General features: G+C 38.5%; 6 protein-coding genes, 3 long non-coding RNA genes and 1 pseudogene across 21 annotated transcripts in view; 5 read left to right on the forward strand and 5 right to left on the reverse strand.

Moving 5' to 3' along the window:
- The first annotated feature begins 16,170 nt into the window (after nt 1-16,170).
- LOC135329016 (uncharacterized) lies at nt 16,171-47,761 on the forward strand. Its single transcript, XR_010390143.1, has 3 exons — nt 16,171-16,240; nt 47,190-47,282; nt 47,496-47,761. It is a non-coding gene; the product is annotated as an uncharacterized LOC135329016 (long non-coding RNA).
- Nucleotides 47,762-65,411: 17,650 nt separating this feature from the next.
- LOC112987228 (beta-1,3-galactosyltransferase 2-like) lies at nt 65,412-67,057 on the forward strand (annotated as a pseudogene).
- Nucleotides 67,058-75,839: 8,782 nt separating this feature from the next.
- LOC135329015 (uncharacterized) lies at nt 75,840-230,381 on the forward strand. 2 transcript variants are annotated; one of them, XR_010390141.1, is made up of 5 exons: nt 75,840-76,269; nt 106,020-106,161; nt 203,453-203,627; nt 229,996-230,190; nt 230,290-230,381. It is a non-coding gene; the product is annotated as an uncharacterized LOC135329015 (long non-coding RNA). The 2 variants fall into 2 exon arrangements; XR_010390140.1 differs by having other exon boundaries at nt 229,996-230,381.
- Nucleotides 80,542-254,340, reverse strand: KCNT2 (potassium sodium-activated channel subfamily T member 2). Of its 4 annotated transcripts, XM_064515755.1 has the most exons (31): nt 253,832-254,340; nt 213,381-213,460; nt 206,855-206,954; nt 201,288-201,344; nt 200,734-200,782; nt 199,057-199,116; nt 193,933-194,007; nt 193,358-193,441; nt 192,680-192,774; nt 164,759-164,939; nt 162,341-162,505; nt 160,610-160,746; nt 155,943-156,006; nt 147,824-147,932; nt 140,014-140,122; nt 136,443-136,499; nt 135,168-135,317; nt 133,805-134,034; nt 133,270-133,486; nt 131,651-131,756; nt 131,202-131,374; nt 127,743-127,814; nt 124,670-124,804; nt 116,522-116,633; nt 109,264-109,365; nt 106,018-106,101; nt 104,476-104,604; nt 98,817-98,837; nt 96,673-96,964; nt 90,534-90,618; nt 80,542-85,443 (listed from the first exon to the last, which is right to left on the reverse strand). In XM_064515755.1, exons 1-31 carry the CDS (start codon nt 253,924-253,926, stop codon nt 85,332-85,334), a joined length of 3,537 nt encoding a protein of 1,178 aa, XP_064371825.1. In that variant the 5' UTR covers nt 253,927-254,340; the 3' UTR covers nt 80,542-85,331. The 4 variants fall into 4 exon arrangements, with proteins under 4 accessions (XP_064371825.1, XP_064371827.1, XP_064371826.1 ...); XM_064515757.1 differs by lacking the exon at nt 127,743-127,814 and having other exon boundaries at nt 253,832-254,338; XM_064515756.1 differs by lacking the exon at nt 98,817-98,837 and having other exon boundaries at nt 253,832-254,338.
- A 1,304-nt stretch (nt 254,341-255,644) lies between these two features.
- On the forward strand, nt 255,645-309,623 carry LOC112987231 (complement factor H). Of its 4 annotated transcripts, none has more exons than XM_064515759.1 (24): nt 255,645-255,807; nt 273,393-273,578; nt 275,938-276,043; nt 277,409-277,485; nt 279,357-279,551; nt 281,776-281,946; nt 285,150-285,329; nt 286,899-287,099; nt 289,436-289,615; nt 291,233-291,409; nt 292,545-292,724; nt 292,883-293,056; nt 294,472-294,654; nt 295,628-295,810; nt 297,036-297,218; nt 298,362-298,538; nt 300,071-300,277; nt 300,938-301,114; nt 301,747-301,923; nt 303,810-303,986; nt 306,220-306,402; nt 307,117-307,317; nt 308,147-308,341; nt 309,329-309,623. In XM_064515759.1, the coding sequence occupies exons 1-24, from the start codon at nt 255,660-255,662 to the stop codon at nt 309,340-309,342; spliced, it is 4,032 nt and encodes a 1,343-aa protein (XP_064371829.1). In that variant the 5' UTR covers nt 255,645-255,659; the 3' UTR covers nt 309,343-309,623. The 4 variants fall into 4 exon arrangements, with proteins under 4 accessions (XP_064371829.1, XP_064371832.1, XP_064371831.1 ...); XM_064515760.1 differs by lacking the exon at nt 255,645-255,807 and adding an exon at nt 267,747-267,985; XM_064515762.1 differs by lacking the exon at nt 308,147-308,341.
- A 12,811-nt stretch (nt 309,624-322,434) lies between these two features.
- Nucleotides 322,435-390,203, reverse strand: F13B (coagulation factor XIII B chain). Its single transcript, XM_064516407.1, has 44 exons — nt 390,022-390,203; nt 388,267-388,467; nt 387,474-387,659; nt 386,861-387,037; nt 386,534-386,710; nt 384,374-384,553; nt 383,938-384,030; nt 383,077-383,259; nt 381,485-381,688; nt 380,834-381,016; nt 380,262-380,471; nt 373,063-373,251; nt 372,273-372,461; nt 368,840-369,016; nt 366,437-366,619; nt 365,519-365,719; nt 364,056-364,241; nt 359,975-360,711; nt 358,301-358,450; nt 357,879-357,989; nt 356,122-356,331; nt 352,521-352,697; nt 351,407-351,579; nt 349,742-349,842; nt 347,990-348,190; nt 347,193-347,378; nt 346,580-346,756; nt 346,253-346,429; nt 344,089-344,268; nt 343,653-343,745; nt 342,792-342,974; nt 341,201-341,404; nt 340,603-340,785; nt 340,031-340,240; nt 330,870-331,058; nt 330,080-330,268; nt 328,588-328,764; nt 326,628-326,804; nt 325,819-325,995; nt 324,636-324,818; nt 323,718-323,918; nt 323,178-323,297; nt 322,966-323,042; nt 322,435-322,761 (listed from the first exon to the last, which is right to left on the reverse strand). The coding sequence occupies exons 1-43, from the start codon at nt 390,101-390,103 to the stop codon at nt 323,023-323,025; spliced, it is 7,887 nt and encodes a 2,628-aa protein (XP_064372477.1). The 5' UTR covers nt 390,104-390,203; the 3' UTR covers nt 322,435-322,761; nt 322,966-323,022.
- A 1,067-nt stretch (nt 390,204-391,270) lies between these two features.
- Nucleotides 391,271-422,197, reverse strand: ASPM (assembly factor for spindle microtubules). Of its 3 annotated transcripts, none has more exons than XM_026118547.2 (29): nt 421,733-422,197; nt 419,445-419,588; nt 417,194-418,559; nt 414,317-414,418; nt 413,421-413,567; nt 412,359-412,604; nt 412,155-412,222; nt 411,420-411,561; nt 411,203-411,333; nt 410,369-410,544; nt 410,101-410,246; nt 409,937-410,022; nt 408,655-408,873; nt 407,504-407,726; nt 407,271-407,416; nt 407,061-407,189; nt 405,567-405,761; nt 400,255-404,880; nt 398,581-398,730; nt 398,103-398,269; nt 397,162-397,321; nt 396,402-396,611; nt 395,737-395,886; nt 394,607-394,798; nt 393,978-394,170; nt 393,297-393,451; nt 392,801-392,977; nt 391,687-391,859; nt 391,271-391,607 (listed from the first exon to the last, which is right to left on the reverse strand). In XM_026118547.2, exons 1-29 carry the CDS (start codon nt 422,027-422,029, stop codon nt 391,502-391,504), a joined length of 10,422 nt encoding a protein of 3,473 aa, XP_025974332.2. In that variant the 5' UTR covers nt 422,030-422,197; the 3' UTR covers nt 391,271-391,501. The 3 variants fall into 3 exon arrangements, with proteins under 3 accessions (XP_025974332.2, XP_025974346.2, XP_025974339.2); XM_026118561.2 differs by lacking the exon at nt 421,733-422,197 and adding an exon at nt 420,060-420,156; XM_026118554.2 differs by lacking the exon at nt 396,402-396,611.
- Nucleotides 422,198-422,504: 307 nt separating this feature from the next.
- On the reverse strand, nt 422,505-442,179 carry ZBTB41 (zinc finger and BTB domain containing 41). Of its 2 annotated transcripts, none has more exons than XM_026118899.2 (11): nt 442,048-442,179; nt 440,139-441,377; nt 437,686-437,893; nt 436,764-436,833; nt 435,081-435,228; nt 434,276-434,405; nt 432,038-432,133; nt 431,349-431,455; nt 429,752-429,857; nt 428,656-428,744; nt 422,505-427,884 (listed from the first exon to the last, which is right to left on the reverse strand). In XM_026118899.2, exons 2-11 carry the CDS (start codon nt 441,259-441,261, stop codon nt 427,241-427,243), a joined length of 2,721 nt encoding a protein of 906 aa, XP_025974684.1. In that variant the 5' UTR covers nt 441,262-441,377; nt 442,048-442,179; the 3' UTR covers nt 422,505-427,240. The 2 variants fall into 2 exon arrangements, with proteins under 2 accessions (XP_025974684.1, XP_025974693.1); XM_026118908.2 differs by lacking the exon at nt 442,048-442,179 and adding an exon at nt 441,474-441,706.
- A 59-nt stretch (nt 442,180-442,238) lies between these two features.
- CRB1 (crumbs cell polarity complex component 1) overlaps nt 442,239-576,716 on the forward strand; it is a 136,569-nt gene continuing 2,091 nt past the window's right edge. Inside the window, exons 1-15 of one of the 3 annotated variants that reach the window (XM_026119099.2) lie at nt 442,239-442,389; nt 442,534-442,692; nt 444,124-444,182; nt 453,409-453,465; nt 460,609-460,766; nt 499,655-500,239; nt 507,706-507,901; nt 510,649-510,788; nt 512,069-512,251; nt 537,690-538,643; nt 542,155-542,696; nt 543,068-543,233; nt 546,879-547,785; nt 550,687-550,815; nt 553,243-553,369. In XM_026119099.2, coding sequence (XP_025974884.2) covers nt 460,691-460,766; nt 499,655-500,239; nt 507,706-507,901; nt 510,649-510,788; nt 512,069-512,251; nt 537,690-538,643; nt 542,155-542,696; nt 543,068-543,233; nt 546,879-547,785; nt 550,687-550,815; nt 553,243-553,369 — 4,005 coding nt within the window. In that variant the 5' untranslated portion in view covers nt 442,239-442,389; nt 442,534-442,692; nt 444,124-444,182; nt 453,409-453,465; nt 460,609-460,690. Of the gene's footprint in view, nt 442,693-443,401; nt 444,183-453,408; nt 453,466-460,608; nt 460,767-499,654; nt 500,240-507,705; nt 507,902-510,648; nt 510,789-512,068; nt 512,252-537,689; nt 538,644-542,154; nt 542,697-543,067; nt 543,234-546,878; nt 547,786-550,686; nt 550,816-553,242; nt 553,370-576,716 lie in introns of those variants that run through there. The other 2 variants (XM_026119108.2, XM_064515763.1) reach the window with 2 other exon arrangements.
- On the reverse strand, nt 444,785-449,674 carry LOC112994630 (uncharacterized). Its single transcript, XR_003261981.2, has 3 exons — nt 449,182-449,674; nt 448,181-448,257; nt 444,785-446,304 (listed from the first exon to the last, which is right to left on the reverse strand). It is a non-coding gene; the product is annotated as an uncharacterized LOC112994630 (long non-coding RNA).

Below are 576,716 nucleotides of genomic sequence, written 5' to 3' on the forward strand. Positions count from 1 at the left end.
ACCAGTCACATATCGTACAACCTTTTAACTTTATTTTCCACAAAGTGGGGAGAAAAGGTGGGGAAAGGCGAAGGGGAGGACAGAGAGAAAAAGAGAGAGAGAGAGAGAAAGAGATATCACCACCCGTGGATCCAGCGGCGTCCTGTTGGTCCTCTTCACCCTGGGTGTAAATTTTAGTGAAGCGCGTGCAGTAATTACAACTCGAGCAGGGTCCGACCCTAGGTTCCCGCTGAAAAGTTCGGAGCCAAATCAAGGCAAATTAAATAAATAAATTGTAATGACACGCGTGCAGTAGTTACAGCTCGAGTTGGGTGCCTCCGAAGAGGGACCCCGAACAAAGAAATCCCTGGGCAATTATACTTTCCAATCTTAAGCTCTCCACCCTTCACGCAGTAGTTTGGACCAATAGTAATATTGAGGTCTGGGGTCTCCTGCTCCTTATTGGGTCCCTAGGTAGGTTGTTTACTGTTGTGGTTTCTGCTGACAGATGCGTTTTCATTCTTCGGGTCTTGCCCTTATCTCTCAAAGCCCTGACAATTTATTACTTCCCCAGCAGTGACGGTAGGTGTTATTTCCCAAGGTCCAGACAAAGGGAATATGATCTGGACCCCAAGATAGCCCAGACCCCCCAATCAGCATTGTTTCCGCAGCAAGAGGAGGCCCTGCTCCCCAGGGTCCCGGTGCCCAAGCAGGCCTCACTTCAAAGCCTTGACATCCTTCCTCACGGAGCGTGAAGCATGGAAATGCAAACTGCTGGTAACCCCCTTGTCTTTCCTGCCTGCACCAGCTCTGGGGCCCTTTCTCACTGAACTAGGGAGTGAGGCCTAAGGCTTCAGCAAATTTACCTACTCATGCTAAGCAAGTTTTATAGAAGTTGTGCTAAGCAGCAGTAATTTACAGTCCAGGTCCCAAAGTCTCTGCCCGATCGTGGTCTGGTTCAGCGCAGGCTCGGTGTGTCCTGAATGGTCGCAGGGAGACCATCTCGGGGGTCGCAGCAGCTTAGTCCAGTTTCCGCCAGGGACAGATGGCTTGTTCGGGGTTATGGTTTGCTTGCACCTTATGTACCAAGAAATGTTTAAGGTAAAAGTTCACTCATCTGTCCGCCACATGGATCACTGTTTCTAGGGCACACTATGTATAGGCTGACTGGGACTCTGGGACCCTCTTACATAGAGAAGGGAAGGTCAGGAAGGATGGAAGATTTGGGCTAAGAATGTGGCTCTCATGTCTGGATTATTCATTTATATTTGTAATTAATTAGTTCTTTGTTTATATTCTTTCAAATTGAACCTAACCATATTTTTGCTTTCTCATAGATCCCTTGTTAATTTTTCCCTGATCTCTTTGGCCCTCCTTTTAGGATTTAACTAACTTGCACAAATGTAGCATTCTTCTTCCCTAGAGCAGATTTTGGATTAAAACCCTGCTAAAAGCGTATTAGCAACTCACATCATTATGCTGAATCTTTCTGGCTGATCTATAAACCATGTAGTCCAGGCAGCAGAGTCAACAATCAAGACAACACAAATCACCTTTTTACAGTGTACCTGGCTGGGATGGTTTCAAGGTGTTTCCTAACTTACTTATGCATGCTTCGCTCTTTAGGCATGTATCCCAACCCACTAATTTTGTGAATTGTTCTGATATTTTATTAGATTATAATGACAGCCATTCATGGTTTGTTACCCTCTGCTCTGCCAGTTCTCAATCTTCAGTTATAAAATTAATGGAATCACTGACATTTAAATGCCTCTTCATCCATACCCCAGGTAATTACCTATATATTCTTTAATGATTTCCTGATAAGCTTTGTGTGATTAAAGACATAAGCAGTGCCTTTTGTATAATACCTTTTGAGGAAGCATGCATCTTAGTGATATTTGTGTCAAAAGGTTGTTTTGTTTGCATTATTGTCCTCTATAATTCGAATTAATAATTCGAATAGCACAGAAAATTTCCTAATCTCATATCTTCAGAATATCTGAGACTAATTTAGCTATTTCAAAGAATAAATTGCTTAAATGTTCATAAACCTTTGTTCAGTGATTTTCATTGAAACTGCTTATCTGTATCAACATAGTGGCATTTCTGTTTAGGCCTCGAAGCAAAATTTTAGATACCTGTTGAGATAAAGTAACTTAATGGAATTTAAGATACCCCCATCATCTGGACTCTAGTATTAAGCATAAGCTGAGCAGGTATTTTGAGGACTGAAACTTTGGACATGAGTAACTTTGTTCTGCCAAAAAGTAAATATTTTTGTGTCTGGCTCTAAGAGCCTTGACTGATATATGACACTGTTATCTTTTTATTGTTTTTCTCCATCACCTATCATTGCATTTTTTTCATTACATAGTTTATCTTATTCCTTTCTGTCTCAATTGTTATTTGCGCATATCTTTTGGCTTGGATGTGTGACCATGCTGCAAAATCTTTTGGTGTAGACAACCACATAGACAAAATGTGCACAAAATTACGATGTAATTTAACTCACTTTTGCATTGTTTGGTTTTGGTACCTTTTTATTTCCCTTAGAGGAATGATAGATATACTATGTATAAGCTATTGGAGATTGACTGGAAAGGAATGATCTTAAAGCTACAACAGGTGCTATTATCAACCTTAAGCTGTAGAAACAGTGTTCCTGTAATGGAAGCAAAAGAGCCTGACCTACTTGCCTTCCTGCCTAGTCACACAGGCACCCTTAGAGTAGAAATACTATGAAATAAATAAATGTTGTGCATTAAGTGTTGTTCTGCCACTGCAAATAAAAGCTATGGTTTCTTATTTTATAATTTCTATTACACTTAGTTTCAAATGATATAAATCAAAATATTGGATATGCTTGTTTGTTTTAGCCTTAATGTCAAGTTAAAAGCACATTAAACCAGTGTCAATTTTATTAACATTGACAACAGGAGTAATGGTAACCGGGCTGTGATATGTAGCAGTCAGAGTTGCCTGTTTTCCATCATAGACTGATTGCCAACACCCATTCATTTCATATGGTTCATCAAAGAGCCACTGAATGATTGTAATATTTCTCCCTATGAATTTTAAGCAGTTAGCTAAAGGCTAAAAATTCAATATATCATTGCCGGTCTCTTGAGCCATTAAATCTCCTTATACAAAATAAATTTTAGTGTCATCATATATCTTGTTACCAGTTTTTGATACCTGTAATGAGACCAGTCTTCTTTACGTTGTTAACTGGCAAGCTTCAAAAGCTGAACATTCTTCTTTGATCCTTCCCATGCAGACAGGAGATGTTGAAGGGACTTACTCAGCTATTGGCACGTAATCAGAGCAGAAGCTTGCGTTTGTTGTAATTCACACTCACATTCAGCTCGTGTAATGGATTATGCTAACGTTTGTAAAGTACTTTGAAGTTCTAAAGTGTTCTACAAGCGTGTTCAAACAGGTGTCATGCAGTAACCATTTTATACTGAGGGGCCGTTTCATATCTTGTTATGCTGAAGATTAAGTTTTAGTGTTTTTAGATCTCTTTGAAAATTTTGATTTTCATTTTGCAGTTTTCTCAGCTTCATCTGTGCCCAAAGGGCATGAGTTTGGGGGCTCTGAATTTTCAGCAAAATATACAGGGTGGTTTTGAGTTTCATGAAAATGGGAAAAATAGTAATTTTTACACTGTCATGTCTTAGATTTGTGGTTGAAATCTGTGGTTTTGCAGGAAAATTGGTTCTACTAGTTCATGAGTTCAAAGCTATCTAAAATTTTTCTACAAGAGATGCAGTCCTTCCCACTATGCAGACCTGTCTGTTAGCGTAGTGTTTCCTTGTTGCCATGGTCATTTGTTGGGTTTAATAGTTACTCCTTTTTGAAAATGAGACTGAGTCCTTCCTTTGAGTAAGTATAACACTATAGCCACTAACATGGCTGTCGCATGTTGAAGAGGAAGAGTGTACGTTGCAGGACTGCCCATACAAAATCTTTCAGTTCATTAGTGAAAGCTCTAGGAGAGAGATTTGGGAATAAGCAGACCCATATAATGCCTCACAGCTGGAGCTATAGCATTTCCTATCCTAAAGATGTAATTAAGCATTAGCATACTACACTGTCTGGATTTTTTCTTTATACCGTATAAGGAGAAAATGGAGATGAAAAAGCACGGAGATGAAGTACAAATGCTTCCCCATTCCTTAGCTGTTGAAAATACAAAGGCTCATGATTGAAAGCTAAACTGCAGCACTGAGTCCTGGAAAAGAAAGGCTCTTTTCTTTCTTCTGTCCTAGGAAAGCATTAGGAAAGCAGTGTGGCACCGTCCCTAGCAAGAAGTGCTTGAATAGAATGCGGTTAAGAAAAAGACAGATTTTTTGGGGGGGTGTTGTTGCATAATGTTTCATCTTCGAAAGTTTATGTATCTCTTTGGATGTGGAAGGGTTTCTGAGCCCTTGTTTTTCTTGAATAAGTTATTGATTGTATTCATTATCCTTGATACATTATCTTGTTTCTCTTTCTAAAGCTGTGATGTGCCATGGTTGGAATTGGATTGCAAACAGGATTGGGTTTTTTTGGGTTCATGAGAAATTCAGAAAAGCTGAGACGGAGTTTTAGTCTGTTTGAACTACCACCTCTTTCTGTTTTGAGCATTTCTAATGTTTGCATAAAAAATAAATACAAAACTTCAAACTAAAGGGCTACACAATTCATTTTGAGGTTTTTAGAAATTATCAAAACTATTGATTTGTTTAAATTGGCCAAAATTCATGAAAACATCTTGTATCGTGAGATTTCCTTTCTTTTAAGTAAACAATTTCATGCAAAAAGTCGTGGTGAGCCTGGAGACCGGACCATGGCAGAATCAGCCACCAGTTCCAGACACCAGTCACAGAATTAGGGTCCAGTGCCTTGCACAAGTGCTCCGTCTCCTGTGGAGCGTTTCTTGTCTGGGTAAATCCAAAACTGCCATGGAAGAAGCTCTGAGAGGCGGCTAAGTCTGTGCTGACCCTTCCCGCCCCCCCCCCCCCCGCCCCTGCAAGTATTCCTACTGATACATAGTTTAAAAGCACATATTTAACATTAAAAGTTGACATAAATGTGTTTGAACTAGAATTATAATGAAGGTGAACACTCTCACTGTTGCACAGGGTTAGGATGTCATGTGTTCACGCAGTAGCTCAGTGTCCTGAGGACACCGCCTGTGTCACTAGTGTAATTTAATAAAGAATTTTCTTAATCAGCAGCATACACTCCTCTTGGCAGAGCACATGATTTTTACTTCATTATCTTGTACTATTTTTCTAACTATTGTAAAAATTGTTCAGTTTTACTTATTATGACTGCGATTTCTGTGTTACAGAAAGGAAAATCTGAAAAGGTTATTTTTTTCCTTGCTTTAATTTAATATCATGTATGGTAGCCACAAACAGCATTAAGAATAATACTTGTTTTGTGGAAAAACACTTTTATTCCGATGGGAAAGAAATCTATGGGGAAGATGCGCAGTTGTGTGAATTACTAATTGCTGGATCCTGCAGAGTGACTTTATTCTTTTCCTTGGCATTCCTCTGTGAAACCTTGTGATATAGATCATGTAATTTTCAAAGTCATGACAGAAAATATTGGACCGTAATTATGAAAGGTGGTGGCAGCTGTTCATTATGGAAACAAAGACCTTAGCAGAAATCTGTGGTGATGTATGTTCTGCGCAGTGTTATTGATGTCACTGGGGTTGTGTGGGCTGTAATGTAGTGGTGAATTTAGTCTAGTAAGAGCTTCACTAACTCTTGCTTGTACATCACACTGCTTGCTTACAAACTTGTCCTTGTGTATGTTTCTTCTCCTTCTGTTGTTGAAACGTGTACGTGACTATTAAAGCTCAGAGAGCCATGCCATGAGTATTTTAATGTAAACATAATGGATTTTTTATTAACATTAAATCTTCATTGATTTTAAAAGCAAATTTCCTAAATGTTTATATAATAAGGGTCATTTTTGAATTTCAGTCTAAATCTTTAAACAGAGAGTTACTTCATATTATCCTGCAAGTTTTAGAAATGCTTGTTATCTTTAAATGAGCTCTTTGTGTCACGAATTTTGCACAGACATTTAGCACGCAGCATGCTTTTTGTTCTGTAAAAACTAGTCGTAAATTAGGTATGACCAGGAGACTGTGTCAAAATCCAAAGGTAAAAATCCTCACTTTTCCAGAAGAACTCAAATTGGAATTTTAGGCTTTGTTCTGATTCTGTTCTTAACATTGTTGTTTTTGGAGACTCCATGACAAAATAATTTCAGCATCTGTTTGCAAAACATCTGCTGCTTTATTGAGACTTCTAAATATTTGTGTTTATGCTTATATTGCTGACTTGTTGTATATGGCCCTGACCTGTGCTTTATGTATTTCATGTAGATTAGGATTTCTGAAACAACTTATAACAAGAAACTACCCTTGCAGGTCGAGGATACTTGCATGGGACTGGAATTTTTGAAAGGTCTCCTTGTCCCGGGAAACTTATCGTAGTTACACTGACAGGAATATGCCATGTACTCAACATGACAGATCACATGCAAAATGGTGATACTTACTTATTGCCACCTAAGGCTACAAAATAAATATTACCATTGCTATCTCCTGAGAACAGAAGATCAGATTTACCTCTGTGGAAGCTCTCCCTTTTAAACTGTAACAACCTGTAAAGCAAAGAAGAGAGAGCAGCCATCCCGAACTGTGGTCAGTTCTGAGAGGCTTGAAGATAAATGTCAAAACCTTCATGAATGAAGGCAGTTTTGAGGTAAGGCTTGGATGCTGTGCCACGGAATTATATTAGGGAAAAGTTAATCTTTTAAGAAGTATTGTTATTCTGGTGGTTTTATATGCTGGCATGGCATAGAAGGTAAAGGATGCCATAGTTTGCAGGAGATAGCACCATTTCAGAGTTGTTTTGGAAGGAAGAAGCTCAATATTTCATAATGAAAATATCACAGCAAATGTAAGAAGAGCTATTCTAGATCACCTAGCTGAGCCTTGGCTACTGCTTATCAGAGGTTCTGACAGCCGCAGTGCGTAAGTCTGTAAGTGTAAGTGAGCAAGTCTTTTTGTCAGTCCATGGTTGCAATCAGAAGCAAAGAGCTTTAATGCTTTATTTCAGGTTATCACACTTCCCGATTTTGTTTCTGAAAACTCCTGCAGCCATTAAGACTTTAGGCATGTCTGCTTTCCCATACATCTCCCCATCAATGATCAGAAATAGCTTTATGCTTTAGCATCTCGTTCTGTGACAAGCATAAGGATTTTTTTTGCTATGCATCTCAGCCTAATCCATCACCTTTGGTCTGTTAACAAAATCCAAGATTGTTGCAAAGGAAGCTAAAATATGCCTGGGATGACATCTGAAAGAGGTGTAGTTAGCTCAATCTTGCTTATCCTAGAAGAACAATGTATGGATTTGCACAGTAATTCCTTTCTCCTTTTAATATTTAGTTCTCAGAATTACTTGCAGTGTTGGTTTGAGTTATAAGATATCTCATTCAGGAAACAGTTGGGTGAGATGAGCTCGGGTGAAGCCTGCCACATAGATCCTAAAATCTTCAACTGATTTAAGAAGTACGGAGGTTTGTGGGATCAAGCCTTTAGTGTATGTAGAAGCACATAAGATTCTACAGGAAAATATTTAAAGGCTCCTATTAGTTCTTACAAAAACTAATGAATTCTAAATGAATTCTTCATATGGTTCACTGTTACTGGTATATGTCCTCTATTTCTACCCTAACTGCTTTAAAGGACTCCACATGTCTGTATATAAGCAGCAACATGATTTTTTTTAAAACATAGCTCTAGTCAGAAGTTTTATTTCATGAATGGAAGACAACATCCTTCCTAACCTGTAAGGCCGTGCAAGTGAGCTCCTTACCCAGAAAAAGGCAAGCTACAAGCTCATACATGGGAAGAGGGGGAAGTTTCATTGCTGGGTTAAATAAATGTGCATAACCATGTGAATACAGTTATTGCTGGCTGTGTATTAAGGCACTTACAATTAATGCAAACACCACCACCATCCTGCCTGTGTGAATGCATATAACCCAACTGAATGCATGATTTCCAATGTTACAAATGTTATTTTTTCTAAGGACTCTTTATTTTAAAATACTTCGTATAAACCTGATCCCTTCCACTTTTAAAAAAGATAATTGGGAAGATTTTCCAGCAGTTTGATTTTAAAATTGGAGGAGAAGGGGAATTAGATAGACAACAGTAGAAAATCAACAGCTGTCTGGATTTGCTCAATGCATAATAAGGTAAAGCAACACATTTGTTGTATTAGAAAACACAGTAAGACGATGCTTCAACTCATCTGTACACATAGCAGCCTTGCTATAACAAGGGGGTGAAGCTTTTATTGGTGAAGTAGTTTAGTTCTAGGGATGCATTTGAGTTCGCGTTTCATAGATAGCAGGATTTAATAATCAATGTATCTCTCAATAGCTAATTGAACATAATTCTGTCATTTTATCAACAGGAGTGCAATGTTTTCATGTTGTAATTCCAAGAAAAATAACACTGACTATTATTACCAATGGTCTACATCAAGTTAATTAGACCTAATAGCTGTGTTAAGTGATGTGCGCTGCCATTAGTATTTACAGCATCATGCACTCAGACTCTAAATCTTCGAGCTATTAATTTGCCTGTGAACACCTTATTCAGGGTACTCTGTTTTTCTCTCTTCTACTGCTAAGAGGTGGATCCTGGTTTTCTCAGGCTACAATGAGCTTAGTCAGTTTTAAGAAAGCCTGTTGTCGTCTCCGACGTGACCTAGTTTGCGTAAAGAGGCTGTAAAATAGCAGCATTTGCCGCTTTGGAGCTTTCCAATGTCTCTCTCTGCCATAGCTCCCTCTTCTAGTAAACTGTTATTCCATGACTTTCCAAGGGATCCTGTGAGGCCCTCCCATACAGATGTCCTCAACAGTACAACAACAAAGGAAATTCCCCTGTAGGAAATCAGGCATTGTTTCTGCTCTTTTAGCTCTGCGTAGTGAAAAGGGACTAGAACTAGAGTGGTGATTTGTCCTTTAGTGTTTATCACCTCAGCTGACTTCAGCTAACTATGTGGTTGCACACCATTTTGATAAATTGTCCTCAGAAGCCAGACAAGTGCCATGAGCTAACATATGAAGCTTACTGTGTTCAGAAGAAATGGACTGAGAAAATGCAGAGGCTGACGAGGTCTTGCATCTCCTGTTCTCACCAGCTACAAGAAATTATAAAAGTGCAGCATCTTACAGAAGAGTATTCTTACCTTCTAATTCTCCTCTTTCGTTCTTCTCTCCTGACTGACCTTTTAATGTAGGACCAAAAAATAAAGCAATGACTTTCTGTAGATTGCATTCTAAAAATTCTAAAAAGCCACCATTTTTAGCAGTAAGTCTATAAATATGTAAATGGATTGCCACTGTGTCAGATAAAAGCTTTCATTTATTTTATTTGTGCCATTAAAAGGATTTTGCATTACTTATTATGCTTGAAATATGATCAAAATCGATACTTGGCAAAACATATATATATATATAATCTTTAAGTAGCCATCTTTAAGTAGCCTCATTCTATATGCTTAGAAATATAACTAAGACACTCTTCCTGGGAGTGCTTCTAAAGAGATTCATTCTATTGATAAAATACGTGTTTCTAACAGAAAAAAATAACAATAAGTGTAGCAAAGTAAGGTGGTTTTTAGAAAGCTACACTTTCAAACATAGTTCTGTTACCTCCTTTTTCTACTTTTCCTGTGTTAGATAAGTGATGACAGAAAGACCCCGGTACAGCTGTATGAATGCCTAATCAAAGTAAAGTTGAATTTCTGTATTAAAAAGGAAAGATGCAAAATGTTTTTAATATCATCTTTTACCCTTCTTTTCTTTGAATTCTTATTCTATCAGACTTTTTTTGGCTAGTTGGACCTAATCTTTAAAACTTTCAGTGTAGGACTACATTTTTGAGGAGAAGGATTCCATAACCATGGCATATATAGGATGTTTTCCCATATACTCAAAATAGACTCTGATCTGCTGAACCCAGCTAGGCCTGGCTCGGCATGTGCAATTCCAGGGATGTTAATGGAACTGCTCAAGTGAAGACTGCTCATGGCGCACCGGGGAACACTAGTCTGTATTTTGTGGGGAGATTAAAAACATCACTTTGTCGGTATTGCTTAATATGTGAAACATGTTTTGCAAAACCCAGTGCTCAAGGGAAGAGCATGCATTTTGCTTTTATATTCCCTTTATGCCAGGAGCTTTGCCAACTCATAAGCAAAAATACTCTCTTCTATGTTCTTTGAATATAAAACAGGCAGTAGACTTTGGAAAAAAAAATCTCTTTGAGTTCTGTGAGTTATTGGTTTGAGTGTTTAATCTGTGAGAGGATTCCTGAAAGGTGGAAAATCCTCTGTCCCTGTTAAAATACTTGGGATTTTCATCAGACCCTAGTATGTCCAGGAGACTTTTGCATTCTGAAATGGTGGTACACTTAGTTCTCCCTACCCACTTCAGAGAGAGACTTCTGAGACAGTATTCAGAGATAAAGTTTCATTAGAAAAGTAAGATGCTATTTTCAAATTTGGAAATAGGTCACTGTGAATTGATTAATGAGATGGAGAGGAAAAATTGGAAAAACATCTAGAAATAAAAATTTCCAACTCTTTCATCCTTTGAATATGTAAAAATACAGATAAAAAAGATATATTAATATAGATGTAGAGAGAAGATTAACATCAAGAAATCTACTCAAGCAAAATCTAGAGCCTGTTGAAATAAATGAAAACCTTTTTTCAACCACCTATGGATCAATCTCAGGGAAATTATTATTCTGCATCCAGATCTATGAACTCTGGCTTTTGTATCATCATCATCGCTTTAAAATATTCTGTATTTGAGGAACTGCAGATAAATATATGCAAGTCAGGGTTCTCGGTCTCTAGTCTGAATAAGTTTCTTTTTATGTGGACCTCATTTTCTTTCAACCCTAAAATTCCTGGCGCAACATAAAGCATCCTCTGTAGATTACAGGAGGTCCAGGGAGACTGCTTTGGATTTGTTTCAATTCAGGTTTTCCTAATGCTATGCAAACCCACTGCTGGCCAGCTCTGTGACTGTGAGAACAGGACCCCACCGCTCTGTGGCATTTGGTCTAAAATCTGTTTACTAACCAGGATGGATAGAGCAGGTGAATAGTAATTTCACACACTACATGCTTACAGCAGTCGAGGTCCTGGGTCCTCTAGTCCAGGTTAGCCCGGCACCAGGGACCCCAGGGAACGAGGCACTCGTGCTGACTTGTCCATGGGTCAGGTTTTGGCTCAGGGCCTGGCCCCCACATGAAGTGGCTGCTCCTCAGGTTTAGCCTTCTATGTGGTGTCTGACACCCATGTATGCATTTCCCCCACTCCTGAGGGGATAATGTCTAAATTATTTATTTCTTTCTATATTAGATGGTCAGCGTAAGCCACCATTGGCCTTGCCAGCCACATAGCCCCAGGCCAATCTCTTTGACTTTCTCTATCTGTAAGACTGTTAGTAATGTGCAAGGCCTTCATGGAAATGTAGTTAGTGATTGTCACTGGGGTTTCTACCATCCTCTGGTCTTCTGCCACCAAATGTGTTTCAAGGGTGTGAAGCTGGCAGCAGTTACATAACAAAGTCTGTCTATTGTTTCTTTGTTTCCCAGCTCATATCAAATTAATGTAGTCAGAGCTGGACAGACGTAATCAAGATCTTACTTGTTCGGGTAGACATTCAGGTAGGCTTCACTGCATCATGGACACACGATGTAGACGTTTTAACAAATGAAAGGACAGAGAGAGATACAAATCCTAAGCTCACAAACCCCACAAATACAGTCTAACAAAAAAAAATAGATGCTTCACCTGTGAAACTACAAAAAGGAAGACATTTGAAATTTGTCTTCACTTAGGAAAAAAACTGTAACTTTAAGAACAATATAAATAAATACTTGGAAGAAATAGCTTGCTAAAGGAGCTGAGAAAATACATATTTAGTCAACTGTGAATACTTAAATCATGGTGTTTTTATATCTTTTTTTCAGCTCAACTGTAGTTTTAAATTGTGTAGCACAAAAAGAATGTCAGAAATAGGTGTCTTTATTTGAGAAGGGGAATTCAACTGATTGCTCTCTTGTCAGACATAGTTCTGGCTACTGTTTGAAATAAGACTACCAGTACTACAAAGCCTGCCATTTCCACCCTGGCACCCTTGCCATAAACAGACTTTGTTGTCAGCCGTAAGTAAAGCAGGTAAGTAAGATATATTTATAAATGTTTTTGAAAGTTTTTAACTAATACGTTAAGTTCAACATTTCCTACCTAGCAATCACACGTTTGTTGTCTTAGCTCTCCAGAGAAATAGTGTACAGAGTTGAGTGTTTGTGCAGTTACTCTTCAGAAATACTATATCATTAAAACCAGTTTGTGTTATAACTTACATGCCCCCCATTGCTTTACAATTCTACAGAAATACTATGGAATAAAATGAGGAAGGAAAGGAATTAGGTAATATAATGGAAATTGAAATTACATGGATACAGCAGGAGAGGACAAACAAGTCCTGTGTGGTAATGATTAAGTGAAACAGAATGTTACATACGGGAGAGTGTATATGCTGGGAGTCACAAGAAAGGGAGTAATTTTTTTATTTCAAATATTTTTTTTTGACTTGTATTGCCTAAAAGTTGTAATTAAAAGGCCCCCAGCCTGGTTTAGCAATCTGCTTCTTTATTAAGCAAAGCTCCAAATGGAGTTAAGGAAAGAAGAAAGAATGAAACGTTAAAACTAGTCTTTAATTTTCAATTAATTGCCTTTAAAAGGTTGAATAAATAGTATTCAGTCCAAAGTTAATGTATTTTGTGGGGGGAGGAAGTGCTCTCTGGTGAACAGAACATGGGAATGGCAGTCAGACTCAAAGTACAGTTTGGGGGGTTTTTTCGCATTGATTTCTGAGGCAAGTCACTGCCACCATTCTCCTTCCCTTTGCTCTGTCACCACTAAATATCTGTTTAAACCATATTCTTTTTCAGACAGTCCCTGTTTGTCAACTGAACATCTGTGCTAAGCGGAGTCCTAGTCTCAGGTGATAAACCTCAGTGCTCCTACAATACAAAAATTATTAAATTCAGAGCTAGTTGAGCCCTTAAAGCTAAAAACCTGAGTGAGGGAAAGCTGAAGTTCCTTACATAGCTTATGTAAAAGTTATAAGAGTAGACAGTAAAGAAAAGAATAACAAAATATTATAGTTGGTATCTTTGTAATTTAAGGAAAAATATATATATTTGCATTCTCACTAAGTTAAAATACAAAAGAAGATCTTAAGCTCTTAAGCAGCAAAGTGGGCAAAATTAATGAAGATGCAGTTAGCTCTTTCTGTCGGAGCAGGAATCTTAATTTGCAGGTCCCAAGCTGCTGTGGAGCACATGTTAACTTTCATGGAATTTTTAATATTACAATCAAAATCATCTTCTGTTTCTTCCTATCTGACTACAGTTTCTTTTCTTTCCTTTCTTTTCAGACCTGGCATTAAAAAAAGTAAAAATAGAAACAAATCCAAAGAAGTGCTTCTTGTTGTCTTCTCATTGTTTCATGTCAGGAATGTTGGATGTGCTGTTTAACCAGCATTTGAATACTGAGAGATAATCCAGTCTGTTCTTGTCTTGTATAAAATGCAGGTGTTAGGAAATCGTCACCACCATATTTGATGTTAAGCTGATTAAATGTGATAATTTGAAAGCACTTAGTGTTGATCTTAAGGCAGAAAGTGATTGTCAATGTTAGGGCTGGCACATAACTAAAACAGAATAGTTTGAGGGAGCAACACTTAAAATCGTGTTTGTTTTCCACTTCGTAAATTCCTTGCCACGCTTGCTTGGTCTTGTTTAGGTAATAGTGAAGGTTAAGGAAGATACAACACTATGTAGAGAGCCCGTTAGCTATTACTATAAAACTTTCAACAGTAATAGTCATATTCAAAAAACTGGATCTGATAGTTCCTTATATAGTCAAAGATTTGGGGGATAGACAGAAATGCAATCAGATCCCTCGAGTCTTCCCCATTGTTTATCCTAATGACAACAAATAACCATTCAGAACATGAGTAGGTTATTTGCTTTTGATTGAGGTGCAGTATGCATGCATACAAACAAATATACATACGCGCGCACACACACACACGCACAAACCCAAGTGCCTTCCATCTGTCATGGAATGACACCTCTTGCTGAGGAAGCCAAAGCCCTCCTGTCAGCACCACGCGTGCAGCTTTATATAGTAGTTTTCCTTCTCTTCATCCTCCAAAAGTAATTAATTGTATATGTGCTATGGATACTTTCAGCTTTGCTTCCAGTCAGGTGTTGACTAACATTTCAGGCATATTAGTGCTGTTAACATATTCTTTTTGCATATAAAACTACCTGCATTCGTATTGCTTGGAGGTAGTTTTATGTATTAAACTATCCATTATAGTTAAGTTTTTATAAGTAAGGCAAGAAAACAGGGCATAAATGACAGTCATTTAAGTATTCAAGCATAGATAGTCTTAGAGAAATCTCCCAAGCTTAGTCAAGTACTTGTTACTTTTTATCATTCCATATGGGAAAAGAACTTAGACTTTTTTTTTAATTGATTGATTTCTGGACTTAAGGCAGCACTCTGAGATAGTAGTGATGAGCGTGATGTAGAAATTCAGGTGGATATGTGGAGAAAGAGCGTGAGTGAGGGAAAGTTTTAATTTGTACATGTAGTGGTAGGAACAAAGAATGAAGTGGAACTGAGATCTATTTTTCAAGCCCAATTATGGTTTCTGAAGTCCTCAAAAAGGAAAACATCTGTTGTAGCCATGAATAGTTGCTTGCTGGCTGAGAGCAGCAGGAGGCCTTGCAGTTAATCATCTGTACTTCTGTCAGCAATCACTTCAGACAATGTGAGCCACGGAAGCACTTCTCAGTTGTGGGTTGTACTGTATGTCTGTCCATAAAGCAGGGGAAACCTGCTCAATGGTAAATATAAAGTCTAAAGTCTAAAAACAAAAAGATGGGCATCTCACCAGGAGGTGAAAAGTGTTTTCACAACTCACAGAGGAAGCCTTTCACAGGTTCCCATCCATTTGGATGAGACGAAAGTCTAGCGAGCAGGCAGATGTCGGAATAAAATAATCACATTGGTGAATTATAGTTAAACTGTTACTCGGAAGACAATGAATGGTACAACAGTTGCTAGATATTCATTTAAAGGGATTTCCAAATCATGCCGCAAGCACAAATCAGACACAGCTTTCATGTTTGCAAGGATGTTTATGAATCCTTTCCCTTTCTAAAATAATCCTTTTCAGAAGCAAAAAGCTGTCACTCCTTGCCCTATGTTGGCTGTCATTTCTTGTAAATGTGCTATGTCTTATGAAAATAACCAACGTCACAATCAGTGGCAGGAAGTTAAAGCGATGTGGAATGCCACCATTCCCTCGTACAAAACAGAAACTGCTGCCTGTGCTGGACCTTGGTCAGAGGCAAGGGCAGTTGTTGCATGGTGAGGCAAGATATGATCAGATGCTGTTTGCTGCAAAATTGCAAATTGCAGCAACATTTGCCAGTGGCTTCCAGCTCCAGCCAAGTTTCCACAAGCTGTTGACTAGCAAGGGGAAATTAGCTGGTAATCATCCATCTGGTAATAAAAGTAGGGACCTGGTTAAAGGTCTGCTTTATGTTTTTTTTGATGTTTGGTGCCACATTTTGCAAGTTGAATTAAGTGTAGTAAAGTAAATTTGTTAGCTGGAATGAATTTTTATGAGGCTGATTATGCTGTCATTCATTTTGCCTGAAATGCTAGCTCCAAAGACAACATGCTCAGGCATTTCCACCACTATCTATATGACTTACATATTATAAAAAGGCATACATGCTCATTTTTAAATTATATATTAATTATAAATCTATTAAAAGCATAAATGAAACCACCAATGGAAGTGAGGTTTAGGCTAAAATATTTGAAAAGACATGATGTAACGCATATTAGGCATGATATCAATGTCAATATATGTCTAACGTGAGGAGAGGGCTAGAATTCTGCCATTCATTTCCCATGATTTTTCTTTTGCTAATACCCGGGTTTCCAAACCGTTTCCCTCCATATCAGCAATCTCTGTAGAAGCCTCAGGAAGGACGTTTGGAGTCAGGAGTCTACAGGAGTCTGTTGAAAAGGAATCTGTTGGAACTCAAATGCAGGTAGTTTTCTTGCTGCAAATTTTCCCCCATATGTATTCTTAGAACAGATGTAGGCACTTAACAAAAGAAAAGTTTATTGCATAAGAAGAGTGAAGTTTAGAAGAAAATCTTGTCATCAGGTGATTTAAAGATGCTAATAATGTATGAAAGGTCAAAAGCTATATAGCAGACATCTGGAATATGATAGACCAAAGCAGTTATGGAATTTAGTGATTCAGCACATTTATAGACTTCTACACAAGCAGAGTATGCAAATTTAGCTGTGCGAGAGGTCGTTGGTTTTTGAATGTCAGAAGGGGGCATGAAGTCGGAAAGCTTGGTATTTGTGGATACTAGAGGATCCTCTTGCCTAAAGGTTATTTTGAAGTTTTTAGACATGTGGACTCTACTTGGAACTGAGTTTGGGACTCTTGGCTATGTTATTATGAGCATTCCTTTTCCAGATGATTAAGGATCTTGCGCTGTATGCAGCAATGCAGCGTTTTTCACTATAGAGTATAATGGTACCAGGATCAGATTATAAACAAAAAGCCTGTACTAAAGAATGTCAGTTTTAGTATCTCGTATTTTCATATCCCACTGATTTATTTCCATTGCAAAAAAATGTTTCTTTCACATGATCAGCTAGAGATGGCTTTCTACAATAACTTGCTAGATGTGTTTTTGTCACTTAGGATCTTTGGAATGTTCTGCCTTCAAATTGTTGCAGATTGCAAAGATAAAATCTAAATCGTCAGATCCCACAGATGTACACCTTCCAGGCCAAATTTGTCTGCATCCTTATATGGAAATAATTTGTAGCTTGAAATTACTCTCTTTTCTAAATTCTCTAAATTCAGTGCTATTCAAGCCTAACGATGTTAAAACATTCAAGATATAAACAAACTACATTTTCAACCGAAAACACTACGTCTCATCAATACAAATCTGTCAATTTCTGAAAACATTTATTAATGATTTTCACTTTTTTTATTTTTGATATATTGCTTTAAAAAAAGCACCCTTTTCTACATCTGATATTGTAATTAAGTTTCTCAACACACAAAAGTACTTGTCTCATTATTGCCTTTGAAAGATATCTGCCGTCCACATTTTTCATGTTGAGATAAAACTAGAAAAATAGCCTGTAGCATTCTTTGCTGCAAATGTTTGTGATTATACAAAATTATATTTCCAAAAATAAAGTGTCATTATGCCGTAAGTCTTGTTTCTGCCTTGCATTACAAGTAGCTATATCAAACTAATGCTGTGTTTCCACTGAGATCAACGGTGGAAAAACATGTTCAGCTTATTCCAGGTTTCCCCCTTCCATCCGAATCTGCTTGGGAAACAAAAATTGTTTCTCTTTCCCGAGCTATGTAGCACCAGTTACGCAGAAGCAGAGACAGTATTTATGTGCTGGGGAATTTCTAACTTTGTGGAGGAGGCTGGGACCTGACCTGGCAAGTTGCAGCTGTGGCAGGATCTTAAGGACTTGCTTCTCTCTGCAAGAAGAGGAGGCTGGAAAGGAGCGGGTAGTAAAAAGCTGTGTTTTTCATGAGCTGGTATGTTAGGCATTGATATGAGATTATCAAAGCTTTACTGAATACAGAGTCTGGAGAAGTGAAGACGGGGGAAAGGGGGTTGGAATAAATTGAGAGGCGTGATCCACCTCATAGTCTTGTTTTGTGTGATACATTTAAACACATAACAACCCTTGCAAACAGTTCTACAAAAAGCAATAATGAAATAGAACTATGTTATGGTAATTCAGAGTAGTTGCCCCTGTGCACAGGCGTCCAACAAGAATGACATATTCTATAAAAATGAGCTCCCTTTTCCTATAAATAGCACATTTGTTTTGAGAAGGGGAAACCAGTGATTTACTGCACCCCAAAAGTAATATTCTTGGTAATCCAGATAGTCAGCAGCACACTGTTATAAAATTCACCTCAAGTGAGCAATCTTGCCAGGCCTGTTTTTCATATGGTAGGCACTGTCTATGGCAGATTAGTTGTCTGTGTCGTCTTCTTTGTTGTTAATCCTGATACTAATTCCCTGATGTTACCTGCAGTTAAAGTAATTTCATTCTGAATGTAACTGTGGGGTCTTGAAAGCTCAGTAAATAGCTGGATATTGCATCACCTAAACATCCTAAATTTGGTTCACTAACAAATATAGTCCTAATACGCTCTTGTTAAAGTCAATCTTTTCAATCGTGGAAGGTACGCTTGAATTAAGACTTTGATCTGTTTCTTATAGCTATATTTTCCAGGGAAGTGCATTTGCAATTTGCATTTGCGTTACGAGGGAAGATTATTGTTGTCATTTTGGGATTTCTTTTTCTAAATGTTTAAAGCACCATTGTAACGGTTATTGTGTCCTGAAAATTCAGGGGTAATTTCCATTAATATTTAGGCTGGTTAATTTCCTGCCTTAACAGAGTTCTCTTAACTGCTTTAACAGTGTGACTGAAGCAAAACCATTTCAATACATAGAATATATTTGAAATGCATTCTGCCAATGTCCTATTTGTTTCTTTAGCTGCAGCCAGAGGTGGCATTACTGGGCTGTCGTATCTCTGCCATCACTGTGCTCGCAGATGTGTATCTGAAAGTAGGAGCAGTATGTGAGTGATCCTGCAAGTCGCAGCACATTTTGTTTTGCTAAAATCAGGATTGCTGGGTGAATTTACGGGTTTGCCCACAAGCTAGAGAACAAACTGCACAGTCTAAGCACCTGACCGTGTGATTTTAGAAGTGAATATGACTGCTTTATTACCAAAATGTTATATTCATATGTATGAGGGAAAAGGGGTGATAAAATGTGGGCTTTTCAACAGAGTTATGTGGTTGTTATTACATTTAAATTTATGACATGTTGACTGACCTCTATAAGAGAACATCAGAGCCAAAGCTGAGTAATTAAGGGATCCCATCTGTTGGTCTGAGTTTCTGAGTGAGTAAATGAGTTGTTCCTACTATAGAGGTTTGTCACACGTAGTATTATCTCAAGGATGTCCTGGTTTTCCTTCAGGAAGTTTTAATTTCAGAAGTTAACAACAGCTCTGGAGAAAAGCAGTTCATGCTAGTAATCCTTCACTGAGTTTATGTTTCCAGTTATACTTGCATCAACTGGTTTTAACTGATCTTGTATTTGGGCTGACAGTTGTCCATTCCAGTGCCTGACAAACCCAGGATTGCATTTCTTCACTCACTAATGTCACCTTATGTCTTCGCATGTGTCATGATCCGGTGCCACAAGTGCCATAATGTTCTAATTGTAAATTTTAACTAAAAAATAAAAGCAATTTTCTGCAAATTTATACACAAGAAAAAGGATTTGAACTTAGCCTAGTGATTCTTAAAAACAATTTTTAAAAAATGGTACTCTTTGTTTTCCAGCTTGAGCTAGCTTTAATCAGTTCACTGATCTAACTTTTTGTATTTGTTTTCTGCCCTCCAGAATTGTGATCCTTCTTGGCACTCTCACTCGCTCGAGAAAGTATTCATGCTAGGGACGGTGCTGAAGCCCTCCGCGGCCTTCAGCAGCGGTCCTGGCTTGGAGCAGGAGGGACTGCTCTTCTGCAGCTTTGCTAGTTAAGTTAGGAGAGAAGATGTTTATTATGAGAAACAGTACTGCCTGGTAAAACAGATCTTACTGAGTAAAAGAAGGTGGCGGTCTCCACCGGGGTGTGTCGATGGCATGCTGCATGACCCTTACCGCCCTGGGTTTCAAGCTTATCTCGTCATTTTATCTCGTCTGGAGTTCGTAAGCTTTTTATGACAGTGGCTAACCCTGTGCAAGCCAGCAGGCCCGAGGATTCTGCACAGCACTGAAAGCGGGACTATTTTGTACACAGTACTATTTGCCGTGCGAAAAATAGAAAAAAGGTATTCTTCATGCTCTAGACTGCACTCAGGTCATGAACTGTTAGCAGTGGACTTCTTTTATTCTACTACAGGTCTGTGTACATTATATTTGATAATAGCATATTTATTCATTGATAATGTGGTTTCTGGTGCTTCTGGTAGTGAAAGATGCTACATGGCAACTCATTCATCCTCAGTTTTTAGGAATAAAGGACTTCGCAGCTTGGCTACTACTATGTACTGAGTTGGCTTAAGTAATTGGCTTAAGTAATAAATTCTTCATATTCACATCAGCTATCCCTAATCTGCTAGTGAATGCTTCTCCTCTGAATTATACACTTTGATGTTCATCTTGACAAACTATCATTGTTCTAAATTACAAAAGCATTCCAGTATCTCTTTTTTACTTCTTGCTATTTGAACTGGATGCTTTGGGTGATGGGTTGGAAAGCCTTCTCCCACCTTAGATGCTGAAGTCTTATGTCTTTGCCTTGCAAAGCACTTACAGCACTTTACTAGGAAGTTGTTACATTATGGTGATTTTTTTCTTGTCCACTTCTAATTCCCATGTATGGCACGTCTGCCCTTTTCAGACTACCAGTTTCGTTCCACCATCTTTTAAAATAAAATGAATAGTTAAGTTGTGAGGGCTTCCAGTCCACCACATGAGACAAAGTGGCGTAACACAGTGGCATATTTTCCCTCTGCTATCTGATGTGGGTTTGTAATTCTGCGTTACACAATATGGTAAATTATAGAAGCTGTAACTACATATTGCATGATCCTATGAAAAAATAGTTTCCTCATAGATTGTAGTGCTTCCCAGGAATGGATACTCAAACATTATTTGCATTTCAGAAGATTTAAGCAGGATCTGAGGGCAGAAGTAACCTACCTCAGATATTTATTTGCCAGGAAAAATAATACTGTTTCACTTCTATGGTTTGTAATTATACATGATATCTGAATTAATTATATTGAAATAACTAACGATGTGGCATTATTTTACAGATTTTACATTAACTAAAATCAATATGCCCTAGATAAAAATTGCAAAAACTGTTTTTACTGAACACAGATTATATCTCCTTAGTTACTGTGAATTTTCCATGGAAGTGATGAGCTAGAAAGTGTACAGCAAAATCATAGGCACTGCCACAAACCATTAACACTGTGTATATATGTGCCTTCATGAACTGCTAAATATATGACAAAGCTTTTAGCTGTTGACCTTTTTATGTAAAATAATTGGGTTTGCCAGAAAGTTGTTTTTCAAATGGAAAAAAAAAGAAGAGTTCACACAAAAACCCTGATTTTAAAGTGCTGCTTTTGAAACTACCAGGTGTAATAGCAAATAAGGGAGATTTATTTCATTTTTAATGATCTGGGAAGTTAGGCATTGGTTTGTATTTTAAAAGTATTTCTAATCTGAAAAGTGCCTACTGCAATGCTTGCCTTCGGACCCAGGGCTCCATTTTGCAAGCCTACTCATTTTCATTTCCTTCTGTGATAATGAAAATGAAGAACTGGTTCTTTGCTTTGTCAGTGCAGCAAAGCTAGAGCAGCTGGAAGAAAAGTGAATTGGAGTCTCCTTTGGCCTGTGCTCGAAGGCTTTTCGGTAGAAGATCAAGGTCTGAAGGGAGCCTTTGTCTTCAGTGTTTTGGTTCTTCCTTGATATTCTTCAATTTTGTGGGGAACTGTAATAAACAGACGTGATTACAGTGATGACTCATGAGCACAACCCGCTTGAGACCGCGTCAAGTTGTCGGGCACAGATAAGGTCTGTCTTTGTTAAATGAAAAGTACTGCAAATAGAAGGAGGAACTTCAGTTCCAGCTTTGAATTTAAAACTTGCAAGAATGCGTTCTTTATGATGACAGGTATTTCTAGTCAAGTTTTTAGAATGTTGTCAGAAACTGGATAAAGTCCCACAACTCCTCAGCAAAGTGGCAGTGTGTGTAGTTTTTCTGTATAACTAAGCATGTGTTGGAGACGAGCACTGGAAATGACAAAAGAAGTGTCATTCTGATGGAATTTACCTCTAATTGTCAGCAACTGAAAATGCTGTATCATTCAGACCTAACCTTTCCACATCCTATCTGGGCATGCTGTCTAATCTTAAACCAAGTTAGTCATTATATGTAGCAGGTGAGAGGATAACGTTAAACTCTAGATCAGGTTATTCTCTCCTCTTTCTAAACCTTTAATGCCTTCTTTCAGACAGAAATGCATTTACTAAAATGATTTTGTCAGCTGTTTGGAATTGGAATCTGCAGCAGTGGGATGGAAAGTTTCTTTCTGCATATTTTATAGTCAAATTCATAAAAGAAGAACCAGCTGTAACCATTACTTTTCTAATCCAAATGGATTGTACCCTGGGAGGAAGTGGAAGAGGTGTGTTGTGACCTCACTAAACCCACTTACTATTGCTGCCGTCAGTTGCACATTTCTTAGCACCAGCTTCTTAATGACAATATTTCATTAGCAACTTTCGTCTGTGGATCTTGAAGTGCTTTAGTTATTTAGTAATAGCGTTACATTAAATTAATGAGTTAAGCCTTATTGTATACCTTTGTGAAAGACCCAAAACATTTTTAATCTTAGATGGGGAGAAAAAGAATCACAGAGACTTTAAGACTTGTCTTGTAAAGTGTGTGTGATAAACTCAAGTATGGGGGCTTCAGATGAGTGACCTGATTTTCATGAATGTTGAATATGTGAAATCTAAATTGACCGTCTGATACAACAAATGTTAGAGAAGGTTGTGCTTTAATGGCAGACCATGCTTCACTATCATGTGAAAAAGGTCTTTCATTACCATTAAGACTTTTCTGCCACCTGATACATGATACCACCAAAAAATTCAATAGAAATATATATTTATAGAAGGCGATCTAGCAGTGTTTGGGTGGAAAATCCAGTCTACCATGGTTCACATGAAATTGAATAGAGATAGGGAATAAATATTTTAAAAGTTAAAAAGGAGAAAGTACAGCTTTGCAACACTGGAAAAGACATTGCTGGAAAAGGATGGACAAGATTGCTGGAATACTGCTGGAAAATAATGGAGTTCTGTGGTTCATCAAAGCTAAAATAGAAAAACTAAGAGGAGGCAGACATTGGCAGTGGTCTGTTGGAGTGATTTACTGCCGATCTGTCTCAGTTAAAATATAGGTGAATTTAGCTGAGGCTGTTCGACTAACATCTGCTTTAGAATAAAATCACTCCTACCAGAGCTAATGAAAAAAACTCTCTGAAGTCGATGTGCTGTCTGTTTTATCTATGTTTTTTGCACAGGGTAAAGAGAAGGTTATGAAAATAAAGAAAAACAGAATGACAGTCATCAAGAGGTCATTTAATGCCAATCAGAGAGGAAAACTGAGAGCCTGTAATGGTAGTAAGTGCAGGCAAATGCTCTTTCAGTTGTTTGGTATATTTTCACTTGTTGGACTCCAAAGTTCTGCGAGTAGATGGAGTAACTTAAAAATAGGAGTCATGTCTTTTACAATTAGCCTTGGATTCCTGAAGAGATTTGCAGCTGGGCTATTTCAAGGAAGAAAGATCTTTAAGGATACCTAAAACCATTTTTTTTTCCTTCTTTTGTAAAAGAAAGGGACTATAAATGCTTTATTCCCGTAAGGTTGTGAAAATATAGTAGATGACAGAGAATTATGGTCAGTAGCGACCCTAGCTTTTTGCACTTTTTTTTTTTTTAACAAAATTTCATTTGCTTGTTCTTTTTTTTCTTTTTTTAAAAGTGTACTCCATACTCAGGGCACCTTTAATAAGTTACTTATTTTGCCTGGCTTACTGGAGAAACTCACTTATTGCATCTTGTGAGAGACTTTTCAATAATACATAATGAATTAGATAGAAGAAGGTTAACAAAACAGTATGTATCAGCACAGAAACCTTTTCCATTAAACACTAACTGCATGAATTACCCACCTGGCTTTTCTGTTATAGATAAGAATAGATTCATTAAAGTAATTCTAAATATTTTATCACCTTTAATGTACTTGAATAGACAAGACTTTGCAATACAGCCTCAGATATAACTCCTAAATGAGTTCTTTCCTTCATAAAATCACTCATTAATCTGTCTAGAAAAAGATACATGACTGTCTGCTCAATATAAGCATTGTCAAACCTGTGATGTGTTGTTTTATGTGTAATAAAACAAAGTAGCCTAAACTACATAGACATAAACATTAATGACACAAAATTATAATTCCTGAAACTAACTGAGCATCTATTTTGTTCCATATGGAAAACTAGGAGTCTCGTTTTCCAAGGTGGTGAATATCTCTCAGCATTAAAATGAGTGTCAATTGCGTGTGCTCATCGCCCTTCTAAAATGATTGAAAAAAATAGAGGGCAATTCTCCTCCCATGTAGTGTTTTGCCCAAACTCATCAAAGCCGTTCTGAATTTACTCTTAACTTCAAGGATATAATCGATTAGCTGTTCTCTGTGGAGTGACTAAAAGGGTATATAGATCATGGGTGCTACCTTGATAACTGAGAATTTTCTTCTTTCCCATAGGCTTTGTCACAGTGTGGCACCTTATGGGACAAATCACTCTTAACCTGCAGAAAAAGGGCGTTGTAATTCTGTTTTCTAATGGAACTTGAGACTGAGGTGGCCAGAAGGGGTAAACATCTTCATAAATGTCACTTACTTCAGCTAGGAAGACTAGCAGTGGAGATTGCCTCACATTAGTAGCACTTTACACTTCCTCTTTAACAGTCAAATGTCCTTGGGGATTCATGAGATATGAATCTCAGTTGGCTCTGAATGTTATGAATCCATTTTTTCAGGATTACTTTGGGTTTAATATGGGGGCCAAGAATTTATCTCATCTGTTGAAAGTATGACATTGATGAAAATGGGAGAGTTGGTCTGCTAAGGTATATGTATGATCCTGCATCTTCATGATATCTGAATATTTCCAGTAGAAATTTGGAACTCTCCGCTGTGATGTGGATAAATACTAGCATTCCCCTTCCTTTATAGAAAGTGGCCAGTGGCAGGGGCAGTATAGGTGACTCAGAGCAGCAAACCGAACGAAGCCCTGAATTTTAGTCTTTTCCGTTTGATTTCTCTTATTTACACCTGACTGCAATCTCATTTGGAAAGTCTTTTGGGTCTCGGTGGGGTTTGGTTAAGGCTTTCAAACGTTTCTCGTCTACAAGATAACAAACCAAGTCATTTTAAAAATTAATTTTGGGAGAAGATGGCTCTCCCTTGGTTTCATACACTTCTGAGTATAAATCTCTTCATCTTGAAGGAATAATCTAGTCAGGGGAGAATGCAGTCAAAGTGGTTAGGTCTAAATGTCAGAACACTACAAATACCCAGTTTGTTTTGAAGGGCAGATAAATTAAGTTCCACTTTTCTTCATTTTCTATTCCTCCTCAATAAGCAGGACTGCTTTTTCTCGGTCAGTATACCCATCCATCTTCTGTTCTGCCTGCTTATGTTCACCTGATACCCAATTAACAAGATGCTCATTTTTCACACCTACAATACCTTTAACCTTAGGGCAATGCAATGTACATGTTAATCTGGTGCTTCCCCTAGGCAAAGCTGCCAGGTCAGTAAGAATCTAATAAATAACTGGCTGAGGTCACAGATTGACTTGTTTGTCCACTGTGAAACCGGACAAAGGAAAGTAATGGACATTAAGAGCAAGGAAAACACCATTTTTATTATACAACTGGACAATTAAGTATTCCTTTGCATGGAGTATACAAACCAGCTTCACTGTGACACCAAGGTAGCTGAAATGGAGATGCAGCCCCAGCTTTTCTGTCATTTTCCACCATCTTCCTTACCACAAAGGGCTTGAATTTAGTTCAGCGCTTGGCTGTGCTAAGTCATAAACTTGATAATTGCACCATCTAATGGCCCTCTGGTACTTACTGGACATTAGAATGTAAGAATATTACGTCTTAATTTGAACCATGTTCTTTTTAGGCTGTCAACTAAAAATATAACCAAGGTCAGCTGCTGCCAAGAAGCTGTAGGAACTATGTGTTAGTAGTAAAGAACAGAGCAATCTCCATTTGAGCCACTGCTTTTGAAAGCAAATGGGGTCACATCTGTCTCATGTGTTTGTGTGGTCTTTCAGTCAGCTCCACTAATCAGCTGGTCATACCTTCTACCCAGCAAATGGTGGCTGATTTCCAACAGAACATGGGAATGCCATAGGGAGAGAAATTTTGGAAGCCCTCTTTCAAAAGGCCAGTAGGAAGCCATCTTTTTTGGTAATATGATTCCAAGTCTATGGTGTACATGGTATAACAGAGAACTTTGCGAAGATCGAAGGTAGCCCAGGCATAATGGAAGTATGCAAGACAGCAGCCAATTGAAAAAGCATCTGCCATTTCTGGAGAAGTGCTAGGCAGGCATATGAAGAAAGTCAGATGGACAGATGGAGTGTGCTAGGGAGAAATAGCAATTTCCATGAGAAAAAATATTTCACATCACCTTGGAAGAGCAGCTGAAAGTACAGAGTGCTACCCTATGAGTAGAGGTTGAGCTATCTGTAGGCTACTTGTACAAGTAAAGAATGGACATTTTGCCTTCAGTTTCACGTATTTGCATCTCCTTCATATGAAGCAACCTCTGTCTCTAGGCTGTTGTGGATAAAGAGGTAAACCTTAAAGTGCTACTGCAGAGAGCTTCCCCTTTATAGGCACTCTGTTCAGGATGTCTTTAGTGACACCTTATAGATCACTACTTGATATGAAGGGTAGTGAAGGAAAGAAAAGTTTTCTTGTTTTATAGCAAAACATTTCCAAGTATTTAATGTTTCAGTGATGGGTCTTGGCCTTGGTATGAGGATTTTGCTCTGAGAGGTAGCACAGCTGGTACTAACTCTCCTGAGAAAGCTAAATAATTAAGCTAGGTTACATGTCGGTAATCCATGCATGACCAAGAGAGCAGTAAAACTAGAAGTAGATCTGAAAGAAGACTTGGATAGCTGCCCGCTGATCTTACAAGGGTATGACTTGGTGGGTGGCATTCAGAGGATGGTGATCTGTGGAATATTCATATAAGCAGGTTGCAGAGAATTAGTGAACAATTGCTGGAAGAGGAAGGATACTTAATCTTCATTTGGAAAAGGTTCTGTTGTTGTTTTACTCCAAGTTCATAACTTTCCATTTCTCTTTTTTGTATATAATTCTAGAGAAAGTGGATGTATCTGTTAATTCACATTGCATCTGTTTAGTTTTCCTATGTTGTTCAATAAGGGCTTGGGCTGGTATATTTATTTGTCTGTAGAGAAACACTGTGTTGAAAACAGTCCTTTATGCTGGAATTAATGACTTTACAGAAGGCTTACAAGTAAATTAAAAGATTGTGGTATACTTAAATGCAATGGTAATGGAACACATTAAATACAACGTTGTATGTTTCATCACTACCTGATGCTCCCATAATAATGGCCAAAGGATCCAATATTTGTGTTTTGAAGGGGTAAAAATAGATATTCTTATAATAACTACTTTATAGACAGACACAGCTAAGTTCCACAAAAAATGCTTTCACACTCACATCATGTTCATCTATTCGTATCTTTGTGGTAATAATACTTTTGTATTAAGTCAAAGTGGGAATGCGATAAAGGGGAAAAAACTTGATGTCACTCAGAAGAGTATGTAGCTGTGGTGTTTTAAGCATGAATGAGTTAGAATAATTTCAAAAGGATAGGAAGCTGGGAAAAATGAATGTAAAAATAGGATTGCAGGGTGTGGAATAGAAGAATGTTTTACTTGCAGCACTTTGGCTACTTTAGAGTTTTCACAATGATATTAGAGAAATATTTAAGAATACTGTGAGAGAAGTAACACTTACTCCATTTGTATTACACCTACTAGGCTGGTCCTAGAGTTTGTCTGGAGTGAAAGCTGCCCAGAGAGCCTGTGATTTCTTGCAAGGTCTCTGAATTCAGTCTGAGTTTAGCCAAGAGATCTAACTCCTAGCAGGTTTGGTCAGGGTAGACTCAGATTTCCTGTAGGAACACTAGAAACATCATCCTAATCTGGCAAGCAGCATAAATGCACAGCTACTGTGGCCACACCTGTACACAACAACCAAGATTAGCTTATTCTTTCTCTTGTATTAAAAAAACATGAGTAGGGATTCTAGTTGAGGTGATGAGAAAAAAATAATGCAGCTAATTCTGTGAGAATGTACTGCTCAAATTATATCAAAATCATTGATAAAACCAGGGGTTTTATCCTTAGAACTTTGTTTCAGAAGAAAACCAGGAAAAACTTGTGGCAATTTCAGGATATTCCATTTTAAAACTTTTGATGGTTTCAGTATGTCTTTTTTAGAACTATTTTTCATTTTCTTTTTTTTTAAGTTTTGTGTTACAATGCCAAGGAAAAAGAAAGTTTAAAAATGAAATATTTTTGGCAAAATCTTTTGTCTCCAGATAAATATTTTTCATTTATGTAGAATTTTGTCATCTTTTGATTTAGAATCAAAACAAACTCCTATTCTGAAATCACAGAATCTTGGTGAAGTGGAATTCTTTTTCTCCACAGAACTCTACATTTTAAAATTAAGCCTGACAAAAATCCTGGAAATAAGTAATATGAACAGCATTTAGGATACATCTCAATGTGAGTATGAGAAAAAGAGGGATACTTCTCTGAAGAAAGACTGGAAAGTTGTCTGCTGTCAGCAGTTGAAACCTCCTCTTAACTAAAACTATGGGTTTGTTTTTGTTTTGTTTTATCTTTATATTCATTTGGGACTCTTACCTTTTCTGGTTTATATATAAATAAATAAATTGTTATTATTTGCACATGTGCAAATAATTGTTGCTCATGCATTTGACAGAAATGGCTGTTCCAGTGGCGTGTTTAAGACTGTGAGTAGTCTTACTGTCTCAAATGAAACTGCATGTGCTGAAATTTAAGCATCGCTGTAGTGGGTTGTTGCATTTGTGCAGCAGTGAGAAGATTCTTTTTCTCACAGACGCTAAGTAAGGGGAGCATGAACTCCTGCACCAGGAGCATCTGTGTTCCCCAAATCCCCTTTTTCCATAGCCTTGTGTTGAGAAGTCTGTGGAAATGAACTTACAAGTAATTTTGTGCTGGTTGAAATAAAATGGGAAGAAATGTGGTTTTTTCCACATCTTTCATTTTTTATTCAGACTTTTAATATTAGACAAAAGAAGCCTCCAGAGTTCATTATAGTATCTTTGTAAAGGAGGAGGTGGCTTGAAGGGGACAGGTGAACTGTGTCTGACACAGCGATTGTATTCGCTGCTGTGGGAATATTTTGCTTCTGAATTGAACATGTGCTTGAATAAATTCAAGTAAGAGGGATCCATGGAGATCCTCGAAGTTGTAGTCTGGGTGTTTTCAGGAAAATACAACAATTGTTTACTCCTTCATCTCCCCTTGCTCAGCTGACTGTTGTGATAAAACATCTGTAATATCTCAATATCTTGTTCTCTTAAAGACTTGCGTGCTGTAGTTGTTGTGTGAAGTACAATATTGTGCTCTGTCTTTCTTGTCTACCACCCCAGTTGCCAAAAGAAGACAAAACAAATCTGCTCTTCAGACAGATTTGGTCAGATACTGACCTCAATGATGTTTTCAGCCCGGTTACCTTAGACTATAAATATATTATCAAAAATCACTCCTGGTGTTTAATTGTTCAAAAAGACCTTTGCAGTTATAGATATGTTCATATATCTGAATTGCTGGAAAGCAGGGGATACGTGTGGTGTAAATGTAGAGTAACTCTTTGCCTGAAGTGTGTGTTGACTAAATGTAAAGTAAGTGGGGTATTATTGCCCCCCTGGGTTTTCAGGACTTTTCTTTTATTTTGATATCAGAAAAAGGATTTAATTGGTTTAATTCTTATTTCTTGTTGTTTTCTTTTTCTTTTCCAGAAACCTTAGATTAATTTAACTTAGGGAAAAAAGAAAAAAAAAAAGCTTTGACAAATACATAATAGGGATTAAAACATGCTTCTGTCTTTTGTGTCTAGGTGAAAGATTTAGTTGCTTATGTACCATTCAGTCAATCATTTTGCTTGGTGAGTCACTTTTCAAGCTTCAGATCTTAAAATATTTTTTAAAAAATTAAACATATGGTTGTGCAGGTAATTTTGATTGGGTTTTTTAGGTTTCTTTCAATTTTACATCTGAAGTGAAAACTTATCAAATGGGAGCATTTTTGAATTGCTTTGATCTATTTTTTTTTTTTTTTTTTTTACTATAATGAAAGTAGAAAATAAAAATCATCCAACTAAAAACATTCCCTTGCACCCGTAACTAGGGCAGGATAGCAGCACAAGTTTCTCTTCTTAGGACTACACTCTCTTTCTAAATATTTACATAGTTTGTGCAGGAATTAGTAGCTCCCAAGAAGAGTAACTTAACTTCTCATACCCCATAATGTAACAGTTAAAAGACCTGCCTGAGAGGTGAAAGAGCTGATCTAAATCAGTCATTTGGTCCAAGGAGATGGCAGAGTAGGAGGTGATGGCAACAGTCAGTATCAGCCTCAAGGTGGCATTAATGCAGGAGCCTCTGGAGCAGCAGCTGTCAAGCACTTGGTGCAGTTTATGTAGTGGTCACTCTTCCACAGACTCAATAAATGTGAACAAGGCACTTACCAAGTGATGTATATCAGTAAAGTAGATCGAAGTGTATTTTATAGTCTGTAGCAAGCCATAGAAGACATTCCAGTTTTAAAGGACTGCTGGAGGAAAGAGTCCAAACTGCACCCTTTTTTCCTTGACTGTGTTTCTTACAGTCACAACGAGAAGTTATTACTGAAGAAGATACAGCTAGAAGTTATTACTGCCAGAAGTACTACTGAAATTACTTCTAGGGAATATTCCTGCCGTTGTTTCCCATAGCAGCTGGCTTCTGCCTTGTTTGCAATAAAAAGCAGCTCTAATGCGCTGGGGAGACAAAGCCATTAACTGTTATGAACAGCAGCAACTTGCCTCACAGTTTATTACGAGAATTAGCTCAAATGTTTATCTGCAAAATTAACAAAAGCAAATGCAAAATTATTCCAAAATTAGAACTTTTCGTGGCTAATTAACACGTTGATTCATTATTTACTGCAAAGGTTAGGCATATAATAGCTAGTCTAGAGCATATATGCTAGATGTTCACGCTGTTTACTCTTAGGATATGTAGTTTATTACATGGGTCAGATGTCATTGTTTTCATTTTCTGATTGGAGTATTGTTAATATATAGAATGTGTTTTTACTCAGTTAAAAATGTAAGATTTAAATATTAATTTATGCTCAAAAGTGCCAAAGTATAAGGGACTTAAAATTTACACGAACATTCAGTGGATTTCTGAGTGTGGAGGAGTCTGTGCAGCCTTTGCTTGACACTTGAAGTCTGCTAGAGACAAACATGTGAACTTCAGCTTTAGGTTGACAGACACAGAAAGAAAATTAACCATTGAGCTATGAAGCAGTTGAGATAAAAAAGGGAACATGAATGTTGACTTTTAAGGTGACTAGTCTAAACCAGCAAGCACAATCTGCTGGAGACTAATGATGATTGCATAAAATTAGGCCAGACAAGTGAGGATATATCTGAGTGGGCAATCAGTTAGACACGGAGCCCAGAGATCACCAATATAAGCACAAGTTGGAGCAGGTCAAGTTTGGAGAAGCTCCCTCAGCAGCTCCAAAGGAGACCGATCAGTGGACTGCCCACTGATGAGAGTGAGGACAACCCTACTTTTGTGGGTCCTCTACCTCCACGACATGCCCAAGGCTGCTAAACTGCATATGTGGTCCCTGGTCTGGGTCAGGAGGAGGTCCCCCCGGGTCAGGGACAGTTTCTACCACCCTCAGCATGCCAGGTGGTGCAAGGGAGCATGATGTCCTGGGTGCTGCCACACTGAGCTGATGGCAGCTGGAAAGGTCCTGTAGTAATGCAGTCGGTCAGCGTGTGGATGAGCTAATGTGGTTTGTGTGTGCTGTCTTTGTAAGTGTTAGGTTAGATTATTTTTTGTATAAGTGATTCATAAATAATGGGATTAACAATAATAGCTGGAATATTATAGGATGAAGGATAGTGTAACTCAGTATTCCTTTTGTCTCTCTCAGCAAATTGATCTTTTAAGTTCCAGAGCTTAGTTGCCCTGTGATGCTGAGTGTGCAGATAAAGAATATTATGATTGTATTTGTTATGAAAAGCATCAGAGTCAGTATTTGTATTTGCAAAATAATTTTCATATTAGCTCAGCCTGCTTTATTCATTCTAAAGAAATTTTTACAAATAATTTTGTCTGTATAACAGCAAAAGCAAGGATTGATGTGTCTGAAGATTCAAAGCATAATTTACAAGGAAATCTTTGGATGATATTTTAAGAGGCAAATTAAGAGTTAATTAAAAAGCTGCCTATAAAGCAATAATCTGTTTCTGCAAAAAAAGAGTTGGGGTTTCAATATTTAGTGAAAAGTCTTGGAATGAAAATGAGAGAGACTGTATCTAATGAATTGCCAAATAATTAGGACCCTCACTGGGTGCCTGGGGAACTTAGTTCAAAGTTTTTGCTCTGATTGAGAAGAGGGACTTAACCATCTGTCTCCATGGCTTCCTTAAATCTCTGGCCAAAGACTAGGTCTGGGGAGATCTTCCTCCTTCTCTTCCCCCAAGTTCATTCTTGAAAACTTCTTTGACAGAGCTTGATCAAAACTGATGAATGTTACAATGAGGTTTTATTTCAACAAATTGGCATTTATAGGATAAAAAAGAGAAAGAAAAAGTTTCAGACCTCATCAGGTCTGGTCAGATGCCAGCTCTTGGGTGGTTAAAACCCAAGAAACCTCTCACTCCTCCACTCACAAACCTCACTGATCCCACTTCAGAGGGATTGTTTTGATGCTGCTGCAAAACTTTGCAAGCAAGCTTTCCTCAGGAATGAGAACAAGATGGTTTCTTTTTTCCTCATTCTTAATGAAGCAGTGATGAAATGCTGTGAGCTGTTTCTCTTACTAGTGAATCTTGAAAAGAGTTTTGTATTCCCAATCCCAGCATCTTACAGTGCAAATTACATTTAAAGATTAATGATTCTGTAAAGAGATGCATCATTTTCTGTCTTGAGAAAAAAAAATCCCCACAGAGAAAGTTAATCTCTATGGATTTTTCAAGAACAAGATTTTTCTTTAACCTTCTGCTACACAGTCTAAGTGATCAACTGGTAGCAGGATTTCAAACGTTTTGCATGACTCATAATGATTGCTTAATGATGGAAGAGGGAAGGGGAGAGATGTTCATATTCTTTCCATTTTCTCTTTGAAATAGTTTCACTTGACCTTTCCTAAAGGACCCTCATATTAGGTTCCTAATAACCTCTAATTAGTATTTTTTGCGTGATGCTCTACGTATGAAATTTGATGGCTTAATTCTAATACCCAGCAATTATCATATCGCATTACAGCTGGTTTATGAACTTAACCTCAGCACAGCGAGGTCTTCTAAATTTACTTTTGCAGAAGATGCCATATATGTGCAAAATACTATTGTGGAAAAAATGAAGATGTAAATTGATGTTAAGTTTACAAAGTGTATTACAAATGCTCTTTGCTATGACAGTAAGATTAATTTTTAACAGGTTTTTGGTTAAAGAGTATTAAAGATTATTATGAATGAGTCACTGCAAAATCTTTAGGGACTTTGTGATAAATCTCAAATGCTCATCATCAGTGAATGTTAAGTCTAACAAAATGCACATTTATATTGGCAAACTGTTTATAACTTTGGGTGGATTTGACATCAGAAAGTAGGCAATTCTGTAATAGTAAATTTCTTTTTCAAGATTTCCGGAAGAGACAAAGTTATATCTGGTTACAAAATAGGCACTTTTCTTGCAAATTAAAGAGCAAAAGATATACCTGGTAGTGTCTACTGTCTAACTACATTTTGGGAATGGCTGAATGGCTCATTAAATGGAAACATACACCTGTTGTGAGTATCTGCCAGAAATACTGTCATAGAAATGTATCTACAAAATCTAATTTCTAAGCGGTAACATTAATATTGGGGATTCCTTTAGGTTTGATGAGACTGGTCACTGTAAACAAATTCAGTTCCAAATAATAATAAAATATCCAAGTTTTCAATTTAGGCTGTTTACACCATGTAGCTAAGCAGGTCATTTGCAAAATCAAATCACAAGCAAGAGGTAAAAGAAGTGTTGCTTGCTCCGGCTTACAGACAAGATTGCTGGTAAATCTGTGACCTTTGAAGTCCTCAATTACTTACTAGAACCTGAATTTTCACTCCTGAATTTCTTTACTGAGCTTACTTAAGAACTTATATCAATCCCTCAGCTAAAGGTCACAGAGTTGTGCCATGTTATCTGGGTTTTTATTATTTCCTCATAAACGATGACATTTATAAAATGTCAGCATCTAAGGAAATCAGCCCTAGATGGACATGGAAGGAGAATAAAAACCGTTTCCTTTGGTAATTTCAGGGGTGGGTGATTCAGAGGAATAAAGGTAATCACAATGAATAATACAATGTTATATATTGTTTACATTGGTATTAGTAATTGTTCTGGATTGGCATGCATGTTAGTATGCTTAAGAATAAAAATTAAGACATATCACTTTGTTTAGAATAACCATGCCATATTCAGGGACCACAGAAAGGCCTTTCATGTCAGAACTAACAATAAATCTGGTTCTTCAGTTTTCCTCTTCCTAATCCTAACCTGGGCTGATCCATGGTCAAGTAACTCATTTTGTCACCAGAGCTCAGAGAAAAACAAATCTGCCACTGCTAGCTCTTAACCCAGACTTTGGCAGCAAGTGAAGCTCTGCACCTCTCCTTTTTCCAAGCTCTAACCTTAATTTTCATCAATTTTTACTCTTTTCTGAAAACAGGGGTAAGTTTACTAAGGGTTACCAAGACCCTGCCAGCATTAGTCTTCCTCATTTCTCAGCAGTCCTTATTGTACCCAGAATTATGGAAGCTCTTCACCCTCCCCTCCTTTTCTCTTCCTGAGCTCCTATTCCTTGATTTGGCTTTAATCATAGGTAAGTGACACACAACAGGACCAAAAGCGAACATACAAATAGGCCTGTGTTAACATCAGCTCTTGTACTAGTGGATTTGACCACAGTTATCTAACTCATCCTTTCGGAAAGGATAACATGAATACCAAGAATGGAATCACTTATTATATTTGGATGATGCACCTGTAAGAAAACTAACTATTATTCATTGGCTTTGCCTTCTGCCCTCGGGACAGCAGTGCTGGATTCCTAGGATCTAGCAGTTAACAGGAGCCTCTTAACTATTCTTTTCCTGAAGCTTAACCGGAAAGTAAACATAAGTTCTTTAGCCAGTTTTCACCCTAACTCTGTTAGCAATGTGGAATCCAGATGTAAATTTGTTTTTTCATCGTTTTTTCCCCCCTGAATTCTAACTCTATCCCCAGTCTTAACTGTATTTGCAAGGAACACAAACATTGACCCTTGGCAACTCTAGCCTTCTTCAAACACGGCGAGTCATGAAAAATTATGGTTTTCAAACCTTCCTTCCCCCAAAGTGCAAGCAAAACAGAAACATTAAGACTAACCTTTCCTATACTCAGATGACCCACAGATTATTTTGGAGGGGGAAAAAGAAGGATGGTTGTGATGGCAGAGAGATAGCAGAAAGTAGTAGGCGTGTTAGATAACACAGAATAGGTAGCAGAGGAGCTGGAGGAAGCAACATCAGTGGCCCAGGCAAGCTCCTTCCTCTTGCTACTGCCTCTCCCTGCTGCCCTTTCAGGCTTGATTACCCATTGACCTGCTGCCTGAAATAGCCTTTTACATCTTTGTGATGTGAAAGAAAATGCGAGTGTTTTCTAATCTGTATGCACAGGCATTAAGTGACAACACTGTGCAACCAAAGAGGCACTGGGTGCTTAAGACCACACCTTGTGCCTGCATATAGCAGTGAAAGTTTGCTATCTTCAGTTTTCTTTTTTGGTTGATTTATAGCAAGTTTGGGATCTGAGAAAGTAAACATTAGCTTTTCCTAACTGCTTTTCTAGCTTTGGTTCAGTTAACTTAAACATGATCCCAAGTCGTTTAATCCCTGATAAATACCTACTGAAATCAGAGTACAGCAGAGACAAAAAAAAATCTTTTTTTTTCCCTTTAATTTTTGAAATCAGCTTTTAGGCACTGCAGCGAGTCCTTTGGGGAAAGAACAGCTGTTGTTGTAGCTAGACTCCACTGAGTGCGTTCCTGGGGCAGGGAGCTGCAGTGCCTGCACCCCTTTTACACTAGGTGAGGAGTGAGGCAGAGCCCTTGGCTCAGCTAAGGGGCAACTCTTGATGGGAAGGATTTATGTCTCCCTCAAACCTTTTGTTTTCATTTTTTTCTGTGGGAGTTAGCAGTCAAACTCAGCAGCCCCACCATGAGTGCAGATATTCTTTCAGGTGTTTTTCCTGTCAGGCAGAAGGAGAGACAAGTTATTGGACATCTGATTGAAATTTTAGAGAAGAGTTTCAAAATCTGAGTAAGAATGAAAAAGTTTCTAGTGGCATTTAACAGAGAGAGAAGCAGGTTAGAAATTAGGTGGTGGAGTGAAAAAAGAGGAGAGGAAAAAAAGGTGATGGAAGGGATGAAGTGAAGTGAAAATAGGAGATTACAGCTATCTTGCAGGGCATGTGTGACAGCTGTCTCAGAAGGATTCAAGCAGCAGAGGTAATACTTAAAAAGAGCAGGATAAGGCTTGAGAGGCCATCTGGAGTCCAGTCAGCATGGGGGCTTCTGATGAAACGGGAGATAGATCTGCACTGTGAAAGTTGTTGCTGCGTTCCAGTTCTCACAGAATGATTTTAATGAAGGGAATAATGTCATAGGTTAGAAAAAAGCTTGGGAATTGCAATATGCTTTCAAACAAGAGTTCCGTTTAATCTACACTATCCTTTTTGTCATAATGATTCAGCTAGAGTCATAACTAGAAATAACTCTGATGATAGGCCTCTCCTCCTGCCAGGGTTCGATGCCTGGTTTGTGACCCAAACAACAAAAAATTTTTATGATAACGTAAGTTCCATATTGTAATTAATGTATATGTAAAAGGGAAAAGCCCCTACGTTCCTGGCACTGGGTATAGTTTTCTGGCAAAAAACAAAATCAAAAAACCCCAAGTCACAGTTCATCCATTCTGAGCTCACATTAAATCAGTGCTGTGTATACAGCAGTTTGAGCAATGCTTTAGTTGTATTAGTTCAAATTAACATCTCTGGAAATGTTCTTGTCTGTTTAGGTCTGACTATTTCCATGTTATATGTAATTAAACAAGTTTTATTTGTCATTAAATAAAAGATGAAAAATATATGATATACAACCTAGGGGTTTAGAGTACTTCCTTCCTAACTGCTGATCTGTTAAGACTTTCTGTTAAAGTACAAATATAAGCATAACTAATAAACGTTAGTTATGTGATCATAATGTAAAGGAATGCTAAGTATAATGACAGAAAGAAAGGAGAATGAGTAAGTAATCAGTGAAGACAGGGCTGGAAGGGGGTGGGATCTGGCTCAAAAAATGTTAGAAATACGAGACATATTTGCCTATGTTTGGACATGTTCTCTAGACTCCCTTTATTGTCAGTGGGGAGAAATAGGGATAGAGATTCATCTTTTTTTCTAAAATTGGTATCTGAACTAGGTTGGGTGATCTTTTTCAAAGTTGTTCCTAGTTGTGCCTTTTTCTATTAACTAGTTCTAACTTTGATACTTAAACAGATAAAGCAGATTCAGTTGTGTAGTTAATACACACATAGACACATGAAATAGAGTAAAGGAGATTCAGCACTGGTTGCCAGTGAAAGCAGCTGAATATTCTCCAAGAAGCATAAGCTTCATCCTTCTTCACACCTTGCTAATTTGATGGATTTGTGGTTGTAATTTGATGCCACTTGAATGTCATGTTACAGCTTTAGTCACTTTGGATTATTATTCTAGGAAGCGGGATCCTGATCTCATTGCCATCACTATAAAACCCATTGCAGTTAATGAGTTGCACTAGTAAGGAAATAGTATATGAGCAGTCAGTATTGGCCATTAAGAATTGGTCTGAATACCCCGTTACAGTGTCACTATAATGAGATCTTAAAAAAAGAAAAGAATCACCCCAATCCGTATACTAGAATATTTATTGTTGCTGAAATGTCACTGCTGCTAGGCTGATGTAGGGAGTGTATGTACGCACAACAGGAATGTGAAAATTATCGTAGTTAACTCTCACAAAGTGTGTGGTTTTGTAGTTGATATATGCTGAGACAACAGCCGTATTATACTTGCCACATTGCAGAATTGCACAGCAAGCAGCATATGTACGCTAAAATGAAATGTTATCCTCAGAGAAACGAATCTACTTCATCCTTCACTAGTTCCTCTGGCTTCTATTTCGTATGTCCTTCTCGTTCACCTTATTCTTCTGTTGCACTGCACAATCTCATTAAATATTTTAAGTTTCTTTTGCTCTCTCTCTTCCAACACATAAGACTGACAGGTCTTGTTTTCTTCTTGACGCTGTAAATTTGATTCCACACCTTTCCCTAAATATGAATTTTTTGTTTAAAAGTGGTGGGCATATAGATATGTCTTAATAGTTTTCCATGGTGCCACTAAATGCACTAGTTCTTCTAATTACTACAGCATTACTACGCTGTATCCATTAAGTGATTAGGCAATTTCATGCTCAGAGGAAGCAGGTCCTGTAAAAAGTTGCTTTATTTTTGAACAGAGCATTGATTTGTGGCTATTTGCTTACATGCAGAGGTGTATATGGGAAAGGAAATAACTCATTGTTTTCCATACAATAACAGGGATTAGAAAAATTTTCCTTAGTACAACTAGTGATCTTTAGAGATGGTGAAAATACTTCAATATCACCAGCATCTATGATCGTTTCAAGCCTTTTGTGGTTAATAACCAGGTCAGATTGTTCTTGAACTTCCTGTTCACAGATCCTTTTTACATATGTAGGTTATATGCGACATTTGGACACTATAGGGTAAAATGTTGACTTTGTGTTCTGTAATTGATCACATAAATCATACAGTGCTGTTTCTGCTCTCTGCTTCAGAACTTTTAAAACCGGAAAATAACATAATATTCAGCAAGTCCCCAGTATGATAGCCTGAAAAAAATGAAAGATATGCTTAAAGTTCTGGAAATGTCAGGAATCTGAACATTTTTCTGAATACAAAGGTATCATTTATATCACCAGGTTTAAAGATTTCTGATTTGATTCTAAGAATTGCAATAAAAAGATTGACTTACTGGGTCAGCCCTGGCCCAATGTCCTTTGAAACAGTTCTGCTGATTTCTTTGTGAAAGTGGTATCTGCATGGGTTTTACACAACCCACTGAAAATCAAAGAAGGTCTCCTTAGAAAGGCAGGTGCTTGTGTTTCCACAGGGATCTGTGTTCTCCCTAGGCTATGGGATATCTCGCTCAGGTTTGCAATTATGTGGAAAGGTAAGTCCTACAGTTTCATATTCTTCCTTCTTCCTGAAGCATCATATCCCTCCTCCTGCCACAGCTCATCCATACTACACTTCCTACAGGTGCACAGTGCCTCAGGTGCCTTAGCCTTTGCTATTTGCTGGGTAACTGGCAGCTCTGTAGCCCATCTCTGACTTGCAGCTCTGTAACCTCTCAGCTGAGCTGCTGTGGCAAGGTTCTGCCAGAGCCTCTGTGGCAATATCCTTTCCTTGAAAGGGAAAACGATATAATTCCTACTGTAAAAGTAGTATGGGGGGACCAACTGCTTCCCTGGAGAGGATACCCAAAGAGGATGCTCCCCCAGGGACCTCAACACTTCTCCTCCTGGCTGACCACTGGGAAGAGTTTTCCCTTTCTCTTTTCTCTTTCTCTCTCTCATTACTGTTGCTTTTATTTTTCTCCAAAAGTAACTTTCACCATTAGAGTTGATGTATGCCGTCAGCTGCAGACCCCCACTAATAAATCTCTGTGCATGCAAGCCTGTTTCAACATCCTTCGTGCAGCCCTAAGTTAGTATTCATCCTGACTGCAACCTCCAAATTCCTACTTCTCATGAGGACCCAGGGGAATGCATCAGAATCAAATCATGCCTCAGACTCTTCTCTCAGTACCATTTGTAAACAGAGCTAAGCATGAAGAAAGGAGTCCTGCAGTGGGAATGGTTAACTTCTGTAATGCAGGAGAATTTGAGATCCCCCAACTATTCCCACGTGAGCTTGGAAACTGCAGTGTCGGGCCAGGCAAAATCACCAAATGGGATCCAAACAGCAGTAAAGGGGTGACCTCTGTCACTGTTCCCTAACAATTAATGTTGTCTCTTAGTACAGATATCTAGCTCAGGCCAGTGCCTTGCTGACAGAGCTGCGCTGCTCGTTTCTGAAGCTGCCTCAGTCAGCTCCAGCTGGGGCATCTCTTTGCGCTGCTCAGGACAGACTTCACCGCAGCCCTCTCCCCCCTTCAGTTTGACTCACCAAGTTTGGGCTTTGGTGGGTGTTCTCCTGTTTGAACTGGGCATGGAGGAAGGTCATGTACCCACAGAACTGTCTTTAACTCTTTGGTATATTGGTGTTCCAAGCCTTGATACTAAGTGGGTAAGAGACATGGAAAGAGGGAAGGGTGAGTAGTTTGTGAGAGGATGCAGTACCATTACCGCAGAAGAGGAACGAAGGTAGAAGTGGGCAGAACAGAATCACTAGAGAGGTGGTGCACATCCCCCGGGTCCCCTCCAAACTACTAACTGTCCTCAGAGGGGAACTCTCGACAGGCAGTGTAGGAGACCGGCCTCCCGGGGATCTCGGAGACTGGCGTCCCAGGGATCTCCACTTGTGTGTAGCTGAGCTACGGCGAGGGAGTTATTCCAGCAGGCACTCAGAAAGTTCTGTAACAAAAACATGGCAGAATTTCATGTTCCCTGTGTGGGATATTTCTACTGACAAGATGAAGCAGGTCGCTATGGGCTTGATCCACCACCTTAGAAATTAATAGAAACATTTCAATTGCTCTCCAAACTGTCGGGTGCCTAGCAAAGCATTGCAAAGGGTACTGACATAGAAGCATTTCTCTTCTCATATTGCTGCATGTTTTTACATATTACTCCTGCTTCTTACAACTTTTCTACCTACTGTTTCTTTTTCCTCTGTTTACACATTAGTTTTTTAAAACATTGAAATATTAATGAGTAAATATGCATAGTAAAAGTAATATATATATTATTTCCACATAAATATTCATATACTTATATAGATTTTAAACATAAAATACTTATAAAATTTATATACTTATTTATCTACTTATATCTATATGTTTTGAATTATTTTTCTAAATTCTTCCAAATTCAGTTATGTCCCTAATCTGACCATCAACCAATATTTTCTTCTCTAGTTTTCCCAGTTTTCAGATATAATGGTTAAAATTTTCATTGCTTTCTAATGTTAGTCAGTTAAATGTATCTTAACAGATTTGCAAAGTGGAAGGTATGAAGCTTTTTGAGTTAACGCCTGCATAGGTGTCAAACTTCATGCAACTATAGTTTGAAAATTATAGCTTATAACTTTAATAATCAATGGTAGGAGTGCTAAAGTTACCTGAATTATATATTGGTTTGACCACCAACAGAGAGAAAAACTGCAGGTATTACTTGCAAAACAATGCCAGCAAAACCTTGTGAATATTCTTCCAAATAGGTTAAATAAATTGACTTTGTCTGTACGTTTCTTTGTATGCTTTCTCCATTAATATCACAGCAGTGAATTTATATAAGTAATGCAGCATATTGACAGAAAGCACACTTTTAGCTGAATATCATAACATTTACTTCAGAAACCTGACTCTAAGTGAAACACAACCCCATAAAGAATGGATGAGAGACCTGGGCGAAGTGAATGTTGACTGCATCAGTTTGAGTAGTTGCAAGAACTCTGCAGACAGGAATTGTTCATTCAAAATATTTGATAAATATTTTCACCAAACAATACTGCTCAGAGAAGTTTGTGTACAACCTGTGAACAAAAAGAAGGAAAATACCTTATTCTCTACAACCTGTTGCTAGCATTTCCCAAAAGAAGGACAGTACACTGTCAGAGAATATTGGGCTCTTTAGCTAAAGCTTCTCAGAATTGCTGTTTTTATATAAGCACTTGCAAATGTTGAGCCAGAATTTGAAGGTGTAATTAAATAGTCAAGATGTCCTTGACCTGCTTTTCATACAAACATATTTGTTAGCATGGGGTGTATGTGATTAAATTTTATAGCATGCAGCTGGCAATGCTCTTTTTACCTTTAATAATCCAGGTTGCTACTTAAATAAATTGCATGTCATTATGAAGTCTACCAGAAATAAAGGGTTACAACAATAAAACCTTCATGGCCTCACTAAGTGAGGAAAGAATTAATATTGGTTCTGCTCCTCCAGCTGCACAACCCCCTTCGTTATGTGGGAGAGAAGTTGGCATAGCTGCCATCTGTTAGTGCTTTTTCATCTGGGTCCCATTCTTGCTTATGTTACTTCACCTGCGAGCTCAATACTCATAAACACAGTCCTCTGCATGACAGGATTATATCCTGCTGCTATAGCAGGAGCTTTTTGAAATTCATTTGTCCAGCTTCTTAAACAGGCAACTGATTTTTAGCAGCTCCCACAGTTTGCCAGGTCTCTCCGAAATATTCTGTTCCTCCTTTGACTTAGTTTGAAGTTGCTGCAGTGTAATAAAATACAAAAAATATCCCAGATAAACACAACACCATAAAAGGACCTGAAAATTACAACAAAATTAGATTGAAGTAGTAAGAACAAACTGTTCTGGTGTGTAAGCTATTTCATGGGCAGAACCATTATCTGAAGACAAGGAACATGACCTGTAAAGTAGGAAGAGAGGAAGCAAGTCAGTACAAATAAAAAAGAAGGCTTAATACAGATTCTTTTGTGTGGCTTAGATAAATTATTAATATAATATGAACCATTCAGCAAATCATGTACCTGTGTAGAGATCTCAGAAATTAGTGGGAGCTTGGAATCTTTTCACTGAAGAGAATAAATGAACCCAAGGAAAAAAAATATTCTTTTTTTCTTAAAAAAAAGAAAAAAAAAGATGCTTTGTGTACTCGTGATAAGCTTTTTGTTTGTTTTAAGAGATTCTAAAGAAACTAACTTTTTGTAAATGGGCATATTCTAGGATCATGGGGAAATGGCATGGGAAGAGATCATCAGGTGTGTTCCCCTGCTCTGAAGCAGGTTATCATTCCTGACAGAAGTTTGTCTAATTTGTTCCTAAAGCTCTTCGGTGATAGAGACTCCTGTGCAATCCAGTGTAATGCTTCATGCCTTGGCTGGTAGAAAGTTTTCATCAAGTCTACCCTTAATCTCAATGCGTATTTAGAATTTATTTATGAATAAAATATTCTTGTCATCTTTGTAGCCACCTTTTGCACATATGAATCTCAGCCAGTTTACCTTAATATGCCAGGCAGGAAATTGTAATAGTGCTGGAGCTGATTCCTGAGCAGATGGGACTGAGAAGGATTAGATGGTAACGGCTTCAGCTATGCAATGGTGAGCAGCCATCCACCGTCATGTGCCAGCCGGAGCCCTCAGTCTGGCAACTACAGCACGGAGGAGAAATGAAAAGTAAGCAGATGATGATAAAACAAGATGGTGAAAGAGAGAGAGAGGAAGGAGGGAAGGGAAGAAAAGCAAGGCAGAAGGGAACTTCCTTGTCACAGACATATCACAAAGGAGTGCGTTAGTAGCAAGTGCCTGGCTACCAGGCAGTGGCTTCTGCCTCTGTTAGCCAGGAGCTCTGGAGGAGAGCAGAGTACCTGCTGTCGCGGGGAAAGCTGGGGAAGATCATCAGAGCAGTTGCAACCAGGCACTCTCACATGCGTCACGTCTGCACGAGCAGTGAATTCTGCAGTGGACTGAAGAGCTATTTGGTAGAGCAGGGACTGGTGCAGCAGGTAGACTAAATAAAAGAAAATCTATTAAAACATGCTGGGATCGATGCTAAGCCATGGCTTTTACTTGACCAGCTTAGCACATATTAAAAGCATCATGATTTATTTCCTTCAAAAGGTATTTGCTATCTTCATATTCAATCTGAGGGAAGGTCTATGTATATAAAGGGAGTTCAGTCCCAATGCAAAACACCCAGTACTGATCAGCTGTAATGAAGCATAGACAGAATATGAAACAAAGAATCTGAAATTTTTAAAGTATGAACCCTTTCATCTCAGGCTTTCTAAACCATCTCTGTATTTTTATTCAGTTTTTATTATTCTGTATATTTATTTAAGCTGGAATGTGGAAATAAATTTAATTTCTATGTATTACTGGAGGATGATATGCAAATCCAATCACATCTGATGTGGGCTTCCCCTGGATGGGAGTCAGATGACATGAGTTAATATTAGAGTTTCCTTTGGCATATTCCAGAATTACTGCTGTTTGTGAGGAGGTAAAAGGTATCAGTCAGCACTGGCACGCTAAAGGCTTTGGAAACAGGTCCTTTCCTGGGAATGGAAACTGAACATCTCCACCTCTGAGCAACCTTCAGTTCATAAGGTGGAGATGGATCTTTCCCCCAGAAGGGTCTCAGATGGGGAAAAGTAGCTTCTTACCTCTCTAGGCACTGCATTTTGTCAGTCTTTTACTTATATAGCCTGTGGAGACAAGATGACCCCTTGTAGCAACGTATGGGCTTGCCTTTATCTGTGATTTAAATATTTTAGTATTCTGATGAATCACTGAATTAGAAAATCACTACATCCAGTGATACCTACTTCATGGAAAGGTAGTCGTACTAGTTAAGCAAAGTGAGATGAGAGAAAAGACACAATAGTAATTATGAATAACTGGTATCTCTTGGTATTTTTCTGCTTTTTCAGTGTGAGATTTTGGGTTATTAATAGAGAAATATGTAGTTTTGCAACCTTTTTGCTGTCTCATTCAAACACAAAAGCTATAGGCTTTTGTCATGAGGAAAGTATTTTCTAACCCTATCATGGTTGGTAGGGAATTGAACCCATCAGACTTTGAAAGGAGAAACCTGAAATATCATAAAAACTCTTTTATGTAAATATTTGAGATGGCTGTATAACATGCACTTTGGGATTGTTCCTTGAGGAATACAATAACAAAGATACTACAATAGCAAAATCAGCGTGAATTTGTTTTCTCAACTACAAGGGAAAAAATTTGATTAGCAATACTAGTGCAGTGACTGTTCTGTTGTGTTTTGGCTTTTCATAAGCATTTTTCCAAGGCAGCAACAAAGCTACGGGTTTGGTAGAAACTCTGCATTTTAGGTAGAAAATGAATGAATTTGAGAATGCATAAATGGAGGGTTTGAAGCTTATTTGGTTATGCTCTTCTGAGTTTGGCTTTCTTTTCTTTCCCATTCCCCTTACTTTTTAATAGCTAGGTTGAATGTAAGGATTATAATGTGAAGTTTCCTCATGCCTAAAAAGAAGCATTTAGTTTTCCAAAGGGAAATTTTACAGCCTACACTATTTTTATGCAGTCTTTTCACAGATAAAAGCCTTATTCTGTCCAGCTGCATTTTGGAGAGAATCTATTGATCTATTGGGGTGGTAATTCAGGCAGCAGGAAGAAGAGTTTGCCATTTAGTTCTCCTCTGTACTTTCAGGCAAAAAAGGGAAAAGAAAAATGAGTGAAGTCCAAACCCCAAAAAAGAAAAAATAAATCTTTAATTTTAAGTAATTTCAGGACTGCATACCTGGTAAGGAGTATGCTTAGAAACTTTAATAGAGGCACTTTACACAGAAAACAGAAAGAAGATGCTTTAAAACACTTGAAAATATGGAAAGAACCTTCTCTAAAGCTACATTAGTGAATTTTGATTAAAAATAAAGGATGGAAAAGAAAAAAAATGCAATGTTCACTTCACCCTTTTATTTTATTGTACGTTCTTATAGAAATAGATGAGAAAAACCTGTGGAGAGTGGGGCATCTTGTTCTTGTGGTTTTGGGGGTTTTATTAGTTTATTAGTTTTCTGTTCCCCATAGCCCTTGTTAAATGCCCACTAGTTTATTCCTGAGTGAGATTTCAAACGTGTGTGTATGGTTTACAGATTCTCATGGCATCAGCTAAACAGATTGCATTCTCTCTTTCTCCCTCTCACCCAGCACAACTGATTTTGCAAAAGCTTGACATCTGAAATAATACTGGTAGTTAGTAAATCTTTGGAGACAGAACCTTTTGCTATTCAGGACTATCCCGCTGTAAATTAATAGCCATAGAGGCAAGCTGCTTCTTACTGACGGCAAATGGCAATTTCAGAATAATCTCTTTTGATTAATAGGGGTTTTTTGCTGGCTTTGATTTTCATGAATGATTGATGCTGGATGTTCCTGTAATACTTCCTGAGCATGGAGAGCCAAACTGACAAATTCTGTTTTTTAAGGGTAAAAGCAAAACCAACAAAGAAATCCTAGGTAGTAGGAATGGGGAGCATAAGCTATGATTGTGATAACCTAGCTGAGAAAAATCAGACACTGACTGACTGAAACCAAAAGAGGATAAAACTAAGAAGATGAAATATAAGATTGGTATAAGTTAATTTCCATATGGTTAAAAGGTTTATCTAAGATACAGCTTTATAATGAAAATGGGACTTCAGAAAAGGAATTGGCAGCCACCCGAACTCTTTCAGTCATACTCACTTTATCCCGTAAGATCATAAGCATGATATGATTTAAGAAACCAAAGACTGAGGTTTGTTTTTGCACTTTGTGCAAAAAGAGAAAGTGTACAAAATGTTATGTTTTTTGAACTGATTCTCACTATTCTGTTCTGAACTGAACCTTTTACACAGTCTTGGACTTCTTTTTTTCTGTGCAAAAGTACATTAGGAATATTTTGTAGTTGACAAAAACATTTGCCATGGTTATTGATCAGCACAGCAAGGACACAGTCATTCATACACACTTAATCCATATCTGTATTGGATTTTATTCAGAATTTTTCTAGAGTATGGGTCAGGAACACCCAATGTTTATCCATGACTTAGTTCTCCATCCTGAATTTACATTGACTCTTGTTTTCCAGGACGGGACTTGAATCATCATATCTGCCTTACGTCTATCAAATAGTGTTACCACAAGCTCAGAAGAGGTGTGGAGGCAGCGAGTCCAGCTCAAGGTATTCATGGGCTTGAATTCTCTTTGTTTCCCCTTCTGCCTCATCATTCTTTGCAGCTTACCCCAAATCAGTGCTTCGGTTCTTAGGGTATAGCCTCAGTGACCTCAGTCTTTGATTTATAACACTATTCCTAGCCTCTTTCTTGCCTGTTTATCACAATGTTTTATGAATGATTCTAGAAATGCCTGACCCCATCTCCTTTTCTTTCCCCAGCTCCTCGGACAGGGGCAACTAGAGTACGTGGTTGGGGCACTGAAATCTCTCTTGATACCGTTTTTTAACTGTAACCCCATTCTGGCTCTGATACCTATAAAGTCTGCTGTATCCTGCTGCACACTTAAATCTATGAAGAAAAGATAATGGCATAACACTGTCCACTGTCTCCACAGCAAAGGAAAAGTAAACAGCTGGGACAAAACTTCAAAACAATGGACGTGAGTTCTGTTGAAATTGTTTTAGAGCTTGTGATCCTTCTGTCCTTAGATGTTCAGAGAGGGATGCCTTTGATATATAGCACTGATAAGAGGCTTATTCCATTAAGCTGCAGTGATTCTAACTTTCATGCATCATTTGACAGAGAAAATGAGAATTTGTAGAAGTAATAGCTAATGTAAAGTATATTACCTGCAATGCAGTTAGACAGGTAGGAAATAAAGTTTATGTATGATGTTAAAGGGGCATGCAGATGTTGTTATATGTGCACAGAAGAGCTCTTTTTCGTTTGTTGTTTACATATTAAATTTAAAAAATGCCAGGACCACTATTTCTGGAGCAGGCTGTATCCTCTGTATTTCTTAACAGATGTTAGGATTTCAGTTTCAAATAAATATTCTTACACAAGTCATAAAGGTTAATTTGAAATTGTAAGAAGAAAAGCAAAGTGATAAGCTGAAGCAAGAGGAAAAAAATGGCAGTTGACTCAAATAATGATTTTACTAGTTTCATATCCTACATAATACCTTCATACATACAATCACAGGCACAGCCTTAATGCTTGGAAAATGTTTGTGTGAAATTTGTTTCTGGGCTATTTCATGAGCTTATCCAAGTACTTCTCTCCCTGCTTCCTGAAATTTGCCCTCAGGAGGGATTCCTTCATTCTCCACTTCTGTTTATGAGGAGATGGGTGGAACATATTGCAAATACCAAGAAAGCGCATGCAATTGAAACTTCACTAATGTCTTTGATACCTGAGAAAAGATTGGTAATAGTTAAATAATTTGCTGCACCGCAAATTGTGAAAGTAACTTACAGTGACAAAATATATTACAGTCTATTAAAATACCTAAGCTTTTTGGACACATCACGAGCAGTGAGGTGATAGATATTTCATTCCTGCTGCACTTTAATGCATCTATAACTTGATGGCACTCGTAAGTAATAATTTGAATTGCCTATCAGAAGAACCATTTACTATTATTTACAAAAAAAGGAAATAAATAACTTAGGATGTCACCATCTCTGTAAGGAATTAAAGTGACTATGGCAACTTCTATAATGAAGGAAAGTATTACGGTACTTGAAATGGTGCTCTTCTCGGAGCTGTGCATAAGTTGGCTTTCACATAGTAATTTGTTCAGAAACATAGTCTGAAGAAATAGAGGGCCTCAACATGCATTCCTTCATGCCATACCTTTAGAGGAAACTTGACTTAACAGGATTTTATGAATAGACCTCAATTATTTTTATTGGTGCTGACGGTTTCTTGGAAACCTTACCCACTTTCAAAAAGTATTTCCAACTGCAGTGATACATGACCAAAGCCTTTTAAAGTTCTAAAATGATCTTTTCCCCCTCTGTAGACTCAAAATAGAAATCTGAAAATGTCTCTTTGCTTTCAAAGTAAAGAAGAAATTCACAATTACTCACAAAATTCTAGTGTTGGAGCATTTTGTGTGTGCTTCCCTTTTGAGATGACTTGATCACTTAAGGCTAGCAGATTGGTGTAAAAAGAGTAAAAAAGCTCTTGAAGATTTTTAATCATGAGGGAAATATACAACAAAGTACTAGTCTGAGTATTCTGGTAAAGTCTATATGCAGTATTAATGAATTTTGCTTTCCACTGCTTTTGCTGCTGAATGTAGCATCTTGTTATTAGCACATACATGCTACTTCTATCTTTATGGAAGAATAACTATGACAGTTCACTTCTATGGTTTATTTATATGTGATTGATTTACTTGCAGTAATATTCTGAAGTGCAAAACTGAATTCTAGATCCAATAAAAATGCTATGAGATCTCTATGTGTAGTAGCAGTTCGAAGAACATGAGAACTCAGTGAAAAATTTTGTGCATGCCTAAATGCTTCTTTCTACACCTTCCTTGAAGAGGTGATTCCCATTAAATATTTCAATTACAGTTTTTTCAACTGCTTCACAGTTGAAACTGCTTCACAGCTGTTACAACAAAAATCAGTAAGAGGAACAAGGAAAGTGTAATTGTAAAAGAATGCAAATAGTTGAAAATATAATAGGTTATCACCCATTTGATTTACTAATTTTAGATCATGAAGATGTTATTGCCTCACTAGTTCTGCTACGCATGAATAGGAACTGGTGAAGAATGTGATAGTGAGCAACAGCTTTCTTTGCAGTAACCACGAGAGAGTTCAGGATTCTGATGGAATTGGGGAAATGTAATTAGCGGAAGTCCTGAACATCCCTGAAGATTTTAAAAATTGGCCTGATCAAGTCCCTGAGGGGCCCGATCCAATTTTGAAGCTTGTGCTGCTTTGATTAGATGACCTCCAGAGGACCCTTCAAACTGAAATTTTAAGTGAGGACTTACTCCTGCGTCACCAAATTTAATACAGCAGGATTTTATTCCAGTTGTACCATAGGTTTCAGTTCAGCCTTTTATGACCTTAAGGCATTACCCTAACATTAAAAAATATATATATTTAGCTGTTATCAAGCAATTTTCATCTAACAGTCCCAAAGTACCTTTGAAAAGAAGCCAATAATAAAAAGAGTAAGTTGTATCAGAATCTATTATGCTGCATAGGAGTTTCCCATGGGTTCTAGTAAAGTCTGCAGAGCATTTTGTGTTGTGAATTTTGGGTGTCATTTTGAGCAGAAGGCTAATAATTTTGAATATAAGGAAGAAATCATCCTGAACATATCTGCGAAGATTTTAGATACGTAGTGAACAGTGATTTTAAAATTCAAAAGCTCTACTAAATGTTTCAGTTTGTATCTTTGCTCTAGTATTAGTGGCATTTATATCTACATGCAAACATCTATGCGTACTCACAAACGGAAGAAACTTTAAAATGGATCACGATCTGCCCTAGTTCATAGCCAAATGATTCAGCTCCTTGCTAGCAAGGAAAAAATCTTTCTAAACAGTGTAGTTTTCTTACCAGGGGGGCAAGGAAGAGGGTTCATATTCATCTCTTCTCATGTATTACTTCCTTTAGATGTTTTTTATTTACCACCATCCAGCAATGAAGAGCTGACAATTAGTTCAACTGAAATTCCCTTGCCCAGCCTTTGTGATAAGCAAATGAGGCGTTGTGAAGTTTGGTGCAGCATTCTGCCTCAGCTATGTGCATGCCCAAAAGTGAAATTCCACCAAAAGATGTTCAGACTTGCGGTCTGTCTCAGAAACAAGGAGACAGAAAGTCTGTGTGCACAGACAGCACACACAGAATCTCTCCGAGTGTAACTTAACAGCATGGCTGAGGCTAGGTTAGTTTATTTTGTTTCTTGGGCCACACAGTCTTATTCAGCAGGAAGAAGGTAAGGAAAGTATGAGACTATAGAACTGGGTTATACAAAGGTACCCAGACAATAAGACTAATATGTGTTTGTTTTCTAAATCAAAATAAAGTGTTTAAAAATATACATTATTTTTATGTTTAGTATAGCTACCCTCACTAAAGAATTTGTTCAAATTAGTCCTAGATTGATTTGGGTGCTTGCAATGTTAAATCAGGCATTCTTTCCTAATATTATAAAGAGTACAGAATGACTACTTTTGAAGTAATGGCATTTCGGTGAAAGTACAGCAGTGTAACTAGAGGTTACACAGGACCATGGACAAATTTGCAAATGTCCAAGAAAATTGTTGTTTCTTTTTTTAAAAAAGTAGTTTAACTCATTCTAGATGAATATATACAAAATGTTCATTTACACTAGCATTACACTTGCTAATACATAATGCTGCAGAGTTGGAATGAGGGATTCAAAGAGTATTTTTCCCTGCAGAAAGCTTATCCAGTCAGCTGAAGATACCATCAGAAAATGAGTTCTAGTATGGCTCTATCAGAGAAAAATAAAAATGATCTAAAAATCTTCTCCTAGATGTAACATGGCAAAAGAATGATCCAACACACATCTGAATATATGAAAGAACATGACATAATTTAGACCTTCAAACTGAAACTATACATCTGCAGTGAAGTTTTACTTCATGTACTAAAGCACAGTTTCTTTTCTGTTCATGTAAATGTAGTATGTTGATATGTCCATGAAAACTGAACATCATATGTATAAATCCTCTCAGAATTCATTTTTCCACAAGCCTTTTTTTTTAAGATTACCATTTTAAAGTTTGCTAACATAAATACGATGTTTGATGTCGGCGCCAGACTAAAATGACAATTTTAATTTTGTTTTCCAAAGAAATATTGTAGAAAATTTCTTTTTATTACAGCAGAGTTTCTTAACCATGGTCTGTGCTAGGGAAATGTAATTTGGCTGTCAGGGCCAGTAAGAATGCAAGTTGGGATGGTGGAACCAGAAAGTTTTCCAACAAAATCTGAACTGGGACTACCAGTCAGTTTTATGGAGAATGATAATGCATGGATTTTATGGCTGTTTATTAATATAAGGTGAATATTGCCCAGTGGTACAAGAGAAAGTGCTCATACCCCATTGCAACTCCTTCTGGTTATTGTTGATGGTATTACACTACCATCTAGAGGCCCAGCTAAGACTAAAGTACTACAAATGAATACCTGTTAGACCTACAGAAATGTTAATTCCCCTTTGAACTACAGTCACATACACGCCCCAATACTTCTAGAGCATTTCAGTGAAGCTCTTCCGCATGAATGAAAAAGGTCTGCTGTTCTGTGCAACCGGCATATCGGTACAGGGGCCGGAGTGTGGTTCCTGCTTACACTTGGCAGTTACATATACCATCCAAATCATTATGAGCACCTCTGGGTCTGCGAGCCCCTACTGATCCCTTGGGTGTCAGCCTGTCGGTAGGCTTTCATAGGTTTTAGCCTAATAGAGAATTTAAGACATCTTAATGCAAAATCATGTTTCCCCTTGAATTATAAAATTAAAATAAAAAATAGAAAATCTTCCTTCCTGACGTTTCTTAAACAAATTAAGTCAGAGGGTGCTTTATTTTTAAGATTCATTGCAAGAGGTTGCTGTTTTTAAGTACCTTTTACATACCCAAATTTTGTCCTTTTAGGCCCAGATTTGCTGAAAGTTGTAAAGGCCATAGTGTACTCAACTGCTTGAGTACACTATGACAACTTGCTGAAAATATTAGGAATTATTCTTGACTGTCAGAGTTGAAAGTAAATCTCTGGAGTCTGGCAAAAAGCTGAAAGGGTAGACAGAAAAAGCATAAGATATTCTTACTCAGGAAAGTAAAATAGGTTTGGGGTTTTTTTAATTGAACCCTGCATTTCAATATTTTCATCTTTTTGCATCTTCTCTTTATTTTACAACTGAAGTGTGATGTAGTGGTTTTGAAACAATTATGCCATGGGGCAGAACCCCTAGTATCTTGTTTTGCAGATGTCATTGGCTGAGTTAGATGACGAACAGTAAATAGATCGCTGTGCTGGTGTTTCCTTGGAACTGCCTAAAAATGAGGCTTTCATCTGAGTGGAATACATGGCATAATTTCCTAGGCAGGATATAATTCTTTAGACAGTCTTATTTTAAAAAACAAAACTAAATGAAGGTGATTTTTCTCCAGTTTTTAGGAGATTTATCTGTAAAGGCTTAGAACAGAAACACAAAGCTGCAAATCTATGTTGTAAAACTTGTGCTTGGATCATGTAGTTTCTGCTCAGCAATCCTTGGAGCCCCAGTGCTCCAGTGATAACATCATCATTGTCTATATGAAATGCCATGTGGTTTTATATGGTGAAAGTATTTTACCAAACACAACAGGACATGGACAGCCTGATGTGAAATTAAGGTAAAATTCAGGCAAAAATATTGAAAAGGGCAAATCTCAACTAAATTTCAGTCTGAAGAGCTCTGCACAGTGCCTCTGGACATGCCTCTGGACTCTGGACATGGTCACTGTCTGGGAAAGGCTCAGAGCTCCCATCCATTTTGCCTCTAAGCTCAGCTTGGGGTCATACTAATCAAATGAGATAATGCTCCTTGTTTTTTCCCTCTGAAGATAAAACTCCTTACTTCTGAGGAGATGAAGGTAGCACTATATGCAGGATAGGAGAGCCTTGATTCAGTGCCTTTCTCAGCTGAAAGGGGTTCCAGATTTCCTCTCCTGTGACTTTGCTTGCTTTGCTGGACCTGTGCAGTGAAGAGCCCAGGTGCTCAGAGTGCATTTGGGAAGAGGTGTTCCCTGCTGCCAGCAGGCCTTTGGCAAGAGAGCCAGTGACTGCTGACCAGAAACACACCCAGCTTCCCATACGTATGTTCCCTTGTGGCTATGGCCCTAGGAGCTCATGTTCTAGCAAATAACGAAGCTTTATAAATGTCGTTTTTAGCTGAGTTAAATGATACAAGTTCAAGATTAACAAAAAGGAGAGGGAAGAAAGACTGAATACTGTGCAGATTTTACAGGAATCTGCATAATAAGGCATTGGGAGAGACTAATTCTGAATACTGGTTGTTTATGAACTACCTACACACAAAACCCCATAATTAAACTTATGTCAGTTTTCGCTGCACTTAATCTGAATAACTCATTATTGTGAGGACTTTCAATTATAGAATATAAATTAACCAAGATGTCTCTAATATAAATTACTGCTCTACTCTTAATAGCCACATACTCGGTTTTTATTCAAGATTATCAGTTAGATGGAAAAGAAAAAATCACTCCCATTTTCCTTCCTTCCTCCCCTTTTTTTTGAATAGTAGTCCAAATGAAGTTGCTTGCAAAATAGAAAATGGTCTTTTCATTGTACATATTTTGAAATATTTAACTCAAAAAAAGTATAGGGAATTATGGTTAGAAAATGAAGCTTTATAAGTACCTTGAATCTTATTCAGATTTTCTGTTTCTTTTTTAGCTGTGTTTCAGCAGTTAATAAAGAAAATTAATGAAGATTTGGGTACCACCATGTACCTGTGGTAAATGTAGCTCAGGAATCCAGTCACACTAGTGAAGAACTTGCACACATGAGAATGAAGTTTTAGCCTGATGTGCTGTTCCTGGCTTGTGTCTAAGGCTTGCATTTGGCAAATTGTCCTGATGTGTTTAAGAAAATGCTTTGTGTATGTATGTGAGTATTTATAGTATAAAATATCTGTCTAATACATAATGAGGTCACCTCTGGGTGGAAGATGAGTGGAGCAAAGATGTTCTGCAAATGGCTCCCATTAGGCTGCTGTTAGTATCAACTGTTTAAAAATTCGGTCTTTCTCTGCTGCTTCCTAATTTCTGATTGAATTCCTCATGCTCCCCTTCCCCTATCTTCCTGTCTTCTTGTTATATACACCAGTACATTCAGACATGGAGGTGCTTGTGAGGAGTGAAGTGCTATCCTTGCTGAGGCCCTATTTCCCTAGTGTTAAGATGATTTCTTTAAATTCATAATGAAAACTGGATAAAAACTCTTTATAAGGTGTTGTTTTTAAAGGAAATTCTGGTTTACAAAAAATTGAGCACTTTAAGAAGTGTGCCAGTTCCACATACAAAAATATGTTTTTCTTGAACTTGGAAACCGTAGGGCGCTGTGTCTGACGTGGTCAGTTCAGAGTATCCGTTGAAGTCCCAGCCACCTTACAGAAACCTCACCATGGGGAAGCAGTTTTAGATCAAGCAAAGAAATGGGCTGAAAACTAGTACCACTCGCCGTTAGTTCAATCCTAGCATTGTCTGTTCAGTAGCTGCCTGAGCCTAAAAACATATGGAAAAAATGAAGTATTTCTGTATTTAGAGACAGTGTTATTTTCAATATGATCACGAGATGGCATCATTGCAAAACCCTTCCTGTCAAGTAAATAGGAAAAACAATTCCATATGTAGAATTTTTTTGTGTGTTTTGCCGTTGTTCAGACATGTAGGTCTCTATAGGTTTAATATAAGAAGGTCTGCTTTATTTTGAGTTATTACATGAAATGATGTATTTATATGCACCTTTACAGTGTCAAATACCTGCTGTGACATATTTCTCAGTGTAAAAATGAGAAATAAACATTTTGGCCTAAAAGAGTGGGTTGCTGCTCTGTCTATAGTTGCAGTGACTGGCACAGTGATTGCACAGGCTTCTTCAGCCAAACTCAGGGAAGGGCCTAATTGACCATCATGGAAACTAGAACACTTTTGTGATCTGTGTAAAAGCATTGCAAGCTTACTGAAGATATTTGTTGCTTTGTCAGAAACAAGGAGCAACTATGTTGGTGTGCCATTTTTGAATAAATAGCCAAAGATCTAATTACAGGATGTTTGCCATATAAATAGGGTTGGTGAGTGGGACAGAACCAGTGAATTAGGAGCTGTGGTGCAGGTGAAACTACCAGGAGGTGATTGTAAAACCGCTTAGAAAGCCAGCCTCAGAGACTGCCTTACAGTGATTGCTTATGAAAATGGAATTATACACTGACCAGTGCTTGGAATAATGTACTAAAATAATGAGATTGTGGTTTAATATAGTAAAGTGGAAGTTGTCTGCGATAATGAGAACTAAAGGTAGCGTACGGGCTAGCTGACCAGCCACGCGGAAGAAGGCCACAGCATGGAGCAGGTCACAAGCTATACCCGTTCTTGCAATAGCAGAGGATGTGCATGACCAGTGTAATAGTTACAAAAAACGACAAGCATTTTGCTGCAGTATATGAACAGGGAGGAGGCCTGCGGGATACCTGAAGTAATCCTTCTGCTCTACTGCCCCGTGCTAGACTAGGCTTTAGTCACTGAAGTATTGAGTCAGATTTGTCCTTTCAGGGAGGTGTTAGCCTGCTGGAGAGACTGTGGAAAGGAGGAATGAGAATGGGCAGAAGTCCAGAAAACCTGACAGAATATAAGTGAAGTCAGAGAAGGCACATGGTAAAAGCTATCAAATGTTCTTCAAAGAGAAAAAGAATATTTTGTCAATGTTTCAAGAAGTAATAAGTAATAATTAAAGTATAGCAGGGGAATATCAGTTGGGATTAGTGAAATGGGCAGAGTAATGAGGCATTAAATAGATGCTTTGGGAGGCTGTGGAGTCTAAATTATTGGAGTTTTTTAAGTACAGGTTAGATGGGTACAGACAGACATTTGTTAGCAATGACTTGCTTAAAGTAGATCCTGTGGTGGGGCCACTGGTGGGCTAGAAGTCCTCCTAAGGTCTTTCACTGCCCAGTTTTCTGTGGCTATCTCTGCACAAACAGTTCAACTTGCTCTCAGATTACAAATGGGCCATAAAATGGGATGTGAAAAAGATCTATAAAACCTTGAGTTTCAGACCTAGCACTTTGGCTTTCTAAAATAGTGGAGCAAGCCTGTATGGTTATGTTGTGGTGTGAGGTGGTAAAACACATCCTTGAATTGTGGAGGGGATGGCTCGAGCACGCCATGTCCCCGTGACAGTTTGTCACAGAGCCTACGTGAACAGCCTGTTCCGTTAAACACCCTCCTTGCCTATCCTCGTAATTACGCAAGTTAAAAAAATATTGCTGGATGTGACATAGGGAGGAAACAAAGTCAAACGGCTGTGGAAAGTTTTGTTTTTATTCACAGAGGGTTTGTTGTTGATTGGCTTGGCCTTCGATTATATTGCTCTTTACCTTTCCTCTTCCCCTTTGCAATAATTCTTTGGTAGTAGGGCACACCGCTTGTTTGCTGGACTTATTTTACACCTTCATCTACTTCTTACCTTTTCACATAGGCAGTTCTTTCTGGAAGGGACTTTTAAAAATCAGGCACTGGTTTTTTTTATTTATCTGTTTGCTTTTTTAAACAAGGCACTGTTTTATTTTGGGGACTGATGCAGTATCAAAACAAAAATATTTTAAATGTTGTAGAGCAATCTTGTTTTTCCTATTCTCAGAATCAGGGAAGCAGCTAAGTAAATAGCTTATCATTTAATTAGCATGGTGCTGATGTACCTACTTATGCTAATATCCCTCTGAAGGAAGAAAAACAAGTACAATAAAACATACTTTATGGGGCTGCATTTTAGTCTTACATCACTTTAGTATAAACAGTACTATTTTAGAAAGGCCCAATTAAATTAACCCTTAAAAATATGCATTACATCTCACAGCACACAATGTAGTTGAGGTAGCTTTGACTTACCTGTCCATCAGGGATTTGGGGGATTTTTGCTCTTCTCATGCATATTCCAGTTTTATCTGAGAGCAAAAATGTCTATCCTTGGGTTAGCACTGCTTAGCTATATACCAAGAAGACCTCTTTGATTTTCCAGTGAATGAAAGCATCTTGGTAAAGCATTTTACCAGATTGCTGGAGAAATAATATTTTAAGATAGAGCTGAATAGAAATATGGAAATTTATTGATGTTTGCTTATGTTTGTAGGTCAGAATTTCAGAGTTCATGCTAATCTTAGTACCTTCACATGAAATAATGCTGGTCACCACTTCTAAATCAATGGCATACTTGCTATCTTCATTTTTTAACCACTTACATCACAGTGCTGGTGAATTTTACTGGCATGAACCAGAGCAGGCCAGATAGCAGAACTGCTGCAGCGTTACCAAGTTCTTTCTTCACACTGTGCTCCCAAGCACACCCCTGCAAGAATTACAGGTAAAGGGAAAATGTGTGCTGTTCCCTTCTTCAGGTCGAATGCGCAGCCCTGCAGCCTACTGAAAAAAGGTGTTGCTAGCACTAGTAACCGGCCACAAGCTTTCTGTGAGCTCTGCATGCCTCAGGACAGCAACTTGTCCAATTTACTTAATGTGGCCCTGTCTGCCTGGAGCTTTTTTCTAGCTTTTCTTAGCTGTAACAGCAAATTGTGTAGTAACTTGGCAACTTTTAGTTAATTTTAGCTTTAGTTTCTCTTTCTGCAATATGTGATGTAATACCTATTGTTATAATCATTTTCCTATATTTCTGAAGTGAATAGCTATTCTATGTTGAGTATCTGTTTATGGCCCTAAAATAAAAATGTAATATAGAGGAGTGGAGGTGTGGGGTGATATCAGAAGAAAAGTGCCATAAAAAATGACCAATAGTTAATTCGTTATTACTATAATAATACACTCTTGGGAGTTGGATAAAACTGTTTTAGCTGTGACACAGGGAACAAAGAGCAAGTATCCAACATATGCTAAGCAACATATGTTTTATGTATAATAAAATCAGCTATTCCATCAAATTGCAAAGATTGTGAAGAAAGAGAAAAATGTGTGTTAGAAACCTGTGTGTTAGAAAACATGGCGATAAGCCCAAGCAGATCTTAGCATGAGAAAGAAACTCCCCATCGTCAACATCGAGATCCTCCTCCCGGTAGAGAAGCTGGGACATGGCCGGTTTGCCGTAAATGCCTCTGCTCCCCCAGCTGCTGCTTAAGGAAGGCTGGCACCGTTGAGCTTAGGACTCCCAAGAGTGGCAGTGAAAAGGTGAGAATAACGTCAGAGAAGAGGGGCATATGCAAGGGGCTAGGTGTGTAACAAATCTAACTGTATTATTATTGAGACTTTCTTTGTAGAACAATTCCTTTCTTTTTTCCTTTTTTTTGTCATAGATTATACTAATAATCATTCCTTGATTGGACAATTAAGATTTGTTAGACTGACAGAAAAATTCTTGGCTCCAAGTATGAAGTGGGTTTCCTTTTTGCCCATGACAAGCTTTTGCATGCGATAGTTGAACTTCACTTGAATAAAAGCAGTGATCTGCTCTGATTATATATGATTACATATTAAGCACCCACATTTCCTTGAGAATGTTAAGAGAAATTAAGATAACAGTAACTAGAGACAATCAAACCTTGGGATAGCTATTGCTGTTAAATTCTCTTTTAATTTTAAAATTCATAGTGTACTATGAATAACGTATAATTTTCTATAGTCTTTCACACATTCCTGACTTAAAAAGTTTCGCAAATGTCCCAGTATAAAATAAGAAAGTGTTGTTGCTATGCAGAAGGAATATTTCAGGGAGATTAACTGAATCTAGCCATAATTTACATGAGAAAAGTACAAATATCAAGATTTTCATTAATAAAATTTTACAGAACTTTAGAAATACTTTATATGGCTGTTAAATCCACTCTGTATTTTCCCTAACTACTATTAAGTGTTATTAACATAGTTTTTCAGTGTTTTATTTAAAGTATATATTTCCCTTTATAGAACCATTTGTTACTGAAATTGTTTTAATTACTATAAGAGAAAGTGATTTTAAAGAGACTACCACGACATTAATGCAAATTAAAACTCCTTCCGTGTTTTGAAATAATTAAATGCAGGTCTTTCCAACAATATATACCAAGAAATGAAAAATATTTGGTATTTCTCAAGTGCTTTTTCCTCCCTGCTTCCTTCTTCCCACTGAAAAATATCAAAGAATTGATAGAATATCAGGATTTTGGGGTTTTTTTTTAAAACAAATGATAACATAAACATAATAGGCAACAAAAAGTACCATACTCATTTTTTTCTATTTCTGTTATTCCTTTTCTATTCTTCTCTGTTCCTTTTTATTCCTCTTATTCCTTTTTTATTGCTTTAATAAGACCTAATTCTGGCTTCTTTCAGCATATTGACAAAAGGTTAAACTCTCAACGGAGTTAAAGGTATGTGTATGTGAAAACATCCAGTGAACAGCTCTGGTGGTATGAGCAGAAAGTGTCAGAGAAATCTAAACGCTTCAAAGACTTGATATAATGCAGAGGAATTTATTGCTCCAGAAAGCTTGAATATTATATTTTGAAATTTTAACAATTCAAAACTTATGAAATAACTAATCTTAGGTAAGACCATGAGCCTTTCAGAGTCAGCTGTGGGTTAACTAAGTTAATAATGAAAGTACCCTTGAGTGAAACGAGCAAATCAAACGACTTCACTTTTGTTGTCTGTAATTGTACCAATCTCCTGAACTTCTGGTTCAGTATACTAGGTGAACTTATTTTTGATTTTATTAGGCAATATCTCTCCTAGCAAAGACTCCAGCCCAATAGGGGTGAATTTGTGGAGAGAAACAGTTGATGCTACTGGCCTCACATCCATGTTACAGGCATTTTAGGAGTCTTGTTTAAAACTAGCCGCAGTCAGGGCCTGATGACTAAGTGCTTATAAGTAACTGGAGTGCATTCAGGGTGCTCCTGCAGCACATCTTCCAGTTTAGTTTCAGCTGAAAAGAGCCCAGTTTATTTGCTCAGAGATAACCAGTTAGATAAGCTGGTCTTCAAAAGGGCACTCCTGATCTGGACTAAAACACTGAAGTATATCATCTTCAAAGTCACCTTGTTGGAAATTGTATATTTATTAATTGTGAATCCACTACCCAAGTAAACTCATGAAAGATGAAGGGTGTTAAATCCCCTGTTTTTCATTTTTCTAACTGATCATAAGATGATTTGCACAACAGATTGATTCACTTTTCTGTGTTTCATTGTTCCTAAATATTCAAGAATTAGGCTTTATTTTTTCAAAACTATTTTACTCCACGTGTTTTGCATAGTCAGTTCAGAAGTAATTAGATATCTTGTATGTTATTTTATAACATGAGTAAATAAGCATAAGGATCTATACTAATAATTTAGAGATCTGCTTTTGCTTTTTAAAAATCCTTTATAAAGTAATTACTGGACAAATTTCTCTGTCCTCTGTAGTTATTGGATTCTGTGTTTCTACGCTAATGTTAGCAGGATGAATATACTGGCATTTCTGCTCTTCTCCTGCTGTATCCATTCTTCTTTCCTATCTCTTATGGCTAAAAAGTGTGCAAATATATATGATGCCCTGAATACTCAGTACTGTCTTCTCCTTTAGCTTTGCAGGGTTTTTGGAGTGATGATACACATCCACCCTCACTCATAGAACATGTGACAAAGGCTGGTCAAGCCTCAGCCTTATTTTTTGCCTACTTAAGTTTTGTGACGTGTGTAATGCAGTGATGCTGCTCAGGCTCTAGGACTCGTTATGCCAGGGCATGTCTGTCCAGCATATTACACAGCCATGCCTAGTAAGGTACACCTGCAGAATAGCTTTTCTCGCCTGTCTTCATGAATTTGTATTTCTCTAGGAAACAATTTTGTCTTTGTTTCTTGTTGCCTTAAGATTCAAATTCATTGTGTTCATTTGTTTTGTTTTGTTTTAAGAGCACAGCATATTTGCCTTTGAAAATTACGCATTGCTCAGAACCTAAAATTGAGAGTCAGGCGTTGCAGGTTTTATTCTCAGATTTTGTAGATACTGTTAGTCAAATGTAGTTTCTCCTTTTCTGCTACTGATTTGCAAAATGAAGTTCAAGTAATAACTATGTGCTTTGTAGATTAAACAGAGTTTGTAATTTAAAGTTAACCAACCAGTGCTCCAAAGAGTTTGGGGTCTCAGAACGTTAAACAAATGGAAGCAGATGGAGTAGTTCGTGTGCCACTGAGGCAACTTGATCTACATGGTGCTGTTCGTCCAGTTTTGCTGCATGCCCTCTTTCAGAAAGATAACCTCTGTGGATGCTAATCGTTTTGATTAATAGTCTGGGTAATCATTGTGGGTAGCAGGTTTTCTGTCTTCAAAATATGTTTTGTTTCTTTCCTTTTCTTGGGAGGGAAGAATTGTAATAGAAAAGGAGGAGTGTATTTTGAGAGCTTCTGAGCATTTTAGAAGTCACAAGTAAAATAAATTACATTTTTTTTAATATAGGTACTACTTTCTGTTCTGCAATATGAATTCTCTGCTTATCTTTTAATAACTTCTTAGAAATTCCCGTTCTTTCTGCAGTGGAACCAGGATTTTATTTAATAGAATTGTCTCAAATCAAGAGAGACTTTGACAAAGCATTTCTGGCTTAATCAAGAAAATCGCCATGCTAAAATACATAAATGATGCTGAATATTGCTTTTTCCTCTCAGGAAATGTATAGACACACTAAAATATTGCTAAATGTTTGCAATAAAATTAATTTTGTTTTGTAAAAAATGCAAATACAGTCATAAGTTGCACAGTACTAATAAGTAGTAGCCAACAATATTAAAACAAATTTAAGACAAAATGATAGGCTTTCATACTTGATGTTAATGGCAAAATAATAGTATTACTAGTCCACAGTTTGTTCCCTGTGTCGATACAAAATATTGAAGAACCTGTCTCTCCAATTTGAATTTTCTGCAATCAGAAATATGTTCTTTCTTACATTACTTTGTGCTTATTTGGGGTTTTGCATCTTGGGTATTTAAAATGCTAACATGTATGAACTAAAACAGGAACTAAGGAACTACAGAAAAAAGCATCAAAAGGAAGATTGTACTGCTAAGCCCTTTCTCACTGTGCTGTTAATATTTTATTGAGTGAATGATATTTCTGAGCTGTGTTAGTTAGATTACAGATCAGTTTGTAGTAGAGTGTGTTTATGCCCCTTTTCTCTCAAAGTTTGTTTTATTGCATTATTTATACCATTTTACAGATATGAAACAGTTTTGTTAAAAAGAATGTCCTGTCCGAACTGTAGGTTGTTGACCAGAGAAGGGATTGCAATGCTCATTATAGAACTGATAATATGAGAACCTTATAAAATTTAAAATTAAAAAAAATTAGATTATATACTGAAGCGTGTAATAAAGATTTACTCTAGTTTCTAATACTGAAAGAATACTGGTAGAGAGAGAACCTTAGCTGTTGAACATAATATAACACATGATTGTTCTTTATTATTCTAAAGGTAAAAAATCAAGCTTCTTTGACATGACATTCATTTTTGCCTGACTTAAGCAGGGAAATATATATGCCACAAAACAGCTTCAAGGATTGTGGAAAGCAGAAATGCAAGTATCTTTTTGGAAAGTAATGATCTCAAAGTTATAAAATTTCCATTTTGAATCTGTATATATACTTACTGCATCATAAGTAGTTCTTCCTTTAAAGCATCAAGTGATATTTTAAAAAGAATGTAATTCATGTAATGCATGTTTATAAACATGGAGTTAGAAGGAAATCCTCACAAGGTGCAAATGATAAAAAGATGTCTAAATGTTCTTTTGCACACACTTTCCTATCTGCACTATTTTCTAAGATCATTTGTTTCTCAAAGAAGGCAGGTAGCCTGTTATCTACTTTCTGACTGTACTTACATTCACTTTCAGATTAATCAACATATGTTTTATCCAAATTAAATAATATCTGACCATAAGGGCATTTTGGGGATTACATTTCTAGTACACATTCTAAAATGGCTAAATCCAATTTCATTCTTTAGAATGTCATTTCATTGCTACAAGTGACAGAAAGTAATTTTTCCCTTTCAAATACAGCCACGATGAATGGCCTGGTGCATTTTCATTTGTATTAATTCGTATCTCCTCTGTAAAAAAAACCTCAAGGACCACCTCGTCCTCAGGTTCTCTGTGGGAAGAGTGGTCACATCCCTGACTCTTTCAATCTATCTAAAGCTGTCATTTCTTTGCAGAGCATCATGAAACTACTGAAGAATCTGTTCCAAAAATACCACAGTTGTGAGACTGGGATGAATCTCCCCTTTCAAACACAACGGTAAGAAGGCCCTTCAACCCCGTAGTTGATGAATTTTGCTAACATTCTTTTAAGGAAGAACAGGATCTTCCCATGTGATGTAAGCAAAAAAAGTGTGCGTATTGAGAGCCTCTAGCAGGACTATTAGAACTTTTTTGGTCTAGAATATGCACAAGTATGTGTCCCATAATTCATCCTAAATGTGATCCAAGCTTCCCTCTAGTAGAGCAAAGTCCATACATTAGTCAAGAATGGTCCTGTTCTTTCTTGCATCTGCTGTGGAAGAGAATCTGTCCTTGTCACTGATCTTTGGCTGGCCCCAGTGGGTGACGGCTACATGCAATTCCAGCCTGTGTGGGAAGAGAACACACCAGTAGACCTTCTGCTCAGCGCTAATGTATTTCATCTAAATTATATTTCTGCGGCTCACTTTGGAGTATATTTAGAGATATCTTCAGAGCCTTGTTTGTAAAAAGCAGTTCAATACAGGTAATGTGATCTTTTTAAAGAATACATTCTTCCCCGTTACCAGTTTGTGGAGTGCTGAAAAGTGATAGGCCTGATTATCTCCCCTGTCCCTGCAAACTCTGGTGCATCTCCAAGACTTAGATAAATTTCTGTATCATTTAGTTGCGGGAAGCCATAATTTGAAGCTGGCTATTGGGTAAATAACAGAGAATTACCAAAGAATTATATAAAAATAGCTACAGTGTTTTCATTGTACCACTACCTTTTACCTGACCTTGCAGTCTGTAAGGATGGGATTCAACTCATTCAATTGCAGCTATTCAATATATGTGGATCTAGCTAGTTGTCTTAAATACTCTGTACACTCAGTGAAAAGAGGTAGGCACTGCCAGAGGGTGCTTCATCTCACGTAAGGCACCTATCTTTGGATGTCTGAGCTACCCTCTGGAAATGTTCTCTCTCTCTGCATTAACGTTTGATGTAACCTAGACAGCCTCTCACAACTGTGTATCTAACTTTTTAAACTGCTAAAGATACTTGCTGTGTAATTCATCACAGTAGTCCCCAAGGCTGTGAATCTATAATCAGTCGTAATGTTTCATTAACTTTGAATTCATTCAGTTATATAATAATATTTTGAAAAACTTGCGTGAAGTTAAGCCATTTGCCTCCTTCCCCCCTTTTTTTAGCCTAGGAGTGATGTAGCAATTGGAGTAGCAATTACTTTACTGTAGCTGTACATCTTTTTAGCATGTTTTAATAAATGTATACATTTGAAATAAAATATATAATCTACAATATGTGATATCACTTGTATCTTCAGCATCCTTCCATTAGTATTAAAGACAACCATATGGAAAGATCAACAGGTATTTTGTATATATATATATAAAATATTAAAAGCCTGATTGTAATATTGGATTAAGTTCACATCTATATTTTTATTTTTAATATGTGTGTTCCAATATTTACATATGTATCTAAATAATATGTTCTATCTGACAAGTATTATTCATAATACTGTATTTTTTATTTTATTTCTATCTGTATTCATTATACTGTATTTCTCTTACTTGGGAAGAAAAGCTTGAAAATGAAAGAATGCAAGTAGCAATGAATTTTTAAAAGAATTTTTTTGCTTGTAAAAATATTTTAGAGTTTATTCTAAGGTGAAATTTTGGGACACTTTTAATTAAAAAAGGAATCCTGAAGAATTAGAAGCCTGCTGGTTGCTTCTATCTTCCTAACTGTGTCACTGAGGAAAACAGTTACAATCTAATAGTTCTTCTGATGCAGTATCTGTCCAATTTAAATAATAGCTTGTTGTGCATTCTCTCAAAGCTGCCAGTATGACCTACGACAGAAGATGCTTTTTCTCTTCTTGGTATTGCATCAAGAGAAATGTTTTCCTGATCGTCTCCATATCTTCTTTAATAATTTATTTATTTTTCTATGCTTTGAATTTTGATTAACTTGCTACTTTAACTAAAATCAAAGATTAAAAAAAATGATGATATGCACTTAGAAGAAAAATACATACCTTTTACCAAAAAATATGATAAACTTCAGAGGGAAAGTGAAAATATTTTCAGTAAAAATACTAATTCAAATTTCAAACAACTCTTAAGGAAATAAGATGGAGAACTACCAGAAAATGAGAGATTTGGGAATGAAGAGAGACCCATTTATACACAATCATTTAAATTTGTTATTAATGAAAGAGAGAAATGCAAAGATAAAACACCTTTCTTGATATTACTAATACCAGCTACAACTGGTGCACTTAAGTGGACAAGGTCCATCAGACAAAGTTGGGGAAATGAATGTGTGATTCCAGGAGTCAAGGTTGTTCGGCTGTTTATGCTGGGAGTTAATACTAAGGTCCAAATGAGGCCGTCCTGAGAGCAAGCGAGCAGTATCATATTATTCAACAGGACTTCCTGGACACTTACAATAACTTAACACTTAAAACCTTGATGGGCATGAAGTGGGTTGCCTCATATTGCAGTGATGCAAGCTTTGTCATGAAGACATTCAGTGATGTTTTTGTTAATACAATATATTATATTAGCAAAGCTCCTCAGGCCTGTTTTACCTCCTCCACAAAATTATTTCACAGGCTCTTTTATGAATGAATATAAGCCTATTTGGAATAGCAGAGGTAAATGGGACATATCAGAGGAAGAATACCCAGGTGATAAGTACCCTCCTTTTTGTTCTGGAACTGGCTATGTCTTTTCTGGAGACCTGGCTTCAGAAATTGTCAATGCCCCTGAAAGGATAAAGTATATCCATTTGGAAGATGTTTATGTAGGGCTCTGTCTCAAAGCAAAGAGGATACATACAGTACCTCCACCTAGTAACTCATTGTTTAATGTATACAAAGTCCCATTTTCTCCTTGTCAGTACAGTAATACAATTACATCTCATTACATGCAGACAATTGAGCAGATAATAATATATTGGGAAGCACTGCAAGAAGAAAAACATATCTGCTAGATAAACCAGAAAGACCAATAGTGGGCAGTTCTTAGCATCCAGTCCATTAGACAATGGATAAAATAACAGATATTTAGCTAAGAACAGCGTATGTTTGTAGTGATAATTTTCAAGGACACTGAGGTTCAGGAGCATCCTGAATCAGGGGTATAGTTTTTGTGTTAAGTAGCACTCAAAAGATTTTTCTTCCATGAATTTGTCCAGTTGATCTTTGAACCCATGAAAACTCTTTAACATCCACATCATTCTATGGTTGGGAGTTTCAGAGTTTAATTAAAGGTTGTAGGAAGAATTACTTTCTTTTGATCTCTATCTTGTATTAAAGCCTTACAGCTTCTGAATGTGCAAAATAAACCCTGTAGAAAGCAAAACATGAACTTTATGCACGATTGGCGTGGTGGATGAGCGGAGAGCAATGGGTGTTTATCCTGACCTTAATAAGGTTTTCATCACTGTCTCCCATAAGATCTTCATAGACAAACTGATGAATTGCAGGCTAGATGAATGGACAGGAAGGTGGATAGGAGACTGAACTGCTGAGCTTAAAGAGTTGTGGTCAGTCGTATGAAGTCCAGCTGGAGGCCAGTGACTAGTGGTGTACCACAATGGTCCATACTTGGTCCAATACTGTTTAATATCTTCATTAACGGACTGGAGAATGGGGCAGAGTGCACCCTCAGCAAGTTTGCTGATGATGCAAAACTAGGAGGGGTGGTGAATACACCAGATGGTTGAGCTGCCATTCAGGAGGACCTCAATAGGCTGGAAAAATGGGCAAACAGGAATCTTAGGAAATTCATTCAACATCATGAATGTAAAGGGAAATGCAAAGTCCTGCACCTGGGGAGAAATAACCCCATGTAGCTTTGCAGAAGAAGACCTGGCGGGCCTGGTGGACAAATTGAACACAAGCCAGAATCTCTGCAGTACTCCTGCAGCAAAAGCAGCATTGCGGGGAACCACTGAGCAGAGCGTTGCCAGCAGGTCAAGGGACGTGATCCTTCTGCTGAGGCCACATCTGGAGTGCTGTGTCCAGCACTGGCCTACCCGGTACAGGAGAGACATGGGCATAGTGGAGTGACACCAGCCAAAGGTCACAAAGATGATTAAGGGACTGGAGCATCTCCCATGCAAGGAGAGGCTGGGAGAGCTGGAAATGCTCAGCCTGGAGAAGAGAAGGCTCGGGGGGGGGGATCTTATCAATGTGTATAAATACATGATGAGGGGGAGTAAAGAAGACAGAACCAGACTCCATTCTCCAGTGGCACCCAGTGACAGGATGAGAGGCAAAGGGCACAAATTGGAATACAAGAAATTCCATTTAAGCCTAAGAATTTTTTACTGTGAGGGTGGCCAAACACTGGAACTGGTCACCCAAAGAGGTTGTGGAGTCTCCAACTTGGAGATGCTCAAAACCTGACAGGATGTAGTCCTGAGCAACCTGCTGTGGGTGACCCTGCTTTGAACAGAACGGTTGGACTATGGAGGAGGTGTCTTCCAACCTCCTCCATTTTGTGATTCTGTTAAATATTTCATTAGTTCAAGTTACATGCATTTCTGTATTGAATGAAATGTTCTAACTGCCCAGCTGAAGGTCAGTGTGATATCATACTACTGAATTCTTTTTTTAAGTTGCTTTCGTAAGATTTGCATAATTATCTACAAGCACAAAAGTGTGTTAAAAGAGTCAATCACTAAAAAAAACAACTCCCAAATTACTACAGACAGTTCAACCTCATGCTCTGCATGATAGTAGTCTTTAATAAAACAGTCACTTACAATTTTCCCACTAGGTATCTGCCTTGCTCAATATGGAATCCAGTTTGGTCACGTGTTGCACACATCCCATGAATGGAAACATCTGATCACACACTCAGGCTTCAGCACAACAGAAGGACGGGGACAGAAAGAGTATTTTTCCATCTCTTATTTTAAAACTGTTGCTCCTTTTGAGTATTTGTTGCACTTCACCCTGTAGGTGGTTTTTCTGAAATTTCAGTTTGAAATGGTGGTAGAATCAGGAGAATTCCTTATCAAACCCTGTAACGCTGGCCAGGCTGGAACCACTCAATGCTTTCTGGTGAATTCAGTAGAGGAACTCTTAGGATCATACTGTCAGGCAATGAAAGGGTGGGAGTAAAGTGTAGTCATATACTCTTCAAGAGCAACTGTTCTTAAAATATAACTGAGAATTATTTAGACTATGGTGTTTGACATATCAAACATGGTCATTTAAAAACATGATTGAAGCTGTACATCTAATGTATATTATTAATATGCACATTTTACTCTGGCATACAGCTAGCATAGCAGCTTCTAACATTGTCATCTTTCAGGGTACTAATTGTGCAATATTTTTTGACATAGGTACTGGTTCAACTTGTTCATTTATATATGATGATGAACTCAGGTATTTCTAATTTTAGCTGAACTCATTTTCTTCTCATTTTGTCTCCTCTCCTACTCTTTTCTGTCTTGCTCACAGTCTTCAAGACTGTGACTCAAGGCTAATCCTGTCTATAAAGTCTGTTCAAGCTTTGCTCATTCCTTAATACCACATTTTATAATATAAAAGTGCCCTGTTTGATAAATACCCAAATCTTTAAGTCTAAAGTAATAATAATAATAATGGTGAAAATATTGAAATTGTGTGGCAGATTTTAAGACCCTGAAAATGGAAATTTAAAGTATCTTTTAATGGCAGTGTTAGTATTTAAATAATACATATTATTATTTCAATGTCTCAATAAAACTCAGTAGATTTATGAGCTGATGATATTTATATGGAGGAGCCAGTTTAGCCATGACACAATACAGTCAGCTGTATGAAAATTAAGGGGGTAAGGTAGAACTTGGAATAATATTAGTTACAAAGCACTCAGATTTATGAACTAAACAAGTTGAACAAGCTAGTACATCACAGTCTTATAATTAGGAATAATTTTTAATTTTCTTTGGTAATGTGTAAGTACACAGTGCTTAAGTGTCTTCAGCTGTGTATAGTTACTCTTGTCTATGCAGTGTAAATGCAAAGTATTTTACATACCCCCTGCAAAGGTGCTAATGGCTAGACAGGGTGTGAGACAAGGAACATGCAAATATTCAATATGGCTTTCTGCAAATTAGGTTCCAGTTTCCTTGTATCACATTTCTTGTCACTAACCAACCTTAAAAATAGATGAAGAGGACGAAGGAAGAAAAAAATATAACAAGTTACATCTATATACTATACAACTGTGTGATAGCCATAACTATGCAATTCCATAATAGGCAGCATTCAGAGAGTGTATCTATCTGTTTTGGCTAGTAGCAGTTCTTAGAGATCTGTCTGTAAGCAGGGGGTTGCATCTACCACAGGGTGGTTTGCTCAGTAAGTGTAATTCTGACATTAATGTTTAATCTCCCATTGTCTTGTAGAGAATACTGGATTAGTAATTTATGGGAGATGTTTCTTTTAAAATACGTTATATAGTTTGGGAAAATATTGCTCATTTCCTCATTACTTACATACCGCATGGTGGAAATCAATATCTGAGTATTTAAGAAGCACTCAAAAATGCCCATTGTTAGAGCACATTTTTGCCTCAGTCTCTCGGCATGACTTTTTCTCCCTCTCAGCTTGAATCTGACTTAAATATCACTCTTTCTTTTTTTTTTTTTTTTTTTTTTTTTAGACTTAAGCACCTCATAATGGTTAATAGCACTATCTTCAATCTCTGCTTTTTATGGAAGAGGGCCAAAATATTGTAAAGCAGCAGTAGAAGTCTAATATCTAGCTAGAATATGATTCTTTTAGTGTATATCATATAGAAGTTAACAGTAAGGCTGTTGTGAAGGCGGAGTGGTACAACAGTGGGGAGCCTGCTGTTTGTTGCAATGAAAAGATTCCAGCACTGTCACATGGCTTAGAGATTTCTGTAATTCAGATAGGTCTTCAGGACTGTCTAAGTAAAACCAAGGCTGCTTCAGTTCCCAAAACAGCCCAGGATCAGGGAAAAAAACACAGCTGTGTTACCAGTTTCCCTACCTTCATCCTCAGTCTGCAAGCTTTCTGAGGTACGTTTGAGAACTACAGCCTAGAATTCCACTGACAAGAAATGCTACAGCTTGGATGCTTTCCTGGTGACTCTCTTAATTCCTTTGAGTTAAAGGAGTTCCTATGAAACCTGAAAGGTCCCTATGAAACTTCAGTTTTCATAAGCTGATTCTTGGCATAATGTTCTGCACTAGAGATTTTTGCCCATGACCCTATATCCCGAACTACTCCAGGGCTGTGGGTCACTCACACTGACCATCCAATATCAGAACCTTATTTCCAGAATATAATTTGCAGTGTGTGTGTGATCCTTAATGGATGATTTAGGCTGCTTGTTAAAGAAGACAGTTAATAAATTTTTTATAAAGGAATACCAAATATCTTTCTTATGACTTACTTCAACAATTTTAATTTTAGGGACTGAAAGATGAGCCTTTGTATGTGTGTGTGTGCGTGCATACGTGTGTAAGTGTGTGTGTATAAGAATGAGGTGAAAGTAGGAACCTGAACTGCAGCTAATTTTCAGCTTTCTAGGCCAGCCCTGGGATTGTTCTAAATTCAGCCTGGTTTTATATGTAGCAATAAAGAATTCATATGCCCATTATTTAGACTTCATTTTTGGAAGAACAAACTTTTATTATTTCCGTATTGCTGCTATTTCATTCTTTGTAGCAGTCTACATAACTATGTAAATTATTTGTGATTAGTGAATAGTGTGTCAGTTTTTATTCATTTTTGAAATACGAACAGTGAAGCAGACTTTCTGTGTCAAGACAGGACAATACTGCCTGGTTGCTTCACATGTTTTTATATCTTGTACTGTTTTAAATTATAAAAAGAGATCATATCATCTAGTTACACTGAAGAAAAGGCAGTAAAGGTGTGATGAAACTTAATTTTTCATTAACAGAGAATAATAATTTAATGTATCAGTCTAAGTATTATTACATTTATTCACATGGCATTTCAATGTGATTGAAGAATAAAGCATATGAGGTATCCTGTGAGTACCAGTAGTGATACAAACAGGCATGGAAAATGCTTCTTTTTCAGAAAATCTAATATCATCTGGTTTTGGTAAATGTCTGTTAGTGCATGCAAATGACACTACTCTATGAAGAACACTTCACACACAGGGTGCCCACCCAGTTTTTATTATGGAGATATAATAAACAAGAGGAAAATTAAAATGTTGATAGAATATTTTGACAAGAAGGTATTGTATTCCATTAAGTGGAATTTAGTAATGTACAAAATTTCCTCATAGATAAGTAAAAAATAAGATGACACTTAATAACCTTGCAAGGTTAAAAAAAAAAAAAAAAAGTAAAAATGTCTATGTAAGTAAGTTACTTTCCAAATTTCTATCCAACCAAAAAAATAAACTATCTGCTAGTGCCACTAAGAATTAAGAGACCTTCAGAATAATTATTGGGCAGACCAACTAGCTAGGTTAATTGAATAACTAGAAGAAATACCTGTAACTTTGCAGGAAGCTTATCAGTGCATGTGGCAGTCAAAATGTCAATCACATAAATATCAAATACTTCAGTTGGAGCTGAAGTGAGAAAGTGAGAATGCAAGATAGGAATGCCCACTGTCATTCTGATGTTTGGTAGACACCTAAATGAATTATCTGTCTTCCTGTGGAAAACTAACTCTTTTCTGCCATTACTCAGAAGAAAGAAAAATGTACTTTCTTTAGGAAATCCACCTCTAGAAATCAAGGTTATGGATTGAGTTTCCTTTCATAGAATTATTCTCGTGGTAAGCAGTTTTGTTATTTTGATGCTTTCACTGAATCCAAGGATTTGAACTGTGTAGAGAGAGTCCAAAGGAGAAAAACATGAATTACCACAAGGCTTGATCAGTAATGAAAAGCCTGAAGAAACAAGAGCTCTTTTCTCTATACCATCTTACAATTTAGGATTAGGTTGCACTAATATGTCAGCAATAGCTTAGGTGATCTGGCCTGGGATGGGGGTAAGGATTAGATTGGACTTTCCATCCCTACTTTTTATGACTCTGTGACTACTAATCTTTATCCAGACAAATAATTTATTGTCATCATGGAGAAACATCAAATACCTCAGTGAGATCATTTTCGGAAAAGTAGACAAAGTTGAATATACAAAGAGAGAGATGAGAATCGTCTGTATGAAACGCAGGCGTTACATTTTGTCAAGTGTTTGTTTTTCCTTGTTTTGTTGAGTGGGAAGGAGTTATTCAGACATAATAGAACACGAACTCAGAGGAAGCCAATGTTTCTATCTGTAACAGAGAGTTTTAAATTACTGCATTAAGGCTTTTCAGGTTGTGTCTTTGCTAACTGCTATTGCTTGTTTTTTATTGAGTTGTAAAGAAAAATTGCATGTTAGGGAACATTGTCATTGATTTCAGCAGAAAATCTGACACAGTCATGAAAAACTGCTGCTAAAAACTATTATTACAAAATTGGACAGGTCTAGTCATCATATTTCTAGTAATACATGTTCAGTGAGGAAACATTATACAAACTTGGTGGAAGCCTCCCTTGGATGAAGAATTTTCACTCTTTATACCCAGTTTTTAACACCTAGTTATTTACTACACATTTTCACACTTACAGTTTACTAAGAAGAAAAAATATAGTTGGAAGGGAAAAAAGATTTATGTTTCATGACAGGGAAATAAATGAAACCCATTTATTGATAGATTTTTAGTACAAGGCAAAAAATATGTTGCTAGAATACCCAGCAAAATATATCACACAGACTTACAGAAAAGTAAAAAATAATGGGCTCCTCAAAGTCTCTCATGAAAAGCTAAATCTTTGTACAATTTTATTCACATCAGCACATATGTTAGGAAAAGCCTTCTCCACTGTACATGTTCTGTAATACCAGTTCCTGTGCTATTGACCATGAAGGGACCTATTGAATTTTCTCCTCTCTAAAAAATGATTTTAAACTTTCTATGATCCATAAATAAATCCTGTATAATATGAATTTAAAATGGAGGACCTTTGTATTATATAGTACGCTCTCAAGTTAATACAGCCCAAGATGCTGTTGGCCTTTTTTGCTGCCAGGGCGCATTACTGACTCATGCTCAGCTTGCTGTCTGCCAGGACCCCCAGATCTTTTTCTGCAGAGCTTTCCCCAGCCAGTCAGTCCCCAGGTTATATTGAAGCACAGGGTTATTCCTGCTCAGACTTTACATTTTTCTGTTGAATTTCATGAGGTTTCTTTTGGCCCATTCCTCCAGCCAGTCTACGTCCTTCTGAATGGCTGTCCTGCCCTCAAGCATATCAACTGTTCCCTTCAATTTGGTGTAGTTTACAAACCTGTTGAGTTCTATTGTAGGTAGAGTACAAGCCATTAACCACCGCCCCCACCCAATCAATTTTTACCCATCTAGTTGTCCACCTAATCTAGACTGTAATAGTCTAGCTTGAATATCAGAACTGTGGGAACAGTGTTGAAAATCTTGTTAAAGTTGAGGTAAATGACTGTCTACTATCCTCCCCTTATCTACAAATCCTGTCATTTTATCACAGCAGGCAATCAGGTTGGTCAGGCATGATTTACCCTTGGCAAATCCATGCTGACTGCGGACGTCACTACCTTCTCCTTCATGTCCTCAGAAGTGTGTTCCCAGGCACTCCATGACTTTCCCGGGGACTCAAATGAGGCTGACCAACCTGTATTTCCTAGACTGCCCTTTTTTCAAGGATGCAACATCTACCTCTCTCCATTCGTCAGAGACCTCCCTTGATCAAAGGAAATAGATCAAGAAGACAGACCCAGATTCTTCCCAGTGCCGCATGGTGGGCAGACAAGACTCGAAGGGCAGGGACTGAAAGAAGAGAGGCTCAGACTGGACATACAGAACAATTTTTTCCCCATGCAGACAGTCAGGCAGTGGAGCAGGTTGCCCAGGGAGGTTGTGCCATCTCCATCCTTGGAGGTTTCCAAGACCAGACTGGATAAAGCCCTGAGCAACCTGCTCTGAGTTCACAGCTGATCCTGCTTTGAGCAGGAGCTTGGGCTAGAGGCTTCCTCATCTTCCTTCCAAGCTGAATTATCCTGTGACCCTCTGAGTCTGTGACGTGACGTGAGGATAAGAACTCACCTAAAGCATGCTGAGATTCTGGTTGATTGTAGTGGCATTTGGACCAGATGCAAGATACACTCGAGTAATAATTCTTTTTACTGAAAAAGGACTTGATTCAGGATGCTGTGCTAGCACTGGCAACACTTGCTGATGCAAATTTTCCAATTAAGTCAAAAAAGAGTGCTTCTTTGGAGAAGCTTAATGAGTGTGTCAGATTGAGACTCATATTATGGCTACACATTTAGAATATTGTGGGCTGTGTATCTGGCAGTAGAAACAGAGAATAAGGCATTAAATACTGCTTTGTTTCTATAACTTCTTTTTCCTAAGGCATTTCAAAACATTTTTGTCTGACTCTGAAACAATAAAGACTCCTTAGAAAAGTGAGTGAGATTTGATGTGACATTAGTCATGGTACAAAAGCACTTGAAATTCATGTTTATGTTGTTGTGCCTGTGGAAAATCTGTAAATTTTACTTTGCAAATGCAATTGCTGGGCCCTGCGTAAGGGACGGTGCTGGCTCTTTAAGGCTGGCTGCAGACACAGGTGACACTCCTGATCAGAGTGGTTTGGGGGGCGGGGGGGGAAGCAAGGGGTTGTGGGGAGGTTTTAAGTGTTACAGGGGAGATGGAGGGTTTCCTGGAAATGAGTAATGTTACAGTAACAGTAGAAGGACAGTGATAATTTGAGCGCCTATGGTAGGCGATCTGAAAGGGCTAGGGCTGCGTGGTAGAAGTTTCTAGGTGTGAGCTGGGGCTCTTTCAAAATGCTAATGGAAAGATTTATGAAGAAGTTTCCTGAGAAAGAGTTTTGTGGTTAGGGTGAGATGGAGTTCAGTCTCCTGCCTCCTTCACAGCCTGGGCAGGAGATGGGGAGCCCCCCTTTGCCTGTAAAAGTTGCTTCAGGTGCAGGAGGCTGGGCTCCCTGCCGCAGAGGCAAGAGCCGTGCAGCCCTTGCGCCTCCGGAAGCGTCTCTGTACAAGAAAGTCGTAATTATGTCTGAAGCTCTCTTATGGCTCTGGTCAGAAGAATACTGGAAAAGTAACTTGTCGGCACCCAGGAAGTAGGGTCTTGCACTCAGGTAAGGCTAACTTCAGGAAATACAAAACCAAGATTATCTACTTTTACTTCTGATGTTGGCTGGTAAAAACGTAATGCATTATGTGTTTTGCTTCTAAAAATAACTAAGAACCAAACTGATCCAAAAAAGCTAATCAACAAATAGAGTTTATGATTGCTCTTACGGTTGTTGACAGGTTGTTTACTACTCTGCTTGTTACTACACAGGTCTATAAAAAGTTGTTTGTTAGACTTTGCTCCCTTGATCTTTATCTTAGGGCCATCTGTACCCTAGAAGCTGTTGGAGAAGGCTATAAAAGTTCAGATCAAATTTCATTTGATTTAGAGCGACCACTTGTGTAGTTTAGTGTATAGGAATATTCCCTTCCCCATTGCCTATTCAGTGCGGTTATTTTTCTTACGGATCTGTTCATCCAAAGTATAGAAAAAATGACTAGTGCAATCCAATTAAAAAAGTAATCTCTGCCTCAGATGTTATATCGATTTGCACTCATAATCAGGATTGCTTTCTAAGTATTTGCATACCATCTTAAGGTGCCTAGAGAGAGCTCATGATCTTAGCTGTTTTTATGCTGCAGTGTATTCTTTCTCCTTTTAGACATATCAATAAATTATTTGAAGAGGTCAGCCTTAAAACTGAAATTGCTTGATATAGAATAGTATTTTATATGCTACAAACATTGCAAGGGCATAGCAAAAGTGAAGTAAGCGTCAAGTATGCTTAACAACTCAAAAGCCTGTGGAGTGTTCTAATTCTTGGGTCACTGATTCCATTTAATTAAAGAGTTTACAGTTAGCTTATCATAGGTGAGTGATCTTAAGCTGTATTGAACTCTTTATGTTTCATGTTATACAAATTCACAAATTTCTTAAATACTTCTGAGAAATGTTTATTGCTCCTATCATAATGTGATGGAGGCTTGGCTGTCTGTAGCTCTTTGGATGGCAGTAATGAAAAGATATGCTAGGGGTGCAAGTAAGTGGATTGCCTATAGTTCTCAAGCACAGCTGTGGGATTGCTGCTGACAAAGCTTTTAGAAGTGCTAAATCTGTAACAGGAGGAAAGGTAGAGAAAGTGTCTGTCTATGTGTGTAGCTGTTATTTGTACTTGGATTTAGTGGTGGGGGGTGTGTGCTTTTGTTGGTGGGGGGAAATGGGGTCGCTTTTCTTCAGGCCCGTAAGGAGGAAGTTGCATACGGCAGCCTCTGGGCTCCCCTGCAGAAAGAATCCCTGTGGCGGTCAGTTACAGCAGCATCAGACTGAGTAATACAAAAAGAAACAAACAAAATCTTACAGAAGATCGCACCTATCTTATTTTCTGGTTTTTGTCTGCTGGGGTGGGTGTGAAACTTCTCCCCACGCGATTCAGCTGGGCTGGACTGGCCAGATGATAGTCCAGAAAGGATTTCATTAGCCTGTTAGAGGGAACGCTTAGCACCTGAGATGAATTGAAGGGACAGATAAAAATCTATCTGCATAGCTTGATAGAGGGCTACTTCAGAAGCAGTTGAAAATGCTGAGCATTTTTATGTCTTTTGACTTCTGTTAGAATAGTGTGTCTTTCCTTGGGGGAGGATTGGGAGTGGGGCAAGGCCAAAGTAATTGGGCAGCATTGTGCAAGTTGCTTCTGTACCAATCCGCTTGGCTTAGAAGTGGCTCCTTGCACACGGATACAGCATTTACTTCTAAAGGACTAATGATCTGGAACAGGTCCCCAGGTGAGCTGCCACCTGGCATGCACAAGTCTCCTCTGGTGACATCAAGTTCCTGAGGTTTCAAACCATCCTCCTGTTGAAAAGCTCCTGCACTTTGTCCCATCTGCCTTCTTTGTTCTCTGTTTTGTTACTCTGCTGTAGCTGTCTAGAGCTAGCTCATCTGCAACTTGTATAAGTTAAATATTTACTTTTTGAACTTTTTAACAGACATCTGTAGCTTACTAAAAAGCTATTGATGCCTTATTCATTATTTTCTAGACCCTTCACAATCACAGACTGCACCTCACTGCCCAGACTAGTTTGAGTACAGCGTTGCAGTTGCTTCTAGTACTGCAGTGTGATCATGTGTGAAATATTCCCCTTTGCCCCCATTGTGTGTGAAATGCCAGTGTATTGAATGAGACTGGCAATCCTCTCCTCTGATATTCTAATGGTGGGAATTTCCCTACTTGGTAGAGGACGTTTCTCAGGAGCTGGCCTCAGCTGGATCCAATGACAAAGATGATTCTACAGCTGACTAATACATGTCTGAAGTCTGATCTTCCCTAACAGAGATATGCTGAATACACCCTGACTCTACATGCTTTTTCTTTGCGGGACAAGTTAAGAAAACAAGCACATGACTTATGCTAGGCATCCTACTCCATGCTTGAGGATGTTTTCCTGCTGTGAGTCTCCCCTTCACACCTTCTGTTCAGCCTGGTCTAGATACATTTTGAGAGATCTTATTTTTGCTCCAGGTTCTCACCAGCCATAAGGTTCAGATGTCAATTAGGAAGTAGAAACGCTTTCAAATCTGTACACTCACTCATCTAGAATAATGCCTGAAATTCAACTATTTTGCATCTTAGGAGAGCAGCAAGATCTACCTCCTGAGCATTGTCTCTAGCTGGCAGCTGAGGTATCTTGTATGAACGGTTGGCTCAGGGTGGATTTAGTCTTCTGCCTCTTTTCCATCCAAGGTTTTTGGATGCCTAACTGGAGTGTATTAGTCCTGGTTGCAAGTAATAAAAAGACTGCTTGTATGAGGCCTCATCCTGCATGTGTGGTTGGAGAACAAGCCTTAAGGTAACCAGTGGGGAAGGGGTTGGGGGGTAAACACCTGACATGAGACCCACATTTGAACTCTGGTGGAATCTAGGTTTCAAGAAGCTTTGCGTTATCAAAATTGCAGTGATTGTGCATGCACCCACTGTAGGAAAACTTCAAAGTCCTTAGTGCTGTTTTGGGCTCTGCTTAACTGACTTAATTTTATTTACATTAGAAGAATTGTATTTAGCAAGTTTGGTTTTGCTGAAATGGAATTTATTTTTTTTAGCTGTAGTTGGTTCTGTTGTGAGTTTAGATATAGGTACCTTGTTAAATTTCTGGCTAAAATAATGGAATAGGGATATATTCTAAAAAATAAGCTATTTGCTAAGGTTTATTATTGCATCCTGTCTCTGTCATTGGTCTAACTGTAGGGAGTGTCTATGAATAATTTATTTCTATATGGGTGCCTCAGATAACAGACTAGTATAAATCCTGAAGCATAAGCAGTATGTGTTCTTGATTAAAGCATCTATCTAGAGACCAACAATGTGCCCAGTAACTCAGCAGTTGAAACTGGTATTGGGAAAAATTGTTGCAGTAGACCATTTTACAAATCAATTATGTTTGAGGAAAAAGTCCTTCCATTGGCACTGAATTTTTCCATCTTCTAATTGGCAAAAAATGAAGTACCAAAGACATGTTCCCTGTCCCTTTTCTGTCCCCAGACAGGACACTGAACTTGTAATTGTGCCCATTGACATAGAAGGTAGTAACTACAGTACCAAGAGTTATCAGATCAGCTTAATCACTGATTTCTGCAATTGTAGAATACTCTCATAGGTGAGAACAAACAAAAACATTGACTTAAACACCTTTTCAGATCTACTGATTTGTCTGAGTGAACTGTATCTGCCTGTAGATCCTCATACTAGATGTGTATAGAAATTATGACTGTGGTTTTCTGAGTAAGTTTCAGTACTGGAATAACTAGAATGACCAAAATCAGTTGCATATGATGCCTCATCCTTTCCTCCACGGAGTCTCTTGCTTTGGAATTAACTTCTACTTTCTGTAATATTTATATGAGAACCTCTAAAAGTAAAGATATCTCTTTGCAGTTCAACCATTGTTCTGGTTTATGATGGGGTTTGGTTCTTAGAGAGCCAGACCCCTATCAGAGTTTTCGTGGGACTGGCCCACCTACACATGCATTCCACTCTGATAGCGGAGAGTTTTGCTGCAACTTCCATTCCTTGTTTATCATTAGTTGATGTTCCAAATACTCTGAGTTCAAGTCACTGAGTATTCCACAGATAAGAATTAAAACCTGAAGCTCAAAGAAGCTGATACAGATATCATAGACTTGGCATATATCTTAGATACTGTTACAGAGAAAATGCATTGACCTATGTCATGCCTTGAGACAAATGGCTTTCCTGTGGCAAAAACAGTCTAGGGCTGTGCTGCTTTGCATTGTTGAGTTCATCCAACCAATGATAAAAGCTCCCAATAGGCAAGAATTTTCTGAATGCACTTTATTCCTTTCAACATATTTTCTTTATTTGTGTTACATGGGGAAGAGCTGCTCAGGAGAAAAACAGGTCTTTTTGACAAATACAAAGAGAATGACAACTTTCAAGTTTTCATTGTTGAAAATGTAAAACAACTGTTGAATGAGCTTATGGAAAGAAAGGAGTGAGAATAAATATGTTGGCCCTTTACTTCTTGTCCAAGGAGACATAAATCCAAAGAAACTCATTTATCCTATTTTACAGTGCTAAAAAAGTATATAGTCTAGCATTTATAGAACAAATAGAAAATTTTGTAGAAACCTCTAATGCTTGTTTTTTCCTTATGAAGCAGAAATATTCTTATTTTTAAGCTTTTAAGCTTCTTTAGAGGTTGTGGGAGCTTTTACTTGTGATGGATTACTGTTACTGGCAATGTTCTTATGTTAGATGTTTAGGCAATAATGAAATCTGTAACAAAATCACCATTAATATTTTCAGTTAACTTCACAAGGTGCCCATCAGTGAGGTCTTGGTTATCCTTCATAACGTAATATGAATTCATAACACTTTTCCTGTCACCCTGCAACCTATCTTCTGCATCAAGCAAATGGAACAGTGGATGAAAACTTGAAGTGCAGCCTTTAGACATAAATTCAATACAGGTCTCTTCCAAAGTGGAGTGGGCTGTTCCCAATTTATAAAATCCACTGTATGCAATGATATTTTATGCACATATGACTTTATTTTATAATTCTGCAATCATATCACTGTCTTGAAAAGGAATTTTTCTATAACCTTGTATGTTTGATGACGCTACATAGTGTTGCTTGTAGGTTTTCATTAATTCATTTCGGGATTGTAGTGACTGAATTCCTTCTGATAGCAAGTGAAAATTGAATGAAGCAAAACCTCATGCATCAGTGCTCCAAAATTACAAAATGGTTGTAGTCAGTGTTAGTAGCCTACAAACTACAGAATTGTTTGTTACTGCTGGCACTTCGTATCATTTCAGTTTTCCTCCACTGCTGAAACCTTCTGTCCATTTGTTCTTTAATGTTTTATTGGTGTAATGGTAAACAAAGACTTATTTGAGTTAATGTTTGTTCTGGAGTTGGAGTGAAATAGTTAAGAAAACATGCTGCATTCAACTGCAAAATTTCCTCTTGTGTGTTTTTTTTTCCTTTAATTGCGGACCAAATAAGACATTTTCATGGGTAAATCTCATGAGAGAATTTTCATGTTTGATACTCACTTAGAAGGAAGTATTTATCATCTGCTATCATTCTTCACTGATACTGTGTCTCCCAGGAGCAAATTACTTGGCATGTGTTACAGAAACAGGGTGTTGTCAATTTATAGGTAGAAGTGGGTTAGGAGGAAAAAATATATACAGTTAAATACAGATTTAATCAGCCATTTTTTTGATGGAAAGAGATAAATATAGGTTATCTGGCCATCTGATTCTTGACAAATAGTTTAGGATTAAATCTTTTGCTTATTTCGGTGATCGTAACTCTTAGTTTCTGTATCCACTGAGTGAACTATCGCCAGACAAAACTCTTCTGTTCAATTGTTGTTTGAGTGCACTGACTCCAGAACTTCAGCACGCTCTCTCCAACACAGAGCCTGGAAAGGACTGTTCTTCAATCTGATATCCAAGCCAGCTAGCCACGTATCATGTGTCTGATGATCATGATCAGAAGAAAGCATGTGAACATAAGAGTACCTGTGGTGTGACCTTCAAGGAACCTCCTTCCTGGCCACCAAAAAGGAATGTCTCACTCAGTGTGAATGTAGGTGCTCAGGATGGTTCTTGAAGGTCTGAAGTCCTGCTAGTTTGGAGTCTGTCTGTGAAGATACGCCAGTGGAAACAGCTGTTCTACTCCCAACATCAAAGACAATGTATTTTGAACTGCACTTATTCATGGGTTATTAGAACTGCTGCTTAAGACCTGTTTTTAGTTTTATTGCCTTGCTTCCAGCAGATTTTGAAGAGAACTGAATGTTGTGTTTTGTTCAGAAAGATTGCCTTATGTTAATTTTAGAGAAGACTGCAGTCTGTCTCAGTTGTCTTCCTGTTTGCTTGAGCAAATCTTCTGGGGCTAATGTGCAATTTACAATTCACTAAGCATGGGGAAGTATCAGGTGACATTAGATACTACTGTTCACTGTAGCTGAGCAATTCTGTTGAGCTGGGTGGAAAGAGGGGTTCATCTGACTGCTTGTTTCTATTGGTTTGTAGGCTGTTAAATGCCAGGCATTGAATTCTAGCTATAGATCTTATAGCAGAGTCCTTAAATCTGTGGTAGGTACCTTACCCAGTTTACAAGGACCACCGGATGCCTGTAGACAAGGTGTGTGGATCCCACTGAAAGCAGTCAGTCTGGCTTGCCAGCTCTATCTTGCCAGCTGAAGGGTAGACATACTTCTGAAATTCTGTCTGCCTACTTCTAACTCTGTCAGAACAAGCCATCAGTACGAAACAAAGGATTCTTCTAATACTTTGGAGAGAACGTTTTTTTGAGAACTCCACTGAAGTTACTTATTTATCTAGAGAATTCAACTGGAATAGAATTTAATCACTGAAGGCATTAAAAATAGGTACTTTTTTTTACATTAAACAGTCTCTTCTGAGATAGTTGCTCTGCCAGGTCTTGCACACAATTCTGTTCCATATACTGATATTTTTTTCTCAACTTTTTTCATATACTGATATTTTTTTCCAACTGTAGGCTGGAGTCCAAGCAACTGTGTGAATTGTTATTTTTTTCATGGTGCCCTAGGGGACATGGTATTTGAAATATTTCATCTTCAGCTGTGAATAACTTGACTAAATGACTACTGTGTGCAAAAAAACCCACTGAATAATGAGCTCTAAGCAGAACCATTGAAACCATTCTGAAGCATAGTACTGCTTTAATATATTGATACAAAAAGCTGCTGAGAAACAATGCTTTCCAGCTACCCCTTTTTTTTCTCAGAACTTCAGCTCTTACCCTTCTGATGGTCATACTGTGATGACTTCAGTCCACTCTGAGAATGCTGTGGGATTTGGGTTTTTTTTTTGTTTGGTTTGTTTTTTTTTAATAATTAATATGAAACAAAAAGTAGTTAAGTTTTAAAAGAATTGGGAAGACAGGAGAGAATAATAGCAGACTTGCTGTCCTTCCTAATGTGAATGTGACTTAGTTTCAGCATCCTTATAATGTTGATAAGCATAGTCACATTCATGAGTTGTGCATTGGGCAATTTGGCATTTTATATTTTGGAATAAAAACAGCCATGTAGTTGCTTTTCCAAATAAAACAGAATAGAATGATTTTTAGATTCAAATTCTGCACATATAGGAGGACATCAAGGGAGTTCAAAGAAATCAACTTTGCCACTGCAGACTGCCTGCCAAACTTCTTGGAACAGGTGTTTATATAGATCGTTGTAACAGTGGAGTCTTTTACCTTGTTAAGTGTGCTCTTTCCCCTTTTGCTAACAAATGGCAAAGGAAGAATGTAATTTTGGAAGACCACATACAGGCATGCTTATTCTGTAGAAAGTCTGACCAAAACTTGTGGCATTCTGGTATCTGTAGGCTGGAGATTTTGTAGCAGCTTCAGATGTTTGAAATACTAGTAGATGCTTTCTTGTGTGCTAAGTGCAAAAGCTGAGCAATTGAATCTGCTGTGCCTAATCATGCAACTTAATATTCTATTCATTTTATGGAATGCGCAATAGATTTTTTTAAATTTTCAACATGATGCATAACTTCATGTGAAAACGTATCAAGTTTGTGGTAATCTGAATGACTGGGCATGTACGTGCTTTGTTGGACAGTAGCAGTTCTGGCATCTTGAGGGAGATGGGAAGGATGTGTGGTATGAAATGTTTTCTACAGGGATGCTCTCACTTCTGTTTCATAATCTATACAGGCTTCTCACTGGCAAATCACTCAGATTAAAAGGGTTATATTCTGCCTGAGCTACCATTGCTTGTAGCTTTGTGTAGATGGTAGTTTGTTTCTACATATGTAGAAGGGCTGCCTTTTATATAATTCCTGTACCCCTACGAAAGGAAGTCCTGCTTCTGTTGCTCTGCAAACTACTATCATTTGAAATGCCTGTGTGAGATGATAAGAAATTTCCTGCAGACGGGCTTCTCTGAGTTACATTTTCAGTGGATGTGCCTCAGCTTAGAAACTTTTCAGTATGACTAGGCTGTGTTGTGCAGCCTGATCTGTGTCCACAAAACTAACGCCCCAGTCCCAGAAGCTATAATGGGACTGCTAGTAGATTGTTCTAATATAGTTTTCAAGCTTAGCTTGTCATCCATCTATCTGAAAGGCTGGATTCTTGACACACACAGCCTCATTGGCACGTATTGGTATTAACATATTTCCTACTACACATTGTGCATGGTCTTTCTACAGGCATCAGGTGGCTTCAGGATGTAGGTCAGGAGCTTAGTCACTGATACGTTGTCACTTTGATAAATATACTTATCTTCTAAGTGAAACTTATGATGGAATCTGTCACTTCTGAAATCATTTGTTCATATTGGTTAAACAGCAATAGTTTTCATGATTCTGTTAAGGTAACAAAGTTTGTTTACTGTATTGAGCAGGCTACAAGTCTGACAGTTCCTAAAATCAGAGTTCCTAGAGACCATGTTTCTAAAGTTGGTCACTTACCACTGTCAAATTCTCTGGTTCCCAAATCTGAATGAAATGTACCATTCAAAATAGTTTTCAAAATGGTTACTGAAAACAAGATAGGCATATAAAACTGTCTCTTAATTTTGTGAGGAGTTACATATCAAAGTTGTGTTTCTTCCCTGGTGTCTTGTCCCACTGTATTGCAGAAGCTGTCTTTTCGGCTGGGTGCGGTATTTGGAACGTAAGCCAATGGATCAGGCCGGATCAAGTATCTGGTTTTAAAAAACAAAACAAAACAAAAACTCTTTAGAGAACTTGGCATGAGCAAGGACAAAATAATTTTCTACTACTGTACTGTTGTTGAAAAGATTTGAGGAAGAGATTGAGCCTTATTTTGAAGGCGCTCAGTCTAGTTCCTATTGGGTAACTTGTGTACTTGGTATATAAAACTCACATCGGATAATAAAACTGTTTGTTTTATCCACCTAAATATCATCTGCACATACTAGCCACATCTAAACCTTAACTTCTGACTCCTGGTACTATTCCTATCTGACTGAGAGCTTCTTTGATTTTTTTAGATATGTCAGCTCCATTCCTGGGCATCCACTGCAGTCCTTGAATACACAAGTTTGCCAGGAACTCTGTATTCCCTTATATATCCCCTTTATTCATTATGCATTATAAAAGGGACAAGTGCTCCACAGACTTATTTCTAGAAGGATTTTGTAAGGAAACCAGGGATACTTCTTGACACAATGCTCAATAAATAAAAACCACAATTTTGGTAAGCTTAGTGTGGGCTGACTGTCTGGAGATGGACGCTTAGTTTGAGAAAGAACTTCCAGTAGATCTGAATCCTTAAGGAAAATGCCTCATGAGTTTAAATTTAAGTTCATGAGGTAATGCTTCAGGGCAGTTTCCTTAGGATAAGGATGGAAGAGCTTCCCATTAATTTGTAAGTGTAAATTCTGTACTGTCTTGTCAGCTGTCTCCACTGACAAACTATATAAACTGAGACAGCTTTTGGCACTGACTTGGTAGCTGTTTTGTGCTACTGTAGACATATATTTCAGTCTTCTAGACTCAGCCAGTGCTTTCCAAAGCTGCTGTCTTCATAAAAAGAAAAGTGACTAGATTCAATCTCAGTATTTTGAATTTGTCCAAAGATGTGCAGTAGCACTGAAGGCAGTGAAAATTTTATTTTCAAATGCTGGTTTTGATCAGTGTTTGCAAAGAAATAAAAAGAAATGTGAAATGTGAAAGAATCTTCTCTCTCTCTCATCCTGGAAAATGTTGGTGCCATGTATGTCTTTGTCCTCCTCAGCCAAATGAAACTCCTAGTGTTGATAATGCACATGCAGTGTGTAATGTGCACACTTTCTGGTTCTACAGTGAAGGAGAATTTTTTTTGATTATTTGTAGGCTATGATAGAGAAACTAGAAGTCCATGCTTGCAAAGTTTTGCAGTATTTTTCAGTAGCTGTGAAGGAACAGCCCCTAAAAAAAGACTATGAACATCTACCATTTGGTATCAAAAGAGCATTGTTTGCCTCAGATTGCTAATCAGAACATCCAGAAAAATCCTCCAAAAAAAAAAAGTGAATTGGAAAATGCTGATTAACTGAAACTAACATGTTCTAAAAGCATGTGAGCAACCGTTGCCATATTTCCCACAGAACTGCCATATTTTACCAGCTTGCTGGTAAACAGTGCAACAGTCTGTTCGTGGCTCTTCAAAGCATGGGCCTCCAAGTCTGTGGGTGTTGGCTTTATGGGGAGTAGCCCAGAAAATCGATTCTCATCTCCATGATTTGGAAAGACCACCTGCCTCTATTACTTTGATATTGTTTCTGCTTTTCTTCCTGGCTAAAACCAAATAACACTGATTTCTCTCTATAGAGCTTGTTGCTACAATCAAATAGCCTAACCTTTTTGTATAAACAACAACAAAGGCGTTTGACTCAAAGACCCACTCATGCCACTCCAATCTAAATCATGTTCTCATGCTATCTATTTGCTTAATGACAAAGATTTATTACTCTTGCTTTATAACCATTAACATCTAAGTTTATTCCAGATTTTCCTAGCACTACTTAAATGAAACTGGTAAACTTGTTTGTTTTGCTGGCAGGAGCAATGAAACTGAGGAGTCATGGAAGAGTCTGCTCTATTCTGGAACAATACCGTCATCAAATCCAAATGAAGAATATTCTAAACACATGGAAAAAAAAATCTTATTTTCTTCCATGATTAATATTATACTTTCTGGTGTAGATAGGCAGGATAGTGAAATTGCTTGCTGTTATTGCTGCGTAAGGTGGGAAGTACCAGTGCAATGGCTTGATGTATGTGAATATAAGAACGGGTGATTCAAATATGGACTGTCATCTCTGGTTCCCAATTATTGCTCATGTAATATTCAGTTAGATTCAGGCATAGCTACAGTGAGCTGTTATGCAGTCCACCTGTATCTTTACTCACTTAAGACAATGGAGCAAGCTTAAGGAAAAAAAAAAAAAAGAAGAAATTTGAAGGGCCTGGGAAACTAAATTTCAATTTTTTTTTTTTTTTGAGAAATAGTTTTTCTTAGACTCTGGGCAAAAATTCAGATTTTCTTGTATTTCTTATTTTAGACTAAACTAAAACAAAGATTTGTACCTGAAATAAGTAATTTGGACTCTGAATCACAAATAACTGTAATAAGTAATCCATAAAGTAAAAGTGCACAATATTACTTTAGTCGTAAGCCTTAATAAAACTGTAAGAAGCCTGTCTACTTTGGTCAACAGCTGCTAGACCCCTGAGGGTTTATAACTGGACTTCTTACAGCTGCCAAATCCTAGTGATTATCTTCGTGCCCTAGGCATGGCTGGGACAGTATTGGCTGAGCCACTGCTGTGTGATGTGTTGGGTGTTCCTGTGGACTGCTGAAACCTGGAACCCTCAATTGCAACTCTTGGAACTGAGACTACAACTCTCAATTTGATGCTGTTTTTCTAGGGCATCAGCAACACCAAGCACAGTACAAACAAAGGACAGTATTGATCCCCAGGAGAAAAGCATGACAAATGTGCCAACAGTAAGAGGAGCAAGCAGCCAGTAGTGTCTCTTTTTGTTTGTTTTTACTAATGAGAGGGCTAGTGCTAGCAGTAGATTATACTGGACTAATTCTGGAATTGAAGAAAACAAGGAATGTTACTGCCAAATCCACTCGCAGTTATTAAACTGATATTCACAGTAGAGAAAGAATATCATGCTCTGCTGAGAGGCAAAACATCAAATGTTTTGGTGCAAAAATTTCATGGCAGTAGAAAGAAAATGTTGCTATGCAGTACCAACTTAAGAAATATAGGCTAGACAAAATATACAGTTATTAAGGCAAAATCTGCACATATTACTTAAAATGTAATTTTTTAAAATTGTGTGATAAAAGTAGTGAGATCATTGTTCTTTAGTATCTTGAAGTGATGATGTTTAAACACTAGCTTCTAAAAAGACTAACAAGAAAGCTTTCTGAAAAAGGTGGGATTGCTGCTTCATGTGCAGCCTAGCTCTAAATGCTGAGAAAGGACTGAAAATTTCACTCCCTGTCATTAACTATGGCACTTCCTGATATCATGCTAGTTCAAATCTGTATGTTATTTAATATAACCACAATAAACTACAAGTGTAGTATGATCATACTGAATGCTAAGGACTTGTAGAAAGGTATGTAGGTTTGAGAAATCAGAGAATGAAAGTTGCATTTATAGCACTTGAAATACATGCTTATGTTTTTATCAATACGCACAGGAATGCGATTCAGATGGGGTTAAGGCATGGTGACTTAAAAATGCAGTCTTCTAACAAGTTAGATGAATGATAGAGTGACTGGAAGAAATCTGGAAAATGTACTGTGAGGTGGGGGGAGGCATAGGAAGACCAGCCTGGCAAATGTGCCAGCTCCTCAGCAGGAAGGATAAAAAGAAAAAGCCTTTTACCTGCTCTGGGTTTTTGTGACTAAGGGAAAATCTCTGTAGAAAGCGAACAATCTTTTCTTCTTTGCCTCTCCACTAATAATCCTCCATTGCATGAGGGTGAACTGGCTGCCTAGTTGAGAGAACTATGATCAAGCAGAGTAATGATCTGGATAATTGAAGTATTAACTATTATCCAGATACCAATACCACATTTTTGTGCTAGTTTAAAAAAATAAAGACTATAGAAATCTCAGCTTAAACACACCAGCTGTGAAGTCCCGTCTCATTAAGCATTAAGGAATGAATACACATCAAGCTCAGGTAACAGTATGTGCATTTACAGGTTATGTCTTAGTACATGATACTGGGGAGTTCCATAGCAGTGAAAATATTATTTCAAGGCATTTCAACATGCTTTACGATAACTTCCTTAACTGTTCGATACAGTCATTATTAGGCTACGCTTTTCAAATACTGCAGTACTACAAAGTACTGTGTGGGTTTTTTTTAATCACTATTATACTACTTGGGTCAAACAGTTTTCCCCCTTGTGAATAGAAAGCCTGATGGGTCAGCACTAGTGTGGAGGTACAGCCCCTTGTACAAGTGGGCTGTGTGGTTTCCTTCCTCTGGAGCAGGTGGGATATACTAATATAGCGAGACAGAGGTGGTATTTAAAGTCTGTTTGACCCTATATCATGAGGGTCAAGCTGTCAGGGCCTGAACATAGCAGTCACATCAGACTTCAGTATGTGAGAATGCCTGATAATCATCTGAAAGTCTTGACTAGTTCAGACTTTGTGTTCACCTGTTTTTTCATGTACTCTGCAAAATTCCTAGTAAGCAAGTGAAAAGTTAAGTCTTCTGTGTTAAGGTCCTGCTGCTTCTGTTTGAATTATCTTAGGCTATTAACTGCATGATATTCATGGGAAGACTGCTGTTTTCTTTAATGGTCTTTGAATCCATAAAGGGCTATCTTATTTAAAAACACTAATTTGAAAGGTTGATCTTTCTCTTAAGACTGGCTAGCTAAATTAAAAGCAAGAATCTAAAGAGAATATTAATTCTGTGAAGCTATCCGGAAGACTTGTTTATACTTGAATTTTTTTTAATACACAAAGTAAGAGAAGGAAGCACCAGAGAATATGGAGGAGAAAGGATTGCTAGAAAAAAAAATTATGTATATATTTATAGTGTGTGTGTGTGTGTGTATATATATATATATATATATATAAAAGAAAAACAATGTATAAAATCTAATGTATGTTTAAATAGTCTCCATGTTAATTTTCATTGTATTGCAGTGCAGTTTTCTTCTAGCAGGAAGGTATTAAAATAATAAAATGCAGGCAGAAGTGCAGACAAGAAACTTTGCAGGTCTTTTTTATGCTTTAACTTACACTACGTCATTCAGTTCTAATCTCGTATCTGGAGAAGGATTGATCAGGATGTAAGAGAGGGTGTTCTGATGATCATTCATTTCATCTAAAGGACAAAAAAAATAGATACCAGATTAATTATAGTATTTAAAAAGAAATTGTCGAGAGTATTACTTCTGGCAAAATAATTTGATAAAAGATCGTCTTTGGTTCATAGGGCTGTCAAAAACAAAGTGTCAGATGTCAGTCAAACTGATCTGATAAGTTTTATGATTTTTCTTTCAACTGTACTTGCATTGGAAGAATCTAACATAGCATCTCTTGAGTTAGCAACAGCTCCTAAAATATCAAATAGGATTATCAGAACTAAACTTAGAATTGTCTTGCTTTATCATAGGCAGTGGTCCTACATTTACCTCAAAAATGCTTTCACTTTATTATTTAGTAATCAACATTAAAATAGCTAAAGGAAAGGTTTATATCTGAAATATGTTTCCGTTGCCACTCTTTAGGTGCATCTTTGACCCCCCAAAGCTGTACTTCTAGATTTATGTAGTAGCCATTGTAAATTACATGCATATGATACCATTCAGTGATAGCATCCTCTGGAACGGTTAATGTGTTACCAGGGAAAAGTGATGTTGGCACTAATGCTTATGTTTTAAAACAGTACTGTTAGCTTCGTAGAGTCTCTACAGAGGACTGAGGTTAAAGCGTACAGCCAAAAGATGCTCATAAAATATACTATGTGGTGGTGTTGGGGAAGCACAAAGATAGCTAGGATTTGAGCATGTGATTCTAAGTAATAGCTGGTGTGCAAAATTATTAAGATGTCCCAAAAGCCCTTTAGTAGTCACATTGTTTGTTTCATCAACCACTCTAGTAAAGTTAATCCCAGATACTAAGCCACAGGGGATGCCTATGTTGAAAAGCCTAAGAGAATCCGAAGCTTTGATTGATACCAGCATGATAAAATATTTTGAATTGACATGTTAAAATGTTTTTAATAAACTATATTCTTGTATGAATGCTTATGGTGAAATAGAGCAAGTAAATATGTGGGACAGTGAACGGATTCAGTATTCCTTAGCTGTACAAGGCAGGCTTAAACTTAAGAGTTGTGATGGCATGTATTGAAAGCAGTCCTTCAGTGCATGTCCACTGGTAGTAAGAAATGCAGTCTCAGTGCCACGTTCAAAGCCGTACTAAGTTTATACTGATATGCTATAGCACATGCTGGAAGTATTGCCTTTCAGCTCCTCGTGGTAAGAAAACTGTGCTTTTGCAAAATGAGTAGACACTCTGATCAGCTTTGTTGCTGTGATCGAGCAAGTTGAACGAACTGTCGTCACTGTGGAAGAAATACATGTTGTCAGCAACCAGGAACAGTTCCACTGAATCAGGAGGCAGAGACAGTTCTTTGGGAATCCTGTTTTTAAGTCATTGAGCGCCAGTAAAGTTTCTAGAATGTCTGAGACCAGTGGAAAGCACTTTGAAGGTAGTCACAATATGAGAATTTGACAACTATATAGACGCTGCTCAGGAATAACACAGTAGTCCCTTAGGCTGTGCAGCAGATTTCCGTCTGCAAAAGCAGCACAGAGCAGACTGTGCTGGATTCAGGAACCCAATCACAGTCCTTATGTTAGTCCAAGTTAGAGCAAAAAAAAAAAAAGGATAATGACCTAGGATTATAGGATTGATTTGGACTGGAAGGAACCTCGGGGAGAGTCATGTTGTCAACCTCCTGCTTGAAGCAGGGTCATGTGTCTTTGCTTTCTAAAACCTCTGTATGGGTTTCTGTTGCTTCATGTTGCTCTTCGTGCCAGTATCAGTGGAGGCGGATAAGTTCTATGGATCAAATACTCTTGCAGGTGAAGAACGTTATCCTCATTTCACAGCAATTTATCTGTGTAATCAGTATAAATGTGTTCTTCAACTTGACACGTACACTTTTTCATTTCTTTTATAAGAGGGTGCCTGGCTTCAGCAGACATTCCTGTGGGTCTGAAGGAACAGGGAGGCTAAAGTTTCTACCCCACCTTTATTGTGCAGCAGAATTTGTAAGGAGACATTAATTCTGAAGGTGAGTTAGAGAGAAGGATGCTGCTGGTGACAGAGAGAGAAGGAGCCACGACTGGGAATGTGACAGCCCAAGTTTGAAGCTGGGTGTGTAGAACTGTGATGTTTTGGGGATGTTTCTGGCATGTGCCAGAGCTTCAATTTTTCATTTATGGTTTTCCTGCCTTATCTTAATAATTTTGCACACCAGCTGTTACTTAGAATCACATGCTCAAATCCTAGCTATCTTTGTGCTTCCCCAACACCACCACATAGTATATTTTATGAGCATCTTTTGGCTGTACGCTTTAACCTCAATATAAGAATAATGAAATGAGAAATTAACTTAGTAAGGTATAATAGTTCATGAGATGTATTTTTCTTTCTGAATGTTCTAGAAATGTTCTTTTGCAATTTTTACACTTGTAGCAATTCTTAATGCAACACAATTTCAGTTTAATTAAAGTGTCTGTCATGTAGCTTATGTTGGTAAGTAGGGATTTTCATCCCCACCTGGAAATGAGTCCAAGTGATAGCCAACACTAAATGCAGTTGTATGGCATTCCCATCCGCTTTCACAAATTGGTCAATATACATTTTTTTCCACTTTTCATATGTATCAAGTAAGTGATGTTACTTTTTTCCTTTTATCACCCGTGCCAATGGGTTGAAAGGCGAAAACTGTATAACCAGAAATTGTTATTTCTTATTTCTTTTTTTAACCATTCTTCTAATGATATATTGCAAATGATGTAGATGTTGTCATTGGTGTGTTGGAGGGGTTAAGGTTTTGTCTAATAGTGTCTTACTATGCTGTTGTAGCATTTCAGTATATTTGTTTAGCTTTTTTTCTTGGTGTGTTTTCTAGAGTGTTGCAATGAGACTAATCTTAATTTGGTTGGCCTTTAAAAAAGGGGGGGGAGGAGGGAGCATTTTTTGCTAATCTTTGCTAATCTCTCTTCAGCATCTTGGGGAAATCATTTGAAACAAAACAGTCCTATTCTAATTTAAATTCAATTCCTAATTTTTTTGCGATTGAAGCATTCTTGATATTCTGTCTGTAGGCTGAGAGTTACTATATCGAGTGTTTTCTAGTATGTGCATTTTTAATGCATGCTTGTATCACACATTTTTGCATGACCATAAGTACATCTACCTAGAAAACAATCAGGAAAACTCATACAGACTCTTAGTATGGATGCAATTATACAGCTGAAGTGGTGTTTTACACTACAGCTCACTGCTCTAAGGTTAACCTGATGCAAAGTAGTGTAACAAGTTACAAGGACATGTACCACTACACTGGCATAATTATGCCTCTACTAGAGGTTTGTACTGCCAACAACATACTGTGTCTGGGTTGAATTAAATGAATTTGGCGTTAATTGAATTTAAAATTGGAGATCTTGGGGGTTATTAGGCTCAGTGTAAAGAACATTGAAGACAAGGAGATTGGCTTTAGAGATCATGCCAGTATGTGCAGATACATAAGGGGATGTGATTCTTTCCCTATTTGTTTTTCATCACCCCTGGCACTTGCTAAGAGAGAATACTAAGGAGTGTGTGCTGCTTCTGCAGGGAACTGGTGTGATACCTGCCAGTTTGAAAGAACAGGGAGACTGAAAAGTTTCTAATATGTGCTTAAAATGTAGTGGAATGAGTGGGGAGCGAGCTAGCTCTAAAGGTGGGTGAAAAGCTAATGTAATTTCTTACTGAATGGGATGGGGGGGCAGAAGGATGGCTGTGGGAACATGATGGCACAGGCCTGCAGCTGACTGAATCCGTGCACACACTGTGGGTGTTGCTGCAGTGGTCAAAGTAGAAGCTTTCTCTACAATGAGACATATCTGTAAGAAAATAGGGAAGTGATGATGAAAATTTCTAAATGAGAAACATTGCAGATAAATGTCATTAGGTGAAGCAAGCATTTACCTATCAAGATTTTGCTGTTCTGCAGGTGGTGTAGAAGTGAATTGAATTTGAATAACATGAAAATTCACTGTTGGCTTTGAACTAGGATTTTAAGAGAAAAGTAGGGATCAACTGAAGTTTTCTTGTGACTCATATGAATCAAGTTTACTACACCTTCCTGTGGCTGATCAAATGTTATTGGGATCTGTAACGCTTCTGGAAAATATTTAGCCCTGATTCTTCCTACAGAGAGCCATACAGTGGGAATAGTAAGTGGGAATAGTAATTATCCAGTTAGGATGCAGGGAAAAGATTGTTATGTAAGGCAGATCTACTCTTAAAACAGGTTACATGTCTGTCTATTCCTTCTCATATTTACATTCTCTTATTCAGTAGAGTTGTCCCTGGTTATTTCACTGAGCCCTGTGGAGGCTAATGAACCTAGAGTGAAAATTAGCTGGAAATGTGTTCTGGCATGCACAGCCAGTGACAATAACTTTAATTGCACTTTGATTTGAATAAGCTAGACAGAACTTGGATAACTCCCAGGCCATACACCAACATATAAGGGCTTGTTTTATTTATAGTTGAATATGCTATTGGATAATGGAAAATGGTGGCTCCTTGAGGGTTTTTATAGTAACTTTCCAGATCAGAATAACACTTTGGATAATCTCGTTGTTTCCCACTTTAGGCTTCAATTGTATCTTTTAAAATACAAGTGCAAATAATAAAACTATGGAATGAACCTCCACAGCTATCATAGATCTTGCATCTTTGTCTCTCCCTTTTCCTGCATAAGGGCATTTCAGCGCTATACACCCATCAAATAGATATAAATAAAAATAAAAATTTATAGTTTATTTATTAAAATAAACCACGTTTCTTTTTCTGAAAGGTGAGAGAGGAGAAAACAACATGGAGTAGTGTTTATGAAAGTTTTTGCATGCTGCTGTAAGGATGGTGTAGCAACCCAAGAAATACATAAATATGAATTCAAGTAACTTAAGATGGAAGTTTTCCATATGAAATGTTACCCAAATGTAAACCATCTCTTAGCTTACAGAGGTCTGTGTTATTTGTAAAAATCTTGTATTAGTAAATTGGGGTTGTCTAATAGTAAGTTACTTTCAATTTTGTATTTGACTTCTTCAATAAATGAGTATTGGGAGACTGTCCTTCTCTTAAGAATCCAAAATGTAATGAATCAGGTTCCATTCAGCTGGTGCTCTTCAAGTCTAGCCGAGCAGGATTTTTTTTTAAATTTCTCTAGGAGTAACTAAGCCTGGTGCAAACTTTGCAGCTATGCTGTTAAGAAAGTCCAAATGACAGGTAAAATATAAACTCCTTTTGGAAAAAGGAGGCAAAACTTCAAACTTGTGGCAAAACTTGTGGGTTTTTTCCCATTCCTTTATTCATTAATCAAATAATTTCAGAGAAATAACTATGTTCTCTAAAACTTCTCATTAAGGATGGCTAAGAAAAGATAGATATTATCACCAGTTTTCTGCAAGTATGACTTATGACTAAGATAATAGACATGATGTATGTTGACTCATGGCTTTTTGTGCCTTCTAGGCTTATAACTCTTTTGATCCAATTGCCAGGCAGCTATGTTTGCATATATTAAAAAAGATGTCACAGAACTCCATCAATAGCTTTAGAAAGAGTTGGCTTTGTTGGAAAAGGGGTTATTGGACACAAACAGCACCTATAGACCTAGTGAAACACACTTAAAAATTACTTTAATGTGACACTTTTTCACTTCATTAAAAAAAAAAAAAAGAGGGGAAAAAAAGTAATATCCTTCACATATAACCAGCTCCCATCTCAACATACGCGTGACCTTCACAACAGTTTGGTCTTCATTTATGTTTCAGTGTGTGTGGGAATATGGCACAGTTGTTCATTGACAGGGGAATGTTTATATATTCAGCTCATACATATCACATATGCAAAATACAAATATGACTGACGTGCAGTCTTCTGAGTTTTTCATCTGAAAATAGGCATGGACCACAATAGAATGGGTTAAAAAAAAAATCCATCAGGTTTTCCTCAGTAAAAAAACAAAAACATTACCATAAACTTAGAGTTCACATTTATGGCAGCCTCAGTCTGTAGGAGATTAAGTATGTCTGCAATAATACTAGTGTTTTATTAATTTAAAGTATTATAGTAATCATACCATATCCTGCTGGAGAAAGGCCCAGATGCTTCATTCTGTTTTTCACAAGTTCAGCAAGTTCCTGTCTTTCTGACCTCCTGTAAAGGTTCATTCGCTGCTGGCTTATCTTCTCTGCTGTTTTACCAGAGTGTCTTGGGACTTTTCTGCTCAGCCGTCGGGCCCACTGCATGCTTTTCCGTCGTAACAAGGGATGATCTGACTGATCGCTGGATGTTGAGTTACGATGATTACTACGATAATTAATTTGTTCTTTGGTGTCTTCCCATTCTTCAACACTGATAGAGATTTGAGACTTGAAAGGAAAATGACAGGAGGGATCAAGGCTTTAAAAAATGGAAACAGGAAAAGATATTCTCTCCTCTTTTCAATAAGGCAGCTCAACATGTGTTTTGGTTGCAGGGTTGCTGAGGGGATTCAGCTGTTGATGCTTAGCAAGCATTGCTGAATTGGGCATCCTGTATTAGAGACTTTGACTGGTTGTGTAAAACACTCATTTATAATGTAAATACATTTCTCAATTGCAAAATCAGTTACACGTTATTTGGCACTTGATTACATTTTGATTCTGAAAATGAGGATTCTAGCTGCCTTGTACTGCATTTGCTAAATCTAGGGATCTGTTCTGGATCAATTGTCTGTATTCTTCCTAGTCTTTGCATATCTTGAGAAATTCAAATTATATAACTTTGCTTTTTAGAAATATATTGCAGATTCATTAAGTAACAGTTCAACTTTGCAAGATTTTGAGTGCCCTGTTTAAGACCACAGGTGAAACGTGACTGTTGCCTGCTTCTCAAATTCACAAGTATTTTTGGCTTCCCAATGCTTGATTTATGGAATGCCTGTGTGTCTGATGATAGGGATATATGCCGTAGCTTTCAGCATGACCTGGGACACCCCTTGCAAAGGAGGTAATCTGTAGTTCCTACGTGCAAGTAAAGTTATGTTGCTTTTTCACCATTGTAGCAACAACAACAAAAAGACTTAGAAGAGGCAATATCTGGCCCTCTATTGCTGTAGTTTCCTCATGCTACCCAGTGCCCAAGTATGACTAATAGCATACTTTGTACAAACACATACAGAGGTACTGAAATAAGTCAAGAGGCTACATACACAGTTGTAACATATACAGAAAGAACATAGGGAATGTAACAGAAAACATTTCAAGAGACAACTTTAAAACTGTTTTAATTTCACTGTCAGATTTAATTAATATCTTTCAGCTTTTTTTTCCAAAACTACTCTATAATGCTGAAATATCATTGTGATCATTGGAAAGCAAGTCTTTTACTGATACTGAAATAATAAAAAATAGTGGAGTCCTCACTGGTATCAGTGCAGTCATATTAGCAAGTTACTGATTAGTGGTTTCAGAAGGTTGAGTGTGTGTGTATGGGGAAACAAGCCTGATAAAAATTGTATAAAGCAAAGCTTATTTAAGTGAAAAGTGAAGCCAGCTCAGTTAATATGAATCCAAAGAACAGAAAGAGCTTACAATATGCTGGAAGTTATTTGTGAACAAAACAATTTTATCTGAAGAGCTACTGATTTCTTGATCTCTGAGGTTTTAAGTGCCTTTCTCCATTCAAAAAACAAACTTCTGAAGGGAAGGTTCTGTTGTCCTCATCAGTGTTGGATATAACCTTTAAGAGGTCCATTTCTTCCTCCTGTTCCCCCTCATCTGTAGAGTTCCTGGAGTCCATAATTTACAGTTTAACATGAGCAAGTCTGATAGTGTGAGGAAGACATTATTTTTTTTTCCCCTTTGCATTGACTAGCTCTTATTCACAGCAGACTAAAGACAATCTGTTACCTTTAGAATTCCCTAGGGACACGTCACCTAACTCCATAGAGCCTCTCTGAAAGTCCCAGTCTGTCAGCTTTCAGATACTTAAGATGTTTGTGTAAAGAACAGTGATGCTTTAAGCTTTATTTAATCAAAGATGATCCATTGCATAGTTCCATTTCCTGCAAGTGCTATTGAAAGATAAGCACATTGCTATGCACGTAACAACAGCTGGATGCTAATCAAATATGCTGTCACAAAATGCCCATATTAATCCAATTGTTTTTTTTAAAAACTAGTAAAGATTTTACTCCCTGGGTTTAACTTGGAAACAGGCAGATGGTAAACAAATACTCACTTGTGAAGCCATTTCTCGTGACTGACAAAGGAAGGGGAAAAAGAAAACAAAAGACAATTTAAACAGAAGTGAATCTAAAGGAGCAAATGTGGATGGTTTAACAGCAAGCACAGAAAATAAGTTATACAAGTAATAAGGGAGATTTCTTATGAAATGGAAATAGTTTGAATCATATAACCATGTCATTGAGTCATTTTAGATGTGCTTGATCTTTAGCAACTAGACCTCTGGAAACTTCCTTTATTTTTAAAGGAATAATAACTGTCCTTTTATCAGTGATGAGGGCTTCTGATTTGATTAATACAAAAAAAGTTTCAAAGGAGAACTTGTACGTAAATCAATATTAATATTTGCATATTTTGTTCTTCTTACTTGAGTTAACCATTAACAGACAGCTTCCAGGAACCTCTAGTTGTCCAGTGCAAACAGTTTGGTATGTCGGTTTCAACTCAAACTGAAATACGCTTTGGAGGTTCACTGAGTTAGAAACCTTCCAACTATAGTTAAAAGTGAATAATTCATGAGAAAAAATGGCAACTCATTTCTCTAACTCTCCACTCCCATCCTACAATACTTTAAAGTTTTGGGTTTTTTTCTGGCTTATTGTATCGAAAAGATAAAATGACAGCTCATGCTAACATTGTTTTACTAGTTAAACTAGTTGGAAATTCCTCTATCATTGGAAGAATTACTCTGCAGAAAGATTACAGCTTTCAGCATTTGTAGGTATCTGCCCATAAAGATAGCAGAAGCAGAGGTAGGTGTGATAGTTTTAACTATTTTGGGAAAGAACTAGGTTAGGCAATATTCCTGCCCTGCTGGGAGCAGGGAGGGTTTCACAAGTGCCCACCCCCTGACAGCAAGAAGCTGCTGAAACATCTAGGTAGGAAAATACCACGTTCACAACCTTGAGGCCACCCCTTCCCCCTGCCCCCCCCCCCCCAGAAAGTTGCCAAGTGATTTGACTTCAGTTAATAAACAAAGACAGTGCCACTCTTCCCCCTTTAATCCAATACCTGATGATTTGAAAATCTAACTAGGATATTTTTTACTCCAGTTCTTCCTCTGATTTAATACTCTACTCTTCAAATTACCTGTGAAACCTGGTAATAAGTAACAGTAGGATTCCTTATCTATTGTGTTCCAGGCTGGTTTCACTGTCTACTTGAATGTTTTAAGAAATTGCTTCTTTGTAAAAGATAATTGTTGGTTATCTTGAAATAAATCTGGGCCTAGTCTGATCAGGTATTTACACACTTGAGCAGCTACACAACTATGGGCTCCAGAGGCTCCTAGTGTTATGGTAAAATTGTGAATTTACAGTTAAGCGCCATTTAACTTGTACGGGTGCCTGGTGGTCCCAGAATTTGTTGTCAGAAAGGCAGCTGAAAGGTGTTTAGTTTACCATTTTTTAATTGAAAAATAAGAAGCTTGCTTCGGAGAACTATCTGAGTGTGTGTTTACATCAAAAAAAAAAAAAAAAAGCTGAAAAGTGAGTGCTAATCTCACAGCTACCCCTCTCTTGCGTAGATGCTGTTTGCCAGTTAGCTAGTAGAAATTTCCTATATATGTTTGAAAGCAGGAGAAAATACAGAGGGGAAAAAACGCCACCAAATGCGTTCTCTGCAATAAGTTGTAAGCTTTTTTCAACTGTTTCTCTGACTTTTAGGAGCTGCAGTTAAATAGCCAGCTGTCAATGCCAGGACAAAGCATTAATATCACTTCTTATTTTACTCATCCACACTTAATGAATTCTTAATCTGGCTTGTTCTTTGCTTCGTTGAAAGCTATAAAGCTATGCTGGTTTTTGTCCCCCCCCCCCCCCCGCCCCATTAGCAGTGATGCTGCCTATATTCTTCTCCAAGGGATGATTTTGATGGATTATGCTAATACTGCTATGTTGAAAAGTATCAGCTGCCACTGCTGTAATGGCACAGACAACTGGCTGAGCTGTACAAGCCACCTGGAGAGCTACAGGTGCTCCACAAAGAAAGACTATAGGGAACTTACATGGAGTCTTACATGGGCTTTTGTAATCCTTATTTTTAAATAAACCTTAAGTGAATGTTTGCACTTGCTTCAAGATGAACTTACAGTTAGTGGCTTAATGTTTTATAAAATTTTTCTGAAATACAGAAGAGAAAAATAGTCTGTATTTGAAATCAGATAAACTATGTTCGATACTTCAGATGCAGAGAGAAAGGTTTTCTTCTCCTGTGTTGTAATTTACAGTTGCATTTGAACCATGGCTTAAGGAACCTGGCTATGAGGCAGCAATATTAATGCTCATGTAATCAAATGGCTTGTAGATGAGGGGGGAAAAAAAGCCACACAAATCAAACATGAAAATCAGTAATGTAACACAAAAAACCCCATAATTATATATTTGCATTGTGAAAAAACTCTGGTCTCCCAACAGGTATAATGAGAGAGGCAGTCCCTCCCCCTCCCATCTCGATGGGTGAAGAATTTAAGACCAAAGAAATATTTTCAGATGCATAGTTATTTAAACAAAACAAGAAAAAAGCAGAGAGAAGTTGAGCTAGCCCCTATTATGTAAGTAATAGTTATTTCATAGCTAAAAGTGCACTGTTTCACTCACTAACATTTCTAATACAGCTGAAATATTTCTTATCTGTACTTTAAGAACAAAATTCAATAGAAAGGTAAGGGTGCTCTGCATTTCTAGGTTTAGGTATGCTATGAAAATGAACAATCTTGTTTTCATGTTCTTAAAATTCTTCTGGATACAAAAGGCTTGTGCTTTTTTAATATGACATATTCGAATAGTTAAATTCCTTGTTTTACTATAATTTCACTGCTTACTTGGAATCCCAGGTCTAAAATACACACTGGGACCTGGATTCATAACCATTGCTGATCTGCACAGCATCGTTTGGGCAAGTCAATTGTCAGGATTATTATATAATTCAGCGCAGACATTTCATCTGCAGTCATTTCAGCACCAATGTATAGAAGCTATATGTGCTGTTGTTTTAGCAAAATGGTTAAATTTACATCCTCAAAGTTCTGTGTCTCATTTTGGAGCATAAATAATTGGGAGCACAGTCAATGGCAGCAACCATTGTGTAGCAGATAGCAGTAGTACCTCTTATATCACTACATGAAAACATTTTAGAAAGGTGGTCATTTTAACAAAGCCTACTTGTAGTGAGAAAATCATATGGAACCTGAAGAATGATCTCTCGGGTAGAACATCTGGAAGGATATGGCATTACTGCAAATGAATAAATAGTGAAATAAATTTAAAATCAATCCCAAATTCTTGAATTTCCATTAGCCTAGAGTATGACTGAGCTGAAAAATGGAAATGTACTTTCATGGGCAGTATCACTGAGCTGAAAAATGGAAATGTACTTTCATGGGCAGTTTTCTTTCCAGAGTATGACTGGGTTGGAAAATGGAAATAAAACTGCCCATGAAAGTACATTTCCATTTTTCAGCTCAGTCATACTCTGGAAAGATACTTTCATGAGAGGTTTTGTTTCCAGCTTTTGTCACAAATGTTGATTCACCTTTATTATAAACTTAAGACATATAACAAGAATCTGTCAAGTTTGGGAATTACTGATAATGGGATAGCACCTTTCTAAACCAGTGTGATATATGCGTGCAAAAATCTGTTCTAAGTAGCATAAACATTGAAATAGTCATGTTACAATATTCTGTTATCCTAAATGATGGTAAGGGGTTAATTTGCATCACCTTTTAAGTTTGAATGTAACCGAGTCTATCACTGCTAGTTACAAGAAAGCAGCTGAATGGAAGGTATTTAGTCAGTAACTGAGTAGCAGTCACTCCTGAAAACTTTGAATGGCTTAGCACTTTGAAGAAGCCAACTTCCAATGTTTATAAAAGAACTGAAACTTCTTCTGCAGAGTCTGGTAAATGTCACACACCTTATCTTTAACTACAGTCAGAATCACCAAAACAGAACATTCTCAACTAGCAGCTACGCTAAGACTCAAAATATTTTCATGAGTTTGGATTTACTTTAGTGTTGTTTTGCTACAGTTGTTCGGTTCTACATCTGTGTAAAATTGGGCTTTTAAAGCCTATCAGTAAGTAAAGCAATTGTAATTGGGGAAATGCATACATGATATTTTACCTATAAAGATAAAGGAAACTCAGTGTGTATGTTATTGTTAAAATAGAACTATATACAGAAGTATTCAATTTGTAAAATGAATGTATGGGATAATTAAATTCATGCATCTATATAAAGAAATGACCTAATTTTTCAGAAGTGCTCAGGGCAATTTTCATTAACGTCCAACTTGGGACCATTAGAAATCACTCCACTCGTTTTAGGAGCTCTGTTTTTATTTGTTTTCAATATATTAGGCTCTTACATATTTTTTTTAAACAATTCAGAATTAGGTAGTGCTATGACTTCTTTATATTAATTATGACTTCCTAAGACATGATTACTGAATTAATGACTTCAAAATAAACAATGGCCATTGTATTTGAGCTGTTTTAGCCTAAATCTTTGCACTTAGGTTTGAAAATGATAAAGCTTCTGCAGAAGCCTTCCAAAAGGAAAAAAATCACAGATCTATAAAGGAGTAAGTATGAAAAAATCAGCGGAAAAAATTGGAAGTGGGTATGTACTACTTTTGAGCCAATGTCTGAGTGGCAGCAGTAGGTTTTGAAAGCATTTACAGAATCTCAGAGAATGGGGGTTGGATATGTTTGAAGTGTTTAGTTTTGTTGAAAATAGTTACCAAGTACGGTTGAGAAGGGAATGTGAGAAAGATTAGAAACTCAGGGTAAAAAGCAAAACTTCCGATGATAAAAGAATAAAGAATAATTGAAGAAAAATGTGACAGTTCAGAATGAACATTAAACCATTATAAGCAATTTGGGGTTTGAGATTTTGAAGTTAAAAATCTCTTTATTCTGTCAGACAAAATTAAGTGTAAGCTACATTTGTAATATCTTAGCGTGTGGATTCTGGCAAAAGTTACCATCACCAGCGTGTAGGTTAAATAGTCAAGAAACACAGTAGTTTTGTCATTCTCCTATATATGTATTGGGAGAGACATACATATGTATGGGAGACATATACATACATATATACAAAAATTACCACTGTTTGGCAGCTAAACTCAGAGAGATCCCATAATCTTTTTAGTAACACTAATTTATTCTCCAGTTGCTGATTTCTAGTTAGAAGTTCACATAAATACTGAAATGCCACCTCTTGGGGTATAACATAACCTTCCTGTGACGTATCTGCTACAGGGACCTGGTCATATAGGTTGTTAGATACTGCCATTAGTCAGTATATACAAATTCAGACTAGAGCTAACTATTAATTGTCTTACCTGTGCCTAAGCTGTCCTCCCTGATCAGTCAGTTCCCTATACACAAGCACCAGAGTAAAAGTCAGTATGTAGACCGGGTCTGGGTATTCATGAAGTGTGAACTTGAATGTGAGCCCTGAGTATATGTGACTATGTACATGTAGCCAGAGGGATCACAGGGAGACCTTCAGTGGGTTATTGGAATTTTGTGCATTTGTAGACATTGCATTCCCAATATTCTTTTACTTAGTTGTTCAGATTCTTATGAGGACCAAAGAATGTTGTATCTGTAATCAAATCCAAAGAAAAAGTATAATAAACTGACATACCTCAGATGTTGTAAGTTTTTGGGATTCTGTCCTGTAGACTCCAATTGGAATGTCTCCAGTAGAAGAACAAAGTTTCTGATACAGTCTGGCGTATGTCCTAATCCATAGATCCTCTTCTGTTATTTTCATCTGAACAAATAATAATAGGAAGGAAGTCTTTAATTTCATGAGAGCTTGTCACTTGTTCACTATGCTACCATCGAAAAATTTTGACAATTAAACATCAGCTGTAGTTACCATACTGTAGTATTGCAACTTTAATCCACAAAAAAATCTGAAATTTCTATTAAATTTGTAGACACTGTCCCTTTTCTTTGTTCTCTCCCTTTTAGGGAGATATTGCAGTGCAAATGGCTGAGTTTTATGAAATGACTTCTGTCCTTTTTTATAGTTTTAAAATTATGTGAAAACTTATATGGCATCTCTCATCCAGTGTTCATATCTGAGTAAACTGTAAAATGAGCTAGGCACTGGCAGTAGTAAGAAACTGGTAATGGACAGACCGAAGGTCACAGCATTCAAAATAATCCTGTGTTCTATCTGTTCTTTAGACCAGAAGTTGAGTGTTTGCAGAGAGAAAAGGGGGAAAGTAACTTGAGAGTTGTTGCCTGTATCCTGTATGCGTAGTGGTGTTAATCTCACATGCTCCATGGCTATCACACTAACTTTATGGCAAGACATTTGTGAGCCTGCAGTGTGGGCCCCTTACCTGAGATTCAACTCTCTTGTGTTTCACTGCAACAACAGTTTAATGACTGACCAACAAATACTTAAGTGTTGGGTATTTTTAAACACTTCTTAAACTAGCACTGATCAGAGCAGGAATAACTTCATTTTTGAGAGCAACATCTTGTAACTCTTTATACTTTGCCTGAAGGCACCTGGTAAATAACTTCAATTCATCTGTTTGCCACCTGAGGTGATGGGTATGGGAGAAAAGGAAAGGCGGGTGGATTAACTTAAAAATATATTTGTCACTGCATTGGGGAATACTGACATACATAACAAGGTCTCTTTGAAACTTTGACTCCTAAATTAAATTAATCTAGCATATGCACCTTTATATAATATCTATTCCTGTCTTTTATTACCTCTGGTGAAAACTAGTGCAGTGGAATAGCATAAGTAGTAAGTGCTAGCTGGCTTTATAATTTAGCTAATACTTCCTGCTTTCTAATACTTAAAAATTTTTAAATTTCGTTGCCAAACTGCCATTGTTATTCCATATAAAATAATTTGCTCTTTTCCTATTTTTCCTCTGTCTTTGCTATTTTCCTTTGTGCCTTAAAGAATGTATTGGATTTTCTTCTTGGGGTGGGGATGGGGATTGGTTTTTGCTTTGGAAGTAATTAAACTGGGCAAGTTTTCTACCTAATTTTTGTGATTTCTTCTCTGATGAAAAAGGAAACAGATGGCCTTTCTTGGACTTTCATAAGAGAAACCACTGTACAAAGAAAGTAGCGGCATTTTGCAGACAGTACAGAATCTTCTCTGGTACCTTCTAATAATCTGATTTTATTTATTTATTTTTTTTAAACTTACAGAACAAAGAAACCCAGATCCTGGTGTGGTATCAAGTCCCAGCAGAAGTCGTGTGATAGAGATCATATAATCTTTCACAAATGACTGCAAGATTTTCAAGAAGAGAGAGAAGAAAGAAAAAAGCTTTAATGAGCAGACAAGCAGGTAACCATGAGCCCTGTGTGAATCTGAAAGAAACTGTACATATAGATATGTGTACATATATATATATACACACACACAATCGCTATATTTTAAGTATGTTAATAGCATTGTAGAAGTAGCTGTTTCTTGAGTGTTGAATCTACTGACAGAGAATAAGTTTTCTTATTTGGTTCTGTGTGCGCATGCAATGCTCATACAGGACTTAGAGAGACTAAGGCATAATCAGGATTTTAATAGCAGCATGAAAACTATAAAAGATGAATCAATCAAAGTAAGGTGTTAGTTAATTATTACAATTTCACACTTAGCAAGCCTATCTTCTGTGCAAAAGAAGTGCTGTCTTACAGTTATATGGAGCTGCAGTACTGAGCAATGGATCATAGTAAGGGGAGACTGCTATTATTTTAACCCAAACTGGAGTAGTTTGCCTTAGCTAATCCACCTGTTTTTTAGGGTAGATCTGCCTTATCTCAGGTCAGGCTTGATCTGCTGACATAGGGGTTTTGCTGACGGGTTTAAAGGTAGAAATTAGAGATGACTAACCAAATCAAATGTAAGAGAACAGCCTAACGCCAGAGATAAACATCAAATAAACATGCCAAAGTTATGGATGTTCATCCCTATCAGCCAGGCTGCTGGAATCAGAGGGCCATATGTGTGCCCTGCTAACTGTGGGATGGCTGTTCATTGCCACCATTGTAGTGGGGCAGCATCTAAGGCAGGTTATCGATCGTCTCTGGACTACAACTTGACTTGCAACTAGTGGCTTTGGCTCAATGCAAATATGGAGCTAGCAAATACCATTCAATAAAGGAATATAACACCTTATGAAGGTGTTACATAAATCCTTTCTAAAGAGTTATAATATCTGAATTTGTTTAAACTCAGAAGTTGGACAGATTTAATTTGATACATAGTGTTTCAACTATTTTAATTAAAACTAATGCAAAAAGCAGTATTCTTTCAGTTTAAACTTTGCTTAGTCTGACAATATGATCCAGAAAAGAGTAAGTTCAGTGGTAGTAACTAATTAAAAAGCTCCTAACCTTCACCAGTTGCTAAGTAAAATGCATTAGTATAACCCCCCATCCCTTGAAGACTTCACTCACAAGTTACTGCCTATCATTTTTTATGGGTTAAGCACATGCACATCAACTTCTACAGCTCAGCTGGGCAGAACTGCAGGAAGTCATGCTTTTCTGAACCTTATATTAAAGTAATAAATGTGTACTGCCTGCATTTGTGCTGTATTTCAGCCAACTAATTAGGGACAAACATGTCTCCAGAGCTGGACGTATAAAGCATTTAATTTTCCAGGACTGCATGGAAAGAGGACAGTTGTCATGTTCTTCATTATTTGTTATCTTGGCTGCATCAATTATGCTACAGAATTATCATTACGATGCCAAGTATATTCTAAGGGATTTGCATGTCCAACTTTTCATTTTTTTTTATTTGCTGTCCTAAAGATATCTTAAAGGCTTTTCTTTTGGCTTAAAATAGGAGACATCAGATGGGAACCTCACTGGTTCCCATGATGTCTACTTTGTTCCTTCTATGCAGAAGAAAAAGGTGTCATTTAGAAAAGTATGAGACCAAGAAGAAAGCCAATGAGAACTTGCTGTCATAGTATTTGTGACTTGGAATATCAAAGATAATTCTAGAAAAATGACTCCTGAGTAGTAGGAGTTCAAAGAAAGAAAGGGTCGAATATAAGGGACAATGAGAGGTTTGTTTTTTGTTTTAAACAAAACTTTTTTTTTTAAAACACTTCCTGGTAAATGGTTTCATTCTGTCAAGTCATAGCATGACTGATCATGGCTAATGATATACTGATAACAAATATAATATACTGAAGTTATTTATGTGCTGGAAGGAGTTGATGATGACAAACTGCTTCTATAGAAGTATCCTGATTTATTTACTGTTTTTAAATAGTGCCACATTTGGTGTTGATATTTCGCATTAAAAAATGTTTAATGAGTATTTATTTCTAAAATATCTAGAATTTGGTAAAGGGATTTGCATCTGTTGACTAATCTTCATTTTCTGGTAGTCATTTGCGTACATGCCTATTCTACATATTAATGAATTTGTGAGAAAAGTTTAGCTCCAGGAATTTTGACATTTCCTTCAGGGAATTAATTTTTAAGTAGAATTGAACACTTTTAAAGCACCAAACTTCCAAGTAAATGAGTTTCCCTGAAAGGGTATTTGGCATCTGACTACAAATGCATCCACAGGCTACGTCTAGGCATAGGCAGAGCAGGAAACTGGTTAGGTGAGCAGACTACGGGGGCCCTGGTATGGCTGCTTGCTTTGCATATCCAGAGCCTTGAAGGTGAGCAGTGGGGGCTGCTGCTTGGGCATCTGGATGTGTTGGGGTGTGTAGAAAGGTGGCAAGTGCTGGGCGAGAGAGGTATTTCTCTTCTTACCACCCCAAAACCAGCAACTGTTACCTTCATTTCTCCCAACCCCCTCTATTGTTAGATCAGTTGTTTCCCCAGCTGTCTGGGGCTGCTGCCCTTCCCTTATCCCCACTGACTTGCCATCACTTCTTTTTGCATGAGCAGCTCAGTCTTGGATTCTTGAGGCAGCAACGTTCAATGCTGCCTTTCTTCACAGTCGCCTTTGTAACCACTGTATATATTGCTTGTTAGGACCAGAATGGGGTTACTTTAATTCTGGTGATCTGGAGGTCTAGTCAACATGAGCAAGAGGATATGGTGCAATGAAATAATGAAGTCCTGTATCAGCAAATGCAGGTGGTTGATGAATTACTCATGCAGACAGTTCTGTTGATTTATCCAGTCTGTATCAGAAGTATCCCTCTTACCGGACTATGGAGAGCTTCACAAACAGTAGTTTTTAAACAGTACTGTTAGTTACAGGAGAGGGTTATTTTGGGTTGACGATTGACCTAGCACTGTCACGCAGAGTATGCGCTATGATATTTTGCCCTTGTTTCTGGCACAGGCATGCACATTAATGCCTTACATATAGGAGAACTGACAGGGTCATCTAACAACTAAGTGCAAATAGGAAATAGGTGGTGACAATGCATGTCTGTGTTAAGACGAGGCACATTGTTATTCACAGTACCTGATAAAGCAGCGTGTCCAACATACTGATGCTGAAAACCCTGCCAGCAGCAAAGGGCAGTCGAAACATAAATGCCAGATTAGACCCCTTTTCTCGTTCTTTCTGTTCAGGAATTAAAAAATAAGAAGTAATTTTAGTACTGTTTTTGAAAGGATTATAGTAATAACATCAAACTGATATTACCTTAAAACAGATCACAGGTATAAAATCCCTTTTCTCTGAATATAGTTTCTTTGCACAAATATGTAGCATCTGTGTTCAGTACTTCATTTTTCAGATTGAAAGATTTCGATTAATGCATGTTATTGGTTGAATCACCACATCTCTGGAATTGTATGGGTGTATTCTACCAAATCATTTTAAACAATGATTGAGGGATTTCAACTGTGCTTAGGAAGAGCAAAGCTCGTGTTATTCCTGATCCAAATTTCTTAGTGTTGACAGTGGACTCTCATTCAGGCCCAGAGTGTCTACTAGGAATATCTGAAACCTGAACAGAGTCTAATGTAAAAAGGAAGAAATGGCATTTCAGTGAATAAGTGGTGATGTGAGAGAAGATGAGACACGGATTGGGGTAGAAACTCCTTGCTCTGATGCTGCTGAGGAAGAGAAGCAGAAGAACGTAACTATAGTTAGACCTCTTTCTTCTTACCACATCTCACTTGCATAGAAATGACACCACAATGTGCTTCCATTAATTACTGGAGAGTAAATCTATAGGTTGGAAGTGATTTTTGCTATTTCAAGAAGAGAGGAAATATCAAACTTTCAGTTCAGAAATGTCATGAAGAATAAGAGGTCTTCATGAAGTACAGAAATGTTACATGTCTTGAAATTAGAGACATTTATATGCAAATGAGCAGTCTGCTCCAACTAGTGCATCATCCAAATGTGTTTTTGTTGAATTGCAGCACTCTGTAACCCCTGGTTGTCATGGTTGGATAGACTGGTTGTACATGTTGAGTTCTGTGGCTTTAGATGAGCAGAGTTGAAAAGGATGTCACAAAAAAAAAGAATTTCCTCTCCAGATAAAAATACACAATAAAATAGCCCTTAAAAATGTGACATTAATGCATCCTTTATAAAATGCCACCTTTGCCAATCTCTTCAGACTAAATGCAGTTCAAAATATTACAGAAATAAAATCTAATTACTTCCATATTTAATTACAAACATTCTCAATATTGTGACCAAATACTATTAGCTTGTATTAGATTTTCCACTATTTCTTTTACTCTATACTGACCAATGATCTACATTAAATTATAGTATTACGAGTATGTTGTTTTATGGCAAAAATGGTCTGGAACAAGCATTTCTAAATTTAAAGGCATGCTTAGACAATGGATTTACTGTAGACAGCAACATATCCTGTTCTTCCTCAGCTACACCTGGTACTCATCTGACAGCATGATAAACCAATGCAACACATTAACCCAGCATATAATTGTCCACTTTTTCTCCCTGGCCCCGTCGGTTTTCTGTCAGTTCGGTAAATTGAATCAGCTTGCCAAGTGTTCAGGTAAGTGCCAGAATTGTGCGTGAAGGAAGGGGCAGGAACGTTTGGTCAGGAGCAAGGGGGGGAGGAAGACTTTCTTCTGGCAGCTCTGCGTGGCTGTCTGACACGAGTTGCAGTCTGTGTGCACAGGAAAGGTATTTGGCTGTCTGACTCCCTGTTGCGTAGTACTTGGAGCATACTGCAACTATAACCCGATTTTGGAACCCCTGCACAAGAGATTATTAAGGTCACTTCTAAAAACAGCAAACACTTTATTATGCTTAAATAGACTGAATGTGTTTAGACTGAAGGACTTTAAATCTGGCCTTTGCGATTCAGCTTCACTGCTAACATTTATGCTGCTTCTGTGGAATATTAGACTAAATATAAATATGAATCTGAAATCACAACATAGGCAAGGGAAAGAAGAGAAGTAGAATCTTGCACGCACAAAAATATTTTTGGTCAAGGTTGATTTTCTTTTTCCTAGTTTATTTTTTGTTTGTGTGGTTGGAGCGATACTATATTTCTTATTCTCTTTTTCTGTGACTTTTTTTGAACCTTTGATCTCCCCGAGAAATACATACATACTTATACCCACATACACGTGCTCCAATGGTTTTGGCCATAATAACAGCAAAGGGGTGTTTTTAGCTAGTACTACTTATGTACTTCTAACAACAAAATAGGGAGTAATCTTACAAGGAAAATTGAAAAAGAAAGCAGTCCAACTGTACAAAGAGCACTCTTACTTAGAAAAGCATATCATTGTGCTTATTAGTGTAAGCCACAGAAACAAGAACTTACGTATTTCTTTTGTAGCTCTTCAGTGCTTTTCTTTTTAGCGTGGTTGGACAAAGTTGGAGATATTTTTCTTCAACCGCTATTGTGAGTTAAAATTCGAGTGTGCATAATGGCAAATGTTGTAAGATTTGTTTTACATCAAATACTTTGAAATTAAAATTACATGCATATTTACCATGCCTTCCATTAAACTAAATCCTTTTAAATTCCCGCTGTAGAATATTTTATAGGGAACTGGCTGTGAAGTGACTGTTTTCACATCAAGTGACTAAAGGTATTACGTTTATCCTTCCATCTGTTTAGAATAATTTGCAGCAGATTCTGGTATTGTGCCAAGAAAGGTGGGGGTAAGGCAAGCAGTATTTTGAGACTAATTTGGTTCATATCCAAAATTGCGAAGATGGAGAGAAGGACATTCCTATTTGGTTTATTTCAGAATGGAAGCTTGCAGGCTTATTTTTTTCCTCTTTATATTAAACTTATATTGTTTCCCCTCTGTCTTTTATTATAGGCTCGCTTTTTCTTCACTCTTGCTTAAGAGTTTAGTGAGAAATACAATTTTTACTAAGGCATGCTGCATTGAATTTCTGCTTTATTACCTGCAGTCTCACTGGCTTTCCAGAGAATACAGCAGCCATAGAAGCCAGAAATGTGTCAGAATGGCCCTAGCAGTTTTATTTCATAAATAAAACTGTGATGCCTAACAGCTCTTTCCCTGACACTTTTTGGAATTCAGTCATCAGGAAGGGTATATAACTAGTTAGAGAAACAGCATAGATCATCTCCAGAAACATGAATGAAGAGTATGGCATGAGTGTGTCCTGCAGAACTGCAAATATATAAATTGCATTTTAAGATAAAGCCATTAATAGATGGAGATGTTTGTCATCCTCAGTTGTCTCCCTATGGTTGTGGCTTTGCTCAAAGTTATGAAATTCAGAATTTTTATTGGTTTCTTTTCAAATAGTAACAACTGGACACTTGTGATCTTGAAGTTCGTAGCACGTACCACACCTCCTACATATACTGTTTAATTTCAAATTAATTACTTTTTTCTCCTGGGTTTACATGTTGTAAAAGAGAATACTAGAGAATTTCTGTCCAGAAGATCAAGTTCATAAGCTTTTCAGTTTATTTCCCTCTTTTCTAGCTCCTCTTTATATTTGTATCAAATCCTTTTTAGGGTTCTTTATTTATCATGATTTTACCTTTTTATTATTTCTTAAATAAATAAATACATATTCCTTTAAAACAATTAAGACCCATGACAAAAAAACAACCCCAGATTAACTAAAAAGCCTGTTTTGGCCAGTCCATCAGTGGTTTAAAGATCTCTAGGGTCCATCTTGATTTAATATATTCTTCTCAAGTTAGACAGTAACACGGGAACTGCCATGTAGGCTCTAACTGTTATGAACTGACAATGCAAAAATTGCCACAAGGAAGACACAAGGATATGGAGTGAGGCATAGTTTGGGAGTTGTGCTAGTGTATGTAGAGGTGACAGAGCCGGTGGTGTATTAGGGGAGAAGTAAATTGTGTTGTTAGCTTTGGTAAACCTAGGATGTTGCCCATGTCAGATTTAAAATTGATGAAAGCCTCTTGCACAATTCCCTTCTTTACATACAGGATTTTGGATTGATATAATTTCTTTTCCAAAATAGTTTATGATATTTTGGGCTGTTTGTTCTTAATCTGTTCTGTTCTACCTTTTTTTGGCAAGGACAGATTCATTTTCTGTTACTGATCTGGAAGAGCTTTCTAATGATCTGTCAGTTCAGCAGCCAAATGAGTGGGCTAATTGTTTATACAGTTTTGTCAGAACTGTAGCGGATCTAAATCAACAGAGATCCATTTAAAGTTATACCAATCAACAGGTACTGGTCTAACTGTTTAAAAAAAAACGCATGTCATTACTGCATGCTAACTGTTTGATGCTACTTCAGATCTGTTTACAACCTGAACAATAGTAAATACTAATGGAGACAACATGCACTATTCTTAATTGACGCTAAAAAGATCAGCCTGCCTTTCTGTGTATCACAGCAAATATACTTGTCTCTCTGAGATCGATTTCAGCTCACCTAACACATATGTGTTTCATGTGGAGGATACAAAATCAGAGTATTGCTTTGATTAAAAGATACATGTTTGCACATATTTTAAAATGACAATTCAAAGGCATAGAGTTTTCATCTTTCAATGGATACACAGAATATTTACATACAAAATAATCAAAGATCAAAGAAAACTAGTATGAATCTCATCCAGGACACTATAAATCTTTTCTTTCAAGAAAGGTGGTGTGGTCACTTCTTCTTCTTTTTTTTTTTTTTAATCTCAGGTAAATGGAGAAAATAAGTTTGAAGTTCAGGCTATGGGTTTTTTCCCCTTTCTCCACTATGTAGAAGGGTTATTGCTTTCTCTTATGTCAGTGCCGAGTGTTGTTCAGCTTTATTTATTTTTAAAATAAGGAAACTTGCAGCTGTAACAGCAGATGGACTTCTCTGATTCACATATCTTTATTCTGCAGCCCATTAGGTTACAAAGTCAATTCTGCATGTGTGTTTGACTGCCAGCTGAAGGCAACTTCCCTGGCTTTTGCAGTCTTTCTGAAAAAGGGTGCTTAATGCAGAAATAACAATCAACTGTACATTTGACTGCATTAGATAATTTTCACTCAAGTTTTTAATTGCCTTTCATTTTGCATGAGGGAGTTCTGAAAAGTCTAATGACCTACAGCACCACCTGTGAAGTGCTCCCTGCAAATGTTAAGATGAAATGAATGGGAAATATCAACAGCAGGCAACTTGAACTGCAATGAACAAAATGTTCTTCCTTTAAGATAATTTATCTACCTCTATTTCACCATGGCATAATTTAGATAGGAAGGTAATTAACTGTTCAGCTTCCAACATATATTCACAACTTTGCATTTGTACAATAAATAAATGAAGATGTAGAAGAAGTTACGATCTTTATAATGCTATTCAGTGCCTCTGCTATGAAAAGCAGGTGAGGAACCTGTGTAAGGCAAAAAAGATGATCGAGATTAAAAATCCCAGTTTCACGGCTTTGAAGTAGATAGGTTTCAACCCGTGAGGTATTCCAGGAGCAACTGCAGACACCACATACTGGGAAAGCTATTACTATCCTTACCTCCCCTTATAATAGTTAAACTGTATGGATTAAGAGAGTATGCCAAAAATATTTTGTTGGAGGTGTAGTACACCAAGGAACAAAGCTAGGTTGGAACATAGTCTTGAAGGCCTTCCAGCTGTTGGCACTTGATGCCCTAAATAAATTGGTGATGTATGATTCCAGCCAGTTCCAGCTTATTTTTTCTGCAGTGAACATTGAGAGTGCTAAAATGCAAGAACCGCAGGTGCAAACCTTTATGGGTAGTGGGTGTGGTATAATCCAAATGAAGATGTGCCTCCCACTACAAACTGTTTCTCTCATTGTATAACAATTTTTTTCTTACTTGCTTACAGTTATTTTCTATGTGCTCATGTGAATGATACCTGAGTAAGATTAAGCCTTCATTCTGTTTCAAAGGCCAACAAATCACAAAATATCACCCAGGTGATTATATAATCTTGTGGCTGAATGTAAACATGAACAACTGAGTAAAAGACTGATTCTTCTAATATATAACCTATCTCATCAATCAGGCTGAGTTTTTGCAGAATTCCATTCTTATGTAAGAAACTTGGAGTAGGCCTGTGGGGATAAGTTTTTATGACAAGTTTGTTTTCCACTAAATCTATATTAAAATTGGCTAGATCAACATTATATGAATAATGAAAGTATTTGAAATCTCAAATTTATCCCCAAATCTATGAAATACTGTATAATTTATTGTACAGCTAGGAAATGGAAAGTATATGCCAAATCTGCCTAATGAAAATGATTTCAGCATGAATTCAAATTTGCTAATATACATAAGATATATGAGGCAAAGAGATTGGGGGGGCTACATGAGAGAACCTAGCAATAATATCTAGTTTGATAGCGGGGAATAAAAATGAGTGGAGTGAAAGATCTCTGTCCTTGAAGACTGGCTTCATGATAACATCTGTCTTTCTCTAATAAAGTAACTCAGAAAAAGGCTTGAAAGATCCTGGTGGAGATGCTGCAAGTTTTGTGGAGTTCAGAGGTATATAGGTCAGATGATCTGTGAGAAAAGGATTGCCTTGGAATTTACCAAGTTAAATAGGTGCCCCAAATCACTTCCTATGTTCTATCTATTGTTTTAGCAATAGCATTTTGAACAGGCCTGGGATCACACATTGATCTGGCTATTGAGCTGCACAGTCCTAAACAAATTAAGCTTACGTCCATAGAGCCTCCCTGTTCCCCAGCCTGAAAAAAACAACACATGCACTAAAATGTATAGAATATGAAGAGTTTATCTATCATTTTAGTAGTACTACTCTCCTTATCCTTGGTAGGACAGTCCTGCAAAAGAGGACAACTGATGTTCTCAAACTGTCATGATAAAGCAAATACCAGATAGAGATATTTGGAAATGTTAACATAATACATAATTATAGTGCCTTTAAATTGGATTGGAATACAAAATGCAGTATGTTAAAATATATGTAATTTAAGTGTTTAGTCAGTTAAATATTTTCCACATTAATAGTCTGACAGCTTCTTCGAAAATCATATCAGGTCTAAATATTCAGCTATCCAAAAATATTCAATTTTCCTTAAGTGTGTCCACCTATACTGTCAAAATGGTTGGTAGATTAATTTTATCTTGTAAAGTGACAGAACTACAGAAATCAAATTTCATTCTTAAATGAGGGCAGAATTCAGGAAAAAAAAGTGTATTACATTAGCCCTATAACCAGAAAGTGATTTCACTGCTTCCACTTGTTTTGAGAGAGTTTTTACAAAATCAGGAAGAGAGTAAAATGATTACATTTATAAAACAGTGGGTTTTCTTACCTTTTCCAGTTTAGATAGAGCAAGAGAGTAGCAGTCTTTGGCTCTGAACTGCATGAATCTCATATTGGCTGGGTGAGTTAGTTCTGTGATAATGCTTAGGCTTGAGAATAACCTGTATTTTAAAAGAATGCTACAGTTATAGCTCTAATTATAACAATTCGCAATTGTAAGGCTCTAAAATAATGCTACGTTTTGTGTTCATGTCTATGTTTTTAATTAAGTGCCTGAGAACTGTGGTGTTTGACAAAACGAAATGCTCGTATAATAGCAGAGAAAATTGTACAAAACAGCAGCAAACGTATATTCAAAGGTTGAGTTTATAAAATATTTTAATGCTGGAAGGAACTGTGTATTTTAATTACCATAGATTTTATTTGATAATTTCTAATATGACACATCTGTAGAAAACAACAACAAAAAAACCCCAAACTACAGAGCCTTCACTAAATATTTGGTTGCATGTAAACTAGCATTATACTAGAATTGGCTATTGGCTGTTGACTATTTACATTATTATTTTTTTTCACTTCTGTTTATATGCTCTGTGTCCACAGACTGAGAAACCTAGACTGAAACTAACGCTTCTTGGGAGATCAAGAATTTAAATTGCTGAGCAAATCAGATACATACTTGCAATCTTGCTTTGCAATATTTGCATATATAAAATGTTTGTAAGTTTAAAAAGATACATTACTTAACAGTAATTCAGACTTTCAGCAACAACAAAAAAAAGCAGTGAAAAATGTTTAATTCTGATCTGGCTGCATTACTGAGATGTTCATGAAGCAGATTAAAGAACCTGTCCACCAACACACAGCCCTCGGGGCTCTGAGAAGTAGAAAGATTTCTAATTTAGGCTACGCAAATACTAAATAATTTGGAATAGAACTCAGATTATTATTCGAGTATTCCCTTTTTGGATTAGTGATGTCCTAAGAAAATGAGGCATGTACGTTTGCATGCTGTTCCACTGATTCTGAAAGTACATATTTACATGTGGTAATAGATTATTATGCCATTAATGATTAAAGCATCCTGGCCTGTGGTTCATTCAGATAAAGTAAATAAAAATTCCAGATTTAATATGTATAGCACTTGTATGGGAAAGCTAGCACTTTCTGAGAGGTTTATGGCTTCGGAGTATTTTTGCATCACGGAACATTATCTCAGCTCCCTCCAAAATTAGGTTGTTTGGCCACTTTGAATAGACAGATAGCAACTAGTTTTTAGTAACTGTCTGGTTTCATGACATAAAACAAGAACACTGCTTGAACAGTCTGCTTGTGATGTTGCTCCTAATTCCACTATTCAGAAGCTATAAAGCAATATCTTGTATTTTACTGGGCATCATAGTGTACTTTTGGGGGCAGAAAGGCAAGCAGACATACTGTCTGAATTGTCATATGTAAGGGAAAATCAACATCCCAATAAGCATGAGAATGAGCATCTCCAATTGACAAGTGCTCCACTGCACTCTAGCTGTAGCAGCAACATAAAAATAAGTGCCAGGTGTGACATTTTATTTGCCTGAAAATATAGAGAGATTTTTGACACAGAATGTATATATAGAAGTAGAAAACAACAAGTATATAGATGTGAAACCGGACATTCCATATAATGGCTTCTCTATTTTTAAAGAGAAGAACTGAAATAGAGGGAATGGCACAAAGTGTGGAGTGATGATTATAACTATCCCGAATAATCTGTAATTATTTATAGATTGCCTAAACCCGTAGGCCAGATGTTTTGGCTTTTTAGCATTGAAAATTCATCTTAGAATCTAGATGTTCCTTTCTTTGAAGCTTTTTTAGCTTCCATAGCTGTTTCACTGGAAGAAATCCTTCTTTATCGGTTCTGAAATGTTCTGTTTTTGTGGAACAGTCAGCAAGTTGCATTGATACAGAAGACCTTTGTAGACGTAATGAATACGTTATAAAAACAGACTTAGAAAATAAGCATCAGTATATACATTATCAGTTGAGATACGTGGAAATGTCTTAAAAATCTGAAATAGCTTTTGGTAATTTCTTTTTTCTAAAACTAGATAAAAAGAGAGGTTCCAAACCTTGGGTAGAATACTGGGTTTTATATAAAACCATAGGGTCAGGGTATTCAATTTAAAGGAATACTTGCCAAGAAATACGCAACACTTAACTGCTAAGGCCAAGTCTCTGTTCACTTACTTTGAAAAATGATGCTGGGAGACAGAATCAAGACCTGGTAATGCTTTACAGCTGATGGAGATATGAATTGCTGTACACGTATGTTGAAGATGATTACTAATCTTCAGTTCTAACATTTCTGGTTACCCCAGGTGAGCCTCTTTTAAGCAGCCTATTTTGATTTGGGAATGAATGTTGAGCATTTCTGATGCTCTAGTGTCTCCACTGAGTATCTGGATTAATCAGTTGCTTTTTGAAAAACTTTGCTTTAACTCTCACATTGGCCAGTCTTCACCATCAATATCATCTGTCATTTTTCATTAATAAGACTTAAAGGGAGCAGAAAAACAGACTGATTCCTTCAATTATTGGAACCATTAACTCTTTTGATAAGATTTGGTGCATTTTCTTGCTGTTCAAGGAATGCGGTGGCATTTTTTGCAATCATATAAGCCCCTTATTTTCTTATTGGATCTTTCCAGAATGACTGGCATGTCTTTTTTTCCTCTTCATTACACAAACAAACCTAGGAAATATTGTTTACATCAGGATAAAATGACTAGAGGACACTAATGAAGAGATTCTCATTAGGTGCTATCATGAGGAAAAAAGCCAATATGTTGTGCTACTGATTACAGCTTGGAGAATTGTGCGTGCCTTGAAATTACCTTCAGAATCAGCAAGTTCTAAATGGCAACCGCTGCCTGACTTTCCCTAGTCCTCAGTGCCAGCAATTCACTATTATAAAGCATTTTCTCCCAAATGATTCAGTCGTGAAGGGAAGTTCTTGGTTAAAACCAAAACAAATGAATGTCACTGATGGGTGAATATGAACAGCTGGTCTAATTAGCCAAGATTTGCAAACATGATTGAGATTACTATAGAAACTAATGAATTCAATGCTGATGCTGTTTGCAGAAAAAGTATGGGATAAATCAGGTTGGAAGGAAGCTAGGAGGTCTCTAGTCCAGCCCCCTTCTCAAAGCAGGGTCAACTGTGAGCTCAGACCAAGTTGCTCAAGGCTTTATTCCATTGGGCCTTGAAACTCTCCAAGGATGGAGGCTGCACAGCCTCCCCAGGCAACCTGCTCCACTGCTCGTTCGTCCTTAAGGATGGAAGTTTTTTCTGTATATCCAGTCTGAGCTTCTCTTCTTCCAACGTTCTTACACCCACCAGCTCGCTCACGCAGCACTGTGAGGAGCCTGGCTCCGTCTTCTTCATAACCTCCCTGCAGGTACTGGGGGGCTGCTGTTAGGTCCCCATGAAGTCATCTCTTCCCTCCAGGCTGAGCAAGCTTCATTCCCTCAGCCTCCCCTCACAGGACAAGTGCTCCAGCCCCCTGACCATCTAGGTGGCCCTCTGCTGAACTCACTCCAGATCATCCATGTCTTCCCTGTACTGAGGGGCTGAAAACTGCATGCAGTATCTAAACGCAGTCTAACTTGTGTGGAGTGGAGGAGGATAATCACTTCCCTCCATCTACTGGCTGTGCTCCTGTTAATACAGCCCACGATGCTGTTGGCTGCCCTTGCTGCCAGGGCACATGGCTGGCCCATTCTGTGCTTGCCGTCTGCCAAGACCCCCAGGTCCTTCCCAGCAGAGCTGCTCCCCAACCAGTCAGTCCCCAGCCTGTATCGTTGCATGGGTTTATTCTTTCCCATGTTCAGGATTTGTCCTTGCTGAATTTCCCCTGTACCGATGTGACCTCGATGTGGTATGACTTTTTTGCACAGTAGACCTTGAAACAAAGCTCCAGCAGCTTTGTCATATTGTAACAATGATAAATGCCACTCATCAACCATTTCAATGTGATTTTCTTAAAAACTGCACTTAGTAAGTTAGTGTCAAATGAAATCCATGGTGCATTTTGTCAAGTCTTTAGTCTTTTCCCTTAGTTTTGTAGAGAGGAACTTCACTGAAATGGCAATGCAAGCAGAGCCTAGGTGTGGGGAGATGAGTGCCAAAGCTATCTACCAGTATATATGTTAGTGTCTCCTTATTGCAATAGTTTTGTAGGTCTGCTGATACCAAAATACTATAGATCTAACAAATTATTTGTAGGCTTGTAATGATAACTTGATCTCAAACATGTTCTGAACAGGGTATGAAAATATGATGGTAAAAATGCTAGCAGTTGTTATGTTAGCAGTTATTATGTCTCTCTGAATAACCAAATATTAAATGTGATCATATAAGGAAAAATGGAGTTGACAAACTTGGTAAGAATCTGAATCATTTAATGATGACCATTTGTGTGCACTGTAGTTTAAAAAGCATTGTGCATATGCTCAGGATTTTCTGTAGCTTTCTAGCTCTTTTAATCAGACTTTGATACAAACTCCGAGAGATGCAGTGTTGTTGTACAAGATTTGCTTATGGCCTACTACAGATTATGCACCTAGGGGACAGATTCTATATGCATAGATTAAATACATGATAACCATAGCTGTGAGATGCAACTGTGGTACCTCTTCACTTGTATGCCAAGTGTTATACAAAAATCTGTAAAGTGCTGATGATAATATACATTGTAGATATGAACTCGTACCCAATAGGTAGCTCAAGAAACTTGTTAAAGTTCTGAGGAAGAGGAAGGAATTTTCTCTTGAAATCCTGGGGGGCTTTTTGCCTTAATTCTGTATCTCGCAGTGTATAATTACTTAAACTTTTGCTGGTTGGAAATTTTCTTGTATTACTGTACTAAGGGACAGGCATTTAGATTTGAATATTAACAATATAATGCTCAGAACAGTGACAGGAGATTCTAGTCAATCTAGTGATAAAACATACATAACTTGCAGAGAAATTCCAAGTTATTAGGTTTCTCTTAAAGCTGGGTTTGGTCTATCACTAAGATATGAAAAACATTTTCTATTAGGAAATCAGTTGCAAAACTGGCATCTGTAAAATTCATGGTTTACTTAAGAGTGCATTCTAGCAGAATTACGGGGGAAGTGACTGTCCAGGTACATAAGGCTAGATGGCCCCTTGCATTGGGTGTAAGGTACACTGCCTGCAGGCTTTTGGCACCGGGGCAGGTCACTTCCGTGCTAAGGTCCCTCTTTTCTATCCTGTTCTGGTAAATAAGGACTGGATGGAGAGGAGAAAGCCCTAATCGGATGGAAGACATGAGTTGCTGCTGAACTGGTATTTGGCATGAGGCAAGTGAGAGACGCACTACATTTTCCTGAAACAGGAAGATCAACCTAGAAAGCAATGACATAGCATCTTAGTGCCCTATTTGGTTTGTCTGCAAGTTGGAGCTGACTCAAACTATTAAGTTTTAGGTCTACTGGTATTAACAGATTTCTTAAGGTACTTCATACATAGCAATCACAATGTTAGCTACTAAAACCTTAACTGCCAAACACCAACAGGTTACAACCATTAATAGAAAGCAAGAGGAAATAGAAAATGCTCTTTTTAGTACTGTCTGCCTGAGGAAACCCACTGTTTCTCTGAGGTGGATTCATGGGGGACTCAGTGGTTACCTTTTATATCAGAAAGTGAAAACAATCTGTAGGACAAAACTAATAAATCTTTCTTGTACTTTTAAGCCATGCTAACTTGTTCTTTCCCATCCAAAGGATTAAAGATGTCATTTTATATTCAGTGCGACTATTTGAGTCACACTTCTCTACCCCTTTTTACTCTAATTAAGTCAGATAAGATAGTGTTGTGCCACAGTTTTAAGTGGTATGGAACAATTTCTAGACTTAAAGGTACTAATAACCAGTCATGTTTTAAACAATGCATCCATCTTCTAAGTAGAGTTGGGGGGAACAACTCTTTCAGCAAAGTGAGATTATTAATTTACGTAAATCAGGGAATAATGTCAGAAAATGTTTATTAGAATTGGCAACCTATGCCAATTAGTATTGCAGCACACTTGCTTTATCTTTTCAGACATAACTGCAGCCTTATTGAGGCCAATTGATCTGAGTCAATCAAATCAATAAGGCTTAGATTAGCTTCTATCTTCTAAATCATTTCACTTAGTGTGACTTTCGTGTCATTTTTTCAGTAATGTTATATGGGAATAGCCTATCTTAGCAAAATTTCAGTGGTTTAAAATCTTTCTTTAACATGACAGTTTGTGTACAGCTTCTTGTTTATTAGTTTCTTATATTATTAACTATTGTTAAATAATGAAAAACCTTTAAATGTATTCTTAAAGTTTATTTACCAAACTATTTAGCTTGGTGCAATGAATGCAGTTTGTTCTGTAGAACAGGTAAATATCATTACCTCATACCTCTCCCCAAAGTTTAGTTATTTCTGCAACTTTGATATTATATAAAAATGCAGTGAACGTATGGTATGTGTTCTAGTAAAGTAGTAAAATTAAAAAAGAATTTATAAAATACAGTACTTGTGAAAGTTTACAAAGTTTTCTGAAAAGACAGTGTTAAGTCATAAAGCAAGATATGTATTTTCTTTGATATTTGTAAAAAGAATCATGCAATCTTAAAATTATCCTGAACCAGATATATGCTTTATATATGAGTTAAAGCTGCCATCTAGTGTAAGCATTGTGCAAGACAACTGAATGGTTAGATAGCAGTCCTTGTTGTATACCTATGGTATGTATTGTAGCACTGGTGATTATTTTTTGCCCCCCCCCCCTTTTTTTCTTTTTTTTGCATTTTACCAGGTAGAACACAACTGGTACTTTGTAATTTTTATTTATTATTTACCCAATTGTTCCATTTTATACTTGAGGAAAACCTTTTTCTGGAAAATTTAGCGATCTATGCAAAAGCCACAGTGAGACAATCTAGTGCAATATGGTTAAGAGTACACTGTAATGACACATAGATTAAGTTAAATGATAGTTAATAAATTTAATATAGATGTGATTATGAAAAAAACCCACACACTTGTGCTAATATAAGGTGCATATTCAAAACTCAAAGTTTTTTTTAAGAAGGACAGAATTTTATGGACAGTTTCTTATGTAACATTGATTTTACTTCTTTTCAGCACATGCAGTAAAGCAAACTGCGTTTAACTACATTGTCACACACAGTTGAATTAAAAAAAAAACCTCTAATGAAATACTTCTGTCTCCATGAGCTTGTTTTTTATAAAAACTGACAGATTTGAAAGATTTACTATGCATCTCTATTTAAAGCTAGAAGCTTTGACACAGAAAAGGGCAGCAATACTGAATGATATTGAACTCTAGCAAAGCACTAATCCTTGAGCCATCCTCGTCTTGAGCCATCCTCGTCCAAGCACGATTAGAATGAACCACAGTAAGTGCAAGACTTAGGCCCCAAATCAGGGAGGCATTTCATACCTAACTGGTAGTGCATTTTGTGTGTGTGTGTTTGGTGGGGTTTTTTTGTTTTTGTTTTTTAAGTAACTAAGAACTTTTTCAGAGTTTATAGTAGCATATATCATTCAGTACTTGTTCAATCAAGACATTTAACACTTGGTGAGGCTTTAATGAGGAGAGATTAAATCAGGAAATCTCAGTTTGTTTAACCTAAAAACCTAATTTTTGTTCAAAATTAAAAATTCAAAATGTGAACACTTACTACTAACTTCGTAGTATGCCTTGCTAAAATGCTAGTTTTAACTTTGGAAGGATCTGCTTTTCATACATGGTTTAGTATTACTGTGAAACACCACTGCACGGAGGTAAAATTTCTTCCTCATTTATCTTTGGTGCTAGGTCTTCAAGAGTAGCTGTTTTCCCCTTCCTGCAAACCTGACAGATGACTTTTAAAATTATCATTCAGTTTTTGGGATGTGCAGAACTTCAACTGAGATTTCAGGCGAATATGTCAGTATGCCAAGAAGCTGAGTGCATCACTAAGCGGAGGACAGAGAGAGGAGGTCACCTATGTAAGACTTAAGTTCATGTAAAGGGAAATTTAAGTTGAAGAAAGGAAAAGAATCATTTCTCGAATAAGTACAAAGGCATTATTAAATATTTCATGGTTAACAAGGTGTGTGATAGATTGCAAAAATCTCTTACCTGAAGAGTGTTTGAACATTTACAATAGTCTTAGCATCTGCCATGTAGTCTTCCTCAGCACTCATTGTACTTTCTTTGTCCACCACCACCATATTAGCTGCAAAGGTGACCCCACATCTTAATAAGTCATCTAGGCTTTTGTAAAGAGAAAGAGGGAGAAAGACACAAACAAGCAACTTAAATATGGAACACTCAAACATTATGGATGGCTGGAATTGGTAAATTGTATGTTGAATTGTTGGTTCCCTTCATTTTGTTATCTCCATGTACATACTACAACATAATCTATATCAAGTATATTGTTTCAATTAACTTATATAATATTAAAAATTAGTTTTCTTGATGTCACACAGAATGCATTTCAGTGGGTTGCCATGGTCCCTCTCTTTTCATGAAAAAGATAAATTTATTTCAACTTTTTAATAAGCCTTTAACAATTATGTGGGAATACTGTATGCCCTTGTGCTACAACAGCTTATTTATCTCATCGCAGGTACTATTTCTGCAATAAGTAAGTTGAAAATGATTTGAGTTGTTTTTTCTCCACATATCAATTATATTTCAGTTTCAAAATGTTAGTAAGTTGCTACCATGGAAAATAACATCAGATAACTGAGTTACACTTCCCATTATGCCTTACAGCAGTAGTTCCAAACTGAAGCATTTTTCAGTTGTTTTGGGGGTTTTAACAATAGTATTTTGCAAAGAAACCAAGCACTTTTCATAAAGCTTAGAAAGGTGGGGGGGTTTGTGGGTTTTTTTGGTTTTTTTTTTTTTTTTTTTTTTGTAATGATAAACGCTGCAAGGGTGGAGAGGGGACCTAGGTATCTAGCAACTTTTTAGTAAGTGGTAATAATAATAATAATAAAGAAATGTGGTGTTTCCATGTCATCTTATAATTTTTCTATCGTATGATAATGCAGCTGATTTTTCATAACTATTAACTAAATCTTCTAGAAATTTTCTGAATGAAGTAGCCCCAAAATTTAAAAAATATAATTTGTTAACTTTGAGGTAACTACTTTACAGTTATCCTGGAGGAAATTTACAAATCATAAAAATGTATTCTTTTTTGCCTTTAATGGCAATATTGTCAAGATTTCTAAGGATTAATTCCTAGAGATGATTCATATTTTTTTAATTTTATAATTTTAATTAAGCCTTACTTTTCCTGATTAAATTTGCCTTTTCTACAATGATGTTTTCAGGTTCCTGAGTTTGCATATGTGTTTTTTTATATATATATATATATATATTTTTATATATATATATATACACACATACACACACACATATATATATACACACAAAAAATTCTAATTTATATATTTTATTCTACAAATTCCTGGTATCTATTTTACATTTCATACATATTTTAACAAAAAGGAGTGGTAGATATGAAATTGAAGTTAATAATGAAATTGCCTGGTGGTTTTATCTTTCAGAATATGACATTTCATAAAAGGTGACCAAACCACAAAGATATTAGATACTTAAAAGGTAGCAGGTGGCACCTTTGAATACTTTGCGAATTTATTTCACAGCTATTGAATGAGAAATGAACTTTGCAAATTTTACATTGTATTTATCAGCTAAAGATAACAAATGATAAACATCAACTTCTACTGATTCTGCATAATTGCAGATATTTAGAAACATAGGAAATAAGTGTGAACTGCATTTTTAAAGGTCTTGTTATTTATACAAACAGATGCTGAAAAACGAAGTACAGAATATGACTATCAGTTCTACTTTATGTTGTTGCACCTCAAGTTAAAGTGATTGTATTGTCAGAAATGATCCACACGTTTATGCTAGTATAACTGTAAACTGCAGAATTCTGTATTAGCACTTGTTTCAAAGCACTTCATTTTTATGCATTCAGTTTTAAAATTGGTGTGAAAAATCAGCAGGGAAATTGAAAAGAAATCACTATAGGAAGGACTTGGCATTTTCCTTTTTGAAAAAACTCAGTAAATTTTAGTAAAACTTGACCTGTTTTTATTAGCATGGAAAATTAACTACTTTAGATTATTAATTATTTGGGATACTTCAAGCCAATTCAATTATTCTGCCACTATAAATTCTTTTTATAATTGTTGTGGAATTAAGAAAGAGAGAAATATCAATAAATATTCACTACTGAAGACAGCTTTTTGAGTGAGAAGGAGGCAGTCTAGAAAGTGAAAAATATTTCTATAGAATCATTGCAAATCTCACAATGTCTGTGACATTGCCAAGGTAAATGAGTGTTTTTAAAGCCCATGTTATAACAAATCAAGAATGAAATGTGTTCAATATCCAGAATTTCCACTGAAAAACTGGATTCCAGTAACTCAGAGAAGGGCAAAAAATTACTTGATTTCCATCATGGAACCCCAACACAGTATGAGCTATGTGGTAAAGCAAACCATTTTCTTGTTTAAATTGACACTCTAGACATAGGAACTTACTAAAAAGCTAATGAGCCCATGTTCTTCTCTTGTTTCTGCCTGATTTTTACATTAAAGCTATGCTGCTAAACCTATATTTGAAAACATGTTTTAGAAGAGGTTAAGACAGAAGTGTAAGAGTAGGTGACATTTTAAGTAGTGGAAAGCAAAGACTTTTAGACACATTTTAAACTACCATTATTAGTACTGTCTACATCCTGTAGGTATCTTTACAAAAACCTTAGTCAGTAAATCCAAGTCAACAAAAAAGTATAGGATGACACTAGAATCAGGGCTATAATCTGGCAATTTCTAGAAACATATTAATGCACCTAAATAAGTGTTATTTTAATCTTCTGTTTTGAAGATACTAACCTGCATTCACTGTCATGTAGAGACATAATGTCAAGTAAAGCTTTTGATAGTATTACCTGTAGCTGTGTAAACTACAAATGAGATTTTTCACTAATGATATCCTTTAGTAGTCAGAAATTTGAAATCCCAAATTATAGCACACTGACACAAACCATGCATGCAAAAAGATAATCTTCAAATATGACACCAAACTTAAGCATGCAATCACGATACAACAAACCACTGAGCACTACAATATTAAGTTTTCTAATGGTTATTTCACCTACTTGTCGATAGAGCCCACCATGTAGTAAACCATTGGAAACCAACAGATTGCATCCAGAAAATGCATATCTGGCCTAAGCAGCAGATGGGATTACAAAATGAAACACAACATCACAAAAGCAGCATCTCTTCTCAGGTATATCAATACACTGGTAGCTTGTTTAAAAAAAATCTTTTTAAAATGTTGACAGTATAATTTAATATTGTAAACAGGAAATAGGTTTGCAGAAAGCTGTGAATCAAGAGTATGTTTTGATCACTATGATCAGAATTAATATTTATTTAAAAAATGCACTTCTTAAATCAGAAATTTTATGACACTGTTCAATTCCAAATATCTTATAAGAATGAATGACTGATGACAAAGACACTCTACAAGCATGATTCCAATGTATGACATAAGAATAATTAAAAGAAGCAGTGAAAATTTTTAATAAAAATGTGAAGTGGAACCCAATCAGTATTTGGTTTTAGAGACATTAGCTTCATTCAAGTCAATGGTACAATAACCTTAGATGAAACCTTATTTTAAAAAAGGAATGTGGAAAGCAAGATACTGTATTTTATTGTATTGTTTTTTCAATCATAAATTTTACTAGGTCTTTTCCCACATACTGAAAAATAACTGAAATCTTAAAACCCATGAAATGTATAGATATCAGAATAAGCATGCCATAATAGATTGCCTAGATAACCAGAGAAAATAGGTATATAACAGCAAAGAGGAGATATTTTTTAATTGAAAGTGGTTGAAGTCCTAAGTCCAGTGAAATGAACTGCAACATTCCAATTGACTTGAATGGCAGCCTGGATTCCACCTCAGGCAGGTATGAAAAGCACCACCGTGCCTTTCAGCTACATTCCTGTAGCCCCATAGATGCTGGCCTTTCAGAGGATTCACTGCAAATGCTGTGTAGAGAGAAACAATACTAAGAGTGTTAGTTTATTTAACAGCCATGGTTTTTACTTTATGCTAAGACAAAGCATTTTTAGGCTTAAAATGTGGCAACAGCATAAAAATATATATCAATATGCAAAGTCAGGCACTACCCTGAAAAAGAGAATAAGCACTAGAGGGCACTGTATACTTGCATGTCCAATCTTAAATACTTTCTAATATGAAATTTGCAAACCAGAAGTATTTAAAATAATAATTTAAACCTTTACCAATTTGTGTAATTCATTTTATGCCATATTATAAATTATAATTAAACCCCTTTCTATTTTGTAAACACAGGTATATACTGCTTCACTAAAGATCTAGATTTTTGTATAATAAATCACTTAAAATAAACCAGAATATATACATACAAAGGAAAAGCATCAGCCTGGACTCAGAGCTAACATGCCACTTTTGCTGTTGTCTTTTCTTCTCATCATAGTTTGATTTAATGTTCTATACCTGCCTAACCTTCATTTTTGTATCTTCCAAATTGAGATTGTAAGTACTTGAGCACCACCAAAGTGTCTGAAGAGTCTTATTCCGTGTCTTTTTATAAATGATCAGTCTTACCATACAAGAATTTGTCTGAAGTTTTAAATAGCTAATGCAAGGAAGTTTAAGAATTCAACAGATATCAAAGTAATGGTTTTTACTGTTATTAATCAGGAAGGTTCAGATACTCTCTGAAGCTTCCTGCACTCTCTGAGACCTATGGGCTCACCAAGACAAGGGAGACATCAGTCTCCCTGCTTTTGGGCATTACCTCTCTCTGTTTTGATACTGTCTGTGGAAATATATGTTCACACTTCCTGATTTCTGTACCTCTGGTAGATTGGTAGATAGCTTTCTAACCCCAGTTTTGAGAAATGGAAAAAAGATGCAGTTGAGAAATTGTGCCTTAAGATTGCTTTTTGTGGACGCATGGATGTATGTGAAACTATATATCCCCTATATTAGTTTTCTCAAGACTTTTTTTTCCCCCCCTCAAATACCATAGGGGAGAGAGCGAATTCTAGTACCCTGGTAGGCTGTAGTACTAGATGGTGCCTGTGTCAGGGGATCTGCTGCCATTCTTCCTCCTCCCTCTCCCCCCCATGTAAATCCACTGTGGAGAGCTTCCTAAGCTGGTACTCCAGACAGGCTTCCTGCTTCCTTTGTGCTCCTTGCACATGCCCTTCCAGGTGTAAAACACCTCTGATTCAAACATGACCCGATGGCAGACTGAAGAAAAGCATTTCCCAAAGAGGTTTTTGCCTGTTAGCTGTTCTATGCAGACTGACAGATAGATGTACCTACCTATCATGTTATAAGTAAATTTTAAGGTTTTATGGCAGTGTTTTTGTCTTATGTCAAGCACACTGACATGTGGTCCATTCTATGAATTCTGGGTCCCATTAAAAAAAAATACAGGGAACAGAGCTAAAACCCAGTGTGAGCTATGTCCATTGCATTTCCAATACTACAAAAATCTGGGGCAAAGATAAAGAAATGTTTCCTAACATGTCTTTGGGGTTGTGAGGAGGAGGTTTGATAAGGGTTTTTCTGGAGTTTTCAGGAGGACTTGTTCTTACCAGGTGGGATTTGGGGTAGAAGTGGAGGAGAGAAGGTTCCTGGAGTAATTTTTAATAAAGATTTGTTTTAGTGGGAGACTACTGTAATGTAGTGGTTAGCCCATTTTAAGTTTTGCCACTGGTAATCTGTAACATTTTACATATCATTCACTTTAGAACAGCCTTTTCTGACAGTAAACCATAGAAAAGAAACTTTGGCTTTAGTAAGGCACAGGGGAAGGAATGCAACCTGTTTTACTATCTTTTCCATTTTTCAGAAATCTAAGTACATCCTGTTTACCCATCTTCTCATACCACATTGTATGGCTGTGCTTTATGCAACGCTATCACATAACTCTCAGATTATGGAGGAGAGAAGGTTATGGCTATGATACAGCTGCTAAGGCATGGGTTTTTTTTGGAGCTGCACAGCTGGAAAGTACAGGTTTAATATTCTTTCATAATTTTATATAATTGTAGACAAAGGAGTTTTCCTACTTGTTTACAGAATTGCTTGTCTTAGAGTAATAAAAATACGCTTAACTGGTCCAGGCCACTTAGTGCCTTCTGTAAAGTAGGTTTGTGTTGTCTGAACTACTGTTACATAGTTTGATTTTTTTTTTTACAGTGTTTATAAAATTATTTAGTTTTACCATGATCCAATAATATTAATGTAATTTGGGGTATTTATTATAAGGAATATTTAGCTTTAATATTTATTTCCTATGAAAAACAAGGACATTTAAATTCAAAATGACCATTTGTAATCAGCAACAGGTCATTTTAGTACATGACAGTTAACACATGGTATTATTTTTGTCACCAACCTTTCTCAAAGATACACGTGCCATAATGTTTTTGATCTTAAGCTGGCCATGTGAAGAGTAACCATCTATCAAAATAATGGTACATTTGAAAATGTATCACAAAAAAAGAAATACAAATAAGTAAATTTAAAATCTACGTACGGGTTATCCAGGAGTAATACAATGGGATTTAGTTCTTTCTTTGGTCGGTAATAAGCTCTGAGTGGAACAATAAAATTATATAAACCATTTCCAGCAGTTTCCGCTGCAACTATAATCAATTTATTTTTGAATCCATAGGCTTTGGCATCTTCATAGTAATTATGCTGGCACCCCTAAAATCAGAATAGGGAACAAGATCAGTGGATTACAGATAAGGAGATGTAGCTGTGCCATTAGAGAGTTTTACAATTAAAAATAGAAAATTATACCAGCTGAGATGATCTTAGATTTATACAGATGTTTTTTGGTGATGAAAAGGGTGAGAAAACAGGTAGCTTAACAGTTGCGAAGAAAAATCTTATCTCTAAGTAGAAACCAGAATCTAACTCTGCTGAATGTAAGAGACAAATGTGAATGTGGTTTTATGCTGTAACCAAAATTCCCTTTACCTTATCTAGTCTTAGACAACAGAAGGGCACTTTTTCATGCAGAAGATGGCAAAATGTGGGAGAACTTCCAATATAAGGAGAGTAAGGAGGATATCCTTTGGCATACCTAGGAGAATAGAACAAAAGTTTTCCAGTATAGTCAATTACCAAAACACAACTGGCTAATCAAATATTTTACGGGGTATTTATACTTATGCCTAAGTCTGGTAGTTATTTGTAGACTAACAGAATCAAGTACATGAAACAAATTATATCCTTAATAAGGATCAAAGGAATATATATTTTGTAGCTTAGGGCAATTCTATAAAATTTAATGAAAGCTATCATGTTTTTGGATACCAAAGGAACAAAGGAATTTTGATTTTTTCTTTTTTCTTTTTCTTTTTTGTATACAGGCATCTTTGGAAATGGCCTGATATAAAGTGCTTTCCTAGTTTTTTGAACATGTATACTGGAACTTTCTAAAAAAAGGAAAAGAAGAAAGAAAAATAGTGGGCCTTATACTTTTCCTCCTCTGTTTTCCTTTCAAAAACTCATGAAGAGTAAGTGAGGTCATAAGCAAATGTTAACTTCAATTAATTTGTTTGCTTTCTTGCTCTAATAATAGATTTTCAATGTGGTTAGAATATGTTTTAAATATCTCTGGCTCTACTATATTATCTGAAAATGGCAAATCCTCTTGCTGGTGAGATGATGATGATAGGAGTTAGAAAGGTTTTCAGGTGCACATGCATGATCAGAATATCCACAGCTATTGGGGGGAGACAGGGAAAATAGCAGACCTTATAAATTCTGATGTTTCAATTTGAAGATTGAAGATAATTAATTCTATTACTTTTCTTATTGGAGTTTTATGATCTTCCCTGAAGCTTCTCATATTTGCCACCGTTGGAAATGGAAAACCGTGCTAGGTGAGCCACGGGCTTTGTCGTGCATCTCAGTTTTAATATCCCTATCAGTAATCCCAATAAACATAATTACTCATGTGTATGAGTGTTATAGGATTGAATCTTCTGTTTTTGTCTGAGTAATGTATCATTACTTTCAGTAACACACTAACAAACATTGTAAATTAGAAATAATAATTTCGTGTCATACTGTTTTTGTTGTTGTTGTTGTTCCAACATTTGGAACTCAGACATCTGCCCCTGAGTGTTCAATGAGCCTGTTAATGGGTAATCTGATTATCATTGCAGTCTCAGGACAGAGGTATTTTATCTGTTTTCAGGTTAGCTGAGTCTTATCCTTACAACTATCAAACATAACAATGGTCATGCATCTATGCTATAAAATAAATTGCAATATACAATTAGGTCCTTATTACTAAGTGTAGAAAATCTCCAGTAAATGGAAAAGTTAATTTGTTTTTCTCATTTCAAAACAGTCATAACAGCACTCTGCTAACAGATAATAGCATTTCTTGAACAGAAATAATTCTGAAACTGACCTTTACATGTCCTGCTTGCTACAACTGCTCAGATCAAGCTGCACATCCAAAAGTTAAAGTGAAAGCTGCTAATCAAGTAGTGTTTTATTTTCATTCCTATTGAAATCAGTGCCGTTTTGCATAATATTAGCTTTTCAGATAATGTTGCTTGGTTCATGTTAAGTATACATACTCTAAGCCTGCAGAGACTTCATCGTCTGATGGGGTAGTTTCATCTTCTGACTGGTCACTTAGCAGGTCACATGTCTGAAGTGAGGATGAGTCTGCAACCTCCAAAACAGGTGCTATGCTGGACCGTCTGCCCTCTTTACCTCCCTCAGAAGGAAGAGCTAGTGTAGGTCCGCTGGAAGTTCGACATCCTGTATCTTGTAAATCGATAGCCACTGTCCCTGAAGTAATGTTGAGAGTATTTTCTCAGTGTGGTTGTCAAAACATGTGAATGAGATTCCTATATTTAGTGAGGATTGTCTGCATTTGCAGCCAAAGATTGAAAGGAAAGCTATGTAGGTTATTTGTGATTACTATGTTAAAATATAACAGATAATCAAACTACACCTAAGGAAGAGTTTTCCCACAATCAAAGTTGCATTTTTTTATGTTAGGTTTCTGACTGCTAATGTATTTTCTTGTTAATGTTAACTACATTTTTAAACCATACCTCTTACAATTAATCAACGTTAATATGTATCGACATTTTTTTTACTTACCCATGCTAGCTATTATGCTGTGTACTGGCAACCTAGAAGTTCCATGATAAGATAATTTTGATTCATGTTTTTTTCTGTGCTTTTCTTGCTTCTTAAAAGCAGAATTCTCTTCTTTAGTGATATTTATGTAAAAGCATATATCTGTAGAACTCATGATGTATCGAGGACCTGGATTCAGCAAAATGTTTTTGTTATCTTCCTTTCTAACACCAATCAGACAGACTCCAAACCTTAATTAAAAAAGGAAAGGTATAGTTCATTAAGCATAGTTCCATATATACCTGAATTTCCAGGGTCAAAAGTAAACCTCCATTTATTTTGCAGATTATGAATATTTTCAGAGTTTTGGATGATAAATATGTTTAAAAAATGTTATCTCCTAAATAGGCCACTTCTGATCAAAGACTGTTTTTAGAGTGATGAATCCCTAGGCATTTCTGTCTAATATTTCTCTTAATCCTCATAATATTCTTCTACTGCTGTTCCAGTTAATTTCTTATATCAGTTGAATATTCCCTTCTGAGAATATGTTAATAGAAGAATTGATATATGATATGAGAAAGTATTCATCATGTTAGTGTTCCATTATTCATATGTAATGGAAACCATTTTCAGAATTCATTTTTGCTATTCACTCTTTTTTTCTTGATCAGTGATAGAAAATAGGGAATTAAAGCAGTAAAATCTTCTCACTTATCAAATATGAGAAAAAACTCAGTGTTCAGGGTTTGATATAAGTTCATTTTGTTAAATATATATGAATATACAAGATTTATGTTTAGCTTGTATGTTCACCTCACAGCAACAATGAATAAGATCTGCATGATCAGAACCTGAAGAAAGAAGATATGTTAACATTCTTAAGGTTCACTCTAACAGAAAGTGTTTATATTTTGGACAATCATCAGGATATAGCATGTACCACATTACAATTGAACATTTTGCATGAAATGAGCATGCAATGGAGCACCCATGGAGGAAGCCAGTTTCCCAGCTGACTCGTAAATAAAAAAAAAAAAAAAAAAAAAAAAGAACTTCTACAGATTGTTTTGGACAGTGAAAGGGTCTGGTGTTTTAATATACTGTCTCTAAGGTATGGGTCTTTCTTGTTGTCTGATTTATCCTGTGTATCCTTTATATTCTATTCTCTCAGATTGTTGGGTTATACGGAATCAGCATGAGCTTTTACCTGACCAGATGTAACTTACAGAACAATATCCATGAAATATATCAGTGGCCAGATATTTAAACCCAGTAACAGAGTATTGTGTAATACTGCAATTTCAAATAGAGGGCTACATTGTGGGCAAAACAAATAATTATTTGTCTGATCTTTTAATCCTTGAAAAGAAAATAAACATACTTTTTATGTGCATGGAAAGACGCGTATGTGAAACTTTTCCCCTCGTACTCAGCAAAAAATGTACTTTCTTCCAGGTTAATATGATACACTTCATTACCAGAGCATCTGCCGTACATTTTCTGCCATTGTTCTGCTGATTGCTGACCCTCCCTGAAACATGTACAGATAAAGAGAATAATTTAAAATTTAATGTAAAATTCTCATTAATCAGAGCAGTATCTCATGGCAATAGAAACTACAGATGCCTAGTAGAAAAGTCCACAATGCTGAAAGAAGTATTTGAGATCAAAGCTTAGTAATACTGAAGTGCGGAGATTAATTTAGTTTAATGCATTAAAGATCATTTTCTGCTAAGTAATAGTATTTTAAGATTATGTACTTTAATATCAAGAGAAATATGGCTGGATTAGTTAAAAATCACATGATAATAAGTAGGTTCACTGCAATTTCAAGATGAGACAACAGCGTTTGCTTTCTATTCATAAAGGTACTCTCTCCAGATGCTCCATGACAGCTTGTTTGGTTCTTGTTATAAGTAGAGAGAGTCATTCAAAATAATTTATGTAAAAAAGACCTATTTGGCTTAGGTTACATTATTGCTAAGAAAGACTTTTCCACATTTGCTTGCCAGTTTCCTATCGTCAGTATTTACCCTAATCCTAAAGGATGTTTTTAGTTACAGTAGCTTGTACACTATTACAATTAATTCCTCTCTTTCCTTTAGTGTAAGAAAAGAAATTATTACTTTAATCATATTAATACTATCCTGATCTGTTACTGTATGCAGCTAATGTTCTTTATCTACATGGAGTGTCAGTGAAAATGTTTCAAACCTTTAGTAACATCAAAACTTGCAGACTTGGGCCTTTGTGAACCTCTACCTTTACTAACTTTCATGGGGAAATAGTGTTCTGTTTGCAAGAGCTTTATGGGATATAAGTAGATAGATATCAGATAGGACATAAAGCTGACAAATGCATTCTGTGTTTTGCCTGCTGGAGCTAACATTTCTATTAATGTTGGCACTTGCTCCTTTGTATTCTTTTATACATTTTCAGTTTCTTTAAACAAGTTTTGCTTTTCTTTGGTTTACCATTTTTCTCCACTCTTAGCATAGAAATATTCTGTTTCAAGATTAATGGAAATAAGTTAACCATTTTTATTGCAACAGTATTAACAGACAGTGCATTAGGTATAGAATAACAGTACCAGAAACGTAACTATAAAAGAAAATTGTTGCATATTTCACTTTTCCCTCTAAAATAAAATGTTCACCTGTTTAAAGTCTGCTTGGTTCCAGTTAGTTGTCTAAAAGCTTCCCATGGTGCTGTTCTGTAAAGATCACATGAAATTCATCAAGTCAGAAATGTTATTTTCTTCTAATATTTTGTATCATAACACAAACCCCAACAGAATTCTGTTTCTAGATTAAAAGTGTTTAATGATAAGTATGAAGATTAGTAATTAAGATGAATAATAAAATTATTATTAAAGGTAAAATTTTGCTATCTTACAAACCAAGTTCCTGGATTCTGTAAACAACTGAGAAGACAATGAGATTATTTATATATAATCTGTTTAATCTGAAAACTAGTATGAAGGACCACATAAACAGCAGAAAAGCTCCCCTTAATAATGATTGGATCTGGGCAAAGCTGTTTAGAAAATGAGCATTTTCCTAGTCTCCTCACATATTAATTCCAGAAGATAAGATGTTTTTAATTTAGACATATGTGTTTCTTTTTGTTTACTGTTTACTGAATTATCCTTTTAATTAGGATAGTACAGAATAATTATTCTGTTCTGGTGCTATTTATTGTCTTCAATTTCTAACAATTTCCCAGTGTACTTATCTTCATGATGATCAGAAATGAATTTATATTTATTAACTATTTGTTAATAAAAACATGACATAGAATCCCTGTCCATATCTGTAGGTATAATAGCTGGCACTTCATTTTTAAGAGTTTGGAACAATTTTTTAATCTATGAATTGTCACTGAACTACTCTTTGTTTCCATTAAAATATAAATAAGCCACTTTAGGTTAAGATCATACCAAATTAACAAATGAAATGAAGCTGGAATTTTAAAGTGGCCATATTCTGCCTTAATGAATGACTTCTCCCTAGATAAATGCCAAATAGCAAGAAATGTTCTGGTCAGTGCCTTGATAATCTACTTTACTTGCATGCATCTAAAATATTATAGAAACAGAAGAGCCATTTCCTTGCAGAGAGAGAGATTTAGGAAAGGGAAGGGGATAAAGCTTACTCTCCATGAGATTTCATTAAAAGTGTGAACAACTAATCACTTATTTGGATTGTAAGTAGCAATTTTTTATTTCACGCTTCTACCTTATCAATTCAACTACCTACTTAATAAAGTCTTATCTGTGATATTGACTTGACCAAACATTCACAGTCACTAAACTAAAGTTAGTAAACTTGCAGTTCACCAGATATGGGGCTTCAGTGAATGGAAACCTGAACTAATTATTAAGAAAATCCTATTGACTTTGAATAGACTTTAAAAGGATTACCCAAGGTTGGAAGCAGTTGGTACATTGCAGTCTGCCCATGATCTAAGTATCTGTCTTTTTTATATAAGGAAGTCAATACTTCCTTATATAAAATGTTCAAGAATGAAAAGCTTCCAGATTAAAGATGGTCTGCATAACATTGTTATGAGCAACATGTGTGCTCAAGCACAAAATGGCTTAATGTTTTCACAGCACACTATTTTTTTCATAGGATCAGAGCAGTCTAGCAAAAAGATAGTTTTGTCCTCATTTCCTAATTCTGAATGCTTGATTTGGTGACTTTGTAATACATTGAACAGTTTTGTGCATGTGTACAATACTTAATGAACAAATAAATCATAGTTATATTAGAACATCAGACTTTCAAGAATATATTTCATCATGTCCAAGGAATTTTGGAAATTTGTAAGGCATAAAAAGGGGACACCTCTCCCCCCGCCACACCCTTTGGGGAACTACTGTGCTTTGTAGCAAAAATGGGAATGAAAGGAAGTAGCAAAAATACTAAACTTGAAAGTTTAAAAAGTGAGATGTTTGGAGGGAGATGTTTGATCTTTTTAACTGTTTTATTTCTAGCCCTGTGAAGTCATGACTACTCAAATTTGAAATATGTATTAAGTTCTTTTCCTTCTCTTGAATATCTGTATTTTAAACTTCCACAAGTATAGGGTGGTTTTAAAGAATACTCATATCTATTCAAGCAATTGATCTAGCACTATATGCATGCTCTAAGATATCTGATGTTTGCCATTTTTCCAGGAAACAATATTCTGGAACCTATCTGATATTAAATACTCTGAGTGCAGAAAAAAATAGAAGAAAGGCAATGAAGCATTTTCACTTTTCAAGTCTTTCTGAATTCTTGTATAGCAAGTTTGTATGTATCTGTAGGTAGGATTCAAAGTATACTGTTGACTATTTGTATGAAAAATATTTTTCTTGCTCCTAGTATACAATAACCAATTATGAAAGCGTAGATCCAGACTAGAAATCAGTTACATTAGCAACTCTGATTACATGAATTAATTCTGATTACAAAAGAAATAGAAAGTGCTTTTGAATCCTACTAAAGCTACTTTGTATCATAGTTGGGAATCTGTGTAAGTATGTCCAAGTTAGAAGTGAAATGCTGAAGTCCTCAGTACAGCAGGAAACAATCCCTCTCAATGTCATTTGCTGATGGAAGACTCTCTGCCATCTGTTAAGAATACTACTCTTCTTTCACATACTTATATGGAATATAAGTTCACGTTCTTATAATATGGAATAATCAAAAAGGACTTGAAATTATGTATATGCCATGTAATGAAAAGTAAGTATACGAAGAATGTATTTCTTGATGATTCTCAGGAGGCATGGAAATTTTTTTTGTTGTCACCTTATTAACAGATTCTAGTACAGAAAGTGCCATTAAAATCTTGACATTTGCTGTTCTCAGTAGTAAAAGTTGTAGCAATAATTTTGGTGTTCCCTGTCCTGGGCACAGGGGAATACTGCAAATGCCACATAAAAGGTTAAATAACTCTGTAAATGTCAATATATTCCAGGGCCCATGGTTACTACAATAAAACATATGTATTTTTACTAGACTTTCAAATGTACTGTCTCTATGCATGTACTCCGTGTCTACACCTACATTTACTCTTTAACACCTCTCTCTGTCAGTGCTACTTTATTAAGAATACCTTATTATTCGAAGAATGTAGTAGAACAGAGATTGCACTAGATATGGTATACCTGTCTTAGTAAATATAGAGAGGTCCTACCATGTAGTCTGTAGAGACACTGTAATCTTGTACCATTTCCAACAGCATGGTTACTGTGTTAAACTCTCTCTTCACATTTATGTTTGCTTGCTTCTTAACATATATGCAGTGAATAGAAAATTCTATATCTTATCAGAAAAAAAATCTCTTAATCTCAGTCAACAGGATTTTGATGTATGTGTACAAAAGATTTTCAAAATAATATATTAAAATAGGGTTTTTTTCAGGTTTTGGGTGTTCTTAAGTAGAACTGTGTGAAATATCCACAATTCAATCTACTGAATTGGAAACACAGATTTTTCACATTTTCTATTGTGCAATTGGCACAACAGTGTGAAGTAAGTAAGTTGTTAAATATTTGGGAGGGTTCTCCTTGAAATTATAGTTTCTTAAGTAAAACATCTTGACACTTCTATTCTTCAGAAAATTCAAATTTCTTTTTAGAAATTGTAGTGGTTGTCTGGGAGTTCAGGATAAGATATTTTCCAAAGAATCTCAGCTATAACTTTTGCAAGGGTTTTATATTAGTATACACTTACTGTCCCCTCGATGTGTGAACCAGCAGTGTGATTAATGTAGAAGTAGCTGGACATATACAGTTTAGAGCTAGCATAGCATATTTGAACTCCTCTTCACACACAACATGATCTGTAAAAAAGAAGATACATATTTTCTTACGAAAATACTTTCCATTGAACAAAATTGTCACTTCCTCTCCATAAACTGTCACTTCCTCTCCTCTTCACCATAAAATGGTGAAGAAAGATACAATGAGAATTTGCCTCTGAATCTCCCTCTTCCACTTGGACCTGGATTGTAGCTGGTTATGATTTGCCGCATCTATGCTACCTACCAGATTTCAGGACTAGAGTTAATTTTCCATCCAGTGCCTACTTTCTGTCTTGCAGCTACACATGGAGAGAATGCAGTGACTCTATGAATCCTGCATCCACTGTTTTGCTACACACCAGTGTAGAATAGCCTGTGTAATACAATCTAGCTTATATCTCTTGCACCTTCTGCAGCTTTGCATGAACCGGTACAGAGACATGAAGCATTGTACAGAGATACAGTTTTGTTTCCAGGAAGTAGCATACCAAGGATACTGCAGTGGGGGAGTGCCTGAGCTAACTAGGTGGGCTGTGCTGGCTTGCAGATTGGTTATTTGGCAGTAGCTCCAGGATGTTTGCACTGCACTTTGTGTGATGTAGATTTGAATATCCCCTCCAGAAACTGCTGCCTCCTTCTCATCTAGGCAAGTGGTTTTTGGTTTTTACTTTTCCAGTTTTGTACAGCTTCGTGTTCTTTTTATCCCAGTCCTTGTCTGGCTTTCATATACAACAAACTTGCAGTTTGTTTCTGAGAGTCCTTGCAAGACAGTAAGTATGTCTGCAGAATAGTACTTTCTGTGATGGAATAGTACTACAGACATACCTATTTTTTCTGGGCTTTAATGGTACTTAGTGGGAGGGAAGTGAGAAGAGAAAGCAACAGAATCATTAGATTTAGTCCCCTGTATTGGCTTATACTTCAAAATGCAAAGTCTTCTGCACATGCTTACAGTACTGGATGATGTACTATTCAGCTTGGATGACTTATGCTTAAAATTCAGATTATGGTGCTGGTGATAGCATGAAAAGGACAATAAAGTTACTCTTTAATGTCATTAAAGTATACCTGGCAATATTAAAGCAAGTATAAGAAAGGGTAAGTGCAAACATAATTTAATTAATTTCCTGTCAAGGTAGAAACTCAAAGTCATAAAGAAGGTTTTCAAACATTGTAAAGGTATTTACTGCATGCTAAGTAAAATTATTTTTTTCTGGATTTAGGGTTTTATTCAGTTTACATTATTTTCAGCAGGAGCAGAATTGTGTTCCTGAAGAAAAGGAAGAATAAAACTAATAAAGTTGACAATCAATATGTAAACCATACCAAAAGTGACTGGTAAAACTAGGCAAATATTAGGCAAAGATTATTTAATCTCCCCTCCTGGATCTAATCTGTCTATATACCTCTACTTTTAATGTATCATTAAAATGATACACATGCACAAATGTATCGTTAAAGTACTCAGAACTACCTTATCTCTGTAACTAGGTCACTCAAGCCAGAGTTTATAGTATAGGTATTAGCATGCCTCCTCCTGAACACAAAAGTGAGTGCATACTTTGTATGCTTTTTCCCTATTCTTTTTTTGAAATTTCTAGAGGCGTTTCAACAACAGAATTATTGGCCACTGAAAGGTGAAATTCATTCTTCCATTTTCTGAATGAATTTAGTTATATGAAGACACTGTCAAATGTAGAACAACCTTAGATTTTTCTTCCTCTTAATATATTTCAGTTAGAACAATTAACTATCAGCTGCAGAAAAGATTTCAGACAGAAATATGTTCTTTTAGTTGACCATGTGCCATCAATAAATCTGAAAAGGCACTATTATTTGAATTCAAAACAAGAGATTTTGACAGGATAAGGCATACTCTGCTGCGTGGATGGAGTATCTGTATTCCGTGACCATTAGTCAGATGGCAGAGGTTTATGAAAATGAATACTGACTTCCTGAAATTGAATGAATAAGAAATCTTTATATTTTTGAATTTTTATGGGATTTTGCCAAATACCTTCCTCTTATTCTGTTTTTAATGTTGTTGTATTATATGTAATACTTAAAAAAAAAAAAAAAAAAAAAAAGAAAAAATATAGAGAGAAATTATTTAATCATATGTTGTTTCAGATCTTGTACTTGAACCAAAAGGTACATGCTGACCTAAATATATATAAATGAAACTGAATAAATCAGAGTTGGCACAATGCAAATGAAAAGTATATCTCAGAGTTAAATCTGACATAAATTCTATACCATCTAATATATATCTGGTTTTATTTTGAATGAGTTTTTGAATGGGTATGTAAAATATATTTTTATTGTATTAGCAGAGAATATAGCACCAAGCAAAGAAGTTGCTGTGCCACGCTAGTCATCTTAATCTCATGTGTTTGGGGCATTCAGGAGAGATCGTGTTGTCAGGTATTTAAATCAGGAGCCACGAAGCTGGGAATCCTAAGATTTATTTCCACCTCTTCTGTAGTCTTTCACCTTGTGTGAGCCATTTATGCCCTCTGTGACTCTTTATGCATCTGTAAAATGGGGATGGTAATAATATCCTACTTCCTTCAGGAGTGTTTTGAAGCTTATGAAATTCTCAGTGGTAGTTTGAGAACATCAGGTTCCTAAGTGCCCTAATTTTCATCACTAGGTATATTGTTCTAATTCATTAGTAAAAACTAGAGTTTTCAGATTATATAATAGAACAGCTCTGTTTGTTTGATTCCTGTTCAGGAATTTAAAAAAAGGGAAATCAAATGCTATGTAAAATACTAATTTGTAAACAGTAGCATCAACTTTCAGGCTCAGTAAGTTCCAAATCAGGATTCAGATTTACTTCCGAATTTTATTTCTAAACTTCATCTGCCGTTTCATCAGAACCTATGTCAAGGCCAGTCTCGCAAACATGCTTGGAAACCCAGGTTTTAAGAAATCTAATCCTACAAATTTCTATGGATCCAAAATGATAAGGACTCAACAGTATTATGGAATAGAATTGGATGTTAACTCTATATATTAGGGACATGTTTTGTTCTTGGTTGGACCAATATAATCTTAAATAATTGGAACTAATTTTGATTTATTCCAGAAATATGCATATCTTTATTGTTAGAATGTGTCTGATTTTATGGGATGCTTATTCCATTTTCATTCCATTTCCGGAAATGAATTCATTGAACAAAGAGTTTTATGCTAAATTATTCATTTATCTGTTGCGGGTAAATATTGGTATTGATCCAGAAGATACAAACACATTTTAAAAGTTTGCTGACTCCTGATAAGGCTGCTTCTCTCTGTCCAGCTCTTGTTTTGTGCTCCGTTTTCCCTTGTTAATGAGCTAGATGCTTGATTGCACTAATTGTTTGGCTTTCTCATAAATTGCCTTTTTATGTTATTAAAATGAATGTTCTTGTGTTAGATAAGCCCTTCTTTTTCTTTCTTTTCTGTAGCCATTTGAAACAATAGGAGAGGTACTATGGGTTTCTCCCCCTTATCTGGAGTTAAGTTGTTCTTGTATTACACACAGATCAGGTCAAAGATAACCTGCTAGTCTCTGCAATTATTTGACAGATTATAGCTTGCTTATAATGTCACTGTGCTTTATATTTATGTTTGGGACTCTTATTGTGGAGCTGTGGTGAGGGTTATATAGAACTATATCTGATGCTTTCTCTTCAAAAGTGGGTAGGAAGAAAGCTGGGTGACAGTTCTCCCAATCCTCAGGTCCTGTGACATCAGGTACTAGTATCACCAAATTACCCGTTCAGTGTGGCAGTGAACCAACAGAGGAAAATGCATTTTGTCTTGAACTGACTCTTAAAGATGTCAAGTCATTTTACCACACAGAAGTATTTCTATTGCATTCATACTAAAGAGATGCACAATTTAGGATTTTCTGAAAGTATATTTTCTATCTAAAATAAATTTTGAGAGAAAATTTGTTGCTAACTCTGTCACAAATAGATGTAGTAACGCAGTGTCATGAGTTATGACTTCTGTAATGTTCCTAAAAATCAAACATTCTCAAAGTACTGATTTGTGCCTGCAGCATCAGTCCTGTGGTAAGAACATCCTATAACTGACAAAATTATTCTGAGAAACCTTACTTTCATCAATTTGTAAGTTAACATGATCAGTACCAGACCAGACAAAGAAAACTGCCCATCCATTAGCCTATTTTTATCTGCAATTGGATAAATTAATCATCACATGCATTCAATATCCATTTCAGTGAATCTGGACTATGTTCCTTTCTAATAAACTACTATAGCTTTAATGACAGATTTCACCAATCTGAGATAATTCACTGGTGTATTTTGAATAAACAGACAAAGACAAATTATGTTCCCAGTTCCTGGAATTGTGTGTGTATGTAATTTCTAAATATTCAAGGTAAAAGTGATTAATATATTTGCTAGAAAATGTATAGAAGTTATAAATAAAACTCAGAAAGTATTTAATTTTCTCCTGTATCTGTACTGCATAAACAGATACTGCTAAGGTGTGGATAATTTTCACTTTTTATGTTTGTCCTTAAATGCAGAGCCAGTTGGATGTATTAAGGATACAGGGTCTTTTGTAGCCCTGTGTGTTTGAAAGAAAAGTAGAAAGAATAAGAAAACCAAATGCAACTGCCAGTGAAGGAAAATGCAGTATTACTGGAAGAAAAGCCAGGCATGTCAGGGCATTTGTATGTTGGAAATTACTAAGGAGTAATCATAGTATTTCAGCTCAAGAGACAAGACTGTTAACAATGGTAATACAGTGTTTCCTTACACATCTGATAGCTGTAATGTTAGTGACTGTATATTTACAATGTTGCAAAAGAATTTGCTGTGGCAAACCCTTATGACATGCTTTTCAGATTCCACTGAAGTGTCATATCCAAGCACAAAGAACTATTTCCACTGTATTAATGTAAGTTATTGTTTTAAACAAAAGCAATTAGATTTTAATGTAAAAAAATAACAGATGCAAAGAGAAAACAGGATTCAAGGGTGTGTCTTTGGCTTCAGGTGACAAGACAGAAAACATGCGTTTCTGACAGGCTGTATTACCCAATGCAAAAATTATACCTGGGGTCCCTGTCTCCATTCTCTTGTTGTGACGAGAGTAGGTTCTAGTACTCTCACTGAAGAGAGGAAGAAAGGCAAAATCCTGTATGCTGGTTTGAAATAAATTATAACAAGTACTTGTCCTATATACTGTTTCTAAAGTCTAAAACTGAATAGCAGCCTGGAGATATTCCTTGGGAGGCTGCAGTCAGGGTCTACATTTCAGGACTGTCTCATGCAACCTAGGGCAACTGGTCAATCTGTTATAATAATATTGTAATATAATCTGCTGAGAAATTGGATTTATAGTGTTAGAGATTTTCCATGTAGTTAAACTTGTGTTATGAAAACTTTCTCAAATTCTTTTTTTTTCCCTAAATTCAGAAACTTTATTTTTGGCAGTTATGGTATTGAAACCTACGTGTAAAAAAAAAATGAAGAAATTGTACTACTGAGTATTTCAGGTTCATAAAAATGCACAAAATTTATCCAGTAAACCTTCAGAAGAAAAGAGTCATTTTTTTTAAAGGAAAATCAAATTTAAAAGAAGGCTTTTGCATTAAGGCAGTAGTAAAGTAGTGCTGAATCATAATAAAAAAAAAGCACTTAGAAAAACATTGTATATGTTTATGACAGATTTTCTTGGTAAGGACTCTGAGCAGGGCTATAGTCTGCAGCCCCCACTGGGTACATATCTCAGAATGAAGCAGAGTTGGACTAGGTTAGTAACCAAAATAGAGCTCTCTTAGGAAAAGGTATGTGAACAAATGTTGTTTTGATGATTCAGACTACTGGTGGCCTGACTATTTGCAGTAGGTAAGCATCCAGTGATGCTGTTTATCTAGTGTTGGTAACCAGGTCAATTTTAAAATTTCATTTAAAATTTCCAGGGTTGTGTATCACTAAGACTAAATTAATCATGTGTAAAAGCTTGTAATTCTCTGGTCTTAACTGTTGTGCAGTGAAACTATATTAAAGGAAACGCTACTGTTTCACACAAGAGAGAGCATGTGGAAATGGATGCTGTGATCTCTCTGATCAGCTCAAAAATTCTTTTGGGATGTAAGGTGATATACAAATATTTAACCCTACAATACTGTACTTCCATAATTAATATTAGAAGGGGCTAAAGAGGCTCAGAATCTATAATATATCCTCAATCCCTTCAGGAACTACAGAACATAAATGAAGACAGTGAGATACCAGATTGGCTAAGTTCAATGGAAGGAAATATTACAAGAAGAGTTTGGTTTGTTTTGTTTTACTGTGTGGTCCAAATTCTCAGTTTGAGACTTAGAACAGATATGAACAAAATACCTCTATTTTGCAAGTCTAGTTAAGTATGAGCTCCTACACAGACAAGGCATTAAGAATAATGGAATTCTATTAATAATACAATTAGGAATGACAATTTACCACAGTTACGGAAAAAGAAATGTGGCCATAGCTAAGGAGAAGAGATTATGTTGCTGCTTTTTGTTTTAAAGGGGGAGAGGGGAAAAAAACCTATAATTCTTGTCACAGCAGGAGTCTTATTCCCTGCTCTTCCATATCACAGTTTAAGATTACTTTTATGACTTTGGGACTGGTATTGATGCTTTTTGCCTTCTTTCCAATCTAGTGGTAAATCCAGTAGCTTTTAAAATTACAGCTTTAACTATTGCTCTGGAATTGCTCTGCAGTGGAATTTGCTTTTTCATCACATTCTGGCATGATGAAGGAGACTAATATTTCTCCATAGAGTTTTCTGAATTTTGCATGAATCGGCAATCTTCTCATGCTCAAAATATACTTCAAGAAAGCTGATTTTTCACATTACAATTGAAATGGAAAGCTTTGCTTCTAATTATAGAGGTATTTTTGCAAAGATAGATAAAATGAGTTGTCATTAGGAAAGTATTTGCATGTTTTCGCACATGAGCGTATATGTGTGTGTGTGCATATATGGGTGTGTTTGTGTGTATATAGATACATACATATACATATATATATATATGAAGAGAGAAGGTGAGACCCACCTACATACTGCAAAAAAACGGTTTGCCAAATTAGAGCTAGTAACTTATTCTCATGAGAGAGGATTTTATTTGGGTTTCTTAACATCATATTGCTTTTTATTCATAGTTTCTAAGATATTAATTCTACTAGCTCTAGAACTAGCTCTTGAACAAAATATTTGAAAATAAATAAAATCATGTTTTTTATACCACTTGGGAAAAAATCCAGTGGAAGGACAGTATTTTTTCAATTATTTGTGTGGATGAAATTTGGCTTTTTCTCACCTGTTCTCTTCATATGGCCCTTGCTAATAGTATGGTTTAAATGGCATAAATGGTTTAAAGACATGGATACAGCAAGCTAATCTTGATACAGCAACCTGGATCTCTAATTATAGAGTAACAATGTGTTATATATGAAATAATTCTACATTATACATTATGTAACACAACACATTACTGTAGTAATCCTTCAAATGCTTATGAATAAGACTTTAATACAAAACATGACATTTTACTATTGATGAGACACATACAGTGCATGGTCTTTTACAATATTTTGCTCTTACTTTTTTAAATCTAAGTGGTAAATATCTCTAGGGAATCTGACTTTGCTTACGTGTTTGTAAAACAAATTGCCAAAGAATATTAACAGGCAGTTTAAATGGCTGAAATCTCACACTTACCTGCAAATTTGATGTGGAATTTATTCTCAGGTTTCAATATTTGGACATACAAAGGACAATTTGGAGCAAAGTCTTTAACTGCCCATGCTCTTAAAATGGTTTGATGATCCTAAAATGAAACAGAGTATGAGGTGATGACAATGAAATACAAATAATCATCATGTTACATTAGAAAAAGAAAGAGCTTCCTCTAAAAAGTCTGATGACTTTGCAAATGCTGACTGCGTTAGTGAGATAACTCACTACAGAGATAACTCACTTTAATACCATACAAAAGCCACTGGTGTGTGTGTTTACGTATGCATCCATATATGTATTTATACACAGAGACAAATCTGTAACTCTGCAGGCACAGAAAAGGACAAGGTACTCAATGCCTTCCTTGTCTCAGTATTCACCGGCAAGGTCTCCCAGAACTCTGTGCTTCAGGGGTGGGTTTCAAGGAGGAGGAGAATGACCAGCAGCGGATGATGTCAGTCAGGGATTACTGGGGAGAACTTGACTGTTACAAGCAAACAGGATCAGACTGGTGCAGAGAGAGCTGTCCAGTGTCCTTGCAAGGATGCTGCCTATCATCTCTGGAAGATGGGAAAACTGGGGGAGGTCCCCAACAACTGCAGACAAATAAGTTGTTGCACCTATCTTCAAACAAGGCCAAAAGGATGATCTGGGGGAATATATTTCTGGGAACATGAATATTGTGTCTCCCAGAATATCCATTTGGATGTTTTCATATCCAAGTTATCATACGGCCATCTGGATGGGTGGAAAACTATATGGGTATAAGCTGATTGGATGATCTGGCTCAGAGGGCAGTGGTTGTACTCTACCTGGAGACCTAGGACAAACAGGGTGTCACAGGGGTCTGTACCTGGGATCTGTTCTGCTGAATGTCTTTGTTTGTTACCTGGAGGAGACGAAGGACTGCACACTCAGCAGATTTGCAGATGACACCAAACTGGAGGGAACAGTCAATAAGCTTGAGGCAGGGCTGTCTTTTGGAGGATCTAGATAGGATGGAGGAATGGGCCAACAGGAACCTCAAGAAATTCAGCAAGGACACACAGAAAGTCCTGTCCCTGGGATAGAGTAACCCCTTGCATTGGCACAGGCAGGACACTAACTGGGGAGCAGCTCTGCTGGGAAGGACCTGGGGGTCTTGGCAGACGGCAAGCACAGAATGGGCCAGCCATGTGCCCTGGCAGCAAGGGCAGCCAACAGCATCGTGGGCTGTATTAACAGGAGCACAGCCAGTAGATGGAGGGAAGTGATTATCCTCCTCCACTCCACACAAGTTAGACTGCGTTTAGATACTGCATGCAGTTTTCAGCCCCTCAGTACAGGGAAGACATGGATGATCTGGAGTGAGTTCAGCAGAGGGCCACCTAGATGGTCAGGGGGCTGGAGCACTTGTCCTGTGAGGGGAGGCTGAGGGAATGAAGCTTGCTCAGCCTGGAGGGAAGAGATGACTTCATGGGGACCTAACAGCAGCCCCCCTGTACCTGCAGGGAGGTTATGAAGAAGACGGAGCCAGGCTCCTCACAGTGCTGTGTTGTTGGAGGACAAGAGAAAAGGGAAGCAAGTTGAAATGAGGTTGAGACTGGATATAAGGAGAAACTTTTTCCCTATTAGGACAGTCAAGTAATGGAGCAAGGCTGCCCAGGGAGGCTGTGCAGCAGGTTTCCAAGACCTGACTGGGTAAAGCCCCAAGAAACCTGATTGAGCATACAGCTGACCCTGCTTTGAGAAGGGCTGTTGGACTAGAGACCTCCTGAGCTTCCTTCCTACCTGTAGTATACTATGATCCTATTATTATCTCCTATTTTATTTGTTGGAATGAGGAAGAGAGGGTTCTTTTCCAGAAATCTTCTCCCAGTGAGGTATTTTCTCTCTCTCTTATCCTTCTGTGAGTATCAGCAATGGCATAATTTGAAAGAGATGACATTTGGATGTGGAAGAATTGTGTGAAAACTCTTAGATGGTAGTGATGAGCCATGCGTAATTAATCCAGAAGGATGTATTAGAGAATGTACTTCAAAAAAGACTCCACATCTGAGTAGTACAGAATGAAAACATCAGGATTTAAGATGTTACATTAGTGATAAGTCTCACAGATTATCAGCTCAACACCAAGAATCAAAATAGATCTGTATTTTTGTGCAGCTAACACATATGCATAACTGATAGCAGTATTTAGCCATGTACTGACCACAGGGTTCCAACAGAGTCACAGACTTGGCTTTTGTGCTTGTTACTGGATGTCAAGTGAGAGTTAAATATAGGAAGAACTCTGCTATCCCATAGAAGTATTTGCTAATATATTCATATATTGAATTCCATGAAATGTGGTTAATTTCAACATATTAACCATCAGTTTTTATTTATTTCAGAAATAAAAAGGAATAATTGAGAGCTCCACATAGGAAACAATATTTGGCTTGAAATGCCTTGCCTAGTCATGAAATTGGTGCTATTAAAAGACAGAATATAAAGAATGATTCATTATGTTTGCAGCATCAGCAATAAGGAAAGCTTTCAAACTCATGAACACAAGGGAAAATCTCTGCCTGGAACAGCGTATAATTGACATTTTCAAAACCATAATATTTTAATGTCAATTGAGATGGTACCAAGTAGCTTTTCCGCTAGAAATACTGGAATGAAGTCATAAGAGGAAGACCTTTTGAGGATGGTAAAATAGATTACTTTATATTTTATCTTATTAACACTTTCATAAAAGATTATATGTAGGATTGCTGTGCCCATCCAGAAGATTTCAGAACTTGCTATAAGCTTTCCTCTTTTGCAGCCACTTTTTCAACCCTTTTTCTTCCACCTATGACTTCTCATGACCCTGTTTTAATTTTTTTTACATTTGGGCTTCTTGCTCTTTTGTCTCAAGGGAATGAAATGCAACATGCCTTAAAAGTAGCAAATGGCTGGGTAATGGGATAGATGGAGGTGATACAGCACTACAGTATGAGCAAGAAGTCTGGAGGCAGATTTGGGACAGATGTGAAAAACCTGTGTCCTTGCAGATATGTTAGCTACTCTTTTTATGCAAAGGGTATCAAGGAAACGTAATCTTTAGAGTCATTTGCAGTGATGATGTGACTTCATTGCATAGAGTTTGACGTAACTAGTTTCCTCCCTGTCCTTTCCACAGCAGCCATGCACAGACCTCATTGACTTATAAAAGAGGTAAGAAAGGACTGTTTCCCGAATACTACTTCATTGATACATAGCTGAGGCTTAATAAAATCTAGGAGAATTATATTTTTCATTCCTGAATGTTACATACATGAGCTAAGATTAAATTTGCTGTGATAAAACCAAAACTGTACCAACAAATATCATTTTGATTGTACATCTCAATCCTTTTACTTTTCTTCTTTTTCTCCCAATGTTACTCCATTAATTTTTAGAAATTATTTTCTCTTGAAAGTATAACTGTTTTTGTCAGAAGATGAAAGTATTTTTAAAAATAAGAATAAAGAATGCTTAATAAAATACATCCTCCATATGTGAAACAGATGTCTGTCCTGCTTACGGTAGCAGATGAGCAGCTTAGATGTCAAAATGACATTTGATAAAATAAAATTTGGCAGAGCTTTGTCTTGCCAGAGAAGAGAAAATGTCTGGTTAGGAGACTGTGAAAAGCTGGCAGATTCTTGGTCTGACTGTTGAAGTTCCTACTTATCCAAGGGAGCAAAGGAAGCAACTGACAATTTTTATGAAGTAACTGCATGTCATCTGGTATTGTACTTTCCTTCTGAGCTATAGTTGAGATTCGTGGATGAGAAGCAACAAACTCCAGTGCTAAAATTTATTAACAAAAAAGCAGCAAACAATGAACAGCCAGTGGCAGCCATGGCAAATGAGGAGATCCGGAGATCCTCTGCTGAGGACTGTAGCTGGGGAGAGAAAAATCTTCATGGACTTTGATAAATCCCGTGAGTAACAACAGCTGTTCTGGACAGGGATCTCCTAAATTTATCTTTTAACTTTTATTTTGACAGCTGTCAGATGTAGGAGAGGATCCAAGGTACTCCTAACACTTTGTCAGTTTCTCAGGCAAAGTAGGGTAAAAATACCAGTTTTAGTTATATTGACAGATACCGGGATGGACTTAAAATTGAACTTCCTTTAGCTCAGTGACAAACCTTAACTTATATTAATATATTCCTTAGTAGTGACTAGAGGAAGTTATTTCTATTTCATTTCAAAGCTCTAGAGGGCAGTAAGATAAAACAAAAAACAGACAGAAAGCTGTCCTATTTTCTACTTAAGAGTATAAATTATTGCATTCCCTGTGAAAAGGATATCTGAACAACAACAAAAACTGAGAGGAGGCGGTGACTTCTTGTTTAAAAACTTCAAACCATATTGACCCTCAGAGCCCAATTTCACTGTTCCAATTCAGATTCCAGATTTATGCCATTTGCTATGGAGCCACAGAATAAATGACATCTCTGAATCTTAAATATTCTAGGAGTGCCAAGCTCCCAGGCCTGCAACAGACTTGATAGTTGAGACGTGAGTAGAGCTAGCAGGATGCGGCATAGATGGCTGGGTCCGGAAACACTGGGTTTCCCAGCCCTGGGGAGCCCTAATGGCAGGCTTTTTGAAGGAACTTTTTAAGCATTCTCTGCAATCTGAAATCCCAAGGCAAGCTGGCCTTCTGTAGACATTTTGAAATTGATAGACTTTCTGGACACATTCCAGTTCTTACTAGCTGATATTTCCCAGCAAACGTTTCTTGTTTGGAAAATTCCTAACTCATTCAAATAGTGACATTTACTGAAGATAGCAGATACTTGACTTTGATAAATGTGTAACATGAGCCTAGGATAATATCCTTCTTTAGAACTATAAGCACCATTTGGAGAGCTTATCCTCAGCTGTCATACTCCTGCTCTCTTATGTTCTCTTATCATTTCTTTTTGCCATTTCTCTGAGAAATACTGTTTTTTGCCAGAGCGAGAAAGAAGTTGACAGACGGCACTTAGTGTGTAAAGTATGGAATAAGGGACAGAGAGTTTGGACATGCATAATCAATTCCTGTTTGCACTTGGCAAAGTGAACATCTGAACTAAGAGGTCAAAATAGTCACGCTTTGCTTTACACAGATAGCTACAGAAGATGAAGAATCACCATTTTTTTCATTAAGTACAAGCCTGGATAAGAAAATTTTCTGAAAGGTAAAGAGAATGAAGGCACAGCTCCTTATAAAGAGTGATTGTTGATTTCAATGGCAGAAATTGATTGCTGGAACACAGCAGGCCATGAGAAGAAGAATATTTGTTTTATAGGAGATTGTTGAGATCTGTACTGCAAAAGGGGGAAGGGTTGGTGTATGCAGTGCTGCCAAGACAAGGGCCTTCCCCATAACCACTGATTACAGGGGAGGAAAGTCCTTAAAATGTACAAAATTCAAATAAAAAGGAAAAAAAAAGCTTGATTCATGTTATTTACTCTGTCTGGGAAACAATCTGCTATCTGCTGCCACATTATGACTAGCCACCCAGTCACCCAAAAGGGCATTCTGTCCCAGCAGAAGATAGCAGGATTGTCTCTTCAGTAAGATTTGCCTTTTTGGATGCTCCAGATAGAGTGATAACTGAAAGCTGATAATGATCTGAATTGGAAGAGACATGCCGAAATGTGCCAGGTCCCATTTTGCTACTGCCTGGGGCACGCTGGCCATGAAGGCAGAAAGCCCACATGCAGAGCGTTGTAGCTGGCTGTAACTCTGAAACCAAAAATGAACAGCATTGGCCAGAGTGGACAGAAGATATTTGGAGTCCACAGGCTGCCCTATGGGAAAGCTTGGCAGAGCTGAATATTGCCCTTTCTTGGTATAAACTTCGGAGGGTTTATGAGCAGAGTGGAAATGCACAGCTTACATCTAAGTGAACCCTGTATCAGTGCAGATGTCCTTACAGCTGTGGAAAGGTACAAAGTACAAGAATGGCCATGAATCACATCCTCTGATTGTATGGGATTTCTCATTTCTGAACTGTTTTATAACTGTCCAGTATATTCTGTGAAACAAGATGTTGTACCTGAATCAGAATCAGCTGATTCTGAGCTTCATGGCTAATTTAAGCAAGGCAATTTAGTGTTTTTCTTCAGTGTCACAGAAGTAACCGGTATTTTCACAGGTGTTTACAGGAACTACCATCTATTCTTATACTTAAATACCCTAGTACCTCTGTCACTTCCAAATAGTACATTCTGAGTACTTGCCTTACTTGACATTTTCTCTAGGAAATTCTCCTCAAGCCATTCAGTGGCTTTCACTACTGTGTTTTCAAGAGTCTATTGCTGATTAATCGAATTCAATGCCATTAGTTCAGGAAAAGTCTGAATATCGTAGCAGGAGCACAGATTCATACCTGGAAGAGTTCAGTGACTTTATGCAAGTGAAGAGTTTAGGTGAGGGTCTTTAGCTTTGAAATAAAATACTTTTTACAGCATTGTGATATTCTACAAAAAATTAATAGTTGCTTTTAATAAAATTTGCTTCTAGGGGCTCATTTTCCTACAGAGGATATAATCCTTTCTTCTTGCTAACTACAGCTTTTGTTCCTTCTTTTGTCATTCCTTCTCTAATACGCTGTATGTGTAGGTATGGTAGTAAGCAGGTTTTGAGGGCAGAGGAAGTAATTGTGACAAGTTATAAGCAATATATTAAAAAACCCTACGTATCTGATGCAAAGTCTTTGTTTCCTGTGTTCTCCTGTTCCTAATTTTAACATTTAGAAAACTAATTGCTATTTCTTATAATCTTGCAGTAGAACAGTAGGCTGAGGCAGATAATATTAATAGGTACAAATCAAACTAGAATTCTTTATATAAGCACATTGCTTTGTTTCCACATATTATTATCTTAACTTTTTTTTAATTGAGATAACCTGAAACTTAAAATTACTGAATTGAAAACACAAGTTTGATCTTGTCAAGCAATTTACAACCATCCTAATTTAACTCTGTGCATACTTAAACCTATTTTGATCATTCTCCTTTGTAGTTCAGGATTGAACTGAATGAAGACAGCTAAATGTGCAATAATTTAGCTTGTGGAACATGGTGAAAAAGGTGAAGTTGTGTTCATAAATGCTTCTTTCTCAGTGACTTTTTTCCTGATTATTTGCAATCAATAGGTAATTTCAATAGTTTAATGAGTTCTAGCTGGCACTAAAATACTTTTATTCTTTTAGCACAGATATGCTGAGCAGTTGCATCAACAGTCTTCCTTTGTGGACAGCAACATTTTTCACATGGATAATTGGCAAATAAGAAAAATGGTCAGATATTCTTAGAGGTACTGGTTATTTGATATTAGTCACGAATTAATTTATAAAGTTGAATTTAGTTCTTTGTTCATAATAAGCATTTGATACTTTAAAGCTTCTGAATGGAAATACCAGCCAGCTGGTATATTTCTTTTCTGCTTTAATAAACATAACTGTCTGAATTAGACATTGAGAGCAAACAGTGCTATTAGTCCAGATAACTTGAATAAAACTTTTGGTTTTGACTGAGTGCCACTCTTTGGAGTGATGAATGACCAAGTGTCAACAAATCTGTAAGGTACCAGGATTTTGCTTATATATATAAATATAATATGCAGAAATGATACCTAAATGTTAAAATGATACTTTGCCATTCTTCCATGAAAAAAAGAGAATGCAAGAAAATGTATTATTCAGCATGTAAAATAAGTTTTTAAGAGTACTGTATTAGAAAATGTGTACGTATAAATTTTAGGCCTTTTTAAATCTTTTCTCAGTATAACTAACATACACTGTAAAATCCATACTTCATTGGTAGAGTTCATATAACGTAGTTTCTAAGAAAGCAGTAGTAGATACGTTATGTGAAATGAGACATTAAATCTAATTTCCTGAATTTGTGAAATCCTGGCTTTAGCAAATCCAATAGAAACCTTTCCATTAACTTAATTGAGATCAGAAGTTCATCCCACTCATGCAAATTCTCTGTGTAAATCAGCTAATTTTAATCTTACATACACAGAAGAAGTCTCAGGCTATGGGAGGGAATATGGGTGGTAACAGTGTGAACAGCATGCACACTCATTTTCTTCAAAACTTACAGCTGCTGTCCTGTCCACCTCACAGCGGCTACTCAGAATGAAACAAGCTTCAGCATCATCCATTCTAGAAGAAGGGGGGAGAAAAACCTGTTATATGCCAACAAAATACTTCTGTGGACTTGTGTTTCACAGTTCATAGCCTTATATACACTTAGAAGTAGAATACAGTTAAAGTTTAGTCTGTCTGTTTTCATTCATTATCTGAATGTCAGCAGCAGTTGTCTTGTGCACAAAGACACAGCTTATCAGTACTTCTTGACAAGCTTCTAGCAAGCTAATTTCTCCTGATGCCAGTGGAAGCTGTGCCAAAATAAGAACATCAGTGTGGCCTCAAACACACTTACTCTGCAAAATATTTATCTGCCATGAGTTTATAAGATGGATAAGTAGCACCAGTCTGTTTACTGTGTAAAGGTACAGTATTTAGGAGTTATTATCAATAACAATGAATATGAGAGGGCAGGTAATAGCTGTAATATAGAATTGTCTTGTCTGGTGCTACTGGAATGATGGGTAGATGTAGTGGAATAATGTGTTAGGGATAAATAACAAACAACTTTGTATGCATGTATTGAATGAATTAACTGTTTTCAGTCTGTGGTCTCTTTGAGAACTTCTAATGCGTAATTATTCTACAGTGGGTGCAATTGGTCATGTAATAAAAAGAGCTGAGGTGGAAGCAGAGGTGAAAAACTGCCTGACTGAAGGTCTCATGAAAGCCTGCTGTTGCACTCTTGCCTCAGTTCTTAGTATCCTCCTCCAGTGAATCCTACTTCAATTTCTGGTGTAGGCAAGTAGAGAAACAGGGACTTGGTCAGCCTGCTTGGGAAAACAGGACTTTCTGGGCAAAGAGAAACAGAAGGATCAGAATGGATTTCCTGGAAAGGGGAACAAAGAGACAGAACCTTGGGGAAAATGAGCAGATAATTCACTGCCCATTAGAGCAACTCCATTCTGGAGTCTGAAAAGGGACCTGAATTTCCCATATCTTTTGTCTCTAAGCTGCAAGAAAATGGAAGCGATGGTTGCTAATAATAGTCTTGCACACTGGGACCCTAGGCTTAGACTGAGACCTGTTCTTTTGTTTACTCCACAAACACAGAACAAAAACAGTCTTGGTAAGCTCTTAAGTGATGTGGCAAGGGATAGCAAAAGTGTACACAAAAATGGGAAAGGTAAGGAAAGAGTGTGAGAGTACCACAAAACTTAGCATGAAAGAAGGTGGTCTCATTAAACATTAGGGCAGAGAACAGGCTGAAGAGAGGTTGTTATGGAAAACTGGGGTTACATTACAGTTGTTTCTGAGAAATTCCTCCTAGATTGAAGGGGGAGTGAAATCACAATGAGACTTGTCTGCTACTCTATTCTGTGTGAAAGAGTAGTATTGTGTGCTGATAAGAAGGTTACCTCTCCGTAAGGACTGAGAGTTGCCGGACATAAGTGCCTTGATGAAAAAAGAAAGGTAAGCCAGAGAAGGACTGCAGTGAGAGGCAAAGTGATGTACTATGAAAATAATATTTCCAGAGCATTCTGAAACAAGGTTTGAGGGACGTGAGACAATGTATGTGAAGAACACAGGAGTAGTTTTAAGTGAGGCAAAAACGAGAGTTTGCATGAGAAAACACTTGCACTATGCAGGCGTAGTCTACATGGGATGCTCTGCAAGATGGTTCCAAGCTTAGGATCCACAGTAGGATACTCGTTTTAGTTTGGTAGCAAAAATTAAGATCTGTTTACAATTATCTTCAACTAAACTAAGTTGATTAATAAATATCCACAAAGAGATGGTTGAGAGAGTGGCCAACATTTTAGTTTATCACAATAGAAACAGTGATTAAATGTGTGTGTTTTGTGTGAGATCATTCTGAGAAAGCATAGAGAAAAGGGTAAGGACAGATCATTATAGATTTCCCATAGGCAGCTAGCAGCTGGAAGACAGGGGGAGCCTCAAAAGACTGGAGTACTTGAAAGGGAAAAATTGTAACAAAAGCAAATCAATATATCTGGAATAGTAATGCCAAATGCAGCTGACATGGAAGAGAGATGAGGATGGAAAGCTAGTTCTGAGTTTTGATTAGGAAGAAATCATGGGAGGCTGTATGAGTAGTTTCAGCCAAGCACAGGAGCAGAAGTGGGAAGGTAAGGTCTTTAATAAAATCGCAAGGAAGAAAATTCAGTGACATTAGTGAGGGAACAGATTTTGATGAGAGCTGATGAGGTAACTGGGATCAACAGTATATTTGGATGGTTTCATAAGGAAATGAGGCTTGTGGGATCACAATCACTCTTTTTCTTTTTTCTGCAATGTTTTTTTAAACTTCTTGAATCATTTCAGCCACAGATGACAAGGATAACAGCCTGAGATTAACTTTCTATAAATGCCATGAATGCTGACAACAGAAACGCTAATAGCATCTCTGCTGAACACATTTATTAGAACCCAGAGTATCTCATAGAGTATCTCTATGAGAGAACAGTGTTATTAATGTCCTAACAATTGGAAAAGATTTTTTGGCAATTACACTATTTTTATATGCCAGAAAATCTGAATCTGAGACAAAAACCAATAGTTCCATTGCTAGAGGATGCCAGAAATTAAAGGGACTTTGTATATTGAGGAGAAAATGTGGGAGGATAAAGTATAAAGAAAGAGACTGGATGCTAAGAGTATTAAGATTTGTGACAGGATTACTAAAAGAAAGTGGAAGAGTACAAGGAGAGAGAAAAAAATATTTGAGTTCATGACAGAACATGGGAGAAAGCTGAAGGGGAAAGAAATCAAGCATGGTAGTGTTACTCACTTTCTAGTGCTAGTCTGAATGGAGATTCAGAGCCATTTTATTCAGTTACTGTCTTATTTCAAATGCTTAAGTAGAAACAAAGGTTCCAGTCTTCCTGATGAACAATGTGAGCATCAGTGTGGTATCACAAGACAGATTATTTACAATTTATTCTGTTTATTAAACCTGGGCACACAGATACTGTTCAGAGAACACCAAAAGATCACAAAGTGAGGCTCTCAAAAGGTAGGAAACCAGAATGAGTATAATATTTGTAAAGTCAAATTGTGTTCTAGGGCATATAAAGCAAAATACAATTTTTAATTTTCTGATCACTTACTAACAATGCAGTCAGCCCAGTTTTGGTATTCCTTTACTTTTTCAGTGTAACCTTTCTCATGTTATTTTGACATTGCATTTCATGGGTAATACATGTATAAATGTTGATAATGAGGCACTTCTTGATTTTTTTGTTGGTAATCATTACTTTATTTATTAGAAGAGTTTACTGTGTGCCTTGTTATCTTCTCAGTACATTATGTTCTCATTAAAAAGAAAAATAGCAAACACCTTAGGTACTGGGTTATATTTCATATTAAATATTCTATTAAATTCCCACTATGCTTCTTCCCTCAGGAGAGGTTAAAAATTATCCTATGACAGGTACATTCAATTACATGTTCTGCAGGAAAAACCACAGTTCCACAGTTGACTACCTCCAAGTTATTATAAGTGAAATTCATGATTATCTTTAGGGAACAGCATAATTTTTCTTCTCCTAGTGGGTAGAACAAATGCCAACTAAATCTCACCATCAAATCCTTCTTAAAATCAGCAGGAAAGCAAAAATGGAAACCCTCTTACAACTTTCTTTTTTAAAAAAATCTTAATCCTGAACAAAGCTTTACTGAATTTTCAAATTTGAAACAGATACAGAAGTAGCTGTATTTTCAGTGGCAGAAATTTGAAAAAAACCTGCTCATTAGACTGCTCAGATTGATTTGATTCCTAGAAACAATTCTGCTGGAAAGGCTGATTGTCGCAAATTCTCAGGCAGGTATCGCCTTCATTTTAGGTATCTGTATTAATTGCTTAATTTAAGTGAAGGCAGAGAAGTTCTTATAAAGAGCAGTACAGATTACCTAAATCAGTTATTTGCTAAAGATCACCTTTCTCTCTCTGGAGAGTCTGAAGAGATGATCCTCCTACATGAATTCCACTGTGAATTGCTTCCCACCTTCAAGCAATTGAGCAATGGTGGTGTTTTTTTGGTTTTTGTTTTTTGAGGAAATATGCTTGACTGATGTGTTTTGATTAATGTTATTGGATATCAACTGACAGAGAAGATTTTCTAGAAGTGGAAGTGTGTGGTAAGAGGAAGGTCCTGAAGGAGGAGAATATGGTGGCACAGTGGAGTAGTTGCTTGTTATGTCAGTCTGGACTGGGTAAGGAAATGACTGTGGGATGGGTTCAAAGGGTAATCATTACTTTGTTTACTTTTTTTCCCTTCAGTTGGTCAGGAGAACTACCATTGACCTTTACCATGTTTGCTCATGGAACAGAAACAATTTCAGCATTGCTGGCAGTTTTGTAATTTTCTGTACTGTTTTTTGGAAGAAATTATTTGCTTTTATGCACTCTGTTTTAACACCTTTAAAAACTGAGACAGAAAAGACAGTGAAGAAAAACTTGGTCAGATGAAGTAGCTTACAAATATTTATCTCTTGAAATTTTTCAGATATTAGGAAAAACAGATTATATAAGAGATCTCTGCTTTCTAAATACATGTGCTTTCCTTCTAACAAAGCTTGTGTTGTCTGTCAAACTTACTAAACGGTATGATGTGAAACAGAAGTAAAAAATAAGTATTAGTCAATATTTGCCTACTTTGCTCTCAACAGGTCCTGATCTTTTAGTGCTGAGCCTTGAAGATAGATAACTCTTTGGGACCACATTGGGATTTGTAACACCCTTCGGACCTGAGCATCCATCTCAGTAGGACACAAAATAACGACATAATAGTCCTGTCAAAAACATAAGGGGGAATAGGCATTATTTGATGTTACCGTCTGTTGTTGCGAGAGGATAAGTCAACAGAGGCTGAGAATGTCAAAAGCATCTGTGATAATTCTCAAATTTCACTGACAAAAGCTATTTGAATACAGGCGTTTAAAATGCTGAATTCTTCTTTAATAAAAATGGCTGAAGAGCTGTCCACTGCTTACAAAAAACTTCAAGGTGGCCACTAACGTACAGATAGAAATATATTTTTTGGACAATTCTGATGTCTCCATATGAACATAATTTTTTAAAACACAATTCACATTTCTGTCATTCTAGCTGGAAAGTGTAAGAAGTTTTCCACAATTCAAACAAAATTATCATTCCCACCCTTTTCATACCCACCTAATTTCTTCCTCTACATTAACAGGCAAATCCAAACCCTATTTCCTGTCCTACAGTCTCTGTGCAGAAAAAGTAATGTTGTTCTGAGGTATATGTGTGTGTGTATGTATGGAAAAGAGATAAATGGGAAGTGTAGGGAAGAGAAGGACTGAGAGCTTAGGAAAGGCTCAATACAGAAGCCTTCCTTACTATACGCAGACATTTTCAGAAAACAGTGCACTGGATCCAGTGCATCATCTGTACCCTCCGGCTTCCCACTCTGACTGTAAAGGGAATATATATAAAGCTCCTTTAGGCTACATTAGTAGTATTAGGACCCTTTTTCTTTATCTCCAGTGTATCATAGAGGCTGACTCATTATTTGCGCTAATTACTAAATGTTGGACTTCAGTTTCTGTATACATCTATAAAAAAATTGGATTTCTTTGTACATTTGCTTATGCCTCTTACTAGCTAATTAATTTGGGGAATATTTGGGGTTTGTCAAACTGCTGCTTAGCCACTTGAAGATTTTGTTTTGTGATTTTTTGCACTACTTAATGAAGTAAGGTACCATGGGTAACTTAGTAAAAGATATGGAAATAGAAGATGTAGTAAAAGAAATGGTCTATAGCAAAGCTAATGATATTGAATGCAAATCACTAATTAATATAAATAGGTTTCATACGATCAGATCCAAATATGGACCCACTCATATGACATCTTTTTGCATTAAGAGAGTTAGGGAATACGTACAATGGGAAAATCTCCTCTTTTATGTAATCTATCTAGATCTTTGTCATTTAATGTTTATCTATTTCTTAACTGCAGCGGATCTAATCTTCACAACATTGGTGAAAAACGAAACAAAATGCCCAAACCAAAAGACTCATTGACTTGTGAGGAGTTCTGGATGCAGTCCCAAAACAACAGGAAAAATAATTTGAACAGTTTTCATTTATTTTCTATTTTGAGATAGAATAAAAGGAAGCTACATGGAAATACTTGTTTCTGAAAGTACTAGTATAATTCAACAAGACAGTAATTCTGTCTGTTTAATCCATTTATCACAATTTAAAATGAATGTATCCATACTGTATCTCTGGTTCTTATCCCAATCCAGTCAGCTATTCCCAAATGCAGTTTTACAAATTAAAAGCCATTTCAGAAGGCTGTCTGCAAAGTACCAGTGTTTAACTGAGCTTTTTTTTCTTTTTTTCATTGTAAAAATACCTGCAATCTGGGGTGAGCATAGAATTCATTTAAGAAATCCATAAGTAAGTCAATCTTCAGAGAGCTGACACACAGCACGACATGTTTTTCCGTCTGAGCTCTGTGTCGACTGTAATTACCACCAGACTTTTGCCTCTCCATCCACAAATATGCCAGCTGTTCAAACTGCAATAGATGCCAAACATCAGTGAAATATAGACAACCAGATGTGCAGTAAACTGGATCATGACTTAACAATGTCGCATTGTTCAGCTCATGTCTGTATTTAGCTCCTGAATGTCTTATCAGGAGCACTTTCCTCCTGACGTCTTTTTTTCTTTGTAAAAAATTTGCTAGTAAGTGGGTGAGATGAATGATAGGAAGGTTGACAAACTTAGCACTCTGGCCAGTCTGTAGTCCTCAGAAATAGTGTGTGGGGGACATTAAAATATGAGATGACATTAAATTTCAAGACTTTAGAAACAGAATAAAGGCTGTACCTTATTTACTTTCTGTATTTCACATTTCTGAGCTCTTTTTCCAGTGCCATGGGGCCTAAACGCTGTCATATACTCAGGTCACTGTAAGCACAGATGATCTGATAAAGGCACCGTTTTATTTAAGGTCTGGGCAATGACTTTCTTCACAGATTTTATAATATTCTGAAGGTGACAGTATCTGTATATTACTATCAAATCTGTATACGCTCTATTACCTGTTTTACAAACATAGATACCACTTAAATACATGGCAGCTCTTAATAGAGCTATTTTATCTTTGCCAGCTGAACAACATATGCAGGCTAACAGTGAAATCTGTTTTGTGCTTTTACGAACAGGAAATCTAGGGTGCAATATGTTGGGAAATATGAATCAGAATTGTTAAGTATGTAAGAGCATTGCTTTAGCAGACCGAATTCTTCAGGCAAAAGAGAATATTTAAACAATCTGTACTATTAATAAAACATATAATACCATTTCAAACCTTCTTGGAAGTTATATACAGTTAATATTGAGCTCAACTTAACTATATGCCTGTGTGATAGCTGTTTTTTCTCATCCCCATTCAAATGATGGAGAGACTGAATCATGACTAATAATTGGTTTCATATCATAGCAGGACAAAAGCGCAGGAGAGAATGCCTCCCACATTCTATGTGGAACACTGTATGAAGCCCCTTTATCACTACAAGACTATAAAATAAAATAGCTAATCATAGTAAATTGGTGTAAAAAGGCAGTAAATTCCAGGTCATTAACTGGTAATGCAGAGATGTTATGTTTTACCATCCTGGTATCAGGTGCCTGAAGTGTATATTAGAATTACTTGAAAGTTGAAATTTCTGTTTCTCGGGAAGTTTAAGAAATTTTCAAATTTCTTAAAACATATTTTATTTTTCAACAGAATATATATTTTACTATATTTCCATTCCACTGAGTGGGAATATAATTGTGTTAGTGCATATGTTTGTGTATGCAGACATTAAATATTTAGATATAGTTAAAATGTTCAAATAATTTCAAGGGTTTCTGTGCTGTGCTCACAGTGAGCTTTAGTTCACTGTCAAAGAGGCAGAGTTTGGAAACCACAGCCATGTGAGAAACACTGGAGCTTTTTGGTAGGTGTGCACAATGTCTTCCCGCATCCCTCTTTTTTTGGCCATCTGGGTCATCTGTGATCACCAAGTATGGGACAGTCAGCATCTTGGCAGGGCTGCCCTGGAAGCCCCAGGGTTTCTGTCAGCCAACAATCAGACAGATGTTTGGTGCAAGTTTAATGAAACTGATGATGATTCCATGAAATGGTTGGATTTTGACAAATCAGCCTTTTCCCCTTGAAACTGTTAGAAGTTCTAAACTATGTAGGAATTACAAGTTCCCATGTTGTTGGCTTTGTGTGTGTGTGTGTGTGTGTGTGTGTGCGTGTGTGCGCGCGCACCTACGCACACAGCTGTGAAGACAATTTGCTTGAGTTGCAAATTTAATAAGATTTTTCAAGTTAACATTGGGCTGTAAGAATAAGAGAGGAAGTGGAGAGAACCAAGATTGGAAACAGGGACAGCCTGGAGAGGAAATGCTACAGTGATACAGAAAGTGCTGGCTACTGTTTGTTTTGAAATTGCTCCATTAATAACAAAACTAAATCTTAGGATGAAGAGAAGGGCTCTGCAGTACATGACAGGAACCAGAAACTTTCACCAGCACTTGAAAACCATTGTTTGTGCTCCTTTTTCTTAGTATAATTCTAAACTATAAGAGGACAGACAGAGGGAAAAGGAGGGAAAAAGAAGAAAATTTCAGTTTTGTGTGCACAGAATAAGAGGTATAAAGATGTTATCCCTTCCAACATTTTATATGCCATAATAACAATAACAGTAAATTAGTTCAATTATTATTTCATTTTAAAAAAATTCTAAAATAAAAAAAAATCCACATTTACCTGTATGGGCAACACCACAAGAGCAACACAGATCATAATGACAACAAGCAGCTTTGATGGCCATATCTTGGGTGTAACATCCCCAAAGCCCACAGTGGAAAATGTCACTATGCAGAAATAAAGGGAGTCAAAGAGAGTCAACTTGTTTCCTGCTCGTTCCAGATGCTGAATTCCACAAATACTATGTAGAAAAGAATGAATAAAGACATGAAGAATAAAAACTGTACTTAGGATCAATTCAAGTTTGATGATTATGTTACGTGTGCAGAGAATTATTTATTTTAGAATGCATACATCAGTTAGCATTTCTTTCAAAGACGAGAAAGAATCAGTATTAAACCACAAGTGTTATTAGTATAATTTTCACATGTCATTTATGGTAAGAAAATACTCATTTTTTCATTATTTCAATATGACAGTCACAACTATGTTGCTAGGTTTTGCTTAGTGGTTGTTGTGAGTAAGAAGTGATATGTAGAACACCATGGATTGATGCAATTTCTTTCTAAACCAGAACAAAACAGATGGTGTATAGCTGCCACCATTCAGAAATTTTTTAAAAACATCTTTTAAAATTTTCAGGGAGGGTTTACTGGTATGACCAAGAAACTGTATATAATATTTTCCTTAAATCTGCCAGTCTTTATCCCTTTGTGTAGCAAGAGCTACTAGCATGAACTAGGTACGATACTAAGTGCTGCATACTAGAAGCATAATGTTCCAACCAGTGGGTACTGACTGTTCAGAGTAAACTGAATGTGAGAATTGCAGGGTATCCAACTGCCAGAGAAATAAGTGCCCAGGACCAGCCTTCAGGTAGAGGGGAGAAGAAACCAGTGGTATAAAGATGCTGCTTGCTAAATTTACAGAATAGAAATATAAGGCATGGTTGTCTCTAACAGCAGAAGAAGGAATGACACAAGAAGCCCTGCCAGTCATACATTCCTGTGAACAAGTAAATGGGAGCACGTCCTTTTTCATTTGTGCAGCTGAATAGACAGAAATTCTATAGTTTGATTCTAAAGTGATTTTCACTAAACAATCCTCTACTCGGTAATTACTGCCCTTGAAATCAGCATGATTCACGTAACTTAATGCCCTTTTGGTTCTGAGAAGCAGTTGCAGAATTTGTCCACAGGTCTTACCACTTTTATTTTTTTGTTTCTATTTTAATTAAGTATTTTACTTTGAAAAAATATACCATGATAAGTGTTTCCCAAATTTAAAATATGATCTTCTCTAAGATAGTAGAATCACTTCCAATCAGTTGAGCTTTTAAACTGTATTCAGCTATATGAAGAAAATCTCTCAATGCGTGAACCACCCTGAATAGTGGTTCTGTTTTCCTTGGAGTTAGGCAAATGATTCCTCCTCAGACAATCAGAGAGGTAATTGATAAACAATGCTATATTTCTTAGTAGGTATTCTAGAACATACCAAAGAAAGATGGTTTCTTCAGGTATGTGTCCAGATGGTAATAGTCATTAATATCTACCATGGTAAGATTTTTGCATCGCCAGGGAGACCCTGTGTTTATAACAGCTTTAGCAGTTGTTCTGCTGTTCTCTATTCTGTTCTCCAAAAATAATTTAGCAGTGGGCAGTGGCATTTCCATAACATATGTATCAAATTCCCAGTTTCCTTTTCACAGTTCTAGCATTTGTAGTTTTCACACATCTCAAAATGTTCTAAAAAGGTTTTTTTGCTGTTGTTTGCATAAGTTTCAGCCTTCAGTCAGAACTGGTATTTCTATATTCCTACCCAATTTGTCCCACATTTTTTCACTGGAGTTGTAATTTAGATCTTCTATAATGTCACTGTGTTCCCAGTTTTTCATTTAACTTTTTTTTTGTAAGGATAATTATATTTTTGGCTTTGAAAATATTAACAGAGGGACTATTTGGAAATATGTCAATGAAGAACATTTTCTTTTAGTATCAGCCATGGATGCTTTTCAGCTAGCTCCTTTTCCAATGTTAATTTGAAAGAGTGGAGCATATCGCAGAGGCATCCAAGTTTACCTATTTTAATATTATTCCCATAATTTATATGTAATCTTAAAAAACAAATTGTGATGGATTTTAATTTCTTGGTTGTTATTATTCCTCGTCACCCTGGTGCATTTTCTTGTCTTTAGTTGTCTTATGCAGGTACATCTATAAAACATGTAACCTTGACTTCAGGAATTGAAGTCATGGGCCAGCAAAGTAGTAATTATACAGAGACAGTGATATGGCTATCCCATGTAACAGCTAGGACTTTTACACCACTCCACTAGTTGTATTAAATGTCTGTAGATGGATTTGTGTTGAAGCATAATGGATGATCCCGTCAGTGGTAGAAATGTATTTTTCTGATGCTGGTGCCTGTGAAATTGCTTGGTGTTTGTGTAAGCAAAAGGGTCAGTTTTACCGTTTGTACTTCCACCACCTGACATGATGATTAAAATGTAAGAATTCTGCTGCAGAATTTTTGACATTTTCAAGGAATGAGAGAGGCATTTTTTCACTTTGTTCTATTGCTGTAAAATCTTTAAAAAATTCTTTAAAAACTTACTGGTAGGAAAACTCAAATCTTGGTGAGAGAGAGATTTTCTTTATTAAGATTATTCTTTATGAGTTTTCCCTAGCCAGCCTACCCAGTCATACTTTAGCATAACTGAAAATAACAAGTTCTGGATATATCATGAATCCTTCCAGTCTTTTCTAAGTTAACAGCAAAATTCCCATTGAATTTAATGAGAGTATTTAGAAAGATTTCATCTTATCAGGTGTACTCCTGTATAATGCTGTATATTCCTATTCCTTGAAGCCATAAAAATCATGTTGTACCTGATAAATGTTGTGGATTCAAGCTGTCTTTCACTGAACTCAGTAGGTATGAGCCAGAGCTTCTCACATTTAGTTACTACTATTAAAGGCAAAGGTACATGGGGGCTATTTCTTCTTCATTGAAGAAGTCCATCTCTTCTCAGAACTTCCTGAAAAATTAACCTGTTTTCTCATACTTACACCTCATCTGCAGTTCTACAAAATTTTACATCAAGCCCTAACCCTGAAAACAAAGGAATGATAAACCCAAAATTAGGTGACCAACTCTTAATTTTACTGGGTGTTTTGCTGCTCTGCTTTTTATTTTCACTAGAACCAGAGATTATAAAATTGCAGAAAAAATAACTTTCAAGAGACAGCTTAGTGGGAATTTAATTGCCAAATGAAATATTACCTCATTAACTTCTCTCCCATGAGTATTACACTTTAATCTCACTTCTAGTACACTTGAAGAAAGGTTAGTCAACATCTATACTATGTTTCTGTCTATCTGGGCTGCCTGACTGCATTCCTTAGTGTGCTAAGGAAAGTTACTCATTGGCCATGAAGCCAAGTCCACATGGCTTAGTTACTCCATTCCCCACGACTTATTGACATCTTTTGCTACAACCTGATTCTGTATATAAATAATTGTTTCAGCTTTTTATTTTCCTCGTAAGTTGCTAAATGTTAAGCATTATTTTTAAAAGATGTATAAATAGTGCACGTAGCAACACAGCCAGCGTATGTTCTTGTTCTGCTTTCTCCTATTTCCTGACATAATTAAATATGCCATAACACACACTTCATCTTTTGGCTGTTTTGCTATTTTATGTTGGTATTTGGAGCTACTTGTTCTCTTTTATTTCCTCCTCCCCTTTCATCCCATGAAGAAAAAATAATATATTTGGTTATCCGTGAACAAGCATAATGATTTCAATCAGCAAAGAAATACTCAGATGCTCACACCACCTTGCATTCGTGGAGAAAATAAACCACTGTAGTAATAAAAACTCAGACAAGATCTAATTAAAACATAGGGCCCAGTTCAGCACCTTTCTATATCAATTTTAGTTTTCTGTAATCTCAACAGGGATGTTATTTCATACTGGATTTAAGTGAGTAGTGGCAACAAAACTGGTTTAATGGAGAAGAGATTCGGTATTACTTAAAAAAAAAAAAAAAAGGAGTCTGCTAAAGAAAATGCAGATCTCAGCAAATTTATTACAAATGTATGGAAAACAGAAGTGTGATTTTAAACACTCTACTACAAATGCAACTGAAAATAAAAAGTAAATAATATAATCTCTGAAGATTAGCCATGTTTAGTTAGGTATCATTTGAACTTTTGAGAGTTCAATCTTTGTTTACTGGAAGTTTTTTGCTAATTCCAGGAATCTTTGTTTGCTTAAATATTGCATGTGCCAAAACCACCTACTATTTTGTAAATAACCTATCTCCGAATGCAGTACAAAAACCGACCCCAAAAAATTAAGAGAATTACTTCCTAAGACATAAAAGAATTTAATACACAAAAAGATTGATTGCAATATGTTTACCAGACTACTACAGGAACTCACTGTTTCCCCCCACTCACTTAATTGAATTTTCAGCTATCTTGAAAAAGTAAGCAGTTAAGACTGAAATAATAATACTCTGTTCAGACACATCTATCCAGCTTTCCAGCTGCTTTCTGCTGGGAAGATAGCCCTTCTATATGGAACCTCAGAGTTCTGAATGGTCAGATCAGACTGGATGATGCTGTACATCATTATGGCATTAGGCAAAGCCAAGGAACTAGACAAATATTTTGCAACCTGAACTGTTACCATATGGATCCAGTTTATAAACAATGGCATATTCCAATAACTCTGTATTACTGTCCCCTGCATCGCAGAAGAAAATATCCTATAGTTGTTTTCTTGAAATAGTAGGTGACAATTATCCAAATATTTTATATATACAAAAATTAAAACTGGAATGTTCCTACAGAGTTGTTAAGTAAGTCACCTAGGCAGTTTAAAATTCAGAGGAATAATGGAAATCAGTAATTAGGTATTTTTATTTTATTTTAAACCCAGTTTTCTCTTATTTCTGAGCATCCTACTATTATAAATCAACAAATACTGTGGAGTAAAGTAATCAGGAAGATTAAATCAGATTTTTATCATGCTGCTGTAGCATGGAATAGAACTGACATAAAAATAAAAACAATTTGAATAGGAATTTGGAAATATTGTATATTAACTATCCTTATTTAAAATCAATTTTATATTAATTTGTATTTTCATTTGTCATTGGTGCCAAATATGCCTGATTTTTACTTCTTTATTTTTACTTTTAAAGAAGATTATTATTTAGAGATACGACTTCTTGAGGTCTAAAATAATGCATCAGAGGCTGTACAAAATGCTATGCAAAATGTGGAAAGAGATATACTAGGAATAGGATTGTAACAGTATTTAAATAATTAAAGAAAAACTTTTGTGTGTGGTTTATTCAGCAAAAATACTAACATTTATCAAATAAGATTCACCAGAAGTAATCTGAGCAAATCAATATACAACAGCAAGAAAACATTATATGCATTATTTTCTTGTAGAGAAGGCAGCAGTATCAGTTGCAGAACTGTGTAATAATACATAGTGGTGTATGTGTCCTAAACTCTCCCCATCACCCTGTCTCTATGTTGGACAGACACTAACACTTCAAGTTAATACCTATCTTTGCTACAGTCCCATTTAAAAAGTCTCTGTATCTACCATGTACTATGGACAATTCATTGGCCTAGAAATGCTTGTAAAGTTAAGTACAACAAACAAAATAGCAAAAAAAGTAGTTATATGTTAAAGGAACTTGTTTACTTAAAATTACCTAAAGCAGACAATAATGATTCAATAGATTCAATAATGAAAAATGCAACAGGCAAACTAAAAAGTTAAAAAATATACCTTGTTAGACATCTAAAAATCTCTTAAAAGAATGCCTCTGGAGATTCCTGAGATCTAAGTGAGGTACTTTTGGTCCTAAATAATGATTTTAGGAGAGCTAATTAAACTTTTAAATAGCATTCTGAATGGGAGACCCATACCTGTAAATGCTGGACAGCCAACAGGAAATGCTAAACTTGGAAAGCCCTCCTCTATCTGAAATCCTTCCTCTATCTGAAAACTAGGCACGCTCTCTTGAGGCTGCAGAGGTACACATACTTGGGAAATAGTCCAAAATCCTCTCCTGAGGATAAGTGCCTAGAATTACAGAGGAAGACAGAAGTGAGGAGGAGGAGGAAGATAGTCCAGAATACTTCTGCTATGTTGAGTATCATTGCCACTACACAACAGTGATGCTTTCTCTCTGACTTGGTGCATTTTGAGTTCTTTAGAGTGGCATAGCTTTAGCAGGAGAGCTGGAGAGTCGCCTTGCCCTAACTAATCAGTCCACAGTCTGCTGGTTAAAGTGTTCACTTAAGAGAGAGAAAAACAGATCTCTATTCAGTCAAAAGCTAGATATGTGTAGGTGCCTTCAGCATTAGGTAACAACTCAACAGCATTGTTTTCTTTGGATTTTAACTTAAAGCTTCAACTGGTATAATTACTTCTATAGTGTTCTAAGCAGCTAGTTACTAGGACTAGCCAATGCGTATTTTGAAATCAAGAGGGAAGAATTTTATCAGCTTCAGTGAGATTCTGTGGTACAGGCTCAATTGATTAGATACTACAGAAGTTGCATTTGGAATGCACTCATCTGAAACTCAGAAATATAGCCATTCTGCAGCCCATATTGAGTAAATTTTCCCATTTAAACCACTAATTTCTTGCATCTTAAAGTCTTGGAAGTCTTCATAAATTTGAGTGTAGAATGCTACTGTTAGACCAAATTAATAATTTCATTGAGCTGCACTGCCAATTAGTATTTGTGTTATTTTACAATTATCTGATGGTTGTGTCATAGACAGGATAGATTTTTCTTGACGAGAAAAACTGGAATCAACCCTCAGCAGCAAAACTGCTGATAGACCAGCAACTCTAGTAGATGTCTATGGGTAGAGTTCAGAGTGTAGTACTAAAATAAAAGAGCAGGTTAACTTTCTAGGAAATATATGGGCCAGCACTTGAGACATACATTGTCACTATGGTGGCTGTAACAATCTGCTTAAGGACATGAAGATTTAAACATCTAGGATGTTTAAAGAAAACTTCCTGAATCTTTATAGCAAAATAAAATGTGGCTATAGAACAGCTCCTACTTCAGTGTCACTCCAGAAGGCATCGAATATTTCTTAGAACCCTGAAAAATGCATGTAGGGGTTTTGCCTGAAATTGGCAAAAGGTGTTTGCTGCTTGCCTAGGATGTTAATGTTAACCATAATACTCATGTTAATGGTGCCAGCCGTAAGTCCCTGAAGTGAATGCAACATTAGGAGTAATGCTAGATCTGGAGAATGCCCTGCTCTGTACAGAGGCAAGTAGCTTTTCATACTGGAAGTAGTTTCTGTGGGATGCTCAGTCTTCTCTGCATCACTGTTGTAGAGCCAGATGCAATTTTTGCCCTGTATTTTAAAATTAGACATTTGGGGAAAAGCAATTCTCGATGTTTGTAGAATCAGTATACAGAGAACCATTAAATGCTCAATTTATACTTTCTAAGATCTGTGTTGAATGCTGATGTAATTGGAGTGATATTAAAGTGACATTTTTTTCATTTGCTGTATCAGGTACATATAGAAATACTGTATGTTGGCTTCTGAATGATTATACATATCCTCTGAACTTTAATTAGCATTTTCCTATGAGATGTTACTGAGCTTTGTAGTCTGGTCCTACAAATAGAAAAAGGGAAGGTGTTGCTAACCAGCTTACCCATGACCTAATAACCTAATGCTTTCTTAGCACCTCTAATTTTTGTGTAAATAATGAAGGTGGTAAACAAAAGAAAAAGGGAAAGAATCTACAAGAAATAAATGAATAAAGGTGAGAAACCATCAGAAAATATTCTGCTAACAAAGTGTATATCCTATTTAGCACCCTGAAAGCTGAAGTTTTAAGCTGCTGAAAACCAAATGCTTGCATTTTTTCCAAGCTTTGTGATGTTTTCACATCTTTTACAAAAACTGTTTTTTCTAAATACTCATTTTCTGAAAAGCTATTTTCCATAAACATTAAAATAGAAAAAAAAATCAATTAGGTTAAGAAGATGTGCAATTTCTGAAATGTTAGAATGACAGAATATGGTACAATATATCATGTATAACATAACAATTTTAAGAAATAGAATGAAAAGTCTCATTCTGGACTGTCATTCCATATAGGTAGGTTTTAAAGCTGTAGGAATAACTGAATTACAGGACCTAGAAATGATTAATTATATACAAGACACTGAAAGGACTGAGAGAGACATGCTGACTGGAAAGAAGATGAAGCTTATTATACTGTGTTTGAAGTAAGTCAGTAGGGAAGTATACTTGCTATTCTTAATTGGTAACAAATGATCCTATGAGTGCAGCAGAACATGCTGAAATACAGAGTAAGGACTGATTGGACAAAAAAAGATACTGCTGGACGCTGTGGCTTCCTAATTTTCAAGGAGAAAATCAGTGATTTGAGAAGTATGTCAGATTTTTTTGCAGTTCTCTAATGCCACTACATCAGACAGCCAAATGCAAATCTTTAGATTTTTCCAGAATATTTCCTTTTCAGAGATAGGCAGATATTTTCATACACTGTAATGGGCAGAAAGGCTCAGGTTAGTTGAACAGGCTTTGAATCAAGCCCTCAGCTGAGATAAGGATACAGAACTCTTTGTAGCAATCCCACCATGCCAGAAACTAATTCTCAATTTCTCTTCAGCTCAGAGTCACCTTTTTCTGTTTCAATTCTATCTTCATCAAACATGATCATTTCTGATGATATCATTATTGCCTATCCATGATCTCTAACACAATCATTTTCCTTCTCCAAGGACCAGTGAATTATATGCAGCTAATGGTTACAAAAGTTGAACTTATAAAAATAAACTTCTACTAGCAAGCCATGTGACTTCCAGCAGCTGCAGAACAGCTTGTTAAGCAGAATAGGATATTATGAAATGACTAACTCTATATAAATATTTGCTGAAGCTGACTGAGAACCTTTCTACTCCTGCTGCTACATTTTGAGAAATGAGAAGTGGAGCTGCAATGAAACAGCTCTGGTAATTGGGATGGCATAAGTATAGGCTCACTATGGGCAGCATTCAGCCCAGTGTATTTCCATAAAAAGATCTGTGCACTTTTTTCAGTAAGTCCAAAGAACTATCTGTATTTTGGTATGCTTTCAGTCTGCCCCAGGGTTTTGATGGTAAACAAAGTAGAGTTTAGTATTCCAAATGCAGTGTGTCAATAATGCTTAATCTAAGAGCCTGCTGGAGCCTGAGGTCTGTCTGCTCACACAAGGAATCAGTAGCTATTCAGGAAATAGAAACATGCAAGCAGTACTGCAGCCACCAGACACTCTTCACCTGCAGGGAGTTACACAATTAGGTAATATTGCATATGTATACTTTCTCAGGAAGAATAAATAGGTAATCTATTTATGATACACAGAAACTATATGTGTCCTGCTTGAAAATTCAAAGACAAACTTTAATTTAATAAGTGGTATACACTAGATTTACCAATCTTTAGAAAATCATGCTTAATGTTTCTGGCAATAGAGTTTTGAAACACTCTCAAAGTTGTAATAGCTGTTAGGCAAACCACCCACATTCCCTCTTCAGCAGCATGGTTAAATTGAATTAACAGGTGAATGATTCATATCCAAATATTTGTTACGTAATGTAAGAAGAAACTATGCATGTAAGAAGAAACTAACCCAGCGTGTAGATTCAGGATAGGAACTGGAGACAAAGATACTGATTAGAACCAAGTACTCATATATTTAACTTTCTAGTGATAGAGCACTCAGAATGGAGTCCACACTTGTCCTCTTAGCATAAACTGTAGCTGAAAGGAATAAAAATCCTAGTTTTTATAGATATGGAAAAAAAAACTAAAAGAAGAAGTGCAAACTACCTCTGTGACTGTGACTGAGTATCTGTCTAAACCTGAGTCTGTTTTTCGATAACTCATTAAAAATTATTTGCCATTTCCAAAGCTTTTTGGTATTGTTCCACTACCACTACAGAAGTTATTTAATTATGTCATTGACAGATTTTAAACATGTTAAACTTGGATTTTAATTATCAGATTAGTTTAAAAAAATCTTAATTCATGAAAGCTTGACTTGGAGAAGCCAATAGTAACAGAAAAATTGAAACTCATTCTTTTAAAACCCTTGAGATCAAGAATACCTGATTAGGTTACATCCACCAATAACCTGATTAGGTTATATCCACTATGGAAGCACCACTTTTTATTATTTTTATTATTTGCTTCTTTTTGAAGGAACTACTAAATATTGGTCAGATCACCACCTGAGATACAGAAGATTCAACTTCACGTTCATCCTCTATGACTGTGAATTCAAACTCACATCCCCCACTTCTCAGGAAAGTGTAAATAGGTTATAAAATAATCTAGGGACTCTCAGACTTTTCTACTGAAGCCTTTTCTCTTGACATCGAATCATTAAAATGCACTGTTTCAGAGCAGTGGGGGGTTAATAAAGGTGACGAGAGGACTGTCCAGCCTAGTTGGAAGACTGTGACCTGTGAATATTCGATGCCCTTCTCCAATATTTGATCTTTTGTTACATGAAAAAAATCACAGCATAAAGTATCTTTTTTGAACGTTTTTTTCTGGCTTTTGCACAGTAGTTAGGGTTATGTTTATGAAAAGTTTGTCACCTTAGTATTTCCCTCTCTATGGAAGTAGATTTAATCCAAATAAATTCTATCATCTTCCCTTTTAGGAGAAGGTAGGCTAGACTCACACACCTGTAAGTGAGGGAAAGCTAAATATTTCAAAAGAAATTGAGACAGCTGTATTTTCCAGAATCCAACAATCACCTCCTTCATCCCTGCTTCCATATTTCTAACTGTCTCTGCTGGGCCACATGAATCAGAGGACATAATAAAGCTCCAAATGTTGAATTCCATTAATGCTTGGAAAGTCTTTAAATATCATATATTTGGGTTCATACCTTTGTCAGGTGTAGCTGTTAATCTGTGGCAAATGTCTGCTTGAGCTATTCAGGAGCCATGGAGACCAAGCAGGTCAGCAAATAACACTTCTCACTCTTTGAAACATACATCCAGTATTATTTTAAATAGTTTTCCCACATATAGTTTCAGAGAATCAAGATTTTTGTGGGACACCTACTGTTTTTCAGACATCCCCAGATGAAAAGGTGCCAGTGATCTGCATCTATAATTTACATTGATGGCCTCTCTTCACTATTTTTTTTTCAAGTTTCATTGATTTTTGAATACCCTTAGCGCTAAGCCACAATTCCAAGTGAAAATATGTGTAATATAAACTGTATAAACTCTGTAAAAATTCTGCCTCAACCTTGGGGAGGGAAACGCTCCTACTTGCACCATGTAGATCTGCTCACTGTGCTCTGACTCTTTCTTCTTCAAATGTTCTGGTCATGTATATGTCTGCTTCCCAGACTTCTATAGTTGTGTCCCCTGCAGCTTTGAGAAACTTAGTATCTTCTGCAGAAGTTCCATAAAACTGTCTTTCAGTCATATTAGGAATCAATTCACTGACGCTTTCTGATCAAAGCCAGAGCTGTAGCCAAGTATCTTCCATGGCTGGCAGGCCCTTGGTTTGATGAAGTCTCACAGTTTTTTGTGATCTTTCAAAACAGTAAAAAGCTCCTCAAACCTCCATGAACTGCACGTTGCTATCCTGCAACCAATTGCTGGAATTTATTATGCTAAAATAATTCTACACAGTGGTAGTGATTCGAAGACCTGCAGAGTTGACCATGCTCCAAAACCTCTTGCGTTAGGTGTCAAAACTGTCTGCAACCCTATCTTTTGCTAGAGTCAAAAATGCTTCTTCCTTCTTTATCGTGTTGTGGGGGAGTGGTGGTGAGAAGTGGGGAAAAAGATGCAGTGTCCTGTTTCTAGTGACAGGAGTAGCAGGTGTTTAACAAAAGAATAAGTAACAGTATAGAATGATCCTCCCCTGAGGATCATCCTCTCTGCCTGCATTAAAGAGCTTGTAATAATAATTCAGCATACATACCTTAGTTATAGCTCAGTTGTTGTGCTCCAAGAGTAGACCTTCTCGGACGGAGGGTGAATCAGCACTGTTTCCATGCTAGCCTAGGTACTTCAGTCTCATCACAAACATTGATTTGTTCTAAACAAGCTTGCAGCTCCTGTCCTTGAAATATCCTCTCTAACGTTTACATGTGTTCTGCACCAAATCTGCCTGTGGTAAGTGCGGTTCCAGACCTGCCAAACTGGGACCGATCATAAATACAGGCTAGAGTGGTCTAAAATCTGCAGTTGATTCAGAGCAGATACCACTTGTTGTATCCACCCTAACAACAGGCATAAGGAGTGCAGCCCATTCAGAAAACATACAGGTAAAGCTTTGCTTTCCAGCTTAAATTTCCATAAAATATACACTCTGTTGTAGAGTTATACCTAAGCTCTGTCAGAGGAAGTAAATTTTAATTTCTGGATGTGGAAGAAACTGATTCCTGTTTGCCTTACTTATAAACTCTCTCACAATCTTCTCACAATCTGGCTGCTATTGCAGCCAATCCTCACTGTCTGCATTAAGCTCATCTGTTTGCCAGAAATTTTCATTCTCATTTGCTTTCATCACCAGCTAGTAAAAGGACTGCTCAATATAATAATGATACCCTTCTAAGCTGACTTTCCATAAGCCAATAAGCAGGCCCTCTGAGGCCCTCTCGAAGCAGCTGGCCTTCCAAATTCTACCCTCCTCATTCTGGGTCCTGCTTGTCTAAGGACAAATCTAGCTTGTAGAGAGATTATTCCATACAGCAATATTTCTGTTATTGCTTGCACAGATAAAAAATTTGAAATTTGTGGTTCTTGGTTTCCTTTCCCATGTGATTTATAACTGAACCAAGAAAAACTACTGATGGGGTATCATTTACTAGAAACAGCTTTTCATGTGTTTCTGGGTTTATGAAATCTTTCATTGGGCACCCAAAAGGCAGAAAAGCACTTCTCAAGAAAAGCAATAGGATATGCATTTGGAAGACTAAAGGGTGAATAAATGAAGCACAGAAACTGATGAGAAGTATCTGTTTCTCGTGACAGCTGCTTGCTGTGCTTTATATAATCTTTCTGGGAACAAAGGAGAGAGGTTTGCAGATGGATAGGAAGAGGCGATAGATGGAAGAGGACAGACTTTTATGAACATTTTTAGAACAGAATGAAGGGCACTTTGAAATGCTGCAATTATGTGGGAACATAGAGATATAGATGTATTGTGCTCCTTCTATTACACAATGTTTATGCTCACACCTAGGAGTTCATTCTACATATGACTTAATATGTATAGATCAGTGAACGCAAAAACTTTATACCTTATATGAGGATGTAATGTGTGCTCAGTTTCGAATTTAGTTATTGCACTATTATTTACTTTTGCAGTAGATGTGCACAGCTACTACTATTTTTAAGCACATCCCCTAGTATTTTTAATGAATGATAATTGAAAACATCACTGAAAATAACAGCATTGCAAATTATTTAATTCATAAAGTGGTGCTGTTTGCAAACCCAGTAAATTCCTTAAGTTTATAAATGTAGCAAGCAGACAACTTTGTTTACAAGTCAGAAGTCAGATGGGTATGTCCGTTTTCTGCATCTCTGGATGCTGGACAAACACACTTTTATGGGTGAGGAGTTCAGGTAATGGGAAACTCCCTTTTGTTGTTTTCCCTTCTGGAAAACTTAGGCTTAGAAAGAGTGTTTAAGGCAAATGGCTGTAGTCCGATCACATCAGGACAATGGTGTACATTTCTTGCATTCCAAGTTGTGCTGTGAAATCACTGACTCATCGACGGTCTTTCCTCTTTCATCATTATGCTTCATGAGCCTTTCCTTTCAATATTTTTGTTGCTGTTATCTGCACAAATATGGCATCATTTAAACTTCTTTCATATGCATAGGTGTTGTCAGCGTTGTTACCTCTGCCAGTGAGGTCAACTGCTGTAGAGAAAAGAATAAAGGCCACTAGTTACTGTCAAAGCTGTAGCCTCCTTGCCAACATCAATAACAGTATTGCTTTATTTCTCTGGCTCCTTTCAGCTCCTATCAGCTCATTCCAGTCTCGGGTTATCGTCATCATCTTCCTTATTTTTATGGAGAACTCTTGAGATTGTGAAGGGTAGTGGTGAGGAATAGAGTGATTAATAAATGCGAGGGTGACTGCTATCTAAAGAACAGAGAAGAATCTAACCAATAATGTGCAGACATCTCTGAAGATTGCCACTGGGGTTTGCTGGATCTCGGCAGCAGAATCAAATCCTGTGCACGTGCATTTCTATAAGTTTGTTCTCAGTTTGGCTGTTACATTCAGTGACATCTTTAAAAGACAGAGAAAGATTGTTTAAATAGGCAGTGAGCAAAATGGAAGCATACACTGTGCTGCTGCGTTACACGGAGAGTGTTCCCCAACGTGGTTAAATGGGTGTCTGTAGAGGCAGTATCGGGACAATTGCACTGCAGTGTAACTTAAAATATACTTCTTTTTCCTAAAAAATGGTATGGTACACTTAGACCTATTTATTTCTTAATAACTTATATTATCAGGAACCAGAAACCAAGAGCATAAGTGAAAATGTGTGCTAGATAAATTATTCTTCCTGTTTGTGTTCATATTAGAAAGATACATCTACTTCAAAGTTGTCTCCTTACTCATCTACAGTCTTAGCTAGAGAGAAATTGTTTGGGCAACAATCAAGGGTATAGCTGGCTGTGAATAAGAGATAATTAAGCACCAGGCACAGAGGTATATATGAGGTGAAGGACAACAAGCTGAACTAATGCTTAGGTTGCAGAAATACCAAAAAGGGGGCAAACATTAAATACATGTTGTCAGTGGAGCTAAAATTATAGGAGATAATTACTAATAATTTCTTAGGGCACTTTGAAGTAAACTCTTCTAACCCTTCTCTCTCTGGAATTATGCTAGCAATGTATTATATCATACGTTAGAGAAGTAGGCTCCCTTATGGTTTGAGTTTCTGCTTGGAATCCTAGCAGTTCTAGCTATGAGTCAGAGGACTGTCTGCTTCTTGTTTCGTTTTTGATCAGTGAGCTCCATGATTTCATCATCATTCTTCTCCTGCTCCTCACCTTTGTGTACACTGGCGGAGTCTTGATGGTGTTTTCAATGAAATGTTGTATCGGTTGAGTAACAGAGCCCGGACTTTACAATAGTCAGAGATTCCTGAAAGGTCCTAAGAGTTTTTATTAAGTCCAACTGAGTTTCCTTCTGTGGGACACCTGTTTTGATCTTGTTTTTGCTTGGAGAACAACTTTCAAGTCTGGTAATTTCAGTGGCTAGAATTCAAATGGATCTATGCATATAAGTCTTCCTAAAGGTCAGTGAAATCCAAGATCTCACAGGACTGTCCTGAAGCATGAGGTGCGAGTGTTTAATAATCACAAGTACGTTTATGACAGGTATATGAATTCCCCACAAACTATAGTCTCAAAATACAGTACTTGATTGTACTCATCATTTAAATGAGGAGCATAGGTCCTACCAGGATCATGAAAAACAGAAGACACGAATGAAGAGAGGAGCTGATTCAAGTAGCCAGCAAAGCAAGATGGGATTAACAATGATAATACCTGGTAGATGAAGTCAGGGGAGGAAGAAAATAAAAGATCATTGTAGCTACCAGGAGTACATTGGGGTAGCCTCTGCTATGTTTTGCCTGGTATAGTTTGCCCTTAATTGCTTAGCTCATGGTGAATATTCAGTAAAATTTTATTCTTACTGCATACGTGCTGCAGCCCTTAGATTCCTACTCTGAATATTCAAGATGAAGTTTTTCACATTTGCCTTTAAAGTTGGCAGAATTTTTGCTACTTTTTTTTCTTTTTTATTAGCATATTAGGATATTAGCAGGATTAGGATTAGCAGGATTAGGATATTTATTAGGATATTAGCAGAGTGAACAAAAAAGAGATGTGAAGGAATACAGCTGAAACATCATCCACAGTCTTTTTTTTGCAGTATTTATCCACTTCTAGTAAATGTACATACACCCACATGCATCTGTGCCCTCTCATCAAAGGGCAAAAAACAATTTTATTTTGAGCTTCCTTATAAATTATTCCCATTCACTTTGTTTTCACTGCTCATCACTAATGGTAACAAACGCAAAATATAGGGCTGTGTTTAATTTGTTGATATCAACACACTGTAAACTGAAAAGCAAATTAATTACAAGTGCTCACTCCTTTTCTTTATTTTCTCTCCAAATAAACAACAGTTGACTAAGGTTTATCTTAAATGTAAACCAATAATGATAGATGTCTCAAAAATATGAAAAGGTAACTGAACCAAAAGTTGACTGGAATGTCATGAAGAGTTTTGTTCTTGCACTCTAGAGTGAAGCAAAGCAGTAGAATATATGCCAATACAGGATACCATCCTGCAATAGATACTTTAAATAGCTTCATCCCCTATATGATCTCCTAATCCTTTTGTAATTTAGTAAACATACTGTTTTGCTGTGGAATGCAATTAGGTATGGTACTGTGCCCAGAGGAACTGACAATTTGATTTCATGCCTGTTGTTGAGTATTCAGTCTACCAAGTCAACTCACGATTTGTACTTAAGTGTTTACTAAATGAATGGCAATTATTTTTTCTTCCTTATTGCTGTGACTCAGGTACTTCCACTATAATATACAGAATATATGTAATTTTCATACATATTGCAGAAATATAAAACTACCACAAACATAAAAGTAGAGCCATGTTTTTGCAAATAAAGGGAGCATATATCCAACTGCAAGTTTACATTCGAGTTCCTTTATAAGTATGTACTTAAATACTTTACCAAGGTTGAGTATTAGATAGACATCGTAAGAGGTAATGAAACCAATATCATTATTGCTATTTTGAACTTTTCTTAGGAGAAGGATTTAATTGCCAAAGGATGCACAGAACTCTTTACTAAGAGTGCTGTTAGCCAACAGTGGTCATTATATATGCATTTTATGTATCACTTTGCCATTTATTTGTATTTGGGGGTTGGGGAGAAAGGAGAGTGATATCTGTTAACAGTGCTAGAAATTCAAATTCATTGGAGCTGAGATACCATTCAGAGATTTATCTTTAGCACTTTTTGACATCAAGTTGGCATTTGATTGTCATAATTAGGTCAAGTGGTTGACAGATCTGTATGTGTTAAAGATTTTTGTTGAAGACTACAAACAGATATCAAAGATTAAGATCACATGTAACAGTATCATAATGAATCATAGTTTTAATTCTTTACTTGCCTTATTTAAGTTTAGTAAGTGATTTTGTCATGTGACAGCTCTGGCATGGGAGATGGGGTCCCTATGGCTAATGGGAAGAATATCACACAGAGGTATGTTACAGGAACCCATATGCCTCCACCATTATCAGTTTTAAAAAATAATAATCTAACAGAATGAATGCAAAATGCTGATGGATGGCAAAGTAATCTTGGGTTTGTCATGACATTACTCCTCTTCAGAGACTCCAAGAGCAATGGACATATAATTTTGCATCTATTTTTGTATCACCCAAATGTGATACTGTGTTTGGAAGAATGCTTACCCATCTAGTTTTCCCATTTGAAAATATTTGTCTAAACATTATAGCAATTTCTAATGGAATACCAAATATGCAGAAAAGAAAGATGAGAATTCTTTCTTTCAAAATTCACTGTTCTAAATGCACTAAAATTCATCTTCTTTTTAGATCATCTCGTATCACATCTCTAGGTGTGCCAAAGCCTCTGACACATCCTTTCATCATTTAATAAAATTATTCCTTGTACAAGTACGAGAGCAAACAATTCCTGGTGGCTAATGCCAGCTTCTGTCGGTACACTTCCTTTCCGTATTTTAGAAATGTGAATTTTGCTAAATTCCACACTCTGAAAATGTACTTGGAATATGAAATAGACAATAAAAGTGATCAAATCACTATGCATAAAGTGTTATTGCTCATCAGAGAACCAAAATAACTGATGGCATCTAATAATAAAGTTAAATGTGTTAGCATAAACCACCACAAACACCAAATCCTAGTAATGTAAAATAAATAATTTGTCAGCCTAATGAATCAGTCAATGAAAGATATATATTTTTTTCAAAGTCTGCATGCTAATGACAACTTCATCTTTGAGCCAGGAATAGTGAGTGATGATGGTTTGATGCCAGGCATTGAATTTTAAATGGTGAAGCAGCATCTTCAACACAACTAGTCATCCGCTGTTACACATGGCACTCTATTTGCTAATGTCTAAAGTGATGCAAGATTCTCAAAGAGAGCATCTGGATATCAGCTTTTTCTTTTTACTGCAAAGATAAAATGCAGCATGTGAAATGTAATGCCTTCATGAAATGAAAGAGATCAAAAACAGTGGTTTTTAACACTTACGTTATATTGCTCCTTTAAGGGGATCTTTACTTGCTTTTGTTCAAGCCCCCCAAAATCAAAGCAAAATCTAAGATTCGTTTACCAGTATGATGATACACTATTTCACAATCTGCAGACTCTGGTTGTATTCCAGATCTGTTTTTCCTCCTGAATCTTATTTTCCCAGCTATTCTTGTCACTCCTGTCCTGAAGGTAACACACGTATTTTCAAATGTAACACTTCCATTTTCACACACATTTTCACACTTGTGTGTGCATGTGAGTGTAAACCAATGGAAAGCTTGCTAAAGAACCCTTTACCCAATAATTTTCATGTCTGTGCAAGTCTGCTGAGTTTACCTTCTTGGCTGCCTATGTCTGATTCCCCAAAGCCTGCCTTCTGACTCTGCATGTTTTCTGAGTATTGTTTTCAAGTACTAACACTTTTGAAGTGTTAGTGTTAGCTACCTAAAATGCATGAAATTGTACACATTAAAATATGGTAATTGATTTTGATAATTGAATATGCATTCTATTTCTCTTTGATATTTCTTATTTGTCCTTGCTCTTCAGACCAGCAATTCTGCATTTTCACCAAATCTCCCTTTATTACTTCAGAGGGTTCATCTGACAGTTACGGAATTACATGTTGTGGCTCTGATTCTGTTCTTATGTGCACCAGTGTGACACACAGAGTTACTCCACAAGAAAATTAAAGTAGGTTTTACTAATTTAATTTTTAATTAAATTAAGGCTTGGCATATGCCTTACAGTCATTCTATCTTGTGCTGTGTTCCTACAAAAGGACAAGACTGGATTTAAATTCATTTTGAGGAATTTTTTGTGTCCATCCCACATAGGATATGGGGATGGACATGCCATTATTTTACTTTTACCTTTATGTTTTGGGATGAGTCCTTCAGCATATCCTTTCAATTGTGACTGGAAGATATGATCCAGTGCTCACTCAGATTTTCTGAGAAGAAATGTCTCAAGAATGCTTTCTCTACTGAAATGCAATGAGTTTTTAAGCCATCTGTGGATAGGATCACACCTTCTATTTCTAAAACAGAATTCTCCATGAATTTCAGCAGGGAGTTTCTTTATTAGGTATTGCTCTACATTAAAAAAAATAGGATTTGCTTATAAATGATCTGTTGTTGACTTTCCATTTCACAGAGATACTGTAAAATGCAGCTTTCTGAGATACTATTTTATCTTTCTGGGTTTTTTTTATTTTAGGAGAAACAAAGATGACTACAAATGTCTCTCTCACACAAGAAAATAACTTAGATTGAATTTGCTAAATAATCTTTATTACTTTGTTTCATAGACCATAGAAAATAGGTTATTATTATTATTATTATTATTATTATTATTATTGATTTGACAGGTCTCTGCATATAGCTTTAAATGTTCCATTACATCTGTTGCACAAAAAATTCCCTGCATGTAGAATGAGAAAGATGTTGACCTAATTGTTTTAGAAATAACTATGTAGAAACATCTAAAAGCATTAACAAAGGAAATATTATGTCACTACCAAATTAATAACAAAAATAGCATGAAAATCACTTTATAATTATCTAGGTTTCCATAGAAACCATGTTTGATGGTAGCCAATAAGACTGGGCTTCCATAAGCCATTAGGATTGGGCTTCCATACTTCTGCCTTTAATAAGCACTATTTCTATTCTGCCTTTTATAAACAACTTCACAGTTTTTCAGGAATGTAAGTCTTGACCCTATATTCTTAAATGACAGCACTAATCACCTATACGCTTTTTAAAGAGCTGAACTCTTGAACTTAAACATGTAAAAATATTTAAACAAATTAATTATGAAAAATACCACATTATCAAAGGAAAAAAAACAGAGTAGATTTATATATGAGAATATTTATGTATTGTCAAAATACAACAGTTGTATGAAAACAGACAAGGGTATTAATCCATAACACAATCTGATCTCTTTATTACATTTTCTCATTGTAATTTCTCACTACCTTTTCTCATCAAGCCTTCTCAAAGCCTTTGGCCCTTGAGTACTGGTAGTACTCATGTAAGCAAATGATCACCAGTGCTAACAAAGGTGAGAATGGTATGGCCCATCAAGGAAGTCCCTATTTATTTAAAAACAATATGAATTTTATCTCTGTTTCATTTAAATAAGCTAGATTGTCAACTGCTTGTGGTAACATTTGGTTTTCACACATCTTTTTGCAGTTTTTAACAAAGCCACCTTAAAGATTTCTGTACCTTACATGAGAAAGATGCTAGAAGTATCTCTGGCAACAGCCTAGTTTCCAGTTGGCAAAACCAGGCAATTTACCTATTGATCTCTATATATTGATTTATAACAGCTACAGCTATTCAGCTATTGACAAAATCTTAGCATCAAAAATATCTTTAAATAACATGCTTTATATGCAGTAGTGTAAATTAGCACTCGATTAGAAGTCACCATTTTCAGTGGAATTCAAACCCAATAAAATAATTATAGACAACATGTTTGAAATGTCACACACATCATAGTAAACTAGTTACCAGTTACTTTCAAAATCTACTAAGAAATTATCAATATTAGACTATTTTGTCCATTTTGTTTTCTCTCCAGGATGCAAAAATACCAAATAATATTTTCTGCAGTAAAATCGTGACTAGAAATACTACTTCTGGCTAAAGAGCTGGTCAGTGCTTATATCTGTCACAAGGAAGATAAGTGCTGGTCCTGCTAAAAGTTCAAAGTTAACTTGCATGTAAAAATGCGTTGGTTCATGTTCAACTGCCCTCAGCTATCTGTGCCATTTTTTGGCCACAGATTGATTGACAGGAGAAGGAGCTGAAGAAAAATGTGTATCTGTTGGTTGACTATGTTAATATGATAGGATGTGAAGCATGGTAGTTCAGTAGCATCAGCAGATGTCCCTGCCATATACCTAACAACTTCTATCTAAGAGGTAGAGCAGTAACTTTGTAAGTTGTTCGAAGAACGCAGTCTGTAGTTTGCTTTGCTACTTAAATGACTGTTTAATAGTGTGAATCTTAAAATACTTATTGATGGGTTATTTTTTAATGACAGAATTTACAGTTCAGGTGTGTTCAGGGTTTTCTTTCCATTTTTCAAATGACAAATACATTACCATCAAATAAAAAATACTGTTACAGCTTTAATGATATCCAGACAGATGTAATTTTAGTAACACCTGAGCAGGTGGTGACCACGGAAAAACAGAAATGTGGCATAGCCACAATGAAATCAATGAGGCTTTCACTGCTATTTTGATGCCAGAAATTGAGCCCAGCTCTGAAGTCCTCCAGAGACAAACTTCTACTAAAACATAATTAACAATATATAGGTAAATAGATTTCTCTCCTACTGAAGTTGATGAAAATTTTGTCCTTGTGTTCATGTACACAGTTTTTCCCAGAAAATAATAGTTCAGATAAGCTTTAATTGCATTTATAGAGTAAATCTGCAAATAACAAATAGATATTCTAAAAAATGTTGTTATTGACCTTTCAGAGGCTACAGAACCTTCTTACCATTCCATGTTTTAAGGTAGTGTTAGGGTAGTGACTGAAATAGACATCGATCCTACTTGTTTATACTCACAGGAAAACTCCCCCCGCCCTGATTTCAGCAATAGAAAGCAGGACAAGGGCTTGTGAAGTTGATGTAATGGATTTGGGAGGCACTTGTCACTCCTGACAGCCTAAAGTAGCTGGAGGAGTTCACAGTGTGCTACCTGGTTTACTCATAAGACCTATTTGTTTGCTTTATGTTTGGAAAGCAGTGCATGGATATATTTTAAAATAGAAAATAGAGATCCTTTCTTTGAAGAAAGCAAGTCCTCAACAGATCTCCTTCATTTCAGAGAAAAAAAACACAACTTGCATATCCAATACATTATGGGATTCTTGTGATAGTTGAATCATTGATTTTATATTATTTACAGTTACTTACAAAGTTTGATTTATGTTCTAAAATGTTTTGGCATTTAAATTCTGCAACCCCTGTATAGTCCTTCGTGGGCTTTACCAACTGAGAATCACTAGATTTGATCAAGTGTTTATTTCTAACTGACAGAATTACAGTTTAATTTTGTACTATTTTTGAATGCAAGAAATTCTCTCTAAATCATTAACTGAGCACCTGAGCACTGAGTGCTGTGTAAAGAAAGGTAACAGCATGGAAAGAACTGTAGACCCAAAAGCCCCATCTCATTCTACGTTACCTAATCCATCAGTGCTGGGAGAGTTCATCCTTCTTAATGTTAGGCATCTTCACTGCGATAATCAACAGAGAAGGGCAGAGAAGCACAGACCTCCCTGTGGTGATTTAGTTCACTTCAAATCTGTATCCTCCACCTTCTGAGGTGTCTGTCCCTGCTTATTTATAATAAAGGAAACTTGAAGACTGAGGTTCCTAATTTCTCTAAAACTGGAAGGGATTTGGATTAATCCTTTTTTTTGGGTTTGTCATGTTTGGAGTAGACCATTGTCTGGATTTGCTTTCATCTTTATAAGCAGCTTATTCATCCTGTTTCCTCCAGTTGAGAATTTTGACTGTTTAATTGACATTGAGGCTACCATATTGGTGTACTGTAAATATATGTCAGTGTGTGGAAGCATCCTAATTTTCTGAAGTTGAAAACATTGAAGGATAAGGAATGTTATTAATGACCTCTGTGAGCTTTCAGTGAAGACATGAGCATAGTTTGTACAAGCTTCTTAAAGTCTTAAGTATGAAAATAATAAATGTACATCTCAGTCTGTAGCCACCTTATTACAAACTAATCATTCTACACTGGCGATATATGACTAACGCTGATTTAAAAAACCAAAACAAGTCTTAATGATGATTCAGTGTGTCATAGAAAAATGCCTGAAATAGTCATTCACTGTTGTATGTCTTGCAGAGTTTACAAAATAATTAAGTGGTTAGTATTTCATTTGACAAACAAGTGCAAACATTCATTGGCTAGATGACACAAATTCTTTGACTAGCTCTGTAACTTTCACTAAAACACTATCAATTGTAACTGTTGAACAGTCTGTCAGATAAAAGGACACTTCTTGTAGTAAATATATAATAGGAGGTGGTTAGGAGGCCACTGAGGTATTTTAAAGAAGAGAAATTATTGGGTAGCCTAGTCTATCTTTGAAATCAGGAGAAAAAATTATCATGTGTAAACTGTAAAACTACAAATATGTGGAGTTGGATTTATGCATTTGTTGGTCTGCAAATCAATTCTACCTCCAGATTTATAAGTAATTCTCATCAAAAATAAAAGGGTAGCAAGAGCATAACAAATTTTGTTATGTGATTACTTTTTGTTTTGTAATAATGCAGAGAACTGTTAGCTGTTTATAAGAATACAGAAGGATCCTCTTCCTGCTAAAATCAGAGTGCAAAGGACAGCTCGAATAATGGTTTTCTAAATATGGTGAGATTAGTCAATTAGCTGTAAACATTAATTTTTTAAATCTTTTATCTGCAAGCTTGCACTTAAGTTGTAAGACTTAAACTGGAATCTGTCTACAGGTTATCACCACATAACGTTCTAGAGTGGAGATGTAACTGATGGTTTTCCTGATGGTGCATGAGGCAGAATTTAATTTATTTTCTGTGGGTTTTCTGCTAGCTATGGCAGAACTGCAGTTGTTTTGAAAGATGGAACGTATTATATGCAGACATTAGCAAGGTTAAAAAGGAAGTGCTTTTTTATGCATTTATACATTTTATAGTATTCTATAAATACTGCTGTTTTCTTGTAGCTAGCACATATAAAATACAGACCCTTTAAGCTAGTCTTTGAGGTGAATTTCTGCTCAGAAAGATGACCAATCAAATGATAACAAATTCAATGTTATACTTTTCCACATATTAGAATGAACTAAAACACAGTTTTTTGTTGCACTTAACCTTCTCCCCTGTTGTAAACCACTGGGAGGCTGGGAAGTCCAGCCAGCTTCTTCCCCAGCATCCTTGGTGTGCTGAGGCACTTCTAAGAGCCTGGGGACTGAACGGTTCCTACACATTTCAGAAAGCATAGTTTCAATTCTTCCTAGACAGATACGTGACAGAGAGGCACCTTACTGCTCACGCAGCTTGCACACATGCAAAAGAACAGATGGAAGTATCTTCTGACATAAATATCCTCCTACTCTGTAAACACACAATAGGCTTAAGCAGGGCTCCTTTTTTCTCTCAGGAAAGAGCCTATAATACACTTTCTGCAGCAAAATTGTATCCTCAGAATTATCAGTGGAGACAAATGGACCCCAATAGGCTTGTACTGATCCAGCTATTTTGTACTCAGTACAGAACTACAGAGTTTTGCTGTTGCAAAGCGAAGAAAAAGCATCTCTTTCCCACCTTGGGCACCCAGCAAAAGCCTACTTTTAAATATATTAAAATATATACACAACTATGAAAAATGTATTAAGGAGCATACCTGTTAGATATGAACTAATCTTTGGAAAATAGTTGTTTCAGCATTAATTTGTTTTAAACTTTCTCATAAAAAGGACTAACATAAGACTTATAAAAGCTTTCAGGTCTCACTTGAAGCTGTAAGTGAGCACTTTTGCTGCACTTCCTCAGTGCACTAGTCTAACTGAGCAGGTACAAAAATGGAAGTAACAAAGGGAACATTTTCAGGCCCTCATTCTGTCTTGGACTTCTTATAAAATGGCATAACCCTCATAAGAAGCTATGTGCCTGCTAAAGAAGCGTGATTTTGAACAGAACTCTGTGTTGTAAAGTTATACACACTTTCAGAAGTGCTGAGAAGCCAGTCTTCCTATAGAGGCAGATGGTAACTGCAAGCCTGTCAGCCAGCAACAAAGAAGGGCTGCAGTGCTACAGTGTAATCCAGACTGTCCCTGAAAGTCACTACCTCATTGACTATTAAGGGTGGGAAGGGAGAGGCAATGGCAGGGGCAGTTATCTGTGCCACCAAAATGACACCATGAGTATGACACTGAAGGTCTGTAAGGGGAAAGTGCCCAACTGCTGAGTGAAGTTACTCTGGGACTATAAGCACTGTATTCAAGCTACTAAGGTAGGCTTATTACCTTTGCATTATTGCAGCTATGCTTGTTTCTTGGACAAAGGTAGTATCTCTAAATGTTGCTGAACTATAGCTATGAAAACAGACTGGTGGTAGCTCAAGGAGTTCTTTCCATTGTATTCTGTTACACAGTATAGATAACTCCAGTGCTGGCTCCCATACATGTTTGGGGAGTGATAGCCACTCTTCTGTTATTGCTGCTGCAGAAAGTATGAAAGAACAGCCTGATGAAAGCCATTCTCAAGTGGACAGATTACAGAAATGGACTATGCTCACCCTTCAGCATAAACATTTCTTACTCATGTCAACTCTAAATAATGTCTCCTAAAATGAAGCACTGTCTCAAATTCACCAAGGATGTAACATAATTGAAGATATTGAACGAAGTGATTTTCGGCTGTCTGTTAATAGAATATTTTTATGGTATTTTTAAAATATACTCTATAATGTAAAATTACACAAAGATGAGTGAAAAAGTGTAAAAATCCCACTATAGCTGTTCAAGTAAACAATAGTAACAATTGCCTGAACAGAACTCCAGTATTAGGCAAACTGCAGATGCTTCAACAACTATTCTTAGTCATTCAAAAAGTGCTTCATTTCCTTAGTTACTGCGTTACTGGGTGTTTTCAACATATTTAGCTTATTTTGCAGTCTAGCAGGGTCAATACTAGGTCAGTATATAATGATCTATAATGGGCTGGTATCTGCAGCTGTTGGGACCAGACATTATTACTGGAGGTCTGCTTGCCATTTTCTACATGTTTTACTGTCAGTTATCAAAATGCGTGGTAGTGAACATGATGTTTCATTCTAGCTGCAGCTTCTATACCTTATCAATCAGGGATGTTCATAGTGAGTTCTTAGGAAACATTCTCGTTTCTAGCTTGCTTCACTGAGAGCTGGATACATATTTTGTTCAGGAGTTAAGCAGAATACTAAACTAGGCCAATAACAAAGATGAAAGTATATTTTACTCAAGAGCGCTTTGTATTGTAAAAATTAAAAAAAAAAAAAATTAGAGCCAATTCAAAATGTCCAAGTGATAGCATTTTATGCAGCCTAGGTCAAGTATTGTAGTCTTTATTTATATAAAATTTCCTCTTAAAGAGCCACTATATTCAATAGAAAATTTAATCTCACAAAGAAGTGTGTTTCTTTATAACTGTGTTTCTTTATTTATATATGGTTATGCAATTGTGTGGCCCTAAGACAAAGGGTAAAATTGGACCATTATTTTAGCCACTGGATAGAACAGACTCTTCTTCTTGAATAAAGATGGACAGAACTTAAGAGCCATGTGCTATTTCACACTGTTATTACCAAAAATGGTTAGCCGCACGTAACAGTGGGTATCAAAAGAATAAGCTAGAGAAATAAAGTAGGAGAAAATCAAATCACTGTCTCTAAATTGACAGACCAAACTTTATCAGTGCACTGACCAACAGGCACGCAGTCTGGCAAAATAAATAAAGACTATTTAGCCTTTCCACACAGAATCATCATCTCTGTACACTGCCCCCTTGCACACCATCATGTAACATGCACATTCTTCCTACCATTATTTTTTTCTACATGTGTCACTCATTTATTTCTCAGGCACTACTGCTGTCAGAAAAATTCCATATGTTAAGTAAGCTACCAGGCTGCATTACCACCCCTACACTTTTAGAAGAATACAAGAACGACCATTGGGTGAGACCAAAGGCCCATCTAGTGCAGTTTATCTTTCTCCAGCCCTGTTCTACAGCAGATACCTTGGCAAAAATATAATAATGGGGCAAGCAAGCGATATTTCCTGTGAATGTTTTCCCAGCCTCCAATAATCTGCAGCTCATGAATTTCACGAACCAAAGGTATTATTTTTATATTTAATAACATCAAGAGATTTTTCTCCACGCTTCTTGAACTCCTGTAAACTTAAAAGATTTCAACATCTTTCAGCAAAATGTTCCTCAGATGAACACATTTTGGGTGTTTGAATCTACTGTCTACTACTTTCTGGAATCTAGATTATTACCAACTATTGCTTTCTATAAACTATACTATCATCAGCCACCCCCTGTATTTCTTATGGGGGCAGGACTGTGTGATCAGAGTGATAAGGCTGGGATCTTGTGGATTTTTTTCTGTCCTTCCCACCAGTCAGATGAAGATTAGGAGAGTCTAGGTACTTCTGTTGAGACTCTACATACTTGAGTGCCCTCTTGGTGTGTGTGTAAACCACCACTCTGTGTTTTTGAATAGTCTGTATTTCCTTCCTTAGAGTGAGAATGATTCCCTCTCTCATGCATGCACATACTGTTTCCAGCCCCAAGGTATCAGGACTCCAGTAGTACCAGTTGCTAATTAACACTTTCATTGCAAATATATTACTCTTTTTTATTTAACACATGATTTCTACCAAACCTCTTTTATCACCATGTAGTAAAGTGAGAAAAGGCAATATATATAATGAAAACAAAGGGGTTTTGGTCACTTACCAAGTGAAGATAAGACATAATAAGGTGGATATTAAAATGAGGACTTGGTTAAACATTGCAGACTGTGTACGTTGGATGGCTCTGTGAAGATCATTCTATATTAATGGAAAATAGGTGTTATTTTTGGCTTTGAATTAATAAAGCATGAGCTAATTCTATAGAGGAATTATATAGTGCCCTCATAAAATGCAGTCATTCAAATGCACTGAGAATTTGCTCATCACGTAGAAGGCACAAAGGAGGCAGCTGTGATTCAGTGATTATTTAACAGGTTCTTTGTTCATCCTGCCATAATTTTGATAACGCTGCAAGCTGCCTTAAGGTTTGTCCGCTGATGTCTAGCTTAGAAATTATGTGGGCTGCAAGGACCAATTAGGGCATGGCAATTCAGTTCCCTCTAACTGTGTATGAATGGAGGAGCAGCAAAAAAATCAGCCATCCTGACCTGTTGGTAAAGTAACAATTTATGCTAATTCATTTCAGCTGATGTCTTAATTTTTTTTAATTTTGATGCAGAAAGCAGTTTTAGCAATGCTTGACCATTTCTATAACCTAACTACAGATCTGATTAGTTTCCTAACGAAGCTGGACAGTGGACTACACTTCCAAGATCCCACTAATAACAATATGCTAAAAAACAGAAACTCTAAAATACTCATTATTTTTTCTCATACTTACAATCATGTTCTCCAAAGCATGCTTTGCCAGCCAGCAATTTAAAAATACAGGAATAAACAGGTTTCTTAGAACAGGCCAGAAAATCTGAAGGAAAAATCAACACATACATATTAAAAGCTCTTTTTATTCAAGAAACTAGCAACAGTGAAGCACTCAGGAAAAATACATATTATTAATGTGTTTCTAGTGTCAGATGTGGCTTTAAATTAAATTTTTTATTCCTATGTGATGAACTGTATACAAGATAATATGATAAAATAAGGACAGTCAGTTTACAGTGCAGACACCAGAGATTCCTAAATTTGTACATCTAGCCAGTTTGTTTTATTTATTATGCTGCAACTTGAGTCAGGGGGTTTTATTTGTCCCCTTTTTGCAAGGAAAGGGAAAGAGATATATATTAACACTTTATTCAAGTAGCAAACTACTTTCTTGTTGCTGGTTAATTCTGTTCTCACAGGCACAAATCCAGCATCCACACAAGACTCCCATTTACTTCAATAAAAATTAGAGTATTAATTTGTGCAGCTATGGAAGTGAAGTGTACACGAGTGTATTAATTCAAATATGTTTACCGTGATGATGAAAGGGACAGCATTAATTATTTCCAGGAGGAAGGGTATTCTCAGAATTTGTTCCCAGATATTTCCCTTCAAAGAAAAGGAGAAAAAGAAAATCACAGTAGGCTTAAGTCATAATGAGAAATATACATAATATTCCAAAGCCACATGTGAAGTCTCTCCCAGTATCTGAATTTCAGGAGGATGATTTGTCACTGATTTAAACACATATGTCAGTGAGTGAGCAGATAGGCCACTCCAGACTAACTATGTTTTCTATTTCTCATAATGTACCTCATAGGTAAAAATATATATTTTTAAATCTATATTTCTACTACAGCAGTTCTCTGTTTCCATTTTACCCTAGATTTCCTTGCTATGACCTATTTAGCAAGACAGCTCAAATGAAGATTTCTAATTGCATTGGCTAGTCAGCTCATTCTCTCAGCTAATGAAAAACATTAAATTAATTTTTCAAATTTTTCAAAAGAATAATATATTCCTTTTTCCTCCTATTGCATTTTTAGGCATCTTGAAATCATATACAGCCATCTTCTTGCTTTGCTTTTTCATTCTTCCAAGGTTAGTTGACTTCTGTTTTTAAACACTCTCTTGCAGATAGATAAGGAGATGAAGTTCCTGTCTTCAGGAATTTATTTTCTTAGCAATACTAGTTTTTCAGTGATTCTTCATACAAGAAATGGGCTAACTTGATGGCAAATTCTTCTATCTGCGACTCTTTCTAGTGCCTTTTTCTTAGAAGCCTTTAAATCTCTAAAATCTTGCAATTGTGATAATGCTCTAGCTTTTGATGGTGCCAAAGTTTTTCTTACCTTAATGCTTATTACCTAAGATTGTCTAGGAATTACAGACAAAGCCTCACTACGGTGTAAGAGTTGCACAGACATATCACCAAAGGACATGCCCTGCTTAGAAGACTTTACCACCTAGATCAGCTATTTTGATTATCCTTGTGCACGGGTGACTGCCACATAGTCCACACTAACAGTTCCCAAGAATGAGCCACTCTCTGTACAGCCTTCTGATAGATTGGACTTCACGGCAAAATATAAAGCCAAGAGGAACGTAGATATGTTTTGTTCTCCAAGGTAAAGATGCCAGCTTATTTTCTCTTGATCTTGTTTCATTAGCCTGTGCATGTTACTCAGTTTCAGAGGTTTAGGTGTTACTCTGTATTAATTTTCATATAAATGTTAAGAAATTAACTAATTAAGAAGTTAGTATTAAAAAGAGGAGCGAAGTTAAGTTAGGGAAAGATAGCAGCACTCTATGGAGAGTCTTTCCTTCCTTTCAAGTGTATTTATCTTCTTTTATCTTTAATCCTCTACCTCACAACTGGTTCGAGAGAAAAGGAAGGAAGACAGTCTAGTGTTTAGTATTTGAACTAGGACTAAAAGATCAAAGTTTAATTGTGCCACAGACACTTCAGTATGTGCTCTTTGGAGCTTTATCTTGAAATGAAGGGTCTTCCAACATATGTCAATGAAAGCGGGAGGGTTCTCTTGATCTGCTTACCACTCATTACAGAATGGAGATAATACTGCTCTTCTTCCATGGCTAAGTTGTGACTGTGAATGGTTAGATGTTAGGATGAAAATCCATTCATTAAAAAAAAAGTATTTAAAATTCAGTAACTTCTAGCTTTACAAATTCTGTATATCATGAATCCGTCATAGGTAATGCAATAACAATGCAGCATATACTATGATAATGCAAAAATTTGCAGTACAGCACCATAATTTCTGTTTCAATGATAAATTAATCCTTCTTGTTAAAATAACCATCTGATATAGCCCCTGAAATTAAACTGAAGCGACACTGTATATAAAATCCTTCTATTTTTTCCTTTTCACATTTGAAAGCCATTGTAGCTATTGGGCAGGAGTTAATGTCTCCAATGTAACTGTAGTTGGTACAAGTTAGACATACTTCTATAATCTTAAATATTTTGTATGTTAGCAGCCCTGTAAATAGAAATGAAATTATGAGATTACAGACTGAGGTTTTATTAGTAGGAATAATAAAATCAAAAGAAAAATTGACTTCTAGATTTTTAATTTACTAACAACTGACCCATTCCATGTTTTCACTAATTTCCTATTTTTAATGTATGAGCCTTCTTTTCTGAGTTCTAGAAAAGAATGATCTTTGTTTCATGTTTCATTGTATTTATAGTTTTTCTCCCTAAAGAGAAAACAGAGCCAGGATTAAGGAATATAAATCAATTCTTTTGCCATGGCCTACACTATAAAATTTACTGCTAGGCTTGCCTTTTGATGCTGCAGGTTTGTGTATGTTCACATACAAATTCAACTTCAGTTGGCAAAATCCAGTCTTTCTGTTAGTAGAATAAAAGCATCTCCCTGAATGGAAAAAGCCCCAGTAATTTATCTGTGCAGGCAAAATGCATGTGTTGATGTGCTTCAGTGACCTAGTGATGCTTGCAGCTGTAACATTCTGGCTCCCAAACACAAGTACATCATGTCTTCTGCAAAACTGTCTCTTGCAGTGAGAACACATGGTATTGATTAAAGTAGATAAGAGTGCCTGTGCAGCGGTGACACAGTAGGATTGCCAAATATCCGTGACAAGAGTTTTGGCAATGAAAAGTTCTGATGTAGAACATAGTCTTTTTCAGGATTTTAGCCATTTGCAAACCCTCATGTCATGTGTTATGCTGTGGAAACACAGCTTGTAAAACTTTTATGGATCCAAGTGATGAAGCTGTGTAATATAGTGCTATGTTCTTTGCATCCCTCACCATATAAAAGCAATAAAACATGCAAATTCATTTAAGTGTATCCTAATACCATGAGGCACTATTATCTCCTCATTGTTCTGCATGTCAGATCATTTCTTATATCTCATCAGCCAAGTATCATAAAGGCAAATTCCTTGGAGTATTCTCTCAGATGACTATTTTATTTTCCCCTGAGGTTATCTGTAAAATCCTGGTAATGCTTGTGATAAACACAATCATCTTTTTCTTCTTGTTTTCTTCCTGCTTGTCCTCTCACCTGTGTCGAAATTGTAAAAGCTCTGGAAGTGTTGGCATGAAATAAGCAATCTGTCTCAGATTTATATCAAGACTCCTTCGGTCACCCTGGCTGTGCAAAAAGACCTTACAGGGGGTGAAATAACTAGTCCTTTTGGCTTCCCAGCACAGGTGTAAAACTGGGGTAATGGCTCTATCATGATATTGTTTCCAGACTCTAAGTATGGGGCCAGGACCAGAGGGAGAGATGTGTTTGCATCAGGTGGATTGCCAAAGTGCATTTCAATACCATTATTCTTCCTTATATTATTCTTATTCCCTTGAGAAGAGTAGAAATTACAGCCATCCTAAAATTGCTTCAACAGCTTGGCTTCTGCTTTGATCTTGAATTTGTAAGATGCAAAGGTAGTGTAGAGGCAGTTTTTTTTCTCAGATGTTAAGAAAGCTGATAATTATATCATTTGTATTACTTGTATGAAAATTAACTTCAGCCAGTCATGTAAGAATATTGTCTTATATGCAAAAATAACTGCAAAGAGTGTTCAACTTTTGATTACATGTTATGGAACTTCCTCGACTCACAGCATCTGTAGTCATTTTCTTCTGTGAAAAGTGTATGCAGCAAATCAGGATAGGAGGGTTTTGCACCCATTGTACACTAAAAGATAACTAATTGAGGGAGCTTACTTGTTGATATTTCTTTCATCTTGTGTACTCACTGAAATTTGTGCAAGGTGCAAGCACACTGGATAGGCATAAAATGCTGCTCGATAAATTCAGGGACAGTATAAATTATGATTGTTTTTTACAAGGTTTTGACACTAGATGTGTTAATTTTATTTGCATTATTTCTGCCTATAAGTGATTTGCACATGTAAACCACAACACCTAAATAGTAAATGCTATTTACAAGAATTAAGAAGAATAATTTTTAGCCAGTGGATAGTTTTAAGCCTCTTAGAATTATTGAACGCTAAGGAAAACATTCATGCCATAATCACTTGATAAACACAGTAAAGTACAATTCTGTAATTTTAATGGTGGCTCTCATAACTATTGAATGTCAGTAATTCTGAATTTTTTTAAAAAACAGTTTATGGTCTGAGATATATTCAGCTTTGGAAACCAACTCTTTTCATATTTACTTGGATAAATGAGGTTACTTTTTTTTCTGAAGATACTCAGAATGCAGGCTGCCTAAAATGCGCTAAGCTTAACAAAATGAATGTATTATCTGAAGAAAATCCATATAAAAATATTACAAAAATACAACTTTTTAAGGAAAAAGCAGATACAAAAATGTATTGTATTCACATACTTTTATCAGAGGATTTAAAGGCATTTTGCAAAGATTACCAGTACCATCCGAGATGGATTTGGGTAGGTACCCATAAATAGAAAAAAAGGCTGTTTTGGCCTGTTTTTTTGGTGTCCAGTTTTGGAGGCCTGAAATTTGAGTTACAGATCCTGAGTAACCATACCTTTGCCACCAATGACAATTGTGTGTCCACGACATAATAACTCCATAGACATATAAAACTGTGCACTTGAAAAATCAGTATCCAAAACCAAAGGTCAGTTTTGAGGGTATGTTTTCAAATGACAGTGTGCCAGTAAACAAAGGAAAAATGGAAACTGCATTTCTGACTTCCACTCTCTAGATATTTATTTACCATTTGCTCATAAATTTGGGGAACAAGAACAGGGCTGCCTGTGACAATATGCCATCCTCTGTATATGTGTTTTTCTCAACTTTCTGCTAGTATATCAGTGTGGACACAGATGTAGGCATCTGAATTTTCAGGCACCGAAACATTTATCTCAATTACTTTTTACGGTAAATTATGCCTTATTTTTGGTGTTTTATTTTATATGAATTTCATTGGAAGTGTTCCATTTTTGCTAGAGTTCTCTGTGGTCTACTCTTAGAATGTGTATTCATATTATTAGGAGTATTTCAGAAAACTGACACTTTGTCTCTGTTAGGTGCTGCCTCTGAGAAGATGCATGTTGGGGGAATTGTACTAATTTGAACACAGGAACAGCAGTCCAAAGAAGACTTGAGTTCACCTTATAGCTTTAGATACAGTGGAGATGCAAGTCAGGCAATTACAAGTGCTTACCTTGTAGCTTAGATAACTCAGCAGCATTGTTTCAAACAGACTTATTAAAGCCACTGAAACCTTAAGTGAAGAGATATAATATGTATGTTAATACTGGCTTCTAAAGAATATATGACATAAAAAATTACATTGAAAAGTTAAAGATAATAAAAAACAGCTTTTCCATGCATCTTCTGAAACCATCTCAGCCAACAACATTTAGCTCCAAGCTTAAAAACTCTCATTTGTCTGAATAAAGCATAGGCTTTAATATAAGACTGTAACCATAAACTATTAAGTCTCTCAGTATTTTAGAAATAAATTGGATACAATAATCTGGATGTCTAGGTCAAACTTTATTTATTCAAACTGCATATTTTATCCAAGGATTTGAAAGGTATTTTCATCCAGGGAGTCTTTCATTAGTAAAACTGTATATTTCATAGAAGTAAAAATCATCACAATGGCATTGCATTAAGCACAGTGCAAGAACATAATGGTATAATTATTCTAGAAGCTTAAGGAATTCTTAATAGAAAAATACAGGGAGAATTCCTGGGAGAATTCCCACAAATGGTTTTGAAGTATTGGAGAAATTGAGAACTTTATGTAAAACAGTATTTTATATATACTGTAAATCATGTAATTTTAATAACTGTTAGGTCACTTTTAAGAGACATTAAGCACTTTAAAGTCCTATTATTTTCAGTTAGCTGGTTAACTGGATTTCCAAAAGCAGCAACAAGGTAGTTCTGCCTGGTTTTTAAAGTAAAACAAAACAACAAAAAAACAATATTCCAGGAAATAAAATTGCTAAAATATAATAATACATCTTAGGTATGCAAATCTCCTTCTCTTTACACTACATCCTTTGGGAAGGTTTTTTTTTTTTTTTTTTTTTTTTTTGAAGCCCATTAAAAACATGAATCTTGAAACATTCCTTTGAGATTAACAAATGTAGACTACTACGGACCAGGCTATGGAGCGGTTATGAAACCAATCTCCCCCTCCCTCAGTTCCCAACACAATAATCCCAAGAGTAATCTTTCATCCCTTAGTGAAAGAAAGGACCATTATGAATGAATTTCTGCACTGAATGATAACACCACTTGACTGCAGCACAGTCCATGGGTAAAAAAGAGGGTCTCTTAGATGAGCAAGCTCCAGGACACTGAAAACTGAACCACATACTTCAAAAGCACTCAGAGACCCATAAAGCATTTTATGTAATGCATCTACTGTAATATACTTCACTAAACATGCAGGCTATATTATGAAGTAACTTTAGTTTGCTAGTGGGTTTAATATGAAAGCCCAGAAAACACATTACAAAAGCTAATCTTAGGCAATTACGAAATTTAAACTAACCATTATAGGAAATACTGACTACTAAACCCAACAGAGCTTGATAATTGTAAAAGAAAATGCTACCCTAATTCTACAATATTTTATTATAATGTTCAATACTTTATGAATATATTTGTAACGCATTTAGCCTCATATAAATTGAAATCAATCAGCTCACATCGTTGTATCTTGTTTAGTTTATGCTTTCTTTGTACTCAGTCATCAAGTAGATTTCTTCATTAATATTCTCTATCTTTTCCATTTATTCTTTTACATCTCTAAAATGCTATAAATCAATATTGCCTAGGGTTATTAAATGGAAATAGTTAAAATTGCCCATTCATACGTTACCTGTAATCCCCATAAAGGCAAACTTCGATTCACCCAAATAATAGGAGACCTGTTCATTATAATGAGAAAATAAATATGACATTAATCAAAATTTGGTTAATGTCCTGACCAAAGTCAAGGGAAGAACTTTTGTACACGTCAATGGAATTTAAAGCAGGCTTATTTTTTTAAATGGTTCTCAGTAATAAAATTTTTAAATCAGCAGTTATCTACTTAGTATTGACATTCTGTTTGTCTTTCTAATCCAGAGCCAATCACTAAATTTCCTTGGGAGTAATCTAATGCCCAGTGATGCCAAAGTCTTTTATTGGCTTCAGGGGCTGCTAGTTCATCTCCCATGATTCTAGAAAGAAAGCAAAAACCCTTAATTTGAGGTTTTGATTCTAGAGTTGCAGAGGAATAATTATTTGTGGTAGAACTTGCAAGTAGTTGCTTGACAGCTAAGGAGTCTTAAAATGTCACATTCCTGTTGGAATAGGAACTGTCTTCCAGTTTCCCTCCCTTCCCACCAGTAAGTGGACTTTTGGTTTGTCTTTTTTGAATTAGGAACTCACCAATCAATCATTCCAGGTGTGTAGTTTTGACCGGAACAACCCCAGTTCACTTCCTTACTGATGGTTGCCAATATAGCCATGCAAAGTCCATTTCCGTTAGCAAATATGGGAACACCATCATAGAAGAATATGGAGGAGGAAGGGACATTAATTGGATTATTAAAACTGTTCTACAAAATATGTTATAGAGTCAATATTTTGAAATACTAGTCAATGCATATAGACATTCAAAAAAATAATTTTAAGAAACGAGTTCAGTATGTTTTAGATAAAGGCATTTTACAAGGCATTTCATAGGTTGTTTTTAAAAGATTTATTTACAAACAAGATCCAATTTAAAAACAAAATAACTTAAAATATATTTTCAAGCTTAACCAAGTACACAATAAATAGTGAAGATCCAGAGATACTAGAAATCCTATCACACAGACAGGTTGGGATAGAAAGAGCACATATACCTATAACTGTTACACTTTGAACAGGAAAGCTTGCGCCAAACTACAGTTTATATCCTCACATGAGGTGGTCTGGGGATTCATGCAGCCTTAGTAATTCCAGTGAGAAACTGTTGACATCCATGCAAAAAAATAGCTGCTATGTACATACAACATGATCTTGCCTTGAACTGCTGGTACAAATCTTCCATTTAAATGGTCATGTAAGAAGATGGGAATATGTTTGTGTAAATGATGTAAAATAACCTTGCTTGTCCCTGGCAAGTAAGATCAGGAGAATGGGATTTGTGGACCACAGATTAGTAACAGATGTATTTTTACCAACTACAAGAGTGGGACAGGCCCAAATGGTATCCATTGATAAGGATGCTTTATGTCTTAAACTCTCACCTATACTCCTGCTGCTGTGCCTGAAGGAGCAAATGAAAGATATCAACTTGCACAGCATTTCTGAAAGACAGGCAATAAATCCATGGGGGCGAGTCTGTGATGAAAAATGCTCCTCCCAGAATTGTCACTTTACAAAACAACCAGGTGATGATGTTTTCTGTGGCTACTCTATCAGCACACTGAATAGTTTCTTTTATTAGGCTGTGACAAAGTGTGCAGAGAGGATCTTCTTGTAACACAGCATTCATAAGAATGCGTTACAGAAGTAGCTTAGTTCTCAAGCCCTCAGGATCTGTATGGACAAAGCCACTGATATTAATGGGGTACCATCTGGGCATGAGGTTTGTTTCTCTGGCACAGCTGTTAAAACTGCAGTTTTTGGGAACGTGCAGACGTGACTTATTTGAAATTTCTCAGGCAGACAAATGTTATACAGAGATGGAACAAACTAACTAGTCTGTTAAATGTACTAAAACACAATATAATAGAATAAAACATAGAGAAAAGATAACTACACTCTGTGGCTGGTTAATTACTAAAAATTTGGTAAGCAGGAAAGGCCTGGAGAATTAAACACTCTGCAAGATGTAGAAAAATCTTTACATGTGAATACAAAAGTATCAAAGTACACCTGCCAGCAATAGAAGTGCTGACATCATTTATGCTTCTGACTTTTTAATATGCTCTATCTATCCAGACCTAAGTTTGCCTTATAATATGCTCATTTAGGCTAACTTCTTTATTAAGAGTTCTCATAACAAAATAATACTGGCAGCTTCTTCATGCCAGAAACCATCATTAGCTGTAAAAACATCTGAACTATATGTTTCTTTTACACTAGAAAATTGCATTACTTTAAATTAGGTCCATGAAGTCCAATTTTACTTTCTGCTATGCAATTGTGCTGGAAGCTTTGACACCAAAGGGATCATTTATTCAAAAACAGAATAACAAGATCATTGTTTCGATTTTTACAAAATCCCTTGGTGATGTTTTATTAGCCACATATTTTTTTTTAAATATATATCCTTTTCAGTTTTTGGATTTGAGGGGGTTTTTTGAAAGAGTTCTATTTGTAATAAACTGTATATGAATTAATACAGCTGTTTTGTACTGTTACATGATATTACAAAGTATTGCTCCCTATGCACACTTCTCAATGTCTTAATATAAACATCTCCCTGGTTTCACATTACACATCTTTTCCAATCCTGAATTTGTATGCTCCTCACTGAGGAATGGCAAGTAATGTCAGGTTTAAAACCCTGCATTGTAATTTTGTTTTATGAAATTTTTTTCTGCTTTATTTTCTTTTCCTAGTCAAAGTATTAAAAGTAGCAGCTTGAAGAATCTTGTGGGAATTGTTCCTGAAGGTCAAAATCAACTTCTATCAGTCACTACAACCTATGTACAACATCCCACTGACAGCATATATTCTGAAATAACACAGAGAGAGGATGATTGACTACATTGCTCAATAGTGGACATACTAATGGTAAGAACAATCAGCAGGATCTGAGCAGGACTGCACGGATCTGTTGAGACTCTGTATCCACGCCCCATGATGTCACTGTGATCTTTGCAATTCTTCACTAACAAAGGGCCCCTTTCAATTGCTGTATTCTATTTAAAACATATTAAAACTAGGTTTTGGCAAATATGCATAACACTTGCACTGAACTGTAATGGAAGATACAGGTAAGCTAGAGCACTTGGGAAGTCTAGAAGAGGAAATACTGAAGTGTGGTTGTTTTTTATTTGCAACTATTATCTAGTGACACCAATTTGAGAACAGAGCAGTTAAAAAGCAAAAAATCTGCAAGAGGGTAAAACTAACAGTTAATTATTGGCATGACAATAGCTAAAAAGGATGGCAGTTAGAGATAGTGTTTTCTCTATGTTAGGGATTCCAAGAGCACTTGTAATGAAATGAGCGTAACAATTTATGAGAGTAAGTCTACAACATTCGTGTGATACTCACACAGAATTACACACAAGAGTCCATGCAGAATGGACTTGCAGTACATTTTGAGGCATACAATTTTTGCAGTTTTCTTAGTCTTTGCAAAAGCCGTAAGTGAAACAAGTAACTAGGAATTGCTGCCTTTCCATCAATATTGTGTTGACTCCACATAGAACCCATTGCTATCACACCAAATGCATCCTGTTAGACCAAGCCATTTTAGGTACAAACTGCAGCTGACTTCTCTCTAAATTATTATCTTCTACTTTTCTTCTTTTTTTATAAAGAAGACAGTAAATCTTCATGTAAAAATTCATACTCTATCCAGTAGCACCCAGTCACATTGCCAATAAAAGTAACTTTGTAAAAAGTAAAATTCAGATTATCAGTAAAAGGAACTTTGCTGACAATAACAGGGAGATGCTGTTCACCCCATCTATTTGGCATTTATTTGGTGACAGAGAAAGTGGTTAGATTGAACTGAAAAATATTTTGGGATCTGTAAAATATGAGTAATTCTAGGAGTCATTGTTTAGAGTATGAGTGCTTCCTACTTCTCAGATTGATAGAGGAATCAATGATTAGTTTAAAATGCCTCCTTCCTTTTCCCAGTTCATTATAAAAGGCTTGCAGAAGTTGGTGCAAAAGTACTGGTATTTGTTTGGATGGAATATTGAGTTTCAGCAAAATTAATATTTTTTGCAGTAACTTTCTTCTTAATAAGATAAAAGAAGTAAAAGGTTGCTCACTTTTATGGCTTTATTTTTTCAATAAGATCATAATTTGAAGGGAATCTAATCTCTAAGCTAGAGGTGAAGAAGACAGCAAGGTGTCTTGGAAGCTTAAGAAAGCTGTGCATTAGGAAAATCTAAAGTCCCTGACTCACTGCGTATAAATTTCCAAAGAGAGAGTTCCTCTTCTCCATCATTATTAAAGGTTTTGTGGCATCTTTATTCTTTGTTTCTTCCCTATAGAATTCCTCTTCTCAAAGAGTCATTCTGAGATATGTGGAAGGGGGGCGAGGGGGGGGGTCTCAAAAAGTACAGTTTCTTGCAGTTCTTGCTCTTCCAGGAAGCTTTTTCTGGCCCTTTTTAAGATGTTCTGTTTTCTTACAATAAGTTGACATAAGGCTTCCCAAATGTATCTTCTGTACTTCCCATTCACACACACTCCCATTTCTTTAACTCACTTCACTTTTGTAGTTGATTCTTGAAAACATGATATATCTACTATGCAGTAACTTTTCTACAGTATTCCCCTTATTAGACTTAACTGATTTTCAAATATTAGATGTCATACTTTATGTCCTTTGCCTAACAGTGTATTAAGAGTTCTAGTTCTGTCACCCCAAGCTTAGTATTTTCATCCATGATTTGTTTCTTTCAATATTTAAGGCTGCCAGAAGCAAATCATGTGAAAACAAGTAAGTTAATAAAAAGTGGTGCTTATTAGCATGTAAAAGAATTGAGAAGATTTAATATAGGACATTTTAGGCTAGACAGAAAATCAATTTAAAATTCTGAATATATTAATCTAGTTTAAACTAGGAAATAGAAAATACAACTGAAGTGCAGCGTTGAATAAATTATTATCATTTTATCTACAACTGTTAGATGACAATTGTTTATTTTCTGGGTTTATGTAGTTGGTTGTAAAACACAAGAAAAAAAAACCGGAGTATCCAGTGATTCACATAGAATACCTTTACTGTCAGTTGTGGGTATGCAAAAGTCATGCATTAGGACCACAGAAAATCATGGGTATAGAATGTATTTTGGTCTCCCTCTCTTCTAATTGTTTAGGGAAAGCAGGATGGCTAGAAGATTTTCATCCCTGTCATCTGCAGGAAATCTCAGTTTCATGTATTCATCTGCTTATCTCCAGGATCTGGCGTTTTAAGTAAAACTGGAAAAGTTCTAATATTTGTGGCACTGATAATTCAGAACCATATATGATACAGTATCTTCCTAATGCACTTCCAAATTACATTGCAAGGGTCATGTATTTAGGCATCTGAAAAAATTGCTGAGCAGCATACACAACCTTTGGCAGGATGCTTGATAGACTACTAAGTGGAAGACTCAGCAGATAAATTATTTAGAGGCGGCAGAAGGAAGTTGCCATCTAGGGCTATTTCATGCCCAAGAGGAAGATAAACGCTCCTTAATAGCTTTGAGGCAGTACAGCTAATGTGGACACTAACTATGCATACCTCCTGTTGATCACTTTACAGTCACAAAACTTAGAATAGCAGTGTGGTAGACCTATTCTCTGGGAAACCATTCACTATTACTTCCAAAACACAACTTATCCATCCATTTTTCCAGGGCTCAGTTCTCCCTGCTTTTCACCTACCAGTCACTGCTCTGTTCAGCTCCTAAAACTATTGCTGCACAAACTGGCAACCAGATGTTTATAATTTTATTTTTATAAATGTAAACATAAATATGACACAGAAATGTTCTGTAGTAATACAACCAAAAGATACACGTGTTTTTGCACAGCTGTATCAGATGCACAGTATCGGAACAAATAGCTAAGATGATTTTAACAGTGAAGTAAAAAGAAATTGTTACTTTTTCATTGCACAACTTTGTGATTCCCATTCAAAATATAAGACTAGCTTTGTAATTCATTCAGAACATCTGTAAGACATAAAACTAAATCCCCGTTGGTGGAATATCAAAATTTATTTATACAGTTCATATATTTCAAGTTAAACAATGTTTTGAGAGGACAAATAACAAATAAAACATTACCATGCATGTCCTTGTGTAGGATCATCCAGGAGCACACGAATTATGTATAAGAAACAGCTTAGTAGCTTGAGAGAAAAATTGAATAATCGTATTCTTAGACCTATTTAAAAGAAAATACAAGAAGAAATTCACATTCTTTGTAGTTTCACCCATGGTTAATGTAATATTATTTAAAAGGAACTAGAACAGCCATGCTGCATCACACAAAAGATCTGTCTAGCCCAGTAATCTGTCTCCAATATTGGCCATTGGCATATCACAGGAAAGAACACAAGAACAAGCCTGTCAGCTAGACATATAATACACCTTCCCAGGTTCCAGAAATCTTAAAGAGTCTGTCTGTGTTTTAACGTGAAGATCTACTCAGTCACTTGCTTGAAGGCCATTTTATGCCATTCATCTTTGCTGATGCCATTATTTGGACCTTCTGTAGTTTTATAAGTTCTTTTTGAAAGGGGAACAAAACTACATATGGTTATTTGAGATGGAAGATACAATGACATGAAGAAGACATACTTTCAATCATAGGCAGAGCATATACAATGGCAAGTATTCAGATATCAGTATCTGGAAGTCTTCATGCAGCTTTTCATATGGAATATATTAATACTATTCCAATTTATAAAATATTAAACTGTAATTATTTAATGTTGAAGTTGTATAATTAAGTGTCCAAGAATCGGGACATCTGAAAATCACGTGGCATATACTATTTGAACACTGAATGAACAATTTGTCCTATGGACCATGGGAACATTGAAATATTCCAGTTGACAGACCTCAAATACTATCCCAAATTATAGGAGTTCTTACAAATATAGGTCTAAATCCTAAAAGTCTGCACAAAGACAGGATTCCTTCAAATGGATCCACATGGACACTTGGTTCTAAAACAGGCAATTTAATTCAGTGCTAATTGGAGTTAATGAAGCCATTGTCTACAGCAATGCAACTTAACTGTACTTTAATCAGGTTTTGGAGTCATTACAGGATTAGTTTAAATCCTCAGTCTTGTTATTAAATACAGTAGTCTTAAAGTTTCACCTGTGAAAATATCTGTATCTAACTCCAGGCTTTAAAAGCTTTCATTCAAGGTTTAAGTTCAGACTGTTGACTAAGATCAACCGGTGGAAGGCAACTTCATTTTCAAGCATTATTATTCTTCAGACTTCTGAACCAAGAGTGCAGTTTTGTGCAGCTGAACCCTTGTACCTAAAGCAGAGTACCACTGACTGAGCCTCGCACAGATGTGATTTCATTTGCACTAGCCACAGGTAGATAGTATTTTTTATTAGTGTCGCAAGTATACTAGTAGGCCCATTGAACTCAATATAATTAGTTCTGTGGTTTGAGGAACTAGAGCCTCATTATGCTTACCCAAAGCTCTGTGAATACATTCGCTTTTAAGGAAATAATCATAATTATCTTAAGGCATTACATACTTCTTCACCCTACCCAGTCCTAAGCTTAAAATAATGCAACATAGATAAAGCTGAAGAATCACCCTTTATATCACCTAGCTCCCATCCCATTAAAATGCAACCTACAGCAATCACAGAAAAATATAGAACAGATCCTTAAACATTCTAACATGCAATCAATGAACAAAAAGTTAAGCTTTATTATATAACATTGTTTACTACTACTGTGAAGTCGCAGTTATATAAGAACTGGAGGGACCTTTATAGCATCTTGTCACCTGTACATTAGGGGTTAAATCCTGTGGTTAGGTTCCAATTATGAGAAGTCCCACAGCTGTTAAAGGCAATTAGGTTTGTGAACATTAACCTAGAGATTCCTGCTGCCTTATCAAGCCTAATTAGCCACAGAGTATTTATTCCCCAGAGCAGAGTGGAGGGGTTGAAATAGTGGGTGTATCTAGAGACTGTGGAGGGTAGGTAAGTGTGTTGCAATACTATCATCTCACTAGGAAGAGTCCCACTACTTTTCTTGGGCTCTGCTATAATCTTTCTTGCTGCATTTTTTTTGAACTGTTGCTGAAGAAAGTATGAATTGCTTATCTGTACTAGCCCTTTTGTAGAAGCTTCCTGAAGTATGAATGGTTGCCATACCAACTAAGCTATTATAATGAGAGGAACAGGTGACTGGAGGAGGAGAAAAACCAGGACTTCTTTTCCCCACCAATTTCATCTTGTCTAACTGTTAAGCAAGTACAGAAATCTATCATCTGTAATTTCTCCTGGTTCACATCTCTAAGTGTCAATCTTGATCTGAAACACTTGTATATTGATAACAGGCCAACTTCTAATCATCTCTTGAAATTATATGTTGGCTAAATGCCACTAGGAAATGGTGCCTTTCTGACAAAGCTAAATCAATACAGGGAAGCAATATTGCTGGCTCTTGTATTAAGCTCTTAAGTCTGAAGTCCCAGTCCTGAAAAATCTAGAGCTACTGGAGCATTCAATACAGTTCCCCAAATCTACTTCTGGCTATGTCTAGAAGTGCTTCAGGGCCTGAATATCTGAATAGGATTAGCTATGTACCACAGAAGTCCAAGCAGGGTTTTCACAGAGATGTTTCCTCATCTAGAGAATCTACTTAGCAGGCAGCTATATTGTATGTATTGTGGATGGGGTTATATGTATCAAAGTAATAAATAGACCTTTGACAACATGTGATTGTGTCAGGAGTTATGATATTCATGTGGGAGAATGGAAGTTCATCACCTGCTTCAGAAGATGACATCTCCTACCTCTGTGTGTCTCAGCCATTAGAAACAAGATGTGCTGTCACAGGGAGTATATTCAGTCACCCCTGCTAAGGCTGGAATAATTAACACAGGATTGCTAAATAAGTATTCTTGCTGGTCAAAATATTCTGTAGCCTCATAGTTAGGGGTGTCATCTGTGAGTTGGAAGAACTGTTTCTTTCACCACTATGGAATAGGAGGATTTCAAATTGGGGAAGGAGAGAACATAGACACCAGAGAATGCTGGAATTCAAAGTAGTTCTTCATTTTTCTTTTTCTTACAAACCAAGTAGTTCATGTTTCTGTTTGTTAGTTGACTATTTTTGTCCTCTATTTTACATGCTGTCAGTGTATCAACATGGTCTGCTTGACTTGATTTCTTTTTTTCCCCATACATAGGCAGATTGTTTAAGTAGCACGGGCATTTGCACAGAATGTCTCTATCTATATTTTGACCTTGGTGCCTGAAACTTCTATTCAGTTACATCAATCATATACTGTTATCCAGTTAAACACTGTTTAATGAGATTATAATTTCACTGTGCCCCTGTAACCATGGTATTATATGTTTTTTCTTGTTTAAAAGAAATCGATATAAATGGTTCAAAATCTATATTTATTTCACGAAATGAATAACTACATCAAATGTTAATGTTTCCTTATCAGGTTTGAACAAGTGCCTGCTATTTCTTTTCCAGGCAATTTTATGTATAAAGTGATACATCAAACTTCAGCACTGCTTGTGACTTCACCTGCATTACAAATTCTTGCTGACTCCTTTACAAGCATTTTAGAGATTAATCCTCCAATTTGGAGAGGTGATCTGATTCAAAGTGAGAGTGATAGGGACAGCAGATAAACTTTACTATCACCTTCTGTTATTCCTTTCAGTTGTATCTCTCTCAGCTGTGCTCTTCCCTCTTCCCTTTCAACTCTATTTCAGGTAACTATGGTAGTTTTAATAGAACCAATAAAAAGTTTCCAATAAGTCTTTAACATGTTTTGTCTTCTAGCAAAATCATCTCAGTAGCAGCTGGCTTTAGAAGTTGGATCAAAACGTATGGTTATTTCATTTATTCCTTCTCCACTGAATTGGAACTTATTTTTCCATGTGAGACTTATTTTTAAGCTGTGATAATGCAGTGTGTCAGCTTGGCAAGTACAAGCAAGTCGTACTAATGTCAACATTTCTCTGTAGCTGGCTGACACCTTTGCGAAAAATTTTTGATGCATTGTAAGCTGTCTTGAATATACATTTGCTTTGTAAAAGACTGACTGAAAGCTAGGTTGACATTGGATCTAAATGAAGGCTTATTTTCTCTATTTAATGAACTACTTCAAAACTAGAATAATGACTGAAATGGTTGATATTTCATGCTACAAGTCTGTATGTAATTTGGACTAGAATAACTTAGTATTCTGTAGAAAATCTCTGAATGTTAGAGTTGGCTGTTCTGGTTGACAAGATGATAGTATCACTTCTAAGCCTTTGAATGGCCTACCTATGGCATATGCTACTATAAGTATAGTAATTGCCCCCATTCTCAAGTTTAATTTCCATGAACTAGCTACTAATTCAACAGTAGGAAAAACATGCCTCATCTCTTGGAGGTTTTTTCTTTCCTGTGGATCTCTTGGGAAGAGAAGGTACTCGTAATGAAAGTATCTCTACTAACTAGCTACAGGAAGAGCTTGCTATTGGGTGTTTGTTTTAATTACTAACACAGTACACTTCTACAAAGCTTACCTCATTTCTATATGATATCACTACATAGGAGGGCTCATCAGAATTTGGATTTCTCCAGCAATCATCAAGCATGCTGAGCAGGAAAACTCTGATGTATTATTTCTTGTTTATAGTATTAACTCCTCTCTGGTAGGATGAATTAACAGTTGCTTCCCACTCTTGCCTACTTCAAATAAGCTTCCAAATAATTCCTGTCCCTTGGACCAATACATCACACCTACCCAATCATAACCTAATAGAGATGTCCCACAGTATAGTAACTTACGATTCTCTTAATGTGCTTAGCCAGAAGGCTAAGCACTTCACACAGGAATGGCCATGAATTCATGCTAATTAACTAGCTTATGCTTTAATTTTTATGCTAATAAACAGAAATGTATCTATTTCTAGATGTATGGAGTCTTCAGGTCTGCCACCAAACTGCATGTGTAGCATTATATGTGCATATAGGGAGAGATGTATTCCCCACACACTTGCATCTTAACTAAAGAAGAGAAAGTAAGTTCTTGCATTTATCTCAAGCAATTAAGTAGGTACTGTTCAGAACCTATCTTATCTATGAAAAGAGATTTACAGTGAGTTGGATCATAACTTTGTTCTTAATGAACAAGAGTGCATAAAACTGCTGTTTTGTGGAACAGTGCAGGAACAAATGGAAGGCTATTTACTGCTTTAAAACTAATGTCTAAGACTGCCTTTCTAGCTAGGCATAATACTCCTTTTCTAGTTCAGGACCATGCTTTTCTTGTTTTGTCTCTTGCTCCATTATGTGATATCAACTACCTCAGAGGCTGAAGATTATAAAGGTGTGAAGTACTTTAAGAGAAGCACCAGGTCATATGGAAAAAAGTAGAGGAGAACCAAAACTATCTGAAAAGTCATACTGCATTAACAGTGACACTTCAAATGCAAACCTAGTTAAACTTGCTCATCTCTATCACATTTGGAAAGTTTAAAAATAGCTCAACTAATAAAAAAAAAGATCTTGTCCTGTGATGTAACAAAAAATTTCTGTAATATTAGCTATTAAAGACAGAAGATCATGTGGTCTGTCTTATTTCTAAAAACTCTATCTACTTTCCACATTTCGTGGATTGGGACTTATGTTCACAGTGTACACTAAGAAAGTAATTTTTTCTTCCTTAGCCCTTTTTGTCTTTTCCCAGACACAGAACCATGGACCCATCTTAACTGTATTACAAAGGCCAAAATGCATACTTTCGTTTAGAAAAGCTTCATGTATAAAACCATTGTCATTTCCCTTTACAGGTGCAGGGAGAACGGACGTAAAATCAATCCTGTTACATACAGGGAAAATTCAGTTCAGTTCTCAGCTCTCAACTTGTCTAATCAAGATTTTATGACACGCAGACAATTAATGTTTTCATCCCCTTTCATCCTCTTGTACCAGTTACATAGATATAATGGAGAGATTTTTTTAACCTTTTTATATAAAATGAATGCTTTAGTTCCTCCATGTTATCTTCTATGATGGCCTATGAATTTAAGTGTGTATGTCACTGTAGCTGCATTAAATTGGACTAAAAGGCAAGGCATGCATTTCTAACTGAGATAACACATTTGGGAAGACTGAGAAGTAGGTATGCCTTCCCCATGAGTTTCCTCTCCAAATTTTTGTTTGTTTTTTGCAGTACAGATACAGATTTGAAATGTAATTAAGAATACTTCTTAAAAGTGAACACTTCAAAAAAAAAAAAACTATATACTTCTATATACTTTTTCTTCAGCCTGTTAGAGGAGCTTTGCTTTCTTAGACAAAGTCATGACTTGCTAATGAACATGATAATGTCAGATCCATGTAAGTAAGTCAACTTGATCACAATACAAAAGTAAAATTGCATCACTATAAATACTTGCTTATCCAAAAGAAATATTTTAAGCTTAAATAATACAGAATTTCCATAACATTTAAAAAGTAAAACTGACTCCTACTGGGTGAAATCTTAGTTCAGCAGAAAACTAGCGAGAACTCTGCAATTGTCTTCAATGGAACTGGATTCTACCCACAGTATCAAAATTATGCTTAACAGAAATTAACTGCTTACTTGATCTTTGGTTTTTGATGAAGAAGAGCTTCAGTCTCTCTTTAAATGTATTTTCGTTCATATAGAATTCAACTTGCACCCTGAAATATAGAAGGAAGTATTAGAATTGAGCATGAAAGATAGTAAGTGCTAACTTTTCAAAATGAATTTTCCTTAATTTGTTTTTTCTACATAACTACAGGGGCATATAAAGTGTTCAGCCGAAAGCTCACTCAGATTTGAATGACTAATGGTAAAAAGTTAAACAAAAGCCAACTTATCTAGTTCATCGCCTTTCTTGGACACTGTGTATTCTAAAGTCAGAAGCATCTATATTTTTGATATTTTCACTGGAAGATTATTCTAGTATCTGTGTATTTGTCAAGAAGAATTCCTTGATGTTTAGGTTAACCTTCCTTCTCATTTTAACTCCCATTCTGTTAAATTGCCATTTTAATGATTCTTCTTCCTCCTGCCTTGTTTATGTCTCTGTTAAGTATTTGCTTGTTGAGTTCACTTCTAATTCAATAGCCATAACTAAACAAACATCATCCTCTCTAGAATTCACTGTTTTTGTCACAAAGAAATACAGAGACCTGAAGGCAAAATTATAGTGCTATGTTGTACAGAAAAGAACTACTCTTCCTGATTATACTAAAGCAACAGTAATGACTCCCTCTCCCCTTTTCCCCCCAACTTCCCAGGATGCATTCCATGTCTCTGTCCCTCCGTTCAGTCTGAGTGTAACTTACGCAGTCCTTCTCAAACTGGAAGGGAGAGAACTGTTGCAGGGACTGCAGGTGGGTGTTAATTATACAGAATAAACCTGGCTCATTCCAGAGATGTGAGGCTGCACTGCTTGCCCTAAGATCCGAGTGCAACACCAGCATCATTTTTACTGAACTCCCTGCCACATACAAATGACTGGATCTGCCTGACTAGTCCCAATTCTCCTCCAGCAATGAACCACCTTTCATTTCACCCAGCACACTTTCTGTACCCTCTTGAGAGTTCAGTTCCCAGCTTGAGAACTGCTATACTTTGCTAAAGAATATAGTGACATCATTGTAAAACTGAATTCCTTCCTTAGCTCTCACTTTCTTTACATACCATAAATCTTGCAAACTTGCATATATTTTTCTGTCCTTAAGTATATTTGACCTTTGAGAACTTCCTCTCAGTTGTCTTTTCTCTTTCACTGACTGCTTGTACTTCAATTATTTGCTCTTAGATATATTGTTGTATATTTTTTCAGTATGATCCTTCTTTTAGTTGTTCCCCTCTTACATGTGAAGCCATTGTTGAAATAACTCTCATATAATTTAGTATTAACCATACTCTCTTACCTGAAGTAGCTGTCTAATACTATGTATTTCTGTACCTCTGTGTAATTGGATGATAAATCCATTCTGGGTTCAGAAAGGATGACATCTCAGAAAATACATGGCTTTTTCATGCTTGCTTATTTCTTACTTTAAGTTTAGATATTATCACACTAGGGACCAGGGTCAGTAGTTCATAAAAGAAGACCTCTATGACTCACTCACTGGGATCAGTTAATTTTAATTAGTCAGTTTTGGTGTGGTTTGTTGTAGTGTTCCTTGTAGAAAGGGAATTACATTGCTTCCTAATCAAACGAAGCAAAAACATAACCTTATTTCTATGCATTTATATTTATTAGAGCCAAGTTCTGTAACTTACAGAAACTTGAATGTATTACACATGCAATGGCATGTGTTCAACAGAAAGAGTTAAGAGTAAATCCTACTGGGGACTAGCTTGAAACTTGCCTGCCCTACCTAGTTCTACCTCTTCTTAGGTAAGATCTTTTAAGTGGTTGGAATTAGGAAAGAGGAGAAATCTATCTGCTTTTCCCCTTTATTTTAGAAGTTGCAACTGCATAATTTGGGCAGCTTGAGCCATAGGAATGTCCTAGAAACTCCCCACAGACTGGAAAAAATGCCCACTGGAGGAAGAACAGCCTGTTTCTGGGCTTTTATTAAGGTTAAAGTGTAGTGCTGTTCAAAACTGCTGGAGTCATTGGCACTAACAGAAGTACAGTTGTAGATAGTTGGGAACTTTAAGTCATGTAAAGGAAGGATGTCCAGGGGCTAATTACCAGGTGAGTAGGTTTGGGATGTGATAGCCTGAGTTCTGCTTTGCTTCTTCTCTGCACATTTCCCAAGATACTTATTGTCATAAACTCCATGACAGTTCTAGTGGGAAACACTTCTCATGACTTGGCAGCTGTTGCATGCTAAGTGTATATACTTAATCTTCAAGGACACATTCTGGTAGGTAAACAAAGTGGCACAAGCTATTGAAGTGAGGGATGTTATTTAAACACAGTACCTGCGGCTTTTACTATTTTTATGCATTTTAAACTAGTGTCTCAGATTTTAGGTAAGAAAATTACAGTAGTCACTTACCATAAAAGAACAACATGTTAACAGTAAGCCATGATTTAATGATAATGGGGGAAGAGGATGTGGGAGCTAATCACCCTCCTATCACTACCATTATGAATTGCTCTGATAGCCTTCTAACAGCTGTCTACTTCTACTTCCCTTTCCTTAGCAACCAGTGCTCCCAAGCAGACTGGGATTCCACAGTGCAGCAGTTTCCATGGCGAAATGGATTATGAATGCTAACACCACTTCTATGTTCAATTCCTCCTTCTCCTTCCCCTCACTTTTTTTTAACTTAAGTGAAAACTGTATTGGCCTTCTGTATTTGCAGGAAATGTTTTATCATGCACATATAATCAATGTACACTTTCACTGTACTCTACCAGACAGAATATTTCACTGAGTGCATACTAACTAGGTGAATGTAGCTAGGTGAACTAGTAGGTGAATATTAACCTTTAAAATATATGAATAAATGGCTTAAGGAGCCATTGGCAACAATCAGGACAGAGGCCTCTGGATACTGTTTCTTTGCCAGTACTGTGCTTTTTAATTCTAGAGAGAATGTTCACTCTAAGTGACTACTAAAAAACTCTTTGTAGTTTCTTAAAGATCAAAATTTTACCTCAAGTATTTGCTCTTTATCTCTTTTTCTCTATAAAGTGTCACCTAGAAAATGAGTGTTTTAGGAAAGGGGCTTGAGTAAATTCTGCCCCTCACTTGCAATGTTAAAAAAAAAAAAATGCTTAATATTGTTAGAGGGGCTCAAATAAGCATTTTCTACCCGCCCCCCCCAATACACCCTGACTTGCCTGGATTTTTCTCTTGCCTTCCTTGCATCTCTTACTCTAATTAGCATAGTTTATAGTATAATGAATACTTGCTGCAAGACAGACATTACTTTAGGGACAACACATCAGAAAGCGCCATGACCCATGTGGTCTGCATTGGAGGGTTTTTTTTAGCGTAGTCTCAAAAGGAAGAAAATCATCTGCTGAATCACTAAAAATTTCATATTTCTTGTTTCTCCCTAGAAATCTTCTATATACTGGGCTAAAATTGTTTTAGGAGAGAAGTCCTATGACGATAGCCCTAAGGTGGCAGGACTGTAAATACTGTGGCTGCTTACAATTGTTGGATGATGTTTAGAACATTTTGTTTATTATACTGTCTAATGGTGTTGTAGATATTAACACGCTCATTAAGCACTACTTAGTAAAATGTTTCAAATGAGTGAGTGAACACAGTATTTCTGCTGCAATAGAACAGTTGTTTGAAATTTGGTTCCAAGCAAATGTAAATGTTTTGGTTTTGATGAAATGGCATACATGCAGAGCAGTGAGATCAGTGTATGCAAATCTGGAGTATGGAATAGGATTTTTTGTTAAATTCTATTTATTTAGTGTAAGTAATTGAAACATAGCTTTTGTGCTTCATGTTTTTCTTAGTTAAAAAAAGTTCAGTCCTCCCTAATCAGAAAAGAAATCAAGCTGATGACTTAAAATGCTACTCCTTGAGGACGGATACCAGGACAGAAACACTTAAATCTTCCCCCCCAAAGAAAACCAGTACAGGAATGTGGTCAGTTAATCTGTGTGGGTGTTTTTTTTCTTCCTCTATGCAGTAGGTACTGAGCACTCCATGAAAAGCTGCTTTTGGAAGTTAAAGAAAGGTCTTGTGCTTTATTGGTTCTTTCTTAGCTGGAAAATGCACAAATATGTGGTTGATACACCTCTGACAAAAACAACTGTAGTCATCTGATTCTCTTTAAAAAGAAAGTGTTTGTTCTTTTTTAAAGCTTCTTTTTAAAATTTACTACCATTTATAGAGGCCTTCCTCTTTAAAACCTGACAGAACAATGATGTCAGTGGAATCTTTCAAAGTGTAAGAAGTGTCTTAAAGTAACCAAAATACATCTTGACTCAGTTAGTAGTGTAATGTATACTTGTAATTGGAGTAGTACATTCGAATGTAATGCAAAAATAAGTATGGCAGGGAAAAAAACTAATTCATGCCAAGGACACTAATGCGAAGTGTTTCTTCTCGTGACTGTAAACAACTGGGGCCAATCTGTCTGCAGTAAAAACTCCAGTTGCTTAACTAATTCTGCCTCTGCTTTTCTATTGCTATTTATAATGTCATTCTAACTCCAAAGTCACATTTTACTACAGAAGAAATTTTACCTTGCATCCTCAAATCTACAAATTGCCTTTCTTTTGTAAGAAAGCAGCAGATTTGGTAGAAATAATCTCTTCACAAACAAAATATAAGTAGGATTCTTCACTATGTGCATGCTGAGAGCTGTTAAATTGTCTATGCTCTATTTCATGACATTGGAATCAAAAGGTGTTAGCTATCCAAATGGAGCCAACCTGAAGATAATTGTAACAATTTATTTAAATATATTCAATCTTTGTGGGAAGGGGCATTCCATGCTCTTTTTCCTAGAAAAAGAGCCTTGTAATATAGACACAGTAGTCTCTTTTTGCTTTTTTAATTGGGATTTGCTGATCTAATATGTGAAATCTTGCTACATTTCAAACCCAAAAAGACAAAGTTTCTTTACCTAGGGTGTAGATAAGTGTTTAAAAACGAAGTGTCTTGTCTGAGCCTATCTTACAGTAAAAAAAGGAAATGGGCATTTTTTTCTTATAGCTCTAATAAAATTAATGTATTTTAATGATGATTGTTTTAGGTAGAAGCTCTCTTCTTTTCAAAAAACTCAGAATCAAAACTCTGATTTGTTTAGAGCTTCACGCAGGAACAGTCATGCTAACATTTGACTTTCCAAGCCTATTTGCTCCATCAAAATCAATATGACAGAGCAAGACTGCTTGTCAAATGATGCTTCTTCATCTTGTGCTGAAGGAAATGGCAGTAAGTGCCAGCACTGGCACTTAACTTGAGGAGGTCTTCTATTTGCTTCTGGTAGGAAATCAGTCTCTGGCTGCATAGGTCATGATGAACATCGAGCAAACAAAGCCCTGAGGTTTTTCATTTCCCCTCCATACTCAATGACAGTAGCCTAAAAGAAATGGTAGTAATTTTTATCTGAGCCATGTTTGCTCCCACTCATTGGAAAGACAGATCCTATTCCTCTTGCAGCTGGCAGCCTCCTAATTTAGTATTCCATCCTTGCAGTGTGAGCATGACATAGTGGAGTTCTGGAGATCAAGACCGTAATGCTTTTACGAATACCTTAGGACATAGCTTCAGTAAAGACTAACTATTTGCCATGTGCTATGCTGATGCAGTCTAACACACTTGCAGTATGGCCATGCATTCTCTTAAAGATTATTTCTAATAAGTGGAGAATAATTAAAAACTAATAGGTTTAAGGTTGTCTTCTTTATTGGTTTGCTCATAATAAAGAGATATCCTTTTATGAGAAGTGTAAATATTTTCAAGAGCTCTGCAGAACTATGTCCATATAATGTCCATGTCTTGCTTGATATTGCCCATATCTATTCATTTCACTGCCAAGAACTGCAGAATATTGAGTTCCAAGATGATGTGAAACACTTCAATTGGGGGTTTTACCTTCCACCATGTCACTGGGCTCCTTACAGCCCACACTGCTTACTGTGCCACCATCAACCTCACATAGCTGGAACAGCTAGTATGTCACAGGCACGTTATCCCCTATGGCTCTTGTTAAGTATGCTAAATAAAAATACAGTGTACTAAAATGACATGATTGCAAACTGCACAGGTTTTAAATTAAGATCTAATAGCTACATTTGCTTTATTATCCTTAATTCCTCCTCTCATTATAAAAGGAAACATTTTCTTGCAATGGTGAATCAAGTCATTTTTCCTTTTATGTTTGTAGGACACAAGGAAGATATTACCCAGGTGTTCCTGTTTGACTTAACTATTCCAGATTTACTAGTTTTAGAACTGTAATTGCCCTCTGTTTCAAAGTTTTATTTATTACCCAAGCTGTGACTAGTCTGAATTGCTTTTTATCAAGTTTAAATGATCTCCAAACAAGATTCTAAAACATGATCTGCAAGATTAATTTTTTGATCTGTATTTTGTTCCTTATTCTTGTCACCTAAAGATTAAAAAAACTGCTGCTAACCATTGTCCTACTAATTACATTATTCAATTTTCTATTATTATTTACCCAAATACAGAATGATTATAACTGTAAAACTAGAATGATATTATGCAATATCAATTAATTGTATCAAGGCTACATCTGATTATGCCTCAAAGTGGACTCAAGCTCCACATGCTCTCTGATCTTCATTCTGTATGTCCGCAAAACTACAAGATAACGTTTGCTTCCTAGTGAAGCAGTATGTCAGGGTTGTCAAGGAAGCCCCCACTGAGGCTGCCAGTACTTTCCATCTCTCCCTTAAGCTTGTGATGTTGCTGGCCCACTAAGGACCCTATGAGTGATTTGCTCAACACTGATGCGACAGCGCAAGATGCTAGGTTTGGCTGACGCACTCCATTGCCATGTTCTGAAGTACTGCAAAGGCTGATGCTTTCTCCACCACTGTTCTGAAACCCTAAATTCCATGACTAAGTCACAGTTTGAAAACTTGAAATGAAATGTAGATGCTCTATAATATTTAACATTGAATGTATATCTGATAATACAGGTTCCATGCCTTCTATTAATTGCTTTATAGTAAGCAGTATTACCTATTATTTCTTATTTTCCCAAACTAATTCTTTCTGTACTACAGAACAACTTACGTGGTCTAATGGTCCAGTTCAAATTTAAACCATCTTGCAACAAAAACATATTTGATCATTTTAATATTTAAAGACTGTTATCTATATCTGCACTTGAGAATCTTTTCTTTGTACAGGAAGGTTGATTTAAAAATTAGCTTCTAAATCAGCAATTCTGACTTAATCTATCCAGTGAAGCTTTTCTGGACATACCTACACTTGATTCTGTAGCTCGAAAATGTTATCCATAATTCATGTATTTATAGAGAGATCAAGTGTCACCAGTGTCATCATAAGAATTCTGCCTGAATCAGTATTAATGGAGATAGAAATAGCATGCATTGAGTTCAGCTTAACCACAAGCTATAGAATAAAGGATCGACTATGCATGAAAAACACAGTGCTTTAGGAACAATGTGTGCTCAAACACATTTTATTTTATTTTTCCAATGAGCAGTGTTTGTTCCAATTGAAACAAATGCAGGATAGCACAGGAATCTTTCAGGCTGCACAAAGTAAAATTTTGAACCTACTACCACAAGAAAGTATTTCTTATATAAAAGCAAACTTTCTTGTGTAATTGTTCAACAGCTAAAATGCTAAAAAAATGTTACCCATTATCTGTTAAAATGCTTGATTTTTCATCCTTACAATATATAAAAATGTGTATATAATACACATAAATATATACACATATTTAAAAAGAGAGCTGATTATTAGCTAGCTTCATGCACCTTTTTAGTCATTTGACCTCAGTTATATATAACTATCTTCATGAGACCTACACAGGTATATGGCAGCAATAGAATACTACAAAAGTAGAGATATGAAATGAGTAACTATTTTTCAAATTTCGCTGTGCAAAATATCATTGTACATTTTCCCATTTATAAGCTGAAATAAATTTTCTGTAAGACTAATAACAAGTGACTGAGACTTAGTGTTGGGTAGCAAGCATGCTTTTCAATGAAATAAAAATACTTTTCTTTTTAAATTCTCCATTATCCACTCTTGCAATGGTTGCAGTCGTCTTGCAAATTTGAAAAGGAAATTATCCTCTCCATCCTGCACATATGAAAACCAGTAACAAAAAATCACCATTGTTGTGATGGTGCAGTAGCAATCACGGAATTTGCAAGTTGTATTCCCTGTCTTTAAAAATTTCAAAAATTTTTTTTTACAGAAAGTAAGTTACTATGGAGAAAAGATATCTCCAAGGAATTTCTCCAGTTTAGTGGCCCTACAAATAACATACATTTGACTTTCTATTGCAAATACACTTTCTGTTGCAAATCTATTGCCTAAGGTGGAAAGTTAATCCATCAAATCAAATATGTATGATGCATTAAGGAATAGTGTATTGGTAAGCCAAATGTTGCAAGGAAATTATACATGAAAAATATTTGACAAGTCTTACCCAACTATTGGTGGGGGGGTTTAAAAGTGCAAGTGCACACATGCTCGCTTTTTAAAGTGAATTTGTTGCACATGAAAATCACTTTTTATTAATGTCAGCAAAAATGTTCCACCTGTAGGATATATACAGCATAAAGCTGTTGCAATATAAATCCTTTATGTGAGGCTTTTTAACTGTAAGTCTGAATGCCATGGAACTCTCTGAATAATGAGCTATGCTTCATGTGTTTAATTCAGATTCTATTCAGTTGTGTGTAATTTTGTCAATTAAATGTATGTCCAAAACATGGAAGGGGGGGGGGGGTTGTTCTTTGGGGTTTGTGGTGCTTTTTGGTTGCTTTTGGCTTGTGTTCTGTTTTTAGGTTTTTTGCTTCTGGAGGGGCTGGGGGCTTGTGTGTGTTTTTAATAATGCTAGTAACCGCTTGTTAAAAAGACACTTGAAAAAAACCACTTGCATATCAGACATACTGACCACAGTCAACCTGGATTAACTCTATATTGGAGGAGTGAAAAATCTCAGTAGCTCATCACAGACTACCATATCTTTTTATATTTTGTTTCTCCTCAAAATGCATTTTCTGTTCATCAGGGTAATTTCTCTCATTTTACTGAGATTATTTTTCTGTACCAATTTTCCTCTTTACCATTCAACAAACATTTAATTTTTGTTTCAAGGGAAAGGTTGCCTTACTATGATAGGCAACAGGACAGCTGGCGATTCATGAGTAATGAACTGCCTTATGAGGAGGAGGATTCATGTGTCTAACATGCTCTATTCCTCTGTATCACAACTACATGTCTTATCACCTGTTGATGCTCTAAAGCAAGAGTGAGATGGCAGATCACTCTCATACAATAACACTGTTCCTGCTTGTTGACCCTATCATCTTTGAGATGGGTAGGCATACATAGTATGATATAGCTTGCCTTGGTACCCCGCACACATAGTATGAAGAAATTATAAAGACTTGTTTTTAGACTATAAACATAGATTAAGTTGTTAACTTAAAATTTCACATTAACAGAATTTTCTACTGTAATACTCTACTGCAAACACTCAGTTTGTAGTTAAAGCATTAATGCCAACCTAACTTACCAGTTGTAACAATCCCACTGAAATGTTATGCTGGTAAGACACACAATGTATCCTCTGCCCCTCTCAAGAAAATCCTAGTAAGCTTCCCCAAGCAGACTGGTGTATGTATATTGGCTCTACACTGAAGACCACCCCTGACCCTGAAGCCTGCGTTAGGAATTGCTTGCAGTCCTCTGTCTCTTCATGTTCTTGCCCCTACCTCTTCCTTCGGCCCTCTGAGAACTCTCTTCTCCTGCTCTATTCTCAACTCACAATTTACTCACCACTGTCCTCTTGTTCCAACTGTGTTCTTATTCCTCCACCCCAATTTTAAGAATATCTCCAAACCCTCCTTCCAAAGTTCCTTTTCTCCAGTCCCTTGCAGTGTTTACCCTGTCCCATCTTCCTCTGTCTACTGCAGAATTTCACTTTTTGTTTGAAAACATCGAGGAAATGGCACACTGACTCCTGTGGTTTCTTTTCTTCATTCTCATTCCCTTTGCTTTCAACTCTCCTTTCTTTACACTTTCACCATCTGGAATTGTAACTCAGCACTCTATTTTCCTTTTTCTTGGTAGCTAGTCTTTCTCTGTTCTCCTTTGGAACCTTCTTTGCCTTTGGTCAAAGTCTTTCTTTCATTTTGCCTCCCCCTTCTTTTTTGCAGGAAGGACTCATTCTCTCCCATAACACCAGCAATTAAATATCTTCATTGACAACTCCAAAATCTATTTCTTCAGTTTTGATCTTTCCTGAAACAGCAACCCAGCCCCTTCACTTGTCTCTACATTTTTCCTGATGTATTGCCACCACCTCTAGTCAAAACTATCCATATTTTCCTGTTACTTTACCTTTTAGCTTAACAGTAACACTGAAAGTTATTCCTTTCCTTCTGAATTCCTAGTGTTCAAAATCTTGGCCTGTGCCATGGTTATCTATTGACTTTACTACTGCTAAACCATCATTTTGTGATCTTGAAAGATCTTAGCATTTGAGATGCCTAGCTTCCCTCTCTTCTTGAGCTATTTCATTAATTTTCTGTCTACTTCCAGTATTATACATTAGGATAGCCCACAATTATCAAGGCTTCGATGAACTCTGCAGCTTTGCATAAATGTCATATGGGTGTTTTGGTGCTACACTGCTGGTGCTCTATGGCCCTTTAAAGAGATCTCTTCCAGCAGTCAGAAACTTAATAGTGACAGTGTATTATAATATCCACTGTATGGGCTACAAAATAGATGGATGACAATTAGAGTTATATCACTGCTACTCCAATATTTCACATATGTTATTTCACACTAGATCTTATTTTGGTGAGTTCTGTTTCAGTTTGCATGCTCCCAATTTATTTTTTTTTCCATTCTCTTACAGAGCTAGCAGTTAAACACTTTGAAGGATATTGTCATGGAGATTATCCAGACAAAGATAGGAACAGGTGTTCACAGAAATGATTAGGAAGACTTGTTTAAGACAAAATTATGAATGGTTTGAATATAAATGAGTGGTTAAGTTGAAGAAACAAATTTTTTTAAAAAAAAAAAGCTTTAAGTGATTTTATATATGATAGTCTTTCACCACAATTATCAAATTCATTTAAGCTGTGCTGATCATTAGTTATTGCATATCTCTGTACTTGATTACAGAACACTTCAGAAAGGGAGTATCACTTGCTAATATTCAGCATACAAAAACGTCATTAATAGACTGTACTTAGCTTCTGTTTGCTTCTAATACAGTCTTTTTGTTGGCCCATAACTGATGATTTGGGAAATAGAAATCTCTTAGCACCACTCACTTTCATTAACGGGAATTATTCCCTTGACTAGTGACATCAGTAGGTTTGTTAGAACCCACTGGCAGTGCCTGCAGCACTGTCTAAAGACTTCATGAGAAAGAAAAGAAAACAATGTGTGAAATAGATAATTGCTTCATTCAGTTGCAGAGAAAGCCTGACCTAGTACAACTACAAAAATGTATTTCATGATGGATTAAATTACAAAAGCATAATGTATAATGTCTTAGAAATATTTGTGAAGTTTGTATTATAGCATCATGTTTTGTAAACAAGAGGAAAATAACATATAACTTAGAGTGGGGTTTTACTAAGCAAAATACAGCACTTGCAAACATTAAAAAAGCTTTTTGCTATAAAGTCACATAGCAGAGCGTTATTAGTAGCTATTGGCATTATGCTTAATAACAAGGCTACACTTTTCAGTACAATTGTGAGTCTGGTACCTGTATTTCAGAGAAGGTTACTTGCAAGTATCTAATTTTCTCTGTTTTCTTTGAAAATCAAAAGGAACACAGTTAAAGAACAGCTAATGCTATAGAGTGGCTAGTTTTATCTTCAGCATCATTAAATGTTCAGACATCACTTAGTATCACTGTTTAGTTAAAAACAAAACAAAAACACTGCCAGTCCTAAATTGACTAAGTTATCTTCCTCCCCTCAATTACAGAATAAATACCTATCAATCTGCGATTAAGAACAAACATGCATCTGTTTTAGTCACACCCAGTTTCAAGGGGGGGGGGGGGGAATCCATCGGAACAACTGCCTATCACTTACAAACTACTGTTACCATTTGCCTCTTTCTTGGATCATATACTGAAGATTCAAGTTCTGGAAAGGGTACAAATGTGGATCCTCAAGGTAGTGGTTCTGGAGACATACTAGTTGTCTTCTCAGTGTTCTGCTGAAGTGATTTCAGTTTGTTCCTTCAGTCCAAACACACGTACAAAATGTGACTACAACAGTTTTGTTCACATCTTTACTATGCATACTGTTTGGAGGATGCTACTTTGAGTTTACTTCATCTGCAGCCAGCACCTTTGAGTCAAGGCTACTTGACACTTAGGAAAATGTTGATGAGGTGGGAAGACCAGTGTTCCGGTTAACATGTTAACAGCACACTGCCCGATCACTACCAAATAACTTGTCACAACATCTTTCTCTTCCTATTTTTCTTTCACCTCTCACCTTTGGTTAAAGTGTTTATGAACTGAGTTTTTTACCTTGCCTTTTCTCTGTATTTTAAGTGTTTCCTATTCCTGTAGCTTTTCGATATCATATATTGGTTGTAATGAATCACACAGTTGTTGACAGATTGTTACAACCAAAATACATGCCAAATATTGTTTACAGTTGTGATTCATTAGGAGAGTTGGAGCTATGGAGTATAGTGTTTGGTTTCTGGTTAATTTCTAACTTTTGGAGTAAAAGTGAATTGTCATAATTGATCATCCTGTACTATAAAACAGCTTTTTAAAGTTGCTGAGTGCTTTTCATTCCCAGAATGAAACTGTTTGGAGTGATCAGACAGCAGTGTGGTCTGGTGATCTTAATTTACCTCTTAATCAGTCAGAAGCTTCAGTGCTTCCCCAGGTGGTCTCTGTCAAGTTACTGACTCATTTTACTTCAGTTTCACCAGCTGTAACATTGAGGTAGCACTCACCTATCTCATAAGGCTACTGTGTGGAATGAATAGATAATCCTCATAAAGGAGGGATGTTAACAGGAGCATGGCAGGTTGACTCGTATACTAAACACTCATTTTTTTCTACCAAATTAATTCTTCCATTATTAAGCCACTAAGTTGTCTTGTGAGATAAATTTAACTAGACCTCTACAAAATATCCCCACTTTACAGATGGAAAAAATGAATATACAAGATTGAACTTTTCCCAAAACATACAGTGAGTCCACAACAGAATTAGAAATGGAACCTCAGAATTTGCACCTTCCTGCACAAAAACTCTACCCACTATCACTTCTTAGAAAAAGCATACTTCTGTAGACTACATATCTGGTGTAGTGTACTCTCTACACTCTGGTATACACTGTACATGTGATCCCTGATTAAATACAAGGTTCAGGTCACTAAAAAATGCTGGCATGTCTCCTGATGAACTGCTTACCTTTTGCTTCAATAAAGAATTAGAGATTTTAACAATGAGGAGAAAATTAGCAGGATGACAATGCTGTCTTTTTTTTTTTTTTTTTTTTAACAACTCTGGAAGAATTCAAGATTTTACTAGGCAAGGCATGAAAAGAAAGTTCATATTTTTAGACAAATGTACATAGATGGAAAAGACAGAAAAGTTCTCAGACACAGACTTTGAGGAAGGCACGAATACCAAGAGCTTGTCTGTGTTTGTTTTGCTTTTTTTTCCCCTCCCCACCTAGATCAGTTAATTAAAAATTACCCCTTCTTACAAACCTTATCTCATTAAATGTGTAGAGCTTCATGGCTGTCATACCATATAAGAAGTAGGATTCATGGGAAACTGAATGTCTAGCCCATCAGAAGCAGAAAATTAATGATAGCTAACCTGAACTCCAGTACCAAAGCTTTTTTCTAAATTATGCAATGGTGCTGATATCCTTGGGATAGTGCTAGTCAAACTCTAGAAACAGAACTACTGCAACTGTCAAGACAAATTAGCCCTATACAAAAATTTTTGTTTGGAAATAAAAATTTCTAATAGAAAGGTATCTACTGATACCTTTAGCTCACATACAAAAAGAAAAATAAATATAAGCCTTAAATTCTCCGGGTAGATTTTGTCATCTCTAGAATATTAAAGAAATAAAAATCTTAGACTTATTGCTTATTTTAGATATGGCTGTTTATGGGCATGGCCACCTTTCTTATATATTAGAAAACAAGTATGTGTGGATGAAACAGTCCACTGAAGCATGGCAGCTATTTATTTATTTATTTGGTAGTGATCCAGACTGAACCTTTTCAAAAACAGCAAGAAGTAGGACAAAGCTGACAGTCGTTAGTTTATAGTATTCTCGCAGATTAGATTGCTTATCTGATTTTTATTTTTACTCAAAATATAAGGAATTAAGATTTTTTTTTTTTAATGGAGCAGTGAAGAGAAGAAAAAAGAACAAATGCATTAAAAAGAAATGCAGAACCAGAACCTAAAACCTTGTGGATGAATCCCAATCAGGTATCACCTGACCACGTGTACAAGATAATTCTGTGTCCTTAATGTTACCTTAAACACAGAGCCAGCTTCCTGTTAAGTCTGATAGAAAGGTAAAATGAATACATAGTAAGAATATTTATACTAGAACATGTCCTCATTGCTTCAAATATTTCATTACTATTTTTCAACAGAAATAAGAGATTTTCTATCTATTTCAGTTCCACAGTGTATTTTACACAAAACTGGCAGATCAGTGTGAGATTCAGAAGATACACTGATTGTTCTCTAATATAGTTCCATAGCTTTTTACTATCTTATTTTATTATTACTTCTGTTTGCTGGCTCCTCTGCTTTTGGTTTTCTACTATGTTAGTGATGTTTGGTATTCTTCCATTATAACCAACACTTTATTGACTATTTCTTACAAAAATGCATGGCATAATTATGTCAAGTCAGAATTCAATTTCTGGAGTTTTGTCTCAAAATGAAATTTTTGGGCTTAGTAAGTCAACCTATATTTTGACCTAACCCATAGTAAATTATAGGGAAATGGAAAATGAAATGTAAATTTATGAAAAAATGTCTTATACTACAGCATCCAGTGTAAACAGATTTTACATTACATTTGTATGGACAATTAACATTTCATAAGCAGAGAAGTTTCAGAAACAAAGTATTCTGAGTTTTAAGGTAGAAATGTGAACATGTTATGTCAAAATGACAAAGTCCTGTTTTCCCTTTGAAAACTTTTTGTTAAAGAAGGTAATTATACTTTGCATTTCCTTCACTGTTAAGTTGAAAATCTACTGAAATTGGCAAAGAAAATGCTTTCATCATACCAAAAAAATGGTTTGATTTTTGGATTGCTTGGGCTTTCTGATGCAATTATAATAGGACTTTTTAAACTTCTTAAGTCTTTGTAGTCTTAAAATTACTTCCTGCACAACTACAGCTACTATGAAAGACATTATGCTGCCCTTTGTATCACGCTGACTTAGTGGGATGCAATCTATATTCTGTCCTTCTTTTGGGAACTGTATTCTTCTTCCCATACTTCTCTGCCCTAAATTAATGGTCTTGATTGCTTTCTAAATAACTACATGGCAATGATGATAAGATTCTTGGCAGTTTAACAGCTTCCCACAGAGTTCAGCAGTAAAAATGGTAAAAATAAGGTCATCTTCACTGAAAATACTGAGAAAAGTTATAAGAAGTATCAAATGAATTAGTCAGCAGTTTCAGAAAACAACACTGTATTTGTCCTTCAAATGTTGAAGACTTTCTTTCCAAGTGTAAAACTAAAAATCAGTACACTTTACATTTAAAATCATACTTTTTTTTTTTTTTTTTTTAATACACACCCAAATAGATGTGTCTAAGCAATCTGACTTCCCTGGTGCCATTCAGGCTGATCTGATTTTTCCATTTTTCTGCTTCCTAAAGCTGTTTTCTTCAAGACAAAATCTAAGCAAAACTTGACTTGTTTTGCACAAAATGTCTATATTACTGGTATTTGCAGGAGACGTGAAGCCTGAAACTTAGCCTATTGCTCTAAAACGATTATAAACCTGATGTGCAGATAATTATCCCATCTGTCTAGAAGTAATAACCTTGAGAAAGTAACATCTGAACATACTGCAGTTGCAAATAATCTAAAAATCCAACTTCAAAGTGAACCCAGGGAAATTTCTTCCGAATTTCCTATGATGCATTACTAATATGATGCCTCTGAGCTTTAGTCACACAATTCCCTCAAAACAAATTTTGTTTGCTGTGGAAAAACTCTTGCAGGTAAAATTTGTCACCAGTCGATGAAAAATTTGGCACTCACTTAACAACGGTTTGATTTGTGCTTATTCTGCAAAGGCAATCCAGGCATGATCTACATTTCCAGAAACTTGTATCAGTGGTACCTACTGCCAACTCCTGTGAAGCTGAACAGTGGAATTTCGATACACTATAACCTCAAATATTTAGACCTTTACTTTGCCAAAATAAAGTTGGTGTTAATTTTAGTCTCCAGTCAGACTACCTGCAGTCTGTATGTACATGCCTAGACATCTCCAATTCCTTGTTTATTTGACCCCTTGTGTGTTTTCTTCAGCAAAAACTGTAGAAGATGGAGTTTCCTAAGTTTGGGAACAGGAAGGGAGAAGGATGCTCAATTTTACTTTCTGCTACCACCATTACCACCTATTCCCTTCTTTGCATCCCTAATCCTCACAACTTCCTCCTGCTTCCTACAGCTGCCACCACAGTTTGCTTTGTCACCTCCCAATTTCCTCCAGAGAAGACTATGGTGAGTGTGGACTAAGTGATGTTAATGTAAAAGATTTGGTAGGACTAGTGAGCGAAGGTATTATTTGTTCAGAGAAATGACTTGATCTTTATTTGGCAGGTGCAATACAGTTGAAGTGTGACAGTTCAAATCACTACTGCAATGGTAATTCACAAAGCCAAATGATGAAGCTGATTACTTCTCTAGGTATAATTGAGGAAAAAGGGGGCGGGGGGGAGGGCACAAGAAACAATTGTTGTAAAGTATGCCGGTTCTGAGACTGCAACTACTGCAATGAAGCTTAAGGGAGAGTTGGAGAAAGCTGTAGAAGGTGACAAGTGAAAAGTGGCTTATAACGTGGCAAATAAAAGCAGCTGCCCAGAAGTATAATCCACAGTCAGTGGCTACTTTAACACAATGTCACTCCTTATGGCTCTTGACTTTTCCAACCTGCAATGCAGGGAACAGCAGCTCTGAAAGAGGCCCGAGGCTTGTGTTTTGGTGTGAGCTTTCTAATTAATACTCAGTCTACAGAGAAAGGGCTGTTCCCAGAGGCCTGGCAGCATAAAGGTGTCTAGGACATGAGGCTGTGCCTGGGCTGCACTTCCAGGTCTACCAGTTTTAATTTGGGCTAACTAAACTCTTTAAGGTTGTGGTATATAAGTGATAAACATGCAGCTAGATGAATACATAATATAGAAAATACATAGTTCTGTGTCGTTCAGCAGAAAGTCTTCTACTGGTGTAGATTTAGGATCTCTCTCTACAGAAGCAGCAAAATCATGAAAGAATATTTAGATGCATGTCCTCAGTGAATCATCTATTTGATATTTATCAGCTACTTCAGGTTCTCAGGAAAGTCATACAGGCAGTTTTTAGTTTAAAAATGCAGCATCTGTTTGAGTCATGTTTGGAAAGTGGTCGGTCTCTACTACTCTCAACAATGCAATTTCATGCTAGCTGTGATTAAATCTATCACTACTCATCAGTCAACACTGGCTTTGCATATTACCAGGTAAAACAGTGGTACAGATTTGCATATGAATTAGATGTGAACACAAAATCATGTTTCTGTCAACCATGTAAGATGGACTTGTGCTGACTGTTGACAGACAGTAGTGATACATTGTAAAGTTAGTATGTGATTTTATGACCAGTGTAAGCCAGGTGAAGACCGTGGGATCTCCACAAGGGAGACACCCTCATGTCACCCTTTACAAAGGGGTGATTTCTAGATAAGTTAGATCTGCTCTGATTAAATATATATGTATATATTTTTTCGTTTGGAGAGTGAGTTTTCAATTGGATCAGCCTGTCAATCAGATTCACCTTCATTTTTGTGATTATCATAACTAATGCAAAGAAACAGCAGGTGCTCCTGAATGGTGGAAAAGACAGCACCTCAGTGGAACTGCAGTGTTAGAGTGGCTTGCGGTGATTTAGACCATCCTTTTGTAGGGGTGCAGAAGACTTACTTTAGCATAAATTTGCTGTCACAAAGTTTATGGATCAATTCCTTCTGTTAAGTGGCCATGGCTCAGTATCACAGATGAAAATCATGGAGGGAAAAGGGTGCGTGGGGAAATGACAACCAAAAACACTGTCTGGAAACTGCACAGTGTGATGCTTATGGTGATGCATCCATAAATATGATTGCGTAGGTTGTTTATGGTGTCATCTAATATTTATTTCACAATTGGTGTTATCTGTAATTATGCTTAAAATTAAAGCTTGATTTAGTGTAATAAATTGTTGTACACATTACTACTGAGACTTTTTCTGGTTATATAAATTGCCATTATTGATCCTTTAGTTAGTGTGTCTTCTAGGAAAGGCATTCCATTGATTCTGTAAAGTATGTATGCTATCCATAATGCATTGTTCTCTTATATATCCATTCAGAATTTTTGCAATTGGCAGACATATATTTATAAATTCATCATTTCAAAACTAATTTATTTGGTTCTTTTTTGTCTCCTTCAAAATTTATTATCATGTGTTCATAATTAATTATATAAAAATAAGTGATACTTTTATAGGCTTAATTCCTAAACACTGATCTGTAAGGTGCTAAAATATTTGCCAGTGAATTATGAAAAAAACATGTATCAGTCACTATTCTTCTGCTAGAGCTCCTGCAGGAGTAGTTTAAGCAGAAAGTATTACTTGCTTACTTGATTGTGCTGCTAATCATTCAATCAAAGTCCATTTCAGAAACAAAAGTTACTCCAGTCTAAAATAGTTCAGCTCTTCTTCTGCTGCCTTCCTTTAATCACACTGCTTCTGTTAGGCTGTCTGATAGTAAGATTTTGTAACAACTGACTTATGTAAAAGTCCTAGAGCACATTTCAGCACTTCAGAACACTGCATCAGGAACACTTTGGTATCACTAAAAAAAACTTGCTGGTTTGTTTCAGTAATAACTGTATTGATGGTAAGGATAAAATGAGGAGGAGAATATGGGAATGGGAGGAGTACTGAGAGAGGAGAGAGATGGGAAAGAAAGCATACCAGAGCGAGGCTATATCAAGATCAGTATTAGTTCTGCTCCTATGTACATCCCCTCATCATTCACTGCGGTCTGCTAAACTGACTAAAGAGACCAATTTAGTCTGCTAAATAATGGACTAAACACTCTCATTGTGGCCACACTTCTGTTTTAAAAGAAACCTGTATGAGCAAAGCCAAATGCGACTGGCAAAAGATTAATACAATAGGAGCTTTCACCCTTATTATGGGAGTTAGAAAGCTTACAATCTTAATTTTCACCTGCGTAAATTTACAGTCAACTGAAACAGTGCTCTGCCCTGCTGGCTTATTAAGATGAAGCATAATACAGCTCCGCATTTCCATTTGAGTTCATAAAATAAAAATTAATGCTTTTTACAGGCATAGAATTGTGTTTGAGAAATCTACAAATAAGAAGATGTATAACCACAGTATTCCCAAGAGGAGAATTTATAGGTTATCTATTGCTTTTCTTGTGCTAAAGTGATTCTGAAGAAGCAACAGTTACCCCCAGCCAAGAGCTGAATCCCCATTCTACTCTATCCACACAAATAGAAACCTACACGTGAGGATTATCAACCCACTGTTCTGTCTGGAGGAAGGCAGTTCTCATTGTAACCTTGTCTATTTTTCTCTCAGCCATTCTTGCGTCTTCAACTTTGCTGCCTTCAAATGTTTTTCTCTCTAAAAGTGTCTGTCCAGTATCAGTCTCTTGCCTGCTCTCAGGATTGGGGTAGTTTAGTACCATGAATTCCTCACTGTTTGATTTATATTTGATCTATATTTTCTGGTCCTGTGTTCCACCTACTTACTGTACATTGCTTGACTTCTGTTCCATTCTTTCTGAAATGGGAATGATATGTTTCTATGTTTCCCTGCAGTGCTCAGACCTTGATCAAGGTCTCTGGATTGTATCCAAACATAATTAAAAATAAATATACAAGGTAGATGTATATGAGGTTCAAAAGCAGATTTTTACATATCCCAGTGCCTTCCTGCCAGTGCTCTTTTGTTCCTGTATTTTTGTCTCTTTATGTACTCCTAAGAATGCTTTGTATCAAAAAATTCAAATATAGTAGTCTCAGGGATCCAATTCTGTTGCCACTTAAATTGGAGAGAACCTTAATACTTTAAACCGTCAGGAGATAGCCCTTAGTAAAGAATGCTCTCCGTTTTTGTGGAGTTGTATAAGCTACATTCTTAGCACAAATATGTTCTTGTGTTTCCTAACTGGATGTGAACAACATGCATGGGAATAGTAGTCTCAGATGTACAGCTGATGTTCTTTAATGAGGATCATAATTCTGCTTAGTTTTATACATTCCAGTTGTCATACTTATAATATTGCTAAAAAGTTTCCAGGCACAGACACTAGGTTACAATGCTGGACATCAAATTTATGTGTTTTGTAACCACAATTTTAGAGATAAAAGTAAAGATTTAAAAATGGTGGATAAATAGCATCATGGTAAATGGCTAACTAAAACTATTCTCCCTGTGTACATTAAAATTCGTAAGATAAATACTGGTTAGAATGTCAACAAGGGATGAAAAAGAATACATGGCACCCATGCCAAGACCTACAAGTTGGATTTAGCCTGGGAATAAACTAGAAATGAAGCAAATGACAGATATAAATAGAGTATGAGCTGTAGCACTCTGCTCCATTATGAGATAATTGGAAAAGATAGATAAGGGGGAACTCTGAACTGAACATCATGTACTTAAATTTTTATAAGGCATTTCAAAAGGTTCTCTGGAGATTGATACTGAAGGTACAAAATCAAATACTTATAACAAGGAAAAGAAGTAAACAACCCAAAAAGTAAATAAACAGGGTAGATATAATACAGAGCAGTGACACTTGCAAAATTCACTTTCTTCAGGAAAGAATGTACAGTAACAATGCCATTATGACTATAGAAAACATACCATCTTTTTTTTTTAAACATATTCAATATAATAAAAGTAAATTAGCTTGAAAGTCAAAGAGAAAAAAAATCTACTGAATAGGAAGATGATATAACTTCAAGAAAAAATAAAATAGTATAAACGCCTTTTTTATAAAGGAATATAAAATGTTCCTGTAGCCAGAACAGAGAGAATCCTAATTGAATAAGCCAGATAATCTCTTATAGATGTAGCAAAGCAGAGGCTTGTTGCACTCATAAAAGGGAAGCAGACTAATCAAGATAAAATTAGTATTTGTTTGCCTTGAGCCCAGACATAAACACACTAAAATAACAACAATAACCAGCAACAATGAATAGGCATTTTGCAACCTATATATGTATATTCTGTTGCAACATAAGGAACTAAAAAAAATCCAGATATTTCAACTCTTTTTCTACTGCGTGAATATACTGAACATATAGGTAAAAATGTGGTCATCGGCATTCATTAACCAGACTGTGTGACTGCTGTACATCTGGTCACAGAAGGGAGACAAATACTTTGTGGTCAAATGGGATAGACATACTTCAGGTAGAGGATAGGCTACTTTGGCACTGGTGAATGGGAGAAGTGGGAAAAGACTGGCAGAACTTCGCATATTCCTGGGTATGTATATTAGGTGTTCAGATAATGTAGCTGCACAATAAAATTGCTAGTGATTACCTTTTTTTTAATTATCTGTTACCTTGCTAAACACAGAGCTGGTGTGCAGGTGATAATATAAATACATTTACGTCTGCTCTGTGAATTATATTTTATATCAGTAATGTGTAGGAGAAGCAAAGTATTTGGTAGGCGCATAGGTGGAGGTAAGAGCAATCAACAGATTGCTGCATAAATACTGTGGTTAGTCAGACAAAAAAAAAAGGCTAACCATCCATTGTTCAGTTCATCTGAATAAGGATTTCTTAAGGCCCTGATTCTGGAAATACTTCTCAACTGGCTTTATTATCATTTATTTTACCAGAACATTACGAATTCCAGTAGATGAGGACATCACTTTGCACTGAGAAACACAAAACAAAAGAATAGTCTTTGCTATTAAAAATTTATGACTAAATATATAACAGAAGAATTTCATAATATTAGTTGTTGTGATAAACAGTGGTCTTAGCATAGTAAGTATTAAGAAAGGTAGGATTAAGAATGAAAAAGTAAATACTCAATTATTATAACTTTTAAAAAGATTATTTTCCCCCATATACTAACATGTAAAGTGAAATCTTGCTCCATTAAATGAGACCTTTGCCATTTATCTCAATAGGGGCTAAGATTTCATCCTCATAAGGCACAGAGTAGTTCCTAGAACCCTGCTATGTGTTCACTTTTCCACTCTCATGCCTTTATTACAAGAGAATTAGTCTATTTTGGTAACTTCTCAATGTCAGTTTTTCTCATATTCCCACTGCATTCCCTCTTCTCTAGATGTATTTTTTTTTTTTTTGCCATGAAATCAGAGGTTATATACGTATCTCTTTTTAGTAAGGAGAAGGAAAAGGAATAGGAAGTTTCCAAGTTTGTATGATTCAAAAATCCAAAGATTTCTGAGGCCTGCCCCCCGCCCATAGCCCAGACAAACTGCGTGTACGTATCATGCCCTTATGGTACTTCTGTGATTGATCTGAAAGGCCTGAAATTGCATTGTTACAGCTGAAAGATCGAGAAACTATCTGAATGACAATGGAAAGCTTAGGACTTGTAATTCATCACCTGCACTGGAAGAGCAGAGAGACCATCAGTATCCCTCTTCCTACGTTTTAAGGATGCTATCGTCTGCTGTAATGATGGCTAGGTAAGAGAAAATATAGCCTTCTATTGCATATCTTTGAGATCCTGGTTCAAATCCTTTCTCAGCCTGGACTTCATGTATTGTCTTGGGTCATTTGCTTATTTCGGCACTCCAACTCTAAAATGTCACCACAAAAAAACAAGTAAAAGTTACAAAATAAAATTATGCTTTCACACCTCACAGTGCTGTGAAATAATTATATTGGCTAATGTGAAGGAGATTCTCTCAGTGTGACTTAGAATGATTGACTGTAAAATCTCTTCTCTCCCAAATGGTCCATTAGTGAAGCTGTGAAATAAGACTGGTTTGGGGAAATTTGTTGAGAAAGCAATTGTTTGAATGTGGTCTAGACTCAGAGATTAAAGAAATAGGTCTAGCTGGAGTTTTTTGGGTTTGTTTTTCTCAGAATCACTTTTTTCAGCCAATCTGCACAGTTGAAAAGAAAATTATTTATCAACAGAGTAACTTTATTCCAGTTTACTGGTGAACAACCTATCCACTGGAAATGGGAGTGAGACTGTAATCACATCACAAATGCAAGTAGGATTTCACTTTACATGTCTGTATGTAGGGGAAAATAATCTTTTTGAAAGTAATAATTGAATATTTACTTTTTCAAATCAAAATGGTTTCGTGTTCCTAAACCATTTATAGAGTTTATTTATGCCAGTATTTCAGCAGTTATCTAACAATCCTACTCATGTATACTCTGGGTGAGATGATCAAATACCAAGAGAAAATTTTCTATGCTGCTTTGGCTTGATCTCTTTCATGACTTTGAAAATCACCAAACTATCAACGAGTTTTCATTGAAGTAATTTTAAAACACGTTTCACTATGATATTTTTGTTTATTCTGAGAATCAACTTGACACTGTAATTTTACTTCTTTTATACTTATCCTGGTGATTTTTAATCAAAATCTCATTTCAACTTCAGAGTAAGCTTTACTGTATTTGGGATATGGCTAGAGGATGATGTAGCAATTTGTTTAAGGATCTTTCCTTGTAGTATTACGAGCAGAGAGAAAATCTTTCTCTTAGACACCTAAACACCATCTCCTTCAAATGCTAGCTAACCTCTGATGCCAGATATTTACATTCTGATATAAAGCTTTTCCCAAATATCTTCATTAGAAATTTCAATTTATTATTTGACATGGTGATCTTCAGCCTGGGGTACTTTCCAAGTCCAAATTTATGATCAAGGGAAAACATAGGAATGCCTTACTTCGTTACATATCTGGATTTCACAGACTCCTGCTGCTCTGTATTAGCCAGTTTTCATTCTTCTAGTTAAGAGGCAACAGTGCTTGGAGTGGGAACAGGTGCCTAAGGTTTACAAGTAATCCAAGTGTTACAGTGTCTAGCTGCTGTTTTGGTATCTGCCTGTTGTTTATCATTGTATGTGTAGAATAATAATATTTCAAAAGTGCCCAAAACATCTCCATACTGAATAACAACAAATTAATACAATATTTTAAACATTTTCACAGATACACATGACTTTTCTTATGTCATTGCTTGTGAACTTCTCAATCTTCTAAATTATTTCTAGATTTCATAAAATGACTGCTGGTTTCACAAACTCCGGCTGCTAAGACGTCACTCGAAATATTCCATTTAGAACCTTATAGTATGTACTGGTAGAACTGCCATTTTAAATATACTACTTAAATGTAAAAGAGAGGAGTTCTCATGCTCCATGAACCTCAATTCAGAGTAGCATGGCATGAGGCCAGTAACTATTAGTTGTACAAACCTCCCAGCTTTGTATGGGGTGCAAATGTACACGCACCTGTACTATTTATCACTTTTAACGCACAGTAAACTATTACTTCACATTTGATAACAGAAAAAAAATCAGTGTGTGAATTCACAGGGCATTCCTTCAGATTGGTTGGTTTTTTTCTTTTTTAATCTATTGTGCCTATATTTAATATAGTGACAAGGGAAATGAAGCTAACTGATTTTTCCATATGTGTATGTGCAGTTATAGTAAATATGGAACAAGTTGCTTCATAAAGCTTTATACTGTAGTCCCTGGTATACCTTCTGTAGAACAGAAAATAATCCCTTCTACTCATACCAAGTAGCATACTGACCTATAATTATTCCCACTGAAATAAACAGGACCAATTGTAGTAGAAGGTGATTTTTTACTGTAAAAAGATGAAAACCTCTCTGCAGTTTACTAAAAAAAAAAAAAAAAGTGATTTTTTCCCCCTCAATTTCTCATGTGCATCAGAACACTTTTAGTGGCTAACGTTCTTCATGTGGATTCAGTACTTTTGCTGTATTTTGATGAATGCTAAATGACACACACGGAATGAAACTCTGGCCAAGACAGTGGTGTTCTAGAATACTAATGTACTATTCTACAGCCTTGCTGCACAAATCACAATTCCTCATGAATCCATGTAAGGTATGGAAATCTAACAGATAAAACATTGGTATTTCAGTTCCACAAGCTATAGGCTCAACTCTAAATCTGTCAGAGGTGAAGGGGTGACTGTGGGAAGAAGGCATAGAAGGAATGAAGTGGGTGTTTTGAGGTACTTCCAGCTGTGCATAGGTTTTACAGGTCATTTATGTTAGTTTTCATAACAGGGAATGCTGAAATGTCTTTTCTGCACTATGACCTAATGCAAAAGTTGATATAAATCTTTTTTTGCAGTTAATCTTTACTTGACCAGAGAAATAAGAATGTACTTGCAAAAGATTTTTAACTTGGAAGAAATTAGTCTTCCAATTAAAATCAACCCTCATGCCAGTTCTCATCAAACCGCTATTTAGTATAACAATAATTTAGCTTTTTTTTAAGTTTCGTTTGATGGAAAGATTAAAATAGTCTCTTCACAGTTACTGAAAGTCAATATGGAAATTTACTGACCAAGTTGTGTGGTAAAATGTACACAGTCCTTTTCCCGTAAAATAAATTCCCAGCTAATTCTTATTATTCTTCACCTTCATGTGAACTCCATTTAGGAGGAAAACAATCCAACGCACAACAAAGTCTGCTTTTTATAGCTCTTTCTTGACGCTAGTCATAGCTGGCAGTATTCATAAAGGAGAAATGCTACTAATTTATAATAGTATTCTTAAAGCTACTTATACTAGATTTACTATTTTTTGAAATTTTAGAAACTAAAAATATTTTATGCCATTATCTTTTGGACTGTATTCCAAAAATTTGTACTGATCGCTGTCACAAAACAGACTGAAGCACAGAAACAACATTTACATTAGACTATTTAAACTACAATTTTCTTCTGCAAACATTTCTTCTGCAAACTGCATTTTTTCTATTAATAAGAGCAACATATTAGGTTAGGATGTGAAAATATGACATCTAAAGCAGTATGATAAAAGTACTTTACATGTTTCATTTTTTTCTGTACTCTGCTCAATCTCTCATTTGCTTAGTGCTTTACTTATATTAGCAATATTTGTTTATTTCAGACTAAAAATTATTACTGTAGGACCTGTGTCTGATTTGCAGGGGGAAAAATAGTATTCAAACTAAACATATCTGGAACTTCCCACAGATACTTTAGCAGGCCTAGAAAGAAGTTATCTGAGATTCCACATATAGCCAAAGTGTAAAAAAGTGAAAAAGAAAAAAAAAAAGTGATGTTGCTCATGCTTTTTACACATCGCCATGACCGGTGTAGCCCTATAAAAAGGTGTGTCATTCCTCAAGTTACAAAGCCAAACAGTCAAGCCCTGCAATCTGTAAACACTTATACAGTACACCAAAAGTTGCCATTAGCATGCCAGCAACTCTAAGAAGTAGTGACTGAGCTAAATATGAGATTATCACAATTCCCCTGAAATTCTGGGAGGCATGTATTCTTTCTGTCTCCCACAATCACACTCCTAACACTTATACAAAGCACAAAGATGATGATTTAACAGATACGTACAAAAAAGAAGAATATTTAGACAAAATTTCAGAATAAGGCCGAGAACAAAAGCCCAAAATGATGCACGTCTTGCCTGAAGTTTGCCACAGAGAAAAGTTTATCAGAGACTCCATTTGTTCTATCAAATCAACAGAGAAGAGTATGTTTAACACATGCTGATGCCAAGTCCTAAAAAAAAATGTGCATTAATACATATCTGTCTTTATTCTCTAGTATTTAAAGGTCCTTTGACTTCAATATTACCATCCAAATGGAGGATAAAATACATAGGATGGCTAATCTAATACTTGCAGCTTAACATAGGCATATGACTGGAATATATCTAACTGCAGTGTGAAACTGCTTTCTACCTTTCAAACACAGCTTTCTGCACCATACAAGCATTGCATATGATTATTGTTTAACATTTTTTAATAAAAATGTTACATGTCTCATTAAGGAGTTGCAATGATTCAGAAATTTTGAACACATAATAGAACAAGTATTTTAAAAGTTGTTCTAATCTCTAAAATGCCACCTCTGTGTTCTTTATGGCTAACAAAGTACATACATATAATCATGAATTTCATATACATCTCCGTCTTGTTAATCAGTCACCTATTACACTTCCTGATTAATCTATCCTTCAGAAGACATGGCTTTAATTGTCTTTGCATTAGATTAAGAAAAAGTTAAATTATGTATTTTAACAAAATTTTAAAAGTCCAAAGCTGTCATCATTTTTTATGTTAAGTAGCACCTTACATCACAGAGTACTGAGATGTTAAAGTGCTACTCATCAGCAGTATGGGTGGCAGAATTGTGTGCCTGGTATTAATTTTTCAAAATAACAATGGAAAGCTCCCATAATGTGCCTTGTATATTTTTTAAAAAATGATTTAGCAGATGCCTTCACAAAATTAGCTTGTTCAGTGCAAAAACTAATTTTTCCTTAAATGTAACTTCCCAAAGGAACACAAAGTTTGGAGTTTGCTGGCTTTGATGAGAGTCAAACTGTTTTTAGCTAACAGTGTGTTGGTGAGGGGGGCTAGGAGACATATTGTTCCATTACCTTGTTTTTTGAAGCCTTCTATATATATTTTAGGCTGATCAGTCTTAGGTGGAACATGAATACAATGAGGAGAGATCTGTGTTATGAATAGGATTGGACTGGCTGTATTGATATTAGGAATTCTGATAACCAATTGTTTTGTCTAGGGCAACACAAGGCACAGTAGTACTTCCAGCTCTCTCTTCTCACTATAGGACCTTTTCTGTCACTGTAAAGTGGCACCGCCATCTTAGAAAGGAAGAGAATTTCTAAATCCTCAGTTCACCTTAGCATGAAGTCAAATGTCAGCAGGTTCCTAGCTAACCCTACATCGCCAGTTATCTCTGCCTTAGAGGAAGGGGTTCACCTCATAATTTTGATAATGGCAACCATACAACAGAGCATTTCCATCTGGAATTGTTAATAGCAAAATTTAAGGCCTGTCACAAAAGTCTCTGATTAGCCTCTGCTGCATGTCGGAAGGCTGCCTATTACAGGCACACCCAAGTTCCCCCCCTCCTGACCCCTCGGAAATATTCCCTCTGTACTCTGAAACAGTCCTAGTAGCCAATCCTGTTCTCCCCACCACGTGCAATACTCTGCCAAGGTCATGGTACAATCCCATTGCTAAGAACAACACTGAAGGACAAATTCAGCTGGTCACATGCAAATCACATCACTTGAGTTTTTGTAACCAGTAACTGCCACAATTCATTGTATTTCATGAGTTTATAATGTCAGCACAGATTTAATTTACTTTGTTATTTTTTCCTGGGCTCTGGACTTTGATCTATAAACTGCCAAATAAGAGGAAAAATGGGAAGCAGAAACTAATCAAATCTCTAAATTAATTCAATGCATTTTGAATGTGGTTTGTATCATTTAAACTTTTTTTTTTTTTTTTTAGCTAAACTGTAACTTTCATGCAATCTACTGTCAATCTTGGTACAAAAATAAATGATCATTTGGGTCACTATCTGAATTCAATTTGTAAAATTTGGATTCCTCAATGGCAATAAGATACTGGATATCTGGCACTGCTCTTGGGAGATTAGCATCCTTCTTATGGTACTCTTAGATGAGTGAAAAAGCTACTTACAGAGCTTGATAGTCTTTATAAAAAATAGTTAATTAATCAAGATCTGCACATTACAGAGTATTTTGTTCCACTCTGTTGTGTTTGTGTTGTCTCTTTTGAATGACTACCAAGAGAACAAAAATGGTCACTAAAAACTGGACATCTACAGAAATGCCTTTTCAGAAGTTGTTTGTTTGACTGATTAAACCATTTGGAAAAGGTAATCAAATGCTACATTGTTGTATGATGTAGTGAAAACATAGCTTGCTTACTTTTCATAAGGGTACATTCAGCTAAATACAGAGTTTAGCGTTTAGTCCATCTCTGTTTTAACTGTGTGTGCTTGATAGTGAGACTTACCAGGGAACAGTGAAAACTGACCTGTGCCCTTAGCGTCTTTTGAATTTGGTGCAAAGATGGGAAACTAAATCTTCCCTTGCAGTGTCAGGGAATATTACGGAGTATTAACAGGGGCTGTCGAATAAGGAACAAATATAACCACAGTTTTCCATTTGCAGCTCTGCTTGTTTTTCCCATTTCTATTTGTTTGGGATTTGGTAACGCTGTGTTTTTATTCTGTGCTGCTGTTTTCTTTAGTCACGGGGGGAAAGAAAATAAAGTGAGAAAACATACAACCCCCTAGAACATTTTAGGCTGCTGCAAATGATAAAGGAGTGAGGCGTTTTTATAGTGTTTACTCCTTATTAAATATTTTAACAATGGCTACACTTTAAAGAAGCTCTGTAACTTAAAACTACTTGAAGGAAGTCAACTGCTATTAATTTTAACTTCATATATAGCTAACAGGCAAAATCTTTTCTTTGCAGAACATTGAAGTGGCTTGACTCAGAGTACAGTATCTAGGAGAAGAGGTAGGACTTGCCTGGCAGAGCTAACCCATAGCTAGGACTGTTACTCAGATCTTGTAATTGCCTCTGCCAGGAACATGATCCTCGTGCTAGCTGTTAGATATGCACAATTACTAACATCTAGAGCTAGCATGAAACTTGTACAGGCCCAGGCAGAGGTGTAGGCAAAGTTTTCTTCTTTTTGCCAACTCCGTGGATAACTTGCCCCTGCGCTGGTTTTAGGCTAACGCCTTCCTCCCCCATCTACCATGGATTGCCACTTAAGTCAAGCACAGTGATGTCAGATTTAGCAATCTGCTTTCTACCACAAAACTACAGCAGTTCCTGACAGACATCTCTATAAGGGGAGGCAGGATTTGTCCTTCAAGAGATACTTCTGGGTAAATAATAATATCACTGTTTTTATCTCCGTGAGTATAAATGCTGTTTTTGTCTCTTAATGAGTGTTTCTGTTTTACTGCTACTTCCCACCAGGAAGTTGTCTGCAAACATAATTAGCAGATGATTGCACGGGGGAGGCTGAAATCTTTAACAACTGTTTTAAGGCATTCTGTACCAAATCTTCTGTGCTGCAGGAACATGTACAGTAGTTGAACGGCATTCTCTCCAACAACATTGAGTTTGTGGGACCGCGGTGCATAGGCTTCTAGGAAGGGCTTGGTTCCTCATTTACTTGAAAAAAAACCATGAAGAATTCACCTTTGAAACATTTAGTGGATCAGTACAAGTTCTTGAGTGTACTGTACTTATCATGTAATTCAGTAAAAAAATATCACCTTTACCGGTGAATAAAGTTTAGAATCCAAATGTGTAGCACTGAAATGGTTCATAAAAGTATTATATAATAGAAGTATTTTGAAGCCTCAGACATTTCTGATGCTCCATGTGATAGTATATCTATTTCCTTGTTACAGGATAAAAGGGAGACAATATGAATCAATGTTACCATATAGAAGAGTCATTCTGAGAATAATGCACAGTTTAACACAGAAATAAGTTTACTGTTATTAAAAAAAATCATAATCATTGGCTGTGATATAATAGTAATCATAAAATTAAGAGAGAAACCATTTGGGACAGAATTGCTTCAGTTCCCCATGGAGTATTATAGTGTCTGCCAGATGTAAAGTAGTATGTATCAGGTTCTAGATGGAAAAGTAAGAGCTCCATAGTAGTAAGTGCATAATTAAATAAAGATTGAAGTACCAAATATGTTTAAAAACCATGCAACACGCTGTCCCAGAGGAAGACTACTTGAGCTGTAAGGAGTTTTGAAACTTTAGTCATTTTAAACCTTTTCTGCACTAAAAAACTTTTGCTGGAGTATACTGTCAAAGTCTTCCTAAAATACAGATAAAACAGCACTGAAGTGTTCCTCTTCTGTTTTCATGCCCTTCCCCCAGTTCAAGTGTTTACTATCTTAAGTGCAATATAGATACAATTTATTTTTGCTTCCATTGCTTTTGTGAGAATGATGCTAAAACAAAAATTAGTATGAGGCTGACAGAGGGGCCTACTACAAGGCATTACTTCCCTTCCTCCCTTCCACACAAGTAAATGGATTCTCCCTCTTTTATTTATAATAGGGACCCAATCCTAAAACAAACTTAGGAGGAAGATGAGTTCTGGGATATATTAACAGTTTACTTGCATGGAACTGTGCTTCTCGGCCTTCCACAAAAGTCTAAACTCTGACCACTTTCTGTGGCTAATGCAGTGGTTTCACAAAAAAATATTTTTCTTTAATCCTTTTTTAAATTTAGGTGCCTTTATACAGTAAGGGAGGGCTTGGGCCTGTACATCCAGCAGCTTTTTCAGGTTTAAGGGCAATTCAAACTTTCCAGCTATTTATTGCACAGAGCCTTCACTGCAGATGACATGCAAATACTTACTAAGTATCCTAGTGAATTAGGCTATTTTGATCTTGAGCGATTTCAATCAAAATCAAGCTTTGAAAATAGAATTTAGGCTTCTAAAACACTTTATTAATATTGAATATTTACTTACAAGGACAAATCAAGATAAATTTGACAGTATTTGCTTAAGTCTTTTTATTTTGTAGTCTCTGTTAAATGGAAGAACTCATAAAAGTTAACATATTTTCTAAAATGAGGAGGCCAAATTGACTGAAGTATTTCTCCAAGGAAAGAGGAGGACTATTTCGAGGAAACCATAACAGAATTTTCTTTTGAGGAAACTGTAATACAATTTTTGTGCAAGTTGAATCTAGACTCAGATATTTTAAATCACTTGATTCAGAAATGTGTGGGCTTTTCATCCCCTTTTAGTTTAACAATCACAGGTGATTTCCAATTGGAAAGGCAAAGGGAGGGCTTTGCTCAGTAATTCACACTGTGACAAATGACTGTTAAAGTGCCTTCTGAGATTTACAACAGAGAGTTGCTCATTGAAAGCCACCAGTCAACATGACAGCCAGCAGTATAATTGTCCAAGTGATGTGCGGAGGTGTTCCATATTATCTGAATCTCCTTCCTTTCCAAATAGGTGGTAACGTTCATTTAAGTAGTAAGCACATCAGAAAGGAAACCTAATTTTAATTTAATCCTTTAAGTAGCCAATGTAAGTACAGTTCTCACACAAAGGTAATATTTAGCTCTACAGTTTCATCATGAAAGTATGTACTGCAGCAAAATGACTCAAATCTTTCATCTCAATACAGGAACAATATTTGAAATGTATTCCCAGCACTAGCTAATATATCTTGCTTCATATGTACAAAAAAGTAGAGAACTGGGAAATGTAAATTTTTGTTTCATGATTGTAAACAATTATTGGAACAGCAAACGGAAAAGCTATGAAATCTGAGGTTTTGATTCATCTGAGATTTTGAAAAATATTGGGTTTTTGTGTTCACTTTTTGTTACTTTCACTCCATTTTTTTATTATGATTTTGAAGCAGCACAGTAATAATGATTTTTCTAGAACATATTAGGTCTGTATACAACCTAATGCTAAAATTTAACAGGCAATAGAATGAAATAGTAGTACAAAATACATATGAATGATTGTACAATGACTTGTTCATATGACAGGCAATGTATTGTTTCATCAATTTGACGCAATAAGGTGTACTTCATGGTCTCTTAATTTTGTTAGAAATATCCACTGCAGATAAAATTTTCCCTGGTGTGCAAGGTCCAAAGAAAGCCATAACCTACCGCTTAATCTTACGTAAACCCAAAGGAACTTAAAGTGTAAAAGGTATACAGTGTTTTTACAAGGTCATAATGTTACAAGACAATCCTGAGAAGCTCAGAAAGAATGTTTGAAGTAGGTAGATTTGGATAACTTCTATCTTAGATAGAATTTGCTTAGCATGAGTAGCCGCACACTTGCTTAGCATAAGTAGCTAAATTTGCTGAAGCCTTAGGCCGCGCTCCTAGTTGGTTAAGAAAAGGCCTCAGAGCTGGTGCAGGCTGGAAAGATAAGGGAATTACAAGCAGTCTGCATTCCTGTGCCCCACTCTCCAGAAGGGAGGATGCCAAGGCTGAGAAATAAGGCCTGTTTGGGCGCCAAGACCTTGGGAAGTAAAAAGCTTCCTCTCACTGTTAAAACAGTGATGATTAAGGGGTCTGGATTATGTCTTCTCCCTCAGGGCCTTGGAAGATAACACCTACTGACCCAGCTGGGGCAGTGTTAATTAATTGATCAGGACCTTGAGAAGCAGGGGTGGGACCCAGGGAAATGTGAAGAAATCATTAACCAATCAGTGTAAAAGAGGAAGGAAGTCACAAATATGGCAATAAGAGGAAGGAAGTCACAAATATGGCAAATTTGATTGTATAAATGCTACCTGAAAAGTTGGGGGGGGTGTGCTCGATTTGTGGAAAACCACCGAGCACCCAGGCTTGCGCAACTCTGAAATAAATAAACAAATGTCTCTCCTGAGTGTGTAATTATTGGCTCATTGCACACCGGGCAACGAATCCGCTTTTCGGACAACAGTAAGAGCGAATCTCATTTTGCAAGTTTTAAAAAACATCCATATATTTCTTTCTCTTTCTCTAAAATGTTGTGGGAAAAGAATTATTCCAATAAATTAAAGCTCTTTAACAGCAGCCCCCCCCCCCCCTTTTCCATCCTTTTAAGGGCTCAAAGATGAAAAACGCTTATTGCCTATGTTTAAGGGCTACATTGTATATTTGAGGAAGACATCAAGCATAAGGAAGTCTGTGCTTTATACATGGATCTCCCTGGAATACAGTCCACCATATATGCATAATCTGAATGCTGACTGTGAAGTAAATATGGGAGACTAGGAGAGGAACTAGCAGTATTGATGGGAAAATGATCAGCACAATGTTAAAGAGTAGAGGTTATTTCTGTAATAAATAGACTTTGACCCACTCTGGCTACATCTGTACCAGTAAGTTGAATGTGCCTAGGCACTGATATTAAGTGGCACAAAAAAGCCTACATATATACCAGTAAACTGTCTCTGCCTCTCAAACAGGGTGGCTATCTGCAACCTGCCTGTGGGGAGTGTTTCCCGGGTCGCTCAAACTGCCCAGTCATCCTTGGGAGCTGTTCAAGAGAGTTTTGGCTAGCTGAAGCTGGCCAAAGTATACCAAGGAAAATTTGACAAGCTTACTAGTATAAGCAGCCACGTTTCAATGGTGGGAAACATTCCTGGCTCACTTGGTTTTACCGCTAAAACAGATGCAGCCTCTGTATCTTTATAAGCTTCTGAAGAATAGACTTGGAGCTAAATGTGTGCATAAAGGGTTTAAGAAATATAAATTCAGTATCTTGCAGAGCAGAACTTGTATGACTGACCTTGCCAAAAAAAGCACTGATATCCGTAGCCTATAAATGTTTTTTTATTTTTAACTTAGAATTCTTTCTTTACACCTCTAGCATCCTCTGGCCTGGCTTTTTTAAAGTATAGGGTGACAAAAGAAAACACTTATTGTGCATAACTTCTTCATTGTATCTATCCAAAGCTTACATGAGAATTTAAAATAAATATGCTCTTTTCCTCCTTCCTCTGAAGCTTTTAAACATGTCATGTTTTTTAAACATGTCATGTTTTTCAAACATGTCTTGACTTAGTAGGACATTTTTTGTGTTGCTCTTCAACATAGCTAATAAGATTAAGAATTGATGATTAGTAGGCTTACAAAACCTGAAATGTTTTATTACATAATTTACTGTTATGATCATGCTTGAATAAAACCTCACTGAATTAACAGGTGTTTGTTGCATGGGGTGGGGGGGGGGCCCTGAGTTCTCTCTTTCTGCCCCCTCCCCTGGTAGACAAACTGAAAAACAAATTCCATCATGATGGTAAAGAACAAGTATTTAAGAATTTTCAGCAAATCAAAACAGTTTGTTTCAGTTACTTTATTTCAGATACTTTCAATAATGAAAGTAAAATGTGAGATTCACAAAGGGATTTTGGTGAGTTATAAAATTGGTGAAAAAGTCAGAGCTTTGCTCTTCTCTTTCCGTCTAGCCCAGTGCTTGGAATATTCACGTGGCCACAAAAAACCTGGTACTCTCCCCTTCCTGCTGCAGAAATCACCCATATGACACAAATGCTCTAGCTACTGGGTTGATCTTTCTCATGCTCCCCTGTTGCTTTCCCTATGAATCAGGGCAATATTTAAATATTTTACATAGTGACAGGAACACAGTTGTCTCACCTTACAAAAGGAAGAGCTACCCACAAGGATCTCTCTGAGTAAATATTTAATTATTCCATATAAAATGTGAATAACCTAATGATAAGTTTATGTGAAAAGATTGCCTCAGAATAGCCCAGAAATCTAACTTTATCAAGTTAACCTTATCTAACTTTACAAAGTTAGAGGGAGTTCTCTTGCAAATTTCAGCTATAAATCAGAAAAAGTAAATTTGGTATTCCTAAGTGCTATAAGCATGAAGCTTCATCTCCACAATTTTCAAAGGAGACCATGTCCTTTGAAAATCTATCCTTCAAAAAGCCAAAACTAGTTTTAATATTTGATTTTCTTCAGGAAAAACAAGTCAGCAAATTCAAGAATGTCAATGAATTATGTGAAATAATTTACTTATTGGAAAAAAATTGTTTGCCAAAGATTCACCATGTTCTTGTGCATTCAGCAACTTCCTTTATTAAAAATAATATACAATCCAATTTGCTAGTTTGCAGAATATGACAACCAGCCCAGAACCCATCTGTTACTGAGGCTAACTACAAGCTTGGTTAGGAAACTAGCCTATGTAAGTTGAGTTATTTTACTGAGAAAGAAATGCAAAACCAGTGAAATCGATGTTACTTTAATGAAGCAGCAACGGTAAGAAACAGACCAAGAACCAGGCACTGAAAAAAGTAAAGAAGCCTGAGTGAAGCTCCACTGTTAAGAAAAGTCTTTGTGAGAAAATGAAGATCAGTGATCTGCCTGCGAACAGGTATGGATCTAGGAACAAAGTTTGCTGAATCAGAATTCTACTGTATTCAGGTAAGCAGAACTCCGCATGTGCATTTTATAAATGAAAAGGATTATTTAAAAGAAATAGTCGATCAAATTCTCCTCCTAAAGAACATAACTGGTAAGATCTCAAAATTGAAGACAACTATGTCAGAATTATATCTTTACTATAAGCAAAAAAGAGGAGGTAGAGGTCTATATAGTTTCAATCATATTTATTATAAAGTACTACCATAAGACTTTCTGGCAAACTACGCCATTGAAACTGAGATTTGGTGGCATAGGATCTTGGATGGTATGTGGGTGATCACAGGAATGATCACATCTCTTCTCCACCTTGAAGATTCAACAGGCACCTAAAAGAATAGAGAGAGGGTACATATACCTCACTTTGATACAGTTTATATAGAGTCAGTCTTGGGAGACTTTACTCCAAGAGGAACTGCACAGATTTACAGAAAGAGTTGTGTTACGTAGGCTTTTGCAAATACTGATATCCTCTCTGTAATGTGAAAGAAGATGAAACAGTGTTTTAGTTCAGAGATTTCAAATTATGCAGCACTTTGCCAACATGTCAATATCTGGTCAGTTCCTAGTTCTAGGTTTACAACCCTTGGTTTGGAATCACTCAGATTTTTTGGTAACTTCCAACTTTGCAGTGAAGTTTCCCATTATGGTGGGACAACAGAATGACTTTTCCATCAGAGCATTTTTTTTAAATAGCAAATTGATAGTCAGAAAGAGCCAGGAGGGTTATTCATGGGAGAAGGTTTTTCAAGAGCTGGTTATGTGAGGTACATTAAGTAACTTAAAAATATATCTAACTTAGGGTGCCTGTGTTCTTAAATGTAGAAAGATTTGTCAGTTTTCCTGAACGCACAAGAATCAGGAGCCAAATATCTTGATACAGTTGATTTGGGCCCTCCTGTCCAATGATGTGCATGGTCCACCCTCGCTGATAAGCCCTGTGAAAACCCTTCTGCTCTTTAGCAGGAAAGCTTCTTCCAGACCCAGCTATTTTGGTTTAAGTAGGCAGGCTTTCTAAGTAAGTTTTGCACTGCAGCAGCTCCTGTGCACTGCTCTGCATATGGTACTGAGAGAAAAGGGAGAGAGGTTTTATATACTCCTCAGCTGCTTGTGTTTTCAGCCAGCAAGGAGCCAACATCTTGCCAGAAAGAGCAGAGTGGAGGGAGAAAAGAGCTGTATCAGTCACGAAACAGAAACCTCAAGGATGAACAGACGAGGAAGATCAAAAAGAGAATGAGGACGAAGAGTTCAGGTGGTAACAGACCTGAAGCTCACAGACCATAAACATTTCCATTTATACCCTTGGTATAAATTGGACTGCAGGGAATTGAAAGCAACTTGAAGTTTCAGTGAACTTTAAATATGCACAAAATTAGTTTCAGCATCTAAGTCAAGGGCCAGTAACCCCTCAAATGCATTATCCTAATCACCTGCCACTGTGTGACCACACTATAAGGCTACTTCAACTGTGTTTCAGTGCTCAGGCATTTCATTCATTGTTAATGTCCATTCACTTGAATGAGGTACAAGCAATACTTTTGGCAGTATTTGTATTGCACACTAATTAGGACACAAGAAATATGCTTCATCAAAAACAAACTCATACTGCTTATGTAAGGTTGCAAAAAAGAAAAAAATATATTAAAAATACCATATACTTGTATAATATCACTCCTGTGACTAATCAGCACTACTAATAAGCAGTTCATCTTTGAGTGCCCACAGGCCTGTAGTCTTTCTCATTAAATATTTCCTAAAATGATGTCTAATATTTCTAAATATTGCCTTTGACAATATTTCTATGCAGAATGTATATGCTTTTGACATAACGGATAATAGGAAGATACCAGGGATGTAGGACTGGATTAATGTTTTGGTGTTCAAAGTGGTACCTTCCAATACAAAAAAACAAGAATCCCGGCAAGATTCCATTGTAAGGTGGGCAAACAAAAAGCAATACCCATTTTTTTTTTTTAAGAATGGACTTTGTTCAGTTAATGGAAAGCTAGTAACAAAAGAGACTGCTATGGCAACTTGCAGAGCTGGAGAAGAGTGCTGTTATCACAGCCTCATGCAGAGCACAGCCCTGATTATGTCGTAGGGAAAAAAACTGCACGGCACTCCCAGCCACACTGCAGCTGTGACCAGCACCAGAAGAGGACAATACCCGAAGATCTGAAAAGTCATTTCTGCCAGCCATTTCCAGTCCTGAGTTCATATCTTATATATCAGTTGAAATAATTTAGTGGCCAGAGGTCAGTCTTGTAATATTTGCATGCTTTAATTCAATATTAATGAAATAATGAAAAGTTTATTCATTTTTCACTGGTCCTTAGCTATAATTTTCCAATAATAATCATGCCCTGTAATATCGTTATGCTATAATTCTGCTGTCAATATTTTCCAATAATTGTTTACACATATTTTATTAGGTGCACAGGGTCTTGAAATAGACATTTCTATAGCTGAACTGATGCTATGGTTTGCACAAGTTCTTACACAGTATTTCCTATTTGAGACCATAGAAGCTGATTTTATGTTTAAGAAAGTCAAAGAACTCAAATCAGGGAAGTGCTTGACAGAAGTTTGAACTACAGTTGGCAAAAGTGCCAAGACACACAGCAGTCCAAAGAGCTGTACAAAGAAATTTTTGTTTATTTTAGTTAGGGTTTTTATGGCTAGCAGTTGATAAAACAAGAAAGCTTGGGGTTTTTTTCCTATTCCAGTAAAAAATAAAACATAGGTGTAAAATGCTAGGATCAACTCATTCTAAAATCACAAAGAATACTCTGACCAGAAATTAGGAATACAGAAAATACTTCTTATGGTTTCAAAATATTTTTAAATATAAAAACCATGCTTTGACAAACATATTCTTTAATTCTCCACTATGTTTAACTAATACGACTTGCTTATAATGCTGTAATTTCTAACCAACAGCATTTATTTTTTGTTATTTGAAGATGTCAGAATAAACAATTTGCTTCAATGCATGTCATATTCTCTTACACTAAAGTAATAATTAGTTGCATATCTGTATGATCTTGTGATTACCAATGAGACTCTTTCTTTAGCAATGTAGCTAAAAATCTATAAAATGTAGACCAGCATTAAAATCAAAGTTTCTGCTTACCAAGTTAAAACATGATTAATTCTGACAATATAAATTGAATTAAAATCAATCCAACAATGCTACTATGTATCAGCAGACAATTTTATTTTTCTCTGTCATTTAACCAAAATGAGCTGTTACTAAAAAGTGGATCTCGCACATACTTTCGCAAGATGGGATCATGCAATAGCTTATTCGTACAGCAGGTTGCATGGCCAAATCGAGCAGCATGATGCTACTGGTGTTCTTGAGTACTGCCCGTTTAGCATTTTTAAATTAAGCACACATGCCTGCGACTTAAATTTTAAGTATTTTTTTCTTCTTTTAAAGGCACTGTTTGACTCGTTTGGGACAAACTTAAATCCCCCTTTTTTGAAAGAAATCGTTTCGGAATTAAAGGTGCTGGCAATCCTTTAAATAACGTATAAAGGACTACTGAACGGTAGTTATATCCTAGCACGAGAAGAAAGTGCACATAAAGAAGCACGCATTGTGGACAATAAAAACGCACACGACCGCGGCAGCTAGCCTTCCTACGAGCACCCGAGCCGTATTTTGGCCGGGGCTTCCCCTGCCCCAGTTCAAGTTACCACCTGGAAACGGCTCTGCACTTCCGACCTTCCTCCCACCGCAGGGAAGAGGGAGGTCCTGCCCTTCCCGCCCGGTCCGGGCGGGGGCCGCGGCCCCCGCTTCCCCGGAAAAGTTTTCGGCGGGGCTGCTCCCCCCCCCCCCCCCCCGGGGCGGCGCGTGCCTCCACACCGCGCTCATCCGCCACACCGGGGCCGCGGGGCGCCCCCCGCCGCCGCCGCCGCCGCCGGGCCCCGCCGCCGGGCCCCGCCGCGCCGCCCCCTCAGGCGGGCGCAGGGCGGGCGGCGCCGCCCGCCGCGGCCCCCGCTGCCTTTGGGGCGCCGCTGCGCGCCCGCGGCCCCCGCGCTCACCTGTCGTCGCTCTGCCAGCCCTGCTCGCCCAGCAGCAGGTCCCGAAACCGGTACCGCGGAGGCAGCGGGGGCACCTCGCTGTCCAGGTCCACCATCCTGCCCGCCGCCGCTCCCCTGTGGGAGGGCAGCGACGCCCCCCGCCAGAAGAAAGGGGGAAAAACAATACAATAAAACGAATTTTAAGAAGCCCAGGCACGCCGGGGGGGAAGAGAGGCTCGGAACAGGTCGCCCCCCGGCGAGTGTGGGGGTCGCGCGCACACAAAGGCGGCGGGAGGGCGGTCCCCGGCGGCTGAGAGGAGGGACGGGACCCCCGCCCCTCCCCCAGGCTCCGGGGTGCCAACGGCGATTAACGGACCGCGGCTTGAAAGTTCCGCCGCGCGCCGCGGCAGCTCCGCGCCGCCCGCCCTCAGGGGCGGCAGGTGCAGGCGGGCGGCGGCGGCGCGCGCCCACCCACCCCGCCGCGAGCGCGCGCGCGCACCGCCCGCCGCCTGCCGCGGCTGACAACAAAGAGCCGTCCACCGCCATGCAAATGTTGTGCGGAGCCGCCGCTGGCGGGGCAGCCAATGGGGGGAGCCGCCCGTTAGCATGCTCCAGTGACGACGCGGGAACCTCTGCCCGCCGGCCAATGGGAGCGCCGGCATTAGCGTGGACGGCGGGGGGCTTCTCCGCTCCAGCGGGCCGGTGCCGGGCCCTGGGGGAGCGCTGCCTGGCGCGCGGGCAGCCTGGGCCGGGCAGCCGCCGCCGCGGGGAGAGCCCGGCTTCTGCCGCGACCTGCCCGCCGCGGGGAGAGCCCGGCTTCTGCCGCGATGCGCCCGCCGCGGCGCCGCGTTGCCCGGGGCGGTGGGGTGTCAGGGGGCGGCTCAGCCAGGCTGCTGCGCCGGGCGGGGGGGCCCGGTAGAGGCCGCAGAAACGGCCGTTGGGGCGAAGAGCGGCCTCGCGCCCCGCCCTGCCCGCAGGTGGGGCTCGGCCGCGGGCCTCCCCCCGCAGGGGGTAGCTCCGTCTTGTGCCACCTGTGGCTTTCTTGAAAAATACCTTTCCGTAGGCCCCGAAATTTGAACAATGCTGTATTGCCTCTTCTCCTGGCGTGTTGCAGTTTGAATTTTCTTTTTTTTTTTTTTTTTTTTTAACTTTTTTCCCCTCTTTAAAAAGACTTTTTTAAGCAGAGGCTGCTGTATCTTTGGTAGCCTCTGCATAGGTGCTGATTACCGCTGGTGGATCATCTGGGCTTATCGGGCATTTCCGAACTTTGTCTCCTGTTCATCTCGATCAGGCTTGCCCGTTTTTGGAGAGGCGGTGTCTGATACTGTGGTGCCAGCCTCTGTGAAACTGCAGGTGCATACGTGCTAAGCCAGTGGTCAGTCTACACAATTTCTAGGGTCTTTAGTTTTACATTATCAGGTGTAGTGGTGCAGGCCCTGTTCAAAAAAAAAAAAGGAATTGTTTTGATAGGTGGTTTGTGGTGCTAACATTACTGTCTGCCAGCAGAGGAGGTTCACCCCCACCCCAAAGTCTGAACCTCTACCAAAAGAAGAGCAAGAGAGACCTCTGAATCTGGAAAAACTACTTTAACACTTCCAGCGTAGTCCTGCAAGGGGATGTTAATTAGCTACTGTGCTATGGGAAAAGCTGAGGTTCTTGAGTAGTGCTGGATGCACTTCAAAGCACTTTAAAATGGTTTCCTTTTATTTATTTGTTTGTTTATTTATTTATTTATTTTACTTAGACTGTAGTTTAATAAGCCTTGTGAGCTGGCCTTGTTTAACACGGGTCATTGCACCCTTCCCCCCCCCCCCCAAACCTGGCTACTTACTCCCACCCTCCAGAGCTCATGAAGCTGAAAAATAACCATTTTCATTTTTTCTGGGTTCGTTTTCATTTCTGTCAGTTTTCTGAACTCAGGCTCAGGGTATGTGCTGGCAAAAGAGTTGATGCAGCCACAGCTGAGCAGCATGGAGGCAGTAATGAGCAGTCAAAAGGTAGGAAAAACCTACTTCTTTCAACAGCAGTAATTACTTACGCAACATTAAAGTGTTCATTAAACTACAGCTTTAGTTTGCTGCATAAACAAATGTCAGCAAAGTGCTTCTTATTGTTATGTACCAGTGTTCTCTTATGCTTTGCTTTGCAGTTGTTTACTGCCTTTTTTTTTTTTTTAGCATAATCTTCCATTTATACTTTTACGATAGGGCTATGTGTTGTACATATGAAATCTTATACTGATATCAAGAATTACTTCAGAAAATGTAAAATTTACTTGTAAAAAAAATTGTATATTTTTATCTTGTATATCTATGTATATGAACAAAGTTGTATTTCAGGTATTTTGAGTTAAATGCAGATCTGACCATCAACTGAGAGCATGAAACTAGATGTTGCAATGCTTTTCCTTTTGCATGAAAGCTAATAACTCGCTTTGTATTTGAACTGGTCTAAGCCTGAAAAGATTTCTAGCCCATAGCTCCTCTCTGATTTGCCAATCTCACCTTTAACTATTCCTTTTTTTAGTTCAGACCTGTAATTTTTAGCTGCAGTTTGATCAGAGACTAAAAATACAAGTCATGTTCTAATTACAGTTCTTCCAAACAAAACATTTGTCTCCTGTAGTAACATCTCTGAGAAAGATCAGACTGTAAGGTGCTAAATGTGAACAAATAGTCTGTGGATGATCACAGTTTCCAAGTAATAAAAGTAGCCTTACATCATATTGTACCCCTTTATAGCCTCTGAATTGCACAGTGAAAACCAAAGCTAAAAGATTAAATTTGTCGACAATGATTGAAAATGGGGTAACGCTATAGGAACGGTGCCTTTTTGGTTTTTTTCCCTGTCATTGATCAAGTACCTACTACCAATGTGATAAATGATTTCGTTGAATACACTGTCATGAAATTACAATGCTGAGGAACTCCTTAGATGTGCTCTTAAAGATTCTTTATAATCTAGACTGTCATATGTATTATAGTTATACTTAGGATCTAAAGCCCTGGTTTTGGTAAACATAAATACTGCTACATTCTTCCCAGCTTGTCATGACTTGCCCTCCCATATTAGATCTCTTAAGCTCTTCAGTCATAGTATTTCATTACTAGAATGACATTGATGCGCAATATAATTACACCGGTGTGGTTTTTAAGTGTGGATGAGGTTTCTTATTCTTTGCTGGATCAGGAGCTAAGTGATAAATGAGAAGTTATTTCTTAAGTGTGGTTTAAATGCCACATACTTCATTAGGTGCGTACATACATACACTGTATGGGAGAGTGGGCCTTCTATTTTCCATTCAATTGGGTCTCTGAGTAGGAGCTAAGGTAGTTTAAAAACTGGTTTGGCACAAATCAGCTTAACTTATGGCAGCCTGGGGCGTACCGCATAAGAACATACCCTGCTGAAAACCCACCTCTGAGCCTCGTCCTGCTGTGGGAAGGTTTTTACAGGTAACCAAGCTGGCTAATTCAGGACTTGGGTTGCTGCTACTCTGCATTACATCTGTACTGTTGTTACAGATAGTGCATCCTCCCTTGCTTCCTTAGTACAGAGTTCTTGAGCATAGCTTCTCTGTTTGCTGAGAATGGGATCTTTTATCCCAGGTCCTGTAAGTTACTGGTATCACTGATGAATGATGCTTACCCTTTTTCAGAACTTGTTGCATTCTGAGTTTATAGTCTGCTTTTGAGAAAGGCTTATTAGATGAAGCAAAACAGATGTGCATATGTAGCAAGAGTTCAAAGGTCAGTCACTCTTTGCTTTGGCTGATAGGAGAAATAAATAAAATAATGAATTTCCCTGCTATCAGGTCTTTGCCAGTTTTATTATGCTGTGCTCAGAGGTCAAAGTTCTCTATATTTCTAATCTTAAAAAAAAAAAAAAAAAAAAAAAAAAAGCAGCCCAGGATCTTTCTTCTTTAGCATATTATGTGCAAACAATTTTTTTCTTCCTCAGCTGCCTCTCTAGTTAAACAGGCTGTCTCTTCTGTAAAAACATTGTTTCCTCCCTCTGCCCTGGTGTCTTTTATCTTGCCCAAATGTCCTTGGTCTCTCTGCTTATCCCTTCATTTGGGGGGAGGAGGGGGTAAGCCTGTATGTTATAATGATTTGTTATAAAAGTTAAATAGAGGGTAGACTAAGTGTCATCCTGTTCTGAAGTCTATGAATCATAGGTTGGATGAGAAATTAGTGCTCTATGTACTGTATCTTATAGCAGCCTCATTAATTTTTCCATCTTAATTGATCATTTTAACATTTATTTTTAAACTGGAGGAGACATAGCTGTAGAAGGCTTTTGGATTTTTTTCCACAGAGATGCATTTCAAAATGACATTAGCTAACTGGTAAACTGGCAACCTGGTAAACAATTGAGCAAAGCAAACTCATAACTGAGACCATAGTGATGCATTTTATACAGAAACTTAATTTTATTCTCTTAAATGATATAAATTCTTTGCATTTATAAAATTAACTGTGTTTTTGCATGTCTGACAGTATGAGGCATGGCCACTCTAAAAAGCTTTAAGTATATAAAATTGAACAGAGCTGGGATTTTAGGTAGCTAAATTCAATATTGTGATTAGAGATTCTCAAGACACATGGGAAATGTAGCTTTGAATGTCTTCAAGCGGTGGAGACACTGAATCATCCATTTGGAGACAAATGCTATTATGTATGAGCTATTATACATGGTCATTCTGTTCAAGCTGGGCATTCCTTCTACCATGCCTGTGTGTTAAAGAAAAGCTGTGAGCCCTGCTCAGTTAGAACAAGTGTAGATACTCTCAGGAGGCAATTCTGACTCTGGAGGCAGAGCAGGCAGAAACATCTGCAGCCCTGACATGGAGGCCAAAAATACACTTCAATGAATATCATGTTTTCCTGGCTAGTTCAAGGTGGGTGACTTTTTTTTTCCAAGTATTACATGGAAGTTAGCTCTGCTTCTGACATTCACCATTACAGCGGGGGAGATGGAGCAGTGATTAAGAACTGCATTATCTAGTTTATTGCTGGTGATTTTATATGAATCTTGGATCATATTGATGTGCAGAAAGAAGAAAAAAGTATTTAGATTTTGAGTTTATCTTACTCAATTTTGGTGAAATACAGGTAAAACATAGGTTGGCACAATGCTAATGACTTCTGGATTTTTTGGACAGTTGCAGTCTATGTAGGATAAGTTAATATTACAGTTCTCGATTTAAGCTGTTCTGCCCCTTTTTCTAAATCTGAATTATATACCCTGATGCGTTAAAACAAATCAGATTATCTACCTAGTTTTCAGTTTTATCCTCTTTATCAGAAAAGATTGTAGGGACATTTAATATTATTCTGCTTAATTACTGAAACTTCCTGGGACATTAGTTATCAATGCCAACAGAAAAGAAAGTTATTCATGGATATTAAAACCAACCTGGACTGCAAAGAGTTAAAGAAGAATCTCGCCCTCAATCAGCTGGTGACTTTCAACATCTAGAATCATTGCTTATCCTCTCTGTTGTGGTGCTGACTACGAGACACATTTTTTACTTGTGTTCCTTCCACGGTTTTTTTAATTGGATACCATGACTCAGGGACAGTAAGAGGTGTCTTCCCCAACTGATAAGCTTATCATCCTAATCCTAGTTTTTATTCTTTTAAATAACAGTATTAGGTTGTGGTTGTGGCAAGAAAGAATGCTGGGAAAGATAATCTTTTAAAACAAAAGGTAAAGAAGAGGAATTTATAAGCAAACACATATTAAGTCCTTGCAAACAGTTCTATAATTTGAGTAACGTGTACTTACTGTCCTTGCAAGGAAGTTTAACTTTGTCTGAATGGGATTCTGTTCACTTGTGAAGTGGGCATGCATGAGACAGCTACTTACCATAAGGAGTAGTCTAGGCTGTGGTGAAAAAAAGCAGCTAGCACAGGTGTTTTTGCAAATTTTACATACTTTCTGCTATTTGCTTGTGCTGGCATAAGGTTAAACAGGCTGGGAAATTTATTTCTGACTAAAAAGTTAATGACTAAAATTCAAGCTTATTTGGGGTGTTTTTTTCAGGTACTCGGGTTTGTTTGTTTGTTTGTTTGTTTTTTTAATTATCCAAGATTAAGGAATATCTGGATGTTTATATAGCTGATGAAAACTTTTGGGACCCTGCTTTCACATTTCAGCAAGGTGATCAAGTCTCACTTGAGTATGTACGTGTAGTTTTTGGATTAAGACTAGAAATGGGGGCTAGAGTCCTGATAATATCCTGAAAGCATACATGAGGCAGTCTTACAGCTTTGCCAGCTGAATGTAATGTTTAGAGGACTTTGAGTATTCACGGTTCACAAGGTAGTTTGGGGTTTAGAGTAGTAAACTGTATTTAAATAGTATTTTGTTAACTCTTATCTGCAATTTCACTTCCAAAATAGTTTGCAAAGGTGTAGTCTTCTGTAGAAAAAATGCATAATGATATTATATATTAAATATGCCTAGCTATAATTTGAAGTGAAATGTTTTTTTCTGATAAATTCTGTGTCTCAGAAAATAGCTTCTGCTTTGAAAAAGATATATTCTTCAGTAAGGAAATAGTATTTTTAAGAAATCTGTTAGGGGTTTTTTTTTTTTTTTGAAGCAGGAAAATAATAGGTGAAAAATTCAGGGGAGTAGAGGACTATGGCTGTTAATTTCTCATATTCTGTACTTTGTCATTACTTTCTATGATTTTTGGTGTTTTATCGTCTGCTTAAAGGTGAAGATTATGAGGATTTTTTTGAATATTTGTTTCTTAGAAGACTCAAACACCCCAACCCTGATGAGGTACTATTGTGCATATGTCTATATAATCACACTGGAAATCCTGTTTCCCTACTTGTTTTATGGTAATTATTATTGGCTAAAAAGACAAACAGATTAAAAAGAGAGAGAGTACTATTCTTGTTGAACTCATCTGGAACCGATACAAAGAGATGAAATCTCAGGCTCCCAAGGGAACTTGAAGGTGTTATTTTACCTGGCTTTCAGCCCATCAACTCACAAAAGCAGAGTTTCAAATCAGAAATGACATACAAATTCCTTATATGAGGAATTGTATTGTTGTTGAGAGTCCCAGTATCCAGCAGGCTGAGTGGAGCTGAGAGGCTAAATGAGCCAACAGCAAAAAATAGAGAAGTGTTTGAGGATCCTACCACTTCATCTAACTATGATGAACTTGCAGCCCTGCTGTAGGAAGCTGTGTAAACTAGGATCTCCAGCTCAAAATCTGCTAAAGTTTAGACGTTTTACCCCTTTTCGAGGAAGGATCTATATTTTGAGTGGGAAGATGCATTAAGCTTTGGCTTCTCATCTCTGACAGAAGTAGCTCTGCCATGATACCAAACTGTTATTTAGTAATGTGAGGTATGTGACTAAAAATTACATCAGTGTGAAATCATTATCTAGGGGATGCCCTCTTATATTTAAGTTCCCTGACTGAACTTTTTACCTTATGAAATATATGTCTTAAAATATATATGTACATATATATATTTGATCACCATTGTATACTAATAATGCTAGTAACAGACAATGATCGGGCCAGGATGCCTGCTCACTGAGGATCTAAGTGTTGCTCATTGAGTGGCAAGAGGGCAAAACGACCTTTAAGTGTAGGTTATAGCCTTCTGTTTTACTTTTGCCCAATAGCTGTGCTTCTTGAGGTTGATGGGAAGCAAAGGACACATTGCCCACTTCATATCATTTAGGGGGCTGGCAATACTTTGAGATCATTATTTTAGAGCCTCACATTTACAGTATCTAGTTCTTGCACATTTATTTCATGTAATCTAACATACAGTCCTCCTTAGGTTCATAATTTTGTCTTAGTTACTAGCTGAGTAAGAACAGCGTTGTTTACCTTCCCTGTTGTTGTGACCGTAACATTTTATTACCTACATGTCTACTACTTATTTCCATTTTCCTTCCAAGGACTGCCCTGACTTTTCCATACTTACTGTGTCATTTTCTAGGCAGATGTTTACTTCCATCTTGCATCTTTCTCTAACAATAGTCTCTGTGCCCACATATTATAATTTGGAAGCACCATCGTTTTCTTAGATTTCTTCCTTGCTGCAAAAGAACTTCTGCTGCACTGCCAGTCTGTACATCTCTTTCATATCCTTCTCTCAAAAAGAACTTGAAAATGGGTTAGGTTGATGTGAGCATATCATTTCTTTATTTATTTATTTTTAAATGTACATTTGTTATGGCTTATTAGATTGTTAGCTTTTGGGGATAAGGTCCATTTTTTGTTGATTTGTTCTGAATTTTACAGCACAGCATGTAGGGGGGGAAGTGTCTGTGTGCTACCATAACGTAAATAATAACTATATTGTCAGCTAAGTTTCCACATTACATTTCTACAGAAGGAAATGCTTATGACACGTCTTTGCTGTGTTGTGTGCTGGACTAACAGGAAAAGCTGCTAGTAGTTTTCATTGCCCTTCAAGAATACACAGCCATTGAGGAATACGACTAATACATAATGAAACTTTTGAAAAACCACTCTAAGTGCTTGTTCCAAAAGAAGTACATGTTTTCAAACAAATCTTTTTTATATATCTCAGTTTATAAAAATTGAAAGCCTTAATGATCCTATTTACTTTTTATTGTATATTTTACCTGCTGATTTTTGCCTGCCTCTTAATTTTACTGTCTGATACACCTTCCAGAGTACAATGATGCAATGTTTGGGTTACAAACACTGCAGGCAAAATGTTTGTTTAAACTTCAAAGAAAAAAACATTCTTGGGAGTCCTCCTATCTTTCCACTCGATGCTTTTTTTAACTGGCCATGCAGTAGGCAGACTGTTCTGCTGGAGTGGAAGGTTTGATAGTGATTCAGGAACAGTGGTAGACTGAGATATCCCAAAGTGAGAACAGAGTTTTAATGACACTGAAAACTACGAAGCTAGGGCTGAAAGAGAAATATGAGGAATTTTCTGATTTGATAATTCTTTTAAAAGAATCAAGAAGAGTAGGAAAAGTGTTTTTAATCAGAAACACAAAAAACTGACATCCTGGCAAAGGAACGAGAGTAGAAGCAGTTGTAGGAATTGTTGCTATTTGCATTTTGCTTGTTAGCAAGAATGTAGAAAGTCCTGAAGGGATGGGAAGTTGGGCCTGCCGCAGTGTAGAGGGCATGCTTACCATAGTCCTGTGAGCAATACTCTGCACATCAGGCGTGATCCCTTTAAGGCTATTGTAGGAATTGGGCACACATTCTGACCTGATCTGTCTATTCTTACATACTGAACCATCACAGCGTAGATCCAAAAGCATCCACAACTGTGCTTTTCCTGGCCTTGGCACAGTGATCTAACATCTGTGGCGACCTGAAAAAAAAGCTGTAAAGCTGTACTGTGAACAGGAGGGATGAGAGCACTGCAGCAGGGGAGAGGGAGCTGATGAGAAATAGTGATAACCTCTGCCAGCTATCAGTGCCTTCCAGTGGCTTGACTGCAAGTTGGAGGGCTTCATTTGAACTAGAGATACTGACAGCTGCTTTTATACAGGAGAGCATCTTTATGTGAAGAACACTCAGGTAGTTTTTTCTTTGCTTTTGACTACAGAACACCAAGGTAGGAGAATGAGCTGGTACTTAAACAGCACTTTTGTACCAAGGAGATGATCAAAAGGAAAAGCCTTGCAGTCCTATTTTTTCCTCAGTACATTGTATACTAAGTATGATCTTATAGTAGCATCTATGTAGTCTGGTGGTGTGGTACAAAATACTTTTAGAATTGGACACATCTACCATCATTTCTGCAAAGCCCTGTCTGAACACATGCTGTTAGGTGATTTGCATTAAAATAAGCTAAAGGAATATGCAGAGAATTCCCCATATTGCTTTTCCATGTGCAGGGATACTCACATGGCCCACCCTTGGTGCAATGGCCCGGATAACAACAGTTGTTGAGATAGGAATGTGCGTACAAACACCCAAAACAGTCGCATACCCTGGAGAGTCCATAACTCAGCTGATGACCTTAGAGGGGTTGACAGCCATCAGCCTGATGAAACAGTAACCCAGGAGTTACAGGGAGACTTTTCAAACAAATGAGGTCTCAGTTTGGAAGGAAGTGTAAAAGGAGTATGAAAACTTGTAACAGGAGGAAGAGACTTCAGAGTGCAAGTAGAGCAGCAGTCAAAACCAGAGCAGTGTGCTTTGATGCTGTTGGGAGTCGCCCCACTGGGATAATGCCTCTGCCAGGCAGAGCATCCACCCTGGAGAACGCTGCAAGCAACCTGCATGCAGCAAGGGGAGTGCCAGTGTGGGGTGCAGCAGTAGTGACCTACACCTGGGGTGCACGTATGTGACCTTGTGTGGTGCTTTCTTCCCAGCATGTGCATTAGCAGATTGTAAGGAGCAGCACAGGTACACGTTAAGCACCTACATCTTCAACAAGAGGTGTAAGTATGGGAACTTGCAACCCCAGAAGGGGTTGGGGGGAGATGCCTGTAACCTGCGTGGCCTGTGAGAGAGGGAGTGTATACTATAACTATGGGTGGGTGCCCAGAAGTTTGGGTGAGTAGAACTTTGTAGAGGGGTGCTTAGAAATTTGAAGTTTTTTCTTAACATTTTGTGTCTAATTGTGACTTATCTGTTGTATTGCTGATCCTGATCCTGAATCACTGATCCTGATCCTGTTCACTGATTGCCGGTTTATTGTGTGTCGTTAATAAATCAGTAAAGCAGTTTGATCGTGATTTGGTTAAACCTATGGGAACTGAGCATTTTTTTCCCTGTGACACCTTTAGGTTGTATTTGTAGATATTGTATGATGTGTAATTTCATTATGAATTGCAGAAGTGGTCTGCCAGTGGGAGGAAAGACAACTATTGACAATGGAAAGATAATCTTACCAGTAGGATAGTGGGATAGGGCCCTTTTGTGAAGATTTTTTGAGCCCCTCAGTGGCAGATTCTAGAATTCTGTGGACCCTAATGATACCATTTGAAGTGTGACAGCAAGCATGTTGTCGCGTGCACATGAAATTACACTGTGGTCAGAGATGTTGTTCCAGCAGTGACTAAGCTCCCCTCATTAGTTCTCACTAGTTTTCTGTTGGAAGACACGGACTTCCTCAGGTCTGCCTTCATATCAGCAAAAGGCTTCCTAACAAATCATTCAGGTCTGAGCAAACACTTTGAGTATTAGTTTTAGCCCCCCAAATTGTGCGGGGAATGACTAAGGCCCTGACTAATGTGGTCTGACTGCATAGCTGACTCCTCTTTGTGCAGGAGGCTGGACAAGATGACCTCCTGACATCCCTTTCTATATGAATTTTCCTGTGCTAGGAAATACGCTTTTCCATGCTGCCTAGACATGCAGTTTCTCTACTAGAGGAAATATCTGGTAGTATCTTGACTGTCTGGTTGTGTCCACAACAATGTTTGAGTGCAGTCACACCAATTCTCCAAGCAAGGAGATGGGTAAAATCTTTCTCCTTTGATAGGTAAAATCCAGCTGTTTTTAATTGCATGCCTACTTAGGTGTTTCTGCCTCTTTTTATTGATAGGAGGTAAGAGTACTCTAGAGATGATTTTACCTCTGTCTGCCGTAGATGTCTTGAGGCTCAGCTTTCTTCACTAACACCTCTTGGATAGTCTGTTTTCTTATACATTCCATTTCCTTAGAGGCTGGAGATGACCCTATCATCCAGATATGTTTAAAAGAAAATCAGTTTTGAATCAATTTACAGCCTGTGGAGGACGTGAGTAGGCGAAGAAAGATTAACTTCCTGATTTTATTTCCATTTGGTTAGTGTAAGTTTTGTCACTGACTTAAGATCAAGAACACAGGACTGGAAAAGACTGAATCTGGTCCCTGTTCTGCAACTGAAGATGTTTTTTGTCAACACTATGCCCATAAAAAGATGACTTCTCAGGTGCCTCACTTCTCAGGTGATTCTTCTAATTTCCGACTTAAATTTATTCATAGGACATTTATAACTATCTGCCCTTGTGTGGTGGTATCTTTTAGCTTAAATAGTTCTAACATATTATTTTACAGTTTAAATAGTTTTAACAGTCATTGTGTTCATAAAAAGCAATTAAGAAATTCTTGGTGAATATTCACTTCAATTCCAGTTTGGGTTCAGCTATAGCTAGAACTACCTTTCTTTGGTGGTAGTTCAAGCCAGTAATGTTTTGACAAGCGGTTTAGTAACCCAAAAATAGTTCAAGCCAGAACTGGCTTAAGTCTCATGACGTCAGAAAATACAACACCTAAAAATTGGAGAAATGATAGAATGAGGGCGTGCTTGCAGCATGGATTTATCCTGCTAATTGGTTCGAGCCACCTTCTTTTGGTTGGCACCCGAGTGCCTACCAGCACTGTGCCTCAGCATTTCTCCAGCTCCTGGAGCTTGGCACAGCAGTCGAGGAATTGGAAAGCAGTAGTGTCACTGCTGCCTTTGAAAAGCAGTTAGTACTTACGTTGTGACAGGAAAGGCTAAACCATCCTCAGTCCCTCCCCACTACAAGGAAATATGCTTTTGCACCTAGCAGCCCACTGGCCCAGAAGCATGTGCATGCACATACATGCATGAGGTTGCTTCAGAGAAGGACAAACAAGCAAGACTGTCCTGGTGCACTTACAGCACCACTGTCTATACCAGCACATGCTTCTCTACCACAGCACAAAAGGGATCACAGACTTCGTCAGTTCTCTGCCATGAGCAATTTTCCAAGAATTTAACTTGGGCAAGTGCAAAAAGATCTCTTTTTTGCTTAGATACTCTTTACTGCCAGGAACCTCAAAACTGGTGCAGACCAATCATCACAGGGTCATGGAGCAAGGCAGGAGTTCAGTCTGCACGTACGAGTCACCTGGCAAGAGAAAAGTGAGGGCAAAAAAGAGAGATGTGATGCTGTCTGGCAGATTTCTCACAGGTGTAAAAGCTGAATGCCAGTTTTCACTAAGACCTGAATTACTCTGAACTAGTAATTGACAACATAGCCCAGGTACAAAAAAAGACATTCAAGAAATAATTTAACTTCAGCTCCATTTTGAGAAGAAAAAAGTTAACTGCTTTGGTATCGGGATTTGATTTGGGATCTGTTCTCTAAACAAACTCTATTTTATTTCAGTAGGCTAAGCCAGTGGTTTTAAGGATATGTTTATGTAGTCTTTTGGGAGTGTACACGAGATTGATCTGTGCATGCTCCATGTCAAAGTGCCATCATAGCTATGGGGTGTACAGCCTGCAGCTGTTTTGTGTCCGTCTCCTGAGAGCACTTTGCACTCCTGTGTTTCTCCCTAGGTCTCAGTATCAGACCATTCTCTTTGTGTAATGCACGCTTCCAGTGTGACTCACTTCTACGAAAGCCAAGACCTTTAATGAAAATATTGCTGCTAACATCAAGCCATGGGGAGATTCACTGCTACCCCCCATCTTGCCGTATAGTTCCTCTTTTAGTGCAATCTTTATTTTTTTAAGACAGTTCATTATCCGTATTACAATTACATTCATTCCCATCTTCTCCATCCTATGGTTTCTAATGTGAAACGAAAACAAATGGTTCAGCATAGCCTAGGTTTATTTGATTTTGTACATTTCCTTTGTTTTGGGTAATTGAATATCTTACACAAAAACCTATAGGTTAGTAAATCACTTTGTATTTTTCATCATATATCTTGAATGATATTCCTGTAGCAGAGAAGTTCATTTTTATACACACATAATTTTAATTCTGTTTTTTTTTTTTTAACTGAGCATATAAAACACAGGGAATCACAAAGTAATTCATTTGAGCAACTTCTTTTGGATAGGAAAAGGAATAAGCTTATCTGAGCATGGAAGGGATTACTATGTAAAAACTAGCTGAACACAGGAAGGGGTGGTGTCAGCTGAAATCACCAGGCATTTATTTATTTATTCATTTAGCAAAGTTTGCATAATGTGTCGATGCAAAAAGAAACAGTTGTGTGTTGCAAGAGGATTAGAGGAAGTGACTGCTGAAATCAAAGTATAAATGCTTTGCAAGGTCAGTCCCAGGAGCAGTTACTGAGGAAAACAGGAGGGCATATAATTCAAATTAATCAAAAAAATTAGCTGCTTTTATAAATGTGTTTGCTGTGTTCCTGAGTCACTAGAATGTCACTCCTGGGTTATACGGTTCTGCTGTTATTTTGGATCTATTGTGCTGCAGAAAGAGGTAAGTTTTTAATGTGAAAAAATCCACTTTCTTATACTGAGAAAATGTTATTAAAATTTTTTAAATGAAATGTTCAGATTGTAGTTTATTTTAGTGAAGCTCTGTCAACAGTAATTGAGATTTCCCGTGGCACTATGTAGAACCTTTTGTACTTAGTATGCTGCCATAGGTATTATTTAACCTGTTTATTTGGATAAAGACTGTTGCACAACTTTTTAGTGATTACTATCCCTATAAACTAGAGCCAGATAACTTATTTGTTATTATGTTTGTTTGTTAATTATTTTAACATCTAACACCCATAAATATCTATAAATAGTTGGTAGACTAAAATTACAAGTACCCAATAAACTTGTATTTCTTGTATCTGGAGTAATCTATGAGATGATCTGAGAAAGAGAAATGATTACTAGATTGACTGAGTAAGTGTTTACAAAGTATCTGTCGAATGATATCTTTGTTTTGTTCTGTCTTAATCCATTAAATGAGATAAGCGTATACAGACACAATTTTGTCCATGGTTAAAGAGGTATCAAGTGTTCTGGCTGCTGTTGATGTTTTCTGCTTCAGTGTTTAAGTTCTTTTCCTTAACACAGAGTTTATTTTTATAATACTGTCTTTATATTGTTTAACCTATATGTTCAGTAATTCAGTTGCTTTGCTTTTTGTCAGGGATTTATACATAGACTGTTGGAGAAGGGGTGTTGTGTGTCTTTGAGCTAGAGTGTCTTCACTCAGTTCAGGTTGTTTTTAATTTTATGCAAAGATTAAGAAGACCTTATTAATAATTTAAAAAATCTGTTAGATTTTACTTCAGAATCCTGTAGAATTAGGCCCTTTTTAAAAGATAATTAGTCTTTTAAAATTAGCTGTTAGGAAAGAACTTTATTTGAAAAATCAGGAGGTTAATGTCCCGATCCAATATCGGGAGGGTTTCGTTACGATCCCAAGGACGAGATTAAGACACTAAAACCAGTCAAATATCGTACAACCTTTTAACTTTATTTTCCATGAAGTGGAGAGAAAAGGTGGGGGGGAGGCGAAGGGAAGAGGGGAACAGAACAAGGGTAAGGGGAAAAGATAGAGAAAGTTGGAAAAGGAGAAAAGCTAGCTACCACCACTCCGAGGCCGATGATGTTCCGCTGACTCCGCTCGAATCACAGCTCAAGCTGGGGGGCCTCCGACGAGGGACAGAGAGGGGGCCGAGAGAGAGAGATGAGGACGAGGGGCGAGGGCCGAGAGAGAGAGAACAAAGAAATCCCTCGGCAATTATAGCTTTTTCAAATTAAGTTTTCCACCCCTCACGTGGTAGTTCAGACCAATAGTAATATTTGGGTCTGGGGTCTCCTGCTCCTTATTGGGTCTCCTCACTGTCCCTAGGTAGGCCGTTTACTGTTGCTGTTTCTGCTGACAGGTGTGTCTCCATTCTTGGGTCCAGCCATTAGCTCTCAAGGTCCTGACAAAGAGGTGGTAACTCCAGCAATTAGCACTGTTTCAGCAGTGCACAGGAATGCAAATTGCTGGTAACTCCCTTGTCTTTCCCGCCTGCACCAGCTCTGGGGCCCTTTCTCACTGTACTAGGGAGTGCGGCCTAAGGCTTCAGCAAATTTAGCCACTCATGCCAAGCAGGTTTTATAGAAGTTGTGCTAAAAACGGACAATAATTTACAGTCCAGGTCCCAAAGTCTCTGCCCGATTGTGGTCTGGTTCAGCGCAGGCTCGGTGTGTCCTGGGTGGTCGCAGGGAGACCATCTCGGGGGTCGCAGCAGCTTAGTCCAGTTTCCGCCAGGGACAGATGGCTTGTTCGGGGTTGTGGCCTGCCTGCACCCCATGCACCAAGAAATGTTTAAAGCAAAAAATTCATTCATCTGTCTGCCACACCTAATGAAATATATTACATTTTTTTCTATATACTTATAATACATATTGTTTCAAAACGCCATTACTAAAGTCTAATTTTTTTGCAAAGTCTAGAAAAATTCTAGAATGTGAAAGTTTTCCTAAATTTGCCCTCTCTTTTCACAATACTTTATTTAGATCAGAGAGATTGCAAAGGAATGTGAATGTAGTATAGTGATACTGAGAAAGCAGCTTGAGCTATTTCTAACTGAGGTCAAATCACATATGAAGTACTAACTGATTAATTCCAACTATTCTGGTTTTCCGCTAAGGAATTTGAAGGTATGCATTTAGACAATGCTTTCTAATATAAAAATATCAAACTCCAAATTTTGGTGACTGTGGAGATCATACATGATGTAATGAAGCTTTGAAGTCCACCCTGTCAGAAGATTTGTTTCTCACACTGCTGAGAAACTGCATAAAAATGGGAGCAATTAGCTGTAGTCAGAAATATGCATATACATGCTGTGACACTTGACAGTAGTGCTTGCTATAGAGGCCTCACATAGTCTGACACCGGCTCAGCAGTGGTGAAGAACAAACACAAAGTTGAAACAAAACCCAGAAGAAAATATGTCTTAGTAATGGTGAAGAGACTATTAGGAGATCATCTTTTTCTTTTCCTTTTTCTTTCTTCTTTATGTAAACGAGGAGGAGATATGAGGCCCCGTTCTACGTTACAGACAAGAAAAACAATACAGCTCAGAAGTAAGGGAGGAGTTGAACAGAGAAACTCTCACTCTTTTCAGTGGCCTGTGTTCAGCTTTCCAGCTGTGACCCAAAATGTGTACTGTCGCAGATTTGCATCATTGCAGAAGATAGGACCCAGAGCGTATAAAACAGAACGCAACATAAAGCAGAGAGCTCAGTCTTAGCAAAGCATTTTCTGTCACTAGATTTGCTGGTGTTTGGTATTTTAAATATTAGATAATTCAACCTGAACATCCAACATTACCCTGTGTTATCCTCAATTTAGGCTTGATTGGGTTGCTGTCATATGAAGTCTCTTTAACAGTTTAAAGAAATCACAGAATCTTCAAATTCAATGTCACTAAAGACTGAGAAATTAAAGTTTCATGGACCATGGCACATGGTGTCGCAGTAAACTCTCCACAAATGATTTATTTAATTGCGTGAATTTTTTTTAAGCAATGTATTACTATGTGCAGAGTATTACTCTGTGCTACGGAGATCAATTCATAGACAAAATTCTTACATACCATTTATTGTAGAGAGGAAATGAAATACAGGTTAAAAAGATAAAATTATGAGTTATGAAGCAGAAAAAATGTTATCTTGTAACAAATGCAGTTGAAAGCAATAATAGTTCAAATTTTTGAATCGCAGACATCTAAAGCGTAATATGTAGTTTCTCTATGAACTTTCTACAAATGGGATCTGAACATGGTAAGTTGTTGCAATTCCATTTTTAACACGTTTGCAAGACAGAACCAGCTAGAGAAGTATTCTACATTTTGCTCATTCCTGCATTTTGCCAAAAAAAAGTATTAAGATGTGAATGTGTTTTAATGAATCTTGCTAATAAAAGCAGAAGTCACTGCTATCTTTTTTGCTAGTATGGTAGTACCCTCTAGTGGGGAGAGAACAATAATTTTTACTCAAATCTAATCATTAGTAGGAGAAATGTAATACCTCTTTTTAGAATAGTTGAAGTAGTCAGGAAAAAGATGAACGTATGGGCATACCCTTCCTTTATCAGCTCAGCAGTGTCCTCAAAAGCTTGCCTGCTTTTTCTGAATATTGAAGCCAGCCTGAAGAAGGATATTAGATCTCCCTAGAAACCTTTCTTCCTTATATTTTCAAAATGCCATAGCCACAGAACACTTAGAATTAAACATTTTTGGGGCAGTAATAAACATTTCTCCCAATTTTTTAAACAAATTTTCTAAAATTATGCCTCTGATTTGGTAGGCATTCCATTGAGTGAAATAAAAATAGTGAGTGTTCAGGAGTATGTCTTTGTACAACTAAACTAAAATTCACTTTCCACATTTTGATATGGAAGGATTGAGCTTTATTCAGAAAATTCATCTTCTTACTCACTGGTTGTGGGCTCCTCATTTAAGTTCAGCAAGCTGTAACTCCACATTCCTCACATGAGGAAAGATCCTAAATACTTTTCCTGTAGTCGCATCTTCAGGCAGCACCTGGACGGTCTTTAGGAAAGCACCAGTGAGAATACTGCTGCTTTTTCAAATGTTAGTGGCCTTACATTAACTGGCGAGAGGATTTTTGTGCAGGCTCTCTACAGAGTAATGTATCTCACTCACCAAGAAATTACCCTCCCTGGTGGATATTTTTCCTCCCATATCTTTTCTATGCAGAAGTTTCATTTCTTTTCCAGGGCTTAATTTCTCACAGGCTGCACAGGTATCACAGGTCCTCAGGTATCACAGGTTATTTATTCTTGATGAATTCTCACCTTTGATGTTCAGATGTAAAATAGGCTAAATAGGTAGAATGCCTGGAGTCTGTTATTGTAGGTAAATCTTTGACCTTTAAAATAAATAAATTTCAGTCACAGATGCACAGAGAATTAGTCACGGAAATTGGGTCAAAGTTTATAAACAACAACAAAAAATTCGTATGAAAGGTCATTTAGTCTTTCATTAACAGCTTCCTGACTCTTGTTTCTTTTCCTGTTAGTCTGGCTTTTCCCATTCTCAGGCTGTTCAGGAACTTCTTAATGAAATGAATTCAGGTTCATTCTGTATAAATCGTATGTCCCTAGCTATGCATTTAGTGGACACTGAAGAAGGCCCAATAAAGAGCTTTTGGAGAAGGACTGTAACATTGATCTAAAGAGTAGTATCAGACAATCACTCTGCCATATTGAGGCAACACACTTTGAAGGTAGCAAAGATCCATGTGAACACCAGGAGTTAATTGTAGCTTGTCCCATGGACAGGAGGAAATAAGAAGTTTTGGAAAATCAGGTAACCTCGGCCTGGAGAGAAAGTTTAGGGGATGTAAAGGCTAAGGGAGATTTGACAGAACTTGACTAAGTGCAGCATGAACTCAGTATCATTCAGAGACTGTTGTGGCTGCAAAAGAAGATAATTTGAAAGGAACTCTGGAGTGCATAGAGTTCTCCTCTGTGGTGATGGATGGACTGAAATAGAGGAGCTTCTGCAGATGTAAGGGTAAGAGATGTCTGGGGTTAGAACTGGACACTAATCTCTGATGCTATTTTCTATTTCATGGATGATGTCTCTGCCCAGTGTGGGTTTCTTTTTTCTTTTCTTTTTTTTTTTTTTTTTTTTGCATGTGTACGACCATTCCTATGGCATACTAAGTGTCTATTTCTGTTGCTACAAAAGGTGCAAACTTAGAAGTTTCCTTTTTTTTATGATTAAGTAGAAAAGATAGACTCGTTTGATCACAACAAGAAATCCTGAGGACAGTTACTTTTTCTATTGCTAAAAGTATTTTGGAGTATGTAGCATGTGCTTCAGTCACCAGCATTTTACTTATTTAATTTTTAGCCTGTGAAGAACCTCCTCCTAGGAGAGTTAAAGAAGTGCCTACTGAAACATGGGACAAACCTCCCTATCCACATGGTACTCAAGCAACATACAGGTGTCGACCTGGATATATAAAACTTGGACGTATTGTGTTTCAGTGTGTTGATGGAGTGTGGGAACAATCCTTCCCATGGACAGAATGCAGAAGTAAGTATTTGTGCAAAATACATGCAAACATTTGACCTGGCATATGGCATGCCTTGCCAGTGATGTCAATGTGAAATTACAGTTGTATCTTTACCTGTAAATTATTTATTTCAGTATCCTTTAAAATATCATCGTAAAAGGCATGTATGCATAAGGAAACATTTCTAGAAGTTCCTTTTCTCCAGACTAAAGACTTATTTTTCCCCTTTACGTGGGAAAGTCATACACTAGGCCAGCTTTATTAACCTAATTTGTATATTTGCTCTGAGAATAGAAATCCCCTTTTAAGGATACCCAAGATGGCACCATTGTATCTATGCCTGTGCAGTTGTATTTCTGGATTAGATTAGCTGATACAACTGTACTATATTTAGGACACAAATTAACTCCCAATAAGTTAAGGTACCACTACATAGAAGTCTATTAAACAGATGATAGAGACTCTTTTGCTTTTAAATTAAATAAAAATTAATAAGTAGTCACTGTTTATCTCCTACAAATTGCAGGTTCAAAAAAGCATTCTTTTTTGGCATATCAAAAAGTAGTTCTGTTATTTCCTGGCCATTTACAGTCAGAATTTTTTAAATTATTTTTCTTATTATTGCCAATTATGTCAATGCCTATGTAAATACTTTGAACTATTAAGTGATTAGAGGCTTGCTTCTGAGACTTTTTTTAAAAAAAGACTGCTGCATGGATGAAATTCACAGTCTAAGCGGAATAAAGCACTATCTCAGCTTTTGAATGGAAGCCAAGAGACAATGTTGTCTTTTCTGTAGTTAGTAAAACTAGTTCAGTGCAAGATCTAGTTTCTTGGAAGTTGAAAAATTCGTTGGAGTTAAAAAGAAGTAGGACAGCATTTTTCCCTTCCTTGTTTTATAATCTATGAAGGAAAATTCATGATAAGGAGGAGAGCTGCTGTTATTATTTCTAGTATACCATGTTAACAGTTTAGAAGCATTTCTCACGCTCATACAGAATTCCCTAGTGAAGAAACTGAACTTTATTACTGTTAGTCAACAGATACCTCCTTTCTGTAATAAATCAATTTTAAACAGAAAGCAACTTTAGATACACTAGCTTTTATTTTTCTTATGTATCCAACATACAAAATTTTTACTAATAATATACAAATGTTTGGTTTAGTAATATCAAATAAGTTCCATGTTTCATTCAAACAGAGATTAAAATCATGAGCAAAAATCAATTAATAAAGTTGTTACCATTTTCTACATAATCCTCTTTAACATAAACAATATATATTAACTTATTTAACATATTCATATTATTTAACCTACAATAACTTATTTTAACTTATTAACTTATTTAACTTTTTTATTTAACTTAAAAAAAATTTGTTTTTACATGTATTTATATAACTAATCAGTGCAACAGATCCTTCTAATTATACAAAATTTGGTGTTGCATTCTAGTAATAAATTTCAGTAAATATTGCCATGCAGCAAGCAGCTACTGACACTGGCAAGACTCAGTTGGAAAGAGAAAGGAAATGGTCTGCCACAGGTTAAGTGGCTTCATCCCCTTTTCAGGATAGGCCACACTAGACAGCATAATTGATTAGCCCTCAGGGGATTGTCTGTTTTCTCTGAGTCATACTGAAGCATGTTTAGAGCCTCACTCATCTCTTCCTTAAAAAAAAAACTATGAATACTGGCATCCTCCAGGATATACAAATGTTTGGTCTGGCTGGGTCCAGGAGGGATTTATTCTGAGGAGATCTAATAGTTATTTTTTACATTTTTTACATTAGTTTATCTTATAGTCCTTATAAAAACATCAGAAGTGGGTGAATCAGAGAGCTGATGTGTTGATCTGTGCAATTCATTTGGAGATTCAGTGCAAATACTTAGGGCCAGCTAACAAAAGCAGTCACATGGGGAACTTTGAGCAAAAAGGACTGAGGAACACAGGACTCCTGCAGCCTTTGATCTTCCTTCTTTACTCAGCACAGTCCCCATCAGACTATGGGTATTTCATTTCCAGTCATGGGTGACTTCTGGAGTGGAAGCCCTTGTACCTAGTTTATGTTGAAAGTTACATGAAAAGCTGAAGTTACATCCTGCCACTAAATTTGTCATAAAACTTAAAATGAGATCAGTTTTTTTAAAGGCATAAAAGCTCCTAATTTATTATTTAAATTAAAAAGAAAAAAAAATCCTTGATCCAAGTATAGTCATATTGAAGACAGTGATTTTTTTTAAAAAAAGGAGTTAATCAAGCTAATGCTGAGAGTACTTTCAAAAGTACTGTCTCCAAATTACTAGAAAAGTGCTACCTTTCACATCGTTATATATGCAGTAAGCAATATTGTTTTCTTTTTTTTTTTTTTTTTTGACAGATAAGCCCTGTGGACATCCTGGAGATATTCAGTTTGGTTCATTTGAACTTACCAGTGGAAAGGAGTTTGTATTTGGTGCCCGAGTTGAGTACAGATGTGATGTTGGGTAATATTTATTTAAATATTCAGTATGTGGGTATTAACATGAGGTGTTAAGAGAAGTGTCAGTAATAGATTTGTTGTTTTTAAAACAGCTACACGTAACTAATATTTTAACAATATTTGGTTATTGTTTAATTTTAAGTGTTGCAGTTACAGGAAGAATACTAAACAGAGCTCTTTCTCATGTCTGGTGCTATTGGAGTAACTGAACTTGGTGCATGTGATACTCTCCTCCAGAGTGCCTAAATGGATCAGGCTGTGGCTGACTTGAAATCATGTCTGTCTGAGTAGAGTACAAAACCAGTGATCTGTCTGTAAAGCTGCCTCATGACTTGGCCAGCCCACTAGTTCATATAAAAATGCAGCTTTGCATGCTGGAATCAATGCTCCTAATAGGCTGTCATGGTGCAGTTATGTTGGAGGACTCATTAGGCCATACTAGAGAGGCACCTATTCAGAACACAATGCATTAAGACCTACTTAAATCATTTGTGTGAGTTTTCATATTTTTTGGTAAAAATATTCGAAGGAAGAAAATTCTGGTAGATTCAATAACAACTCTTCACTAACTGCTTAGAAGAAATTCCCTCTGCCTCTTCTGTGCATCCTGTCCAATAAAATCTGCAGCAAGTCAAATATGTAGTATTGCGCTTAGGTAAGTAAGCCTATGACTGGTTTCTTTCCTCTTGAAATGCAAATCAGCCATAAGCATGATATTGTGGTCTAGCTATATTTTTGCAGCCTGTGTATTAATGAATCTAGTCTAGTATGAATTCAAGTTCCAAAATCAATATTCTCCCTAATCCTATAGATGCAGTCAGTTTAAATATTTCTTCACTATCATTTCAGACTAGCTGTACTTACTCTGACTACATTCCAGGCTAACCTGAAGCCATGTCAGTGTTGCTGTAATGCCCTCAAACCTAACATGATACTAACTCATCAAACCATGAGAGACATATGTCTTGGATTAAGTTATATTTCAATGCTGTCCCATAGCTTTCAGTCATACTGCATACTGCAGCACAAAGCAACATGAGTTTTACTCCACTTGCCAACAATTGTGTAAATCATCCTTAGGTTATTTGTTATGTGGACTGAGGAAACAAAGCTTGGTACCGCTATAAAAAAGAAGGCTTTTTTTTTGGGGGGGGGGGGGAGGGCTGCCCTATTTTTGCCATATGCAAGTACAAAAAAAACGAAATGGGGTAGACACAGGTGGAAAAAGTGGGGTTTTTTTGTCATGTTTTGGGTTAGCCAATGCTAGAACATATGAAGCCTACTTCCTTTGCTTCAATAACAGCAGCACTGCTATTTCTATCACATAATGAGCCTGTATTTTAGAACTGTTCACTTCTTATTTGGTAAGATACCAGATGCTCAGCCTAAGAAATTACCGTGAGTGTCAGGCAGATGGATGGAGCAATGACGTCCCTCACTGTGAAGGTAAATGGAGTTTGACGTTTAATTCTTTATCAAAATGACTTTTTATCTGTCTAATACTGTCTAGAACCAGTCTGTGATCTCACTGCTGACTATGGGTAACACTGCAAGCCACCATGACTGCTTGTGATGTAAATAACCACTCAGTTTAAGGAGTATTAATTCACGTAGACATACAGCTATCTAAATCCAAGTTATGCAGCAGTAAAGCTCTTAAAATGCCTGTTCAGTTGCCACTTTAATCAAGTAGGCACTCGAGATTTTGTCAAAAAGCATTTACAAAACTGAGTCTTGTCACCCCCTATACTGCTTTACAGTTCTGCTTCACCCGAAGGGCCTGATAGAGTAGATGTTAAACAAAGCAAAACATGGTTACAAAAGACATCCGGGATGAGATGTTGAATATGCATATGAATGTACGTATGTTTATAGCACACATTTCCCCTTCACTGTTTTGAATATTCTAGGCATTAAGATATCATTAAAGGTTCTTCCCTCTATTACCATACAGTGGAAGAACTTCAGTAAGAAAGAATGAGACTGAAAGAGATGCAGTCCCCAGAACCTAAGTCCCCAGGCTGGGTGGCTGGGATACTGCCCTGAATTTGGAAACCTTTTTACCAGTTTCAAACCTGCATGATTATGAAAAGAGGCTTCGTTTCCTCCCAGAAACCACTTGTCTGTTTTAGCATATGTGTGTAGGTTTGAAATTTCTCTCTGCATTTGGGCACCTAATTTCAGGAGAGGATCTCTAAGTTAAAAATCACTAATGAAAGTAGGTATCTTTCTCTTGTCTGGAGTTAGGTATCTGTGCTTTAATGTTTCCTAATAGCTGGTCTCAGACATTCCCCATTCAACTTAATGGATTTTGAGTGTCTTCAGTTTTAGGCATACAGATATCTCTCTGCACAGTATAGAACAATGATTCCGAACATTTTTGTCACATGTCTCCAATATGTTGCAATTCCAAAGTCCTCATAAGATTTATCCTTCACAACTGAGTTCTTTGGGTTAAAATACAGTTGCCTATGAAAGAACATGTCCTGTGTAATGTTGTAATTATGAGCCTAGATGATAGAATATGAGTTCATAGAAAAGGCAAATGGCACATAGGATGGAGAACACTGTCAGAGAAAAGCGGGAGCTACGGTAGACAAAACATCAGGCACTTTCAGACACTCTCAGTGATATCAATGTGAACATTTAAAAATGGTCTGTGATCTCAATCACTTCCCACTTAATAAGAAATATCTGATGACATATTAATTCCTCCTTTTTCTGCAGTTACACAGTTATGAGATACAAGCGGTCTAAATCCATGTCTGACATACATTGTGTTCATTTACTTTAGTAATGCAATTGTTCTACTATCTCTAACAGGTTTTTTAGCTAGTAACTGAATTGTTCTAGTCAATCCATAAGGCTCAGCACTTTTCCAGACCATTAGTCTGTAGCAAATTCAATTTGGCATAACTCTAAGGCAAATGAACCTATTTTGCCAAGGTTTTATGGCCTTGTATGTCAGTAAATGTTTACCTACCATCCATAGAGTTGATAAGATCACAGGATAATTCAGCTTGGGAGGGACCTCAGGAGGTCATCTGGTTCTGTGGACATTCTGTCTTTAACCAGCAAGGGCAGAAAGCAGGATAATGAGATCCAGCATACTAGCATCCTCCCATTTCAGTCTATCCTTCTGCTTAGGGTTTTGTAATATGACTGTTGAAAATGGTATCTGAATACATAATAAGGCTTAATACTGTTTTCAAAATTTAAGGTAATTATGGTGATTTTTCTATATTTTAACTTTTTTGTGTCAATTAACTTAACAGAATAGACCTTAAAATGACTGGGGTTGTTTGTTTGTTTTATAGTGGCAAAGTGTTTACCAGTAAAAGCACCAGAAAATGGACAAATAATTATGACCGGTGTGTTTGAGCTAGACCAAGAATTTTCCTTTGGCCAGGTTGTAAAGTTTGAATGTAATGCAAATTATAAGCTTGTTGGAGCTAAAGAAGCACATTGCTCTTCAAATGGAAGATGGAGCAGTGATGTACCTCAGTGCCAAGGTAAAAAGAAAACTATTACTGAGCTTATTATCTGTGATTAAAAAGCTTTATACTCACAGACTTCTAGGGAATGGTTACTGTATTGGACGCTACAAAGCTTTCACTTTATTCTGCAGAAGTTAAGCATAGTTTGTCTGTAAACAATCTCCATTGCATATATGCAGGAGAAGTAGGATAAGCAAGAGAATTCAAAGAATGTTGGTCATAATAGACCATCTGTTTGTTCCCCATTTTCTTTAAAAGCTATGTGGTTGCCAGACTGCAATCAATTTCATTGAAACTGGCTTAGGTATGTCTGTATAAAATTCAGTCACTTCAGTGCTGATTTAACCAAAGTAATTACAAACAGTTTTGAATCTATGTGAAGCTAGTTTAAAAAACAAGTATGATTTTAATTCATTCATATTATTAAGGTACAGAAAATATAAAGAAATCACAATGGATTTTTCTTTATTCAAATTAATGTCTGGACAAGTTAAAAGGTTAATTTGTATTTTGTTTTTACAAAATCACAGAGTAGTTGAGGTTGGAAGGGACCTCTGGAGGTCCCTCAAAGCAGGGTTAACTAAAGCAGGTTGCTCAGGACCATGTCCAGTCAGGGTTTGAACATCTCCAAGGAGATTCCACAAGAGACACCACAGCCTCTCTGAGCAGCTCATTCCAGTGTTTGACCATCCTCCCAGTAAAGAAGTGTTTTCTTATGTTGAAGTACAATTTCCTGTATTTCAGTTTGTGCTATTGACTCTCATCCTGTCACTCAGCGCCACTAAGAGAAGTCTGCCTCTGTCTTCTTTACTTCCCCCCTTCACATGTTTATACATATTGATAAGATCCACTCCCCTTCCCCCAGGCCTTCTCTTCTGGAGGCTAAACAATCCCAGCTCTCTCAGCCTCCCCTTGTCTCTCAGATTTTCCAGTCCGTTACTCATCTTTATGGCCTTTTGCTAGACTCACTCCAGTGTGTCCATGTCTCTCCTGTACTGGGCAGCCCAGCACTGGACACAGCATTCCAGATGTGGTCTCACCAGTGCTGAGTAGAGAGGAAGGATCACCTCCCTCTACCTTCTGGCAACGCTCTGCCTAATGTAGCCAAGGATGCTGCTGGCCTTCTTTGCTGCAAGGGCCCATTGCTGGCATGTGTTCAACTTCTTGTTCACAAGGAACCTCAGGTCCTTTTCTGCAAAGCTGCTTTTCAGCCAGTTGACCCCCAGCTTGTGCTGGGTACAAGGGGTTATTTTTCTCATTTTGCAAATGGAGTTTGATGGGAGTTGGATTGTCAGTATGTATGAATGAATTATCCCAGAAAGCGTATTGTAACAATCATTCTGTTTAATATTCAGTCCATAAAGTTCCTTAAATTATCTATATGTTATCTAATAAGGAAGTATATGTTCTAACGAGCAGACTACATATGTCAGAATATATGTACACGTATGGTTTATTCACAGCTTCAGTGTTAAGTTTTGTAGTTTTGAAACTTTTTTTTTTTTTAACTTGAACAGTGTAAAGTGGGGTTAAACACCTGCTTATAAAATTTACAGAATAAGTACACCGAATATTATTAAACAATGCCAGTTCTTCCAGTGAGGTATATTTCATCCAAAGCATAAGTAGATTCAGCAAAGGAATTCTGCCTTATAAATGGGGATTTTGGAAACTGCAAGGTCTGAATAATTTTATGGGGTCTAGCCAGGAGCTGGGGATACTGAGTTTCTCGTATAGATAGTCAGGCATTCCAGTGTCAATTTTCCAGTTACTTTAATTCTCTTTCTGCTGATACCATGATTGTACTAATCCTGTACTGGATATGAGAGAGCTTTTGGTTGCTGGAAATCACAAGGAGATTAAATTATCTGAAAAGTGGAAAATACGGAATTTCAGCTAGCCTAGTTGATTAATTTAGAATGTCCCCTACCTTATGTTCTGATGCTGAGATCCATTAAAAAACAAAAAAAGCAAAGCCCTGAATTCTGTCTTACGAACTAATTTGCTGCTGTTGCTATTCTGTTCCATACTTTCTTCCTGGCACCGACAATCAGGTCACAGAAGAGTTTTCAGGTGAGTTCCAAACAGTTCCCAAATGCAAAGGTTTTGGTTGACATAATATATTGACATAATCAATTTCTGTGATGCCAGATGAAAAAAAATTGTTCTAATAGGCATTTATTCTTAGTGAATAAAAACTATGCAAAAAATCCATGAATTTCATTTTTGTCAACTTCAGAAATTACCTGCGATGTGCCAGAAATTCTGCATGGATATGTGCATTCTCCAAAGGCATCTTACAAGGAGTCTGAACGACTGCAGTTTTCTTGTGATAAAGGATACAGATATGGTGAAAGAGCAGAAGCACAGTGTTCTGGATCAGGATGGACTCCAACTCCCTATTGCACTGGTCAGCTTTTGCTGAAGTTATTTTTCACATTCTGTTGTGTTTAGAAGTAGTATTTTCAAATATTAATAACACCAAATTGAGTTTATTCTTAAAAAAAGAATTCCATACACATCTGAGTAGTATCCCATGAAGATATTAGTCCAGAAGGATTGAGCATTAAAGGGATGAAAGAATGGAATATGAGCTTTCCATGTAGAGTCATACCAAAAATAGGCAATTCAGTCTTTAGTTACTTGGACAGGTGAGTAGTTAGATAGGTCTAGGAATATACAATTGCTGCTGTATGCTGCATAAAGGAGATTGATGCTAAAATACATCATCCAGCACGAGTAGCTTTTTTTTTTTTTTTTTTTTAAACATTCCAAATTGGTTGGGAGAATATAGAAAAGCTATTAATGGATTAGAAAAAATCCCTAGTCTGGACAGATAAGAAGGCTAAAGCTGAACCTCTTTACCTTCAACAGAAGACAGTAAAAGTGTTTTAGCTAAAGAATGGAAATATCAGACACTAAAAAGAATATTAAAGCATACAGGCAAAAAAAAAAAAGCATTAAAACCAGACAAATTCAAAATGCAGAAGGAATCTGAAATTTGTAGTGACATGGGGAAATTAACACTTGAAACCAACTTCTTAAAGATACTTTTTTTTTTTTAAAGTCCTAGTGTCTTCACATCAAGACTTGATACCTTTGTAAGTGAAGCCCAAGTCACTGTTTACCTGAGCATAACTGGTGAAAATCAACAGCTGTGATATATCCAGTTGGAAAACTGGATTAAGAGATAATATTTCATAACGTGAGTTGTAACAGTATAAATAGCATTGGGGAAAGTAGATAGTCCGAGCTCATTACCAAGTTAATGCATCTTCAGTTCTTCATAGACCTGAAGTACCTGAAGACCATAGTACTATTCGCTCAGTTAAATGCCACTTAGTATCTCAACCTGTATGAACATTTAAGAAGTTTGCTTAACCTACTGAATGGACTTCTGCATTTTTGCCTCAGTGTTCTGATGAGCCTTTCCATAGTGTTGGCAGACTGAGCATCTGCTTGCTAATTATGTCCTTTGTAGAAATTTCCAGACAACTAGCTCTGGCGAAGCAGTTCCAACCAAAGAGGAAAAATTCACAGATGATCTGTTTTGCTGACAGAATTTCAGTAAGAAATTTTTAGTTTACTGTGCAGCCTTGCAAAAATGACTGGGAAATTATGAAAATATCCCTCAATTTAAAATTCTGACATAAAGTAGTAAGCTGCCTTTCAAGAGTTCTTCTGAAATAGTAAAAGAGGGTTGTAGGAAGAACGATCTGATATTGAAATGAGCATTTCCAAAGGAATATAAGCAAACACAAAGTAGTGCAATTTCAGAAGGATAAGTAGTCCAGCAGTGGCCATAAGTGTCTAAACTGAAAATTACAATGGGATTACAGTGTTGGAGTATACATAGTGGCTGTGTACATAATCCTGTAGTTTTCAGCTTTATGTCAAGAATTTTGTGCAGCATAGGTTTGAAATTCAGTAACCCTAAAAGCCAGTCTGGACATGAAGTGTTGTATACCAAAGTGTACAACATGCATACCCTGCAGACCAAAGTAAGGTGGTCTGCATGAATGCTGTCACTGTCCATGACAGCTTGTCCAAGCTTTCTTAGCCTAGGATGAGGACAGCAGCTTGTTTAATGTCATCAGAGTTGTAATTGCAGAGCCACAGCATTCATGCTATTCAAACTTTCAATCAGGAATTGTCTGAGGATCTCTTACAGTGCTAGAACTCTCTCATGCTTTCTAGCTCTCAGATGCCTTCTGTGCAGTTAAGATGACTAATCCATGACTTTTGTGGCTAGTCCTGTTTGACTGAGCCTGTTTGGCACTATGGGTCATGGATTTCACTGTAATTTCATAGAACTCCAAGTCTCACACACAGAAATATGCACATTGTATTCTAGCTGAAATAGTTTGATATAAATTTGGGGGAAATCACTTATGCCTTGAAACATCTCCAAGAAATTGCCAAAGAACACTTGAAACTGAAAAAATGTTGGCAACAGGGAAACATTATAGGATGTTATGTACCACCCACCCTCCCAGAACCTGATCCAAAAAGACTCCTTTAGCAATAAATAATAGTCAGTCTTAGTGCGCACTCAGTCCTTGTACTTTCTGCTTCAAGATTAGTAATGGTACTAATTAATATGCATTGCCTGTGGTTTTGCAACATACTGCTTTTGAGAAGTGCCAAACTAAACATTCTTTTGACCACTGTTCTGCTGGGCTCTGTTAACTGGGACATGTTTGAACATAGTAGTCCCCTCAAAGAACATTCTTCTGTAGTAGAAAAATAAAATATAGTTTCTCTCCTGCTTCATTCCTATAGCTTTATGCCACCATGAAGTGGCTGTGGATCCTGCTTGACTTATCACTTGAACCTACATGATCCAGCAGTGCATGCATACCACTAACTCACCCACCTTCACTCCACCAGAGGACCAACCTGTAGTGACCATGTAGTCATCCCTTTCCAGGCCTGAGTGTGTTGGTGTGATTTTCTGAATTGAAAGTAGATAATAAAAACAAAAGAAAGCCTCCAGTGTTTAAAGAATGTGTTTGCCTGGCTTCTGCAGGCATAAAGATGTCAAGAGCTTTCAGAATAGCATTCTTCTCCTTTCTCAGTTTTTCAGGTGAAATATTTCCAGTGCCAGGGCATCGCCTTGATCTTGATCACACAGCCTTTGAATGATGAGGCTGTAGTTAAGTATAGCTGTGTCTCCATGTAGGACCTGCCAATGAACCTAGCCTCCTTTGGGATGCTCTCCGTAAATGAGCCCAAGAGAGCTGTGGGTGAGCCCAGCATAAGGCATTTTGGGCTCCAGCTGTGGTATGACCTACTGGAAAAGGCTAGTCAAATTCATTTTGATCACCTTTAGTTCTTATTCCAACCACTCTCTTTGCAATGAAGTTTTAACCTCCTAATACCTCAGTAAAAGCTATCACTGTCTTCTCTTCTCCACTAATGAGACAGTCTTTTCTTACAGACAAGTGTATTTACATGAGTGGGAGAGAGCTGTAACCTTTTCTTTGGCCTAAGAAATCTTTTTTGGCAATATTATGCAGTTACTGTCTGTATACTGTGAAGATGAGAACTAATATAATAAAAATAGTTATAAAGATATTCTTCAGACAAGCATCTTTTTCTCTTCATATTTAGAAATTGTATGCTCTCCTCCAAGAATTCGCAATGGAAACTCTGAGCCTCAAAAAGACATATACAAGGAAGGGGCTGTAATCACTGTACGCTGTAATTCTGGATATTATTTTAAAGCAGTCGGTGGTCAAAACACAGCTGAATGCACCAAGAATGGCTGGGTGCCTGCTCCAGAATGTGTTGGTAAGTAGCTTTCATGAGTGAAGACAAATACGCAGAATTGTTATTCTCGAAATATCTTAGTAAAAAAGAGGCCAAGAGAAAAATTTCAGTAGCATTCATGTGTTTCTTGGTCTGATAAAGCTTAATTTGATGGTTTGGGAAAAATCAGCTATAAAAACAATGGCATGATCTTTTATATCTAGATCATGTTTATAAATTCAGGTGTTATCTGTTAGTGTATTTGTGAGATTATATGTTAAAATATCCTATAGTCAGCTCTCTGACAGGAAGACTTGTGGTGTTACATCTGTCCAACTGAGGAGTAGCATGATAGCCAAGGTAAGAGGACACAGTGCGTAGTAAAATAGCTAAACCAAAGCATAAAGGCTTTGAAGGCTGGAAGGCATGTTTCATCATAGTTGTCACAGCTCTTGATTTTTACTTTCAGGCATGTTTTAGTGTTTTATAAATGATCACAGGTTTATTCCACTTACTGTAATCTGTCAAATACCAAATTAAGATATTCTTGATTGTTTGAGTTCTTTCTTGGGTTAAATTTCCCAGAACAGCACTGATAGTTTTGCTGTGTGGGCACAATATGAAAACAGAAGTTAGTAATTAATTTCATAATCTGATGGTCTTTGATCTTTCTTCACTGAAAATAAATAAAAAAAACCTTAGAAAACAGAAGGAGGTGGGAGAAACCCTGAAGAAATCAGTCTAGTAAATGGACCTTTGATAAGATGATTTGAGCTGTTCAAGGAGAGTGCATTTTTAGCAGACTAATTTTTCCTCTGTGTATGTGTGGGTGCTGAAATTCAGGTACCTTCCTGAGACCACTTCACTCATTACTGCATGGTCTGTTCAGTGGATCATCCCTCTTCCACCACCCCTTTCCCCAGGATATGGGCTCTGGATCAGAGCGCTTCAGGAGTAACCTACCTGTCACAGCCAAGTGGTATGCTCTGGGAAAACTGTCAGTGAAAACCACTAAGAATTGCCCCCTTCTACTCCCAGATTTTCCCTGAAAAGGATCAATTCTGTCGAGGAACTGAGGAAAAAATAACATTACTGTTTTAAAATTTAAAGAAGCAGAAGAGCTAGGAAGAGCTTTTGGTGTGGGAACCCAAAAATTACAAAAGAAGTTTGCGACTGGAGTCATCTCCTTAATTTTAAGAGTCCACAATGCGGTGTCTAAATCTGACGTAGTTGTCTGGGCTCACATCAAGGTCGTTATAGTCAATTTAGTCAAGGCACTCTAAAAAATAGAGTTGTCTCATGATAAAATAAATGCTTATGTGGTCTCATGAATCAGCCTTTGGAGTCCCCTGAGAATATTGATTGGATTTCAGTTGGCTGCAATGGAAACTTAGGCAACCAGCATGGATATACAGATTGACAGAGACAGCAAAACCACAGAGAGTTGATTCCTGCACTGCTTGGGACTTGCCAAGGTGTACAGTCCTGAGGAACTGGAGGACTGTTATCTGAGGAAACCCTCAGATAACAAAAATTAAATCTGAATGAATATTGTATGTGCCGTTTTTCAGTGCATGCGTTGATATTGTTGCTGTTGCATTCTATTTCAAGAGAAACCATGTGACTACCCAGTTATAGAAAATGGTGTGTTAAGCAGATCCCTGGAGTACTACAAAAACTATTATTTTCCAATGGGGATTGAGCAGCAAGCTGATTACCGCTGTGATAATGGTTACTCAACCCCAAGTGGAGAAAACTGGGTTCGAATTGTCTGTTCTGCAAGGGGCTGGTTTCCAGAGCCAAAATGCCTGAGTAAGTACATTTCCACTATATGCTTAATTCTTTTACAATTGTGAAGGTCTATACAGCAAAAGCCATGCTGATAGAGTACAAAATGGAGGGAAGGACAGTTTATTGAAGTATCACTGCTTCAGTTGACCCCTGGAACTGCAGCCAGACTCTCATGCTGTCTGCGGAGCTGAAACTGTCACTTGATAAAGATTCCCTCCTCACTCTGAAATGAGAGAGGCTGTAGTGACTCTTTCGGATTTGGGAGATTCCGTACTCCTGAAACTATCCATGAGGTTGAGAAAGCACAGGAAATTTTTCTCCTCTGGCTTCCAGGTCACATGCAAGCATCTAATTTCATCCACACAGATGCACAACACAGGGTTTCTACTCTGTGAATGTATTCTTTCTTCAGTGGCTTGGGGACTTTGTCTAGGGATTCATTCCCTGGTCCTTTTCAGTAACATTTGGAGCTGGGAAGGTGGCATGCTTTTGCAATACACTGTGCGTGAGCACGGATGCAGCAAGAGATCCAGATACATTGTTTAATGAAACAACTATAGGAAGTAGATTTAAACCAGCAAGCTGAGGCTTTCTCTTCTAACACACATCTTCAGTCACAGTACAGTTCATACCTACTGGCAGGGCTTGGAAGTGGCTTACAAAAGTGGTTGACGCTCAGTGGAGTGGAGATCAGCACGGGAAATGAGTGGAGTCCTGCCCATAGGAAAAGACAAGTTACTACAGCAACACAGCTGCAGCATTCCTTCAGCCATTTCCTTGTTTCTGGGCTGCTGGGGGTGTCAGAAGCTGTGGAACCAGCATGCTTAGCTCTTGCTATAGCTGGTTTGAGGGGTTCCTCTGTAGCAAATGCTGACTTTGGATTAAGAATGACTTCTCGTTTGGTTGGAAGGTTTGGAGTGGAGCTTGGTCCCGCTGTTAGCGAAATAACCTCATTGATTCAGAGTGATGAGGATTTCACCGCAGGGTCTGCAGACTGCTTGTGCAATCTGATTTGGCTTTACAGAGAGAAGTCTTTTCAGTAAAAGGTATATCAATGTTATGTAAAAGGTGTTTTTATATACTCCACTTTTCTAACCACACATTTCTTTTTTCTCTCTTGTCAGAAATGTTATTTCCTAGTCTGGCAAAAATGTGTGAGAACATGTGACTGTTGGTTAACCTACACTGAAAATTACATACTTCAGTGCCAGCAGTCCCCTAATTTTATCTCTAGAAATCATTAAGACGGAATTACATACATTAAAAGTGCCTGGTTGCTTTCTTTGGAATGTATGTGTGACAGTCAACAGAGATTATGCTCTGCTGGTGGGTCCTGCCTTAGAAATATGCAGCTTTGTTTGTTATAACTGCTGGCGTATGAGAAATAAAAAATACCAGTTTTAGCTGATGTCACTGCATAATCCTGCCTAGAGCAACTATCTGACAATATTGCTATAAACATTTGGCTCTCTTCCCATACCATCTGTTTTGCCAAATCTAAATTTAGATTGTAAACTGTGTTGGAAATGGAATACACCATTGTTATATATGGAAAGCTTTATCTTATTTCTGTATACAGTACCAGAACTTTCATAAATAACGATAAGCATTACAGCCCATGCTTACTCCTTTTTATCTATTTCCTCCACAATCTCCAAGCACAGGTTTTTCTCTGCCATCATGCTGACTGTGCCAGGGCAATGCTGCTTTGTCATACAATGTAAATCACCATGTTAGGTCTCGTTTTTTTGCTTAGTCTGGGGTTTATAAAATGCCAATGTATGATCCTCAACATAGACTCAATCCAATACAATCACATATGTTTTTCTCATGTATACTGGAAATTGAGGACCTCATCTGCTTGTATTCTATAGGAATTTTTTTTGTTTTAATATTCAGATACTATTAAAAAAAAAGGAGAGGGTATAATATGTGAGGGGGTGATACATTTGCACAGAGATGGTAAAGCCTTCTGAAGGTGAAGGCTGAAAATGACTCAGTGCAGACATGAAGATTTTAGAGACATAGCAGACCAAACCAGAGCTGGTGTACATGATGCTAGATACACTGAAGTTAGCTGACCTTGAACACTAGGTAAGGAATATGGTTTACTCGACTACTTATTGGCAGCTTATGTAGTCACTTGCACTCCTGTTGCTCTGATTCATTAATCTCAGGGCAGTGAAAGAAAACATGCTTTGATTTAGGTTTGAACATGAATGTCTTTTGGGGATGGAATGATGCAGAAAGGTGTTAGGAGGATCCTTCTTTCGATAACTACTTTCCTAGGGATTAGTTTTCCTCAGTCTTAGTTGTATGAATTACGGTGGTGAAATATACTTACCTTTTTTCTTTAGAAATATGTCAAGTGAGACAGCTGGAAAATGGTTATTTCCTATACAGACGGAGGACTGTTTACAAGGAAGGTGAAAAAATTAGATATGCCTGCAGTGATAACTATAACCCTGAAAATGAAGGTGGTGAAGTTACATGCACAAAGAATGACTGGTCACCTTCTCCAAGATGTATCCGTAAGAGTGAGTAGTGCTAATGTTTTGTTAAGTTTCCTAGCTAAAAGCTATAAATCCATCATCACATTAATCCATCACCGCTGCTTAAGATAAGTCTAATTCCAGGTGCTCTACAACTCAAACACAATTCTGTGATTCTTGCAGCTGACTTGTCACGTCCCTGCATGCTTTTGAGGTCAGTGGCTGTACAAGCTTGCAGAATGTAACTCTGTAAAATACTCACACATGACTGATCTCTAGAATGTTAAGCTCTGGGATGGGAGTGATATCCTCTTTGTCTTCAGTAGTGAAATCCTGGATAGCACAGTAATGCAATAATGTAGTAAATAGGCTGCAGAAAGAGAATGATTACTATCCTTTTCTTTCCCTTTCAGCCTCTAGCCATGCTACTTGATCCGTATTTCTCTTGCTTCATTTCCAGGTGGCATCATTCCAGGGGGAATAGGAAGGTTACTGCTGCTAACTCTGTTTAGAGGTTTTGTACTGTACTTCCAAGCCTGAAATTGCTAGAACTTCCTACAGAAACTTAAAATACTTTAGATAATAATTGAATACAGACAAAGAAAATAATTCAGCCTAACATCCTTCTCTCAAGCTGTCAAAAATGTCTTTTTTAGAAAACTATACTAGCCCGAGAGAGACACCTGTCAGAGAATATTTTGGACAGCCACTAAGCATTTGACATAGTCATGAGCAATTTCAAGTGTTAGGCAGTAGTGGGCATCTCTGCTATAAACACTAATTCAAAATCACATGTGAAAATTAAAATCCTGAAGCTGTTGCACTGAAGTATCATTACCTCCACCCCCAACATTGAAATACAGCTCCTAGTCTTCCTCAAAGTCTTAGTTTTTCCGTGTCTTTATTTATTTGACTCTCTAATGCACAAATATTGCTATTTGTTATAATATTAATTCCCTAAAATGAAGAAACTCCTTCAAAGAATGACTTAATAGTAAAGAACATACTTCAGAAGTTTTCTCCCAGAGTACAAGATCATAACATCTAGCCAAGGTGACGGATTTCCATCCTGTTAGATTGGCTCAATGTATCCCAAATGACGTGAAATCATATGCAACACTGAGTGCATCTACAGTAGTGATTTAGCATGCAAGAAGGGGTCCCTTCCTACAAATTTGCTTTGGTCCTGCAGTATGTGCTGTAGTACACCACTGGATTATTCTGAAGGATTTCTCTGTGATAGAACTGAGGCTGTATTTGAACACCATGGGGTGACCTCTGGACTGCCTCACTTGTAATGTGTACACAAGGTCCTCCAGCACTTAAGTCTTTATGCATGCACAGCATAGTGCATGCCTAACATGAATTTCATTGCCAGTGGAGACCAGACGTGGACATATAGTCTTGGAAGCATAAAAGATTGCTGCAAATCAAACCCTGGCCCTGGTCTGTCCCTGTTTGTGCTGTACCAGTTGGTAACTGAGCTTTTCACTTTTCCAGTTTTCCCTCAGGATGAGAGCTCAATGCAGAGGCAGAAATTCATGTGCTCTTAAAAATGTTCTAAACCCTACTGCCGTTTTCATTCATATTCCTTCTTACATGTATTGTAAGCATATGGTTTAGCAATGTTTATCTGGAAGAAATTCTGTCTTTCTCTTTTAGAAATATGCCAGAGGGTTGAGTTTGACAATGGTTATTTCACCACGGGAAAAGCAGCATTTGGTTTACAGGAGAAGACAACATATGGGTGTCATATTGGCTATGTAACTGCAGAAGGACAACAAACAGGACAGATACAGTGTCAAGAGAATGGCTGGACACCTCCTCCAAAGTGCATCAGTGAGTAGCATAAAGGCTTTGGAGCTCTCTTGTCATTGTCACTGGCGCAGACAAGATGTCCTATATATTCTGGTTTTTGTCATCTAGATCAGTACAGTTTCTCCCTTTGCTGGGTAGAGGGAAACTCAAGTAGAGGACTGAGCCTCTGGAGACAGGCCTTTCTGGGCTCACAGAAATAAATAGAGAAAAGAAAAAGGGAATTGGGTAAGCAGGGAAGATGTCTACTGTCTTCTAGGTAAGACATCTTTTTGGATCCTCTGCTGTGTGAAGTAGATAATCACTGACCTTCCCAGTGATTCTTATCTGCTATAAGATGCATATGCCCAAATTTACTCCCAGTTCGCCCTTCTTGTGGACTGGAAGATGAGCATCTTTCACACTAGTGAGAATAAGGTTTTGGAAGAAATGGCTATGAACCCAGGGATTATATCAAGAACTTAGTTTAAATGTGACCAAAGTACTAAACAGTACGATCCATTATTTGAAAGACACTATCACTATAAATGAAAGAATAGGCTATACCACCTGCCTTATGGTTTGAAAGGACGTCTGTGAAAAGCACCAGAGTAGATATTCCTGAAAATACCTCCATACTGTTGTTGCCGTTCTCATCTTGGAAGTCTCTTCCTCTCCTGAACAGGTGTGTGGGATACTAAAAGAAGAGACTTAATCTTCCAGTGTTGTGATATAATGACTCATAATACTGACCAATTTTAGTTGGTATTTTATATTGTCCTTTTATTTCAGACTGCCTTTAGCTGGATTTTACAGGGGGTTTTTCCGACCGTCTTTCAAATAGCCTAGGGGAACATGAGTACAATCTGTTTGAAGTGACACCGATAGTAATATTACATAGTAATAGCAAAAGAGGGAAAGGAATTGAACCCAAGGAAGAAATATTTATGTTAGACATTACTTCTAGACACATATTTTTGAAAATTAATGCAATAGATGTAATGCGATTGCACTCCTTATGGTGTTCTATACCCACATTCTGCAGTGTAGAATTTTTACTGTTTTAAATATGCTGAATAGTTCACTAAACTAGCACACACTAAAATATATACAGAAATGATGGTTTCAAAGGGCACTGTTTCTGGTTCACAAAATGTACTAACTTTGTTTAATTCTACAGAACCATGTAAAATACCTCGTTATGAGGTTTTGAATTATCACACAAATAAAATTGTGTTCCTGCCTGGAGATACACTTGAGTATGCATGTTCAGATGGATATCAAACTACAAATAATATGACAACTGGTAGTGCAAGATGTGACATAAATGGTGAATGGATTCCAGAGCCCCAGTGTCTTGGTAAAGATTTTTGTGTGTTTGCTAATCAGTGTAACTGTATACATTTTGTGAAGCTTTTTTATTTTAGACTTTCTTTGGGTATGTTCTAGTCAGTAGTATTTCATATACTTTTTATAGGTTTTATGCTATATGTTAAAACATTTTTTCTTTCTTCATAGCAATAGAATGTGAAATGCTGATAATTCCCAATGGAGATGTTTACCCCAAGGAGGGTAAATATCACAATGGAGATGTTGTGAGATTTGCTTGTGCAAAAAATTACGTAAGAGTGGGACCTACCTCTGCTCAGTGCTATTACTTTGGATGGTTTCCATCACCACCAATATGTAAAGGTAATTCTTCTATTAACTTTACTTTAGTAGGAAATGTAGTAAAATACCAGGGTCCCCAAGACTTTTGTGGGCAGCTTCTGTACACCAGTCCTGCTCTCAAGAACAATTACCCCAACCTCTTCTTCAGATCCTCTAGTCCTCTTCAGATCCATTCATAGTATTTTGCAGTTTCCTGTGAAAGATTCTGAACATCTGAACTTTCAGTGTTCATTTTTCAAAGTCTCAAAGCATTGAACAACTAGAACATTTTTCCTGGTAGTCAGCCCAAATATTTTTCCTTTTGATTTTATTATGCTAGCCTTAGTTATGCCAGTTGGAGTTCTGTGATAACTGACAGTGAGCTGGTAATTGGCTTGCACAAAATTCTACTCAGAGCATTGACTGTAATATATAAAAATTTGTTATTCAAAAAGGTATAATCTGACAACCAAGAGTGACTCATCTGAGTAATATCCTCTCTTACTCTATTTTAAATAATTTCTGCCACTGCCTAGGTTTGACACCCATCAAATATTTTACCCTGTGTTCCTTTTTCTGGAGGAAAAAAAAAAACAAAAAAACCCAAGTGTGTAAGAGAGAAACTGTTTTGGAGATGAGACAGCTGGACCCAAGCAAAATTCAATGAAGGGTTTTCCTTGTGAAATTCCCCAATTTCATCCTATAGGATGAACAAATCCTTGCAGAGAGGAAGACATATGCCCATATTCTTCTCATCCTTTTTAAGACAGAGTATCATTTAGGGGCATCTGAAAACAGTTTATTCTGCTGATGCTATAGACCTTCATGAAGAAATTTAAGGGGATGAAGGGATCTCATATTTGTCATCTCTCTTCCTTCCCACTTTGTCAGTTACATCATCTTTTTTGCTCTCACCTTTTTTTTTTGTTTGCTCATTTTCTTTTGCTTCTAAAAATAAGTGCATTTCATATGCTTGTCCCTTTAGCTCAGGAACATACTAAGCTCCCGTAACAGGAGTTCCATTCACTCTATCAAAAGTGAATTCGCTAGTACCCAGTACATATCACTTGCTGGATGATTTGCATAACATATGTCAATATTATTTGCTGAATTTTCACTTTTGAAAAATACAGTATCACAAGCAATGGAAGTTGCCATGTGTGTAACACTTTTCTTCCCTTAAACCTGGGCTGGTTTCATGTACCGCTTTTTTATCTTAGCAGGAAGTAGTGCATGGAAATAAGATAGTAGGCTGAGGCAGGGTCACTTATGTCTGTTTGTGATCTCCAGCTGAACATGAATCTGGATTTTCGGAGGCATAAATGAATGACCTGTTCAACCAGTTCTAACGATTTTTATAACTTTAAACAACAAATTCAGGCTTTTTTGTTGCAGTTTACATGTAATTGTGCTGAAAATACTGACTTCAGAGCATAGATTTGATCTCTTGATTTCAGTGGACCCCAGAGACTGTGCACCTCCAGCTGAGATTACCAATGGAAATATTATCGGTGACATTGTGGAACAGTATCGGCATGGGGACAGAACAGAATATGAATGCAACAACAAATTTAAAATGATTGGATCAAGGGAAATAGAATGTATTGATGGACAATGGTCATCTCCTCCCTCTTGCATTGGTAACCTATAGAACTCTCTTACTTGTGAGAAATCTATAATTCACTGTAGATTGAAAGTAGACTGAAATATTACAAAATGAAAATCTGCAAATACAGAAAATATTTAGTGGCGTTCTTATGGAGCAAAATGATCAATGATTTTTCTTTTGGTCTGGTTTGCCCTATCCCTATACAAGTCTCACTGCTGGCATCTTTTCAATACTTTACTGATTTTGATCCACACAGCCTAGTTTCTGTATGCATGCTTAAAACAAGAGTGGCCCAAACTTGAGTGGAAAGTTGCTCAAATCCAAGTTTTTAGTTTATCATGCATCTTCTCTCTCCCTCACAGAGAGCAGGCCATAAGATGTTCTCCCCCTTACATCCCTTTCTCCTCCCTCAAATGAACTACTTCCATGCTGCCCTCCTAAATCCAGTGCAAGCCACTGCCCTTTGCCATCACTATCACAGCAACAGTGACAGCCCAAACCAAGAATTACAGTTATCACAAGAGGTGACAGCCCTGCAGCCCTCTAAGTGATGTTACAGTGATTTTCAGTTCTTGTAATAATGATACTAATTGAAAGCGCGTTGCAGATGTGCATGTGTATGATCAAATATCATGCTGACTGGGAACTGTAAGAACTCAAGAATCCAGTTGTTGGATTATTTGAAGGTTTTCTTACATTTTAGAGTGTATGTACCTGCGAAAAACACAGTTTGTGAAATTAACTTTAGGTGAATTTGATTTGTGGACCATGCTATATAGTTGCCACAGTGAGGGAGAAGGAAGGGGGAGCAGAGAGGTGAGGGATTTGGTAAAATGACTAAAATATATTTGTATCCTCCAGCTCTGGAGGATTTTAGTTGTTGTAATTAATGGGAGTAGGTTTGACCCACCAAATGCAAATATAATTATTTTTATTTAAGTTCTTTCAGATATTCATATATGGCACCAATATTATTGTGGAATACTTCTGCTTTTTTTCAACAGAAGATAAAATGCCATGTGGATCACCTTCCTCTATTCCAAATGTGGTTGTTCTTCAGCAAAACCAAGCCCAGTTTTCTCATGGTGATGAAATAAATTATCGATGTAAACAAGGCACGGGAAGTTATGGGAAAAAGAAAACAAAATGTCTTAATGGGGAATGGAAACCTTTACCTTTCTGTGGAGGTAATCTATTTCTGTAACATTTCTATAAAATTTCAGATACGAGTATAATATAATTCTGTTCAAAGTTGAAAGGAATTTGCTAATCAATATGTAGCCAGAGACACTCTTGTATCACACATCTCAACCGATGTAGTTACTCCCCTTTAAATATGATCATGTCCCTGATCCTGCAAAGACTCTACACCTACCAATTTCTAAATACTCTGAATAGTTTTACAGAAGGAAGTGGACCCTTTTACAGTGGGTAGAATCAAATACGGAGTTAAATCTTTGGTGTACTGTGACCTTTCAGCAGTAGCTTTTTGCCCATTTGCCCAATAAAGACCTGTTAGATGCCTTGGGACGTACAAGCAATAAAATAGCATGCCCATTTTGTTAATTAGTTGTAATTTTATGTCTTCGGCTATGACTTTGCTTTTTTTAAGTCATAATGGGAATTAAAAACCACAGTAATAGCTGCAATATGCTAGGCTAATCCCATCCTCTGGTGCTGTTTTTGCATGGATTAGGCCTTTTCATTTCTGATGTGTAGTTTTCTCTTTTTTCTGATCTTCCCATTTAGTTTCACAGTGTATAAATTATTGAAATTATAATTAAAAAAAAATCTAACACAACCCTCTTCCCAAGTAAAAAGAAGTAACTGTTTGCATTAGGGTCAATGGTAAAAAGGCAATATTGTTCAGGAAGGAGTCTCCAGCATTTTCCTTATGTTTAAGGGAATACAGTTTACAGTTTATGATGTGTCCTACTCTTCATTTCCCCTTTCTTCAGAAATGCTTTTATATTCATTGGTGATTTGAATACATTATTCCTTTGTTTACAGTTACGTTGAGGATTGAATCTGTCACAGAACACAGCTTGCTTAGCTTTCACAAGTAGTTTGTGTTATGACTCAGAAACACGAGTCAAGGACACAAGACCCAGTTATGACTTAGGAAAAGAATGCTTAGTTTTTCTATTACTGTACGTAGCAAAAGGGATCCTGTTGACTTAAAAATAATTGCTCTGTGAGTGGGAACACTCTCTGCTTTAAATAGCAGGAACAAAGAACCATTCTGTTCCTGTCATCCAGGAATCTTTGGAGTTATTTCAGACTAAAGTAAATAAAACATTTTCACATGGACATGCATTATAAAACTGGTGGCTTCCTCATCAGTAAATGCATACTTACATATTAGCCTCACTAAAGCTATTTTTTTAACTGTTTATGTTGGGTTTTATTTAGATTCATCTCATAAATGTGTATCTCCAGTGGATATTGAGATAGTGAATACTGAACGTGTTCCAAGGCCAAATAAGGAGACTGCAGCCCACAAAGTTATATATTATATATGTAAATCAAATGGCAGCAATATTAAAAAAGCAACTTGTATGTTTGGAAAATGGTCACCTGAGATTGAATGCATCGGTATGTTTTTAGATTTGCATACAGTTTCTTCTTTTTCTGCAGAAATGCTAAATGCTAATTATTAATGCTTCTTAGCATCACTGTGCTACTATTTTGAAACAGAAAGCTTATATGCTTTTATATATATATATATGTGTGTATGCTTAGCCAATTTTATGCAAAAGGGTAGTCACGTAATAATGGGAATCATTTGAAATTTGAACAGTTAACTGGAGTTAGAGAGACACTGTTTTGTGAGGCAGACTTTTATTAATCTCTAACAACTGGAACAGAAAAAACAACTACTTCTAATGTGAGAAAAGATGCAATGATAAATTTAACCATGGCTCTTTGAAAGGGATTTACCCTAGTGCAGATAAGTAGCCCATAGCTTAAGCTCTGGCCAGAGTTCCTCCACTCCCAGTGGAGTACTGGGGCTGTAAAAACAGTCATGGCCTCACTGACTGCTTTGATTTCACCACATCCATGGGCGATGATGCACAGAAGTGGGAGAAGCATACAGAGTGGCAGCCGCTTGAAGGAGCATGCCCCACATGTCCCTACTTTCCCAGTTTTCTGGGACCACTAGAAGCAACAAATCCAGCTCTCCAGGTCTCCTCCTTCCTAGATCTGCCTCTTTCCTCTCCCTTTTTGTTTCCTGTGGCAGGAAATTTTTCCTGGAGTGGCAAAATTCAGTTTTGTTTCTTTGCGCCCTTTCCCGGTGCTTATTTAGCTCTACTGTGAGCTAAGGTTGCAGAAAAACCCACACACACAAAAAAAGAAAAAAAAACACAAAACCCCAGAAGCTATGTCATTTTTTCCTGTAGTAGCTCACCATACAGAGAAAGCCAGGGCAAACGCACAAGACAGGCAAGAGTATGCAGCTGTTCGTTAGGGAAAGGAGGGACTACAATTGTCACATACAAAAATATATTGATCCTGTATTTTTCTGACTGTGTTTTCTATGGGGTTTACAGCATCTGACCATCTGAGGGCAGCTCACATGTTTTTGAGGCAATACAAAATGATCATGATATTAATTAAAGCTTGAGATAGCTGCTGAAGAATTACGTAATGCCAGTGTTTTCTTGGTTATTGATGTTGTAATCTGTGATGAACTGTCTTTGTCTTATGTTCTATTACAAAATGAATATGTGTCCTTAGCTGAGAATTCATGCCCACCTCCACCTCAGCTGCCTGGTGCTCAGCAGATAGCAGTCAAAAGAAATTACAAGAGTGGAAGTAAAATAACGTTTTCCTGTCTGAAGAATTTCCAGCTTGATGGTGTGAATGAAATAACATGTATACATGGGAAATGGCAATCACCACCACGCTGCATTGGTCAGTAGTGCATTTTTTTTTCTATTTATGTTGTTACAAATTTATGTTACTATAAATTAGCAATCATTATTAGCAGGAGGATAAAGTTATATTTGTTGAGTGTGTCAAGAACAAGTAACTGCAGAAAAGCAATAGTATCTAAATTACTAAAGAAAGTGCCAGCTGTCAGGCAGGAAGTCTTCTTGATTAAACAGACTTATCTAAGGTGGCATGTAAAACTTTCAGGTAGTCCTTCAGGAACTGTGTTTTGAATTATTCCTTTAGTATATTGCAGAATGGAATCTCAATTTTGACTGAGGATCTTTAGTAATATCCTGGTAAAAATCTAGTATTATTTATTGCTAGCAGTAGCAGACTGTAGTTCTTTTTTATCTTTATTCTTCCCTAGACAATTTGTGGATTTCTCGCCTTCTTCTGGCCTTTCCCTCTTACAGGAGCATAAATGATAAGGCATAACTCTTGGCCACCTATTCTAAGCATGCTGAGAATCCCTTCTGGAAACCAATTGATAAAATATTACTGATGCAGATAATATCTTGTTGGCAAAAATTCATTAAGAGGAGGTAGAAAGATTTTCAGAAGTGAGTAGTAGATAGATAAGCACAGGTCAAATGAGGTGCCAGCTGGTGACTGATGTGCACAGCATGCCACACCTGTCTGTATTTTCAAGCTGGGAAATTCTGATGCCACACGGTTTCTCTTCTCTTTCATTGCTTTTGGAGCCTCCATTTCTGCTGCTAAGGGGGAAAAATAGTTTCAGAAATTTAAAATTGTTTGAACTATTCATAAAATAAATTTTAATGCAATAAAATTCCCAATTCCAGTTGCTGTTCTTGTTGAACAAGGACAGTTTTGTCAGTAATGAGATCTTTTGTCTTGTGGAATTCAGTGCAAACATATATTTTCAACTTGATGTGTCAATTGGTGAAACCTAATGTACAGATAACAAAAAATGCACATTATATGTAATAATTTTAATCCCCCCCACTCTGCTGTAATATAAGAGAAGAAAATATTGGGAGAGCCCTGACTCAGGACAGCTTGACAGGGATTTAATCCACTGTAGGTGTCAGGAAGAAATATGTTATAATACTTTGTAAGCTCTCTCCTGTGGTATTTTTATCATGTCATCAGAAAAACCTCTCCGTCTGTTGGTGCAACTTTACTAGTGCCGGAAAAAAGTAGTGTAGTTACAATTCTAGAAACTGACTTTCAGTGTGCTGCAGCAAGATAATGTCTCCCCTACTTCTCTTCCCCTGTTTGTCTTACAAAGGTTGTAATTTTGTCTCCTTGATATGAGTGTGGAAATGGCTCTAAACTGGGCCAAAAGAAAGACAGAAAGCCCATATAGGAAGGAGGGAGGAATGGATGGACCTCTGTTGTTACTCCGTATCTTAAATATTTCTTCATCTTACTTTCAAGTCACTTAAATTTTGTTTATTTGGGGGTATTTTTTCAGTTTTAGACTGCGTATGTCTTTGGAATATTAATTGCCTTATATTATTATTCATCTTTGTTTTCTGAATTTAAAGAAAGGCCATGTTTGCCACCACAACCTTTAGAATGTGCTGAAGTTCCCAGGCTGGAAAATCAAAATTTAAGAGTGGAAAAAGAAGGGAAAACAACTTATCTCGCTGGTGCTAAATTTAAGTACGTCTCTCGTTCTGGATTCCTATTAGATGGAAATTCGGAGATAACTTGTTCTATGGGAAACTGGACTTCCACTCCTACATGCACTGGTAATATCAAACAATACTTCTTTTTTTTGAAGTGCACTTAACAGTGAATTTGAAATTATTTTGTATTGGAACCTGAATAGTAAGAGACAGTAACCGCAGATTTTGTTGCGGAATCTTATCATCCCGCATGGAAGTCTTCAGAGCAATCCTGGTTGGGTACAAGACTGAGTTTTTGAAAGCAGTGTAGGTTTTTTTGGTTTTTGTTTTTTGTTTTTTTAATATTCCTGTGGTGTTCTTGCAATCTTTGTTCAGTTTCTGTCTCTGCCACGTATGTCATGGGCAAGTGCTTATAATCCAAGAATCTGTTTCCCACTAAGTCTGTTAGTGACTGGGAATCACTTTGGTGCTTCTGCGATGGAAATCACTTTTGCGTGATTAGGGATAAAAGCCTCTATCAAAATTTCTTGACAGCAAGGAATGACATGCATGTCTAGAGACAGAATCAGAATCTTTTCAGTGATTGTCCAATAGTCCTTGTCTATGTAGAGTAATGACTTATTTAATTTTCCATATGCTACCTTTTATATTCCATATGCTACCTTTATCCACTGACCATGCGAGGGTTAGAGAAGGCTCTGTTAAGCATGCTTTTGGTGGGAAGGTTACACCCATTCTACATGTACCACATTATCAAAGTATCAAATGTGTGTATGCTTTCAGAAATGCCATGTGGAAGTATTCCAAAAGTTGCCAATTCCCAAATTGAGGGAAGAAACAAGACAATGTATGAGCCTGGTGAAACTGTTCGCTACCAGTGTGATCCAGGGTTCCTGACTGCTGGCCCTCCAGAAATTATTTGCAGAGCAGGAAACTGGACAACACCACCCTCCTGTGAAGGTACAGGTTCTACTTGTAAATAGTCGATGATCCTCCCTGGTCTTTGACGAAGCTAACTAAAATAATATTGACCCATGCGTGCAGGCGGGTGAGGCCAGCAGGTGACCTGCTTGGAATGACTGCTACAGGACCTCGTTTCTGGCTCCTGAGAAGCAGCAAGCAAGCGAGTTCAGCAATGATATCTATTCCCCTTCTGGGCGGAAGCTCGTAGCTGCCATTGTGTGCACTGCTAAGACAAGCAGAGAGAGAGGGTTATGGAGGAATGGGCACTAGCTACAAAGAATGAGAAAGCTGGTAGGGTAATAGATTGTATTTTCACTTCATGGGGAAGATCAAATTTTAAAAGTAACTAAGTCCATACAGTAAACAAACCACCTCACTCCAACCCTTTGACACACCGTGCAATACAGCACCAGTCCCTTGATTTGTCCAGTCTCTGCAATTCCTTTTCTCCTTTTAGTCGCTACAGGGAAGAAGAATTCTGCCTGGTGAAACATTGCAGATTAAAAACCGTAGTATCTTGAATTAGGCAAGCAGTTGTTGCTCGTGACGATTAATGGTGTTCCTGAATGCAGTATTCTGTGGCAAAGGTACGGCTGTGCTCCTGTTCTTAAATGCACTTCTCTTTTCAGACGCCAGCTGTGGAGCCCCGCCTGAAGTTCCCAGAGCTTCTACTGCCAGCAGTCAACACGAGAGGTATCTGCCTGGTGCCAGAGTGCAGTATGAATGTGAAACCAATTTTCAGATTATGGGTGTAAATTATGTCACTTGTACAAATGGACAATGGTCACAAGCACCAACTTGCAGAGGTAGGAGGTCGTACTTTCATCTTGCCTGTTAGCATAGAGGGGACTGTATTTTTACCTGAATGCTCCAATGACTTTCTCTCTTTTACTGCTGCTTTCTTTGTGCACCACAACTTTGTACTTGCTGTTGCTCTCTTGCACAGCACTTGAGTTTGGCTTAGCCAGATTGTTTCTAGCAACACTGCGGACTTTCTCATCAACAAACAATAATCTGCCTGAAGAAACTGGGCCTGTAATTTGCCCATTTGGCACTCTCCTGCACGATGCTGTATTTCCCCGGAGGATGCCATTGTTTGGGACTTTGACAGAACGATGCGTAAGGGCTCTCCTGTTCTGTTCAAAGCTGTCTGGGAGTATGGGCGTGGGGGGATGTAGTGGAGGGCCGAAATGGCTGTTCTTCTCCAAAGCTCCACGCTGACTGATGCAGATGCCAGCAGAGACTCCAGAGCTGAAGCATGCAGCTGTCCTAGGGCTATGAAATGAGAAGAGCATTCCTGTGCAAAGGAATTGTGCTTTGCTCCTGTCCCCTGTCCCAGTGTGTGGCTGCAGGGTGAGCAAGGGCTGCTTAGCTCTGCCACGCCTCCACGGGGCCGACCACACTTGCCACCTGTGAGCAGCGCAGCGTGACAAGCTCCTCCAGCAGTGCCGGTGCTCCAGAGCGCCGCCATTCAGCAGAGCGCCAGCTCCGCTGCCACCTCTGTGGTTTTCCGGAATGCCAGCCTTCCCTGGGGAAGGACGTGGGCTGGCGAGAAGGCTAATGCAGGCTTGTTGTGCTGTAAGGTGGAGCTACAAAAACACTAGGTTTTTCTAGTAACTCTCGCTGATCCTGCTGTGCCATGAGAGTCCCAGAGAGAGTGTTCTGCTGCTGTTGTCACCCCTCCTTGCTCTCTCCATTGTGAACTCTTGGAACTGTGACCCACTGGGGACAGCTCCCCCACAGCAGGAGTGCTGTGGCCCTGGTGCCGGCAGGAGTCACAGCGTGCTGACAGCAAAGAGCAGAAAGACTTTGCGTACGGCATTGGTACCCTGCCCTGAAAGTCCTTTCCCCTCCCCTCTGAGGAGGACAGATCACATCTGAGGGAGTGAACAAGACATCAGAGCTGTAGCTGCTGTGGCCTTGCTACTGAGGCCTGTGGGGGAGAGTCTTGTTGAGGCCCCCGTGCACAAGCAGGGCACCATGGGAAGATGCGTGCTAGGCAGACAGGCAGTCAGGAAAGCTGGCAGTTTCTTTCCTGTTCTTCGTCTCCTGCACCTGTGATTCAGACATCCTGTGTCTGCCACAAGTGGAGGCTTACCGGGGAAGCTGTGGATTTCCTGACTCCTCCTGGGCTGTAGGTCCCTTGTGCCACTGCAATCTGGGACCCTGTTCAGAGCTCTGCTGAGCTCCCCTGGTTCACAGCCAGCAGGAACAGTCCTGCAAATACCCACGCTTTCACTCCCTCCATTTCAGGATGCTTCTCCTTGGAGTCTTCCTCTTTTAGACCCTGAGGTGGTCTTCCGTGTGCCGCAAGAAGTAGCCAGTTGATTTTATTCTGGCTACGCGCGCTACCCGGTGGCTACCTGGCTGGTTGAAATCCCCAGCGACAGTGGTATTATGCATGTTGCAATATAGGCAGTAGTGGCTGTGGAAATTGCTGTTTCCAGTGCTCTCTGGGCCAAGCTTCTTAAGACTTGTTTCCGGTTTAATTCACATTCCCTGCATTCATTTCACAGCGTTTTACCACTACCTGTCATGGCAGGGGAAAAAAAAGAAAAAATGTGTTGGAAGGACAATAGAAGCTCTGGACAGAACTTGCAGGGCTTGAGGAGTAACAAGATTGATTCCTCTAACTGAAGGTTATGCACGGGAACACCTCAATGACTGCAGATGTGGTTTTGTCTCCTTTCAGACGTGACATGTGAACCTCCTCCAGAAATTGCTGGTGGTAAAGTTCAAGGTGTTAAAAAGTCCAGGTATTTGCCCGGGGAGGAAGCTCAGTATCGATGCTGGCAAGGTTTTCAGATGACTGGGGATTCCACTGTGGCCTGTCAGAACGGGACCTGGACAGAGCTGCCAAAATGCAGAGGTAGTTTCTCTCTCTCTCTCTTTATACCAAGCCTATGAAAATTCCCCTGTTCTGGTAACGAGATTGTAATTGCGTCTCCTGGGTCCGAGCAGGAGAGTGGCTCTGTTTGGGGCCAAAACCTTGTTGGTGGTACTGTCATGAGGCTGGCTTGGTGGCATTTATTTCTCCAAATCTCAGTCTCCTTCCTGTGCAGAAATGCCTCATCCCTGGCACACTCAGAAACAAGCAAAGAGTAGGAACTACTGCTGTCTCTCTTGGAGAGCAAGGCCCACAGCTTCCCTGCTGGTTGACATTGAGAGGAGCGAACTGTAGCGCTGATGCAGAGATGCATTGCTCTGTTGAAGGCCACTGAATTAAGTCAAGTGACAGCAGGATTTCATGTGTGAGCTAATAGCATGCCAAGATACCATGTTGAAACTGACTCTGTAAATCTGGCGCCTAGGACTTTCTGAACGCCTTGGATACTCCCATGAGTTTTCCTCAGGCAGGCAGAAAGTTTCGGCACCTGCACCAATGCAGCAACCTTTCACTGGAACAGCACCCCGCTGGGAGCTGAAAGGGGTGCAGAGAGGGCAGATGAATGAAGACCAGGCTCCGTATTGTGGTTCCTGAATGTGGTGCCAAATGCAAGGAGCATCATTAGTGGTACCAAAGGGTCTGGGTCTTCTCTGAATTTTTGCCAATGCAAAAAGGGCCAGGCTTTGCAGCAGTGTGGGGTTTGAGTGGGTTAAAAAATCTGTGAAGCGAAGGTAGCTAACTTTCAAAAGTGGTTAAAAACGCAGGCGTGATGGATTGATGCTTGCCTGTCTGGCATTGCTCGTGGCCATAAGCACCCACAGGGCCCGAGGGCTATCCCATTACAGAGTGCAGCGGTCCCCTTGGTTGTAGTTCAGATCAGAGCTAACATACAGAAATGCAAGCAAGTTGCCCACAAATGCATGCACGTAGTCTTCTCGGGCATCCACAAAGGACAGCGTGCAACTGGTGACAGCTGAGCGAGTGCAGGGTGTTGAAGACTGCATTGCAGCCAGGATACTGTATGGAGACGGAAACATCCCACAGTTAGGAATCAGTAACAAACGCGTTCCTGCTAGGGCAAATGACATGTGGTGCAGGGATTTGTCCTTGGGAGAAGAGCCCTCATGAAAGGACCCAGAAGAGCAGGCTGGCCTTCCCCTTCCCTGCAGTGCCATGTGCCACCCACTGATGATAGCCAGAGCTGAGATAAAGTCCTGTGGCAAAGGGGAGCACACAAGGAATCTGGAGCTCTGCCATGGACAGAAAGGAGCACACAGCCCCCAGAGAGCTGGAGTACCCTGAGGGTACCCCGGTGTCATCTCTGTCAGTTTGCGAGGGCTTCCCATGATCAGGGGGCCTTGACAGGCGAAGCTCCAGCATTTCCAAAGAGAGGTAAGGATTTAGGCAGTGCTTGGTCAGAGCCGCAGACTGCTGGCCAAGGAGTCTGTGTCGAGCAGAGGAGTGTGGGGAGAGCTGCTTAGGGAGAGCCCGTGAGCCTCCTGGCTGCTTGCTGAGGTCCGTTCCTGTTGTGCTGTCCCAGCAGCCACAACTGGTTGATTGATGAGGGATGTTGGAGGGTTCAGGCCTGCCTAATCTGTTCAGGATCTCTTTGTGGAGCTGTTGTGCCTGGCTTTCTCTAACGCCTCTCCGAACCTGCTGCCTCGACAGCATCCTGTGTCCAGAAGTTCCCCAGTTTCACAGCTTGCTGCAGAAAGAAGTACTTCCCTTTCTCTGCTTCTTTCTGATGAATCTGCAGTGGTGCAGAGGCTGTTCCTCTAGTCGGTGTTTTAGTACCCCCCGCCCTTCCTCTGGGTTTCCTTCTACACCCAGTTTCCTGTGTTATTTCTCTCCCTTCCCTCACTGCTCAGGCAGTAGAGGAAGGAGGTGGGTGTCAGGCTCTTCTGCAGAAAGAGCTGTGCCAAACACACTACACCACTGCGTGGTCCTGGAGAAAGGCCTGCTGCAAGCTGCAAACACTTCAGCGATGCCAAACGGATGAATTGGCAGTTGTGAGTGCCAGCAGCAGAGAAACGAGACACTCCCTTTTGCTCTTTTTCCCGTGTCAGGTATTTGGTGTCAAGGTGTCAGTTTTCTCTCTGCTTTCCTCCTGGTCTCTCGGAGTGCTACCAGCATACTGCCTGGCGGTATTCGTGGCCAGGCCTCCATTGCAGTTCAATACCGATGGGTTTCTCTCTACTTGGGAATTCCCTTTCAGGGAGAGGTGAAAAATGTGGCCCACCTCCAGCTATTGAAAATGGAGACCTTCTTTCGTTCCCGCTGCAAGAGTATGCGCCAGGTTCGACTGTGGAGTACAAGTGCCAAAGTCTCTACGTCCTGGAAGGATCTCAGTATATTACATGCACTGAGGGGCAGTGGACAACCCCCCCGGTCTGCTTAGGTATGTTGAAGCGTGTGCCGCGTGGCAGAAATCGGTGTGACTCCTCCTGTTGTCTTTTTCTCGGACTCTGAGGGCCCTTCCAGCGCCGCTTGTGAAGCAGCACTTGTGCTGGGACTGCGATGTTGCCGTGGGAGAACAGCAGTGGGTTCTTCCTTTGTCCAGGAGGAGATTCCTCTTGATGTTCCCCAGCGTCGTCCCCTCTAGTGCCTGCTGTCTCGCCTCCTGAGATGGATGCAGGAGGGGGAGGAGAGTTTGGCCCAAGTGTGAGCCTGTGTGAGGGGGTCTTGTCTCCATCACTGTGCAGGGCTCCTGAGTGCACTGGAGCTGGGGGCACGGCTGTGGTCAGCAGGCTGTGAGAGGGGAGGATGGGTCTGCGTGCCTGGCAGTCCTGGGAAACTGGAGTGGGGGCAAGTTCCTTGCCGCCTGGCAATTTCCCCCACCCTTCAGCTGTGGTTGGATCCTGTCGTGTGTGACCGTCAGAGCAGAAAGGCCTCTCCATAGTCCTGCCTGGTGTCTTAGGCATGGTCCTTTTCCCCTTAGGCTTTGATGTGAATAACTTTCCTGCCTGAAACAACAGAGGGTCAGAGCAAAGAGCTGAAAGCATTTTGCCCCATGAAGAACGTGTGATTAGGCTGGGCTTCTGCAGGCTCTAGGGAAACAAATCACCGGTGGTGTGTCTCTATGAACTGACAATCTGCTCTTCCCTTCTTCAAGTGGCTTGTACGGCATCTGAAGAGGATATGAACAGAAACAATATTGGGCTGAAATGGACCAGAAGAAACAAGCTGTATTCGACATCTGGTGATTTTATTGAGTTTCAGTGTAAAATAGGATATGTGCAGGACCCAGCATCTTCTCCATTCCGAGTACAGTGTGTAGAGGGGAAGCTAGAGTATCCACACTGCAAGCCAGGAAGTAAGTCATCTCCAAGTCAGCCACTGCCTCCCTGCTGTTTTGTTGCATTTTTACTGTGGCAGCTGAGAGGAGAGAGCCCGTAGGAGGTGTGGCTGGGGAAAGACCGCGAGAGCCCCAGGGTGGGGGAGCCCCCTGTAAAGCTGTGGGCCGTGACGGGAGGTGTCCCCCAGAAGCCACCGCCCTGGAAGACATGAGCTGGCAAAACTCCTTGGAAAGGACCCAGGGGCCTAACTGTTATTACCTGTCAGGGTTACTTGTGCTGCGAGTGTCTGGCCACTTCCAGGCAAGGCAGAAGAGCGTGTCCGTTCCCTGTCGTGCTGAAGGTCCCCCGCTGTTGCTTCAGTGGTTTTGCAGAGTCTCCTGATCTTCTTGCAAGTTTTATGTCCCCACGGCCTCCCTGGCCACCCCTGTGTCTTGCAGGCAACTTGTGCCACAGTGGTGCACCACAAAATAGCCTGTGCCTAACTGACCTCAGTAGAAGGTGGGCCTTGGGAGCTGTGAGATCTGGCCCTTCATCGCCTGCACTGTGTGTTAATGGAGGTGAGGGCAGTTGCAGAAGGGCCGTCTGAGCCAGCAGTGAAGAAACCTTTTCTACCCAGGCGAGGAGGGATGCCCTGGCCCTGCCTGAGGGAAGTGTGAGGCCTTTCCTCCTGACTGCCCTGCTTTTCTCCTCAGACTCATCTGCCAGTATTTGACTGCCACAGTCCTGAGGGAAAGCAGCTAAGGATTTAAGTCTTTTGGGGAGTCAGCGGGTAGCTGTAGCATCAGAGGATCAGTTGTCCAGCATGAGTCTACAGGCAAATAATCAAAGTGCTTTCTCATTTTCCAGAGAAGTGTACGGTGCTTGAGCGTGATATGGCAAAGAACAATATTCAGCTACAATCAAGCCTGTCAAGCACTTCCAGCTATCTCTCCAGCGAACATATTTACTTTGAATGCAGATCATGGTGGCACCACAAAATTTCAAGCCCTGAGGAATTTAGAGTACAGTGCTTGGATGGAGTTTTCAAGTATCCTAGATGCGGTAAGTCCTCCATGATGAAAAAGCTGTTGAGCTCACCTGCCTGCCTGCCAGGCTCTGGGTTTTTTCCTTAGGCAGAAGGGCAAAGTCCAGCTGAGAGAGCAACTTTGTGCCCCTTCAGTGGCAGAGGCCTGTAGCATCCTGGTAAAAACCACCAGGCAGTGCTTAGAGAGACACTGTGTCTGAGAAGGGCTCAGCACCTCGCTAACACAACAGGAGTGTCAACAGTAGTGGACAATACATTCATGCTCTTTGCAGCCTGGCCAGGTCTGTGAGTGGAGAAGCAAAAGCTCAGCTGAGCTTTGGCTGTGCTTCCACAGGGAGAAGTTTGGCTCCCATTCTTTCCCTGCCCCAGCACCCGCAGGGCTGTGGGCCGTTTGGCCAGTCTCACGCAGCGCCAGGCAGAGGGGGTGGCCCGCTCCCTCCCTCCTCCACCAAGTACACACTAGCTACCTGCAGGCTACTCAGTGCAGTGGCATGTGATGTGCGCACCATACACTGTTGCTGAAGATGGGGTAGCTTGGGTTACTTGCTGCTGGTGCTCCCGTCTCCCACGAAGGAAGAGCTCTTGTCACTGACCTTCCCCGCTTGCTGTGGTTGCTCTGAACTGTTGCGTTGGCTTGCTCCATGGCTGCCACGGGAGCCTTTGGGGAATGGGGCTTTGTGTTTGGTGGTGGGAGGAGAGGACTGCAGCATTGCTGGGAGTTGTCGCAGGAGACCTGCTCTCAGCAGCAGCAAAGGGTCCACAGAGGGGCAGGTTTAGGGTCCTTCTTGGCACAAGTACAGGTTTGTGTCTGTCACTGAGCTGCTCCCATTCAGAGGGCCCTGGGGAACTGGGCTCTTCCCTGCACTTTTCAATCTAGCCAAACTCATGCAACGTGAATCGTTGGCGGCTTTGCTGAAATCTGCTGTGCAGCACTGTGAGGAAGCACTGCTGTGCGCCAGGCGTGGTACTCACTCCTCCTCCCATTCTTTCTCTTCCCTCCGCAGGGCTGTGGGGATAAATGGAAGTGGCATGAAGGCGCCTGGCTGCAGAAGTGGAAGATGCCTCAACCAACCCAGTTATTACAGTCCAATCTTACACAGCATTTTCTGTGTTCTGTGTTTGAATTCCTGATACCTTTTTTTCTTTTTAATATTGTCTAATTGCGTTTCCATTTCCTTTTTAACCATTCCGTATTGCTTTCATTGCCGCATTTATTAACGATTGCGTCCTGAAATAGGCTGGCTTTGGTGGCCTAGCGAGACAAGAATTAAAGCCTGCGAGTAATTTGATCACCAGCAAGCTGGGTGTGTTTGGCCTTGTCTGTTCCAAACTGCTTCTCCATGCAGCTACCTGGAAATTAACCTTGCGTTGTGGCCGAGGTGAGTGCTCTGACCACCTAATCAGGACGAGAAGTGAATGGCGTCTCCTTTCAACAGCTCGAGGCAGTCTCTGGATGGCAGACGCCCATGCTTATGGCAAGGGCTGTGAGCTCCCTGGCACTTGGTGGAAGGGTAAGATGAGGGCAGGCAGGTAACTGGGATTTCTGGGAGGTGGCAGGGGGTCAGGGATAAGTTCTTGGTCCAGGTTCTGGATGGGCCCAGCTGGGGCAACGCACAGCTGCACCTATCGTTCAGTAACAAGACAGAAGTGGTTGGGGATGCAGTAATGAGTGGCAGCCCTGGCTGTGGTGACCATGACGCAGTGGAGCTTGAGGCCCCAGAGGGCGTGAGGAAGGCAGGTAGCAGAGTAGAGAGCCTGGGCTTTGGGAGAGCAGGTTTCAGCTTCTTCATGAAACGAGTAGGTGGGATCGCCTGGGAGTCAGCTCTGCAGGGTGAAGCAGCTCAGGAGAGCTGGCGGGTCTTGAAGGACAGCGTCTTCCAAGCACAAGAACATGGTGATGCTCAGGAAGTCAGGCAGAGGTTTGCGGAGAACGGTGCTATCAGGGAACTCGTGACAGGCCTCCAGGGCAGAAGAGAGGGCAGTATGCAGGAGGCTGAAGCAGGGACAGGCTGCAAGGATGAACTGTCAGTGGCAGTGCCCAGGCGTGTAGGGACGGTGCTAGGAGAGCCAAAGCTCACCTCCAGCTGACTGCTTGCAAGGGATGTCAAGGGCAACAAGAAGCTCCTCTGCCGCTACACTCGCGGTAAAAGAGCAGCCCAGAAAGATGTGGGCTCTGACTGACTGGGGCGGGTGATCAGTGGCAGCAGACGCGGCCAAGGCTGAGGCAGTCTGTGGCTTCTTGGCCTCAGCGTTCACCAACAAGGTCTTGCAGGCCTCTGTGCTTAGCGTCAGGGTTCAAGGGGGAGGAGGAGAAGGACCCGTGGTGGATGAGGCCTGTGTCAGGGCTTACCCGAGGCAACTCAGCCCATACAAGCCTAAGGGGCCAGCCGGGCTGCATCTGAGGGTGCTGCGAGAACTGGCCGGCTGCTCCCTGTCGTCTCCGAGAGGTCGTGGAGATCCGGGGAAGGCCGTGATGAATGGACAAGGGCAAGCGCTGCACCCATCTTCAAACAAGGCCGAAAGGACGACGTGGAGAACTGCAGGCCAGGCAGCCTCACTGGGGTCCCTGGGAAAACACACAGCTGCGAGTCCCCCAGGAACCCCCCTTCTGGGCACATGAAGGAGAGGACGGTCACGGTCAGCAGCAGGACTGGTCAGAAGAAGGGAACAGTCAGCATGGGTTTGCCACGGTAAGTGCTGCCTGGCCGACCTGCTAAAATGACTGCATTTGCGAGCAAGGGGAGAGCAGGGAATGCCGTTTGCCTCGACCTCAGCAAGGCTTTTGACGCTGCTTTCCCCCGGTATAGGCTGCCGGGGTCTCTCCTGGCGCCTGTCCTGTCTAACATCCTCATCACGTGGAGGGGGCACAGGCGTGGCAGAAGGGGCCGACAGGACCCCGACGCCGGGCAGCACTGCAGACACAGTCGAGCCCCTTTGCGGTGTCTGAGCAGCCCACGCTTTTCCGAGGGCCCCTCTGGGAGGCAGGGAAGGATGGGCTGGGTGTGCGGTTGCTGGTGGGGCCGCAATGAGGACCGCCATCAGGATGGCCGAGGTGGTTGCGGCACCTCCCCGAGGTCTGAGGAGCTTTCCTCAGCCCTGCGGCCACAGCTGCGGCTCTGGGCCGAGCCCCCGCAGGGCAGGTCTGCAGGCAGGGCAGCGCTGGGCAGCCTCCTTCAGCGGCAGGGAGCGACTCCTGGCAGGCTGGGCGGCTGCCCCCTCCTTCGCTGTCATCCTCCGGGCTCTCCTCCGGCTGCTCGCAGCGCGACGCCTGGAGCTGTGCACGCGTCCAGAGGCAGCGCAGGGGCTGAAGGGGCTAAGGGATGTGTCCAGGCTCCTGGCGAGCTGGTGCAGATGTTTCCCTAGGCACTGCCGTTGGCCCTAATGGCACATCGCATTCATAGGGGAAGCACAGCATGAGCTTGTGCCCCCAGTAATCCAATGCGTTTACCACCTTTGAAATTAGTTCAAGCTCTGTGGGTTTTTCTTTTTCTCCGTAGCTTCTGAGGATGCATTTCAAACCAGTAGTGAGAAAAATGAAAGGTATTGACAGTACTTGTTCTTCAAATGTGGTCGAGTTATGAATTATATTTCCAAATCATAATCAAACAGTTCCTGTCCCACAATAATATTGCCTTAATAAGTGATAGAATTTCTTCCTTCTGAGGAAAACAGGCCAAATATGACCATTTTTGCTCATATTTTTAAATAAATAAAGCTAAAAGAAGTTATGATAATGAATGAAGTTTTAATGGCTTGATTAAAAAAAAAAAGACCATATAGGATTAATCACATTTATTCATTGTCAGTAATCAATGTTTAAGAAAGAAGCATGTGAAATTTCTGAGCATGAGGATGGGATGAACACCTCAAGGCTGTTGAGAACTGTATACCTACAACCCTGTAAAAATCAATGATACTCTTTGCTGGACCAGAGCTCGTGTGCAGAGCCATGTTTAATATCATTTGGCTTTCACATTTCACTGTGATGGTAGGAGGAAGGAAAAGTGGAGTCTATTTCCAGAATGTTTCCATATAAGATGCTTCGATAGCTCCAAATCACAAAATGAGAGTGTATTTTCAGATGACTTTTACAAGAAAAGTTTAAAAGCCACATTATGTTTCAGTGCTAATGCTAACAGGTGGATTAGCATTTACATGGGGGGGCAGGGTTTTAATAAATAAAACTTGGTTCTTCCTAGGCTATTCATGAAACTGGAAGGTAAAATAAAGTATCATTGAATTCTAGTGGCTGTGACCAGTTCCCATGCCTACATAGTGTTTTTGACCCATTTACATCCAGATCTTGCTGGAATTTTTAATACCTTGTTTCTCCAGAAAAAAAGCACGTCTTCTTTCTAGATCCTGTGATCATGCCAAGAGTAACTGCGCTACATCATAACTGAAAGGATGCAGGCAGATATTTTGACTTTTTTCTGTTTTCTGGAAAAAAAAATCTTCATTGACCTATGAATTGCATGTTGCTGCAAACAAGACTTGTGCTTTGGGACAGAATTGTGTGGCCCATCATTTGTCTATCTGTCCATAATCTCAAGCATACTGCTCAGAGTGGCTTTCTCAGACAAGCATAGCATTATAATTTTCCTAAGTGTTGTTATAAGAGTTTGTTTGTTCACTAAATCATATTCTGCCTCATTCTTGTAAGCAGCTGGAACAAATTGTTCACAGCATCCACCGTAAGTGCAAGTCACCCTTGTCCTATTTGTCTGGTTAGTGTTTCACAATGCCCTTCTTATTTTTATGGAAAATGGAATACAGTCTCTAAAAATGAAAGTAAATGGTAGCCTATACCATCTTGTTTAGGCGATGTGGTCCCCTTCCCTACTTCTCATGTAATTGGTAGCAACAAAATAAAATTCTGACAATAACCAGCTTCATAACTATTCCTCCCTTTTCCTTCAGTGACACGGGGGGGGGGGGGGGGGGGGGGGGGCTGCTGGAGCCCTTCACATGCTATTTCTAAAAATGACCAGAACCAGATGTAAATAAGCATAGCTTTTGTTTACCTGACTGAGCCATTTGTAGCACTATGGCTGCTCATAACAGTTAATTGATGGCAAGTATGTTAATCAAAGATCTATGTAATCTAAGTGTTTATTTGCTGCTGAACTTTAGACTGAGATGGCCATCTGTGGTTGCAGGTGTCTTCTGAACTATCATGTGCCGTCTGCACAACTGTTTGTTAACAAAGTAGTATTTCTCCGTGGCTGGTTTCTGTGAGATTAACCTAGAGGTCCTCAGTCATTTACTTGTAACACGACCTCTCTGAGGCAGGAATATACTCTGTTTTATAGATGGGAAACCAAAGCATGGATTCAAGATGTTTGGTCAAGGTTACACTGTCTGCCAGAGCGAGGAACTGCATTGGGACTGGCACCCTCCTAGCTAGAACCCAGGCCTCTTTGGGCGTGTAGAGAAATTAACTGCTTTTGGAAATCAAACTCCTCCTGAATTCTTGCATCCAGAAAAGCCCTGATAAAGTTATAATATCCTTTAATTCTGCTTTTTGTATAAATATATTGAATCCCTCATTTAGGGAATTTCTGTTTAAAATTGTGCACTCAAAATTTGCAGGGAGTGGGAGTGGTCCAGCTTCCCCCCGCCCCCCCCCCCCCCCCGAACATGTCATCTCCAATGGTCTGTGTAATGTAAAAGCAGCACGAAAAATCTGCTTTAATTTAGCTCCATTTGAATAAGTTCCAGTGCCTCCAATTCTTATGGTCTGACTTTCCCAGTGGAGCCATTTTCTGTAAGGCAGAGCTGTTCACCATTGCCCCGAAAACATGACAGACCCTTGCTTTAAGCTTAAGTTATATTCAGCATTGTTATTATTGTGTGACACATTTTTGAAATTGTCTTTATTTCTTACCAAATAAGTGTGCATTCATTTCAGGGAATCTGCAGCTGGACCTTTAGCACTTTGTATGTAGCAAACCTTCTTCTTTGGCTTCCAGGTCTGGGAAAGTTGCACCGGTGGCCTGGAAGTCCTCATGAGCTGGTGCTGAGACGCCCATCTCCTCATCTTCTCCTTGAGCTTGTGCAGCAATGCAGGCTGCTGGCTGTTCTTTGAGAGAGCTGTATGCTTGCAGTGCATACAAAACACTTATAATTCCAGATTTTAGTTTAGATGAATGACAGACTTACTTTGATTGTTTCAAGCTGGTGATGCTAAGTTCAGTGGGACAATTCCCATAGACATATCACACTGGAATTTAGGGCTGTGTTTCCAGCTGTTCAGATGAACTTACAGCTAAACTGAATCATGGTAATTGGCTGTCACAGTCTACCACCACTAACAAACTGGTTAGGGCTGACTCTGAAGGAGGATATTGCATACAACTGTATCTTTAGAAGGATGTAAGTACACCGTGTTTGGTTCCCTAGTGTGATGAGGAAGTCGACTGAGGAATATATCTAAAATAATGCATCAGATGTAAGGGTTCCTTAAATCACTGCAGGTCCAATATGGCTTCAGGCTTCACCCTCATTTGTTATAGGGTGCTCAACCAGAAGCAGTCTTGGTACAGTTATCCCATTTTTGGTTTTGTTGTTGTTACTATTCAAACAAGAAATCTGTGATACCTTTATGCACATTTTTTAATTCTAGAAGCAAGTGGGAGAAAAGGGGAGGCAGGATGCCTAGTAAGATCTACTCAGGACTGTTGGTCTGCTTTCACCTCTGTCAACCACACATTCACCATATTTTGTATCCATTTAATTTATACAAACATGCACATGCATACACACACACATATACATGTGCATGTATATATTAAATACTCAGTTGTGCCACTGAACAAAAGCAAGGATGTTTACCTGAACTTTTAATTCATTTGTGATAAGGCAACTGACCTTCTGAACACTGTTCTCTAACTGAGAAAATGTATCCTTATTACCATAAAATTTAAGATAAGTCCGAGACAGACAGTAGGAAGAAAAGGAGAAAGAAAGAGAAAGAGAGGGAGAGAAAGAGAGAGGGAGAGAGGAAAAAGAAAGAAAGAAAAAGAGAAAGGGGAAGAGAAAGAGGAAGAGAGAAGAAGAAAAAATGAAGGGAAGAAAGGAAGGAAAAGGAAGGAAGGAGGGAGGGAGAGGGACAGAGAGAGAGAGAAAGAGGAAGAGAGAGAAAGAAGAAAGAATGAAATGAAGGAAGGAAGAAAGAAAGGAAGAAAGAAGGGAAGAAAGAGGAAGGAAATGCAAGGAAGGACATGGAAGGAAGGAAGGAAGAAAAGATAATACTAACCTATGTGGCCTTTACTTTTTCTTCTATAATGTAGTTTTCTTTTAACTTAATTACTTAGCAGGGATAGTCTGTTTTCTGATGTGCTTTCACTACTGATGTCAAGCCCATGAAACAGCAGCTGGTTTCCTGAAAGTCGCCCAATGAAATGGAGCTGTAACCAGGTGGCAGCAGGGCACAGTGCTGCTCTCCCACCAGGCCAGGGAGGCTCATTTTGAAAGCATGAGGATTTCCAGCAAGGGCCCTTCAGTGCCCCTGTGCAGGAGATGCCAAAAGGAATCCTTGCTTTTGTATTCTGTGAAGTTTTTACTTGGAGTTTGCAGCAGCAGTCATAAATAGTTTAATTCAGATCACTATCGCTGTATCCATAATAGTGGTTAATATTGGTTCTCATTCTTCTGCTGTTGTTCCATACAGCTTTGTGTATTTCCACCAGACCTCCGGCTCTGAGCCCTGGCCATAGGCTGCTGCAGACGTCTCCATTGTCAACAGCAGATGGCAGACAACATTTGTACATTTGTAACACCGCTAAACTCAATGCAAAATACATGCACTACAGTAGCCCACTCCTTTCCATTGAAAGTGCTGGCAGTATTTTCCCCATCACTGGGTGAGGCTTTGTAACCTGAAGCTTCACTAAAGTTTAAAAAAAAAAAAAAAAAAAAAAAAAACACTTTTCAAAATGAGCATTTAAATACACCATCTACCTCCTTCTCCCACTTCCCCAGTCCAGACAGCTAACCAGATCACCTGCTCCTCTGACAAGAGCGCAAGAGGAGCACATACAGTAAATCCTGAGCTACAGAAATAAGGCTGCACTGGAAGGTTTGTTTGTTCATGGTTTCATGCTCCAAGACGACTCGAAGCAGGGCTATGCTGTCTGCCTTGTGACAGTGTATGCTAAAATCATGAGCTACTACTTTCAAATACTACCGATTGTAGACTAACACCACAATTCTCAAGGGAAAGCCTTTGCATTCGCTTACTTGGCTTTTCCCCTCTGCTATTTGTCACAGGGAGGGGGAAGAGGAAGCTACGTGCACATGCACGCACACACGCACGCACGCACTCGGAGCTGAGACCTGCCCAGCCCCCACATGAGTGCGACGGCCCCACTCAGCGGGGCCTGACGGCCCCTCCTCAGGCTCTCCCCAATGTCACAGGGCACATATGGTTCCACAACTCCTTTGCGGTAAACTTACTTAATACGGAAAAACACATAATGAGTACAGGAAAGCAAACAGTGCTTTTGAGAAACAGTCAGTCCAAATGTAACACTGAATATTGGCAGCTGCTCTACTTCCCAGCATATCTGCAACATGCAAATGAACCTGGCACCAGCCAGGCCCAGCTCGGACACCGCTGCCCACACAGGTCCCCCTGGCCATCAGTGGGAAGCTAACCAAAACATAGGTCTCATCCCAGTACCGAGCCAAGGGTCTGCAAGCCAAACTTTGGCAGGCCAAGCAGGCTGTCTGCGGCTCAATGAGCCAACACTGTCCAGCAATGACCGGCCCAGGGGGCATGGGAGAGGGCTACCCCACAAACCTCACACTGGAACAGGCACCCGCATCCCTTATTTCAGAGGCCATCTAGCTGTATGCCCACTCCAGTTTCCTCCCTGAGTGATGCCAACATCTTCCCATAGCTCCCCAGAATCAAGTCCATCAGTCTTCAGCTGGAGGACTCCCTCCTCTCCAGCACCCCGGCACAACAGGTTGTCTGCAGGGAGTCAGCTGGCCTTTGCTCACTTCAGAGGCAACAGCCAGGGCGGCCACGTGTTTGGCCATTGCCCAGCCCAGCCAGAGCAGTGTTTTCCCAATAAAAAGCAACATTATGCAAGTAAGTGTGGGGTGCTTCCAATTGTCTGGCAGCAGGGCATGAGCCCAAAGGACGTAAAATTTCAAAGCAAGGCCAGCACTGAGTGCAGTAAACCACTGAGGTCTTTTGGGAGAGAGGTAGGGAGTTAGGGGAGAAGGAGTTTTTCTGACACAAGCCAAGAAAATCTAACAAATGGCCATGGTGTGAAGCATGGGGCAAGAGAGGCAGTAACAGGAAAAGAAATGAGGATCATGACTTAGCTGCAACGTTTTGCAGCCCTGCTTCCAATACCTGCTCTCACCTTCCTCCGCCTGCGACCTCCACAGCATTCATGCTGCACAGAGGTGGGAAAACCAACAATAAGAAAAAAAAAAAAAAAAACTTTTCATATCTTATTCTAAGAAAATATGCCCAATTAGTTGGTTAGCGGGCTGCTAAAGCAAAGCTTTAGCTCTCCTGAAATCTCTCTTACTAGCCAACAAAAGCAACACAGAACAAGAAATATTTCTTGCTCTTTTCCTTAGGGAGCCATCAACCCACATTAATACTCAGCATAAGGATTGGCATAGGCTCCTGTGACTGTATACAAATGCAGCATGTTGATTTGATTCATTTTCATGAGCTTAGGGGAGGTTAACTAGGTGAGGTTAAAGAAGAAAACCCCTATGTGATGAGGGTAGCACTAGGCTAAAGAAAATTTGCTCCATGCTGCACTGTGCTAGCGGACTTCCCAAGTGGCTTTTAGACCTCTCAGAGCAGTAAAGAGCAAGAAAAGAAACTGCCCATCTGTGAAGCCCAACAGGTACCCTGTGACCATACCTGAGCTGCAATATTTCATCATTGGGTCACCCATCAGAAAAATCAGGAAAGTTCTTCCTATGGCTCATTAGGAAGTATTTGCTTCATGAGGCAAAAGGGAAAAGCACACATCAAGAAAACAAAACCCTCTTTTTATATATTTTTCAAATGAAACCTACGATACAGGAAGGCAACATAAGTGTCATTGGAAGCATCAGCTAGAGAAGGAAATACTTATTTTGGATGACTTAGTAAGTTATAAATGGACACAGCATGACCCATGAGCAGGTCCTGGTAGCTGTGTGCAATGTGGAGCCAGCCCTGAGTCTGCTGGGTCCAGCAGGACTTTATATCATTTCTATTATAGCATAGCTGGGAATCCTGCTTCTTTCTGTCCCTGCGGATACCCGTAAGTGCAGTAGTACACAATAGTCCTACTTTTCCCAGATGCCACACAAAGGTTAGTCTGATGTGTTTTACAGCCTCCTTCTGCAGTGGGAACCTGCACAGGAAGGACAAGGGTCTTCTTGGTGCTCTGGAGCAACACATTCCTCTTACAAGGCTGGAGGTCAGGACCTCCTCCGGAGTGGCAGTTCTTCTGTTCCAGGTTGTAATGGGGTGCTCCACCAAACCTATCTCCTTCTGTTAGATGGAGGGAAGCTCCAGTCCATGCCCAGCCTATTCCTATACACAGCCCTTGGAAAAGCTCCTTTTGTCCTGGTGCTGCTGGTCCAGGAAGCTCCTGCTCCACAGACAGCACTGGCCCAGCCCCAGGGGAGGCCGTTCAACCCATCTCTGCAGCAAGGCAGGGGGCTGCTGCGGCTCAGGTTTCCATGTGGAGTGACGTGCCCCGACCTGCCCCATGTCTGCAGAGTACTGAGTCTGCGCTTGGCAGCAATACAGGAAGCTGATCCCAGCAGCGCACATACAAGACCTTCGAAGTGAAGATAAGCCTCAGGTTTAGGATGCTGCTTCTCTTGCAATAGGCAAGGGTCCTCACACGTGCAGTCATCTCACCTGGTTGTGGCTGTGTAGGTTTTGCTGGTGAAGTACTCTCCTTGCAGTCAGACGGCTGTTTGTGTGTCATGGAAGACGACTTTCGAGAAGCACTGTGTGCTGGCTGTGCCTGCCGACCTGCTCTCTGCTGGGGCAGTGCTCTGTAAAATGGAGGAGGGCAGGTGAAGGGAGAGGAGGAGAGAAAGCTAGAGGCAGGAGGCCATGGAATAGGCCTAGAGTCTACCCAAGCAGATTCTCCTCCTCACCTCCTTCCACCTGTGTGTCTTCCTTGATGAAAACAGCCTGCAATTCTGGATATAGAATCACAGAATAATTCAGACTGGAAGGAAGCTCAGGGAAGCTCTGATCCCTGCTCAAAGCAGGGTCAGCTCTGAGCGCACCCCAGATTGGCTCAGAGCTTTATCCAGGCAGGTCTTGAAAACCTGCAAGGATGGAGACTGCACAGTCTCTCTGGGTAACCTCACTTTCTTCTTCCCTTTCCTCAAACACAAGTGAGCCTCTGTTTCATACTGGTTTATACTGCTTAAGCACAGGTAGTCATCTGGGCCTTTTTCTCCCATTGAGGACTTGTCTTTTAGGTAAACTTGTTTTCTTCCTACCCCTTGCGAATCAGGAACCTCCCAGATTCTCTTTCAGTTTAATAAAAACAAAAAGAAATACCATCACAAACTCTTCTAGAAAATATTGGAATTGCAATTTCCGGTCCATGAAAACATTATTAAGTGCATGCTTACCACTCATGGAGGTTTTCCATAGCAATATGGCACACAAATGGTTGATTTCTATGTTCATCTTGTAACAGCAGCAACAATATTGATGAGCCACTGCCACAGTTCAACCCAGGGGAAATGTCAGGAGAAATGTCTAGATATGCAAATAAATGTATCATCAGACAAGAGCTGTGTTCAGAAAAGAGAAACTCAAAAGCCTGAAGGGATGCATGAAACAGCAGCATGAAGATACTCATAACACAGCATCTCCAGATCCCTTCTAGGAGAGTCTCTGTGGAGACAGGTAACAACTGCTCACAGAAAAGACACAGCATGTGCTGCATACAACGCATCAGTGAATGCCTCTGCTTAACGTGGGCACAAGCTCATGCTGTGCTTCCCCTGTGAATGCGATGTGCCATTAGGGCCAACGGCAGCGCCTAGGGAAACATCTGCACCAGCTCGCCAGGAGCCTGGACACATCCCTTAGCCCCTTCAGCCCCTGCGCTGCCTCTGGACGCGTGCACAGCTCCAGGCGTCGCGCTGCGAGCAGCCGGAGGAGAGCCCGGAGGATGACAGCGAAGGAGGGGGCAGCCGCCCAGCCTGCCAGGAGTCGCTCCCTGCCGCTGAAGGAGGCTGCCCAGCGCTGCCCTGCCTGCAGACCTGCCCTGCGGGGGCTCGGCCCAGAGCCGCAGCTGTGGCCGCAGGGCTGAGGAAAGCTCCTCAGACCTCGGGGAGGTGCCGCAACCACCTCGGCCATCCTGATGGCGGTCCTCATTGCGGCCCCACCAGCAACCGCACACCCAGCCCATCCTTCCCTGCCTCCCAGAGGGGCCCTCGGAAAAGCGTGGGCTGCTCAGACACCGCAAAGGGGCTCGACTGTGTCTGCAGTGCTGCCCGGCGTCGGGGTCCTGTCGGCCCCTTCTGCCACGCCTGTGCCCCCTCCACGTGATGAGGATGTTAGACAGGACAGGCGCCAGGAGAGACCCCGGCAGCCTATACCGGGGGAAAGCAGCGTCAAAAGCCTTGCTGAGGTCGAGGCAAACGGCATTCCCTGCTCTCCCCTTGCTCGCAAATGCAGTCATTTTAGCAGGTCGGCCAGGCAGCACTTACCGTGGCAAACCCATGCTGACTGTTCCCTTCTTCTGACCAGTCCTGCTGCTGACCGTGACCGTCCTCTCCTTCATGTGCCCAGAAGGGGGGTTCCTGGGGGACTCGCAGCTGTGTGTTTTCCCAGGGACCCCAGTGAGGCTGCCTGGCCTGCAGTTCTCCACGTCGTCCTTTCGGCCTTGTTTGAAGATGGGTGCAGCGCTTGCCCTTGTCCATTCATCACGGCCTTCCCCGGATCTCCACGACCTCTCGGAGACGACAGGGAGCAGCCGGCCAGTTCTCGCAGCACCCTCAGATGCAGCCCGGCTGGCCCCTTAGGCTTGTATGGGCTGAGTTGCCTCGGGTAAGCCCTGACACAGGCCTCATCCACCACGGGTCCTTCTCCTCCTCCCCCTTGAACCCTGACGCTAAGCACAGAGGCCTGCAAGACCTTGTTGGTGAACGCTGAGGCCAAGAAGCCACAGACTGCCTCAGCCTTGGCCGCGTCTGCTGCCACTGATCACCCGCCCCAGTCAGTCAGAGCCCACATCTTTCTGGGCTGCTCTTTTACCGCGAGTGTAGCGGCAGAGGAGCTTCTTGTTGCCCTTGACATCCCTTGCAAGCAGTCAGCTGGAGGTGAGCTTTGGCTCTCCTAGCACCGTCCCTACACGCCTGGGCACTGCCACTGACAGTTCATCCTTGCAGCCTGTCCCTGCTTCAGCCTCCTGCATACTGCCCTCTCTTCTGCCCTGGAGGCCTGTCACGAGTTCCCTGATAGCACCGTTCTCCGCAAACCTCTGCCTGACTTCCTGAGCATCACCATGGGATGTTCTTGTGCTTGGAAGACGCTGTCCTTCAAGACCCGCCAGCTCTCCTGAGCTGCTTCACCCTGCAGAGCTGACTCCCAGGCGATCCCACCTACTCGTTTCATGAAGAAGCTGAAACCTGCTCTCCCAAAGCCCAGGCTCTCTACTCTGCTACCTGCCTTCCTCACGCCCTCTGGGGCCTCAAGCTCCACTGCGTCATGGTCACCACAGCCAGGGCTGCCACTCATTACTGCATCCCCAACCACTTCTGTCTTGTTACTGAACGATAGGTGCAGCTGTGCGTTGCCCCAGCTGGGCCCATCCAGAACCTGGACCAAGAACTTATCCCTGACCCCCTGCCACCTCCCAGAAATCCCAGTTACCTGCCTGCCCTCATCTTACCCTTCCACCAAGTGCCAGGGAGCTCACAGCCCTTGCCATAAGCATGGGCGTCTGCCATCCAGAGACTGCCTCGAGCTGTTGAAAGGAGACGCCATTCACTTCTCGTCCTGATTAGGTGGTCAGAGCACTCACCTCGGCCACAACGCAAGGTTAATTTCCAGGTAGCTGCATGGAGAAGCAGTTTGGAACAGACAAGGCCAAACACACCCAGCTTGCTGGTGATCAAATTACTCGCAGGCTTTAATTCTTGTCTCGCTAGGCCACCAAAGCCAGCCTATTTCAGGACGCAATCGTTAATAAATGCGGCAATGAAAGCAATACGGAATGGTTAAAAAGGAAATGGAAACGCAATTAGACAATATTAAAAAGGAAAAAAAGGTATCAGGAATTCAAACGCAGAACACTGCCTAAGCTACTGGCAAAGCACAGCAAAACAGAAAATGCTGTGTAAGATTGGACTGTAATAACTGGGTTGGTTGAGGCATCTTCCACTTCTGCAGCCAGGCGCCTTCATGCCACTTCCATTTATCCCCACAGCCCTGCGGAGGGAAGAGAAAGAATGGGAGGAGGAGTGAGTACCACGCCTGGCGCACAGCAGTGCTTCCTCACAGTGCTGCACAGCAGATTTCAGCAAAGCCGCCAACGATTCACGTTGCGTGAGTTCGGCTAGATTGAAAAGTGCAGGGAAGAGCCCAGTTCCCCAGGGCCCTCTGAATGGGAGCAGCTCAGTGACAGACACAAACCTGTACTTGTGCCAAAAGACTTAAATCCTTAGCTGCTTTCCCTCAGGACTGTGGCAGTCAAATACTGGCAGACGAGTCTGAGGAGAAAAGCAGGGCAGTCAGGAGGAAAGGCCTCACACTTCCCTCAGGCAGGGCCAGGGCATCCCTCCTCGCCTGGGTAGAAAAGGTTTCTTCACTGCTGGCTCAGGCGGCCCTTCTGCAACTGCCCTCACCTCCATTAACACACAGTGCAGGCGATGAAGGGCCAGATCTCACAGCTCCCAAGGCCCACCTTCTACTGAGGTCAGTTAGGCACAGGCTATTTTGTGGTGCACCACTGTGGCACAAGTTGCCTGCAAGACACAGGGGTGGCCAGGGAGGCCGTGGGGACATAAAACTTGCAAGAAGATCAGGAGACTCTGCAAAACCACTGAAGCAGCAGCGGGGGACCTTCAGCACGACAGGGAACGGACACGCTCTTCTGCCTTGCCTGGAAGTGGCCAGACACTCGCAGCACAAGTAACCCTGACAGGTAATAACAGTTAGGCCCCTGGGTCCTTTCCAAGGAGTTTTGCCAGCTCATGTCTTCCAGGGCGGTGGCTTCTGGGGGACACCTCCCGTCACGGCCCACAGCTTTACAGGGGGCTCCCCCACCCTGGGGCTCTCGCGGTCTTTCCCCAGCCACACCTCCTACGGGCTCTCTCCTCTCAGCTGCCACAGTAAAAATGCAACAAAACAGCAGGGAGGCAGTGGCTGACTTGGAGATGACTTACTTCCTGGCTTGCAGTGTGGATACTCTAGCTTCCCCTCTACACACTGTACTCGGAATGGAGAAGATGCTGGGTCCTGCACATATCCTATTTTACACTGAAACTCAATAAAATCACCAGATCTTGAATACAGCTTGTTTGTTGCGGTCCATTTCAGCCCAATATTGTTTCTGTTCATATCCTCTTCAGATGCCGTACAAGCCACTTGAAGAAGGGAAGAGCAGATTGTCAGTTCATAGAGACACACCACCGGTGATTTGTTTCCCTAGAGCCTGCAGAAGCCCAGCCTAATCACACGATCTTCATGGGGCAAAATGCTTTCAGCTCTTTGCTCTGACCCTCTGTTGTTTCAGGCAGGAAAGTTATTCACATCAAAGCCTAAGGGGAAAAGGACCATGCCTAAGACACCAGGCAGGACTATGGAGAGGCCTTTCTGCTCTGACGGTCACACACGACAGGATCCAACCACAGCTGAAGGGTGGGGGAAACTGCCAGGCGGCAAGGAACTTGCCCCCACTCCAGTTTCCCAGGACTGCCAGGCACGCAGACCCATCCTCCCCTCTCACAGCCTGCTGACCACAGCCGTGCCCCCAGCTCCAGTGCACTCAGGAGCCCTGCACAGTGATGGAGACGAGACCCCCTCACACAGGCTCACACTTGGGCCAAACTCTCCTCCTCCCCCTCCTGCATCCATCTCAGGAGGCGAGACAGCAGGCACTAGAGGGGACGACGCTGGGGAACATCAAGAGGAATCTCCTCCTGGACAAAGGAAGAACCCACTGCTGTTCTCCCACGGCAACATCGCAGTCCCAGCACAAGTGCTGCTTCACAAGCGGCGCTGGAAGGGCCCTCAGAGTCCGAGAAAAAGACAACAGGAGGAGTCACACCGATTTCTGCCACGCAGCACACGCTTCAACATACCTAAGCAGACCGGGGGGGTTGTCCACTGCCCCTCAGTGCATGTAATATACCGAGATCCTTCCAGGACGTAGAGACTTTGGCACTTGTACTCCACAGTCGAACCTGGCGCATACTCTTGCAGCGGGAACGAAAGAAGGTCTCCATTTTCAATAGCTGGAGGTGGGCCACATTTTTCACCTCTCCCTGAAAGGGAATTCCCAAGTAGAGAGAAACCCATCGGTATTGAACTGCAATGGAGGCCTGGCCACGAATACCGCCAGGCAGTATGCTGGTAGCACTCCGAGAGACCAGGAGGAAAGCAGAGAGAAAACTGACACCTTGACACCAAATACCTGACACGGGAAAAAGAGCAAAAGGGAGTGTCTCGTTTCTCTGCTGCTGGCACTCACAACTGCCAATTCATCCGTTTGGCATCGCTGAAGTGTTTGCAGCTTGCAGCAGGCCTTTCTCCAGGACCACGCAGTGGTGTAGCGTGTTTGGCACAGCTCTTTCTGCAGAAGAGCCTGACACCCACCTCCTTCCTCTACTGCCTGAGCAGTGAGGGAAGGGAGAGAAATAACACAGGAAACTGGGTGTAGAAGGAAACCCAGAGGAAGGGCGGGGGGTACTAAAACACCGACTAGAGGAACAGCCTCTGCACCACTGCAGATTCATCAGAAAGAAGCAGAGAAAGGGAAGTACTTCTTTCTGCAGCAAGCTGTGAAACTGGGGAACTTCTGGACACAGGATGCTGTCGAGGCAGCAGGTTCGGAGAGGCGTTAGAGAAAGCCAGGCACAACAGCTCCACAAAGAGATCCTGAACAGATTAGGCAGGCCTGAACCCTCCAACATCCCTCATCAATCAACCAGTTGTGGCTGCTGGGACAGCACAGCAGGAACGGACCTCAGCAAGCAGCCAGGAGGCTCACGGGCTCTCCCTAAGCAGCTCTCCCCACACTCCTCTGCTCGACACAGACTCCTTGGCCAGCAGTCTGCGGCTCTGACCAAGCACTGCCTAAATCCTTACCTCTCTTTGGAAATGCTGGAGCTTTGCCTGTCAAGGCCCCCTGATCATGGGAAGCCCTCGCAAACTGACAGAGATGACACCGAAAGCAACAGTAAAAGAGAGAAAGTCATTGGAGCATTCAGGTAAAAATACAGTCCCCTCTATGCTAACAGGCAAGATGAAAGTACGACCTCCTACCTCTGCAAGTTGGTGCTTGTGACCATTGTCCATTTGTACAAGTGACATAATTTACACCCATAATCTGAAAATTGGTTTCACATTCATACTGCACTCTGGCACCAGGCAGATACCTCTCGTGTTGACTGCTGGCAGTAGAAGCTCTGGGAACTTCAGGCGGGGCTCCACAGCTGGCGTCTGAAAAGAGAAGTGCATTTAAGAACAGGAGCACAGCCGTACCTTTGCCACAGAATACTGCATTCAGGAACACCATTAATCGTCACGAGCAACAACTGCTTGCCTAATTCAAGATACTACGGTTTTTAATCTGCAATGTTTCACCAGGCAGAATTCTTCTTCCCTGTAGCGACTAAAAGGAGAAAAGGAATTGCAGAGACTGGACAAATCAAGGGACTGGTGCTGTATTGCACGGTGTGTCAAAGGGTTGGAGTGAGGTGGTTTGTTTACTGTATGGACTTAGTTACTTTTAAAATTTGATCTTCCCCATGAAGTGAAAATACAATCTATTACCCTACCAGCTTTCTCATTCTTTGTAGCTAGTGCCCATTCCTCCATAACCCTCTCTCTCTGCTTGTCTTAGCAGTGCACACAATGGCAGCTACGAGCTTCCGCCCAGAAGGGGAATAGATATCATTGCTGAACTCGCTTGCTTGCTGCTTCTCAGGAGCCAGAAACGAGGTCCTGTAGCAGTCATTCCAAGCAGGTCACCTGCTGGCCTCACCCGCCTGCACGCATGGGTCAATATTATTTTAGTTAGCTTCGTCAAAGACCAGGGAGGATCATCGACTATTTACAAGTAGAACCTGTACCTTCACAGGAGGGTGGTGTTGTCCAGTTTCCTGCTCTGCAAATAATTTCTGGAGGGCCAGCAGTCAGGAACCCTGGATCACACTGGTAGCGAACAGTTTCACCAGGCTCATACATTGTCTTGTTTCTTCCCTCAATTTGGGAATTGGCAACTTTTGGAATACTTCCACATGGCATTTCTGAAAGCATACACACATTTGATACTTTGATAATGTGGTACATGTAGAATGGGTGTAACCTTCCCACCAAAAGCATGCTTAACAGAGCCTTCTCTAACCCTCGCATGGTTGGTGGATAAAGGTAGCATACGGAATATAAAAGTTGGCATATGCAATTTCCACAGCCACTACTGCCTATATTGCAACATGCATAATACCACTGTCGCTGGGGATTTCAACCAGCCAGGTAGCCACCGGGTAGCGCGCGTAGCCAGAATAAAATCAACTGGCTGCTTCTTGCGGCACACGGAAGACCACCTCAGGGTCTAAAAGAGGAAGACTCCAAGGAGAAGCATCCTGAAATGGAGGGAGTGAAAGCGTGGGTATTTGCAGGACTGTTCCTGCTGGCTGTGAACCAGGGGAGCTCAGCAGAGCTCTGAACAGGGTCCCAGATTGCAGTGGCACAAGGGACCTACAGCCCAGGAGGAGTCAGGAAATCCACAGCTTCCCCGGTAAGCCTCCACTTGTGGCAGACACAGGATGTCTGAATCACAGGTGCAGGAGACGAAGAACAGGAAAGAAACTGCCAGCTTTCCTGACTGCCTGTCTGCCTAGCACGCATCTTCCCATGGTGCCCTGCTTGTGCACGGGGGCCTCAACAAGACTCTCCCCCACAGGCCTCAGTAGCAAGGCCACAGCAGCTACAGCTCTGATGTCTTGTTCACTCCCTCAGATGTGATCTGTCCTCCTCAGAGGGGAGGGGAAAGGACTTTCAGGGCAGGGTACCAATGCCGTACGCAAAGTCTTTCTGCTCTTTGCTGTCAGCACGCTGTGACTCCTGCCGGCACCAGGGCCACAGCACTCCTGCTGTGGGGGAGCTGTCCCCAGTGGGTCACAGTTCCAAGAGTTCACAATGGAGAGAGCAAGGAGGGGTGACAACAGCAGCAGAACACTCTCTCTGGGACTCTCATGGCACAGCAGGATCAGCGAGAGTTACTAGAAAAACCTAGTGTTTTTGTAGCTCCACCTTACAGCACAACAAGCCTGCATTAGCCTTCTCGCCAGCCCACGTCCTTCCCCAGGGAAGGCTGGCATTCCGGAAAACCACGGAGGTGGCAGCGGAGCTGGCGCTCTGCTGAATGGCGGCGCTCTGGAGCACCGGCACTGCTGGAGGAGCTTGTCACGCTGCGCTGCTCACAGGTGGCAAGTGTGGTCGGCCCCGTGGAGGCGTGGCAGAGCTAAGCAGCCCTTGCTCACCCTGCAGCCACACACTGGGACAGGGGACAGGAGCAAAGCACAATTCCTTTGCACAGGAATGCTCTTCTCATTTCATAGCCCTAGGACAGCTGCATGCTTCAGCTCTGGAGTCTCTGCTGGCATCTGCATCAGTCAGCGTGGAGCTTTGGAGAAGAACAGCCATTTCGGCCCTCCACTACATCCCCCCACGCCCATACTCCCAGACAGCTTTGAACAGAACAGGAGAGCCCTTACGCATCGTTCTGTCAAAGTCCCAAACAATGGCATCCTCCGGGGAAATACAGCATCGTGCAGGAGAGTGCCAAATGGGCAAATTACAGGCCCAGTTTCTTCAGGCAGATTATTGTTTGTTGATGAGAAAGTCCGCAGTGTTGCTAGAAACAATCTGGCTAAGCCAAACTCAAGTGCTGTGCAAGAGAGCAACAGCAAGTACAAAGTTGTGGTGCACAAAGAAAGCAGCAGTAAAAGAGAGAAAGTCATTGGAGCATTCAGGTAAAAATACAGTCCCCTCTATGCTAACAGGCAAGATGAAAGTACGACCTCCTACCTCTGCAAGTTGGTGCTTGTGACCATTGTCCATTTGTACAAGTGACATAATTTACACCCATAATCTGAAAATTGGTTTCACATTCATACTGCACTCTGGCACCAGGCAGATACCTCTCGTGTTGACTGCTGGCAGTAGAAGCTCTGGGAACTTCAGGCGGGGCTCCACAGCTGGCGTCTGAAAAGAGAAGTGCATTTAAGAACAGGAGCACAGCCGTACCTTTGCCACAGAATACTGCATTCAGGAACACCATTAATCGTCACGAGCAACAACTGCTTGCCTAATTCAAGATACTACGGTTTTTAATCTGCAATGTTTCACCAGGCAGAATTCTTCTTCCCTGTAGCGACTAAAAGGAGAAAAGGAATTGCAGAGACTGGACGAATCAAGGGACTGGTGCTGTATTGCACGGTGCATCAATTGGCCAGTATTTTGTTATGACACAGCTTGTGGTTTTGTGGAGCTGCATAGCTGCAAAAAGTTTATCCCAGAAGTATTAAGGAAGAGCAACCATAGAAGACACCTATGGCTATAGGCAGCAACAGCCTAAACACCTAAATAGCAAGCAGTCAGCCCATAAGAAATACAACGTATAATTTTTTCTCCTCACTTCCTGATACCCGAGTCATGTCTTTTTGTGTCTTAGAACCGTCCTACATTTGCACACTATGCACAACACAGTCTTTACATGACCACACAGCAACTTTCCCCAGCCTCATTCATTGCACAGGAGGGACAGAGTATTCCTTCTCTCCTCACCATTCAGAGTCAGGTCTTCCTCCAGTTTTCCTCACACACACACGGCAAAGGTAGGAGGAGGCACGAAACTGAAATCTTTCTTTGCAAAGAAGAGTGCTATTTGAAGCTGCACAGGGTTTTCCATTAAGAGAAATCAATCCTACACGGAGAGGTTTCTTGACCGTTACCAGTCCTGCCCAAGACACTTTGTTGTTGCTGTTGATCCTAAGAATGCTTTTTACTTTGTAACTAACATAAATGTTAGGTAGCTTTCCAGTTATAAAGTCTTCATAAAACATATCTTATGAAGAAGTTATGTCTGAAACTATCTTCTGAATCCAGGTGGCCTGCATTCAACTCATTAACTTCAGACATCTGAATCTCAGCTAAGCATGAAAGACTCCCTTCATAATCACGGGAGAGAAATAAGCATTGCCGAACATACTCTTCTCCTCAAATACAGATATCTGAAACTGATAGATGAACTGAACCTCAGAAATGCCAGTTTTTCCTCCATTGATTTAAGAAGTATAAAGGTAGAGAGAGATTCTCCCACATTATGCACCTCTCATTTTGGTGACCGCTCACAAGATTTGCGTTTGCTGATGGCAAGGCGTGTGGAGGGAATTAATTACCCATTGACGAAGCAGTTTCTGATAATACAGGCAGAGGCAGTTTACGCACACAACCAACTGCAAGCTAAACAGGAAAGTATCTGAGAAATCAAAGTTATTCAAATATGGTGCATATTTACCAGAGACACATGAAGGCAAATCCACGCGCCCATTAACACACTTCCTGGCAGAACTGCCTGTGAGTTTATATCCTGTCACGCACATAAATTCCAGCTTCTGACCGCTTTGAATCAAAAACGTGCGTATTCGGCCACGGGAGAGAAGCAGTTTTTTGGCTTCCAGTTGCTGTTTTGTAATGGTACATGGTGCTACAGGAAACAAGAAAAGGTGAAAAGGATGTGGCATGAATCTTTGGTGGCTTTTAGCTCACGTAGCATCTCCTGAGCAATTCTAAAAATAAAATACACAGATCACTTACACACTTGATCGCTATCGCAATAAATTCAGGATGTTTAGCATGAGACAGGTAATCAATGACATGGCACAGCTTAAAAGCGTATTCTTGTTCACGTGTATAAAAGACAACTTTACAGACTGTAAACATCAGCGATGATCTCAAGACGCACTGACTTCAAGAGACTGCAACCATCTAAATAATTAAGTGGTGGTATCAGTGGGAGTAAACATGTATCTCCATTACCCGGGATTAGAAATGAACTTTATAGGACACTAAGAGTTTTAAGGAGTAAAACGGAGTAAGACAGCAAAGCAGCTTACCACACGGTGCTACTCCCACATAGGAGGGACAGCTGGGAAACTACAGGAAAGGATGTCTTAGTACAGTAATTATTACATTACGGATAGAGCAGTTAACCAAGAAATGTAAACCTAATTCTGAAACTGCTACTTCAAGAACGATTAGAACTGTCTACTGTTAAAAAGTCAACCAGCAGTAAAAGCCGTCCTTACCCAAACACTGTGGTGGTCCAGGTGTCCAGACTTTTCCATGGCACGTCACCCATTCTGAGCCTGATAAAGTGTACCCTGGGTTGCACGTGTACTGCACGCTGTCATTTTCCTCATATCCTGATTTATCCCCACTAGCAATTTCACCAAAATCAATGACGGGCGGGTCTTCACATGCTGCTCCGGCAGAAGCTGTGCACAGATCCTGGTTATTTAACTATACTCTGTTATTTTCCTTGTATCCTCATTTATCCCCACCACCAATTTCTTCAAAATCAATGACGGGTGGGCGCTTGCATGCCACTCCTGGAAAAATTCTGCACAAATTCTTGTTATTTGGTAGATACAGAACGGTGTTGAGAGCTGCAAACAATGGCACTACACAGGATTTTAATAATATCCAGATGACCTGTATCCCCACATGTGGAAATATACTGTATTAAAAACCAGTGGTATTTCCTTGCTCCAAGAAATAGTCATCTTTTCTACTATTTTCACACCTTTTGCCTTGAAAAGATTTACTAAACCAAAGTCATTTGCAGTGAATGTGCTAATAAACTTCTGAATTTCTCAAAGGGGTATAGGAAGGAAGGTTTTAGTTTCCCGTCATTATACTAAAATAATAAGTTCCACACATGCAGTCACTATTCTTAATTTTCTTTAATACTTTGAACAAACCGCTTCGTCACAGATTCCTAAAATGAAGTCCACCATCTTAAAATCAAACAAGTTGGATAACTGTTTGAAAATAAATGTTATATGCCACAAAGCACTTTTGGAGGTGAGGGGAGAGCAATTTTGAGATGATGAATAGATTTAAATAGATAGATTATGGAGTTTAGAATGAGTTATTTTAACGTCTTTTCGGTGAAGACCTGTTTAAGGCAACATTAAATTATTTTGGATCATATAACCGAGTTAAATAACAAAATATCTGAGTTTTTGTAGAGCTGTGTAATGTCTTAAAGTCAAATCAAGAGTCTGCATTTTTGTTAGCGTGTATGCAGAATAATAATAGGTAAAAGGAATACAAACAAATTTTTATATACGCATGTATTTGGAGTGTATTATGCCTTGTAATCAATTAGGTTCATTACCAAGTACCATTAAGTTCAAGCGCAAGGCAAAGAAAGAAACTCACATGCGGAAAAAAGAAAGCAAATATTCTCAAACACATGGTTTTAAATTATATTTCTTTTCATGAACCTCTGAAAGGAATTCTATTACAAGTGATGCAGTTTGGCTAAATTTTTTGCAATCCATTTTCCTTGACGGTCACCTGCCACATCACTTAAAAGCATGGATTTCCATTTGGTACGTTACCTTTAGCTGTAGTACAACACATCCACAGCAGAAACACTGTCGTGAGGCTCAGCTGTGTCATTTCCAAGCTTCAGAAATAAAACAGGTCCTCTGCAACAAAATTTCTATCTTTTGTACTCCAAATTGCTTTTACCTGTATTCCCTCCAAAAGCTCTTCAGGCTGCCCTTGAAAAGGTTATGTACTCAGAGTTCAGCAATTCCCGCCCCTAACTTTCTTGCAACACAGTACTCTCTATGTACAGATACATTACGCAATTGTTGCAAAAATGCTTCATTTCCCCCCCACCCCCAACACTTTGCAGACTGAATTTGACACAGGAGCATTGATAAGCTGTCCCGATCCAATATCGGGAGGGTTTCATTACGATCCCAGGGACGAGATTAAGACGCTAAAACCGGTCAAATATCGTACAACCTTTTAACTTTATTTTCCACGAAGTGGGGAGAAAAGGTGTGGAAAGGCGAAGGGGAGGAGAGAGAAAGAGAGAAGGGGGTGGGGGGAGAGAGAGGGAGGGGGGGAGAGAGAGGGAGGGAGGGAGGGAGAGAGAGAGAGGGAAGGAGGGAGGGAGGGAGAGAGGGAGGGAGGGAGGGAGAGAGGGAGGGAGGGAGAGAGAGGGAGGGAGAGAGAGAGAGGGAGAGAGAGAGGGAGGGAGGGAGGGAGGGAGGGAGAGGGAGGGAGGGAGAGAGAGGGGGAGAGAGAGGGAGGGAGGGAGAGAGAGGGAAGGAGGGAGGGAGGGGGAGAGAGAAGGAGGGGGAGAGGGGGGGGAGAGAGAAGGAGGGGAAGGAGAGGGAGGGGGGAGAGAGAGGGAGGGAGGAAGAGAGAGAGAGAGGGAGGGAGGGAGAGAGAGAGGGAGGGAGGGGGAGAGGGAGGGAGGGAGGGAGAGGGGGAGGGAGGGAGGGAGAGAGAGAGGGAGGGAGGGGGAGAGGGAGGGAGGGAGGGAGAGGGGGAGGGAGGGAGAGAGAGGGAGGGAGAGAGAGGGAGGGAGGGAGAGAGAGGGAGGGAGGGAGAGAGAGAGGGAGGGAGGGGGAGAGAGGGAGGGAGGGGGAGAGAGGGAGGGAGGGAGAGAGGGAGGGAGGGGGAGAGAGAGGGAGGGAGAGAGAGGGAGGGAGGGAGAGGGAGGGGGAGAGAGAGGGAGGGGGAGAAAGAGAGGGAGGGGAGAGAGAGAGGGAGGGGGAGAGAGAGAGGGAGGGGGAGAGAGAGAGGGAGGGGGAGGGGGGAGAGAGAGAGAGGGGAGGAGAGAGAGAGAGGGGGAGAGAGAGAGGGAGGGAGAGAGAGAGAGGGAGGGAGAGAGAGGGAGGGAGAGGGGGGGGAGAGAGAGAGGGAGGGAGAGAGAGAGAGAGGGAGGGAGAGAGAGAGAGAGGGAGGGAGATCACCACCCGTGGATCCAGCAGCGTCCTGTTGGTCCTCTTCACCCTGGGTGTAAGTTTTAGCAATGCGCGTGCAGTAATTACAACTCGAGCAGGGTCCGACCCTAGGTTCCTGCTGAAAAGTTCGAAGCCAAATCAAGGCAAATTAAATAATGACACGCGTGCCGTAGTTACAGCTCGAGCTGGGTGCCTCCAAAGAGGGACCCCGAACAAAGAAATCCCTGGGCAGTTATAGCTTTTGCAAATTAAGTTTCCCACCCCTCACGCGGTAGTTCAGACCAATAGTAATTTTTAGGTCTGAGGTCTCCTGCTCCTTATTGGACCTCATCGTTGTTCCTAGGCTGGCTGTTTTTCTCCCTTATCTTTCCAGCAATTAGCACTGCCCCAGCAGTGACAGCAGGTGTTATCTCCCAAGGTCCTGATGAAGAGGATACAATCCAGACCCCCCCTAATTAACACTGTTTCGGCAGTGAGAGGAGGCCCTGCTCCCCAGGGTCCCGGCGCCCAAGCAGGCCTCGCTTCAAAGCCTTGACATCCTCCCTCCCGGAGTGTGAAGCACAGGAATGCAAACTGCTGGTAACCCCCTTGTCTTTCCCGCCTGCACCAGCTCTGGGGCCCTTTCTCACTGCACTAGGGAGTGCGGCCTAAGGCTTCAGCAAATTCAGCTACTCATGCTAAGGAAGTTTTATAGAAGTTGTGCTAAGCGGCAATAATTTACAGTCCAGGTCCCAAAGTCTCTGCCCGATCGTGGTCTGGTTCAGCGCAGGCTCGGTGTGTCCTGAATGGTCGCAGGGAGACCATCTCGGGGGTCGCAGCAGCTTAGTCCAGTTTCCGCCAGGGACAGATGGCTTGCTCGGGGTTATGGTTTGTTTGCACCTTATGTACCAAGAAATGTTTAAGGCAAAAGTTCACTCATCTGTCCGCCACACAAGCCCATAAACAAACACTCGTGGTGCACTTGTAAACCACAATGTGGTGCACTTAGCTTTTCAAGTGCTACACCTAAAATCTTGTTAGGGGGAAAAAAACACCTTAGATGTGTAGCCAATACTGTTACAAGATCAACTAGCATAGCAATCCACTTTGAGGTGTTTTCTACTCCCCACCCCCACCCCAAAAATGCATGGCATTGCTTCTGTTTACTGAATGATGACATCCATCTGAGAAACAAAAGATACCGTTATTACTATATATACTAACTGAATTTAATTATCATTGACGTCCCAGGTCATAAAGAACTTTGAAATGTTTCTACAGAAATGCTTTCTTCTAAATGCAAGTTAACGCATGTCCAGTAGTAGCATCGATATTAACCAATTTTTTAAGCAACAATCCATGTTCCTTAGAGAAACCCAGCAATCTACACACATGAATAATATTTCTAAAAGCATGTAGCATTCGTTTGTATTTTCAGTTCTTACATACTTGTCTAACATGACTCTAAGCACTAACCATTATTTATGGAGTTCAGACAGGCTTACAACCTAACAAATCCCACATCCCACAGAAATATATATAACATAAAATATATAACAAAGCAGGCTGGATTTCACTCTGAATCCCTCTGTTTGCCCACCAGCTCCTCCTCACCTTCGAAGTCTCCTGTGCTTCAGAAAGAAAGACTGGGCACAAAGAGGAACAACACAGGTGAACTAAAAGAAAACAAACGTCCACATTATCTGAGAACATTCCCATCCATCCACATAGGAAAAGGCCACAAAGTTTTGGCAGTATTTGTAACTCGGTCACCGAAAAACACTGAGTTATCTTTTCTAAAATAGCAATTGTTGATCAGGCAACAGTTTTCAAGTAGTCAGCTCCAAAATACTTGTATAATTGCTGTTACTCATGAGCCTTAGATTTCTTCCTTTGCTTCTTTGTTTGCACTTTGTTTTCCTGACAAAATATAGCTCCTGTTTAAAAGATCTGATCCCCACACAAAGGTAGAAGAGGTCTATACTCAGTGCATACAATCACTTTGGCATGGCCTTAATCTAGGAGGATGCTCAGCAAGACCAGCCTTGTACTAGCGCCACAGGCTGATGCCTACCTGAAAGCGTTGCTCAGACAAGTGAGAGCTCAACTGCCTCTGCCCGGCTCTGACTAGGTTAATCTGGTATGGGCTGGGAAGCAAAGAAGTGATTGGTGAACTTTGTTACATAACTCCTGTCAGCTTCACAGTGTGGTAACACAGCTGGGGTGGGAGATCAGGGGCGGGTGGAGATTCTGGTGACATCATTAAATGGCCTTCTCATGAACCGAATCTAAGAGAAAGTCAAAGAGAGTCACTTGGATCTACGTGCTTAATGAGGCCCTTAGCCACTTACCCTGACAATCTAATTTAGAATGAAAACGATAGCTTCTTTGGGCAGGGGAGGGGGAACTCCATACACAAATGTCCACCACAGTGCAGAAGTCTAAGTCCACAGTGTGCAGGGGCCAGGCCAGCAGCCAGCACCTCACGCATCAGCAGTGCCTGGCCTGTTCCCCTGGGTCCGTGGCGTCAGTTTAATGTGAACCGGAGGAGGGGGGGGGCCTTGACTTCTCTGTGTGAGAGAGTGTGTGAGAGAGAGAGACTAGGAAGCTTTTCTCTTGGCTGAGGGAAGATTTACTTTCTGTCTGCAGCTTCCTAATGGGAGAGTGCATAGAAGTTGGAGCCAGACTCTTCTCTGAGGTGCACGGTGATAGGACAAGAGGCAACAGACTCAAAGATGCTATGAAAATAATTCCAATTCGGTATCAGGGGAAAAAAAACCCGACCATGCGGGTAGCCAGACACTGGAACAAGTTAGCTAGAGGGGTTAGAGAATATCCTCAGAGATATTCAGAGCTCAGCCAGACAAGGCCCTGAGCAACCTGATGTAGACTGGGCCTCCTTTGAGCAGGGTCTTGTACCAGATAACCTCAACAGGCCCCTTCCAACTGAAATTATTCTAGGATTCTTATTCTGCAGTTTTATGCCTAACTACGTAGAACATCTTAAGCCAGCAAAAGGCCAGGACTGTTAAAAGGTGAAGTCAAGATCTTCAGTCTGCCGATGATTACTTTAAAAGTTATTCTAGCACCCGAGCTTGGTAAGTCTAAGGAAATAACGTCAAAGATAAAAATTCTTTCTCTCCTTCCAAATACAGTTAGGAGCCCAGAAACACACTTTGACTTGCATCTTGCTGAGCCCCATTTGCACTATGTTCCACATACACTAAACACAGCCTTTTTGACAGACATGCTTTCAGCATCTCACCCACGCTAGTGCAGCAGCTTGCCTGAGCTTGGTGCCTGCAGCAGCTTCTCTGCTACCATAGCAGTGCGTGCAGCCATTATGTGTCTTCCCGCACCGCTTAGCCACACCTTTGCATTAATATATTCTGGAAAAATTAAGGCAGTGAGATGGAGTCATTAACACAGTTTCTGCACCTTCCAAGAAGCACTTGATTAATTCCTGTCTGCATTAACTTCTGTAAGAATTCAGTGTTCAGTTGTTTTTGTATTATTCACATTGTAAAACCTTCTTTTTCCAGACTTCACACACTATATATTTCTCAGCTTTTCCAAACCTCACAAACCAAGATGCAGCACTCTCACATTTTCTTTCACCTAATTCTGCTATGCTGACAGAAACAACATTGTCAGTCACAGATTCCAGATTGCAAGCAACTTTTTTTCCCCAAAGAGTTCAAGCAAACAGATCGAAAATGGGAAGACAAAAGAAATCCATGTTCTCTTTATCAGAGAAATACCCGAATGCTGTTCTAAATAAACTGCAAAAAAAGAGAACAGGTGGATTAAGTACCCTGACAGCGGCTGGTGTTGGGAAGTGACTGGGAAGAGGCTGACACCATCAGGCGTGGAACAGGCATCAACACAGTGAGGCCAGGAGGCTCTGTGTCTGTCTCAGGTGCTCCCCTGCTATCGAGGCAAAGCACCCTCCCTTCCTGCCCGGTCAGGTCCTCCGGACCGCGGAAGCAGGTTTGACTTGCGTGGTATAGTCAAAGCTACAGATCTGGGGGTTTGTCCTGATCTAGGCTGTGGTGATCAAGTGCAGAGCTGCTTGACAGGCACTCCTGGAGAGGCTCCATCGTAGCATTTGCATTCCACATTACCCTTTTCCTGTTTCTCGATTCTCCTTGTTGCCATGCTCGTACCTTCCTTCCTCCGTGACGTCCCCTCCGAAATAAACGTCCTGCCGCTAGTTACTTCTTCCCCATTAGTCCCAGTTCTGCTACATCCGCACCCAGATTTGGTAGTTCTGGTGCCATCACCCAGCTGATCTTGACCACGTGTGGTATTACTGACACGACTGCGTAGGCACTTGCTGGCCTTGGAAGACTTTGCTCCCCAAAAGGTCCCCGGGGGTCCCCTTCAGTTATCTGTGAAGTTCGGCTCTCGCATAACTCTGCCTTAAACACCTGTGAAATCCAGCCGTTCCTTGCAATGCTATCAGTAACTTTTGTCAGCTTCTCTCACTTTTTTCCTGTAACATTCAGCGATTTCTCACGTCACGTCCAGTTGTTTTCTGCATGCTGTTCAGTTAGCTTAGCCTCAGGCCAGGGCCTAGTCCGGGGCCCAGTCATTTGTCTGCAGCCATAACAAATGGCATCCACTTCCCACATGCATTCATGACTGCCCAAATGGTTAAACTAGCATTGCGGTTCGTACAGTACTACAGATGTATCAAATTTACTACCCTTTCTGGCAACACTGGGTTTGGCCTTTACGAGTACATTTCCACTCCACGGTTGAGCAGCAGCAGATACTGAAAACTTACAGGTGAATTTATCAATAGCAATAAGTAAAGAAGACTAAATGTGACTGTTCAGTTCATGTCATTTGCTGACTTGCACATGAGCTACTTCGCCTAGAGAGAGGGAATATTCAAAGTGTCTGGCAAACAGCGGAATCTCTCTTTCAGATGTCTCTGCCAAAAACTAATGCCTGCAGCAGGAGACAGTGCTGGTCACAGAAAAAGGCAGAGTAAACTCGCACACCTCCCAGGCATCTGTGCCACAAAAATTGTGAATGACAGTGTTTGTTCAATTAGCCACGGTCTGAGAAAAAGAACTTGTAAGACCCATGGGATCAATGCTGTCAAGCAACTTCCCCCATAGCAGTGCTCTACCTAGTAATAGCCTGTTTGGAGTGGCTTGACAGTAGGCTATTCCTGCTGTAGTCTACTGAGGACAGGCTGACTTTCTTGCTCAATTAATATCCTCTACACGCTCGTGACGACTCATCACGTCTGAAGTGCTTTAAGCGGCTTTTGAGCCCAAAAGAAAATTCCCCACAGATGCTCATCACCATTGCTGACTGCAAGCAAATACACTGCCATTTTACGTTATTTAGAGATCCATTCCAGCATCTAAACGCTCCTCCCATTCTAGGGAAAGAATTTTATCTCATCTCTTTTATAGACACAGGGATAATTAGGAAGTAAAAATTCAAATACTGAGACAAATTTCTACATATTTTAGGCTCAGAACAGTTTCTGGATGTATAGCAAGTTTAGATGGCAGCTATGAAGGTTGCAGTGCTCAATACACCACAATTTACTGGTTAAAATCTTATCCTCTATCATTTTGTTTAACTAAGTTCTTACATCAGTTAACTGATGCTGGAAGACTCACAGGGTTACATTATAAACATCATTGTTCATACCACAACCTGTACATAAATGCTGTACTGAACACAAAGTCCAGATCTACTTGTCACACATAAGAAGCTCAGGATACTAAATTGTTTTATCGCATTGCTATTTGTCTGCATTATTTGACATACCACCTTACAAAGCAGTGCCTTGGCCATAGCTTCTAAAAATATGTTGGAATGCTATTGTAGATAACTTTTACATCAATCTTTTTTTCCCAAATGATCAACTGGCTTTAGATTAAAAAAGGAAACGTCTCTTTCTTGAACGCCTCAATTTCTTGGTTCTCTCGTTTATTCCCATAGCACTCGAAAAAGCACTGTAAAATCATCAAACGAGCACACACGCAACAATATCTCAGAAAACAGGGTTTAGAGATAAAAAACAGAAGAGAGACTTTAGGCGACTCTTTTATTATTCATACTCAATAGATGCGAGGCAACATTCTCCATATTCCTGGGATTTTCTTCAGCTCTTCAGCCACCCAATGTGTTCCCTGGCAGAGCCCCAACAGTACCAATATTTAAGGGTCATACAATATCAATCTTCACATGACAGAAGACTAGATGCTCAGCATCTTCTTATCTTGCCACTCTTGCTCAAGTCCTCCAGCCTGTGACGTATGCTCAGATTTAGCACTCCGGACCTTACAGCCCTCATCCCACGTAACACTTTCGCACATCCCTCCACCTCCAGCTTGGATCTAACAATGCCACTGAACACCCATTTCTCAAAGCTGACTATAGTGATCGCAAAAATACAAGGCCATCTTAATTCAGCTGTTAATTCTAGATAAAGAGCATGTACATACCTTTTCCGTGAATATGGACTTACTTTCCTCTTTCAACACACCTTGGATACATCAGCTGTCCTCTCTCACACTGCACTTGAAATAAAGTTCCACCAGATTCTACTCCAAAATGGTTCTCTTTACAGTAAAATCCAACAAAATCCCCGTGGTAAAAGTAAACTTGATTCGCATAAAACCTTTCCAGCACCACATTATTTTTCTCCATCTCATTTTTTGACAAAGTACATGGCTCTAAAGGAAAGACAAATATTTAATTATTTATCAAATTAATTATTTATCAAAATAAATTAATTATTTTTGAAATTGCATCATTTTGACCAGAGTCTATACACAATTGAGATTATTCCCTATTCTCTTACTAAATTGTACAGGAAAGCACTATATTTTTGAGTACTGCAGACGTACGTCAGATGTGTTTATGAAGAAAAGCCAAACAAGCTTACACTTGCTTCTGCTAAAACTTTCGTCTCTAACTGAAAAAAACGAAGCTGAGATCTCAGATCTCTAGCTGCCAGCACTCAGTTTACAAATGGTAAGTATCTGAATTATAGACAGAAATAAATCACAGGTCTTATTTCTCTTATCATACCTACCTATACACACTGGTGGCGACGTCCACTGTCCTTCAGAACAGTAGATCCTCTCAGATCCTTGCAAGAAATGATAGTCAGAGCAGCTATACTGAACTGCAGAACCACTGTCATACTCGGTCAGGGGTGGGAGAGCAAGAGCTCCATTCTCAATAGGAGGTGGAGAGCCACATTTTCCCATGGGAGCTAGAATAATAATGTTAAAATTGTTTGAGAATGGTCACTGACAACTCTCAGATAGCGTGGTTTTTTTTAGTATTTCTTTGTCTCGGATCAGAACGCAGTCTCCTGTTTAATTCTGACCCTAACAAGTCCATTGTGTGCAGTGAACTGTTTAAAGCTATGTTCCTACAAAGGTTCGAGTTGCCCGTGCTTGGAGGCCAGCTCCTCCCTCCCTCATACAGCCTTCCCCACTAAAGGGGGATGAATTGTTCTCTATGCTCAGATATATTTAAAAATAGACTGGTATTGTGCAAGGGACTGTTGAATCCTAAACCTCTTAGCAACGGGTTTTCGGCCTCTACTGCTGAAGCAAACCTTCCTAAACAGATCCAAGACTGATGAATTAGAAGTGGCAACCAAAAAGTAGCTGGCGTTTTACCTGTTGCAATGCATTTTGGATATTTCAGTCTTCCGTGGTTACACTGGGTCCTTCCAGGAGATGATATGTTAGTTTGTGGAAAATGGTATCCCTCTTTACATTCAAACTCTATGAGGTCGCCATGTAGGAAAATTAACTCTTCCTGTCTCCATTTTAGCTCTATGTTGCTCCTGTCCATATGGATTGCATCAAGAGTGCATGGTTCTAGGATATAAAAGTCTACTTCAATAAAAAAAACAATTTCATATGATTTCTTAGCTCCCTCATACAGGAGTTGGGAAAGAAAACTCTAAACCAACAGTTCTAAAAGCGTTTAGTATCCTACAAGGAAAAGAACGTATAGATGTATAAAAATGGATACAAATACAAAGAAGTGGGCTGACGTAACAAATAGCATGCATTAAATCACAGGAATCAAGCACTTCTGACAAAATCTTGCTTCTACAAACTTTTGTAAATATGTTGCAACCTGAGTTTACTGTTGAAGCAGAAGAAAACGTGCTTACTGGAAAAGTGTTTTTATAATGAAAAGAATCATCCATCAAAATTGACAGGTTTGGCTGACAGCAGCTTGGTAGCACTTCTAGGTTTAAACGATTGACCTTCAAAACCTTTTTGAAGGTTTTGTGTTTTTCCTTGGGCTTTTTCAGGTTGCTCCAGGTCAACACTTTTTGGTTGCTTTTTGACACGTTTCTCAAGAAAATTTAACGTCACGATCACATCAAGCAACCTGGCTTTCCACTACTTCGTTACCTCATTAGCTTTTGAAACCACTGTTCAACTTCAATAAAGCCTCACAGAGGGACAGTCATAAAAATAATTCAATTTCTACAAGTTCCTTGAAAATCATTGCCTGAGAGAGTCCCTTATTAATGTTTTGCTGAAGGAAAGGCAAGGAGAAATCGGCTGTTGCGCGTTCTGATGACAGCACCGTAACAGCAGATCAACACTGATATCTTTTCAGACTAATTACAGCAGGTACCGTTCCTTGTCTGGTGAGGTGGGAGCTGACAAGAAATGTAATGGAAAACGTGAAGAGGATGACATGGTCATTCGGATGCTTAGGAGACAAATACAACGTTCGTAGGAAACAAGTTTTCACTAGTTCACAGAGTCCAGAATGAGATGGTAGATATAAGGACAGAGAATAAAAGCAAAGGCTGGAGATTTTAAAATGAAAGCCAAAGTGTCATTATAATCACATCTACAGTAGCCACTCTGACAAGGGCTGTAGTCATTTCTTCTAAATCTCTACGGAAGGACAGGAAGAAATCCACTGCACCAATGACACAGGGAGTCAAGAAATCAGAAAATCTTCCTGGATAACAGGTATAGCTAAGCTCTAGAAAATCTCACTCAGGAAAATAGAGGAATCTGTTTGACTAGGGGCTTGTAAGAACAGGTCAGAGGGACACCTGGCAGGAGTGACCTAGTTATATTTGATTTTGCTTCACTCTCACATTTCTGGAATCTTTATTAGCTCAAATAAAAGAGAAGACAGTCACGAAAGGAGTATCTTAAGGTCCTTTCCAGTCTTGTCTTTCTATGTTACGTGTGACAAATCTTTTCCTTTTTTCCTTGCAAGACTCACCTAAGCAAGCTGGTTGTTGCGTCCAGTTTCCTTGTACACAGTAAACAGTACTCGGTCCATCCAAAAAATGGTAGTGCTGGCAACTGTATTCTACTGAGGAGCCATTTTTGTACCTTGTCAATAATGGGCCAAGAAGGATACCATTTCTAATCGCAGGTGGAGAGGTACAGTTCTGCTGCATTTCTAAGACAGGACCAGGAGATAGGTAATTAGATCTTTAAAACAATATTGACACAAGTGGTAGTATCAGAACAGCAACAGACTTGGAGCAAAAATTTACACACAAATGAAGTGTATATTTTTCAAGTTCTTTTTCAAGTTTCAAAACCAGAGACTGTCCATTTGCCTTACTGAACTGCAGATAGGCATTGTCCCTCTCTACTCATTTATGTCCACTCTTGATTCTCGCCAGTTTACGCTAAATATAGGTTATTTGTTTTGCTGCGAGGAGACTGTCTTTACTCGTTGCTTGAAGTGCTTAGCCCATTATGAGGTTCACAATAAACAAAATAAACCTTGGTGGAACTACTAAACAAAGGATCAACAAAATACTCCCGGATTTGCATGTTCAGGCAGCACTAACAGAAGAGGTACAAAATGACTGAAAGTAAATGCTAATGAATGAAATAATCACAATTATGATTACAGTAGCAGCTTGTAGATGTAATTTACAGTCACTAGAAACAAGAGGCCGTGGTCTTTGATCCAGTCAATCTAACTGCTCTGTAGCATATGCAAATACTTTCAAGAGTAAGGAACCATACTATAGCAAAAAGAGTAGTAAGAGTAGTCATAAAACACCTAAAATAGCAGTGGAGAGAACTGAATTCCTTGTTAAACAGAAAAGCAATGGTCACTTACCCATATCTTCACTGTGATGTGTTTTGTTTGCCCTTATTGCAGCATCTGCCTCGCGTGATGGTGGTGGCTCAGATTCCCATTTATCCATAGTTCCTAAAACCACAGCAGAAACTGAGAAACAGCTTTCTCAAAAGTAGTTTGTTTTCAAATACCAGAACAGACAGAAATTTGGTGCTTTGTAAGACACAAGAAAATCGGTATTCCAGGGGAGAAACCACAAAATGCAGGCTTCATATGAAGTCATCTCGGTCATCTTGTCCCTTAATCTGTGAACAGCGGATTGTCTGCAATTCACACAGCACTTTTCCTCGCAAGCATTTAAGGGAGGAGGAGATAAACAGTTTTGCGGATATGGAAACTGAGGCTCTCAAGAAAATTAAGACCTTGTTTGAAAAATTGTTTCTGTTCAGGTCCCAGTCTTTACAAAGCTACTAACCAATACAAAGGGGGGGCGATGTCCATTTTCCTTTTTCGCACTGGATTTCCTCTGAGCCTCTCATTTCAAAGTTACTCTGACACTGTATATGAACTTTGTCTCCATTACGATATGTTCTTAAAACTGTGGTGATGTGGGCGTGAGGAGGAAGAGGCGGAGGAGGGCATTTACTTCTTAGATCTGAAAATTAAAAATGCATATTGTTTGCTCAAATAATAGAATTTTAGTCAAGCTGTCAAAGCAGTCGGCAGCTTTCACTAAGCAAAACCACATACACAATTCATTTTACTTTACAGTACACAGACCTACCCTTCGGAAGACATTTTTGGCTGATCCAAAGTAACCATTTACCTTCATTTTCTCACCAAAATGAAGACCCAGAACAAAAATTGGTTTTACATTCCATAAAGAGAAAAGAGAGGAATTACAACAGCGCACTGTTATAAACAAACTCATAATTTCTGCACAAAGACTCAGTGAGGTCTCCAGGAGATTTTTATGCTATCTATTTGCAGAATACTTAGTTGTGGGCGCTTAAGAAGTTGACGCTTGTTCATCACTTCTGACTCTACAGAAGCAGCTGTAATCCTACCCAATTTCCTGTCCCAAAATGAAGTTTGTGATCAATGCATCTATCCTCAAAACTAGATTTAGGTCATGTTCTCATTCTCCTGAGCACCCAACCTTCTCTGCACTCGCTTAGGAAAAATGACTGCTTTCTCCTAAAAATAAATATAGGACTGTGGTCCCACTATGTGTTTTCTGCTTGACAGATTCTAATGTATTGCAGACTCTATCTTCCAGGAAAGGAATGCGAATTTCATCTTTTTACTCAATCGTGCAGTTTCCCATAAGATTAGCTATGAAGCAATTAGAAATCATCTATTTTACTGAAAACTATGCTTTAAATATCAACAGTTTAAGGGCTAAATATACTTTTCTCCTTTTTTAACAGAAAACTAAGCATTAAGCCTATGAGTTAACGAGTTATTAAATAACGAACTTAACACTGCAGTACACCTTCCTTATTCCGACTATTCACAGAATGAAATCTGGGATGCTCCAACTAGGGGTGCTCGACCTTGAGTATCATTGGATCATTCTGTGAACAAAGGTAGGAGTGCGGAGAATTTCACAAATTCAGTCACAGAGTCCCAAAGAAATAATTTTTGTCCCAAGCACTCAGCACGGAATGATTATTCAATTTGCATTAGAAAGTATACACCATGGGAAAAATTCTTGTAAAAAACACATTGGAAAGGAATACTATAAATGTAGCTTAAACTAATAAAAATGATCGATTCTCTCACCCTCCTGCCATAAACACCCAGCACACCTTGCATAAAAGCAGAGAATTTATTACCATGGGGCAGGGAGAGATTCTAAGGCTCAGAAGTAATCTTCATCAATGGAACAAGGTCCAGATAAGGTAACTGCCCACAACTATCAAGGTATGTTAGCAATGTCATGAATTCTAAGCTAGCCTAAATGTTCATTTCTAGCCTTTGCTGCTGCATACTACAACGGGGAAGTTCTGTTTGCGAATCTCCAGTATCCAGAGTCTCTTCTTTGGAGAGGTGTCCGTAATTGCTAAATGCATGTTGCTGACCTCACGATGACCCTTCTAGCTATCTGTTGAAAATCTGTACAGTTTGGTGAGGCTGTAAAACTCTTAAAACTACCATATACCCAAGCTTAGGAGAAACTTTTCAAAATTTTCATTCTTAATGTGGTCAGAAGAGGCACCTTCCCACCTCTCACAGCTCCCAAAACATGCTTGCTTCACCCCTCACGTCATCTGAACATGGCTTCAATTTAGCTTCAGGGGCTGAACAACTTCCTTGTTATTACTGCAACAATTACAACAGCAATACACAGGGGAACGTCAGGAGACAGCGTCTGCTATGTTGTTAGAAGTCCACTGCTGACACCACGACGCGGGCAGAAGCAGACAAATTCCAGTTCTCATTACTTCCTCCTTGCTACCTTGGCCTCGTGGCCCTCTGCTAACTCTTGACTCCTATTTAGGTTGTAAATGGGTACAAAACTGGTTGGTATTCCTTTTTGTTATTATTATTATTGTGTGCTAATAAAGCGTTTCATGAAAGATGGTGCTGATCTTTCACTCTGACTTTTACATATTACAGCAGCATATATAAGGTACCTTCACATATTGGTGGGTGTGGATACCATCCAAAATAATAACATTGAATTAGGTCAGATTCACTGAGAGAATAATTTTCCTCACAGAAAAAGTGAACTACATCTCCCTCATCATAGATTTTCTTCACAGGATAGAAACCTCCATGTTCTGTTGCACTCAAAGAGCAGTAAGTTGTTTCTAGGAAGAGAAAACACAACAGGGAAAACCATTTGAGCAAGGCATGTGTTTTTTTTCCCCCAGCGGTTTACAAAAACCAGTTGGTGAATTTGTGTTCAGTTAAAGAATGAGTCATGTTCAAACAGAGTTATTTTCAAGCCCATCACGTACTAGTGCAGTTTGGAGTAAGGGACCACCCATGCGTTAGACATACTGCTGCTTCTGTCGTGTTTCCTCCGGCAGTGCGATATCCCTCATCACATTTATATAGCAGCGTTTCATTCACTTGGAGCTCTTTCTGTGTTGTGAAGTAGTAGCCATGATGTAAATTGGGGACTCGACAGGACTCTTAAATAAACAAAACATATGCATAATATTTAGAGGAAATGAACAGAAAAGTCATTCATATAAGATTTTCCTTAGATTCACCTGAAAAGTGGCCATATCTGAGGAAAAAATCTTTGCAAAGAATGGATAACTAAAAATGCACTAGTCTGCGTAAGTTTTCGGTTTCCATGCAGGGACAAAACATGGTTGGAAATGGATTTATTTGAAACAATGCAATTTTGTTTACACTGATTCTTTCTACGTATAACGTTCTCTATACCAATTCACAAGACAAGCAGCTGGTGCAATCTGACAACTTCACCTCGCAAGCAACAGCTGAGAACCTACTTCAGCCTGTTCAAATTGTAACCTATTATAGGCAGTTTGGCCCTACAGGTTCAGCGAGGACGGCAGAATTATAGAGAAAGACTGCAAAGAGAGGAACGCAGGATTATACCCATTTTTTTAGTACAGCTTGGCTGGGAGGACCATCCTCCAGGAGAGCATTGTACTGTTCCTTCAGCACCACCGCTTGGAGCGTAGAAGCCTGGATTACATTTGTAGTGCAGTTTCTCCTGTAGCTTGAAGTGCACTTCTGTACCGTAAAAAATGCCATTTTCCAAAAGAGGTTTGTTACATTTTTCTAAATGAAGGGAGACAGCTTGGTTAGGATGAAAGAATTGGCAGAATATTTTCATTCTCTGAAAAAACTGAATGTACCTAGAGAAGCAAGGGGAGGGGACTTCTCACTAACTTCCTGATCTAACCTTGTTTTCTTGACCTGTTGAAGAATTTCTAATACAATCGCCAAATAAATATGCTACGTGCTAATAACATGGAGCCAACAACCAAGGAAGCTGGAGCTGGGGAGACTCAAACACACACCTGAGAGGGAACTGCCATTTAGTTTTCCCAGAATAACAAGACTTTCCTGGTTGGAGCCCTCATCAAAATGCATATGGTAAGAGCCCTTAAAATGCATATATTATTGTAAAAGTGTTTCATATACAAGCATATAGAGTCCATATAGATAAAGGATTGATTTCTCCTTGCTGTCTTAACTTAAGCATTTTATCCCTCTTGTTCTTCAGCTTCTGTTCCATATGTTCACGGAAATGCAGATGGAGAGGGTGGGGGGGTGGAAGAGAGAGAGAGAGAGAGAGAGAGAGAGAGAGAGAGGAACCCCGCACCCGCACCCCCCCCCCCAAAACTTTCCTGCTCAAAGCAATAGTGAAATTAATAAAATTAACTCACTGTAGCATTGTGGCATTGGAGACCATCCTTTTACTGTACAAGTTATTCTTCCATCCTGACTCCCCGTTTCAGTTGTATAACCAGCCACACAAGAATAGGAAAGCTTTTTTTCCTTACGCATAGGGAAATAGTAACTTTTGAAATTATAGTAGTACTGGGCAATCTTCCCATTTTCTATACGTGGCAAATCACAAGGTTTATCTACAAAGAGATAAAAGTATTTCTCACTAAGAGTACCACCCTTATATGATTTTTTGTGTGTGTATTGATTTGTTTGAAGTTAGCTGGTTTGATTCAGGCTTTCAAACAAGGTGAATGAAATTCTGTGCATACTTACAAGGTCAGAGTTTATGTCTTTAGCAGTCCTTGTTATATTAGAAATGATTCATCTAAGTCTGCATGCTTATTCTAATGATTTTTTTTCCCCCAAACTCATCCTAAGCAAGAAGTCTTAAGACTCATTCAACTTAAAAGGTACCAGAATTATGAAATAAGGCCAGGTCCGGGATACATGCTCTATGTATGTTGCCTGGTAGGCATATAAGAGGATAACGGAAAGCTTTACAAGGAGTTGTGCTGAACATGACACTAAGGCATTAAAAACACAACCCAACACAACACAGCCCCCACCACTTCTGTTTGGGTTTCTCAAGTGGGTTTTTATGTGTGAAAACCTCTCCAAGGCCATCTAACCTGAAGAATCAAAATTTAAAATCCAAATTGCTACCTCCGCGTGTCAGTCTGATCAAGCAGAACTTTCCACAGGGGCTGGTACTGCTACATTTACCCTATGAACGTTAGAAAAAAGTAACAGAAAATATGGTTCCTCACTCAATAGGCACTAGAATATAATGCACAGCAGTTTTAGTAAAGAGCAAGCGCCAAGATAAATTTTTTGTTGTTGTTATAATTCCCTCCCTCACACAGCCACTGTAGCATATCTGAATAAAAGAAACTCTGAAGGTCATTACGATTTCTGTGTAGTCAGAACTTGGAAATGGTTGCTACCTAAATACCTTTGATGTTTGACCTTCCAAAGGGTATTGGCTTAACTTGAACTATTTTGCACAAGGCCAAAAGTCTAGCGAAGACAGGGGTAGGTGCAACAAATACCGCAGCTGTTCAAGTTAAAACCATTGGCAGGTACAAATGCAATGCTAAAAAGGGATACCTTTCCAATTAACAAATGCTTACCCTCATGAGCAGTCCATAACTTTGTCAGCTTGCTTGCAGTTCAAGCGATATGCAAACTACATGAACCCAGGAATATAAAACAGTACTGAAAGAAGGGATAGAGAACAGCACCAGGAGATGTGAAACATCACCCCAGGCTAGCTGCTGCAGGTTCCCATTGAATTCCCATTCTTTTACTGCGTGACAAGCCAAAATACTTCAGTCAGTCAAATACTTCAGTACAAATGATGCTTAGTAGTACAGAATTCCATTTGTACATGTAAAGAGCCTCAAAGAACTACCCAAATGCATTTCTAAAGAAGCCGTTTCTGAATAAAAGTCTGAACCTTTTTTTTTTTTTTTTTTTTTTTTTTACACAGCTTCAAAATTTAGGTATGAATTTGTAGCTCTGATAAGCAGCAACCGTTGGATCACAATTATTAGCCATCTCGCAACAAAATGATACCTAAAACACTGTTTATTCTTGGTGAAGATATGAAAGTCATTGCACTTAAGTTACCTAAACCGCATGTTCTAGATTCAATATACATTTAACATAAGAGAATTCAGTGCTTTTACCTTCTGCAAAGAGTTTGCCTGAGCTCATCGTAACTAGGAAGAAAATCCAGCTTTTAAGTCTCATCTTCAGTACTGCCTCCATCAATAGTTCCCACCTTTCCCTGAAAACTCACCAAGTATTACTGTAGTAAATAATTAACTGAATTTTAAAAGGTATTCACAAATACTTTTGTATCTGTGATAGTTTGTAACACAAAAGTTATTTCACTGAAAGCACTTTTTATACATTTTAATTCTCCACACACCCTAACCAGACTTGCAGAGCCCTACTTTTGTTTGGCATACTTTTCTACGGGAATTTTAAAGAATCGGTAAAGAAAGGATCATTTTACGGTGAAACCAGGCAACAAACCTATGGAACAATTTACACTAATGAAACGCCACCCCCTCCCCCCCGCCAAAAAAACCTCCTAGAGTCCCAAGTTTAAAGGGCATTCTGTTATCAGATTATTTACCTTGGCTAAAATAAGAGGAAATAGAAGACTCCCTCCTCCCCTCGTCCCCACCGAAACAGCTTCATTCTGTGTTTCTATTTATTCTGCAAGCTCGTACATTAAGAACATAGTCACTGCTGTTGTCTGTCCATTAAGTTTTGTAGTATAAAACTAGCCCCTTTTTTTAAGCAAGGAAAAATAAACACCTCATTTACTGTACATCATCACCTAAAAAGGCTCAAGTAATTTTTTAACTAACTGCCTGCTAGCTGAAGCATGTTGGTTTAGCAACACGCTCCGCCCTTGGGAAGAATAATTTCCAAATTTGCGGGTGGGTGGCTATCGTTTTACTCTTCTGGCTTCCTTGGACTTGCTCTAGGAAAATGCAGTTCCAAGGCACAAAGGAACAGAACTTCAGGCAGATGCTGTGGTGAACACCAGGCTTTTTTGTATTGCTGACTGGATAGGAAGAAAGCCCTCACAAGTTGCCGCCTGTAAAATACACAGGTCAGAGATTCACCCTTCTAGGTTCTCTTGTATGACAAAAATAAAAAAATTAAGTTACCATTCCCCCTAATGTCACATAGGATCCCTCTAGCTCACTAGAACGTAAACCCAAGTCCCCCAAAGCACTAGCCAGTTTTGAAAGGAGCAGACTGTCCCTCCTACCTATACCTCTCCAGATCAGGCAAGTCAGCGTAACAGCCGGCCCACACAAATTATTGCGTTTAACAGAACTCAGTGTTTAATCAGAGAGGAATATCATGCCGTCTGTAAGATTACGGTTGTGTAACAACAGTATATTAGCGCACTAATGAAATTTCCAAGGCTTTATGCTTTTATTGTACAATTGCTTTTAGCAGTAGCACAAAATAGGATTTCAAAAGCATCAAAAACATTTAAAAAAGTTACAAAAAGTTAATTGCAATTTGAATAAACATTTTCCAGGAAAGCTTTTGACACTTATTTGTTTTCTCTCCAAGTCACTTAACTGTCTGCTACATACATAACTCTACAAATGCATCTTCATATACACAATTTACACTTCAGTAGCAGGCAATACCAAGAGTATCCATCACCATCAGAATTGCTTGCAGAGGATCCACAATTTCTTGCATATTATCTTTCCTCAAAACCCAGTCTGGTTTGATTCTGTGGAAATATTAATGGCTTGTCGTTAAAACAGTATACTGCCATAGCAAAAACAGCAGACTAATTTTCAAGCTCTTACCTCGAAACTGTTCTTGTTCTTACAGGAGTTACTGGAACAAAGGGAGTCCCACTAACACAAGTGTTTGTTTTTTGTTTCACAAGTGTTCTTTCAGCATCCATTTTGTGTTTACGAGCTGTAAGTTTATAGAGGCTTTGAATGCAAGGAACTGCTCTTGGTATGCTTCGAATTTCCTGAGAGGAGGTGAAAATAATACACAGTCAGTACTACTCCTCTAAAAGCAACTTGACAAATCAAGAAACAAAACCTATTCTACTCAATGAAAACTGAACGTTCATAGTTTAAGCTGAGCTTCTGCTCACAAATACAGTGAAACCATCTCAAGGCCAACACGCCTACTATCAGTCAGCAGTCTAACGCTATCAAAATGCTTAGCAACCGGTACACTGTTTGGGATTTCGGGAAACACAAGAAGCTCTTGCAAGTCAGATTTTACCGACTGCTCGTTAGGACCAATTTTAGCACATTATGTCATCGGCATGTGTCTCCAATGAGCAGTCCAGAGACACAAATTAGCAGCTGTAGCTACCTCCATAGTAATGAACGATTGAGACACTAGCCAGAGGTGAGTGCGTAACTGTACTGCTCAGCAGCAAAATACCTACCGCACAAAGGAAATTTCTCTCCAAAGCAGGCTATGTCTACGTTACAACAGGGTATGTCAACATGACGTCATACACAGTTTTACTGCCTTTTTTTTAATTAAAAAATAAAAATCTTAACTTTTTCTGAGCAGCAAGGGTAAACTTTTAGAAGTGGAAAAAGGTTAATTAATCAGCAACAAAGAAAAAAACATACGTAATGCAAGCAATTGGTAGAAAGTCACCTTCAAAATTTGTGAGGGGAAGGACTGCAAGATCAGAATCTTGCAAGGACTGCAGGTTCAGAGCCCAAATGCCATTGAATAGCTCTGGGTGAGCAGGGCATACAAAACAAAAAATAACAAGCGTTTTCCCCACCTTGGAAACGCATTTTGCATCAACAGAGCTTCGTCACAGTCAAGATTGCAGCTGTAATGGGTATTAGTGGGGGGAGGGGGGGAACCCAAACATGCAAGAAGAAAACCAAAATACCGTTAAAAGAAAATATTAAAACAAAATTATTTAAGTCTCACCAAAGCTCTCTCTGAGTCCTTTGAAAGGATGGCCAACAAACAACAGGTCTTTGTGAAAATACTTCCTCCTTTCTCTGAAGTTTTGTCCCCAGCCTTCCCTCTGTACACTTGCAGTAGGTCCAGTAATGTATCTATAGAATTTTCAGCTTCATACACTGCTTGAGTCGTTCTTTCATACTGTCGTATGAGAGAGACAAAAGAGGTTATATAGACAGATCTTGAAATTACATTTCAAAGTAGAGGAAAAAACAAAATCCATAATCGCCCTTTGAGTAACTCTGTAGCTTGCCTGAGATCCAAGAGATTAAAAATCACTTTTGTACGTTACACTGTTGTGACAGGTTACTTGACAGTAAATTTAAGAGCAATACCGTGAAACCATTAACAGATGCACATGCCATATCGTTCATTCAGAAACTCTGTGGGTAAATAAGAACTTCAATAAATCAAGTAGTCTGCGGCTTATAAATCTGCAGAAGCAAAAGATTGAAATTACCTTTGAAACATTAAGTAGAACTTGAATTGAATATCTGATCACATCCATACATGGAACGCTCCGGTTGCAACTTCGTATCAGAACAAAAATAGTGAAGATTGCTCTGCTCTGGGCCATACTTTCACAACAGAGTGGGGACAGCCTGGTAACCACCTCTATAATAATTAAAAAACAAATTAAAGAAAATTGTGGCGCCTAAGCAATTTATTTTCCAAATAATAGGGCTTTCCCTTATTTTTAACTACACCTGGTAAGGAAGTAAAACCAGTAATTATTGATTTAAGCAAGTAGTTCTACACTGATCACCTTAATATTCCAGACTAAAATTTAACCAGACAAAACAATCCACAGGCAACCTGCACTGCCAGAAAGTTAAGAAATTCATGATATGTAGATAGCTGTCTTTTATGTAAAACAACAGTAGCATTATCTAGAACTGGGCAGGCCAGGAAATCACACCAGTCATGCAGGACCACCTTGCTCTGCATAACTCTTTAAAACGTTATTTTTAGTCAATAATCTGATATTAGTCTGGAAAAAAAAATCATGCACCTTTGATACTCTCCAGCCCACTCACATTTCACAATCACACAGAAAGGCATTATGAACCCCTCTCGGCCGAGAAGTTCCAATCTCTGTCCTCCGGGAAATCTACTCGTTATAACAAAACGAAATACTCACCTAGATGCTTTAATGCTGCAAGAATATAAGAGAGATGTTTGTATTTCAGAAGGTATTCAATGGCAATTGCAGTTCTGTTGCATAATTTGTTTTCTTCTCTGCTCTTTTCATTAGCCTTTTCCAAACTTTGTCTTAAAGCTTTAGTTTTTGCTGTGTCATTACTCTTTCTCCAAGAATAGCCTCTCCACAACGCCTACCAAAAAGGAATTTCACAAGGAGAAAAAATGGTGAACATAAGTGGCAACATAGTAGAATTTCCATTAGAGTTAAGAATTGGTTTTAAAAACGAATAATCGGACTTGTGTAACTTATTAGTCAATAATCAAATTCAGCATTTAACCTTCCAAACATTGGATTGTCAGGACTAAAGCCCAAAACAAGCACACAAGTGTACGTATATGGTCCCGTGCTCCCCCATACGCCACCTCAAACAGTATCTGCTTACTATTACTTTGTGATCTGTGGGCATTTAGCTTTGATGTCTAAAAATAAGGCTGGCTTATTACTTATGCTAGCTTGTAATACAACTGATACATTCACTGACAAAGGGAAACATTCTTACTCTCCCCCAAAACCCATAAGAGAGAAAAATGCAAGAAAATTGCATATTTCTTACAAGAAGCATTTACCTGAAACTTAATTATTCCAACCGCAAATTTTCTGCGGCGTCTGCAGACGAGGAACCTTCGTACATTTCGTTGAATTATGGTTGCTGCATCACTTCTGCGATTTAGCCAGGCTCGAATCCTCCGTTGCAACTGAATGATTCTGCGATAATCTCTTTGGAATCTTTTTTGTTGTACTTTTGCTCGGAACCACCTCTGTTTAAAATTAAAGTAGGTTGCTGTTTATTTATCTAGGACTTTTCCTTAATTCCCATTTCCCATCCTAAACAAGTATTGATAAAAGCTGCAACACAAATTTAACAGGAGTTTTGACAGACACAGGTGCTAAACGCCACTAATTCTCAAATAACAACCACGATACAGCTCTGGCCCAGGGGGAGCTGAAAGGCGAGACTGCAACACGAGTCGGGGAAATATTTGGGTCTTCTTCCTCCCTCATTTACCTCTTCAGAGGCACCACCCCGCTTCTCTCATTTCCCTGCTCCCTTTCTTCCCCTTCCTACAGAAAGCAGCAAAACAGGGTACCGTATGCCAAATCTGGGCAAAGACCTCTTCCACCCCTTCGCTGTCCCTTTAAGGGGAAGATACAACTAATGGGGAGAGATGGTAGATTTGTATTTGGAGGAGGAGGGCAAAGTTTGCCATCACTTCCTAGGTTAAGTATCACATGTTTACATTAAAGATGCTGACGTAAGCAGATTCCAGCACCACTGACAGGTTAGGAAACATCCAAACAAATCCCTGCATCCCAGGGGCTGGCTTCGGTAAGCAGATGCTCTTTATCCCGTGAGCCTTACAAATCGTCACGTCCGACCCTTCCTACCTCCAGCAGAATGTAAAGAAGCAGGCTGAGACAACACTCGATTCCTTTAGCAACCCTGAGGGTCTAAAGGGAGCACCAGCTTTCACATTCACTCTCAGCTTTAAAATGCTTAAACTTCCAGAGCCTGCTTAAGATCCACTCTAAACCTGCTATGCGCAGCGGAGAATGAGCAGCATTATTCAATAAATCATAGTCTCTGTATTTCGCATTTTCACCTGTGAAAAAACTACAGCGTCTTAGCGCTCCAGCTTAGCAAACAGAAAATAAACTAAACTATGCCACACAATCATTCATCCTTAATTAGGCTAACCTGTATTACTAGAACAGAAGAGATCTTGTTTTGTGCAAGTTTTAAGACAAGGTGAACTCTATATGCCCTTTGAATTTTAATTGCACAGACATGGTGATACGCAGCTGCTGTAAAACAAAGCAGCCTCTTCTTTCGTTTCTGTTCTGAAATCTGCAGAAGGAAAAGAGATAAAGGAACATCATTACTTTTCAGATTCAGAGGTAATCATCTTCTAGGCAAAAAAAAACTGCACACTGATAAACTCTTAGAGGCTAAAGAGTCACCTCTGAAGCTGTTCGCTCAGAGCTAAGTAAGCCTCAATCCTGGGCCTGAAGCCTAAAGCGTAGCATAAAGTGACTGTAAGCAGCAACATTAACAGATAGCAGAGAACAGTAGCACTGTAAGAGCGGGTGTACAGCAGTATCAGCTGAGAGTTAGTCACAAAGATCTCAGAAGCTTAAACAACGACAACAACAACAAACTATGCTAGTAGTAAAGCATTGCGAGAAAGGAGTCAGATTGTATTCTGATCTATACTGACCCACCCAATTCCCAAAGCAGTCAACGGGAACTTGACTTCAACAACTAATCAGGTTCTTGTTTTCTTGCCAGCCACAATTAACGCTAATACTGCTCTGCAGATATTTTACATCAAGACATAAAGTCTTAATTTGAACTCTACCAACCTTTCTTCTGACTAAATAACCTCGGATAAATGCTTGTAGCCTGATGACGGCTCTTCTAGTTTTGTTGTATTTTACAGACTGAAGCCTGCCTTCCTGCCAAGCCCGCAGACGTTTCTGGATGATCACAGCAGCAGCTTTTTGTTGAATAAGTTTCCTTCTCTCCCTAAAGCCTCTGTATGTTGTTTGGATCAAACGTGCAGCTTGAAGCTTCTAAAAAGGATTTTAAAGGGTGCATTGATACTTAGGGCTTAGCGTATTCCTGTCGCAATCAACAGATATCTGAATTTGGGGTCTGCTAAATTTTCTCTGTCATGAGGAAAGACACTACCAAAGAGCAAAAACCACAACGGGAAGCACAAGCAAGTTCATTCAACACCAGTTTATATAACCGTGCACTTTCACAAATTGAAAGGTCTTTTCCCTTACCCAGAGGATCTCAAATATATTGGCAGTATAACTTAATCTTTTGTAAGCAATTAAGCCAATAGACCATTTTTACATTTCATCTTGTTACCAGTATAGAGAAGGGCAACCCAACGATTGGAACAGTTTGAAAACAAGAATCAACTTAGTTGCTCAAAGCAAAAGGAAACGGAATGGCTTGAAACAGAACAGTTTTGATTTGAACAATCCTTGTTCTGGCCCCACCTACTTCTTTTCTATACATTAGCACATGGATGAAAAGACTCGCTCAAATGCATTGAAAGCCTTTAATAATAAGCAACAAACATGACACAGCAGAGGTGAAGTGAAAACATACTTTTTGTATTAGTCTTCTGGCCCTGTATTGCCTGTATGCCAACTGGATCTTAACCACAGCTTGCTTAGCTGCCAGAAACTGACGGTGAATTGTTCTTGCAATAAGGGTTGCTCTCCATCTTCTTTGAATGGTAGTTGTACAGACCTTCATTTTCAGAAACCTAACATGAAAACGCATTTTAGGTTCTTTCTAAAAACTGAGAACACTTACATTTTAAAAATAAGAAACTTTAATTGGAACATTAAACTGCCACAGGAGGTTTTTGGAGGTAGACAGATGTAAAAAGGGCGTTAAACAAAATGGACAGATAACAGGTCCAGAAAAGGCACAGGCAAGGATGTAACCTCTAACATTCATAATTCAAAAACCACACTGAGGGGTGTTGAAGGAGCACAAGACAGGACTCTAAAAAAATAGTCACGTTCAGGCACTCTCCCTAAACAGCATCTTTTGTTGATGCAGGCAGGAGACAGTTCTGGATGATGATGGACCATCGGTCTGATCTAGCAGAGCATTTACTATATAACCGTTTCAACAAATAAGCACAAACTAGTTTACTATTCCATTATCCATTATAAAGGAATAGCTTTTCGGCCTGTTAGTTTTATGCTGGAATTCTAACAATAACAAGAATCTCCTTCCTGTAAACAAAAGTAAGTGAAAATAGATCAAGGCCTTCTCTTTCCTGATCCCTAATATGCAAAATTTAACAAGATTGAGGTATATTCCAGGCCAGAAAATATTTAAGCATAAGAATAATCTTGCACAAAACAATCCCAGCTACATCAACATGATTATACTCATGCATAGTTATATCCATGCTGGAGGGTCAGAACCTGAGAATCTATAGGTATTTGCCAGAGTGCAAAGCAGTATTAAATAATTAGACAATAAAAGCTCTTAAAAGTAGAGAAGATTAGCAAACTGTGATTCAGTATTACCAGATCCTCTGCTGTTTTGTTCTGAAGTGACTCTGAATAACACAAGTAGCTTTTACCACAGATGCATATTCTTTTCGTGCTTGGCAGCCTCGAAACCAGGCTTGAATTACTCGTGCTGCTCTCATCTTGTCAGCAAACTCCTTGGCTTTAAATCTTCTATATGCCGCCTGTTGAATATACAAAAAGACACACAGGAGAAGAAAAAAAAAAAAAAAATCAAATCAAGGCTTCTATGTTTTGTTTAGTGGAACAAAACAAACCTACGGGGCAAAAAGTCACTTTAGCATGAGAGGTTTTTAGGTTTCCTATCTCTGCAGTATTAAACGGATCTAACTTATCATGTCTACAAGCTATTTTATAAGCAAGTGAAATGCAGACGGAGAAATACCACACATGACACTCTGTAATACTAGTCAAAAAAAATAATTACATCATGAAGAAATAAATACAAGAACAATTAAAAAAAAATCACAATTACCTGAATCCTAACGGCAGCCGTTTTCATTTGATGATACCTTTGTTGTTCAACATTTCGCATCTGACAGGCTCTGTAGCGCTGCTGGATCAGTACAACAGAAGACCTGTACCGAAGGTATTGCCGTCTCTGAGTAGACCCACGGAAAAATGCCTTGAAAGACAAAGACATAACCTTGGAATATTCTACCACTTGCATGGTACACGGAAGAGGTCTGCATAATTTTAAGTATGGCTCTACCTGCTAACTTACGTTGTTGCAGAATCAAGAATATAGGTAATTTTAAAATACTTCTGATTTCCCAATTGATTCTTTTTTCTTCCTTTTAATCAACATCATCACACTCTACTCACATGGTTCGGGATATATACAGTTATACATTCAGAAAATGACCACGAAGCTGTCACTTCCCAGAAAAAAATGAAAGGGAGCAATACACACCTCTCTTATCTACCAAACAGAACTTATAAACAATAGGATAGCAATAGTAACCCAACGGATCATTATAAGATATTATCCATTTCCCTCTCCTTGATGATCTGGGGGGGAAAAAAAAGCCTTACATTCTAACAAAACCTTGAGGAGAAATCCCTTCCCTTTTCCTTACAATAAAATCACCGAGGAGATCTCAGGAAGTCAGTTAAAGCTTTTCCCAGAAGGAAAGGCAGAATCAAAAGCGTATGCTCCCACCACGTACAAATATGAAGAGCCGGGAGAAATACCTTCCCCCCTCACCCTCAAAAAAACCCCAAAAAACAATAAACACCCCCAAAACATACATATATAAATATATGTATGTATATATAAAAAACACTTCACCCTAACTGGTCTTCTAAGCTTCTTTGAACTCCCCCTGCATAGGCATTTAGCTTGCTATATAGAGACAGACAGCAATTCGCATTGCTTCTGGTCAACTGAGGTATATCAGTATGTTATTCCATCAATGAGAGAAGGAAAGAATTACAAATTTAAGTACTTCCCCTTCCTCAGAGGACCTCTGGGAACCTCCAAGAAATCAAAGACTGCACTTTCACTCGAAGTTTCATGTGGCCCCACTCAAAGGGCAAATTACGCTGTACAGAAAGAATGAAATCCTCTCCCTACCTTCCTCTGCAAACGCTAGGCACTAAAATTAGTCTGGGCCTTTTATTAAGTCTAACAGGACTGACAGGATCGACTTACTCATGCCATCCTAAACCCGAGTCTTAAAAGGCAAGCAGCCATTGTCCCTTTTCACCATTTACTTCACGCTGTATGTACCCCAGACCAGACCAGAGTGCGCTCAGCTCAACACGGCAACAAGACAGCTTTCATTCTCATCCAAATCAAAGCAAACATTCCTTAAGCTACTATTAAATATATAGGAGAAAGCCGGTTAAGACAAAGATGTTAAAAGGAGAAACAGATACACCAGTATCAGAATTCAAGCCTGAAGTAGTAAAATCTTAGGGGGGAAAAGCAGCAAGAAAAAGAGAATATTACTTGTAAGAGGAGTACCTCAGCAAGGAAAGACAAGACAGGGATTCATTTTTGTGCACTGCAGAAGCAAGCTATGCTTTATATGCCTGCCATACACTATACTTCAGGACCCAGCTTTAACGTTTGGCTTTAAACTGCTGTTTGTAAGAGAAGTAAGCGATAATCCGTTAACAAATACTACTATACGTTCACAAGTACCTGAATTTTTATTGTACTCTCTCTAATTTTATGAAATCTCTTCTTTTCAATGAATCCCCTGACTCTAGCCTGCACTATGATAACATTCTTCAGGGTTTGTAAGTAAGCTCTCCTTTGGTATTTCACAGTCAAACGGGATCGGTAGCATTGCTGTAAGACAACTGCTGCTTTTTTATATCTCGCATACTCTGATTTGGTTTTACGCATTAAGTAGTAGGCTTGTAATGTAATAGCTGCTGTTTTAAGTTGAACAAATCTTCTACGATGCACAGCCATTTGAAGAAAAGACTGAATCTTTCTTGCAGCTCGTATGTCTCTTGCCATTTTTCTCGCTTTCATTCCACGACAAGCAGACTGAATAATTATTATCGCTTGCCTTTGAACAGAATATTCTGCTTGCTGTAAACGAGCCACATGACACGCTCTGTACCACCTCTGAATAACAACTGCTGAACTCCGCATCAATTTATAGCGAGTCTTTGTTCTTTGGCATCGGAACGCAGACTGGATGATTACTGCTGCCGCCTTTTTGGCGAGAAAGCGCTTCCTTTGCACACTCGTTTGTAAAAATGATTGAACACGCCGTGCAGCCACAGTGGTTTTATGTGACTGCCTAGCTTTTTTAGCACGAAAAGCTGATTGAATGCAAAGGATAGCCTTTTTTATTTTTGCATAGTTTTCTACATCAGCTTCTTTTGCCATTTTGGTTCTGAACCTTTGCTGTATACCTCTTTTGGCTTCATTTGAAAATATGAGCAAAAATGGTCATATTTGGCCTGTTTTCCTCAGAAGGAAGAAATTCTATCACTTATTAAGGCAATATTATTGTGGGACAGGAACTGTTTGATTATGATTTGGAAATATAATTCATAATTCGACCACATTTGAAGAACAAGTACTGTCAATACCTTTCATTTTTCTCACTACTGGTTTGAAATGCATCCTCAGAAGCTACGGAGAAAAAGAAAAACCCACAGAGCTTGAACTAATTTCAAAGGTGGTAAACGCATTGGATTACTGGGGGCACAAGCTCATGCTGTGCTTCCCCTATGAATGCGATGTGCCATTAGGGCCAACGGCAGTGCCTAGGGAAACATCTGCACCAGCTCGCCAGGAGCCTGGACACATCCCTTAGCCCCTTCAGCCCCTGCGCTGCCTCTGGACGCGTGCACAGCTCCAGGCGTCGCGCTGCGAGCAGCCGGAGGAGAGCCCGGAGGATGACAGCGAAGGAGGGGGCAGCCGCCCAGCCTGCCAGGAGTCGCTCCCTGCCGCTGAAGGAGGCTGCCCAGCGCTGCCCTGCCTGCAGACCTGCCCTGCGGGGGCTCGGCCCAGAGCCGCAGCTGTGGCCGCAGGGCTGAGGAAAGCTCCTCAGACCTCGGGGAGGTGCCGCAACCACCTCGGCCATCCTGATGGCGGTCCTCATTGCGGCCCCACCAGCAACCGCACACCCAGCCCATCCTTCCCTGCCTCCCAGAGGGGCCCTCGGAAAAGCGTGGGCTGCTCAGACACCGCAAAGGGGCTCGACTGTGTCTGCAGTGCTGCCCGGCGTCGGGGTCCTGTCGGCCCCTTCTGCCACGCCTGTGCCCCCTCCACGTGATGAGGATGTTAGACAGGACAGGCGCCAGGAGAGACCCCGGCAGCCTATACCGGGGGAAAGCAGCGTCAAAAGCCTTGCTGAGGTCGAGGCAAACGGCATTCCCTGCTCTCCCCTTGCTCACAAATCCAGTCATTTTAGCAGGTCGGCCAGGCAGCACTTACCGTGGCAAACCCATGCTGACTGTTCCCTTCTTCTGACCAGTCCTGCTGCTGACCGTGACCGTCCTCTCCTTCATGTGCCCAGAAGGGGGGTTCCTGGGGGACTCGCAGCTGTGTGTTTTCCCAGGGACCCCAGTGAGGCCGCCTGGCCTGCAGTTCTCCACGTCGTCCTTTCGGCCTTGTTTGAAGATGGGTGCAGCGCTTGCCCTTGTCCATTCATCACGGCCTTCCCCGGATCTCCACGACCTCTCGGAGACGACAGGGAGCAGCCGGCCAGTTCTCGCAGCACCCTCAGATGCAGCCCGGCTGGCCCCTTAGGCTTGTATGGGCTGAGTTGCCTCGGGTAAGCCCTGACACAGGCCTCATCCACCACGGGTCCTTCTCCTCCTCCCCCTTGAACCCTGACGCTAAGCACAGAGGCCTGCAAGACCTTGTTGGTGAACGCTGAGGCCAAGAAGCCACAGACTGCCTCAGCCTCGGCCGCGTCTGCTGCCACTGATCACCCGCCCCAGTCAGTCAGAGCCCACATCTTTCTGGGCTGCTCTTTTACCGCGAGTGTAGCGGCAGAGGAGCTTCTTGTTGCCCTTGACATCCCTTGCAAGCAGTCAGCTGGAGGTGAGCTTTGGCTCTCCTAGCACCGTCCCTACACGCCTGGGCAATGCCACTGACAGTTCATCCTTGCAGCCTGTCCCTGCTTCAGCCTCCTGCATACTGCCCTCTCTTCTGCCCTGGAGGCCTGTCACGAGTTCCCTGATAGCACCGTTCTCCGCAAACCTCTGCCTGACTTCCTGAGCATCACCATGGGATGTTCTTGTGCTTGGAAGACGCTGTCCTTCAAGACCCGCCAGCTCTCCTGAGCTGCTTCACCCTGCAGAGCTGACTCCCAGGCGATCCCACCTACTCGTTTCATGAAGAAGCTGAAACCTGCTCTCCCAAAGCCCAGGCTCTCTACTCTGCTACCTGCCTTCCTCACGCCCTCTGGGGCCTCAAGCTCCACTGCGTCATGGTCACCACAGCCAGGGCTGCCACTCATTACTGCATCCCCAACCGCTTCTGTCTTGTTACTGAACGATAGGTGCAGCTGTGCGCTGCCCCAGCTGGGCCCATCCAGAACCTGGACCAAGAACTTATCCCTGACCCCCTGCCACCTCCCAGAAATCCCAGTTACCTGCCTGCCCTCATCTTACCCTTCCACCAAGTGCCAGGGAGCTCACAGCCCTTGCCATAAGCATGGGCGTCTGCCATCCAGAGACTGCCTCGAGCTGTTGAAAGGAGACGCCATTCACTTCTCGTCCTGATTAGGTGGTCAGAGCACTCACCTCGGCCACAACGCAAGGTTAATTTCCAGGTAGCTGCATGGAGAAGCAGTTTGGAACAGACAAGGCCAAACACACCCAGCTTGCTGGTGATCAAATTACTCGCAGGCTTTAATTCTTGTCTCGCTAGGCCACCAAAGCCAGCCTATTTCAGGACGCAATCGTTAATAAATGCGGCAATGAAAGCAATACAGAACGGTTAAAAAGGAAATGGAAACGCAATTAGACAATATTAAAAAGGAAAAAAAGGTATCAGGAATTCAAACGCAGAACACTGCCTAAGCTACTGGCAAAGCACAGCAAAACAGAAAATGCTGTGTAAGATTGGACTGTAATAACTGGGTTGGTTGAGGCATCTTCCACTTCTGCAGCCAGGCGCCTTCATGCCACTTCCATTTATATCCACAGCCCTGCGGAGGGAAGAGAAAGAATGGGAGGAGGAGTGAGTACCACGCCTGGCACACAGCAGTGCTTCCTCACAGTGCTGCACAGCAGATTTCAGCAAAGCCGCCAACGATTCATGTTGCGTGAGTTCGGCTAGATTGAAAAGTGCAGGGAAGAGCCCAGTTCCCCAGGGCCCTCTGAATGGGAGCAGCTCAGTGACAGACACAAACCTGTACTTGTGCCAAGAAGGACCCTAAACCTGCCCCTCTGTGGACCCTTTGCTGCTGCTGAGAGCAGGTCTCCTGCGACAACTCCCAGCAATGCTGCAGTCCTCTCCTCCCACCACCAAACACAAAGCCCCATTCCCCAAAGGCTCCCGTGGCAGCCATGGAGCAAGCCAACGCAACAGTTCAGAGCAACCACAGCAAGCGGGGAAGGTCAGCGACAAGAGCTCTTCCTTCGTGGGAGACGGGAGCACCAGCAGCAAGTAACCCAAGTACCTCTGCCACTGAAGGGGCACAAAGTTGCTCTCTCAGCTGGACTTTGCCCTTCTGCCTAAGGGAAAAACCCAGAGCCTGGCAGGCAGGCAAGTGAGCTCAACAGCTTTCTCATCATGGAGGACTTACCGCATCTAGGATACTTGAAAACTCCATCCAAGCACTGTACTCTAAATTCCTCAGGGCTTGAAGTTCTGCGGTACCACCACGATCTGCATTCAAAGTAAATATATTCGCTGGAGAGATAGCTGGAAGTGCTTGACCGTAGCTGAATATTGTTCTTTGCCATATCATGCTCAAGCACCGTACACTCCTCTGGAAAATGAGAAAGCACTTTGATTATTTGCCTGTAGACTCATGCTGGACAACTGATCCTCTGATGCTACAGCTACCCACTGACTCCCCCAAAGACTTAAATCCTTAGCTGCTTTCCCTCAGGATTCTGGCAGGCAGATACCGGCAGATGAATCTGAGGAGAAAAGCAGGGCAGTCAGGCAGAAAGGCCTCACACTTCCCTCAGGCAGGGCCAGGGCATCCCTCCTCGCCTGGGTAGGAAAGGTTTCTTCACTGCTGGCTCAGACGACCCTTCTGCAACTGCCCTCACCTCCATTAACACACAGTGCAGGCGATGAAGGGCAACTGCTTGGCTCACGCTCTTTGGCACTGTGCAGCAACTGGGGTTTGGGGAAATTCAAGGACGAGGCAAGCGTGGGCTTCCTTACAGAGAAGCCCACGAAGGCCTGGGATGGGCTCAGCTGCTGCCTCTGCACGTGTCGAGCCTGGCGCAAGCACAGCGGAGCTGGGAAGGCCAGACGGGGGTGAAGGAGGCACAGCCATGGCTGCAAAAGAGGGCCAAGGCCGCACAGAAGCACGCCGGGGAAAAGTGCTGCGTAAAGAGACAGGCTTGGGAGAGCCAGTGAGGAAATGCTCTCCTACTCTTCAGTCTCATCATGGTAAGGGAAACAGGACTCTTTTTGTAAAGAATATGGACTGCATCCAAGAAATACTCCGCCCAGCTATCCTCTGGACCTTTCCCAAAGCCAAGACAGGCTTCCGCCTCATTCTATACAGCTCTCCAGGCTACAGCCAGATCTCACAGCTCCCAAGGCCCACCTTCTACTGAGGTCAGTTAGGCACAGGCTATTTTGTGGTGCACCACTGTGGCACAAGTTGCCTGCAAGACACAGGGGTGGCCAGGGAGGCCGCGGGGACATAAAACTTGCAAGAAGATCAGGAGACTGCAAAACCACTGAAGCAGCAGCGGGGGACCTTCAGCACGACAGGGAACGGACACGCTCTTCTGCCTTGTCTGGAAGTGGCCAGACACTCGCAGCACAAGTAACCCTGACAGGTAATAACAGTTAGGCCCCTGGGTCCTTTCCAAGGAGTTTTGCCAGCTCATGTCTTCCAGGGCGGTGGCTTCTGGGGGACACCTCCCGTCACGGCCCACAGCTTTACAGGGGGCTCCCCCACCCTGGGGCTCTCGCGGTCTTTCCCCAGCCACACCTCCTACGGGCTCTCTCCTCTCAGCTGCCACAGTAAAAATGCAACAAAACAGCAGGGAGGCAGTGGCTGACTTGGAGATGACTTACTTCCTGGCTTGCAGTGTGGATACTCTAGCTTCCCCTCTACACACTGTACTCGGAATGGAGAAGATGCTGGGTCCTGCACATATCCTATTTTACACTGAAACTCAATAAAATCACCAGATCTTGAATACAGCTTGTTTGTTGCGGTCCATTTCAGCCCAATATTGTTTCTGTTCATATCCTCTTCAGATGCCGTACAAGCCACTTGAAAAAGGGAAGAGCAGATTGTCAGTTCATAGAGACACACCACCAGTGATTTGTTTCCCTAGAGCCTGCAGAAGCCCAGCCTAATCACACGTTCTTCATGGGGCAAAATGCTTTCAGCTCTTTGCTCTGACCCTCTGTTGTTTCAGGCAGGAAAGTTATTCACATCAAAGCCTAAGGGGAAAAGGACCATGCCTAAGACACCAGGCAGGACTATGGAGAGGCCTTTCTGCTCTGACGGTCACACACGACAGGATCCAACCACAGCTGAAGGGTGGGGGAAACTGCCAGGCGGCAAGGAACTTGCCCCCACTCCAGTTTCCCAGGACTGCCAGGCACGCAGACCCATCCTCCCCTCTCACAGCCTGCTGACCACAGCCGTGCCCCCAGCTCCAGTGCACTCAGGAGCCCTGCACAGTGATGGAGACGAGACCCCCTCACACAGGCTCACACTTGGGCCAAACTCTCCTCCTCCCCCTCCTGCATCCATCTCAGGAGGCGAGACAGCAGGCACTAGAGGGGACGACGCTGGGGAACATAAAGAGGAATCTCCTCCTGGACAAAGGAAGAACCCACTGCTGTTCTCCCACGGCAACATCGCAGTCCCAGCACGAGTGCTGCTTCACAAGCGGCGCTGGAAGGGCCCTCAGAGTCCGAGAAAAAGACAACAGGAGGAGTCACACCGATTTCTGCCACGCAGCACACGCTTCAACATACCTAAGCAGACCGGGGGGGTTGTCCACTGCCCCTCAGTGCATGTAATATACCGAGATCCTTCCAGGACGTAGAGACTTTGGCACTTGTACTCCACAGTCGAACCTGGCGCATACTCTTGCAGCGGGAACGAAAGAAGGTCTCCATTTTCAATAGCTGGAGGTGGGCCACATTTTTCACCTCTCCCTGAAAGGGAATTCCCAAGTAGAGAGAAACCCATCGGTATTGAACTGCAATGGAGGCCTGGCCACGAATACCGCCAGGCAGTATGCTGGTAGCACTCCGAGAGACCAGGAGGAAAGCAGAGAGAAAACTGACACCTTGACACCAAATACCTGACACGGGAAAAAGAGCAAAAGGGAGTGTCTCGTTTCTCTGCTGCTGGCACTCACAACTGCCAATTCATCCGTTTGGCATCGCTGAAGTGTTTGCAGCTTGCAGCAGGCCTTTCTCCAGGACCACGCAGTGGTGTAGCGTGTTTGGCACAGCTCTTTCTGCAGAAGAGCCTGACACCCACCTCCTTCCTCTACTGCCTGAGCAGTGAGGGAAGGGAGAGAAATAACACAGGAAACTGGGTGTAGAAGGAAACCCAGAGGAAGGGCGGGGGGTACTAAAACACCGACTAGAGGAACAGCCTCTGCACCACTGCAGATTCATCAGAAAGAAGCAGAGAAAGGGAAGTACTTCTTTCTGCAGCAAGCTGTGAAACTGGGGAACTTCTGGACACAGGATGCTGTCGAGGCAGCAGGTTCGGAGAGGCGTTAGAGAAAGCCAGGCACAACAGCTCCACAAAGAGATCCTGAACAGATTAGGCAGGCCTGAACCCTCCAACATCCCTCATCAATCAACCAGTTGTGGCTGCTGGGACAGCACAACAGGAACGGACCTCAGCAAGCAGCCAGGAGGCTCACGGGCTCTCCCTAAGCAGCTCTCCCCACACTCCTCTGCTCGACACAGACTCCTTGGCCAGCAGTCTGCGGCTCTGACCAAGCACTGCCTAAATCCTTACCTCTCTTTGGAAATGCTGGAGCTTCGCCTGATCATGGGAAGCCCTCGCAAACTGACAGAGATGACACCGGGGTACCCTCAGGGTACTCCAGCTCTCTGGGGGCTGTGTGCTCCTTTCTGTCCATGGCAGAGCTCCAGATTCCTTGTGTGCTCCCCTTTGCCACAGGACTTTATCTCAGCTCTGGCTATCATCAGTGGGTGGCACATGGCACTGCAGGGAAGGGGAAGGCCAGCCTGCTCTTCTGGGTCCTTTCATGAGGGCTCTTCTCCCAAGGACAAATCCCTGCACCACATGTCATTTGCCCTAGCAGGAACGCGTTTGTTACTGATTCCTAACTGTGGGATGTTTCCGTCTCCATACAGTATCCTGGCTGCAATGCAGTCTTCAACACCCTGCACTCGCTCAGCTGTCACCAGTTGCACGCTGTCCTTTGTGGATGCCCGAGAAGACTACGTGCATGCATTTGTGGGCAACTTGCTTGCATTTCTGTATGTTAGCTCTGATCTGAACTACAACCAAGGGGACTGCTGCACTCTGTAATGGGATAGCCCTCGGGCCCTGTGGGTGCTTATGGCCACGAGCAATGCCAGACAGGCAAGCATCAATCCATCACGCCTGCGTTTTTAACCACTTTTGAAAGTTAGCTACCTTCGCTTCACAGATTTTTTAACCCACTCAAACCCCACACTGCTGCAAAGCCTGGCCCTTTTTGCATTGGCAAAAATTCAGAGAAGACCCAGACCCTTTGGTACCACTAATGATGCTCCTTGCATTTGGCACCGCGTTCAGGAACCACAATACGGAGCCTGGTCTTCATTCATCTGCCCTCTCTGCACCCCTTTCAGCTCCCAGCGGGGTGCTGTTCCAGTGAAAGGTTGCTGCATTGGTGCAGGTGCTGAAACTTTCTGCCTGCCTGAGGAAAACTCATGGGAGTATCCAAGGCGTTCAGAAAGTCCTAGGCGCCAGATTTACAGAGTCAGTTTCAACATGGTATCTTGGCATGCTATTAGCTCACACATGAAATCCTGCTGTCACTTGACTTAATTCAGTGGCCTTCAACAGAGCAATGCATCTCTGCATCAGCACTACAGTTCGCTCCTCTCAATGTCAACCAGCAGGGAAGCTGTGGGCCTTGCTCTCCAAGAGAGACAGCAGTAGTTCCTACTCTTTGCTTGTTTCTGAGTGTGCCAGGGATGAGGCATTTCTGCACAGGAAGGAGACTGAGATTTGGAGAAATAAATGCCACCAAGCCAGCCTCATGACAGTACCACCAACAAGGTTTTGGCCCCAAACAGAGCCACTCTCCTGCTCGGACCCAGGAGACGCAATTACAATCTCGTTACCAGAACAGGGGAATTTTCATAGGCTTGGTATAAAGAGAGAGAGAGAGAAACTACCTCTGCATTTTGGCAGCTCTGTCCAGGTCCCGTTCTGACAGGCCACAGTGGAATCCCCAGTCATCTGAAAACCTTGCCAGCATCGATACTGAGCTTCCTCCCCAAGCAAATACCTGGACTTTTTAACACCTTGAACTTTACCACCAGCAATTTCTGGAGGAGGTTCACATGTCACATCTGAAAGGAGACAAAACCACAACTGCAGTCACTGAGGTGTTCCCTCAGGAACCGATGCCCTATGCAAAGTCTTTCTGCTCTTTCCTGTCAGCACACTGTGACTCCTGCTGGCACCAGGGCCGCAGCACTCCTGCTGTGGGGAGAGCTGCCCCTGTGGGGGGACGAAAAGGAGAAAAGGAACTACAGACACTGGCGGAATGAATGGACTGGTGGTGTATTGCATTGCGCGTCCTCCAAACAGACGGGGATTTCAGTCACTGAAAAGACACCGAACAACAACAGAGGTCCATTCCTCTCTCCTTCCTATATGGGCTTTCTGTCTTTTTTTTGGCCCAGTTTAGAGCCATTTTCACACTCATATCAAGGAGACAAAATTACAACCTTTGTAAGACAAACAGGGGAAGAGAAGTAGGGGAGACATTATCTTGCTGCAGCACACTGAAAGTCAGTTTCTAGAATTGTAACTACACTACTTTTTTCCAGCACTGGTAAAGTTGCACCAACAGACGGAGAGGTTTTCTGATGACATGATAGAAATACCACAGGAGAGAGCGTATGAAGTATTATAACATACTTCTTCCTGATACTTACAGTGGATTAAATCCCTGTCAAACTGTCCTGAGTCAGGGCTCTCCCAGTGCTTTCTTCTTTTATATTACAGTAGAGTGGAGGGGGTTAATTATTACATATAATGTGCATTTTTTGTTATCTGTACATTAGGTTTTATCAGTTGACACATGAAGTTGAAAATATACGCACTGAATTCCACAAGACAAAAGATCTTATTACAACAAATCTCATTATAATATTCAAACAGTCACATAAAGTAGAAACTAAGAATCAAATAGAATGGATCCCAGAGAGCAACCTCTAGACTAAGTCCCCAAGCCACTGACGAAAGAGTATTTTCACACAGAGCAGAAATTCTGTGTCTGTTCATGCATCTATTTTTGTGAATGAAAGTAGATGTATGCATGTCACCCAGAAGTCAGAAAGGAGAAACATTTCTTATGTATTTCTCAATCTTCAAATGCCTTCTTTCTCTTGCAATATGAGGAGCCTGTGCATGGTGTTGACTCGGGCTTTTCTGAAAAGGAGGCAGAGACATAACTAAAGTTTTCACCTTTGGTGAAATTCCCATGCTGTCTCTTGCATGAAGTCTCCAGCCTCTTTCTTCCTGGAGAAGGCTGTCCACATAAATGCTGGCATTATATATTTCTAAACTGCTCTGATAAACTTGGCTGAGAAAGTAAGATTAGTCTTTTTTGTCTTAGAACACCTCCATTCTAGCACCTAGTATGGAAAGCTTGGAGTGTTTCTGTTCTTATACCGGGGTCTTGATCTCTTTATGAAAAAAACTCATTTGCATCTAGCCTCAAGAAAAGCACCTGAGTCTATGTAGATGTAATCATCTCAGTTCTCTTGCAACTCCATAATCTAGTTTTCACTTCTTCCACTGAGGTCAAACGGGGAGGAAAGAGAAGGAAAACAAAAATTTTGTTTCATGCTTAAGCCTGATATGTTGAGCCTAACAGAGGAACTGAAATTTCAGCTAAGCCTAAGTAAGTGTTATTTTGGTAATCCCCAGAAATGATGTGAAAGCAGTAATTGGATTTCAGATAAACACACTGAATTAGTGAGTTTACACAAGACAGAATAAGAAACAATGAATTCCTTAAAAATAACAAATTTCAAAGAAAAAGAAATCCAGTATACTTGTCACTTAAACAAATCTGGAGCTGTAGCTCAGATTCCATTGTTGCAAAAAGTTCTATTATTCCCTCCCATGGAATCCAACTTTTTGCATTTCTATTCCACAAAGGAGCCAGATACATATTCTTTCTAGGACAATGTAGTTCCATATGCATTTGCAACGACAGGTGGATGGGTACAGATTTTTTTGCTTTCTAGAGAAAACAAAAATGACAAGTTCATCCTTTCTAAAAATGGTTAACATATAAATTCCAGATCTGCATATGCCTACTTGCTACTCAATTGTTCCTAGGATTACTGAGGGAATCTTCTTGTACGACAGTGTTTCTACACGAGGCACATCTGTGGACAATATATTGCAGAACTGATCCCCAGGCAGTGCACATTTCGCTTGCTTTGGAGCTGTGTCTTACACCCCAGTTGAGATGGTGGCTTAGAACTTTCTGTGTCAGCAACTTAAGACAGAGTCAATTGGCCAGTATTTTGTTATGACACAGCTTGTGGTTTTGTGGAGCTGCATAGCTGCAAAAAGTTTATCCCAGAAGTATTAAGGAAGAGCAACCATAGAAGACACCTATGGCTATAGGCAGCAACAGCCTAAACACCTAAATAGCAAGCAGTCAGCCCATAAGAAATACAACGTATAATTTTTTCTCCTCACTTCCTGATACCCGAGTCATGTCTTTTTGTGTCTTAGAACCGTCCTACATTTGCACACTATGCACAACACAGTCTTTACATGACCACACAGCAACTTTCCCCAGCCTCATTCATTGCACAGGAGGGACAGAGTATTCCTTCTCTCCTCACCATTCAGAGTCGGGTCTTCCTCCAGTTTTCCTCACACACACACGGCAAAGGTAGGAGGAGGCACGAAACTGAAATCTTTCTTTGCAAAGAAGAGTGCTATTTGAAGCTGCACAGGGTTCTCCATTAAGAGAAATCAATCCTACACGGAGAGGTTTCTTGACCGTTACCAGTCCTGCCCAAGACACTTTGTTGTTGCTGTTGATCCTAAGAATGCTTTTTACTTTGTAACTAACATAAATGTTAGGTAGCTTTCCAGTTATAAAGTCTTCATAAAACATATCTTATGAAGAAGTTATGTCTGAAACTATCTTCTGAATCCAGGTGGCCTGCATTCAACTCATTAACTTCAGACATCTGAATCTCAGCTAAGCATGAAAGACTCCCTTCATAATCACGGGAGAGAAATAAGCATTGCCGAACATACTCTTCTCCTCAAATACAGATATCTGAAACTGATAGATGAACTGAACCTCAGAAATGCCAGTTTTTCCTCCATTGATTTAAGAAGTATAAAGGTAGAGAGAGATTCTCCCACATTATGCACCTCTCATTTTGGTGACCGCTCACAAGATTTGCGTTTGCTGATGGCAAGGCGTGTGGAGGGAATTAATTACCCATTGACGAAGCAGTTTCTGATAATACAGGCAGAGGCAGTTTACGCACACAACCAACTGCAAGCTAAACAGGAAAGTATCTGAGAAATCAAAGTTATTCAAATATGGTGCATATTTACCAGAGACACATGAAGGCAAATCCACGCGCCCATTAACACACTTCCTGGCAGAACTGCCTGTGAGTTTATATCCTGTCACGCACATAAATTCCAGCTTCTGACCGCTTTGAATCAAAAACGTGCGTATTCGGCCACGGGAGAGAAGCAGTTTTTTGGCTTCCAGTTGCTGTTTTGTAATGGTACATGGTGCTACAGGAAACAAGAAAAGGTGAAAAGGATGTGGCATGAATCTTTGGTGGCTTTTAGCTCACGTAGCATCTCCTGAGCAATTCTAAAAATAAAATACACAGATCACTTACACACTTGATCGCTATGGCAATAAATTCAGGATGTTTAGCATGAGACAGGTAATCAATGACATGGCACAGCTTAAAAGCGTATTCTTGTTCACGTGTATAAAAGACAACTTTACAGACTGTAAACATCAGCGATGATCTCAAGACGCACTGACTTCAAGAGACTGCAACCATCTAAATAATTAAGTGGTGGTATCAGTGGGAGTAAACATGTATCTCCATTACCCGGGATTAGAAATGAACTTTATAGGACACTAAGAGTTTTAAGGAGTAAAACGGAGTAAGACAGCAAAGCAGCTTACCACACGGTGCTACTCCCACATAGGAGGGACAGCTGGGAAACTACAGGAAAGGATGTCTTAGTACAGTAATTATTACATTACGGATAGAGCAGTTAACCAAGAAATGTAAACCTAATTCTGAAACTGCTACTTCAAGAACGATTAGAACTGTCTACTGTTAAAAAGTCAACCAGCAGTAAAAGCCGTCCTTACCCAAACACTGTGGTGGTCCAGGTGTCCAGACTTTTCCATGGCACGTCACCCATTCTGAGCCTGATAAAGTGTACCCTGGGTTGCACCTGTACTGCACGCTGTCATTTTCCTCATATCCTGATTTATCCCCACTAGCAATTTCACCAAAATCAATGACGGGCGGGTCTTCACATGCTGCTCCGGCAGAAGCTGTGCACAGATCCTGGTTATTTAACTATACTCTGTTATTTTCCTTGTATCCTCATTTATCCCCACCACCAATTTCTTCAAAATCAATGACGGGTGGGCGCTTGCATGCCACTCCTGGAAAAATTCTGCACAAATTCTTGTTATTTGGTAGATACAGAACGGTGTTGAGAGCTGCAAACAATGGCACTACACAGGATTTTAATAATATCCAGATGACCTATATCCCCACATGTGGAAATATACTGTATTAAAAACCAGTGGTATTTCCTTGCTCCAAGAAATAGTCATCTTTTCTACTATTTTCACACCTTTTGCCTTGAAAAGATTTACTAAACCAAAGTCATTTGCAGTGAATGTGCTAATAAACTTCTGAATTTCTCAAAGGGGTATAGGAAGGAAGGTTTTAGTTTCCCGTCATTATACTAAAATAATAAGTTCCACACATGCAGTCACTATTCTTAATTTTCTTTAATACTTTGAACAAACCGCTTCGTCACAGATTCCTAAAATGAAGTCCACCATCTTAAAATCAAACAAGTTGGATAACTGTTTGAAAATAAATGTTATATGCCACAAAGCACTTTTGGAGGTGAGGGGAGAGCAATTTTGAGATGATGAATAGATTTAAATAGATAGATTATGGAGTTTAGAATGAGTTATTTTAACGTCTTTTCGGTGAAGACCTGTTTAAGGCAACATTAAATTATTTTGGATCATATAACCGAGTTAAATAACAAAATATCTGAGTTTTTGTAGAGCTGTGTAATGTCTTAAAGTCAAATCAAGAGTCTGCATTTTTGTTAGCGTGTATGCAGAATAATAATAGGTAAAAGGAATACAAACAAATTTTTATATACGCATGTATTTGGAGTGTATTATGCCTTGTAATCAATTAGGTTCATTACCAAGTACCATTAAGTTCAAGCGCAAGGCAAAGAAAGAAACTCACATGCAGAAAAAAGAAAGCATATATTCTCAAACACATGGTTTTAAATTATATTTCTTTTCATGAACCTCTGAAAGGAATTCTATTACAAGTGATGCAGTTTGGCTAAATTTTTTGCAATCCATTTTCCTTGACGGTCACCTGCCACATCACTTAAAAGCATGGATTTCCATTTGGTACGTTACCTTTAGCTGTAGTACAACACATCCACAGCAGAAACACTGTCGTGAGGCTCAGCTGTGTCATTTCCAAGCTTCAGAAATAAAACAGGTCCTCTGCAACAAAATTTCTATTTTCTGTACTCCAAATTGCTTTTCCTTGTATTCACTCCAAAAGCTCTTCAGGCTTCCCTTGAAAAGGTTATGTACTCAGAGTTCAGCAATTTCCGCCCCTAATCTTCTTGCAACGCAGTACTCTCTATGTACAGATACATTACGCAATTGTTGCAAAAATGCTTCATTCCCCCCCCCAACACTTTTCAGACTGAACTTGACACAGGAGCATTAATAAGCCCATAAACAAAAACTCGTGGTGCACTTAGCTTTTCAAGTGCTACACCTAAAATCTTGTTAGGGGGAAAAAAACACCTTAGATGTGTAGCCAATACTGTTACAAGATCAACTAGCATAGCAATCCACTTTGAGGTGTTTTCTACTCCCCACCCCCACCCCAAAAATGCATGGCATTGCTTCTGTTTACTGAATGATGACATCCATCTGAGAAACAAAAGATACCGTTATTACTATATATACTAACTGAATTTAATTATCATTGACGTCCCAGGTCATAAAGAACTTTGAAATGTTTCTACAGAAATGCTTTCTTCTAAATGCAAGTTAACGCATGTCCAGTAGTAGCATCGATATTAACCAATTTTTTAAGCAACAATCCATGTTCCTTAGAGAAACCCAGCAATCTACACACATGAATAATATTTCTAAAAGCATGTAGCATTCGTTTGTATTTTCAGTTCTTACATACTTGTCTAACATGACTCTAAGCACTAACCATTATTTATGGAGTTCAGACAGGCTTACAACCTAACAAATCCCACATCCCACAGAAATATATATAACATAAAATATATAACAAAGCAGGCTGGATTTCACTCTGAATCCCTCTGTTTGCCCACCAGCTCCTCCTCACCTTCGAAGTCTCCTGTGCTTCAGAAAGAAAGACTGGGCTCTCACAGAGGAATTTGTTCTACTTTTAGAATAGCACAAAGAGGAACAACACAGGTGAACTAAAAGAAAACAAACGTCCACATTATCTGAGAACATTCCCATCCGTCCACATAGGAAAAGGCCACAAAGTTTTGGCAGTATTTGTAACTCGGTCACCGAAAAACACTGAGTTATCTTTTCTAAAATAGCAATTGTTGATCAGGCAACAGTTTTCAAGTAGTCAGCTCCAAAATACTTGTATAATTGCTGTTACTCATGAGCCTTAGATTTCTTCCTTTGCTTCTTTGTTTGCACTTTGTTTTCCTGACAAAATATAGCTCCTGTTTAAAAGATCTGATCCCCACACAAAGGTAGAAGAGGTCTATACTCAGTGCATACAATCACTTTGGCATGGCCTTAATCTAGGAGGATGCTCAGCAAGACCAGCCTTGTACTAGCGCCACAGGCTGATGCCTACCTGAAAGCGTTGCTCAGACAAGTGAGAGCTCAACTGCCTCTGCCCGGCTCTGACTAGGTTAATCTGGTATGGGCTGGGAAGCAAAGAAGTGATTGGTGAACTTTGTTACATAACTCCTGTCAGCTTCACAGTGTGGTAACACAGCTGGGGTGGGAGATCAGGGGCGGGTGGAGATTCTGGTGACATCATTAAATGGCCTTCTCATGAACCGAATCTAAGAGAAAGTCAAAGAGAGTCACTTGGATCTACGTGCTTAATGAGGCCCTTAGCCACTTACCCTGACAATCTAATTTAGAATGAAAACGATAGCTTCTTTGGGCAGGGGAGGGGGAACTCCATACACAAATGTCCACCACAGTGCAGAAGTCTAAGTCCACAGTGTGCAGGGGCCAGGCCAGCAGCCAGCACCTCACGCATCAGCAGTGCCTGGCCTGTTCCCCTGGGTCCGTGGCGTCAGTTTAATGTGAACCGGAGGAGGGGGGGGGCCTTGACTTCTCTGTGTGAGAGAGTGTGTGAGAGAGAGAGACTAGGAAGCTTTTCTCTTGGCTGAGGGAAGATTTACTTTCTGTCTGCAGCTTCCTAATGGGAGAGTGCATAGAAGTTGGAGCCAGACTCTTCTCTGAGGTGCACGGTGATAGGACAAGAGGCAACAGACTCAAAGATGCTATGAAAATAATTCCAATTCGGTATCAGGGGAAAAAAAACCCGACCATGCGGGTAGCCAGACACTGGAACAAGTTAGCTAGAGGGGTTAGAGAATATCCTCAGAGATATTCAGAGCTCAGCCAGACAAGGCCCTGAGCAACCTGATGTAGACTGGGCCTCCTTTGAGCAGGGTCTTGTACCAGATAACCTCAACAGGCCCCTTCCAACTGAAATTATTCTAGGATTCTTATTCTGCAGTTTTATGCCTAACTACGTAGAACATCTTAAGCCAGCAAAAGGCCAGGACTGTTAAAAGGTGAAGTCAAGATCTTCAGTCTGCCGATGATTACTTTAAAAGTTATTCTAGCACCCGAGCTTGGTAAGTCTAAGGAAATAACGTCAAAGATAAAAATTCTTTCTCTCCTTCCAAATACAGTTAGGAGCCCAGAAACACACTTTGACTTGCATCTTGCTGAGCCCCATTTGCACTATGTTCCACATACACTAAACACAGCCTTTTTGACAGACATGCTTTCAGCATCTCACCCACGCTAGTGCAGCAGCTTGCCTGAGCTTGGTGCCTGCAGCAGCTTCTCTGCTACCATAGCAGTGCGTGCAGCCATTATGTGTCTTCCCGCACCGCTTAGCCACACCTTTGCATTAATATATTCTGGAAAAATTAAGGCAGTGAGATGGAGTCATTAACACAGTTTCTGCACCTTCCAAGAAGCACTTGATTAATTCCTGTCTGCATTAACTTCTGTAAGAATTCAGTGTTCAGTTGTTTTTGTATTATTCACATTGTAAAACCTTCTTTTTCCAGACTTCACACACTATATATTTCTCAGCTTTTCCAAACCTCACAAACCAAGATGCAGCACTCTCACATTTTCTTTCACCTAATTCTGCTATGCTGACAGAAACAACATTGTCAGTCACAGATTCCAGATTGCAAGCAACTTTTTTTCCCCAAAGAGTTCAAGCAAACAGATCGAAAATGGGAAGACAAAAGAAATCCATGTTCTCTTTATCAGAGAAATACCCGAATGCTGTTCTAAATAAACTGCAAAAAAAGAGAACAGGTGGATTAAGTACCCTGACAGCGGCTGGTGTTGGGAAGTGACTGGGAAGAGGCTGACACCATCAGGCGTGGAACAGGCATCAACACAGTGAGGCCAGGAGGCTCTGTGTCTGTCTCAGGTGCTCCCCTGCTATCGAGGCAAAGCACCCTCCCTTCCTGCCCAGTCAGGTCCTCCGGACCGCGGAAGCAGGTTTGACTTGCGTGGTATAGTCAAAGCTACAGATCTGGGGGTTTGTCCTGATCTAGGCTGTGGTGATCAAGTGCAGAGCTGCTTGACAGGCACTCCTGGAGAGGCTCCATCGTAGCATTTGCATTCCACATTACCCTTTTCCTGTTTCTCGATTCTCCTTGTTGCCATGCTCGTACCTTCCTTCCTCCGTGACGTCCCCTCCGAAATAAACGTCCTGCCGCTAGTTACTTCTTCCCCATTAGTCCCAGTTCTGCTACATCCGTACCCAGATTTGGTAGTTCTGGTGCCATCACCCAGCTGATCTTGACCACGTGTGGTATTACTGACACGACTGCGTAGGCACTTGCTGGCCTTGGAAGACTTTGCTCCCCAAAAGGTCCCCGGGGGTCCCCTTCAGTTATCTGTGAAGTTCGGCTCTCGCATAACTCTGCCTTAAACACCTGTGAAATCCAGCCGTTCCTTGCAATGCTATCAGTAACTTTTGTCAGCTTCTCTCACTTTTTTCCTGTAACATTCAGCGATTTCTCACGTCACGTCCAGTTGTTTTCTGCATGCTGTTCAGTTAGCTTAGCCTCAGGCCAGGGCCTAGTCCGGGGCCCAGTCATTTGTCTGCAGCCATAACAAATGGCATCCACTTCCCACATGCATTCATGACTGCCCAAATGGTTAAACTAGCATTGCGGTTCGTACAGTACTACAGATGTATCAAATTTACTACCCTTTCTGGCAACACTGGGTTTGGCCTTTACGAGTACATTTCCACTCCACGGTTGAGCAGCAGCAGATACTGAAAACTTACAGGTGAATTTATCAATAGCAATAAGTAAAGAAGACTAAATGTGACTGTTCAGTTCATGTCATTTGCTGACTTGCACATGAGCTACTTCGCCTAGAGAGAGGGAATATTCAAAGTGTCTGGCAAACAGCGGAATCTCTCTTTCAGATGTCTCTGCCAAAAACTAATGCCTGCAGCAGGAGACAGTGCTGGTCACAGAAAAAGGCAGAGTAAACTCGCACACCTCCCAGGCATCTGTGCCACAAAAATTGTGAATGACAGTGTTTGTTCAATTAGCCACGGTCTGAGAAAAAGAACTTGTAAGACCCATGGGATCAATGCTGTCAAGCAACTTCCCCCATAGCAGTGCTCTACCTAGTAATAGCCTGTTTGGAGTGGCTTGACAGTAGGCTATTCCTGCTGTAGTCTACTGAGGACAGGCTGACTTTCTTGCTCAATTAATATCCTCTACACGCTCGTGACGACTCATCACGTCTGAAGTGCTTTAAGCGGCTTTTGAGCCCAAAAGAAAATTCCCCACAGATGCTCATCACCATTGCTGACTGCAAGCAAATACACTGCCATTTTACGTTATTTAGAGATCCATTCCAGCATCTAAACGCTCCTCCCATTCTAGGGAAAGAATTTTATCTCATCTCTTTTATAGACACAGGGATAATTAGGAAGTAAAAATTCAAATACTGAGACAAATTTCTACATATTTTAGGCTCAGAACAGTTTCTGGATGTATAGCAAGTTTAGATGGCAGCTATGAAGGTTGCAGTGCTCAATACACCACAATTTACTGGTTAAAATCTTATCCTCTATCATTTTGTTTAACTAAGTTCTTACATCAGTTAACTGATGCTGGAAGACTCACAGGGTTACATTATAAACATCATTGTTCATACCACAACCTGTACATAAATGCTGTACTGAACACAAAGTCCAGATCTACTTGTCACACATAAGAAGCTCAGGATACTAAATTGTTTTATCGCATTGCTATTTGTCTGCATTATTTGACATACCACCTTACAAAGCAGTGCCTTGGCCATAGCTTCTAAAAATATGTTGGAATGCTATTGTAGATAACTTTTACATCAATCTTTTTTTCCCAAATGATCAACTGGCTTTAGATTAAAAAAGGAAACGTCTCTTTCTTGAACGCCTCAATTTCTTGGTTCTCTCGTTTATTCCCATAGCACTCGAAAAAGCACTGTAAAATCATCAAACGAGCACACACGCAACAATATCTCAGAAAACAGGGTTTAGAGATAAAAAACAGAAGAGAGACTTTAGGCGACTCTTTTATTATTCATACTCAATAGATGCGAGGCAACATTCTCCATATTCCTGGGATTTTCTTCAGCTCTTCAGCCACCCAATGTGTTCCCTGGCAGAGCCCCAACAGTACCAATATTTAAGGGTCATACAATATCAATCTTCACATGACAGAAGACTAGATGCTCAGCATCTTCTTATCTTGCCACTCTTGCTCAAGTCCTCCAGCCTGTGACGTATGCTCAGATTTAGCACTCCGGACCTTACAGCCCTCATCCCACGTAACACTTTCGCACATCCCTCCACCTCCAGCTTGGATCTAACAATGCCACTGAACACCCATTTCTCAAAGCTGACTATAGTGATCGCAAAAATACAAGGCCATCTTAATTCAGCTGTTAATTCTAGATAAAGAGCATGTACATACCTTTTCCGTGAATATGGACTTACTTTCCTCTTTCAACACACCTTGGATACATCAGCTGTCCTCTCTCACACTGCACTTGAAATAAAGTTCCACCAGATTCTACTCCAAAATGGTTCTCTTTACAGTAAAATCCAACAAAATCCCCGTGGTAAAAGTAAACTTGATTCGCATAAAACCTTTCCAGCACCACATTATTTTTCTCCATCTCATTTTTTGACAAAGTACATGGCTCTAAAGGAAAGACAAATATTTAATTATTTATCAAATTAATTATTTATCAAAATAAATTAATTATTTTTGAAATTGCATCATTTTGACCAGAGTCTATACACAATTGAGATTATTCCCTATTCTCTTACTAAATTGTACAGGAAAGCACTATATTTTTGAGTACTGCAGACGTACGTCAGATGTGTTTATGAAGAAAAGCCAAACAAGCTTACACTTGCTTCTGCTAAAACTTTCGTCTCTAACTGAAAAAAACGAAGCTGAGATCTCAGATCTCTAGCTGCCAGCACTCAGTTTACAAATGGTAAGTATCTGAATTATAGACAGAAATAAATCACAGGTCTTATTTCTCTTATCATACCTACCTATACACACTGGTGGCGACGTCCACTGTCCTTCAGAACAGTAGATCCTCTCAGATCCTTGCAAGAAATGATAGTCAGAGCAGCTATACTGAACTGCAGAACCACTGTCATACTCGGTCAGGGGTGGGAGAGCAAGAGCTCCATTCTCAATAGGAGGTGGAGAGCCACATTTTCCCATGGGAGCTAGAATAATAATGTTAAAATTGTTTGAGAATTATTCAACATAAGAAACGAGCACATCAGCAGCTTTAAATTCCTGTCAGCACTAGGTCACTGACAACTCTCAGATAGCGTGGGTTTTTTTAGTATTTCTTTGTCTCGGATCAGAACGCAGTCTCCTGTTTAATTCTGACCCTAACAAGTCCATTGTGTGCAGTGAACTGTTTAAAGCTATGTTCCTACAAAGGTTCGAGTTGCCCGTGCTTGGAGGCCAGCTCCTCCCTCCCTCATACAGCCTTCCCCACTAAAGGGGGATGAATTGTTCTCTATGCTCAGATATATTTAAAAATAGACTGGTATTGTGCAAGGGACTGTTGAATCCTAAACCTCTTAGCAACGGGTTTTCGGCCTCTACTGCTGAAGCAAACCTTCCTAAACAGATCCAAGACTGATGAATTAGAAGTGGCAACCAAAAAGTAGCTGGCGTTTTACCTGTTGCAATGCATTTTGGATATTTCAGTCTTCCGTGGTTACACTGGGTCCTTCCAGGAGATGATATGTTAGTTTGTGGAAAATGGTATCCCTCTTTACATTCAAACTCTATGAGGTCGCCATGTAGGAAAATTAACTCTTCCTGTCTCCATTTTAGCTCTATGTTGCTCCTGTCCATATGGATTGCATCAAGAGTGCATGGTTCTAGGATATAAAAGTCTACTTCAATAAAAAAAAACAATTTCATATGATTTCTTAGCTCCCTCATACAGGAGTTGGGAAAGAAAACTCTAAACCAACAGTTCTAAAAGCGTTTAGTATCCTACAAGGAAAAGAACGTATAGATGTATAAAAATGGATACAAATACAAAGAAGTGGGCTGACGTAACAAATAGCATGCATTAAATCACAGGAATCAAGCACTTCTGACAAAATCTTGCTTCTACAAACTTTTGTAAATATGTTGCAACCTGAGTTTACTGTTGAAGCAGAAGAAAACTTGCTTACTGGAAAAGTGTTTTTATAATGAAAAGAATCATCCATCAAAATTGACAGGTTTGGCTGACAGCAGCTTGGTAGCACTTCTAGGTTTAAACGATTGACCTTCAAAACCTTTTTGAAGGTTTTGTGTTTTTCCTTGGGCTTTTTCAGGTTGCTCCAGGTCAACACTTTTTGGTTGCTTTTTGACACGTTTCTCAAGAAAATTTAACGTCACGATCACATCAAGCAACCTGGCTTTCCACTACTTCGTTACCTCATTAGCTTTTGAAACCACTGTTCAACTTCAATAAAGCCTCACAGAGGGACAGTCATAAAAATAATTCAATTTCTACAAGTTCCTTGAAAATCATTGCCTGAGAGAGTCCCTTATTAATGTTTTGCTGAAGGAAAGGCAAGGAGAAATCGGCTGTTGCGCGTTCTGATGACAGCACCGTAACAGCAGATCAACACTGATATCTTTTCAGACTAATTACAGCAGGTACCGTTCCTTGTCTGGTGAGGTGGGAGCTGACAAGAAATGTAATGGAAAACGTGAAGAGGATGACATGGTCATTCGGATGCTTAGGAGACAAATACAACGTTCGTAGGAAACAAGTTTTCACTAGTTCACAGAGTCCAGAATGAGATGGTAGATATAAGGACAGAGAATAAAAGCAAAGGCTGGAGATTTTAAAATGAAAGCCAAAGTGTCATTATAATCACATCTACAGTAGCCACTCTGACAAGGGCTGTAGTCATTTCTTCTAAATCTCTACGGAAGGACAGGAAGAAATCCACTGCACCAATGACACAGGGAGTCAAGAAATCAGAAAATCTTCCTGGATAACAGGTATAGCTAAGCTCTAGAAAATCTCACTCAGGAAAATAGAGGAATCTGTTTGACTAGGGGCTTGTAAGAACAGGTCAGAGGGACACCTGGCAGGAGTGACCTAGTTATATTTGATTTTGCTTCACTCTCACATTTCTGGAATCTTTATTAGCTCAAATAAAAGAGAAGACAGTCACGAAAGGAGTATCTTAAGGTCCTTTCCAGTCTTGTCTTTCTATGTTACGTGTGACAAATCTTTTCCTTTTTTCCTTGCAAGACTCACCTAAGCAAGCTGGTTGTTGCGTCCAGTTTCCTTGTACACAGTAAACAGTACTCGGTCCATCCAAAAAATGGTAGTGCTGGCAACTGTATTCTACTGAGGAGCCATTTTTGTACCTTGTCAATAATGGGCCAAGAAGGATACCATTTCTAATCGCAGGTGGAGAGGTACAGTTCTGCTGCATTTCTAAGACAGGACCAGGAGATAGGTAATTAGATCTTTAAAACAATATTGACACAAGTGGTAGTATCAGAACAGCAACAGACTTGGAGCAAAAATTTACACACAAATGAAGTGTATATTTTTCAAGTTCTTTTTCAAGTTTCAAAACCAGAGACTGTCCATTTGCCTTACTGAACTGCAGATAGGCATTGTCCCTCTCTACTCATTTATGTCCACTCTTGATTCTCGCCAGTTTACGCTAAATATAGGTTATTTGTTTTGCTGCGAGGAGACTGTCTTTACTCGTTGCTTGAAGTGCTTAGCCCATTATGAGGTTCACAATAAACAAAATAAACCTTGGTGGAACTACTAAACAAAGGATCAACAAAATACTCCCGGATTTGCATGTTCAGGCAGCACTAACAGAAGAGGTACAAAATGACTGAAAGTAAATGCTAATGAATGAAATAATCACAATTATGATTACAGTAGCAGCTTGTAGATGTAATTTACAGTCACTAGAAACAAGAGGCCGTGGTCTTTGATCCAGTCAATCTGACTGCTCTGTAGCATATGCAAATACTTTCAAGAGTAAGGAACCATACTATAGCAAAAAGAGTAGTAAGAGTAGTCATAAAACACCTAAAATAGCAGTGGAGAGAACTGAATTCCTTGTTAAACAGAAAAGCAATGGTCACTTACCCATATCTTCACTGTGATGTGTTTTGTTTGCCCTTATTGCAGCATCTGCCTCGCGTGATGGTGGTGGCTCAGATTCCCATTTATCCATAGTTCCTAAAACCACAGCAGAAACTGAGAAACAGCTTTCTCAAAAGTAGTTTGTTTTCAAATACCAGAACAGACAGAAATTTGGTGCTTTGTAAGACACAAGAAAATCGGTATTCCAGGGGAGAAACCACAAAATGCAGGCTTCATATGAAGTCATCTCGGTCATCTTGTCCCTTAATCTGTGAACAGCGGATTGTCTGCAATTCACACAGCACTTTTCCTCGCAAGCATTTAAGGGAGGAGGAGATAAACAGTTTTGCGGATATGGAAACTGAGGCTCTCAAGAAAATTAAGACCTTGTTTGAAAAATTGTTTCTGTTCAGGTCCCAGTCTTTACAAAGCTACTAACCAATACAAAGGGGGGGCGATGTCCATTTTCCTTTTTCGCACTGGATTTCCTCTGAGCCTCTCATTTCAAAGTTACTCTGACACTGTATATGAACTTTGTCTCCATTACGATATGTTCTTAAAACTGTGGTGATGTGGGCGTGAGGAGGAAGAGGCGGAGGAGGGCATTTACTTCTTAGATCTGAAAATTAAAAATGCATATTGTTTGCTCAAATAATAGAATTTTAGTCAAGCTGTCAAAGCAGTCGGCAGCTTTCACTAAGCAAAACCACATACACAATTCATTTTACTTTACAGTACACAGACCTACCCTTCGGAAGACATTTTTGGCTGATCCAAAGTAACCATTTACCTTCATTTTCTCACCAAAATGAAGACCCAGAACAAAAATTGGTTTTACATTCCATAAAGAGAAAAGAGAGGAATTACAACAGCGCACTGTTATAAACAAACTCATAATTTCTGCACAAAGACTCAGTGAGGTCTCCAGGAGATTTTTATGCTATCTATTTGCAGAATACTTAGTTGTGGGCGCTTAAGAAGTTGACGCTTGTTCATCACTTCTGACTCTACAGAAGCAGCTGTAATCCTACCCAATTTCCTGTCCCAAAATGAAGTTTGTGATCGATGCATCTATCCTCAAAACTAGATTTAGGTCATGTTCTCATTCTCCTGAGCACCCAACCTTCTCTGCACTCGCTTAGGAAAAATGACTGCTTTCTCCTAAAAATAAATATAGGACTGTGGTCCCACTATGTGTTTTCTGCTTGACAGATTCTAATGTATTGCAGACTCTATCTTCCAGGAAAGGAATGCGAATATCATCTTTTTACTCAATCGTGCAGTTTCCCATAAGATTAGCTATGAAGCAATTAGAAATCATCTATTTTACTGAAAACTATGCTTTAAATATCAACAGTTTAAGGGCTAAATATACTTTTCTCCTTTTTTAACAGAAAACTAAGCATTAAGCCTATGAGTTAACGAGTTATTAAATAACGAACTTAACACTGCAGTACACCTTCCTTATTCCGACTATTCACAGAATGAAATCTGGGATGCTCCAACTAGGGGTGCTCGACCTTGAGTATCATTGGATCATTCTGTGAACAAAGGTAGGAGTGCGGAGAATTTCACAAATTCAGTCACAGAGTCCCAAAGAAATAATTTTTGTCCCAAGCACTCAGCACGGAATGATTATTCAATTTGCATTAGAAAGTATACACCATGGGAAAAATTCTTGTAAAAAACACATTGGAAAGGAATACTATAAATGTAGCTTAAACTAATAAAAATGATCGATTCTCTCACCCTCCTGCCATAAACACCCAGCACACCTTGCATAAAAGCAGAGAATTTATTACCATGGGGCAGGGAGAGATTCTAAGGCTCAGAAGTAATCTTCATCAATGGAACAAGGTCCAGATAAGGTAACTGCCCACAACTATCAAGGTATGTTAGCAATGTCATGAATTCTAAGCTAGCCTAAATGTTCATTTCTAGCCTTTGCTGCTGCATACTACAACGGGGAAGCTCTGTTTGCGAATCTCCAGTATCCAGAGTCTCTTCTTTGGAGAGGTGTCCGTAATTGCTAAATGCATGTTGCTGACCTCACGATGACCCTTCTAGCTATCTGTTGAAAATCTGTACAGTTTGGTGAGGCTGTAAAACTCTTAAAACTACCATATACCCAAGCTTAGGAGAAACTTTTCAAAATTTTCATTCTTAATGTGGTCAGAAGAGGCACCTTCCCACCTCTCACAGCTCCCAAAACATGCTTGCTTCACCCCTCACGTCATCTGAACATGGCTTCAATTTAGCTTCAGGGGCTGAACAACTTCCTTGTTATTACTGCAACAATTACAACAGCAATACACAGGGGAACGTCAGGAGACAGCGTCTGCTATGTTGTTAGAAGTCCACTGCTGACACCACGACGCGGGCAGAAGCAGACAAATTCCAGTTCTCATTACTTCCTCCTTGCTACCTTGGCCTCGTGGCCCTCTGCTAACTCTTGACTCCTATTTAGGTTGTAAATGGGTACAAAACTGGTTGGTATTCTTGTTATTATTATTATTGTGTGCTAATAAAGCGTTTCATGAAAGATGGTGCTGATCTTTCACTCTGACTTTTACATATCACAGCAGCATATATAAGGTACCTTCACATATTGGTGGGTGTGGATACCATCCAAAATAATAACATTGAATTAGGTCAGATTCACTGAGAGAATAATTTTCCTCACAGAAAAAGTGAACTACATCTCCCTCATCATAGATTTTCTTCACAGGATAGAAACCTCCATGTTCTGTTGCACTCAAAGAGCAGTAAGTTGTTTCTAGGAAGAGAAAACATAACAGGGAAAACCATTTGAGCAAGGCATGTGTTTTTTTTCCCCCAGCGGTTTACAAAAACCAGTTGGTGAATTTGTGTTCAGTTAAAGAATGAGTCATGTTCAAACAGAGTTATTTTCAAGCCCATCACGTACTAGTGCAGTTTGGAGTAAGGGACCACCCATGCGTTAGACATACTGCTGCTTCTGTCGTGTTTCCTCCGGCAGTGCGATATCCCTCATCACATTTATATAGCAGCGTTTCATTCACTTGGAGCTCTTTCTGTGTTGTGAAGTAGTAGCCATGATGTAAATTGGGGACTCGACAGGACTCTTAAATAAACAAAACATATGCATAATATTTAGAGGAAATGAACAGAAAAGTCATTCATATAAGATTTTCCTTAGATTCACCTGAAAAGTGGCCATATCTGAGGAAAAAATCTTTGCAAAGAATGGATAACTAAAAATGCACTAGTCTGCGTAAGTTTTCGGTTTCCATGCAGGGACAAAACATGGTTGGAAATGGATTTATTTGAAACAATGCAATTTTGTTTACACTGATTCTTTCTACGTATAACGTTCTCTATACCAATTCACAAGACAAGCAGCTGGTGCAATCTGACAACTTCACCTCGCAAGCAACAGCTGAGAACCTACTTCAGCCTGTTCAAATTGTAACCTATTATAGGCAGTTTGGCCCTACAGGTTCAGCGAGGACGGCAGAATTATAGAGAAAGACTGCAAAGAGAGGAACGCAGGATTATACCCATTTTTTTAGTACAGCTTGGCTGGGAGGACCATCCTCCAGGAGAGCATTGTACTGTTCCTTCAGCACCACCGCTTGGAGCGTAGAAGCCTGGATTACATTTGTAGTGCAGTTTCTCCTGTAGCTTGAAGTGCACTTCTGTACCGTAAAAAATGCCATTTTCCAAAAGAGGTTTGTTACATTTTTCTAAATGAAGGGAGACAGCTTGGTTAGGATGAAAGAATTGGCAGAATATTTTCATTCTCTGAAAAAACTGAATGTACCTAGAGAAGCAAGGGGAGGGGACTTCTCACTAACTTCCTGATCTAACCTTGTTTTCTTGACCTGTTGAAGAATTTCTAATACAATCGCCAAATAAATATGCTACGTGCTAATAACATGGAGCCAACAACCAAGGAAGCTGGAGCTGGGGAGACTCAAACACACACCTGAGAGGGAACTGCCATTTAGTTTTCCCAGAATAACAAGACTTTCCTGGTTGGAGCCCTCATCAAAATGCATATGGTAAGAGCCCTTAAAATGCATATATTATTGTAAAAGTGTTTCATATACAAGCATATAGAGTCCATATAGATAAAGGATTGATTTCTCCTTGCTGTCTTAACTTAAGCATTTTATCCCTCTTGTTCTTCAGCTTCTGTTCCATATGTTCACGGAAATGCAGATGGAGAGGGTGGGGGGGTGGAAGAGAGAGAGAGAGAGAGAGAGAGAGAGAGAGGAACCCCGCACCCGCACCCCCCCCCCCAAAACTTTCCTGCTCAAAGCAATAGTGAAATTAATAAAATTAACTCACTGTAGCATTGTGGCATTGGAGACCATCCTTTTACTGTACAAGTTATTCTTCCATCCTGACTCCCCGTTTCAGTTGTATAACCAGCCACACAAGAATAGGAAAGCTTTTTTTCCTTACGCATAGGGAAATAGTAACTTTTGAAATTATAGTAGTACTGGGCAATCTTCCCATTTTCTATACGTGGCAAATCACAAGGTTTATCTACAAAGAGATAAAAGTATTTCTCACTAAGAGTACCACCCTTATATGATTTTTTGTGTGTGTATTGATTTGTTTGAAGTTAGCTGGTTTGATTCAGGCTTTCAAACAAGGTGAATGAAATTCTGTGCATACTTACAAGGTCAGAGTTTATGTCTTTAGCAGTCCTTGTTATATTAGAAATGATTCATCTAAGTCTGCATGCTTATTCTAATGATTTTTTTTCCCCCAAACTCATCCTAAGCAAGAAGTCTTAAGACTCATTCAACTTAAAAGGTACCAGAATTATGAAATAAGGCCAGGTCCGGGATACATGCTCTATGTATGTTGCCTGGTAGGCATATAAGAGGATAACGGAAAGCTTTACAAGGAGTTGTGCTGAACATGACACTAAGGCATTAAAAACACAACCCAACACAACACAGCCCCCACCACTTCTGTTTGGGTTTCTCAAGTGGGTTTTTATGTGTGAAAACCTCTCCAAGGCCATCTAACCTGAAGAATCAAAATTTAAAATCCAAATTGCTACCTCCGCGTGTCAGTCTGATCAAGCAGAACTTTCCACAGGGGCTGGTACTGCTACATTTACCCTATGAACGTTAGAAAAAAGTAACAGAAAATATGGTTCCTCACTCAATAGGCACTAGAATATAATGCACAGCAGTTTTAGTAAAGAGCAAGCGCCAAGATAAATTTTTTGTTGTTGTTATAATTCCCTCCCTCACACAGCCACTGTAGCATATCTGAATAAAAGAAACTCTGAAGGTCATTACGATTTCTGTGTAGTCAGAACTTGGAAATGGTTGCTACCTAAATACCTTTGATGTTTGACCTTCCAAAGGGTATTGGCTTAACTTGAACTATTTTGCACAAGGCCAAAAGTCTAGCGAAGACAGGGGTAGGTGCAACAAATACCGCAGCTGTTCAAGTTAAAACCATTGGCAGGTACAAATGCAATGCCAAAAAGGGATACCTTTCCAATTAACAAATGCTTACCCTCATGAGCAGTCCATAACTTTGTCAGCTTGCTTGCAGTTCAAGCGATATGCAAACTACATGAACCCAGGAATATAAAACAGTACTGAAAGAAGGGATAGAGAACAGCACCAGGAGATGTGAAACATCACCCCAGGCTAGCTGCTGCAGGTTCCCATTGAATTCCCATTCTTTTACTGCGTGACAAGCCAAAATACTTCAGTCAGTCAAATACTTCAGTACAAATGATGCTTAGTAGTACAGAATTCCATTTGTACATGTAAAGAGCCTCAAAGAACTACCCAAATGCATTTCTAAAGAAGCCGTTTCTGAATAAAAGTCTGAACCTTTTTTTTTTTTTTTTTTTTTTTTTTTTTACACAGCTTCAAAATTTAGGTATGAATTTGTAGCTCTGATAAGCAGCAACCGTTGGATCACAATTATTAGCCATCTCGCAACAAAATGATACCTAAAACACTGTTTATTCTTGGTGAAGATATGAAAGTCATTGCACTTAAGTTACCTAAACCGCATGTTCTAGATTCAATATACATTTAACATAAGAGAATTCAGTGCTTTTACCTTCTGCAAAGAGTTTGCCTGAGCTCATCGTAACTAGGAAGAAAATCCAGCTTTTAAGTCTCATCTTCAGTACTGCCTCCATCAATAGTTCCCACCTTTCCCTGAAAACTCACCAAGTATTACTGTAGTAAATAATTAACTGAATTTTAAAAGGTATTCACAAATACTTTTGTATCTGTGATAGTTTGTAACACAAAAGTTATTTCACTGAAAGCACTTTTTATACATTTTAATTCTCCACACACCCTAACCAGACTTGCAGAGCCCTACTTTTGTTTGGCATACTTTTCTACGGGAATTTTAAAGAATCGGTAAAGAAAGGATCATTTTACGGTGAAACCAGGCAACAAACCTATGGAACAATTTACACTAATGAAACGCCACCCCCTCCCCCCCGCCAAAAAAACCTCCTAGAGTCCCAAGTTTAAAGGGCATTCTGTTATCAGATTATTTACCTTGGCTAAAATAAGAGGAAATAGAAGACTCCCTCCTCCCCTCGTCCCCACCGAAACAGCTTCATTCTGTGTTTCTATTTATTCTGCAAGCTCGTACATTAAGAACATAGTCACTGCTGTTGTCTGTCCATTAAGTTTTGTAGTATAAAACTAGCCCCTTTTTTTAAGCAAGGAAAAATAAACACCTCATTTACTGTACATCATCACCTAAAAAGGCTCAAGTAATTTTTTAACTAACTGCCTGCTAGCTGAAGCATGTTGGTTTAGCAACACGCTCCGCCCTTGGGAAGAATAATTTCCAAATTTGCGGGTGGGTGGCTATCGTTTTACTCTTCTGGCTTCCTTGGACTTGCTCTAGGAAAATGCAGTTCCAAGGCACAAAGGAACAGAACTTCAGGCAGATGCTGTGGTGAACACCAGGCTTTTTTGTATTGCTGACTGGATAGGAAGAAAGCCCTCACAAGTTGCCGCCTGTAAAATACACAGGTCAGAGATTCACCCTTCTAGGTTCTCTTGTATGACAAAAATAAAAAAATTAAGTTACCATTCCCCCTAATGTCACATAGGATCCCTCTAGCTCACTAGAACGTAAACCCAAGTCCCCCAAAGCACTAGCCAGTTTTGAAAGGAGCAGACTGTCCCTCCTACCTATACCTCTCCAGATCAGGCAAGTCAGCGTAACAGCCGGCCCACACAAATTATTGCGTTTAACAGAACTCAGTGTTTAATCAGAGAGGAATATCATGCCGTCTGTAAGATTACGGTTGTGTAACAACAGTATATTAGCGCACTAATGAAATTTCCAAGGCTTTATGCTTTTATTGTACAATTGCTTTTAGCAGTAGCACAAAATAGGATTTCAAAAGCATCAAAAACATTTAAAAAAGTTACAAAAAGTTAATTGCAATTTGAATAAACATTTTCCAGGAAAGCTTTTGACACTTATTTGTTTTCTCTCCAAGTCACTTAACTGTCTGCTACATACATAACTCTACAAATGCATCTTCATATACACAATTTACACTTCAGTAGCAGGCAATACCAAGAGTATCCATCACCATCAGAATTGCTTGCAGAGGATCCACAATTTCTTGCATATTATCTTTCCTCAAAACCCAGTCTGGTTTGATTCTGTGGAAATATTAATGGCTTGTCGTTAAAACAGTATACTGCCATAGCAAAAACAGCAGACTAATTTTCAAGCTCTTACCTCGAAACTGTTCTTGTTCTTACAGGAGTTACTGGAACAAAGGGAGTCCCACTAACACAAGTGTTTGTTTTTTGTTTCACAAGTGTTCTTTCAGCATCCATTTTGTGTTTACGAGCTGTAAGTTTATAGAGGCTTTGAATGCAAGGAACTGCTCTTGGTATGCTTCGAATTTCCTGAGAGGAGGTGAAAATAATACACAGTCAGTACTACTCCTCTAAAAGCAACTTGACAAATCAAGAAACAAAACCTATTCTACTCAATGAAAACTGAACGTTCATAGTTTAAGCTGAGCTTCTGCTCACAAATACAGTGAAACCATCTCAAGGCCAACACGCCTACTATCAGTCAGCAGTCTAACGCTATCAAAATGCTTAGCAACCGGTACACTGTTTGGGATTTCGGGAAACACAAGAAGCTCTTGCAAGTCAGATTTTACCGACTGCTCGTTAGGACCAATTTTAGCACATTATGTCATCGGCATGTGTCTCCAATGAGCAGTCCAGAGACACAAATTAGCAGCTGTAGCTACCTCCATAGTAATGAACGATTGAGACACTAGCCAGAGGTGAGTGCGTAACTGTACTGCTCAGCAGCAAAATACCTACCGCACAAAGGAAATTTCTCTCCAAAGCAGGCTATGTCTACGTTACAACAGGGTATGTCAACATGACGTCATACACAGTTTTACTGCCTTTTTTTTAATTAAAAAATAAAAATCTTAACTTTTTCTGAGCAGCAAGGGTAAACTTTTAGAAGTGGAAAAAGGTTAATTAATCAGCAACAAAGAAAAAAACATACGTAATGCAAGCAATTGGTAGAAAGTCACCTTCAAAATTTGTGAGGGGAAGGACTGCAAGATCAGAATCTTGCAAGGACTGCAGGTTCAGAGCCCAAATGCCATTGAATAGCTCTGGGTGAGCAGGGCATACAAAACAAAAAATAACAAGCGTTTTCCCCACCTTGGAAACGCATTTTGCATCAACAGAGCTTCGTCACAGTCAAGATTGCAGCTGTAATGGGTATTAGTGGGGGGAGGGGGGGAACCCAAACATGCAAGAAGAAAACCAAAATACCGTTAAAAGAAAATATTAAAACAAAATTATTTAAGTCTCACCAAAGCTCTCTCTGAGTCCTTTGAAAGGATGGCCAACAAACAACAGGTCTTTGTGAAAATACTTCCTCCTTTCTCTGAAGTTTTGTCCCCAGCCTTCCCTCTGTACACTTGCAGTAGGTCCAGTAATGTATCTATAGAATTTTCAGCTTCATACACTGCTTGAGTCGTTCTTTCATACTGTCGTATGAGAGAGACAAAAGAGGTTATATAGACAGATCTTGAAATTACATTTCAAAGTAGAGGAAAAAACAAAATCCATAATCGCCCTTTGAGTAACTCTGTAGCTTGCCTGAGATCCAAGAGATTAAAAATCACTTTTGTACGTTACACTGTTGTGACAGGTTACTTGACAGTAAATTTAAGAGCAATACCGTGAAACCATTAACAGATGCACATGCCATATCGTTCATTCAGAAACTCTGTGGGTAAATAAGAACTTCAATAAATCAAGTAGTCTGCGGCTTATAAATCTGCAGAAGCAAAAGATTGAAATTACCTTTGAAACATTAAGTAGAACTTGAATTGAATATCTGATCACATCCATACATGGAACGCTCCGGTTGCAACTTCGTATCAGAACAAAAATAGTGAAGATTGCTCTGCTCTGGGCCATACTTTCACAACAGAGTGGGGACAGCCTGGTAACCACCTCTATAATAATTAAAAAACAAATTAAAGAAAATTGTGGCGCCTAAGCAATTTATTTTCCAAATAATAGGGCTTTCCCTTATTTTTAACTACACCTGGTAAGGAAGTAAAACCAGTAATTATTGATTTAAGCAAGTAGTTCTACACTGATCACCTTAATATTCCAGACTAAAATTTAACCAGACAAAACAATCCACAGGCAACCTGCACTGCCAGAAAGTTAAGAAATTCATGATATGTAGATAGCTGTCTTTTATGTAAAACAACAGTAGCATTATCTAGAACTGGGCAGGCCAGGAAATCACACCAGTCATGCAGGACCACCTTGCTCTGCATAACTCTTTAAAACGTTATTTTTAGTCAATAATCTGATATTAGTCTGGAAAAAAAAATCATGCACCTTTGATACTCTCCAGCCCACTCACATTTCACAATCACACAGAAAGGCATTATGAACCCCTCTCGGCCGAGAAGTTCCAATCTCTGTCCTCCGGGAAATCTACTCGTTATAACAAAACGAAATACTCACCTAGATGCTTTAATGCTGCAAGAATATAAGAGAGATGTTTGTATTTCAGAAGGTATTCAATGGCAATTGCAGTTCTGTTGCATAATTTGTTTTCTTCTCTGCTCTTTTCATTAGCCTTTTCCAAACTTTGTCTTAAAGCTTTAGTTTTTGCTGTGTCATTACTCTTTCTCCAAGAATAGCCTCTCCACAACGCCTACCAAAAAGGAATTTCACAAGGAGAAAAAATGGTGAACATAAGTGGCAACATAGTAGAATTTCCATTAGAGTTAAGAATTGGTTTTAAAAACGAATAATCGGACTTGTGTAACTTATTAGTCAATAATCAAATTCAGCATTTAACCTTCCAAACATTGGATTGTCAGGACTAAAGCCCAAAACAAGCACACAAGTGTACGTATATGGTCCCGTGCTCCCCCATACGCCACCTCAAACAGTATCTGCTTACTATTACTTTGTGATCTGTGGGCATTTAGCTTTGATGTCTAAAAATAAGGCTGGCTTATTACTTATGCTAGCTTGTAATACAACTGATACATTCACTGACAAAGGGAAACATTCTTACTCTCCCCCAAAACCCATAAGAGAGAAAAATGCAAGAAAATTGCATATTTCTTACAAGAAGCATTTACCTGAAACTTAATTATTCCAACCGCAAATTTTCTGCGGCGTCTGCAGACGAGGAACCTTCGTACATTTCGTTGAATTATGGTTGCTGCATCACTTCTGCGATTTAGCCAGGCTCGAATCCTCCGTTGCAACTGAATGATTCTGCGATAATCTCTTTGGAATCTTTTTTGTTGTACTTTTGCTCGGAACCACCTCTGTTTAAAATTAAAGTAGGTTGCTGTTTATTTATCTAGGACTTTTCCTTAATTCCCATTTCCCATCCTAAACAAGTATTGATAAAAGCTGCAACACAAATTTAACAGGAGTTTTGACAGACACAGGTGCTAAACGCCACTAATTCTCAAATAACAACCACGATACAGCTCTGGCCCAGGGGGAGCTGAAAGGCGAGACTGCAACACGAGTCGGGGAAATATTTGGGTCTTCTTCCTCCCTCATTTACCTCTTCAGAGGCACCACCCCGCTTCTCTCATTTCCCTGCTCCCTTTCTTCCCCTTCCTACAGAAAGCAGCAAAACAGGGTACCGTATGCCAAATCTGGGCAAAGACCTCTTCCACCCCTTCGCTGTCCCTTTAAGGGGAAGATACAACTAATGGGGAGAGATGGTAGATTTGTATTTGGAGGAGGAGGGCAAAGTTTGCCATCACTTCCTAGGTTAAGTATCACATGTTTACATTAAAGATGCTGACGTAAGCAGATTCCAGCACCACTGACAGGTTAGGAAACATCCAAACAAATCCCTGCATCCCAGGGGCTGGCTTCGGTAAGCAGATGCTCTTTATCCCGTGAGCCTTACAAATCGTCACGTCCGACCCTTCCTACCTCCAGCAGAATGTAAAGAAGCAGGCTGAGACAACACTCGATTCCTTTAGCAACCCTGAGGGTCTAAAGGGAGCACCAGCTTTCACATTCACTCTCAGCTTTAAAATGCTTAAACTTCCAGAGCCTGCTTAAGATCCACTCTAAACCTGCTATGCGCAGCGGAGAATGAGCAGCATTATTCAATAAATCATAGTCTCTGTATTTCGCATTTTCACCTGTGAAAAAACTACAGCGTCTTAGCGCTCCAGCTTAGCAAACAGAAAATAAACTAAACTATGCCACACAATCATTCATCCTTAATTAGGCTAACCTGTATTACTAGAACAGAAGAGATCTTGTTTTGTGCAAGTTTTAAGACAAGGTGAACTCTATATGCCCTTTGAATTTTAATTGCACAGACATGGTGATACGCAGCTGCTGTAAAACAAAGCAGCCTCTTCTTTCGTTTCTGTTCTGAAATCTGCAGAAGGAAAAGAGATAAAGGAACATCATTACTTTTCAGATTCAGAGGTAATCATCTTCTAGGCAAAAAAAAACTGCACACTGATAAACTCTTAGAGGCTAAAGAGTCACCTCTGAAGCTGTTCGCTCAGAGCTAAGTAAGCCTCAATCCTGGGCCTGAAGCCTAAAGCGTAGCATAAAGTGACTGTAAGCAGCAACATTAACAGATAGCAGAGAACAGTAGCACTGTAAGAGCGGGTGTACAGCAGTATCAGCTGAGAGTTAGTCACAAAGATCTCAGAAGCTTAAACAACGACAACAACAACAAACTATGCTAGTAGTAAAGCATTGCGAGAAAGGAGTCAGATTGTATTCTGATCTATACTGACCCACCCAATTCCCAAAGCAGTCAACGGGAACTTGACTTCAACAACTAATCAGGTTCTTGTTTTCTTGCCAGCCACAATTAACGCTAATACTGCTCTGCAGATATTTTACATCAAGACATAAAGTCTTAATTTGAACTCTACCAACCTTTCTTCTGACTAAATAACCTCGGATAAATGCTTGTAGCCTGATGACGGCTCTTCTAGTTTTGTTGTATTTTACAGACTGAAGCCTGCCTTCCTGCCAAGCCCGCAGACGTTTCTGGATGATCACAGCAGCAGCTTTTTGTTGAATAAGTTTCCTTCTCTCCCTAAAGCCTCTGTATGTTGTTTGGATCAAACGTGCAGCTTGAAGCTTCTAAAAAGGATTTTAAAGGGTGCATTGATACTTAGGGCTTAGCGTATTCCTGTCGCAATCAACAGATATCTGAATTTGGGGTCTGCTAAATTTTCTCTGTCATGAGGAAAGACACTACCAAAGAGCAAAAACCACAACGGGAAGCACAAGCAAGTTCATTCAACACCAGTTTATATAACCGTGCACTTTCACAAATTGAAAGGTCTTTTCCCTTACCCAGAGGATCTCAAATATATTGGCAGTATAACTTAATCTTTTGTAAGCAATTAAGCCAATAGACCATTTTTACATTTCATCTTGTTACCAGTATAGAGAAGGGCAACCCAACGATTGGAACAGTTTGAAAACAAGAATCAACTTAGTTGCTCAAAGCAAAAGGAAACGGAATGGCTTGAAACAGAACAGTTTTGATTTGAACAATCCTTGTTCTGGCCCCACCTACTTCTTTTCTATACATTAGCACATGGATGAAAAGACTCGCTCAAATGCATTGAAAGCCTTTAATAATAAGCAACAAACATGACACAGCAGAGGTGAAGTGAAAACATACTTTTTGTATTAGTCTTCTGGCCCTGTATTGCCTGTATGCCAACTGGATCTTAACCACAGCTTGCTTAGCTGCCAGAAACTGACGGTGAATTGTTCTTGCAATAAGGGTTGCTCTCCATCTTCTTTGAATGGTAGTTGTACAGACCTTCATTTTCAGAAACCTAACATGAAAACGCATTTTAGGTTCTTTCTAAAAACTGAGAACACTTACATTTTAAAAATAAGAAACTTTAATTGGAACATTAAACTGCCACAGGAGGTTTTTGGAGGTAGACAGATGTAAAAAGGGCGTTAAACAAAATGGACAGATAACAGGTCCAGAAAAGGCACAGGCAAGGATGTAACCTCTAACATTCATAATTCAAAAACCACACTGAGGGGTGTTGAAGGAGCACAAGACAGGACTCTAAAAAAATAGTCACGTTCAGGCACTCTCCCTAAACAGCATCTTTTGTTGATGCAGGCAGGAGACAGTTCTGGATGATGATGGACCATCGGTCTGATCTAGCAGAGCATTTACTATATAACCGTTTCAACAAATAAGCACAAACTAGTTTACTATTCCATTATCCATTATAAAGGAATAGCTTTTCGGCCTGTTAGTTTTATGCTGGAATTCTAACAATAACAAGAATCTCCTTCCTGTAAACAAAAGTAAGTGAAAATAGATCAAGGCCTTCTCTTTCCTGATCCCTAATATGCAAAATTTAACAAGATTGAGGTATATTCCAGGCCAGAAAATATTTAAGCATAAGAATAATCTTGCACAAAACAATCCCAGCTACATCAACATGATTATACTCATGCATAGTTATATCCATGCTGGAGGGTCAGAACCTGAGAATCTATAGGTATTTGCCAGAGTGCAAAGCAGTATTAAATAATTAGACAATAAAAGCTCTTAAAAGTAGAGAAGATTAGCAAACTGTGATTCAGTATTACCAGATCCTCTGCTGTTTTGTTCTGAAGTGACTCTGAATAACACAAGTAGCTTTTACCACAGATGCATATTCTTTTCGTGCTTGGCAGCCTCGAAACCAGGCTTGAATTACTCGTGCTGCTCTCATCTTGTCAGCAAACTCCTTGGCTTTAAATCTTCTATATGCCGCCTGTTGAATATACAAAAAGACACACAGGAGAAGAAAAAAAAAAAAAAAATCAAATCAAGGCTTCTATGTTTTGTTTAGTGGAACAAAACAAACCTACGGGGCAAAAAGTCACTTTAGCATGAGAGGTTTTTAGGTTTCCTATCTCTGCAGTATTAAACGGATCTAACTTATCATGTCTACAAGCTATTTTATAAGCAAGTGAAATGCAGACGGAGAAATACCACACATGACACTCTGTAATACTAGTCAAAAAAAATAATTACATCATGAAGAAATAAATACAAGAACAATTAAAAAAAAATCACAATTACCTGAATCCTAACGGCAGCCGTTTTCATTTGATGATACCTTTGTTGTTCAACATTTCGCATCTGACAGGCTCTGTAGCGCTGCTGGATCAGTACAACAGAAGACCTGTACCGAAGGTATTGCCGTCTCTGAGTAGACCCACGGAAAAATGCCTTGAAAGACAAAGACATAACCTTGGAATATTCTACCACTTGCATGGTACACGGAAGAGGTCTGCATAATTTTAAGTATGGCTCTACCTGCTAACTTACGTTGTTGCAGAATCAAGAATATAGGTAATTTTAAAATACTTCTGATTTCCCAATTGATTCTTTTTTCTTCCTTTTAATCAACATCATCACACTCTACTCACATGGTTCGGGATATATACAGTTATACATTCAGAAAATGACCACGAAGCTGTCACTTCCCAGAAAAAAATGAAAGGGAGCAATACACACCTCTCTTATCTACCAAACAGAACTTATAAACAATAGGATAGCAATAGTAACCCAACGGATCATTATAAGATATTATCCATTTCCCTCTCCTTGATGATCTGGGGGGGAAAAAAAAGCCTTACATTCTAACAAAACCTTGAGGAGAAATCCCTTCCCTTTTCCTTACAATAAAATCACCGAGGAGATCTCAGGAAGTCAGTTAAAGCTTTTCCCAGAAGGAAAGGCAGAATCAAAAGCGTATGCTCCCACCACGTACAAATATGAAGAGCCGGGAGAAATACCTTCCCCCCTCACCCTCAAAAAAACCCCAAAAAACAATAAACACCCCCAAAACATACATATATAAATATATGTATGTATATATAAAAAACACTTCACCCTAACTGGTCTTCTAAGCTTCTTTGAACTCCCCCTGCATAGGCATTTAGCTTGCTATATAGAGACAGACAGCAATTCTCATTGCTTCTGGTCAACTGAGGTATATCAGTATGTTATTCCATCAATGAGAGAAGGAAAGAATTACAAATTTAAGTACTTCCCCTTCCTCAGAGGACCTCTGGGAACCTCCAAGAAATCAAAGACTGCACTTTCACTCGAAGTTTCATGTGGCCCCACTCAAAGGGCAAATTACGCTGTACAGAAAGAATGAAATCCTCTCCCTACCTTCCTCTGCAAACGCTAGGCACTAAAATTAGTCTGGGCCTTTTATTAAGTCTAACAGGACTGACAGGATCGACTTACTCATGCCATCCTAAACCCGAGTCTTAAAAGGCAAGCAGCCATTGTCCCTTTTCACCATTTACTTCACGCTGTATGTACCCCAGACCAGACCAGAGTGCGCTCAGCTCAACACGGCAACAAGACAGCTTTCATTCTCATCCAAATCAAAGCAAACATTCCTTAAGCTACTATTAAATATATAGGAGAAAGCCGGTTAAGACAAAGATGTTAAAAGGAGAAACAGACACACCAGTATCAGAATTCAAGCCTGAAGTAGTAAAATCTTAGGGGGGAAAAGCAGCAAGAAAAAGAGAATATTACTTGTAAGAGGAGTACCTCAGCAAGGAAAGACAAGACAGGGATTCATTTTTGTGCACTGCAGAAGCAAGCTATGCTTTATATGCCTGCCATACACTATACTTCAGGACCCAGCTTTAACGTTTGGCTTTAAACTGCTGTTTGTAAGAGAAGTAAGCGATAATCCGTTAACAAATACTACTATACGTTCACAAGTACCTGAATTTTTATTGTACTCTCTCTAATTTTATGAAATCTCTTCTTTTCAATGAATCCCCTGACTCTAGCCTGCACTATGATAACATTCTTCAGGGTTTGTAAGTAAGCTCTCCTTTGGTATTTCACAGTCAAACGGGATCGGTAGCATTGCTGTAAGACAACTGCTGCTTTTTTATATCTCGCATACTCTGATTTGGTTTTACGCATTAAGTAGTAGGCTTGTAATGTAATAGCTGCTGTTTTAAGTTGAACAAATCTTCTACGATGCACAGCCATTTGAAGAAAAGACTGAATCTTTCTTGCAGCTCGTATGTCTCTTGCCATTTTTCTCGCTTTCATTCCACGACAAGCAGACTGAATAATTATTATCGCTTGCCTTTGAACAGAATATTCTGCTTGCTGTAAACGAGCCACATGACACGCTCTGTACCACCTCTGAATAACAACTGCTGAACTCCGCATCAATTTATAGCGAGTCTTTGTTCTTTGGCATCGGAACGCAGACTGGATGATTACTGCTGCCGCCTTTTTGGCGAGAAAGCGCTTCCTTTGCACACTCATTTGTAAAAATGATTGAACACGCCGTGCAGCCACAGTGGTTTTATGTGACTGCCTAGCTTTTTTAGCACGAAAAGCTGATTGAATGCAAAGGATAGCCTTTTTTATTTTTGCATAGTTTTCTACATCAGCTTCTTTTGCCATTTTGGTTCTGAACCTTTGCTGTATAACTCTGACGGCCCCGTGCAACTGTTTATAGTATCTATATTGTATATACATGCGATAACTGGACTGTATTATAGTTGCCGAGGCATGCATTATTTTCAGTTTCTGTCGTTCCTTCAGGCCTCTATATGACGCTTGAATAACAAGAGCAGACCTCTTAATTATCAGATATTTCTTTCGTTGATTCTTTCCTTTAACGTAGCATCGATAGTAATTCTGTATAACAATAGCTGCAGTTCTTATATTTTGATAGGACCTTTTATTCCTGTGCATTCTGTAGGCCGACTGGATTTTCCTAGCAGCTAAATGCCTATGCTTAATATTCTTCCGCACTCTGATACCTCTGTACACAGCCTGTATACAAATAGCTGCTCGACAAAAAGAGAGATACTCCTGAGTACACTGTTTTGACAAAATCAAAGCTCTGTATCTTCTCTGGAAGACAATAGTAGCTGCTTTCAGAGAGAGATATCTTTGACGTTCTCTAAATGCTTTAAAATTTTTCTGAAGAACAATAGCAGCACAATGCATTTCTTGATGTTGTTTTTTTGCCCTCCTGTCTCGAAACGCCTTCTGAATACAAATTGCTGCTTTCTTCAATGAAGAGAAATGCTGTATTGCAATATTCTTCAGGTTATTGGCTCTGTACCTCTTCTGTATTAGCAGAGTTGCCCACTGAACCTTTCTGTAATGGCGGTACTGCTTGTACATTCGATAGTTTCTCTGTATTGTAAGTGCTGCCTCATGTCTTTTCTTCAATAAGTATCTTGTTTTCATTCCTCTAAAGGCAGCCTGAAGAACTAAAACAGAATTGTACAATTTTAAGTAAATTTCTCTCACACGCTTCCCTTCCCTGTAAGCACGATAATGCTGCTGTACGATTACTGAAGCAAGCCTGACAGCTTGATAGGAAATATAAATTTTACGCATTCTTAACGTTGCTTGGATAACTGTAGCAGCTCGATGCATCTGCTGTATTTTTTTCCTTACCACAAAGCCTCTATAGGCAGACTGTATGATAACAGCAGCATTAAGGAAAGAGAGGTATTTTTGACGTTGATTTTTTGCTAGTTTTGTTGCTCGGTATTTTCTCTGAATTGCAATAGCAGCTATCTTCAGGGAAATAAAGTGTTTTCGTCTCATAAAAGTTCTAAACCTTCTCTGAATAAGCTCAGCAGATATACTCATAGTTCTTATAAGTCTTCTTGTTTTCATACCGCGGAAAGCAGCCTGGATACAAAGTGTAGCCTTTTTCACAATCATATAGTTGTGAACTTGGGCATTTCGTTCCTTACAGGCACGGAACCACTGCTGAATCTGTCTAGTTGCCAGTAACAATTTTCTGAAATCTCTTCGTTGCCTGTGCATTCGATAATAAGACTGTATTATCGCCGCCGAGTGATGCATAGTCTTTAAGCCTTGTCGAACTTTCAGGCCTCTGCAGGCAGCCTGAAGGATAATAGAAGAACTCCTTAGCTCCAGGTACTTTTTACGTTGTATTTTGCCTAAACAAAATGCTCTGTATCGTCTTTGAACTATAATTGCTGCCATTCTCACTGCCTGGTATCTAATGTTTATGCGATGCATCTTAAACATGGCCTGAATAGAAATAGCTGCTTGATGCATATGGTGAATTTGTTGTCTAACTTTTACACCTCTATAAATAGCTTGCATTTTGACTGTGGCTTTCTTTAAAGACAAATATTCTTGCTTTTGACATTTAGCATGCATAACTGCACGATAATGCCTTTGAATCACAATAGTTGCAGATCTAAGGGCTACATATTCCTTTTTTACCAGGTAAGATTTGAAGGTTGCTTGTATAACCGTAGCAGCTTTGCTTAGTTTGCTTAATTGTTTCCTCACAGTCATCCCACGGTAAGCAGACTGCAAGACTAACACAGCGGCCTTTGTTTTTAGATAAAGTGCACGTTGGTTTTTTTTCATACAGTAAGACCTGAAGTATCTCTGAATCACTAAAGTTGCTTGTCTTAGTTTTTTGAATTTTTGTTGATTTATATGCATTCTGTAATAGGACTGAATAATCTTTGCAAGATTATGCTTCTTTTGAATTTGCTTTCTCTCAGTTTTCCCTCTCCATATGGCCTGGAGACGTACTACACAGTTACGCAGCTCAACATATTCTTGCCGTTGTTTCCGTCCTGTAACTCTGGCTCTGTAATGCTGCTGGATAGTTAGCACAGCATGGTATGTAAGTCTGAATCTTTTCTGAGCCATAAGTTTTCTGAAGACAGACTGTAATGTAGTCGCAGCAACATGTTGCCTTTGAATCTGTTTTCGTACTTTCCAACCACGAAAAGCTGCCTGTAAAGAAAGCACAGCTGCTCTAGTGGTTAAGAAGCTCAGTCTTTGCTTGTTACCAGTCTTACAGATTCTGTACCATCTCTGAATCACAATGGAGGCTTGAATCATTGCCTTAAATTTCATTCTCGCAGCATGAGTCCTAAAAGCAGTCTGAATTTTAATAGCAGCTGCGTATTTAAGTTTAAAAGTTTTGCGTGCTTTATAGCCCCTGTAGGCTGCTTGTAAGCACACAGCTGCTTTTTTAATTTGCAAGAATTCCTGCCTCTGACAGAGCTGCTTTCGGTATGCATGATAGTGCTTTTGAATGACAACAGCAGCTCTGTAGATGCTTAAATAATGTTGCCTGTCTCTTCTCATTCTGTAGCGTGCCTGGAGAAATACTGCAGTCTTCTTCCACCTTTGTATTTGTTTCCTGACAAGATAGCCTCGAACTGCAGCTTGAAGTCTTATGCAAGCTCCCTTTAATTTCCTATAATCATCTTTAAGTTGAAGAACATATCTATGAGACCGATATCTTCGCTGGACATAAAGCGTTGCCTTCATTAATCTACAATAACGCTTGCGTGCTTGTCTCATCTTTACCAAAGCTTGAATCTTGACTGTTGCATCTTTTAAGTTTTTAAATCTCTTTCGGACAATATAAGCACGGTAACTTGACTGAATTTTTATCACAGATCTTAATATGCGAGCCTCTTTTCTAGCTTGCATTCCTCTGTAGGCAGACTGTAGGACAATAACAGCAAGACATATCCTCTGGAAGGAGGAAGCTGCTTTTCTAGAAGTGATATACGCCCTATAACGAGCTTGAATTACAGAAGCAGCATTTTTAGTCTCTTTGTATCTCTTTACTTGTTGGTATTTTCTCACATGTGACTGCAACGTAATAACAGATTGTTTTATGCGTAGAAATCTTAGTTTCTCTTGTTTCATTCTCCACAGTGACTGAACAACACAAGCTGCTTTGGTTTGCCTGTATAGCATACGTGCTTTCATGCCTCTAAAAGCAGCTTGGAGAACTACTATTGCTGCATGTTTTTGCAAATAGCTTTCCCTTTCATTTTTTCTTGACCTATAAGCTCTGTAATACCGCTGAATTGTCACTATTTGGGCCCTATGTTCCTGGTAAATACGTCTTGCCAGCTGACACCTGTACCAAGCCTGAATCTTGATAACACTTTGTTTAATATGTAAATACTGCTTCAAATCTTTGTGCATCCTATACCAAGACTGTATGACAAGGGCAGCTCTCTCTCTTTTAGCCAGTTTTGAAGATTGCCATTTTCGGAAATAAGCCTGCAGTACTAATGTAGCTTTAATTTTCTGCTGAATTTTGTGTGTTCTCCATCTTCTGAAAGCAGACTGAATAGTAAGTGCTGAAGACTTTAAGATTTCATATCTTCGCCGATCTTCTTTCATCAACTTAGATGCACGCAGATGCCTCTGAATTGTAACAGCAGCCCAAACAATTTGTTTATATGAAGCAACAGACATCACCATCCTTATCCTTGCTTGTACAAAGATAGCATAGTATCTTAGCTGTAAATATCTCTTCCTACCAGAGTACCTCCTCCAGTAAGCCTGCAAGAAAAAACAGCAAGTTTAGTACTTTCTCCATGACATCTAGGAGTTAAGCCTCATTTTGAGGACTACCAGCCTAGGACTTTATTCATCCTGGCAACAAAGATATCCTCTTAAACTATTTGATGATTCAGTCATTCTTTAATCTCTACTCCAAAGAGAAGTCTTAAAAATATAATATTTGGTTCTGGGTAATAGCGGGAAAGGTATCATGAGAAACTGAATTAATTATCCAGTTACTAACTACTAATAATTGTTAACTAATTCCTGCCATCCTGAAAGCATCTGCTGCAGGTAGCATAACATAAGGGAAGTGTTTTTTCTTTTTTTTTTTTTTTAAAAGCTTCTTCAGTGATGTTCAGCAGCTGCAAAGAGGCAAGCGAGTACAATCTGATCAGTCCTTACATAGACCAGTTGAAGACCCAGTGTTTAAACCTTTTTGGTATACCAATACAAAATATTCGTTAAGAAAAAACAATTATAGATTTAATAGCACTATGTTTAATTACTATTTCTCTCTGAAGACAGAGAGTTACCAAAACATCTCAAAAGTAAATTAAAAAATGCACTAGGTTTTTAAGACGACATCAATTGCTGCAAGCAGAACAAATGACCCTGAACAAGCCTTTACCTCACAGGTTTCAAATGGTCTCCTTGTTGTGTAATCTCACTTTATATCATATTACCTGAATAACTGTGGCAGATTTACTTCTGGCTTCCTCCAGTTCTGCCTTTTTTAGATTTAAAAATTTCATCCTGGCTAAGTATCTCCTCCAGTACTTCTGGATGAATACTGCTGCATTCTTTTTTTTAAGGATGCGTCGATGAGACAAGAACTTGATTGCAGATTTTTGAATTATCCGAGCAGCTCTGTCTCTTTCCTACAAAGAGTGAATTTTCAGTGAACAGTTAGTATGGGAATTTTCACTCAAATTTTTTATGTTGTAAAATAACTATCTGAACCAATCTCCCATCAAAGCTATTCTTGTTAATATCACATTTTTTCTTCACTCTACTAAAAGAACTTTTCTGATACAGAATATTTATTTCAACTCTAAGCTCTTTGTAAATAGGTGGTATTACTTATAAATCTGCCTCTTCCCACCTTGATTTTTCTTCCCCTTTGCTACTAAAATTTCTTCAGCACTCCTAAGGAATTCATTTTAAGCCTCAATTTTATCCATCCATACTAACTTAATCCATACTAACGGGGCACACGAGAATGTTTTTTAGCTACATTTAACTTTTAAATAACAGAAGAACATATGAACATAAAGACAGTCATACCAGATAAGACCAGCAGGCCCATCTAGCCCACAGTTCTGTTTGCACATACCAACCAGTGCTTTTATAGTAACCCAGAGACTGCACTAACAAACTGAAGTACATCAGGGTAACATGGAAAAAGCAGCTTACAGATGTAATACTTGAATATGTAAAAAATCTTGTCAGAATCTTACTACCAGTATGGGGCACATGGCAAAAGATCTACATGCACAGTATAAGATTAAATCCACAGTAAAAGCAACCTACTGGAGAACAAGACAACCTTACACAAACCCCACCTCACTTCTGCCTAGCAGATTCCTAAAATCTTTCACTTGAAGACTCTTCCACCAGCATCTAATAATTGCCTCAGTTAGACATAGTGGACACTTTATGACACTTTAACAGTGTCATAGTTTTAAAGACATCACAAGATCTGGCAGAATAACCTGAAAAGCAAGAAACAAAGTACCAAAACTAACAAACTCAACTCAAAACGCTCTGGTGAAGTTTTGCTACTGAGCAAAAATACTAAACCCACCTACAAGTTCAATGCTTCTAAGCTGGAAAGAGTAATTAATAGTAATTCAAAATGAACAACTTCCTTTTTGTTTTAAGAATATTTGACTTGGGGAAAGGGGGTGACGCACTGTAATTAGAACATAAAAAAGAAACCCCGGAGAACAACAGTCTTTAACAAATGTAATTACTCCAGAATAGTCATTAACTAAAACATTTTTACTAGAAGATTACACTAGCAAAAAGGCAGTATTTTTTGAAGACAAAAGAGGTGGTACTATTAACTTAAATGCCAACATTATTCTAATAAACCTGTGCACTGCAACCAGTGAATTTATCTTTTATTTAGTATTCCTCAAAGTAGAAGCTACCAATATTGTACAGGCAAAAGGTACCTGAGAGAGTTTCAGTTCCTTTTTCAGCCTGTACTTCCTCCAAGCAGACTGAATTAATCGAGCAGCTCGAGTTTCTTGCCGAAGATCTAGAAGCCGCGAACACAGAAATGACAGGTAGGTAATAACAACCTATATAAACACAGAACACAGCAAGTTAAGGAATATCTAGGAAAATAGGACACGTTTATATCAACTGTAGAGGCATCTTACCTTCTCATCGGGAATTGTATTTGACATGTCTGAGTGATGAACCATTGCAGGTATTCCACCTAGGTCAGAAACTGCAGCATTGATCAGCTGGAAGTTTTTCCTTTCATTGTCCAACAGTTCCTTGTACAGGACTGATGTAGTCACAGCTTTGCAAAGAAGCAAAAATATTTGTCAAATCAGGTTAAGTTGAAAAAGAAATATTAATATGAATCTCTGCACATCAAATAACTCACTTTGGTCAAACATTCCTTCCAGGACATTTAGAGAAGTATCGGACTCTGATGAGGAGGAGGAGGAGGAGGAAGAGTTTAGTCCCACCGTATGAGTTCTTGAGCATTCTACTGTTTGAGTTGTACGTTGGCACACAGATTCCAAAGGCACATAACAGGGATGATAATGATGAATCAAATGACACAATACTCTACCATCTGAGAAACACACTGTGAAATTTTCCACCTGTTTAATAAAATACAGTAAGATACAAGTTCTTGAATTTCTGATGTCAGGTAATTGGTGTAAACTGGATATAGAATTTATCATCTTGTAACATTGAAAGTGATCAACTATGGCCTGTGCAAATGTCTTTTAAACAAAGAAAAAAAGAGACTAGTGTTTTCCTTGGGCATTCATTATACAGTGACATACAGCTGTAAGAAACCAGAAATAAAGAGACGTGAACGTCTACACAGTAAATCTCCATGGGAAACAATAAGGAAACCAAATAGAAAGCAATATTTCTACAGAGAGGTCCCCAAGAAACAGATAGCTTTGCAGGAATTACTGTTATTCAGAGCAGAAGTAAGTTCTGAACTTTTATCGATCTTAAGTGCTCAATTTTGTCCTTTAACAAAACTGGGAGGCGTGGCTGTATTCTGAGCAGAGACAATTCTCTGAACAGGGTTTCCCTTCTTAGGGGGAACAACGAAAAACATGCCCCTTGTAAGCATAACACATCTCTAAGGAGAGGAATACCCCTTGCCCCAAACGTTAGTTTAATTCTCACAGTTCCCACAAATCATAGAAGCTTTGTGCACAGAGTTTTAGGATGAAAAGGAAAAGAAAAAAAGAAAAAAAAAACCAACCACCCCACAACACCACTATATTCAAACAGAAAGGTGGTATTTTTGAAAGGCATTTTTATTCATCAGACCTTCACTGGGAAGGGAGATGTCCTTTTACTCAAATCTATTTAAAGTGAGAGCTGCAGGTAAACCCACAGAAAGCTGTTTACTCCAAATCAGAGTAAATTAAGTCCAGAACAACACTTAAAACCAGTTACCATTGGCTGCTGCTACATATCTAATAACTTTGCTTATTCTTTTTAGAGCAGAATTCTTATGACAGCAAAAGATACATTTACAGAAATGAACACAAAAATATTTACCTTGATGTTGTAAAATCCACAAACGGCGTTGACCCAAGCCATCAGCAGCTCCACATTGTCACTGTAACTTTGAAATGAGGTGTTACTATTGTTATCATCTCGCCTTCTACTGTGATTTGAAAAAGGCTTGAGAGCATCCAGTTTTGTTTTTATTTTGTGTGCATTCTTTAAAAACTCAATTTCTTCTCTTAACTGTTCTACATTAAGATAAACATCCACCTATCAGGGAGAGGAAGGGAAAAATAAATATATAAATACAGATTTTATTTACACCATCACCAGCCTGATAGGCAACACATTATAGCAACTATATAAGCCTGCTGGATACAGAGGCTTAAGGCACAGCATTTTAAGGAGAAACTACACTCACTTAGCAATGAAATACCTGCCACACTGTCAGCATAGATGGCAGGGACCACTTCAAATAAAGAACTTACACTCACATTCCCATCTTTCTGCATGAAAGTTACAGATCTGTTTATTAATCTCTGATAGTTCTGCAGTATGGTCTTTGGGATTATTGCTTTAGAAGTACTTAATCATATTTGTATTCCTGACTATTCAGTAGTCAATTTCTGCCTCAACTTATATCTTACTTTATTTTTCATAATTTACATTCCTTCTGACTGAATTTGTCAGCTGAATATTGATTTTCAAAAGAGTATCTGGCTCAAATAAACTCTTAGAATAGTCTTAAGAAAACTATTTTTGCTTCCTTCTAATTATTTTTTCCTGTGACTTTGCAATTCTATTACAATACACCTAAGGTAACTTCATTTGTATTTCAAGAATCTGTTTCTTTACTTGACTGTTCAAGGCAAAAAGAAAAAAGTATGTAAAGTAAAAGACCTATAGCTTCAGAGCTTCCTTTACAGTTGTCTGTCAGCGTGACTTCACAAGCTGATCCAAAATTTGTCACATGTCCTTCTCAGTTAGTAAGGGCTTACCAGCATTTTGAGACTAACATTGTTTTATTCTAATAGCATACAGCATAAGCTCAAAAGTTACGTTTTCCCCCCAGAGTTGTACAAAAGTATACCAGAAGAGAAAGCATAGTTAAAATGATATCTAAAGTATACTGTTAGGGAACAGTTAACAGGCAATGCTTGCATGGCACTTTAAATATACAAAGCAAACTCTTCCAGTCTAAACTTTGATTAGTGGAGGCTCCACAGACAACAAGGAACCACTGAAGAACAGGTGTTTTCATTGTGTCTCTTTTGTAACTAGCATAAAAAATAAAAAATAAAAAAAAAATAAAAAAAGAGTAACGGAACAGTACCTGGAAAGCAAAGACAATTTTCCACAACAGTGCTAAAGTTCGTTCTCTGTGTCTATCCACAATGTCCCTGGAGTCAATTGAAGCACCTATCAAGTAAAACAAAGAATTAAACCATTCGCTAGTACTCAAGTGCACTTAGAATAACTCCGATTTCTAGGCCTTACCGCTTTCATCTTTCAACTGAATTCCTCGCTCTTTAAGCGCATTAATAACAATATCAACATTATGCATCTTCTGAAGACGACTTATTGCAGGAACTCTCAGATGTTTTGAAAGATTCCAGTTTTTTGTGAGAAGTTCCATTGTTCTCCTGAAAAAAAAAAAAAAAAAAAAAAAAAAAAGGGAATTTCACAGCTTAATGCCTTAGGTAAGTTCACATGGAGTATTATATAAAAGAAAATAAATTGTTAACAATGATTTGTATTAACTCACACGAGACGAACGCCACATTGTAAGTCCACAGCCAAATTTGTTACAGCAAAATCAAATTCATCAAGTGGAGTCTGAATATGACTGACAGGTAGTCCCAGGAAACTAAGATGGCGGGAAAGATCACCTTCACCACTCAGGAAGTCTCGAGAAAATGCCAGCAGAATGTCTTTGCTAGCCTAAACAAAAACGTAACAATCTTAGCACTACAATACTTGTTAAGTATTTTGTCAAGTATATCCCTTGTCCCCAAAACTGCATTCCATATTTCCTTGCCTCATACTTTAAAAAAGACACTTACTTTTTGTATTTTTAACCAGTTCGTACACCTCTAATTTTCATCACACCTAGCTATGTGTCACCAAAAGCACCAAATCCATGATCGCTATTCTCAGTCTATGTAGTACAAACTCAAGGAGAGGAGACTTTATTTTAACATAACAAAAAATACTTGTTAATCAAGAAGTATGTGACGTGTCACACAGTCTTACTTGTGACAACAAAATATTAAGAGAAAAATATTCATGAACTGACTTGCAGTTTAAGATCAGCTGCAGAATGCTTGGGTGGCATTTAAAAATAGTGCAGACACTCAGCTTAAAATAGGGAAGCCAAATAATGCAAGATAATTGAGTCCTTTCTACAGAACCAACACCTCAAACTTTTCTTGGGAAATTTTTTATATAACCACAAGATCAAGTGTTGAGAATGTTCATGTAAAAGCCTGAACAGCTAAGACTTGTTAAAAAAGCAGCATTTATTCAAATAAAATATACAAATCCTACATTCAGTCATAAAACAATCTTGGAAGAAGACATCAAATCTCAGCTCTCTTACCTTGAACTCTGCATCCTTGCAGAAGAGGCAAGGGTCATGGTCAATGATTCTAGACTTTTTGGCACAATCCAGAAAGCAAACTAACAGCAGCAATTTTTTCAGTGTGAATTTTGATAAGGCTTCCTCATGGCCTAAAAAAATAAAACCCATGAAGTCATAGTTTTATAAATTCAAAATTAAGTGCTAAAAATAACCTGTTTGAGGAAGTGGTAGTTACCTTCTCGGTAAAGGTGAGGCACAGTGGGATGTCTGTATTCTGCTGCAATGTCAGGGTTCCAAAGCAAGCGATTAAGAATAAATATCGCTAAACCCATAACATCACTGTTACTCTCCAAAGTTATCAGTTCTCCATAAACAGTCTGATATGAAGGGAGGAAAGAAAAGCAGAACCATTAAAATATTCTTAATTATGGAGGCATCTTCTGAATAACATACACTACTGAAGTTATGTAGTGGTAAACAGCATAGCTATAAATGTTAAAGTAATTGGTCAGTAGTCTCTAAAATCAATTAAATTTTCAAATCGGTCACTAAAGGATCAAGACAAAAGAAGTTTCAAAAGTAAATCTCATCTAATTTAAAGACCATATATGATCATCTCCATTTGCAGGCTCAATCAGAAACTCCCCTGGGAAAGCTGAAGTTTCTTACAGCTTAGTAAAGAGTGAGACCAACACTAAACCAAACTAAAGTTTTGTGATATTGGTCACAGAGTTAACTTCCACTTTGCTTGACAAAATATTTGGCCTTTTAGTAGGATAGGCACTTTTTCAAAGTAAGTCTTTTGTAATAAGTTAAAAGACAGGGCTACATGCTATAATTGAAATTAATCTACCTGAATTATTAAAACAGGAAGGAGAAAAAAAAAACAAACCACCACAAACGCTTGTAGCTAAAACAATTACTAGATATCCATAAAGCTTCGATTACAGACCATAAATTCTGTGCTTACCTCCAGACCTATACGCAGCCACAAAGGGTTGTAAGATAGAAGCCAGTTAAGGACTTTCTGCCTTTCTCCTGCAAAATAACATCTTGTAACATTACATCCAACAAACATTTCATATTACAACAAAGTGTTTTTAGACTAAATCAACTTACTACACAAATATCCCTTCTGCTTACTAGAAAATACACAAGATTTTAGTATTCTTACCTACATCTTTCCATAGATGTCTGTCTTTACGAACCAGCAAACGTCTACTTTCAATCTCAACTTCCAGCTTCTTAATAGCTTTGACCATTGTTTCAGATGTAAACAAACGACAAGCTGCACGTCGTAACTTATTCAGCCTACGCTGAGCAGTATAGGCTTTTAGAGACACTTCATCTTTTGTTGGTGCCTTAGGAACACTGGTTTTATGATGGTTCTCTACTCCCAAGATAAGAGCAGCTGCATTTACTGTTTAAACACACACACATAGAAAGTATGCTTTTACATCTCAAACAAACATTTTGTTATTTTACTTTTGAATAATGATCTTATTCCTCAGGAAGCTTATGATCTGTTACACTAAATACATCCTGTCAAGTCCATGAATTAGTCAAGTATTTAATACAACAATACTTATTTCATAAACTAGCAGTGCTTAGAAGTTCAGTTCTAAGGTGAATTCTTCTATTTTTTATAATCAAGATAAAGGCAGAGGAAAAAGTACAACTATACTATCAATTTACTACAGTGGCAGCTATAACGATTTTTAACAGGTGTGGACTCCCCCCTACACACCCAGTGAGGGCTGCTGCAGCTGCACATTCCAATGGGTATTTCTTGTTCCAGTGCATACTTCCTATTCAGGTGTGCTGTATGCTGGGCTTGGCACAAACAAGTGTGCTATTCACACTTATCACAAGGGGGGAAATAAGACTCAGAAGGAGGCAGAAGGTTATAGAGTTCTGCTGGAGTGGACAGCACTCCAGTAAGAGGTTTAACATATTTCATGTTTTCTATCACTGAAACATATTACTAAATATTTGCTTTAGAATTATCACAGTCTAAAGTAAAACACTGAACAGTGAAACACATGATATAAAACTAAATATTAAAAAAGAAACAAAAACATCTACTTTTATGTAAGTTTAGCATTACAAACAGTGAAATGACAAATTGAGACTAGCGCTAAGGTAGTACTTCTAGTTATATTCATTAATATTAGTAACACAAATTATACAACATTTAAGAAAATCAAAGGACAAAGTGTAAACTGTCATACTTTACCTTGTGATGTGTTCGTTTTAACAGTGAAGTCATCAGGGGTAAGTATAAAATTTAACCACCAGGTGAAACCTTGTTGTTGCTTCTCCTTCCAGCGTTCATCATAAAACATGTTTTTAGCAGCAAAAGGCATTGGATGTCTAGGAATGACTTAAAGAAGAAGAAAAAAAAAGTCTATGAAGGAGAGACTTACTATGTAAAATATAAGTGTTCTTCAAACGTTTGATAAGCGATATACATCTCACTGTGAAATATATTATATTTGACACTCCATTTAGCACTATAACAGAAAAATGGCAGGTTAGAATCTTCAGTAACTTGCAGATCAGCCACTGTTAAATCAATTCCAGCCACAAATCATGGATTAAATTATTAAAGCACTTAGAATAAAAACAAGACTTCTAGAACTCAAGCCATCTGCAATACACCTTAGGGCCAATTCAAGTTGAGTTGGATTACATCCAGGAACAACCATTTTATAGATGCATTTTTCTCACCAGAATAGACTTAGTATTACCAGCTGCATGAAATCATCATCCTTCTGGTAGCAAGTTTTCTCTTCTGGGGCAGAAGAAGCATTTCACTAATCACCGTCAGTCAGCTGGGAATACATCTACGATGCAGCTTTCCACAATTTCTGCTTACACTGGAGGGAAGCAGTATTTACTTTCAGCTGACCATGTGATGCAACCAGTTTTCCTTATGAGTAGTCAAAATGCAGCATGAAAGGTATATACTTTTCTTCTACTAGATATTGTTTTGTTTTAGGTACTGTCTCTTATTCCACCCCAGCTCTACCCAGTTGGGTCTTGCCAGTCACAAGCAACACCAGTACAGTAATTGTGACATTCAGTTCACTTGAATATTGTTTTGCCACGAAATACCAGAAGTCTGCCTACCTGTTTTCAATGGTTTCACAAACGTCAGGTGAGACTGAGCCAATCCAGCAATAGGTTTACTAATTCTGTTGACAGTTTTAGATGCTTTCTTAAGCAAAGAACCTGTGAGCATTGACATACAAATATCAATAACAAACATCTGTCAGTGAAAGTCAGTGTGTCAAACAGTAAAATAATAATGTTCGTAACACTGCTAAAGCATGGAACTGGAGTAATTCCCTATGAACCCATATAAGACACCTGTAATTTCTGTGAGTGCTGAAGACAGTTCAGCAAAGCAGTCTGACTGCAATCAAAAGGACAAAAAAAAATAGTTAGGAGTCAATAAGAGCTATTGTATCTCACAGTTCTTCTTTATGCTAAGGAAATTTACTGTTTGCAATTTTCTCCCCAACAGCTTTTCATCCTTACGGCTTGCTAACTTTGACTGGGAACAGATTCAGTACTACCTCGGGGCAGGGGAAGGAGGAGGGAAAGAGGCATTATGGAATTCCTGAGTCATTAGCAAGGAAAAATGACCCAGCATTACGGTACAAGCTTGCACTCATACAGATTCAATTCACTGCTCTGCATATGTTTACAACTCTGAGACAAGTCACACTGAATCTCAAATCCTCATTCAAGATAACAGCAGACTGGTTATCAGAAGTTATAGATCAAAGCTCGAGTGTTGCTGAAACCCAAAACGGTAATACAGTGGTAATGTGATCTCATCATGACATACTGCAGTCATTGTGAAGCTTCGCCTTGATCTCAGCTAACTCAAAGAGCTAACCAGCACGAAGCAAGTTAAAATACAATACTCGGAAGATCCTCTGTACTGTGATTGGGTGTTAGCTAGTATCATCCACCACCTCGTGGTAGAAGTGCTTATATAAAGCACAAAGAAATATCTCTGCTTTCCGAATTCTCCTCTCAATGTGCAAAAATACATGCTTTTAGTGCAACCATTTTGTTAGTGGACAGAGAATAAAGGATAAAAAAGCATGCTGTTACAGATGGACTATATTTGTTGCCTGACAGCCCCAACAAGATGTTACTTCAGAAGCAAGAAAGATAGAGATCATAAATTAGAGACTGCACTCTCCTGTTTAGTTGAAGTAGTTTTTCCATAAAACATTCTCTGCTGCAGAAGAAAGTGTTCATTCCAATCTTTTGTACTGTTCTAGTAAGTTTTAGATACATTCTGATCAAACATAATAAAACTGGACCTTACATGATTAGATTAAGGATGGGAATTTCAAAGTTATTCTTTAGTAGTGGAATATGACTTTTCTTTTTTGCCCAGCCTTAAAAAATGTCTCCTGTTGTCTCCATGCGCAATTAAAGGAACGCTAGGTTATATTTCACAAGAAAAATAGGCAAATAAAGAAGAGCATAATTCAAAGCTGTCATTTTTGCATTTCACAATCAGGATTAAAAGACACCCAAGTCATTTTGGGCTCACAGAATACCTCCTCATCCAGTCTATCCTTACACCAGTAGATGAACAGGGATAAGTTACAAGTAACACTGTTTTTCCTGTTGGACACTGACATGGTGAATTTTTATGCAAGCTATCTTCAAAAGTTTCAACTCAGAGTGTATTACAGAAAGCCCCAGATTGAAAATAGACCACAGAACAGATTAGAAGATAAGAAATGCAAGAAAATTCAACTTTAAGTACTCTCTGAGCTCCACACTAATGTCTTCAGATAAGCTAACTAAAAAAAAAAAAAACAAACAAAAAAAAAAACCAACCACACACACACACACACACACAAAAACACCCCTGCGGCTGGCAGCAATCAGTTCCCTTCCTCCCTGCAGTTGGGCTTAGCTCATACACAAGCTTGTTTAAAGTAGTATGTATGCATGATACTAATTAACGCATCAATGGTTCTGACAGCAGCAGCTGAAGTGATAAAGGTAATAAGAAGGGTAAAAAGCCCCTGCAAATCCTGCAAGCCCAAACTTAAGCATACATTCATGTTACAGTGCTGGACAAATACGCCCCCTCACACAAAGTGATGCCTGCATTTCAGCCACATGGGAAAGAAGTTCATATAGTCATTGACCAATTCTATTAGAGGTGTTAGAGGTATTTTGACTCCTACTAGGATAGCACATGTTCTTTTACAGGGTCTCCAGTGGAAATCCCAATGGTTTCAAAACTAAGCTTCTGCATAACTGAACCAAAGAAAGCAGCATATGCTATTTTGATCTGAAAGCCGTGATGAAATTTTCCTGATAGTTGTACTGCAGGGACTGCATGAAGATTCTGCAAATGAAGAATGAGGTTCTGCAATAGAAAGAAGCATTTCTTGTACTCCAGAGCGTATTTGGGAATGGAACATTTTGCAACCCAAAATACCTTTAAATACAAGAATTCACTTGTCTTGATTTTCAAGCAACCAAGTATTTACATACAAGAAAGACCTACACAAGGCTAAGCACAAGCTGATTACACACAGTAAAAAGGAGGCAGCACGAAACAGACTTAGGAACTACATTTTCTGAAAATATGTCAAGAACAATCCATTCAAATATTTGTAATGGTTAGTGTATGTATGAGAGAAACGAGACTCAGACAAATCTTGTGGAGTGAGCACAACTCTAGTAAACCTGAATTACATAACAAACGCTCTGCTCAGGAACCACCAGACACACTGCCTGTTATCGTCTTTAACAAGGTTCCCAAAATAAAGAAAACTTGAAGCAAATTACATAACCACAATTTTTACCTGGTTCTCAAATTTGTAAAATGCAGATAATATCTAACAAATTGCAAAGACTCACATTTCAGAGATATGAAATACACTAGACAGTTTTTGCTACACAATTTTCATAACTGAAGGCATCTTTCAGAAAGCAGTACATAAATTAAATACTGCTCACCAGCTTTATTTCTCTGCGCTACTTTCTCTCGGCTTGTATGTTTGCGGGCTCCTGGTCTAGCAGCAGTATGTGTTTTATTGTCCACACTAGACATAAGAGTTCTTTTTGTTTCAACTTCTTCCACATATGCTGAAACCGTAACCCTAGTATTTTCTAGATACACTTCACTTTTCCTCTTGCGACATGATGAAGTTGATCCAGCAGGAGATGAATTTACTTTGTCATTGTGACATTTATTTTCAACTAAAATGGGACCTATCACTGGAAGGTGTCTAGATATTTCTGCCTTTGCACATACAGGAACCACATTAGCACATTCCATTACTGCACTGCTAAGGCATTTTCTAGATTTTGGCTGGAAGGTTTCTGTTCTTTTTCTTTCAACAGCATCAGGCTTATTTTTAATGACAGTAGCAGAAAGGACTGGACGTTTTTTTGGTTGCTCTCTCTGAGAACAATTGCAGGTTTGAAGTTCCTCTGTAGAAGAAAAACTGAAGTGATTTTGTTTGGGTTTGTCATTATGAAGTACCTGTGATTCTACGTTATGTCTCTCAAAGGCGTCATTTAACTTGTGTCCTGTAAAAACATGTACTTTTGTCTGTATGTCTCCATTTTTTCCCCATTTTGGAGGGAGACATTTCTTTGTGACATAAGTCTCTGTAGTAGAAAATATTGAAGCTGCCTCAAGTTTGGGAGTCTGTGACTGCACATCTGACAAGGTGTCTTTCACAAACTGATCGGGTGAAAGAATTGGAACAGGCTGCTCCATTGCAATATCTACATCAACTTGATAACTGTCATTTATGAAAGAATCTGGACTTAAAATTCTCCTCATGCTTAAAATGGGCGCAGATGCTGAACGTTCAGGAGTGCAAACTGGTGAAAGTGTACGATTAATAATTACTTCATTATTTGAAACTGGCAGTTGTACTAATCCAGTGGAAGAACTGTATACACTTTCAGATTTTACCTCATTATGGTGATCAACGAACTTCTTGATGTTACAGCTGTCTATTTCAGGTAATAACTCCTCATTTACAGCTGCAGCAATATCCGAGAATGTAGTAGATCTTCTTATTGAAATTGGTGTGCAAACAGCATCATGATGTTCCTCTAGCATAGGTGCAATAGGAGATATAGGCAGCTTATTTTCTAGGCCAACAAAGGAGTCATTTCTTGGGGATATGCTACTTTGCATTGTATTCTGATTTTCACATGACTGAAGTGGGCTTCTAAGCCTATCCACCCTCTGTGAAACTTGAAAGGTTTTATTAACATTTTTAACTTTTGAATTTCTTTTTTTAACTCTTGTTGAAACAGCTGTTTCTGAAGTGTTTTTCTTTTTTATGTTATCCCAAAGACTCTTCTGAAAAAGAATGAGTAAAAGTTAGCATGCTGAGTTTTGACATACTTTTATATACAAAATGAACATTATTAGTATATATTTTAGTATTAAAAGTCTAAAAATACTTTAAGAAGAGCACCTAGCCATATAGCGCATATAGGTATGAAGACAGGTTGAAGGAAGTGGGTTTGTTCAGCCTAGAGAGGAGAAAGCTTGGGGGAAGGGAGGAAATCTAATCGCCAATACCTAAAAAGTAGTTATAGATGCAATAAGAATGCACAGTTATACAACAAAAAAGGCAATCGGCATAAGTCACTTCTTGGGAAACTCCCATCTGGATACAAAGGAAAATGAATTCTTCACCATCAGGAAAGCTAAACACAGGAGTATGTTGCCCAGAGAAGTAGCGGAGCCTCCCTCCCTGAAAATACTCAAGATTCAGCATGACAGGGCCCTGGATAACCTAATCTAAGGTATCTAAGGTCTTGCTTTCAACAAAAGGCTGGACCTGACAATCTCCAGAGATTGCTTCCAATCTAGACTTCTCTGCGACTGTGTGATTGCAATAAATTGGTACACACATCAAAACACATTAACAGAACTACAGTAAACAGCACAAATAATACAATTGATAATAATAAATGAAGAAAAGCTAAAGCCAATGTTCCTAGTCCAAAATTCACCATAATTTATTCCCAGGCTCCCAAACAGATTTTCCCAGTCACGTTTTTATTTTATTCTCCAAGCTGTAATACACAAGTAACTATCCTCTAACCCAAATGAACAAGTTTCAAGACAACTCCCACGGACATTTATCAATTATTAATTCGCCATCATTGAATTTTCTACTAATAGAAACAACATCTATTTCAACTGTACCAAAGTAGCAAAATTAAACACACTCACCTTTTTCTTCACTGGCTGCTCAGCAGCACCCAGGAGCACAGCTTGATGTTTCACAATGCCATTAACAACAAAAGTTACCAGTTCTCTAACTTTTCCTTCTTCTAATGGTGTCCATGTTATAGAAACAAAGATTCTTTTTCCTGACTATGAGAAAGAAAGAAATGTTTAATATATAGCACTAAGGTACACTGATGCAACATCAAATAAGCAGTAATCACATGAAATGAGAAGCAATACACAAAAGTTGTGTTTAGCACTTCTTAAGGTCAGAATACATAATTGTTAAATGTCAGTTTTTCCCTTCTCTGACATACAAATTTAAGCAACCTCAGTCAACAATGTTGTCTTACTAAAAGGGCATGTAATTCTTCACATAACTATAATGGAAAACAAGCAGGAGCACATAAAAATAACATGTAACAGAAAGGAGAAGTTATGGAGCAACGGTGAAGAGAAGAAAGCACATAACTTTTGCATATAATAACCAATAGAGTACTCTATAATAATTTTCAGAGAATGGTATTTGGACTAATAATTATAGCTTAATTTTCAGGACCTTAACTGAATCTAAATACAAGAGTTAAACTTTTTTTTTTTTTTTTCAAACTGACTTACAAAGTCAATACTCTGCAAAGATGAGATTTGACATACAAGTTCAGTGAATAAAAGTGAAGACACCATGTGTCTGATCTGCAAGAAAACAGAGATGTCATGGAGCTAACTATGATCTAAGACTTTTTCATACACAGTGACCTACCAAATCACTTCCGTGCTCTACTGATATCAATACTAACAGACTAAACAATGCTTATACTTCAAACAGGATCAAAAAGAGAATATAAAAAAGACCAATCTTTTGCGCATTTGAATTAAAAGAGTTCCATCCCTGGGCAGACACATTTAATGAAAACTTGTCAATTAGTTAAATACTGATTGTTTTTGACAGGTTTGCTGAATAGGCACATATCAAATAATTAATTAGTATAGGAACTTGTTATTCAAGTACTACACAGTGAGAGGTTCCAGTGTGCTTATAAACACATCTTTCCAAGAGATCTCCAGTGTTTTTTTTCTCCTGTCTCTTACAGAAGGATTCTAGAGAATCTAGAGGACCACAGATACATATTTGTCTAAATGGCTCTTAAAAAACTGCTGTTGATTGGATTAACTATTCACTCTTTATATTCCTTTGAGAATTGTAATTAAGATTTATTCCAAAATTAAGCTTGCTTTACTATCTATTCTATCATCATGAAGAGCAAAGAATCAGTATTCTGTTCACAACTCTTTTTTCTAAACAGATATCCTACACCTTTTTTAAATAAGTTATTAAAAAAACCCACTGATTCTTCTGTCGCTGTTTTTCTTTAATCTGTCTGCACAATTGATCTGAGGCCTGCATTGCCCGTTAGACCTCTTCAGTACTAAGCAAAGAACAATTAATCATTTCTCATATCTTAGAGAGACCAGGATGGTCTGCCTCCCTCTCCCCCGGCACAGTTGCACTTTTGAATCAGGATTAATGATTCATAGCCTACGATAGCCCCAAACCTTCCCCCGGGTCCTGCTGCCCAGTCAGGTGCACTAAGCACAATACCTGAATCTGTCATCAAATTGCACCTTTACTAATTTCACAACGTCCCTGCTTTATCAAGACAGAATTAGAATTCTACATGATCATTTCAAACACAATCTCCTCCCTTTTAATATAATCTGAAAGACCTGAAAGCAATGAAATAGAGATCATGCTTCAATATGGACTGAAAATATTGACTTAAACTGAATCTAAACCCACTCCATTGTTGATATGCTACTTCAATTCGATAGCACGGGAAGGTAGGGTCTTTTCGTTTTTAACTTGACCCAATCTTACGTTAATTTCATCTAGCCCAGTTTCCAGGTTGGCACGTTTGACTGTCGCACGAGGACACAGCACCAGCACCTCAGCGGGTTTGCCTCCAGGAGCTGCAACGCGCAGCCTGCCAGCAAATGGAAACTGGGAGCGTTTGCCATTATTTTCTTTTCCTGACAGTCTTGAAGTCATTCCGACTACAAGCACCAAGAGCCGCAGCGACGGTGCTGTTTTCGCAGGTACCGGCTTCCTACAGATTTAGTGCTTCACTCCGAGGCGAGCCATGGCTTTCTCGGAGGAAAAGCGCGTTAAATCTGCGCAGTGGCTCCCTCCGCTGACAAGAGAGCGTGGCTCAAGGGGTGGAGATGGGGGGAGCGGCCCCACGAGCCCCCGGCCCGGCGCCCCCTCGCTGCAGCCCCCTCCCCACGCCCTCTACCTGTACGGAAAAGCGGCGATGCTCGAGGCTGAAGCCCCTGGCGGCAGCCGGGAAGCGATCGACGGCCACCTCGGCGTCCTCCGCGTTGGGGTTGTGGATGCCCAGCAGCCGGGTGCGAGAGGCGCCGACGCGCAGGCTGCCGAAGCTGAGGAACGGCGGCCGGGCGAAGTGGCTGAGCACCAGCACGGCTTCGCCCTCGTCCTCCTCGGCCTCACGCATGGCCCAGCGCCGCCGCCGGGGACTCGCGGCGGGGCTCAGCTCCCACGCCGCCGCCCCGTGGAACAGTCCCGCGGCCATGCCGCAGGGGCCGGCGCAGGGCAGAACCGCAAAGTGGGGCGCACGGCGGGGTCGAGGCTCCGGCTCCCTCTCTCCACACAGCCACGGCGCCGCCGGCCCCGCGCCGCACCAACGGCTGCGCCTCCGCCCGCCCGTTCAAATCCTGCGCCGCCGCCAATCGCCGCGCGCGCCCGCCCCACACGCTGCCCCGCCAATTAGGGCCGGCCGTTTTATTTAAACGGCCCGACCGCGTTGCCGGGGCGACGCGCCGCGCGCACCGTCCTCAGCGCCGCCGCGGGGCGGGGCCCGGCCCGGCCCCGACGACGAGCGGTGAATGCTTAAATGCCGCCTCACAGAGGCCGGCGCTTAGATTTAGCAGGGGGGAGTGTGCACTACGCTCCTCCTCTCTTCCCCCCCCCAAATTAGTAAACCTTTACATAAAACAAACAAACAAACAAACTGTACCCATATGCAAAAAATCAGGTGGAGCCAAGGATTTTTCTAAATAAATTTAATTTACAAAATATTTTAAAATAAAAAGTAAAATGAGACATGCACAAATTTGACCAAAAAACCTGCCTCAGCTGCTTTTATCTTTCATAAGATAAGCTGTTTTTATCTTCTTTCCCTTGAAAGACATACAGAATATTCCATGCTATTAAAAAAAAAAAAAGAAAGGAGGGGGGGGGGACAAAATCTAGAACAAGCACCCCTGCAAGAAACCTTGTGAAGCAAGCAATGTTAAGACAAAAGAACTTTACAATACTTTTTCATAACAAACAAAATTACATATAGGACTGAGTACTTCCACATTTACAGTACACTTCCTATCTTCTCCTTACAGCAAAGAGATTTCCCCTAAAAAGACAACTTTAAAGACTTCCATCTAAAATATCGACCTATACAGACCACATTTAAAACACAGTATTTCATATACCAGTGACAAAATATTGAGTTTATTTTCACCTTATTCTTTCATATAAAAGGATCAACATTTAAACATGAACAAAATGGTTATGGGGAATTCCAAACAATTTGCCATTGTTACCTTTAACACATCAAATCCTCCCATACCAAAACATTTCTTATGAACTAGGAAAAGCATCCTTATGGGCTTAAACAAAGTGTCTGCCCTGCATTACATCCTGCCAGTATTATTCTTCAATACATATGATGAAACAACCAAATCACTGTAAGATATTGTTAAAAAAAGTCAGAATGGCCTACAGATATATGTACCCCATCCCCCTTAAGTTTTACTCCTACCAAGAACATGCAGTCCTGAATGTATTATGCATGTATGCTCAATATAGAGAAATTTCAGATCTTTTCATCATTTTCAAGAAAACCCCCCACACTGATCTGTCACAGCCTTCTCAGGATTCATTTGTGTTCCTTTGCATGAATTTCTAGGCAGAAGCTCTCTCCATTTTAAAAACTTAAGGATCATTTTTCCTTAGCAGTTGGTAACACATTTAACGCTTGATGAAGTATATTATGAGGCGACTACTTTGAAGCATTCTTCAGACTTTTGGATACTCTTTCACATTCGTTAACAGGCAAATGAAGCTTAGCTCTTTGACAACAGCAAACAAATCTTTTGTCATCACATTGTGTTTTGACATGATCCATCTTTAAAAATAACTTCCCAAATTATAATCCAGACTAAAGTAGCATCATATTTTTAAGGAAACCACAATCTAATGGAATATACATCACCACCATTATAATTACTGGTGCTGTTCAGCATAAAAAGAACCTATGAAAGCCATACCTCTGTAGGAAAAGTGTCAGTGCTCAAGGAGGAAATTCCAATATAAATAAATAAAACTGAATATAAAATCCACTTAAAGAAATAAGGGCAGTGACCCAGTCAACAACCAGAAATTACTAAATTCAAAAAAAAAAAAAAAAATAGAGAGAGAGAGAGAGAGAGAGACAGAATTCAAATGTTTAAAACAAATGAGTGCAGTAAGTTCTCAGAACCATGCAGGAGTTCAGAGTACCAACACAGCATGTGGAAAAGATTTAAGTTTTTGCAATGTGCCACTGATCATTCTTTAAGGATGCTTAAAGATAGACCTCCTCCTTCCTTCTTTGGCGGTAAATGGTCAACTGAGCCAACTCCTATCAGATAAAAATATAGCCTTTATTTTAAGAGTTCCCTCCAAGTTAAGAGGACATGCACTATTGTACGAGTACATATAAGTATTAAAATGGAGGTACCAGACAGCTAAGGAGTTTTGACCTATGCAGCTGTGAGGTTCAGATCTCTGTCCGTCAATTCCTGCCCTCTTAAGAGGAACTGTCTTCCATCAAGCAAAGAACAGCGACTCGCACATACCAAATGAACTACCAGCCCATGAAAATTTAGTTTGCTCATATATGAATTCAAATAGACATAAAGCCATTAAGATTTATAGCTCATGATATTAAAAAAATAAGAACTATGTATCTAGCACTTAAGTTTTCCTATCCTCTTTCACTGCCAACCGGCAATGATCCAGCCTGACCAGCAGGTAAAGACACTAACTAGTCTGGTTATCTGCAACTAAAAGAGTGCCAAAGAACTAGTAGGTCATTTTTTCCAGGAATGACTAGTAATTCTGGTCATCCAAACACAAAAGTTGATGCTTGTTTTTCTGAATAACAAGCCCTTTTACAGTCCGTTTCTTTTTGGGCACCCAAAAACCATGAAGCACTTTGGAAGATACTGATCTTAATGTTTTCTGAATAAACAACTGAACTAGAGAAAAAGCCAGTATTCAGAATATATATAAAAGGCACAACCATGAAAGACTTTAAAAGGACATTATCAAGTAAATATGCTCCAAATTCCATTTTATTAGAGTGCCTTCCAGACTGACTGGATTTTAAAAGGAAAAAAAAAGTTAGTTGCCAACTATTTTTAAGCCACTGTTCAGTCAAAATACAGTATTTTTTTTCTATTGTAGAATAAAAAAAGAAATAACAAAAGGTCAAGCTTTTTAGTCTGAGAACTGTACTGACACCATTGATGTCAAGTTATTCTGAATGGTACAATTATAAATGCTGGAAATCTGTTGTTTCATGTCCACATGCAATAGTATGGATATGATACATACTTGTCAATTTGAACACTACAGATGAAATTGCTATTTTCAAGATATGGAGCGTAAAGATGGCAGAAGTGGTTTTATTTTTGAAAGGAGATGAAGGTGGAGTTAGCAAGCAGGAAGGATAATACTTGATAGCGTCCTTTCAGAAGGTGGCATTCAATGGCCTAATTATTGCTGCATATTAGCTAGTACTCAGCTTATCAGATATATTTACAGCATGTCAGTCTGAACATTCCCAGAGCACAGCTCTAAATTTTACTTTAGAGATATAAACATAGAACAGTTAAACATACACAGTCCTGTTTTAAAAACTGAACTTTTAAAGTTTAGGACTTCTATTGTGCTTCTTTGGATAAGTCCTATTTAAATATTGATAACACTTAAATTCTATAACTTTTCCACTATTTAACAGCTAACAGAAATCTTTGGTGTGTTTAGGTAAGAATCCATTAGGGTACAAGCTTCAAAACATGAACATTCAGGCAGCTCTGGCCCCTCTCTTACAAACTGCTCAATACTGAAGTAGATGGGCATTAAAAGAACCTAACACCTAAGTATTTAAATAGGAGAGTCATTTAGAGTTTGTAGAATTGGGGTGATAAAAGAACTTTTTAATCACAAATCATTTGTAGTCAGGCCTTTGGATAAATTTAAATTACTCACAATAACACCTATACTTCCAGTTTCCCATTTTAAAACCATGAATATAAAATTTCTTTAAAATAGTAAAGAATAGCAGATTTCTGTGGAAACTGGGGAAAATTTTGCCTTAGAATGTAATTCTTATGAGGAATAATTAAGATGAAAATATGACTTCCCATAATTTCTTTGGCATAATCTTGACCAAATCAACATGGAGAGAATTATTTTTAGAGCACGCTTAAAATAGACAATTTGATGGGCTTAAATAACACCATGTTTCATGTTAAATTACATTAGACTTCTAGTACAAAATGGTTCTTTTTGAAAAAACCATTACATCTAATAAAGAAAAAGTGAAAATTAAAGATACAGAATACTCTCAAGAGTTTGACTTTGTTTTATAAACATAGTACAAAAAACTGAAAAAACAAAACAATTTTGTTAGCAACTCACAAGAGATTTATAATTACTCATTATTTCTTTTTTAAATAAAAGTAGAGTGCTGTGCTGGAAATAATAGCCTTTAAATTTCTTCTTCATCACAAAACTTGAAAAGAAGCATGCTAATGTGGGACCTAGCACAATTTATGCTCTAACAAGGATAAACCATGCCAATCCTTTACTACTGTTCATAGGTTAAAGTGATCTTGCAAATACTACCATTTCTCTCAAAGTTATAGTGTTGGGCACACTTTAGAAGACAAGGAAGAATAAAGAAGCAAGAAAAAAATCACTATAAAATTATATAGGACTAACTTTAGGAAATTAGACAATACTGTTGTCTAAATTCTCACACACAATTCAATATCTGATATTAGAGATCAAAGAATAAATAAGAGACCAAATTTAGGTAGCCTAAACTCTCTATACTCGATTTTCTTACTTTGGGGAATCTTTAGAGCACCTTGCTTGCTGACTTTAGAGAATATCTCAATCACTTTCCAAAAGAATCTAGTTCCTGTGTCCAATGGCGAGGCTTAAGTGTCGGGCAGAATTTAAACCCTCTAAAGATGTCTGAGGGTTCAATTACAACTATATTTTAATCTATATGTAAAGCACAATTTGAAGTTTTTGTTTTATATGCCTGCCTCCCTGCCGACTTTTAATGAACTGGACATAGCCCTTATTCTTCCAGTATGCTTTCTATTACACTTAAAACATTAACTCAAAGTGAGATGCAGAAAGGCAAACAATTTTAAATTAATAGTCAGATATGTAATTACATTTTTCAGCAACTAACCTTAAAAGATATTTCAGAGCATATTTTTTAAAAGACCATCTGTAAGATTTTTAAAAACTCTTAAAATCACATGAAACACTCTCTCAGTATGCATAAAAGTGTGCCTAAATGTTCAAATATTATGTAAACAAACCTGTTTTCCCAAAACTATGCAGAAGACTCATGAGTCCAAATAAAATATAAATCTTAATTGCCATATCAGCCTTCTGTTGGCTAATGGCTTAGAAAGTTAGGTGGAATGTTATGGTCAGATCATGAATGTTCACTGTTTGAAATATTTTGTACAGTAGGAGCTGCATCTAGCCCCAGTAAAGTTCCAAGGTATGACTGGTCTCTAGGATCCAACATTTGCTCAGGCCTTACAGGATGAACAATATTTGCAGGTTGTGGAGTGAGAGTATATTTCTCTAGAAATGATAAATCTGTTGCTCGTTGATAATCTGCCTGCTCAGGTTGTGGAGGAAGAACGCCATGTGGCTGAGTAGTATGCTGCACCAGATCAGCTTGAGGTTCAGACATCTGAACTGGTACCAAAGTCACTGGCACACATACTTCTGTAGATACATTCTGTAGCAAAGTTTTAGCTTCTGTTTGATATGCTTTTGTCTGTTCCACATACTGTTTAGCCTCAGTTTGGTAAACTTTGTCATCAGATGTGTACTGTACTGGTAAGGAGACTAGCTTTTCCTCGGAAGAAGATGTCAAGGCCTCTTCTGCAGCCTTTGTTCCATGCACGTGATCAATATGATATTTCAGTTTGTCTTTTCGTTTAAATGTTGCATTGCAATGTTGACAATTAAAAGGTCGAGCATCTGAATGAATAACCATGTGTTTTGTTAATGTCTTCTTAATTCTAAAGGACTGATTACAGATTTGGCATTTGTATGGTTTCTCACCTACAAAGAAGCAGAACTAAGAATTAAAGATAAAAGGTTATGCTGAGTAAAACCATCTCACATATACATATGCAAATACAAACATTTTATGCATTACAGCATAGAAACCTATTATAAAAACATTTCCACTGAGAAGAAAGAGAATACGTTCAGAAACAATTTGGGAATCCAGAGTGTCATTAGAAGTCTGTGTAGGAATGGTATTAGCATACCCTTCCCCTTGAACCAATTATCCCGATACTGGGGATTTCTGCCAAGTACACATAATCAGAATATAAACCAAATTAAAAAAGAATCGTCTTTAAACTGTTATGATACTGATACTAAATGAGCTCAATTTGTATTCTTACCTATTTCAGAAGGATAATAACTCTCTGAAACATAAGGCACGAAAGGTAACACCAAATGTATAAAGATATAAATCTTTCCAAATGAATTTCAAATCTTTATATTATCAGCTGAAATTTATTATTGCCTGGACCACAAAACTGACTACAATGTCTGGGTAAATTTGGCAGGAATATGCAATTAGCATTAGTAGATTAATGCAAGAGGTGTAGACGGCATACCACAAAGCCTATGTTGAGGATTCTTAATATTTCAACCGATATATTCAGTAGATGGTATTCAGGAAGGGCCAACATATGACCAAGAATAAGAAGTCTTGCTGCTTCCTGCTACTCTTGTCCTGAGTGCTCAAAAACTATAATGATTTAAATAATTCCATCAATTTTGATGCACAGACTCCTACATATAACTTTTGTTTTTTACCTGAATGTGTCCTAAAATGCATTTCCAAACTTGATTTCCCTTTAAAAACTTTCTTACAGACTTCACATTGATGAAATGTTGCTTTGTATCTTTAAAGAAGAAAACATATTTCATGTTACTTTTTTTTTAGAACAAACAAAAAAAATCAAAACTATGAACACAGAGCTTTTTGAAATTTTTAACTGCAAAATAGCTGAATTTCAAAGTTGGCATATTTCTTCACTTGCATTCGTATTTCCCAGCATCTACATATTAATTACATCAATTAGATTCTTTTCTATATCCAGTATTATTCTCTGCTGGATGAAAAAATTGGCACTTAGCATTCAAAGAGCAAAGGCCATTAAAACTTCTCTGACCCCAAATATAAGCTGTAAGTAACACTTTTGCCTATCATCCACAAGTGGCTTTTGCTGTGGCAGAACTGTGCCACAAGTACTAAGAATGGTTTAGGCTACTGGCTACCAAGAAAAAACAGACATAAAATAAACAGACAACATACCATACTTGCAACACAGACAAATTTATAATGACTTTTACACAATGCCAATGAATATAAACATTTAAAATACATGATGTGAAAAACAACTAGGTTTCAGTTTATTTGAAAATCTCTGAAAGACTTATTTTTGGAGGAATTAAAAACCCTACTGTATATTCAATTTATAAAAATACCTAGGGTTTCAGAGTTTTTACCTACTTTCAAAGCTACTAATCTACTACCAGCTTCTAAAACAGGTAAGTGCGGGAGAGTTTTCACAATGCTTAAATGAAGGCTGATAATTTAGTCTTAACTGAACGATAAGAAATATTATAGCAAAACAACTATCTAGAACAATAGTAAGACAGCCTCTACTGGATTAAAATTTGATTCTTTACCATGGTTCTATTCGCTTAATTATGCTACAAAGAAAGAGTTGTTTAAATTGTGAAGACAATTTTCTGACACCCATTTCAAACCATAATAATGGTATCTCTACCAAGAACTGAAGGTATGACAAATGCAGACTACTACAATTCTGCATGAATGTGCAAGTCATGATGAAACTTCAATTACAGTACAAAGTTTTTATGCAGTTACCAAAAACATACTTACTTCTGCCAAACTTTTTCTCCTAGATGAACACTTTTATAGTGAACCGTGAGGTGATCTCTACGGCCAAAACACTTTCCACATTCCTCACACTGATGTGCTTTTTCACCTTTAAAGGCAAAATTCAACAAATTTTAGTTAAATCTTCTGTAGCTTTTGCATTCTTTTTAAATGTGAAACAGCTGTAATTGTAACACATACAATATAGCCACATCCATGAACAAAGTCCAGCCAATCAAGCTCTTCCATACCTTTTTCAACATTTATATCAAAGGATCCTGTGTTACCAGAGGATAAAACTCAGGATGTAGGGCTAGTTCTATCAGAATAGCAATTTTTACCAGTCTATTTACGGCTATTGCTGACCTCTTCTCATTCCTACGTAGCAATTCATACTCATTAGTTTGGGGGACACTTCCCCAAATACCCGCTGCATGAGAAGAAAAAGGAGGTTCAAAAGAATGACTAGGAACCCACTCTCTTCTTTATGTCCTGCAATGTTGTATGTTCAAAAATTCATTACCAAGAGGTTTCAAAATAGAAGCTTATTTAAACATACAACTTACTTTCAGCCACTAATATTTAGAGCTTAAAATTACATCTAAGTGTCTTTTTTAATTATCCTGATTTACATATTTACCTTTTTCTTTTATGCTGCTGTTTAAAAGTATCTTGATTCTTTTTAGTCATCTTGAGATCTTCTATAAAGTGGCAGAATGTTTCTTCTCATGTAAGCAGGAGGAGTGTGGACAGTCAAAGAATGTAACTTTCTAGAGGGGGAAAAAAGCAAATAGAGTAGAAAAGAGGATTTTTTTGGTACTTGAGTTTTCAAAGATTTCTTTATTTTATAGCAGACATGATTGCAAACACTGAAAAAGAAGCTGTCCTTCAAAATAATGGCTCAGGAAGTTTAGACTCTGATCACTTTCATATTTTCATGATACCTGGAAAATAATTTGCCTCCTAGAAGGCCACATTCCCTTTGGATCCTGTTCTGCAAGAGGAAAAGTCCCTAGTGGATGTTCCCTCTTCCTATAGATCTGATAACCTTTCTGCTATCAGGGCAATATAAAGATTTTTAAAGTGCCTTCTTCCTCATGATCATTCCCTCTCTGTTTTTCTCAGGGTTGACTCCCACCATCTTCCTTTCTTTCCCCTTCCCCATAACGGAGAACTTCAGAAGCATCCTCTTACATTAAAGTGATCAGTGTACAAACTTTGACAGAGATTGTGACAGCTTCTTCTGTGTTGTAATATTAATGTTTCAGACACTTGCTATTAAAAAAAAGAAATCTGAACTCATAAAAATCCTCCTTTTTCACTTTTGCTTTTTTTTAAACAATTCAGTGTTACATATTTTTGTTACATGTTTTTGACTGTCCCTCAGCTTTGTATGTTAACATGGAGGAAACATTTGGCTTTTAAACCTTCAAAACATATAAGGAGATTAACCCTACTTCAGCACAGCTTAAAAATAATGAGGAACATTTATCATGCCTAAATATTATTTGTAATGGAAAAAGCACGATTAATTTTCTCATTACACTTACATTTATTTCAAAATAGCAATTTTGAACTGATTTTCAAAGAAAACACCTACCTGAGTGTATTTTTTTGTGTTTTGTCAGATGGTCATGCCGAATAAATGTTTTCCCACATTCTTCACATTCATATCTCTTGTCATCATGGTGGACTCTTAGATGAAGTCTGTATTAGAACAGAGAGAAATATACTTCCATATCACTGTTTGAGATTAGCAAGGTTGTGGTCATAGATGTAACCACCCAATGCACTTTTGTTAACATAATCTATGCATCAAATTCAGTGCAAGATACCAGAAAACTCATTCTTTAATAGCTCACACAAATATTGGGAAGTAGCTTTCAAATGAAATATTCTTAACTGTTCTTAAATAGCAAGAGAGAACACGGCTAAACTCTCATATCTGAAATTAATTTAGCAGGACATTTTACCCCTCCACTTACCTTCTGCTTGAATAACAAAGATGCAATAGCTTTAGATGTACAAGAAAGTAAACTTTGATACAAAATTCATATGGCATTCTGTCTACATTTAAATCACAAACACGTCTTGTGTTAAAATTTAAATGATTTTTCACAGAATAGTAGCATATTTTGAAAATTTAAACATTTTTAAAGCATTTACTAATGCTCTTAGAATTGGAATAAATCAAAACACATACCTTATGAAGAACCATTTTGATAAAGAATACATATAAATTACCAAATAAGAGACACTTCAGCATCTCTATATACTAAAAATCTGTACCTGTAAGAGCTTCCATGACGAAAACTCTGCCCACAAATACTGCAAAGATGAGGCTTCTCTCCACTATGAATTCTCAAGTGTTCTTTCAAAGTTGTGCTGTTTAACAAAGGCAGTAAAATTTAATTTCAAGCACTCAGTGTCACTGCTACTTTGAAGTGAAGACCCAATTCCATGTTCTCAACTTTGTAACTCTAATGGATCGCAGCGTATCCAAGTAACTGCGTCAATTTATAGAGACATACACACGCATGCATGCATTCAAATATAATACAGCAACCTATTTACTTAAGCTGGTTCTGGAAACAAGATAATCAAAGAAACACATTGTGCAAACATACATTTGGACAATATACATTAAAGAAAACTTCAGGCTGGACAATATTTTCTAATATAATAATCTCCTTGTTACTATTGGCATCCATTGTTTTATTGAAGATTTATAGACACTCTCAGCACAAGGTATTTGTCACCTTGATGTTGACCTGATTTACTTAGGCAATTGAAATGACCGAAATGTTCCCTTTTATGAAGACTAAAGAACAAGAAGTTTAATGTAGATATTAAGCATATTAAGCCATAGCTTTGAAGTCAAAAGCAATCCAGATCATGGATCATGGATCTTAATTCTGCATAGAACTTATTTAAAATATAGAAATAAATATTTTATATGTGTTCATATTTTATAATAATATTTATTACATATATTTATGTATGTATACACACATACAGACATATGTATACATATGTAAGCTCACTTCTACTATCACCTTCCAAATGTAAAAAGAAAAAAAATTACGCAGGTAAAAATTCCAAACGAAGCAATCAGACAATAAAATTTATTGTATACAGAGTATGTGTGTGTGTGGGGCGGGGGGGGGGGTACACTAAGCAAAAGAGAAAATTCTTTTATCTCATTCCACTATTAAATATTATTTGTCAAAGATACTTTTCGTGCTTTCCATTAAAAGTTTATGATTCCTAATGACAGCAGTAACATTTAAATATTTAACTGCATTGTATAATTTAAATGAAACTTGAGATACGTAGATGTATTTACTTGAGTTTTTTAAACAGAAATTTGTCTTATGGAACAAAATGTGCTTTACAGAACAGAAAGACTAACCGTTTACGACTTCATTATTGCATTAGTACATTTCATTTTAACACTTGTATACTCCATTTACCAAACTACTAGAAAAAACACACCAAACAGAACGTGTTAGGGACAACTCTTCCTTTTTTTTAAACACTTCAGGGGTTCCTTGCCAGTCATTGGAAAAAAGTTAAGAAAACATACTGTAGCGTACATGAACTCAAAACTTTTCATTGCCTACTTCCCAAACAAAACATAACTAGAATCTTAGCCACAATAAGTAAAATGAAGATGACTTCTGTCAAAGGAAAAAAAAATTGTGTTTACTGTTTCAGAAGCTAAATAAAAATCACCATCTGGAAAACTTCAGACTATTAAAGAAGATATCCTTAATACAGAGCAATACAAAACACATGCACTGAAGCCATGTGAACAACTGCTGCAAATTCACCTTTTTTTCCCCCTTGGCATACCTAGAATAGAAAATGAGTGGGGGGTAAAGAAGAAGAAAGTTATTTCTACAGCTTCTGTGTGTTGCAATCTATTGATGGACTGAACTGCATTAACGAGCTTATTCTGTAACCTCTACTAATTATAATTTAGAACTATGTATGTGGACAAGAATATAACAGATCTTATTACTCAGCATTTAGAGCTTCCATTTTTCAAAGTGCTAAATTAACAAAATTTTTCTCCCTTTAAGGGAGAAGAAGAGGTAAAGGTTTTAGAGTATTATTCTGTCTTCTGTGAAACTGTTTTTGTAAAAGCCCAGTTTCTTCTTAGTCATTCTCATCAAGTGTTCCTCATCTTCCAGTCCTCATCAGTGTATGTGCAAAAATACCTATGGTAGAAAAATCTTTCCTGAAGAAAGGTAAGATGTTCTTGCACAACACAGGAACCTGAACTGAAGTAAAGACTTTCTTAATACAGTTCTACTTCATAATGAATCACCTACATTTATCACCTTTGTATCTAGATGTTACTAGAAACTTACCTGCTACCTGTGTTTCTGACACTACTTTCTGATTCACTAGTCCTCTGAAATGGACTCACCTTAAAACTCAAAGCCAAAATATATTCAGAATCTAAGCATGCCAAATATTTCTCTGTTTTACTAATGTTCAAATAGTTATGCAATTCCTTACCGTTCCCTAACAGATTTTCCGCAGATGAAACATGTCCATTTTCTCTTTCCTCCATGAGTACATTCTATATGGCGTTTCAGATTTCCTGTATCATTAAACTGACGGCCACAAATATCACAAGGAAAAGGCCCTATGAGGAGACAGATGCACGGTTAAACCAAACAAGATGCACAGATTGGTGACTTGTCAAAAACCTGATCAATTTACAAAACAAGAGTTTTGTCTAACAAATGATTAACCTTTATAATATAGTCAGCATACTTTAATTATACTTCTTGCAATTTCTCCTTGAATAATTATTTTGAAAACTTGGACTTTTGACAAGTATCATATTTGTAAAGCAAAAATTTAGCACTGATAGACAAAAATAGTTAAGCCTACTTAGACTGTTCCAGAAAACAGATTTCCATTACTATCACTCATCTGTTCCCTAGTTCCTAACTGGCAGAAATGGGTTTTTTTAGTACAAAGAGGGTCTTTGGAAAACTTCAGGAAAATCTGACTCTGTAGTCAAGAACCAATTTATGCAAAACACAGTATTAAAACAAACCCTACTACTTGTTCCCCTTCAAACTTTGCATTTGTAGATGTATTTGCATTTATATATTATAATACAATGCCTCATAAAGATAGTTGAATAGAAAAGTAAAAACAAAAAAGAACAAAAAGCCCGCCAGAAATCTGGAAGAGAAGCAATTGGAAAAGGCATAGAGAGGGTGGAAACCAGACTGATCAGGACATACAATAGTGGAGGAGGGTTTTACTTTAAATCTATTGTTTACATGTCAGAAGGAGGTTTCTATACCGAGATGGAATTTTTCTTGATGTTTCAATCTTGCAAATCGGGATTTAAAGTGCTCTTCGCAGTAGGTACACTTGAAGGGTTTATCCTGAGAGTGAAGAATCATATGTTCTTCTAAATGGGGTCTTCGAGTGAAAGATTTCTTACAAATCTAAAACAATAATACACTTCGGTCAAAGATGCATCAGTTATAACCAGATTTTTTTTTCCCCATTTACAAAACTCTGGAAGTTTAGTTCATCTGCAGTCTGCCACAATGTAAAATTAAACAAAACGTGTATTCTTAAAAAGCATACTTCATCCCAACTTGTAAAGCCTTGCCTTACATAAAGCCTAATGAACTGCTCTATATAAATTAGGATGCAAATCCATGGCCTAAATCAAGCTACTGGCTACTCCTACATACAACCACATGTTCCACCCCCATTCTTTCTAGTGACTCCAGCACTTAGCAGACTCTTTTCCTAGGATGTTTCAACATGGTAACTCAGTAGAAAATAACCCAACTGAAAAAAGCAATTGGCTTTGGCTTAGTTTTGGATGCTGAAACAGCTCAGTGAGACCACAGTAGAAAACTGACATATGGCTAAGTCCAATTTCTTTCTAAGTCCATTTCCAAAGCACATTACTAGAGGTACATAAGCAGCAGCTTTTAAAAAAATCCACTTTTTAAAAAATTTCACTTAAGCAAAAAAACAAAAACAAAAAAATAGGAAGAGTTCACCAAACCATTCATCTGATAAAAACACTTTCCGAGAACGAAACATCGACTCTGCAAAACATTAGGTCCCTCTCTTAAAGTGTTTCACTGTTAGTAACAAAGGAAATCTATAACCTGGTCATATAAAATAACTTAATCTGCACAGTGACACCCTCTGGTCACAATACTTTCAACCATTGTGCATTACCTGCAGAATGAACACTAATAACTCCTACAGCAAGTTTCCCAATGTCCTACTATATATTTATACACCAAAATATATAAACAAAGCAAGATTAATAATTGTATCATGTTATAACACCTAATACTACAACCTTCTGGGCATATAGCAGAGTTAGCATAAACAAAACATCTGTCTGGCCAGCAAAAGTATACTGATTCCTTACAAAGAAAGAAAGAAAAAAAAGTATATATTATTTCACACATATCCCTCTCCTGGGGGAAATTGAGGAAAGGATTCTATGATTTCATATGTAGATATAGATTTAGCACCTATTTATAACTCTATTGACATGTATATGCAGCTAAGTGAGAAAATGTCTCGTAATTAACATACATTTTCATCACTATTGAGGAAGCCTTCCAAAAAAAGTACACTTTATGGTCAGTACATGAAGTTCATAATTAATGGGAAAGCAAATATTCTGATCTTAAATTAATCATAACACACAAGTCCACAAATAAATGCATTTTCATAAGGATAATACCTGATCACGTAAAAGAATACTGTATTCAACTATTTGAGAACGCAGTTTGGTACTAACTATTCCATCACAAGCCGTACATACAGAATAAAGTTCAGTCTTTAATTCAGTGCATAAAGAATAAATTCATACTACGGCTTACAAAGCTTACTGAGATTTTGCAAATAACACATATATTTTCACTTGAATATTCAAGCCACAAATTAAAATAGCAGGTCTGTGAAGAAAAAAAAAAGCCCTAGAGAGGCTGAAGTAACTTACATCACATTTCCAACCTTCGCTCTTTGTCTTTTTGAAAGAAAGAAATTCTTGTACATTCTCTGGATGAAACCTAGAAGAAAGATAGAAGCTGAGAAATTGACTGAAAATGCTTTCATATTATTTAGGATATTAAACAAAGGCAGTCACTTCCAGTTATTTTCAGTTCCCCACTTGTTATAAAAAAGTAGTTCATTCACGAAAAAAAAAGTGCTACAGTTCAGATATAAATGTAGTCTTACCTTGACTTGAAATTAAAAAATTATCATGAGTCTAATACAATAAATGAAGATTAAGTCAAGCATATTTTTATCTGCTCACAAACACTATGAAAGACTAGGAAGTTCTAATTGAGATATTAAACCCATGTGACAATGGCTAAGACAAAGCATTATAGTTGAAACAGTCCTCTATGGATCTTTACAAGGGAAAGAGAAAAGAGTGACATGTAAATAATAATACCTTACAGTTAGACTTGTCATAAACAATTGATTCACCTAAAGGAATCTGCATGGAAACAGTTTATCCATCCATTATTGTCACGAGGATAGCATCAACATCTAAAAACCGGTAAGATCTTTTATTCTTCCTCCAAATTTGAAAACACACGTACTTACTAAGACTGTTGTGCTCAACAGTTAGCTCCAAATGACATGCTAACATTCATAGTGAAAACTATGATAGAACTACCATGATAGAACTGCTCTGCAGTTGCTGTTCAGTCAGTTTCCATGCACTCTACATGGCAGGTAAGCTGATACTGCTAATCCCTGTATCCTTTGAAAAGAGTCTTTATTTTAAAAATTCAGTTTTAAAAATAAAGCGGAAAGTTTGCTTGTGTATGTGCACATGCATATATCTATCTTAGCTTTTGAACTGGGAAAATGTTTCTTCAGACATATGAGACAAATGTACCGGTACTTGCCTCTTCACATGTTTTGCTAAAGTCTTCTTACTTGCATGCAGCTTATTGCAGTAGGGACATTTGTGCTCCTTTTTATGAAAGTCGGTATCACTAGAGTGTTTCTTTCTGTGCACTGTCAGGTTGGACTTGGTTGAGTAGCGCTGATGGCATATATCACACTCAAAAGGCTTCTCACCCGTGTGTACACGTGTATGGCTCTCATATTTGCCTACAAAATATAACCAAAAAAAATCTCTATTAGCACAAACTGTAACAGGTATCACCTACAATATGCATGTGTTTGGGGTTCATTCCACATGCTCTCAAATGTGATCAAAGTACCTTTCACACACATCTAAAGATTTCTACTGGTTTATTGATTTGCAGATGAAAACTACACAGTGATTATACATGCATTTTATCTAAGGTTCCTCTAAAAACTTCCATCTTAACTATTTTCCAGATAAGAGTAAAAATAAAACATTTCTATAATACTGTTAAACCTATGCTAGGGTTATGAGTCCCTCTTGTCCCTACAGCATGCTCTTGTCCTTAAGTACTGAAAGATATGCCACTTTTTCATTACACTGATTTATGAAATATCTCTTCAGAACAAGAGCAGCCAGGTAATAACCCTGTTTAAGCAAGGTTCTCCAAATAACAAAAGTCTCAGTGAATGATATGGAATCTTGCAAGTGATCTGTATTTGGGACCCAAGATACTACCATAAACAAAAATGCTACTCTCTCAAGTCTTTCACACTGCTTGTATTTTCTCTTCTGCTTGCCATTGTCTTTTCCAAGGATGGAATGCAGTCCTACACTAAGGATCTACTTATGTAAAGTCAGTTGTAGGATGTCCGTTTTGAACTAGCCATTTTGTTCTGTATAATATGCATCACATTTCTAGTTTAGATTTTAAAAAGTAGCATAGGTGTAAAGCATAAAACACAAATGAATTCTTTACAGCAATATAAGCTCATAAGGTTCGCTTTAAGTATCATTTGATTTAATAACACTCCTGCTGTTTTTGAGCACAAAAACTTGAATTATAAAGTCATGAAAGTGCAAAGAGAAAAGGGCTTCCACTGTGCGCAAGACCAAAACATACCATTAGAGTTCTAAATCTTCACAAGCCATTTCTGTACAGTAGATTTTCAATATTAAAGACAAAGTCCTCAAATTCAGGAAAATTTCTATGTTTATTTAATATACGGCAGTACAGTTAAGTCTCACCTCTTTGATGTTGAATAGTTGCTATTATATAATCAGTGACCTTGGACAATTCATTTCACCTCAGCCTCAATATCCCCATCTATAAAATGTTGATAACACTACTTACCAGGCTGTTGTTCAGCTCAACTAGTTAATATTTCTCAAGTGCTTTAAAAATGAAGAGCAGTATAGAAAAGCTAAAATAATTCATAAATATGAAATATTTGTTATAGTCAAGTTTTTTGTAACAAACAGGAAAATAAGAACTGCTTTCATGTTCGTTTTAAGCCACTGTTTGAACAACAGCAAGCTAAATAGACCACTAGTAGGAATTAACACGCACACATCAGACACGCCCCATTTTTACAAACTCTAAAAAACTTCAAAATGATGAATGACACAATGAATCTATTATAATAATAGTTTAAAAAAAAAAAAAAAGCCTAACACTATGAGGAATTATTTCTTTCCTAATTCCTCTGAGCTAAAGGGAGTCAATACCTTAAACAACCATAATTCAACATTTATTTATCATTCCAGTTGAAAGAAAACAAAAATACTAATTCTGGAATCCAGTAGTATTTGACCTTTAATATGGGAACAGAGGATAGGAAAGCTTTGGATGAGCCAAGACTGGAACTTTGACTCCTCTGATATTTGGAGTAACTACCACACCTAGCTTTGAGTGTAACAAACACTATCCTAATAAATCAGACTAAGCTGCCAAAATATTACTTCATGTTAACCATAGACCATGAAAATCAAGCTAGAAGTCAGAGTGACTAGGTCTTAAGCATCACACAGAATAGAAGAATTTCAAGCTGTGACATTAATGCTGTTTTAGTACAGCAATAATAAATTTGAGCCTAGTTTCTTGAAGTGAATTTAGAGGAAAACACAAAGAGATTTCTGACTCCAAGCAGTTTACCTTCTGTACCTTGTCAGATTTCCCTCTCTTTTCAAGGCTGCTTTCATATACCATTCTAACAGTCAGAATCCAGAGTAATGAAAGTGTGGTAAGCTTAATATTTGCAGATTTTTATAGAATGTAATTAGTTGGTTCATTTATTCATGTTGATTAGCACCGCAGAAATAATAGTTCATACACTTCGAAAAACTGGGATCATACTGGGTTGGGGGAAAAACAGAAATTCTGAAATTCTAATTTTCATTCTACAGAAAAGAGAAACTACTCATTTTATTTCCCATACAAATAGCACCACCATACAGTAAAAAGAGATCAGCCTAACCCGCTCTTACCTATTCGATCAAATTTCTTGTCACACTTGGGACACTGCAGTAGTTTTTTGCTACTGGTTTGAATAATTACTGGAGCTAAGCCTTCAGGAATATTTCCCACCGAATCAACTGCCTCAGAACCCTCTTCAGTATCATTATGCTCTTTTTCACTTTGCTCTTCGGTCTCTGAATCTTCACCTGATACCTCTTCTTCCTGCCCTTCTTCATCAGCATTGCACTCACTTCCACTCTCTTCAGATTCACTTTTATCTGACGTTTCCTTGTCGGAACTGACTTTTTCCACATTGCTGTCAGATAGGTCACCACTTTCATTGTCACTGTTGTCAAACTTAGCCGGACATTTACGGTTTCTTGTAGATCGCCTAGTGGAAAAGTCAGCCTTCTCAACCATTTTTAACCCATGTTTTCTTTCCAGTGAAAGAGATTTGTGGGCTCTAGTCAAGTGATTTTCTAAGGACTTTTTGTAACAGAAGCTTCGGCCACAAAAACCACACTGATGACTATTTAACAGTTTACCAGTCAATTCACTGAGTGTTTCTGCTGGTGTTGGGGCATCAGTTACCACGTCAGACTGTATGTTAGAAACATTTTCATTATTTAGTAACTTGACTGCATCAATGATATCTAAAAATTTTGCTGCTTCCAGCACTAATGGAATTTCGTTTTTATATACAAAAAACTCAGAGGTGTACAGAAACTCAAGTAAATGCTGAAAGACAGAATGAGTTACATGATCTAATGTAACAACATCAGTGCTGGGATTTTTGCTCAAACAGGCATGAAAATAACTGCTTCCAACAGCCACTACAACTTTGTGAGCACTAAATTCTTTTCCTTCTACAATTATGAGTAAATCACAAAATGATGGATGCTTCTGTCTATCATCATTTAAATACTTAAGTAGATTTTTGTTATACTGCAGTGAGCTTAGGAGCTTTCTTTGTTCTGAGGATGGTGAAAGTTCTTGGGAAGATTCAAGGTGATCTGCAGGAGCTGCTTCTGCAGGCTTTGACACAATTCCTTGCTCACAGTCTATTACAAGAATCTGATTTGAAGTATCTTTCTCATGGCCAAGATGAACCTTCTCATTTAGATTTGCAGCGAGCCGTCTCCTTTTCTTCATTGCAGAAGCGCAACCTTAAAATCTGGCGCTTCATAGGTGACTGAAAAAAAATTCTGGTGAAGACTTGCTTCTGCTCCAGACCTTTTTGAGAAAATACGTAACGGCAACGTCATAATCTGCAAAAGAATGATAATAATGACACTCAGTCCTAACTTGTAACTTCGTCACTTAATGCTCTCTGCCTTTCACTTCGCTGCCTTTACGATGCACACCTTAAGCATTTATTAAAGTACTAGACGCTTGCCACGTCCCCTTCTAGACGAGCACACAACACTGCCCGGAGCCCGCGAACTGACACCGCCTATTATTAGCTCTGAAGAGGCGGCGGAGGCTGCTCTTGCCCTCCAGGCGCACGTACAGCCTGCCAAACGCTCGCGCACGGGCGCCTGGCGTTACTGTCGTGCCGATGGGCGCTCGCTTCGCTTTCACCCCGCAGCCGCGCAGGGGCCGGGGGGCTGCCGTGGCGCGGCCCTCCCCTCTCCCCGCCCGTCAACTGTCAAGCCTGCGGCCAGGCTCCCCGCCCGCCTCGGCGCGGCCTGCGGGAGACGCGCGGACCGGACCGGGCTGGACCGGGCCCTTTGTTCCTGCCCCGGCGGCTCCGTCGCGGGGGGCGCCCTCGGCTCCACCAGCAGCGGAGGGCAGGGGAGGGCGCCCCGGACCCGCCCCCGCGCTCCCCCGTCGGGGCGGCGGCCCCCCGCCCCGCCGAGCGGGACGCAAAATGGCGGCGCCCGCGGGCTCCTCCCCCCCGCCGCTGCCCCGGCGGGGCGGCCCCGCGGCCACACGCACCTGCGCGGCGCCGGGCGCTCCCCGCGGCCCGCTCGGCCGCTAAACGCCGCTGCACTCCTCGCAGACAGCCGCTTCCGCCCGCTTCCGGGTTCCGGCGCCTGACGTCACGCGCAGCCTCGCTCCGAGTAGGGAGCGGGCGGGGGGGGGGAGGCTCGCTGATGAGCATGCGCGAGGGCGCGGCCGCGGGGGGGCGGGGCGGCCGGCCCCGCCTCGGGAGCTGTCCGTTCGGGACGGGCGCGGCGCCCGCGAGGCGATGGCTGTTACTGGCAGTTGTAACGGCTACGCGCCGTCGGTTTGAGGCGGTCGCCAGCAGCGCTGCGCTGTCGCGGCCGGCGGGTGCTGGTGAGTGAGGGCCGTGGGCTGAGCTGTGCCCTTCGGCGGGGCTGCTGAGCCGCAGCCGCGGGGGAGGAGCGCTCATGCTTGCGCCCAGGGCGGCCGCGACTCACGAGACGTTACCAAGGTCTTCTAAACACTTGGCACCTCCAGTCTGTGGTAGGGGCTCAGCGAGGGGAAGAAAAGAGAGGTTTGATTCCTGCGGCATCTCGGAAGCAGCTGGTCCAAGTTGGCAGCATGGAGAGCCAAACTTCATTCTAAATGACACAAGTTTGATACCATTTCAAGAGAACAGGTACACAATACACAAAGGTAAATTGACCCCAGTATTTAAAAATACTGTGTAAAAGCAAGTAATGTTAAGCTTAATCAGCTGCCCGTTACAAATAACTCGGAACGTTCTAGCTGCCAGGGGCTTCTCTCAATAATGCCATTATTTTGCATTTATGGTGTCTTTTACTTAAATATTTTAAAGCACTCTGCATACCTTCTTGTGAAATTTCTATTGTTTTAATGTCTTCCTGATGGCAAAAAAGTATGCAGACAAAACACACCAAAGTCCCACATCTTGGGAATATATCCACTTGGGGGTGCAGTTTATCAGCATATGAAGACATTCCTAGTTCTGTTCATTATATTTTTAGCATTCCAGAGATAACTAATTCCTGGTGACAACATGACACTGAAAATGAGTTTATTTTTATGAGAGCTTCAAAAAAACAACTATTATTTTAATGCAGAACTAGACCATTCCACAGCATCTGTCTTCTGTATTTATGACAGTGATTTGAAAATTGACACACTTCAGATAATAGTGTCTGTTTTTTCAGGCATTATTATTGAAATTTTCAATAAAAATACTGTAAATTCTCAAAACATTTATCACCTCTTGATTACTACTGTACTGTCGGTACTCACAGCCCTCATAAATTTTAGTGAAGTCTATAATTATTTAATATTTAACTTCATTTTTCATTGTAATACTAAATTAAAATCAAATAATATTTTAAGATTCAATTAAGTATTTCAAACAACATTTTCAAATAGTATAAGTTCTTTCATTTAATTATTATCACTTCTGCTGAAGTGAAAAAATAGCATCATTAAGGAGTAATAGAGCAATCAATATTAATTTGCTTTTGCTTGTACAGAAGGCAAAATCTAATTATCTGTGGGCATCTGCTGTTTTAGAATGTTGCTTGTGCTTGCCCAACGTTCATTTCTATAAAATCATAGTTAAGTTTTACATGAACTGTAAAAATAAGTTTCTATATTATTTTGGTTTTACATGGGAAAAGGAAAAAGTGAGTTTTGAGAGCAATGCAATATGAATTTTACATTGATCCTTACATTTCACTATATTCTGAACAGCACTCTTGTGAAAATAGCATTTAGACAGGTAATTGGCTTCTTAGTTCTTATTGTTTCCATAGCAAATGTGCTCAGTTTGAAAATACAAATGTATGTGCTTTATGAGTTTTAATGAGTGAAGTATATAAAGAAAATACAACCTTGATGAGAACTATTTTGCCAGCAGGTGTGACAAAGCAAGCAAACTGTTTTGTGGAACAAGGTCTGAGATTTGCTGAATTGTCATTACATACCAGAGGGAGATTTAGGTGTTTTTCAGGCTGTAACTGCTACATCACTTTAAACAGGAATTTTCCAGACCTGTTCCCTGTCATGGAAAAGTTCAGGCAGAAATTTAGCATATTTAAGTTTTTCTGAGATTTTATATTTCAGCATATGCTTTGGAGACGCTTTAAAGGAAGAAAATTGAATTGCTAGTAGAAGCTATTTACGTAAGTATTCCCATTTGAAAACAAAAGTATTACTTGTCTTCTCTGAGATGTATAGATAACTGAAGAATTGTGCCCCCCCCCCCCAAATATTCTGGGCATAATTTCTTCCATCAGCATCAGCAGAATGCAGAATTGGCATCCAAACTCTCCTTAGTTAAAGGAAGTAGAAGTTGCACACCTGCATTATGGAATGGACGTTGGTCCAAAGTCATGATTTTCTTCCCATTCCAATTTAAGAATTAATGTCAAGTTCAACAATACCTTTTTTTTTGTTTTGATTTTGCTTTTTCTTCCTATCCAATTTTTTGGTTGTTTGTTGCTAATATTTTTAACTTCGTGTTAGTACTTTTTGGTTCTCAGCAGTCTACAACGCATTGATAAAAGTATGGTCTCTGCCCTAACTGCCAAAGTGTACAAATTCAGCAGGCATTCTGACTTAACACAAGCCTAGATAACACTTTTCTCCTTTTGCCCAAGACTTACTTTCTGTTTTATGTTGCATGAAGGATTTAGTTCAAAGAAAAATTTTACAGTGCTAAGTGATCCATTACCATGGTGGCATTGCTACAATAATTATCCTCTGGAAACAAAATGTCCTTGAACTCTCAGGTCATTATGATTCTTTCAGCATTTATTCTTTTATAGTTAAAGTGGTACAGGCAAAATGTAACTGTATTAATCCTTATTGTGCCAATAGTTATTCATGCTGATTTTTATCACCACTGTTACTAACATATCTGTCACATAGGTCAGATAAAAAGGTTGACTTTTATGTAAGGTAAAGAGAAACAGCATAAGTGTTTGAATGCTTGTAGTGTGATACCAGCAAAGTTAATTGTCCTACTCATACTAATCATAATGTGGATAGGGAGAGCACTGTTTTCTGTGGCTGACTGTCCTTCCCAGAATTATCCTAAACATTTAGAATAGGTAATAGATTGTTTTAGCCCTAGGTACTGTGGTTTGCAGAGGGATATTATTTATAGATTGTAAAAATCTCTCTGGCTGTCTTTGCAGGTATCACCAAATTACAATAAATATTAACTTTATGCAACATTCTTGAAAATAAAGCCATTTTCTAATATTTTTAGACACTTGTCAAAAGTCAAAATGAAGCACTTGCTCAGCTGTATAAGACCTTACATAATTTACAAATGTAGTTCTTAAGATATTGTCCAAAAATAATAGATTTATTAAACAGTATATTTAATATATTTACTAAACAAAGATTCTTGAAGTATTGGAAATTATGAAGAGGCAGCTTGGTGCAGAGAAGGAGGTGGTTTCATCTTGAAATACTTGTTCTCCAGCTCAAAATTTTCACTTCTAAGTTGTAGTGAAACTAGAAATGACACGTATTTGAATCAAATACAATATAAGCAATAAGCAGCAGATAGAGTATCATCTCTGATTTTAAGCATGCAACTGCCAACCAAACAGAAATTAAGTTGCAAAAAAAGAGTGTGCAAGTTTCAGGATCTGGCAGAATAAGTCCCATTTATCCCCCAAATATTCTGTAATAGCTGTTCACAGTAAGTACCCAGCTATAAATGTAATAACATAAACAGTCAGATCCCCTTCTAAACAGCAACCTTCACTTTGGCCATGACACTTATCTAAGGTAAGCGTCTATTTCTCTAGGAGTTTGAGAGTTATTGTGTCAGGGATTCACTGTGTATGACACTGCTGAAATATGACCCACTTTGTTACTCATACTTTTTGTATCCCAGACTTGTTTGCTCTCCTCCATTTAGCAGTGATGGGAGGGATCTGGGGAGGAACCCACAAAGCCTATACTTCCTCTGTTCTGAGATTTTTCTGTATTTTATTGCCAGTCACCACATACACGCAAATGTTTTAAATTAGGTTGTGAAGTGAAAGGGTTATAAGATTGTCTAGAGACTTCAAGTTTTCTAGCCAACAGTGCTGAATTAGAGTCCATTGCTGGAACCATTGCCAAGAAATTCTTTCAAATAGGCTATGAAAAGACCACCTTGGTTTCTCAATTCAGTTCTCTGTGGGGCACTAACCAATTGGAGCCTTGTCATGCTATTATAGATGTCTGGCATCTGAATCCTGTTGATCAAGCTTGTTCTCTTCTTTCCTGTCCAAAGTGCAGTAACTGAAATGTGTAGAGAAGCAGGTCAGATTCATTCTTACTATATTAGCCTATCTCACTCCATCCAAGAAGTGTAACCCAGGGAAGGACAGGCACAGTACTTCTACTTGGGCTCTCTTCAGTTTCTCCTGAAGAGAGGAACTTTGTTCCCTTGTGTGTGCTGTCAGCTGGTATATATTGAATAGGAATGAGGAACAGTGTAACTGAGAAAACCTAGTATCAACCTGTTGGAAAACTAAACGCTAAACCACTGGATTGAAAATCCATGGGTAGACTCTTGGGTGCCCTGCATAACCTTTGCACTTTGAAAATATACCAGCTGGAGAATCCCCTCTTAATACACTCCTGCCAGTGCTTGTTGTGCTGTCATCTGTGTCTGCTCCACCTGATCTACTAGTGCTCTGCAGCCTAGAGGAAGGGAGGGGGTGACCAGAAAGCTGAATGAAGGAGGAGGTTCCCAGTGGAAGTACGTTGTCTTCCTCTCTGCTGATGTAAAACCTCAAGGAGTGTTATGCAATCACTGCAAATAAGGCCACACCCCTTGCCTGAAGTTGTGCAAAGAAGAAACAAGGATTTACACCAATTTTCTATTCTTTTGGACTGCGCTTTCAACAGGGAGAATTAAACCTTTTATGATACAGACCATTAGTATCAGAGGTGTTTTCCTATAATCAAGCCAAGACTTCGAGAGAAATATAGTATCTTTTATTAGTGCAGATGTTGTATGTGGAAAAAACAGACAAGCTTTGGGCATAAAAAACCTCCTTAAGATCTTGAGAGAAGACCTGAAGAAGGGTTCATGTGCGCAAAATATTTATTTTTCCAGCTAAGTCAGTTGGATTAATAAAAGATATTGCCTCTCCCTATAAACCTTGCTTTGTTTATAACCTTAGACTATCATGACTGCAACAATATTCTAAAATTTCTAGGCAACAGTATTATAAAATTTCTAGTAAAAAAGCAAAACCAGGTTTTCCTGTACTGAAATAATCTTGGCGCTCAAAATCCTTGTATCCTGAAAATGTATGGGATAAAGAGCTTGAAATGGTTTCTCTTTGTCTTACATTGCTGCATTTCCACTGCACTGCACAAGAGACCTGTAAATACTGCAGGAGTGCAGTGTGCTGAGGCCCTATTATAATAAACAAGAATTTCAATAATGAAGGGTAGCAGAGAGCTGATGTCACTGTCACTTTTTTCAGTCAACCAGAAACCAATTATCTCTGGCTGACAGGCCCAATTAAATCACTGGGTAGAGAGAAATGCCAACTGTCCTCCCCTAGAGTTAGGTAATTGGAGTTTTATTACAGTCAGACCTGGTTCTGTTTGTTGGGCCACAGGATACAAGAGCCTTTCTAGCCTTTTGACAGACATTCACTGTTTTTTCCCCCTAAGAAAAGTAGTTGCATTTTTGCATAAAAAGAAGACATGAAGTTAGGAGTTCCGTTATGAGAGGCCTCAGATGAAAGCTTTGTATTGATACTTAAGGACCTAGGCATTGTATCTAGTACCCTTACAAGGATATAGTTTTCAACTCTTACATTACTTTGAAACTTAAGAGCAAATTTGACATCATAGCATTAGACTGATGTACTGAGAAGTTGAGTAGTTTACCATAAGGATTTGGCAGAGCTGAAGAAAGGAGGCACTGTGTGTGCCAAGATCTATTTTTGCTCAGTTTAGCACCTAGTCATGGCCCTCCATGGTCTTGAGGAATGCATTGCTCGTGATGATACAAGGGAGAGATACTCACCTAGCTAGCTCATTTTGAACTACTAAGCTTATATTAGGCCTACTTAGGGACTTCTTTAATATTATAAGCAGTCCATCTATGTTAAAACAAAGTTCCACGTGAACTAAGTTACCCTCCATCTCTTACCCAGTGTAGCTTGTTTAGAGTATGGAGTAATGCGACCAGAATATTTATGCATGGACATAAACACGTTGCTGAATTATCTGTAAAATAGAATTTTGGTTGTCAGAGAGCCATCTCTTACTTCTTTCCACAATACAGATCTTTTATATGCCTCCATATACCACAGGACATGAATTCCTTTGCTGAGTCAGCAAAGGTCTTTGTTATGCTTTAACATAACATAGCACCTTTGTTATGCTATCACAGCCAATTTATGGCTACTTGAACTGGATGTGACAGTCACTCACTTGTGGAACACTTACATTGCCTAGCAGAAAATAGAATTTGGCTGATAGATTAAAATACAGATATATTTGTTTACAGAAGTATTTGTGTACAGTGTGCTCAGTATTTTCTACTTAAGAGAAACAAACACAGATTTACATGTTGGTTTTATAAACAAAGTAAAATGCAAAGAAGTTTCTAAATGATGTAAAAAATTAGCAGTCCAGAAATGGCATTTCTTTAGAAGGTTAGTACATGAAGCTGATAAATTACCAACACCTTTTAAACCTTTCATCTGATAATATTGCATATGTAATTATAACAGCAAGAAGTAAAATGCAGACTGATAGGCCTACCAGCTCAGTATTTATCAAGGCTTTTCAGAGATCTTCCTTCTCCTTTCCATTGTGATGAACCTTCACATGGTTACAGTTGTTAGGCAATCAAAATTCATCTCTCCGTTTGAAAGGCATGGTATTTCAAAGCAGAGAAGGAGATTGAAATGCTGTTCTGTGCTATCCTTAATAACTATCCATATAATTTGTAGGTATTATTTATTTTAAATTATAACGTTAATAGGTACATTTATTTATTTATTTATTACAATACCTTTTTTCCCAAAGACACCCGCTTGTAAAAGCTGGAGGGTGTTTTAGGGTTATATGAACATTTTTTCCTGTCACTGTTCATTTGTCTGAGCTCAAGTTATGTACTCTATGATGCATTGCCAGTTTACTTACAATCAGGAGGAAAGGCTGCAGTTGTGAAGTCTTGCGTTACTCTGCTCTCTACAAGAAAAAACACTGCATAATGAAAGCAGGAGCATTTTATCTATTTCTGAAGCGTCACTACAGCATAAGTGAGAATTTCAAGACCATGTTTTATCTTAGGTGACACTCATTATCTGATTTCTTAATTATATTTGAATGGTCATTACAAATTTTTCACAAGAAAATATAATTAGATTCTGATATCAAGAGGCAGATTACAAGGAAATTAATTATGCTTTAATGCTGCTATTAAAGACATGAAGCAAGACAAACTTGCTTGCAGTCAGAAAAAGTGGTAGTTAGAATATGGATTGTGCAAGTGCACAGCATGGAAGAAAGAAGTTTACTAAAAATAACCAGAAATTTAGAGTTAATTCTGCTTAGTTAGTGATGTGGTAGACACAAACAGCCAGCAAAGGAACTTGTACAAGAAATCTTTGCAGTGAAGTTATTTAAAAACCCATATAGACCAATATTAAAACTGTAATAGCAATTAAATGTCAACTGAGCTAGTAAAAGGTAAGTATAAATGCAATAGCAGGATGATGTCTTCTGTAGTCATTCCGGAGTAAGTGTAACTCTGAAATAATCCTGTAACAATCCTCTGACCTTCTTCAGTTAAAAACAGTTGAACAAAAACAACTAGCTGCCTGCAGCCTTTTTGGAGCTAAACCCATTTCAGTGATTTCTTAGGTTATGGTCAGCTGTACCAGGCTCCTTTGCTGTGTTTAGTTATTTTCCCAAGATTAATATGATGTCATTTTGGAAAGGTGTATGCTTTTCCAGTAAAAATAGCTGAAGGGTAGAATCAATTCTTAAATTAATTTTATTAGGGAAAATTCATAGAGCACCTGTAATGCTTCTAAACAAAAGGCCAACAACTTTCCTTCTGGTGTAATTATTTTCACTCGTATCTTTTTCTACAATAGGATTTTGTGAAACATTTCCATTCATTAATGCTAGTGCAGCTTCACCAGTCTCAAGCAGAATGACTCTGGATGCTCTGAGAATGTTCAGTGTAGTGGTTGTGTAGAGCTAACAGATGCTTGGATGCCTGTCTATACTAAAAAGCCACTATTGTTTTTCCTCATATAAGCATTTTTAAATTCTACTTATGCTAGTACATTTTATTTGATTCAAGACAAGAAGAGACTTCAAAATAAATCTGGGAGTGAGAATGTTTTTCTCTTCTCTGAAAATATTTTCTTTTTGCCAAACCAAACCAAAGATTAAAATCTTTAAGATTTGTTCATTACCTTGAAAATATTTGATATAAAATATGGCTTGGATTAGTTGAAAGGTTTGGCTGGATAAATCTTCCTTTAGGTTTCAGCCTTTTAAAAACACTTTAAAAATTACCTTACTTTTTGAAAAGAAAAATAATTTCAAGCCAGAAGGTTATATTTTTTAATTTAAAATTGTCAAAACAATTTTCCAACAATTTTGCAATAAAAGGTTGTTTAAAAAAAATAACCATTTTCCTTCTAAAAGGCTTCAAAAATTCCTGGCCAGCTCCATTTCAAAGACTAGATTGTCCAAAGGGACTGCCATCTCACCTCATATTCCTGCTCAGTTTTCGAGCAACAGCTCTCACGTTCGCAGTTGTCATACAGTGTCAAATAATTGTGCTTACTTTATGTTCATGATAGATTTGAGTAGATAAATTTTTCTCTTATCATTGCCAGGAACTTCTCAGATTTGCATCAAGTTTGGCCAGATATAAACCTTTCTTTTCCTGTCTTGAAATACAAATGCAACGCCTAGTTTCAGAATTGGTAGGGCTTCTGACATAGAAAGATATGGTCCTAAATAAATGCCGGATTATTATAGAATCATGTTAAGTGACCACAAAGAGTGCAGTCTTTTAGATTAGTTGTTTCTAGAGATACTGATGGAATAAACAGTTTATACAGGAAGTTCTGCCTGCACAGCCTTCAGAAAATGAATTTCATTTCTTGACCAATTAGTAGATTGTGATTATCATATCAAAATGAAATGTGATATAATGATTTACTTTGGGTTGCTGATTTCTGATCTTATTTAAATATAGTGTTATATAACGCCATGTTATATTAATCTATTTCATTAAATTAATACAGAAATCTGACTTTACTGCTGCAGGAGTGGGGGTGGTCAAGGTTAACATGGCTTGTGTTTGATCCACTCTTCAGTAGTCAGGGGCTGCCAGATTCTGTTTAATTCATTCTGATTAATCTTATTTAAGGAAAGTTTGAGCTGTCCAAGTACTGCCTGTATCTTAAGACTATATTTCTTTTATACAGTTTAGCAACATTCAAGGATACATTTCTGAAAGTGCTCAGCCTTTGCTGTTCTTTGAATAAGTGAGCTGTTCTCACGTAATGACTTACCTGTAATATACATGCCAAGGAGACCACAAATGGTCATTTTCCCCCAAGTTCCTTCAGTTCCTTTCAGTTGAAAGTTGTGAAGAAATCTTACCCTGACAGACATAAGGAGCCCCTGGAGCACATACAGGCCTTCAGATGGTGGCAGTTGTGAGGACTTGTTCACAATAGTCTGCTGCTGCTAACATATGTATTCTCATAGGTGCTTCTGAATGAAACAAAACAGCCTGTGCATAATCAAGGTGTTAAAGATGTAGTTTCTGATATCAAAATGGTACATCTCTGATAGTGATTGCATTTATCAGTGAACCACAACCAGCACAGCTGTAACTACCTTAGAAATACTAGCTTAGCTATCCCATTTTTAACAGTATCCGAGTAACTCAGGGGCTCAGGATCAGATTTAGAAGTCTGAAGCCCATCAAACAGAGTTTGGTGAACATAGGTGCTAAAGTCCAAATTTTGGTACAAAATAAAAGACTTCTCAGCAGCTGCCTATATACAACAATCATCTTCACCTATGCTCTCATATCATTGGAGGAAGTTGCTATAAAATGCCCTACTTTACTAAAAAAACACTGATACTCAGGAAAATAAAAAGCATTGTATGGAATTAAGCCATGTGCAAAGATTTGAGCATGCACCCTTCCAAAATTTAAGGTGCGTGTAAGCCATTGAATTTAGCAACAAACCACTTGGTGATTTAAGGGGCCCCTGGATACTACCAGAATATAAATCAATTATAAGAGTAACGTCCACTGTTTCCCCCTCCTCACATGGCACCTAGAGATTAAGCTGTGCCATCCATCAAGGGGATATTTTCCTTTTACTCACGTGGGAACACAGTGATACCATGTCATTATATATGTCATCTGCACTAAAGTCAGTATCACCCCCAGCAAATAAAATAGGTGTGAAATATTCTGAATCAACACAACTTTGGAAGCCAGAATATTTCATTTTACCTTGTGAACAATATAATTCAAACTGACAGTCTTTCAAGATTTGGTTTGGTACAAAACTGTGGCATATATGAAGTGCATTGACATTAAGATGAATGTTGTCTTAACCAATACTTAACAGGAACTTGATATCCCTTTGGGGCACTTAGCATTACCTATTGTTCCACATCCCATAATATTATCCAATACTTTAACACAGAGGCCGAGATTTCCAACAGGAATTTAGTACTTGCCAGGACCCATGCTGAGACACTTCAGAGATGCCTGCAGGGAATTTTTGCTTTGTGCTTTTTGAACGTCATGTCCTTTGACTGGAAAACCACAAATTAAAGAGCCCCAAATAATCAGATGCTTTTTCAAATATTGTCACAAATAGCCAATATCATGGCATAATCAAGAAAAGGGAAAAATTATGAGGGATATTAGAGATCAGGAAAAATTAAGGAAGCTTCTCTCTTCTCCTGTTTCAAATATGACTTTTTGATGAGTACTGTGTTCCATCGCACATTGTAGTACCTCAGAATGATTTATCATTGAAAACAAATACGGCTTGCCTCACTTGTAAGGACAGTGAGGCAGAACTAGGAAAAGAATTGGTTTTCTGGCCCCCAGCCCTGTTCTCCACCTGTGAAACCAAATCATTCATCAGTATTCTCTACACAGGATATTTCCTGAAGCCAAATTCCTTATAGCATCTCCTTCTGAACCTCTCTATAGGATATTGTCATACTGTCCTGTCCACAAGATAATCATAGTATTTGCCTAAAGCACAGTGTTTACAAGTACAGTTTGTGTTAAAATCAGGTGATTTTGGTTATTGATGAAAATCCTGACTTCCTGATTCTTCCTTTTTCTCCTCCTCTATGCAGTTGCCTGCTGAGGTTCCTGAGTTCGAATTCCTTTTGAAACCATTTAGCATTGATCAGGTAAAACTATGTAACATATTAGCTCAAATCTCTTCCAAATACCTTTGAAAATACTGCTTGCCTATCCAATTATCTTCTTTGAGACAGAGGAATTTTTCAGTGTAAAACCAATACTTACAGTTTTAAGACTTTCTGTTTTGTTGTATGAATTATCTCACTCTGAAAGAAAGAAAAAAGAGATTTAGAAGAGGATTTATAAGTCTGTTAACACATTGCTATTCTGCTGAAGTGGAAAGCATAAAGGTAAAAAGTAAATTTACAACCCATTTAGCACTTAATATTTCAATGCTTTTGTAAAAACACTGTTTGCCTCATTTTGTCAAGCACTCCTGTAACCTTGACACTCACAGGAAGATGATTGGTACAGACAGAAAATTCCTGATTAGATGGTTCATTAGCAGCAAGGTACAGAATACTAATTGCAAATTTTCATCTGTATTGACAAGGCCTGACCTAGCATTCATCTCAGGCAGTGGAATTGCTTCCCTGGTGGTATCAACCACACGCTATACAGTAAGAACATGTCCTGTGTGCAAGAAATCATCAAAGATGAGAGTAAGTGAATCACATGCTATTGAGTTCTGCAGGTCCCAGGAGAATCCTGTAGTACCTTACAGACTTAATTTGTTTTGCCTGTCTAAGTGTAGAATAGTTAGGAGAGACTTCATATGTTAAAAAGCAAATAGCTTAAACTCCTTTCTGAAAATGCAGCAATTTGAACAGCATGCGCTTTAACTAGTAACTGACCATGAGCAAACACTGCTTGAAATGCATATAGTTGAAAATATAGTTAGAAATAGAGTCTGGGTCATCACTCCCATCATTTCTATCATATCTAAAAGAGAATATATCTGAGTGAATCAATATGACACTTCTGTAATCTCTAGTTAAATTTTTATCTTGGGTTAGGGGACAGAAATCTCCCTTACTACTTGGCAGGAAAATAGCTACCCAGAGGAACAATAATGTACTCATAATTTCAAAGAATGTTTTATGTTTAAGGAAGCAGTAGACTTGGCAGATTTTCCAAAATAACTGAACATTTTCAAATACAGCCCTTTAATTTCATAAATCCATTTATAATCTGCAGATTGGCAGAACTGAAAGCTTATGTTCTGTCTGAGTCTTCTGGAAATTAATGTTCCGCTTTGAAGTGCTACCCAGGCTAAAGAAGAAAAAAAAGAGCAAAGCAAGAGTTCAGGATGGGGGAAAGAATTGTATATACTAATAAGAAAAGGAAGCTTAAAGGGAATAGTATTTAGAGAATAACATAAGAAGTTAAACATAATTGTTAATTTTTTTTCCTATGGAAAAGCATGGGGCAAGGGAATTTCCAGTCTCTCTTACAGGCAGCTAACTTTGCCAATGTTGTGTGAAATCAATACATATACAATTGTTCTTGTTGCAAATACATGATTAAACATAGATCTGTAGCAGTTTTGTGAATGCGGTAAACAGCTTCCTGTTGCAATACAACTCTTCATGCACAGGGCTGTCTAGCCAGCCCTTACTCACATTGGTTTGTCCACTCATAATTACCCAAAGAACTACATGCTAGAAATAATGCTAGCTCTGAACTTTTTAGTAAATAGGCTACAGACATCATGACCAGGGAGTGTGCTTTTGCTCAGATCCATTATTCTGACAAACTCCATCATCCAGAGTTTTCAATAAATACTTAAGAAATGTATTTTAATGCTCAAAACATGATGACAATATCTATACTTGATCTTAAGTTCATACAAAGGTTATCCACATTTCATTGAAGTAAATAAAATACCATTCCACTGCTGTTCTCTTAGAAACATGTAGTTTAAAATTAGCCTGCCGTGACATAACTTAGCCATAGCTACAGTGATACAGATGAAGTCCTGCTCATTTTACTCGTATGAGCTTCAAAACATCTTTCTTGATTTATTTTTGAGTTCAACATGACAGCTTGCATGAGTAAAGTAGCCCATATTTCCAAACTCCATGAGTGCATAGGAAGAGATGTCCCCTAGTGGTTAGAATGTCCCAGGGCTGTCAGACCTGAGTGACTTTGGATCAGTTATCAATGGCACCAGCCTGCCCTGATTCACACCTTACCACAACTCTTGTCATCAGTAGAACTGGTGCAGAACTTGTTACTGTCTGTTAATACCTCCTTCTACATGTTGGTAAAATAGATATCATAACAGCTACTTGGTTCAAATGTGCTAAGAAGCTGAATGAGTTATTTGTAAGAGGGTCAGAGATTTTTAGAAAAGATACTATCTATCTGCAGTATGTATTATATTCTGTTATAAAATCTTAGATACTCTGCATAGCATTCAAATGTATTTTTACTATCTTCATTTTATAAATGACCTCCATTTTCTACTTTCTTGATTAAAGCTCTCCTAAAATCATCTAGTGTGCAGAGACTGAAGTTCACTGTACGTTCTGCATCTTTTATTTATTTATTTATTTATTGGTCTGGTAGTAGTTTGAAGATGCACAATGGCTATGAAGTATTCCATGATACCTTGAGTATGAAAAGTATTATAGAAATGCAGGTGGTGTTGCATTATATTCTTTCTGAAAAATTCCAGATATCTGTGCCACACAAGGAGGACCTCTGCTACTTTCATTGCAGAGCATGCAATACTGATTGCATGATGTGATCTGTCCTTTTAAGCCAACACCTGAATAATTTGGTGTTATTTTATTTTTGTCTAATAAGAAAACTATTTAGAACATCCTGCCTGTTTGGAGAGAGGAATTTACTAATATTGAAACTTCTATAACCAAACTATATCTTTAGAGGCACTGCAACACTTTAAAATAAATGTATTTATTATAACATTAAATGCGTGCAGGGTGAGTCCAATTTCTTCATTCAGACAGAATTTTCATTGGCTCATAGTTTGGCCCTCATACTCCATGGGCTTCTCTTAAAATGAAATTCTGACCAACGCTGAACAGTGACATACATCTGTGACAAAATTCTGCAAGTGATTAATAGAGGACATAGACAAGGAGCACTACGGAATGCTAACAAGAAAAGCCAAAGACCCTGGGAAAAAACAAGCACCATATTATAAAGCTTTCAGCATTTGACATATAAAACTGGGAACAGAACAGAAGTACACTAAAGCTTGTGCAGAGAACCACAGAATGATGTAGGTGGGAATGGACCTCCAACGGTGTCTATCCAACCTCCTGCTTAAAGCGGGTCCAGTTAGAGCACATTGCCCAGGACCTTGCCCAGTTGTATTTTGAATATCTACAACCTCTCTAAACAATATTATCTTCATCTCAGCCTCCTTCCACTCTTCCATGAAATCACCCACCTGCTGCTGGCTAATAGCATAGGCAAGTTACCAATGTTTTAATTAACAGTAAAAGAAAAAGAGTCCATTAAAAAAAAGCTTAAGGTTGCTTAAGCAACAAACACTTTGTGTACTCACATCTTCCACTTCAGTTAATTTTACACTGTATATGGATTATTTACTGCTTTATTTTCTGTTCATTTTATCATTTATATTAAAAATACTATAACATTATACAGACTGGAAAAGAAATACCAATTGCTTAAGAAAATCACCTATAATTGTATTTGACTAAGAAGGAACAGGATGATGCCAATAAAAATTACACTTTAAAAAGAAGCAACACCAAGCAATCAGGAAACAACATCCTTAGCAGTGAGAGGCAGAAGATGCATGATTAATTAGTACTGCTGTCATCTGAAAGCTGAAAACAATGCTTGTACCAGGAAACAAAAGATGTTATATACTGATGTTAGTTGGCTAGAGATGCAGTAAAATGCTTTAGAAGACATGACACTGACTAGTATAATATGACACCATATAGCACTGTAATTATTGCAAAGGAGCAACCAGAACAAAAAGGGACAACACTTATATGAAAGAAAATGGCAAGGAGAAACACAAAGTCTTCTCCTCTAGGCAAATGGCATAGCCTCTGACTTAGCTGATTGCAGAATCTCATCAAAGCTAAGCTGTATCCAAATTATATTTAGATATTATGCCTCACTGTGTAAAAATGATATTCATGAGGTACCAGTGCTACATAAATTCAACCCCTCTCCTGTCATAAATTCAAGGGATTGGGGCAGTCTGTGGTAAGATAACTTAATTTGGTCCCCGTTAAATCCTGGAATAGCTTGTGAGGGGGAAGAAATATTTGAAGTAGCGAAATGCAGAGCTAAGTTTCAATGGCAGTGGAAAAGCAGCTCTTCTGGAGAAAAAATTCCTCTTTTGACTATCCTGAAAGCAATTCACTTTTTATGAAGTTTCAAAAGAACTAGGGTTTGTTCATACGTTCGCTATATGGACTATAATAACCACACAGTTACTTCGTAGACTATTTAGCTCAAATACCAACACTGACATTTACACAATGTAATCTTGGATTGGTAGCATGTCTTCATGTCTGAGGACTGATTTGCTTAGAACACAGACTTTACAAATTTTTGCAGTTTTCAGAACAACATCTAGATTTAATAGTTGTGACTGCTTCATTTTAGTACTTAGGATATGTTTTTCAGAACTGCAAATTTTGTCTTTTCATAACAAGCATTTTGGCTCTATATTTATGAAAATTCTAAGGTTTTTTTTAACTTGATTGGTATATTGAATCTGAAAAATCTTCCAATAAGATATATTCCAACTAAGAATTGATTGAAATATGCCTTATTCCTCAGTTTTAAACTTTACTTCAAGACTAATACCCAGTGTTTCTCTAGTAAAGGTGAAATTAATTTAATCAGCAGTTATAACCATCATAGAGAAATGTATCAAATTCCTGTTAATGGAGACTAATTCCACAAAAACAATTTTGAAATTATTCAAACTTATAATGGAAAATATTGTTTCTAAGTAACATACATATTAGCAAACTTAAATAATAGTGCACTTAAAGTAGGTAATCAGTTCTGAACTCAAGTGCATAATTTAGTCCAGCAGAAGAATTCCCAGAAGGCAGAATAATATTTTCATGTTCACACCGTAATGCTCGTGTATTTTACTCGATAATTTCAGAAGTAAACTAAATAGACAGATGGCAATGAGAGGAAAACATCCAAACAAATATAAGCCTATGTATAAATCTAAGGGATGACTTAAAATAGAAAGAGGTGAAAAATATAAATAACTATGTAACTGTTTATATATAACTATAGATACAGTTACTCAACGATTTCCTACTAGGAGTCCAGTTCATTGTAATGTTCATAACTAATTACATTCGACCAGAAAAGCCAGCCTGGATTGCCATCAGAGAGACCAGGGCTCTTCGAAGCCCCCTGAAGAATCACCGGTGGAGTGGGAAGGCTCAGAAGAAGCTGCAAGCCCAGCCTGCAGGAGAGCCAGAAGGTTGCAGGGCCACCCAGGAGCAGAGGTGCTAGAGCTGCTGTTGGCTGGAGGAGCTAGAGAGGGTCTCAAAAGGTGGATCACAAGGTTATCATTGGATGAGTGGCAGTTGCACATGACCAAGGTGGAAAAGAAGGAAGGGTCCCGAAACAGGAGAAAGATGTTCTAAAATGACTCGAAAGAATAGCTGTAAATGTGTTTTACCTACCCATAATAGGTAACATTCTTAAATTCCTTTCACAAACCATTTAGCATCACCTATCTGCTCCATACTTAATTTTGGCCTTAAGCATGTGCTTGACTTTAAGTCTGTGTTTAATTAAATGTATGGGTAAAGTTAAACACATTATCAAAGACTTGCTGAGTCAGGGATTGAGATTCTATTGAACTGGGGAGGAAAAATGAACATCTTAAATTTATTAAGCATTATTTGTTTTACAGTGTTATAACATAGTAATGGCCAAACAGATTTTTCAGTGTTTTTCCCAGACTTGGGAATGCCTAGTCTCTGCAGTGTGGCAAGGAGAGCAAGCAGGGAAGCACTGAGGGCAAAAGGCCAGAAAAGTTGTTAGGAAATGAAGATGGTGGAAAGAATAAGTTTGCTGTCAGACAGGAAGTTCCTCTCACTCTTGGCCCCAGAGCCTGAACTGGTGATTCTGCTGCAATGATTTTCATAGTATGGTTTACCCACAGTAAACACATATACTAAAAAGTGCTTGAGTTTGTAAGATGCCAGAAGACCTTGATTGTACTAGGATGGTAGTATCTGAAAGTGGCTGCTGAGGCTGTAGCCATCTTTCTTCCCATCCCCTTCTGCTAGCCCAGGCCAAGGCTTTAATATCTGTGAACAAAGTTGTCATCAACTGATAAGGCATTAGATGCCAGGACAGCTTTGGACAGAAATTGGGCATTCTGTGTCATAAAGCAGCAGAAGAACACAGGATGAATGAACCCTGGCAACCTGAGGAAGGCTTCTCTGAATATGCATGGGCTCAGTGCCATTGTACCAGTTGCCTAAAGCAAGCTCTGGCAAGAAAGAAATGGAATCTATCCCTTTTACATTTTTTTAAGCCCTGTCCCCATACCCTTATCAACCTTACTATCTCTCTCCTGAATCCATAAATGTCAGTTCCCTATCTATACGCAGTTTGAAATTACAACTAACATGACCCCGTGAAGCTCAGAGCACCTGTGCCAACTCCCAATTGTTATACCCTTTTTGATGTTGGCAAAAGTAAATAAATCCAGTGTAAAAAAGAAAAAAGAGAGAGATTCTGGAAAGCAATCTGTTAATATCTAACTACAAAAAATATTGAAAATGAGGATGTTTCAGCTTTTTACTTCATGCTCTAATGGGGTATGATTCAGAAGGAACGCAAAAAGCATAAAGTGTTTATTAGCTAGCTTTATGCAAAAAAGCATAAAGTGTTTATGCTGTGAATCGGAAGGAATGTAATGTAATCAAGCTTTAAGTAGAAGTTAATCCATGATACATTTCTGAAAGCTTGAAAGACAGCCCTGTGCAATATCTGCTGTATTGTGTCAGCCAAATACAGCATACAATTCATGACACCATTCTGTAACTGAAAGCTGGGGAAAGACTCCAATCCAGGGAGCAGAGAAATCTGCACCAGGTTTAAAAAATCACTCAGATCTGCTGAAGTAAAATCTTAACAAGCACAACTGCCTTTTGAATCAAAGTCTGTGGGTTTGCAGTGAAGAGGCTGACGAGGGTCACAAGCAAAGATGGCATATAGTGGACTCTGTGCCTTTGGTATTATCTTAGTTTCAGAGATGAGGAGAAAGCATTAAGGATCAGCACCAGCTCTTTGGACAACAGACAACTTAGAAGAGGATGTGCTATCAAGATGAATATGGCTCATTCAAGAATTAACTTTCTACTCATCTTCTACCTCAGCTTTTTGCTGCTCATCCATTTAAAAAGTAAGATTTTCTCTTTTTCTTATTGTTCTGACATGTCCTCTGGATAGATAGCTAGACATGCACTTCTAGCAGGAAACTTGTTTTGTCAAGAGGCTTTAAAATATTGATGAAGATACCAAAAGGATTAGGTCCATGAAACTATAAGTTGTTTATATTCATTGCATATTAACTTTCCTGATCTTTGTGCTCGAACTATTTTTTTTTTAAGAATGAAAGCATTTTTTAATACTTTGGTTCACATATTGAGAGTACAATATGAAACACATAGAAAATAAATGGTACCTATACTTTAAAGACTGCTTTTTGGTAACATTCATTCAATGAATTTAAACCTAGCTGCTTGAAGTACAGACTAATTTATCTTTTGCTTGGGCAGTCATGCTTTCTACACTGTTCATCTTATGTATTCTAGTGGCACTCATTGCTTTATTATGTAAGCATTACCTTATTATTTTTTAATTAAAATATCTAGAGAAACCAGTTATTAAAGAAATGTGATATATTTGGTGTTCTAAAATCTCCATGAGAGAGTACAAAAGTCCAACGAGTTTTGCTGAGAAAATATTTTCAGCAAACTTCCACATAAACAGAAGTATGCAAAATATTGGAAGTCACAATGGTTTTCCTTGATAATTTTGGCAGATGGTTGAGAGTAAATACAAGCTAAGGAGACTAAATGGCCTCAGCTGGTGAAGCTGATATATGTTTATGAAAAGCAGTAGCTCTTGAACATGTTTAAAATGAAGACAGGCAGGATGTGTGCCTGTCTGAGAATGCTGTTTGATTTGTGTCTGTTGAATGTGAATCGCAATAAGACAAAGCTTTGAGCAGCTGCCATTAAACAAGAAGACTTGGCATTAACATACAGTGTTGTGTAATCTGGGTCACCTTCTGTTGCTGCATCATTCAAATTGTTACTTGGACAGTTTACAGCCCAACATAAATTAGATATTGAAAAGCAAACAGATGCAGTTAGATCAACCAGCACTGTAAAAAAAAAAATTCCAAAACAACAACAAAAAAAACCTTTAAAGCATAGAATAAAAACACAGAATGATGTAGGAACACTTACTGTTTCATCCTAGTAGTTTTCTTGCTTGAGGAGGTACTGACATCAATCAGTAATGCCAGAATGTTCTTTTCTGAATTATCTCACAACAGGACATCTCCTGGACAAAAGGGAATGGATCTTTTACTTTTTTCAAAGTCTGCATACTGTACGATGAACAAGCAGATTAAATCCTTGTGTGAAAATCTCTGAGACAGAATCTCCTATCTAATTAAAAGAAGCTACCTGGAATGGTGATAATTAGGAAATTTCATTTATACATGAGGCAGGCAAATTAAAGCAAAATATAAATGCTGTGAGGAGGGGAATAACAATTTAGATGCTTATAAAATTAAGGTGGTCACATAAAAAACATTACGCATAAAGAAAGCATTGTTAGAGTGTAAACAACAAAAAAGCACAAAAGATTCAGCAAAAAAAGGTAACCGCAATTTTTGCTTTGGCCTTGGCTGAGCTCTGCTTAATTCAGGATGCCAAAGAAGATAAAAGTTGTTATATGTCATCTTGTACCTTTTCCTTAGCACAGATGTTGGCTGACATTTCAGATGTGGCATGAGTTTTTTCTCTGGTGTATGACCATATGCCAGTCTCAAGCAGGAGGGTTTTCTCTTGTTCTCAGGTAGATTTGTGGCTGTTACAGATTGATGTACTAGAATGGAGCAATCTCAATGGAAGACAGAATCAGGCTCAGGAACCTATATATGTAAGTGCAGTATATTTAAGAATCTTGCTGGGTATTTTCACTTAAGAAAGTTTGTATGCCATAACTTTAAAACTGCTAACAATTTCAGTTAATAATAAGATAACTGTGAACAGGTAAAACAGAAATATAAACAGAACAATAGACTGCAATTATTTCCTTACTTAAAAATTAAAGCTGAGAATGACCAAGATATAAAAGTTGAGGATATTACAGGAATGAGATGATGTCTGGTATGTATAAAAGTTGTATTAAACACTATATTTCTTAATCAATTTACTGGACTTGTCTTTCCCCAATGGATTCTAATCTTAAAGCAGATTAACATAATATACATATTACTTAAGTCTTTCTCATAATTGATTTATTTTGAACAACTTGAGAAATAAATAACATTTAGAAGTCAAGCCTTCCTAAAACATACCTGCATGTAACAATTTTTCCTGCTCATGAATTTTCTCAGGTGAATATTGGTATGTATAGATTGAGACACATCTCATACAGCTAGCAGGAAAAACAGCCATTTAATAACAGAGTTACTATTTTTTTTTAGCAGATGCAATGCAATTGAAACATTTTTCAGGAATACTGTAACATAAAAACAAAATATTCTAACTAATATAGCATAAAATTAATATGTAGTACTAAAATGAAAAGCCTTAACAAAGTTCTTTAACCTTATCATTAAAATAAGAGTGCACCTTCTTATCTGAAAAATAGCTCGTATGTACTTTGGGGTGTATTATGAGAAATAGTTCTTTAATGCTCATACAACACTAAGTGTTGAATAGATAGCAAACTTTAATAAAGCTCTTCTGGACTGCACATAAAAGTTCTGTAAGGCTGAAGACTTAGGCATTAAAGAACACAGTCCTCTAGCTTGTGACTCCTTTTGAATCTCCAGCATAACCAAAAATGGTATTTCACATTTATTATCACTAGTAGCCTCGCTTCACATCAAACTGTACAGTAACAGAGTTTTCAGCCTGTAAATCACCTACAAAGAAAATACCAAATTCTTTTTTTATTCTAGTTGCATAAAATGCTTTCAGAAGGCCCACCTGTAATGTAGTTTAGCCCACTGGAGCCCCAGTTGATAAGTAATACTACCAGGTACAATAGTGGTACAAATACAAATGCTGGTGTTCTGAAATACATGTGCTTGATAAAAATAACAGGTATAGTTCCATCCTTGCAAAGCTGAATTTCCAAACCCGTTCCTTTAAGTGACTTCATCAGAAAGGGACAGCACAATGTGCTAGGAAACACATTAGGAAAAAAGAAAGATTTTGATTTTATTTGTTCTTCTTTTGTTATAAAAAAGCCTTGAACTATGTTTGATTCCTGTTAAAATCCAAGACTTAGGTTTTGATGACTGTCACTTGTACTGAGTAGCCATAACAGATGAGCATGTAACATTGAGTAGCAGATTTGATTATATGGGCTGTTTCTTGGTGCAGAACTTTTTCAAGTAAGGACACTGATCTTCTTGGATCTTAAGGAAGATGTGACAATGAAATACTGTGCTTTTAGTTAGATTTCAGATAAAATGTGTTTCAGATAAAATGCGAGACTTAAAGAATTGCATAAAGATGATTAAAAACAGTAGACAATATCTCCCTGTGTTTTAATTCTAGATGTACTAAAATATTTGACACATCAAATTGTGATGCTCATTTGCTTTAATGAAGCATTAGCCCACTTTTTAGTGTATCACTGTAAGATTCCCATTTATCGTAAGGTTAAGGAAAAGGGGTTCTGTCTCTCTCAAATTTTATCTTCTTTGCTTCTGCTAAGTTAATTTACACCTGATAGATTCCCTGCTGCCTGATGTGCCATAAAGTAGACTCAATTTTACCTTCTTTTTTGGCTTTATATCCACTTGTTTATAACAATCAATAAGTCAGATTTAAAAAGGGAGAGAAGGAAATACTGGTGAGACAAGGGTTACTACTTCAACCTAACTGGACAAAACAAAGGCTTTGAGACAGGTACAATGAATGAGTTTAAACTGGTGCCCGTTTGAGGTCACATCACCTCTCGGTAGTGTGGAGGATGGTGTATCCCTAAGCTTCCTTCACAACCCTGAATTGACTGCAGTGATCTAGGTTTCTGTTGAGGTGCTGCAAAGGAGCAGCAATGACTCCTGATGGAATAGGCTTCCTCCGCTGGCCTGGCAGTGCACCTCCTGCCTGTCAATTTCTCGGGACCACTGCAAGGCTCACTTTTATCTCTCAAAAATTACTTAAAGGACCTAGAGGAGAACATGAGATTGTCATACTGGAGGAAAAGGATACAAAAAAACTATGAGCTCAGTCCCCTCCTGACTGACAAAAAGAAGCAGCATATCAGAGAATAGCTGATGCTCCAGCAGGTTGCTCTGATCTTTTCTGCTATCATAAAAGCCACTGAGGTGGCAGAGTGCCGCTAGTAAATGTGTGGAGACTGTATACCCATACATGGGCACATCTACTGGTGCAGGACTTCTCTGCTGGCAGGCAGTGTTTTGCTTAATTTACAATGTCTTCTGTGAAGTTCTTAAAACCATCCATAATAAATTACTTTTCTTGGTATATTGATTAATCCTATAAATGGAAGGACCTTATGGTCTTTTCTGATGCAGTCCAGAAGCAGGGGTCTCAGTGATCCAAGCAAATCTTTTGAGCCCAACACTTCTGGGGTTTCTTCAGTTTCCCTCCCCTCTATGCTGCAGGGTGCAGACTTTGCATCCTGCATCTCAGGTGTTTAGAAGTCACTGTGATGTGACACGGACAGAACTTGCACACTGGGTTTACCTCAGCAGATCTTTCATTTACTGCTGTCTGGTGATATAGCTTAGCTGAATGCTTTCCTGAGACAGTGTTAAGATTTGCTGCTGGAGGATAAGAAGGTGGACTTGGAAAGTAGGAGCCATGCAGTTGGGCAGGATAGTGGGTGAAGTGGAGAAACAGGACTGGATCCTGTTAGGAGGACATGGAATATATAGCCTGAGAGTCAGCAATCTAGAGAGAAATCTGTAGTTTCCGTTAATTACTTTTTAAATAAAATATAGGACCCTGCCTCTAAACCTTGCTTATAGTACTTGTTTGCAGTTGGTAAAAAGCATCAACTTGGCAGTTATATATTGTAGCTGAATACAACAGAAGTCACAGAATGAAATGTTATCATGCATATGGATGAAATGATATCTGTAGGACACTTGGGTTTCAGCTGTGAAAATCATCACCACAACTATGCCACAACACAGCAAGCTTGTGGAAAGGTGCAGGCTAAGTGCCTAATCTAGCTCCCAGATTCATGAGTTACATGTCTTTTAGTCTGCTGCAAAACACACATTACATAGGCTAGTTCCATTTATTGTTGGCTTCCCAATGAGTGACAAATCAATTAAAAGAAAACTGTAACTTTTTTCTTAAACATCCTGTGTCTCTTTCTCTGTCACAAATTTCTGTTTTGCTGAGAAACTGATGAATTTTATCTTATTGAGGTAAAATTAAATCAGATAAAATATACAAATTACATGTGATAATCTTTTTTTTTTAATATATACCTAATTGTTTCCCAGGCCTACAGATGCTCAAATCTTGTTTTGAATTTTTCTTAAGTGACAGATGTGGGGAGATAATATAATATAATATTATATAATATAATATGAATGAGAGGTCAGACTACACAGAACCAATTTTTTTTGCCAAGAGACTCCCTATAAACAGAGATACCTTGAGACTTCATCTAAAACTGCAATCATATAAAACTCTACATCAGGGAAATATTTTTTCTCGTTCCCTTAATGTGAAGATAGTGGTACAGAGTTACAGATTTGTTTAAACCTTATTAGCAGTAGCCCATGGTTATGAGTATTTTTATATATGTAAGGCCTCAATATAAGTTTGTTTTGTGTAGTGTCTAAGTTGTGTACATAAATGAACTAATTACAGAAAATTTGCCTGTAGCCAGAGATGGAGCTCTGTATGAGGAGGGACAATGAACCTTTATGTACAATAGTTGACAGGAAGTATGTATCGAATCCAGAAGAAATTTGATAAATTAATTGCTTCCATTTTATTGTCCAACAGAATTGCCAGCATATGACTCTGGGCAGAGAGGGGTTTAAGAAAGGGAAAGAGACGAATTATTATAAATACAGGTATAATTTAAGCATCAGCTTTGGAAGTGATTCTGTCTAGGGTTAAATGTTCAGGATCTTATATCTTAACCCAACATGCAACAACATATCTTTTGTTTCCATAATCAATTTTTATCACCTTTATAATGAAATATCAATTACTAATGTAATCTATTTTTTTTAGCAAAACATCACTAGAAAAATATTTTAATTTCAAAACTATTTTTCACTATTTTAGTGACTTCATGACCTTTTAGCAGAGCTGAAAAAATCTACTGTTGATTTCATAATTGTTACCCAAAATGTACATAAATTAAGAATGGAATTTCATTTGGAATTACTATTAGAGTATGCTTCGTTTGAGTTCGCTATTGTGAACAAAATATTTGAGCTGTATTTGCAGTCCTTTTCTGCCTGTCTGAGGTGTTGACACTATGCAATTTTCCCCCATGGACAAGCACTTTTAATCTCTTGCAACTATTCCCATTACTCACCAAACTTCTAATTAATGCATAATTACTGTGTTAGGAATAAAGCTCTACTTATAAAGAGATTTGTGGTTTTGCTCATACTGCTTGTCCCTCATGTACACTCAGATGATGTAAGTAGCTTCCCAGCACAGTATTGTTAGAATGAACATTTGATGAGTTCATAACAGATATGGTAGTTCAGTTGATCCTCATTAGTTAGCTGTGGAATGCCAATGCCATGCCTGTCAGAGTTGCAATCAGCAATGTCTAAGCACTAACATGAAGAGCACTACGACTTTCCCTTTGTGCTGTCGTAGATTGTGTCCATATCATATCATAAATGAAATATTTTAGCTTTCAGATGCTTGCCCTCATCCTGAGTTTAAAGCAACAGCTTCTTGAGTCATGCATAAGGTCTTTTTTTTACCCCTTTTCATTTATATACCTTATTATGGATAATGCCTCCGTCTCTGGAAACAAAAGAAATCCTAAGAATGTAAAGGATAGCCTTACAGTTTTATACAGGGAAGTAACATCTGCAGGCTTGATTCATGTGCATAGAAGTAAAATGAAAAGACATCCCAACCACACCTGTATTTGAACCTTTAAATTCAAATTCGTAGATAGCATGCTTATGGTGCTACATCTGCTATTCCAATAACAGAACAAGACTATCAAGTTACAGACAACAGTAAATGCTACACTGTCTAGGACAACCTCTCTACCATACGCTTTATAAAATGGGAACGGTAGACATTGAGAAGCTCTGAAAATTAAACATTCCCTATATCCTGTACTAGTCACCCAGAAATCGTAATACAAGAAATTAATTGGCATATTTGAAAATTTAGCTCTCAAATAACATCAATTTTAGCAATACACGATAAACACAGAATGATGTATTGACATAAATCACTTAATTGTGGATAAGTAGGAGAAGTAGCAATTTAAATTTTGTACTTGGCTGTTCTTTGCTGATGTTCAAAAATATTCTCTCCCTGTTTGCCAGAAAATGTGTGCAACTTTTGTTCACACTGAACATTTGATTCTAACAAGCTATGAAAGAGAAAATAGTAGTGAAAGGAAAATGCAAATGTGAACTTCCCTTATTGAGACCTCTTTAGACCTTCACAAAACCTGTAGCAATACCTAGTTTATCTTCCATTTTGTTTCTTATTATAAAAAAATCTATGGTTCAACTCAAAAATTTATTATCATGGGTCAGGAAAGTCACGGCGTAGAAAGGGAATTCTGTAGCAAGGACGTTGTTCAATCCCTGTAAGCAGGTGTTTGTGACTAATGATATATTAGGAAAGAGTCTGACAGGAAAGAAAGGAGGTTGGGTGAAGGGTGTGTGTCACTGCCTGCACAGACCCCCATGTGTGATTTTGAAACAACAGTATATTGTGTAGCATCAGAGGAAATGTGCTGGAGAAACCCATGCTAGAATGTTAAAATGTGTCATATGAGTAGTGGATATAAATCTACTATGTTAATATATACATAAAACTTCCAAATCTGTCCAGGCTTTACAAATACATCTAGCTATCTACAGATAAATTGCCAGGGGGAGCTGGTGACCAATCTGTTTAGATAATTTGGGAAGTTCATTAAAGATGGCTCTGTCTTTTTTTACTTTAAAAAATCTGTCTCTGAGTAACTTAGGAATCTATATCCAATTTTTAAAAAATTGCTGTGGGCACCTAAGTACACATCTGTACTGCAGAATGTGAAGAACTAGTCAAGCTCTTCTAGTTTTGCTGTGTGGCAAAACCTCATTTGAGACACTAGGAAAATCCCTGGTCGTGCCCTTGCTGAGCTTTGGGCTGCTGTGGCTGTCAACCTAAGACTGCTAAAGGCAGCTAGAGTATAGCTAGCTCAGGTAAGTTTACATGGCATGTAGCATCAACCATGCTGACATATCTTCGATCTCACTAGAAGTCAGACTAAGCCAATATCGTTGTCAATGTACTTGATAATGTTGGACTGCTGAAATTGCAACTTTAATACAGAAGTATACTTACATGTCTAAGTCTTGATCCTACCCTCTCATATAGCTCCAGGTTACAGAGATCAGCTATTCAAAAGGTCTTTGGTAAAAGAGGTGTAACATATATTACTTGCAAGTACAATCCATGAGATAAGTTCAGTTTCACAAGGTTCATATTTCTTTGGGATATTAATATTTGCTAACCAGTTTTTCAGAGCTGGTTCTTCTTCGAACATGCAAATTGTTCACTGTCTTACACATTTGCTTGCTTGCAAATTGTGTCCACAGTCTGCATATACCAGTGCAAGCATCAAAAACAATTTTGAAAAAAACATATAATTAGGGTGCATATCTATGGAAAGCAGAGGTTGTTTCTTTCCTGCCTGCTAGAGAATTTATCTTGTCGCAGTTACAGAACTGTGAGACAGAAATCTGAAATCATGTTTAGAAGATGCCGAGAATTACTTAACGAAAGTTTCATTGTTAGCTTTTCTAAAACTGTAGTGATACTATTTCCTTCAAAGTACTGCAAAACTGAATTAATTGTTTGAATAAGCACACAGTATTTCATTGGTAGCAGGGACCATACTTGTATAAATAATTGTCGCTGTTAGGAGTTTTACAGCATGCTATACAGGCACGTGCACCTATACAGCATCATTATGAAAATGTCATGGTTTTTTTTTCGGTGTAACTTCTGATGGATTGGATACCTGGGAAGTCTTGTCCCCTTGCAATTCCATACACCTCTTCCTCTATTCAGGAGGAAACTCAGAAAAAAAGCAGGGTTATTTAGAGAATGCTCAAATCTTGATGGCCAAATTAGACAGTCACATATTGAAAAACTATGTGAAAAGGCAAATATTGTTCTGTAGTACGTTAACAGGAATATGGCATGCAAGACATGGGAGACTAATCAATCCACTATTCAGTACTGACTATATCCAGTTTTGAGTACTACTGTGAGAAAGAGATAGGCAATTAAAGAAAAGCTGGAGATGGATAGCAAAATTAGGAAGACATATAGAAAAATGTGACCTATTATGAAGGGCCACAGAAAAAGAAACCTGAGGGAGGACATGATTACACTCTTAACTATGTAAAAGAGAATGGCAGTCAAGGAAGGCAATGTGATCAGTTGTCCTCCATGACCTTCAGAAGGGTAGATATTACAAAGTAATAGGCTTCATAGGCAGTAGGGATGATTTAAGTGAAACATTAATGGGACTTTCCCAATTGTAAGGATACTTAAATCTCTGTATCGAAAGTTTATGAACAGATTAGATAAATATCTGCCAGAGATTGTCTAGACTGCTGTTTCTCAGCTTGTATTATGTAGGCTGGGGGAAATCAGCACCACCTCAGGGGATGATCTGTAGAGAGCTCAAGTGATGGAGACCCAGAGACTCACCCAGAGACCCAGCCCCCCTGGAGGCTGTAGTGGCACCAAGTCTTCTGGGCCAGGCAAGCAGACAGCTCCTTTCCCTTCTGCACAGCAGTTGGGGATTATCTGCTGTTCAAAACAAAGGCAGCCCTACACCCAGCCCTCAAGTCCTCCCCACCAAGGCCACGAGCAGCAGGCTAGTTCAGCAGCTGGGACAGAGCAGGGTAGAGGATAAAAACACGCTGTGCTTGGCTGCCAGCTCAGCTGCTGTGAGGGCAGAAAGTCCTGTGCAAGAACCCAAGCACCTGGGCATCTCTGGTCAACAGCACAGAGACAACCTGCAGCTGTGGACATGCCATGGCCCTGTGCCACACCAAAGACAGGGACCACATGAATTCTCTTTTCAGGAGACTTGGGAGCAAGGTCCAGCCTAGCTGCAGCCTCAGGAAAGTAGCTCTGGTCAGGGATGGACAGCTACAAAGCCCCTTTTGCAGTCAGTGATTTCCCGCTATGAGGGCTGTGATCATGTTTCCCAACTGTGGTTTTCCTACATCCCCATCTGTAAAGGAGGCTTCCTTGAGGCTTCCTTTGTTCTGTATGCACACAGCTGTATTACACAAGGTCTGAAGAGAAAAAAAGGCAGGTGTCAAAATATCCCTTCACCTTTTTCAGATCAGTTTGCTGCACATATTTGAAGGCATAGCTTCTCCTTTTATGACACTGGATCTTTTAATTTAAAAAACATTTTTTTTCTGAAGTGCTATTTTGGAGTCCCTTCTACAGTGCATAGTGAGCAACTTTTTCTTTCATTCCTTGCCTTATCAACAGAATTGTTATCTAAATTTCAGTTAGAAAATAGTTTACTCTGATCCTTTGAGACATCAAGTATCTACTCTTGATTTTTGGTTTCTTGCACTTTAAATAAGCAGCTCTGCATTACAAGCACTCATTACTATGGGGATCGATAGACCTTGTGCAAGAAATCATGTAGTTTGATTTCCAGATTTTGAGGTCAAATCACTTATCCATTTACTTGCAAATTGAATATATTTGATATATTGGCAGTGGGATGCAAGAAATTATTATTAATACATGGATTATTAATAGTATAATTTTCATGGTCAAAAAATGAAATATAGAATGCCTGCTGAATCTAAGTTTTAGAGCCATCTTCTCACCCTCTGTAGAGAAGAGATGCAAGAATGGGTCTGCTGTGCAAAAACAACAGAAAAAGTTACAGGAATCTCTTTTATATAACCTTTCTGTACATGCTACAACAAGTGATTAGAATCGTTCCAGAACTCTTTACTTTGATGCTTTATCTAAGATATGTTGTTCCATGCCCAAGCCACTCCTGCCCTGATTTGCCATGTGTTCCTTCTATTAAATAAGTTTGAGAAATAGCCACCTAAGCACCTTCGATCATGCTGCCTACAGGGAGCTGGAGACAAACGCCTCTCAAAGATACTTCTACTTTTTATTTTTTATGATTCACTTCTTGAGATTAAAAAAAAGAATCATTTGAGATAAAGTCTTAATCTCTAGGCAGCCTTGACTATTTCCTTTGCTTTTTATACTTGGTTCCAAAACAAAAATGGTCATGATATTTACACTATTTTCTTAGGGGATACTTTAAATCTAATTGACTCATCTGGAGTCACAGACAGCAGGCAGCAAGCAGATAAACCACAGGTATTATTTTCTAGATTGATATTAGATTAATTTGTTGGTTTTAGGGACAAGTGTGTTTCATCAATCAGATCTCACTGTACTTTTCCATTTTCTCAACTATTCACAGTAGTATAATCAATGAAAGGCCTTGCCATCCAGCAAATTGGAAAAAAAAAAAGAGACATTTTTACAATTAGATTTTTATGTTTACTTTATATTGATTATATTTTATTCACCCATAAAATGGGTCAACAGAAAATTGCTTCTGTCTTTTGACAAATACTGCAATTGACAACACTTCTCTGCAGGCAGCATGAAATTCTGTGACACATACCAAGCAGCTGGGACTGAAGCTTGAAAGGACACCTTCAGGCTGAAGTAAATCATGTTCCTCTCCAGGCATCAACAAAGCAATTCTGCAGTTGCTGCTGCAACTTCAGGGTTAGAGCAGCTTCTGCCTGCCTGAAGTGTTATCAGTGGGGACAAGAATCAGAATATTTCTGAGAGTAAATATTTCTGTGGGTAGAAAAGGGGCATAGGCTGCTAACCAGTTGTATACAGTGTCCCCACTCTAACAACTAAGGTTCAGAGTCAATACTAGGACTCGCTTGGTGCAGCCTCCTGTTCTCAGAAGCACTGTCCTTGAATAATTGTGGCCTGAGTGGATGCCTGGGGGGAAACTCCTTTATCCCCCCCCCCCCCTTTTTTTTTTTCCAAACTTCTTGCTTGCCTGCCCAAGGCTGAGCATGCTGGAATCCTATTCCCTTAACCTTTCCTTGCATAATGAGACAGACAAAGCTTCTTTAATTGCATTAGTCAAGGAGTCTACAAACAGGATGTATTCCTACAAAGTGCCCTCAGTCACAGTGATTCAGATTAAGATTGTGGGTAAACAAACTAACCTGTATGGTTTGACCTAAGTGCTCACCCATGGACACAATAGCCTGAAATTTCCTTCTCCTTCAGTTTCTGAGGGTCACTATTGTCTCTTCTGTATTCTGGGACTACCAAAGGCAGTCTGCTCTCTGATGTAGTTAAACTCAAGGTTGCTCTAATTCACATTCAAACTGCCAGGGCAGCTCAGAGTAGATAAAATCCTTCATACATTGGTCACCTGTTCTTCTTCGTTGGGGTTTCTAACAGGGACGGTACAGAGCACACTAGCTCTTTGTCCCACAAGGCAGGCCTTAGCTCTGAATTTGATTGTAACTCATTTCTTCTTTTCTTTAAATGCAAGTTAGAGGACTTTGAAGACAGCATAATTTGACAGGAAGCCTAAGCAAAGACTTAGAAAGATACACAGTCATCACTCTGTAAGCAACTCCAATTTAAATAACCTGCATTAACAGATTAATCACAGCAGAAATTCCAAAACACTCAATTTAATACTCTAGCCTTGAAAAACTATCTATATACAGCAGTAGCTTCAAATGTGTTTTGCTAAGCAAGAGTTAGAGCTTTGTGACATTTTGTTCATGCTTAAAAAGAAGCCTCACTATGACCTAAGCATCCAGGAATCTGAATGTAGTCTAGTGTCCACACTGCTGAAGGACTTGATGGGGATTTGTTGTCAGCAAAAAGTCTGAAGTATAACTCACCAACCTTTTAAAAGCAGGAAACAGAGCCTCTGAGAGCATGTCGGAACTGATGCATGTCACACTGCTGCTGCTTGCATAAGCTACCTTTGGTGCTGAAATGGTGTAGTTGTGTTAGCACTCTGCTGAGTCCAAGCTCACACCGAGAGGTAGAATATATTAGCTCAGGCGCTGTGTCTTGCTAATACAGCTAAATGGCACCTGGATTAGCACTGTCTCAAATCATGGGAAGAGGAGTTCTGTCTGCACCCATCCGTGTATGTCTTGTTATTTATACAGGCATCTTTGCAGGGTTTCTTAAATGCATTTCTGTGAATATATGGAGCACACAATGCTAAATATCCCACAGCAACCAGTTGGTGATTCAGTTTTGTAAGGAGGAAGAGTAAACTGGAGTTGAGATTTACATGCACAGTTCTGGAAACATTGATTATGGGCCACATCAGATGCAATTCAATTGCAATGCTAAAGATGAGAGTCTATAGACCATGTGGCATATAGTTCATTTTTGAGTCTGCTGACTCCAAGAGCTATAAAAAGGCCAAAAACACTGCTGAGGTCTGATACAGCTGATGACAGTCCTAATGGTACCCGCAGTTCTCCAGCAACCCCCTTTTTTTCCATTGCTAGCCCTATGGATAGGTTAGATATAGTAGAGGCACAAGGCTTGTAGGCTGAACAAGTGGAGGAATGGCAATGACAGTGAAAGAAGAAGCTAAGAGAAAGACACTTGTATATCAGAGATGAGGTCAGAGCTATAGAATGGAAGGAAGATGTGTAGGGCTGTCAGAGGCTCTTTCTTTCCTGTCCAACCTGAAATGCAGAAGTTCAAGAACGTAGAAAGATCCACTGTAATTCCTATCTTAAAATGTAGGAGATAGTGAAAAATGTGTTTGTGGGAAAGATAATCTAAACCTCTTTGCTCCGCATACTTATTTGGAGGGCTACATTAGGGCATATCCTATGACAGCATAATACAAAAAGGTGCCTCTACAATGCAACTGCAAAGGGCAAAAAGAAAACATCATATAGGACCCACCAAATTAGGCTTTCTAGCTAAACCTACCCATTCTCCGCTAATCCATCTGTTGAAGAGATTTTCTTTTTTCCACATTAAACACTGCTGACGTTTGCAATGCTTTATTCACTTCTCATCGTACTGAACATTTGCAAGCCTCAGTCTGTGTAAAAACACCCTCTGCTCGATATAACAAGAACTACTTGTTCTATTCTCTCTCAAGTACATCTTACATGTCTGATTCAATTTAGTCTAACATCTAGCCAGTTTGGAGCTCATGGGAAAGTGCAAGAAGAGTAAGTTGGCTAAATCAATCAATATTTTTGCATTCAAATGACTGTTTCCAACGTATACTGAATTTTCTGAAGAGCAAGTAGACATCGCAGAACTTCTGCCATTGTCCATTGTAGTGAAGAATAATAACACTGACAGATATTTAGGTGCATAACTTTAATGGGATTAAATAGGAGCAGGAAGGCTTGTCACTGAACACCTTTGAGGAATTTGGATAAAAATCTTTCCAGTAAACAGACTGACTTAATGATCTGACAGTGATCCGATGATGGGAAGAAGGGAGGTTGGAAGGAAGATGATGCAGTTCTGACTTTCACCCAGCAGAAAAAAAGCAGATCTGTTCTATCACTTCTACTATAGCCTGAAAGCTGTGAGAAATCCTTCAGATGCTGCACCTTGTTTGAGGAAGAGCCTGTCAGCTCATAGGTTCATATAGGCATTTTCTGTTCCTGAAGATCTCTGCAAGAATTCTCCCTGCCCCATGGCTTAGGAAAATGGCTTACAATGGACCTGCTGTATCCCCCAACCTTCATCCCCAAGATGACAACAGTTTTGCTGCAGGAAAAGTTACATATGTTGTAGGTACCTCTGATACTCCATGTATAACATTCAACAGAGCTGATTCCAATTTTTAATTATTCTGGTTTAACTTCGTAAGTCCACTGGCTTCAGCAAAGTTGCTGCTGTACTATGTCCAGTCAGGACCAGCATGTCCTTGCTTTACATAACCAGGGGGCTTGTGGTTGCAATCAAGAATGGTTTCTTTTCAAGTAGATGGAGAATGATGTCCTTTGAGATACTTTCTCTGCATGAAGATACATCAAAAGTAGGACTGCATTCTTTAATCTTCATTAAAGAATTTGATGGCCTGGCAACAATAATCTTCACTCATTAAATCTCACCTCTTAAATTAAACTTTGGGGGGACTGTGTTCCTCATTGCTATTAAAAGCAAATGGAGGCTGTTATTACACTGTATAGGGATTTCTGTGTAACAGACAAACAGCTTTTTAGAAATGTGTTTGTATCAAGTCCGAGTTGCATCATTTCTTCTTTCGGCTAACATAGAAACATGTTCTAGAGGAAACCCACATAAGGACTTGCCAATATTATTTAATTATACCTCAGTTTAATAGAGATGTGCTGCATTATCTGTTTTACAGACAGATGAACTCTTCGCTTGCTTTTATTAACATACCTACAAACATGCACACAGCTGGGAGACTGACTTTCCTGTAGTTTTTAACCCTGCACGTCTTTTATGCTATGACTCTGAATCAGCCTGAAGAATTTTATTCTATGTTTTCATGGGTGACCTCTTCTTTTCTGCCATCATTGATGGGCACCGGTACTTTCATTAACCACAGACAAATAATACACACTCACAGTAAAGCTGGCTTCTGGAAAATAAAGGACTTATACGAAATTATTATGGAAAGTTCTGAGAAATGGACATGACAAATGATAGATCCTGAGCAGTCTGCTACAGTTAACCCTGTTTTGAGCAGGGGGTTGCACTAGATGATCTCCAGAAGTCTCTTCCAACCTCAACTATTCAATGATTCTGTGATATGAACCATTTTCAGTTTAACTAAGCTCATTACTACAGTGCTGGGATAGCAGCCTACCAATTATGGAACTTTTGTTACTATTCAGTAATAAATAGATAACTAAGAATTTGTGGGAAGCTGGTTAGTGACAGAGGAATTGGGAAGTGGAGAATGTGAGGAAAAAAGACTGCAAAATATATTTCAGACTCCATTTTAAAAAGATGCAGACAAGAAAAATCAATTACTATTTTGTATAAAAAGAAATTCAAAATCCCCCACTGTGTTACCACTATAGCACAGATTTGACCATGCATCTCTTTAGGACTCCCTGCAGAGCAGTAAGAATGCTGAACACAGTCCTGAATGAGACACCTATGCTCAGAAATGTAGCTAGACATCAAGGCTGAAAGCCGTCTCAAAACAAGGAAATCTCCTGTGTGTAGAACACCACCATCACCACAACAACATGCTGCTGTCACAAGAATATCTGCAAAACTTGTCACTTGCCTTAAAAAAGTAATTTTTAGGATCTTGACCTTGATGAAAGGTCTAGCAATTCAGCCTTTCATACTGCAGTCTTGCCTTGTTCCAGCTATTACATGCCTCATTTCTGTTAATCTTTTCTAATTAGTTCTGCTTCTCAAGTGAAGTTTTGGAATCTAGTGTTTTTGTATTAATAGTTAGGACTTTGCTTTCTATATTCAAGGTCAGTCTGGCATTTCACCTTGTAAGACTCATTTGTCCTCCCAGCACTTACAGTTGTATATTTAGTTCAGGTTTAAACATCAGTTTGAACTTCAAAGATTTTTACCTACTTTAAAGTTAGCATATAGAGTGCAAAGCTGTGATTGTGCCAAAAGCCAGCACAGTCATGCAAGTGTGGAGAAACAGGCTTCTTTTGGATTCTTCCTTCTCTTTGCAAAGGTGCAGAGACAAGTTATCCATAAAATAACTTCAGTGTTTTTCTCATGAGGTGTACTGGGCGTTTTACAAACATGAGTGGATTGAACCTCATAGTACTTGAGTAGGCAATTTCTCAATTTTACAGATGAGAATGCTGAGAAAGGTGAGGCGAATCTCTCTCTTGCAATGGTACAGCTATGAATACAATTCACATAATCTCCCTGTTACACGTTTTAACCACTAAACATAGATCTTGGTTTTCTTACTTCATATCAGTGTGCCTTTTCCAGAATTTAGGTGACACTGAGTTTATATAGCGTTATATAATGGCATTATATATATACATATATATATATATAGTGACATTATATAGCAATTTTCTATTCTTTAAAATAATAAAATTATAAGAAGGATTTCTGTTTTATAACACTTCCTTTATTTGATAACTCATAGCCTTCTTTCATTTAGGGACCTCTTCTCCTTTCCAAGGATAATTTAGAAAAAAAGATACACTCTTTGTAATCACTAACTTGCCATCCTATAGACTTTTCTTCAGGGTGATTGGTTAGTTGCAGTAATTACTAGAGGCATATAAGGTCTGAGGTGTGAACTCTAGTGGCAGGAGGCATCTGAGCCTCAGGCAAGAACGACACTCTTCTCCAGCTGATGCCTGATTCAAAATGATAGACTATTTTCAGATTAACAAACTTGAAGGGGGGGTTGTGGTGGGGGAGAGAAATCAACCTCCAACAATATATAAATTAACCTGTTTAAAATGATTGTAGTCTACTTATAGCATTGCTGCTGCACCTACAGATAAAATTTGCAGTTCATCTTAAAAAAAAAAAACCAAAAAAGTTTGATGCTTTTAGAATTAATGAACAGCAAATACTCATAATATAGGAATAGAAATTCTTGCTGTTCTAAAGTTATCTTATTTTTATTTTCATTTGTTTCATAGGCAGCATGTCTGAAAACCTGATAAGTATTCAGCCTTCCTCCTTTATATATAGATAGATAAATAAGTAAATACAATACTTAGAAAGTACTTAGCATTTTTTACCCTTAAATTAGTTCACTACCAATAGGTATATCTGAAAGTAATTATTCTGAGGTGTTTAAAGTATATTATTCCCTGGAAATTGTTCAGAATTTTATTTTTTTTAAAACCTCTTCAGTGGGATTCATAAAGATATTTAAAAGTCACTAACAGTGTTGTTCTTCCAGATGTGAAATGGCATTGACTAATGCCCATCTAAATCCTCAGAAGGCTGACTACTTGCCCTGAGGTTTAGAAATAGGACAGAAAAACTATGAAAACTCTGCATTCACACTACCCCTGTGAGGATGGAGAGCACATGCACAAAGAACAACTTCACAGACTTGCTGTGGGATGAATGCTTTAATTTTAAATCCTGAAGACTGCTCTCAGTGTTGGCAGCACATTACTCTGCAAGAGCCTTCAGTAGGGCTATGACAGAAATACTGCCTTACAGAGTTTTAGTATCAGAATATGGCCTCATACAAGCTGTATGTCTGCCCTTATTCACCCTCCTTAGAACATCTCTCCTCTTTTCCAAAGATATTTCAGAAAAAAAGATACACTGAGGGACTGAATTAAATGTGCTTGAATTCTGCACTGAATTGGGAGCAGGATATTCAGCATGTTGCGGTGCTAGACTCTGAATGTGATTAGATTGTACTCTGTGCTGTTGCCACAGTGATGACTAAGAAAGTATACTGGAAAAAGTCAAGTAGGCAGCCTCTCCAACTTCCTGCAGATGGATACTGGAACATCCTTCTATGTCAAGGTATACTGTTTAGAAAAACATTTGGCAGGGGAAATGGGACTTTGAACCCCTTTTCTTTGAATTTATCAAGAGTGTGTCTCTATCACAAATCAGTGTGCCAGGAGCTTAAATCCAGATGCTGGAATATTGGAAAATGTTGACTCAAGAAACACTACAGCAGTCAGGGCTACACTTTCTCCTAAGCATGCCATTCAATTTGGAAGCCCTCTTGGGCAGCAGTCAGCAAATAAAGGTGGCAGTGGAGGAAGAGAATCACAACAGGTTAGCTGTAGTGTTACTGCCCTTTACTAATAGTAAAATAGAATTTCATGGTGTTGGTTCAAAACTTAGAAGGGAGCAGCCTAGAAAAAGAGTATCATCCATAGCGATTAATCTAACATATGCGGAATATAGTGGTAACAGGCAAAAAGCCAGCATGAGTGGGGTAAGTTCAGCAAGTGTAAAGTGTTGAATCTTTCTTTTGGGGGGGGGGGGGGGGCAGGGGGACAAACTACTTTGAATGAGCAACAATAACCCAAAAGGATCTCAGTATTCAGTGCATCAGCATCTCTGTCTATGCAAATTAACACCTCGTAAATGAAAGAAGGTGATGATTAGCCTATATTTGGAAATAAAATTAAGTCACTACAGCAGCTCCTATTGAACTGGTACACAGAGGCCAGGGAGCAAATGAAATTGTGACAGTCCACATTTATATTTACTCATTAAAAATCAGGTCTGTTTTTCCCCAGCTCACAAATAAAAACAATTAATATCTTTTAAGAAAGATATCACCACTACAAACTCATTCTGAAATCAGAATCAAATTGCTTCTTTCATGCTGAGCATCACTGCCACTAAAAAGCTTAGGCTGGCCAAATTCTGATTTTACTGGGAGTCTTTTGCAATCCTGCAATCACCATGTGTTTTGTGCAGACAAGACCAGTTGGACCTCCATAAAGTTCACTTCATGATGCATAAAATAGATTCAGTTCAGCAGATTACCTTGCCTCAGTGTATACAGTTGTGATTTTGCATATGTGCAAACAAGATGTTTATTTGAGTAAGCAGTGATCAAGCCTATTATAACTGATTGGAGGATATGATTTTACATCTTCATAAAGCAGAGTTTCTTTCATTTTATTCAGTACATACTATGACAGGTTATTACTGGAAATCGTGCTCTTAATAGATGTTAACTTTGGCAATTTCAGTTCACTTCTAACATCTGCATCAAACATTCTTAGAGAATATGAGGACTAGCAAAAAATGCCTAGGATTTGCCTATGACTACCACAAACATTTACCACTAAATAACTGTTACAAGAAAACTCTAGTTGCTTGACCCCAAGGTAAACTTTATTCCCTTGCTTCTTCCACCTGAGGCAGGCATAAAGAAACCCTGGACTGGAGTTTTCTAACTGTTCTGTACAGATAATGTACTCTTGCACCAGTGACTCAGAGCAACATAGTCCCTGTTGTAACTGTTTTCTTCTGCTTGTCTTTTGCCTGTGTCTGGGCTAAGTCAGGAGAGACCCAGATGCAGTCCCAGTAGTGGTAAATCCATATGTAGGAGAGAATACAGGGGTAAAGAGTGTTTTACTTCTACACTGGTTTAAAGACTAACATAGCACAAGCTGTCTGCCCTAACACAACAGAAAATATTAGGCTATCCTCCTGATTGTAGTACATCCATTTAGCTACCCCACTTCTGTTATCCTAAGGAGAGAAACGTGTGGTTATCCGAAAGGAAGACAGCCCATTTTCTCCTGGCCTGATTCAGAACCAAGTCTGTACAGCAGACAGGTCAGTTACGGCAAAGGTGTATAAATTGCTGCTGTTCCTGCTCATTGAATTGAACTTCTAAGCAACTCAACTGTTTTAGAGTAGCAGGGGCACTCTAAAACAGAGAGATTCCACATCTGTATGTGGTAAATTAAGCTTTGTGGTTCAACACTTTGACGAAATTACTACCAATTTGGATGGAAATGTTGATCAGTAGGAACCACTTTATTTTTTTTCCCGGGGGCAAAAAAAAAAATCACTGTCCATTTCCAACTTTGATACTAATACAAATTCTTGATCCTTAGAAGAATACCTAGGTAATACAATAACCACTTTATAAAATTACTTTATACCGTATTTTCATGCATATTACCAGCATCTTACCTGAGAAGTGAAATGAAAGCACATCCATCACAAGCCAAAAGGGAGCTCATCAGCAGAGTAGGTTACATCCCTCTGTAGGTGATATGTAGCACTCCCTGCAGATCAGACAAGCACCAGTTCTCCAGGAAGAGTACAGTAGTCCCTCTCCTGCTCTGTTCCTGCAGCTCTTTCTCTCTTGTCCTTAGGTTAATTAGGGGGGTAGGAGGGCCTGAAGCTTAGTCCCTTTGCTGCAGAGCCCCTGGCCTTTGTCCAAGAAGTCCAATGCCTTGGTCCAGGTAAACTACTCTCAGTCCTCAGCAGGGTGGAACTACCCTGTTTCAGGGGCACCAGATTGCCCTGGTAGAGACTCACTAAAGGCAGCCAAGGCTGACTGCCCTGACCCTAGGGACAATACTCCTGCCTAGTGGTTGGGTACTGAACCACTCCTTGCAGAGCAAAAGTCTTTTACTGAAGTCTCTCAAATTGCAGGGCTAGCCTGGTAATAGGCACCTGAATGATTTGATATGGGGCTGGGCTCCAAAGCTGTGAGAAACCTTAGCCCTCACTACTAGTTCCCTAAGGAGGCAAGGAGGCTCTGGGGAGCAGAGGTGCTAATTTGTAACCTGCTGACAGATCTGCACCTGTCAGCTTGCAGCAGGCTCCATATCTTAACCCCAGCAGGAAGCTGACCTTTCTGACTTGAACTTTCTGGTTTCTCAAATGTAATCTGTGAATGCTATACATGGAAAATATGTGTACATATCTCTAGCATAGATATTTCAGATTTCAGGATGAAGAAAATATTAGTAAAAGTTTCTTGCCATACCAGAACTTAGAGAAACAAACCTCACTCAGTCAATATATGTAATTTTTGTTGATACTAAATAAAAATGTGTATATATGGAATGAAAACAAGTTGTGAACCTGAGGAAGAGGGATTTTGGAAGGTGAGGCATTGGTTCAGTAGCTAGTTAGCAGAAATTATTAATATAGGAGTATGATAGGATCTGTTTGTTTTAAAGGAAGCTTTCTATTGGTCTTAGTGTTAAATTTGTTTTAAATGACTATTACATATAGCCATAGTACATGATTACAAAGCTGCTATATGTTAGTGACTGAGGGGAATAAATTAAGGACACTCCTAGTTTTAAAGTTTTATTTCTTAGTTGGGTAGTTCTCCTGTATTTACTTGCAATATTTAAATAGTGTAGTATTTAATCAGTATAACAATGATGGTAATTAGATATTAGAGTATCTTAAATGTGTAACCTCCTAGCAAAACAAATCAGCATATCTAATTATGACCATATGATACCAAGAATAAACTGAGCATGTAGATTACAAACTGATGCTCATCTAATTAATTTTGGGGTTAATCTCATATATTGAATCAGGATAACCAGAGCTTGTTTTGTGAAAAAACAGAACAGAGGCAAAATTAGTCTAAAAAAATATTAGCAGAAATAATATGTTCCATTTATCCAGAGGAAAAACTGAACTTTAAATGCAGCTGCCATAGATCACTTGAAAATCTAGGGCTGCATGCAGTTAGGATACAGACAGGGCACAAAGGAGAGGACTCCACATAAGTGCAACCACTTTTGACTAAGATAATCCATAGCCTCAATACCACATTGGAGATGTGATGCTCCAATTTCCTGGGCAAGTTGAAGGACAAACATTTTAACAATCCTACCGTATTATGCCTACAAGCTCCCTTGATCATTAATGGAATTATATTTATTACAGCAGGCTGCCATGGTCAAATCAATACCAAATTATCTTGAAAAGGTAGCAGAGCTGAACCACAGCTGAACCTCTAATTAAGTAAGATAGTTTGTTCCTTGTAAATGATACACTGTTTTCGTAGCACAGTAACAGAATGCCTTGTTCTGTTCACGTCTATCTATAATTAATAATCCCAAGCATCAAAGGAAATGTGCTCCTAGGAGAAAATTGCTTTTGAGAATCCTCAGGTATTAAGTACTGATAACTACTCAATCTGTTCTGCATCTTTTTAGCGCGCTGTGTTATATGATGTCCTTTGGGATCATAAAACAAGCCCTGTCATGAAAAAAACATCTCTCTGAAAAAAACGCTCTCAGTGAGATACAGTCACTAGGTATTGATCATGTATTCATTATTGACATCAAATCTTTCTTATTCTTTTCCTGGCCTGTCATGTATTATTATATGGATCTTATTTTGGGGGAGGGGACCTCTTTCAAAATGATACCAGTCCAGACTTAGTAGTGCAGTGTATTTTATAAGGCAGCAAGCTAACCCTACTTTGTATGAAACTGTGCTACATAAATACATAAGGAATTATTTCTGTTTTTTCAGCTCTATATGGCACAAAAGTTTCTTTTGACAGAGACATTCAAGAAAGCTTCTCCATATCTGCAGGCAAGCTGATGAGGCTTTAGTTCTCTCCTTTCCCTTGCTATCTTCCACTCCCCAGCTACTATATTGCCAACATCCCAAATTCTCCCTGTATCTTAAGAGCATAGTGCAGATTTGTATGCACACAGGCTTCCACTGTCACTGCAGCAGGGATGGCTAAAGCTTATATCTGGGCTTAAAACAGGCCAGAGCAGCTTTATTGTCCTCCAAATCATTGTGTGGAGTGTGAGCTCTGCAACACTGCTCCAGAGGCATCTGTGTTCTCCCTGTCGAGCTGGTGCCATAAGTGACCTTGTGTCTGAGAGTTGGGACAATTACTGCAAGAAGATTTAGCTCACTTACCAGCCACACAAAGTTACTGTATCTTTCCTGCCCCCTAAATCCAAGCCTGCTTTGGATCAGGCCGTGGGGTGGGGAGTGGGGGGAAAGGAGAATGCGTGGAAAAGAAATAAGACAAAAGAGAAAAAAAAAGAATTAGAAAAGGAAGGAGAGACAAGGGGTCAAATCTCTCATGTAACTAGAGAATATTAACAGGAAAATTAAAAAAAAAAAGAAATGACACTACTATATTGATTACTACTGGATATTGTTTATTCATTCATGATTTTAAATTTTGTATCATTTGCTGGCAGAACTCTTACTGCTCTCATTTTGATAAAGGCTTGCTGAATACTTCTGCAGTTCTCTGTTTATAGGAAATATGCCCTAGTGGCAAATGTTTTTATTCTAAAGCACAGCATCAAATTAGGCTTATTGAAACAATTTGCTTTTTAGTAATATTCCTCTAATATGAGAGGCTTATTACTTAGAGTGTTCCCCAAGGAAGGCTTCTGGGCATACATTGATACTGGTTAATGTTATGTTTTTGTTTTACTTCCACAGTGAAGCATCTTGCAAAGGTTTCAGAGAAAGGCATCCCTAATTATAGAGTGGCCTTCCAGTTCCTATTCTTGCTATTCCTCTGGGCCAGGTCACTTCTTCTCAAAGGACACCTTGCAGGCAAAGAATGAGGAAAAAATTATATAAATGGCCTCCTATCAGATATTCCTGGCATTACTCCTGACATAATGGAGTATTTCCCTCCTCTTGACTCATCTAATCATAGAGATCTAGGAAATGTCTGAGGATGGTTTCAACTTTCCTAGTGAGATGGGATGGCTCCACCGCCTCCTTTGCTTATAGAACTTCAGGCAAAGAGAAGGGACAGTGGTAAAGGGCCATTCTGCCTGCTCAACTCCACTTCTGAATTTTAGCTAGAGTGACTTGAGTAGAAAATAGGGTCTGGGGTTGATATTACAAGACCAAGAGATTCCCTGCAGAGATCTCCTGCTCTACGTGGCTCATGCTAATACAGTTGATATAATTACTCTGAAGCATAGAATGCTTATACAATGCACTGAGCATGAAAAGTCCTTTGAAAGTGCTAACACTTCAATGTAACATCTAAAAAAAGAAATCATTTTCTCCTTCTCTATGTCTGCCACATACAGCAAAGCAGTGGCCTCACAGGCAAGGACACAGTCGCACAGTACCTGCACGAAGTGATCAGACCAGGTCAGCCACGGTCCGGTGATTGCCAGACAAGTCCATAGTGGTGAGGCAGGTCTGAAGTCAAGCCAGGAAGTTAAGTCAAGCGAGTCAGGATCAGGTCTGGGGACAGTAACTAGGGTCAGGCAATGGTCTGGTGATCACCAGGCAAGTCCCTAGTGACAAGGAAGGTCTGAGGTCAAGCCAGGAGGTGTAGCTCATGGTCAGGGCCCAGGTCCAGGTCAGTGGGGCTCATGGCCAGGCAGATACCAAGGGTGAGAGCCTGACCTTAAAAGCATCTCCCAGGGAAAGAGGATTCCCAAGGCCACAGAGCTGTGCTATGGAAGTTGGCCCTAAGCCCAGGCAGGCAAATGCCCAGGAGAGAGGGTGTGCTCTGGGCCTGACAGGCAACAAGTTTCAATAAAATCCTGCACCTTGAGCTGTGGGTAACCACAAGAAAAGGAAGATGAGCTTGTGATCCATCACCTGAAGTGAGCCTTGGGATAAAAGGCCAATCTGACATCACACTTTCCTATTAGAAAAGGTTCCTGATACACAGACTTAGAATAGAGACTTTAGCATTGCAGAGACATAAAATGTCTTAGAAACAACTGTGGCTCTGGCCATAATGCTGAAAAAGAAAAAAAAAAAAGAGGACCAAGAACTGATCCTTGGCTTCAGGACCAAGTAGCTAGCCCCGACAGGCTCATGTGCACACAGATCAGAATGAGACACTTTTGTTGTAGATCTGTCTGGGACATTTTAAAACAGACCAGGGACTGAATTAATAATTAATTAATATGAGTACTCAGGTAACCAGTGTTCTAGCCCACTCCCTGGCCCTTCCTTATTTAGCAGCATAGAAGTATCCTCTGAATGCTTACAAGAGCTCTCATGGTACTGGATTTTCATTGCAAAATAGCAATGATCTGGCACTTCTGGGGATGCTGTGTCACATTACTGAACTGGTATTTGTCTAGGTGTTCAAATTCAGGCATTAAAAGGGAGTTTGTGAATAAACTTCATCTTTAATTTTTTTCTGGTATCATTATGTAGGAGGCAAGGAAGGAAAACTGTCACTTCAGCAGAGCATCAGGACTGCCTTGACCTCCACTGAGAAAGTCATCAGGTGACTCAGTCAGTCAGACTAGTGCTATGACACAAAAATATGCCAGGGCTGATGAGTGCAGGAGGTCTACCAGGCCAGTCTGGCCTGGCAGTGTCACAAGCTCAGTACATTTTGCTGTGAACACCCCTACAGACTAGCCATCTTGTTCTGCTGCAAAGTGAAAGGCAGACAAATGAACTGCATAAATAACCATGTGTGATAAAGTCAGCTCCATGATTTGAACAGAATGGTAAGTGTCAAATTTGGGACTTGCCCTCCAGATACCAGTTTAGTAGTAATGCTGATTTTCCTAGCAACATTCAAAAGTTAATGAAAATCTCTCTGCATGGAAATAGTTTCTGTTGTCCCTCAAACTCTGTTCAGTTCAAGTCCTCATATGACAGGAAAAAAGATATGACCTTCAGCTGGCTGTTCTCTTGGTATTTATTTATTTCCACCATTCAGCTTCATTTAATTACATTGCATTACTGTGGGAGGGAACTGAGTTCTTAGGTGTTCTCAAGTGAGAGCCTAACTAATCCTTTCTAGGACTGCAGTAGGGACAAGGAGAGGGTGGTAGCTGTTATGGAAAAGTGGGCCTGGTGGAACAACAGTTCTGCAGGTTATACAATATGTTGGGGGTGGATATATAGTTCTATCATTAATTAGCAAACAGTTCCTGAAAATAGGGGAGAGAAAGCCATGGTTATCTATGGACTGAGACTAGCTTGGCATTTCATTTTGTGATTTTTACCTGTATGATGTCAGTGAAGATCACTCGACTGGTGCAGATCATGATGACAGCATTGTTCTTCTCCAGTCTCAGAGTTATGATCTTGGCCCTGGTAGGTAGTTGGTAGTTTCTTCTAGCACAAGAGCTCAGAGAATGAGAGTAGATGGAATACCTGTTGTGCCAGTTCCCCCTGTTCAATTCTAGCCTGTCCCAAAGTATAGGACTGGGACTTCTCCCAAGCAATCTCTAAATCCCAGTTGGTAATTAGCTTATGCAGAGAACAAATCCTAGGTGATTTCTTTGAAAAAGAATTATTTAGTAAATAATAGAAGGGGCTTGTACTGATTACTCTTTTTACACTGGAATGTAAAAAGTCCTTTACAAAGTTTAACACTCTGAAAAACAACTTGGATTTTTCTGTATTTACTACGCATTGTAACCCCACTGAGGCTTTCTTCTCATTCATGTGGCATTTATATCACAGTGCACTAAATTATCAGCAAAATAATGCTGATCTGCCACAGGGCTGATTATTTTTTTAAAAGATTGGGGAGTCAGGAGAAGCGGCATCGTGACTTTGACACAGGCAAGTACTGTTACTTCGTATGAAACTGAAATTGTGTCAGAAAAGGACAATGCATTCAGTGAGCCTGGAGGGACAGCCTGCATTCCCATGGTTGTGTATAGCAATGTGATGCTAGTCAAAAGTTGGATCTGACCTTGCTAGTCTGCTTCATTTTGTTGGCTTCAGCAAAATTTAGTCCACAGCTGTGTTACTGAGAACCTTCTGGAGGCAATCTCCATCCTTCCTCAACACGTGCACACATCAGTACACAGCCTTGCACCTGGAAACATTAAAACATTCATTTCCTTACAGACTTCAAAGCAGAGCACAGTAAGCCAGCTGGAAGAAGGAACAGATCTGTGTAAACCCTTATGCATTCTGTCATGATTTTCTCCCCTGTTCCAGCACCTTAAAACGTATCATTTTCTAAATACAATTTGTTGCTAGAGGTTAGGCTGTGCAGAAGGGTATGATGCATATGATATAATATTCTTTGATGGCATCTTCTGTTTTTCTGAGTACTATAAAAACAAGTGCTTGTGGAGATTATGTTAAAGCAGGAGTCCTGACAATAATATTTTCCTTATGATCCACTAGTGTAATGCATTTGACTAATGACCATATTCCTAATTTCTTGAAACCAAAATTTAACCATGACTAATAGAGAGGAAAATCAAATTTTGTGAAGTCTGTGACTAGCAAAGTGAAGGTGAAAGTATCCCTCACCAGAAGAGAAATTCTAGCTGCATGTTACAGATTGTTTTGGTGCATTTTTAATAATCAGGGCTTTAAGCCTATCTGATTTTGACTTGGAAAAACAAAATCACACCTGGGTCTGCTTTAGAGTTATTTGTGGCTATGTTTTAAAATCACTGCACCTTTATATGCTACAATATATTAGAATCATGGCTGTAGGTCATTTTCATATTAAGAAGAGGAAAGAAACAATGAAGTGGACAATAGCGCCAAAGATAAAGACAATTTAAGAGAATGCCTTCCCATGGTTTTCAAAAGCGAACAACAAATGGACATATAATTTGGACCTAAAGTCAATTTTGTACTCAATTTTCAGTTCCTGTGCTCCCAAGCTCAGATCAAAGAGCAGCAATTGGCAGCGTTTCTGGCCACTTTTTCTTTCCCATGTTAATGGTTAGGCACAGTGGTAGTATGGCTACTAGCATGTTCTGACCTAAATAAAAGCTAAGAGCCACTGATCAGCAGAGGTTCATCTCTGTGAGAGGCAGGGTCTCCCAGTTCAACTTCCTTGCTGAGTTTGAATTCAGTGGGAGCCAGGAACACAACAGGAGTAGGAAGCCTCTATCCTACACAGAGGCAAAATGCCACAAATTGCTTCCAGACTCCAGAGAAGCTGTGAGACCTTGTGTCTCACAAGGCAAGCTCTGGCCTCTATGAGAGAGAACAGCTCTTTTACTCCCTGATTTCCTTTATCTAGTAAGAGCCAAGAGCAACTGGATTTCACCCAAACTCACAAACTGACAGTTTTACACTATGTTACTCCTGCTGTATTTCTGAAAATCCCTCCGCTGATGCAGAGAAGTGAGATCATGATTTCATCTTTGTGCAATCCTATTGGGCTCTGGCAGTTTTTCCCTCATTGTTTTGCCACGTGCCTGCTTCCTAGGTGTACATCTTGGCCTTCCTTCTTACCACCTGCACTGGCATTTTGCTATGTTTCCAACTGCAAGCATTGCTCTCATGTATTTTCTCCACTTCTCACAGCAGCATTTGCACCCCTCAGTGGGTTAACATGACAGCTTTGGAAATGCCAAACTAGGCTTCCATTAATTTATAAAGGCTTGTTGCCATCTTCGTAATTCTTGGGAACAAGGCAGGAGCAACCCCTTTCAGAAGAGTTTTATGAATCCGCTTGCCTTTGTCAAGATACCCAGTACAAGTCCATTTAGGTGTGCTGAAAAACCTCTCTAATAGTAGGCAATGCATGATAACATTTTATAGTAAAGGAGATGATTCTGACAAAATTCACACCCTTAACGAAACCACCTAGGTTTTCACATCTGAAATCTCTTCATTTCTACAAAAACTCTCATCTCTTTACATGCATCCTCTGCATCCCATGTTATATGCTGAGGATGTACCCACCTTTAATGAAGCTCCAAGAGCAGTGCAGGCAGAAAAGGTATTGACTGAGTCCTTGGGACAAAGACATTTAACCTACAGAATGATAAAAAAAATCACATAAAATTGTTTCAAATTTTGAACACAATTATTATCCATGTTCTTTGCCTCAGAGATACCGATAGAAGAGCTGACTTGAAGCTGGCCCTCAGATTCCCACCACCATATGTTGTTGTGGATCAACTGTCTATTTTCCATGTCTCTGTGTGGAAGAATCCTATTCCATTGTTTTAAGAAAAAACTCTGTTGTGTAAATTCAACTAAAAAGACTTTTCATCACTTCTAAATAGGAAAGATGCAACACCTAGTTATGTTCATGTCTTTACTCTTCTCCAGACTTAGAGAATGAGAATGCACAGATGTGCATTAAAGAGGAACATTACATTCAAATAGAACATATACAGCCATGGGCATTGCACAGCAGGTATCAGTTCACTTTCCAGATCAATGCCTGCATCATTTATGGTAGTGGATGTTAACTTCCTTCTGGGCCTGATCAGCCATTGTCTTGCATCTCATATAACCAAAAATATCTGTGCATAAAAGCACAATGAACCCTAAGCACCATCAACTTAAATAGCAGTGGTGTAGTGCCAGATATAAAGGTAAAGAAGTGGGTAAACTCTATACTGTTCACAGCAAAAACAAGCCTGTTTACTATTGAATATGGCATTGCTAGTAGAGCCATGCCCTAATGGCCAGCTGGGCCTGTTGTCTTTCAGAATCAGTCAGTAGGAGGTAACTGTGACCTGTGTTGGTATAAGAAATGGGACAAAAAAAGAGTAGTGAATAGGACACATGCAGTGTTCAGAGGCATTCCAGAACACAAATGTGTGGCATCTCCCTCCACAACTGCTAGCCGAGAATGGAGAGCGCTGTGCAGTCTGTCAAGGGGTTTTCCTGCAGCATTTTCTGTGAGGCCTCCAGCAGGTCTGGGAGATGCTGTTGGCTAGTGAATCTCCCCTGTGCCACTTTAACAGCCCTGTTGAGCTCATGGGCCTGATTCTCTTCCTGTTTCCAGAACAGACCCTATGGTATAATGCAAAACAAAGTGAGAGCTGCAGAGAATTCACTGCAGTGAAACAAAGGATAGAAGCGAAAGGGGACTATGAGAAGAAAGCATTTACTTCAGTTTTGAGGTATTTTTGAGGTGTCCACTGCTGACAACAGACTTCACAAATTAATGAGCTGCACCCATTCCCATCATTTTCTAGCACTGTTGAATAAGATGGGAAAGCAGCTGTGAGTGTGTCTGCCTAGTGAGTGCTTTTGAACTAGTGCACTTCACGGGGGCTTGCTGGGTAGGCACGTTGTGGCCATTCTCTAGGAAAGCCTGTCGTATTGTTGCTGTATTTAGTATAATCAGTAGGTGTGGCTGTAAGCATTCTTGCTGAAATGCTCCTAGGATAAGGAAGCCTGGGACAGCACAAAGATAAAACAACAGCAAAAGAAAATGACAGCAAACTGTAACATTCTTCGTTCTTGGGGAGTAGCACCAAATTAGCTTGAGATTGCTGAAATGATCAGAGAATAATGAAACAGAGACAACCAGTTCTGTAATTTGACTCATACATAGCTTTGATCTTTAAGTGTTTCCTAAACAACATTTTAAAATTGTAATGCTATTCGGTTGTTATGCTAATATACTGTATATGGTACTTCTACTTCAGTAAATATGTAGCTAATTTACTCTTCTTGTTCCTGCTGATAAAAATGTATTTGAGAACAAAATTGGCCTTTTCAGTAGAAGCAGAATATTTTGAGTAACTGCCTTTTTTCTTTTGTGCCTGTGTGTGTGTGTGGCAGTGGTTACTATGGCAATAATCTTGATTCAAGATTTAAACTCTGAAAGTGGTTTCTATAACAACATGTTAGGATGTTTTGGACATACAACGGAAGTAAAAAGATTCATGATTAACCCTTTATGTCCACAATATATGTAGCCACAATGGCAAGTGCTTGCTTGTTTGTCCTAAGTGTGTTTATACCTTCCCAAGTACATTAAGCTGATCAAGTAATAATTCCAAACTATGTATAGAGAAGGTCAGGTCTTAGGGAGTGGCACTTCCATTGTAGGTGAAGGTTGGAAAAGAGAAGTGACACCACAATAACTATAAAATGCTTATTACATTAAATAATTGAGACAACATGGAAAAGCAGAGAAGCAATGAGTGAAATTAGGATGAAAGGTGCTGCAATACACAAATGGGTAGGGAGATGGGCAGGGAAGGAATAAAGTAGCATCAGTTCAAGATTTAGAAAGCTTGAGTCTTCAGTCTGGAAATCAGAACTGTGTGGAAAAACTGAAATGATCTATTCACAGAGAATCTGAATGGAAAAGCTGTTTTGAGGGCTAGGATAGCCCCTTACCTGGCTTTGCTTAATCCTGAATGGCATGTTCTTATGTCCTTTTCTTTCCCATCTGCCAAATGCTGATCCACACATGGCATCTCTTCCTTTCAGTCCATGGTGAAGGTACCTGTTCCCAGTTTCTGTCACTGTAGATTATGCAGCTGTGCTCATCTCTTCCCTGGTTCTTCAAGATACATCAAGTAGCATTTCAAGATTGAATATATATGCACACCCACAACTTTCTAAGGCTGTCTTTGCAAGGAAGTTATTGTCATAGTGATGAACTGTATCTTCTATGTCATGGTGCACTGCAGATAAACTGCGATATGCCTAGTTATACCAAAGCCAACCATTCTTCAATGCAGCACTAAATACCTTGGGCAATACTCAAATATTTCCAGTTAAATGCTAATTATTTCAAGATCTCACTAAAGTCACAGAGCTTGATATTTCAGTAACACAGATTCACACACTTTTTTTAACATCTCGGGGCAAATTTTAGACAATAAATGAACACAAGCATTGAAGGTTCTGACTTCTAACTCCAGACACAGGGCTATTTGAGTCCTTGGGAATATGTTACACCATCATTTCTCTAGTGAAATTATTTCATTATAAGGTAAACCTTCTACTGCAAGCCTGTGAACAAATACTATGTGCTGTTGCTGAGTCAACAGAAGACAGAGTGAAATAATAGCACTAAGAGAAGCAACTGTTGCCTTATTTATTCCGGTGAAATTTTGTCTGTCAAAATGACCGACAACGACCAAGACGTCAATATTACCAGTTATTTTAGCACATTAAAAAAAAAAGGCACATATTTTCGGAGTTGATTTTTTTTAAAAAGAGAACAAAATTTTTCCCTATTTCCTAGTTTGATCATTGTTTCCTTAAGAATATTTTTTAAAGTAAGTTTAATTACTCAGCTTCTAGACCAGCATATGCATTACAGCAGGAGAAAAGAAGATTAGAGACATAGCAGCAGACATGTATCTTAATATGTGTGTCTTTAACAAGCTGCGGATGTTAGAGGATGGTGCCTTGCCCTAGTTTCCTTCCAGGTAAGCATGATTGGTTTTCTGCTATACATTCCATTCCAAAATGTGTGAGTTAAGAACAAAGTGTCAGATTTTGCTGTGACCTGTATTACCTGTATTAGCTGGGGTAGCTTCCTAGTTTTAATTCAAAAAAGGTGTGAAATTATAGCTCTGTGTTAAAAAGAAAAAAAAAAGCCTTTCCCAAAGCACAGTAGACTTCTCAATGTTGATGACTATATGGCTATCAAGAAGTTAGTTATATTCTGGTAGAAAGAAGTTTTCTTCTAGAAAATGGACCACCTCTGTTAAGAAAGTCAGAAAAATCTCTGCAGGTTATGTAAAAAGACCCTGAAGCTGTTAATGTTGAGAGCTTCTATAAAGCTCAGAGTCCTCCTTCAGAGAAAAAAGGCACGTCTGAAGAACAGCATTGCAATTACAAGCAGCCTACAGGTATAGTGAACTGATTAGCAAAGTCCAGACAAGAACAAATTTAAGTGGACTCAAGGTCAGAATAATGTGATTTGTGGTAATTGAAATTTCATTTAAAAGCCTGCAGCCGATTATGATACTTCACCAACTTGTAGGAAGAATCGTGCCCAGAAAGAACAAGTCTTTGGTGAAGAACGTTTATATCAAAAGCAGCCCAATGGAGTTTGCTAGCTTTTGTTTATGGCCTTTGAATGGCTAACAAAGATTGCTGATCAGCTTCTCAGAATTGGGGATCATCAATTTACTTTTGATTTTATGAATCTTAGATGGCAGGACATATTTAAAAGCCTACATGAACTCTATAGCTCTCCAAATTAAACTGAATCTAGACGAAATCCTTGGGATTCTCAATTAGGAAAGATTTGAGGGTGAGCACTTCAAAATACTTGCTTTACTGAGGATCACTAGTCTTCTCATCAGGAGTCCGAACATCCGTGCCAAATTGCCTTGGCCCATTCAGAGCTCCTGCCCTGTTTATGTTAACTTTACCACTAAATTAATTTTGCCCTCATACATTGTCATGCACGTTGTCATTGTCATGCACTTCCAACATCATAAATAATATTGTTTTGCATCATTACAGCGGTTCTGGATCTCTAAGAAGTCATTACTAGACCGAAATCATGCATTTCTAGTGCTGATTAGTTACATAATCTCAATTATTCATGTACAAAGAACATCAATACACTTAAGTAAGCTTATCCAACTGACCCTGTCTTTCTGGATGTTACTTATTTGTAATAGTTTGTGCCAGCTCTCTATAGACTATTGACATACTTGTAGTACTAGTGATGATTTTCCAGTAGGTGGCAAGCTTTACTGCAAAGAATTTTGCAGAGAAAACTCTAGGCAAATCTGATGTGTTTCATCTTCTGAATATACTACCAAACATCTCCTCTATATCAAAAGGACTAAACCACTGGGTAGAATGCTTGTCACTAATTCCTGCAGTAATCAGATTAAGGTACCGATGTTTATAAAAAGACTGAGAATTAGTTCAAATGTCAGTGTAAATCAAAGCGATCAGCATTTTGTTTCAATATTTATAATGTTAAATACAAATGTTAAGAATCTCTGTCAGAACAAGTCACTGCTTAAGTGATCTTAATTGGTTAAGAATGAAAATGACTCCTATGTGTATCTGAACTAGAACATGAGGCCTTTTCAGGTTATCCCTATTCAATGTTACCAAAAGTCAAGCTCCCGACAACACGGAAACATTTATTTCCTTTTCTTACATCTCTTTCTGCATATGTAGTAAAGAATATTCTTCAATCATCAGCTCAGACTGAGCCAGCCTTTGCATCAGAAACTGTTACACTACCACATCACATCTCAGAGCACAGCGATGTTCAGCTTCCACATTACGTTCTTTTTCCTCTACTATTTCCATGTAGTTCTGAATAGCATTAGGTTTCCAAACCCATCCTTCCACTTTACTCCACTGCAGCAGGGCAGCAGAGTTTCCTTTTGGGAGCCAGGTACGTAGTGTAAATAACTTTTTTCAAGCAGGTTGAAACTGGTGCTCTGACTGCGAAGCCAGGGTCCAAGGATTTTCTGACACACACGTGTCATTTAGGATCATGACTCCTGTCAAAAAACTATAGAAACGCCCTGGTAAAATGCATACCATTTGATAACCACAGCTTGATAGTTACATGCTCTTTAATGATTATCTCTTTGAGATGCATCTTTACTGCTGGGACAAAACTAGTGTATGGTAGCCCTAACAAAAACTCTTGATTCTAGTCTTTAAATCATGAGCAAGCTAAAACTCAACAGTAATTACATCTCTGCTAAGAATGTCAGAACTCTTGTGTTCCTCAAGAACTACACAAATAAACCAATGGCACAGGGCATGAGAAATGAAGATAAAACTCTGCAAATCCCTTAGTGTTTTGCTGTAAACTTCTAAAACAAATCAAACAAAAACATCCTCCAGGCACTCTTGGAACAAACACATTTACATTGAATTGTCCATCAGCAATTTCTACGTAAGAAATTTGTTTTACAAAAGCCAGAGAAGTAAAAGTTAAGATACTAGTTAAAAAAAAAAATCCAGGAAAGGATTACTATTAACGCCTCAGTGAACTCTGAAACTTTGTAAGTACCAATGCTCAAAGCTAGTATTTTGCTATCAGAACTGCAAACAGGCATATTCTTCAGCTTCTCTCATACACAGTCATTACAACATACTGAGTTGTTGCATGCAAATTAACTCTGAAGTGGCAATAGTGATTAACTAAATTGCCTCTCATATCACAGTGGTTCTACTCAAGAAATACTTGAATGATTGACCTGACCTGCAGTTTACACAGTACAGTAGTTAGACAAAGTTATAACTTAATCATAGTCTAATTTCTTCAAATGCATTTTATACATGCAATTTTAATGAATTTTAAGTAGGTAGGCAGTATGAAAGGTAAGCTCTTTATTTAAAGTTGCTCAATCCCAAGGAAAATGTGAGATGAACTCAGTCTAGCTCATTTTAACTCTAATTAGTAGATTACATAATAGATTACGTAAAATAGAGTACAGTCAACTTTTCATTATCCAGGGTAAAGAGAAGAAACTAAATACATGGATAATATACACATATATGTAAAGTGGGGTACTGGAACATACATAAGAGTGTGCTGAGAAGAAAAGTCTGTGATACTGCTGACTGGGGAGCAAGTCATCTACACCCATGGCCAGTCTGTTATCTTGAATTTTGCATACAGTAAGTGCTGTGAGCTGGGGAATATACAAATGACATAGCATAGGGGATGCAATATTTGCTCTCAGTGCAAAACTGAATGTTAACAGGTGAAAGAAGATTGTTTTAAAAGTGAGGTAAATTAGAGGTACTATTTTTTTCCTGTTTTTGCTTTAGATAACTGGAGGTAAAGCAGCAGCTCTCAACCTGCTAATCAATTCTTAGCTTTCTTTCTTAATGAGGTCTATCTTCATCTGTGTTAAATAAAGATTATCTTTATCTAGAAGAGATCATACTTTTTTCTGGGTACTTCTCACTATCTCTGGTATATATGAGCATCAGAACAACTAAAAATAGGCCAAACAAAAACATTTCTCAGGTTTTCCTTATACATGCAACCTCCCAAAACACAAAAGAAATAATATTTCTATGTAATCCTTAAGACCATTGTTGATTTGTTTTAAATCATGATGTCACTGTTGCCATCTGTGCTATTACATCAATCTCCATTCAACTTGTTTGAACAAATATTAATCAGGTGCTTCACTCGATGAACATACACATTTACAACCACCAGGTTCATTCAAATTGGTGCTTTTTGTTCTCGGAAGCACTACTGCTCATGTGTACATGCCATCTGGACATGGTCCTAGGCAACCTGCTCTAGGTGACCCTGTCTGAGCAGGGGAGTTGGATTAGATGACCTCCAAAGGTCCCTTCCAACCTCAACCATTCTGTGATTCTGTACATCTCGAGTAGGAAGCCGCAAGAAGGAAGCACAACTCACTTTTCTGATTTCCATATTTATTGGCATAGTGTCATATCTGTGTAAACTGTGCAAGTCTTTTCTAAGCTGATAAGGCCTTCTCAGGCTTTATTCCTCTACCTCTCCTTCCTGGGACTAGAACCAAGTTAAATTATATTACATATTAAAATATGTATTATGAAAAACGTGCCCTCATCACTCATTTTGTCCTCTCTGACTATCCTCAGTTGATGTTTATTATTCTCAGCTGATCAATCCTAGCTTTTCAGTTTCCCAGTCAGCCATGGTTCTGTCCCAGGACTTTATCAGCACTGATCAAGCTCCAGTTAATAAGTGCCTCTGCACGCTCCTTCTCTTCCAGTGCCCATCTCCTTTTCTATTGAGTCCACTGTCCTAACTCTCAATCCCCAGAACTGGAAAGAAATTAGAAATTGGTCTGCATTTTTCTGAAAAGGTCAACTCATCCACAACACCCCATTTGCACAAGCATACACCGTTCTGCCATTCATTTTCAAGTTAATAGAAGAAACCTATACTTTTTATATACAAATATAACTCCAGAATAAATGTAAAAACTGAAAGAAGAAAATAGGACATTTTGAAGACTTGCATACATATTGTTAAATACAACTTTCATTCTCTAGCCCACATGAATCTTTCTGTTCTGAATCATTACCTTCTTTCTGGAGGAAATGTTCTGCTTTATTTCATAAACTCTCAACCGAGATATGACTGCATTTTTTTTCCTGTGATACAACCATAAATTTTTTCCTCTAGTAGTATGCAGAATATTTGTTTACAGTTTTACTGTTCATATATTTTGAGGAATGCCACAGCATAATCACTGGAGAAGTGTGGTGGTATTCAAAGGTATGGTAGAGGATTCAAATATACAGTAGAGGATTTCCTTATAATATGGGGGATATCAGTTGCAAAAGAAAAAATTGTACCAGATAAAACTCTACATACTATAAATCAGATTTTCTAGTCTGATCAGTACGAATTAAAATGCTATACATGTGTTTGGCTCCTTAAATCAGTATTTTTATCCTCCCTCTCTTCTAGGTGGTTTATATCAGTAAATAAGCACTTGCCTTACTTCTCTCCATTCATGGGCAATCAGTGTCTATGAGATTTGATCTGCTGTTGTTTCATTTCACTAGCAAGCTATTTGCAGGCAACTCCAGGATTTCTTCCACTGTCACCTCCTAAGCATTCATAAGCTTAGCCTCTAAACACCATGTTTGCAATCATCTCTTCAGATCTTACCATCTCCAGCAGCCTTGAATCAGGTTATGTCTGAATGACAAAATTCCCGAATGCTGCAAGAAGTGTACTGATGATTAACACCATTTCCACTCACCCATACTGATACAATGTCATATCATGATAGAAGCAACATGACATTATGAGGAGACGATGTTAGTGATCACTAGAACCCTATTGCACTTTTCACCTGTATCGATGTTGCAACTGGGAGACCCGATCACAGTACATATAAATGTATTCAAGCTTTAATCTAGCTCACTTGATACCGTGGGCAGTCTAGCTGTGGTAGCAGGATTCAGCCCAGGTCAATTCACCTACCTCAGATGCTCAATATTTGGCACCTTCACTGCTATTGCTTGGTATCCCTAACACTAAATTAGAAATAGTTTATGTATACTTGCATGTGCTCTACTCATCACTTCAGCTGAATGCTGACATTTCTTACATTATGGAGATCATTAATCATGATAAAAATCATACAGTTTTATTGCAAAATTCTTGTTTTCTTTGACTGGAAAGAACATCCTTCACTACTTTAACTGTATTAGCATTTCTCAATTGTGGGTTATGAACAATGCTTGTAGCTGCTTGCTCCCTCTTGACTGGGAAGTGAGAAGTAGCTATTATTACTATCTGCCAGTCTTTACAGCAGCAAGGCAACCTCAAGTTGCCTTTAATCCTCAGTTCCTGGAGGTGCGGGGGGGAATGTTTACACCATGTTCATCATGTCCTTCCAGCCTGATGGCACCTATGGCATTCCATATTGTTGGTTGTCTCTGTTGATCAGAAATATTTGTGACAGTGTTGTTGTTAGTGTTAAGCAATGGATTTGCAACCCTGACAGACCACGGCTGTTAGAAGAGGCAAGAATCACAACCTAGTCCAATTTTGATAGTGTTCTTTGTTTTATATTTATTAATACACTGCTTGCAGTTATCAGTTCTGTTTTCTTCTCAACAGCCAACAATTGGAACAATTAATTTTGAAGCAAAGTTGTGGTAAGGGTTGTACTTCTTTCTTTCTGTTTTATTCCAAGTGCTCTGGAAGTTCTCATGGTTTTTTGTTTTTCCTTTCTAGAGTCACTTTGCATGAGAAATGATTCCAGGTGCCTGCCAAACTCTTGCCAAAAGAACTGTACATGCGTTGCTGGTGATAAAGACGATACCTGCCATTGTGCAGACACATCAGTTGACACTGTGGAGGAACTCTGCAATAAAACCTATGATCCTTGCTCCTCAAACCCTTGTCTTCAAAACGCTACCTGTTTAAGCTCTGCTGGAAACCTCAGCTTTACTTGTGAGTGCCCTCCTGGGTATAATGGAACTACTTGTGAAATAGCCATCAGTGTGTGTGACACAAACCCTTGTGAACACGGAGGCACTTGCCAAAATGGCCTGGCTGGCCCTACCTGCCTTTGTCGTGCAGGCTACACAGGTACTCTCTGTGAAATGGATTTTGATGAATGCACTTCTGAACCATGCCACAATGGAGCAGTGTGCAGGGACGGGGTTGATGAATACTCCTGCTACTGTGTCCCAGGCTATCAAGGCAAGCACTGTGACCTGGAAGTGAATGAATGTGTTTCAGATCCATGCCTGAATGGGGCAATGTGTCTGAACCAGATAGGAAGGTATGACTGCATCTGTCCACTTGGGTACACCGGTAAGCACTATTAAAAACAACTTTTTCTTTGTGGAGAACAACCACACATAATGTTCCAAGATTTATTTCCCCCTCCCACTTATTTGGTTGTATTTGTATTACTGCATTGGCTCCAGCTCCAGTGGGTGTTGATGCATTATGGGTTATCTTATCTGTGAGTTAGTAGTGCTAAATAGAGAAGGATTAAAGAAATCTCACATTTCCCAAAATCTACAGAGAAGTTCCATGAAGATCAAGGCCTAGGTTAACTTTTCTCTTAAAAGAAACATTCTGAAAATACATGCCCTCAGAATGCTACACGTAGGTTTTGTTTGAAGACCAAAATGTATGTTTGACAGTGATATTTTAAAGATTAGTTCTACTTAGACTTGCTTGATTTGCTAAACAAACTGTACTCTTCAACCTTTATATTTGCTTTTCAGGAGCATTTTCCTTTAAAACCTTTTTTCCCCTCCTCTTAATTTGTTACCTTTTCTGAGCAAAGGTATCATGTTTGGATATTTTCAAAACACCTGATTTAGACTTTCTTCCTCTTCTGTCAGCTTTCCGTTATCCACTATAGCTAATAGGCCTCTTTCTTCTTCTACTTTGCTGGAATTCAAGGCAAAATAAATTAATCTATCCTTTTTCCTCAACATCAGTTCTAAAAATGGAGATGCCTTTCTGGTTTCACTGTGCTGATTTTTAAGCTATCTAACCTACTGATGCATATAACTCATGATTTCCCCTTTTACTATTCTTCTAAATGACTCCTTGATCAACAATCTGACTGAATCCACAGGTAAATATTCTTTCTTTTTGACATGGAGTAAGTTTCTAAAATTTGTGTTAGATGCTCTTTCTGGGGAGAAAAGAAGAGGCAATATTTCAGTGGGTTCTAGGCATTCAAAAAAGCACCTCTTCCTCCTCTGTAGAGCACTGACTATTTTGTATGAGATAGGAAGTTACAGCTGGACATTCTAGAAGAGTGGACATTTGTCAAGAATGGAGGTTAGCAGTTCATATAATCAAGAAAAACTTGATACACCCCATTTCTCATTCTTCAGGTTTTTAGTTCAAAGTGGAGGACTTTTATAGTGCCATATAGTGAACTTCTCAGTTGAGTTAGAAGTCTTGGCATCAGTGGGAACTATGAACTCAGATATAAAAACAATAAGCATGGTAAGAAACCCTAGAAAAAAAGATTTTCAAGACCAGGATAGAGCAAAACATCAAGGACCAGGGAAAAACTAGCTGATGGAGAAAAACAGAGATTACAGCTAAGCTTTTGGCTTTCCAGACAGAAACAGAAAAGTGAGAAGTGTGCCGCTACGTCTGCAAAACCCATCTCTCCACACGAACAGTGGCCACACATACTCTGAACTCACTGCTTAACCTGTGTAAATTTAACTTATTGACTAATCATAACTCCTCTCCTCTGCCCTTCCCAGAAACAGAGTATTCATTTGAAACTAGGACGTTATATAAATTAAAAAGAAGGAAGAGTATTATCAGGATTCCAAACTGCCCATTTTTGGATAATTCCATTTTGTATGGTCCCGTTTTTAAGACATGAGTGTGATATTTCTTGCCTACTTCCTTTATTGGAGGGCCTATAATAGTTCTAGGAGACAGTTCCCCTCAAATTTCAAAGCTCTGTTCAGGGATAGGACTGCAAGGGATAGCACACTAAATCATTAAAAAGAGAAAAGGGGAGACATTTTAGTGACAGATTACCATCAGGTTAAAAAAAAAAAATCATACAGCAGAAAAACATTGGGAAAAAACACCTACTGCTTCAACTGATGCAAATGAATGAGAAAGAAGATGTGGTTTAAAACCCCATCCCAAAAGCTCCACGAAGGACGGGAAGTCAGAGGTAAAAAGCAGCTTTCCAGTGTCTGACACAGCATTCAGCTGGAAGCCAGCCCTCAGTTAAAAACCCTCGTGAGCAAAGAGAATGTTATTTGAGGGAAGCTTGTGGCCTTCCTGCCACCCTGCTGCTGCCAGTGGGTGTCTGAGCCTAGGCCAGGTGATGGGAAAACTATGCAACCAGGGGAGAGCCAAAGAGCACAAGGAAGGAAAAACCTATTAACAGTCAGCATGGTTACTTTGAAATGATGAGACTCAACTCAGACCTCCTGTTGTAGTCTGGAAACTGTATTTGTTAAACCTGCACTGTTAGTGAGTTCAGGACTGGATCTATTGCCTAGGAACTCAGTTTGAAAAACAGAATATGCACCTTAGAGACAAAGCAGAAGAAATTATGATAAAATAATAAAGCCCAAACAAAAATAAATGAAGACTTAGATCAACACAAACTGTTGGAAGAAACTTACTCTGCTGGAGTTATTCCACTTTATCATAAAATTCCGCTACTTTCCAGGCTGGTGCTCTTTGGCCGCACCAAAAATCTAGCAGTGTCACTCCCAGTGCTCTGCAATCAGGACAAGCAAAGCTAAGAAATGAGAGCGCCGAGGAAGAAAAGAGTTCTGAAATATAAAGCAGAAGAGATTTCAGTATTTTGACATACAGCTCAGACACAGCTTCCAGCAGCAAAGAAGCTAATAATAATAATTCTATATAGGAGCAGCTGGCTGTTTCTTCTGCAGCAAAATACCAGCTTTTAAAGGCTACTTAACAAATGATTTATCAGAAGCATTTTTTTCTGTTATTTTCTGCACCTTGCTGTGAGTTGTGTTAAATGCACAAGCCAGAGGGATTACTGAATGAAAGCCCCAAGGTGTCCCCACTGATAATAAAAATCCACATTTACTTTGTCAGGGGATCTTGCCAACCCTTATTATCCTGGCCTGACACCATGAGTTACTGTGGGAAGTCATCCAGCCTCATCTCATTTCCCTAAGATGTTAAAAAGGTTATATATTTTGATATGTAGGTAGAGAATGTGCAGTAAATTTACAGCAGTAATGTTAACCAAATGCTTGAGTTACAGGCTTTGGTTGCTACTTGTTTCATGGACTATGACTGCTATTTTGTATGATTGGTATGCTGCACTTCTTAAAATAGCTGAGAAATGTCACACATAATTCTTACACAAATGGAAGAGATTAGAATGCACCAAGAACTGAAGACTGGAGAATTTAGCATGACATCTGCAGTTTACTATGATAATGCTCTGCATGTGTGAAATTATTTACAAGACATGTGTCACACAGCTGTTAAATAATGAAACTCAGTTGGTTTGTCAAAGTTTTGTCAGAATACCTTAGGCAAATGCATTATTTTTCCATTGTGCTAATTGCACCTAATTCACCCCAACAGAGTATGGTATAAGAGCCTGCTAGTTACCCACAGCTAGTCACATTAATTACCTTGCTAGACAAAGCTGAAGCCAATCCTCCATTGCCAGTGAACATTTTAGTATAAACTATCAGGGGCGCATAGCAGTTCAAAAAGCCATTTTTAGAGGCATCAGCACATCCTTTAAATAGGAAAAGCTGTTTCAGTGACTGATGAAATAGGTATAATGGGCTAGATTTGTTCTTTGTGCAACACCTTTTATTATAATGTAACTAAAACTGAAATCAATTCCATACAATATTACCTGATGAAATGAAAGCTGTCCTTTAGTTCTCATGCAGTATTCTCATCAGTAATGTATATGCCACGCACATATTTAGGAGTAGATGCATCCTAAGTCTTAGACAGTTAAATGAAAACTTCAGCAGACATTTAGGCACTCAGTTCTCAAATCACCAGCACAGAAAGATGCCTTGCCCTGCACTCAGCCTCATTGCGCCTTTGTCTCCACCTCCCTGCCCAGCAATGGGATAGAGCTACCTGCACTGTCCCTCCCATCTGATAATAGAGGGTGGTGCTCTGGCTGTACTCTCCCTTCCCACTCATAGCAGTGGTCCTCCCTCTCCTCAGAGAGGTACCAAGGTGGCTTAGTACAGATCTGTACTCTGAGAGAGAGGGCAAGGGAATCCTTGGCACTTACAGCCTCTCCCATGGGATGGAGTGCCCCAAGCACAGATCTTACTTCCCAGAAAATTCATGGTGGTATCACGATAAACTTTCACATGTTAATATCAACTAACATTGTCCATCCAACAGTAATTGTCCTCTGCTTCCTGCAGATCTGTGTTGCGCAACACACTCCACTGTTCCAGTGTGGTTGCTGACAAGGAGATCTCGCCTGACCGCACTGGGACTTGTGGGGAGGCAGAGAGCAGCACTACATTCTTCAAAGGGCCTGATCCAGGGCGTATTCTATGAACTCACAAAACATACACCAAGAGTATATATCCTTTTATATCCTAGCCTAGCAGATCAAGGCCTTCCCCACAAAGTGGAGAGCCTCAGTTTCCTTCCTTGACTTTCAAGTTTCAAACCAACATTCCCCACTTCCCACTCTAACCAACCTGAGAGGAGAATTCAGCCCAGTTTACTAACTTGCTGTTGACATTTCTAGCCACAAGGCTATTACGACCAGCACTAGCAGCCGCCTTTCAAAGGCTCTTCAGAAGAAATACTAGCTGAGGGCACATACTCTAGAGTATACATATTGCAGTTCCTAACTTCTCAGCACTGAAACTTTTGATTGGATTTAGCCCCATTGATTTTCTCCTATTATGTCAGGATATTGCAGTGTTATAAGACCTAATGAACTGTCTACCTGAAAGCACTTCTGTCTTTTCATGCATACAGATAACTGGTAGTTAACACAGATCTGTGTGCAGGACAGATTCTCACTCCAAGAAATTAACCCTCTCCCTCTGATTTGGGATTAATAAAAATTTTTCTAATTATACATAATTCTTCTATTTATTTTTGATGCAGGGAGAGATATGAATTCTCTGCCCGCCCTTTTAAACCTGGTGACTAAAATATAGCTGGCACACTCCATCCAGATGATGGTGCTTAAGATTAATATATACATATTGTAGAACATCAGGACATTCTTTTGTTCCTGTCATTCTTGAGCTTAATACTACAGATGTGTGAGAGTGGAAGGGGTGACCTGATTTACTGATTTCCAGAGGTACTAAGAACATATAGGTCCACCTAGAACTATACAGGGTCTGCAGATCCCTAGTATCTTTGACCAGAAGGTGACTTACTTTAGTAAGGTAGGTATCATATCTGTAGGTACCTAAGTTTGAAAATGTTGGCTTTCTCTTTCATCCTCGAATGCATTTACCTTTAATTGACTGGGGCTGTACAGAGAAGCACACAGTAGTACTTATTTAAAAAGCAATCCATATAAGAAATAATCCTAGTTCTCCAAAGGAACCACACAAATATTACTACATCCACATTCCCAGTCTCTCAATTCAAACCACTTGTGTGGTTCAGTATATGCTGAAATACTCTGCGTGCTCTAAAACAGAATGTCTTTGCTCCTAATGGCTTAGCCCTACACAATGTCTGTGAAAGGGGTTGTTGGAGCTTTTTATTTTCTGGCATATGATATTTGGCATATAGCATATTTATGACAATGTTAGACTGAGGTGCAAATATAAATCTAGTCTTTTCATCTCTTTTCATGGCATACAAAAAATATCTGCTAGCAGATTCAATAAAGAATAGGAAGGAATCCCCCCTGTTTGTATGGCATATCATATTGGCTAGATACATTGTAAAGGGAGACGAGTTTTCTTCTGAGGCAACATTGCTGAAGGCAGGTTACTGGGCTTGATAGATTAAAGACATGAACCAAAACAGCGCTGTGTTCTCATCTTAATCATCAGGCTGTTCTCAGGCCTGTAGTTTTAAATTTGGTTGAACTGAGGATCAATTGAACAGGGCTTGTTTTGTCACATGATTTTTAGCGTTCACAGTAAGCTGTTAACAAGCTCTGTCAGATTTACGGTCACTACACATATTTCTGCAAACGCATTGTTTACAATTACAGTGAATTCACAGGGCAATGACCACAGAGGGATTGCTCACTATATTTGGATGTGATGCACATTACCACAAAACCGTAAGAGTTCCTGCATTAGGGTCTCATGGAATCCTCCCACTGAAAGTAATGGCTAGCTGAATCTATGAACCTCAAACCAGAGGTGCAGGACTGATGATCTAGTTTTTTTTTATGTGTGGTTTCAAGAAATTATCAAAATCCATTCACTAAAATTACAGTAAGAATATTTCATAATAACAAGAAAGGTGGAAGATCTCATTAAAATATATGGACTTTTATGTTTAAATACAAAATTATTAACAGATAGCATCTTCAAGTTTTGTTTTGATATGTTAAAATATTTCCAGATATTTATCTGTAATACAGATGTTTATGAAGATGCTACATTCAAAACGGTCAAAGTAAATTAGTAATCAAGTAGCAGCACTGAATATTAGCAGTCTCGTTGTTTTGGGAAAAAGTGTTCTTAATTTGAATGTACACTTTCCACAGTAGTGCAGAGCTGGTAAAAACAGTGTATGTAAGACTCAGAGGTGAGTCCTTAATTGCAAACATAAAATCAATTAATCAAAATGTGCCTGTTCTCATCTTTTGGGAGCCTGTCCAATCATCCTGTACTAAAATCCTCATCTCTCCAAAGAAGGACGCTAGTCTCAGTGTTGTAGATTCCCTTTCAAATAGGAAATTCTGAAAACTTTACCATCTTTATCTTTACAATACCTCTACGACTTTGGTTAGCCAAACAGGAGACGGTGGAGTCAACTTGAAAGCAACTTCTTCATTATAATTTTCCATTTTAATCCATTTAGTGGCTGATACTGCAGTTGGTAAAATAAATTGACTCAGCAGGTGAAAGTTATATTAAAAAATAATGGTTTATTACCCCAAATACTAAATAAGTGCATAAGCATACAAAATCCTGGAATAACCAGAGCAGCAGCTGCAAAGCATTAATCACCAAACATTCAGAGGAAAAGAAATGTAGATTTAACCTGCCAATTATCACAAATAGCTGCAAACTAATATTAGAATTGATTTAGTCTCATCAAATATATCTGAAGAGCAGCTCCAAGATTCTGACCTGTTGCAAACACGGCATCAACCGGCCTCATTTACACATTGCTAAACCTTAAGAAACATTAAGCAGTTAATTGGGACATTGCTTCATATCTTTACTCTGAGGATTTTAACTGTGTTTAATTCACTGTGTTTAACTGTGTTAAACTGTGCATCCTTAAATGGACTGCCAAGATTGTTAAATGACTAGTCATTTCTGTAATATATAAATATGATAGTAGCACAGTTTGAATAATCTTAAAATTCGTTTACTCTGCTTCCATGTTCAACCTAACATAAGAAAGTTGGTATTGTATCTATCCTTGTGACTAACAGCCATTTTGTTTTTTTCGTAACTTCTCCCAAGACTAGAAAAAACTAGTCTTGCAGTGCCCATTGAGGAGGAAATTTCTTTTTAAAATAGGCAATTGCTTAAAAAAAAGATTATGTAAATATTGCACTTAAAACAGTCCTTGCAGAAACCTCCAAAATTAACTATTTTCTAAGTCTAGGGTTTGCTTGTTTTTTGATTTTGAAGGTACAAACTGTGAGCTGGACATGGACGAGTGTTTATCACAGCCTTGCTTAAACGGTGCAACTTGCCATGATTCCTTGGGGAGCTTCGCCTGCTCCTGCGCGCTTGGATTCCTCGGTGATCTCTGCGAAACCAACATCAATGAGTGTGTCAGTCAGCCCTGCCTCCATGGGGGACAGTGTACAGATGGTGTCAATGGGTACGTATCCTGAAAGAATGTGACATGCTGTTAACTTCTCTATTTACAGACTGAAGTTCTATGACAGCCTAAATTGTTAGATAATTGATTTCATTTTAAATTGATTTCATTTCCTGATCCTGCACTGATTTCAGTTCAAATCCGGAAAAGATTGAAGTATGCAAGTCTGGCATCAGAGTCCGCAAGACAAAAAAAAAAAAAAAAAGATTGAAGTATGCAAGTCTGGCATCAGAGTCCGCAAGACAAAAAAAAAAAAAAAAATTATGGCAAAGATTAACTGAGAATTACATTTTTTACACTTGTACTTTTACTTCTGAATATTTACATGTTGTTTATCTGGCCCTGAGGAATTATCACTTAAAGATCAATTCTTTTTCTAAAGTCCATCAAATTTTAATTTCCAAGAGAGATGTGAAAGTGCATAAAATTGAATTTGCCAACAGCAGCTGTCCACACTTACAGTCAGAAACATTAGAAAAGAAAGGCAGAGAAAAACAGAAATAATAGTTACCATAGTAATAGACGTCATTAGGAAATGTGCCAGGTATTTTACAGGCATATGGGACAACAGCTCCTTGTTCAAAACAACCTGCAACCCGTGAACAAAAGAGAGAGGGGGAAGGGGGAATTAAAAACAAAAAAGAACAAAAAAAAGCAAGAGAGAGAGGCAGGCAGGCAGACAGAGAGGGACATTGCAAAGCAACAGAAAAGTAAGTTTCTTCACCTAATGCTAATAGCTCTACCCAGAGATCGAAGGGCAGTCCAGGCACCCAGAACTCTGGCATTCATTCTTTGATAGTCACTTTGCATACTCAGCATGAGATTCTAAAAAACATAAGATATATATGCATAAAGTGTACATTATAGAAAATAAAGCCAAAAATTGATGAGTATATTCATACAAGCATTGAAGTTACCAGTATAAGATTTGTCCTGTATTGTTCAGTTTCCAGTTTTTATAAAGCAGTTTTAAAGATACTAACTCCACAAAAATCAGTCAGAAAAGTCATGTCAGCAAGAGACATGCTCAGCTTGAGTTCAGAGGGGGACAGAGATCATGTTCCAGAAATGGGCTTTTGTACAGTATTGTGACATTATGCCAACCTTGTGGAATTTCTTTTCTGAAGTACTGAATGACTCTGAACAGTACAAAGCAATTTACTGTTTTTCAGTGTCGCTAAAGCACGAGTGCAGTGAGAGAAAGAGGTCACCTTGCACCTGAAATGAAAACATTGTAGCATGCCTGAGTGACAAGTCAGAGACTTCTTTTCACCTCCCTGATTCACTTTTTTAATTAAATAAGTCAGTTGAATCCTCAGTCACAGCCTGCCTGCAAGCAGGGTGCCCTCCAGAACTGCTGGAGGATCACAGCAACGTGGAACATTTAAATATGCCAGAGAAAAGGGCACACAAGTGGGGCTTCGATTTAAGCAGTTATGAATATTCCTCACTGTTCCTTCATTCTAGACCAAAGGAAAAAAAGGCAAACTCTTTCTCCGCACAACTGAACAGCACCAAATTGAACGCACGTTGAGGAAATGTGTGAAAAAACAGCTAAAAAAAAAAAAAAGACTTCAGTTTGAGAATATATTTCAGAATGAAATTTTACTAATTCGCATCTTCCTGATTATATTTTACATCCTAAATTCAAATGCCAACTGACCTAATTCATCTCTGATCTTGATTTAAGGATAATCCATACACTAGTATAAACTGGCCTGCCAGGAGTTTTGGTTGTGTACGCTTAAACAGTGCAGTAAAATGCCTACATTTGCTGGTCTGTTAGACTGCAGTAGTCAGTTGTCCTCTGATGCTCCCTTACATTCAACAATATAGCTTTCCCTCCATACATTTACTCCAAGTCTAAGACACTGATATTAAACTCAGAAATCTCATGTTCAGCAAAATTCCCCATGATTTCAGCTGTACAGTAGCTAGTGTATCATATTAATGTAAAGGAAAGCCATATAAGAATTAAATTTGTTTTTGATTCTGATTATTATTAGGAAAAGATCATCCAGCTACGCATATCTAACACAGTCATTTTGCAGAGGCCTGTGTTTTCTTATGACATGCATAGCTTTAGGTGTTTAATTAGATCATAACCTAAGCATAAGAGTTGCAATATATCAGAGTACAATCACAAGGTCTTATATATTTTTAATAGTTAGCTCACCTGAGAAAAAGCAGACATTATTATCTGCACACTGTTCATTATTTCAAATATTCATATTTGTGTATGCTAGTTTGTTTACTTCTAACCCCACAATCATAGTATTGCTATCAAAATGAAGTTAGTATTACTGTTATTATTGGAACTATGCAAATAATTGGCATTTCTATATCGAAACCTAACAATAAAAAATAGTTTTTCAAAGAAAATCTCTCTCTCTCTCCCAGAATCTCTTCCTTTCCATTTTGTGAGTAATGTTAAGCCTATGAAAATTGCATTAGCAGTGACAGAAACAGTTTTCCAAAAAAAAATTTTTAAATCACTTTCTTAGAAGAAATTACCATCAAAACCAATTTGAATTCACAAGCAGCTCCCAAACAAAACCATGTCTTTCAGGAAAAAAGCTCATTGTCCATTCTAAATTTCTGTAGTTTCTCCTAGAACACGAGATGGTGCTCTCAGATCTGGACTCAACTGTGCAAACTGTTACCCAAAGCTCAACAAGAAGCCTGTGTAGATTTAGAAACTGAGACAGATCTCCTGACTTGCTAAACACTGGCATTCTCTGTTGCAGGTACAGTTGCAACTGTACCAGTACTGGATTTACAGGCCTACACTGCGAGACCCTAATTCCCTTATGTCGGTCACAACCATGCTACAACAATGCTGCTTGTGAGGACAGCACTGACAATTATACATGTCACTGTTGGCCAGGTAAGGTCTAAATTGTCCTATAAACAACTTCTTTGCTTTTGTAGTAAGATATGTCCTCATTCTTTGCTGATACAATAAAAGCTTGAAACTACATAACCTTAAAAATATTCTGTGGGCTTGGTATTAAATAGGCTTCACTTCTCATCATAAGCCAGAACCCTATGGGTAAGTCAGTCACTCATTTCTCCCTGCTCAGGAATGATTTCTATGCACAGTAAAAGAAAAGGCCTTCTTCAGAGCAATTGCCAGTATAATTGAGTTATGACAGGAGCCTAACTCGATGTTGGGAACCACCTCCCCATTGGATGCTTAATCCTTCAACCCATGTAGTACATGAATTTCACTGCTGTTAGCATCCCTTTTTTACTCTTCACTAACATGACATTAAGTCAGCCTAAAAATTTACGTTTCCATGCAAAATAATGATTGGCTATTTATAAATAAAATTAAACTAGATGTGATATTGGGAAACTGGTTTCCTTCATGTCATCAGTGCAAGTTCTTCTGTCTTGCAACATCAGGTGAAAATACCCTGGGCTCTGTTCTCCTATACTAATGCTTGCATACCTGAGAGTTTGGGAAAGTTCTTGCACATCCCCATTGCGGACACAGACACTATGTTTTTAGGGGACTTTGTGAACCTTTCAGCATGCAGACTAACTAGAAGTCTAAGAAGTTCAGTGTCTGTGTCTGTAATGGGGATGCAGGAACACAGTGCACTTTTAAAAGTAATTACTACAGTGTGGTTGGAACACAATATTATAAGTGCATTAGAAATAGAAAGATTAGGCAGAATGCTTAGCAGTTTTCAGGAATGTGGGGAGTTTTGTGGCACTTTGAACTCAAGCAGATAAAGCACTTCACAGACATCAACAAATTTACGATCCCCACACAGCTGTCTTAGGGAGGCATTGCAAAGGTAAGGAGAACACTGCACAGACTGAGAGCATATCTACACCATACAATGCAGTGCCTTGTTATTCATGCAGATCTCCATATTACTTCCTAGTAACAAAGTCTGTATAGCACAGACAAGATTACCTAGCCCAGGCAGAAAAGCAGGCAGAATAACAGCATTCAGCTACTTAGCCCAGAAAAAGTGTTGCAATGAAACACTTGCACCTTTAAGAAGTAGAGAGTGTCCAGGAGGTGTCTGAGCACATGACAGAGTTTCAAATCAAATTTATCGAATATTCACTATATATATTCACAATATTTTCAGATCTGGTATGAATTGACAGTACATCAATTAAACACCTTCTTCTAATTTCTGCTCACAGGATATACAGGTTCCCACTGTGAAAATGATATAAGTGAGTGCAGCAGTAATCCATGCCTCTCTGAGAGTGAATGTGTAGAGCTGTCTTGGGCTAACTGGTATGGAAGTGTTCCAGGACTGCCATCAGAGTTCAGCTATGACAAGGCAGAGGGCTATATTTGTAGCTGTAAACCAGGATTTTCAGGTAAGATTTTTTTGATAAAAGCTTAGGAAATAATATGCTACAGTGGTTTTTTGTTTAGGGCTGCTACAAATAAATCTTTAGAAAAGAAGTTGTGTGTTTTAAGGCATCATAGTGCAAAGGGTCCCTCTGGTGGTCATAGTACATATGTTTCAACAGAAATCTGAAATAAAATGAGTTTGTTCCACAAGTTGTGAAACTAGTAAGATACCAGCAGACTCCAGGTACGACACTTAAGCCAATCCAGACAGCAAGAAAGAGAGCTGTTGTCTCTTCTACAGCTTTGTCTGTAGAACTTTATTATTCATAATCACATTTGCTGGAATTATACCATAAGCTTCTATTAGTGGCTGTTTTATCATATGTTTGCACTGTGCGCAGGTATTATACTACATGAATGAAAAAAATCAGTAAGAGAGCATTTTCATAAATCCAACATGGAATAATATTACTAAGCTTTCAGTATTTCTGTCTCTACATTCCTCATTTCATTCTGCATAGCAGCATCTGGGGATTGGCAGGAACATGCCTTCACAATGAATGTAATGAGACTTTTTTGATAAAAGTGACAGTATAGTATGTTGGTGATATTCTACAGCTTAAAGGAAAAATAAATTGAGTGTATAACTGTGTTCTTAAAAAAAAACACACAACAACCCCCCCCAAAACACACAAAACAACAAAAAAACCCAAACACTATCAATGTTACAAATAATCATAAGAAAAAAGTTGTATTGAGATTTGTATTACTTAACACAGTCTAACACAGTCTGTACTATTTAACACAGTCACTAAGAAGTTAATTTGGGATTGTATGGTTCTGGGTCTATAATCTTTTTCTGTCAATTCCATTCTCTTGTTTGTTCTGAAGGAAAAAAAATAGCTGGAAGAGTTTAATGAGTCTTCAATTTCTTATTCCACTCATCACCTGACTGGCTTCTAAACTCCTCTGTGTCTGCTAGTAGTTTGTATAACTGATTTCTTCAACTAGCAGATACAAACATAGAGATGAAATTTTTCCCTCTGAATTCCAAATTAATTTTTCCTCAAATTGGCAGTGAGACTTCTTTACTCTTGTTCTATCCCTTCCCCTTAACTGCCCTTCCCTATCCTGTCACTAAGTGCTGCTGTTGTACTTTTGTTCTACTTGAGGGAGTATAATATGAGGCTTCCACTGAGGCTTGTTAAAGGCTTCAGTCTGTCCTAATCACCCTTACCTCTCCGGATTCCTCTTCAAATTCCACTTCTTTCTCTTTGCTTCCTTCCAGTGATGTCCAGACCTCAGGCTTCTTTTCCTCTGCTCTCTCCCTAACTTTAAAAATTCCTGTGTTTTCTAAAACAATTCAGAAGGTGTTTCCTTGTTTAGTCCTCATCCTTCTTTATCCTCCTTCTTGCTTCACCTGTTGCCTTCACCTGTCTTGTTTGCCTGATCTGGGCTGTGATTCCTCTGGCTTTATTCACATGGAGGACTACCTTACTGCCCAGGGAGTCAGTGGCACCATGCACAGGCAGACACTAGTCAGTTTGAAAAAGAGAATCAGATTCTATTAAATCTATGAATCTATTAATCTTAAATCTATTTTCAATAGACAGGCTCTTAAATCAAAATGCAGGACTCTCCAGAGAAAGCATGGCTGACAGAAGTCTTGAAGACCCTGAAATTCCTACTGACTTCATATACAAATAAGAACATTATATTAAAAAAAAAAAACTTTATGTAAGTTTAGTCACTGAAATACCTGTTGTATGTTATACATAAATTTAATTAGAAAAAAACAAAATTGTTATTCTGTATGCTTAGACAGTGGAAGGCAGGAAGAACATAAAGTTTACCAGGGACGGCTGTAAAAGCTGTTTGTGAAATGGCTTTCGGTAACATGCTGCAAAGTAATGGCAAAACTAGGTTAATCTTGTCAACTCATCCACTGCCTCCATTTTTCATCATGGCTTAATTTTTAAGCCATTTTCTTGCTGGCCTGTGTGAGATACAAGGAAGACAAGTAACATGTACACATAGAGAAAACAGTAGTGTTGCTCAGACTGGAACCTAGCATCCCTATGGACCCTAGATTTTGCTCTATCAACTACACAAAAAATGACTGTTGGAGTTTGAGCTAATGCTATGAGACTGATTTGCATAGGAATAACAACTCTGCTAAAGCTCAGGAATTCAGCAATGCCTGTAGATACAATATAGCTAACCTCCCTAGTCACTTCAGTAATCCTGAGTTTTTCTCTCTGGCCTTTCTCCTTCCCCCAGGTAGTTTTGAAATGGAAAGTGCTCAAAATGAGCCCGCGCTTCCTTATATGGCAGAAGCCTAGAAGGAGAAGTGGAAGCATTCACTTCTGATGGTGATAAATCATTTCTCCAATTATAGCCAGATCCATGACAAATAAACCACATGCTTTAATAGGAATTAAGGAAGACTTATGATTAGTCAGTAGCAGTAGTATGATTCAAACTGCAGATGAATCCCTGATCAGGATAACCCAGTATATTACATGCTTATCTAATGTATATGAACTAACAGTCAACTGCCCTTCTACAAGGCAAAAAGTCAGATCCTTTCATCTGTGTATGGGTACAACTAACTGACAACCAAAGGCCTACATTTCTGGAGCTGAAGGTCAGTTCTTCTAACCTCAACACCTGAATATTTGTATGTGCTTTATGTACAATGTATAAAACCTCAGATTCCTACTGAAACAGGACAAGGATTTTCTTTAATAAATCACATTCAATATTTTATTAACCCTCTTGTCTCACTAAAGCACTTGCAGAACAATGAACATTTATAGCCATACTTCACTGTTCAGGGAAATGGGAAGAAATAAAAATCCACATACCCTGTACTGTGGGGGCCTGATCCAGAAGCCATTGAAATCAACAGAAAGATGTCATTAAATTTGAGGACAGTTGCCAATTTTGTAACAAGTATAAAAAGGCCTCTTTGAAATCACTGGATAATGTTCAAACAAATTACTGTATTTCAGCTGAAAACTTGAGAATACCTACTTTTCAGACTACAGATTTTAGCCCCAAGGGCAGGAGATAATGGAACCTAAACATATGCCTATGTCAGGATGAAATATTGCCTCTTCCAGCTGGGAGAAAGGAATAAATATTATCTGGCAGTATCTTATTATAGATGGTGGTTGTTCAGGTAAATTGAAAAGTAATCAGTAATCCTGCTAAAAGTCTTGGAAGGAACAAATCTGCCACATTTGTTGAACTCGAAACCATCTAAGTGGCAACCAAAGTAATTTACACAATTCCTTTCTTAAAAAAAAAAAAAAAATCCCAGCCTGGAGAATTTATCTCAGCTAGGAATTTTTTGAGGCCATTAGATAGTTGCCTAATCCCAGATCCAAGACAGAAAATTGCTGAGGAGGTCCTACAAAGGGTTAAGCTTCACCACCTCTGTTTTAAGTCAAAGGGTCTGGGGATACTCAAATTTCAAGAGGTCTCATGACTTTTGCAGTAGCAAGCCCTAGATTGTTGAGATTGCCTCGGTCCATTCGCTCCCTTACACAAAAGTACTTAGGCTTTTGTTAAACGGCTTGAGATTTGTTACCTTTAGGTAAAGGCAATAATTACTCTAAAACTTTGTCCTTTCAAATCATGGATATATTGCACTGCTCTAGCACTGCACATTTTTTAAAACACACTGTTAATTGAAAGGTTAAACTTTTCACTTTCCTTCATGAAAACAGATGGGAAAGGAGGAAAGCAGAGCTATGGATTTGTTAGTGACTCATTTCACCAGGTTGTAATAAACTTAACACCATGCCAAATTTAAAGTGCCTCTGAACTTGCAAGGTCTATCAAGGTGACACATTCTATTGTTGAACTGAGCCCAAGAATGAATGTGCAAGGGAGTCAGGTTCTGCTCCTTGGGCCTCTATAGCAGTGGTGCCAATGGTGCAAGATGAGTGGGACAGTGCCACTAGCAAGGAAGATCATCCGTTTTCCTTCAGTAGAATGGGTGTAAGAAAAGCAGAGCCCACTAATCTATTTGTTGACAGAGCATCTGCTGCCTAGTGACATGCAAATGAGCACTGACTGCTGAGGACCTTACCATTTATGGTGTCTTGTTATCCATTATTTGCCAGTTGTGCCACAAGCACTGTTGCTTGCTTTGGCATCATGAATTCCTGGGAGGTTTTTTTTGGCCTTTTTGTTCATTTGTCTTGTTTCCCATTTTTCCCTTTTAAATCTTCTTGGCCCTTTTCCCAGTCTGTTGGACCGCTGCAAGAGAAAATGATATGATCAGACTGGTGTCGTTTGTGTATTCAATTCTTGGCATATGTATGAAGAAACTATCTCCTGGAGCCAGAAGATGAGGCAGATAAATGGCCAGTATGAGAAAACACTATCTAAAGAAAGCCTCAATCCAGATACTGAACTGTGAACATCGTGGGACCAGGGCTTTAAAATCTGGTCCATTTGGACTGTCATTCTAAACTCAAGCTAGTGTGAAAGAAACACAGAAGCACATGGGGTATCAGGCTGCCATTTCTCTGCCTCTCTTTAGATGTTGGCATAAGCTGTACCACCTCAGCAGAGACACTGTGTAGACTGTCTCAGCCAGTCATACTCCTGTCCCCTGGCATTCTTTCTATGTGTGACAATATCATACAGACCTAAATATTATTTAGGGGATTTGGGTAGGGTACTATGTACACTATCACTAACTTGGGAAGCTCACAGTACAAATATATATATTTGGTTTCTTAATTATTTTATTATTTTAACACCCTTCCCAACCATCAGTGCCTGTACAATGATCACAAAGCTGCCAACCGTCATAGACATAAAGAGAAATATGATTCTTACAAAGATCAAATTATGCAGATTAATAACAGAGTTCTCATATTCTCCCCAAACTCCAATATTTTTTTTCTTTATTTCCTCATCTGCCTTTCAGCTGTTCACACCGCAGTAGTCAATCATTCCTCCATCACTCCAGGTTTACCCACTTTATTTCATGGCCCATCATCACCATTTAAAAGACTCTTCTCTCTCAGTTCTGAAGCCTTAGAAGAAGACAAGAATATTCAAAGAACATTCATTCACTTTCTTTTTCTATGCCAAAAGAAAGGATCAAGAGAAAAAAAGGACGAAAAATAGGGAGAACCCAGATATTGTTAAATGGCAAGGAGACAAAAAAAGAGAGAAGCTGGGCTGGCTTGAGCTGATGGTTTTTTTCTGCTCTCTTCCCAACATCCTTTGTGGAAATAATAACAGGTGATCCCTCCTAACACTAAATTCCTAAAGGTCCTAAGGGAAAAGAGATGGTCTTTTCTGATTCCTGCAACAATTAATTGTCTCTAAGAAGGCTTTTCCACTAATCAGGAATGAAAACTGAGGACTGCAGTTTCTCCCAGTCTTTGTAAAGGTCAAAAAATGCACCATTACAGTTAGCCAAAGTTAGTAACACTATAGACAGGCAGATCAGAGACCTGTCCATATTATGATCAGTATGTCTCCTTATGCCAGATTGACTTTACTTCTTGTCAGACAAAGGAACAACCCAGGAGCTAAAGATGGCACTTTACTGAAGTGACTGTGAGAATGGCTCAGCAATGAGTTTGACAAAGCAGCCAGTAAGCAAGTCAGCAAGAATGACTGCTGAGGAAGATGATGACTGTGCCACCTTGCATCTTTTAGAAGACTAGCAGTAGTGTAGGTAATGGCAACACCCAGTTGTTCCAGGGTCAGAAAGAAAGTTATGTTGGGAAAGTGGATTCTGCATAATAAATTCATGATCCTGTTTCCTTCCCAAGCTGGGAAGGTGTCAAGAGCACCTCTCATCAGTAGAAAACAGGCTGCCACTGCAGGAAGGGCAAGCACTCAAGTTCAAAATTATTGTTAGCTAATGATGCCTCCACATACAAGCAAAGGTTCAAGAAGGAAAATGCTGCTATTATCAAGCGCCTATCCAAGGATAGCTGGTCTAAGGAGAAATTCCAAATACTATTTATATATTGTTAAGTACAATACATATTAAACACCCTAAACAGAATTAGGGCTTGATGTACAGGCTTCTTAGCATTCTGGAATTGTAAAGAGGCTGTAAAGGGGATGCAGACCTACACCTTTTTCCACCCTAATTCAATTCATAATCAGTACAGGATCCCTTTTACACTGTTAGACTGCTATGAAAGGATCCCTCGTGAAAAATCAGACCCTTTGAGAAACTTGCCAGCACTGGGAAGTAAACTACAGTGAAAAGTGGACAAGTCTTGCTGTCTTCTGAGCATGGGCAAGCACTTATTGTTTTCCTAGTTATTTCTATAGTGCTGTGTTGTCCATCCCAGCTCAAGACTCTATGAAAGTGAACTCCTTCATGCTCCGGTTTCAAAAACATGGGGTAGAAGGAGGGGGAAGGAATTTGTCTTACTGCTCCCAGTCAGTCCCTACTAATAGCCAGACTAGTTACAAGATCAGTATATGCAAGTGCTCTATCAGTACAGGATCTCCTCAGGGCCTGGCAGGTCCTTACTGCCTGTAAAATCTACACAAAAAAGACAATTAGCACTTTAATGTACTTTTTCCATCTCTCCCAAAGCCTCTGATCTTGAAAGAACATTTGGACAGGCTTTAAATGAATCTATTCACTAATATTTTTTTAACCTTTGTGCAATCCGTAGCATCCTGGTAAAGAGCTGTTCATTTTGTCATCAGCTGTGCCTATGCTGAACTGATTCAAGTTTCCCTGCTCCTCTACTTTTGTCACTGAGTTGTCTCATCTCCTCTCTTTTTCTTAATTCTTGGAATTAAGGATATTCTCTTTGAATTTTGGAGTGTGTCCTTTAACACTGGCCTGTGCACAACTCCAGGGAAAGAGGTAAACAGCTTTTTAAATGGTTTCAGAATACAAGAATGCATGTTCACCAGTTTCTTGCCTGTCTCTTTATTCACTGTCAAGCTGCTTTCTTTGCAAACAAGCACTGATCATTTTTTACATGCTCAGCTATTAGAACCAACTCCTCATTAAGGTTTTGGAAAGTTCCCCAGAAAGAAAACTGAGGTCACACTCACAGTCTATTGTACCAAAATGGCCATACAAAGGAAGCATACCTCAAAACATTGATGGCAGCATTGAAAATTTGGCTATATCTAGAGAAAGTTAAGAACTTGTAGGATGTATCTGTACATAATTATCAGATTGGGTTACCTGTATTTGATATGCTATAAGTTGAGACTGAAATAGTTTCAGATCCTAGATACAAAACATGAAGCTAACATAGGCACTAACTATGCAGAGCACCCCTTTTAATGAAATAAAATTCAGCTCTGTTAAAAGCTTCAGCTTGTCCCTATTATTCTTGCTTACTGGCAATGAAGATCTATGTTAGAATTATGTAAAAGCTGAATCATGATGGTTAAGAAAGGAGTTCTGGAACGTTTCATGACAGCACTTTACAGAATTAGTCCCTAGACTTGACAATTGGTTTGCAATTCTGAAAATGACATTGAGGGTCCTGATATAACTCTGCATATTTTTTCATTGGAAATATGTATTAAATGAGAAGTATTTTTTCCCTTCTTGTTGCAGTTTGCACTGGAAACTGAATTAGCTCACAGCCATCACTTCTGCATTATTCACCACCAAAAGAATGCACAAATATCAATGTTCATTTTTGTATGAGTTAGAAATGTAGGAAATTAAAACCCTAGGATGGCTCTACCAATGTTATTTGCAGAACATCTACTGAGTTCTACCCTTTGAAATTTCATAGCTGACCCATCACTACTATGATCTATTTTGTCTCATTACATTGCTATGTTATGTTGTATAATGTAGTCCAATGTGACTGACAGAGCCTGCAAGCAGTGGGTATTTTGAATCTGGCACATCTCTCTGTGTTAAACATTGTTGCACATAAACACTTTTCAGCATGGAGAGCTTGTTCCCTTGAAGGGGAGAAGGATGGAAAGAGGGGATGAATGGCTTCTCAGCCATAAGCTCCCAGATCTTGCAACACACAGATAAGTAATGTCCTTAGATTTAAGGAATCCCTAAGTCCATTACTTGGCATAAAGTGTTTGAAAGAAAGACAATTGTACACTATTTAGCAGTAGGAAAAATGCTTTTCAAGCATGTTATTTTTTTTTTTCTAATACACTTCCTCTTTTCTTTCCTGATACCCACTCCTTGTTGGTCATTCCTACTAGGAATACATTCCACATGACTGCCTTCCAGTTACAATACTCCAAATTTCCAGTAAGAAATTTCCCTCTGGGGCTTTCTTCAGGCCCTTCCTACCTACCTTTTTTTTTTTTTTTTTCTTTCTGAATACTGAGAATAAACCTTTCCTATCCTTTTTAATTGGTATACCTCAGATATTTACAGTCTCTTACATTCTAGTTTTGCTACCTCCTGGCTGAGCTTGTGAATCCACTTAGTTCCATCTTTCTCTATAAAGCAGTCTATAGCCTTTTCATTTCTTGTTTCCATTTGCCCCAGTTCATCACTGTGTTATGCAAACTAGAACTAAACATAGGACTTATGTTGTGGCCTTCCTGTTATTAAAAAAACAGTGATCATCTTTTCCCTAATATAATCACAAACAGCTGTGTATCTTCCAGCTTGTATATATGCTAATGTCAGCTCTACATGTCTGTTGCACATTGGCATTACTGATTATCCTGTATGTTTTCTAAAGAAAAGTGTTTCTTGCACATACGCATACAAAAATATACTGGATATACACATATACACAAAGCTAAGCACTAATGAACTTACAATGTTAAATTGTGGTCTATGGTATAATCATGCAGAAACCTTGGTGAAATCAAAGGTATTGCACATACTAAACTGACAGCAGAATTTTGCTCACCCTCTTACGAATTTGATTCTCCAGCTCAAAGCTACATTACAGCCTGTGCTTTTTAGCGCTGTATTGTACGAGCCTACATTGTTCTGGCCAAATTACAATCAGGTTTCTAAGTCAAGCAGGTGCACAACCTGGTCTCCAAACAGAAGCAAACTTTCTTTAAATCCACGCATCATATAGTTTACACAAATCTGGAGAAAGTGCTTAACAAGTAGCCAATGAAGATCTCTGCTATGGGACTAATATACTTCTCTTCCTCAATACAGTCAAATTAATGGAATATTTAGGGTCAAATGTCAAGTGATAAACAAAATGACCCAATTTAATAGTTCAAAGTTTTACTCAACAGATGATTTTGAAAACAACCTTAATAATCTCATCATTGTTAAACCGACTAAAATCCAGTTTATTAGAAATTCATTAAATTATACAGCCAGACATTTTAAAAGGCATTACTTCTCTTTTCACCCCATAACAGAAGAAATCAGGAGTGACATTAGAGCAGCTGGAGGAGTTCAGTCAGAAATAGCACATAGGCAAGTAGTTCTGAACCATATGTTTGTATGAATGTATGTATTTTTTATATATGTGTGTACACACACACACACACACAAACACTCTCTGTATATAAATGTATGCACACACATAACAGCTCCTTCAGAGTACTTTATTGCTCTTCTTATAGAAGGCCTTTCTTTGATCACTAATTAAAAAGGTCCACAACTTTCACCTTTTCTATTTTCAAGTGCACACTTTTCTGGCTGGTTAGATGGTTTTGTGGTAAGAATGAAAGATTTGTCTTCATCCTTTTCTTAAGATTTGCAGCATGCAATGTTTATGTTTATTAATAAATCAAAGTTTATGTTGTTCTCCTTTACTAATTAATTAATTCCGTGGCTTCTGGAAAACATATGTTTGTGTACCAAACCTGTACATATTTGTTATGCCAGCAATATTGGCCTATATTCAGATAAAAAGTCAAGATGCAGGCACAAACATTTTAAGATTCAAGTATGCAGTTTACTATCATCTTGCTATGGTATTAAATATAATTGTTGTAATGACATTTATCAGTTAGTTTTCATAGAAGTTACAATTTTCATACAGCTTAGCTACTCTGTTTTCATGCATATAACTTTTCTCACAGATTTTTAGATGCTTCTGAAATGCCATTTCTTAAAAATAAATATCCTCAAACCATCCACAGTGATGGGCTGGTATTCTGTTTCATCCTGAGTAAAGGCCTCTACTTGGTAAACTGCTACTTGTGTTACCCGCAGAAAAGTATAAATTGCCCTCATACATGAAAATATGTAATCTGTTTTAATCTACAATCTGAAATAGTTTTTTCAGGCTTGAGAATATTTTTTGCTTGTTTTATGCTTTTATTCTTGCACTTCTCTTATTTTGTATTTCCAATGGAAAGTTCTATCTTAAAATTGATGGGACAACTGCCCATTTCTTCTGAACTGGCATCACCATTTTAGTACTATCAGAGCTCTAAAAAAATTCTTGATATTCTTTCTGTACCTCCCAGCCAGCAGGGTGAGTATAAAATGCTGTATATGTGTAGGATCTGCTACACATTAGCAAAAATGTAGTTTTAGTTGACAGCATTTCAAAACAGTCATTAGATCCTAATCTAGAAGATGCTATTCCTCAAAGAGTTTCTGATGAACACAGTTTGCTGGTCCAAATTCTTACCATCAGTATTTGGCTTTAGCACTACACAGTTTGATTAGCAGCATCTTCCACATGGAGCTTAGGGATATGGGTCTTCAGGCAATCATGTGGAGTTGACTCAGAGCTGTAAGAGCTGTGGAAAAAACAAGCACTACAGTTTTAAGTATGGAGGAGTAATCTGATAGCCCAAATCAGGGCTACTCTTAGTTAAAATCTGTTGCACCTTGGAGGCTTGGCTTTCATACAAGAAAAGAAAACATAATCGTTCTATCCCAGAGTGTTGGCTTCTGTTGATTATGCTAGTGGTCTTGTTGAGGAAGTAATCTGGGTGGAGAGAGGCAGCAGAATTCCTGTCCTGCTAAGGTCTAAGCACCCATAATGAATTCTGCACCTTCACTCAACAAAATATGTTTTACTCAAGTGTTATGCAAAATATTCATATTTTCCTCTTCATCTTTGAACTACCAGCAAAGGACTAGTTTACACCCTTACATAAGGTTCCCATAATGCCAGTGGCATAAATGACATGAGTTTTTAAAGCCTCATCTAGGCTGAGAAGTGTCAGTAGCAATTACAAACTTTGTTTTCAAGTATAATCAGTTCTTTATTTATGGTGTGAAATGCTTTTTACCCTTTTGAACTTTAACTATTCTAAGCCAAGCAAAATTGTTGGCATGTTCCTTTAAAAATAATTGCTTCTTGACTGAGAAATTGAATGTCAAGTTCCAACTTGATGTAAATTAAATGGTTACGTTAATAATCTGGCCCATGGTAGAAGTGAGTGTTTCGATCCTGGGTTTGACTTCAGGACATGACCTCTTGATCGCACAGGTCAGCACAGATGGGGAATATTGGAGAGGTACTCTAGGTTGATGTGGGGAAGAAAGTGTCTTCTACTAATGTATCACAAACTGTCTGATCCGTTAAACAGAAGCAATGTCAGACTCCACAGAGAATAAAGCTTAGTTGTCATAGGTCATTACACTCTTCAAAAAAAGAGTTGGAAGGAAAATCACAATGATGGAAATCCTCAAGGCTGTCATGCACAAAAAATCTTCTAAATCTTCTTGGATTAACACTTGCAAACCTATATACTGGGTGAAGGGATTAAAAAAAATCCATAGATTCTTAACTTTTACAGTACAGCCATGTCTCAGATTTCCCATCTGTACCTGTTATAAAGGATTATTTAACAACATATAGTATTTTAAATTTAATAGCAGGATATCACTAAAGCTGGGCCTCATGCTTATGTGATCAAGTCTTAAGTAGAATTGTACACATGAAAGCAATCATGTTAGCAAGATCAGGCAATATAAATTTCTTCAAGGGGAAGAAACAGGTGAACTGGGGAGAAGTTTTAACGGTTTTTGCTTTGAAAAGCTTACTTCCTGCCTTTAAAATTTACTTTCCTTTCAACTCCCCTCAATAAAGGTGTGTGATGCCATCCTTTCTTAAGCACATAGCTTTCTATGTGTATATATATATTTATATCACAGAATCAGAGGATCATTGAGATGGGGAGATACCTCTAGAGGTCATTTAGTCCAACCCTCTTGCTGGGTCAACTAGAGAAGGTTGCTCAAGACCATGTCCAGTCAAATTTTGAATATCCTCAAGGGTGGAGACTCCACAACCTCTTGGGACAACCTGTTCCAGTGTTCAACCACTCTCACAATGAAGAAGTTTTTCCTTATGTCTAAATGGAATTTCCTGTATTTCAGTTTGTGTCCACTGCTTCTTGTGCTTTTACTGAATACCACTTAGAATCTGGCTTTGTCTTCTTTACTCCTCCCCATCATGTGCTTACACATGTTGATAAGATCCCCCCCAAGCCTTCTCTTCTCCAGACTGAACAGTCACAGCTCTCTTAGCCTCTCCTCTTACAATAGATGCCCCAATCTTTTAATCATTTTTGTGGCCCTTTAGTGGACTCACTCCAGTTTGTCCATGTCTCACTTGCACTGGGGAAACCAGTACTGTATCAAGCACTCCAGTGTGGCCTCACCAGTGCTGAGTAAAGGGGAAGGATCACCTCCCTCGACCTGCTGGCAATGCTCTCCCTAATGCAGCCCAGGATGCTGTTGGCTGCTTTGCTGCAAGGGCGCATTGCTGACCCATGTTCAGCCTGTTGTCCACTAGGTCTTTTACTGCAAAGCTACGTTCCAGCCAGTCAGCCTGTACTGGTGCCTGAGGTGTTATTCCTCTCCAGGGTCAGGACTTCGCATTTCCCTTTGTTGCTCTTCATGAGGTTCCTGAATATTGCCCCTTTCTCTAGTCTGCCAAGGTCCCTCTGAATGAAAGTACAACCATCTGGTGTACCACCACTCTTCCCAATTTTGCATACGTATATGTATACTTACATAAAATTCCAATTTTAATCCATCATCAACAAAAAATTTATCACTTTAATGCTTTCCTTGAATTGGACTCAGGAGGTTTATACTTTGCTGACAATTAATTATCACTGATGAGTCCCAGGTCTAAGGTCTTCTCAGGAACATAAAATATATGTTTGGACACTAAATAATAAAAATAAGGTGGTAAAGTGAGCACCAAAATTAATTTTATGTGCTACATAAAAGCTCTTTTACATGAATTGTTCCCTGTAGCATCTAGCTCTTAATTACCCAGTGTTTGGTAGCAGGAGGAACAGAAGTGATAAAAATTAGTATTTTTATGTCTGCTCATTTGCACTGTTTGAAATAAATACTAAGGTGACTATAAGGAGGCACAATCTGTCTCTGTTTACACACCCTGACTGATTTTTTCAGGTACAAGAAGTAGTTCAAAGAAGTTAAGATAGCCTTTTACTGACCGTCTGAGTGCTGATTCCTTTTAAAAAAATTTTTGAATGAACTTAGACAAGAACTTTTGCTGACTGTTTAGGGAGAAATGGATTAAGGAAGGCATGCTCTTTCCCTTGCTGACACTGAACTTTGCACTTTAGAAGATAAACAGTCTCAGATAGAGGGAAAAAAAGTGTAGCATAGATGGATAATTTGTGCTGATAATTAACTGCTAGAAATAGATTCAGTGGATGTGATTCAGATTGCTCTCCCACAGCTATAATTCTTAGAGTCTGGCTGCGTTAACAACATGATGCTATTAAAGAATCATAATGATCAATATTGTTATGGCTATAGTCACTGTAATGTGGGCACTATTTTTTCTTAACAAAGAGGATTAGGAATCTTTATTATTAGGCCTGTATGTAAGGTCAGAATATAAGGTTCAATCTCTAGCTATAGTAACAAATAGAGAAAACTATTTAAATGCTGTACTATGGATATGTCTGCACAGCAGTAGGAAGTGTAATTGTAATACATAAAATGTACAAAAGCTAGATTTAACCCAGCTAAATCACACACCCCTCGTATGACCCAGGTAATCCCCAAACAACACAGCCAGAAGTCCATGGCATGCATGTACAATCTCAGTTGAAGTCCATGCTATCACATTGTCACTGGGATTGTTATGTGACCTAGCAAGTGCGAAGCTTGCTTGGGTTCACCTGCATATGCTGCAGTCACACTTCCTATTTTCAAGCTATGTTAGGCATATGAAATCTTGGATGAACAAACCTAACATTTGGACAAGTTTTCACACTGCACAAGAACTAACATTGAAGGAAAAGAGAGAAATGTACGCTACTATTGAAGGTAAAAGAAGTATGATGGTCTGCCATTCACATTGATACTGGGTATGTTCTAAAGATCACAGTCCATGACCTGCTCCTGATCTATAACATATCACAGCTATTTACATCAGTAAAGAAAGCATACATCAGGTAGAGTAATTGCCCTGTAAAAAATGCAGAAGTGGATAGTTTGGGGAAAGGGACTTATTTTTCTGTATTTATATTGATAATAAAAGTAGTACAAATTTATACTATGTGTACAGAGGAACGTAATTTTACCCAGCATAAATACAGATCATATTCATGCTATTTATACCATTTAAAATACCCACAGTATGCACACACTATGTATGTTCACACATATGTATTTTATATTTTTCAATTCTCGGAACTCCATTCTCAGTTAAGTTCTATATGCCCTATTAAAACTATGATTTTCTAGCCTACTGGCTTTTCCACGAAGTTTTAATATGGACTGACAATGAAGCTATGTAAATATAGTCACTTTTATATGTTGTGTGGACTCACATTGGTTTTAACAAAATGAAAAATCTTGCAAATCACTGAAATATTTTCAAAGCACTGTTTCCTTGGGCAGAGGCCATTTCACACTAGACAGCACAGTGACTGTACTTGCCTACTTCAGTTAAAACAAACAGGAAAAGGCCAACAAGAGGCAAGGTAGAAAATCCCTTTTAGGGGAGACTAGAAGCAGCATACATTTCTCAATAGATATGTTCATCGACAGTAAGCATTCTTTAAAAGCCCTTAAGTGTTTGTAGGACTGAAAATTAATTTGTTTTACAATTCCAAAGTGAATAATATGCTCCAAACAGATTTTCAAGTCAATGAAACATGACCTTGTATGATCTAATTAAAGCACTCAAAGGTATTGATTGTTTTAAGATCCCCCTGGATACACTTCAGTTCAAATGTGCACACAATGTCTGTATGTACAAGTTCATAAATCTACAAAAAATGCAAATCAGATCATTAATGCTCTGAATTCAGTCGTCTTACCAGGCTTTCCTGAAAGGTGAAACATAAAAAAACCCTGAATTTTATATAGCCTTTTTGCAACTTTAAGTCAGGAACACAAAAACAGGAATCTACTGAAAGTAGAAAACAAAATATATTTCTTAAGCTTCCACATATCTAGTCTATAATCAGATATAAATTCATCAAATTCGCTGAAATCATTCCAATTTCTTCTGCATACAAGGTCCTGATCCACCTGATCTAACACCAACATTTACCTTGCTTCGAGCAAAGGGTTGGACCAGATGACCTTCAAGGTCCCTTCCAATATAAATTCTTCTGTGATTCTATCTTAATTCTTCTCTACATTTTTTTAATTGACTTCTCTGCTCTATCTCATAAAGCTATCTCTATTTCATTACACAAATTCAAAGACTTTTTTCTAAATCTTCTGTCTTTTGTCTTTGGCCTTTGGCATCACTTCTGTAGTCTCCTTCTTCCACTCAGTTTTAGCTCAAACCTCTGTATAGACCTTATCTCTGTCTAGCAGTCTTTCTAAGCATCCCCTCACATTTCTTTTATATGTTTATATGTAGTCACATACACACTCATTCCTCTTACTACCTGCCTGTTCATGCTTCTGCTTCCAGCAAGAATGCTGTCCCAAATACCAGTGCAAGTATCTCAGTATCTTTCTCACCTCCATAAATCATCTTTCTCCACTTTAATCAGTCTTCTTTCTTTTAATGTCATCTTTCTCCACTTTAATCTATCCCACCCTGTATTTGTGTTCTCCCTCTCACAGCTCTTCTTCCTCTTATTGACACTTCCTAGCTTAGATCAACGATATGGCCATAGCTACATACATGTATGTTTGCGCAGGCAGAAAGCCCCCTCAGGGAGGATGCTGCCTGGGAAAACTATGCTGCCACTGTTTGATTTTCTTACCCCCACCAGTCAACCACAGCAGCAGCTGCTTCTTTTACCTATATATAAAGCTGCCTCCAGGAGTAGGAAAATGAAAGGAAAATGAGTGCCATGAGGGGACATATTTCTTCACTGAGTTTCTCTTTACTCCAGATTCAGGCCTTAATCCTACAATTGGATCCACATGGCTGGCTGTGTTAATCAAAATATGGGATGAAGGTGTAGGCTACAAGCAACAGTTTTGCCATGCTGCCCTTCTAGGACATGGCCCCATGCCATTCACAGGCTATATGTTTCTGACATCTGGCTGTGCCATTCACAGAACCTTGCGTAAGGAATACCCATGCCTTGCAAAGCACCCTCATGAAAAAGGCTGGCTGATCTACACGGAAGCTGAAGCCAATGCTTAAATCAGTCGGCTGTTTCCAATATTTATAAAATAAAATAAACACACCAGATCTCACTAAACAACTAATCACCTACAGCATGTACATATATTTATTTTCTTTCAGATGAAAACTCTTTAAGGTGTGAGAAAACATGTGAAACAAGTGGAAAAAATTTCCAAGTACTTTTGCCCTCAAAAAGCGTTTAATGATGTAAGAGATTAAGGGATTGGGTGTGGGGTTTTTTTTAATTCTTTTAAAAAATCAGTTTTTACTGAAAATCCAAACTAGTCTATGAAGGTTCAGGCCAGCAAAATTTAAAAAGATTGAGTTACAGCATACCATAGTGAATGTAGCACATTATGAATTCCATATTACTCAGAGTGACATATTTAATGATTAAGCCAAGTCGCTGAACTCTATTTGTATTTTTTTTTTCCTAACCTGTATTAACTTAATATGTACATTTCAAATGGCAAGAGGAAAAATAGCAGAATAATGAATTTGTCTGCAATAAAGCAAAAAATAGCAAGGTCTTACAGCTTTACAAAATTAGATTTCTATGTGAAAGGTATCATGTGCAAACTATCCTAATGTCAGTAAATGCTTATTATTCTGCTGTTTTAAACCGTATCCAACTTTCCGTGTGCTCCAGCTCTGCTCTGTATTCTGTCCTTCATTTTACATCAGGTTTTCCTTGCTAAGGCACCAACAAAAATTGCCATACGCCATCAGATCACTAGTCACATTAAGTTCAGTGTCCAATATAGGCCAATAGGCCAATATAGGCCAATACTTCTTTACTGAAAAAAAATAGAAAAAATCCTTTTAAATACCTCTCACTGGCTCTACACTGATATACATAAGAGTAAAGCCTCCTTCCTGACCTTCATGACAACTGATTTATGCCCAGCAGCATGAGTTTTAATTACAGTGACATAAAGATGGTCAATTTATTTCCTTGCGCTTACTCACTCATGAACATGCATTTCCTCCTTCCAGCAAAGAGTAATTATCTCTTTGTAATTATCAGCACAGATGTGGTAAAGTTAGAATTTTCGTGATTATCTGCTAAGATCTGGAGTCCTGAAGAATATATATTCTGCCAGATCTTTCCGCTGGCCTCAGAATTAATGAGTGCCTTGAAGAAAAGTTGTTTCTGACTGAGGTAGCATTTTGTAATAGACATTTCCAAAACCTGTAAAAGATAGGTGGAGAAAGCATTTTTGCAAACTCTCTCCCTCCTCCAGAAAGAATATTCTGAAGAGCATGCTATAACCAAATTTTGTCTAAGGTTAACTCCTACTCACATTTTATATCTATATGTGTGTGTATGTCTGCATACACACACACACACATATATATACACACTGTGCATATATATATGTATATACACACACACACACACACACACGATACATACATATGTATAGTTTGACACATCCGCAGCTCATGCTGGGAATTATTCTATTCTAGAAAATCACAGAATCATAGAAAAAATAGAACTGGAAGGGACAGACATTCAGACATCATTTGGCCTATCCCTGTGCCTATGACAAAATCAGCTGACCTGTGTCACACCATGCGCTTTGGTCTCTAACCTGTTCTTGAGGAGCCAAAATAGATTCTACAGCTACTGGAGCATATCTTATACCAGTACTTTGTTACCTCATCATCATTAGAAATGTATTCCTAATGCCTGACTTGAATCTTAAATGGAGCAGCTCAAACCAATGACTTCTTTGCTTGTCTACTACGGTCTTGGAGTCTGTCCTCTTTTATGTCCTAAAAGACTGTTATGCTCCCTTTCCTCTTCTTGTCTTCAGACTAAACAGCCCCTTTTTAGTCCTTCCTCACAAGTCATATTTTCTAGACCTGTGATTATTCTCATCACTCTTCTCTGAATTCTCTCCAACTGATCCAAATCTTCCCTGCAATGCAGACCTAAACCGGACTGATATTCCCATTTAGGTGTGACCAAAGGTGTGTAAAGTAGAAAGATTCCATCTGATTACTGTCTATTACCAATTACTGGTTTAAGACTAGAGAAACTGAACTAGTCCTTGCAGAATTTAATCCAATGTTTTTCAGATCATTTCTCCAATTTCTCAAGATCAACTGTAAAACTAATCTTGTTCTTTAATGTACTCAAAGTTTCTCTTAACTCTACATATTTGGACAACTTAATAAGCATACTTTCTATTCCATCACCCACAGATGGCTTTACTGAAAGCACTGCATAGAACAAACTTAGGATAATCCCAAACCCTACTCAATACAGCCTCCCAGTCTGACAGTGAACTACTGAAAATTACTTTCTGGGCAAGATTACAGAAGTCTTATACCCACTTTATAGTGGTTGCATGTAGACCACTTTCCCTGGTTTGTACATGAGAAAGTTCTGAAAGACAATATCAAAACCTTACTCTAGAAAGTTGCAAGTAAGCGTTCTTCTGTAATTTACAGAACGGGTTTGTTCAAAAAACCCACAATGGTTCTGAGATCACTTCAAGCAGTTCTCCAAATATCCTAGGATGAAGTTCGTCAAGTCCAGTTAATTTCTAACCCATTCTGTCACTTACTGCAGATGGAGATCTTATCCCTCTATCATTGCTATTAATTGGACTAGTCTTCTGTTGGGATGTTGATATGCAGGCTGATAAGAAATAGGTATTAAACACTTCGATCTTCATGCCATTGATTAATGTCATTGTAGAGCAGACCACTATTTTTCTTGGTTTGTCCTTTTCTACTATTCTATTTAGGTACAAACCAAAAGCCCCCTATGAGCTCTTCAGGAGTTGAAGTCTGAGTGTACTCTCTTTACCATGGATTGACCTCACAGCTCTAACTGTTCTTCAGCTAGGTGTTTGACCCACACATCTGAGCTTTCCCAAATGTGGAGTATGTTCAGATTTAATTCATTACACCATTAGCTTCAAGCCAAAGCCTTATATTCAGATCTTTGCTTTTGCTTCAGGCTAATTGCTATATTGCTTCTGTCATGTTCAAATGTGTTCCTGATAAACTTGAAGACTCTGTCTATACTTAGATGCTTAGAATCTATGACTTAGCCAAAAGCTGACTTTAAGAGAAGATGCTTTATAATCTTACCTCAGAACCTTTATCAGAGTCCTGTTGTAAAGGGAGTGACGATAACTGAGAACCTCCAACATTCCATTATTTTCAGAATGAAAATGCATTTTAAACTTTAAGCTCTAACATGAGACATCAGATAAATACTAGTGAGCAAGTAAGTACATATTAATTTATCAACATGAATGCTATTTTGTTTAAAGCTACCTTGCTTACCTTTCAAAGAGTCTGACTGACATTCTTATCCCACAATATTTGCATTTATTGCAGTAATAATCATTCTATGTCTGTAGCATAGGCTAGAAGAAACTGATTTTCTGAGCATCAGGATACAAACAACTGCACATTGCGTAACCGTGAATTCAAATCCTGATAGGGTGAGACCATCTTTACAGTCTGCTAATGCTGATTAACTGAATCCAAATTGTATCATGAGTACAAGTTTCTTGGTGAACCTGAAAAAACATATTTGACACAAGGTCAGGAATTTCCTAATTAATGAATGAGTTGTGGGAGGAGAAGGAATTGGAAAACATCTTTTTGATAACAGTCAGCATTACTGGGGGGGGGGAGCTTTCATGCCTTGATTAAACCTTTGTCAGGAAAAATTTCTCAGGGCCAGGATGCAGTTTCTGGACAAAAACAGAAAGACTCCAGAGTTGCTGAGGAGCACACAGGACTGCCCAAACAGAGAGATGAACTTCAAGACCTACCCTGCTCACAAGATCCCTGACCAGGCACCCATGGGCTAGGGAGCAGCTCTGTCTCTTGGTGGAGCTACTGTCCTGATCAATAAGAAAAAAATATATTGGGGTAGGACCTCACATAGCCCTGACTACTGGATCATGGAGTTAATTTCTCTTTCAGTGACTGATGAAACTACGTATGTAATGTGAAGGAAATACAACAAGACAGACTGAGAGAAACTTCAGGATCTGTTGCTGAGGATTTAAAATGGGAAACTAACAAAACAAAGATCTGAACGGAGAGTTTGCCCTATGCCAGTTGGGTGGTATAAATACCAGCCCCTGGAAAGAGTTTCTGGCTCTCGTGTATTTCACTAATTACACAAAGAGATATTTATCTAATTTTATGCAATTCATCACATAAATAAAATATAATGAAAAGAAAAAAAGGTCCCACTGTTTACATTGTCACAGAAATAAAAAGTACATCAATCTATTGAACTCTATAATTATTTTCCTTTCATTAAATTAGGCCCAAATCAAAACTTCTTGTTCAGAAGCTAGAAAAAGGACGTGTTTCAATAAATGATTTTTTTCTGTCTTCAACACATTCAAAAATCTACAAAAGTAAATTTTCAGTAAGTAGTACAATGAAATCCAATAGAAGAAAAATAAAGACATGAGAGCAATTTTATGTCTTTTCTATCTGCTCATTGAGATATGCAGTTTCTCTGAATGACAATGACTGTGAAGAAGTTGATGTGGATTAATAATCCTTTTGAAAATTAAAGAAAATATAGTCCTTAAAAAAAGCATTCTTGTAATAGGAAAAGGAATCATAACAAGTGACAAATCAGTTTTGAAGAGATCCTAAAAATATATCTTTCTATGAAAACACAGTGAAAGTTTACTGTGAAAACACAGTGAAAGTTTAGTATGAGCACACTTGGATAGAATGTTCTGAAAAAGAATTTAAGTAGAATACATATCTACTGCGTAAGCAGTTTAATGAGTCTTACTTTAAGCCTTCTTGATCTGGCTTGGGCAAAATATACCATCAGACTACATCAGCAGGTACATAAGTGGAGCAAGCTAATCCTGGAAAAGAGCCCTTGTATCTAGAACTGTTTTGAATTTTTCAGAAACTTATTTTGTGGACTGCATAAATTTTTACTTCAGAAAAAGATGGTTGCAACTAGGATACAAGCTTACATCATTTTAATGACAATGTTTAAAGGTAAATATTTTCTTTTTGTAAAATATTATGTGCAGTTAAAGGGTATTGAACATGTAGTATCTATCCAGACTATTTGCTTGTACTTGTATGATGTTTATACGGTGTCAAGAAACTGGAAAGGTGGAAGGTTGCAAACATGTTTCTAAACATAGGTATGTATAAAAAGTGTAATTTAGATAATACTGTTAACTGTGTAATGGAACTGAAAATTAGTGGTACTTAGCAGAATTATGCTGGAATAATTGCTTTTATCATTCCATTTCTGCAGAAATCATCTGCTGTTAAATTTGAAACAAATAGTTTAACTATAAGGTTAATGGTTATGGAATAGTTACCCTATAGTAACAATGTCTAAGTGACAAAAGGAGACAAAGACATGAGTAGTATTGCCAAAGAGCATCAAAGGAGCCTGTTTCATCTTTGTTTTAAATTAAACTTCATAAGAGGAAAAATAATCATTGAATATGGAGAGAAATACAATAAAAATATTTGGATTATTTTTATCTGAAATTTTGGATAGGTGTGTAACACATTAAGAAGAGAAAATAATGCTGAATAATTTTACTTAAAAATACAAATATTATTAGTTGAGCTAATGCTTATAACCACTGAAAAGAAAATTAATATTCCCTCACACTTGCACTTACTTTAGGTATGTCTTACATCCTTTCAGAACACGTTTTTTTTTTACATGCTAACTTCTCCTCCAACCTGAGCTATTTGAATTGCTTATACGGTTCTGTAAATATTGACTAATCCTTTTATCTAGAGTGCTTTTATCTTGAGTGACAGTGGTCTTTGCTTGCACAGCAACTGGCAAATAACAAGCAATATCAGCTACTGCTAGTAAGAATTGCTGATCTGCTTATCCTTGATATGAAAAAAATGGTTTACTACTTATCTTGTAGTGTGACCTATATTTATGTTTGTGCTAATCTTATTACAAAATAGTATGTATGTGTGTATATTTATATATTTAAAAAGTCATTATTTGCAACATATCATTAATGTTATTTAAAAAATAAACATTTGTATTCAGACACTGAAGCACTGATGAAATGATACACATTCAAGTGGCTCTGTGACAGTCACTTTGCATTTAGTAACTGATGCTGTATCTAAGGGCCAAGTGCAGTGCAAATGATAGCATATTGTCCAAATGCAGCAGAAAGTAAATCCATGCCTCAGGGAGTTTCCAATTTCTGTTCTATAAAAATAACTACAATTTCATGAAGGAAAGAGGAAGTGAGGTAGAGAATAATACAGACACTAAACATTATCTCAGATTTGGGTTCAGCTCAGACATTTGATTCATCCTTTCTGCTGACAAGTCACTAACGCAATGTGTGACTCACACCCCAACTACAAGGTGAAGATGATGCCTCACAGGTGCTGTTGGATAATAAACTAACAAAGATGCACAGAATAACTGCATAGCACTGAAAACAGAGCAACAAAGTATCTAGAGAGACTCTATAGTATGCCATTCACTTGGCTGATTTTTTTCTGCAAAAGGTTTAATGGGAGCTTCCAGTCTATAACTCTGAGTCCATTCTGACTCTTTTGAGGTGCTATAGTGCTTGACATGGGCAAGTACCTACATGATCCTGCTGCTTCTATAATGCATTCATACATTCACTTTTATTTCTGCCACAAAATCCCAATGAGACCCAATTTCTATAGCAGACACACAAGACTAAGTCTATGTAAGACCTGTGGACACACTATTTTCTATGTTAAAGGCAGGGAAGTGGGCAACATCAGGCAGGGGATGTACTAAAACATTGGCCAAAATAGGACACAGCTCACTGCAACTTCATTTTTCATATATTCAATTGATTTCCAGAATAAAAGAGCAGGACAAGTCACTAACACAGAGATTGCCCTAAACTGGGTAAAGCAGACAGTGTTCTGTCCCCTAGTCAGTGAAGGTTTGGAAAGTGCACTTCACTTTAAGAAAGTCAGTCCCAATGATTCATATTTCTGCCAGATGCCACTACACATTAAGGTATACATAGACATCTCATGCTGGAATAAATATAAGCCTAGCTGGAAAACAGAGGGACTTCTGCAGTAAAACCCCACTGTCAGACTAGAGAGATAGCACTAGCTGTATTTGATAACCTGGAGTTTCAAGTGGAAACTATATATCGTAACTGAAGAATGATGAATGAGGAGGATCATTGTTAAGAGGGCCTTTTATATGCTTGCTGTGACCACTTCACTCTGTTTCTCTCTAAAACAAATCTCAACCAATTCTCAGTTCCCTTCTGCCTCTCCTATAACTTACTGCGTTCTGAGGTGGGTCTAGTTACAATTGTGATTGAGTAAAGCCGACAGGCAAGGAATTAGCCTGAGTAACTACATTTATCTATCACTATTTGAAGCTATTCATTGTGGCTGAATACTACTCCGTAACCTTCCATGAAAAATGACTGCATTTTGCTATAAAAATAAAGCTCTATATGAATTTGTAGCTAAAGATAGGTGCAGTGCCTGGTACCTAGCTGTAACCCTGTGAGTTTCATCACACCTCATTAAATAATTTACAGGCACCTAACATGGTAAGCTAGTGAAGAGCTACCTAAGGCAATTTTACTGCAGGGGGGAGACAAATTTATGTCTATTAATTACTACATACTGAAGATACTTTGCAGTTATTATTAAAATTAATATTTCATAGTCTTCTCTAGAATAACAATGAAGGGAAGTGGAAATACTGAGTTTTACTTTGCTTGAGTTTTCAAAAAAAAAAAAACACATTTGGATCTATTACAGGTTTCCAAGGGAGATAAGAAACTGATTTTCCCTGATTCATTTCATATATACGGTTTACTTCCGTGCTCAAGGGAGAAGCTACTATAATCATTGTTTTATAGATGAACAATAGTGCAGAGGGATAAACAGATTAGTTTTACAAGAGGAAGTACGCCCCCAAGCCCAATATTTAGGCCCTGCTGGCATTCACAAAATGTTGGCTTAAACATATATTCTCTCATTTCCCCACTTTCAAAGTGAGTTCTCCTAGCTATGTGAGATTATGGCTGATAGAACAAAAATCACTGCTGCCTTATTTTTGGAAGAACTGAGATCTGTTGTTCATTTGTGAAGAAATGGAGTATGCACCTAACCTTGAAATGTGGCAACTATACATTCCTTGTGGACATACTGCATCTCACTTTATCCCAAATCTTCAATAAGATAAGCTCTTCTCCTTTGGATTTCTTATCGCTGTGTTGTGCTGCTCCCTGCTCATTCTGTGAATTTCATTCTTCAGATAACTAGCTCCCCACATATAAATTTTGCAGGGATGGTCACATGCTTGTCAGATTGTCCCACTAGATCTATAATATAAATATAGATATAGATATAATACCTGTAGCCCGGTGGCTCTCACTTGAAGATTGTCACTCAGAAATGTTTCTTGCAGGACCAGGAATCTCTACTGTGCAATTTCTTATCCTATTGAATGATGATGATGAATGAGAAAGAGAAGGAAAGACTGGCAGTCTATACTCTAGCTTATCAATATACTGTGCTATGAATACAAATTAAACAACAATTCTTGGCTTTTTATATGTAATAAATAATTCTTCTCAGAGCATTCCAGTTTCCCCCCCATTCTGTGGTAGAAACCAATTACTTGATCACATCTGTGTGTGATGATGTTGATCTCAATTTCATTGCACCATTATCAGTCTCAAATCTGTCCGTTGTTTGGTTGTTCTTTTCTCCAAAATATGATCATCACTGAAGTGTTTGTGTAGTACTTGGCACAAGAAAACCATGGCCTGTGAATGGTATTCTTAAAATGTATCACATATTTAACATATTTTAGTCTTGTGGATCAGTCACCTCTTTACCAGGATGTTCCCCTCTAATTAAAGATAATTTAATAAATTACATGCTATTCTAAGCTCCACTTGTCCAATCCAAAATGTCTAATTCTTTATTTATTCTTCAGGTATTCACTGTGACGAAGACATCAATGAATGTTACATGAACCCTTGCCAAAATGGTGGAATCTGTGAAAATTTTCCTGGGAATTATACTTGTCATTGCCCATCTGCAGACAAAGAAGGGATTTTTTATGGTGGCTGGAACTGTACAGAAGTTCTCCATGGCTGTACTGATCAACAATGCCAAAACAATGGAATATGTATCCCACATTTAAAAAATGGCCAACATGGATTCAGCTGCATATGCTCATCTGGATATACTGGCATACACTGTGAAACCATAACCACGTTTTCTTTTGATGGAAACAGTTTCCTTTGGTTGAAGAATCCCATGCCCCCTAAAAAGGAATCTTTCTACAATATAAACCTGAGTTTTCAAACTGTGCAACCTACAGCCTTTCTATTTTACCGAGGGGAGAAAGATACATTTGTGAAGTTGGAGTTATGGAATGGCTACTTACACTTATCCATTCAAGTCAATAACCAGCCACAGGCTCTTTTGCATATTTTTCATAATGTCAGTGATGGAGAATGGCACTCAGTGGAGGTAACCTTGGCAAGAGCTGTTACTCTAAATTTACATGACAGCTCTTGTGTAGAATCATGTGTCAATAAAACTTCTGCTGTGATAGATAATGATCACGTGAGGCTTGCATTTCAGAGCACATTTTTGGGCAGCTTACCTGTGGGGAACATTAGCAGCAACTCTCTACTTAACATCTATAATATGCATTCTGCACCTTCATTTGTAGGCTGTCTCCAGGACATTGAAATAGACCTGAATATTATTACTCCAGAGAATGTATCACCTGAATCATCTTTAAATGTCAAGACAGGATGTACTAAAAAGGACTGGTGTGAAAACCACCCTTGTCAGAATAGGGGACGCTGTATCAACTTGTGGCTGAGTTATAATTGTGATTGCTACCGACCATACACAGGGCCAAGCTGCTCAACAGGTAAGCTAATGCTGTTGGCATTAGTATATTAAATGGTTGCTGAAAGCATAATCACAAACGATCCTGTTTACCTCAGTGATGAAACAACATGACCCTTAAGATCTCCGAAACTTATTGTCAACTGGTGAGAAAGCACAAGAGGTTAGTAGTTGCATGTGTTCATTATTTTCTAGTTACTTTTCTAGGAAGCCTCCTTTCCAGCTGGACAGAAAAGTCAGGCTAAACTGATGGATTCTGCTCATCCAGTTTTTAAATCTTCTTAGCATTAGCACTCCATAAACTCTGGAAAACTTAGTTCACTGGAGGTTATGCACTCAAGAGTAAAAGTTTAGAAAGCAATCAAGTTTAAGTCTTATTTTCAAAGCATTCTTTGAAAACTTTATCCTCCAGCTCTCCAGGCTTTTATAAAGAAACTCATTTAAGGCAATGAAGGACAAACCAAAAGTTTAAAAAGGCAGTCCAATTTTTAAAAATGAACTAGCTTATACTATTAACTTAATCTGATTAGCCTAGGGAGACGGCAGGGTATCAGAGACTGGAAATAAATAGGGCCCATTCATGTCGGAATCACCCTACAGCTGATTCGAGAGCAGCTCTGAACAATAACTAACAAAGGTTGCTATCAGCAGATAGTGGTTTGGCAGCCAGAGTGAAATGTGTCCATTTCCCGGTGAGCACAAGAGCACATCTCAGAAACCAGCCTCACTGGCAGTGATGACCAGGAATTCAAAAGCTGAAGATGCCTGTAGCACTTTCCCTGCTACAAATGATCTTTCCGAGTGCAGGCTGAGGCAAAGTGGAAAGACAACATGAGGTCCCTGCACTGCTCACTGTATGCTACATCTGGTGTGCGAATAACAGTGTTTTACCCTGTGGAGCTGTAAATATAGCACCTTTCAGGAGCATTTTGGGGTGGACTCCGTAGTCCTTCCTCAGCAAAAGTCTTAGGGATTTCAAACAGGCAGTTTTGCCTAAGAGTATTCCATTCAATGCCCTCTCCTCTGCTTCCCTCTCTGCCCCAGTTACTAACTATCCACACGTGTTCAATCATAACAACATTTAAGGAGGAATATATATATATATAAAAATATATATTTTTATATATATTTGCCAAGAGGATTGGAAAAAATGAAGTGCAACAGCAGTACCATGGTCAAATTAGAATGGACAGATTCTAAACTGGTGTAAATTGGCATGGCTGCATTGAAGTCAGTGAAGCTACATTGATTTACATCAACTGAATGACTGGCCCCAGGGGCTTATTGGATGTATAGCTGTAGAACGCTGTAGCTTGAAGTACATTTCAAAATGTTTAAATACAATTTCATTTTGTATGCTATACTTAATAGTTATCAATACATACCTTTTTTTTATTGCAAAATGACAAAGTCTGAGAGGTAATTCTAACAGACTTCTTTGAAGTTCAGCTGTAATTTATCCAAAGGTTTGGAAAGCAACTTTGGAGTATAGGACAACATCTGGTAAATATGTTTGCCTCCTTATATGATGTGAAATTAAAACCAGTCAGGGCCAGGAGAGGCTTATACTGGCCTTAGAACTGTTGCAAATGATTAGAAAGCATGTATTTTTTTTCTGCTGACCACAATATTCCCTGCAAATCATGGCACCATGCCATTTTGATACATAGGTTCTAGATATATGCCATATTTAAAAGACTGTGGCAGGTTTCTTAAAAGGCAGAGTGGGGGAGACTTGTGGTAAAGGATAACATAAGAAATGCTAGTGTCTTTTGAAGAAAAGTTGCTGCCAAGTATTTAATTGACAAAGAGGCAATATTTTCTCTACATACACAAAATAACAAACAGATGTTGACTCATTTTGATCAACATCCAGATGTTGTGACCCAAGAGGTTAATATTGACCAAGGTGATGCTAGCCATCTCATCAAACACAAGGCCATATCGATGATATATATATATATATATAATCTATATAAAAATATATACAAAGAAATATAACAAAGGAATTGTAAATGTGAAATACCTATTTTTCTTTTTGGAGACTAATGCTTCCATCTAGGAATGCAAAAGTATAGTCTCAATCCAAGCAGAAAAGTTCTTTTTAACCATATGAAAAATGCTTCAGTCTCAAGTACCATCTTACAGAGAAAGTGTAACATAAAGAGGTTTCACGTCTAAAAACACTCATTTCAGCAAATATTTATTTCTATGTACCAGATTTTTAACAAGCTCATCAGGAAAGAAATATAGGTAATCTTATTTATAGAATCAAAGTATTTCAAACTTTATTTATGAAATTGTCCATTTAGGAGCAACTAAGGGATTTATTCCTGTTACTAAGTAATATTACTGTGCCACTTAGTAGCACATATGGTTGTTAGGGGTCTGCTAGGGGCTTCATAATCAGACCCCTATTTTCATTGTGTTGATAATGTAGTCTTAAAAAAAAAAAAAAGAGTAGTGCTGCGGGCAGAAACTTGACTATGGGGTCCCACTGCAGGAGTTTTACTGCACAAAAGGAAATTCCAACTGTTTAGTTATTTCTGTTTTTAAAACTTGGTTTATTCTTTCTATGAATTTGATATATGAAAAAATAGCCCTTGAAAGTGTTCAGGCAGGAAGTGTATAATATTGAGGACAAGATCACAAAACTTAAAATGCAAAAATAGAAACACTTTGTTGTGCTTTAATGAGATGATTCACCAGAATAAAATATGTTTTGGACTACATATTTTGTATCCTTACAAGTCTGAAAATCATTACTGAAAATAAAGAGTAAGGGAGAGAGGCAGATGTTTTTGGTTTAATCATTTTAATTGATAAAAACAAAAGGCTTACTGGATCCTGGATCATTTTTCCTCCATGATGCGATAGCATTATAGGCACACATAGGAATGAGATGAGCAGGATTCATAACTGGATAAAAGTTGACATATACTAGCACATATTGAGTCCCAGAAACAGAAAATCTATTGAAGAAATGTAGTGCCTATGCAATATGAAATGGGTGCACTGTTTGGAGGTTTTACACAAGAGGGTTTTACTGAGCATTTTTTAGACTATTTGTATGATTGAAATCAATGCAAAAAAACCCCATGAAATACTAGAATTATATTAACTTCCATGATCATCAGAGGATCATAGCAGCTAGGATCTTTTCAAAATGATCTTTTGGATGACCAGTCCAGGAAACTGTATAAATCTGTGCTTGCTTAACCATGTGAACACCCAGCATTACACAGAGAATGATAAAGAGGGAAAAAATATGCCCAATAATATAACATCTGGTACCGTAATGGGCCTAACACTACAGCCATGGAAGCTAACAGGAATTCTGAAATTGAAGCTATTTGCAGCTGAATCAAATCCTTATTCATCCATAAGCACCAGCACATCTTACTATCAGAAATAAATATTTATTACCAGAAGTAACTACTTGATCACTGCATTGGCTCCACTGTCATTTAGCCCTAACCATTTTATTTTCCCCTTTTCTTTTTTTTCCTTTTCTCCTTATTGCTAACCCCAAGAGTATATTCCAGGCCGGTTTGGATCTGAAGACTCCTCAGGGTATGCTGCATTTTCTGTTGATGTCACTCAGACTGAAAATGTGAATATATCAATGTTCGTCCGAACACGCAAATCTTCTGGCTTGTTGCTGGCTTTGAGAAACAGTACCTGTCTCTACATAAGAGTCTACTTGGAAGGTGGGAAACTCATAGTGTTAGCTCCAAACTCCATGAAGTTGTTAGGGAAACACACTATAAATGATGGAAACTTGTACTTAATATCATTAAAAATAGAACCAAATAAGATGGAATTATTCCAGTCCTCCCAATACCTAGGCTTTATTTCTACTCCGGTACTAACCATCCAAAGTAAGGATATTCTTTACATTGGAGGCCTACCAGATAACAGAGAAACTGATAGAAATTTCAAAGGCTGCATCCAAGATGTAAGACTGAATAGCCAACCTCTGGAATTCTTCCCTATTGCCAATCCACTGAATTCTCTTATCAACCGAACCCTGATCAATGTCACCGAAGGCTGCGCTGGTGATAACCTCTGCAAGGTAAGAACACAATTTTTCAGAGCAGTTTCACATGTTTATAATGGGGACTTTTAAAGTTTTTTTCTTATGTTTCCCTACAATATATGATGATAATGACATCTTAAGACACTATACAAAAATGCTAGGAAGAGCAGGTTTTGTTAATCTGTGCTACAAATGATGAGTATCAACAGCAAAATATATTGGCATAGGGGAAAATGAAAATATTTTAAGGGTGAAATACTGATGCTCAGCAGTAATTAAACATGCTGTGCAGTCCTGATGCTGGCACTTTAATGCTTTATCATTTTTGCCAAGCAGTCCCACATCGTTACAGGGGGGATTCCACAACATTTATTCATACTGAGGTTGTGTCTTCTCTTTCCTTATAGTCTAACCCTTGCCACAATGGTGGCATATGCTATTCAATCTGGGATGACTTCACTTGCACATGTCCCCCTAACACAGCAGGGAAAGCATGCGAGGAAGTTAAGTGGTGTGAGCTTGGGCCCTGTCCTCATGAAGCACAATGCCAGCTGGTGCACCAAGGATTTGAATGTAGGTACATTTCAGTTACTCGTATCATCTTTGGGGAATAGAAACTTTCATCCACATATCCTTAAAACCCAATATTCCCTTCCTTTAAAGTTCTATCAGATCCTATTTCTATATTATAACAGTGATCATTAGTACTGCAAATAATATTAATGAAAATAGCATACCCTACGAAAAACAGAAAAGAAATCTTCAGCCAGATGCCCTGAGTCAGACACTGATGTTTACAGGACCCTTACCCTTGACTTATTCAGCACAACTTGTTAAGGTTGTGCAGTAGATCACTACCTTGCCAGAGTGCCCCTGTACCCCACGTATTTCCACTGGAAAGAGATAAGAGGAAATCCACTCTTGGATTAACCTTAATGTGTTCTCCCTCTTTCTGAAAAGGCAAGCTATATTGCATCATTCCATTTTCTTAAATGTTAAATGTATTTGAAGAAAGTCTTAGGCATCTTAATACCAGCAGTAGTTATTAAACTGGTATCTTCATAAGAAGCACCTGCACGCCAAGCAGTATTAGTTTGAAAATTGATGGCCATTAGCTATCTTAAGAATATCTTAAGAATAGGCATCGTGCATATCTCTTTCCTTCTCCTCTTTCCTTCTTTTTCCCCTCCCTGAACTGAAATGGAATTTAAAAAGCAAGTAAGGATTTTGAGGCGGTATTTTTTTCTTTTCGCTATCAAAGAAAGTCCTAATGATGCTGTGAAGGAAGGGTAATTCCCACAAAGTCTGATGGAAGCTGCTAGAACGGCTGACTCTTAGGAATGAGAAAGATGGTCAACAAAAGATTTCTAGCATAGACAATTTGCAGGCAGACCTATATGATGCTTTCTTTGTTGAGATCGTTAGAATGAGTACTGCAGCACTTAATTTGTTACTGAAATTAAAATATTTGCACCTTCACTATTCAGCATGTCTTTAATGATCAACATCAAAATATATTCTCTCATAAACTTTACTATTTCATAGTAAAGAATATAAACTATCATACAGAGAGGAAGAAAGTAGTTGAACTGAGGAAAGTAACCGAATTGAATTTCCTTTTACTAAAATCAAGACCATTTACACTGTTAGCAGGCCTGTAAATTTCAGTGCTGTTTTATGTGACAATAATAGGGCGTTTCCATAATGGATATTCAAAAATTCCTGCACTACAGAGCTGAATTTTCAATTAGTTTTTTCAGAGCCACGATATAGACTTCTCTGTAGATAAAATTCTCATTGATTCCCCTAGTCCCTGGCCATTCGGGCTAAACCAGATTACTTTTAGCAGTAGCTGTACCATTTGTATGGGGCAGCAACTTGAGCTGAGCTCCAGGGGTTAGGCTCTGTGCACCACATATAATAAAATGTGAGAGCCCACCTTGAGGACCATGAAAGTCTAATTCCAGGTGTACATTTGTAAGTTTTGCCAACATATTGCAGAGTTTGTGTGTGCAGAGCAGGGGTGTGGGGGAACGATGCCAACAACATGTCAACAGAACATGGTCAGCGAAAAGGAGTTATACTGGCCAGTAAGCTTTTTGCCAGCTTGGTGTCTTATATTCTAGAAACTGGTTTAAGCTAAGCCAGAAGAAGAGCTGTTTTCTAGGAGCTGTGTGTATAGTTCTACCTACATGGTTAAAATTAGCAAGCTCTTTTAGGAAAACATGAACTCCAACTATGCAAAAAAAGACAAAAAGAAGATACAGAAAGCTCATGCACGGAGCACCAGGTAAAGGTGAAACCTTATAATCAGCATCACAGCTGAGAGTAAAATCACATCCAGATACCCTGCTGTTGTCAGGACTTTTTTCTGCAGGAGTTTTTAAGCTTTTGAGTTTAAAATAAACTTTGTGGAATTTTTAAAAACTCAGAAATAATTTTGAAAAGCTCTGAGTTCCTTTTTACTGTCATTTCCTCTGGGGACATTTTTCATAATAAAGAGGCACCACATTTGGTGTGCCAAGCAATGTAGGTATACATCTACTGACTTAGTGTCAGGGTATAAAGTCACTGGGCAATATAATAATTCATGATGTTTATTGTCTATGTCTGCATCCTCAGAGGGTTTCAAGTAAATTGATTTCTTAGTATTTACTTCACAGTGAAAGGCACATTCTCTTCTGCTGCTGCTCCCCAGTAATAATCTCTTACTGGAACTCCCAGGGGCTCTTTTTACCAAGATTTACTAGCCCAGAGATAGTTCAGAAACCCACTTTATCTTAATGCTAGGATCTTGCAAACCAAATTGTCTGAAGTACAAACAGAAGACATTCCTTCCTGTCTCTCCTCCCCATCCATAATCCTCATAAATCTTGGAATGTGCAAATTTACAGTCCAGTGAGTTAGTACATTTTAGTAGAAACCATCCTAATGAAAGATGTCAAATATGGTTGTGAAGATGGCCATAAAACTACCATAATGTTGCCCATCAATTTTTACTCACAGCAGTATAAATCGAATACTCTTCTACACTCTGAGTTCCACCAGCACAGTCTCAGTGAAGTCAGTAGGACTATGGCAGTATGTACACAGGAGAAGATGGTTTTAAATGTGATAGGGATGATTCTTCTTACATTGAATTTGCAGTGACTTTTTGCCAACTGACTTCAATGGAATTAGCCCTTTTTCCATCAGTGAGAGTAAATTGGGATCCAATCATATACATTCAAAAACCTCTCTAGTGTTTTATCTAAAAAAAGAAGAAATGAGAAGAAAGGTTTGCCTAGTCTAGATTCTGTCACTGAGAATAACCAGTTGTTGGTACTTAGGCAAAGAACATAAGAAAAAGAACAAATATATTTTCCTTGAAATACCCTCTCAACCTCAGGTTTGAGAGTTACCTGCAATCATGGTCCCCTTCTTCCCTTTGGCTAAAGAAGAAAAAGAGGTAACACTGATGAAGCAGAGAAGGGCAGGCAAATCACACCTATTTTTTCCTAGTTTAGAAACGTGAATACAGAAATTGATATTGTAGGTAAGTACTACAAGGAGAAGAAATAACTAATAGTTAAAAAGTCTGTGTTTCTTAGTATAATATACTAATTTAACTAATATATTCATTTAACCTCTTGCCAGAATACCATTTAAAATAACATTTGTCTGTACAGTTACATCAGTCAGGTTAGGCTATAGCCAGAAATCTTTAGAAAGCTATCAAGCCCCATCAGCAATTCAGATAAATCAGTACAGCCCCACTGACTTTGGTAGACCTGGTCTTTTATTTCTTTGTTAAGTGTTCATGATGGGCTCTCATCATGAAGAGAAGTGAGGCTCAGGTCTTCACTACAATTACATACTTATATTAATTCATTGACTTTGGTAGAGATACTTCTGATTTGCATAACTGTAAATAAGATCATACTCTAGGTCACCATCCCCCTTCCCAAGTTAGAAAGGAACATACCAGAAGTTATAACTTCAGATCATGCAAATCGGCACAGCTCTGTTGGCGTCAGCGAATTTGGTACTGGTCCTGGCCTGTAATTTTTATAGCCACAAAGAGCAGCCAAGGCTAACTGGAACAGGGTTAGAGTTTGAATGGTTTCCAGCAGAAACAAAAGGACTTAAATGACAGGGAGCATGGGGCACTGAAGAAATATTGCTCTACATGTATTGGTTTAAAATTGGCCTGGTTTTTCAATTATTATCTTTGCACAGGTCTTGCTAACGCAGTGTTTAGTGGCCGAAGCAGTGCGATATTTTACAGAAGCAACGGAAAAATCAGCAGAGATCTCACGAATATCGTATTTGGCTTTCGAACTAGGGATACTGACGTGATACTGCTGTATGCGGAGAAGGAGCCCGAGTTTGTCACCATTAGTATTCAGAACTCCAAATTACTCTTTCAATTGCAAAGTGGCAACAGCTTTTATAAGTTGACCCTTGCTAGTTCACGACCTGTGAGTGACGGGAAGTGGCATCAAGTGACGGTCTCTATGATAGAACCCCAGTCCCAGGCCTCTAGATGGCACATTGATATAGATAATAAGAGAGACGCTGCAACTAGCACAACTACTACAGGAAGCCTCAACTTTTTAAAAGAAGAGATAGACATTTACGTGGCTGACAAGGCTTTTGACAATCTGGACGGCCTGCGAGGATGTATGAGCACCATAGAAATCAGTGGCATTTATCTTTCATACTTTGAAAGTGCTGATGTCCATACTAAAAAACCTCAAGATGAACAATTTCTCAAAATATCTGCAAACCCTGCTGTTACTGGCTGTTTGCAATTGGATGCCTGCAGCTCAGACCCCTGTATGCATGATGGGATATGTGAAGACTTCTATACTTCCTACCGTTGCATATGTCCCAAAGGATGGACTGGCATGCACTGTGAAACCAACATTGATGAATGCTTTTCAAACCCCTGTGTTCATGGAAACTGCACTGACAGGGTCACCTCCTACGAGTGCAGTTGTGAACCTGGTTACACAGGGGTAAACTGCAAAGAGAACATAGACAACTGCCGTGGCAACCAGTGTGCAAATGGGGCCACCTGCATAGATGGGATTAATGGATATTCTTGCCTGTGTGCTGGTAACTTCACCGGAAAACTTTGCAGGTACTATAAACAAGGCAGGTCCTTATCTTTCTGTCAGGTCGCTTCTGAGAGATTATTACACCATCGATACCTCTATCTTAACTGGACATTACAGATCTGTGTATTTAGATTCTCTTGAAACAGGAATAGTTGTAGACGGTGATGATTTCAGTAAGAACAAACAATACATTGCCAAACACATACTGAATTCATTTTCTAAACAGCTGTGGAAATTTATGATGAAATCTTTCACCCCACTGTCTCAGCTGTTTATTTTTTTTTGTTGTTTTCTTTCCCCCCAAAATTAAAAGTATGCATCTATTTATACATTAATTATGGCTGCAGAATTAACTTATAAAGAGTTTGCAGTACAAAAAGTTGTACAGAATGATTAGATGTGGTCAGGGACAGCAGAAAGAGACACTAGTCCAGACAGAGACTGATGAGTCAGTGCAAGGAGGAGACAGGGGACATGCAAAACTCTTCTGCCAGCCTGGTTCATACAAGCTCTCTGGTGACAGGACTACAAGTCAACTAAGGCCTTGACGTAGACCTACTGCATCTTTATAAGGGTTTAGAATCTCTAAAACTATATTTTGTTAGAATATACTCTAGAAGAGCAAGCTTTATAAGTAGAGAAATTCAGACTTGGTGGGTATGATAAAGTAACAATAAAAGAGTTTGTAAAGAAGTTCTTTCTTAGTGGTTGCAGACACCACACAGTCCATTCTTTCCATCACCTCTGAGGCATCCTTATATTCCTGCTTTCTATTCTTCTTTGGCACTCGTCTACTAAGGCTGCAGGCTCTTTCCTTGTTTCTCTGTCCATTACCTGCCCTTCTCTGCACTCCATAAACTTCTCCCTTCTGAGCATGCCCTGTTGCTCTCAGAGAAAGCAAAATCCTATCCCTTTCTCCAGAGGACTCCAACCAACCCAGCCTGCTGCACCTTGCAGGGTGCAAACAGACAATCTTGTCTCTGCTGCACAGGCTATGATTATACAGAGCAACGACTCAAATTCTTTGTGAACAGAAGAAATAGGCCCTGTCTCTTAGGGACCCCAAATCAACTCTGTCAAAATCAGTTGGTTTAATTTATGCAATTTCAATTTGTAAGTTGAACACAGTGGCTAATTTTTGCATGATGCAGATTGGAGGGTGAACCCTCAAACCTTCCACCATGGGAGTGCTGTGGACAATATAAAAGGCTGTAGAGGCAGTAACAATTTAAGCTGCTCTGGCTACAACTGAACATTTGTCTACAACGTTAGGAACCCAAGTCACACTGAAAATTAACACTGTCAAATACCTGAATCGCTTGGGTGGTTTGGGAAAATATATCAACAATGTTCTACACAGGTTTTTAGTTTCCTGGCAAATGATTAATGGGGCTAAAATAACTTCAGATAGGTGTTTCTCATGAATTGTCATGATTCAGAAGTAAAAACTATAGGGAAACTAGATTTTAACTTTATTCCAGCCCCATAAGTGGCTCCCTCACATATCAAATGTTGACTTCAGTAGGAGTATTGCCTACACCAACAAGAAATAAACCACATACTAATCATCTCCTAAATGCTCTGCTTATTGCAAAAATTGAGATACTTGGAAGGCATCAGTTTGGCTCAGATTTCCTCTTTAAATTGACATTCAGAATAGGACACAAGGAGTTAAATTCCACTGACTTCTCTGCAGCTAAGAATCTGTCCTCTAATTTCACTTTTAAACAAAAGTCCTTACAAACAATGCAGTTTGATCCATTACCACGAGAGGGTTGTTTTCACTGTACAATCATGCTAGTCTGAATATGAAGACTTTTATTTTTCTTAGAGAAAGTAGGTTATAACAAATAATCCATTTTTAATATCCTTAGACTATACTCTCTCCAGTCACGCACTGTGATAGGGCTCAAACTGCCACGATCTCAGGGCTGGTAATGGGCCTGAGCGTACTGACACTGCCTTTCCTGCTGCTTCTCTCCTGCTGGTAGGACAGTCTCACCCTGAAGGAGCAGCACATGGAGGAGAAAGAGGGGCCACGTGGGGAGCTGCAAAACCAGGCACAGAGCTGTTCACAGGGACTCTGGGAGGACATATGGGCTTTTATTGTTGAAATTTATCAATTATCATCTATTGATTTTTGTTGAACATGCTGAGAGTAGTCAGGACATCCTGTAGTTTGAAGATACCTTATATGACAAGACCAACATGGTCTAGCTTGTGCTCTAATTCTCTCTTTTGAGCTCTTTTACTAAGCTGTCCAGGTATCATACAGACCTAGGATCACTAATCTAGCCTCAGGGTTGTCCCGTTTGGGTTTTGCTCAGAAACGAATCATTAAATTGCCAGTAAATGCTTGGAAAAGCAAAACCAAATTCAACAAATTAAATAAATTAAGAAAAACATATCCTTCAGGTTTGCTGCTGTTTGTGGGTCTTAAACTTCAGCTCCTGCTTTCTTTCCTTTGGGCAATACGCCAGTGAGTGCCACCAGTGCTCCCTCTGTTCAGCTGCTGCCTTTCCTTAATTAAGCAAGCAGCAGCGAACTGCCCACGTATTCCTGGCCCCGGTGTATAAATGCACAGTAGTGCAGGGCTTCCCTCCCAGAGGGGAAACCAAGGAGAGGCACCAAGTATGTGCTGCATCCCCATGCAGCTTTTGAAACTGTGTGTTTATTTACAGGCAAAACGTGATGCTCTTCCTGCCTGTATGGAATAGTGTTTGGCAGCAGGAGCACTGCTCACTGTATTCCCAGTCTAGATTCTGGCCCTTATTCAAACAATAAATTTGTAAGGCAGAAAGCCTAAATATTTACCACTAAAATAATGGACCAGTGTTAAATGAAAAGCTGAGAGAGTATGAGACTTTCAGAAATGAACAAGGAAAGTGTTATTAACCACTGCCATTACCTTACTATTTATCTAGATACAGAAGATTACCATACACAATTTGTGGGAATGAAGAGAGAAATCTTACCTGTTACAATTATGGCAACTGTACTGATCTCAGCAGAGAGTTGAGATGTGTGTGCCTGCCAGGATTTACTGGAGAACGGTGAGATGCTTTGCCCAGCAGATCTTTGTAGAGCAAGCAATACTGCACTGTCTTCCTGGAAAAGCAGCTCCAGAATGGCCTAGAGTGTAACATCTACAGGGGTATCACCTCCTACAGTAACAAAGCAATTTTTAAGTTCAGCAGTTCCTTGCTTAAGTGAATTTGAGGGTCTGAAAGTATAGCGTTTTACTTCGACAAAAAGCGCTAATTAATGCAGAAAAATTCATTCCAATGTAACAGCACTAAATCCAGTGCAAGATATTTTTTCTTACACAGCATACATGCCTATTTTTGGATTCCATGCTACTTTTATATACAGCAAGGTAGAAATTTATCATTTTATGCATGGACACACATAATCATACACATCTCGCTCACACATATAAATCAGTTATAGTACACTCATACATGAATATGCAAAGCTGTTTCATTTTAACTCAAATTCATTGTGACTATACAATCTATTATCATCCTACAGGGATGGTATTATATGAAATACTGAGTGGCATTGTAGCTTGTTACTTTCTTACTGAATGCCCAAATATGAAAATGGAATTATTATTTAAAAAACCAGTTGAGAAGTACTTTTTGTGTGTTATAGTTTAGCCTGAAATAGAAGGGTCCATCATCCTTCTTCATAGATAAATTTGAATCCTGTAGTATATTGTCACAATTCACACTTAACATTTATTAATTCTCTATAAACAGCTCTGGAGTAGGGAGGCTTGACGGCCTGAGTGTATTAGGTACTGTGGAAATATAGGAAGACGTTGTCCCAGTCCTGATAGATTAGTCTGAATAGGCACGACAACTTTCTGGATAACAAGAAAGGAAATACAGTACACATACAGAAAACTAATGACTTTTGCCCTAAGTGAAATTAACATTGCATAAGAATATAATATCCAAAAGTTCAGCAGGAGTAAGCTATGCTGGCGCTGCAAAAACAAAGCAATTTTCAACAAAAGATTTTCATTCTCTCAAAAACTTATTAACCCACTGACTTTATGGAATCAGTACAGTAAGCTGCAAACAGTAGATGAAATGAAAATTTCCACCCACTCAGTGCACAGTGTAGTTGGCAGAAACGTCTGGGTTGCACTGTTTAACTCGGCCAGAAAGTCCCCATGCCAACTCACAGTATTCAAAAAAAGGTTAAAAAAAATATTAAAAGCATAGTCTCAAGCAGTTCTTTGGTGTGATTTTTCTTGGGGCTTCAAGGTAGGAGAAAAGTACTTTTTCCTTCTTCCTTCCACTGCCAGGCAACTTGCTAACTACAGCTTTGGGAATGAGCCGTCGTTACACCCATCCCACTGGCTGGCAATAATCTCTGTTTTATGGATCCCATGATTCTCATATTAAACAGCAGTTTTGCACCACGCATATTACACTTTAACTTACCATCATAGTGAGGCATTCTTCTCTGTTGTCTAAAATTGACTATTTATCCTCTTTTCTTCCAGGCCACCAAACTGTTAATTAGTAGTGCTTCTGTGTTTGCAGAGCTTAGTAAATGAAATGAGAAAGTTTCTCCCTACACATATGAGACTTCTTTTTCTAGAATAAATTCAAACATATCAGTTAATAAAATTCAAAACAAAACTCTCAAACAAAGCAATTCTTTACAATTCCAATGGAAATTTTCACATTCTTCTTCAAAAGCAAGTCAGATCTAATTATTTGGCAAAATTAGGATTAACCATTGGCATAACTTAAAAAGAAAAGGGGGGGACAAGAATTAAGGAGAAACTTTATCGCAGAAAATCACTAAATCATTGCTTTAGCTTTCAAGCAATCTCACACATTTTTAAACTGGTTCTCTTGAAATTGCAAAAACTCGAATTTCTTTTCTCATAAAAACAAATTCAGAAACATTTAATGATATCTATTTAAGTTTCTAAAATACTATTCTGCACCTGACATTCTTAAAATTCTCCTCACATAGACCAGATAGCAAATTCTGCTGGGCATCTTTTGGCATTTCTAGTTGAGAAAAAAGAAGGTGAGCATTCCCAGTAGCACTCAGCTGTGAAAAACACATATTTGCTTGACTTAGATCCAAGTTACCGAGAAGGAAAAAGTGTCCTCAGCTCCTAGTAACAATCAAAATGGATAAGCAGGCTTTCAGCAGAACTTGCACTGGATCTGGCTCTAAATCATACACAAACTTTCATTTTACATTGCTAAGCACCATTTAGCATGAAATGCTTTATAGAAATGAAACTCCCACTTAAGTACCTGTGTTTGAAAGTAATACAGGAAGTTCAAGATTTAAATGTGGCTGATAAGGTAGTTAATAAAATCATAAGCATGTGTGGAAGTATACTACAGAATTCAAATATAACATTCTCCCCCCAATAAAATGTGCCTTTTTTATTCATTTTATTTGCAATTTCAGTTGCTCACTATTTGGAATCTTTCCTCTAGGTGTGAAAAGGACATTGATGAATGCAGCTCCGACCCATGTCTGAATGGGGGCCTCTGCCAAAATCTGCTCAACAAATTCCACTGCCTCTGTGATGTAAACTATGCTGGAGACCGCTGTGAGATAGATGTAAGCGACCTCTCCTTTTTTGTCTCTTTACTGTTGTGGCAGAATCTCTTTCAGCTTCTCTCCTATCTTATTCTACGAATGGATGATGACCCAGCAGTTGAGTGGGGTGAACAGGAAGATTATTAGCAATCTTTAAAATGCTGTATTTTAAAGCCATTGAAACAACAGAAGATGCCTTGACCAAAGAGCTTAGAAAAGCAATACAAGTATCAGAGTTAAAAATCATTTTCTATTTTTTTTTTTGAACATATATGAAATGCTTAATTTTATATAATCATTCTTCAACTTGGGCTTTAAATGTGGGAGCAAACCTTTTAGGTAACAGCATGTTCCTTTTAACATAATATAACAAAGTGAACGATGAAAACATTGTAACGCAAAAGTTCAGGACCAAGTTCTTATCTATTTCATTTATCACTTTGGATCTGTTTTAGTTCTTTCAATAGAATTTTGGAACAAATGCTATCTGATCTTAAAAAATGTTTCATCTCCACCAGAACATTTTACCACATAAACACTGCCAGCATGCAACAGTGGAAAACACTGGTAAGACACAATACACATTAAAGAGAACAGTAAGATATGCTGATGGTGGCATAGATCCATTGGCTTTAGCGAGGCTAATTTTACCATTAAATGTTACAGATATCACTATCCTTATATCACATACCATATTCATTACTAGTTTTTGGCAGTCTGGTCTTGAGTTTGTGAAACTATATATGATAATTCTAGATAATTAGATAATGGCTTGGACTAACAATTGGCAACGTGCCGAGTGCACCCTTCTACCCATCTGAATTAGTGGCAGTCCTGAACTGGTATCAGTCCTGTACCAGTACATTAGTAGCCTGTACGCCTTCAATATATTTTATTGAAATAAAAGTCAGCTGTCTTACAAAGGCACTTTCAGCATGATTCCTCTTTCAATAAAGGCCTAGTAGGCACATCAGATTTTAAAATCATAGATTTGTTGTATGCTTATCAAAATATTTCTACAACTTGAAGTAAATCTACATTATCCATAAAAAGATATGAGTACCATCAGACAAAATATGGGAGCAGTGGACGTTCTTCATAGGAAGCAATCAAGGTAGTTCAGCTGATTGGTTGTACATGGATTCTTTAAAGAATGAAAGTTAGGGGCATGAAAATTAGGAAAACCAGACCCAAATTAGCAAAATATCTGAATGTGTATTTGCCTTCGAGAGTGTAGACACAACTGAAGTACATTGTTAAATACAAAACAGTACCATAAAAAGTGAGTTTTTGTTTTTTGGAACAATGCTTTAACACAAAAAGCATTCATGAACTGTGCAACCATTTCTTTCGGCATTCATGATTGTATTATATTAGTATAGATTCTGTGCTCCTTTTAGTCCTTTAAGTAGTGGCAATTCAAAAGAGTGTGTGTAAGACAATGTGTTATTATTAAGTGATATGGCATGTAGCAGAGTTATAGGAAAGAGAAGCTAACGTTATACACTAAGGTTTTATGACTCCCGAGAGAACAGCTTATCTTTTACACAAATTCTTGAGCCCCTTGATGGTACAGATTCCCTTGCCTCAAACCTGACCCTGCTTCTTCAGTCCAACTCAACTTTCTGTGGATTGGACTTTGAGTTTTCATAAAGAGCAAATTCCACCTTTACTTCTACAGTTGCATTCAGATACCTTAAAATGGGTATAATGGACATGTTAAGGTTCCCATCTGGCCACAGTAGGATACAGCAGAAGTCACTGCCTGAGAATCAAGCTTCTATTTTTATTTCCCTCCTTTGAGAAATGTTCTAAAGTCAGTCATTTGTGTGAGTACCATTCTGAGCATAACTGCAGCAACACTAATATCATTAAAAAGTGTACAAAAAAAAATCAGTTTTGTACATTTTTTGAAAATGCCATTATTCATCCCTGTCATATTTCACATATTCCTGTTTCAAGCACCTGTCTTGGTATGGAAACTTAAGTGCAACACATTTACTTATTATAAGTGTATTACACCAGCACAATTTCTTTGCTATCTTTATCTTACAAGAGAAGTGATTGGGGTAATTTTCTTGTTGATCTCATATAAAAATTGTTACCCAGCTAAAAGCTCCTTTGTCCTTTGTAAGTAAGCAATAAATACAGCATAGGAAGGTGTGTTCTACTACTAGGGATGAAATTAATGTAGCAGTATCAGAAATAAAACTGTATTCTATTAGATGTAGTATTTAGTTATCTTACCTGAAACCACATATTATATTTTGAATAACATAACACAGGCCAAGACAACAATATCTCTAACCCAAACAGCATTTTCAAATTTCTTTCAATGAAAATATGATTTTTGAAAAATGTTTGGGTTTTTTTCCTCCAGAAAAAAGCAGTGTGACCAAACTTGTTATTTCATATGAGGAAAGTTTTTTTTTCTAAATCAAGTCAACTATTTTAGTGTGAAATGTTTGTTTTTTGATATAAAATACCAAGGTAAGTCAAACCTAAATGACAACATTCACCTTGTTTTGAGTTAAAATGTCATTTTGCCTTCATACAAAAGAGAAATTTAACAATGATGAACAACATGTTATGTTGGAAATTTTATTCTAACCTGTAGTTTCCACTTCATCTTGTATTAAATGTTACTTGTTCAGTATTATTGAAATGAAAAAGTAAAACATCATCAGAATAATTTGAAATGAAAACTATCATACCATTTCAGAATGCTAACTAAAAGCAAAGAAATAACAATTTTTGAAAACTCTAATGCAAAAGCTGATACTTTTAACCAGAGCTGTTCAAACCAAGACTTTTTACAATCAAAATTTCACAAATAAAATTTTGAGTTTTTTCTTACTGGTTTTAGCTGAACTCCCAGCCAAGTAAATTAAACATTTTAAGTACTTTATAGAATATGGATAGACAACAGAATTAGGTCTATGACTGATACACTGCAATAGGCAAAAATTTCATTCTGATATTAATATTGAAGAAAGCTAGGAAACAATACATATAATAATAGTGTCTGACCCTGTAGCTATATGAAAAGACAAAAACCAAAGTATATATGTGTACAGAGTTTCCAGAATTCCTTCCCTTCAATACTAGAAACTTGATATAAGAATGTATATATAATATGAAATACAGGTTTTATAGGGAATTGAAGGTATATATGTTATTCATCTAGTATCTAGCATCATTCAGCATACACACTACAAAAAATAGTCTCTGTTACTGTAACTGAGTTCTTTCCTTCCTCTAATGCCTTGTCATTATGAACATCTAACTCCAGAAATGCTGTTCCTTTCCTCTTTGTATATCTGTATTCTCAACTACATTGTGCACGTGTACATAACTTTCCTATCTTTATACATAAAATAAACATTCTGCCTTTGTCTCTTTATGTCTTCTTCTCATTTTCTGCTAATGACTATATTCATTTGCTTTAAGTGTGCCATGACTTCTGAATGCTTGCGCTTTATAATTACACCACACAAAAATTAAGGCTACATCATCCTTATTTATTCTACAGGCCTACTGAAAGTGCAGGGCCAGGCACGTAGCTCCAAATGAAGCAGCTCAGCCACTGGAACCATTTTAGCTGCAATATTGTGTTACTCTATCAAGGTTAATTACCCGCCCTGGGTAGCTCTTGATGTCTTACACAGCACAACTAAATAAACAAGTCCCAAAATCAATGATTCAGAGAGAAAGGGATTTTAACCACATGGTTTAAAGTGACTCTTGTTACTTTGCTCTCTTGTTACTTTACTCTTCCTTATTTACTGTCAATGCTTACGAAGTTGTTGAGCATTAGGAGGTCTCTGTTAACATTTTGACAGGTCATCTGTTTCTATTGAGCTCTCATAGTCCACAGGCTGGAACTGTCCCATGCACAGGTCTTCAAACAAGCCCGTGAAAAATTGACTTGATGTTTCTGGTTTAAAAAATAAAGAAACAGAAGCCAGATTAACCAAAATAAGTTTCTGGAATACATTTTTTAAAAAGAAATGCAGTTGTAGGTCATTTAAAAGTATACAGTTATGGAAGGACATAAATGTAAATACATCCGATCTCAAAGATTTTTTTTTTTTAATAGGATTTAAGGGCTTCAAAAGGCCTTCATTCAGGTTTAAAATAAAGGTATGACAGTAAGACCTCCACACTTCTCCAGTGTTGCCACTTTTTGTAAGTTCATTGCAATCTTTTGATATTTGCTTTTTATTTAGAAAACCAGCTCCCAAAGGCAAATGATTTTGTGAGAACCTCAGTATTAATTTAAAAAAACAAAAACAAAAAGAACCCCAGGATCATATGATTTTGGGTGCTGACAGCAACTAACTGTCACAGAAATACTGGTAATGGGAAGGAAGAGTATTAGGGCTTGAGGGAAAAGTATGATTTCTGAAAAGAGGGGAAAGACAGCAGCAGTGGAGGTACTGGGAGGGGAAGCAAAGGAATTGACATCAGCTGTGGGAAAAAATGAACAGGTATTCTTTAAATAAGTTGGCAAAGAAAGGATAGGTATTTCACTGAGGAAGTATACATGAGAATGGAAATGACAGGATTGGTCTATCGACAGCAGCTCCTACTTCCGACCCTTAAGAAAACAGGTTCTGAGTGACCCTCCCCTACTGAAGCTCTAATGCAGTTCTGACTCTGTCAGCAGTATCCTATCATGATTTTAGTTACAAAGAGCCTATATGTTCATGAATTTGAAATTATCTTGAATGTTGTATGCTTATGTGCCTTCCTTTACCTCCAGAACATTTAATTTTTAAGAAACTAGATATAATACTTTATATACTCAAAGCATGTGACTACAGTATGTTTGTGAAACTAAAACAAAAGGAAAAAAAATCTGCTTTAAAAGCAGAATGATGAAATCTGATTTCTTTTTAGCTGTAAATATTTTTCCTGGCTTGCCAGCCAGAAGTTCAATACAGAAGGCACTTTACTCAACGTTTTAATTTTTAGCACTTGAAATAATATTCTTATATTCTGATTTAGTGATTTTTCCCTAAAACTGAGAAAACTTTTGTTGTTTGTCGTGAAAAATTCTTAAAAATTTCTACTTCAAGAACCATGAACTACTATAGCCTAAAAAATAAAAAATAAAAAGGCCTCTTCCCCCAAATCTCCAGCAAGTCTGCTGTCTGTGGTAGTTAGATAACTGTTATCTGTAATAGCTCTCCAGAGAAAAAAAGAACGCAGAGTTTGGTTGTTCGTTTTACTTTGTGTTTCAAGAGTGCCCTGAGGCCCCATTAAGCTCAAGAGCACTTTCTGCCAGTGCTGTGCACAGCAAAAGGCACACCCCGGCCCTGCACCAGCCGGCTAACGGCTCAGGCTCCGCTTTGAAATTGTTTCTTGAGCGTTATCTTCAGTTGCACCTTTGGGACAGCACTCCCTCACAAAGCATACCCTCCCCTACTGTAGCTGCGAATATACATGACACTTGAAAGTGGAGGTGGATTTCATGTCCCAGAATGAAAGTTCTGCTTTAAGGTAGCTGCTGCTATGCTCTGATGTGCACCGACGTTGCTTGCATAGCCTCTTCCAGCTGGTACCATTTCATCCTCTTGGGTGCATGGACAAGCATCAAGCACTGGAGGTTACAATTCGCATTTAATGTTATTAAAAATACACTGATAAGCATGTAAAATATGTTCAATATTGAATCTAAATTCAGTAAAACTCTCTCAGGCTTCCATAGCACAGACATTTAGAATTTTGATTGAATCTGCTCTACAGTGATTAGCTAATGTATTCATTAACTGCAAGGGTTAGTAATATGAATGTAGCAAATGATACTTAATTACAATAATTAATGCCTGGTGGCTCATGAATAATGCATTCTTCAGCTATTTACATATTCATACTTATGAGGCTATTAATGGATAATTATCATTTTGACTGAAAGATGTGGACACCAGCTATATAACTGCATCATTTTTTCTCAGTCTCACCATGGCTTTACCTCTGTTTCTGTCTTGCTCTTGTATATGGCTGTTTTGCTAATGTACACAGAGATGAAAAGTATTTTTTTTTCAAGAGATATAGAGCAACGTAATGATAAATATAGTCAAGCTGGTTAGTTTTCGCACTGCACCAGTTCCGAACCAGTACTCATATCAGTTTATGTCTTGAGGTTACAAAACAATTGTGCAGAATGTTAGGATATTCTTTGAAAAGCAAAAAGCATGCCCAGCCTTTTCTCTCCAACAGAAAACATTTCCAATATTAAGAGGTGCCGTGCAAGAGCAGTATTTGTGTTCTGTTTCTTCAAATGCAAAAAAAAAAAAAAAAAAAAAAAAAAATCCAAAGAAATTTACACATTCGTAAGGGAAAGTATTTGGTGAAAGAACTTTGTTCTCTTTGTGATTGTTCAGCGTAGATTTGTTCCTGTCCTGAATTTTACGCTTCTTCCTGCTGCGTATGGTTAGGGCATTTCAATACTTTATCAGAGTTTCTTCATTTGTGAAACTAGGATAGCAACATTGTCAACACCTTTAATCTGATCAAACAATTCTGCCCAAGATGGGTTTTATTCATCCTCCACCACATCAATTTCAGCTGTCATTTAAAAGGAAAAATTGTGTGTCCTCCCAAGTTTGAAGAAGAATCAAAAAGCCATAGAAGACCAAAAATACAACATACATTTTTAAAAATATATTTTTTGTATTCAAATATAATTGTTTTAAGGCAATGTAATGATTTTTCTTCTTAGTCTAAGTTTGAATGCTTGATGATGGGAACACTCATAACACCATAATATTCAGCTGCCAGCCTCAGGGAGTGTGGTAAAATGATGAAGTAAAGGTGGGTAAGCCAACTGAAGATGAAAAGTCCCAGAGTCCTGATTTTCAGACCAGCTACTCACCTACTGCCCCAGCTCTTCCGCCCCAGCTCAAGAGCAGTGCGTGCCCCAGGTCATTGAAAAGCTTATCCCAGCTATTACAATCGGCAGCGTGAATAGCGAGGCTTGCCACATGCACAGCTCAGCTCCAAGTTTCCCCTAGCAAAAGCTGTGGCTGAACCCTTCGTGATTCCAGGTAGCCTGATGCAGTTGAGCCACCGGCCAGCACTCCACTGATGTCTTAGGGAATGGGCATGTTTGGCTCTACCATGACTTTTGTTCTTCTCCTGTGCTTTGCAGCCTGTTGAGAAACACTAACACAAACTGTAAAATATTTTCAAAATTAGAAGTATTATTCTGGAATTTGCTGTCTTCTATAACTAACTCTGCTGGGAGTGAGGTTCTTGCCTCTCTTTAACACAATCTCATGGAATCAAAAATGTTTAAAAATACTCCTGTTTATGTACCCATACTGAAGCCAGTGGTACTTTAGGACCAAAGGAGAGAGAAGTGAATCCTTGTTGTTTAAAACTGACACTCTCAACCTTCGGCAATCATGATAGCGCCTCCAGCCCATGATGCATTCCTGCCACCTTTCTCTCCCAAACAAGGTGGGGGACATGTCAGAAGAGCTGCCAGGGAGCAGAAGTCTGCCCTAGTATATCCGCTTTCCTGATGCTTCAAAGATCGAGCGAGGGGCGAGGCTTCAGGAAGGAAGCAGGCAGCCTCATCTGTGTAACACAGGGTCCACATATAAGGGTATTCTCTGATACTTCTGGTTTTATCCTCAGTAGTACTTTCCTACAAGAAAACTCTCCTAACGTCCATGGAATCTGGGGGGGAAAAGCACTATTCAGCATAGATGAACTTATTACAGTCTGATGATAGTTTATTGAAACAATCTTATTTCACTGAGTGAAATAAGCTTTTGCTATTTTTATTAGCCTAGCAGAGTCAGCACAACTAAGTGGGAGAAAGCCTGGAATTTATTGTTTTCCTGTCATTCACCTAATTGCAGATCACACATCATGGCAGAATCTTTACTGTTGACGGTATAAGCCAGAAAGAGCCCAGCTTTATTCCTGTGCCAGGTCAAATGTGGAGTAAGAAGAAACATCTTTAGATTTGTAAAATGAGCAGTTCTGCTCTGGAAGTCATTGGAAATGTCACAATGCCATTTTTACAGTTGTTTTTCAAAGCAGAACAGCCCCTTTATATCCTTTGCTATTTTCTATTAGCCTGTATTCTAAACACAGGACTTAACAAAAAAATTTAAACAGATATTGCAAGAAACATATTTAATGTGTCATAACATTAGGATGCAAAGACAATAAGGTTATCTAATATGTCTTAGCAGGAAAAGACAAGAACACTTCTCACAAGGCCCAGATTACTGCACGCATCAGTGAAAAGCAGTTGAATATTTAATGTGCTTGGTAAAAATAAGCAGAAAAGGGAGCCCAGATGACATATGACAGCGTAACACTCTGCAGTATAGGAATCAGCTCAAGTACAGTATTCACATAACACATTTAGTATTCAGACTAACACATTTTGTCTGTATACCATCCTTTATGTTGCAATGGCATTATTTTTCTTCTTCTCACCTTCTGATGTTTTCCCTGAAGACTCACATTCACATCACATGGGCATTTACTTCAGTCACTGCTCACTTTATAACAAATTCATGTACTCCAAGCCTGCATTGTTCAGATGCTAAATTTTATATCTTTTTCTCATAAAGTTCATGAGAATTAATGTTCTTTATTTTCCTATTTTTTCCATTTCCAGTAACGTGGTAGGCTTAGCAACTACAGAAGGGATTCTGGAAGTTGCTTTAAAACAATTAACTCAAATATAAAAACAATGCTCTATTTTTACTTTTTTTTTTTTTTTTTTTTTTTTTGGATAAGAGAAGGCACAAGTACTTCTGTCTTCCAGTTATCTTTATAGATGAAATGTATACTTCTGACCTCTTCCTAAGGACTATCCAAACATTTCTGGCTATTGCTATGATCTAATACCCAAACTTCACATTTGCATTTACATTGCCTTTTAAAATACAACATGAGAGAAAATTATTTTGCTGCAAGTATTAAAAAGTCTTTTATTTGTGTTTTCCAGTGAGGTTCAGTGGTGAATTTTCAGAACTTTTTCACAAATATGGATGTTTATCCTGAAAATACCAAAACACAGTGTTCCCCCAACAGCAGGCACTGATCACCTATGCGCTTTCATTTTAACATAACACAATGCTTCTTATTTTCTGGACAACTTGGCCAAACACTGATTGAAAGCTGGCTATAAATTTGTTCTAATTCCATAAATCACAAATAGCTTAACTGACCAAAAGCTCCTAAAGAAAAGAGAAATGCAACCTCACCTACAAGCTGAAAAATATAGCCCAGGTTTTCACCTGAATGCTTATGGTAAGAAAAAGGTAACTTACTCATAGTGAGACCATGATGGCAGCAATCTCTTGGGATTTGATGCTTGTCCTGTTCACCAGGCTACCAGAATTCAGGTGTGGGGTGAGGCTTTACAGGGAGCTTCCTGCAGGAGTAGATCAAAGTGGCTTCAGAGTAAGCTCATTCACTGCCATTACAATTAGAAAGACCAACAGTTTCCTGCACCTTAGATCTGTTTTTGTATAAAGAATGCCAGGTAAGGGTAGAGGGAGATTTCCTAGGTACTGCAGTTTAAGTTCTTCAGAAAACCTATCTGCTTTTATTCATGTGCCTAAATGGGAACCGTGATCCTAAAATCCAACCACTATTTTATTTATACTGTGTTAGCTCTATAGCTCATTAACACTATCAATATATTAACTCAGGATAACAAATACATCTTGTAGGATAGTATTAATATCTCAGAAAATAATCACATACTTAAGATTACTATCTCCAAGGTCCATGAAACTATAATGTTTCCACATAAAACAAGGCTGGCATATTCATTTGCCTATGCATCTCTTGATGAACTGTGCCTGTAAAGTACATTCTTGCGCAGAACCTTTTTCAGTTCTTGCTAAGAAATTTCATTCCTAACAATGTCTGAAAAATTTTGCACACTTTACTGAGCTTCTAGAATATTTTTCCATTAAAAAAGCAATAAAAAGAATTTCTTTTTCTTGAGGATCTGAAAAATATTTAGGTTTCAAATAATCAGGAATATTTATCTGGTTTGATACATAAAGGCAATTAAATGAGAGGCAGAGCTTGTTACATACATATCTGAGATTCTCTGTACTTAAATGTGCATCAAAAACAAGTCCTCAAATTTATTCAAACAATATTTGGGAGAACAGATTATTTGCTTTTCAAGAGGAATGAGAGCACTGAAATCAAAAGTGTGACACTGCTGTAATTTAATGGAAAGGACAAGAGAATCAGCAGCTGTGCCCTTTAAAAACCTTTGTAATTATTTAGCTTGAGCAGATTTTGCACTGCTGTAGACACATTTGGCTCTTGCTAGACACTGAAATGCTAGGCTAGGAATTGTGGAGATTCTCAGGCACATCGATAGTTTACAGTCTAATTTATCTGTTACTTAAATAAATGGAAAGATTTCTCTTTATGCCAGTGGGTACTGGACCAGGATCTTGGCTATTGGACTTCAGCTTGCTAAGCCAGTTCTGAACACAGCAGGCTCTTCCGAGTGTAACTCAGGGAAACGAGCTCAGAGCCTAGGGGAAAACTGCACTGTCTGATACAACGTTTGTAACATTTACGTGCTGCACAGCTCTTATCCCTCCAAGGGACAGGACTCTCTGCTCTGTCTTGTCCAAGAAGTAATGGTTTGTGGGCAAAATTAAATATGCGGTTGCCCTGCTGATAGTCCTATGACAAGACTTTTTCTCTCCGGTTGCTTTTTCCCAGTTATCCAGGAAAAGGATGTATGGCCTGAACACAAAAACCTTGCTGACACTTGCTGAGTCACAGCTGCTAACCCTGGAGAGAAAAAAAAATCTCACAATTAGGATAAATGAAGTAATAAGGGTAGGCATCAAGAGGCCCTGGCAATATCACATCTTCTCCATGGCTAATTTCTGTTTGTATTCATGAAAGCCAAAGCCAAACGTTTGGCCCTCTGATCTGAGCTGGCTCAAATCCCTCAGTGAAATGAGAATGTCGGTATGCTCCTCCTCCACAGAGTTTATATCGTGATGTAACTGTTGTAACTTTTTTATCTCAAAGATGACCTTTGTGTGAGTTGGTGCAGCATATTACACAGGAGGGTCACACGAGTCACGCTGTGCTGTGTCTCACGGAAATTTCCGTTTGATTCTTTCTTCTTTTATTGTTTCCTTTAATCCAGTGTAAAACTCATTCAGGCTAAAAGGAAATGCTTGCTTTTTATACACGTGAAAATGAAACATACTTTTCATGATAGGCCTAAAACCACTAGTAAAAGCTGGCCTAATTTGTCACTTTCTACGCATTTAGAAATTATAATCTTCATACAATTCTTTGCCCATACTTTCAGTATGTGATACTGCCAGAGAAGCTCAGTAATTTATGAGGACATCTCCGAATAAGCCAGAGCAGAGGTGATTTCCAAGGAAAACCTTAATACTGTCAGTGTTGCATAGCATTTCTTGAAGCCACCAGAAAAGGTGGTTTCTGAGGAGATCCTGGAGGCACAAAGTTAAAAGCAGCAGAGGAATGCAGACAATGATGCTGAGGGAAATGAAATGACGCCAGTAGGAAAATTAAGTATAATGGATTTGTAAAAATCACACAGATTAGGACAGTACTGAACACCTGGACTGTATCTTAGCTCAGTAAGAATGACTTAATCATTTTAAGTGAATGCTTATGGCACATCTGTAAGGTACAGAAGTGCTATTATGTTGTCCTCCACTGGGAGCTCAACAGAGAGAGGAGAGAGACCACAATCTGCCAAAGATTACCCCAGGATATTTTAACCAAGACACTTCAAAAAAAACAAACAAACAATTATTGGTATAACCTGCTGCTAAGCAATAGTCTCTGACACAGTAAACTTCTCCAAATGGAATTAGCATGGAACCGATGTTTCTATTCAGTACTGAACTACCTCCACGCCACTGGAGAAGACTCCAAGCCTGCATGCACGCTTCCCGATCTGAGTGTAACTGGCCTGACTCAGAAACCTGAAACAACATATTTCACCTTGAGAAAGTTCTGAATCCAAACTTCCTAGCTCATGACAACTTTATCTTCTTCCAAAACCACTTGTAAGAGAGGAACCAGAAGTATTGTTCCAGGAAAAAAAATGCTACTGTATGATTTATACCAAAATTATATATAACTTGCTTGATTACATAGTTACTTACTGATCTTGCAATAAATACGAGATCAGAAATATTTTAAGAAAGCACTTGAGTATAAATCCAAAGAGCTCCTCAGTGCTATATGGAAGAATCTTGGAATCACTGAATAATTAATTAGTTGAATTAAATAGTTTATTCATGGTATAAAAAGTAGAGTAAGAGAATGAGCAAAGCTTCCACTCTGTGGGCAGGAATGAATTATCTCCAACCATTATTACTCATCTCCATCCTGGTGCCCATACAGCTCACTGCAGTGTCTAAGTAGCGCACAATTATCTCCATTTTTGATCATTGTGGAATTGTCATGAAGGAATGAGTTTAAATGATGTGAACTCTGTATGGATATGCTCTGATCCATGGCCCACATCAAGGCTCTTTACACTCAGTTCTTGTTTGCACTCTCCTGTTGGCCAGGGCTCCCCACACTCGGCCCGTTTGCATTGTACAGCTCTTGGCCCAGGCAATACTGTGGTTCTCCCATGTCATAAGTCAGACACTCACACTTTTAATTTTGTGGGCGTATCTTGATGTTCTTCATATATAAAAGGATCACTGCTTTAAGTGAAAAAAATTAACTCATGCTCAAGTTGGAGCAATCAAGAAAACTTCTATAAATACTAAAAATTATTTACCGTACACTGGTATTCTACCTTTCAGTGCTCTCTTAGTCTGGAATAACCAGAATCTATTTGATTGGCAATATGCTCTGTCTTTCTCATACATAATATAATGAATACTTTTAAATAAAGTGTGTGTGTTATCTGGAAACTCTATCTTTCCATAACTGCTCAGTGTTGCTAGACTTAATCTAGTTTCAGCATCTCAACCCCTTAAAACTATGATTTTCAGTAAAAAGTGTAACTAATTTTATGCCATTAATTTCCAAATGAGAATGAACTTGACACCCATTTTATCTGAGTATACATTAAATTACAAATGATTTTAATCATGCAATAATTTAACATGGAAAATTGACTTCACTGTTTGCATAAAGTACAGAAAAATTCATTCCTTAAGTTGGATGCTTGATTCATTAACATGTCATTTTTCAGCATGTATCATCAAGTTCACAAATAAACTCGCAAGTCCCCTATTTATACAAACTCCTAGTTATTCCAGTGCTCAAGACAAATCCAATAAACCCTATAAGCAAGTTGTGCTACAGTCTGGGAAGCCTTTTCTTTCAGTTTAATTCCGCACTCTTTTTAGCTTGCTAGCTGTCAGATGCCTTTTGTTTATATATGTGCATGGTTAATTCTCCTCAAAACAGAAATATTGGAAACTTCAAAATGATCTTAGGTGCATGAGGATGGACAGTGGCACCTGCTCTGCCCCCACTGCCTGAGGATTTGAAAGCAGGCACACACTGACTTAGAAGAAATGGGTCGTCATTGGTTTGAGGCAATTACAGATGATGACAATGATGGAGACAAATCATTTCAGTATCTCAGACTATTTAAAATCAAAGCAAGGCCCTTCGGCATTCTTTACTCAGCAATATTACCACCGGGTGCAGAGCTGGGCCCTCAGGCAGCAGCCCAGTGGAGGCAGCACCATTCTCCTCCACAGCATTTGCTCTCAGAGCAGTGACCGACTGGTCAGCCTCAGATCCTGTTGCTTAGAAAATAAACAACAGTTCAGTTGTTGCGGAAATGGGAGATTAAGAATAAATTCAGACTGTAAATTCGTAATATGTACATACGAGTAATTTTTTAGTAAGTGCAATATTCTTGCAGTTTAAACAACAGAGAAGATGAAACTTCACTCCAAAGAGAAATCTTGTATAGTAAAAATGCTCAGTTGCAAGAGCATCAGACTCAGGTTTTCTTGCTCAGGGCCTCAGGCAGGCCTCAGCATCCTAGCTGCTGTACCACCAACAAGCAAATGACAGGCTGCCAGAGACTGAGACCCAGGGATAAATCATAGGCCACACATTGCTACTTTCTCATTCGTAATAGGAGTGTTAGACCCTGGGTAGGTCCAGACTGCTCTGATACGATTACTGGGGACTGACTGCAGATATTTATGGCGACAGGGTGATACAAAACCAATTACCATTTCTGCCACTGGCTGCCTAACTGATCATAAGCTCATCACGTCTCTACTGTGTGCTTCAGTTTCCCTCCCTGACCAAAGGACGTTAACCTGCTGTAAAGGGGATCTCCAAACTGAAAATTGCTATTTAAGACTGCAGCTATTAAGAATGGAGCTTAGCAGGAAGAATGTTTAGACTGCCTTTTTTTAGGGAGACAATAATTCTGATATCTGAGAGAGGCAGAACTGAAAGGGTGAGATGCAGCAGAAATAGCTTACATCCACAGATAACAGCGGATTTTGACTTGACTCCAAGCACTGTAAGAAATGCTTACTTTCAGTGTTCCTCCTGTACTAAGGAGCCTACAAATCTAAATCAATCATTTGGCTGGAGTCACAGCTGAGGTGCACTCATACTCAATATACCTTGTCTTAGAGGACCAAACATAAGTGAATTTAGCTGAACTAGCAGATTTTTTTCCTATCTTTTAGTAGTACGATCTTCAAGAAAATCTTCTGAAAGTGCAGGAAATCCTCTTAAAAGAGGGACATTGACAAGGCTGCAATTACTTCCTACCACATTAGAATAAATCTCTCTAATCTGAATCACAATGCATTTTCTGATATTTATCCTTAGGTGGCAGTAAGGTAAAAGCAGGGAGTAGAAAGTCGAGACTACTCTAAAGCATTTTGAGTCCTTTTTCTCATGTACCGTGCTGGCTATAACAGATAAATAGACCCCATAAACTTCTTTCATCTTCAGCAGATATCCAAAAAGCAATTATTAGATTAGGCTTCATCCAGATCACATTCAGACACAAATCTGTTGAATTCTGGTAATATTAATACAATGACTAGCAGGTATGCAGTTCTTGATCTGAGAATCTGTAAGTACAGAGTTAAGGTTCACAAGCAGAGACAGACCCACACGTTCCTATCAACAAGATGGAGGTACACTAAATAATCAGTCTAACAATCAAACAAAGCTCAGTAAGTTCACTGGCAAATCAAAATCCTGAATCGAGATTAAAATAGGCTTCAAAGAGTAGTTGTGGGTGTAGAGATGTGTGTGTGTGTGTGTGTATATATATATATATATTTTTTTTTAAGAATTTCATTTATACTTTTCAGGTATGCATTTCTTCCAAAGTCTCTGCTGAAGCTTAAATGTAATAATAGTTCTCTCATCAACTTTCTACTAGAAAAAAGCCAGCAGGATAAAAACGTACCCAAAGTTGTTATCAAGGAATATAATTAGCTAAATGATGTGACAGTGTCATGTACTGTGCTAAGACAAGTATCATGTAGCCAATAAAGGTCTATTTTGCACCATTAATATTTACAGTTGGAAGCAAGAGATGGCTGCAATCTAAGTGCTGCACCCAGCAAAGGCTAGCTGTTGACGTGATACCTTGTTGTCTGACAGTGTGAAACAGCCAAATAGCTACTTACTTCATCACCACTTGACAGCATCATATTAATGCTAGGTAGCAACACATGGCTGTTTTGCAGAAGCTTAGCACCAAATAGGAAGAAGGATTTCATGGAACATCTTTGAGATTGTCAGCTTAGCTGATGAGCAGAGAAGTAGGGATGCAAAGTATGTTGCAGTTACGAAATAAAACAGGAATCATAACTCAGATCCAGCTACACTGTGCACCACTGACCCCCTTATCGTGTGCTGTTGGACAGAGCAGCTTCTTATTCCTACAGAAAGCAGGAAGAGGCAGGACTGACAGTTTCACCACATGTTGCAGCAATTGTTACAGAGAAACAGGAATTAGGGGAAGATCAACAACCCGGCCTCACACTGCCATACTCAGGGACCAGGACCCACAGAAGGTGGCTGCTTCTGCATGTTATGCTAGTCTTCGACAGATATTTTGTGCTTTTTCAAAGATCTGATTTCAGAAATAAAAGAACTTCTACCACTAACAGCATTAATTAAAGAAGAGATCATCTAGCTCAAGTGTTGAGTACCAGAAATTTTCTGAACTGAGCAACTAAGTCTGTGCCCTCAATTCAGATTGTGCAACTCCATTTAAGTCAACTGAAATGGATAATAGAAAACAAGCGAATCATGCCTGGTGAAAACAGTGCATGTGGATACACAGTAGGGAGGGGAAACAATACGCAGGTATTCACTTAAGCAGGCTTTGTACTGCCAGGATGCAAATACCTCAGCAAAATTTCTCATGTTTTTCCCTAATGTAGAAAAGATCAGAATCTAGAATCACAGAGAAAATATGCATAAAAATCAGAAAGTCAAATGGCTTAGTGTCGCCCCTAGCATAACGCTGATAGCATGTGTCATCCTGCTGTCATTCTCATCAGCCCCATCTTCAACGTTACAGCATCATCCTTCACGCACCGGTCTACTCAACACCTATATAGTCAATGAAGAAAGCAGTTTTTAAATTCACTCTTCTTTCTCATCATCTTAGCTATTTCACTCTGTCTATTGAATCTCTCTTCAACTCTTTTCCTCAGGAACCGTCCACCCTGATCTTCAGCACTGTAGCATCTTTTCCTATTCTTCTCCTCCTGCTTTTGGGTTTAACCCATTGACCCCCTCCACCTGCTTCTCTCTTCCCATGACAACAGGAACAGTCTTCCTCAAAGGCCACTACTGTGAGTGCTTCCAAGCCTCTTTCCAGGAGTCATTTCTGTTACGGCAACTATATAAAAGCAGTAAACTCAAAACAGCTATACACAAGGCAGTGATAGAAAGTTACTGTTTACAGCAATAATCTTTTGATTTTAAATATTATCCAGCCCTTCCTCCCAAGGTGTTTGCCTGGCAAGGCTTTAATCCATCCCCAGGATTTACTCACAGAGTCTCACATTTCAAACCTGTAATGCAGGTATACCCTATGGAGAGACAACACCTGATATACTGTTACACGTGTACAAACAATAATTATATATGATACCCCAAAGCTTTTCCCAAACTGAAAAGGGATGATACACCCTGGAGACTGACACCTTTACTAAAACACTGTCATATTATTTGTTTTGTCTGTGACTTAGCAGCTTTGGGACAAATTCCTCCTCGGCATGATTTGCCTGGGTTTACACCAGCTACAGATTTTCCCTCTTATCCTTTCAGATTGCAGCAGATGGTTAAGTTTTTACACCAGAGACTGTCAGTAGAATTTTAAAAGACATCTCATAACAACACGTTGGAGCTGTACACTTAATCTGTGCTGCACCAGTATGATGATCTTAAAAAGAGCTGGAGCACACTTACAAAATTAGCACTGGCAGTTGCTGCAGAAACGTTATCAAGGAGTCTTCTAAAAGCCCCCAGCTTAATGACAGCTTACCTCCCAAACTGCCAGCCAAATCATTTCTCTGTGGGTAACCATCCCATAGCTGTCCAAGAGAAAAGGCATTTAATTCTGTCCTATGAGATACTGACCCAGTAAAATATCTAATGGTGAGCGTAAGGGACTGTTTACAATCAAGCATGTAGCAAAGGGCTCTCTCACGTGCACGGCTGAGCTCACGTTCAGTTCAGTAGCCAGAGACGAAGTACTATTTCTTCTGCCTAAGACAGACCATCCCAGACCCACTGAAGACCACTGTTCTCGTGGCTGGACCACTTCCATTAAACAGTTTATATAAGCCAGGCAACATCATTACAAGTAGTTACAGAAATTATAGTTACTCCATGTAGCCTGTTCTTTAGAGATGAATTCCTAAAAGTGAGCTTTTGAGTTTGAAATGCTACATCCAAAACACTAATATTGTAAACAGAAGACTACCTGAGCTGAGTATTACTGCAATTAATTTGCAGTAATTTGCAGTGCAGTTGCTACTGCAAGTAGCACCTGATGGACTAAACTGTTTTGATTTACACATTGCACTGCTTCCAAGCAATCCAGGAGTGATCTTGCAGTCTGATTTGAAAAAAAGGAGGTCTGTGTATGTTGATCTGATTGGAAGATCAAGGCCAATGTGGATAACAACCTTGTTTTAACTGAAGTCTGCTTTACAATTAGTTACAACATTTTAGAGAGCTCCATCCTCAATTTCCAGTTCTTGCTCCACTATAATTGGAGCAAACTTCCTCATTAACTTCTATAGTGTCACAATAGTGTGATTTCAAATTTAAGAAGGAAGGCTGTCAGAATTTCCTAAGCAGCACTCCTTTCCTTGCAAGCCCAGTTAATGCTAGATTTCAGTCATCTCTGACTTCTTCATTTTCTCACAGGACACTACAGATGAAAATAATTCTTCCTTGATGAGACAGATTGCCTTTTTCTGGTCTGTAACTAGTCTATCCAGATGATCAATTTATTACTTTAGCTCCTAACAATAATTCTCTCTGTATTTATCCTTTAGTTTCAAAAACAACTTTATGAAAGCCAAGTGTTCATGTTTTCCAGGAATTCATTCATTCAAACTGTCACATTTCAACTAAGACAAACTATTCAAACTACATTTTATAATTAAATGAATACTAGATAGAGGAGGTAGTGAATATAGTTTCTTCTGAGATGTTTTAAGAAAATAGTCAGGTAAAAATATTCATCAAAAATAGAAAAACAAAAGAAAGATTACTTATCTAAAATATTCTTCAATGGGTGTCATCTGTGTATGCATTATACCATGGATCTACTGCACGCATCAGAATCAGAAAACACCTACCCCTGACAGGGGATCTGTAAAACAACATCTTCAATCTTCCACTCATGGTTCGTATGCATGAAGTAATTCCATCTGCCAATACATTTGGGGATCTATCTCATTAACAGAAATATATGTCTGGTGCATTATGTCCAAAGGAAAACAACTACCCAGCAAAGCTGGTGGTGGATCTTGCACCACTTTGTTACTCTAGATAAGGTGATTGTGGCTGGCTGACGTAGCTGGGCTGCAGTGACCCCACGTGTTCAGCTGCAACAGCCTGCCACGGTTTTGTGACTGTTTGAAGCTCCAGCACACCGACGAGCAGGTTGTGTTTTGCAAAAGACCATAACGTCAGGTGTCTCAAGCCACCAAAGGGCATCACCAGTCAGCGAGGCAGGGATTCATTATCAGGACAATTATATTTATTATATTATATAGGCCTCTGGGGTTTTGATGAGGTATTGGCTCCAAATCTGAATTTGGTTCTTGTATGAGCTGGATTTCTTGCTCTTCTTCACTGAGAAGGCAAAACTAGAGAGCAACCCTGCAGACGTCTTTATAGGTCAGGTTTTCTCTGCTTCACAATTTCCGAGAACACAAATATTTATTTTATCAGATAATCCTGAAGCTTGTTAGGCATGACGTTTGAAGTACAGCAAATATCACACCTTCCAGGAATACAACTTCCTTCAGGCAGAGAAACAGCAAGAATGACTATCCAATGTGAGTGCCACAGAAAAGGCACTTTTGAAGCCCACAAGATAGACTGAAGACGTAAGGTGGACAGAAGGAAAAGGAGTTGGGATCAGGGGTCTCACTAGTGACAAGGAGTGAGGGAAATCAGCTATGGTGCACCACAAACCACATAAACCCTTTGTTGCCACAAGTATCAAAAGCGGAAGAGAATAAATAATTCACGTACTCTGTTGTACATACTGGTATAGATAAAAGAAAATTGCCTGACCAATAACTGTGTAAAAGTACACTCATCATGTAAGTGCCCACATGGACAAAAATATGAAGAAGGAAATAAGGATAAAGCATAAAAAGCATAAAGAGTGAGCAGTTGACGGCATTAGCTAATATATACAGAACTGGAAAATTAGCTTCTAATTTCCAAAGGCCTGTGCAGTATTTGACTCAGCTCGACAAGAATCTGCTCAGTTCAGATGAGTCCAAACTGGATTATTGTTCCAAATAAGAAGCCCCACAACTAAGTCAATATGACTCTTGGGACCGGGTGGCTGGTATTTAATGCGGGCAGAGCAGCTACTTTTTACAGAGGATGTGAGGGACACCAATAGGTGCTTGCTTGTGAAGGTGGAAAAAAAAAAATCACCCAAAAGGGACTTCATGTGCTGCTAATTTAAGATGCCTATATTGGAACAAAATCAGTCTATAGATTTATGGCCACTTTACTGCTGTTGAAAATAAACTACAGACCCCCAAGCTGGGGTTATCAATGCATCTTACTATAACAGACTTGTGTGTGACTGACTGGATTTCTTCTTCAACTGAGATTCTTATTTGAATTCAACCTTTAACAGAATAATTTTCTGGTAAGACAGTTGTAAATCCTCAGTGAAATATACTCACTGTATCAATAGGCTTTTTAATCAAGTTAATGGCTTTTCTTCGGCTGCTGAAATTATCCCTATATGCCCCCAAACCTTTCAAAGTAATTCTGACATGGATTATGACCGCTCAAGCCAATCGTCCCTCATTACTTTAGCAAATGGTTTTGATTTGGGGGCAGTAAATCTGGATGGCATGGATCAGATTTTCTTACAGTGAATGAAGCGATAACCTCATGAATGGTGTCAGGACTCAGGATCCAGAGACTTCACCAGCTAAAGCTCCCGTGCACACAAGCAGCGGCCGAACTCGCAAACAGCATCCGAGTGACAGAGAAGGGAATTCTCCAGGGCTTGGCAATTTCCCGTATTTTAAAGCTCATGTTGATGTCTCTGTCTTGCTAAACATCCAGAATCAGGGATATTTCTATGGGAGTGCTGAAATGAAGGCTGATTAATTCTTAGTACCCAGGAACAGTGGCATGCTTCTGCTTTCAGAGTGCAATAAGCAATTCCTTTCACATCCCAGAGACACAAGCCCTGGGTCCAAGCCACACTCCCACGCAAAGCTAGTGCCAGGGTAGCAGTGTCCGGAGGGAGCGCGCGTTACTTCTCTCTCACGCGTACAGCAATTGCTGCTCTGGCACTACAGCTCCTGTTCTCTCTCCTTAACTCTGGCTCAGTACTTGGCGCCTGGGGCCATAATTCTCATCCCTCATACTAGCATAAAGCAGGATCAGATCAGCAAAGTCATGTTGATGTAAAAAACACATGAGGAAGGGTCCCGTAATACCTGCCCTTGTATCTTGCTGGCTCCATTGTACTATTCCACTTGCCGTTGACATTTGGAACTTGTGGAAATGTTTGTATATGGCAAATCCCTAATATTCTCTTGTTACAAATTTATTGTTTGGAAGAAGCCTTGTTCATAGAAAAAGAAACATATATGAAAGATTGATAGATATGCTGAGCTTTGACTTGTGAACTGGGCCCTTCTTATCCAAACATTTGTTTATCTACAAAACAAATCAAGAAACCAAGCCTAAATAATTAATCTTCTAATTCAATAGCCAAATGAAAAGCAAAACAAGCCCTACAATGAATTTTCACTTTATCCAATGGTTTACTTAACCTAATCTAAAAATTTCAATCCATTTTTATATAACAATTTTAAAACTTTTTTAAAAAAATCAGCTTTGAAATGAAACTACCCAAGCCAAAAAACTTTGATTTAAAAAAAGACAAAACATTTTTCTTGCACTTCCTCCTGCCTTTGCAGATAAAGCTATTCATTAAATGCAAACGAAATTCAAGTTCACTCCCTACCATTATGCAAAATAGGATCCCTAATAGAAATAGTGACCATAGGATCACTAATAAAATTTTTTTTCCAATGTCTTATGCAGCAATATATTTCTAAAAATGCAGCTCAGTGCCTTCTCTTTTCAGGATCACCAATTACTACTATTTCAGTCTGCCATCCTCAGCAAATACCATGATGAACAGATGACCAGGGACATAACTTCTGAGATTTTTTTTTCCACATCAGCCAATTCATTTTCCAAATCGACTGCTCAACAATCAGTTACTTAAGAAACAGTTGCTTTTGATGGGACCAGACTGCAGAACCTGTCAATTCTATAGGCACTCGCTGCACCTGCTAAGGGGCTACCTCTGCTGTAAACTTGGGCAGCGATCTGGGAGCTGACACACTAGGGAGAGGCACATGGGGGGTAGATCTTTTGGATCAATAGAACCCACCCAAAAGGACTGTGTAAGGGCCAATTTTTTCATATTTAGAAATTAGAGGCAAGGTGAACACAGAAACAAAGTTCACCATGAATCTGATTATGGTAAAAAAAGAAAAACCTTTGCAGATTTTAATCAGAAGTGTAGTTTTTTGATACATGAGGCTCAAGAGGAAATATTTTATGCAATACATACACAGGCAATATGTTCAATTTTCAGTGGTTTTCTCAAGTTCAGGTCACTGACTGACCAAAGCAAATGCAAGGAAGTTTTCTTCTCCATAACAGTTATTAAACAGAAATGGGAACTGCAACAAAATGGCTACTGGCTTACTACTGATGCACTATAGACAGGATTTCAATAATAAGTAATTAATGCAGAACAACAATTTTTCCTGCTATGGTGATTTTTAACTTAAGAATGAGGCTCAGATATGTAATTGCATTTTTTAAAGTTGAGGTTTTTGTTTTTTCTCCCCCTTTGCATAAAATTTCTCTTTAAAAATAAAATAAAATGAATTTGAAAGATACTATAAATGAAAACGTCTTCATAGATACAGATATACTTACAAGAGAAATTACAAGAGTATGGCCTGGAAAAAAGGCAGGATAAGTTCAAAAAGTTCATAAATCAGAGATTGTGAAATACCATCCCATTGCCTGTGGAAGGACATTTTGTTCACAAAAATTCTACTCAACTCTCAGAACAGCTAGTTTAGATTATCTTGTTCCTTGTTTCTCAAAGTATACGATGAAAATAACATACAGCTTCCGGGAATAAAATTTCCGTTACAGATTTTCAGTCTGAGACAATTGGAACAAGGGTCCTAAAGTCTAACAGAATGTAGAGAAAGAAACTCCTATCTCAGATATAGCTTATAACACTATCTCAAGATGAAATGACCTTCCCAATCCAATACAATTTAATAGACCAACATGGTCCATGTCACCTTGTTTGAGAGTTGGAGTTACGTCACCTGGCATAGATTATTTCTATTAGAAAAAGATATTTTAAAATATCACAGGAACCACATATTCAGCCATCAAGGACAGATGAAAATAATACCCTAGCCGGTCATGCATCCCCTAGAGAGAATCCCTGAGCCAAACTTGCTTTTAATATTACAGCAGGACCTTTTATATCAGTGAGGAGGTGCAGAGACAAAAAAAAAAGAGGAAGGATTGTTTTAACATTTTTCCTCTGGCA

The sequence above is a fragment of the Dromaius novaehollandiae genome, chromosome 8 (assembly GCF_036370855.1).
Source record: "Dromaius novaehollandiae isolate bDroNov1 chromosome 8, bDroNov1.hap1, whole genome shotgun sequence".
Lineage (NCBI taxonomy): Eukaryota > Metazoa > Chordata > Aves > Casuariiformes > Dromaiidae > Dromaius > Dromaius novaehollandiae.

Excerpts from the sequence above, each read along its gene's own strand:
- F13B (XM_064516407.1), bottom strand. The coding sequence starts at position 390,103 with ATGGAGGCAGTACTGAAGATGAGACTTAAAAGCTGGATTTTCTTCCTA. Across the intron at positions 342,975-343,652 it reads ACATCACAGTGAAGATATGG|AAATGCAGCAGAACTGTACC; the intron begins GTAAGTGACCAT and ends GTCCTGTCTTAG. Across the intron at positions 340,786-341,200 it reads TCCAAAATGCATTGCAACAG|CTCCCATGGGAAAATGTGGC; the intron begins GTAAAACGCCAG and ends TTATTATTCTAG.
- LOC112987231 (XM_064515759.1), top strand. The coding sequence starts at position 255,660 with ATGAAGCTGAAAAATAACCATTTTCATTTTTTCTGGGTTCGTTTTCAT. Across the intron at positions 279,552-281,775 it reads TGATGTACCTCAGTGCCAAG|AAATTACCTGCGATGTGCCA; the intron begins GTAAAAAGAAAA and ends TGTCAACTTCAG. Across the intron at positions 292,725-292,882 it reads TCCAGAGCCCCAGTGTCTTG|CAATAGAATGTGAAATGCTG; the intron begins GTAAAGATTTTT and ends CTTTCTTCATAG.
- KCNT2 (XM_064515755.1), bottom strand. The coding sequence starts at position 253,926 with ATGGTGGACCTGGACAGCGAGGTGCCCCCGCTGCCTCCGCGGTACCGG. Across the intron at positions 134,035-135,167 it reads TCTTTCCATGCACATAAAAA|GTTTGGAGTCTGTCTGATTG; the intron begins GTATGTTTATTT and ends TTTTTAATTAAG. Across the intron at positions 104,605-106,017 it reads GATCTGGGTTTCTTTGTTCT|ATGAAAATAACAGAAGAGGA; the intron begins GTAAGTTTAAAA and ends TTATTTGTTCAG.
- ZBTB41 (XM_026118899.2), bottom strand. The coding sequence starts at position 441,261 with ATGAAGAAAAGGAGACGGCTCGCTGCAAATCTAAATGAGAAGGTTCAT. Across the intron at positions 437,894-440,138 it reads CAAGAAATTTGATCGAATAG|GCAAATATGAGAGCCATACA; the intron begins GTAAGAGCGGGT and ends TATATTTTGTAG. Across the intron at positions 436,834-437,685 it reads TTAGCAAAACATGTGAAGAG|GTTTCATCCAGAGAATGTAC; the intron begins GCAAGTACCGGT and ends TCTTTCTTCTAG.
- ASPM (XM_026118547.2), bottom strand. The coding sequence starts at position 422,029 with ATGGCCGCGGGACTGTTCCACGGGGCGGCGGCGTGGGAGCTGAGCCCC. Across the intron at positions 412,223-412,358 it reads ACATCTATGGAAAGATGTAG|GAGAAAGGCAGAAAGTCCTT; the intron begins GTAAGAATACTA and ends GTTATTTTGCAG. Across the intron at positions 407,190-407,270 it reads ATACAATTCCCGATGAGAAG|GTTGTTATTACCTACCTGTC; the intron begins GTAAGATGCCTC and ends GTGTTTATATAG.